This window comes from Mus musculus, chromosome 17 (genome assembly GCF_000001635.26).
Source record: "Mus musculus strain C57BL/6J chromosome 17, GRCm38.p6 C57BL/6J".
NCBI classification, from domain to species: Eukaryota; Metazoa; Chordata; class Mammalia; order Rodentia; family Muridae; genus Mus; species Mus musculus.
The window spans coordinates 49427992-49992912 of NC_000083.6; the positions used below are offsets into that span (position 1 = coordinate 49427992).

The window sequence follows — 564921 nt, forward strand, 5'->3', positions numbered from 1 at the left end:
CAGAAGGCGATCTGTACATTTGAAGCCATCCTGGTTTACAAAGCGAGTTCCAGGGCAGCCAGGGTTACACCTTTGAGACACTGTGTAAGGGTCTCTACTCCCCTGCATAACGAAAAGAAAAAAAAAAGTATAACGTGCCTAGAAGTTTTTATGTCACCCCTTTAAATTCTGCATCTAAAGACAGCTTAAATCCAAGACCAAGCAAAGCTGAAGGAAAAGAACATAGCTCTCCCAGACTTGGCATTTCTGCACAAGAACACGCTTCCGTCCTGGAAGGGGGCGGAACGCGTGGACTACAACTTCCAGAGGGCAATGCGGAGAGGCACCCTCGCTGATTGGCTACTTGGGCGCCGCCCTCTGCTCCGCCCCTCCGAAATGACTCTGTTCCAGGTCCCGGGCTAGAGTGCTCTGGAGGCCCACTTCAGGCCGGGTACTTCCTTTGCTGACTTCATGGCGGCGCGGCCTGCGTTCGGAATAGTGCGGCAGCTCCTGAGGTCCAATGCTCGGGGTTGCAGCTCGGGGGCTCCGGTGACGCAGCCTCGCCCCGGGGAGCCCTCGAGACCTACCAGGGAGGTGAGCCCACCCAGCCCGCCTGCACACACCTACCTGGAGGGCGATCCAAGCCACCCTAATCTTCAGAATGCACTCTGTCCTGAGGCTTCCTTTGGGGAGGACCCTGGGCACTCACTGCTGGGTTGCTTGAGTTCACTCCTGCCCAGCGGGAAGGACTCCTCAGTTTCCCCTGCACCCCCTTCCCTGGAGAACCACCTAATAACAGGTAGCTGTGCTGCAGCAGGAAAAGGGGGTGCTATTAAGGAGTGAGAGTTAGGTTCCAGTGAGCTGTTCCAGCTTTCGCTTCCACCCAGTCTATTAAACATTATTCCTCACCTCCGGGGAGGAGGGTGCCAGTGCAGTCAGGTGTCCCCCGGACAACTGCTTCTTTGACAAGGACTAAAAAATATTGCTAGCCAGGTGTCCGGCACAGCCGGTTGTCACTTTGTTGTGGCAGGGTTCCATGACCTATCTTCTTTCTCTTGGGATGGGGTGGCCTCATTTGATGAGAACGAGAGCAAGATCAGGTTCCGTGATAAGGAGTTCCTGCCTGTCTTCATAGTGAGGGGCAGGGTCCTGTATTGCACTTCTCCGAGTGTTTCCAGTGACGGTAGGTCTTAAGTTTGTTGTTTTATCTAAATGGTTAGGGAAACCTGCGAAACTGTTCCATCCGCTTCTGTCTTCCAGAACTGAGCGTGAAGTCCCAGGACTCTGAATTTCACAATATTTGCCTCTCCCATCTTGCTCAAGACATAGGCAGGCTTATGTCAGAGCGTTCACTTCCTCAGACTTGCCTCTCTGGGATCCTCAGATAAAGCAGGCTTGTTGTTACAGGGCTCTCCAAACCCTTGAACTTTGTACTTGAGTGAAAAGCGCTAGGATAGCCAAGGCCACCATGGGAGCTCTTAAAAACCGATACTAGCAAAAAATAATTTTTTTCTTCCTCATCATGGATTTTGTGCTTTTTGTGAGGGGGCCTGTGCAGTGTGACTAGCTGATGGCCCCTTGGCCTCACACTCTCTCTTGGGGCACAGTAAAGGTGGGACCTTAAACAGAAACACCTGTGCTAGCCTCTCCCCTGGGGTGCTGTACTAGGTCCTGTTGGACACATCCTACCAGGGCAAGCAGTCATTCTTTCAGTGGTACCTCAGACATTGCTTTCTGCATATCTCACTTGGGACCGTCTTCCACTAATTGACAGTTCCTAGATGCTAGGTCTCCCTTCGCCTTTCTAAGTATTTCCTCCGGTGTTTCCCTCAGTGCATGTAGCCAGCCAAGCCAGCAAATGTCTTTTGGCTGCTTGAAGCACATCTAATGAGTTAGGTGGAGCAGTAGACAGAGCAAGGCCTAAGGAGACCTGTGATCTTATCTTTCGTTGGCCTCTAAGTTTACCTGGCTTCTAGTCTGTGCACTCACTTTCCCTTGCTTTCTGTCTATAAATCCAGAGGCTTAAACCGGCTCACCTTGTACAGGAGCATAGGGCATGAGATCTGTAAGAGCATCTTAGAGGTGAGGTGAAATGAGGTACTCAGCTCCTTTATAGAACTGCCAGTGGGCAGGAGCAGAGGTGCAAACATCCGCCACCCTCGCCCTGCCTTCCTTTCCTCCAGGGACCCTCTGCCTGCCCTTCACAGTGCTCTGGTGGGCTGAGGTGGGGAGCCATGGTGGATGCTCACTGGGCTTCCTGCGTGTGACGGTGTGGGTGTGAAAGAGAACTGAATCTTAGGTGGGAGCTGGCTGTGCAGAGTGGAAAGGGGGTCTTGGGGCAGTCTAAGGACGGGTGGACAGCTTCCACAGGCGCCTAAGGGAAATGGAGAGGAGCTGCTGTCTTGGCCGAGGTACAACAGACAGCTTCCTGAACATTTAGTTCAGGCAAACCCTTTCCTTCTCTGGAACGCTACTCTGACTTTCTGGGGGGGCAGAAAAGAGTTCTGGACTGAGGCCTGAGCCCACTGCCTATGGTGGGGTTAAAGGACTCTAGGTGACTCAGGCAAAGACAAAGTCGCCTAGCTGTTCAGAGTTCTAGAAAAGAGCAAAAGCTGGCAGGTGGGTGTTGAAGACAGGAATTGGTGCAGGAGAAATCACGGGAGTGGTTCTGGAAGGAGTAGGGAGGACGGTGCTGGGGGGAGGCAGCAAGGAGGATGGTACTGGGAAAGTCTTTCCTTTTTGCTTTCAACTTACTCAGTTCCTTGAAATCCATGTCTCAGGGGAGAGGACTATGCTGGTCAGGAACAGAGATGCAAAGACCCCCCCCCCCACTCTTAGGTAACTGGGGAGAAAGCCATTTAACAAAGCTTGGGACAGTGTTTATTAAATAGTTTGAGGTGTGTGTCTGTGTGTGTGTGTGTGTGTCTGTGTGTGTGTGTGTCTGTGTGTGTGTGCGCGTGTGGTATGTATGTTCATGTGCATGTGCCCATGTCTTTGAAAGCCAGAAGACAATCTCAGGTGTCACTCCTCAGGTGACATACACTTTGCTTTTGAGACAAGATCTTTTTTTGATCTTAACCAGGGCTTGGCAGTTTGGCATCAGGGATCCACCCGTACCTCTCTCCCTAGCTTTATAAGCATGGGTTCTGGTTATTGAACTCAGATCCCTGCAAAGCAGGCATTTGAATTCCCACCTCGGTTAATCTAATCTAGATAATCTCTTGCATGCCTAGAGGGGCTTGTCTCCTAGGCAGGTCTAGATCCGGGCAACTTGATGATGTTAACCAGCCCACATGGCAGTCACTTACTGAAATTGTTTATAAGGGACCTCCAGTTGAATTAGATGGGCTTGTTTCGACTTTGCAGAAGAGCAAGCTAAGCAGGCGCATCATGTCAGAGCCCGTGCCCAGCTGGAGCAAGCCAGGCTTGGCCACCGTCCTCAAGAAGCCAAATGAGGCTGGGTAGTGGCAGCGCATGACTTTAATCCCAGCACTTGGGAGGCAGAGGCAGGTGGATTTCTGAGTTAAAGGCCAGCCTGGTCTACAGAGTGAGATCCAGGACAGCCAGGGCTACCCAGAGAAACCTTGTATCTTAAAAACCAAAAAGAAAAGAAAAGAAAAAAAAAAAAAAAGAAAAAAAGAAAGAAGCCAAATGAGTCAAATTAATAATGAAAAAAAACAGAAAAATGTAGTTTTATTCAATATGACCTTCTTTTCCTTCTCTTAGCTTGAGACTCCTGGGGAAAATTCCAGCTCCCTGGGGGAACCTCTTTTCAGAAGTCCAGATAGACAGGGAGAAACACATTGTCTCTCTAGAATGTCCTCATCCTTCAGGCACTACCTACAAGCCATCAGTATCCGAAGATAGCTTTGAATGGGGCCCAACACAAAGTCATAACTTATAAAATGATGGGTGGGTGAGTGGGTGGGTAGATGGGTGTTTTTTGTTTGTTTGGGTTTGTTGTTGTTTTGTTTGCAAAACAGTTGTGTGGTTCTTGGGCAGATTAACTTTGTAGATGTCAGCATCCTGTTGCAACAGCCAAAGCCAAGGGCATGCCTGGAACTTAAAAGGATCCAGGCCCTTGGTCCATAGCGAGTACCAGATTTCAAAGTCTGCACTCAACCAGGACTGCTCTCCTGGCTTAAAAGGTTCCTCAGCCCTGCCTGTGCAGTACAGAGTACAGGCACTCAGAGGAAGTCAACTTGTGCTGGCAGGACTCACCAGCTATCCTGGAAGCTCTGTGGTAAATCCTGATGCCAGCATTGAGAACCTGGTACAGGGTTAAGCCATTTGGCAGAGACTAGCCTGGAAATGATTCTGCGCAGACCTAGATGTTACACAGTGCTCTGACACTGGTCAGCATCCTCGGATGGGATGGGTGGGGGGTCCCACCACCTCCAGGAGACTGTAGGAAGTGGGGTGGGGTGGAAGTAGGTCATAAGATGAGGGAGGGGAACCGAGTCAGGGGTGGGGCTTCCTGTATCATGATAAATGTGCTTGGCCAGCTGGGAGGGAAGGGGGTGTGTGTTGGAGGGTTGGGCAAATGGCCAGCCCCTTAATTACTCCTTGGCCAGACTTGCTCTGGGGTTTCTGCTGAGTCATGTTTCTTGATCCTTTCACTCCCAATTCCTGGGTTTATTTTGGCTCCTCCCCGTCTTTGCACAACCACATGTTAAATTAGAGGGAGGAGCACCATGAAGAACTGGGACCTGGAGTGACTTACTCAATCATGGCTGGATTCCCTCTAGCTGTTGATGGATAGGAAGGTGCCATTCTGCCCCAAACCTGTCTCCTAGGTAGCTCAGCTCTTGAAGTCTACACCAGTCTTCCCCTAGGCCACACAATGGCTGGCTAATCACTTCCTTTTGGCACTAGGTAAGGAATGCAAAATATAGGAGCTGCATAAAGAAAAATCTAGAATTCCCGTGCACTTACACTGGGCTTGAACACGCCTGGCTTGTGCAAAATCCTGTAGCGAAGTTGTCTGCAGTCTTGGTGGGTAGAACTTTCCTTCAGTCAGAGAGAGGAACAGTACCTGTTACTGTGGCTAACTGGAAGGGCTGGAGGTGCTGGGATGTAAGGAAGATGTAAGGCAGCTAGCTCATGTGTGGGCTACCTCAGCTTGCCACACCGGAGCCATTTTGCCAGTCTCCCAGAGTCAGTAGCAAGGGCTCATGCTCCATGTCCCTGTCCTTGCAGGGGCTGTCCCTGAGGCTCCAGTTCCTCCAGGAGCATGCGGCTCCCTTCTCTGCCTTCCTCACGGACAGCTTTGGCCGACAACATAGTTACCTGCGGATCTCTCTCACAGAGAAGTGCAACCTCCGATGTGAGTCTCCCCCTGGGCATCCCCAGGCCAGTGTCCCTCTGCCAGAGTGACACCTGCAGTCACTCCCAGTCAGCCCTTTCCTCCTTCCCACTCACCTCTCACCTCACTGTCAGGCTGGTCAGCCTGGAGTGGCTACAGAAGGCTGAAGTTAGCTTTCAGATTATGGAAGCTTGGGTCTCCTTGAGATTCGATTTGGAAATAGTTTTGATCAGGTTTAGGGTAAAGAGTAGGTCTGGGGCCGTACTTCCTCTTCAGGGTTCTTTCCCAAGTCCAGGACATGGCCAAGGGTGTGGGTTGAAAGGGTATGGCATTGCAGGTTGGGGAAAGGGTATGGCATTGCAGAGGAGCTATAAATATAGTCATGGCCATGACCATGAGGTGCTCCTGTTCTGTGTTGGGCCAGCACCAGCCATACCGGCACACACGACTCACTGTGCGATCCCAGGGATGCTGGAGACTTGCCGTGTGGGTCCACTTCCTTCCCTGTTGTCCTCACCTGCTCCCTCCTTCTCTGCCCCCCTCCTGTCCCCCTCCACTATATTTCATATGTATTGAGTAAGTAAGCGCATGTGTCTTTGGTAAGTGTTTACCCAAACAGAATGTACCACACATGTGCTTTCTGGTTCTCACCATCTCTTCCGTCCTGAGAGTCCAGGTGTGCGTTCTGTGTTTGACACTAGGACTCAGATAGGCATTTCCAGTCTGCTGATATTGTTACAAGATGTTGATGTCTTCAGAATTCACACTGAGAACCTGGTAGCTGGGGTCCAAAGAAATAAACAAAGTCACACACACACACACACACACACACAATTGCAGGGGTTCAGGAAGTGGTTCGGTTGGTAGAGCCTACCATGCAAGTATGAGACTTTCAGAATCCATGTTAAAAATTTTTTTAAAAGGCAGGGCATGGGGTACTCTCTCATAATCGCGGTGCTGGGAAGGCAGGTAGATGGACCCCTTCATTAGCTGATGATCCTAGCTGAGTCTGCACATGCCTGATAAAAGTAAGACCTTGTCTCCAAAAAATAAGATGGGGGAGTGACTGAGGAAGAGACCCAAGGTTGAACTTTGGCCTATACATCTGCACACGAGCACACACAGAATTGCAAAATGCCTCACCATGTTTTCTTTGTGATTTTGTGTTGGGCTGTGCTGATAGCTGCCTGGGGCCTCAGATGACCCATCGACAGGGGTGGACATGCCCGTGAGTCTAGCAGATCCAGCCTGACTCTTGGTAAAGGCGGAGAGTGATGGGAGGAAATGGTGTCCTCTACCCCAACCCCATGCATCTCGTCTTTATTCCACTCTGCTCCTTCATCTAGACAAAGCGCCCCTAGGTTTTTCAAGCTGATGCAAATCTGTGCATAGGATAGACTCGGGGACACTGTGGTAACAGGACAGTGGCTTTCAGCAAGCCAGATCATTTTCTTTGTCTCATGGCTTTCGCAGAAAGGCCTACATTGCCACAGCTAGACTGGCTGAGAATGGACTGTGCTGTCAGACACGGGACAAGGCCCTGGCCTTTCTAGGTTGTTCTGCCTGAGTGCCCTCGGATTAAAGCAACCAGTGTCACAGGCATTCCCCTGCTCTGAGAGGCTCTGCTTTGGCCTAATTTATCTTCTTTAACCCAAGCCCTCAGCTCTGTGATGGAGGGACGTAAGGCCAGATTACAGGGAGATGAGAAATGCCTTTGTACCATTCAGATAGGGTTCAGGACAACTGTCAGTCTGTAGAGGAGCAGGACACCTGCCTGCCGCACCTGCCTCCTACCTCTCCATCCCCTTTCTTTTCTCAGGCCAGTATTGCATGCCCGAGGAGGGTGTGCCCCTGACCCCCAAAGCTGACCTACTGACCACAGAGGAGATCCTGACCCTTGCCCGCCTCTTTGTGAAGGAAGGTGTGGACAAGATCCGTCTCACTGGTGGGGAGCCTCTCATCCGACCGGATGTGGTGGACATCGTGGGTGAGTTGGTCACATGCCATTTCCTGTTCTTGTCTCCTGTCTCATCTAGCAGGACTCCACCGCTAACTCCTGCTTATCTGACAGCTGCCACTCCACTCATGCAGACATTGAGCCCCGGAACACCTTCTAAGAGAGCTACTACTCATTCGTTGTTCTGGTGAGGGATGGTGGCTAGGAGAGTGTCACCTCTTCCAGCGTCTCAGCTACTGGAGGCCAAGTCACAGTGGCTTGCTATGACATTGAGTTCAGAGTCCTCACACGAGGCCCTGTGGCCAGGTTCCTGCTAGCCACTTCTCTGCCCCTTCCTTCCTCTCTGGCCATAGCATTCCCTTGGACAGGACCTTGTAACTTGCCCTCTGCAGCATCCCTGCCCAAATTTTGTCAACTCAGTAAGGCCTTGGCCACCCTGTCTCTTTGTGTTCCTCCCAGAGCCTCTTCCCTCAGACCTGTCAAGGTGCCGACTGTGAACTAAATATGGGCTGTCACTGTTTTTTTTAATTTTGTTTTAAATTGGTTTTTATTCTGTATCTAGGCGGGGGGGGGGGGGGGGGGGTGCACACAAGTGCTGTGTCCAAGGAGACCAGAAGAGGGCATCAGATCCCCAGAGCTGGAGTTACAGGTGGTCATGAGCCACCTTCTGTGGGTGCTGGGAACTGGACTCTAGTCCTCCGGAAGAGCGGTGTGTGCCCTTAGCCACTGAGCTGTCTATCCAAACCTGACACACAGCATTTGACTCTGAGGATCATCCCTGCAGTGTTAAGAAGTGCAGTGTTAAGAAGGACATTGCCACATCTGTCTCTTGGTGGCTTTGTTGTCCTGCTGATGGCGAGGAGTTTGGTCCCACTTTGTTCAGTCCTTGCTTCTTTGAGGTAACCCATCTTTTTCTCTGAACGTTCCTAATGTTCCCTTTGTATGCGGTTTCCTTGAGTTTTAAGAAAGTACTACATAGACCTTGAACAGACTCTTCCTTGTGTGTCCTGCTGGCATTCAGTATAATTTCCCGTTCATAAAAAAATCACTTCTCAGAAGCTCGGGTAAACTTCTGAGAAAAGCCCATTATTTGTTTAATACTTTGTTCTTTCCATTACTGTTTTTCTCTTTATGATCTCTATCATCGGGTATTACCCCATCTCTTTGCCAATTTAATATATATATGTATGTTAAAAAAAAGTCATACAATTGCCTCATTATGGCCGGTATTGTCACTTTAAGATACACACATATATACACACATGCATATATGTATATCATAATGTACATATCTGTGTGTATATATGTATGTATGCTTTTATACATATGTGTGTGTGGTGTATAATTTTCTTGTTTTAGACAAACTCTCCTTAGCCCCTGTTGGCCTCAAACTCCCATGTAACCTAGGATGGCCTTGAACTTCTGATCCTCTAGTGCAGGCACCATCAGCCAGCTTAAACTGCCCTTTGGTTTCAGATTCCTTCCTCTTTTTCTCTTGGGAGAGCCACTTGATTTTCTTCTGACTTCTCCTTCTGTGTCTACCCACATCCCTCTCGACTGTCTTTACGGTTAATCGCTTTCAGGATTTCTCTAGGCAGATTAAAGATGCAGCCTTTGCAGTTAGGCTCAGCTAGTTTACACGAGCTTGGGAAAACCTGAGTTAGTCGATTGCTGTGTAATGTCTTATGAAGAATGGATGTGTTTACTTCTGAAGTGCAATGTGCTGTACTCTGATAATCACTGCTTTCTTTTCACTGACTTTGAAACTTGAGCCGGTTTTGCCCTTGAACCCCACCCAGGTGTCATAATGCAGGCTTGAGAGGCGAAGCCTCTTTCTCCTAGAATTTTATTTCATACCGTTAGTGTTTTTATTATTTTTATCTATTATAAGTATCATTGTGCTGATAAGGTTTTGTTTGTATGATTTTGTTTTGTGGTCTTGTTTGGGGTTTTCTGTTTCTTTGTTTCTGTCACCTTGACACAAGCTATGTCTTCTGGGAAGAGGTAACACCAGTCAAGGAATTGCCTCTATGAGACTGACCGATAGACAAGTCTTAGGGCATTATGTTTATTAGTGATTGAGGTAGGAGGGCCCAGCCCATGGTGGGTGTGGCCATCCCAGGGCTGGTGGTCCTGGGTTCTATAAGAAAGCAGGCTGAGGAAGCCATGAAGAGCATGCAGTAAGCAACATCCTTCTATGGCCTCTGCATCAGCTCCTGCATCCAGGTTCCTACCCTATACTGGCTGATTTGGGGTGTCAACTTGACACAGCTGGAGTTATCACAGAGAAAGGAGCTTCAGTTGAGGAAATGCCTCCATGAGATCCAGCTGTAAGGCATTTTCTCAATCAAGGTGGAAAGGCCCCTTGTGGGTGGGACCATCTCTGGGCTGGTAGTCTTGGGTTCTATAAGAGAGCAGGCTGAGCAAGCCAGGGGAAGCAAGCCAGTAAAGAACATCCCTCCATGGCCTCTGCATCAGCTCCTGCTTCCTGACCTGCTTGAGTTCCAGTCCTGACTTCCTTGGTGATGAACAGCAGCATGGAATTGTAAGCTGAATAAACCCTTTCCTCCCCAAGTTGCTTCTTGGTCATGATGTTTGTGCAGGAATAGAAACCCTGACTAAGACACTACCCTGACTGAGTTCCTGCTCTTGTTGCTTTTGATGATGAACTGTCATATAGAACTGTGAGTGAAATAAACCCCTCCTTCTACAAGTTGCTTTTGGTCATAATGTTTTGTCACAGCAACAGTAGCTCTAACTAGGACACCTACCTTGTCAAAGAAAACTTGTTAATTATAGAAAAAAATAGTTCTAGTTAATTTTTTTAAAATCCAACTGCAATCTAGTCGTTGATTGAAAGTAGCCACCCTGAACATTTGACACTCTATTACTCACTTTGTGTTACTATAATGAAACACCTTTAGCAATGGGTTTTATAGAGAGAACGGTCTCTTTGGATACTCAGGGTCAGGTGGGCTTCATGGATTCTGACTATGGTGAAGGCTGCAGTGTGTATCTCAGTCTGTCTTGAGCCAGGATTCAGAGAGAGGATTCTCAGAGCCCTAGTCCTTTCTTAACCACTCCCACCCCTGGCCATGGCCTAAGGACCTCTTATTAGATTCCACCTCTTATCCAGCTCCACTACCTCCCCATAGCACCACTCCTGGACCAATCCTTTACCAACAGGCCTTTCCGAGATGCTGAACATCAGACCATAGCTCACGGTGCATCTTTCCCAGACAGTATTGGATCTGAGTGACCAGAAAGGGTATTTCCAGCCTCACAGTTTCCTCTCCTCTGTTCTTTTGCGTTCCCTAAGATTCCCTTTGCTCCGAGAGCTGGGAAGATGGTTGAGTCAGTAAAATGCCTACTGTGTGAGCATGAGGACCTGAGTTCATACATACCCCATCACCCATGGAAAAAACCAAGTATGGTGGAATATGCTCAGGTTATAGCGGTGCTGAGTAGGGGCAGGGACAGGAGGATCTGTGGGGCTTGCTGGCCAGCCAGTCCAACCAAGCCAGTGACCTCCAGGTTCAGAGAGAGGTCCTCATTCAAAGAACCGAGTGGAGAGTGATTGAAGAAGACCCCTATCATCAAGCTCTGGCCTTCTGTCTTCAGCCCCTCAACTCTGCTTATTAACTTTGAAATTTAAGAACTCCCTTAATCTCTTGAGGCTTCTTTCCTTCCTTGTCTACTAAATGAGGAGCAGTCCCTGTTCTTGGCTTTACTGAGCTAACCTCCTTACCAGAGCACCCAACCCAGGGCAAGCACCCAGCCCAGGGCAAGCACCCAGCGCTTCAGCTGATGGTTATCTTTATACTGGTTTTTATTTAAATGAGTGTCTGCATATGTGTTTGTGTGTGTGTGTGTGTGTGTGTGTGTGTGCGCGTGCCACATGTGTGCCTGGTTCCTGGTGAGGCCAAAAGAATACTTCACCTCCCACTCCCCATCCCCAGATCTAGAGTTGCCCTGTGTGTGCTGGGAACTGAACCTGGCTTTTCTGCAAGAGAAACAAGTGGCCTCAGAGCTGAGCCGTCTTCCCAGGCTCTCTCTTATCCTGGTTTTTATTTCCACTCTCCTTACGAAGCCCAGCCTGGTTTGCAGGAGGTCCGTGTGGAGTAGGAGCTTTGCCCTCCTGTTCTTCTCCCAGGGCAAACAGCCTAATGCAATCCTCTTATCTCTCCAGCCAGACTTCATGGGCTGGAAGGGCTGAGAACCATCGGCCTCACCACCAACGGCATCAACCTAGCCCGGCTGCTGCCCCGACTTCAGCAAGCAGGGCTCAATGCTGTTAACATCAGCCTGGACACTCTGGTTCCCGCCAAGTTTGAGTTCATCGTCCGCAGAAAAGGTGATCGCAGGCAGGCTGAGGTGTGGTTCTCTCCAAGGATCTGACAGGGCTCTGTGTGTTTCTGTGGGGGAGTGGGAGGGGGGTGCTCTGTGGGGGGGGGGTGTCACTTCCTCCTGGTGTCTGGATTATGGATGTGTGCTCAGTAAGGAATAAATACCAAGGCCAAGTTGTTTGCCTGGAGACAGGTGAAGCAGCTGATGTGGAAATGATCACCCTGAGCTGTCAGGCCCGGAGCACACTGGGTTCCTGTGCCATCTAGACCTAAGCCTCAATTCCTCTCAGTCTGCTTCAAATATTCTCACACGTGTCTCCCATGTGGTGGCTTCAGGGACCCTGTGATAGCAGATAGAACCAGCCTGGTGCTCTAGTCTCCTTAGGTCAGAGTCTGGCTTCTCTTACCCACGGGCACTCTATTCTTTGAATTTGGGGGTGTCAGCTGTCCATCACTGAGGGCTCAGGAAGGTGGGAGCAGGGCTAGGAAAGGCGGCTGTCCATCATCTTCTTTTGACCAGTGTCAGTACCAGCCGTACCTCATCGCTTGTTCCTCAATACAATTTTTATGAATTTATATATTTATATATTTTATTTTTGGCGGGGGGACAGGTTTATATTTATGCATTTGCCAGTGCCTGTGCAGGTGGAGGCCAAAGGACAACCTCGGCTGTCGTTCCTCATGAGTTGTCCATGGGGAATCTTCTGAGATAGAATCTCTTGCTGGGATCTGGGATATACTGAGATAGACTACGTTGGTTGGCCAGGGAGCCCTGACTTTGCCTCTCCACCTCCCGGGGTTGGGATTACAAACACGCCATCACATCCAGCTCTTGACACATCCTGGGGATCAACCTCAGGTTCTCATGCCATGGCTGCTGGAACGAAACGTAAAACCATGTTGAACAGCCTCTGCCAATGTCTCGATGTCTCGGTATCCCCTGGAGTGCCGTTGGGAGGGAGACAGCTCAGAGGGAGGGAGGTTCCTACCACATGCAACACAGAGCGTGTGAGGACAGGATTTTGCTGGCCTAGGGCACAGAGAGCTTGGCTCTAGGGCACTCCCTCTGAGAGGGCTATGAACAGAGAGCAAGAGTTCTGGGAAGTGGGAAGTGGAAGGGACGCTTCAGACTGCCCCATCTCTGCATCATTCCCTCCTCTCCTGAGTCCCTCCTTAGTACAAGCCCCACCCAACAGCCGACGTCAGGGTCTCAGACATCCAGTTTGTGCTCTGACCTTTCTCTGCCTCTGAGAGAGCAGCTGTTGAGAACATGCCAGTGAGAGAGGTGCCTACATCCTACAAAGTGGTGTGTAATGACCGCAGCAGGGCCTCAGTTTCCCCATGTAGGCTGGGCAGACAGCCAGATCATGGGTCAGCTAACTGTGGCCCATAGGCCACATCCAGGCCTTGGAGCCAGGAGTGTGTTTTACAGATAACATTTGTAATCATTAATTATTGAGAGCATGACCCGTGAACCCCAATTAAGGAACTGTATCCCCAAGAAAACAGTCATTTCTCTGTCCCATGTAATAAAACCCTGCATTGGACTGGTGAGTTAGTGAATAAAGAAATTCTATAATTCCAAGAACCCAGTGCCCTCTTCTGGCCTTCATGGGTGCCACAGACAATCTGGGTCCCTGGTCTGTGAAGAACGGGATTTCTTAGGCAGATGGACAAAGATTCCGGATGAAAATGACAGACAGATACACGAAAGATGTGTTGAATCTGAATGTATTGTTCTGGTTGAGCTTCAGACTTATATAACAACGAATTATCAGAGGATACAAATCACAAAAAGACAAGATACACTGAAATTCACCAGTTACAGCAGAAAGGAATTTACAGGGACTAGTTAAATGTTTACATTAGGGATAACAAGCCCTGCCTAGGATCAGCCTAATGCCAGGCAAGAATTTCACACTTTAATGTTAAAAGCATCAGGGGGTTGTTAACTCTTGACAGGCCTTAAGAGTAATGCGCTATCACAGAGCTCTAAATTCTTAGGTCTAATAAAACTTATCTTGTCTGGAGAGTTTCCCCTTATCAGGGTAGTATATCAACTTATACTTGACATGGAAGTAGCCTGTAGTAAAAGATTTCTATCTCAGTGAGGCTTTTAGTCTCTATCTGTAAACAGCTGAGTAAAATGGCAAGTGCTTAATTGTTAACTGAATAGGTTAAGCTCCTTGCTGCTATCTGGAATCTAAGAACACTGGAAAAAGGCTTTAGCTATGTTAGAATACAATCTTAAAAGGCATTTACTATAAGGTAATACTATATAGAGTGCACGTGGATCTATACACTAGACTAATGTGGGAATGGAAAAATTAATTTTATGGTTTATATAGATTAGGGAGAAAATGCCAAGCCCCCGGGAAGGGAGTTTCCTTGAAACTCTTTGCTTCATGAATCAGCTTCCCAGCTTTCGCTTTGTCAAGCTGACTCCACCAGAGTCCCTGGCATTCCACCCTTTTTTTTTTAATAATTGATAATTTATCTTTATTTCTCAGCCGAAGTTCCAGGATGTCCCGCTTCGTCGTAGCTACAGATCTCAGGAGCACTCTAAAGATGAGTGGAAACACAATGATTACTAATAAAGTAATGCCAAAAATAATAACAAGTAGGATAATATATTGAACCCAATCCAGAGGGTTTAATGCACTTAAGTTGTTCTTTAAATCTCTAGCCAATTCATCAATGTTCCAAGTGTCCAGATGGCTTTTACTAATATCTGAAATTTTTACCTTTAACTGTTCTAAGTCATGAGAAATATCAGTATCTTTCCATATACCCTGTAAATGAGTTTTTGTCTTTTCCCAGTTAGTTGTGGCGTTGTAAGGTAATGGAGTAACACAAATGTATTGGAAAGAAGCATGACATTTAGTAGCTAACCTGGTCTTGATATTAGCAATATCTTGCCCTATTGCCAGCACGACTTCTTCTAGGGCGTTAACCTTTGCTTCTAATTTTTTATCTATAAAATACAGCTCTGACAAAGCTACAGAGATATTCTTATGCATGTCATTAACAAAGTGAGCAGTATGTTGTTGCTGTACTAAGGCTGTGGTGGATAACGTAAAGGAAGTTAAAATAGCAATTAAAGCAGTAATTCCCAGGATCAAAGCTGCTACAAATCTCTTAGGTCTAATAAGTTCTTTTAGTCTTTTTAAAGCTTGCAATCCCGAATTCTCAAACCAAGGATCGTTTCCTAACTCTACAGGCAGTAAAATATATCCAGGTCTCTTAAGCAAAATCATAATAGCAGATTCCTTGTCTAAATTAGGTTCTACACAATTAGTTAATTGACAGGAATTACAATGTATATAAAAAGACTTGTTAAGATTGGTGATCTTAACTCTTAAAATCATTTAACAATAAGCATACAGGTAAGGTACACAAGCTTTTATAGCTATAGGGGAGTTGGCCTGAATGGCCAAAAACAGTCTCTGATGAAATCTTGTCCAATACTTTGTAGCAGTCCTTCCACCTCACGAGTCAGCTGTTTTAGTTGTCTCCAAGTTGACACTAGGTCTGCTCTCCTTGTTGTAGTCCATGGCGGAGATAGGAAGAGTTTCTTTATTTTGCTTATGAGTGACTGATTTCTTTTTCCTCTGTGCACTCAATACAGCTTTCTGGTCACCACTGTCGGGGCACTCAGGAACTCACAGGTCAGCCTGTCACATGAATCATTTTGGGAGCTAGCACGCTCTTGTAGCATTCTGTGGAAAAAACAGAAATATTGCCCCCTCTCCCCCATATTAAGTATCTGAACAGGATCATACCATGTGCCAATAAGTGGATCCCTTTATCTCATGAGTATGTCTGATTGTAGGGTGCCATAGACACTTAGAGAGATTTTTGACATCTAAATTTTTAAAAGATATAGATTTAAGGTTCCACAGTACTGTTTCCTTGGGAATAATAAAAATCTCAGTAACATGGATAACATTAAATTGTTGATAAAACATCTCAAATGCTTGGCTATAATAGCCAGTTTTAATTGATTTGGAACACCAAGTAAAAAAATCAACATAGGCAACGATACTTTTAGTTGCTATTTTTATTAGAGCAGTTGTAATTAGAAAGATTAAAAAGGTATCAATAGTCACATGTGCATGATTTATTTTTGTAAAATTAAAAAGTATCTATTTGTAATAATTGATTAAGTATACGTCCTCAAGAATTAATACCAATGTGTATAACAGGTAGAAACTGAGGACACTGAGATCAAATCTTTACAATATGACATGCACATTAATTAATTAATTTATTTATTTATTTTAAATACCAAATTATTATCTCAAGCATTACTATTTTGATGATGTAAAGAATGAGATTATATGGCATTTATTTTTTTTATAAGATCTATAATTTACCTGGGATAGAAATCTAGCGTGGCATTGCCTTAAGAGGTTTTTACCAGGCAATCTTTAACATTTTAAAACACTATCTACAGCACATAATTTAATTATCTGTGCTGAAGTAGGCAGAAACTCAAAAGAATAAACATGTGATCCAATTTACATATATTTTTCTTTCCATAGAAAGGTTGTTTTTAAATACAGTAAATGGGATGCATGTATGTATGAATTTACAAAAGTATGTATAATAAGCAATTAGCTTATTTTTAAGATGAATATTAATTTTATTTAAAATGATGGTATGCAATAGGTCAAATATCAATATTTTGTAATAACTAATAGCTGTTTGGAAAAAAGAATTTTTAATTTTTAATTAGTACCACAGCAGCCTTATATATAATAGGATGTTAAAACTTTGAGGTGAAGAAAGATGATTTTTACATTAATGTTTTTTCTTGCCAAAGAATAGCTGTGGACACATTTAATAACAATAACTAGAATATGTAGCTAATATTTGATTGCCATCAATTACAATCGATATCAATATATTATAGAAGTTTTCTCTACTTTCTGTTAAAGCCTTTTTAGTTCTCACCAGTTAACTTGAATCTCACTTGATAGTACCTAATAAAGGCTTAGGTTCTCTTGTGGTGAATTTAAGGTGAGGTCTTAGCCAATTAACATCTCCTGGAAGCTTTTTGAAAATAAAATTTTGAAGTAAATTTGTACCAATTTTTTAATATAACTAAAACCCTAGATATTAAAAAAGACATTGCCTCTGAATCTTATGAAGCAACAACTATTTTTCAGAACTTTAAACTTCTCTCTAGAGACATTAGTTAATAAAATACTCTCCACTTAGGAAACAATATATACTGAAAGATTTAAACTATTTTGCTTCTTGTATTGAAGCCTGGACAATGAAAATTTCTTACATAATATAAGACTATATTAGCCGTACCTAGGGGCAAAAACCTTTAATGGTCACCAGTTTACTAGAAATAAACTTTTTACAAATGGAAAAAATAGACATTCAAATCTATAATAATATGAAGTAGGCAAGTTATCTTGTAATGCCTTTATAAGTTTTATAGCCTGATTGACTTTTTATAAATCTTGAGTTTAGACTTAATCATGAACAACACTTGGGTAGATCTGAAAAGAAAAAATGTTGTTTAGCTAAAAGAAATTCCCCCTGAAGGCAGGGAGGGTGAAGTTTCAAGAACTTTTCTAGGCGCAGTCTGTAAAACGCAAGAAACTTTGCACAAGCTTCTCTGAGGCTGCTTTAAGCTTTGTATTAACCCAAATGTATATATTTTTTAATTTGAGCATCTTGCCCTCCTGCAATGAGGACAGATTCTAAAGGAGCAATTTAACTGTTTGTCCATGCCTCTGATTTTGGACAATCTTTCTTAAGATGACTTATACCTTAAACATTTTCTTTTATGACCTTTTATGGTCCTACAAGGCCGCAGCCATAGTCAAACTGATTGTGTGAGGGTCTAATTTCTGTACAAAGATGAATATATCTAGTTAATTCTGTTTTGCTTTGTATGGCTGAATGGCCCAAGTGAGCAGCATTAGCTCTCTTATAAGTTGATTATTCTAGTAATAATCTTAATTATGGGTGAGTTAAAAGTCTTAAGCTTTTGATTAAACTGCAAACTGCAGTCAATGGGACACTGGCAATTTTAATCAGAATTTTTAAGTTTTTGTTGCAATATTAGAACATATCTATAACTTTTGGTAAGTAAGACCCAATTTTAAACAATTTATTCTCCTTAAAATCAATACTAAAAACATCACTATCACGTTACAAAATTTGGCTGTTAATTCATTAATGTATGACAGTTTAAATTTTAATGTTTCATTAAAGAGACATTGTTTTAAAATCTTATCTTTATAAGTCTATCTTTTAGGATAAGAATTACATAAAATGTTATCTCAATTTAGAAGTATCTTTAGAGGACTAGTTCTCTGGGCTGATTTATGTCAGGTGCTTTTATTTGAAAATGACTCTATCTTTGAGTTACTACTTTTAAGTTAACTTTGTAACCAGTGTTACATCTTTTTAATTATACCCAAATAACTTATAAACCAATTCTCTATGACCAAGACATGTTAGATCATATTTATACCTTTAAGACCAATCAAAAACCAAATGAAGTGGCTACATGAATCTTATAAATTTAGATCAATTAAAGAGTTTTACCTTTTATAGCTATACTTGTAAGATAAAAAAGCAATTTGTTATTTGCTAAACACAATGATCACAAACTTGCAGAGAAAGTTTTAGGAAAAAACAACTATCAGCTTATTTGCCTTAGAACTAAGAGGTTGCAGATTCCTTTTCTTTAAAAACAGTTTCTAGCAGGGCCTCTCTTGCAGTGCTTGATTTATGGCTATAGTGAAGGCTCTTTCTCAGCCTCCTTTGTGCAAACTGAGAGTGAATCAGCAGGTAAAGTTTTAACCATTATTTTTGTTTTATTTTTTTAACATGAAACATAAAACAGTCATTCAGACAACGACACAATCATTCAGACAATGAAACAAACGACATACATGAATTGACATGATTGGTGCACCGAATATTAGACAACAAAGAATTTCTCCTGTAGGGGCCAGAGAGAATGAAACAGGGCGTCCCCCGATTTCTCTCTGTCCCTGGGAGAATTCTAAAATCCATTTTCTTTTATCCCTTCCTTTCTTTTCCTGCTTGTAAGAGGTTTTTGAACCAAGATTAAAACCCAAAATTTTCTAACAGCTCTGGCAAGCATCCAAACTTTTAATTTATTTAATCTGAGGGCAAATTTTTGAGAAAACACACAATCTCTATACGCTAAATGTCTCAAATAGCCAAAAAGTTTACCATGCTGAATCTTTTTGAAGCCATCATCAGTCCACACTTAGTCATATATTTTATAGTCACCTGCAAAAAATGCTATTTTCTGCAACCAACAAAAATACCATTTATGGAATGAATTATATATGTTTTAGGAGATTACTTAACTTTCAATAGAGCCTTTTCTACAAATTTTTAGCACAATGTAAGATTGGGAAATTGTAAATAAGGTAACAGTAAGAAGTGACCTATATTTTGACTTTTATGAAGTCTCTTTTTATACTTTGACCATAATTTAACCATAACTTTTAATTTAGCCTAAAGTATCAGAATTCACAACTTGAAGTTTTTCTTCTAACTGGAGCTGTGTCTTATAATGAGCTCCACAGTTTCTGAACAGGGCTAAGAGACTGCCCCTTTAGTTTTTCGCCTTACCTGCTTCTTAGTGAGCAGAGTCCCATCCTTATGGGACTTTGATCTGCAATCATTCCCCCAACGTTTCCACCGCAGCCTGGACAGAGACCTGGAGAAAGGCCCTTCTTTCCCCGAGGGATTTTTACAATCTTTACTCAGGTGCCCCAGTTTTTCACAACCGAAACATGCAGTTCTATAGTTCTTTGTCTTTCCAGCTTCTCTAGTGAGCTGAGTCCCATCCTTATGGGACTTTGATTTACATTCACTTCTCCAGTGCTTGTCACAACACTGGGAGGGACCCAAAGGAATGCTCTTCTTGTCTCCTGAGAGATTTTTACAATCTTTTCTCAGGTGCCCCGGTTTTTCACAACCGAAACATGTAATTCCACACGTAGCGCCGAATTTCTTCCCTTTCCTTGCTGTGGCGTAAGCTAATTCCTGCATTACAGCCAGTGAGGCATCTATACACGCTTTAATATTCCCTTTTGATTTTGACTGCCCCATGATAAAAACTTACTCGTTTCTTAACTGATATACGTATCAGCCCGTCTGCAGCGCGGTTGACGAGGTCCTATCTTTGCCTGAGAAAATAAAGAATAGAAAGAAAAAAAGGAAAGAAAAGAAAAGACTAATCTGCCCAGTTGTCCCTGTTCGAAGGCGCCAACTGCCACAGACAATCTGGGTCCCTGGTCTGTGAAGAACGGGATTTCTTAGGCAGATGGACAAAGATTCCGGATGAAAATGACAGACAGATACACGAAAGATGTGTTGAATCTGAATGTATTGTTCTGGTTGAGCTTCAGACTTATATAACAACGAATTATCAGAGGATACAAATCACAAAAAGACAAGATACACTGAAATTCACCAGTTACAGCAGAAAGGAATTTACAGGGACTAGTTAAATGTTTACATTAGGGATAACAAGCCCTGCCTAGGATCAGCCTAATGCCAGGCAAGAATTTCACACTTTAATGTTAAAAGCATCAGGGGGTTGTTAACTCTTGACAGGCCTTAAGAGTAATGCGCTATCACAGAGCTCTAAATTCTTAGGTCTAATAAAACTTATCTTGTCTGGAGAGTTTCCCCTTATCAGGGTAGTATATCAACTTATACTTGACATGGAAGTAGCCTGTAGTAAAAGATTTCTATCTCAGTGAGGCTTTTAGTCTCTATCTGTAAACAGCTGAGTAAAATGGCAAGTGCTTAATTGTTAACTGAATAGGTTAAGCTCCTTGCTGCTATCTGGAATCTAAGAACACTGGAAAAAGGCTTTAGCTATGTTAGAATACAATCTTAAAAGGCATTTACTATAAGGTAATACTATATAGAGTGCACGTGGATCTATACACTAGACTAATGTGGGAATGGAAAAATTAATTTTATGGTTTATATAGATTAGGGAGAAAATGCCAAGCCCCCGGGAAGGGAGTTTCCTTGAAACTCTTTGCTTCATGAATCAGCTTCCCAGCTTTCGCTTTGTCAAGCTGACTCCACCAGAGTCCCTGGCACATGGGCACCAAGGACAGGTGGTGCAGACAAACATGCAGGCCAAACAGCCACATATGTAATATGAAATAAAGAAAGAACAAATCGAGGGAGACAGTTGCAGAGAGACACCCTCCACTTGTGCACACATACACCACACAAATACATGAACGTGCACATGCCTACATACCCGCAAAAAAAAAAGTTAATAGAAACAAAAATCGTATTGCTATACTCTGAATTTAGTACAAACAAGACTCATGTCATATACCATGTCTGGGAGCTGCCTCTTGGCTTGCATAGCCTGAGATGCTTGTTGTCTGACTCATGGGAGGAAACTTGTTCCATGTGACTCTGGCCATTCCCTGGAGAAGGGGGGGAGGGGTCCCTGAATCTCTGCTCCTCCCTCTCCGCAGGCTTCCACAAGGTTATGGAGGGTATCCACAAAGCCATCGAGCTGGGTTACAAGCCTGTGAAGGTGAGAGCCTATCACTCTTGCTGACTCCTGCCTTCCTTCCTGACCCTGGTTCCGTGACACCTGGCCATGTATCTCCCACTACTTCCTGCCAAATTACCCCTAACCCTCACTTCCCCCTGGTTAGGGGCAGAAAAAAAGCAGTGGCCTTTCCCCTCTGGAACACTGGGTGTCAAGAGCCAAGGGCTGGGTCCTGACCAGGTGCCCCGCCCCCTGAGCTCACCCTCATGAGAGCATGCTGCAGACAGCTCTCACTACGCATTTCTCCTTGGCCAGGTGAACTGTGTGGTGATGCGAGGCCTGAATGAAGACGAGCTGCTGGACTTCGTGGCCCTGACAGAGGGCCTTCCCTTGGACGTGCGCTTCATTGAGTACATGCCATTTGACGGTGAGTGACAAGGGGTTTGGTAGGGAGGGAAGGGGTGGCTGGGCCTTAGGGCTGTCCCTGGTTCTGCTGAAACCTCAGGTGGGTGCTGGGAGGGATGGTGTGGAACATTCTGGAGTCAAGTCTAGATGTGATTTGATCCTTGGGCAGGGTCTCTTTCATCTCTGGTTCAAAAGCTTCCCCTGCCAACTGCAACTAAATACAGGCAACAAGTGGAACTTCAAGAAGATGGTTAGCTACAAGGAGATGCTGGACACCATCCGACAGCGGTGGCCAGGGCTGGAGAAGCTGCCGGAGGAGGACTCGAGCACTGCCAAGGTTGGGGAGCAGGAGGGTAGACCTGGGGGATGGTCCTGCCATCATCAGAGTTGGTGGGGTGCTGCTGTGAGCTCAGAGTGTAGCAGGGTGTTCAGCAATGCCCTGGTTGCTTAAAAGAGCAGCCTAGATGGGGATGGGTAAGACTAAGCAACATCAGAGGCCAGGTTTCTGCAGGTAAATCCTGTCTCTCTCCTCCACACAGGCTTCTTTAGGCCTCCCATCCACATATACTTGTATCCAATAGCAACTTTTCTCCAGAGCAAGCCAAGCAGAGGCAGGGGCTCATGAGTCAATCACCACACTAAAGAGAGCTGCAGAGCAGGGTCCTGACATCAGCCAATGGGATCTTGGGAGTGAGGGATAGCCTACCCTCACCCTCCCACTGCCCTTCTCCCCCTAGGCCTTTAAGATCCCTGGCTTCCAGGGTCAGATCAGCTTCATCACATCCATGTCAGAGCATTTCTGTGGGACCTGCAACCGGTTGCGCATCACAGCTGATGGGAACCTCAAGGTGAGCAGCTCTACCCCTCCCACCCCAAGGACTCCTCGCTACCCAGTTCTCCCACTTTCCACCATCATGTCATCATGGTTAGCCTCTTCCTCCCAGCCAGGGGCTCACTCCTGAAGCCAGCACCCAATACTCACTCGGCTCATTGCCATGCTCTGTGTCCTGGCCTGTGCCTATGGAAAGGTCCGTTTCCTTAAGGCCATAAGAACTCATTGCCAAATTCAAAGAGGTCCCATGTGTGTCAGTGCTGGCCAGTGAGGATGATGGGCCTCGAAGAAAGGTTGGGATCTGGACTCACACTGCTTGATGTCAGATCTGAGGGTCCACACTGTTGAGAGCTGTGATTCAGAGCAGTTTCTGACTGTAGGGAGCAAAGTGAAGTCTCTGAATAAGAGGGAGACGTGACCTCATCTTCATTGGATTTAAACTTAAGCTCAGTAAAAGGCCATTGAGCAATGATGAAGGCACAGAGGTGTGTGAGGGTGACGATGTGAGGTTGTGCTGAGGAGACAGCTCTGTGCAATCACGGGGGACCCAAGCTTGGACCTCCAGCTCCCATGCAGAAAGCCAAGCATGGCTGCATGCTTGCAATCCCATCGAGGTCACTATGGGAAATGTAAGGTAGGTGTCTAAAGAGAAACGGAACGCTTATTTAGAGAGAGTTATGGTTAAGGGACATTGAGGGATTCTGAGGCGCAACAGCTGGCCCCACGTCAGTGGGAGATGTAGGAAGCAGTGTCACGGGGTCCAGTGAGGCTGCAGCCTTGAGGGAAGGGGGCTGGGGCTTCAGCTGTAGAAGGAAGCAGCTGCTGCCAGAGATGAGGGAACAGGGGAAAGCCAGAGCCTTCTCTTCCTCCCTCCTGAACTCCCAGGCAGAAGGCAGCACAGGAAGCACACAGGAGAAGTCTATGGAGGACTCAACCTAGTATTGTCAGTGAAGGGCAGAGAGGAACGGGGCCCTGTGATGAAGGAAGGGGGGATGCTCAGGATACTGGAGAAGCCAGGCCTTCTATCTGAGAGCCCTGACTTCTTCCGAGTTCTGCCCTCCCCATCTTTTCAAACGTTCTTCTGTGTCTCAGCGCACAGCTGACATACAGAAGGCTCTGTGGCAGCATCGCTGTAGGTTTTCCAAGCTATCATATCCCCATCCCTATTTCCATCCCCGTCACCGTGACTGAGGCAAGGCTGAGGGGCCACAGGACGGCATCTCCGGCCAGGTGTGATGACTCACGCCTGTGATCCCAGCACTCGGGAGTCAGATGGAAGAGGGTCACTGTCAGTCCCAGGCCATCTTGGACTATGTAGCCTGAGCTCAAGACTGAGTCTCTGCCTCAGAAACAAACCAAAACCCCCGAACCTGTTGTCTCCAATATCACTCAGCTGCATAGCTACCAAGCGGGGACCATCAACCAAGTCAGGGGCAGCGCAGGCATGTGTGTCCATACTGAACGGGACCAGGAAGGGCTGATGGGAACCAAGATGTGTGTACCACCTCTAGGGTGCTCAGCTCCTCTTGGTTGGGGGTCCCCTCTCATGCTGCTGCCATCCCCATCAGGTATCTCAGGATAGCAGCAGCCCTGCTTCTTAGTTCTCCCTTTGTATCTTTTAAATTCTCCACAAACACCGTACAGTCTTAAAGGAATATGATTTTGCCTCTTGCTTGTCCAGCCTCTCTGGCCCCTCCATGCAGGCTCTTCTGTCTCTCACGGCCGTGGGTCCTGTCTCAAGTGTGATCCTGCTATGGGAGGCAGGAGCACAGCCGGTTAGCTGGGTGGGGCTAGCAGCTTAGAAGCTGGAGGTAGAGGCTCTGGGATGAAGTGGCGTGTTCTCATCCACAACAGGTCTGCCTCTTTGGGAACTCTGAGGTGTCACTGCGGGACCACCTGCGGGCGGGGGCCTCTGAGGAGGAGCTGCTGAGAATCATTGGGGCCGCAGTGGGTAGGAAGAAGCGGCAGCACGCAGGTAAGGGCTGGACAGGAGTGGGCGGGGTCAGTGGGAGGAAGCTTGAGGGAGGGGGAGTAGAAGGATAAACAATGCTGGGCCAAGGCTGCCCACTCTAAGTGTAGGTCTGGCCTCTGTCCCTTTCCGTTGGAACTTTGAACTTAGGGTGTGATGGTTGTTATCCTTTGAGGAAGTTGGCATAGCATTGGCAGCACAGGGAACCCCCAGATTCTCCAGGAGTGTTTTATCATGCTGAGAGATACCACTGGCTCCCTGGGTTCCCATGCATTGTCTTTGGGAGAGGAGGGAATACCAGGTCCCTGGGCATTTCCAGACTGGGTAGCCTTGCAGCAATGTACATGAGGGGTTTGACAGGACGCTTGTGGCTGTGCACAGGTGTTTAGGGCACATTCATCCACCCATGCCATTCACTCCTGTCTCTCCTCCCTTGCTTTCCTCCCTGCCCATCCCTCCCTAATGCCAGGCATGTTCAATATTGCCCAGATGAAGAACCGGCCCATGATCCTCATCGGTGGGTGACCTATCAGTACGTAACTGTTCACCCTTGTCATTTGGGGGGGTCCTGTGGGGTGGGGGACGGACTCCCTCTGTGAGGCAATCCCTGTTCTGACGTTAATTGTCTACATTTTTTTTAAACCCCTACCTTTATCTTTTCCAAAACTTTCCATGTCTGCTGTTCCCTGCCCATAGCAACCCCCTCGCCTTTAGACTATAGAATGGCAGAACCCCTCTCTGGAAGTCAAGGCAGGGGCTTCTACATCCCTGCTGCTCACTGAGTTAGCTCTTCTCGGAGAGTGGAGCTCCTAGTTCATATATGTATGTGTGTGTATATATATGTGTGTGTGTGTGTATGTGTGTGTGTGTGTGTGTGTGTGTGTGTGTGTGTGTGTGTATAGAGAGAGAGAGACAGAGACAGAGACAGAGACAGAGAGACAGAGAGAGAGAGAGAGAGTACACTTAGAGATCCTATTGGTTCTGTGTTGGTAGGGCCATGGTGGTTGTATCCACTCCCATGTGCTGCTGATCATGGTGAGGACATCAGCCTTCTGTCTGTTCTTTGCGAAATAGCAGTCTGCAGGATCCCCAAGGTTCCTTGGATCTGGGAACCAGTCTGACTTGATGTCCTTGTAGGGATTGGCACCGTTTAAGTAGATGAACTGTAATGCTTGATGTCCTACCTGTCAATGACATGATCGCTGTTTCTTCTCCATCAAAAGAATCAAAGTGAAAATATCCATGGTGGGTGATCCAGGGTGAGACCTAGCTAGTTTTAGGGAAATGAATGGATATCAAAGCTATTTGATCCTTCAGGCCTTAGGAATGCCACAGGAAAGCTTTGGGACAGAGTTCAGAAGCACAGGGAGCCAGAAGTGATCTGAGGGAGCCGGACGTGATCTCGCTCCACAAGTGCTGGGGAGCACAAACCAAATTGCGTTACAGTTCATCTACTTAAACGGTGCCAATCCCTACAAGGACATCAAGTCAGACTGGTTCCCAGATCCAAGGAACCTTGGGGATCCTGCAGACTGCTATTTCGCAAAGGCTTCTGTTCAGTTCCTTCTCTGTCTGCCTTTGTTCTTCTCTTTTCCCCAGTATGAATAAGAAATCATGGTGGGGCAGGAGCGGGGCAGGAGAAGAGGTGGAGAAAGGACTGCTTTGGGGGCTTAGTCTCTTTTCTCTTCCCTTCTTGCTTTTCAGGGGTACTTTTGATGCTTCAGGATTCCCCACCAGCTCGTTGGAGCAATTTCTCCTGGGATCCCCTCCGTGTTCGGAATCCAAGTGCCAGACAGTGTCTCTCTGACCAGATGGCATCTTTGTGGAAGAGACACTGCATCCCCAAGGCCCTTCCTCTGTCTCAACAGTGCCTAGGGTCTGGCTCCCCTCAGAGACACTACAGCTCCTATCCAGACCCTGACACTCACTCAAAGTGCCTTAGCACAGGGTCCCAGGCACCTGATGCCCCCTCAGGTCCAGGGCCGACCTCAAATCAGCTAACTCATGTGGATTCAGCAGGGCGGGCATCTATGGTAGATGTGGGTGGGAAGCCGGAGACAGAGCGGGTGGCTGTGGCCTCTGCCATGGTTCTTCTTGGACCCGTGGCCTTCAAGCTTGTCCAGCAGAACCAACTGAAGAAGGGCGATGCTCTCGTGGTGGCCCAGCTGGCTGGAGTCCAGGCAGCCAAGCTAACCAGTCAGTTGATCCCCCTCTGCCACCATGTGGCCCTGAGCCACGTGCAGGTACACCTGGAGTTAGACAGCACACGCCACGCTGTGTTGATCCAGGCATCCTGCCGGGCCCGGGGTCCCACCGGGGTAGAGATGGAGGCGCTGACCTCGGCTGCCATGGCTGCCCTGACGGTGTATGACATGTGCAAGGCAGTCAGCAGGGACATTGTGGTGACAGAGGTGAAGCTCATTAGTAAGACTGGAGGGCAGCGGGGAGACTTCCATCGGGCTTAGAGTGCCACACTCTCCAGTCATGTCTCCCAAGGGGATGCAATTCAGGCTGAGGAAAAGATGCCATATCCCTCTAAATCTAGTGATTAGACCTAGGATCACCCTGTCTCTTTACCACTAACCTGTGAGGTGTCGTCACCAGAGGACACCTGAGGCCTTGACACCTTCCAGGACTCTGGCAATGGGAGTTTTGATACTGGATACCCAAGACACACACACACACACACACACACACACACACACACACACACACACACACACATCATATTGCTCAGGTTGTTTCAGACAGACAGCTTTATGCAGCCCTTCTCATTTAGGGTCCTCTCTTCTCTTCCCCGGGGAGAGAATAAGGGCTCACTAAGCAGAGGAACCCACTTAGAGGAAGGAAAAGCACAAACTCCCTAAGGAATGTATCACAGACCGTCACCCCCCACCCCCCACCCCCATCTCCGGCCTTCTCTTCCGACAGGATGCACACTTGTGGACCACAACCCTAAGGTCTTGTGCCAGCATCTACCCACACCTGGTTCTGTTCACTGTGGTCTGCCCACACCTGTCTACTCTGGCATGTGTCAGGAAAAGGAGCGTCAAAGGTGACCTTTACCCTCACAGCGTACCAATAAACCACGGTGCCAGCTTTGGAGATGAGGATTGGGGACTCTTGTCTGTCAAGAAGGCACCCAAGCGCTCACTGTTACCACATGACCACCTCATGAGCACCCATTAGCCACATTCTAAGACACTCCCTAAAGGATGGGCAGGGGGTGGAGAAGGACCCTAGAAAGGCCAAAGGACATAGTCTCTGCACCCAGAGGCAAATCCAGAATGTACCATCCTAAGGCAATTGAATAGATAGGAGTCCCAGACTCAGCTGTAGCTATCACAAGTGCTCTGAGCTAAGGCCTGGGAAGCAGAGACTCCTAGTTGACGCACCCCAAACAGTGGCCTGGCATGGCAGCTTCTCTCAGATGGAGGAGATGCCCTTTGCTCTGTACAGAGGTATGTATGGTGATGGATGCTTAGCCATCGGCTCTTTAAAAGATGAACAGGTTCCCGTGACAGAGTTTCCGACTCAAGCTAGCCACATAACCTCAAATGGCTTGCAAGTTTCCAGAAAATGTACGCTGGCACTTATGGAACTGGGAGGAGCTTGCTCCAGCCTACCACTGGCTCTGCCCATTCCAGCACAGCCCACAACCTGAGTCCACACGGGAAGAAAAGTTTCTAGGCAGGCTAGGGGTGGGGATGGATTTAATATTTTTTTTAAGTATTACAATATATTCTTATAAAAGGGTGCTGGTAAAAAGAACGCTGTAGAGTTTTGTACATATAGACCTTGCTTGTCTTCTGCAGCAGCTGGTGAGAGCAGCCTTGGCATGAAGGTTGGCAGATATCCTGGGGAGGGGAGGTTGTTGCAGCTCCCCAGTTGGTGGCAATAGGAGTGGATAGGGAGAGCCCATGCCTGTATCCACCCACCTGGAGAGTTGTCCTTCCAACCCCTGAACAAACTTCCATCCTGGGAGGGAAATTGCTGCTGCTGAGACAGGGTGTGTTGGCTGGACTATGAGTTTTACATTGTGCACAAGACTAGCTGGAGGGGTTGGCCCATAGGCGGCAGGAAGGTTGGGTGGATATTTGGGAGTAGACTTCATCATTTAACGTTGAGGACCAGCCTATCCACCTCCACTGAGCACCATTCACTTCCTGCTGAGTCACCCACAACAGTCCATGGTCCAAAGCACTGTTGGAATCTGGTTACAAAGGCACACAGTACCAGAACCACTGGGAAGCTATAGAAAATAATAAATAGAGAAGGCAGAATTCTTTGGGGGCGAGAAGGCTGGGCTCTGGAGAGATGCCAGGCAGCTTTTCTGAAGAGCCAACATGTCCCTTCAACAACTTCCATCTTCCTTATTTCTCCTGGTGCGTGTGGGAAGACTAGGCCCAGCCATGCCTGTCCGGTGGCAGTATATAGTCCATCCCTGTCCCCTGGCCCTCGCATGGTAGCCTGACATCCCAGCCAGTTTCAGAGAGGATTTGAAGATGTCCAGCACCAGCCTTTACATTCTCATAGCTTGCTTCCTGAAGGGTGGGGTGGGGTGGGGGCAAGGATGGAGAGGTTCTTTGAGTGTGCAGATGAGCGTTAAAGCCCTCCTCCATAGCCATTCTTAGAAGTCTTTTGTGCTCTTAGGCTTGCTTCTTCACACCATACTGGCCAGGCCTCCACTTGCTGAGATCCCTTTCAAACCAATGCACGCACCCAGCTTAGCCCCGTGTCTCTCCTCCCCACAACTACTATGGCCCCATCCCCCTGGGAAGCTCCTGTAGGAAGACAAGCAGTTACAGAACCAAGACCGAGCAGCCCACAGTCACTAGCAACAACCTTGATCAAGTCAGTGGGTTAGAGAGAAGAGCCAGGAGCTGGTGGATGGTAATCAGGCAAGATGGGTCTCAAGATGAGAGGGAATAGGGGTGCATTTAACAATAAACCTACATGGAGTTGATCCTACCGTGCTCCATTTAGAAATGTGACTAGATGTAGCAGTGCCACCCAACCAATACCATCAACACAGCTGAAGATGGGTGGACAGGACAGAAGATGAGTGTGAAAAGGGGGCCAGAATGACCCCATGCGGCGAGACTGAGGAAGGGAACAGCACAAATGTAGGGGCAGACCCTGGAGTGAGCTCTTCTCAGGCCCCCTGTCTAACTGTCTCCCTCGGAGTGACAGTTAAATATGGGGGGTAGTTCTAGCCCTCACGAACAATTTCCCAAGGCCAGCTGCAGCCTAGTGTTGGGAGCTCCCTGTGACCTGCAGGTGGAGACTGGGGCCACTGTAGCACACCAAGGGTCAGCTGAGAGCGATGGTAGATGGGGTACTCTCAGGCGAGTGAAGCATTCTAGTGCTACCTTCTGGTGGGGACCTGAGGTCTCTCTCCAAGACAGTGGTCAGGTTACCTTGGGGTTTGCCTTGGGGCCTATGCCTGAGTCTGGTGAGGTGACGACAGTCTTTCTTGGACACTCCTTACCAGAGCCACACTATAAGCTGATGGTGAGCCAGAGTTCTGGGAATCGGAGAGGAATGTGGAGACCAGAAATCAGTAAATGGGATGGAGGTAGCCGGGGAAGAAGTGAGGCCCTAGGACTTGGTGTAGGAAAAAGGCACAGACAGATAACTAATTCACTTGCTGGCCCTGGTCCTGTTTTTCTGGAACAGACTAGAGCTTATCTAGCTAGAACACATAACCCCCTGGTTCCCATCCCAGATCCATGTTCCGTTGAGCTGTCTTTTCAGATAGGAGCCTACTGCTTGCTGGCTCTCAGGTTCCACTCCATCACCATATACTTAATGTACAAAATGTTGGGACAAGAATGTCTCCTGGGTCTTAAACAGCTCTGTGCCAACATGAGGTGTGGAGAACAGTGTCACCCAGCCTGGGAGGGCCTATCAGGGATGCCCAAGCTAGTCTTAGAGAAGGATGGCCAGGAGGGGGAGGGGCACAGACAGAGACGTACAGAACAAGGATGAAAGTGGGTAATATACAGGAGACAAGCAAAGACCCCTCTTTCAGTGCGGGAGACACCCGGTCTAGCCGCATACGACACCCAGGACCCAGCCCAGGGCTCCGACACCCAGTTTTCCAAAATCACTTAAGTCATTGCTTTTACTATTCAACTCCTTTCTTCTAATCCCTGTCTCCAGGCTTGCTGGTCTGTGGTTAGTCCCCAGTCTCCAAGTCAATAATTTAGCCTGTTTATGGCCCGCTCGCGGGTGACCTCCGGAACCTGGCTCCCGGGCCGCTTCCGGTTGCGCTTGAACTTGCTTAAGTCCTTATCGAAAACTTCTCCAGAGCGCAGGGCTGACACTAGGTCATCAAACTCGCCGCTCTCCTCCAGGGCGCCGCCAGCCAAGACCTTCCTCTGCCTCTGCCATCTCTCTTTCTCACGCTGTTCCTTCAACTGGGAGTGGAAAGGAGAGGCGTCTCAAGGACACAGGCAAGCTTCCGGCAGCCCTCTTGGATGCTATCCCAGCTCGTGGCAACCCCTACCCTGGGCATACTTCCTGACAGGGACCACTCTTTCTTTTCCCAAGATGTCCCATTCTCCCCACCTTACATGGTCTCTCCCAAGTTAGGAGTTGTCTCTTCCAGGGCTAATGGCATCCTGGAAAGTGCCCGTCTCCTGTTTTACCTCCCAGACTCTAAGCAGCATTCCCCCAACACCCACTTCTGCTGCATCCTGTCCCCTGCCAGGCCCCGGCTCACCATGAATTCCATACGTGCTCTCCGCTCATCTTCCTCCTTCCTCCTCCGCATGGCCTCCAGGTCCTGCCGGGCCTCCAAGAAGGCCTGCAGGAAGGTGTCGAAGATGCCAAAGAATTCATCCGGTTGCATCTTACTCTCCTGCTCTCCGAAATGTGTCAGTGCCTTGGCAAACTGTGAAAGACATGGGTGGAGGCATAATGAGCCCAAGCCTGCTGCCTGTTTGCTTCCAGCTGAGCCCAGTCCAAACTGGGGGCTTGTAGCCTCCGAGACAGGTGGTTTGAACCCTAGGGTTCACCAATGGAAACTTTACAATCATTGGCTATTCATTCCTTGTCTACCCTGTTACTACCCCCACCCCAAAAAACCATGAGGACTGACTTCTGGATAAATAGGTTGAGACTACTTGACAGTCTACCTTTGTGCCACTTCTGGGTCTTTTTATATTGTAGATATGGGATCAGGAGATGTTGACCAGGGCAAGACATTTCTAACGTCAGGACCTCCCTGTCTGGAATGGGAAAGGCTCTCACAGGACACCTAGTCACTGGGGGACTCAGGGGATGGGTTACCTGCTTATCCCCTCTGAGACTCAACTTTTTCATCTGTCAAATGGAGATCAGCTTCCTGATGCTATTGTGAGAGTGAAGTGGAGTGACAGAAAGAAGCAGCTGACTCTACTTGGAGCAGACACTGCCCTCTGACTCTGTCTTAGCATAGCTCACAATATCATCTAGGAAACATATCACTACACGTATAGTCCTCCTGGACCAGAGGCTTGTGCATCTTCTGGAAGTTTGCTGGAAATGCTAGCTGTCTAGCCCCACCCTGGGTCTCCTGAATAAGAACCTCACCCATGGGTCCATACGCATCCACACAGAGGCAAGCTCAAGGTTGAGTTGGGCTCCCATGATGTTCACCCAAGTGACCAAAACCCTCTGATTCTCAGTGTTCACATCTGTTGAATGGGACTATAAACTTTCAGCAAACCCATAAGGTAGGTAGGCTAGGGATTGTGAAACACTGGTGGTGGGCTGGGGTGGGGCTTCTCCAGTAAAGTGCTTGCCATGCAAACACTGTGACCCGAGTGTGATCTCAAGCACTTCAAGTCTGGGTGTGTTGGTGTGATCTCAACTCTGGGGAGATAGAGGAAGATCTCTGAGACTTGTTGGCCAGCCAGTCTCCTCTAATCATTGAGCCCCAGGTCCTAGTGAGAGAATCTGTTGCAAAAAATAAGGCAGTCAGATCCCGAGGAATGAGAGCAGAGGTTGACTTCTGGCCTCCATATAAATGTATACAGGATCACACACACACATGTGTAAAAATAAAATTTAATAATGATGCTTATGGTGTCTGACTGCCTAAGAAGTGGATTGGGATATCTGCAGTGTGAGGCTGTCATTGACTGCCTTGGGGGGAGGGAGGAGGTGGGAATTCTCTAGGGTCTGAGGCTCTGGGTTTGTCTGTGTCCACAGTAGGACCAGGTGAAGATGCCAGCTCTAGAAAGGGATGTATTGAGGAGCAGTGCGGTCAGAGTGGGCACTGGGCCATCTTTACCTTGTCCCTGGCCTCATTCAGCTGGTCCTCCAGCTCTGAGAAGCTGAAGCTAGACACTGTGATGAAGTCACTCATGACAGGGACGAACTTGTCATTGGGGTCTCGTGCCTGGTGTCTCTGATATTCCAACTCCTGCGAAGGGAGAACAAAGCACGTTTTAGACAGATGGGGCTCAGGGGCTACAGCGTGCCTCTTGGCACTCACAGGATGTCACACAAGCCTTCGGGGAAAGCTGACACCACGCCTGGGGTTTTAATTATAAAGGTAACCAGGACTTGGAGAATTGTCGGTCTATACAGCCATTTGCACCTTTCCCTTGCCTATCACCACCACTGTGTTGTGGGCAGCAATCTACATTCCAAATAGCACTTTCCAGGACTGTCAAAATGGAAGCAACCACCCATGGCAGACACAGAAGGCCCATGGGAATTCTCCAGTTCTCCAGTGTGAGGGACAGGGACATGTTGGGGATGTCCTAGAGAGCATATCAGCTATGAAGACAGGAAAACAGCAATGGCTGCCACAGGGCCAGAGCCTGCTGCCAGGATCCAGCCTTTGTGCCCTCTCACTAGTCCTCAACTGAGATCCTAAGGTGAAACAAGGATGTGGGATCTTGCAGGTGGATGCACACTTGTGACATTATGAGATAATGTTGTCATCTACAAAGTGCACACTTGGAAGTGCACAACCAAGTGTAGGAAAATATCATCGTAAAAAATTCTCATGTCTTAAGTAAGTTTGTGGTTTTGTGTCAGCCCTATGCATAGCTCTCCTGGGTTACATATGGCCTACAGGTAATGGGTTGGACACTCCTGTCAAGTGACTAGGTTATAAGGCTTTTGTGAATGGGTTTAGTGGCCCTATACAAGAGTCCCAGAGAAGTCTGTCCTTTGTAGAAGGTGAGGACACAGTGGCAAGGTGCTACCTATGAGAACCAGGCCCTCACTGGACATTGGTCCTGCCAGGACTTCGATCTCGAATGACCCACCCTGCAATATTATAAGAGGTAAATATCTTTTGTTCATACGAGCTATTCCGTTGATTTGTTTGAGCCACCTCAAAGGACTAAGATACCAAAGTCCCCATCAATGGACAAGCCCTCAGAGCCTCTACCAGCTCAGGCATGAAGGGAAGGAATGTAAGGAAGAATATCTCAGGGGGGTGAAGTTCCCCATTGCCACACTGATAGACACCCTCTGAAGCCTCCTCATTCACTATGATCAAACATGAGCACATGACAGCTTTAGGGTTAAGTCCAATATGTGAACATATCCCACTCATTGCTCAGACAGCCCCTCTTTGAGGGTCTGAAGGTAAACCCCAAGTAGGTGAAGAACTTTTCCTGAAGGCTTTCTCCACTACTGTTGTCTCCCCCTCCCATTCAGGAGCCCTGGGTCATCAAAATGTACCACACAGGGCTTCCTCCATCGGAGATGTGTGTGTCTTGGGTTGGGGGTGGGCACTGGACCCAGTGATAGACTAACATTGCCTTTTTCCTCGGACAGTTTTCTCACCAAGCCTGGCATGCACTCACCACTTCCACTGCTCGGAGGCCTCTCCTGAGAATGCTCACCTCCTTCTCCAGCTCTGCCAGGCTGTGGGAGACAGGGAGGGGCAGAACCTATCAGCTCTGGAAGTGAGGGGCCATGGGATGGTTCAGAGAAAGAGCACCATGAAGCACCATGGCCTTGAGTCCTAGCCCCCGCTTAGGCCCCTGACATGTGGCTTGTGGCTGTGGCACGGCACTGCCCTGCCCTGTGTGCCTGTTGGCAATTCTGTAAAGTGTCAGTAGAAAGCTTCACTCCATAGGTCCTTCCAGATGTTGTGTCTCACAAAGCTCGTGTGTGTGTGTGTGTGTGTGTGTGTGTGTGTGTGTGTGTGTGCATGTGTGTGTGCGCAAAAGCATGTGGAAGTCAGCAGACACTGGGGTCAATTCTTAGGAGCCGTCTAGTATTTTATTGTTGTTTTGTGTTTTTAATTTTATTTTGGTTTTGGCTTGGGTTCTAGGTATGGCACTCAGACCCTCCTGTTACCTGTGGAACTATCTCCCAAGCCCTGTCAAAAGCTTCCTCCCCCTGGTGTCTGGCTTGGGTTTCTTTCTTTCCATTACAATTAGGCAGTGTCTGCTATCATTTAACAGCATGTGGATGGTATTTGGAGGTAGAGTTTTGGAGGGATAATTTTGATATGATGAGGTCAGTTATGATGGTGGAGCCTCCAAGATGGCACCGTGACATTTCATTGTCTGTCATAGCCTGGGATGCCGCTGCCATGCTATAGTAGCAGCTCTTAGGCTTCCAGTTCCACAGAGCCATGTGTCAAATACACTTCAAATTTCTATAAGTTGCTAAGTCTCTGGTGTTTTGTTATAGCACAGAGTATCTCACATAAGGTTTGATGGCTGTTACCCTTAGTGCTTCTGTTTTTCACAGACCACAGATTAAGACTCATGACCTTAGCAGATGCTATAGATGTCCTGTCCACTATGGTTCAGGAGCCCCATTCTTCCATCTGACTGGGCTTTTTAAAAAATGTGCTTATTTTAAAGTTTTCTCTCTCTCTCTCTCTCTCTCTCTCTCTCTCTCTCTCTCTCTCTCTCTCTCTCTCTCTCCCTCTCTCTCTCCCTTCCTTCCCTCCCTCCCTCCTTCCTTCTCTCTCTCTTCCTCCCTCCCTCCCTCCCCCCTCTGTGTGTGTGTGTGTGTGTGTGTGTGTGTGTGTGTGTGTGTGCTGCCTACATATAGGTCTGTGCTCCACATGTGTGCCGGTGTCTGAGGAGGCCAGAAGAGGCCAGAGGGCATTAGATCCCCTGGAACTGAAATTGTTGATGGTTGTGAGCTGTCATGTGGATGGTGGGGATTGAACTGGGGTCCTCTGGAAAAGCATCCAGTGCTCTTAACCTCTGAGCCATCTCTCCAGTACCCATATGAGCATTTTTTACCTCTGCCTTTTAGAGTTATAGCCACCACCTCCCTCCAGGCTACTTAGCCAGTGTGCTGCATGGCTAGCCCACTCCCTAATGCCCACCATGGAATAACCAGAGAGGGTGTTCTATGCTGCCTCCCTGTTAGGCTTAAGTTCCATTTGCCCAGAATGCAATTGTCTCAATTATTGCTTCTGTTAGTGTCATTCTTTCTGTGCATGGTTCACTTCTCCATTCTTTTGGTATTTCCAGAATCACCATTGAAACACCGTCTCTGACTGCTTCTCCTAAAAGCATACCCCGAGACCCTGCTCATTCCAAGCATCCCCTCAAATGGTGGTGGTGGTGGGGAGCCAGCTGGTGTGGCCACGAGGAAGGAAGGGTTGAGGGACTGCTTACTTGACTTTGGCAGCTTCTGATAGGTGCTTTAGCTCTGAGGGCATGTTCAGGATATCTGGGAAGTGCTTCTCCAGGATCATGATCAGGTAATGAAGCAGAGAGATGTTCCTGTGGGTGACAGTTGTGTCATGGGACTGGAGAGTGGAGGGGGGGGGCAGAGGAAACCAGAGGGAGTGTGGAGGAAAGGCAAAAGCAATGACTGGGCCAGAGAGAGAGTGGCTCAGTGGCTGAGAGGGCTTTATGCTCTTCCAGAGGACCTGAGTTTAGGTCTGAGCACTCACAAATGCCACTAACTCCAGTGCCAGGGCATCCAATACCCTCTGCTGGCCCCGACCAACAACTCTACCCATGCACACTGCACATGTGTGTGTGAGAGCATATGTGCAAATGTGTGTTTACACACACACATTCACACACTATAATAATTCTTTAAAATATCTAAGAATGAGCCAGAATGGAGAGGTAGAAAGGAGTCAGAGGAGAGAGGGAGAGTCTCAGATGGGGTGAGACAGGACGAGGAAGTTCATTGGTCCCCACCTGTCAATGCTGGACTTGGTGTCAGCGATCTTGTTGAGACTGGCTACCCGGAAGCCATAGGCACCGCCACGCTGCCCCTTGTTCATGAAGTTGCCGATGGCTAGGACCACCTCCAGCATTTGCTTCAGGCGCTGGCTGAGAGTCAGCTCCCGGGAGGCCAGCAGGATGGCTGAGAGAAGAGAACAGCGCGGGTTGCTGCAGACAGAGCCAGGGCAGCAGGCTCTGCCTCTCCTCTGGCTCTCCAGGAGATTGATGCAAGGGGCTACCTTTCCAGGCAGAGACTATGCACTCCGGTCCTGATTCCTCCATGTCTCCCCCTCCACACCTTCAGGACAAAGCTAGTGTGGCTCCAGAGTAGACAACCGCATAGAAGGGTTTAGAATATCTTGTCATGCACATAAAGGTTATTATATTTTTCGTGAAAACATACTTGAATATGGCAATTTCCCTAGACCTAATAAAGTTTGTGCTTTCTGAATATTTTTATTAAGGGATGTTTGACACATTTTGAAATTCTATATTGTATGTTCATGTGGATACATACGTGTATGGATGTGCATGGATGCGCACATTGTATGTGGAGGTCAGAGGACAATCTAAGGGTACCATTCTCAGGGGACAGCAGCATCTGTGCTCAGAGATAACAGTAAGAGGACTAAACCACCCAGTTGTCTCTGCCTCTGCTGGTCTGACGATTCCTGAAGATGCTCATTATGAAGATAAAACAATAGCCTTTGGGGCTTGAAAGATGATGCCCCCAGTGGGTGGGAGCACTTGTTATGAAAGCCAGAGGACCTGAGTTCAAATCCTCAGCACCAATGGAAAAGGCCATGAGAGAGAGGGGAGCAGCCAGGCAAGAGGATCCTGGGAGCTTACTAACCAGACAGTGCAGCTCAGAGGATTAGCTTTAGGTACAGTGATGGACTGTGTCTCCAAAAGCAAGGTTGAGAAAGAGAGGAGGGCACCTCATGTCTGAGGTTCCTCTGGCCTCTGCATGCACGCTCATGAGGGTGCATTGTACATACATATGTGCCCATGCCACATATACACATACAGACACATACACACAGACACACACACACAGCAAACACAAATACATTATCACATAAAAAGGAAAACCTCAGAAAAAAGTTTGCAGGAAATTTCAAAGACAAGTTAAAAAACTAAGTAGTCATGAAGAAGATATTATAAAAATAAGAAATAAGTGTGAGTTGTCCAGAAAGTCTTTAGATCACACATATCCCACATAGGCACATTCTATGGACTAAAACCAACCCTGTTGTGAATGCACACTTAGATTGTTCCCAGCGTGCATGCACACACACACACACACACGTGTGTGTGTGTGTGTGTGTGTGTGTGTACATGTGTGAGCGTTCATATAGAGGCTGGAGACTGACATGAGGTGTGTCTTCCTCAATCACCCTCCACCTTGTTTTTGAGACACCTTTCCTCTTGAACATGAACCTTGCCCCTTCAGCTAGGCTAGCTGGCCTGGGAGCCTCGGGGATCTGTCAATCAGCATCCACTGCACTGGGTTACAGGTGTGCCACCAAGCCCAGCTCTCAGGATTTGGAAATGTGAGTTCTGGAGTCAGGTCCTCATGCTTATACTGCAAGCCTTTTACCAATTTGCCGTCTCCCCAGCTCTCCCAGCCCAGTGTTTTCAAAACTACAAACCAGAACGCGTAAATTGCCTTGTAGTGGAATAAAATGCAGCGCTGAAAACTGAATATCCACCCTCCACATGTAGCTCTAGGGAGAATCCAAACCCAGAATGCTAAGCTGTTGTACAGCACTAACCTCCAAGTCCCCCAAGACCACTGTCTTCAGTTTAGTGATAGTTGCTTGTGAATGATAGTCCCCACTGGATTTATTGACTGTTGGTGCTCCCACACAGGAGGAGGGAGCAGCCAGGGTCCTGGAACTCCCATTCATGTATCTATCCATGCCCCCAGATGCCTGTGTGTAATTTTGACCTAATTGTTGCATGACCTTGAGGTCTGGGGGCAGGGTATGGGGACCTAGAGTATATAAACTGGAGAAGATTTGGGAAGGGGCTCCGTTTATACAGCCATGGGGATGCCAGCATCCATACTGGGCTCAGACCTTCCAGTGGGACTGCTTTGCAGTCCCCTCACACTCCCAAGGGGGAGCTATTTGTCACTGGGGTCCTAGCAAATGCTAAGGCACACATTGCCTAGCTCAACAGCCACCACCACCTTGGGGGGGGGGGGTGGATTCTTAAGGCATAAACCGAAAAAAAAAAGCAATGGAAAAATCACTCATAAAACACCATTCCATTTATAGAAAATTCAAAATAGAAAGGCTCATCCAGACATCAAGCTATCTCTGAAGTGGAGTGAGAAAAGCTTCCCTTGGAGGGTGACATTATTTGAATGTTTGGAAGGAGGACATAAAGAAGAGCTGGAGCCAGGTGGCGGCGGCTCATGCCTTTAATCCGCCCACGCACTTGGGAGGCCGAGGCAGGAGAGTCTCTGTGAGTTTGATACCAGCTTGGCCTACATAGTAGGTTTGAGGACAGTCAGGCTATGTAGAGAGATCCCGGATCAGGGGTCAGGGGGAGGGGGCTTGGCTGATGAACGGCTCAGCCGTTACGGTGGAATCTCACAAGCAAAGGATGGGAAGGGAAACACAGACAGAGCCTGAGCACATTCAGCTTCTTGACCTGAGTTGATTACACGGACAGGAAGGGGAGAGACTTACGAATCACCTAGAATGAACAGTTATAGTCGGTGTGTGCCATATTTCAATAAAAAAGTTCATTTTCCAAAAAAAAAAAAAAAAAGTAAATAAAACCTACTTGCAAAAATTCCTCTGCAATTTTACACGGCTGGGGATAGTTTTTCTAAGGTTGATGAGCTGTTTGAAAAATCTACAAAGGGATAGCCTTTAAAAAATGCTAAAAATGTTGGCAAAACAGAAAATGATAAGAGTTGAGAGGAAATCAGGAGATGAGAAAACTCCCATCTGCAGAGCTGACATTTCAGACATTCGCAAGAATAATGCGTGCATGAATGCATTCATAAAGATATTACACTTGCCGGCACATTCACCCAGGCTATATTTAGTGCATCTACTTGTAATGAGAATTGGTGATTTTGGTGTGCTCAGCATTGAATGTATTCATAGGGAGAATATATTCAAAGGGGAATTGGGAAATTTGTCAAACCCGGAAAACCACATTGAAGCAACTTCCCCCGGAGCCCCATCTGGGGGACGAGAGGTGGGTGTCAGTAGCTCAGCACCCAGCTGAGGTGGGCTCTGTCTTAGCTACTTCAGGAATACTTCTGAGAGACCTAGAAGCTCAACTCCTCACATGGCTTATGTGTGTATGCCTTCAGGCACCGCTCCCCAGCCCTTCAAGGATAGCAGCCATCCCTAGTGGACAGATGTCTTTTGGATCTCAGCTATAGAAGTTTGATATCCCCCAAATATTTTGTTCTCTCCAGCATGTCTTTCTCCGTGCAGCTTGATATTAAAGACACTTTATGGCCCATCCTGGCTGAGTCTTAGAGTTTAGGTACTTGCTCCTTCGAGTAACGAACAGTCTAAGACGAAACCTTTCCAGTGCCTAAGCTACTCTGGTTCCATAGTTCCAAATGGCCACCACACACATTTGCTTGACTTGAGATGCATAATTAGTGAACCACCCACACCCTAGCCTTAATGCTTGCAGCAAAAAGAGGGTATAGATGATAATAAGGCCTTGCCCACCACCGGGGCAAGAAGATGCCACAGAGATGATTGATCTATTCTTTATTACAATCTGCAGGTCCCTTGTTGCATGCATCTGTGTGTACATGCCAAACACTGCTTTCTTTATCTCTACAAACTCCTACTGCAGAAATCCCAAGGCAGCCTTTGAGAAAGCCCCAGCCTGCTCTCTGAACTAGGCATCTCCGAGAATGTCCAACAGGGGGCGCCTATGTCCTGCTATGCCCCAGCAGGGGGCGCCTATGTTCTGCTATACACCTAGCCTGATACCCTGAGCCTCCCAGACAGTCTCTTGTTTTGTTTGTTTGTTGTGTTTTGTTCTGCCCTGTAAGTCTTGTCCTTACTCCAAGTGAGCCCCCGATCAGTTTCTCCTGCTTCTGCCTTGCTAGGTGCACATATCTGTCTACCATCCTGCCCTCCAGTGTTCCCACCACTTCCTGAGCCCTGCTCCTCTGTTGTCCTCACAGGCAGCCCCAAGGATATACTCTCTGACACAGTGAGTGACTAGGGGACAGGAGGAAGGGTATCAATTGGAAAGACAGCAAACATCTACACTGCTACAGCATTCCTCAAGGATCTCAGAAATGGCAATGGTGATAGAGGAGGTCTGTATCCCCCAGACACCTCTAGGGACCTCCCGATGAGCTCACATTTAAGCAGACATGCCAGTTGAGTTTGTGAACCTAGTGCTTCTTAAGTAGGACAGAATGGATGACTCTGGGCATGCCAGGCCCCAAGAAGGATGCTGGCTATATTCCTATTTACACACACACACACACACACACACACACACACACACACACACCTCTTGGGAGCCAATCCCAGGGCAAAGGAAAGCATCATGTGATTGGCATGTAAGCCAACCTAGACAAGAACATTTCTCTATAATAATTATAGTTCCAAGCTGGTGGTGTGCACCCTCCTATAGTCCCATCACTTGGAAAGCAGAGGCAGGAAGATTAGGAGTTCAAGGCCAGCCTCAGCTACCTAGTAAGCTGGAAGCCTAGACCACATGAAACCCTGATGAAAAATCTAAATGTCATAGTTTTACATGTTACACTTGATTTGGGCACCTCTCTGGGGTTAGGGGAAGGCAGATATTTCCCTCTGCCCCATCGATCAATCCCCAGATACGTCCACTCTCCAGGTGTGCACTGCAGGCTCCAGCCCTACCTTCTACTTTGGGCTTGGCCTCAGCCAGGCGTTCCTGGAACTTCTTCTTGAAGAACAGGGCCTGTAGCCGTTGCTGGTAATGGTCGATCCTGTGGACAGGGTGGACAAAGTCACAGGTGAGCCCATGGCTCCAAGGTAGCCCCAGATTTTTCTTGGGCTATTCTTCCCTCCCTTTCCTTGGCCAGAGCTGCTGCCTGAATCCCATTTCTCCTGCTATACCTGGTGCCCTACTGTCAGAGCTGGGCCCTGAACCTCCTCTTTCCTGCCGTGCCCCGTTCCCAACTGACCTGCTCATTTCATAGAGGAAGCGATCTGCACGCGCCATCCTCTCAATCTCATGTTTGTGCTCTTCTAGGAGATCAATGTCGCTCTTCTCGGGGATGAACTTGAGAAGCTGCAAAGAGCGGGCGCGAGTCATACGGGAAGCAGATGGATGCACAGTCCATTCAACATAGAGACGTTCATGCACTGCCTCTGCTCAGTATGAGGAGGGGCCTGCTGAGGCAGGAGGATTCAGGGCCAGCCTGGGCTACATACCAAACTTTGAGGGTAGCTTAGGTTACATAACAAGTTGAAGGCCAACCTCATCTATATACCAACTTCCAGGTAAGCCTGAGTTACCTAGCAAATTGAGGCCAACCTGTTCTACCCATCAGTTTGGAGGTCAGCCTGGCTACGTAGTGAGCTTGGGTATTTTACCCGAGTATGTAAATGCATGTTTGTGCAGTGCCTGTGGGGAACAGAGGAGGGGATCAGGTCCCCTGGAACCAGAGTTACAGAGGTTTGTGAGCCTCCAAGTGGGTGCTGGAAGCTAAACCCTGGTCATCTATATGAGCAGCCTGTGCCTTAACCCCTGAGTCATTGTTGGAAAGTATCCCTCTAGGGTTCACACACACGGGAACCTCCCAATTCACATGTTAATGGCATCTAGCAGGAATGCCTTTGGGGGATAGTTCAGATTAGATGAGGGTACAAGAGTGAGACCCCAGCAATGACATTAGTGGCCTGATAAGAGCAAGAGTTGCATCTGCTCTGTCTCCTGCTGTGATGCCCTCTACCATGCTTTGGTACAGTCTAAGACCTCACAAGGCCCAAGCAGACCCAGCACCGTGCTTTTGGCCTTCCCAGCCTCTAGAGCCATGAGCCAAGTTAACTCTTATTTATAGATTTACTGGTCTCAGGGATTTTGTCATAGCCACAGAACATCACTATGCCCAATTCCCATCTTTTCACTCAACATAACCTTTAAGATTCACGCATGCTGTATACACTGGTTTGTCTTTATCTCCTGCTTAGTAGTATTCCACAGAAGGGATGTACCACAGTCAGTTTATCTACTTCCCTAGTAATGATCAGTTGCGTTGCTCGCCCTCTGGGAGGTTTAATAAATCAAGTTACTATAATTGTGTCTGTGTATGTCTTTTAATATTTATAGTGGCCTCTCTTCAGGATGTACCTAAGTGTGAGATTCCTGGGTAATAGGGCAGACACATGCTTAGCCTTAATATGCATGCCCAATGGCTCTGTAAAGTATGATGAATGGTAATTCCAGTTCTGCTACTCCTTCACCAGTGTGTGGCTGTCAGTCTTTAATTTTAGCTAACAGATGGGAGTATGACGCTCCTCTGCTGTGGTTGGCTGTTTCTCTGGCAACTCCTGACCCTGGGACCTTCCAGGTGCTCACAGGCTGCCAGACACTGTCTTCCATAAAGCGATGGTTCAAGACTTCAGCAACTGCTTCTTTCACGAGTTTCTCACTGATCTGTAGCATTCCTTACCAGGAACACACACCATTTGTTATATGTACTCTTGGAAAATGCTATCTACACTTTGCCTGGCTATCCCCGGAGGGGGGGGGGGACACATTCTCTGATTGACACTGGCTCTTTTTCTTCATTTTTTATATTTTTAAATTTATTTTCATTTATGTGTATGGGTGTTTTGTCGGCATGTATGCCAGTACCATGTGTGTGCCTGGTGCCTACAGAAATAGAAAGAGGGAGTCTGATCTCCTGAAGCTGGCATTATAAGTGACTGTGAGCCAGCATATGGGTACCAGGAAATGAACCTGGGTCCTGTGCAGGCATCGAGTGCTCCTAGCTGCTGAGTCATCCTCCCTTCAGTGGCCCAGCTCATCTCTTGAGATGGAGTCTCATGAAGCCTAGGCTGGCCTCAAGCCCCAGTGTGGGATTATAGATGTGCACCACCACACTCAGTTTCTGTGGACCTCCAGGACTTCGTGCATGCTTGACAACTGTGCTCTTCGTTTTAATCAAGTTCAGTTGGCAGCGTGCATGTTTGCCACTTGCCGGGTCTTTCTTAAAGGACACCATCAATGGATTAACGTGAAGAATAGATGAGGAAATGACCACTGCCACCCCGACTCTTCCTTGAGACCTTGCTGGGACCACGAAGTTCTCTGGTGGTCTGTTCTGTAGGAAAGGCTAATCCAGGAGAGTTTCTCGAAACCTCCTCAGTGCCTTCAGATCTAAGTCTTTTCGACCCCAGGGCTTCAGCCTTTCTGGGATGGGGTAGAAAGCAGCATGGCTGCCCCCAGGTTGGCAGCCTCCCCTCCCCTCAGGGTCCTCACCTGCTCCAGCATGTCCTTAGCGAGGTCTTCTTGTTCATCCATCCGCAAGATGGCCTGCCGTATTTCATCATTAGAAAGCTTCAGCCTATAACGAATCCACCTTGAGCAGTCTGGCCTGGCCCTCGGGACGGCCCCTGGGATTTCTTTCTATACAGTATGGCCTCATCTTCTCCTCTCCAGCCCTCACTTTGAACCTGCTCTCCCGCCTCCTCTACAAAGCCGTCCCAGGCCAACTTCATAATAGAGTCTAATTTTAATAAAGAGGAAATATGATTCACTCCATATATCCAATAATGAGTGTTACAGTTCTCATCGAAGCCTGAGTCCCTGTTGCGTTGCTTGGGCTTCCTCGGAACTGATGAGACACAGGAGATTAAGACAGACAGGCAGAGGCATTCTGACAGTCTCCTTTTCCTCCTCCACCCCTCCCTCCTGCCTCAGATGTGTTCAGCATCTCCACGGGAGGACAGAACAGGGGGCAGCAGAACTCTCCATCTCTGGGAGTACCCAGTTCCCATCCAGCTCCCACTAGCCTTCCAGGATCCCCCCATCTCCCCCCCCCCCCGACCACTCATCCACCTACATAGCTGTTCTCCACCCCTCCAGGTATACAACCACTGAGGACTCTAGGGAACCAGTCACACCCCCCCACTCCCACCCCCATCCCCACCCCCACTCAACTCAATGGAAGAAACTCAGGCCAAGGGACTTGTGGGAGGGCAAAGGGGGCAGATGTCCCAGAGGAGGCCGTAGGCGGCACTAAGAATAGAGCTTGGGGCGGTGCCCTTGACCCTGCCTGGGGGAGGCCCCCACACAGAAGCTGTGCTGTTAACACAGATACTGCTTGTTTGTTCCTAAGCCCAGGGAAATGCTTGCAGGCTGAGATCATGCGGCTCCCAGGCCTAAGCACAGTGGGTCCTCCGTGGGCTTAGGGCAGCTCCGCTGGCTGGCAGATGCTTACTGGAGCTTCATGGCCAGGGCTGTTTCCTGTCTGCAGAGCCTAATGCCGCTGCTTAACATGGGCTTGCGGGGCAGAGGTCTAGATCAGCACCCACCCCTCTCTCCTCCAGGGGATGTCAGAGAACCAGCATCACCACCACCCCCCCCCCCACATTCCTCTACCACCTTTCCCCAGGCCTGCAGCTCGGTGTCTACTACTCAGTTTGTTGTTCGGCAGTGCTCAGAATTAGCCCAGGGCCTGGTGCACGCTGGGCAGGCAGTCACACAAGCACTCTGCCACTGAATTATCCACATCCTAGCCCCTCCACTACCCATTTTGGGCTTTGGGGAGGGTCCCTTTCCCTGCTACAGGTGAGCACCTACTTGGAGAGAAGAATGATACAGTTCTGGGCCCTCCGGCCATCGATGACTGACAGCTCTTTAACCTTGCGGGAGGTTATGTAGATGTCCTCCGTGGAGCCCAGTTCTTTCTGCAAATGATGAGTTACAAAGGGAACCACTGAGGTTGATGTCCCACTCTTCATGCCCACCACCCAGACCCACCCTTCTTTCAATGTGGGGATGCCCCTAACCCAGTGGACGTAAAGAAAGAGAAAGAGAAGATGTGAGAGGCAAGGTGTTTAACCACCAACTCTTAAGAGAGGATGTAGGACCACCCTGGGCTAGAAAAGATGGAGGGTCGTGAAGGGTCCTCCTTCTTAGAGCTCAGCCTCTCTTGGAAAGCCAGGAAAGGAGCGGTCCAAATGGAAGCCATAATTAATCTCTGTGGCTTCAGGCAATATGGTTTGCTTTAGCAGACATCTATACCCACCCAGAGCCTCCCCAAGGGATTCAAACCCTCATAAGGCCATGGTTTCTAACTCCTGGAGACCTCCCGCCTATCTCAGTGTGGCAGGACTAAAGGGTTTTACAAGGCCATATGGAAAAATCAGAGGCAGAATCCATAGTGAATTCACTTCTGGGATACCAGTAGGTAGAAATCAAAGATTCCCAAACCTCCTTCTGTTGGAACCCCCCGGGCTAGAGATGCGGGAGCCTTTCTAGCACACAGCTAGGGACTTCCCCAGAGCACATGTTCCAAGGCACACAACTCCAGGGCCAGCCAGGCACGCCATTGTCTTTGTGGATTTTTTCCCTCTGGAGTTGTGCAGTGCCCAACATGTGTAGTCATGCTGGCAAGCCTTGCCTTGGCACCTGTAGCTGATACCATAGACCTAGAAGCCTTCTCAGTTCTGTGGGCACTCGCCTCCACAGCTGGCAGAGGTCTGCTCGCCGCCCCTCCGTCTCTCACATTTCCTCTCTCTCTCTGGGGCCCCTCCTGCATGCAAGCCTACATGGATGAGTGATAAAGGCTGAAGACTGTGCAGGCAAGCCTTCTCTCATGGACCCAGTTCTGGGCTACAGCCCAAGACAGTGGGTAAGAGACAGAATGTTCAGAGCCCCAAGAGTGACTCACCTGCTGAGAATCATATTAGTTATCAGCTCCTAGGCAGGCAGCAGCCACAGCCATCAGAGAATTAAACATGCACAATGTTAGTCAATAGGCAGGGGACTCGAGAACATCAAGACAAGTGTGGGCTTCCTTGGTAACTGTTCTGTCCTCTGTGTCCCCAGGAACAGGAGACAGGAACCCGGAAAGAGCTGTGGACAGCAGCTCAGGGCAGACATGCACCCACAGAACCCAAAGAAACAAACACCAGGCATACTGTCACTTGGGAACCAGTGAGGCACCCAGTTGGGCCAAGTAGTCCCCAAACATGAGAACTGGGACCCTGATCTTTGGCCAGTAGTTCTTCCTTTGCCTCTGCTGAGAACCTGCTGAGTGGACAGAGGGTGTTCCTCTACCCAGGTGAACTCTGTATCAGTCCATGAACTTGAATCAGAAGCCTGTGATGGTCCCCATCTTTGGGTCAGGAAAAGCAGATGACCTTGAATTTGCCCTTCTCCTTGCCTATCTGATGTCTAAGAGGACTGGGAAGCATGGTTTGTCCTGAGTCTTTCTTCCTGACACTGATGGAGTTGAAGCCATGGGCTCAGACCCTACCTAGAACATAGAGGACTCAGGACCCTTCTCTGCTCCATGGCTCAAGGCCTGGGGCCCTAAGACACAGAGAGGTAGCCAGCAGGTAAATTTCGCTTTTGGCATTACTCCAGTTTGACTTTAGTTCTAGATGCTGATGTGAGCAAGGTCCAGGCGAGCTATGAGGGGTGAGACCAGCAGCAGGAAGCAGGAGAATCAGAGGATTTTAAGACAGACTCACTTCTCAGTAAGTTGGGAGGCCTTAAGCCTCATATGGATTCTTTCCTACATGTCTCCCATCCCAGCTCAGGGTCTTGGAGTCTGGAAAGGCCAGTCCAAAAGCCCAGATAATGACTCACAAGGGAAGGGAGACATGGGCTTGCCCAACCCCGTCCTGCTCAGGACACAGGTGTTCATATAATTCTTCCCAGCTTCTACAGCCTTGACTGCTGCCCATGACCAGGCCAGCTTAACCACAGCATGAGCTAAAATGCTGCTTGGAATTAAGAGCAGAGGATCAGATGTCACAGGCACCCACATTTTTAAATCAAATAAATAATCAGTTATTTTCTCTGGAACCTCAAGACAGGGCTAGAGTGTCAACTCCACACTGCTCCTTTGGCTGGGCCCTACATGACCTTGGCCCTGATGGCCTCATGAAGAGTCATCTCCAGGTCTGGACTTGGTAAAAAGCAGAGTAGGAGACCCTCTGCAGACCTCTTGAAGGCAGGCCTCAGCAACTAGTCACCAACCAGAGCACAGGACCCCTGAGTATACCAGAAATCCTCAAAGCCGGAGTCCTGGGACAAGCAGAGATGAAGAAACAAGCATGCAAACCTTAGAAGACATGCAGAGACAGCAAGGGGCACAGAGCCCCTGATGCTCATCACCAAGTGGATCTGTGGAAGGCCCCCAGGCATGAGAGCTGTATTCAGGTTCCAGGGCCCCACACATCTTCAAAGCCACTCAGTATTGGAAGGTGAGGGGCTGACAATCAGTACCCCTGGTGGTCCCTACAAGTGCTTGTCACTTTAGACCTGTATGTGGCTGCAAAACAACCCCGTACCCTTCCATTCTCTGTGGCTGGAGAAACTGGCCATCACATGCTAGAGACTCAACAGAGCAGAGCAGGGCCTTCCAGGCCCCAGCCCCAGTCTTGATCCCATGAAGTAGCACAGAGCAGCGTCCATCTTCTTCCCTATAGCCTTAACATCTGTGTAGGAAGGTGTGTGTGTGTGTGTGTGTGTGTGTGTGTGTGTGTGTGTCTGTGTCTGTGTCTCTGTGTGTGTGTGTCTGTGTCTGTGTGTCTGTGTGTGTCTGTGTGTGTCTGTGTGTCTGTGTGTCTGTGTGTGTGTGTGTGTATGTCTGTGTGTCTGTGTGTGTACCTGTGTCTCTGTGTATGTGTGTGAGCGTGTACATGCAAATGTGTGTGCGCCTGTGCACACATGTGTGCAAGTCAAGATATGAAAGTCAATATCTAAGAGACCAGAGGGTCCAAATCTTACCTGGTGCCTCTGATATGCCGAGAACATTTTTTCAAAGTCTTCCAGGTCCAGAATCCGAAATACCTGCGAGTCATCAATTTCATTCCACACGGTGCCAGAAACACGCTCCTGAGGTTCAGAGTAAGGAGAAGGATCGTGGTTGGCCTGGCTCTTCTGTGACAGAGCCACCAAGATTTCCCTAACATCACTAATCCCCAAAGGCACATGTTTCAGTGGCCAATGTCTCAGACTTCCAGAAAGGAGTCCAATAACACCACCCCTCTCCAACATCCCTCTTCTACAATACTCTTGGTAGAGACAGAAGACATTTTGTCATCTCTCCCTTTCATGTGAGGCCACATCGAAGTATCTGAGAAATCACTGCAAGGGCTGGAGAGTTGGGGCACCTATTTGACCAAAGGCAATACTCTGAGAGCACCCTGCAGGCCTGTTCTCTTATAGAGTCCCTGAAAGCATTGCAGCTCACATGTATGTGGGATAGTCTGGGCCTGTGCATAGACTACATTTCCTGGATCTGAGATGGTCCTTTTCTTTCCCAATACCTTGTTCCCACTTTTCTCAGTTCCCAGAAAGAGGACATGTGCCAAACTCTGGGACATGCTGGCCCCATGTAGTAACTCTGCTCAGATCAGCAAAACCTATCTCAAGTTCCCGCCGGTCAGAGCCAGGGAAGGTATTTCCATCTTTAATGTTTGCAATGGACCTATAAGTTTACAGTTTCCAGCTCTCAGTTTTGAGGTACCATCCCATTTGCTTGTTTGTTTGTTTGTTTGTTTTTGGAGGACCCTTGTGCTAGGGTCAATAGAAGCCCAAACTGTACTAGTAATCATGTAACAATGTGTTGATGATCCAGAGGATGGGAGTGCAGAGGGCAAACAGAGAATAGAAGAGCACTCCTCATTATGCAGCCCCACCTCCAAGAATCCTCTTCTCATCTAGAACATTAGTCTTTGGGACTAAAATCACCCGGTCACCTACTTGCATCTGTCTAGAGGCCAGCAGGCAACCTCCCTCACACGCCTTCCTACCTCTCCTCCTCAGAGTTGAGAGTGTACCTTTCACTCACTTCTGTTTTCTTAAACTCTGAAAATGGGAGGCTAGGCCAGAGTCAAGAGGGAGGAGACATTCCTGTGGCCTTCCGAGGGCCAGGGACCCTCATGTGGAATGCTGGGCTAGGAAGCTCACAGCAGCAAGGGATACAGGCAACTGGCCAAAGCCAACACAGACAGATTCTTTTCATGGTGGAAACAACCACTGTGTGTGTGTGTGTGTGTGTGTGTGTGTGTGTGTGTGTGTGTGTCCTCATGTGCGAGTGCATTCAGGAGCACACATGTAGGATAGAGGAAGAGACTAGAAAAAGAAAAAGAAACTGGGCTCATGGAAAGGAAGGTCTGAGGCAGAGATAGAGGAAGGGATAGGAACTGAGTCAGGAAGGCAGGGGGAAGAGCTAACTGAAGCAATGGGGCAATCCAGGGACCTAGTGTCTCCTATACAGGGTTTGGGGTAGGGAGGCCCATGAGATTAAAGCTCCTAGTCCTTTGTATTCTTGTGGAGGTCAGAGCAAAGATAGAGTGGCTCAAACACTTGGGTATCCAAAATGGCAGATGAGTCACCCCAATCTTCACTGCTTCCCAAATACAGCTTGTCTCCCACATCTGTCGAGCCTTTCATTCCTTCGTGGAAGCATCCCAGGGCCCAGACCTTTCTCATAATCACCACATCATAACTTTCATCATATTTCCCTAGTATATCCACCTAAATGCTCCAATTTAATTTTTCCAACACTCTTGTCATCTCTAGCCTAGGTTCCTGGGACATGACAATATCATAGAAGCTATTGATGATCTTGTCTGTATTTTCTTGTTGTTGTGTGTATGTGATGTGCATGATGTGTGTTCACAGGGCATTTGTGCACTACAGCATGTGCTTGTGACGGTCAGAGGACAACTCTGTAGAGTCGGTTCTCTCCCTCTCCCTTCACATTAGTTTCTGGGACTGAACCCAGGTCTCTGGGCTTGCACAACAAGCTCTTCACTGGCTGAAACATCCCACCACTCTATTTTCTCAATCCCTGCCACATCCTAAAATTTTAATATATTTATGGGGGTATGTATACATGTACATGGGTGTGGATGCACATATACGGAGGCATGTCTGCACGTGTATGTGTGTATGGCGAGTGTGTAGATTAGGTCACCTGCAGGTGGTGTTCCTCAGGAACTGCTCGCCTTTATAAGGACAGTGTCTCTCACTGTCCTGGAACTCAGGTAGGCTAGGCTGGCTGGACAGAGAGCCTCGGGCATTCTCCTGCCTCTGCCTCTTCAGAGCTGGGATCAAGCCCAATCTATCATGTCCAGTACTACTACTTATACTTCCTCCTCCTCCTTCTCCTCCTCCTCCTCCCCCTCCCCCCTCCTCCTCCTCTTCTCCTCCTTCGTCTTTGCCTTCTCTTTCTTCTTTCTCTTTCCGTTGTTCTTCCTCCTCCCCCTCTTCTTTTTCATGAGTGCTAGGGATTGAGCTCAGGTCCCCAGGCTTGCATGACAAGTACTTTTCCCAACTTGAGTTATCTACTTAGTCCTTCACATTCCATTAAAATTATTTTTATATTTTTTGTGGGGGAGGCACACATGCCACTACACATATGTGTCAAGGTCAGAAGTCAACTTGCAGGAGTCTGTCCTCTCCGTCTACCTCTGGGCTCCAGGGGTTCAAGTCAGGTTGCCAGGCTTAGCAGCAAGCACCTTTATGCACTGAGCCATCTCACCTGGCCCTAACTTACTACATTAAAACACACACACACACACACACACACATTACAAGTTGCAAGTACAAATTAACATCTTTTGCTTTCCACACAGCTTCTGGCTCGGGGTCTTGGGATGTTGGTTGCCTGCTCATGTGTTTCTGTCCTGTGGCTTCCTCACTGCCCATCACAAAGCAGCATGCGTAGGTCAAGCTGATGCCTAGAGAAGTTCAGCGTCTCATGCTCACTGTTGCCCACGGAGCCATCTCCCTAATGTCTGCTTCTCAACTCACCCTCAGCACACATGGGTTCATTGGCAAGTGGCTTTGACAAGCATCTCTCCCAGTGTTGGTGTCCTCAGTGGTGACAGTGATCCACCTAACTCCAGCAAAGCCCTCTCAGCACCCATCACACCCACCCTAACGCCTGACCCGAAAGTGAATCAAGATGCTTTATGCAAAGAACTTTGACTTACCTCATTCAGCTTGACCCAGTTGAAGGACTTCAGTGGGTGTGAAGGCTGGGGAATGCGCTTTTTCCTGAGTGGGGCTTCATTGCTGGAGAAGGGGTCATGAGATGGGGGTGGGCCTGAGCTGAAGCAGGGTGGGGCACCTGGGGGGATGGGAGGCCCTCCGGGAGGGAGGGGTGGTGCGGGTGGGGGTGGGCAGCTATCAAAGGGGAGAGGTGGTGGGGGTGGAGGCAGATCATTGGTTGTCCTGGAGGAAGACAAGGTGAGTGGACCTCCAGGGGGAGGTGGGGAGGACACCGGGCCGGTCTGTGGGAAGACAAAGAAAGGCAGGATAGTACATCTGAGCTAACAGAGTCTCCACATTACCCTCTTTTCTCTCTCTGCAACCAACACACAAGCTCACGCATGCACTCAAACCATCAATGTGAAGCACCAGGAGGAGGAATTCTGCAGGGCAGGATCCTCACTGCACAAAGACATCCAGCCAAAAGGAAGGGACAGAAATTCTATCTGCATTCTCTCGTGCAAGACACACTTCTGGGAACAGTATCATCCAGAGGAAGTTTTTCTTTTTTTTCTAATTTGTTAGCATAATGGGCTCACCCATGTGGACTAAAGAGTCACTATGGTTGTGGCCCAAGATTGTCCTTTTTCTTCTCCCCCATCTGGGCATTCTTGTCTTTTCCCCCACACCTCCTCTTCCCACTCAGACCTGACACTCAATGGGCTGGCTGAACTATCTAAATGGGGTGGGGGTGATGCCCGCGTACTGAGCTCTCATTATGTCGGGCTACCAGCTCTGCCACTTGTCCCCTAGCTTGGCGCAGCTCCTGGGACTCGCGGGCCAGTTTGTCCTTCATCTTGTTGAGCGTCCGCATCATCTCCTCCTTCTCCAGTGTCTTTGTCTCACATTCCCGCTCTTTTCTCTCCAGCCGGCTCATGAGTTCCATGTGTTCTGGAGGGAAACGGGCCCGAAGAGAAAGTGAGAGGGGAGAACTGGGGTCCCAGGCGGGATGGTGGGCACGGGGAGTGGGAGCATAGCTGCTTTAGGCAGACACTCTCACCTTTCCGAAACTTCTCTGCCTGGTCCCTCCACTGCTTCACCTCATTCTCATTGATGAGCCTGTTGAGGAGAGGAGGGACCACAAGACTTTGACAGCCACCTCACCTCTTCCTCGAAGGCAAGCATTTCTATTCCCCTGAGGAAGACCCTGATTTCTGATCTATCCAGGCATTGGCTTCTCAGATGCCTCCCCAGGTCTCCATACCCAACCCTTCTCACTCTGTGTCCTTGGGGACCATGAAAACAGGAAGGACCCCGAGTCATCTTCCAATCCAACAGCCTGTGTGATGGTTGATGGGAATGAGAGGCATGTGACAGATAGAAGACTGAAATCTAGGCTGTCTGCAATTCCATAAACACACATGCATGCGTGCATGGATGCACACATACATGCACACTCAGATGCATGCACACTCAGATGCATGCACACACACGTGCAGCACACATGCATGTACACACATGTGCACACACATGCACATACACAATGCACACACATCACATGAACATGCACACACACAGACACCTTTGTAAGTAGATCAGTGTGCGTCTACGAGTCAGAAATGTCAGCCCAATGTGTAAGGGTAGGGACAGTGCAGAGGGGTGGCAGAATGTGATCATGGCACATCTAAGATACAGGACAGCCTCATTCATAACACACTCTTCTAACATGTTAAAAACAGCTTTGCCTCAGACCCTAAAGCTATGAGGGATTGGATCCCAGCATGAGAGCCCAGTAGTTATTACATTTTTACATTTGTTTATGTATGTCCTGCATGCCACTGCATGTGGAAATCAGAGAGGACAACTCTGAGAGTTCAGTTTCTCCTTCCACCATGTGGATTCCGGGGATTGAACTCAGTTCGTCTGGCTTGGCAACTAGCATCTACACTTGCTGAGCAATCTTGCTGACCCGTGGTAAGATTGCTTTAGAGGTCAATGTCTGCTGTCACTGAGGTGCTACATCCAAGTGGTTCCTTGAGGGGTAGACAGAGTTTTGATTATGTTCCCTGATTGGGGAGGGATGCAGGGTAGACTGGGTGCTACCAGGCAAATGCAGCGTGGCTGTGCTAAGACCCTAGGCACCCCCAGGGTTTGCTGGCACAGGAGCCTGTGTGAGAGAAGCAGGTACCAGTTGGAGCCCTAGTGGGTGAGCTGGGCTGATGTCATTTTTTCTATGAAATCCAGGGGTCCAATTAGGAGATAACTGGGAACATCAAACTGTAGGTTGCTGTGTTCTGCACTGCCAGGGAAGCAAAAGCTAGTAGGAGGACCAAAAGTCGATACACAGCCAGATGGGAGTGGGGAACCTCTTGCATGGTACATGAATTGTGTTCTGTGGAGAAAGGCTCTTAGCAGAGAACTCTAGAAGATTCCCACGCACTCATGTGCAGAAAGAGAGCAGGAAGCCTTTTATTACATAGCCTGAGTTAAGACCTTTCCTTCGCCTCCTTCCTGCCTCCTGTCCCCAGCTGCATCTTGAAGGGTGTCAGGAACTTGTGTTAGCTTATAAATCTGGGACACAGAAAGGGTCAGAAGAGTGTGAAACAGAAACAAGAAGAGAAAAGCCAGTTATACCACACACATGCACAGGCGTGCACACATGCATATATACACACATGCATATGCTCATACACATATATTTCCCCCACCCCACCCCACCCCCCACCCCATTTCTATTCTGACCTCTGGAGCCTCAGAGGAGAGATGTTAAGGCTAAACTCTGAGACATTTAAGACTGTGTTACACTTGGATCAGCCTTCTCATTTACAGTAGCTTAAAATGATCTTAAAGACTTCTGCAACCCAAGAAGATAACGTGCACACGATATATGCACATCCACTCCAAAACAAAAACGAAAGAAAGAAAGAAAAGAAAACAAAATAATTCTCAACTCACACTGGAGGACTGGGATGGCACATGAACTGTAGTCTACCGGCCAGCGCTCTGTGTAAACACCCTTGGCACTCCTCCACCCCCCCAGCGCCCCCCCCCCATTACTTTGGTCTGGTATTTTGCCACAGAAACAAGCAAAGTTGCTAACTCAGCCGCCACACTGGAGCAGGCTTTTGTATACTATGAACAGAGTTTCTGAACACTGACACGGAGTTGAAGAGGGAACTGAAGTTTCTGGATTCTGGGAGAATCCAGAGTGGGTGAGAAGTAAAGATGGCAGAGGCCAGGGTGGAGGCCAGGTGCAAACTCACATGTTAACGATGTTCTTGACATTAAAGTTTTCCAGTGGGGCCAGGTCAGGGTCCACCCCTCGCTCATCCTGGAGGACAATCTGTTGAAGGATTCGGTCCAGGAGCTGCCACTGCTGGAAGTAGCCACCATTCCGCTTGTCTGAGAGACAGAAGACATGCATCTACCATGAATCCTGGAACCCTTGGGGTCTACTTTCTGGTATGGCTGCCTAAGCTCAGGTCAGTTCCCTTTATGCCTCTCAGGGAGCTAGCTCCTGGTCTGGTGGAAAATACAGTGCTGCTTCCGATCATGGAGACTCACAATCTAGTCAACTCCTCATTATCTGCGGCTGGCTTTCCATGGCCTGGTAAAACCCTCGTAACATTTTCCTACAGCATGAAATGCTCCTGTTTCCTACTGAGGCTCGGCATGCTGTGTCTATGGCATGTGAATGGCTTTTTCTACTGTCTGTATAAAACACCTGATTGAAAACACTAACTGATGAATCATGGAGTCTCCAGGAAAAACTTGATTATCTTCATTTTCACTTTACAGGAAAAAAAAAAAAAGAATGACAGCTGGTTTCCAGGTGTGTACTGAGGCCAACAAGATGAGTTCAGAAGGGCTGAGTGGAACCCAGGGAGGCTTCCTGGTAGAGATGGCCTTCAACTATGAAGGTCTCATTGATCACAGTCTACCCGGGTGTGCACTTCCTTTTTACGAGATAGCTGCTACCTCTCCTTCCCTGGTTGCTTCATCTTTAATGGCCACTAGGAAAAATTACTTTAATCTTAACATCAAATTCTGCCTATAAGCTAGACAGTTGTGTCTTCAAAGCCCCATTTAGAGACAGAAGATTTGTGGCGGGGGGGGGGGGGTTCATTCACATTGCTTATAGACCACCAAACAGGGAGAGCCACTTGGGAGCAGAAGAAATCAGAGTCTAGCACCGTCTGTGAAGATCTGGGCTGAGTTTTGGATTTAAAAAGAAAAGTAAGTGTGTGTGTGCGTGTGTGTGTGTGTGTGTGTGTGTGTGTGTGTGTGTGTGTGTGTGTGTCCAGAGGCCAGAAGAAGTTTGTCAGATCTTCTGGAGCTGGAGTTACAAGTATCTGTGAGACACCCAACATGTATTCTGGAAACCTGAACTCAGAAGAGGAGCGAATGCCTTTAATCGCTGAGCCATTGTCCAGCTTCCAGGCCAAGTTTAGAGACCATGGCTTCCTGGTGCAACTCGGCATGTTGGGCTCCCTCTCACACTACTCTACCAACACTGTGCTGCCAACTTGTCACTTCCTGCTCCACAGGAGTGCAGTAAAGGCCTGCTCACGCAGCTCCATGTTTCATCTAAAGCCTGACCCCAAACCATGAAAAAACAACGTCTCTGTGTGAAGAACTCACTCTGAAGCAACAGCATACAGGTTGTCCCAAGGTTTGGCAACAATGTGCTAAGAACCTCCCATCAGACAGTGCCCCGAGGTAGAACGAGATAAGTTGTGGTTGTCACCAACACCATTGTCACCGAGACTTTGGTGGTCCTGATTAGGCTGGTCATTACAGAGGACCAAACAAATTTTCAAGATGTTCTATTTTTGGAAAGCTAAAGTAGCAAACGCTGAGTGCAGCTGAGGCTCATTTCCAATTATATTATGGGCAACGATGAGTAATTTTGAGTAATTTATTCTGTTCCCCAAAACACATGGATTTGAGAACTCAGCCACCTGCTCACAAGATGCCATTTGCTGTCCATAAAGAAGTCGGGAGTCAGCAAGAATGATAAGATGTATAAAACAAAGCCAAACCATGAGGCTGGGGAGATGACTCAGACTAGTAAAGTGCTGGCCACACAATCACTAGGACCAAGCTCTGTTCCTAGTATCTAGTGTGAAGGGGCTGGGGGCACAGAGGCAGGAGGATCCCTGAGGCCCACTGGCTAGAGACCACAGCCTAACAGAATCTGTGGTCTCCAGGTTCAGAGAGTCCCTATCTCAAAAACTAAAGAACATACCTGATATTGACTTCTGGCACGCATGCGCGCGCGCGCGCGCGCGCACACACACACACACACACACACACACACACACACACACACACACCAATACACATGTATACACAACCACACCATAGTTAAAACAAACAAAGCAACGTAAGCATCACATATCTGTTCTCTTCCTCTAAGCATGAAACTTCCTTTTGCAAATGGACCTGCCATCAACAGATCACAGAGGATGCATTTCGGTCATGGTTGAACCTCTGCTTGTCGAACTACGCGGCTGGAGCTGCCTCTAACCATTTTCTTAATTCCACCCTCAGGGAGGCAGGAGGCAACCCAATGATGGAGGAGCTCAAGTCCCTGGGCCTGCCCTCACAAAGGCAAACACAGAGGGAACTGTGTCAGACTCACAGGCTCGCATGGACCTGGTGGCCCAAGACCGAGGCTTGGAGAGAGTGATGGCAAGAACTGGGTACTCACAGGGCATCTGCAGGCAGTGGTGCAGGACAGAGAGCAGGCAGGGATAGGCTTCCGTGTGCTTCAGCTTCTTGTGGATCAGCTCAAACATCTGGGAGGCACTTTTTGTGTCAATGTGGACCTAGGGGAGTTTATACCACAGTGAGAGGGGGAGCCAGACAGCAGAGTTGGAAAAAAAAATCAAAGGCCAGAAGATGCCATTTTGATCTTCCCAGCCCCATCCATCTTTCCTGACTATCACCCAGGAGCAAAAGAAGAAAGACAGATGAGATCAGAGGGAAGAGTTAGTAATTATACAAATAAATTTCTCCAGCTCAGCACCACTGGCATCTTGTGGCAGATAGTTCTTTGGTGGGGGTAGGGTGGGGTGGAGCATTCCATGTCTTGAAGAATGTTTAGTGATATCCATAGCCCTACACCCTAGATGCCAAAGGTATCCTCCCACTTTCCTCCCCAAGTTGTGACATGCAAAACATGTCCACTCTTAACTAATGCCCCATGGATAATACACCACCACCCCCACCCCCCCGCCACCCTGGCTAGGAATAGCTGATCCACACTTAGAGAAGGAAGCAGGCATAGATGCTTCAAAATAGCTGGTGGCCTGTAGTAGCTCAGGCTTTGAGAGCATGTAGTGGGCGATGCTTATTGCCTGTAAGTCCTGCCCCCAAAGAGGCTATTGTTTAGATGAGATCGTTTGGTATAACATGTAAGCAATGGAGATGTGTGTATTCAGAACTGCTCAGATGGAATTGATAGAAAGGGGCAACCTGGGAAATTTTAGGGAGGCAGGGAAAAGCCAGCCCGGGAAAGAATCTGAGACTCAGCATGTCCACCTGCTGGTTGTCTTACTTTGTGACTTTTGCTTTCCTGGGAGCAGGTGACCAGGTATTGCTTATGAGATGAGGCTCTAAGAGCCAGCACACCACCAGAGTTCCTTCAGAAATAGGACCTAGCCACTGGGTACCACTAGGGATCCAGCAGCCCTGGACTGACCTTAAGCATAGACTCTAGAGCAATGGTTGTGCCCTGGACCCCATACAACTGTCCCAAACCCACAGGCACCTCACCATGTCAAACCTCCTGGCTAGCTCCAGGTCATCCTCATTCCGGACCATCTCAAAGAAGTCTAAATGCCTAGAAAAATAGGGAGGGCAGATAGGGGTGCTGAGAAAGTGATATGAAAGCTAGAGCAGCCCTGGTAGACGGTTCCAACCCCTTCACTGTCCCCTTAGGATCTGAAAGCTTTGTTTAGGTGAGGCGAAGGCAAGACCAGAAGAGGCTATGCAGTGTATGCCAACCCCCTTCTCCTTGATAAGATTTCATGGGCTGCCTTTAGGGTGGTCACACCAAGGTCCAGCCACCACAGATCCTATTTCTCCACTTGGACATCTTTGACCTGTTAAGCACAGTTGTCCCTTGGTGGTGGGAAGATGCTTTGTTTATTGTTCCAGGTTATTAGTAATGTCCTTAATTACTTATCATCATCCCTTAGCCCAACCACGATGGATCAGGTATGCAATCCCAGCACTCAGAAGGCTAAGGGAGAAAAGTATCATGAAGTTGAGACCAGCCTGAGCTATCTATGGAGTTCCAAATTTGTCTGGACGGTAGTATAAAAATCTGTCTCAAAAATGCAGAAGCTTCAACCCTTAACTGTGTCAAGCCAAAAAACATTTTAGGCACTGCTAGGTGCCTCCTGGAGGATAAAACTATCCATTTCCAAGGACCACTGTCTTCCCAATATTACCATATTATCTGCAACTTAGTTCTCTAAGCAAATCCCTCCTTTATTTTCCTTGGGAACACTGCCCCCTTTCTACATTAAAATAATTGTTTTCTTTTTCTCCTTCTCCCTCATCTGTGTGTGTGTGTGTGTGTGTGTGTGTGTGTATGCATATGTGTTTATGTGTGTGTGTGTGAATATGTATGTATATGAGTGTGTATATGTGTTGTGTGTATGTATGTATATATGTATGTATGTATGTATATGTGTGTGTGTACGCGCACGCGTGCTCGTGTGTGGTATATATCTGTGCTTTATGCACATTTGGAGACCAAGGGAGAATATTGTCTGGGTGTTCCTTCTATCTCTCTACCTTTTCCCTTTGAACCAGGTCTCTCACTAAGCTTGGAGCAAAACTGATGGTAGCCAGAAAACCCTAGCAATCTTTGTGTCTCCCTCTCCCACAGTGTTGGTGTTTCAGCCTGGCAGCCATAGTTGGCTTTTTCCATGGGTCCTGGGGATCTGAATTCAGTTCCTCATGCTTGCACAGCAGGTAAGAACTCTGACCTGCTGAGTTATCTCCCCAGCCTTGCATGCTCTCTTCTGAAAACTCATTGTAATAAAGGGCTTGCACCAGTGAGATGGAGCCAACGTGGCTCACACATAGGAACGTGATCATGGATTTTGATCAGTAGGGAATTTACAGCATCCACTTGGGGTGGGGAAATTCTCTGTAGAGCTAGATATTTAGCATTTCTGCTCCCTCAAAACTAAGAGTGTCAGCTGTGTTCTCCCAGACCAGGTTGAAAACCAAAGGACACCTCCTGCTCCCACACCACACACCTATTCCTAGATGTCCCAGAGGCAAGACTATCTTGATTGAGAACCACTGGGTTCACGTGTCGGTAATGTCAGGGCTGAGATAAGCAGGCTCATATGGGTTCACCTGCCCTGTACAGTGCTGACTGTAAGATTTGGATGGGTATGGTCCCCAGGGGAAGAAGAGCCTTTTCTAAGGTCCTAGCCGCCCCACCAAGAGGAGCTGCCATCCCAGGTTTGTGGTAGGTCTGTGTAGCTGAGGTCTTACTTGTCCAGGATGGCATTCTCGTGTTGCCGGAGTTTATCAATCACTGGCTGGATCCCCAGCATCAGGAACTCATACCGGAGATGCAGGCGGAATTCCAGGTTATCCTGAGGGTCACCAAGGGAGGACCAGACTCAGTGGCTCATCTCATGTCCAAGATAAACACCCATAAAACCTGTCAGCATCCAACTCAGCCATGGTCCCATATCACACTCTGTAGCAAACTCATTGAGAAGCTCTCCCAGAGACTGCCTCTGACCTCCCTATTTCTCTGAAGCAAACCCGTCAACAAACCCCTGGTCAGTCTCCCACTTCACTCCAGTCCAGTGAAAGGAAAAGGAGAAACCATTAATTGTTTTCTTGGCCTCTTCTGTCCTCATTGGGGATTTGTACCCAACTCACAATGCACCATGCTACTGCTGAAGGAAACTGCCCAGAGCCTTCTCAGACTCAGAACCAAAAAGAATAGTGTGGGGAGCAAAGTCCGCAATCAGTCCGAAATACCACATTGAACAGCTGCTGCTAGATGGACTTGGGTCCAAGGAAGGCTGGATCCCTGGTGGAGTCAGGTAGAACTCCTACAAGCCATCTTTCCATGGCCACAAGAGAAGGACATAAGGAATTCTAAAGGTATCTGAAGATGATATGTCAGCAGCGGTCATGCCAACCAGATGCTTCTGTCCTTCTCTCTGTCACTTGCCTAGAAAGCTCTCAAACTCACATACTACCCGACGTCCAAGAGTGAAAGGAAGGGGCCTCACCTCTCCAGCGCCAGCATTGAGGACAGCATTGATGAAGGACATGATGGCTGTCTTCAGGTTTACCTCATCCCGGTAGCGGCCTAAGCTTCGATCCAGTTCATTCAGCAAAGTCTAATAGGAAGACAGGAATGGTTGGGGAAGGGTCTCTGGATACTCACAGAGAAGGCTCTTCCCCTCTTCTACTGTCCTTCCTTCCAGCCACCTAGGAAGCCTCTCTCTGCCTGATCGTGCCTCTCCAGCTTATGGGCTCCACCCCATATCTCACCTCTGACTCTCCTCAGCTCAGTCCCAGGGCTTGGCTTCCACTGCCGCTCTCTGACTCTGCAGCAGCTGTTGACAGTCCGTGGCCATTCCTGCCCAGTTCCCCAACCTCATGGATGCTATTTTTAGTCTCTGCATCTTTTGCAAAGAGCCAGGGGCCACTTTCTGCACAGGCTCACTGCTCATTTGCAGATGTGTGATGCCAGACCAACAGCTTGACTCATAAAACGCAGAGTTTGCAATGTCAGGTCAACTACTGAAGCTTGATACCAGGCATCGAGCTAAGACACTTTAAACATGCGCCAGTAGGCACATGTGCATTCTTCAGTGTGGTCAGACAAAAGAACGGGGCTTAGCATGGCCTGCACTCCCAGGGCTGGTCCCAGTGTCCACAAATTTGGCATTCACCCAGGCCTAAAGTATTGACTCCCCCAGTTGTACTCAGTTCAACAATTCTTGTCTGGGTCCCTATCGCGATTTCAGAGAGTCGGAGCCACAAAAACATGAAGCAAAAACAGTATCTTAGCCTCAGGGACCCACAGTCTAGTGAAGAGGACAAATCTGTTTTGAAAGCCAGACCACAGCTCTGAACATACAATTTCTTAGGTCTCTTGTGGGAAGACTTCTGGGTCCTAGCTCTTTCTTCCTTCTGTGAGTGGACAGGGCAGTTTGCCAGGTGTCCCTTTCTTCCAGTTTCCTTTACATGGTTCCCAGTCTTTCTTGTCTTTACCCTGTGCCATCCCATCCCTCCCTTAGTTGATATCCTAACCTGTCAACCCATTGCCCACCTGGAAACGAGTGCGCTCGGCTGCATACGCCTGATAGTGTAGCATGGCCTGTAGAACCTTCTTGTGGCCTCCGGGTACAAGGCACACTGCACCCAGGATCTCCAGCACTGCAACTTTGGTCTTGCTGTTCTCTGTGCGCAGGCTCTGAGCGATGATGCTGATGGCCTCAGGTTGTGCCAGGACGTGTGCCCGGCCCTGAGAGTTGTTCATCAGAGCCTTGATGCAGCCAATGAGAGATGTGTGGATGCGGCTTTCACAGGTGGTGTGGTCCATGCCCCGGAGGAAATTCAGCAGACAGGTCAGGCCTTCCAGATCGATGAAGCGGGTCACAAACCTAAGCCAGAGCCCAAAAGGAGTTTTCTGGTTTTGAATTCCATACACATTTTACAAATAACAACAACCCAGTATATGCACCATTTACCATGTTCCAGTCACAGCAGCCTCTTGGCTCATTTATGTAGTTTATTTATGTAGCCCAACTCTTAACCTTGTAGAGGACTTACATTTTTAAAATTCTTTTTAAAAACTTATTTATGTCTCTGCCTCTCTCTGTCTCTCTGACTGTCTCTGTCTCTGTCTCTGTCTCTCTCTCTCTCTCTCTCTCTCTCTCTCTCTCTCTCTCTCTCTCTCTGTGTGTGTGTGTGTACATACCTGTATGTGCAGGACCCGAGAGGCTACAAGAAGCATTAAATCCCTGGAGTTGGAATTAAAGGCAGTTGGGAGTCACCCAGTTTGGGTGCTGGGAACAGAACTCAGGTCCTCTGGAAGAGCAGGAAATGCTCTTAACTGCTGACTAATCTCTCTAGTCCCAGACGTTTGAGAGCACTGCACAAAGGTCCCTGTGCTCACAGATCTCCAGGAACACCAGGAATATTAAGCACACAGGATAGTCCTCTCAAAGGAATGGGCATAAAACCTGTTCTTGCTTCCAGGATGTTGGGAATTGGGGGTGATTAAACAGCCTGGTGATTGGCACTGTTGGGTCAGGCCATATCAAGATCCTATAATCAGGACTGGAGGTGGAGAGTAATCTAAATGAACCTTACAGTAAGGGGTTCCCAAAGCTCTCACAGTCAGGAACAGATCTACTAAATAGTCTACATGACCAGAGGTGGCTAATAGGCCAAATGACTTCTACATTATCTTTATGACCAAGACCATCGAGGATCCTTACCTAGGCCCTTAAGCTCGTACAGGTAGCCTTGCTCTAAAACTCACCTTCTTAGAAGAAATGGCATGTGCCCTGAGTTTAATCTCTATGTAATTATACTTCTATGGGCACTGGTTATTGTATTACAACAAAAATCTCCACCCCCACCCCACCCCCAAAATATAGTGTGTTTAAATTTGTTGGGAATAAAGTGTCTGGTATCAGACTTTCTTGAAGTTTTGATTAAGGTTGACAAAGTCAATTTGAACGGAATTATTACTTTTGTCTCTTTAAGGTTCATTTCCCTGCCTGCCTGCCTACATTTATATTTTATTTGTATTTTATTTTGGTGTGTGTGTGTGTGTGTGTGCGTGTGTGTGTGTGTGTGTGTGTGTGTGCTTGTCCAGTCAGAACTTTACCCGCTGGGCCATTTCCTTGGGCCCTGCTATTTGCATTTGAAATACTATGGTAGAATCTCCCCCAAAAGACTTGTTTATTTCAAGTTTGATCCCAATTGCTAAAGCTGGTTTTGGAGGTTCTATAAACTTTAGGAGATGAGGGTTGGCTGGAAGAAATATGTCACTGGGACTGTGCCTCAGAAGGGTATATAATGTCCCTGCTTCCTCCCGTACTCTTTCTCCCTGTCCACTGAGAGCAGGATGGCCTCTGCCACACACTCCCACCATGGAGTTTTCCTCACCAAGGACCAAAACCGAAGCCCACTAACCATAGACTTGAACCCTCTGAAAGTCCTTTCCCCTTCAGTATGTCTCAGTGGCATAAAGATAATTTACATACTAAATGTACATATCTGCATATCACTGATTGTCATTTGCATAGCTAAGAAGGGAGGGGAATAGGTGAAAAGAACTAACTTATAATCAATATGGTGGGTCAACCTGAAGACTCATCTCTAATCAGACCAGGCACTGAGAGAATTATTGACAGGAGACAAGAAAACAGTTCAGCATGGAAGAGCCATTAAAACTCAGAGTCCAGGGACCAAAGCTGGAAAGCTCCCTTTCAGGAGACCCTGTGGAAAACAGCAGTTATCTCGATACTTAGCATTACAACCATTTAGCCCAGGTACTCTTATCCTGGAATCTATGCTCCCATAAAGATCCACTGAGAAGCACTCAGGGTCCAAAGACATCTATGGCAAAAGGGAATTAACGCTTTCATCTTGGATAACCTCTAACTGAAAATTAGCATTCTGTCAATGACAAATGTGGGCAACCAACCACAGAACCGGTAGCTGGATCAGAGAATGTGCCACCTAAATAAATCACCACTATTTTCATATCAAATTATAGCTGTTGTAGATATCTCAAAAATATCATTTTCACACATCGGTACTTCAGGATTATAGTGCTTATCATCCCTGCTGCCAGCTCTCACCGTTCAAGCATTAAAAAGCACATTTATTGCTATCTGCTGCATTTTTTAATATTTGTGAGCCTATTTTAATTGAATTGGCTTATTCTTCAACTCTGTTTGTTTGTCTCTTTTATGGTGTTATTTAAAATCATTACTTCCAGGAAGCATGATTTTCGCTTTTATCTGGGTCTGTGTGAGCGACATCTTTGGCAATACATTAAAGAAAAAAAATCGTAGAGACCTTAATTTAGTAGCATAATTAATGATCTGAGAAAATGACCGTGAATTGAGTTCAGAACCAGTATTTACAATTAATATGTAAATGTATCCCAGTGAATTTGATGTTGTATAAATATCAACAGAATATGCTTTCAATTTAATTTAACAATAAGTATGTTTATTTGCCCTCTATTTTCTGCTTTCCTGTATTCCACAAAATTTCTACATTGATGTCATGATTCTTGAAATCAAAATTCTGCTGAGGAGAATTAAAATAAGCTTTTGTTATCTACTATTATATATTATCTTTACCATGTGCCATGGGCACAAACTCAAGCCCATACTTAATAGAAAGAACATTATGTAAGAGCAAAATGTAGAAAATAATTGGGTAATTAGTGGTGTATACCAAATATTGTTTTGAATATCATTTATTTAATCACAAGTCTATAATATTTAAAATGCAATCAAAGATAGGTCTAATAACTCATTTGCAAGATTGCTGTGGATTTCACAGTAGGCTTTATGCAATCTTAGAAGCCACTTCAGGCACGGCACTGGGAAGAGACAAAAGCAAGGGACTCTTGTGGCTCTTGGCTGCCATTGCACTCTCCACTGTGGTCTAGGAAGGAGGAGAAGCATTCCTGTGGCCTTTGGGACACCCATTCATCCTCTTTCCTTCCTGCCTGGCTCCTACTCCAGATGGCTAGAGCACACCTGTAGACTCCATATCGCCTCCTAGTGTGTGGAGGACTTCTCAACCCATGCTCTCCTTCCTTGCTGAGCTGTCACTCCGCCCACCCTGTCTCAGAAAGTCCTTTATTATACACCACCTGCCCACAAGTCCTCTTTCCACTGCCTCAGGACCCAAGGCTTGTCCATCTCCCTTCCCGTTCACAGTCTTCCAGCAACCATCAAGAGAAATGGGAACCACCAAGCAAAGAAGAGAAGTGTAGACTCTTAGGGAATTCTACAAGATTGGCCAATCGAGCCAGCATGGATCAGGGCATTGTGCAATAATACTTCAGGATGACAGAGCCCCTGGGCAGGGGCAAGGTAGGAAGGGAGCAGCCCAGGTCACCTCATGGGTTGTGTCCGGAGGGCTGTCTTCAGGTCTTCTACAACTTGGTTCCTCTTGTCTGTCTCCTCATCTTCAGTTTCATACAGATTCTGCATCTGAGGCCCACAGGTAAAGGGGATAGAAGTCACATGGAGATGCTTGCCTTCCAGGCCTCTGGAAGCTTTTGGATCACAGGGTGTCCAAGAGAGGGCACGCTTCCCTTGGGAAGGGTAGGGGACTCAGAGGATGTTCTACTATGATAGTCAGACTCTGGGAGACCCCAGGTTCTGGTCTGTGACTTAACTTTCTGTATTTAGGAAATAGAAAGAATTACTGGCCCAGCCTAGTTCCCAAAATATGTGATGTCCAATTGGATTAATATGTGTTTATCTAGTTAAGAGAACTCTGAGGTCCAAGGTGGTGAATTGTCTAAGATGTCAAAATTACTGAAAAGTTGCTGAGCCTCAGCGAGTATGGCACTAAAGAGCGGGAACAGTGGTCTGGTGTTGGGGCATCTGTGGGCTTCCAAGACCTGTGTATGTGTATGTGGAGGCAGGAGAAGAGTAGACACTTACGGCGGCCATGGCATTGATACGATCAATGTAGTACTCAGGCCAACTGGTTGCCAGCTTGTTGGGATCCTCCTGCTCCTGCAACAAGAATGATGGTCTTAGGTGTGTCCAACCTGTGGCCCATGGGATATCAGGATAGCTACAATTGTGGCACAACACCTTAGTAGATGACAGTGCTGTACCACAATATCAAAGGGTTGGACACTCCCTAATGGATAGATCCATAGGTTAAGATGGAAGCATCATTTGAAGTCTGTAGAAGGATCAGTTTCCAACCCTGGCCACAAGGGCAATCAGTGGAAATTGCAAATCCCGCCCCCCCCCCCCCCCGTGATTCTGTCTCTTTATCAGTGAAATATTGACAATGAATACGGATTTGTATGACCACTAAGAGAGGACAGAACCTGTGCAGGGGTCATTTTCAACGAACCACATGCGCAAACTCTGAAATATTGTTCCTGCTATTGCTATTCTGCCTATACTTAATAGAATATCATTTTGTGATTGTTGAGCATCATACAAATTTGTATTTTTATGTGTACACACGTAAGTGAAGGCCTCAGCACAACCCTGGGTACTGTTCCTCGGGCACTGTCCACAAAGTCTCTTACTGGCCCAGAGTTTGTCAGCAGGTTTAGGGTAGCTACCCAGCAATCCCTAGAGTATCCCACATATCTCTGCCAACTCTGGGGTTATAAATGTGCTGGCCACTACACATGGCTTTAAAAAAAAAACTACATTCTGTGGATCAAACTCAGATCTCCATACTTCTGTGACTTACCAGTGGGCTATCTATATCTCCGTTCCATTTTCTTTAAAATTAAAAAAAAATCATTATCTGGCACAGATGTTTGAATAGAAAATGCCCCCCTTCCCCCGGGTAGATTTATGCATCTGAACACTTAGTTCCCAGTCAGGGAGGTTATGGACCTTCGAGGACATGGAGCCAGAGAAGAAATGGAGGTGTGTCAGAAAGCAGGCATAAGAAGGGAAGTGACGCTTCTCATCTTAGCATCTCACTGACCCTGACCCAGCCTGAGAATCTGGCAGGTGCCTGCTCATGGGTTTGTGGAATAGAGAATCCTAATACTCAGAGGGTAAGCCCGAGGGAATGGGGAGGCTTTTCTTATCTTTGGGTTTTTAAAATGAGTTTTACTCTGTGTGTGTGTGTGTGTGTGTGTGTGTGTGTGTGCGCGCGCGCGCGTGCGCGCAGGTATATTGTGTGAAATGCTAACATGTGAATGTATGTAGGTGTGCATGCACAATTGGAAGCCCGAGGACAACCTCACATCCCTTTCCTCAGGAGCCATTCGCCATATTTGCTTGAGATAAGGTCTCTCATCAGAATCTAGGGCTCACGAATTCAGCCAAGCTCACTATCTCAAGAAGCCCTACAGAGTTGCCCATCACCATCTCCCCAAGACTGGAATTACAAGCTTGAAGCAACACTCCTTTTTTTTAAAAGGTGGATGCTTGGATTTGAACTCAGGTCCTCAAGCTTGCATAGCAACCACTTTACTGACTAAGCCCTCTTCCCAGACCACACTCATTTTTCTTTACCATTTACTTCAGAGTCTTAGTGCACTTAATACTATTTCTTGAATGAATTTAAAAAAAGAGTGAATAAATGAAGAATTAAGCATGCACACGCACGCGCGCGCGTGCGTGTGTGTGTGTGTGTGTGTGTGTGTGTGTGTGTGTGTGTCCCTATAGGGACTGAGGTGGAGCAGGAGGGGTTAAGAGTGAGGACCACCTTCCTCTTGCTGCAGTAGATCTGCCATTTCTTCTCGGGTGGTAGTGCAAACACAGCCTCTCGGTTTTTATCTGTGAGGTCCAATTCATCCTACAAAGACAAGAAGAATCATGCCTGAATATGAAGCTCTACCAGAGATTAGAGCACCCCAAACTATCCCTTAGCCTATGATATTTCTCCCAGAGAGTATCACACACACACATACCCCATAAGGTATTTCTTGTTCTACTAGAAGCAAAGCTCCAAGCCCTTGCCCTCAACCAAGTCCAGCTTCCTCTTCCCAACGTTTTGTTGCTTCCAGTTCATACACTGTCTTTGCAAAGCCCCTTCCTGCTCCAGGCCACCCTGTTCCAGACCCTCTGCTGTGTCTGCTAACACCTTAGGTTGAGGCCTGATAATGAAAGCCCTGACCAGGCCTTTAGATCTACCTTGCCTTTCTGTCAGATCTCCCTTCCTTCTGCCTGCCTATTAATCTCTCCTCTGAATTTTCCTGGATCCTTCAAGCTGGGTTGGGGGAAGCTGGGGAGGCCAGAGGCTTAACAGTGGAAAGGGTACACCATCCTAACAGAGGCAAGGGCATTGACCTGAAGCTCTTCCACCATCAGGACACCAGAGGAGGCTGTGCAAGTCTCGGGGCTCCATCAGAGGAGCAAGCCTCAGACATTGTCCATTTTGGGGTCACTCTCTTGGTAACTTCGGTGACTCTATATGCTTGGTCATGCTAAGTGGCTTCTAAAGAGCTGTGTGTGTGTGTGTGTGTGTGTGTGTGTGTGTGTGTGTGTGCATGTGTGTGTGTGTGTGTGTGTGTTTTCACTTGTGACCAGAGCACAACTTTGGTGGTGTTCTTCAGGGGCTGTCTGTCTACCTTGGTTTGTTCCTGAGGCAAGGTCTTACCTGGGTTCACCAAATTTGCTATGTTAGAAATCTGTCTGCCTCTGCCTCCTTTGTTGGCAAGTCATCTGCCAACATTTTTCTTTTAGATGTATGCTCTGGGCTTAATCTCTTGTCCTTATTCTTCTGTGGCAAGCACTTTGGCAAAGGAACTGTCCCCACAGCCCTTGTTTAATTTCATTTTGAGACAGGTTAACTCTGCAGGCCAAGGTAGCCTGGAACTTACTATGTAGAGCAGACTTGTCTTAAACTCTAACCTTGGCCCACTCCCCAAAGCTCTCCTTTTGGAAGTTTCTTTACCATGAAGCTTGTGAGATATTTAAAGAATCATCAAAGAAATGGTTAAAAAGCCATGTGGGAAACATAATATGCTTTTCAACTCGATTGTGAGCTAATCTGGCTTATGTACATAACACTGGGGTTTGAGCATGCTAAGTAAGTGCTCTACCACTGAGCTGTAGCCCCAACGCCCACTATGAGATTTTTTAAGAAGCAAAAGCAGAACACTTATTAAGACCACAAAGTATAATATTAATCTTCATATTTTCAAGTATGATAAACAGTAAAAGTTATACATACATACATACATTCAGGAGATATAAAACTAATATCTATAATATTTCTCCATATTTTAATCAAGATAGAACTTTTAAAAGAGAGAGAGAGAGAGAGAGAGAAAGAGAGAGAGTGTGTGTGTGTGTGATGAGGATAGGTACCCATGGCCACTAGAAGAGGGGATCAGATCCCTTGGATCTGATATAACAGGCAGCTGTAAACCACTCAGCATGATGCTGGGAATCGACCTTTAGTCCACAGTCAGAGCAGCCAACCCTCTTAACCACTCTTAGCATCTCTCCAGCATTAAGGCCTGAGAGATAATATTTAAGACTTCTTCCCTAGGTCAGGACTGGTAAGTAGAAATGTAATGGGAATGATATATTTTAAAATGCTCTAGTCACTCTAAAAAAATTAAAGAGAAAAAGTAGGCAAAGTTAATTTTAACGTCACATTTTATTTGAACTAATATACCTAAAATATGACCATTTCAACATGTAATAAATATAAAACAGATTAGTAATATATTTTACATTTTCTTCCTTTTCTTTTTCTATTTAAAAAAAAAATTTTTTTTTTGAGATAGGCTCTCGTATAACTCAGACCGGTCTGGAATTCACTATGTAAATGAGGATGACCTTGAACTCCAGACCTCCTGCCTCCACTTCCCAAATGCACCACACCTCTGGCTCATCATTTCTTTCAGACTAAGTCTTCAAAAGCCCCACTCTCTCTGTTCTGATTGGGCAGCCAGCAGCTCAGCTCACCCCAGGAGGCCAGCTGCTGCCATCAGACAGTTCACACCACAGTGCTTTAAAACAATGCTCATTGGCTTGTCTAAGAGAGGAATGCTATCGAGAGTTCTCAACATCTCTTTTCATCATCTGACACTTCCTAATGGCAGCCAGGTTGGTCCAGAACCAAAGGAAACTGGAGACAGATCCTTTGTTCTGGGATCCGTTTCATGTCTGTTTCCTCTACAAGAAAGGTGCTTTGGAAAGCCCACCTCACCCCTAAAGAGAGCCTTGTGGAGTGGAGAACATAGCACGCAGGCTCCTACCCTCTGCCCGTCTCTGCTTGACTGTCCACCCATTTTTCCCACCATCGACGCCCTCCCAACCCTTTGCCCACTGACCACCAGCTCTGCAAAGCGGACATTGAGCTCCTCAGGATTCGGGATGGGACCGGAGAACTCCAGATACTGCAGTGGGTGGCTGTCCCGGAGGTCGATCTCGGGAAGGTCACTGCCTCCAAAGCAGCAAAGGAAGCCCAGGCCATGAGGACTCCTCTTGCGGAGGGCCATGGTCACTGCAGGCTGGGATGGTTGGCGGGCAGGCACCTTAGGTCCTCATTGGCACAATCTAGGTAGTGGGACAGAGAAAATGGGTGATTGTGAGAAAGAGCCAGACAGGTAAGGACAGTGGCCACTCTGGCTTCAGAACTCTTATCACAGAGGGTGTTGAGGGCCATTAGCTCAACATGAAAGGCCTGTCCTGCGTCTCACACACACCCTCTGCCTCTTCAGGCTCCTTTCACCTTGAGTTATTCAACTGTCTTCATCAGACTTGCCGGTGCTTCCTGACACACACGGACATCTCCCCATTGCCTTTCTTTGTCCCTGGAGAAGTGAAGAACATAGAGTCCAAATATGTGACCTTTAGGTGGTCAAGTCTGAAGGTTCTTATCTAATGATCTCCATTCCTGTGGTAGAAATATCTTAGGAGCTCTCTGACCCCTGGAGGATCGATATCCACCAAAGTTCATTGATCTGAATCCCTTCGGGGTCTGGGACTGATGCTTTTAAAGGCAATGGTATGCGTGTGTTGCAGGGAGAAGTCAGTGTTAAAAGAAACTCTGAGTTAATTATAGGGCACAGCTCCTGATGCATGGGCCTTCAGAGAAGCAGAAGATGGAAAAAGCCTTCCCAGCTCTCTCCTACTCTCTTATGCTAAGATGTGTTGCAAGCAGCACGATATAACAAGACAATGGCTCAACCATCCATCTGAAAGAAGGCCAGTACCCTCACCCTCAGCAAGAGGATTGCTGGAAGGTTAAACCTCAGCTCAAATGAGGCTTCCCTTTGGGATGATGTTGAACATAGGCTAGGAAAATCTGGTCAGATGTACTTTTCATACCCACCGAGAAAAGAGGCCAGCACTCTGGCCAGGAACTAGAACTGATTGGTTGGAAGAGAAAGCGTTAACTCATTGGCTTGCCACTGGGGAAGCCTCACCCAGGAATGCCAGCTGGAGGAGGAGCACTGGCCACCACCATAGTTGCCATGGCTACCCCTGGACTGCTTAAACCATCAGCACACAGACCTCTTTAGGGTAGATCCATCCTCCCTCTGGTTCCTAACACACTTCAGGTATCCTGAGTGGGTTTAACAAGGAACTAACAAGATTTACACACTCAGTTTTGTCTAGATCATCTCACCACTCCTTATATAGAGAACTTCATTTTTCTAAATAGAAATGTAGGACTTTTTGTTTGCTCCTCTGTGTGTGTGTGTGTGTGTGTGTGTGTGTGTGTGTGTGTGTGTGTGTTTATGTATGTATGTACATACATGCACATACCACAATGCACATGTAGAAGTCAGAGGACCTCCTGTCAGTTCTCCTTCAGAGGCTAGAACCCACATTGTCAGCCCTCGTGGCAATCTCCTTCACCTACTGAGCCATCTGTCTAATCTTTCTACTTAACTTGGTGGGGGTTGTTAAGATGCTCTTGAGTCTTGGTACTTAGTTGTTTCTCCTGGATTATTAACATATGAAGATGTACCCACAGCTATCACTACATCACTGTTGGAAATGCTGACAGGGACAAGCACTGAAGTCCCAATGGCATGACAGCCACCGCTGCAGATGCCAGTGGACTCTTTATCTGTCCTTGGGCTCTTGGCACTCAGCCAGCTCTATCCTCACTCCAGGGAGTATTGCATCTCCAATCCTCCTTTCTGACACAGCAATGGGAGAGGCTTTCACTCAGGCCCCGTGGAACTTAAGATACACCAACTCTGAAGCATTCCTTTGAACCAAGCTTTAGAAGATAAACAAGATAAACATGGCCCTTGTGAACCCTAGAACCTTCTAGAGAATAGCACTTTGCTCCCAGACTCCTAACGATTTAACTTTGTCAACTCTCATTTAAGTTACAACCCACTTTGACTGCTAGTCTAGAACCTTTTTTATACTGATCCCATTTTTATCTTTCTCTATAAATCTTATGATATGCCTTTTAATGGGTTCAGACAAGCCTTAAATTAAATAGTCTACAAGAGCCAAGTAACACCCTGGTTCTTTTCTTGATTAAACACTGGCTCTCACACATATTTGAGACACCTTGAAGACAGAGGCTGTATCTCCTGCCAATCTGGAACCTTCACTTCTATAGGTAATAAAATGCTTGTACTAAGTGGGTGCTCAATCCATAGGTTTAAGTCAACTTAGAAATGACCCGTGTTTGCAGAAAATGAAGACAGGGAGCCCTTTATTAAGCATCCAGGAAATACCCACTAACATTGCTCAGTACTAGCAGTTAACAAGCAATAGGGAACTTTGACAGTGAACAAGAGGAGAGTTGTAGGGGCTGGAATGGGGGAAAGGCTATCCAGGGCAATGGTGGGAAAGGCTTCAGATGAGGGAAGAGGGATGCCTGGTGATTTCCCACAGGATTTGGCAGCTGAGGACGTTTGTTACTCTCTCATTGCTGAGACAAAAATACTCAACAAAGGCAGCGTAAGGGAATTTGCAGGTCTATTCTCTTATGGTAGAAAGGACATAGAGGCAGGAGTGGGAGGTAGTTGGTCACATCACATCTGTAGTCATCATGGAGGAGGGAGAGATGAATGCTAGCACACAACTGGTTTTTTTCCCCTTCATTTTTATGCAGCCTGAGAATACAGCCTGTGGAACAGAGATAGTTCTTTCACCTCAGTTAGCCCAATGTAGATAATCCCTCACAGACAAGCCCAGAGATTTGCCTCTTTGCTAATTCTAGACAATGCCAACTTGACAGTCAATATTAACCATCAGAGTTGGTGAGACTTCTGGTGTCCTGTGGCAGGCTTTGTCAGGCTCCAAATCTGAAGGTAGATGGGGTTAAGGGTCAGCGTGGAGACTATGAAGCTGATCTCCTTTGCTTCATCAGCCTTGTGAATGCAAGGGGAGTTGGGGAGCAAGGCATCTCTGGGTTGAGTGCTAAGCCTAGAAAGCAACTTCCAGAAGCTGAAGAAAGGAGGCTAAGCTGTAGCATGACAGAACTCTAGGAGGGTCAGACTGACATCTAGGAGGACTTGTGGTCCCTTAGTCTTGCCTTCCACCCCTCACCTTCCTGCACCCTGAGTCTTCCTCAGTCTTCTCTCCTCCTCTGTTCCTACCAGACCATATCAAATTAGGGCTATGGGCCAGGTGACCCACACTGGTACAGGTTTACACGAGCTGTTTACAGCCACTACTGCTCTGGTTGGCTAGTATCTTTGCCATAGCCTTTATCATATGTGACATTTCCTCCCAGTGTGGGGAACTAGGCCTAGTGCCATTCATCTTACCTGCCAGAGCCAGGAGCAGAGGTCTGAAAGAAAGGCAAACTGGGCGTTGACTCCTGGCTGGTGGTAACCTTAAAGGTATCTCCTAGCTCAGAGCCCAGATGCCTCATCTGAGATGCTGACATACTAGTGTCTTCCCCAGGGCATCCTTTGAGGAGTAAACAAGGCCACAGATGTAAAAATGCCAGGGGTACCTGTGTGCTCAGTAGGTGAGGCCAACATGGCTGCTAGGTTTCAGTCTCAGGGTCACTCCAGATGAGACTGGCCCTTCCCAGAGGCACATTCCTTCAATGGGTCTCTGAGCATGTTTAGGCCCAGACTTACAACAAATGCCTGCCAGAATTCAGCCATCACTCAGTTTGATCTCCAGAAACCAAAACATGGGGACGGAGGAAGTGGTCTTTTCCTGTACTCTGAACTCACTAGTTAGAGAAGGAAATAAGGAGATGGGGGTGGGGTGGGGTGACAGATAGCTACTTGCCTTGATTTGATCATTATATAAAATGGACATGTACTGACACTTGGCCTGTGCTCCGCAGGTACACATAATGACCACACATTGATTAAAACCAGGGCTGGAGGCTGGGGAGATGCCTAGAATGGTGAAGGTCTTGCCATACAAGCATTAGGGGCACACTCCCTAGAATCTGTGTGAGAACTTGCCAGACAGAACTGTGTGTGTGTGATTCCAGACCTGGGACCCTGGAAAACAAGAGAATCCCTGGGATTTGCTGGTTTGCTGGCCAGCCGGTGTATCCTATTTAGTAAATTCCAGGCCAGAGAGAGACTCTATGTCCAAAGAGTTAGGAAGGTAGATGAGCAATAGCTGAGTTATCCTCTGCCTTCTCCACACATGCTTATGAGTGTGCACATGCACACTCGCGCACACACACACACACACACACACACACACACACACACACACACACACACACACAGAGGCATCCATACATCACACATGCTATACATAACTAACACAAATAGCAAATAGCACTGGGAACACAGCTCAGTGAGAGAATGCTTATCTAGTATGCAAGAGACTAGGTTCAATTCCTAACGTTGCAGGACAAATTAATCATCAATCAATCAATCAATCAATCAATCAACCAATCAAAAGTAAAAAGTAAAAGAAAGCAAAGCAGAACCCAGTGACTGGTTGTGGGCAGGGAGGAGGGAGGAGAGGTGATCAGAGCTGCATGTCATTGCAAAGCTCCTTTAAGAAGAGGAGCAGAATCGAGAAGCCACAGGGGATAGCAGGAAGCAAGAACAGAAGGAAACCCAGCAGATTTGAGGTCAGTCCAGAGGGACTGAACCCGCCTCCCTCGTGACCCACTTTTCTCTCCACAGAAGCCTCACCAGTGCTGCAGCCCCTTCCTGTGGGGACACAGCCACAAGATTAACACCTTTTGTGAGCTGTAAGCACCCTGAAAGAGACTCACCCTCACAGTGCCTCCATACTCTGAGACTGGGGCTCGGCCCAACTCTGTATCTACACTTCCAGGTCAACAGTCATGGTATTTCATAGCGTTCCTTTCTGAGACTTAGTTCCCTCCAATGTAACCGCTGCCCTTGCCTGAGCATCTCCAAGGACTCCACTACTCCAACATTCTGGCTCAATCCCTTCTGAAAGCTTTCCCAAGGGGCTCCCCTCAGCCCATTCTGAGCATCCCAACTCCCCACATTCCACCCCAAGCCAAGCAGGAAGGACTTCCTATCTCTTGATTCTGTTCCCATTTGGTCTCCTCTAACCCTCACCCCTAAGTCATGACCCTTCACCACACCACACTGCACAGCTTGCATCCCAGGACTGTAAAGCCGCCATCAGCAGTATATATTTCTTGATCTTAATTAAAGACAGAATAATGCTAATACTTCCAATTTGACCGTATGAAAGACACTGGGATAGGTCGCCATTTTATACCCATGTAGACCTTAGATCAATGGTGTCATTTTAAAGAAGTAATTAAGAGGCTAGGAAGACGAGTTAGTTGGAAAAAATGCTTGCTGTGCATGCAGAGGGACCTGAGTTCAGCTTCCCAGAACCCACATGGGAAGCCATTCGTGGCTGCCTGTATTTATAATCTCAACACTGGGGAGAGGGAGACAGGTAGCTAGATCCCTGGCACTTGCTGAGCGACAGCCCAGTCAAATTGGTAAAAACAAGCTGGGGAGCTCTCATGGAACATCACTCCAGGTTGACCTCCAGCTCCTATAAGCAGATATATACATGTGCATAGACATCTGCACACATAACTGTACCCCACGCCCCCCAAACACACACAAAAGAAACGATTAAGGAACAAACAACCATAAAACCGTGTCTCCACGAGTCAGGTCATCGCGTTATCATACAGCTAGTTGACAGCACAGGGTTAGGAAATGTTATAACCCCCTAAGCCTCAGCGTTCCTGTCTAGTACCCTAAGTCAGGATCAGCTCAAGATTTCTCAAGCATTCTATAGATTCAGAATCTCTAACTCAGCCTTGTGTGTTTCCTGTGAGTTGTTCTGGTGATGCTGAGATCCTGGGCACAGTGATCTTGGAATGAGTCAAATGGGGTCAGGGATGGGTGGGTAGGGTAGGGCAGGAAACATGGGAGGGATGACTAACACTGAGGACCCCTTTGGAAGAATGGTATGGAAACTGGCTATTATAGAAGCTATATGTGTATATACATACATATGTACATAATACATACACAGACAGAGAGACAAGAGACAGACCGAGATATTAAGTACAGTTACCCTATAAAAAGTTCATGATTCCAGTAGTAGTCCCCACATGTTAACAAGTAAAAGCCCAGAGCCTGAAGTGGTGACCTCCTCTGGAGTTGTTGGCTGGTGAGGTCCCATAGACACCATGCCCCCATCACCACCACCAAACATTACAGGATGTTGCCAATGCTCTTGGTTACCCTCTAGAACTTGACAGTAAGACCTTATTGTTGACGACACTGTACACTTGAGCCATAGAACATGGAGAAGTCCAACTGGTACTGGCCTGGAGATTCTGACCCTGAAGGTGTTCTCCAGGCTACTAGAGGAGAAGAAAGCCCTGTGAGCCATGATAACTGGCCAGGGAAGATGTTCACACTGGTCAAATACCGACACAAATACCAATTAGGCTAACAATTAGTAAAGCTTCAAGAGCTGTTAAGTTGCTTGGTCAACAATGCATAGCTGCCCAGAGACCCAGCTAGGACTCACAAGTGTGTGTTCTGAACTCCATTCACATCCAGTGGTCTTGTTGTGAAGCCAAAACTGAGCCACCTTTAGTTCGTGAGACCAGTGCTTCAGCTCTACCCCCACATGCCTGTATGGCACAACAGAATGAACACATGCTACCGGCTCACTGTCCTTGGCTTCATGTGTTCTGTTCTCAGGATTTACTGGGTCACATGGCATAGGGAACCCGGGCTTGGACTCAGAGGCCTCAGGCCAGCTCTACGCCCCCTGACTTTGTGACTAGCAGCATGAGCCTAGGCAGAGCTAGGGAGAGAACACTTTGGGAACAAATCAAGCTCTGTTTCAGAGCAAGCCTGGCCTAGTATGCACACATCGCCCCTCTCTGGACCTTTCACGGGTCTTCCCTATCACTCAATGCCCTCTTATATGCCAGCCTCAGCATCTTGGCTTCTAGAGAAGGCCATATGTGTAGCCCGGGGCCTGACTGGACACAAATCCTCTATCACAGGTAGAGTCTATCTTCTTGGAGGTGAAGTAGGGTAGAGAGGGCAGGGACCAAAAGACAGGGATGGCAGGTGATCTACTAGACGATAAATGGTGCATACAAAGTGATCCTTCACTCCCCCCTCAGCCTGTTCACACCATTTCATCTGTCAGCCAATTCATTCATTCTTTCTAACAAAGAATGTGCATGTAAAGTGTAGGTAGATGTTATATGGGTGTGGTATGTGTGGGTGGTAAATGTTCATTTAAGGTATAGATGAATGGTGTGTGTGTATGTGTAAAAGTGCATGTAGATAATATAGGTAGATATTGCATGTGGGTGGTACCTTAGATCTGTATGTGTATATGTCCTGTGAGTAAATGGGACATGTGCATATGTGTGGTTTGCATAGGTAGATAGTATATGTACATGTGTGCTACACATTTGTGGTGTATGTGTGTGCATGTATATGTATGACATATGTATGTATGCATTTGGTATGTGTCCATGTGTGATCTATTATGGTATATATGCATGTGTACTGTGTGTAGATTGTATATGTGTAGTGTATATAAGAAGTATATATGCATATGTGGAGATGGTAGATATGCATGTATGTCTAGAGAGAATATGTGTGATATGTGTAGATAGTACATGCACATGTAAGATGTGCATATGTATAGAAGGCATAAATGTATATGGTATATTCTTGAAGATTGCATATGTGTGTCATTATATAGGTTCAGATGGTTCATGTATATGTATATGTATGGTGTATAGAGGGTATATATGCATACATGAAGTAGGTCTGTAAATGTATGTGCATATTTGTTTCATTGTATATATGTACAGGTGATATGTTAAAGATAATTTATATAGACTATGGTACATGCGTGTAGATATAGATGTGAAAAGTATGCATGTAGGTGGAATATGAACATATGTGGTATATATGTTGAGGCGACATGTGGGACAATATTGTCCCTGGTTACTGAGGAAGGGTCAAGGGGGCTATAACCCCAAATACCTCAAACACAAGGACAGCAGGAGTTGGCTCCCTCCCACTTGCCAGTCTTGTGCCATAAGCAAGCTCCCCCACCATCAACCCTGGTAAGAATATCCTACCCTGACAGTTATCAGGGTTCACTCCTTGTTTGATCTTATAAGGTTTCCCCTACCCCCACCCTCAGCCCCTGAGTATGTAGATGAAACACCTTCCGACACCCCTTTCCTGGCAAATGGTGCACGGCCACACATACCTTGTCCTAGAGACCCTGGCCACCTCTCCAGGGGCATAAATACCCCTTCTCCCACCCCCAGTAAATGAACCAGTTCTCTGAAACTGTTCCCAGGTGTGTTCATTGCAGAACAAGACCCTGCACTGTGCCCAGGCGTGCCTGGATAAGCTTCCCTCCCTACAATCCAGCTAGGTGCCCAACTAGCCTGTCTACCCCAATGGGGAAGTGAACATGGGCAGCAGTGATATGTTTGTATGTGCTTGGTGTGTAAATGACATACATGTATATGCTGTCTATGTAAAGATGACATATGTGTGTTTGCAGAGTGTTGATGTTATATGTTCATGGGTGGAGCATGTGTGTAGAAGATAAATGTGCATGTGTGATGTACATGTTTAGGTGGTACATGTATATGGTATGTGTATATAGATGGTATATGTGCATGTGAGGTGTGTGTAGGTATCATCTGTATAAGTAGGATTTGTACGTTTGTGTAAGGAGTGTATATGTATGATGTAAGTCTGTATATAAGCTGTATATATACTGAGCTTCATATATATGTTTGTGTGAGTGTTTAAGGGTATATGTAACTTGTACATATGGTGCATTAGCAGAAGTGATACTTGTCAATGCTTGAAGTGCCATATCTGAGCTATGGTATATATGCATGGGTACTGTTTGTGTGGTATATTTGGGGTAGGTTGTATGCATAAATTGCTATATGTGTTACTCTTCAAGAAGCACACCATGGATGCTTGGAAAGACAAATCAGCTCGCAATAACATGAACAGAGAAGTTGTTCACATCCCCAAAAAGCCGCGCCATGCCAGCTTCTCACCAACCCACCCTCAGCCCGGAAAGGGATATCCAGGCACCGTATTGAGGAACTGTGATTTGGAGAGTCTTTACTTCAGTTTCCCACGAGCCACACGATGTCCTATGAGCAGAGACCACTGAGTGGGTGCAGGTATGGCAGTGGGCTGGAACCTGAGTTCAGTCACCTGCTGCCTCGCCCAGCAACTGAGGGACATCAGGATGCCTGACTGATTGTAACTAGCAGCAATGGCCGGAGGAGGAGGGCTCATTCCTATCACACGATATCTGATCCTATGTGTGTGTGTGTGTGTGTGTGTGTGTGTGCGTGTGCATGTGCGTGTGCGTGTGCGTGTGCGTGTGCGTGTGTGTGTGTGTGTGTGTGTGTGTGTGTGTGTTGAATCTGTGTGAGTGGGGTGTGTGTATGTGGGGTGTGTATCTGTGTGAGTGGAGTGTGTGAGTGGTGTAGCTTATGTGTGTGGTGTATGTGTGTGAGTAGTCTGTGTATATGCTGTATATAGATATGTTGTATCTGTGTGAGTGGGGTATGTGTGGGGTGTATCTTTGTGAGTGGGGTGTGTATGGTGTGTGTGAGTGAGTGGTATTTGTGAGTGCGTGTATGTGCATGTCGTGTGCCTAACAACGGTAACTGGACTTTCTGCCTGTGTGTTACACCGGGGTGGCCCTGCCTTTGCCATGGAAAATCATCTGGTAAGTTCTAGCTGCTCCCGAGAATCTGAGATGGAAGACATAAGTCGGTGTCAATCAAGCACCCAAACAACTCCAGTGTTTCACACCTCAAACGAAAAGAAACAAACCCAAACCCAACACATCTCCAGGAAGGACACTCAGTACACTAAGAGCTGGGGGACTCATGTGCCTTATCTTTTCTCCCTGTCCCTGTCCCTCTCCTTCTCCCTCCCCTACCCTCACCCCCCCTCACTTCTTTTTTTTTTTTCTGAGATTTGATCATTGAACCTAGAGTCTTGAGCACACTAAGTACCCACCTCACCCCACCCCACCCCCACTCCTCGTCATCCCAACTTCTTTTTGTCTTATTTTCAACTTTTATTTTGAGTCAAGCTTCCATCGCTCAGGCTGGCCTTGCACTCGCTCTGTATGTAGCTCAGGCAAGCCTTGAACTCCTGACTCGGCCCCTCAAGTAGCTGGCAGTAGAAGCCTGTGCCACCAAGCCTGGAAATTCACTTCCTACTTAGGGCTGGTGCATTTAATTATCCCGACATCCTGCTCGCAAGGTGTTATGATTTGATGCCCGTTTTTTATTTTTTAGATATTATGGACTAAACCCAGGGCTTTGAGAATGCTAAGCACTTTTCTACCCCTGAGCTACATCTACAGTACTAAGAAATCTTTCAAGTTTGAAAACAGGGCCTCAATAAGTTACTCAGAATACCCTTAAACTGACTGTGCAGCTCAGATAGAACCCAAATGTGTGATCCTTCCACCTCAGCCTCTGTAGCAGTTGGATTACAGGCCTGTGCCACCAGGCTGGGCCACGCTTCTTTTTATATACAAGGAAATTAAGGCTCAACAAGCCCAGTAGCTTGCCCAAGTAAAGTGGATAAAGGCATGAAAACCTCCATTTCACTAATTCCAAAACTCAGAAACAGCCTATCCACCGCGCAGAGATCGCAGGATATGAAGGACCGCAAGGGTGTAAACAGAAGGCGTCCACACAGCTGTGGCACTATCTAAGGTACGCATGGCAGTCCGGAATCTTCACTCATCTCGCCATCCCAGTTCTCAGAATAGAACCCATCCTCTGCAGAGAGCAGCCTGGCTCAGAGCCCCAGCTGTAGGCAGCCATCCGGCCGCATCATCTCACCACACACCACCCGAGAGCGGTCCTAGTGATCTGGTCCTCGTGGGACGCCGTTGGGATGCCAGCTGGATACTCTGCCACTGTCCTGAAACTTTTAATATGTTTTAAATAAGAAACCCTGCATTTTCTTCTTACCCCGAGTCCTGAAAACCATGAAGCTGGTCCTTCCCGTCTCTACAGTGGCCAACTCTGACAGGATTTCGAAGGAAGTGCAGCCTGGGCTAGCCACTCCCTGTGTGTTTCCAAATCTGTTACCCACAGTCCCTGGATGGGCAGGACTGGAGACAGATATATTGCTTTAATCTGGGTGGCTTCCTGCCCCGATGGCCTTGATCCACACTGCTCAAGAACTGGCCCCCATCCCTCCGATCTTTCTCCTCCCTCTCCGGCCTCCCTCCTCCACGCCAAGCTGCCATGCTTCCTATCATGGCGACCCACTTACTCCTAGAAGACGTGGAGGGCTGCGGTGAATCTCCCCTCTCCCCAGAGGCAAGAACTTGATAAGAGCTAATGAATTGCTGTATTCAATAGAGTCCTGACTCTGTCCGTGATAAGATGTGGTATTAAAGTAGCGATACATTAAGCCTGCACAAAGACTCTATGTCCTTCATCATTCCAGAATTGGATAAGTAATAAAAGCATGAGATTAGCTGAGCTTTGAAATAAAGTCAAGAACTACGCTGCTCCATCTCCTGCGGATCTCGGCGTTCACCCATCCCTCGTCCCCCAGTATCCGCCTCCACCTCTTCTCTCCATCTAGCTTTTCTCTGTCTATCCCCACTTTTGCAAAGCAGTGGCCTTTCTGGCCACTCTAATACATGCTCACTCTTCCCCCCAAACCTCATGAAACCCCAGTTCATAGGGAACCATAGTATTTGAGTTATTTTGCATATGCTTATATTTTTATAACAATGAACTTGGCTGCATCCAGATTCTGGTCCCTCTGGGACCCTGCCACGTCCTGGGAGCCTCTCTACATGGATTAATTTGAACGGCCAGGTATACAAAGAAATGAGGGGAATTCACTGCTAAGAAATTAATCCTAGTGCATACCTAAGGAACCCAGGTCCTTTCCTCTCCAGCATCCACTAAAAGGTGTGCAGATCTTGGCCAAATGCTCTCAAGAGGGGTCACAGTGGAATTCCCAGGTAAACTCAGGGCATTTTGATTTCTGAATCTCTCATTTCTGGTTTTTCGTTTTCATTTTATTTTATTTTATTTATTTACTTCAAAGCTTTCTTTATTTTTATTTTATATGGATGAATGTTTTGCCATCATGTATATATGTACAGCATATGCATGCAGTGCCCATAGAGTCCAGAAGAGGGCATCAGATACCCCGGAGCTGGAGGTACAGAAGGTTGCATCAGTGCTGAGAATTGAGACCCCTGGTTCCTCTGCAAGAGCAGCCAGTGCTCTTAACCACCGAACCGTCTGTCTAACCCATTTGGTTTTGGTTTTTGAGACAAGGATTCACTATGTCATCCAGACTGTTCTAGAGCACACAATGTATGTAGCTCTCCCCAGGCTGGCCCTAAACTGGTGGTGACCTTCCTGCTTCAGCATGATGTACAAGGATGAGAGGTACCGCCTACTGCTCTTGTTCACGCCCCTTCCGAACGCTGCACGCTGCACACAGATACTGTAAGAGATAGTTTTCTCCAAGTGTTCCAAGGAGCAGGCTATAGAAGCTGAGGTTTCTTCTAGAACCCAGCCCCCACCCAAGTTCTCCTCGCCCTGCCTGAGCACCTCACTTCTAGCCCGTTTTCTTTTCATACCTGACATTCATTCCTGCATTCTCTGCTCCTTTCTCTTCACAGAAAGGTCTCCCTTTCTCAGTGCTGGGTGATTTGGGATGCTGACTCCCCCATCCTGTAAACCTCCAAACAGTGTGCCACCTTCTTGCATACTGTCACTCCCCATGTTACTCCAACCCTTTTTTTATGGTCTGTTCCATCTTCTCAGTGACCCACTTGCCTGAAATTCTCCCTAGTCTCTGGAGTTGCTTCTGTTCCCAAGACCCAGTGCCTCTCCTGCGGCCAACCCTGCTCAAAGACTGCCCACCCAGAGTCCGTTCCCACAGCCAGAGTTCAGAGCTTGCACGGCTGCTTTTCTCCTCTCTAAAACACCCCTTCCAGCTTTTTATCATAGACAATTCTAGTGATCCCTGGAGAACCCTCCTTTCCCTGACCCCCCACCTCCATAGATTTCCACTCAGATACAATCCAGGAACATGTGTGGACCTCTTTATAAACTGACTCTGCCTCCCGATTCTCTCTGGGGATGGCCTAGCAGAAGTGCTGCAAGCTGCCAGTCGCACAGTGCATCAGGCCCATCCTAGGTGTTATTTCTTCCTCATACAAAGAAACTGGTTTTTCTCAGACAGGGATCTCATAGGCCAAGCAGTCCTCAAAATTTCTGTGTAGCCAAGGATGAGCTTAAAACTTCTGATCCTATTGCCTCTGCCTCCAGGCTCTGAGATTACTGGCATGTGTTCTTCTATCCAGTTTTAGGGCATGCTGTGAACTGAACCCAGGGTCTCATGTAGGCTGGGCAATCACTCTAGCAACTGACTTGCCCTCAGAGTTCTTCTTTACAGGGAGCTCAAGAAACTCTTCCACTTCGGTCTTAGCACCCAAGTCTTAAGTCTGAGGGGGAGTGAAATCAAACCACTGGGTCAAGGTTCACAGAACATAATTCCCTAAACTGGGTCTACAAACAGATTTTGACCAGGTGGCCACAGCTCCTATACATCTCCCCAACACACACATACACACACACACACACACACACACACACACACACACACACACACCCCATATATATATATATATACATCCATGCACACACAGACATACACACGCATGCACATACAATATACAGGCATGTATGCATACATACATACATGTACACAAATAAATGTTCTGTTTATAAATTACCTGGTGTTGACAGCCAGTTAGTTCTCCCTACAAGTATTCTTTGTCAATTCTGCATTGACACCCACATGGATCCTCCCATTCCATCCAGGCACTGGTCACATGACTCTATTGTAGCAGTATCTAGGGGACTGGTGTGCAAAGCCTCGAATGGCTGGCTGTGGCTCAGCTCACCTCGGCTTGCATGAGCCCTAAGCATGGAGCAGTTTATGCGGGGCACTGTCCTCACTGGTCTGGCTAACTGCCAGCCCAGGCTGAGTCAACCCCTTTCTTTTTCTGCTTCACTAGTCCCCTCTCACACCTCTTCTTGGCTTCAGGTCAAAACCACTCGTCAAACTACCAGCTTGGATGAGAGCCTAGGTTCCCAAGCTCTCATCTCTCCTGCTACCTTTTTCTACTGGATCACAAATGGCATTGCATCCCGAGGCACCTAGTGACCCAGTCACCTAGATGCCCTCAGAGTTCCAGGTGGGCAAGGATGGGGTCAAGAGCCAGGGACTTGCAGTTCTGCAAGTTCCCTCTGAGTGATCTGGACACAAGACTAGTTTTGGCTTGTCTGTGCCATCATCTGTACCACCTATACCACCACCCTTTCCCACAATTCACCTCTTCTCTTTGTGGCTATGATTGTGAGTGAAGCCCTTAGCATCTCATCCTTAGCTACATCATCAACAGCAACACCTGGATCCTACTCCAAGCCAACTGAGCAAGAAGCTACAGATGGGCCTGGGGCATGGGTAGAGGCCAGTAGGGCAAGTGGCTTATCTTGGTGTGGTCTGAACTGTTCAAAATTTAAAACTGCACAGTCTCATGAAGAACTTTATCAACTCAAACAAGTTGAAAAAGCTGGCACATACAAAAAGTTATCCAGACCAGTCTAATCTACAGGTACCTTGGCCAGCACTAGAAAGAGCCTAGCCAATCAGCAGCTTCCTCTGATCTTCCTTTCAAGTCACAGCTCACCTGCCTTAGGTCTGATTATCTCAAATGGGGGGGGGGGGGCTGTCCCCAGGCCAGCAGGAGTACAGACCTAGTTACCTCAATTAATAATAATTGACATTTTTAATTTATCCATGTTCCTCCTATAAGTCACCTTGGATGCTCCCAGGTATCACAGTTCAAATCATAAGAAATAGACAAGGTCATTGTCACTGTGATCTCTCAGTGACACCTGAGGAAGCTGGATGCAGAAAGAGAACCAAGCGGGCTCCACTGCTCATTGGTAGTAGCATCACATTGGCAGCCATGTTTACTCCACAGGAATCTACCTGCCTCTCACCTTCAGACCTCTCATGAATTGCTTCCAGGAGGGCCTCAAGTTTAGTGATGAACTCAGGTAGTAATGAAGGTGTTAACTGTCAAGTCTGAGCTGCTGGGCAAGGCTGGAGGCTAGGAGTTCAGTTCTCCTGGGAGGGTGTAGTAAAACCAGAAAGGGCTGGGTTATAAATCCCACGCAGCAATGTTGATTGACCTCTGACTAAGGGCGCAGCTTGAATGAGCCATCTGACTAAACTCAACAATAGCTCCATAAAGTGGTGCTGGGTTTTGGTTTTGGTTTTGGTTTGGTTTTTTTCCATAGAAGAACATCTCGTCCTCTTGCTCCAGCTCAGGACCAATAGGGAAATGGATGCAAGAAGCAGACAGATGGAGGTTGGAATCGCTACCATCATTCTGAGAAAGCAGTTGTGAAACCATGGCTTTAGATTTCTGAATTTCCTAATAAGCAAGGTCAAGTCATAAGCCCTCTCACCAATGGTAGACCTTTCCACAGGGATAGGCCTCTGACTTCTTCACCAAGACCTGCCCAGATGCACCCACCCTGCCGGTGGCTGATCCAAGAGAAGGGGGCAAGGAGAAGGCCAATTCACAGCTCCTCCCGGAGGCATGGGTCAGATGCCTCACTTCTTCCCTGACGATGGGATGGGATGAGAGGTGAGAAAGAATAAGTGGCCAGGCTTTCTTTCTTAACTCCACTTGAGCCTGGTCCCATCCCCAAAAATGCCAACTTGGCTCAAAGAGAACTCAGGCTGAATGGTCTGACTGTGCAAAACTTCCACGGTGTGCCTGAGGCACCACCAGTCCTGCCTCTTTTGGAAGCAAGAAGCTAGGAAGGTTCCTCTGTTCCCAAGGGTTAGTGACATTCACGTGTTCGATAAGGGGGACAGTTGCTCACGAAACCTGGGCTTCTTGCCCTTTACCTAGAGCTCACAAACAGGAGAATGGGAAGGAGTCGACAACTGAGCATCCTTCAGATCCAAGGTGGGTGGGGGAAGGTTTTCAGTCAGCCTAGAGCCAGATCCATTGCACACCGGAAGCTTGCTATGGGCTCAAGTGCAGCCACCTGTCCCCGACCCTATTTTCCCAGCTCTAAGCAGAGAGGGAAAGGCTTTGACACCACCAAACAACTTAAGACATTTCTTGCCTTTTTGGATGGCTTCCTCATTCTGTCTGGGGCTGTGCTCCATCACATATCAGCTAGAGATCCTCACGACAATGATATAATGTATCCTTGCGACTTAAAAAAAAGGTACCTGGGCACGGAGGCAGCTGCCTGGCCCATGGTAGGACAACGGATACACTGTGGGTGTTTGCATCATTGCTGTTTGAAGATGGCCTCTTTGGGAAAGCTGGAGGAATGCTAGGGAGATGGCTGGGGTGCTGAAGTGTTCACCCTACAGGCAGGAGAATCTGAGTTTGATTCTCAGAACCCATGCAAAAAAGCCAGGCATGGTGACTCACACTTGGGAATCCCAGTGTTGGGAAGGAGGTGGAGACAGCTAAATCCCTGACAGTGGCAGGGCCAGCTACCCTAGCCTACTTGGTGACTTCAAAGCCTGTGAGAGACCTTACCCCCCAAATAGTAGTGTATAGTATCCAAGGGACACTAGCCAAGGCTGCCCTCTGGCCTCCACATTCGGGTACTCACACGCGTGAACCTGCACATACACACGAATACATATGGACACAACTACACGGATTTTATTTCTAAAGACTAGGGAAGATTTGAATGCAAGAAAATGACACAGAACAGCCCAGTTAAGAAAGCATCAAGTCCCGAGGATATGAGCTCATGTGAGCCAGAACAGGAGCTGAAAGTAGGGACACAGAGAAAGGACAGGCCTCTGTGAAATGGGTCACAGGGGTCTATGCTATCTGTCCGGCAGAGGGGATGAAATTCTGCTACTCAACATAGAGCCTCCTTTCCTCCAACGGCACAATTTACGTCCCCCTCTTCCTGGCTCCCTGGGACACTCTCCACATGCCTGTGTCCAGACACATTTGTTTAAACTGCCCCCCTCCCCCAAACTCATAGCCCTGCCCTGGGGACTTGAGGAATCTGAGAAATGCCTTCAGTTCTAAGTACTGGAGGGAAAGAAATGAAATGAAAGAAAGACGCTCTCCCTCTAGACCTCTGTCTGCATAGGATTTCCCACCACAGCTCCCAGGATCCCTCCTCTCTCACCAGCCAACCATCCAGACTCAATGTTACCATGGCCACCTGGTGGGAACTTCCCAAATCAGAACAGGTACCAGCAGCCTTCCTCCCATCACCCGATCGCAAATAACTCCTTTGCCATCTTTGCCAACCTCTACCTTTCCCTTTGTCATTATTTAGCTCAATGATAATCCCTTCCCATTTAAACCTTCATCCATCCCCAGTTGCCCAGACCAGAGATGCACAGTAAGGATTCTGATATAATGGCAGAGAGCCCTTGCCCTCTGGGAGCAAACACCAGGTATGGGGACTCACACGCTACTAATGGAAAGGGGCAGGGGCTCCTTTTCACGTTCTGCAAGTCTTCTGTGTGTGCATGCACATACATTTATCTGCATATTGTTTCTCTGTGAAGATAGATATGTTTGCATGTGTGCCTGTGCATGTGTGTAGGCCTGAAGTCAACTTTGGCTATCATTCATTTTCTAATTACCTCAATGATCCTCTATTTTATTTATTTGTTTGTTTGTTTGTTTGTTTATTTATTTTGGTTAGGTAGAGTCTCTCATGGCCCAGAACTTGCTGAATAAGCTAGGTTGGCTGGCCAGAAACCCCAGGGTCCACTTATCTTCGCTTCCCTAGAGTTGGGAGTACAAATTCATGGTTGCCATGACAAGCATTTCTTCTGTGTTCATATGGGTTCAGGGATTGAACTGAACCATGGTGAGATGTAGCCAAGTCTTCCTGCCCTCAGTCTGATATGCACAAAACACATGAAGGACATCACAATACCAGACACACGCAATGAGCGTCATGCCCCGGCACTGATTCCCTGCTGCAGACTTCAGGGATTGCTTCCATGCCAAGGTATGCCACTTTCTGTCATTGCCTGGACTCTGTGTCTGACATGTACCTTCAGGCATATTCAGCAGCCTGCTTGTATGTGTCAGACACACGATGGTCTCCTAAGGACCCCGTGAAAGAACATACATGCACAAGCCTAGTGATGACACAAGAGAGGAGGCTCACAGTGACAGGAGAAAGACAGCCATGAGATGGGAGCAGGGAGGGGCAGCCAATGCTATGTCCACCTGGTTAGAACTTCCCAGACGGAGGCTGATTGTGAAGAGGACAACAGAAAGGGCTTTCTAAAAGAGGCAATTCCAAATCTGCATCTTAACGAAGAGAAGCAGGACGTCTGAAAAAGCCTGTGACATTGGCTTGCCTCCTGCCACTTCTGGTCATCTTAGTCACCTCTCACCAACTTGGCTTCCTTCCCTTCCATCAGCCTCTATCTCAGAATGTTCCTTCCACTGAGACATTTGTTGAGAGAGAGAGAGAAAGAGAGAGAGAGAGAGAAGAAGAAAAAAGGGAGGGAGGGAGGGAGGGAGGGAGGGAGGGAGAGAGGGAGAGAGAGAGAGAGAGAGAGAGAGAGAGAGAGAGAGAGAGAGAGAGAGAGAGAGAGAGAGAATGAACTCAGATCCACCCAGATGCACATGGCATGCCTGTTTGGAGCTGGAGTTTCCTCCTTCATTTTATTGAGAATTAATGTTTTAACATCAATAACACGATGTTAATGGTGTAGTAAAAGCTAAAAATATGAAGCAGGATGTTATCGCTTTGTCTAGTACAGTTACCCAACCAGGTAGAGAAAATCACTATCCAACTGGAAGGACAAAGAAAGATGCTGTGCTGCATCCCTGGGATGGAAGGGAATTCAGAGCCCACCAGCAACACACACGGTGGGTCTTTATTCCTGGTTGAGCCAATGGCTAACAGCCCTCCTGAGGGCTTCTAATATATAGTGGAATTTAAGCTTCTCTCTCTCTCTCTCTCTCTCTCTCTCTCTCTCTCTCTCTCTCTCTCTCTCACACACACACACACACACACACACACACACACACACAACTGGGAGACATTCTCTGTCAATACCAAGGCAGTAATAGTAAAGAAGCTATTTGCTGGGGCTGCCATCTCACACCCTCGCCTCTCAGAGGAGACACTGGAAACTGAGCCCTCCACAGGTGTTCAGAGCCCCCATCTTCTTCAGCATCAGCTCTCAGGTCCACCTTCAGAAGCCCAGAGATCTGATCTTTTTCAACCCATTGGTGAATGTCAGTGAATGTCCAGTCATGCGTCAGTGAATATCTGTATCAGTTCTGCTACCACACAGTCATCCCAAAGCATTAATGTTGCCTGTCCAGGTGAGGTCTCAGAAGCCTCCTACCTATTTACTCTCCCAGCAGCTTAGGAAGGAGCACACAGTCAAAAGCTAAAACACCAGGGCCAGCAGACCTGCAATCTGGCCCCTGTGCCACTTCTTATCTGTGACATGTTTGGCAAGCCAGTTTAGCTCCCTATGCCTCCGTGTGTCTGGAAGTGAGTCCACGGGTATACCTTTTGAACACTTGATTACAAACCCATGGTGAGCTTTGATAAGCCGTAGAGCCTTCGCCAGGTGGGTCATGCTGGTGAGATGCTAGGGAAAGATTTTTGAAGAATGTGCCCACTTGCTTCTAGTGACATCCTTTCTCTGCATCCTGTCCCGTGCGAAGAAACAGCCCTGTGGCATTCTAGTTGTCAGTGACCTTCCTTGTGATGGTGGACTGAAAGTCCTATTGAAACTTGGAACCAAGATAAACCTTTCCTTCCCTGAGTTTCTTATGCTGACTCATTTGTCACACTCATGAGAAAAGTGACAAATACCCGGAATTTCCCCAATCTGAAGACTAGAACAATAGTATAATCTGCCTCAACAGGTAACTTTGAGGATGAGGGAGTGACATGTAGCCGCTGGAGAAGTCTCTGGCACCTCCTGAACACCAAGTTGGTGCATGCATGCGTGTGTGTACATGCATGTGTGTGCGTGCACATGCATGTGTGCATGAGAGATATTCATTCCTTATCAAATGTCCAAGAGAGTCAGCTGAAGGAAGGATTCGTTTTGGCTCATAGTCTCGGAGGGTTTGAGCATAATGTGGGGGAAAACATGGCGGAACAGAACAGCTCTCAGCATGTCAGTTAGGAAACAGAGAGGATGCCTGGGCCTTTGGCTGGCTCCTTTTTACCTTTTCTCTTATCTGGGATCCCACCCTTTGATATGTCACTGCCTCCACTCAGGGTCATTCTAGTCACCTTAGTTAAGTCACTCAGAAAGACCCTTATGGGCACACTCAGAGCTAGGCCACGCCTACCAGTCTTCCAGGTGCCTCTCAATACCGTCACATTGACAGCCACGATTACCCATCACAGTGTCGTCAACAGCGCACACCATCTATAAGGTCATCTCAGAGAGGCTCCTCAGGGTTCCCCTTCCCCAGCTCTGTCAACCTCTCATCTCTCCATTTTCCCACACACTTGAAAAACCATATAGCGTATGCATTTATCGTCTCTTTTCATCAGCAAGTCCACCCTCAAAAACCCAGTGAATCCAACCTGATACAGCCCATTCATGGATGCCGAGGAAAGCCCAGGCATGTGTTGCTGTACATTTTCCTCAGCTTTCATTGCTGTCCAAAGTGAGCAGAATCTCTGCCCAGCCCATGACAGGCCCTTGAAATACAGACAAATATAGGAAACTTAACTTAGCAACTGTCTGAGCTTAGACAAGTGATACCCATGCCCCAGTTAACTCATTTGATGTCTCTAGCCCTACGTAAATGAGGCAACTATGTAATGTGATATGTGTAGAGGTGCTGGCTCAAATCCTGGGTATGTAGTAAGCAGATGACTGCTAATTAGAGAAGGCCAGTGTTATGCTGCCTTAGGCAGGGCCTAAAAGGGTTCATCGCTAACTCTTCCCACCCCAAATCAGAGCAAAGTGATGCTGGGCCCCTGGCAGCTGTCCAGGTGGAAGAAAAATATCAGAGGTGTGTGACTGCAGAGCTGTCCTGGTCCTGATGTGGTTTGGACCCAGGCAGCTAATGTCTCTCCCCCACCCTCCTGCAGAGAGATGCTGCCTGGGTCTGGAGTATTTAAGAGCTCTCCAGCCGAGCGGTGGGAACTTCTGCCTGCTTGGGTCCCACGCCACATCCTGGCCTTGGAGGATGTAGACCTAAGGTCTTTACATGCTTCTCAGCTATTCCCAGGCGGCCTGCTCTCCCTCCAGCTCAGCCGGCTGCCTGAGCCAGGCAGCTACAGAGGCAGGTCTGTTTCCCTCAGACATCATCATGTCCCCACTCAGAGAAAGGAAGATTGTAGGTCTCACGCATGGAGACACTCGTTCAGAGACCACCTCCCATCAGCCATGGAGCCCCCCTGCCCCTGCTAGCTTGGGAGGGCTGAGAGTCCAAGGGCAAAAGAGCCTCTACTGACCAAGTCACAAAGGGTACCTCTCCCACCAGGGGCTTTTCATGTCTCTAGTTTCTCAGAAAGTTCTAGTCTGTCAGCAACTCCCCGAAGCGTTCATCCCTCTCCCTGGATGAACTAGGAAGAGATGTGACACCAGGCATAACGACAGAAAGAAATGAAGAAAACCCAGCACTGGTCCCCAGGCACCCAGCTCAGATGCCCCTGTCTCTGGGCCGCGTGTTGCACATAGTCAGGATACAGCAGTGGGAACCTACTGCACGCACTCTCCTGGAAAGCAGGCAGGAGGGACAGCAATGTTTCTGAATGCTCCGTGGAATGCAATGTAAGCGAGCCTCGGTGGCTGACATGTAACTCAGCCTGGGAAGGAGCAAGTTTCAGATACTGGAGAAGGGCAACACCAGGGTGCTTCTGGAAAGCAGAGGCAGCCTGGGGGGACAGTACAGTAAGGGACCCTGCATAATGGCATGCCTCTCAACAATAGCCTGTCTCAGAACGAAGCTGGGTTGCTTGCCAACCCCCAGCCTTTTTTGTCAAGAACTAGAACAGGGTAGACTCATGCGCACCAGAGCCTCAGAAAGCGCACCTCAGTGTGCCAAGGAATAAACAAATTCTCTGCAGGACAAGTCTCTACTGACCCAAACAGTTCTGGATCTTCTCGTATCCCATTGGCAGTCCCCAAAGTTCCTATTGCCCAATCTCCTCCTAGTCAAGTATTAAAGGCTTCAAAGGTGATAACTCCTCATCGAGTCGCAGACAAGGTATCTCTCAGCCTCCAGAACAGGCATCCTTTGTGGCACAAACTGAGGCCCTGCCCTACTGGCTCCCCTTCCCCTGACACACACACAGTTACACTTCATCCACCACGCTGTGCACGGCTGTGGGATCGCACACTACCATAGACAATGGCCAGGATCAGAAAGGCAGCGCCAAGATGTGGTTGCATCTACACAAAAAACTGCATGGTACACGCTACCCAGAGCAGTCTGGAGCACAAGAGAGATGTCCCAGTCACCAGCCTCTGAACGCCTGCATGGACCACAGTATGAGAAGGGGAGATGATGGTTCGAGTGGCTTGTTCATATACCTTCCCATGAAGGTGGCCTATGAGTAACTGACCCCAACACCAGCTGCTTGCAGCCTCGCAGTGAAAAATTATCAGGCCTCCATACTGCTGTGCCTCGCTACGGAGGCTGCAGTCTTCCATGTCCAGACAGCGTTCCTGAGCTCAGTGCAAAATGGAAGACCTCCTTTTCTTAGATGGGCTTCTTCTCTGCCTCATCTGGGGAGCCCAACCCCCAATCTTCTACCTGAAGAATGCTACTTAATCCTTGGCAGAAATGGCAAGCTCAGCTTCCTGGAATGCCTTTCCATGCAAATGAGCTATCCCTAGAACCTTAAACCTCAGCCAATGAAACTTTACCCTAACAAGAATCTCTTTCCACTCTCCAAGGTTCATATATATATATATATATATATATATATATATATATATATATATATATATATACATGGCCCTCGATTCACCCTGAAAAAAGTGTATGCACACAAGCTGTTTTGCTGAGTATTGTCTGAGAGAGTTGTTTTCTGAAAGCACTGAAACCTTCAGAGGAGACACCCCACTCTACCCCCACCCCCACCCCCACCCCACCCCACCCCAAGATTCGGCTGACCCACCCATTCCAGGCTTCACTATATCCTTCCTCCACCGGCATGCACCTTCCAGGCATGCATCAGGCCTGGACACCTCAAGGGAGGAAGCAGAAACCGGAACCATACCATGTCATTTGGGCAGCTCACTCTCATTCCTTCAATCAGCATTTACTGAGACTTTATCACATGCCACGTGCTGCTGCGGTGGTGGTGGCTGGTGGTGGCCTGAGGTGGCGCTTACAGGGGCTGAAGAGTCAGCATGGCAGGGGGTGGGGGTGGGGGATCCCCTCTTCTGTGACTCTGAAACCAGCTGCTCTGGGATCTCATCTACATTAAAAGATTTTATGTTGGTGGCTCACAACCATCTGTAATGAGATCTGACGCCCTCTTCTGGTGTGTCTGAAGACAACAATAGTGTACTCATATAAAATAAATAAATAACTTTAAAAAAATTTTATGTTCAGGTAAAAAATGTGAGCGGTGGGGGGAGGAGGGGGGAGAGGGGAGAGGGGACATTTCAGCTTCACAAGGAGACACCCACTACAGAAGCCCTGCGTGGGAACCCTAAGGGCCCTGCCACTGGCTCAGAGCCCAAAGCACTTCCACAGCCTCTGGGGTACTTTGAATGAGAATGGCCCTCCTGTGTTTGAGTACTTGGCCCCCAGCTGGTAGAACTGTTTAGAAGGATTGGGAGGTGTGAGACCTTGTTGGAAGAGATGGATCACTGGGGGTGGGCTACCCCTCCCTCTCCCCCCCTCCCCCTCTCCTCCTCACCTCTCTGACCTGCATTTGAGGAGAAGCCCCCAGGCATTTCTCCAGCTCCATGCTTGCTTGCCCGTTGCCACGCCCCTCAACGTGATGGACCTGGACCCCCCAACTTAAATGCTCTCATTGGTATGCTTTTATAAGTTGTTTTGGTCGTGGTGTTTGTCACAGCGATCGAAAAAAGTAAGACAGAGTCCACACAGAGAAAGCAGAGGTGTGGGTGCTATTTTGTGTGTGTGTGTGCACAGTGGCAAGCAGTGTAGCTCAAAAAACCCAGTCCCAAACTGTTGACTCTGGAAACAGGGTATCCCTTTACCCCCGGTAGCCACGCCTCCCCTCTTGGAATCCTGTTCTTTTAGGTGAGGATCCAGCTCTCCCTTTCTCTGAAATGGCCCTCTCACCATTACCGCTTAGTCCCAGGATGCTAAGAAAAATGATGCCTGTGATCATTAAGTCCATAGTACAAGCAAGGAGACTGGAGCTCCAGAGGCAAGTCCCTTGTCCTACCCAGGATCCTCTGCAAACGCTTGACAGGGCTGTGTGTACAAGTAAGCTCTCCCCCTTGTAGTGTAGTGTTGAACTCTTCCTAGCGACAGCAATAATGGTCAAGCGCTAGATGGCTCTTGGTTTCCTTTCAGCTTCTACTAGAGGCTGTCCATGCAATGGAAACAATCACAAAAACGTAATTCAAACAGAACAGTGAAAGCCAGGAGTGGCGGCTCATGCCTGCCATGCAGCACTTGGGAGTTGAATTTGGAGAGTGACCACGAATTCAAGGCCAGCCTGGGCTACGTAGTGAGTTCCAGGCCAGCCTGGCTACAGAGTATGGACTGGGGAGGTAGCTTAATGGGTTAAGGGCCTGCTGCATACACTTCACTCGGAGGTGGAGGTCTCTGTCTGTAGGCCCAGCACTTGGGAAGCAGAGGCAGATGGGCAAAGAGGCCTGGTTGTATAGACGTCCACTTTACTCCCCGGGCTAGTCTGGGCTGCAGAATGAGACTGTCTCTAAAACAAAATTTACAATTTCCCCAACTCTTAGCCAAGATATACTAGAAAAGGTTTTCCTCATGTATCACGAGCCCAGCTGGGCCCAACTACGTTACCCATCTCTTCAGAAGACAGCCTCTGGCATCATAGGAACCAATCATAACTTCAGATCCTCGTCTCAAATGTCCTGTTGAAGCTAGGAGTCCACATACCTTCCCCAGCACCATTGAGTGAGCGCAGTAGGGGAGGTGTGCCGTGAGCGCCCAGCTCGGCTAAGAAAGGGCCCCCAAGAGGAGCTTTACTCCTAGCACCATAGTCATGAACTCTTCTAAAACCTGAGCTACAGCTGATTGGGCGGGCGGGGGGAGCTGCATTGAGAAGCAGGACCCCCTTTCCACAAGGACAGGTCAGTTGTCTGGGACTCCAAAGTCACCCCCAGTCCCCTTCCACCGCTGTCCTCCAGCAGCAGGAAAGGGTTTGATGAGCAGGTTTGGTGACAAGCACATGCTCTTAAGACAGCTTTTGTCTCACCGTTGCCTTCCAAGTGGCCTCTTGCCACCTGCATCAAGTCCAGATGTATCCAGATGCGGCAGGAAGGGCAGAAGCTGAGCTCTCGTCTCTGTTTGGCGCTGAGTCCCTGGAACCTTCTCCCTCTGAGAGGGCATCTGAGGTGCCCTCGGCCTCACGCAGGCCTTCCTTCAGCTTGCTCACCCTCCTGTAGCTGTTGGCCATCCTCTCCTGCACTGGACATGACCACTGGCTCCTCCTTTTCTATCTACCTCACTGTCTCAGTCAGGGATCAGGGTTTGTTTTCTTAATTAACTGAAAACACTAACACAGGGGGCCAGGAGCTGGCAGGGGCCTGGCCTTCAGTAGCTGCTAAGAAAAAAAAAATGTTACTTTGAAATCTAGAACATCCAACACTGCGGGGGGGGGGGGGGGCCTGCACCCCAAGGGATGTCAAAACAAGCAGGGGCATTTGATCTCAGGGAGTAGGAGCTGGCGCCATCTCAGCTTACTACCCACACTGTGAAACAGGTGGTCCTGGGCACAGCTGGGCTGGGCCCCACAAAGCCCCTTCTGCAGCACTGGCACTCTCTCTCAGGAGGAGGGAGAGGTCACTAGGATTTCCTCTAACACTTTTCTGGTGGGCATGGAGCTAGGAGTAGAGGAGGCAGCAGATAAAACAAGTCCCATTGATTCCTGCCCTTGAAAAATAAAGTCAGGAATAACTCATTAAGATGCAGCTAATTGGGCCACTGGTAAGTCAGCACAAAATTAGCAGTCTCAGGAAAGGGGAAGATGTCTTCTGTTGGTGTGGATAAAGAAGGTCACAGCAGGATGTAAAGAGGAAACATTTGACTTGAAGATGGAGTCAAACTCAAAAGCGGGTAGCAGGTAGCACGGGGTGAAGGATGGGTGTTCCCGGTGAAGGAGAGTCCATAAGCAAAGCTAGAAGGCAAGAAAGAGAAGAGAAACTTCAAGATGGGTGGGGTGGGATGTAGTTTAGTGGATAGACTGCTTGCCTAGCTGGAGAGAAATAGGGCTTGCTGGCAGCAACCTGTTATCCCACTACTTGGGAATAGAGAGGCAAGAAGATCTGTTCAGGGTCATCCTTGGCTACATAGCAGGTTGGGGGACAGCCTGGAGTACATAAGATCCTGGATAGAGGAGAAAATAGAAGAGCAGGAAAGAGGGAAGAGGGGGGGAAGGGAGGGGAAGAAAGAGGGAGGGCAGAGAAAAGGAAGGGGAGGGGAGGGAGAGGGGGCAAGGGAAGTCCCTGTGACTGGGGATCCCAGCTCATACAGACACAAGATGTACCATGGGAACTAGCTATGGGCCTTCTTGGGGCTGATTCCAACAGGGGTTAGCCTATGGACGTCCCATAAGCCAACTCTGGCTCTGGGGGCTTTTGCAACCCCACTTCCAGTAGAATTTAGCCACGCAGGCTTATTTACAGACTACGGCTACTTTAAGGCCAAGGACAGAACTGAGGTGTGAGGCACGAAACTTGTGGCCCTCAGAGCCAAAGCTTTTATTCTCAGGATCTTTGCAGTAGATCTCGGCAGATCCCCAGTGGTGGACGGACAAGAGACCGCAGATCAGTTGAGTGTGGAGACCAGATACAATGGAATACATAGAGAAGGGGCTGACCACAAGCCACATTACTCCAAGGCTAAGAAACGGATAAGGAAGAGAAGCAGCAACCTCCTGGACTGACCAAGTTCCCCATCCCAGTTAAAGGTCCAGGAACCAGGTCAGCTCTAGACTCACTCTAGGATTACTCATTCTGGATTAGATGAGGTTCGTCATAGCCATGGCTCCCTCCAGAGAGGTTGGCACTATGACCATGCCACCAAATGGACAGGTCCTGAAAGAAGCTAGGATTTGGGAAGCTGGGTAGGCGGGAGGAGGTGGAGACACTGCTCTCCGAGATGCCAGTCTTCTGGGTGGCCTGAGGCCCCTCCCTCTCTAACCTCAGCACACAGTGTCCCTCTGCAGAGGCCCACCCAGGAAGGTGTAAAGATTTGTGCATGTCAGAGGGGCAGTATTCAAAGCATGACAACAAGCCCCAGATTCAAGGTCATCTCTCATGACCTGCTTGTCTTTCTCTGAGTCTCTGGCCTCTTCAGACCTTGTTCTGCTGCCCTCTAGTCCAGCCTGCCCAGCTGGGGAGGGATGCTGTACCATATCCCTTATGGTAGCCCAACAGCCTTTCTGAGTCATCTCTGGTCCTTTGGGCTCCCATTCAGACTCCAGTATAAAACACAGAGCTTCCAGATGTTAAACACTGTCATTTTAAGAGACCACACAGTATACCAACTTGATCAGAAACACGCTGGAACAACAACAACAAAAGTCCTGATGCCAGTAGCAGGCTCTGTGGTGGCCTCAGAGACAGAACTTTTAGATAATCACTAAAACACAATGTAGCATTTGTCCAGGAAGAAAACATTCTCCCACACCTTCTCAGACCTTGAGAAGAACATTCTCACACACACCCCCAAGGCTCTCTGAGCGGAGTGCAAAAGACATTGGATGCAGGCCGACAAGTAGTTGTGCCGTTATGCTCCCCTGAGCCCTTCACAGCTTCTGTCCCCGCTGTACCTTTGTGACTACCCCATGGCTCATACATAAAAGTTCAACTTAGTTAAATAAATGGATAAAAAGGATGGATGAGGGGGGTGAGGGGATAGAGGGGTAGGGGGATATGGGATGAACAAGGTGACCAGGGAATGGATGGATCAGGAAATGGGGATGAAGGGATGAGAGGATGAGGGGTGAGGGGATGAGGGAATGGAGGGGTGGGTGATGGGGGATGGACAAGGTGATTAGGGAGTGGATGGATCAGGAAATGGGGATGAGGGGATAGGCAAGGTGATTAGGGAATGGATAGATTGGGGAATGGGGGATGGGGGATGAGAGGATGAAGGGATGAGGGGATGAGGGGATGGGGATGGAGAGATGAAGGAGTGGATAGATGAGGTGATTAGGGAGTGGCTGGATGACAGAATAGGTGGGCGAAGATATCCAAGTCTCATTTGTAAATTTCCATCTCTGAGGAGGCATGATCCTCAACCTCTGAGCTTCAGTTTCTGTAAAATTCATAAAACTATCCATGACTCAAATAACTTCTTTGGATGGAGGGGGGAAAATCACTTGATTCGTAAGACAGTCCTTTGTCATCAATCCCAGGAACCCACACTCAGGTGACAAGTACAGTAGAAGGTCCCTCTAACCCCAGTGCTATGGACACACAATTGGTGAGTACAGTAGAAGGTCCCTCTAACCCCAGTGCTATGGAAGTGGAGACAGGAGGGTCTCTGAGACATGACCAGTCAGTCTTGTATAATCAGCAAATTGCAGGCCACAGAGACACTAGATCTCAATAAATAAGGTAGATGGTACCTGACCTCTGGCCTCCATAGGCATGCATACATTGTGCAACTGAACACACACACACACACACACACACACACACACACACACGAATCCCTACAGCATTTAAACAGTAGATAAGCCCTTGGCATAGTCACCAATGCCTTCAAGGTACACAATAAATGGTACTGACCATTGTGACTCTGTGGAGATGGCCTTATCCTCCCCACCCCCAATAGAAACCCAGATCTTCATAGCATCTAGATGGCTTCCTGGCATATTCTGTTTCAGCAAATCCCCTGTTCAGACTCTGGCCCAAAGAAGAGCTAAGATTTCAGCAAAGGCCTTCCCTGAAGTAGAAGCCCTGATCTTGGAAGCACAGAAGTTGCTACTGAGTTCTGCCTTGTCCACTGGAGGCCCAAGGTCTTAGGCTTCCTCAGGCATGCGTGCATAGGTATACCTAGGCATTTGAGGTCAGCTTCACCTGTGTGCATGCCCCAGGAAGTGGGGTTAGAGGACCATCTGCTCTGCACTATGTGGTACTGGCTCAGTCCCGTTGTCCCAGCATGGACCTGGACCTTTTGCCCATGTGTTCCCATGCCAGCTCTGGTGACCGGGGCCTCTGCCTGAGGCCATGTTCCCAGGCTTCCGCAGTAACAGGCTCCCCATTCTTCCTTGCCCTTGGCACATCTGCCACCTCCCACTATGGCACTGTGTGCTATGGTCCAGGGACAGCTTTCTTCAGTCCAAGAGGACAACATGGACTTAGGGAGCAAGCCTGGTCTGTCCCCTTGCTCAGGAGGAAGAGGACTTGGCTCAAATCCCCTGCTGAGATAGACAACTTTCACTGGATATCGGATCCACAAGGTTCTGCTCTTTGCCCAGGGTCTAGAGACGATACCCTTCCAGGGCATTTTCACAAAGAACCCAGGAGCCCACTCTGGCTACACTTTATTTTGAAGGAGTAAGGGTTGCCATCTGCCCCTCCTGATCACCAGTCTTCAGACCGGCTTTAGCTTGATCCAGATGGCAAACTTCAACTTCATGCCTCAAGAATGACAGCTGGGAGGGGAGCTGAGGTTATCCCCACATGCAAGGGAATCCCAGCCCCACCCCCTCCCTGTCACCTCTGCCCATCCCATCCCACCATCAAGAATCACAACAAACCCCAGATCTGCATCCTGAAATCCACAGTCGAGGGGCAGGAGGCAGCAAGTTTCTTTCACACTCACCGGAACACATCCAATGTCCTTTTCTGAGGTCCAGACCTCAACCATCAACAAAGAGCCTTCCATGGCCCAAAGCCAAGGCCCAGCTACCAAAAGGCTTCAGGCAGGGAGTCCTGGGGGCACGGACTCCCGGGGGCGTGCAGATCATTGGAAGTGACTCTTTCCTCTAGACATTTTGAACCCAGATTGAGCTCAGGAGGATCCCAGTTGCAACCCAACAGAGCTCAGCAGGAGAAGCAGGACTGACTATCAGAATCTCAGAGTGCATAGATCATAGCTGCCTCTCTTAAAGAGACAGTCTTCCTGAAACATTCTGGATGAGCAAGACACAAGGAATAAAGGAAGGAAGGGAAAGGAAGAGGGGTAGGGGAAATTAGGAAAGAGAGGGAGGAAAGGAGGCAGGCAGGGAGGGAGGGAGGGAGGGAAAGGAAGGAAATAAGAAAGAAAGGAAGGACTGGGAAAGAAATGAGAATGAGGGAAAGTAAAGAAAGGGAAGGGAAGGGGGCAAGGGAAAGAAGAAAGGTTGGAAGGAGAGAAAGAGTGAGGGAAGATGAGACAGCGACCTTCAGGGGAAAGTGCTGGGGCAGCACTGGGCCTTACACACACACACACACACACACACACACACACACACACACACACACACAGAGGAGAGGAGCCTGGTCCCTAAGGTGAGAAGCTTATCTGCCCTCCAGACTACAGGATGTGGAGGTGGAAGATCCCTTTGTGAAGGCCAGCTTTAGTGCAGGACTGGACCCACCTAGAGAGCAATGTGATAGCCCAGAGCAAACCCAAGTGGCTCACTATAGGCAGGAAGTAAGGTAGGAACTGACCAGTCCCTCCAGGCACTGTTGCTGTGGTTCCCAGCAGAGTAGATTGCTGTCTCTTGGACAATGAGTGTGTCAAGGTCCAGATTAGACTGGATGGGGGTCAGCCTTTCATTGTCTTAGACGAGTCCAAGGAAGCCTTCCCATGTCCATCCTCAAACATTAGGATTAGCTTAAGCTTCAGAACAGGTGACCGTCAACACAGGGGGCCTGCTTGCCAATGCCCACTGGAAGGAAATGCCCCACCCTCCAGTAGTCAAACCCACCCTGTATGGAAGATGGAACTGGCTTTATTTTGTTTTAGTTTGTCCCCCTTCTTTGTAATAGTCTGCATGACCTACATTTGATAAGGGGGAGTTATTCTCTATAAAGAGAAAAAAAAACCCTAAAAGTTTCACCTCATATCTCCTGTCCGAGTATCTCAAACAACGCAGAGATCAGGCAGAGAAGATGGAGGCAGACAGTATGTGAATTCTAAGTGAAAGAAAAGCCCCTGCTCCATCATAATGTCTAGCTGCCTTCAGTCTCCTCTCCTAAGGGTCTTAAGACAAGTTTTCAGACTTTTTAAAAAAGTGTATCTCTCCCCCCCCCCCCCCCCCGTTTGCATGTGTGTGTGCATGTGCCTGTCTGTTCTTGAGTGCAGTTCCCACAAAGGCCAGAAGAGGGCATCTGATCCCTTGGAATCGGACTTATAGGTGACTGAACCACCCAACAATGCTGCTGTAAACCAAACTTAGGTCCTGTGCAAGAGCAGCACGCATAGCACTGAAGCAGCTCTCTACCACCCCTAGAGGCAGGTTTTAAATAAAATTAAAACAAGCACATTTGCTTTCAGACAAAATAGACATGAAAAGCTTTTATAAAAAGTATCAACTCACTAATTTGAATTTTTAGTTTTCTACATTCTTTAAGCTGTTTGAGACCCTTCATCAACATCTTATCTACACTCCACTCCACCCCACCCCACCCTGCTCCCAGCTTTCCTTTACATCCCACTCAGCAATAAGAGGATCAGAGATTTCAAGCCTGCCAGGGTTACTCAGTCTTCTTCCTTCAAGAACATGGGCAATTTCAAAACCAGGCTGGATAAGCCCTGCCACGATAGAGCCTTCTGCCCACTACAAGGAACCAACTGTTCCCTTCTCCAGTGCCCCAGGCTTTGCCGTGCACTGTGGTCTGAATGTCTGTGGCTTCCTCAAATTCATCTTAGTTCCCAATATGATTTCACTCAGAGACAAGGCCTTGGGAGGTGAGTGGATCTCAAAGGCTGAGCCATCACAGATGGAATTAATGTCCCTCTGAGAGAGATCTCAGAGAGCTACTGTACCATGTAAGGACACAGTATGAAGACAGCTACCAATGAACTGGGAAACCAACCCTCGCCAGATATCAGATTGGCAGCCCCCTGCCAATTGGGCTCCCATGCATGCTTGTTAAGGTCACCGCCTTGGCAATTTATTATAGCAACTTGAACTGATGAAGGCAACATCCAGAGTTTGCTGTTACAACTGACATCACTCTAGATTTTAATTAATTTCATGTCCATACACTCTTCTATGCCAGACATCTATCCAGCACCAGGAATTTGTGGCGTAAGGCAAATATGATGGTAATAATAACAATAAAAATAATTTATAATAATAATAGTAGCAGTCATCGTTATTGTTGTTTGAACATATATATTTTCAGCAGTTACTCTTAAAGTTACTCTTTTGAACTTCCTAACAGGCTGCCTTAGAAAGGTATCAGAATCAACAGATACAAATGTTATAGGGGTGGATACAGTGTCTGGGTCCTTGCGACTTTGGCCTTTGGTTTAGCTAAAGCACTTCAAAGAGCTGACTAGGCTCTCTGCCCTTGTTTGTAGCTAGACCAGGCTGTTCTGATCCCTGGCCCCTGCCCTCTGCATGCCTCCCTAGCTTGGCTGTGAGCTTCCCTTTTAGCCAGGCAGAAGTACATCAGGCTGAGATGAAGCTTCCCAGCTGATATGTAGCACAGAATCTCTTTGCTAGTGCCTGATGCAGAGCCCAGAAGGATCCTTCAAGCCTCCTGGAGGAAAATTTTGTCACCAAACTCCAGCTGGACCCAAGCAGGCAGTTGTGCGCAGCGTTGCCACTGGGAGAGGGTGTGGAGCAACTGTACACGATGCCAGCACCAGAAGGGACTTCCGAGAATGTTGTGCATCAGCTCCACTTGAGAGAGCCAGGAAAACCAGAGCCCAGCCTGGGAAGGGACTTGTCAAAAACTCAGAATGAGATGGTGGCAAAAGGACAGCTGGCCCTGCATCCAAAAAGGACACAACAGACTGGGACGATATTAAAAGGGAGTCACAGAACTCCATCAATTAGCAGGAGGTTCTTTCGTGGCAGAAGTGGTATAGATGATTCCAAATGCAGCACCAGATAGAGAAAACATGGGATAATGCAAAGAACAGTGACAGACCTGGGGATCCAGATGAGTAAGTAACATACTTGCCCCACAAGCATGAGGACCTGAGTTCAAATCCCCCAGACACACATATGAGCTATGTAAGTCAACTGTGTCTGTAATTCTGGTTGCTAAGGAGGCAGAGACAGGAGGATGCTTAGAGCTCTCTGGTTAGTTAGTCTAGCAGAATGGATAAGCTCAAGTTCACTGAAACACTGTCTCAAAAAAAAAGTTGGAAGAAGTTTAAGGAAGGTACCTTAACCTTTGGCCTCCACTGGCATGTGAAATGTATGCGTGCACATATGCACATACCCATACATACACATTTAAAAACTAACAAATAGAAAGCAGAGGAAGGTTTCAATGGCAGTATTTGTGTTTGGTCCTCCAGGAGGCCAGGCCACAGACTCACAGATCCCTTCCTGCAGCTCTCCCTAAGACATGGGCCCGTGCATCTAAGTCTATGCTGAGTTCCACATTGGCTTAGCAGAAAGTGCTGAAGGTAATACCACCGAAGACTGCGGATGGCTATGTCCCCTCATCCCCACCTAACAAAATGTGTTCAGTTGTCTATGCTGGTTATTGGTGCTTAGTCATAAAGTCTTGGTTCAGGCACCAAGCTGACAGAACGTCCTGACTAATTTGTAGCTGAGTCCAGCCATATGACTAATTCTGCTCCATAAACTAAGAGTAGAAGTTGGAAATTGTGATGGTTCATTTTGTGTGTCAATTTGGCTATGCATAGGCCCAGACGTGGGTCAAACACGGGTCCAGATGTTGCTACAAGGGGACTTTTACACTGGATCAGCATTCTAATTGGAAGACTTGGAATAAGGCAGGTTACCAAAGCTTCAACGTAGCCATCTATGGGTCTCCAGTCAGCCACCACTGTGTAGGCTGATTTTATTAAGTAAATCTATACAGATTTTGTGATGGTTTGTATATGATCAGCCCAGGGTGTGGCCCTGTTGGAGTAGGTGTTTCACTTTGGGCATGGGCATTAAGACCCTCATCCTAGCTGCCTGAAAGCCAGTCTTCTGCTTGCAGCCTTCAGATGAAGAGGTAGAACTCTCAGCAACTCATGCACCGTGCTTGCCTGGATGCTGCCATGTACCCACTTTGATGATAATGGACTGAACCTCTGAACCTGTAAGCCAGCCCCGATTAAATGTTGTCCTCATAAGAGTTGCCTTGGTCATGGTGTCTGTTCACAGCAGTAAAACCCTAACTAAGGCAGATGGGTAAACAGCAGCTTCTATTGTCTCGGCTCCTTTAGAGAAGCTTGACAAACTCAAGAATCCTCAGAGACATAGAGCTTTCCATTGGCAAATTAGAAGTTTCTGTTCACCTTCTCTCCTGGGCACTGAGCACCAGATCTAATTGGAGATTAGGGCAATGCATGACCCTTGTCTTTATCCTATCAGGGCACCTATGATCTTACAGTATGAGGTCACACATGGTCTCATTTAATCTTTATGACAGGTGCCCTGACGGGATCAGAAGTGTCAGAAGTGAGACCGGAACAGGAAATGTGGTGTTTGAGGACCTTGTAACTCTTCCCTTTCTAGGTGGGATTTGCCCACGTGTTCTTGAAGGGCTAGCCAGGCTATCCCAGCCTCCATTTCTAGATAGGTCAGGCCATCAGTCTCTTGGGTATAACCGTCATCCACTTTAAAGTAACATCTGTTTAAGAAGTCTCTGTTCCTGAGTGAATATCATGAGCAGACCCCTGCCATCATTCACAAGGAGATTGATAGCATGAGTAAGAATTAGATGTCTTGTTGTGTCACAAGTCCCTGGAATGTGGGGCTTGTTCGTTAACCAAACGTAACCAACCTCATCCTAACCGACAGGCTGGTTGTCTTATTGGAAATATGATCATGTAGAGACATCCAAGAATGTCACTCACCACAGGTATATGTCTGTCTGTGCCTTGTGTGAACTGGAATCCCTGGGGCACAAAAGAGGGTGTCAGATTCACCGGAGCTGGAGTTACGGGCCGTTGTGAGCTACCCAGTGTGGGTACTGAAAAATGAACTCAGGCCCTCAGGAAAACCAGCAAGTGCTCTTAACCACCGATCCATCTCTCCAGTCCCCCATCAAAGGATTTTGATCTCAGAGTCCACAGCCCTTCCTCCAACTGCACGGCCTCTTTCTCTGTTTGTCTTGTGGGCCTAGGAGTCTTGGGCCAGAATCCAACCACAGTCGTATCAAGGCCACCACTGTACAATCTCAATGGCGGAACTTGCCTAGGACATTCTCCGAGTTCTGCTGGGGACTCTGACCTGGATCTGGAATGAGAAGCTTTCCAAAGAACAAAATTTTCCACTCGGACAAGAATGTTAAACACGGTTTAAAAAAAAAAAAAAAAGAAAAAGAAAAAAAAAAACCACTTGGTACTAGAAACGAGTTGTTGAATATTTATAAACCCAAACCAAAGGCCATTCCCCGTGGGATTTCTTGCTGCATGAGGAGGGTCAAGAGGACCAGAAAGGGATCTAGACACAGAGCAGGCTGTCTTCAGAGGGCTTAAGTGGAGCCCTGTGGGGATTGCATCCGCCCAACACACAGGCTGCTTCTTGGAAGTCAAGAGCGACCCAGAGATAGCAGGCACCCTATATCTTTCTTATCAGTGGATACATCCTGTCCCCTAATCTTAAATACACTGCAGAGATAAACTCTGGGGCAGCATAAGATGCCTCAGGCCCCATTTATTATAGGAAGAATTTAGCTTGCCATGGCTCCCAGCAGGGAGTGCTTCTCCGTCACATTCCCCTCCCCATCCCTACACACACTCCCAGTGGACACTGGTAAATGTCTGGAGATGTTTTAAACTGTCACAACTACAGAATGTTCTATAATCTCTGGTATACAAGATAGAGATGTTACTACTAGTTATTTCACAATGTGCAGGTCAGCTTCCTACCCACCATGCACTACAAAAATTATCTGGCTCAAGACTAAACATTCTGATTGAAAGTAAATCCCATTATACACACACACACACACACACACACACACACACACATACACATACACATACACATACATATATATCTGCCTGTGTTTGTCTTCCCAGAACTGGTATTGCAAACATGCACTACCACATACAGGGTTTTCTGGGAGTGCTGACGACCACATCCAGTTCCTGGTGCTTGCATAGCAAGCACTTCAGCAATTGAGAATGCTCTCCATCCAGTCCTAGACCCTTGTTTTTGAGTGTATAAAGGTTAGAATATTTAGAAAATGATATCCTTCCATGGATATCACACACACACACACACACACACACACACACACACACACACACACCACAACTGACCACACTGGAGAGCATTCTACCAACCTGTATGGTTCATAGCAATAGGAGACAGATGTCATGGCTGCTGTCTTTTCTTCTCTAGGGATGACCAGAATGGGGGCTTCGTTGCTTAGAAGCTGTCTTTAGGTTTTGAAAGTGAAAAGAAGCATGGTTTAGGAGGTGAACTTGGGAACAAAGAGCCCCTCACTATCAGTGCGATAAACAGAAGTACTTGTTTGTTGAATTGCTGGCGAGCACTGAAGGAAGGGAGGAGGAAGAGGGCTGAATGCCATGCCTTTTGGCCCAAATCCTGTCTTAGAGTAAAGATGTCTAGTATCTGCTTTCAAATTGTTTGCACTGCTATAACATAAACACTGTCAGTCTCACTCCCAAACCACTGTGAAGTTAGTTACGTTCCTAAAGCTCTTAGGCTGGGCGAATTGTGTGTGTGTGTGTGTGTGTGTGTGTGTGTGTGTGTGTGTGTGTGTGTGTGTGCATGTGTCTGTAAGTCAGGGAATGGAGCTTAAATTCCACTATATTGCAGAGAGAGAGAGACTTTGCTTGAAACAAGACCATTTATTGTGAGCTGACTATGTGTCGGGTGCCATTAAAGTAATCAGCGTGCACAGCTCTTTGAACACTCTTTATTAGGAGCAAGAGGCCCGGGAGAAGGACGTCTGCACATCAAAGAGGGACAGTCACACGGAGACAGAATGAAAATCCCAGAGTTCTTCCTCCTGAGCAATGCTCTGAGCCGTCTCTCCAGCCCTACCTAATACTCTTAACTTGACAGAGTGGGAACCCAGAGGAGGGTATCAACTACCCCCTTCCACTGTGGGCTCGAGAGCCCAGTGATTCTCAGGCCTCCATGGATACCCGGACTCTCCAAGAGCCTGTTGGTGCTCGAGCTGCTGGGCTGCCTCCTCCCATTTTAGTTCTCTAATGACAGAGGCCCTAAAATACCCACATTTGGAGAACTCTGTCCTCTGCTTACAGTCCTCTGTCCTCTGCTTACAGGGGGACAGGATTCAACTGACTAATTCCAAAGCAGGTCTCGTCGAGTGGCCTGGGATCATACTAGGAGTTATTGGCAAGCTTCAGTTAGTACAAGCTAAAATGAGAAGGATGGAGGGGGAGGAGAGTGATCAGCACACAGGATCCAACTTGGAAGACTTCCTGGAAGGAAAGCCTTGTGGTTAGAAGTGATAGTGCCATCACTACTACATCCTCTAACCTACCCCATACACACTCTGGGTGGCAGGGTTCGGCTTGCAGCTCCCTCACTTAGAGGACCACAACGTCCCAGAGTGATCTGGCTTTCCAGTGCCGGGATGCTAAACTCATTATATACACTGACCCCTTTGGCCTGAGAAATTTTATTTCTTGGGTTTATGAGTATATGAAACAGGCAGACAAACCAAACATTTACTGATATGTTTAGTTTAAAGCTATTCTTTGGGGGGGGGTTGCTGAGAGATAGCTCAGTGGGTAAGGGGATCTTGCCATCTGGTTATATAAGCCAGACAACTCGAGATGAGTCCTCAGACTTCATGTAAATGAAGAGAGACTAAATCTACATAATGGTCCTCTGACCTCCACAAGTGTGCCCACCCCACCCCACATACACACATATACACACACATATACATAATAAATCAGATAGGTAGATAGACAGATAAATCAATTGATCGATCTTGTGGTGTGCATATCATTTCATTACTCATTAAAGACAATGCATATCTCCACACTAACAATATGGAACGTGTCTCTGCTAATTTTGTCAACTTGGCACAAACTAGAGTCATCTGGGAAGAGGGAACCTCAGCCGAGGAGTTGCCTCCATCAGATTGGCCTGTGGAGTGTTGTCTTGGTTGCCTGTTGATTTGAGAGAGCAAAGACTGGAAGGGGTTACTTGTCTTATGTTAGGCTGCACGGTCAAGAGGGGGGATATAAAAGTGTATAGAGACTAAAAACCCAGACTCCTTCTAATCTCAGGGATATAGGCTTGCAAGGTATTTTTTCTAGTGGTGTTCTATTTTTTTCCCAACCACAGCTTCCTCTTTCTCTTTTCCTCCCAGTGCCCCCCAACCTTCCCTCTGCCCCCCCCCCCATCCACTCATCCTCAATTTCTCCTCAGAAAAATGCCAGGATATCAATCAAACATTGCATATCAAATTGCAGTAAGATTAGGCACCTCCCCTTCTATTAAGGTGGGATAAGGCAACCCGATAGAAGAAGAGGGGTCCCAAAGAGTCAGAGACAGCCCCTGCTCCCACTGTCAGGAGTCCCACAAGAAGACTAAAGTACACAGAAGTAGAAGACCTAGGTCTGTCCCATGCAGGCTCCATGATTGTTGGCTCAGTCTCTGTGAGCCCCTATGAACCCAGGTTAGTTGATTCGGTCTGTTCTCTTGTGGTGTCCTTGCCCCTCTGGCTCCTGTGATCCTTCCTCCTTTCTTCTGCAGGATTCCCTGAGCTCTGCCTCACGTTTGGCTGTGGGTCTCTGCATCTGTTTCCATCAGTTGATAGATGACCATTGGATTAGACACCAATCTATGAGTATAGCAGAGTATCATTAGGCATCATTTCACTGACATTTTTTTTGCCAGTCATGTTTGGTTCTATCCTAAGTCTCTGGGCATCCGATGTCTGTGACCTGACCTGCCAGGCGGTGTCAGGAGTGGGTTCCCTCTCATAAAGAGTCTCAAGCTGGACCAGCCATTGATTGGCCACTCCCACAATTTCTGCATCACCTCTTTACCCTAGCAGGACAGATTGTAGGTCAAAGGCTTTATAGCCAGGTTGGTATCCTGATCTCTCTGCCAGTCTGTTCAGGCTCTGGGTCTCTCATTGCTAGGAGTCTTAGCTAGGGTCACCCTTGTAGACTTCTGGGAGTTTCCATTGCACTAGGTTTCCAACTTGTCCCTGAGATATGACCCCCAATTCCAGTTGTCTCTTTTAGTAGTTTCTCCCTCCCCTCCCCCACCTGATACATTTCTATATCCATTCTTCTGTTGAGGGGTATTTAGGTTGTTTTCATCTGCTTCTAAGCATTTTCACAACAGTACAGGAGTTGACTCGAGAGGACACAATTACAGGAGTCAGTCCTGTCCTCCCACTGCATGGGAGATCGAATCCTTCAGGGAATCCCTGAAGACTCATCAGACTTACAGTAAGCACCTTTCCCCATGGAAGCCATCTTGTGGGCCTGAGTTTTGCTTCTTATAATCAAGAGGGAATGGTCCCTTTATAGAAATCCCCCTCACTCTCCTAGAGCTTTTTGTCCCTGTTGCTTTTCTCTACCCCCACATCCTCCCTGCTTCCTCTTGGCACCCATCCTCTTTCTCTGACTCCTGTATGTAGATGGAAGGCTGCACTGAACCTGCTCTCTGGAGCCTCTGGTCTCAATCTACCTCACACCATCATGCTGAGCTGCTGGGGTGTGCGAAAAGAGGTTCCTCTCCACAGAGGGGCAGCCTGCAGGTCACAACTTACTTTTACTCTTGGGATTTCACAGCTACCTGAGATGACTCACAGAGACTTCCTCATGCAATGGGCATGAAGTTACCATGGGTAACTACACAGAGAGTGACCAGGATGTAAACACAACTGTGTGCACACACACACACACAGCACACACACACACACACACACACACACACACACACACACACACATGCATACTCCCAGGCACTCAACAGTTCTATGAGATGCTGCTCCGTTTCAGAAGAAAATGCCACCGGGTTGGTTAGTGCCCTCAGACGACCCGGGAAGGCTAACTCTCATCTGTGGTTAGAGGGGGGGGGTTGGGCAGCTGGAGAAGGGGCTTCAGGAGGAGCCAATCCACTTCCTTCTGGCTCTGAAGTCCGCACTTATTTTCCTGGCCTGGATCACGGCTGCTTCCCAGAGTTGAGCCTTTCGCTGTCGTGGTAACACACGCGCTCCCCAAGAATGCCTAGCCATTCAATGAGGAATTCTTGTGTAGCTGAGATTCTTGGAAGTGAGACAAAGATTAATGAATGACTGGCTCCGCTCTTGTTCTGGAAACCCTTGAGGCTCCCAGCAGTGGGAGGAGGACGGGGGAGGCAGGGAAAGGAGACAGAGCTAAGGGTGGCAGGATGGATGTAGCATAGACAGTGCAAGTTACCAGCTAGTCCATGGCTGACCCCTCTCAGAAGTTGCCTGACTGAACAGCCATCAAGGCCAGGGCCTTCTAGTTCTAAGTCACAGCAGAAGCCAGGCAGCTGAAGTTCAAGTTCATCACAAATGGGGATGGTTGGGACCTACGGAGGTCATGGGGTCAGGCTCATTTTGCTTAGAGTTCCCCCTGGGCTGTTAGTTACAGGACTCTGGGTCAGTCACTTATACTCGAAGGACCCCAGTTTCCTTTTCTGTAAAATGGGCTCACAACCACTGCAGATGTACAGCAAGCGGGTGGTGTCCCAAAAATGAGCAAGTGTCCAGCTCAGCATTGGCACAGAGTAGGTTCTGAAGAACAATGGGAACTGTCTCGGAAGTTCTGGAGTAGAAGTCTTTAGGGCCCTTGACCTGAGTCTGTTGGATAGCCACGTGGCACAAGCAAGGAGGTATAGCTCCCAAGTAGGAGTCCAAGCTGATGTTCGTTCCTTCTGAACCTGCCTCGGCCCTTCTCCTGTGCTCTGTCACTCTGCCCCATGTGCTGCCCCCTTGCGCCATCACATGCTTGGATGCATGGTGTGGGAGTGCTGGTGAAGCCGCCCCATGCAATTTGTAAAGGCTCCCACAGGTTCCTGGAGCCTTCATCTTGAAGATGCTCAGAAGTGCCTGGCTTCCTAGTAACCAGACAGCATTTAATGGGAATGGGGGGCTCTGGGAGTTCTGAAACCTCGCTAGAGAAAGTGAAACCTAAGGGACCGTCCCCTGACCCCCCCACCGCAGCCACCCAAGTGACCTAGGGAAACAGACCATAGCCTTTGAGTGAAGGGGGGGGTAGTCTTTAGTCTAAGAGAAAAGGCAAAATATGAATGGAACAGAACTGAGAGCGTAGCAAAAAGAAAACAGACGGGGCTGGGCTGTGATTCAGTGCCAGCCTAGCATGTTCAGGACCTTGGCTTCGATGCCCAATGCTTCAGAAACCGGGCATGGTGGCACACCATGCCTGTAACCACTGCACTTAGGGGGCGGGGCTTAGAAGGTCACCCTAGGCCATACAGTGAGTTTGAGCTGGAGGAAAAGTCACTTCGTTTCTAAAGCCTCACACATGCTGGGGGGACAGGAGGTGATCCCGGGACCCAATGTCCATAAGATTCATCCAGGGAGACTCTGCAGGGAGGACAGGGCTGTGTAGAGCTGCCCTCCGACCCTCCAGTGTGAACCGCAAGTTCTCCCCAACAGCCCCCCACCACACCCCCACTCCCCACGCTTTGCCTGTGGCCTGACTGCGGAGAACAGGCACCTTTCCACTGGATGGGAATTTGCATAACCTCTGCATGGCAGCCATGCTGGGGTTCTGGTTACAGCAGAGGCTTTGAGGGAGATGAATGGCTGGATGGCCGAGAGGAAAAACAAACCCCACATGAGGTTCTCATTTTCTGTAGGCACGGGAAAACGGCCCTGTGGATCCAACTATAAATACCCCAGCTGCCACTACCACAGGATGAAAACACACGCGTGCACTTGCACGCGCGCGCGCACACACACAGAGGCACAGACAGACACAGAGAGATACACACAGACACGCACAGACACACACAGACAAGCACAGATACAGAAACACACACAGACACACACAGAGACACAGACAAGCACATAGACAAGCACACGGATACAACAGACACAGACAGACACACACACAGAGACACAGACAAGCGCACTGATACATACAAACACAGACACACACAGAGACACACACACACACAGACACACACGCAGAGACATATACACAGATACAGACACACACAGACAAACACACACAGATAAACACACACACACCATGCGCATGCATGCCTCCTCTCAGAGTTCCTGGACTAGAGAGAAAGATCAATGTTTTAAAGAACTGGGCTCTATGTTGAGGGCCTTGGCTTGAGGCCTGGTGGGGCCTCCTGCAAGGCTGGAGAAACAGCTCAGTGGGTAAAATGTTTGATGTGAAAGAGTGAAGACCTGTGTTCAGATCCCTAGAACCCACATAAAGAGGGACATGGTGGCTCACATCTGAAATCCCAGAACTCCAGTGGAGAGATGGGAGGAACGAGTGGGAGCTGCCGGAGAATCTTCTGGGTTAGAGAGACCTTGAGTCAGATAAAGTGGAAAGTGAAGACCCGCACCCAGGTTGTCCTCTGCCCTCCCCACGCAGGCTGTGACAAGCACACATGTGCATAGCCATAGAGCTTGGGGGGGGGGGACTCCCACATGGGTGACAGGAGTAAAACAACGGCCCTGCCCCAAATCCTGGGAACACATCTGTGGGCATGAGTGGAGTGGACAGAAAGGACTTACGGGATCTCCAACTGTAGCCTGTAGGTTACACGTGGCCACTATAAAGGTGGCCCAAGGAAAATCTCATAAACATCAAACATTATGCGATATTGAAATTTTAGAAACTCAACTTCATCGTGAACACACCTGGAGAGAGAAATAAAGAGTAACCTGCCTAAGTCACTCCATGACACCTCAGGTTGGGTCCCTAGAGGGAGAGCCCAAGGAAAGGGTTTGTACATGAGTGATTTATTGAGGAGATGCCCCTAGAAAACTCTAGAAGGACTGCAAGAGGAGACTAGAGGAATGGTGTCATCAACTGATGAGGGATGTCTGTGGCCAGGTTCTTGAGCAGTAACGGAGGACACAACCCTGGTCCCCAGAAGCAGCCTGCAGAGCGTAAGCTCTACCCCCAGCCCTTCCTGTGTGGTAACCAGCCTGAGGGTGCAGTCCAGGTGCAGGGCGGGAGAGTGATGGTGTCATACAGGCTCTTCTGTCTGGATGCCATCAGCCATGGCATATCCCCAACCCCTGAGGATGGGGGTCCAACATCTACAGCATCTTGTACACAGGATCCAGGAGCCCAAGCAGTTTGTGTATCCTACGGATGGCAATGCTTTGGGCTTCACAGGGCTTACTTTGCCTGGAATGCTTCCAGACTCAAGCTTCAGTGAGGGGTACATAGTGCTAATTGTCACCTATGCCTCTTCTCTCCTAGATGAGTGCACTTACAGTCCTGAGGACATGACATGCCAGTCTGAAAATGCCCACTTTCCCACCCCTGACTCCACCAGAATCTGGACCCTACTAGACTTTCCCAGTTTTAGCTCATTTTTGGATAGGACTTTTATAGAAGAGAGTAGGAGAGAAGTTAGCGGGATGGACTTTTCTGATACATTGTATTCTTTCTTCCTGCCTGGATGCAAATGAGAAGACGAGATGATGCAGCAATTTTGCAACCCTAAAGCAATAAGCAAAGACAAAAGAGCCATTCTAGTGATGGCTGGAGAAAGAGAGAGAGAGAGAGAGAGAGAGAGAGAGAGAGAGAGAGAGAGAGAGAGATTGATTGATTAATTAGCAGCTAGGAGGAGATGATGGTGCACACCTTTGATCCTAGTACTCAGGAGGCAGAGGCAAGCAGATCTCTGTGAGTTTGGGGCCAGCTTCATGGTTCTAGCCCAGCCAGAGCTACACAATGAGACCTTATCCACTTTTGAAAACCATTTGCTGCTGTTGCAGATGACCTGAGTTTGATTCCTAGCACCCATATTGAATGGCTCTCAATCATATATAATCCAACTACAGGGGTGGTCTGACATTTTCTTCTGGTTCCTTCAATAACACACACACACACACACACACACACACACACACACACACACCCCCCTTAATAAATCCCTTTTAAAGAGGGGTCCTAGGTCACTAATGACACTGAAATACTGGATAAGCCAAAGAAATCTAAAACCTAGTTGATAAAGTAAGCCTGATCGCGTTCGTAATCTTTGTGGCTAAACACAAACTCTGATATAAATCTCAAGAATTTGCCCTGTGGCTTGCATCTTAGGGAAAAGTCTCTGTGGATAAATACATGGGTAATAATAGTTTAGATACCCCCCACCCCCAAACAGTGCATTCCTCCTGACTTTCTTGGAACACTGGTGCTCTGTAGGGTAAGAGGAGACTGCATAGGATAATACTGCTTGAGCTGTCTAACCATTCTGCAAACCCACAGTAAGGAGCAACAGAGTAAATGACCCCATGAGATTTCTTTGTTGACCATTTATGAGCCTCCCCAGAGTGGGGCAGACTCCCACGCATGCTTTGCTATTGGTCCTTGGTCCATCACTGGGTGTTGCAGAAGGCAATGACCGAGAAGGAGATGAGGGCGTACTTCCTGGGATTCTGCAACTCTTACTCCTCTTCCAACCAAATGACTAGCTCTGACCTCCAGATAAAACACTGCTAAGGACCAAAAGTGTTTTCCATATTTGTGACAGTGTGCTAGACACTGTGCTTAGTGAGGGTGACCCCATAAAGCCTCCCATCACCCAGCGAGGAAGGCACCCTTATTCTGTCATGTTTACATGGGAAGACCATGAGGGCCATTGGGCGAGGTGAAGTGAATTAGTCCAAGTCACACAGCTATCAGGCCACATGATGGACAAGGGCTCGCTGTCTCCAAATCCACCTCTCACTCCTTTGGTGGCTTGATCCTGTAACAAGGGCCTGCATTCAGCTTGTATAATCTCAACTATCCCTTGCTTTTGCTAATCAAATGTCATTCTCTTTGGTCTGCACAGCAAACCTTGCTTAATGGATTTCAAGAGTCTCAAGGGTGGGCTCAGTATCCCAGGGGACTTCTGTCTTCTTTCTCTGTCCTTGCTATGGGTTGTAGAGAACATGTCTTCCCTCTGCAGGAACTCTGAACCCAGGCCACTTCTCCAAAATTTATCTGTCTTTTTGTTGTTTTGATTTGTTTGAGAAAGCATCTCATGTAGGCCAACTGTAGCTATCCTTCAACTGGCAATTGTAGCCTAGGCTACCTTTGAACTTGTGATAACTTCTTCTACACCCTACCCCCAACTGTTAAGATTACAAGCATGCGCCAAAAAGCCTGGATCATCGAAGTCTTCTTGGGAGGCAGGCAAAACTGGGATGATGGGGATAGGAGACATGGAGGGAGGGGAGATAAGAATGAGGTAGAGGAAGAAAGTCTGGGAAGCTGAGTGGTGCCACAAGAATTCCAAGCCACACATTTTCTCTTTAGACCAATGAAGTTCAGCATAGTTAAGTGTCTCTCAGAGCAGATTCAGAGCAGGACTCAAGCCCATACTGCCCCAGGAGCCTACCAGGCTTGGCTTCCAAACAGCATAGACCAAGGCATATGGCCGTAACCACATGATGGACTCTTTCCCTCCTGCCCCGACACCTGACTTTCTCATCTGAGGTTCTGGAAACCAGACAGTCAAAGCCCTTAGTGCAAGATGCCCCAAAGATATTCAGAAGGACTCAGAAGGGATGGTTTTAGGCTAGGAGGAAGGCTCAGTGAGGAAAATACTTGACTTATAGGCAAGTGTACCCAAGTTCTATCCCCCCAGACTGAATATATATGTGTATATTTCAGTGGTATATGCATGTAATCCCAGTGCTGTGAATGGGAAGATAGGCAGGTTCACAGCCAGCCAACCTAGCCTGATCAGTGAGCTCCAGGCAAGTCAGAGAGCCTGCCTCATAAGTTAAGGTGGAAGGCCCTTGAGGAACAAGATCTGAGATTTTCTTCTCATCTCCAAAGCACATACCCCCTCACACATTCTCATGAACACATGTACACACACACACACACACACACACACACACACACACACACACCAAACACAAGACTTCACACTATGGCTGGTCTTTTGTGCTGCAGTGCATTTAGAAATAGACATTTGTGTGTGCCTCTCCATCCACCCCCTACCTCTTGCTGAGACACTCTAGGCAGCAAAGCTCTATGGAGAGTACATTCCAGGTGTCTGGCCCTGAACAGAGGGACTTGACCTGCAGGAAGCCTGCAAGCTGGCTGTAGAGGCAAGAGAAAGACCCCAGGGGAGTAATTTCCCATTTGTATTCCACCAATCATTGAGCTTGGGCCATGTCCTGTGGTCTTTAGCACCATTGAAAGGCTACCACTCATGGCTCCAACTGGTACAGGGCTCTGGAAAATGCTTTCTCAAAGCTCGAATCGCGTAGAGCAGGAGGACCGTAGGAGCTTGCAGTGGCTCCTCCTTCCTTTCCTCCCTGTCTCCTCCCTGTCTCTTTGCAGACAGTCTGTTCATTATATTCTTATCAGTGATGTCCTTTGGGGAGTGTCTACTATGTTCTGCCTGATACAGTCTGCAGAGACAACATCCATTCTTAGAACAACCTTACTTGCAAGATCAGCTCAAACAAGTTCCAATTTCACACACCTTCCATCGTTTTTTTTGTTTTTGTTTTTTTGTTTTTTTTTAAATTAAGGTGAAGTATATGTTGTAGAAATAAGCAGAATGCAGACAGGAAAGCCACCCACATCTCTAGTCCGCAGAGCAGGTACCAGCCCACTGACTGGGGCTCACTGCTGTAGAGCTGACAGCTGAAGGTTCAAGGCAGAAGCTGCATAGTAAAGTCCAGGGTCACTCCAGGCTACTACAGGGAGTGGAACTTGGATTGGGCTCAGTCTATATCCTGAGGGAGAAGCAATGTCAGCAGTAGTAAGGTGCATACAGGGCTTTGGACCTGTTGTGTTGTTGCCAGAGGAGAAGCCTGCCTGACTCCGAGGCCAAGGAAAAGAAAGCAAACAGTTCCCGGGGGAAGGCACTGTGCCACTTCAGGCACAGGGCCCTGGCTGTACACAAAGGAAAGTCCTCAGACTGGGAGCAAGCTTCCTGAGACCAGGCAAAGAGAAAAGGAGAAGGCTTCGCCACCTTAGAGGAACAGCGAGCAGCTGTCTGCTGATGTCCAATGTGAGTCTGGAAGAGACTGCCATGCAGGGCTGGGGCGGTAGCTCAGTCTGTAAGAGCCGGACATGCAAGCAGGAAGACCTGTGTTGGCATCTCCAACACCCTTGTAAAAGTGGGGTGCGGTTATGTGTCTTTATGACCGCAGAGCTGGGGATGGAGTAGGGCAGAGACAAGAGGATCCATAGACTGGTTTGTGACCCACGCCAAACTGATGAACTGTGAGTTCACTAAGAGACCCTGCCTCAAAAAAAAAAGTAAGGTGGAGGGTGATAGATCAAGGAAAACACTTGAAGTTATCCACCTGCTTCCTCACAGACACACATACAGATGCACACAGCCCTACACACACACACACACACACACACACACACACACTGACAGACAGACAGACAGACAGACACAGGCACACACATCAAATAAACATTCATGGTCTACCATTCTGTATAGGAAATACAATGTTACTGGTATAAACAGCCTCTCCCTGGATCTTCTCACCTTGTTTTCCAGAGGAGGGGGGTCCCTGTCACTTCTCAGACATTTGTGATTATTCACCACTATCATTTAAATGTGTCTTGTCATGGTCTCATGTGTCACAGCTGGTGGCACTGTTTGGGGGAGGTGACCTACAGGGCAGATGTGGGTCAGTGAAGTGGCAGAGAGGGCTTATGGGCTGCATCTGTTTCAGTTGTGAGCCAAGCTCTCTGATTCCTGATTTTCTAGGATGTGAAAAAACATGGCCTCATTTCCAGGACACTCTGATCAAGGCCACTTCAGTGGTCATCTGTCCTCACCAGGACACACTGTGTCTCCAGAAACTGTGAGCGGAGATGACCCTCGTCTCCCTACTTCAGTCTCTCCTGATATCTATTTGATCACAGCTCCATGAAAGCCAATAATACACTTTCCAATACAATTTTACACCTCAATTACCCACATAAACATTAGAGAATCAGCAGAGATTATTTTGCCTAATGTTAAAGGGACCGCCAATGGCTTGCTCCTGCATCCTGTTTGTTTGTTGCATTGATCAGAGCTCAGTAGCATGTCTGAGGTCCTCATTTGAAAAGCCTGTAGTTTATCATATTCCATTACGTATTAGTATCAAATTATTTAGCCAGTTTTCAAGGGGATGGCAGACACTTGGGCTGCTTTTGTGCTCTTAAAACTATGCTGTAAAGAGTGTTCCTGAACATATCTCCTTTCCCACATACATTAAAATTTCTCTAAACTTAAATTGCTGGGCTAGAGGCTAAGTACATTATCAATTTCAATAAAGAGTACCAAATTGCCTTTCAAATAAAATGTTCATATCGGTTTAATAGCATCCTCCATGGAAAGAGGTAATCATTTGCTCTATATCCAACATACAGCTATATAAATTTTCTATCAAATTAATATATGGAACAGGTCTCCTTGTGCCTTGTGATTTAAAAAAATTTTTTTTTAATGTATTTATTTTACTTTAGGTATATGAGTGTTTTCCTTGTATGTGTATAAGTGCATTGTGTTGGTGCCCAGTGCCTGCTAAGGATGGAAGAGGGCATCATATCTCCAGGAATTGGAAATACAAGCGGCCCTATGGGTGCTCGGAACTGAACATCGGGTGATGGTCTGCAAGAATAAGCGTTCTTAAGGCAAGTTTCCAGACCTGTGTTTTGTGATTTGAATCCATGTGCTTCCCTGATTCCAAGTCAGCTTGGGCATCTTCTCGTGCAATTACTCGTGCATAGCATCAAGTTAGTGTTACTTCCATTATTTGTAAAGCCTCTCTCTCTCTCCCTCCCTCTCTCTCTCTCTCTCTCTCTCTCTCTCTCTCTCTCTCTCTCTCTCTGTGTTTGAACTTGCTTCTTCATTGGAAAATTTAGAGAGCCTTATGGATAGAGGTGAAGAAACAGTGCCTTTACATACTGTCTGGAGACAGAGAGCTTGTCGCTGAGCTGTTACCCCAGCCATGAATCCCTGAGAACAGAAATCTCAGCTGTTCCCAGACAATGTGTGGCATGTCTTTTCTGTAGACCTCATTGGCCTTGTCTATAAAGAGCTCAGGGTGCTCTCCTGGAGCCCTCACTGGTGAGACACACTCTATGGAATCAGGAACAATGGAGCCACAAGAGCTACTTGTCCATCTCACTGCTGATGGAAGCACCCGTGTCTACCACTGCATGGGGGTAAAGTTGCTCCTCCCACAGCAGCTGCCTGGAAGTGACAGTACTGTCATCTACAAATGATCAAAGAGAGAGTCAAGATGCCTTCAATTTAAGGTGTCCCCCACTCTGACTCCTGGATCCTTCTCCTGTGGCATTTTCGAATACTTTAAAGACTCATTCGTGTATGAGATCCTGGTACAAGGATGGTGGTGAATGTACGTGTAGTAGGGATGTGCACCAGAGCAGACCCTCATGTCACTCCCCTTCATAGCTCCAGCAGACACGCTGTCTGTGTGGCCTGGGAGGAGGTGCTTCTAAGTTTAATGGTTAAGCAATAAAGGAAATAAAAAGCGTCACTAGTTCAGCATGTAGATGGCACCTAAAATATACCTTGGGGTGCCTTGTTCCCATTAAGTCCTGCCTAATTTCTCTTGGAACCTAGAATCCTGAGCGAATGAAAACCTAAATTAATAATAATAATAATAATAATAATAATAATAATAATAATAATAATGTAGGAGGTATATTCTTCACCCTGAAGCCATTCTGAATACATTTCTTCTTCTTCTTCTTCTTCTTCTTCTTCTTCTTCTTCTTCTTCTTCTTCTTCTTCTTCTTCTTCTTCTTCTTCTTCTTCTTCTTCTTCTTCTTCTTCCTCTTCTTCTTCTTCTTCTTCTTCTTCTTCTTCTTCTTCTTCTTCTTCTTCCTTTTCCTTCTTCCTTCTTCCTTCCTTCTTTCTTCTTTCTTCTTTCTCCTCCTTCTCCTCCTTCTCCTCCTTCTCCTCCTTCTCCTCCTCCTCCTCCTCCTCCCCCTCCTCCTCTTCTTTATCTTTATCTTTTTCGGAGAGCAAGATGTCTCAGCTCAGCAAGGAAAAGCTCTTGCCTGGTAACCTGAGTCCAATCCCTGTGTCCCACGCGATAAAAGGAGAAAAAAGGAGGAAACGAACTCCAATAAGTTGTGCTTTGATCTCCATGCACGTGCACCCCTTCACACACACCACAAAATGAATAAAATTTAATTTTAGAATTTATACCTTCTTGCTTGTGTGATATGGCATATGTGTTCAAGTGTGCTCACACATAAATGATAGCATACACATGCCACAGCACACATGTGGAGGTCAAAAGACAACCTTGGGTGTCAGTCCTTACCTTCTGCCTTGTTCCAAACAGTGTGTCTTCGTTGTTCACTGCCCTGTAGGCCAGGATACCTGGCCTAGGAGCTCCTGGGGTCACTTCTGTCTTCACTTCCCAAGATGCTGGCGGAGAGCTGGGTTTACAGATGTGTGCTACAGCATACTGGGCTCTGAACTGAGGTCCTCACGGTAGCACAGCAAGTGTTCCCATGCCAAGCTGTTTCTTCAGCCCATCCTGAGTCCTTGAACACGTTGATTCACTCTTCCTTTGACGGTTCATAGCAGGACGACCACCAGTTTGCAGGCAAGGGAACAGACTCTGGTCCTGAGGCTGCCCTCCTAGTGAGTGGCTCACTTGAATTCCATTCGTTAGACTCCTGGAATCTGCAGTGGAGGCCCTCAGCTCTACAGAAGCTCCTGCTAAACACAGCCAAGCCCTCCCATGCCTATCGCTGTTCCAGAATCTGGTGGAACACAGCTGTGGAGTTAATAAGAAAGTAATTCCCCCTTTCATCTTTATCTCTGACACACGTCAAAGCCCGAAGGCCTTGAGAAATCTGCTGATTCCTTTTTTTATTTATCAGAAAGAGCTTCCAGTCCCCAGGCTTAGCACATACACTGTCCCATTCAATCAGCACATGGTAACTGGCATCTGGCTCCTCCTCACGTGACCAATCACAACCCTTAACAGCTGAGAATCAACCAAGCTTCACCGGTGTACCTCTCGCTGCTCCCTGACCTGACATAGTTTCGTTCTGTCCTCTGGGGTGACCATTGCTCCCATTCCACGTGTGACTAAGACTGAGGCTGAGGAAGGCTCAGTGGCTCCTAGAACACTGGTGAGTTCTCAGAAGGCAGAAGTCCATTTACCTCGTGGTCCTGAGTGCCAACATCCACATCCCACTACAAATGTATTAACCCTGTATCCTTTGCCCTTTATGCATGCACGTGCGTGCACACACACACACACAAACACACACACACATACATAGACACAAGTGGTTGATTTTTACTAGACTAGTGGAATATTAGTAAGCTCAGAAAAAGGAAGTGATTGTGCCTATGCCCTCATTCCCTGCACATAGATGGATGAAGGAGAAAGTAAAAAGAGGAACATGCATGGATAAAAGTGTCATGCAGCCCCCAAGTGTCCCCAGGAGCTGGCTGGGTGTCTGCCCACATGCTAGTGGTTATCAAGGCCATGGTGGCTAACACCAATCCTAACCTTCCAGATTCTTCATTGGAAGATGGACCACCAGCACAGGGGCCTCTGACAGGGAGAACAGCTCGTCACAGTTTCATCTGGCAGGAAAAGGTATGAAAAGAGGAAGAAAGCCAGACTCAGTCTGAATAGGAACAGAAAGCATTGCCATCACCCCAGACCGATGATAGGGGTTAAAATTAAGCTATAGAGGACAAGGGATGTGGCTCAGTTGCTTGAGTGCTTGTTTAGCATGTATGAAGCCCTGGGTTCTATCCCTGGCCCTTCAGAAACTCGGCATGGTGCTCCACATATGTAACCCCAACTCGTGGGAGGAGACAGGAGGATCACGAGGACCAAGATCACTGTGTAAACAGGGATGCCCTCCATACTGCCAGGGCATGAACATGCATTCCAATGCACTGAGGACTATCTCTGTTTCTGTCTGTTTGCCCACTGTCCTGTCTAGCTAGCACCCCTTCTACTCTTAAGAGTTCCAGTGTAGGCAGCAAATTACATGCTTGCCTTTGCCTTCCAGGAAATTCATGACTTTCTCCAACAGCAATTTAGCTTCCCAAGGCCATGGACTTGCCTTATTTTGGCTCCTCTTTCCACACTATCTCCTCTTACAGTCTACACAGATCCCAAGGAGACAAACCTCATGGAGCTCCTAAGATAAAAGAAGCCCCCCCCCCCCCAGGGCTCTTAAAGTCTCCATGGTTTCAGATTCCTACCCTGACTGCCTATATGATTTAGGCAAAGCCAGTGAAGGGCCTGGCAAAATCATTCAGGAGGTCAACGTAAGTGCCACTTAAGCCTGGCAACTGGAGTGTGAGTCCCTGACGCACACAGTGGGAGGAGGGAACTGACTCCTAAATGTTGTTCTCTGACATCCACATGTGTATTGTGGCATACACAAACACACACATATGCATACACACACACACACACACACACACACAAATATAGGGAGAGAGAATGGGAGAGAGAGTGGGGTGGAAGACAGAGACAAGAAGGGGGAGAGAGAGAGAAAGAGAGAGAGAGAGAGAGAGAGAGAGAGAGAGAGAGAGAGAGAGAGAGAGAGAGGAGAGGAGAGGAGAGGAGAGGAAAGGAAAGGAGAGGAAAGGAGAGGAGATGGGGGAGGTGGGGGAATACTCAAGTCTCCTCATCTCAGCTTCAGGCCCCTCATCCATAAGACAGTATGAGTATATTCATCTCATACGTTTGCTGCAAGGATCTAGTTAAGTAGAGAAATGAACACCAAGCACCACGCCTGCTGGAGAGGGCCGCCTCGTGCAGGCTTCTCGGAACATGAAGGCTCTCATCCAGGAGGAGTGTCAAGTACCCGCACTGCCAGCTTGTGCCTGTTTCTTAGTCTTGAAGGCAATGGAGGGACTCGAGGGATGGTTCAGAGGCTAGGAGCACTTGCTACTCTGGCAGAGGACCAGGTTCAGTACCCAGAAGTCACACTGGCAGCTTACAACTGACTGCAAACCCAGCTGGAGAGGATCTGACACCCTCTTCTGGATGCTGTAAGCACCTGTGTTCACGGATTTGTACCCATAGACAAATATACTAATTAAATAAAAGAGTAAAATATGGAAAATGCAGAACAAGTCCCTATCTCCCAGTGCAGACTACTCAGTCCCAATGAGCCAGCCAAGTCCACTCCCAGGGACACACCAACAAAATTGCTTCTGCATGTTCACAGGACAGCAGTGTGAACATTCAGCAAAGCGAGTCACGGCAACCTCAAACTTGGAAGCCATGCACGTGCCCGACAAGAGAAAAGTGAATAAACTGAGGGATTTCTCCACCCTGAGTGAGATACCCCACACCACTGAGAACACACCATCTACGCTTTGGCAAGCAGAAGAAGCCAGAGTTGTGAGTACCTGCCATGTGTGTCTGTTTCTAAGAAGCTTGTGACCAAGAAACACTATTTCACAGTGCAAGAAGTCAGAATGGTAGAAGGGACAGCGCCCAGAAATGACATACTCAATGTCTTCTTGGGAAGGGCACTCCAGAACGTCTTGCTGCTCGGTCTGAGCACTGACTACACAGGTTGTCAAACTCCTGAAATTCTACTCAACTCTACACTTGTAGACTCTATTTTCTAAATCACACAAAACTTTGGTAATGAGTCAATGTAACGTTTTATTGGTGTGTGTGTGTGTGTGTGTGTGTGTGTGTGTGTGTGTGTGTGTGTGCTGGTGTGTCTCGGCAAAACATTAAGGCCTAGATGGAATGTTAAGGCCTAGGTAGCTGTTACCTGGCTAGCCAGCTACTATAAGAAACTTTCTCATACTCTTTCTGCTGTTACTAAGAAACTTTCTCATGGCCTAATTGATTATATATTCTGTTATGTTCTGTGCCCTTGAAAACCAATCATGACAGAAGTCAATAGAACTGCATAGTATAGCTACCCACAATAAGTTTGAACCCAAACCACCCACCCAGCAGCACTTCCTGCACCTGTATATGGGCTTGTATGGTAGAAGCTGCCCCTGGGGTGAACCCCATAACAAGAGAGACACCTGCACCAATATCAGAAACTATTTGGAATAAGACTTTCACTTTAAGTAGTAGTTGAGTAAAGTTTAAGTTCCTAAACCCTCCCTGGGAACTGACATCCTACTTGACAGAAAGAGACACCTGATTGGCAAGTTAAGACATTAATGTTAGGCAAGTCCCACCCTGGGAGACAGGTTGGAACATGAATATTAGATAAGGCAAGTTTCCTGCTACAGTTGGATACCCCAGTTGGATCCCCTATCCCTAAATCCTGATTGGTAGAATAACTTGGCACAGATGTTTGTAGATGTTAGGCTTAAAAAGCCCAAATTGTGTCCTTGATTAATCAGTCTTGGGGTGTGGTGTTTGGTAGACCATCTCTATTTGACTGAGCTCTGTGTCTGAGTGGTTTGTACAGTGATTCCAGATGCCAGTAGTGTGTTCACCCATACCTGCTCATATAGAGGTCATAGGGCACCACCAGGAGTCTTTGTTTATTGTTCTCCACCCTAAATTTTGATTCCGTGTCTCCCTGAATCTGGAGCTCCCCTATTCCTCTCGGCTATCTAGTCAGCAAGTCCCTGGGATTCCCCTGGACTCTGACTACACCACACCAGTGCTTAGAGTTATACGTGTTTACCACCACACCCAGCTTTTAGGCGGGTGCTGGGGATCCAAACTCAGGTCCCCACAGTTTCTCACTGAGCCATCTCCCTAGCCCAAACTCTGAGAGTTGGGCTGACTAAGTAGGAAGGAGACGCTTAGTAAAAGTTAATGGGATACTTTATTTAATAAATATTTGCTGTTCTCTGTGCTAGACAACAATATAGACTGCTGAGCACACAGCTAATGAGACTGGTCTCGTTCATCGTCTTTACCTTCACCACCATCTTCTTCATCATGACCTACATCAGCACCAATACCAAGGCTTCCTACTGCTCCTCACTACATACAAGGTGTGGTTTTTCTTTCTTTTTTTTTTAAGGGCAAAAATGCATAGGCTTTATTTACATAGGACTCCACTTCACAGGGGAGGAGCTGGAGACCGAGCTGAAGTAACTTGTGCACGGCCACACAACTCATCAAGTGAGCATTACTGTTTTATGCTCTGAAAACCAGCCTTGCGTCCTTTCTCATAGTGAAGGAGTCTTGTCAGCTCCACCAGCCCCTGCTGCCAGTGAGTGGCTATGGAAGCCAGCATCTTTACCTTCATCCAGTAAGCAATGTAGAAGCATCAGTTTTGTCTCCGAATGGCAGAGCAATTCCCAGTTCTATCCCTATCCAGTCGCAATGTCTCACAGAGGTTGATAAATATCCTGGAAAGGGGAGCTACAGATGCCAGGGATGTGTGGCTCAGTTAGTAGAGCACTTGCCGAGCATCCAGGAAGTCCAGGGTTCAATCCCCAGCACTGGTGAAAGCCAGTTTCGTGATGCACACCTGTAATCCCAGCACTTGGGAGGGAGAGTCAAGAGGACCAAGAATTCAAAGGCCAGCCTGAGATACAAGAGACTCTGTCTCAAAATGAAAAATAAAAAATTTAAAAAAAAATGAGAGCTAAAAAGGTTAGTTCGTCTACTGCCAAAGCCCACGGAAACTGAATTAATTTCCAATTAACTTGGAAGCTATTTCTGGCTGGGGGAGTATTGACATACCTCCCCTCAGATCCCCCCTCACCTGGTGGCACTCTCTTCTCATCCTTCCTGGTCAAGAGGGGACATCAAGCTGGGGGCTGTGGTACCTCAGTGGAAACAAGGGAGTGTCCCCTGGGGAAAGTAGTCTGAGGGTGGGCGGTGAGTCCACGTCCACATCCCTGAGCTTGGCACATCAAGCTTACTTCCCTCAAATAAGCTTTGCTTTGGCACACAGGCTGGAGGAGTAGTGTACATAACCCGGCGGGTGGAATGCTCAAAGTGCAGACCAGCAGCCTGGATACTGGGCACAGAAAAGGCAAGAAAATAAGCACCCACAAGGAGTTGAGTCTGGCACAGAGATCCGCACAGGTGTGACATGAAAATTTACACAGCCAGGGGGGAGTTTGTACAACCCCATCCCCAAATCACCTCTTCCTCTTGCAAAAGCCCTAAAAAGGTAGAGACAGGTTCCCAAAGGCCGATTGATCTAGCCCCATCCCATATGCAGGCAGGACAGTAACCCAGCCATCTATCTGGTCATGGTCCTAACTACATAGACCCATTCCCCTCAGATGAGCTTGGAGGTGAGAGGTAAAGAAATTTGGCATTACCTGTCAAAGCCTTAGCTCAGCCTGCCTTTTTATTACACAACCCTGCAGAGAAACATCAGCTGGCTGTCACCAAGAAGGAGCTCAGAACAGAAAACATACTTTTTTTTTCATAGTGTCTAGCCACCAGTGGGATTGAGGGAAACACAAGTCCTTTCAAGACAAGTTCCTATCTGTTGTTAAAGTTTGTGGAGCTTTCTAGGCTCTGTGCTAAGTCATGGCATACATCACCTCCTCATCAACTATCCTGACAACCCTGTGAGAAGATGCTGCTATCGCCAACTCACAGATGACGTCTGTAGCTGGACCACAGACATCACCAGGTGAGAATTATTATTTAGCGAATGTGTGTGTGTGTGTGTGTGTGTGTGTGTGTGTGTGTGTGTGTGTGTGTGTGTGTGTTGAAACCAGAGGTTGATGTTGGGTGTCCTAAATCACTTCCACTCCACACCCCCTGAATCTGTAGTTCACCATTTCAGATAGACTGATCGGCCAGCCAGCGTCAGGGGCTGCCTGTCTCTGCATCCCCAATGCTGGCTTCCTGCTTCCTGCCTCTGCACCTAGATTTTTATGTGAGTGTTAAGGGGGGTGAACTTGGGTCCCCATGTTTGCACAGCGAGCACTTTACCGACTGAGCCATCTCCCCTGTTCCACTGATTTTTCAGTTCCTCACATAACAGCATGTGTACAGCTGGGCCAGCATGAACAGCATTGCTGTTCCTGGCCTTTTAAAAGGTGGTTCCACAAGATCCACTCTGGGGTTATCAAAAAGAAGTACTTAATAGAGGAATGTTTCTACAGGCATTCCAAAGGAACTTCATTTGAACATTAGTATACAGTCTTACCTGCCACCAAATAGATCTGCTACTGAGCTCTATAAAGCAGGGCTGGCGAGATGGCTCAGAAGTTAAGAGCACTGGCTGCTCCTGTAAAGAACCCTGGTTTGATTCCCAGCACTAGTTGGTAGCTCACAATCCTCTGTGACACTAGGTCCAAGGGATCCCACATGTTCTTCTGGCCTTTATGGGCACCAGGCACACACATGGTGCACATACTCGCAGACTCACCAAGCACCCATCCACATAAATTAAAAAATAAAATTTTGTCAAAACTTTTAAAAATTAAAAGAAAATTTACACAGCAGTGTTCCCCCTTCTGTAGGGGTTGGGGGAGCACCTCTGTTGTTTGATCCCCTCTGTTGCTACATCAGTCAACACTACTTGAAGCCGACCATGCCAAACCAATGGTCAGTGGTCTTGGCACACAGCCATAAGAAGCCAAATAAGCCAAAATCCTTCTTTTTACATCTTCTGATGACCACTTCAAGAGTTGCTCTTCCATTTATCCATCATTCAATCTCCCTAGCTGCCCACTAAGAGAAGCATTTCAGATGGTAGGGACCACTAATGGGTGCAAGTATCTTCATTTCAGACATTCTGGGTACATGTTGCCAGTGTGCTGGGTAGTTACTGTCCACATACTGGGTAGTTGCTACCCACATGCTGGGTAGTTGTCCCATATGGTGGAGGCTGCTCGCTCTGCCACTTGCATCAGCACACAGATGAGGCTCAGTCATTGTCCAAGGGTTATTAACTCAGCTATGACTGCCCTGTTGGGGTAAGAGGGGTGAATTCTGCAATGCATCTTGGCTCTTAAGAGCCCTGAATTTATAGAGGGTCTGAAGGTGACTGAAGTGAGATATTAAATGCTATTACTGAGTAGTGTACTGAACTCAAGGGAGGGACACAGGCTAGTCATCTGGAGCCTTTCACAGGAATTTTAAGAGACAGCATGATGTTGGAAAAAATCTTTCCAGGATGAGCAGGTCAGGAAGACAAAAGTTGGAAAAGGTCTCTTGGGTTCTCGGGTACGCAGAACTGCAAACAAGGGCATAGAGGCAGAGAAAGCCTCTGCCTACATTCAGGGCTATAAAACCTACATTGACACTTAAGGACTGATAGGCTTTCCGACTGGACATGCCTATTGGTCTTATAGACCTGCCGTACTTACACCATCTAGGCCTGACCTCCATCTGCTCTCTTGCCAGGCTACCCATATCTCGGGAACCTCGGGCAGCCTCCACTGTGCCAGACAGCTTCCTGGGACTTCTTTTCTGGCACCTCCTTTGTTCTATCTGATGAAGATGGCATCAGACTTTGACTCTAACCTCCTTAACATTCTCTCTACTTGGCTGATTGCTAGTGACGACAGCAATCAAAGCTCCAAGCTAAGTGCTGACAACATTTATTAACCTTCGAGGGAGGTACTGATGTACACAAACATCCATTTCTCTTATGGGAGACAAACAATCCAATAGGCAGGCAAGGTAATCTTACAAGATGCAAGTGGGGGAGTTGGAAATTATGCCTGAGTTTTATAGACTCTTAAAACCCCTATCCCTTTTCTCTTCTTGGTGTGTTATACACATGCATTTGTGTGTGTTTTCATGCATGCATGTGTATATGCATGTGTATATAGGTATGCAAGCACATGTGTTTGCAGGTGGAAGCTAGCTATCAACCTGGGGTACCATTCCTCAGGGACTGTCCACCTTGTTTTTGAGACAGGGTCTCTCGTTGGCCTAGTACACATGGCTTAGGCTAGAGTGCATGGCAAGCTAGTTCCCAGCCCAGGTTTGTGGGTGAGGTAGCTGCCAACCTTGTATTTATTCCAGTACAGAGTTACATAGAAGGGATCACCTTCTAGCTGTTGTGGGCAGCATAGATCTGTGACGCAATTCCTCGCCTTCGAGGATTGTTGATAAGCTTTGAATAAATGGTTTATTCACTTTGATTCATGGACCAATGACCAACACAAGGACTTTCGGAAATTACAACTGGAGACAAGAGAGACAGAGCATTTTGTTGGGCACCAAATGCTTTTCAAGAGCCTGTGGAGCTTTCCCTTCGTCTCCAGCAAAACCCTGAGATGCAAGCATGTTTATTTTTCTCATTAACAGTGTAAGAAGATGACGAAAGGCTGAACAGCTTGAGGTCTGGTGGTGACAGAACTCAAATTTCAAAACACTTGATTTCAAAGCTTACTCCACAGATCCTAAATAGTATTCAGATGCACCAGACCCCACTCACCTCCCTCCCTCCCTTCCTTCCTCTCTTCCTTCTTTCTTTCTTCCTTCCTTCCTTCCTTTCCCCCTCTTTCTTTCTTTCTTTCTTTCTTTCTTTCTTTCTTTCTTTCTTTCTTTCTTTCTTTCTTTCTTTCTCTCTCTCTCTCTCTCTCTCTCTCTCTCTCTCTCTCTCTTTCTTTCTTTCTTTCTTTCTTTCTTTCTTATGATTACCTATAGGTATCTTTATGCTGTATGAGGCTAAAAAAATTTATAACTACCTGATTTGTGTGTGTATGTGAACAAATGTGTAAGTGTATGTGTGTGTGTGTGTTTTCATGTGCTCATGCCTATATATATTCATGTGGAAGCCAGAGGTCAAGTTCTTGCATCCTGCCTCAGGTGCTTGCCTACCTTGTTGTAGCTATGTGCTTTTTTTTTAATTTATGTTTTTGAGACAGAGTCTCTCATTGACCTGGAGATCACTAACACTGCAGGGCTTGCTGGACAGCAAGTTTCAGGGATCCACCTGTCTCCACCTCCCAAGTTATCGAACTACAACAAAGATAGTTTGCATAGTTTGCAAAACCTGCACCATGTCTCAGGTTTTGTTTTTGTGTGTGTTTGGTTTCTTAATGCTGCAAATTATTTCTTGTCTTCCATACTCAGTCTTCCTGTCTCAACAATGGGCATGATGGTGAAAACTACCCCTCCCCTGACAGAACAACCTCTGGTCCAAAGCTATGACTATGATGGCAAAGACACTACTAAGACAATTCACTTCAAAATATCCATCCAATATCATCAGACAGAACAGAAGATGTGATGGGAAGAATCATAAGCAGATGGGCATAGGGGTGCTCTAATAGAACGTTGCTTGTAAAATAGGGTGCAGAAGTAGGATCTAGCTGTTTCAGTTGCCTGTTTCACTCGCTCATTCATTCGCTCATTCATCCATTTGGCCAGTGTTTACTGTCTTTTCAGAAAACCTAGGGAGTAACTCACAACACTTCTAAGTGACCAGTGTCTAAGAAGCCTGGGGAAGCGTGAGCAAAATGATACCCACGTTCAAAGCAAGGTGCCTCCTCCCTCTGTGGCATCTCAGCTGTGCAGTCTGAGGGCCTCATCAAGAAATGAAAACAAACAAACCCAAAAAATGTGAGGAGAGCTTTGGAAGCAACCGACGCAGCCAAAACGAAGGAATTCACTGACCCCCCAATCTGGCCCATCTCAAGAGAAGTTGGCCACTGACTGAGCCTCTTAAAAAGCTTAAAGATCATCCCAGGCCATGGTTAAAGAGAAAGCTCCAGCAAAACAAAAACAAATGTGATCTTCAAAGCCTTAAATGTCAACTTGAAGGATGACTTAGAAGCTCTGGGATGAACCAAGAGGCCCTGCAGCTGCCCCTTCAGCCTTCAGAGTTGTCACCCCATGGATGATGTGGCACCCCCTCCCGTACCCTCTAGAGCTTAAGCTCCCATCCTGTAGCTCTGCACACGGAGGGGGTGGGGGCTGCCTAACTAACCTTGGCCCCAAAGTTTGTCAAACAAGATTGGCTGACCTGCTCTACCTTGTTATCCTCCCCTTCCTTTCACACACACACACACACACACACACACACACACACACACACACACACACAGAGAGATGCATACACAGCACCCAGAAGACCCCAACAGAGTACACACACACACACAAAGATGCATACACAGCACTCAGAAGACCCCAACACAGTACACACACACAAAGATGCATACACAGCACTCAGAAGACCCCAACACAGTATACACACACAAAGATGCATACACAGCACTCAGAAGACCCCAACACAGTACACACCACACACACACATACATATAAACCACAACACACACACACAAGAACACCACAAACACAGAAGCATGCACGTATATACCTCATACTACATATACATACATACACACACATACACACACACACAGAGCACAGTACATGCAGCACAATGCAGCACACACATACATACATGGACACCATATACACAAAACCACATACAAAACCACACCACACACACACACACACACACCATAAACCAGACCACACACACATCATACACACACAAACCACACACACATACACACATACCACAGATACATACACATGCACCTCATCACATATACACACACAAACCACGAACCATCCCCCACACATACACACCATATACACACACACAAACCACACATACCACATACACAGCCCACCCATCTCATTTCTTCCTCTCTAAACAGCTCACTCAAAGAGAGATCTCCACATTGCCTCCGCCATCGGGATATCAGTCTTGGGCACACTCATGGGCCACTCTCCCTAGCTAGCTTTCCTACAGGAAGCAGAAATAACCTGAGGACCAGGCTCTCCAGCCTTTGGTCTGACACCATGGGAAATATAAGATCACCTTCCAGTGAGATGCCTCTTCCCAAATAATTCAAGCTCCTGAAGAGTGAAACACTGAATATTGAAAAAATACAATATCCCCTTTATTAAGAGCCCACAGTATCCCTGGTTCAGTTCTTAGTCTTGTATCATAAATGCTAATTCTGTCCTAATCATGGTACCTATATCTGTTCTCCAGATGAGGAAGTGAAAGTCTGGAAGACTGGATGCCCCAGGATACTCATTCGCACACAAGTCTCTGTCCATGCTGAAAGCAGGCTGCTTGAGAATTAGCACTCTTTCCACTGTGAAGGCTGCCTCTGGGACCAATAGCTGAGTGCTGGAACCCTCAACACTCCCTGGCTGTCTCCATCTAAATAGTCATGGATACCAAACCAATGGCACCCCATGTTCTTTCTGCCAGGTGTGTTTGCCCCTGGAGGTCTTCAGGGATGCCTCAGATGTGTCTCTGCTAAGCAATGAATGGAGTGGATTGCAGAGAGGGCAGAAGCCAGAGATGGCAGCCTAGTGTCGGTGGTATGGAAATTCATCTCGTATGGAAATTCATCTCCAGTCTGAGGTCGGTGAAGTGTCTGTCATCTAGAGGGCAAGATGGAGATTCCACAAATGGGTCTGGAAAAACCTTAGGGACTGAAGAACGCTAAGAGCTCCCCCTTACTGTGAGCTCTCTGAGGAGTCACACACTGGGGCATCACACACATTGGGATGAGAATTCTCTTGTGGATTCCCTCTGCTCTTGAATATTAATAGCACATTAATATTACCTTTTACTTTAAGTGTTTGGGTTGAAGGAGCTCAATACTTCTCTTGGCCACAGGAAGATCAAAAGCGAAGACCCCCCAACTTTGCTCCTTTCTGTTCCCTCCTACTTAATAATCAGATTTCTCTGAATCCAAGACTGACCAATGATGGGGACCGTTCCCTGTACTGAATCAAAAGAACCTGGAGGTCAGGGTATGGGAAACAGGACCATGGAGAGAAAGTGAGTCCCCAGTGAAGCCCTCTGCCTCCCACAGCTCTCCAGACACAAAGCACCCTGACTCTGCTTGCTGTGCTGTGAGCCCTGCTCTCCCAGCCTCCACCTTCCCCAGCTTAAGCCAGAGGGTTGTCTCTTCTTCTTCTGTCCTGATGGGGGCACAAGTATTCCCTGAGTCTTTCAGCATCTGGAGAAGTTTTGAAAACCGGACTAAGTCAGGTTAGAGCGGGCACAACTCCTCAGAGGAGACTGAGACAATAATAGCGCCCTTGTGTGGGTTTTTGTGTTGTTTTGTTGTTGTTGCTTTAAAAGAAAAAAAAAAAAGAAGGAGGTAGGATGAAGTTCACAATGTGGATGGAGAAATCGGAGAAATGCTTCCATGCCCAAGGCAAGAATTGACACCACAGTCATGTCTGCGTAAGCACGAGCCCCGTGCGCATCCACAGAGACCCAGCCACCACTGACACACTCTTCTTCCCTGTCTCACATCACCACCACGCACACACTTCATGGCATGGCTGCCTGCTCAGTCGTTTCCGGTACTTCCCAGGGGGTCAATTTGTATAATTTTTAAAATCCTCCCCAAATCTCAACTTCCTGTGGTTCTGTTTTTATTTCCAGATTTCCTTCCTTCCCGTGGTCTGTTCATTCTCTCTCTCTCTCTCTCTCTCTCTCTCTCTCTCTCTCTCTCTCTCTCTCTCTCTCTCCCCACACCCCCCACCATAGGGTGAGTCCAGGCTTCCTCCCTCCCATCTAAACACTGTTAGTTGGCTCTACTGCAAGATGTAAAACCAGAGACTTCAGAGACAGCATGGCTGCCAATCCAGGCTCTCTCTCCGTCACTTGTTTGTCATCCCTGCTACAGACACATGCACAGGACTGTACACTGTGTATTCTCTGGTTGGTGGACCCCTGTGGCCACCCCCCCAAAACAACCCTGCACAACTTCATTCTCTCCTGAGAAACAGATGCCACACAGAGAAGGACAACACAAAACTGGAAAAGCTCTTGAGAGTCAGAAAAGTGACTTCCGTGCCCCTGGGGACTTCCAGACAACCCCCCTGGGGTGGGGGGAGGACGCTGCCCTCCCCCCATCCCAGGAACTGGCCACACACTCCCCAGGGCTGCAGAGAAGCAGCCAAGGCAGAGAGAGAGAAGGGTTAAACCAAGCCCAGACTCCAGCAATCTGTGTTCAATTTTGATAAAAATCTCTCTTGCTCTCCCCTACCGCCCCCTCCCTCTGCCCACAGCTCAAACAAGTCTCTTTATGTTACCAGTATACATTTTGTTTTGGGTGTTGCAGCCCGTGTCCCTCCCAGAGAACCTGAAGTTAGCCCACTATGGGCACATGGGGCAGAAACATCCAACCCTGCTCCTGACACAGAGCTGGACACAGGACTATAGCAGCCAGCAGCACTATCATCTCCTCCTCCTCTCCTCCCTTCTCCTCCATCATATTCCTCCTGCCCTCCCTTCTCCTCCTCCTCCTTCTCTCCCACCCTGTTACCTGTGGCCACACTAAATCCTTTCTGCGTTGTTAGAATCCCAGTGCATCGAAGGTTAGACCCCAACATAGCAAGAGTTTGGACTGTCCCACAGGTGCCAAGGGCCACAGCCTGGGGATTCTCTCTCCCTGATCTCCCTGATGCTTCTCGGCATGCCCAAGGTCCCGCTATCTGAAGAACAAGAGCCACTCCACTAGGCTGCCCATCCTCCTTGTTAAGGCCCTGCCTACAAGTGGGAGCTGTCGGCTTGGAAAGACTTCAGTCCACCTAACAGAACGCACACACCGAAATGGGCAAAGTAGCCACCGAAGAAGTTGTCAGCATCTGGGAGCGGGGTGCTATCTATGTCGTTTCGCTCAAGCCATCAGGAGTCTAATTGCAAAGCCGCTAAAAAGTTTTCCAAAGTTTTCCGAAGCCGTGTACAGTGAGTGGCCCGATGCACACACTCCTCACTCCACCCCCTCTGCACGCACACACAGCCCACTCCAGGATCGGAGTCTCTGCAAACATTTTCCAGAACAAAACAGGCAGCTGCTGGAGGGGCTGCCTTTCCGACGCCAACGCAACAGGGAAAAGTAAAGCGGCAGAAAAGTGTCCTGATGTCTCCCCGCGCCTAAGTCTCCAGTGCTGCACCTACCCTGAGGCCCGCATGGCACGGTGAGGCTGCTGCTGTCCCGGCTTCCCGCAGGCACCGCGCTCCGCTTGCTCAGCTCAGTCCTTGGCTGCTCAGGACTCCGGAGAAAGCAGGCTGTTCCCTCCCGGCCGGCCTCGCGCCGCCGCCCGCCCCGCTCTGACGTCAGGCGTCTTGGAGCTAGGGATATTTATGGCTAGGAGAGACTCTGGCTTTTTCCCCTAGGTGCTGATCCGATGGCAGCAACTTGGGAGTTGATTTGCAGTTTTCACGCTGGGAACTGACTGGGACAGAGACAGCCACCGGTACACAGCAGGACCAGCAGGACTGGGGCCCGCTCTTTCTCACTTTGGCATCCAGCCCTTCTTGGGGGCTGCCTCTTTTTGGAAGCATATCAGGGTCAAAGAGGCTAAAAGTGGCCATCTAAGCAGAAGCCTCCCCTCCTCTGGCCAACTAGCAGAGGACCATGTGGGGAGCCAACTATCAGGCTGGAAAGCAGGGTGCCTTCGCTGGTCAGTGTATGCCTGGAAGGTGTTGGCAAGAGAGATAAGCCAGCAGCACAGAGCAACCACTAATTAGAAGGCTTGCACCACACCCTAACAACTTTTCCACTTCTTCTTTGGGAATTCATAGGGTTTTTTATAAAATTTATTTTTATTAAATTATGTTCCACACTCCTTGCCTCTTTGTATGCTTTTTCCAACTCAGAGCTGGCCAGTTCATCCGACCCTATTGCTTATACACGTAGTTCACGCCATATACAATAGCTTATTCATCCTCCAAAAGCTTGCATTTAGTGTTTTAAAATGTGGGGTTGTGGGTCTCGTTGGCCAAACCGGAAATGGTGTCAGTTAAGAGCAGCTGTCTCTATAACCCACAGTACCTTGCATGCCTATTTATTGTGTACCCTGCCCACACCCAGATGTCCCCCTTTCCAACTATTTATTGTCAATATTGGCAGCCACGTAGCAAGTCCTACATAAAAGCAATCTATTATTGTTATTATTGTTAAGAGAGGGGGAGTGGAAAATTATTTAGGTGTAGGAGACATATGGTTGACTTATTTACTGACCATCTGCAGTGAACCATCTCCTTTCTGAATTATCCCACAAGCAAACTTTATTGTGCCATCATAAAGAAACATGGGATGGGTTGAGCAAAACAGGAAAGGAAACCGAAGGAAAGGGAATGGTCTCATTAGCACCGGCCCCCTGAAGCAGTTGGGAGTGTGTGTCTGCAAGACACAAACCACTGAGAGACATCTCTCCAGACAAAATGAGGAGCGGGATACATTGAAAGATGGGCAGATCTGAGAGCTGACTGGCAAGGTTCTTCAACTGGTCAAGGTACTGGTGGACAAGCCTGAAGACCTCAGCTGATTCCCAGAGCCTGCCTACATGGTGGAAAGAGAGAGACATAACTGCTGCTCGATGTCTTCTGACCTCCACAGGCATGTGGTGGCACATTCTACAAGTTCATAAACACACACACACACACATACACACACACACAACCAAACAACCAATCTAGCATATAGGAAAAAAAATAAATTTCTCACACACAAAAAATAAACAGACAAAATAAAAAAAAACCCTTAAACTTATTTAAATAAAATTTAAAGACAATTTTTGAAAACTTTTAAAAAAATCAAAAGGGAAAGAAGAGGTGAGGCAGAGCTGGGATGGGAAAAAAAATAAGAAAAGCTCAAATCAGAAGAAATTGGTGCTGAGATTTTTGTTTTTTTTTTTTTTTTTTTTTTTTAGGCCAGTGAGTCCCAAAGGGTTTTGTGAAATGGGATGGCACCCCATACCAATCCTAGCGCACCAAGTCCCAATAGGAGTCCGCCATCTTGAAGAGCTCCCATCTCCTAGGACTGTCTCCTGAGCATCACTGAGTCACTGAGCCTCTAAAGTGCACTCACTGGGAGGCTTTCTCTTCCCAGAGCAGGCAGCTCAGAGCACCACAAACTTCCAAAGAGCGTGGATCAGGGTGGGGAACAGGCTTCTCAAACCCTTCTCCTCACTCCCTCAAGGGGCCGGGCAGACTTCCCAGCAGCACTCGGGAGAAGAACATGTGATATAAGTGTGGAAGACGATGATGGAGAGAACTCAGACTGTGGAGGCCACGCTGGAGGGCCCAGCCCACTTCTCACTGCTTCAGTTAACTGTGGCAAGGGATGATCTCAGGCCATGTTCCTGAAGATCAATGTCACCTGCCAAATAGCCGGACTGCAGCACTCAGCTATCTGCTCAAGTATTATTCTGGATCTTTCCAGGGAAATGGTTTGGGATGAGATTAATATTTAAATGGGTAGATTCTGAGGAATTCGGACGAGACCTCCTCATCTAATTGATGAAGGCTGTGAAGACCCCAAGAAAAAGCTGAGGGAGCTCTCCTCCTTCCACAGCCCTGCAGAGGCTGTGAGAATCCTCCTGCCAGACAGACTTGAACCTTGACTTCCAACCAGTTCAGCGACTTACCACCAGTTCAGCTTGCTAGCTAACCCAGCAGACGGGTTACTCCCCAAATCTCCACACATAGTTGTGTGAATCAATCTCTCCCTGTCCCTACCTCGGTCATGCTCCCTCCCCCTCCTCTCCTCCTTTCTCCACCTCTCTGAGTTTCTTTCCCCCCCCATACCTCTCTCTTCTCCCTGCTCTCCCTACCCTGTCCTCCTATCTCTCTCTCCTGCCCCTCTTTCCTACCTTCCCTTCTCTTTCCCCCCTTGTCTCTCCTCACCCTCTGATCCAGTCTGTTTCAGTGGAAGTAATGCAACTGGTGGTAAGGGGAGCCATGAGAAGAGTGTTCCTCACCCAAGGTAAAGCCCGTTCCTGCGTCCATTTCAAAGCCTTGCTATGAAGGTCAAACCATTCAGAACTGATAGAAAATCTCCACCTCAGCTGAGTTTGAAAACACACACCTGTGATTCCAACTCCTCTAGAGGCTCAGGCAGGAGGATTATGGCTCTAGCCTGGGCTAGTGACTTTCTATCCATGGTGGGGAAGCAAAGAGAATAACAGGGAGAGGTAAGAGAGAATGGGGAGGGAAAAAGGAAGGGAGGGAGGGGAAGGAGTCTTTTACCTCACAAAGTTCTTCTGAGACTGAGGTGGTGAACCACAGACTTCAGATCCTGGTTACTGCAGACAGAACACGTCTGCTGGCCCACATTCTCTTCTGGAGGAGGCAGGGAACTCTGATAGCAGTAATGTTTCGAACTCTGATATAAATAATGATTCTAATGACCAGAAGGTTTAGCTGAGTCTGTAGAGTGCTTATTGGCATATATAGAGCCATGGGCTCAGTCCCCAATACCTATAAGAAACTCGACACAGTGGCACATGCGTGTAATACCAATGCTGTGGAGGTGCAGTCAGGAGCACCAGCAGACCAAGTCCACCATTGGCCATAGCTACACAGTGAGTCTGAAGGCAGCCTGGGATGCATGAGACTCTTAAAGGGAAAGGTGAGGGGGACACAGTACGCAAAGGCACTTGTCACCAAGCCTGATGACCTGACCAACCCACACAACCCACATGGTGGAGAGAAAGAATCCACTTCTGCAAGTTGTCTTCTGACTTGCACACACACACACACACACACACACACACACACACACACACACTTGCACATCTAATTTAGTAATCAAAGGTAAGAAACATCTGTGTAAAGAACATTTTAATCTCCAGGGGCAGCAGCGGCGGTTTTGAACTGGCCCAGTTTAGCAAGTACCCAGCAGTCTCCAGGTGCATTGATTCTGAGCCCACCTTTCTCTAAGCGACACTCAGGACTCTAATCTCCGTTGGACTGGGCATAACCACACCCCCATTAATTGGATCCTCTTCACTTTCAATGATACAAATAGAAAAATCCCACAGCTTGCCCAGTTTCTCCCTGTTAAACACTTTTCAGTGAGAGATAAACAGGAGAGATGTCACAACATCTTAAAAATACATTAGTCCTTCACTGGCTGGTTGTATAGCAAGAAGGTCTTAGAATTTAGCATTAGAATAACCTAGGTTTTAACTTCATCTCTGGTTCTTTTCCTTTAAAAAAATGACGACATTTTTTTTTATCTCTGTGTATAGCAAATATGTGCCACGACACACCCATAGAGATCAAGGACAATGTGTTAGTTCCATTCCCCACACCAAGTGGGACCTGGGGATTGAACTCAGAGGGTCAGGCTGGGCTGCAAATGTCTTTACCTGCTAAGCAATCTCACCAGTCCCTATCCCTAGTTGCTGCAGCTAAGAATATTCATTGAACCCCTAGCCATAATATAGACTACTGGGGGTCAGGTCTCCTGGTGCTAAGAGGGGACTAGATTGCAAAATATGTACACATTACAGATGGCCACGATTCTTTTGTGCCTTTTTCTCTCTTTGCCTTCTTCCTCATCTTCCTCTCAGCCCAAGCAACTTCATCTGTTGGTTACTCAGTGCAAAGAGAATGCACTCAATACCAATGCTTAATTCTCAAAGATTCCAACCTTCTATTCTTTGCAAGCCTCTTTGCCCAGGGTTAAGAAATCTCCCCTGGTCAGACATGACCACACAAAATAGGCAGAGATTAGAAAATTGCTCCAAGAAAGGCAGGCTCCCTCCGAGCAAAGAACTGAATTTCTGAGGCTCCTTCTCAGGTTGTTTGCAGCAGCTTGGAGGGTCAGCTCTACTGCCTTGCCTACGTCAAAGCCCTAAGTGTTTAACCACAAGACACACAATCCTGGGACATTGTGGCGGCAGTCCTCCATCTCCTCCCCCACATCCAGGCAGGCCACTTGCGTGTCGAATCTGGTATGTATTCTCCCTCTAATGCCAGCAAGACAAACTCTGGCCCAGCACATCACACCTGGCCAGATGTAGGATCGAATCCGACACAGTCAACAGAACACAGGAATAGGCAAGAATGTGCTGGAATTCGTTCTTGACATCCCCTAGAAAGTCCATGAGCAGAATCCAAGGTCTCCAGGCTGGGGAGGGCCAAACCCACTTGTAGCTGGAGGTGTCTATGTTATTCCTGGAACAGGAGTCTCCACACACATGATCATGTGCAAATTTTCAAGCGATCCCCATTTTCAGTAGCCCAAAACCTTTTGAAAAATAAGTTCAGTCTGTCTCAGGGTGAAACTGGATCCCTATACTATTTAAAAGAAAGAGCTGGGAAGGTGGCTCAGTGGGTAAAGTGTTTGCCCATCAAGTTTGAAAACCTGAGTTTGAGCCTTAGATCTCATATATTTTTTTAAAAAGTCAGGCATGTGCTTGCAATCCCATCACTGGAGAGTGCATCCCAGAGCATTCCTGGGTCTCACTAGCCAGCTAGGCTAGAAAAGTGAGCTGGTAAGTTTTGGGTTCATTGAGACACCCTGTCTCAAAACACAAAGTGGAGAGGGGACTGAGGAATCACAGACAAGTTGGCTCTGGCTTGCACATGCTTGCATACACATTCAAGCACACACACACATGGACACAGGCACATACACAAACATACACACAAGAAATAATCATTCTTGGCTGGCCTACATTGGAAGAGAAAATAGATAATAGTGCACATGTACATATGAATGCGCATGAATGTGCGTGCGTTCATGCACACACACACACACACACACACACACACACACACACTTTTTTTCATTGAAAAATCACTTGAGGTGATGACAATGTTCAAGTACTGTGTGTATGACTGAGCTGAGATTTCTGGATAATAACTAAGGGACTTCAGGAGATGTGTGACATACGTCATCTTTCCTTGGCTGTATCTGGAGAGGAGGCTCTATGGTTAAAGGCATGTGTTGCTTTTGCAGAGGACACATGTTCAAAGGATGACATTACCATGCTAAGATCCTATTCTCTGTCACCCCAAGAAGGTAGCCACAGGTTCCTCCTGATTGTTTTCTTTGGGAGGTTCTCTCTCGCAACCTGTCTCTCTGGCTGGGTTTACTCAGTCCCACAGATACAGAGGAAGAGAAAGTATTCCCTGGCAGCCCTCGGAAAGAGTGCAAGGTAGAGACATCTGTCTACCTCATCCTTCTCTGTGTAAATTATCCATAAAGGCAGACTTTGTTTTGGACGGTGAGGGGGTGAGATTCACAAGCATCCAAATGAGTTCATTTCACTGACATATTGAAGGAAAGCAAGAGAAGATCGAAGAAGCTGTCTCTTCTCTGATGCTTTCTTTGGTTTATCCAGTTTGGACAGACAGGGTCAGCCACGGGAGTAAATCCTGGAGATGAATGTGAATGAGATGGGATCCCTGTTCTTAAGGAATGCACAGATTCATGGACCATGCAACCATGCTCTACCATGTTCAGGCAAAAAAAAAAAAAAAGGTACCAATAATTATACGTGGTGGCATACTCCTGCATTGCAACACTAAGGAGGTAGAAGCAGGAGAATCAGGAGTTCAAGGCCAGTACATACCAAATTCCAAGCCTGCTTGGGATACATATCTCAGAAACACACACACACACACACACACACACACACACACACTCACACACAGAGCAACTGGAGAAATGGTTGAGCTAAACTCTACCAGTAGACCCTGGTTCAATTTCCAGCACCTACAAGGCAATACACAACCATCTCTAACTCCAGTTCCAGAGGTATCTGATATCCTTTTTCTGGCCTCTGTGGACACTACATTCACACATTGCACATGTATAAGCACAGGTGTTAGCACAGGCAAAACACCCATACATATAAAATAAAAGAAAACACAAATGAAACTTTCAGAATTACTTACTGTGCTTGGGAAGTAAAGGGGAATGCATTGCCACAATGGTGATTGTGGTGGTTTGTATACACTTGGCCCAGTGAGTGGCACTAGTAGGAAGTGTGACCTTGTTGGAGTAGGTATGGCCTTGTTGGAGGAAATGTGTCATTGTTGGGGTGGGGTTTGAAACCCTCCCCCTAGCCACACAGGAGCCAGTCTTCTTCTGGCTGCTTTTGGACCAAGATTCAGAACTCTCAGCTCCTCCAGCCACATATCTGCCAGGATGCTGCCATGCCCCTGATAATGGACTGAACTTCTGAACCTGTAAACCAGTCCCAGTTAAATGTTGTCCTTATAAGACTTGCCTTGGTTATTGTGTCTCTTCACAGCACTGAAAACCCCAAGATAGAAGTTGGTAGCATGGACTGGGGTATTGGTGTAGTACACTTGACCATGTTTTTGTTTGAAGGAATGTGGATTTTAGGACTTTGGATTTGGGAAATAGTGGGATGCTTAAAGTGGTACCTGATGGACCATCCTGGCAGGAATAAGGAAGACATTGCAGCTGAGGGTGGTTTGAACTGTTGTGGGACTAATGGCCCAAGAGTTTTCAGTTGCAAAGAACTTTAGTATGTGAACTAGAGACTGTTTATGTGATATTTTGGTGAAGAATGTGACTGCCTTTTGTCCTTGTATGAAGAGTCTACCTGAAGCCAAGGTAAAGAGATTTCAATTAATTGTATCGACAAAGGAAATCTCAGAAAAGCACAGTATAGACTTTGTCCTATGTTTTATTGTCATGACGAACGTTTTGATAAAGCTTAGCAAACATAGAAAGGAAAAACACAAAATGTAGGGTTTGAAGTTGGAAAACAGAAAACTGGTGATAATATAATAGAGCAAGGGGGCATTGTTCCAGCTCCAAGAAGCAGCAGAACTCAGCAGCTTCTGCTATGTGGTTCTGGCTTTAGAGTCAAGAAAAGAATGGACTACTGCGAGAATTGATTCTGGTTAGCGGGAGGTAAGAAATTAGTGTAATCACCACTTCTTACTCATTGAAGACACCAGCATCATTGAGGTGAAATCTTCTGGGAAGTGTTTTCTGAGAGCACAAAAAAGCTGTGCTTCAGAGACAGCCAAGGTTGTACCCCATACTTCAGCTGGACTTGGTAAGAATCATCCAGGTGGCACTGGTTTTGAAGGTATGGATGATTCATGGAGAACAGCTGAGGCTTGGCACTGTGAGAGGCCAGGGAAGGCCATTGTTGGAAGTGTAGCCTCAGTTGCAGTTGACAGCCCAGTACTGAAGGGATCACGCAAAGAAGTTGAAATTTGGCACCATGAAAGGAACTTATGAGAGGTGAAGCCTAGTTGCAGTGAGAAACCCATTGTGTTAGAGATGTCAGTGCCATGGAATGAGCACCAAGAACAGTAGTAGTTGAGTGGAGTCAACCAGAGCCTAGAGTGCTACAGAAGGCAGAGCTGGAGAAGTGACCCAAGCCCCTTTGAGAAGCCCAGAAGATCAAGTATAGATCCCAGACACTGGAACAAGAAGCTGTAAAGATGAAGTTGCTTTGGAGACCCCAAGATGTTCCTGATGCCTGAGCTGCAGGATACCTGCCAAAGAAAGCTGCTAACAGGGAAAGGAACCAGCCCAGGAGAAAGAAGTTTGTTGCAGTCAACAAACCTGAAAGAATCTGGAGATCTGAAGAGTGCTTAAACCTCAGACATGGAGGTGCAAAGGTTGGTTTTTCCCAGTTGGTTTTCTGTCTTGCTTTGGCAAGACAATATTTCCTTACTACAATGTTTTTGGAATGGTACTGTATATCCTGTGATGCTTTTTGATTTTGAGTGAATCTCCAAAAAGACTTTGAACTTTAGACTTTTAACATAGTTGAGACTGTGATAGACTATGGGGACTTTTGAAGGTGGAGTAAATGTATTTTGCATTATTCTGTGTTTAGATAAGCCCTCATAGACTTCTATGTTTGAACAAGCCTATAGGGGCCAGGAAGTGGAATTTGGTGGTTTATAGCTGCTTGACCGGTGAAACGGCACTATTATGAAGTATGGCCTTGTTGGAGGAAGTGAGCTATTGTGGGTGGGGCTTTGAGACCTTCCTCCTAGCCATGTGGGAGCCTGTCTTCTCATGTTTGCCTTTGGATCAAGATGTAGAACTATCAGCTCTTCTAGCCCCATGTCGACGTGGATGCTGCCATGCTCCCACCTTGATGATAATGGAATGAACCTCTGAAACTGTAAGTCAGCCCCAACTAAGGGTTGTCCTTTATAAGAGTTGCCTTAGTCATTGTGTCTCTTTACAGCAATTGAAACACGAACAATGATGATGATGATGATGATGATGATGATGATGATAATGATGATGATGATACTTTCCCATTCTTCTGGTACCAATAGGGCCAATATATCTAAAACATCACTATAGAATGTAAATCCATTAATATGGTTTACTGAAAGGGATGGGGAGAGGTACATCATGTCCAAATAAGTTGAATAAACCTTCAAACATCCCCACTCTGCCACTGAATCTCACAGTGCATATTAATACTTGGAAGGTTCCAGTATTTAATACTACAGAGGGATCTGGCTGGCTGTGCTTAGCACAGTATCTCCCCAGGTCACTCTCTCACGACACCCAGCTTCCACATAACATTCACCAACAACCATAACGTTTCAAAACACTGTTTAGTCTAATGGGGAACCAGAAAAAGTCTCCAAAGATAAACACACATGTAACAGGATATGCAACTGGAATCTCTAATGTAGCAGCAGATCCACCAGATAAGAAGTTCCAGAGTTAACAATGCAGAGTGAGAAAGGGATTCTCACAAGAGCCTAGCCAGCAGCCTGTGTCATGCCCTGTAAAGTCCTGTCTTATGGAAAGTGTGGGGAAGCCTTTAAAATGTGGAGAAAGAATGAGAGACCAAACTTACCCCCACCCCAATAGGAAAGAGAGCAGCAGGTGACACATTCCCTCACTCAGTGATTCTAAAGCTAGAAGGTCTGCTCCGCGTTGAATCCTAGAAGCCAAGAGGTACAGATATGAGTTGGGTTTTAGTGGGTTAAAGGAGGGCAGTTGCTTGTCTATGAACTTGCTAGGACAAGGATCCACACTTTCCCTGAAGATCATCTACATAGTGCCTCACCGGGAAGAAAAATAGGCACCATTTCAGATCTTATCCCAGAGGACTTTGTGGAAGAATTATTTGGCTACTATATCAAGAGAGGTTGGGCTTTGGACCATTGGAAGTACAAACTGAGTGGAGAACAAGTGAAAGCAAGAGAAGTCTTGAATGAAGATCAAAGGTGCTGGAGAGATGGCTCAGCCAGTGAAGTGAGGACTCAAGTTTAGTCTCCATCAAGCACACAATGATTCTGGGTGTGCTGGTGCTAGCTGGGATACTGAAAATGAGGAGGCAGGAGGATCTCTGGGGCTTGCTGGCTGCCAGCCTAGCTAGCATACCTGTGAACTCCAGGTTCAGAGAGACACTGACTCAGAAAAATGAGGTGAAGAATAACTGAGAAACATCTAGCATTGACCTGTGGCCTTTACATGGGAACATGGCCATGCTTACCTGCACACACACACACACACACACACACACACACACACACACGAGATACATAAATGGTAGACTGTTTCCCACACATGAGGGAAAAAATGCAACTAATAGAAATTATTTTGAGATTTCTCAAATGCTGAATTTAGCAGACTACATTAAAATTAGTTATTCTAAAAGGTTTAAAAATCAAAAGAAAATTGTGTTCAAAGAAATAAAGGAAGAGATGGCAACAATGACTCAATGGATGGGAATTGTCTATAAAGATGCAAAAGTTATAAGAAATACACCCACGTGAAACCTCTCTAGTTCAAAAGGAAAACTAAAAGGAAAAATAATTTAAGAGGCTCATCAGAACCATCAAGATGGCAGAAGAATTGAAATAAGAGTTAAGTATGGGTCAATAAGAATTGCCAATACAAGGAGCAGAGAGAAAGATGAACCCTCAGATAGTTACACCATAGCAAAAACTAAATAAACATTCATTTTGTAGGAATCCCAGAGAGACCAGGTAGAAAGAGGAGACAGAAAAAGAATCCGAAGATGTATTAGTATAAAATTTCCCAGACTGAAAATTTATAATAACCCAATCTAATCCACTGATCCAAAAAGCTTAGTAGGCTATAAGTGGGATAAACATAAAGAAATTTGACTTAAGGCTGGCCAGAGTGGTACTCACCTTTAATCCCAGCACTGCAGAAGCAGAGACAGGTAGATCACTGTGGGTTTGAGGCAGAGGTGGTCTACAGTGTGAGTTCCAGGAGCTAGAGCTACAGTGAGACCTTGTGTCAGAGAGGAAGAAGAAGAAGAGGAAAAAAATTCAAACCCAAATAAAAGGAAAGAAAAAATAACTCATCCCAAAGAAAAAGCTTCAATTAAATTAGCAGTCAACCACTTGCCCAAGATAATGGTGAACAAGGTACAGCGAAATAATGGGATCAATGAGCTCAAAACCCAATAGTGCACTAGTAATTCAAGTTCAACCGAACACTCTTCAAGTATGTAGGCAAAAGCTACTAAGCATAGATCACAAAAGAATTAAAAAAAAATACAAGCTGGTTCCCATAAAACTTCTTTAACCACAAAGAAAACATCTAATGAGAAACAAAAAGAAAAAACAAAAACAAAAAACAGCAAAATGGTAATCACAAACACAGGGAAACAAATAGTGTATTATATGTAAATGGTCTAAGAAACAGAACAAAAAGACAGAGATTATCAGGCCTAAAAAAAAGAACAAGAATGAATTATATAATGCATGTCCAAGAAACACTTCCTAGATTCATTGAGTGAGCTGAGAACCGAAGGATGGAGAAAGATTCACTAGACAGTCTATATTCACAAAGGAACTTGGTGGCTACATTTGTATGCAGCAAAGTAGACGTTAGAACTAGAAATAGTATGAGAAGCTAGTATACTCTATAAAGACAAATTGATCAATTCATCAGGAAACTATAACAATAATAGAACCCCAAACTTATAAAGTAAAACATGACCGATAGAAGGGAGATTAAAAATTCAACATTGAGATTCCAGTGTCCCATTCTCAATAATTAATCAAATTACTAGATAGTAAAGCATCAAGGATACAGAAGACTTGAATGTCCTTACCAGCTGTCTTCTCATTGTGTGTGTGTGTGTGTGTGTGTGTGTGTGTGTGTGTGTGTGTGTGCGCGCGCGCGCGCATGCGTGCTTATCATCCAAGCAAGCCTCAAACTTGCAAGCATTCTACCTCAGTCTCTCAAGTAGCTGGAAAGACGAATCCATACCACCAGGCTCGTCTTTCCTACTGAGTTTTCTCACAGGGTATTGCAGTAACAAAAAGCACCTCAAAGAACTCCCTGTGTCCCAGATATTCTAGTACATTCCTCCCCAACTCATTGAACAGGAAGTAGAAAATGACTTTCCACAACACCATCAATCACCTTGGCTAGCAGAGTGACATGATCCTTCTTTGCCTATTGGTTCTTGAGATTACGAACATGAAAATCACAGAGTCACTGCAGTTTGACTTCAACAGGATCAGCAGGGTGGTAGATGCTGTTATGATTAAATTATTTTAATTGGGTCTAAAATCGATGAGAAGAGCTGGGACTGTCTTTGTGTAGGTTTCTAAATTGGGTTCACTGATGTGGAAATACTTGTTCTCAGTGTAGGCAACACCACCCCATACTGCAGAGCTCTAGACTAAGTACAAAGAGAAAGTGAGCTGGGTACCAGCATTCATCTCCCTTTGCTTCCCATCTGGGGGAGTCACGTGACCAGCTGCTCCAGGCTCTTATTCCACCAAGAAAGACCACACACTCAAACGATCAACTAGAATCAAACCCCTGAGTTGATTTTCAAGTATTTTCTCACAACATTGAGAGAAGTTATGATCCTTGAATCCCGACTGGGAAAGACAGAGAGCACACATGTTAACGGAGGGAGGGGGGTCTCCAGAGAAAGAGAGATCCCGGAAAAATACAGACATGGAAGAGATTGGCAATGGGATTTGGCCCCCACACTTGGGAAAGACGAGAAGTCCCCAGTCTGCTTTCTGCAACTTGGAACTCCGGGCAAGTGGGTGCTCAGACTCAATCTGAGGCTAATGGATGGCCAGCCAGAGGGCAGCAGCAATGAGTGTTAAGAGTCTGAAGATGCAGGAATCAGGCTCTTCAGAGTCAGTGCAGAAGGGAGGGATAAAATGGGTGTCCCGGTTCAAGGGAGTAAAGAGTCTTCTTTCTACTCTTTAAAATTCTATTCCTGTCCTAAGTGAGTTGAGTGATGTTCTGACTACACTGATGAGGGCGGATCCACTTTACTCAATCTCTTGACCCAAATGATAATGTCTTCCAGAAACATCCTCACAGACACATACAGAGCAAAATGAACAGGAAGAATGTCTTGTTAAAACTGTTACTAGGAATTTTCTTCCAGCAAAAGCAAGCTCTAAATAAAATGCAAGGTCTTTGGAACACAGGCATGTGAGACCGCCCATGCCACGCACCCATGATGCTAGCCTTGGTGATGGTAGAGGTATGGTATTCACTTGTGCCTTAGAAATTTCTGGAACACAACTGCATGTGTATCACTTCAACTTGAAGTGGGGTGAGGCATATGTGCTTAGCTTTGTGGTTTGAGATCCCTAGTACACCACTTATTTTTTCATAGTAACCTGAGGATCGTGGTCAAATGTCCAGATTCCATTAGGGCCCAGGGGCAAGCCCCAGCCACTTCTCAAAGTAGACGCTGCAAAAAAAAAAAAAATAATCCCACCTCAAAGGGAATAAAAGTTTATTTTTGAGCTGAATGTGAGAGACCATGGTCCAGGAATACAAATTTAAGTTGCTCTGAATAGAATGTTCTAGAAGGTTTTTGGAGTTTTAGAGTTACCATGTAAAAGATGGTCATAGGGCCCTTCTCAAATCCACTGGTGGGAGTATTAGGTAAGTAAGTGCATTAATTACTTTTCTGATGCTGTGATAAAATATCATGACCGAAGCAACTTAAGGAAGAAAGGGTATGTTCTGGCTTGTGGTGCCAGAAGGATGTAAACTATCATGGCAGGCACACATGGCAGCAAGGAGCTAGCATGGCGGCAGGAGCAGGAAGCTGAGAGCTCACATTGTTACCTATACACACGAAACAGACTGCAAGTAAGAAGCAGCTATGAGGTCTCTAAGCCTGCTCCTAGTGATGCACTTCCTCCAGCCAGGCTACATTTTCTAACCCTCCCCAAATAGCACCACAACTGGGGACCAAGCATTCAAATGAGTAAGCCTGTGGTATACTGTAAATTGGGAAAAACGCTCCCATAAGCTTAGGCTGCACACAGGGCTTTTTCTTAATAACTGATTAATGTGAAAGGGCCCAGGCCTTTGCAGATGTGAGCACTGCTGGGCTGGTGGTCCTGAGTGCAATAAGAAAGCAGGTTGAGCAATCCATGGGGAACAAGCAAGGAAGCAGCACTCCTCCACTGCATCAGATCCCTCTTCCAGGTCCCTGCCCTGACTTCCCTTCAGAAGGACCGTGATCAAGACATACAAACTGAGATAAACCTTTTCCTCCTCAGGTTACTTTTGATCATGGTACTTTATCACAGCAATAGCAACGATAACATAGGGGCATTTGTCACTGAGATCACCACAAAAAGTTAGTGACAAGCAGGGGGATCTCCGATACAGATTTCCCATGCTATCTGACAACGTTTTTACCACTTGTGTTGGTGGAAGCTAGGATGTGATAATATATTCCAAAATGTTTCATTGATAGTCACAGGAACATTCTGTCATAGAGGTGGGCAATGAATGACTAGTAAGAGGTGTAAAAAAAACCTCCTGGGATTCTGGATTTGATTCTGGATTTCCAACATCCAATTCTCTACAATCGATTAGTCAGCCTTGAAAAATAATATAGATGTGGCTTTTTCCTGAGAGCTTCAGCCCATAGACAGTTATCCATACAGATGGCATACCTTTGCTTAATGCCCTAACGGTCTACGATGTGACTCAATTATTGAGGCTCAACAAGGGCCCCGTGCAGAATCCAAAATGCCACAAATGCTCTATTACCACCGGCTGTCCTGGCATACAATTTCTGAGAAAGCAAATTTACACAGACCTCCATATCTCTTGTTCTAAGTCCTAGTCAAAGCTACCTATGCAGGGATTGAGAAATTATACCTTTTAACACAGGCCAGCTATGTGTGCCCATAAACCAGAATAGACAGAAACTATGAGTAGATTCGTGAACCTGCATTTGTCTAACAATAAGCATCAACCTAGGTCCTTGGTTTGTAGACATTTGGTGAGAACTCCTGGGGTTCCTTGACTGCAAAGGCTAAGAAGGTAAGCCTTTATGTGCAAAGTTGCAATTGTAACCCAATGGTCATAACTTCGTAAGGTTGGCGCAGAGCTCAGATGAGCCATGTGTGAGAAAAGCATGGAGCTGTCAGAGCACAAAGTGAGGCATCTACTAAGGAGGAGCAGTGCTCACAGTTGAATGGAACATGAAAGTCACCCCTCTGCTGTAAGAAAGGATCAGGAATGACAACATCAATCAATTACCTATGGAATTTGGCTCTCCAGATATGAGAATAAAGTATCGAGTGGGCTCCAGGTACTCCTAGCTGAGAGGGCTTGTGTAAGTCATATACCTCCCTGGGGCCTCTGATGTCTCTAACAGAGTCCAGTTGAGTCCATGACTCCCAAGGACACTAGTGACAGCAGCTTAAGTCATGGTGGTAAGTCCTATATCTTCCATGAGATAGTGTTCTGCCCCTTTGCAGCCAGGGGAACCTACTCATGACCTGCTAGAGCGAGTGTTAGCTCCAGGAAGAGGGTCCAGCAAAGACTATTACACAAAGATGTTCCTGTGCTTAGTAGATAGCCCATCGAGTAAAGTGTTTGCTGGGCAAGGATGGGGACATGAGTTCAATGGCCCAAACCCATGTTTTGGGAAGAAAAACAAACAAGTTTGGTGAGACATGATTAGAATCCCATATCTGGAGAGGCAGAGCTACTCAGATCTCTGGGGCTTGATGGCTGGCTAGCTTAGCTTACTCTGTAAGCTCTTGGCCAATCAGAGAATTTATCTCAAGAAATAAGGTGGATGGCTCCTGAAGAAAGATGCCTAAAGGTTTTCACGAACATATACACACAGGATGCACACACACACACACACACACACACACACACACACATACCACACACACACACACACACACACACACACAAACATGAAAGGGGTTTTCCAGTATTTTCTAAAAACATCAGCAGAGGCTCAGAGGCTCTCACATAGACAACTGAACTATTTTAAGCCCTGGCTTTTTTTTTTTTTAAAGAGTGGGTGGATTTTAAGACAAACAGACTAATGAGGTATATGTTAGCATAGCCACAAAAGCAAAACAACTGAATTTAACAGCAAGTCTGGCCATGAAGGCGAAGAGATGCACAGGGGTCCTTCCATTTCTCACACCCTGGGGTCGTGGATCCCCACCCCACAGGACCCTCTCACTGAGCTTAGAAGAAGGAGCCTTGGGAGAGTGTCTGCCCCGGAGCCAGGGGTAGGGACAATGGGATCCCTCTCTTTCCATTCTCCAGGCCCTAAGCTGAGAGCAAAGACACCACAGACACTTAAGCAAATTAGGGAATGATTTAAAACAAATGTGTGCTGAGGTCCACATGGAACAAGACTTGGCTCCATGCACAGCATTTGAAGATTATTCTTAACACTGTATCTTTTACTGGAAAGAGACACTCTCCTGTTTGAACACACCAGGGGTCAGTGGGGATCCCAGAGGTCCCCCTCCACACACATACCCAGATCCTCATTGATTCTTATCTGCTCTTCCAAATAAGACTTAGCATGTTGACACTGCTCTTGACCATTGAGTCCGTGCTTTTGCAGAATATCCTAAACAATAAGCAGTAGCATCAAGCTTTCTTGTTTCTGCCGTGCTGGGAACTGAACTAGGACCTCCTGCAAGCGAGACAGGTTCTCTATGGCTGAGCTACAGGCAGCCTGCAAAGGTTGTATATCAAGAAGTCCATAGTTAAAGAGTCTGAGGCTATGATTATTAATAATATAGGGTTATAGCTAGAAGACACCAAACATAAAGCTCCCAGGAAGATAACAGTGACCTCAAGCTTTTATCAGGTGAGAAAAGAGGAAAGAATATACCTCAGTATAGTATGCAAGGATTCCTTTTCATTTATTGGCCTATATAAAATGTTTAGAGTGGTTACCATGGGCCAGGCACTATGCTAGGTATTAAGGGTAGGGTAACAAAGTCACTATGATCACATGCTTGGAAATCTTTCAGTCTCATATGATGACAGATAAGTAGACAAATAAGGAGCTAGGGAGATGTTTTAGTTGCCAAAGTGCTTGTCACATAGCTGGTGAATTTTAGCTGTCTATTTGGCTTAGCTTAGAATCACCTGGGAAGGTGATCTTAGTGAGGGATTATCTAGATCATGTTGTTCTAGATGAATGTCTGTGGGGGATTGTCTCGAGTCTTAATTGAGGTAGGAGGACCCAACCCACTATAAGTGGTACCATTCCCTAGGCTAGGCGCTGATCTGTATACGCGTAAACGCAAGCGAGCAAGGACATGTTATTTACTCTCTGACCTTGACAGGATGTGATGTTATGAGCTACATGAGTTCTTGCCTAAACTTCTCTAAAATAATGGACTATAATTTGGAATTGTAAGTCAAGTGAATCCTTTCCTCTTCCATGCTCCTTTTGTTTAGGGTGCTGTATCACAACACCTGTCCCAGCACCCACATAAAAGCCAGATGCAGCAGCCATGTACTTTATAATCCCAGTGATGGGGAGAAACAGAAGGATCCCCAGTCTAGCCACTGTAGCTGAATTAGTGAGCTTTGGGTCAGTGAGAGACTCTGTCTCAAGAAATAAGGTGGGGAATAATTCAGGAAGACACTCAAAGTTGATCTTTGGTCTCTGTATGCACATGCATATGCACACACACAAAAGCATGCACATACACCCATATGAATATGAATACTCAATCATGCACACTCACGTGAACACACATACACAAAGAAATTAACAACTGAAACAATAAACTGTAACTACGTGGTATATAGGAAAGAGCCAAGGTACTCTTGCATGGCAGGGAGACCCAATCCCACCCCACACATGTAAGGTTCTGCTGAAATTCCATGGAAACAGTAATGGAGAAGGTGTTGGACTCACCAGCATCCTCCCAAAATGATGAACATGGTTACTGTCAACCAAATGGAGACCTGGATGGATTTCAGGAAATGTATCCTGTACCCATGCCAGGCCCCAAACACTTCTTTTATAAACCCATGTGAAAGTGAGCATGAGAGCAGTGTAAGACAACTGAGAGTTGAAGTGGGTGACCCTGCAGGGAAGAAATGAATATGAGATTTGAACTCAGGTCCCCGATGATCAAGACCATGTCATTTGTGCACACAACCACTGAATAGATGATAAGAAAGCCAACTCCTTTTGATGCATTGCAAGAGACTAGCCTGAAATCTCTGTGCTGGTGCCCAACAGAGAAGCAACAGCCCTACAGGGACCAACGCGGCCAAAGGATCACATTACATACCCCAGACCTAATTGCTCCACAGACTAAACAGCACAATTTACAGTCAGCTCTGGGATAATGACGTCTTCCCTTCCAGTTCCGATCTGTTCTGAGGGATTCCAGCATTTTTCCTCGAAGACATTAGGCAGGCCTGCACGGTGTGGATCTCTGGGCTCAAAGGCAAGCATTGTAAGCAGCGCTGAGGAGGAGCTAAGTGCTATTGCAGACGTGAGCTCTGTGGAGGGGTTACCCAGATAAATCTCCCCAGAACCATCTGGACAGGACACGCCGACATTGGGGTCAGCGAAAAAGCTGACAAATTAACTGCCTTTGCTCATTCAAGTTTTCAAATAATGAAATAACTCAACCCAAGGCAGACAGCCCTAATCCATAGGAATGGTTTGCTCTATAAACCACCCTTAGAAAACTATTCCAGTCTATGTGTCCCATGCCTCTCCTTGTTCAGTAGAAAGCTGTCATTCCTAAAAGATTAACCATGCCTAATAAGTCAAAGTATCTCTCTCTGCTCAGCACTTTTTAAAAAATTGTTTATCACTTTCCAGGGACTTCTTTATTTTTCAATTATTTGAGATTATGATTACACAGTTCTCCTCTCTCTTTCCTTCCTCCAAACAATTCCATATACTCTTCTGTCTTTCAAATTCATTGCCTCTTTTTAAGTGAACCATTGTTATATATATATACACACACACACGTAATATACATAATAAACATATATATGTATATATGCACATATACTATGTTGCATATATATTTCTAAATATACAAATACAACCTGCTTAGTCTGTCTAATGTTCCTTGTGTTTATATGTTTTTAGGACTAACTACTTAGATCTTAGATAGCCCACTGGTGTATTTTCCCCTGCGGAAGAGGAAGAATATTTCTTTCTCTTCCTGCATTCCTTAGCTACCTGTAGTTCTTTCTGTAGGGTTGCCACCTTGTGGGCTCCCCCACCACCACCATCCACTTTGGTATCCTCTTTGCTCAGCTCATGTTTAGGCAATCATGTTGGTGAGACTTTATGGATATTGATTGTATCATCCCTAGGAGATACAACCTCACAGCAAACTCCCTGGTCCTCTGGATCTTTCCATTTTTCTGCTCCCTCTTCCACAAAGATTTCTGAGCCTTAGGTGCAGGAGTTGTGTTGTAGACTTTATAATCCTCTGTTCCTAATATTTTCCAGATTCCCCTTCAAGGTCAGAAAAAACTAATACATATTGCAAAACATTGGGGCAAAAAAAAAAAAAAAGCAAGAACACAGACTGAAGTCATGTTGGTACTGCGTTTATTCCTTTGTGGAGTTTGAATCAGTTGCTCAGTGAGGTATACCTTCCCTAAAGCCAGTAAATACCATCAACCCCATCGAGAGATCACATCAGAGCTGCACAGAGAACCAGAGTCCTGAACACCTTGTTGGTGCCCCAAGTGACTCTCGGTCCCCTCCTCCTCTATCTCAAACAAGAGAAGCCTGGCAGGGATGAGGCTGTGAATTTGGCTGCATCAACTTCCTCACAAACATGAGTGGAGAGGAGCCATGTTTAAACAACTCTAAAGGCTAGATAAGCAAGACTTAAAGGTCCTACTGTGTAATGCTTGCTGTGTAGACCCACCCAACACCCCTCTCCGGTCTCTACAGTTAGAGCCACATCAGTGCAGACCTAAAGGGCAAGATGCTTCAAAGACAAGCTGAGCTCTTTATCTTCTTCTGTGGTGGGAAGGGAAGCTCTTTCAAGGACGGATCCTAAATCCCTGACTACATGACCAAGGACAGAGTCTTGGGTTAGAGTCTGAGGGGCCAGTGCTAAATCAGAGGCTAAAGTATTGGCAGAATCCATGCAACGGAGCTGGTTCATGGAAGACAGTGTCTGAGCTCGGGTGGCCCCAGCAATCTCTTCTGCCACGCCTCTTATATTTTGCTGTGATTTCACCTTCCTGCCTTCCATTGCTTCAGGCCCTCAACTGTAGATGTTTGCTTATGACCCTCTTCTCACACCTATAAATGCATCTTAGCCCTTTACGGTAATGGGAGAAGCATAAAAAGCCCAGATCTTTGTCCCTAACTGTGGCCATTCCCATGCAACAATTCTCCTGAGAAACAGGCAGAACTCTTTCCCTGCTAGGTTCTTACTTCAGATGGCTTCTCTTCTCTGCCTCCCTGTCTGGCATTCCATTTTCTTCTGTATTTATTCCCTGGGATTATTTTTATTAAAAATGACTTCTCTATAAGTCACTGTCTCGTGTCTGCTCCTGGGAAACTCCATCTAAGATGTGGCTCAAAGTCAGAACCTTGCTTTGACCAGATATAAAACCTACATTTTTTTTTCTGGTCTTTCCTTCAGGATTTGTTTCCTTTATTTACAAACAAAGACATTTCATGAGCTTGGCAGCTTCTGATCTTTGTTTGGGGTTCTTCACTAATCTTAAACATTCACCATGATCCTGGGCTGAGAGACCTGTCTCCTAAGAAGCCAAAACGTCCTGACTCTAGACCAGTTGGTGGCCTCTGTATGGTGAGACAGGGAGTCCCAATCTCATGACAAGTGTTCCCTCAGCATTCTCTTTGGTGGCTTAGCTGTCACTTTGCACCTGTGGCATACTGATCAACCACAGATGAAAGCCATCTGGGCAAAAGGGCTCCTGGTTGTCCCTCATTCTACACTCTTCATCAATCCCTGTATCCAGGACCCCTGGCCACTAGGACTTTTTGGTTGTCTCTGCTCTTGCAGACATTAGAAGAAGATAAACAAAGACACTTGGAACTTCTCACCCATGGGATCCCTCATCCAGAAAGGGAAAGTGAGACCTAAGGTTGGGAGAGGGACAGATTCAGGGGCTCCTGCTTAAGGGTGAGGTTGGATTGGCATTCTTGGGACCTAAATGAGAGGACTATACCTGGAGAGGATACAGACTCAGAGACAAGAGGACAACTTCATGGTGGCCAAGTTGGTCAGACCATCACCTGAAAGGCCCCAGAAATTCCCAAGTTGCTAGAAATGGCCAATCAACACTTCAAGCAGGGTTTCCTAGCACCATGACATACTGAGTCAATCATTCTAAGTAATGAAATAATAACTCTAGCCATGAGAAAAGAGCTGTGTTCTTTGATTCTTTGAACATGTACAGTCTCATTACAAAAGAGGCAGGCTTTTTTTTTAAAAGCTCTTTTGAAATACTGAAAACAATTCATTGCTTTGGATAGATCCCTGGAGCCTGGAGCTTTCTGTAGAGGCAGGGTTTCCAGGGATATTACTATGTGGTGGCCTCAACACAGGGCTTAGGCGGGGGTACAGAAAGGTAAACGTAGATGTGCTGATTATCCCGGACTTTCCACTGTCAAAATATGGGGTCTGGTGAGGGTGGTGGTATAGTCTGATAGGGACCCTGGTGATCTGGGCCAGATACTTCCTCCAACAAGCATAAAGCCTGTGTGTGTTTCTAGTGTGTTAGAGACACAGATGGTATCAGAAATGAATACTTCCTCAGTGATTCTGTCCTCACCATCAGGATGCGGGTCCCAGTTCATTTCTGTGGCTTCAACAGATTGACACTGGGTTGTCTTCTTCAATCACTCTCTCTTTTATCTGTTGAAGCAGGCTCTCTCACTGAACCAGAGCTTTCTGAATCTGCCAGCCTAGCTGGTCAGCTTGCACTGGGGATCTGCTTTTTGTCCAGAGCACCAGTATTACACGCGGGTCACTATAGGCCATATGGTTTGTCTATGTGTTGGGATTCAACACTAGTCTTCACACTCAAACTAGCAAGCACTTTATCCACTAGGCCATCTCACTAGCTCCATGACTTGGTGTTTTCCTGTGAAAAAAAGAAAACAACCAACCACATCAGACTTACCTTGGTGTCATGCTGCAGCTAGGAGCTAGGGGCCCTGTATGAACTCTGTATGTAAACGCCAAAGTTAAAGAGTCAGTAAGCACACTGACTCATGGGGCAAATCATTATCTTCATGCCCTTGAGGCGCATATACATACATACATACATACATACATACATACATACATATATGGCCTTATTTCTCTGGAAAAACAGGTCTTCCTTAAATTTGTCCACCCTTCTGCCTCAGATAGTGCTCATCTGCATTAACTAGTCCTAGGTTTTGTTGCTGTGATAAACCAAAAGCTATGGCTCTCTCAGTTATTTCCCAGGGTTCCAAGGTAAAGAAGGATGCACGGTAGTGGAAAAGAGAACCAGGTTAGCCAGATAGAGAGGGCCCCTTCTGGAGTCAGGCAATATGCTGCAAGACAGGCGCCAAGCATCTGGTTAATCATACGAGCACTGGAGTTCTTCTGCAGCAAGGGTTCAAGTGCAGGCTCTGCTATGGAGAACATAGGAAGTCCTGAGTGAATGTGTATTACTGACATGGGCAGAGCCATGTCAAGGACACCAACACCTCAGACCCATGGGAACTGCCTCTCCCTCTGTCCCTCTGTCTCTCTCTCTCTCCTCCCCACCTCTCTGTGTATGCGTGTGTTCACATGAGTGCATATGTACATGCGTAATAGGTCAGAGGGACAACCTAGATTATTTCTCCTCAGGCACAATGCATCTTATCCTTTTGAGAACACACCTTTCACTGGCTTAGGCTAGGCTGGCTGCTCATTGATCCCCAGGAATCTACCTGTCGCTGAACCACCTTCCCACCACATTGAGACTATGATGCACAGTCAGGCCACAGTGCCCTGCCCTTTTACCCAGCTGTTAAGGATCACCCTGAGGCCCTCATGTTTATACAGGAAGCACTTTACCAGATGGACTGACTATTCACCTAGCCCCTGAGCCTGTTCTTAATGTCTTTGAACCTTTATTTTTCTCCTCTGTAAGTTAGAACTGGTGATCACAGCTAGTTCAGAAGGCCTGAGGGAGGAGTCAATGCAGGTACCCACAGGCCAGTGCCTGAGGGGCACATTTATATAGCCATACGTGTATGACTTCAAGGATGGTGGAAAGCCAACAGGGTGTGTGACGGAGACTCGGGTGCTGCTTGGAACAGTTGTTCAAGGACCAAAGATTCAAAGCTCAGCTCGCAGAGCCCAGAGCTATAGGGGAAGGAGGAGGGTTGAAAGATAGAGAGAGCAGGTGAGTCCAGGAAACCCAAATCTTATTTTCATTCTACCTAGGAAACTTGGGGAGATTTAGAGTTGAGGTGTGGACAGTACAGGGTGACCCTCAGGATGGGGACAGGATAAACTCCGTGGTGGTGGGAAATCCAAGGTGGGTTATTATAAATAAAACTGTAGACTGGAGCGCCATGATGTGACCCAGGGCAAAATAACAGTATGCGTGACTTAGAAGGCTCCACATTCTCCAGCTTGCGAGAACTGGTAACAGCCGTGTTAGTGATGGGATGATGCCGGGCAAAGCAGAAGGAGCTCTAAGGGAGGAGCAGAAAGCAGAAAGCTGGAGAGAAAGCAGAAAGCCCAAATTGGAAGACTAACGTAGACACTCAGCCATGGCCAGAGCTGTCCGGGAAGGATGCAGAGATCACAGCAAGCACGTCTTTACTGGGTAAGGTTGAAACCCTAGGGTGTGCTGGCCCAGGAAGATGTCCCAGCAGGAGGATACATCCCACACGTGTTGCAAGTGTTTCTGTGCCCCTCCCACTGTGTGCAAAGAACTAGCCACCAATACCAGGAAGTTCATTGCTCCCGCACCTTCCCTACGCCCTGGTACCCTCTGCAGCTGCCTCCAAACGAAGCCTGGAGCATGTCATGAGTGCCCTGGCTTCCTTACAGGACTTCCATGGTCTTTGCATTCTGTGACCAGCCACCAACCACCCTGGACAAGCTCTCCCTCTGATCTCTGCTCACAGTGGACAGCTTGCGCGTGTTCTGCTCTTGTTCCCAGATGAGCTGGACCAGATGGGGAGAGACTCTGCATTGAACTTCTACAGAGGTGGATCCAAGTGCTCACAGGCCCAGCCAGGTGTGTACAATAGCATATGAGGTGCTGTGCGCAGGCTCAGGGGTGGGAGTGGTGGGTTAGGGGTGGGGGTGGGGGTGGGCTCTTCTGCTCTCCAGGTCTGAAATGCAATTTTTATTTAGCAAAGAAATTTGATGAAGTGGTTGTTTTTGTTGTTGTTGTTTTGCTTTTTGGGTTTTTTTGTTGTTGTTTGTGAGGATTTTCTTTTTTGAGGCATCTTAAAGCTCAGGCTAGAGCTTACTATGTAGTCCAGGCTAGAGCTTGCTATGTAGCTCAGGCTGCCCTCAAACTCCTGGAAAGCCTCTTCCTGAGTCTCCCAGTGCTGATTAATGACACGTCAATACCCACACCTTGATGTTTTTAGTCACCTATCAAATCTCAGTCCCATCTTTTTCAAGGTCTGTTTCTTTACTTATTTTAATTCAAATATTGTGAGGACTTAAGCAAGAATGGGGTAGGAGTGTAGGGAGGAACTTTTGAATACTGTAGATTGTTCAAATTTGAATTTATTTGAGAAAATCCAGAAATAGTTAAAACTTGAAAACCAAGGCAGGAGGATTTTAAGTTGAAGGTTATTCTAGGCAGTATAGCAAGATCAAGGCTAATCTACACTACAAGAGTCCCTGTGTGGAAAAAAAAAAAAAACAGAAAGGCACAAACATAAACTTATATTAACATCCTAACTATACTAACATCCAGGCAAAATGAACTACACTAACATCAAGTTAGGTAAGGCTGATTTTTTTTTCCCCTCAGCTTCTCAGTTGTCAGGGCCGATGAGGTCTCTAGTTTCCTGGGAGGGGTGATGAGGCATAAAATGTACAATCTGTGTGGTTATGGTGTGTTTTTATGCAAAACTACCCACAGAGTTCCTAGCATAGCAAGAGATATTGGAGTCAGACACAAGAAGGGACTCAGCAAGGAGAAACGCTGATAGCCACAGAAAATAATTAATCTCGGTCAGTTCAGAGGGAATGACCCCTGGAAGGTAGAAGAATGGGCGGAGCAAGGGCTTCCTCCCATCTTTCTAAGGACGACGCAAGAAGAAAATTAGCCTGAGTGGCTGCACGGTGAAGTAATTGGTGTTTCTTAGTCGCTGGAGCCAGAAGAATCCCGTGGCCATCCCAACATCAACCTTCCTTCACCAGGCAGTTCTGCTCCTGTGTCTTTGGTGTTCTGGTCTTTCAACCAACGTGTTAAGGTTCAAATACAAAGTTCCCCAAACCTGCTCATGTGTTGTCCCCAGATGCTGCGGAACGTTTAAGAATTACCCTCTAGCCACAGGAACTGGAGACTGAGAGTGAGCTTCAGGGCCTGGTCTGCTCACAGGTAATCTAATGTTTGAGTCGCCACAGCCTTGATCTGCGCCCTCACCATGCTGTTTCTGTCATAATGGAGACACACGGATAATACATACTGACTGTAGCCTGGATCTGCATTTCAACATGCAGGCTTCCCTCCTTAACTGGGTTCTAACCGGGTATTTGGTGGCTGTGATGAGGAAAGTTAAGAGGAACATGGAGAACTAGGAGTGGTCTGCCACCTAGGGAAAATGTGTGACAGACATCCACACATAGTAGGTGCTCCGTTCTTTAGAGCCCCGATGGCTGATTCATTTTGTTCTGCTCCTCTGAGTACATCCCAAAGCCCCGAGGCTCTTAGCAGTGGTTGCTATCACAGCTGAAAATGCTTTCAGCACTCACAGAGAACGAAGCTCCAATTCTCAGGGCGGAAAACAAACTCCATTGTCTGCTTGTTTATAATCAGTGACATATAAGCCATTATGTCTAGGACTGGCTGTGACTGCCCAAGGGAACAAAGCTGCTCCTCTTTTCCAGAGGCCCCAGAAGGGGGTTCTTGTGTACTCTGGCTGAAGCGACGGAGTCTTTAGGACATTGATGTCTGTGACTCCGTGGAATGAAAACAGGGTCCAGATCCCAGAGAAATGCCCAGCACCAAATGAACCCTAATGAATGTAGGGGTTGGGGGGACACTTCAAAGTACAGTCAAAGCCAGTCCTCCATCTTTCCATCTGGCTTCTTTATGCACAACCTCAATCCTTTCTCTCGGACCAGAAACATATTTGGAAGATGTGTTATACTGGGAGCCTCCCAGAAGTCGAGACAATGACATCACTGTTGCGTTTTGTTGTTTTCATGTATTTTATTAATTTTAGAATTTCGTATGTTGTATTTTGAGCATATCCATTCCACTCCCAACCGCCTTCCAGATCTACTCACAAACCATATCCACCATATTCTGCATCCTCACTTAAAAAAAAAGAACAAGTAAAATCCCTCAAATGCAATTACTGCTGCCCCTGCGCCCGTAGGTGAGTAGCCACCCACTGCAGTGTGTCAGACCTTTCAGGAACTGCACCCCTAAAGGAAGGTAATTCTCCCTTGCTAGCATCTGTCAGTTACTAACAACTCCTCAGAGAGGGATGGGATGTCTTGCTCTCATGGATAGGGCCATTCATGCTGGGATTCTTGACTGGCTTGATTTGAATATATCTGGGCATGTTTTTCCAAGGGCTGAGAGTTCGTATGTGCCCAGTTGTGTCAGGAGAACATTTTCATTGTGGCCATCTTCTACCCCTGCTTAGTCTTTCGATCCAATCTTCTGAATATGATTCTTGAGAGGTGGAGAGGGGTGATATAGATGAACCCCCATTCAGGGCCGAACACTCCATGGTCCTTTGTTCTCTGTATCTTGACCAGTTGTTGTTTTCTGTATTAATTACTGTCCAAGGCATAAAGAACCTTCTCTCATGAAGGTCAAGAAATTCTCTAATCGATGGGTAAAAAATAAATAAATACTTAGAAGGCAGTTTAGTACCTTGTCCATTTAGCAGAATAATACAAGGTCTCCCCTAGGCTTTCTGACCTGACCTGTCTACCCACAGGTTCTTAGCCAGGATAACGGTGCCAATATGTGCTTTATCTTGTCAAGCGGGTCTTGGCAAACCAAAGAGAGCAAGGGCCACAGGGCAATATATTGTTTTGTGGCGCTATATTTGGAAAATACCAAGGGCCTTTGGGGATAGGGACATAGCTCAGTCAGCAAAGTCCTTGTCACGGGAGCAGGGGAACTTAACTGGATCCCCAGCACATACCTAACTGGTGAGCCCCATACCCCAGTGTGAGGCCTTGGCTCCAAAAACCAAAGCGATCAGCTCCAGAGGAATGACAGCTGAACCTGACATCTGCCTCCACGAGTATATGTAAATATGCACACATGCAACCATGTGTGTGTATGCAGATGCACACAAACACAGACACAGACACACACACACACACACACACACACACACAATTATATCACCTTCAATAGCTTTCTGTAAGAGTATGGGTCCTCTTACCCCATCTCCTCTGGATCATTCTATGCATTAGGTGGCTGGTAGGGGTGGGCATTCTTTATGGTGACTAGCAAAGAAGAACAAAACATTGGTAGAAGACCCTTCGGTCATCCAGTCATGCTGCCCCCTGCACAGCTAGCTCATCTCTGAGAGGATGAAATTCTGGAATATCAATTAGTTCTGAGTCCTCTTGCCCAGTTCTAACAAGAACAGGAACATCCATGCAGTTAGCATTAACACTTCCCCTGCCGGTTAAGAACAGAAGGAAGGCAAATGAGCAGATCTGGAGGGAAGTAGAACGCATGCACAGCAGTCAGTGGCCAGAAATACAATCTAGAACCTCTGTAAGACACGTAGGAGCCAATGGACCTTATAGTGAATGAAATTCCTGAGTATGGACTGTAATGCAGCCCTCTCCACTGGGCCTGAGTTCTTTCAAATTAGCGAGCAGAGAGAATTTTAAATATTCTCAGCATAAAGGAATCATATATGTCTCAGGTGATAGGGAAACATGCAATAAATATATATATACGGCTTTGACTTGATTACTATGCAGTGTATGCATGTATTGAAGTGATACATTGTACTCAAGCACATAATTAATATGTGTTAATTAAAATATATTTGAAGCAAATTTTCTTTTGAAAAAATTCTAAACTAAATTCATTATTTATTTAGTGTGTGTGTGTGTGTGTGTGTGTGTGTGTGTGTCTGTGTGTGTGCATGTGTGTGTGTGTGTGTGTGTCTGTGTCTGTGTGTGTCTGTGTCTGTGTGTGGTATCTGAGCAGGTACATGCACATGCTGGAGGTCAGAGGACAAGCTGAGGGACTCATTTCTCTCTTTCTACCTTGTGGGTACTAAAAATGGAGCCCAGGACATCAGGTTCAGCAGCAAGTGTCTTAGCCCACTGAGCCCTCTTGCCAGTCATTCAAATAAAAACCTGTAATATATATATATATATATATATATATATATATATATATATATATACACAGCACAGGGGTCTCAGCTAACTTAGGATAGCTAACATTATTACCATGGGATTTTTCTGGGACTTGGAGGAGCCTCTGAGCATGGTGTAACTGAGTATCTGGTTTCTAAAGTTTAAGCCAAGGAAACAGAGCCCTGCGTTTGGAGTTACACCAATGCACCCAGTGAAGGGCTGAGGGGTTCTTCAGCTGCATTAATTTTGCTACCAAACAATCAGACCTGATGTTCCGCATACAGAGGGAGATCCCAAGGACCCAAATCAGTGTAGTGTAATTTTTTTTTCAAAGCCACTAAATGGTTCCCTGGTGACCTGAGTTAATCAGATTTCACTAACAGCTTAACCACACTGTGGAAAAAGAGTTTGCATATGGGAGTCACTGGCTTGTTCCGTCTCCATTTGATCTCTTTCTCCTTTGATGCAAAATGTTTCCCACAGGGAACTTTAAAAAAAAAAAACTCTGACCATTTAATTTTGGTGAACAAAAAGAAATTTTTTTATATATAAAAGAAAAGCCTAACTTTGTGTGTTTTCCTCCAGACGCCTTGGCTTTCCGAGGGTATGAATTTTGCTGTTGGGAGCTTTTCCTCCCTTCGGCTGTACAATAAAGTCTTTGTTGTTGAACATTCTATTAACCACAAGCCTCTCATATCCATCACATCTGTAGCCCTCAAGTACAATCCTTGTTGTTCATAATCATGACCCCGGGGCTCTGTGTGGTCCCAGAAGCCTTCTGAACTATCAAAGAGAACATGCTAGAATGGGTTTGGGTTCCCCGAGCACACATTAGCCAGCCACGGAGGGCAGGAGTCCAGATAGATGACAGGTAGAAGAGGAACTGAAGTGGTATCTCCGATCTGCCACAGGTAATTCCCTGCGGGTAATGCATACCCACCCTGCTTCAGTGGCAACCCCTCTCCCCTCTCTTGGTAACTCTATTTCCAGACACTCAGACTCAATGCTGTCCACAGCGTTTGACAACACACTGAAGTAAAAACAACCATCAGCTCACCCTGCTCTATTGCTTCTGTTTATACAACATTTTATATTATCTGTGGAAATAGTTCAGAAGCTTCTAAAAATCTGAACTTCAGGGCTTGGGACGATGGCTCCGTTGGTAAAGTGCTTACCACACAAGTATGAGGACCCAGGGACTGGAGTCATCTTCATGACCCATGGAAAAAGCCAAGCATGGTTCTGGGCACTCACACCTCCAGCACTGAGTGCAGAGATGGGATTCTCAGGACACACTGGCCATTCTGCTTAGCAGGCTGAGTGAATTCCAGGTACCAGAAGGGAAGGGAAGGGTGGAAGGGAACTCTGTGAAGGGGGAATGAGAGGAGGGGGCAGCTATTGGGATGTAAAGTGAATGAATGGATAAACAAACAAACAAACAAACAAACAAATGGAAAAACTATATCCTGTATCAAAAAATATTGTGGATGGCACCTGAAAAGTGACACTTGAGGCAGACCTCTGGCTTGCATCTGCACACACACACACACACATACACACACACACGAGCCTGAGCACACAACTGCTCATACACACATACAACATAAGTCAAGCATTTATGAGTGATTGAGTCACATTCTTTGCATTTGGTGACTTCTGTGCAATGGTTCCCATCGGCTGCACACACGGTACACACTGTAGACATTGCGAGGCCTGAGGATGGGCAAAGACAACCTTCACATCACATAGGATGTTTTACCTCAAGAAGCCAAGGATGACAACTGGAGAAATGGGAAGAGACCAAAGCCAGAAAAGGTCAACCAGGCAGTAGTCTCAAACTCAAGCTCAGTTCTTAGCTGTAACACTAGCTGAGAAAGATTCTAGTGTGCTGGCTCATTCTGCTGGGGAGAAGGTTAAAGTTAAAGTGCATTCAACTATTCCCCAGGGCTGGGCTTGACAAACGATGCACACCTGGCTGATTTGCCTATAAGGGGAAAATATTTCAATAGGGAAGAATAAAATACAACTCCATGCATGATGACCAGGGAGAGCTCTTGAGAATCAAACTGAACACATTTGACTGAAGAAATGAAAACAAAGATAGGATGTGAGGATTTCCACAGACACAGATAAGCCAATCCCCCTGGGAAGAAGTTTCCAGAAGTATAGGGATTCAGTTTCCCTCCCATTGGCTACACTCTTATCTCCTTTTCAACTTATTTCTTTTCATAATTATATTTCTTGATTTACCATTTAAGATTTCAGAAGGACTATCATGTTAATTGAAAAAAAGAGCCTATTTCCAAAGACACTGTGTGTATCTGAAACAGGTGTTTTCTGTATACAGCATAAATACTACAGCTTAGCCTTAATGTGTCTCTGATCCTACCAGAAGGCAGCAGCCTATGGTGGAATATTAGACTCCTTACTTACATCTTTCAACTTTATACCCCTAGTACTTCATATCAACACATCATCTTACTGTTTTTCTACTGGAATGGCATTGACATCTGCTAGAGCAACTCTCTCTAAGCATCTTACGGTACTTGAACAGGCAACATCCCTGACCTCTCTCTATTGAATGCCAGCACTTCAAACACATCAGAAGTTCTTAGAGTGGTCACATTTGCAAGAGTGTTTTAGGAAGGCACTGCCGTATCCCTAGATATAACCAGGAGCTCCAGCAGCAAAGCCCTTTACAACCAGGATAGGTAGGTAGGTAGATAGATAGATAGATAGATTGATAGATAGATAGATAGATAATAGGTAGGTAGATAGATAGATGTTGGTAGATAGATAGATGATAGATGATAGATAGATAGATAGATAGATAATAGGTAGATAGATAGATAGATAATAAGTAGATAGATAGATGTTGGTAGATAGATAGATGATAGATAGATAGATAGATAGATACATAGACAGATTCCTGTGCCCATGCTATATTTGTGTCTGTGCTTTAAATCTCTCCATTTGTCCCAGACTGCCTAGCTGTCAGCTCACACAGGGAAGGAGAAACATTTCCATCGTTACCCATGTGACTGCTGTCAGCTATGTCAGCCACTGTCATCTCAAAATCTCTGTTTAGTAGATGTCTACTTGTTAAAGTTTGTCTGAGGGAAGTTAGTTCTCACCATTGCTTCAGAAATAACCTCTCCTCTGTGGACAAGGGATAAAAGAATCATGTATAACAAGCTTCCTGAGATCTGGCAGCCTCTTGTTGCTGTTCCTGTACCTGGTTTCCTCTATCAAATGCAATCTTTCTTCGACGGATGTCTTGGCAACCATCTTCAGAGTTTCATCTTCTCCTGCAGGCATCATTTTCCCCCGAAGTAGAGAGTCATATTTAAATAAATCAATCCTGCAATTTCTCTGATTTATTTCACCTTTGAACATGGGTTGCTTATCTAGCAAATTTTTAGAATATCCCAGTGTTATCATTCTTATTGCCAAAAAACTTTTTGTTATGTCTCTATCTCTGTGTTTTATTACTTGGAGGAGTTCACATTCACACTTGAAAAATATCAAAAAGGTTATGAGCTGCCTGTTGCTATCTTTGCATCATCCTGCCCTTGGCCTCCATGAGATGGTCAGGGACTTCCCTGTCCACTTTTAGAGACAGCTCTTTTCTGAAGCTTCAAGATTCATGAGGAAGTTTATTTTGATTTGCAATCTCTGTCATACAAGTTCAGCCCCACCAAACTCCTTGTAAACCAGGACAGGGAGAACAAGGCTAAATTAGGTGCAATTTTGGCAACTATTTTAAAACATGCTTTATTTTTTTAAAAAAAGAATAAAATTAATAGCAATTAGTTTATACATTCTTTTGAAAAGCTAGACATATCCAAGTCCAAAAGTATTAGGTTGATGATAGCTGCTTTGGTGGTATGACTTACTGCCTCGTGGCAAAGTTCATTTTGCAAACACTTTGAAGTTGTGTTCCTGGGGGCCATGTGGGCACAGCATCAAAGTGAAGATGTGGATTTGATGTCATCTCAATGACACTGGAACCAATGTCCAGGAAAAAAAGTTGGGTTTGTTGAACTGAGACCTATATCTAAAATAAAATAAAATAAAATAAAATAAAATAAAAATAAAAAACCATTTTATTTTTAATCTTAGTGCATGTGTGTGGATGTTTTACCTAAGCATATGAATGTGAATGTATATCATGTGTATGCATTGCCAGGGGAGGCCAAAAGAGTGGATTATATCCCCTGGAGCTGGAGTTACATACAGGCATGAGATACCATGTGGGTGCTAGGAATTGAATCATGGTCTTATGGAGGATCAGCCAGTGCTCGTAACAGCTAAGCCATCTCTCCTGCCCCTGCAATCTATGTGCATCTGTTTCCTAGCGTGATCACAGGATTATTATATCATCTCTAAACTATGGAAGGAAATGAGGTAATAAAAGATCAAGACACAGAAAGCCCTTGGACATTACAAATTAGTAGTTCCCCCAGAGACTTCCAAGGTCAAGATGGAATATCTGAGTTATGGTGCAAGCTGTCTGGTGGAACCTTTCAGGTCTCTGCCCTTGGGGAGACAGTGGGGCTTATTCAGGATCGATGAGTGAGGAGGTGAATGTAGTGGTTTGAATGAGAAATGTTCCCCATAGGCTTATGTGTTTGAACACTTGGTCCTCAAATAGTAATGCTGTGTTGGGGGAAGTTATGGAGTCTTTAGGAGGTGAAGCCTTGCTGGAGGGAGAACGTTACTGTAGGAGGGCCATGAGAATCTATATAGCCTGGCTCCACTTTCCATTCTTGCTTTCTCTCTACTTTCTGTGTGTAGACAGAGTGCAATGAGTCAACTTTGTGCCTCCACCATATTGTCATACCCTTCCCTGCCTCTATCCCTCTGGAACCATACGCACAAATAAATCCCTTCTCCCTTAGATTTCTTTCAGTTGTGGCATTTATCACATCAACAGAAAAGCAACGCGTGCCAAACAACAGCAATCAGATGACATGCCCATGCTCATTCTTGTATTCCACCATGTGCTGCGAATTCTTCAACTAACCCTGAACACAACCCATCGCAGCCAGAAACATTCTGGAATTCAGGAAACCAAAGTTCAGAGAGCTCAAATAACTGGTCCAAGGTCTATGACTCCTTTGGTATTGGTGAGACAACCTAGGGCGTGGATTCTCATCTGCTATTGGAGAGACCACACACACACACACACACACACACACACACACACACACACACACAGAGCCTCTTTGAAACTAAAGTCAAGACTGTATGCTCTGCACCAGTCCCACTCTTAGAGCAGGCAGACAGAAGCAACCTCACTCATTCCCCAAGCAGTGGGAATTGGATAGAAAAAGGTGAACCAGAAGGAGGAAACTCACTGTACAATGAGCAGATGATGAATATATTGTACCCTTAGCTACCTTGGGCACATACATACCATCCTGCACCCACATATAATACCTGACAAAGTCTTCCTTGAAATTATTACCAATGAAAATGGTAATAATGATAGCAGCAATAAAATTTTACATGCAATGAGAGATTAACTACAAGACATGCATCATAAAACAATATACCCCTTATAAACTATTTGCATATCCAAGGCAACCCGTGGGATAGGTGCTACTCATAGTGTACATAAGAAGCCAGCAAAGCCAGGCAGTGTGTTACAGTAAGTTTTCCACAGCCAGCAAATGTCATAATCTAAAAATCAAAGCAGGACCTATGAAATGACTGAGTAGGTACAGGCACTTGGTTGCCAAGTCAGAGTTTGATCTCCAGGACACACAAGGTAGAAAGAGAACAGACTCCTTCAGGTTGTCCTCAAATATCTGCACAAGTGCTGTGGTACACACACACACACACACACACACACACACACACACACAGAGAGAGAGAGAGAGAGAGAGAGAGAGAGAGAGAGAGAGAGAGAGAGAGAGAGATTAACTGATGCAATAAAAATATTTACAGCTAGTTAGTGGGTATATGACTAAATTTAATTGCTAAGAGACTGGGTATTATAGTTAAAGTGGGCAAATTTATAAAATACAACTTATACCAGAAGCCCTGTGAAAAAATTAAAAGGTCCTAGAAAGACAAATTGGGGAGGGAGGGTAGGGCTAGAGTATGGCAACATTTGACTCTGGAGTGTAAGGCTGAAGAAAATGTCAGGAGCAACAGCAAAGTCCCTGGGAAGACCACTAGGGAAGAGAATACTGCTGTAAAATAATATTTGGAAGAGAAGACTTGGAGTTTAGCCTTGGTTGTGTTAATTTTGAGCTGGCCGTTGAATGCTTAAGTGGATATTTCCAGTAGAGTTGAACTGCAAAGAGGTCATGGAAGGGACAGGAGTGGGAAGGAGGTCTGAGGATTTTCCATGTGTCAGAGCAAGCTTAAGGGCAAGAGGGTCTGATATTCACATTGTAAGATGCCCAATGGAGGGAGCTCCCTGCAGTTGAAAGACATTTTCAGCTAACCGGGAATGGTTTGCTGATGGTTGGCTTCCTTGGAGTGTCTCTGTAGTGTGTATCTACAATGTCCCCCTCAGCTCTGGGGAGATGGCTCCATGGGCAATAGAGCTTGCTGTGCAAGCATGAGGATCTGAGTTCAAATCTCCAGCAGTCTTTTAAAAGTTAGACATGGCTGCATGTGCAGCTGTAGTCCTAGCAATGTGTGGGGCAGAGGCAGGAGGAAGGATGAGGTCTGTGGGCTGCCAGACGAGCCCCAGGTTCAGTGAGAGGCCTTGTTTCATAGGAATAAGGAGGATCACCTCCTCTGGCATTTGGGCATGCCATGCATGGGTATGTGCGTGCACACACACACACACACACACACACACACACACACACCTTATGATGCCCCATATGATAACCCCACAAATTTCCCTCACTGCTCATATTTTGAATGCTTGGTCCTCAGATGGAGTTTCTGTCTCAAGAGGCTGTGGAAGCGTTAGTAGGTGGGGCCTGGCTGATTGAGGTGATCACTAAGAGCAGGACTTTGAACAATGCCACCCTTGGTGCAGGGTTGAGGAACCATGTCCACTCCACCACTGGAAATTCAGGGAGTTTGTGCTTATCCCACACTGCCTCCAGTCACCAGGGTGGGTGTTGGGCTGTAAGGATGCGCTGAGGCACTGCTCCAGGGGTGAGAAAGCACAGTCGTAGGCGTGGGAAAGCTGGAGCTGGTTTGGGGGTCCCCAGGCCTACAATGAGGCTGAAGCCAAGGGGTTCTCAGACTCGGGCATTCAGGCGGTGTTGTGAGTTGCAGAAGGGCAGAGAATGGAGTCTGGGGACCTGCAGGCATGGAACAGCATCTAGTCGGGGTGCAGGAAGGGGCGCTGTGGCTTGTCTCACAGGGGATAATTGTTCTTAGCTCGGAGGCAGATGCAGGCTTAGTGGTGGTTGTGTCTGGGAGTGCAGAGAGGCCTTCCAAGGGAGAGGCTAGGCTGCAGTTCTGTAGGGGAAGGCCTTGTCCATGACTCCCCATGGAGGCTCTCAATGAAAAACGACAGTCTGTCGTTCCAAACAGTTTATTGTCATGGCAGAAAACGGATGTGTAAAACTATACCCCGCTTCTCAGGGTGTGCCCAAGGTTAAATACGTTTTGCAGGGACAGATGTTTGGGAAGGGAAGCTTATTGGCAACACCCTCTGGACCTCTAGGTACCTCATTAGCACAAAGAACTCTGTTTAGAACCTACTTGACTGTAGTCACTTCTCTTTTCCTATTATCTTGGTCTTCGGTGTTAGGGATGCCTCATCTACCTGTTGAAGGGCTTGGGCATTGCCCTTATGTGATGGCCACAAATCTCCCCCGGGGGAGCGGGGAGGCTCAGGCTATGTAACAGGCTTGGTGCTGGGAACAGGCAAAGCTCCTTCTGTCCCTTCAGGGTCTCCGGGGCGTCTAGCCTTTAGCTTGACCTTACCGGGCTTCCTCTCACTGTACACTGCCCCACACCCTGGCTGGTGATGATGTGAGGAGTCTCCCACACTGATCCTACTACTAAGCATTTCTGTATTTGTGTGGTAATCACAGATTACATCACTGGCGTTCATTTTTTTCTTTCTTGTAGCTCAGTATCTTAGAAATTAACTCCAGAATCTCAGACTTAATCGGTAGAGGTCCTTTAATCTAGCCCGAAGCCCTTCTCTTCTGGTGCGTAGCTGGAAGCTGAGCTACAGCCAAGTGGATAGCTGTAGATCTGGACGATATGCTAAACATTTTTAGGACTTCAAAGGAATATAAGGTTCTGAGGCTGACTTCAGGAACTCTGAACTCTTACAAGAACTTTACAGGTTGTCCCGCGGTCTTCTACATTTCTTCAGCATACAGATTTTGAGGTAGAGACGAGCTAAAAAATTTATTGACCTGGAGCCAGAGAGATGGCCCAATAGTTAGAAATAGCTTGCTGTTTTTGTAGAAGACCCAAGTTCGGTGTCCAAACCTGAAGTCAGGAGGTTTTAAAACTGCCAGTAATTCTAGCTCCAAGAAAGTCTGCTGCCCTCTTCTGACTTCTGTGAGCATGTACACTCATGTGCACACACTCTCTCTCTCTCTCACACACACACACACACACACATTAAATGAAAAATAAAATAAGCATATTGTTTTTTTTTAATCCAGAAAATTCAGAAAAGCCTAGAAGGAGATGTTAGTTTGCATTTCTATAAATAGTTTCTTGGCTGGAAGGAAATTTGGGGAAATTGTTCACGACCAAAAGGGCTCCTTTGTTCTTTCAAGAGGCATTATTGATTCTTATGGGGTTTTTTTAAGGTTTACATTGGTCATTTCATTTCAAGTGGTTTTCATCCTCATTTCCCAAGAGGTGTGGCAAGTATTTTCAGATGCCATTAATAATTTATGCAATGCCTTACAAAAAGCAATGTGTTCCAGCTAATACAGAAGTAGACAGGTCCATGGGCCCATTTGTTACCCTTCCTGTCAGATGGGAACACAGACACAGGAGCTGGAGCTGGGTCGGTGATGGGAGCAGAGAATCAGGAAGAAAGAAGATGGCCATGTCATTCTATGGTCAGAGGCAAGAATCTCTCACTGGCTGATGGGGACCAGAGGCTCATAAGGCTTTGGGGAAGCCAATGAGGAGGCTAGAGAGTAGCCATAGAGATGAGAACAAAATGAGATGATATTCTTGTGTATGTGTTTACTAGTGTGTACAGGTGAATGTGCACATGTGTGTGTGCGAATGTGTATATGGGTGTGTGAATGTGTACAGGGGTATGTGAATGTGCACACGGGTCTTTAGATCTATTCTTGTATTTGTACATGTGATATGAGTACATATATGTGCATTTAGGGGCCAGAGCTCAGTGGCTGGGGTTGTCTTCACTCAATCAGGGTCTCTTGCTGCACATGGAGTCCGATGCTTTAACTAGATTGTCTGGCCAGCTAGCCCTAGCCATCTCCCTGTGTCTTTCCTCTCAGAATTATCCTGCCCTGCTGTGCCTGCTTTTGTGTGGATGTTGGGCTCTGCATTCCAGTCTTCATATGTGCACAGTAATCCCTTTACAGGCCGATCTGTCTTCCCAGTTCCAAGACAGCATGATCAAATGATATATGAACAACATCCCATGCTCACACATTACAGGATACTACTATGAGGCAAGGAAGCTCTGTTCCAAGTGACCCAGAGTAGCCAGGTGAGAGAGGGCTGGAGGGGTTCTGTAGCCAGACAAGAGAAAGCCTAGGATGTGTTTTATGTATCTGACCTGTGTATATCCTAGCTAACCTTTAAATAAAATACCACCTCAGAGATTTTCCCCCAAAGAGATGCAAACTCCTAATGTCCTTGGGTTGAACATTGGCCAAAGCCCTAGGTCACCTGGAGGAAAGAGCCTCCTACTGCAGGAGAGCCCATGGTCACACTACAGGACACCCATAGCAAAACACATGAAGCTAAGCAGGTCTCAGGAGATACACTTTGAGGATTGTCTTTGACAAACAATTGTCACTAGAAAGCTACATTTATAACTCTAGAAATTTCTTTTCTCTTTAGGTCTTAAAAAGGGGTCTGTTTCACCAAAAATCTAAGGGTCCTTCCTTCCTTCCCTCCTTCCTTCTTTCCTTTCTTCCTCCCTCCCTCCCTCTTTTCTTCTTTCTTTCTTTCTTTCTTTCTTTCTTTCTTTCTTTCTTTCTTTCTTTCTTTCTTTCTTTCTTTCTTTCTTTCTCTCTTTCTCTCTTTCTCTCTTTCTCTCTCTCTTTCTTTCCTTTTTTCTTTCTTTATTTTGGCTCAAGATGGTAAATTATTTTTAAGTAACTTAGTTCAGTAGGAAGAGTTATATATAGTCACCCTCTATGATTTTTTTTTTAAAGGGCACATGTAAAGGTGGATTTTACTCCTGATTTCTGCAAACTAAGTTCAGTTGGGTTCACAGTATTTCTTCATTTTTTTATAGATCTTAAATGGATCCCTTCTGCCATGAAAAAAAACAAAGAAACTCAGTGACTGACAACACTAGGCAGGTAGTATCTCTAGCCTTTCCCATTGTTAGAGCAATAAGAGGCACAAAAAATGTGCTCACCAGTCCCCATGTCTTCCTTGAGAATTGCCTCTGCCATCATTGTTGTTAACAGTGTTACTGCCAGAATCCACGGAACAAAGAAACCGTAGGAGGTGTGAGTTCCTCCTACAGCCACAAGGGCACAGGGGCTGCTGACTTTACATAATGTCAGCACCCCTGACTCTGCCTGCTTCTGTCTCATAAAGCAGTTGGCTCACACACACCTATTCAGGACAGCATTGTGAATCCATGTGCCTAGGTGCGGATTTGATGCCTCTGGATTCTGTAATTGTGATAGATAATAAATATCTTTGTACATGTTAAGTAATTGGAGCTTATTTCAGAGACGTATTTTTATATTTTAAAAATTATGTATATACATGTGTATCCATATGTGGGCATCTGTTCACATAGGTACTATTACCTGCAGAGACCAGAAGAGGGTGTAGTATTTCCTTAAGCTGGTGTTACAGGTGGCTGTGAGCCACCTGAGTGCTGGAAACCAATCTCAGGTCCTCTACACGATCCGGGGAAGTTCTTAACTGCTGAACCATCTCTCCAGCCCTGGTTTTACTTAAATACAATTAATTTTTTTTTCTTGCATAGGATTTTAAAGAGACCATTTGGTTTGAAATTTGTCCTGTCTTATCTGATGCAGAACGAGCTGGGGATTGTCTAAAGTGGAGTTCTCATTTACTGGAAAATTTACGAGTTTGCAGCCAGCTTCCAACTGGCCACACATCTATGGACACCCACGTAATCTCAGGAAATACAGTGACTCTATTTGAACAGCTAAGGGTTCCTATATCAAAAGGTCAGTGCGTCCTATAATGTGTCATGCTCTGTTGGTCACTTATAGACATTTTCCCCTTATAAACATATTGTAGGATCTTGTCTCACTGAGAGATTCGATTTCAAGTCTGCATTTGTTTCCCATAAACTCTGTTCTTGGGAGAAGCTGACAGATGGCTGAGCAGCTCAAGGTGTTTGTCGTTGTCATAGGCCTTATAATCTGAGTTCCATCTGCACAGTGGAAGGAGGAAAACAGATGCCCACAAATGGTCCCCTCACTCCCATGCACAAACTACAGATGCACACAGACAGACATAGACAGAAACAGACAGACACAGAAACACAGCACACAGACAGACAGACAGACAGAGCATAATCCTTGGGGTTGTGGAGATGGGATCGTTAGTAACATGCTCCCCTGTACAAGCATCAAGCTGTGTTTAACCCCCAGCTCCCACATAGGACAGAGCGGACATACACCTGCAATCCCATTGCTGGAGAGGCAGAGAAAGGGCAGATCCTTGGTGTTCACTGGCCAGCCAATTTATCATCAGTAAACTTCTGGGTCATGAGAGACCTTATCCCAGAAACTAAAGTGGTGAGGAATGGAGCATGTACCCAGTCTTAGCTGCTATGTGGGTTCTTCTCTTTTCCACCCTGTACCCAGCCCCAGTTTCACCCCCATCACTAGATAGGAGAGGAAAGATGATAAAGGGGAGAACGATCCTTGAATCTAATTTCTTCTTGTCTCTTTTTTGAACATGACAACTAATACGAATCTAATTTCTCTCTTCTTGTCTCTTTTTTGAACATGATAACTAACAAACCACCCCCACTGCAAATAGCCAACAACCACCCACTGTGCCTTTTGGGGCCCTAGCATTTATATACCCTTTGAAAAGTTTCCAGAATTCCAAAAGTCACACAATCACAGAAACTACCTGCAGCTGGCAAAAACATACCTCTACTAGAGCATGAGGCAAATCACAGTCAGCTGCTGTGAAGCAGCCCCTTATCCCAATACCTGGGATTAAAATGAAAACATATTCTTATAATGTGTGTGTGTGTGTGTGTGTTTTAAAGAACCCAAAATTCCAGAATTCTCAGTACAGAAGAAAGACACATGTCATTGACCTCTGGCCTCTACACACACACACACACACACACACACACACACACACACACAAACACACACACACACACAGGGTGGGGGACATATACTCCCCCATAAATCCATATATATTTTATGTATGTGAGTACACACAGTGGCTGTCTTCAGACACACCAGAAGAGGGGATCAGATCCCATTACAGACGGTTGTGAGCCACCATGTGGTTGCTGGGAATTGAACTCAGGACCTCTGGAAGAGCAATCAGTGTTCTTAACCACTGAGCTATCTTTCCAGCCCATCTGAAACTCGAGATCTGAGAGATTCAAAGTGATCTACTGCCCTCTATGGGCATCCACACTCACCACACACATACACAGAACCAAACACTAAAAGTAAGCCCGAGGACTCCAGAAAGATGTCTAGGTGTGTTAGAGAAAGAGCAAAAGTTTCCCAACCTCTGTCATGAAAATTTCAGATCTCGTCTTCTCTCAAGGTCATTTTATATGCTGAGCTAGGTGACAACTTGTGACCAACTCCAAACCCACTAATTAAATCTCCAGCCTCTGGAAAAGAGATAACAGGGTGTGTGTGTATGCGCTCCAGAGTGTATATACCTAAGAAATCCAGCAGGGGCGTCAGATCCCCTGATACCTCATGATACAAATAATGGCTTAAACTCAGGTGAGAGGCAACCACTCAAAAATTGGCAGTATATACATACATGTATGTGTATGCGTGAGTAGAAACATGTATAGATGAGTACATCTATGTTGAATTGCTTGCCAATCAATACTTGTCAAAGCGAACACTAACTAGACAGTTCAGTATGTTTTCTGTGTGTTGGGGGTGGTGTGGTTGTACATGTATGTGGGGTGTGTACACAGGTATGTGGAGATCAGAGACTGGTCTCCAGTACCCCCTCAATCACTCACTGTATTATTTGTAGGCAGGATCTCTAGTGACAATCCCCTTTGATTTCAACTGAATAGAGCCTAATTTTAATCAGATGGATTTCAATGAATATCCGTAAGGTATAAATAGGTAAGGGGCCAGGGAAATATCTCAAACGGTAAAGTGCTTAACGCGTGTCTTAGGGACTCACTGCTGTGAAAAGACACCGTGACCAAGGCAACCCTTATAAAGGACAGCATTTCACTGGGGATTGTTTACAGTTTCAGAGGTTCAGTCCACTATCATCACAGTGGGAAGCATGGCAGCAGTCAGCTAGACATGGTGCTGGAGAAGCCGCAACAAGAGGAGTTCTACATATTGATCCAAAGGCCACTAGGAGAGAACCCGTCTTCCCACAGGCACCCAGGAGAAACTCCCTTCTGCACTGGGCAGAGCTTGAGCATAGAGCCTCAAAGCCCTCAGTCAACAGTGACACACTTCCAAAAACGCCACACCTCCTAATAGTGCCACTGCCCATGGGCCAAGCATATTCAAAGCACCAAAGGGCACAAGCACAAAGACTTGAGTTCAACTCCCAGCTCTGAGTTCAGCTGCCCACAGTTTTGATACCAGCAACGAGGAAGGCAGAACTAGGGCTCTCAGACTTGCTGTGCCACACTGTATGCACACACCCCATACACACGAAGAAACATAAACTAGTTAAATTGCAGGAGTAAGCTATTATTAAACAAAGCAGGGAACAGATGGATGATAATACTACTTTCTAGTGAGATTTAGAAGAAAACTGGGACTGGTCCCGACTGCAGGAGTCAGTGCTCTGCTCACATTTCTTCAGCCCACTTCAAAGAGCACTGTGACTTTGGTGAACAAACCCTCCCAGACCAGGAGCAGCCTACTTCAGATGTCTGCTTATTCTTTACCCAGATGCTTTTTTTCTGGGTGTCTGGGCACTGGCATAGACTCTCCCCCTGGGAAGGGTGGGAGTACAGGAATCAGGGACATTCACAACCCAGAAGTGTCCCCCAACAGTGAGAAATAAAAGTACTTCCTCCCCCTGCCCCCAGGAGAACTGAAAGCATGCTATGCCCAGTCTTCATGAGGGTGCTTGGTGGGACAGTCCTAGCTCCCAGCGTGTTAACTCATCCAAGATCCTCCCAACATTGTTTCTCTCCCTGTCCCTGTCTCTTTGGAATCCCCATCCCAGTGTGGGTTTGGGGTACAGTGTAAGATGGTGATCTTAGCCTCAGAAATCACCACACAACGTAAAAACACACAATTTCCACTGTGTATTTATTGAGCACTTTCAGTATACATTAGATGGGAATGTGATGAGAAGGAACATCAAACTGAACTTCTTTCTTCAAGAGACCCAGGCTGTGTAGAGACCCAGCCTTCCTTTTAGCTCTAAGGGGAGGGGATGATAGCCATGGGGAGTAGGGTAGGGGAGCCAGGCTGCTTGAAATTGGCTCAATTGCCGAAGATTGACTTTCAGCCCTTTGAAAAGTCATTCTAACCCCGGAACAAAAGAAGGTGAATGGCTATTTAATTGATAATTTATAAAGGTCCATTCTTCCAAAATTAAGAAGTTGGCTCCTAGATTCGTGCACTGCTTCCCAGACAGCCCGAGAAAGGACTCGCCCATCCAACAGTGCACTACTGTCTTCAGAGCTGAGCCCATCAGATCCCCCTGCTGTTGTTTTCCATTCAAATGCTAATTTACTTTCTTTATTACCCTGGGAAACTTGTAACTATCTTGTTTTTTTTTCACCTGAAGAAAAGGGGTTCAGAAATAGAAACAGGGACACTGCCTTTGCTTCTCACTCTTCTCATTCTCCGGCTGCTTATCTCTTTCTTGGGTGAGAGCCCTGGAGGGAGGAGAGGACAGTAACTTTCACCATAGAAACATGAGCCTCCAATACAAAGTTTTGAATATGTAGCGGTTTTCGTGATTCTTTCCAATTAGTTGGACACTCATTCATTCTGACACCTAGAAATCTCTGATAACTAGATAAGACCTTACTGGTTACTAGGAATTCGTAAACAGGACACAGTGACGACTCTTAAACGATGCCAGGCTGACAAAAGAACATACACCTGCAGGCAGCATCGGTAGAGGAGGGAGGGAAAGAAGGATGGGGGAAGAAGAGGGTGAGGGAGGAAAAGGAGAGATAGAGAGGGAAGGGAAAGGAGAGAGAGGGAGAGAGATGGAGGGAGGGAAAGACAGAGAAGAAGGAAGGGATGGAGGAAAGAAGAGAGGGAGAGAGAATATGAGAGAGAATATGAAAGAGAGACAGACACACCCACAGAGAGAGAGAGAGAGAGAGAGAGAGAGAGAGAGAGAGAGAGAGAGATGCAGGATCATCCGAGCTTGGGAGCAGTTTGGATATAGTCACATAAATAGAAAGGAAAGAGCAGCAAGAGGTGCTGGAGGACAAGCCTTGGCAAATACGTCTGTCATGAAGATATTCTAAGAAGAGGGAAAGACCTGTCCCGATATTTTTCATTTAGGAGTAGAGGCCTATGTGTGTGTACCAATAGGTGTTTGCACACCCCACTGACCAGAAGAGTGTGTCAGATCCCCTGGAGCTAGAGTTACAGGTGGTAGTGAATGCTGGGAACTGAACACTGGTCCAATGAGTGCTCTTAGCCCTGGAGGCATCTCTTCAGTGCTGCAGATGTGGGCAGTTTAAACAGACTCTGTGAACCACCAGGAACAGCAGAGACTAAGGCCATTGAGAAGTGCAAAAGAACAGAGGAAGCAAAAGGATATTAAGTTGTGTAGACCGATTCAAATGGAATCACAGGTGGCCAGGAGATGTGATGCAAGAAGCCCAGAGCCAAGGGGTTCATCTATGAAGCAGGGTATTTTTCTATCGGTGACAATTTATGGTCATGTATTTTATATGGTCAAATGTTCTGCTAATGTTCTATGTCACTTTTATGGTGTGCATTAAGGTTAAAATTAATACAGGGACAGTGGTTGTCAGTTTATGAAATTAAGAGAGTGAGTTTTAAATTTCTGAAACATGATTTTCCTAAATGATATGATTCTTATGACTCTTGAGGTTCATCTATTTGATGTAGGAAGATGGGTAGAGGGGCTGAGGAGGGGGCTCCGTGGGTAGCATCTGAGCAAGCATGGGAACCTGTCCAGCTTGGTTTGTACAAGCCTGCAACCAAGCCTGGGGAGACGGACACAGGAGGGTCCCTGGGAACATCGGGCAGCCAGTCTAGACAAGATGCCACTCTCCAGATTCGGCAAGAAACCCTGTCTCACAAAATAAGGTGGACGGACTAGAGGGATGGCTCAGTGGTTAAGAGACTCTCTCAGAAGACTCCAATTCAGTCATCAGCGACTATCTGAGACAGTTCACAACACCTGTAACTCCAGTTCCAGGTGATCCAGCACCCTCTTCTGGTCTCCTTGGACACCAGAACACACATGGCCTACACACAGATTCATCCATGAGGATAGATAGATAGATAGATAGATAGATAGATAGATAGATAGACACACACGTTAAATGAATGAATAAATAAACCTTTAAACAATTTAAGATGGAAAACAATAAAAGATAGTCAAAGCTGACCTCTATCCTCCACATTCAAGCACAGATAGGTGCAGCCACATACATATGGAAGTACACCACACACATACACACACACACACACACACACACACACACACACACACACACCACCTCCTCCACCACCACCACCACCATGACCCATACATACTCACAAAAGAAATGTACACACACTGCTAGAGTAGCCTTATGAAGTGACTCCGCACTGGTACTGGAATACTGACCACTAGTCCTTGGGTTTGTTTGTGTGGTAGCCAGAGAGTGAAACCTACCATTTTAAAACATGACTTCCCCCACCAGAAGACAGGTAATATGAAACTGTCTGTGTCTTCTCAAGAAGTCAGTATTTCATAAACTCCAATGACGACAGATTGGCTTGCTAAAACTGGCTGGATTGAGTGCCCATAATGAGATGGTAGATGATCCTCACAGATACCATTTTCTTTTATGTTTCCATTTTCCACCCTAACTGAACTCTGCAGAGGAGCAGACACATAAAAGCCAGGAGGTAGGCCAGGGTGGGTCTTTTTCTTAGAAGAAAGGAGTTCTGGAGTTATTTTGAACTCAGCCCATCCCTTGCTGTGATGGGATGTTGGTGGAGCATCCGGGATGTTTATGAGAAGCCTGGGTATAAACACAGAGACAGTCACATTTTCCATCCAGAACGGGAGGCTTCCCTCTGGGCCATGGCACTGTCCTTTGGTTCCTGAGCTACACTCTGTAATCCGGTTGACAGCCTGGGCTGTAATTCCATATGGCTGGCCACCAGCTTCCAGCTCTATGCAGACTTTGATGTTGCCGCTCAGGGGAGCCCCAAGAGGCCTGCAGGAAGAGGATCAGAGAGAGGGCCTCTGTCTCCCAGCCAGAGTGGCGATGGACCAGAAGGACGGAGAACCCCCGTGTGGTGCTGAAGATCTCAGTGCACCACCGATAGGAAAGGGAAGTCAGTACATATGCATTTACACCAAGGTAACCACAGCATCCTATAAACCGAGAGTGTGGGTAAAGTTCTATGAATTGTGCTCAGCTGTGTTTGGAAATAGGGTTATGTTAATGAAATCATGCTTTAAATTAGCCAAACATATTCTCAAAAGAAATTTCTTTGCTGAAATTATATATTACAGATTTTGTGGTACCGCTGCTCAGCAGTATAAAAGCATGTTTATTATTCAGCATTTAATGAGTACCAGAAATTGCTGTGTGCATTCTTCATTGGCTCAGAAACAATGGAGCAAATGCTGCTGAGACTGGGGATGCTAAGGGGCTCCCTCTGGTCTGGATCACCCATAAGATAGATGGGTGGGGTTGATCTTTAAGGAGATGTCTAAAGAAAGCATCCTCCACTGATCTGCTGTGAATTCTGTGTCTTTCCATCAGATGCTTAATCTCTACGCCAATGATGTATATAGTGCCCATGATCCTATAGACATTCCCAGCCACCAATGCAGTCCGTATCAAAGGACAGCTATCTTATGCATACTGTTATCTCCTAATAAGCAGGGGAATTCTCATTATTGGCCTTGCTTTGTGGAGACCTGGAGTAAGGTTAGTAAAACTGTGGGTCTTCATATACATGTCCCACCTGGTAAGGAGCATACAGGGTAGGGTGGTCATGAAGAGGTTCCTGGACAAGGGAAGGATCACAACCTCTGCAAGTTCATGTGTGCAAAGACGCTACAATGACCCTGTCATCCCAGAAAATACCATTTGTTTTGTGTCTCTCCACCACAAGATCAAGCCAGCCGCATTCCAACATGGAGTGGGGAGGGGCTTAAGAAGGGCTTAAGAAGTCCCGCAGTGGCTGCTGGGGGTAGGACAGTCAGTTTCTTTGGGGATCTGGCTTCTGATAGATTGCCCCATGTTCCAGTGGATGGTCGTACACCACGTACATACTGGATGCACTAAGAACATCAGTGGGATTAAAACCAAAAGGGGGGTTATGTATGTATGTATGTATGTATGTATGTATGTATGAATGAATGAATGAATGAAATCCTCAAGGCATAAATTAAAACATAAGAGAGGGGGGCTGGAGAGATGGCTCAGTGGTTAAGAGCACTGACTGCTGCTCTTCTGGAGGTCCTGAGTTCAAATCCCAGCAACCACATGGTGGCTCACAACCATCTGTAATGAGATCCGATGCCCTCTTCTGGTGTGTCTGAAGACAGCTAAAGTATACTTATATATACTAACTAAATAAATCTTAAAAAGAAAAACATAAGAGAGGAGGAAGTTGACTGTAGTTAGGTAACTATGTGTACATTTTCTATATCAAAATGACTAGCCTACATTCTTTTTACTTGTTCCTCCTGAGATGTGTAAATAAAATGATTATTTACACACTGTTTATGGTCAGAATAGAAGCAGCTCCAAGAGGTATTGAAGCTAGAGCTACAGCTGCAACTTTTCCGAAAGAAAACAACAACAACAACAACAAAACCAAAAACAAAATGAGACCAACAGGCAGATGGAGCCCAACCAACTTGCTTACAGACTAATTTGCTGCAGGCTTGGCCTAATTCTTATACAGATTTGAGCAGAGAAGCGCTAGCTTATTACCTTGGTGTAGTCATCTGTGATTTGGGCAACCGCAGAGCTCCAGGGTCCTTTGGCCATTAAAAAAGAATCTTGAGTACATCAAGACACAACAGGAGCATCGAGTAGAAATCCAGCTGACAGGGGCAACGTCAGCAAAGCTAGGGGATGTAATCGCAGAGCCCCCTGTCTTCCCATTACAACCATCTGCTGGGGAATTAAGGAACACTGTCTGAGGCATGGCCTGGGAGCCACTTATACCACAAGCAGGAACAGGGTCAAACTGCTAGTCCTACGCTGGGTGTCTTCAGGCAATGCCATGCCTTTTCCATTTGGAGTGTGAATGCTTGTGGATTTTGTGGGGTGTTTCAGCACAATGCCTATTGTCTTTATCTGCCCATTTAAAGTTTGTGCATCACAGGTATGGCACCAGGAGCTATAGAATTTCACTTCTCATTATGTCTTCTAAGCACTTGAATGGTAGCTTCTGCTCTTTAGAAGGCTGTATTTACAGGGCTGGGGACATCCTTTAGCTGGGAATGTGGTTGTGAGGTTCTGGTTCTGGCCCCAGAATATATTTTTTTAAAAAGTTTGGCATAATGGCATATGCTTATAATCCCAGAGTAAGGGAGATGATGGTATATAGAAGCCTGGGGCTCATTGGCCAGCTAGTCTAGGCCACTCCTTAAATTCTAGGCAGTGAGAGCTTGTCTCAAAAAACAAGGTGGATGGCTCTTGAGGAATGATAGCCAAGGTTGTCATATGTTTTTCATATGTATGAACACATATCCCACACACACATGCACAATATGAGTGTGCATGCACCCACATGCACACACACACAGAAGGTGTTAGCCATTAGTTTTATTGTTGCTGTGGCCAAGCACTTGGCAAGAAGCAGCTTGAGGAACATTTTATTTTGGAGCGTGGTTTAAGGTTATGGCCCTTCTTGGTGGCGAAGGCACAGCAATGAGAACAGCTCCTGGCTGTGGTGGCCGAAAAGTAAGGGTGATTGCTCACATCTGGAAAGATCAGGAAGAAGACAAAGATGGATGCTGGTATCCATCTCACTTTCTTCTTTCCACTTCCGTTCAGTTCAGGATTGGATGTTTCCTGCACTCAGAGAGGTCTTCAGCTAACCCTCTCAGAAGCCCCTCACAGACACACTCACTCCAGGCACTCCCATGCTCCTTTGCAGTCCACTCCACTTCCTACTCCAGCCTTGGCAAGCATTCATCTGTTTTGATCCTTAGGGGTTTCCTTTATCTAGGACATCGTATATATGGCATTAGACGGCATGTAACTGTGGATGCTGGCATCATCCTTCTCTGGACATAAAACATTTGAGCCGTAGCTATAGGTACCGGGAGTCCACTCTTACTGAACAGACTGCACCAGCTGTTTGTCTGTAAGGACAGAAGATTTTGCGTCTAGTTTTGGGTGATTGTTAGTGAGGCTGCCATGAAAATTCCTCTCGAGGTGTCTGTGCTTTTGTTTTGGACCATGTGATGTGGGTATGCTTAACTTTATAAGAAACTCTAAGGCTGTTTTTTTTTTTAAGTGTTGGGTGCATCTTGTCTTACTTACAACTGGAGTTCTAGATATTCTGCATCTGTGCCAACACTTGGTACTGTGAAATCCCTCCCTTGTTTTGACTCTGCATATATATGTGCAGAGAATGTTACATAAAGAGACTCATTCAATATTTAACTTCTGATTTTGTTTTAATTCTGGGGGTTCATTCAGGCTATTGCATATTATCAATGGTTCATTCATTTTAAAACGGTTTTCTAAGGACTTCTGCTTTGCCTGTAGGTTGGGACTATCGCCAATTAAGAAAACGCACACAGGTTTTCTTGTGAACACAAGTTTTCATTTCTCTGGGTTAAATGTCCCCAAAGTGCAGCTGGTGGGTCTCAAAGTAGCTGTACCTTCCGTTCTCTGGGAAAACAAAAACCAAAAGCAAAACCCAGACAAATTGAAGAAGGAAATGAAGGTGCCCTCAGAACTTGGGATTCTGATGGAAAAGGATGGTGAGGTGGGGATCATTATAGACTACACTGTGCGATCCTGTTTAAGACCAACAACAACAAAAAAAAAAATAGCCAAACTTCCTTTTTTCAATGCGGTTGTAGTATTTTATACTACCCACTTCACCAGTGAACCAAGGGTGATTCATCTCCCTCCCCCGCCTCCATCTTCATTGGCACCTGGTATTGTCCCCCCCTACACACACATGTGTACATATATGTGTGTATATGTATGTATATGATATATGTCACACACATATATGTCCCATGTATACATGTATATGTATATATGTGCATGTATATGCATATGTACGTATATCACAAAGTTTTCAGCCACTATCAGTCTGTGTCACATTGCAGTTTGGTTTTAATTTGCATTTTCCTGGTGAGTAGAGGCTGGGCACGCTTTCGGAGGCTGTCTCCCAGGAACTCATCATTTCCAGACGTTTCACATGGGAACCAGTCTCTTCACAGGGAGCTCAGCACTGCCCTTGCCCTCGGGCTGGGATTTTTCTGTTGAGAACCTGCTTTATCACACAATGGTTTCCCAGTGAACTCAGAGCAGCTTGGGAATCTCAACCAAAAAAGGTCATTTCTGCAATGCGTGATAAACGGCAGACTGACTTCAGAGAGACGTACAGGAGTTAAGGAATGCGGAAGGACTTGTTAAGGAAATAGACACACTCGGGCTTGCAAACTCTTTAACCCACATCCCAAGAGCATCTCCCACGGACATGCGCGGCGATCCCTGCTCGGTCCCGCCCCTCAGCCCCTCCTTTTAGTCCACGACCAATTAGGGATAGGAGGCGGGAACCCGGGGCCGCGGTGCTGCTTGGGTAGCATCTTTGGTTACTGTTGCTAGGGCAGCGGTGTCTGCGGGAGGTGGGAATAGGAAGTTTTAGGTGGTCCGGACTCGGAAAGGTCAAGGGTCAGTGCGGAGTCTCCGCTGGTGATGGTGAAGCAGACGATCCAGATTTTCGCTAGGGTGAAGCCCACCGTGCGGAAGCAGCAGCAAGGGGTACGGACCATCGGGCCGGGTGTGGGTCGTGTGGGGCAGTCGGCGCGGGGCGGTCACGCACACTGCAGCCCCGAGGGAGGACGGAGCCCGCCCACAACCTCAGCCCCGCGCCCCGTACACGTGAGCACACTCTAGCACACTCGTGCACGTGGACATGTTTGCACACTCACCTGCTCTGTATTTCTTGCACTCTTCTGGATCACTGCCTCCCAGCCCTGCACACGGAGCTCCCAACAGGGGCTGACCTGTCCCCAGTAGGGCGACCAGTGGGCAAGTATTGTGATGCACCCTCCTAGCAGGATTACACAATTTCAGAAACGTGCACACACTTGACTTCGTGGCCTGCTGGTTTTCTTACCTAACTGCTTTGCTGTTAGGGGTTTTCCTTTGTTTCGCTTTGTTGTTGTTTCGACGTGCATTCATTGTTAAGTGTGCCATGTGTCCCCACACAAGAAACATGTTCCACTCCCCGAAAAGCACTGATCAGCCTTCTTGAGGTGTGTACGAAATCCAGAAGTTTGCCAAGGTGGTGAAGATAGGCGTTCCCTCTCTGCCTCCAGAGTGAGCATGGTCACAGCTGCTGTTTGGAGAAACCACCACTCCCCAGTTGACTTTTCTGGCTTATTTCTGGTCCTCTGCTGGGGACTCTTGTCAATGTCCTCATTTTACACATGAGGACACTGTGTGACAGGTTAAGTAAAATGGCCAGGGTGCCCAGCTTGTGAATAGCAGGAACTGACTTTTAATTTTAATTTGTTTGTTCGTCTTGAGACAGGGTCTCACTATGCCAGGTTGAACTTGAATTCAGAGAGATCTGTCTTCCTCTGCCCCTGAAACGCTGGGATTAAAGGTGTTCACCACTACTCCTGCATTTAGTTTGAAATGTTAATTTTGCATCTGTATCAAGAACTTTAATTGCTTTTGAACTCTCTCCATGTCCCCACTCATCTTTCTCCCTCTCCCATCCAAACCTGCCTCTTATTTGTGGGGTGCAAGGCACTGAGTTTAGTTTTCATTAAGGCTTTTGAAGATAACATTTTCTCTTCAGAAAACAAACAACCCCCCCAACACACACACCACACCACACACACACACACACACACACACACACACACACACACACACGCTTTTTCTGACTCCCAAAGTGAATATTCAGGCAATTTGGTTCGTATTTATAAATGTGTAGAATAAGTGTACAGTTAACAATGTTTTGTCTCTATTCTGTTTCAGTGTTGTGTGTATGTAAACATGTAACATTATGTCATCTTATAATTTAGAATCTGTCTCTGGTAATTTACGTTCTGTTTGTTTGTTTGTTTGTTTGTTTGTTTGTTTGTTGAGACAGGGTTTCTCTGTATAGCCCTGGCTGTCCTGGAATTCAAACTGTAGACCAGGCTGGCCTCGAACTCAGAAATCCACCTGCCTCTGCCTCCCGAGTGCTGGGATTAAAGGTGTGCGCCACCACTGCCCGGTGGTAATTTACATTCTTAAAACAAAGAGATTATAATATCTCTGCCATCAGCAGCAGCAGTGGCCCTTTATCTCATGACAAACATTCAGGAGAAGTTATGGGAAAAGACTCCAAAGAAAAAAATTAGTCATTAAAAACTTGCTTTTTATTTTATATGTAGGAGAGTTTTGACTGCATGTCCATATGTGTACCACACGCATGCAGTGCCTGCAGAGGCCAGTAAAGACCATTGGATTTCCTGGAACTGGAGTTACAAATGGTCTGAGTTGTCACCTGGGTGCTGGGAATTGAACCCAGGTCCTTCTTGTAAGAACAGTAAGTGCACTTAACCACTGAGCCGTCTCTACAGGCCCAATATTAGCCATGTTTAAAGAAACAAGCAGGGCGGTGGTGGCGCACGCCTTTAATCCCAGCACTCGGGAGGCAGAGGCAGGCGGATTTCTGAGTTCGAGGCCAGCCTGGTCTACAAAGTGAGTTCCAGGACAGCCAGGGCTACACAGAGAAACCCTGTCTCGAAAAAGAAAGGAAGGAAGGAAGGAAGGAAGGAAGGAAGGAAGGAAGGAAGGAAGGGAGGGGAGGGAGGGAGGGAGGGAGGGAGGGAGGGAGGAAGGAAGGAAGGAAGGGGAGGGAGGGAGGGAGGGAGGAAGAAAGGAAGGAAGAAAGCGAAATGAAACAATAGGGAGGAACCCCTGGGTTTGCTTGCCTCTGACTCTCCTCAGTCACCATCACAGAAACCTTTGAAAGCACATGTAATACTGACCTTCTGGTCGGTCCTTAGCCTTTGTGCTACTTAGTGGTCAGAAAGCAGGTGGCCATGGGGAAGGAGGCAGGCAGCGGTAGACTGGGGAGCTCGTGAGGAGTTTTGATCTAGCGAACTCTTTGAGCCATTACATACTGAACTATACACATTTATAGATTAGGCCAGGCCTGGTGGCGCATACCTGCAAATCCCAGCACTCAGTGGTGGGGGTAGCTGGGTGAGAGGAGACTGAACCAGGAGGATTGCTGTGAGTTTGAGGTCAGCCTGGGCCACATAGTGAGCACCATGCTAGTGTTGGTTACTACCTTATGAGACCCTGGTTTTGGAATTTTTTTAAAATATTTGGGTGAGGTGACACACACCTCCAATCTCAGTAGCAGGGAGGCAGAGACAGGTGAGTCTCTGTGAATTCAAGTCTAACCAGGTCTTCATATTGAGTTCCAGGACAGCCAACCCTTCACTGAGACCCTATCTCAAAAGTAACACACACACACACACACACACACACACACACACACACACACACACACACGGGGTGGGGGGAGGGTGTGGAGAGAGAGAGAGAGAGAACAATGAGCAAACAAAATGAATTTTTTTTGGCTTCTTTATCTAAAAAGTAAGTGTCCTGCCTCAGATGATAAATCTTAATAAAAGAAAGGCTGAAAGCCACCCTATAAGACTAAAGTGTCTGGTTCTAAGAACTTTCTTTTTCTTCTCTTTTGATGGTGGTAATGCTGGGATTTGAACCAGGTCCACTAGGGTGGTAGGGAACACCTTGCCACTGTACTGCCTCCTAGCTCTCTAAGGACTTCACAGTGCCTTGGAGAGTTTCTTAGTCACAGCGCTGGAAATTCGTTTCCTATCCCAGTCCCTTCTTTTCTGACTACTGAGTGTAGAGAGATTCCAGTTGTTTGTGAAGCTTTCATCTTTCCATTTTTGACGATGTGAGTGTCTTTGGGTGGGTGTGTGCAGGTGACCATGGACACCTGAGCATCCAGAAGGGAGCAGCAGATCCCCTAGAGCTGGTGGCTCTGGGTGCTGGGGACCAAACTTGTGCCATCCTGAAGAGTAGCAAGCACTCGTAACCACCGAGATCTCGAGCTTCCAGGCCAAGATGCAGATTGTTTTCTAAACGTGTGTGTCACCCCAGTTTTGTGTCACCCCAGTTTTGTGTATTTGTGCAAACCTGTTCCTTTCCTTCGCTGTCTATCTATTCAACTGGCAATGCCGTACAGGATAGAGCTTTTGAAAGTCTCTTGGGAGAAAGAAATCTAGTCGGAAAGCTTTGAACCCTCAAACGCAGCCCCTCCTCTCTCTGATTTCATTGATTTTATTTCAGAAAATAACTTTCTGACCTGAACTTTTCAAGTTTTAAGTAAGGTGTTTCAAAAAGAATCTGCTTAAGCCATGGCATGGTGGCACATGGCCATTTCTCCCAGCTCTTGGAGTTAGGGGCAACAAGAGGTGGCTCTCTGCCAGCTGGGTCAACAGAGCGAGATCCAAGTCAACCAGGATTGCATAGTGAGACCCTGTCTCAAATTTTTTAAAAAAAAATCTGCATTGGGAATTATTCGTAGTTTCTGTGAACGTAGGTAGGCTTTCCCTGGGTAGTAATGTGAGTCTTACCCTCTAATCATGCATCTAAATGAGTCTAACTTAAACAGGGAGTCTTGCCTGTAAGAAAGCACTTCATTTCCTGGTGAAAGACAAGAAGACTCTTTTTGAATTTTCTTTTTATGGTATATTACAAATACTTCCATTTGCATTACGTCATTTGAGCCCTACCCCCAAACACTCCTGCAAGGGACGCTGGATAGTCTGTTTCCCCAACTTTATGTAGAAGGGTCCTTTGATTCTGAGAGCGGTGGCTGGTTTCACACCTGGTAGTTGAGTTCAGCGTGTAGACATTAAATCTCAGCATTTCTTTATAGGCTTGAGTGTTGCTTTTCCTGGCCAAGAAATAAAAGAGTAGGTAACAGAGACAAGAATCAGAAAATGGCACTATTGTTAGGGTTTTAGGGCCCTCTATTTGCATGTTAGCTTGGAAAGTGGAGGTGATTTCTCCAAGGTCACTTAGCAAGTAGAGGCTGAGCTTAGACAACAGGCAAAAGACATCAAAAGAAAATGAAAGCACACCTGTCACCTCAACCCACATGATTTATCAGGTTCCAGAATCTTGGGATTCTGGGGGATGTAACATGAACGTGGACACTCCTGTTAGCTCTCTGAGACAGTTCAGACCTCAGAGTTGTGTCCCTATGTCTGTGGCTCACACATGCTCAGAAGTGCTGATGGGTGGGTCGTAGCGCCCATAATGTGAATTTCTCTTGAATAGGGAAGTGGTTCTTACCGTAAAGCTTTGAAGGATCTTCTCAAGACAGCAAGGATGTATTCACACAACCAAATTTGCATATGCAATTGTCTGAAGATGAGCACAGCCTTGATACAGCACTGTGGTGGTTTGGAAGTAACTGCCCCCCCCCCCCATAAGCTCAGACATTTGAGGACTTGGTCCAGCTGTCGGCGCTCTTTCAGGAAGCTATGGATCCTTTAGAGGCTGCAGCCTTGCTGGGGGAAGTACATCACCCGGCTGGGCTTTGTGGGTTTATAGCCTTGTCCCACTTCCAGGTCGCTGTCTTTGTTTGAAGATGTGATCCCTTAGTTTCGTGCCCTGGCTGCCTGATGCTATGCCCCATCCCCCTACACCATTACAGACTCTCTCACAGGACCCATAAGCCAAAATAAACTCTTTCTTGCATATGTAGCTTCTGGTAGCTAATACAAGCATCAATTTAGATTTTTTAACTCTTGTTTTGTTCTATGCATTTGTTTGAGCCCAGTGACAGTTCATATTATATGTAAAATTATATGTATAATTATATATGCTTTATGTATGATCTGTAAAGGTATACGCATTCTACTATATTATGGATATTATGCTATGATGTTTTGTCACAAAAGCAATTTTTATACCATTACAGTGCTAATCATATCCAGGTCAGAGGTCATGCTGGAATTTTGTCATTTAGGTCCCCTGTTTGTTGTTCTTGTATTTGCAGATTTACTCCATAGATGAAGATGAAAAATTAACGCATAGCTTGGAAATTGTCTTACCCCGAGACCTGGCAGATGGATTCGTAAACAACAAACGAGAAAGCTACAAGTTTAAGTAAGCATCATATCCCTCCTCCTTGTTTCTGCTTTGTCACTGAGCAAATGCTTGTCCCATGCCAGTCCTGAGGTCATCAGCCCCATTTCTATGGCAAGCGTAGCATGGCCACATCTGGTCCATAGAACTCAAGTTTATGAGTTTTGAAAGGTAGGTTTCTGTGTTTGAGATTATATTCCAGGGCTGGAGAGATAGCTCTGGCCATAAAATACTTGCCTTCCAAGCCTGAGAATTTGAGTCCTAATTTGAAAGCTGAACACAGAATACACTCCCGAAACCCCAGGAAGGGCAAGATGGGAGGCAGAGACAGGTGGGGCCCTGTGAGCCCACAAGCCAGCCAACCTGACTGAGTTCCAGGCCAGTGAGAGGTCCCTTTCTCAGAGGGCAGAAGGGAACCCTGAGAATGGACATGTGAAGTTGTCCTCTGACCTGTTCACATATATTGTGAACATGTGCACCTGTCCGCACACAGATTGCACAGACATGAATACATATATACACATATGGATAATAAAGAAATAACACAGTTACAGGCTCAGATTCCACTTTGTTTTGCTCCCTGTGAGTTTCTAGTGTTATTGTTTACCTGTTCTGCCCATTATGAGTTAGTCCCTGCACAAAGTCCGTGAATGTGTAAATGTGATTAAAGGTGAGATGTTAAGGTCCAGTCTCTGTGTTATTTAAGTAGTCTTTCTTTGCAATATAAGTGATACATGGGTCTAAAGCACACATGTACATATTGGATGTCCCACGGAACATCTACTTGAATTGTGTCTATCCTGAAATGAAGTACTCTGTATAGTATTTATTTATTCCAAAGACTCCATATGAACAATATAGAGAGAATATAAAATATCTCAGGAACTTTTTTATATTGACAAAAATCTGGACATTTGGGGTTAAATGTTGTTACTCTAATTAGCAACAACTACTTTGTATGTTATGAAGTTTGATCTTGAAGTCTTCATTCTTAAGTAGGTAGATAATAGAGAAATTTGGATTGTTCTTGTTCTACTATTCTTTTAAAAAAAACCACAGGATGTAATTTTAAAATGATTTAATGATTACAAAGTTTTAAAAAAATAATTTTTAAAAAACTAAATTTAGTATAAAAATATATTTGTGTGTACACACATAAGTTCAGGTACCCATGGAGGCCAGAAGAGGGTGTTGGATCCTCTGGGTTTGGCCTTAGAGGTAGATGCAAGCTGCCCTGCAGAGTGCTGGAAACTGAACTTGGGTCCTCTCAAAAAACAGCAAGTTCTCTTAACCTTAAAGGCTGAGCCATCTCTCTGACCACACAGTCCAAGGAATTCAATACATTTTGTGAGTATTACTCTAAAATTATATCTCAATCTAATCAAAACTTTGATAGAAGGCCTAACATGTGGGAGGCCCTTGATATGTGATTTGTGATGGGCCGACCAAAATGAACTTTGTACAGGGAACCTTTCAGAATATATCCTGTGGTGACTCCGTGTCATCTTGAAGGCTCCTGGTACAGCTTGGTTAGATGGATTTCCTAGTCCTCAGGGAAGTGTGGTGGGGAACGCTTTATTGACTCAAGGTCCCCAGACACCAGATGGAAGAAGCCAGAGAGCCCTGTTCAGCAGCAGCCTCCCAGAGACTCTGCAGGAGGGCTAATACAATACCAGAGATCAGAGTCCCCTGAGCTCTTTAGAACCCACACTTGCATGGTGGTCATGTGTTCTGTGGACCTCTGTGCCATGCTGGTATAGAGTGTGAAGCAGAGATTCAGACACACTAACAGCAAATGCTACCACATCATATATGCATTTGCCTCCTGTGTCCTCAGACCAGTGGCTCTCAACCTGTGAGTCGGGACCCTTGTCAGGGTCAAATAACCTTTTCACAGGGATCGCCTAAGACCATGGGAAAACAGATATTCACACAATTCATAACAGTGGCAAAACTACAGTTATGAAGCAGCAGTGGGATTATTTTTGTGGTTGGGGCGTCACCACAACACGAGGAACTCTATTAAAGAGTCATGAGATTAGCAAGGCTGAGAGCCACTGCTCTGGGCAGTTCACCATTTGCTCAGCTCGGATGAAGGTTGACAAACCCTCGGGATCCTTTGAAGTTAATATTGGTCTCTGGCGATACATTCCTTTCTGCTTTATATTTCTAATCTTAACTCTGGACATCCATCAGCACATGGTAACAACTGTATTATGTGTCCCCCACAGTCTTGCTGCCTTAGTTGAATATGTGCAGTTGACTCTTGTAGGTAGGCATGTTGACCAGAGGTCTGTAACCACCCTGAAAGTTCCTTAAGATGCCCTCAAAAGTATTGCTTGGAGGTTTTAAAGACCGTGTCCTCTCAACTTTTATTTCGTTTTAGAAGATTAAGATGCTGGGAAAAGATCTTGGTTGATAAAGTGCTTACTTTGAAAGCTCGAGAACCTGAGTTTGACCCCTAGAACCCAAACCCACATTGCTTCAACAACAACAACAACTACTACTACTACTATTTTAATTATTATTTTTTCACTTTACATCCCAATCCTAGCCCTCCATCTATCTTCTTCTTCCAGTCCCATCCTTATAAAGTGCTTCTCCCTTAACGCTCCTCAGAGAAGAAGGCCCCTTGGGTACTACCCCATCCTGGAGCACCACCGGGGGTTATGGAGACTGAAGCGGCCACCTCCTATAGCCAGGTGGCACTGCCAGTGGAGGGAGGGGACATCAACCCACCCACAAAACCTTCAACCCAACATTTGTCGTGCCTACAAGATGTACAGGGATAAAAATGGAGCAGAGATTGTGAGACTTGCCAACCAGTGACTAGATCCACATTTTAAAAGCCAGATGGGTTGACATGCTATGATCCTAGAACCAGGGAGGTAGAGACAGGTAAGTCATTAGGACTTATTGGCCAGCCAGCCTAGCCTACTTGGAGAATTCCAGGGCAACAAGAGACTGCCTTTAAAGCCCAAAGTGAGTGAAACCTGAGGAATACACCCAACGTTGTTTTCTGATCTACACACATACACACAGAGACATATAGAAACAGCCTCTGTCTCTGTCTATCTCTAGTATTCATGCAGCTGTACTTACAAACACACACACACACACACACACACACACACACACACACACACACACACACATCCCAGATCTCCTTTCCCTGCCATTCTAATAAAGACCCGACTCTGCAGAGCACATGAGTGTTCCCTGACTTTTGAATCATTGGCAAGAAAATGAGACAGCAGCACCCTAAAGCCAGTCGTAGGAGGGGGTGCCTAATACGTGGGCAGTGAACTGCAGTCTCTGCTTTCTGTCCAGGGATCACACACTTCACATGTGCATGCTTTCCTCACAGGGCAGGCAAACATCAGGGGTCCGGAAGCCTTTTTACATCCCCTCCGTGGGTTTCCAACCCATGTGGTTCTTGAGGCTTGACTCTGATGCCAGCCACAGACACTGCCCCTCTTGAGGGCTAAAAATACACAGTTTATCATTTGGTTCAAAGCTGGTGTGATTTTTTTTTTCCAGAGGGGGAGAGTTGTACAGATCTTGTCAAAGCCATATTGTTTACCCACCATTTGTGAACAAGATTACAATAACACAGTGTGGGAGATGACAGAGCCAACATTGTGTTAGGTTAGGTAGGCCTGGTGATGTCACTGCGGGTCGTTTACCAACCTGTTTCTGAAAACAAGATCCACTAATCCAGTAGCATTGGAAGGTTCGGCCTTGAGATAATTACCATTTTCATATTGCAGGTTTCAAAGGATTTTTGACCAAGAGGCTAAGCAAGAGATCATTTTCGAGATCATTGCCAAACCAGTCGCCGAGAGGTAGGATTGCCCAGGCTCTGTTCTGGGCCCCAGGCTTTTCATCTTGTGTTCAATCCTCGAGTGATTGTGGTAATTTGTTTCGATGTATCAATCTTACGCTCAGGCCTCAGGGCATGAAACGGTGATAGCATTAATTATTTCTATTAATAGCTGTTTGTTTTGGACTCAGACTGAGAATCCTGAAGCGAGGCAGAGATGAGGACAGACTAGCTATTCTTTTAGTCTCTTTTTGAAAGGTCCAGTGTGGGGCTGGAGGGATGACTCAGGGGTTAGGAGCGCTTTATGCACTTGCAGAGGCCAGAGTTCAGTTTCCAGAATCCGCTGAGTAGCCCACAACCTGCTGTAACGCCAGTTCCAAGGATCTGACACCCTCTCTGGCCTTCAAGGGCGCCTTTGCACACATGCACACATACTAATATGCACACACACACACAAGGAGATCCTTTCAAAGGTTTCTTAACCACAACTTATACATGCTGACACTATTCAAAGTGGTGTGACTACTGGTGTGGGAAATCTAGAAATTTCTGCCTGCTATTTCAGTTCTTTCCTTGGTTCAAATTTTCTTTTATTGTTACTATTATGATTTTAATTTCCATGCGTGTCTGTGTGGTGTATATATGTATGTATACATGCATGCATGTCTGTGTGGGTGTGTATGTATGCGTGCATGTATGCATGTGCACGTGTGCATACATATGTTTGTGTGCATGTGTGAGGGTGTGTGCAAGTATATGTGCTTGCATGTGCATGCCTTTATGTGCACATGTGCATGCACGTGTATGTGTATGTGCTTGTGTGTGAGTATGCATGAACTCAACTGTTCTTGGAGTGTGGAAACTACAGATCACTGAAGATCGCCATTGAGATGTTTTCCTCAATGGCTTCACTACCTCATTTTTTTGAGACAGTCTTTCATTGAACCTGAAGTCACCATTCCAGGAAGATTGATAGGCCTGTGAGATCCTAGGTTCTGCCTGTTTCATTCCCAGTGATGGGGCCAAGGGCATTGGCTGCTATGCCAGGCTTCCAACAGGAGTGCTGGAATCTGAACTCACATTCCCATTCTCATGTGGCAAACAAGCACTTTACCCATTGAGCCATTCCCACCAGTATTTCAAATAATCAGGTGAACAAAGAATATGGTTAAAAGATGACAATCCGGAGGCATAACAATGGTTTTTTCTATTCCTCTTCAGCTTGGTCCTTACTTCCTAGGGCCATCCCTTTTAGTATTCCTAGACAGTTCCAGGCTGGTGAGTGGAGTAATGAAATTTGCACAACAGTCCTAGACAATCAGATGTAAACATATCAATGTATCTTGGCAAATTCTCTGGATCTGGGTCTCAATCTCATTGGCAAACCTGTCTCCAAAACTATTTATATTACTATTCATAGCAGTAGCAAAATTACACTCACAAAGTGGCACTGACAATAGTTTTTATGGTTGTGGGGGTGGGGAGTCACAGCATTAGGAAGGTTGAGAGCCACTGGTATAGTTATGCCCTTGGAAAACAGAAAGTCCTTTGTGTGGAATCTCACCAAGAGCAACTGCTAATCAGGCTGCTTTCTGACACTTAAGCCATCAGAATGGTTCACTAACTATTCATTCATCTTTACAGATAAGATAACACTTATGTCTGCTAAATGAAGCCAAATTTCTAGTCCAGTAGCTCATGTCACTCTCCTGGGAACGCTGGGGGTAAGCCTACTGTAACACCTTGTCCCTCACACTTCTGTGTTATGGATCTTGCTCAAAGCAAGCTCTTTCTGTCTCATACAGTCATCCTTCTCTGATAAAATACAATCAAACAGACTTTAAATAGTTTCATCTATAACCACAGTCAGGCAGTATTTCTTTGGATGTAATTCTGGTGGCCCCAGTCAGACGTCAAACATGGCTGAAATTACATTCCTTTCAGCAATCATTTGGGTTAGGTTATTTTTTTTTCAGAGAGAGAGCCTTGCATTTAATTTTAAAAATTTGTATTTGTGTGTATGCATATGAAATTACACATGTGTGTAGGTACCTACAGTGGGTACTTCATCCGCTTGAACTGGAGATATGGGTGGCCATCAGTAAACATGTGGGTCCTGGGATCCAAACTCAAGTTCTCTGCAAGAGAACTTGAAAGTGCCCCTGACCATTGAACTATCCCTCCCTCCTGTAGCCTTTGTATTTTATTTGGCAACCTTTACTCATTCGTGGAGGGAACCTCATTTCTGTTTCCTGAGGAGCTGGGGTCTTCTTCCTTTACTGACTCCCCACGTCCAGTCCCCCCCCCCCTTCCTCAGCTTTTCTTTATCTCAGATCTTTATCTGAAGATGATGAAAAGTTCACAGATGACTCCAGGATATTTTTAGCCAATCCTATTCGCCTTACTGCCCTTCCAAGGATTGATAGACGGTGAAGGTCAAGGGAAGGGAAGGCCTTCTGGGAAACTCTCCCTGCACAGATGGGTAGTGTGGACAGCTGGCAAGACTTTTTACTCCACTGTTTGGGTTTGTAAGTGACTATCCATAGCATAGCCATACTTAAGACATACACTAAATAGCCTGGGTGTGACTGGCTACACCAGTGAGCTTGCTCAGTTCTTTGTCACTTGTAGATTAAACAGGGGCATGCGCTCGCCTGGCATAAATTCTACCCTCCTCTGCGAATTTTGAGCTTCTATTTTATACCCACTCTGTGTTCTGTGTCGGAATCTACAGCATATCACTTGCCATTGTCAGATAATGCTAAGAATACTTTTATGTGTGAAATAGAGTGTGCCTTGACAGCTTCAGAGCACTTTCCGGGGGAGAATCTCACTCAGTTCCTCTACGAATCTTGTGGAGTCTCAGATATGACAACTCTTGCTTTCAGTGAGAAGGCAGGACACTGGGCCTCTGACGGACATTCGCTCGACCATGCAGTAGAGAAGCTGTAGCCGTGAGGTGGGAGCAGATCTTCCCCTCCCTCTGAGTGGACCTCGTGCTGCTGAGAGGGTCATGGGATGCTTTCATCACAGTTTAGCGTCAGTCACCCCTGCCAAACTCCTGGGTGCCACTTGTCACTGAGAGGTTATTTCTTCCCAACCTCATCCCGTCTCCCTCTCAGCATAGCTCAACCACATGACTCAGATCCCTCCCCCTGGACTTTGAGACAGGGCAAGCTGAGATGTGGGTCTGACTGGGGCTGCATGTGTGCTCAGGGGGAGGGGCTAATGAAAGCAAAACTTCCCTTTCACTTCCCAGTTCCTGGATTTTTTTCTCCCTGTGAGGCATGTCCACAGTCTCTGATGGTCCCATAGCTCACTCACTTTCAGTCATAGTTCCATGAGCTCAAATGACAGGTATTTCTTTCATTTGCCCCTAAAATATCTTCATTCTGTATAAATACTCTCAGAAGAAAAGAACTAGAACATATTATTCAAACTATTCATCATTCATTCAGTGGAATAATCAAGTCAATTCACTCATTCATTCATTCATTCATTCATTCATTCATTCATTTCGAGACAGAGTCTCACTACATAGCCCTGGTAGGCCTGGAAATCACCATGTAGACCTGGCTGGTCTCAAACTCACAGAGATCTGCCAGCCTCTGAGATAAATGGGCAATGTTCAGTGACTATTATCCTAGTGATGGGTCAGGCCCAGACTATAATCCTAGCTCTTAAAAGGCTGAGGCAGGAATTCCCTAATTGAAGGCCAACCTGGTCTATAGGATTGACACACACACAAACATACAGATTTAAAAAGAAAACAGTAAAATCACACACACACACACACACACACACACACACACACACCTTCTAACCAAGTCTCTGTTCATATGTCACCTTCCTAAGAAGGCACACCCTGGCCACCCTTGTTGAAATTATGTGCGCTCCCTCACCACCACAGCATTCCTGATGTCTCCTCCTCCACTACCTGGTGTATATTTCTGATGCCATTTCCTCGTGCACTCTCTGTTGTCCACTGCCTGCTGTCTTTGCTGTCAGGTCAGAGATTATCTGTGTGGATCACCAGACACCTGTGGCAGTCACCGCAGTAGGTATCCAGCAGGTACCTGTGGAATTAGTGTTGTCTGAAAGCGCCCAGATAAACACACAGTTTCATTTGGGCCTGAATTATACACAGAACAGCGAGGGAATCGTTCTTGTCACACAAAAGGCAAATCACATCCTCGAGTCTTTAAATTGTTCACAGCTAACGCTGTGTTTTACTGATTTTAATCAATGGAAACTCCCATAGTGGAGCCGCGAGCTCACTGTGTGCTCCTGGGGGGAGGGGGTTGTCATTGTTACATGTTTTGAGCTACAAAAGGCTTTCAGAACACTGAAAACTTGGTTAAAAAACAAAGACAGAGTAAAAACAAAAAACAAAAAACAACAAAACCTCTCCGTGGGTTTAATTAATGGTTACTTGCTAAGAATATTTGTTTCCAGGTGGAAGAGAAGGCTCGGCAGTTAAGAGCACTTGCTGTTCGTGTGGAGGACCACATTCACGTCCGAGCACCTTCGCGACAGCTTACAATTGCTCATGATTCCTTCTAGCTCTGGTGATCCCACACCCTCTTCTGGCCTCTTTGGGCATTGCACCCATTTGCACATATATACATACATGCACATACACATAATTGAAAATAAATATTTATTTTAAAACGATATTTATCTCTTCTGAGGCCCCATTTTCCCCTCCATCTTAGTGTTAACTATAGTAAGAATCTAACAATCCAAATAAGCCCACATAAAAGACACACAATCCAGATATTTTATTTAAAAACTATATGCCTAGATTGGCAGATCTAAGACTGTACTAACTTATTGCCCAGTTATAATGTCCCTTGTTACTTGCTGTTTCTCCTGGCCACACAGTTCTGGTTCATGGTGACTTCCTTCTCTCCCCCCACCGCCACCTGTAACCCTCTTTCTCAAACCTCCATTCCCATCTTTCTCTCCCAGTCACAGGCTATTTACCAGTTAAATATGACATCCCCCGAGTACGTGAGGATCTGCTCGTTGGGAACAGCCACCTCTTGAGGACCTAGTATTTAATACTGGAATACAAGCAGCGTCAGACCAACCCACTACATTAAAGCGTACAGTGTGTGTTTGCTGAAGAGTGTTGTTTCTCCAGCTTTAGGTCCTGGCTGGTTTTGTTAGGATTGTTTGTATTCATGACTAAATATCCTTCATTCATGGTTCTTCGGGAGTTCACATGCCTCCTAGTTATTAACCTGTGTTCATGCCCAAGAAATAGAATTCAGACAATCAGTATTTCCCTTTGTCTCTGTTTTAATCTGGTGTCATTTTATAATGAGAACACCAAGTTTTCTTCAATTACTTTTAATTAGGAAAATTATTTTATAAAATAACTGAATTGTGGGTTAGACATAAAGTTCAGTGGAAAAACATTTGGCTAGCATGTATGAGGCCCTAAACCCAGTACACACACACATGTGCACACACACACACCTATGCCTGTCATGTACTATAAAGATAGTCTTGTGTGTGTGTGTGTGTGTATGTGTGTGATGAGTGCTTATATGGTATATCATGTAATTGCTTTTGTATGTATTGCTGTGTGTGCACTTGTATGTGGGGCTACACATGCATGTTGGGGTCAAAGTGACATCTGCTATCTTCCTCTTCCTTTCCACATTATTTTCTGAAGCAGAGTCTGCCACTGAAGCTGTACTGACCTGCCAAGCTAGGTCCCCAGGTCCTCTCCTACCTCAACTCCATGCAGCACTGGGGTTTCAGGTGCACATCTCTACACCCGGCTTTTCACGTGGGAGTTTCAGATCTGAGTTTAGGTGACCATGCTTGCGTGCTGCTTTGCCGACGGAGGTCTTTGCAGCCCGCCAGCCTTTGCTTCTTTAATGGAAGAGATTGCACTGAAAGACTTTTGTGTTGTTCCCATTTCTGAAAAAAAAAAAGGAAATATTAATATCAGAACAACCAAATCTGGATTTCCAAGAAAGTCACCAAATAATGAGTTGCTTAAGGTACTCAGCCAAAGTTAATTGTAGATTTCATGCTAAAATTTGGCTAGCAACTTCAAAAATAACTAAAAGAGCTGAAGCTTGGAATTCCAGTATTCCAGACTGAGGCAGGAGGATGGACTCAAGTTCAACACCAACCTGGCTTACAGAATTCTAAGTCATCCTGGTCCAAAACCAAGTCAATGGCAATGACAATACTAATAACAGTAGAGGGTTGATGACCAAAGAGGGAGGGACAGCCACACAGCTACACCCATGCCTCAGGGCATAGGTAAAGTCAGAGACCCGTCTCCACAGCGCATCTGATTTTGTCAAGGTGACTGTTAGCATTAGCCAACTAAGGTTGGAAGGAACTTCTGGACCTTTAAACTCCCGTCCTTGAGTGGGATCTGCCACCAGCCAGGAGGTTCCACATACTCAGTAGCTCTGAGACTCAGAGGCATCCCACGTCGATGGTGTCTGATGCAGACTTCATTTAGAAGCCACACAATCAGAAAGCCCCTCTCCCTCTGCCATCAAGCTTGCATCTGTCCTTCCTCAGCCTGTGTTCATCTTCTGTCTAAATGTCTCTCTTACCTTTATGGTGGGGGCTTTGCCCTTTGGTTCCAGTTGTCTCTTTCAACATTGCCTGTTCTGGTTCAAGGCCAATTGAGCTTGTAAGAATTCATAAATGATAACCCAGGAGGTCTAGTTAAATAGAAATCACATGCAAACTCACTGCAAGGGCCATGCTATACTAAAAACCATTCAATGTGTGTCTGAAAGGCAAACTTTAGTGGCCATCATGCACTCTTTTCTGACATCTCTGCTTTGTATGCTTGCCCTGTGGTCTTGTTTCTATACATTTTGTGGTTGTTGAAATTCTACTCTGCACCAGTGGGCAGAGCTGTGCAGATAATGACCCTGCTCCCAGGCCACATTTCCCTTCGCCTGCACCTGCTTCCATCTGCCCCCCTCTTGTTGGCTTCCCATCTCCCTCCACACCCCGTTCCTGTCCCAGGCAGTGTCTATGCCTGCCACTTTGAAGTTAACCTGAGTCCTTACCCTCATCCTCACGGTTCTGCCCAGAAGGCCTTAAGTTTGGGTGAAGACCTCATGCAAGACCACGTTACGGACTCTAAGAGTTGGGGAAACTGGCAACAGAAAAAGACTTCTGGAGTCAGCACAGACGACAAGTAATTAGCTAAGTCAAGATCAAATGCTTGGGGATTCCCACAGGTTTCTGGCAGCATTCGCCTGTGTTACAACCCAGGACTTCACTGAAGCTACATGCAGTGCATCATGTGACTTCCATGCAGCCCTTGGTCTGAACACACAGCTCAAGGGCTCTACCCCACACCTGCCTTCAGGCCATCCATTGCCTACATTGGAGACTATTGTAGTGGAGTGTATATACTGTAATTGTTTTTGTTTTTGTTTTTGTTTTTGTTTTCTGACAAAGTTTCTATGAGTAGATCAGGCTGGTCTTGAGCCCAGAGATTTGCCTGCCTCTGTCTCCCAAGCGCTGGGGCTTAAGGGCGTGTGCCACTGCTGTCCGGCTGCACTGTCATGTTTTAACTGAGCAAACAAGGTTGCTGCTCTTATAGGAACACAGTATTTTCATTATTGAAGATAAAGACTAAGCATTTCCTACTGTCCCTCTTCAGTCTGGAGATGAGCATCTCTTTGTGTACTACAAAATTAGATCTGAGTTTCATAAAAGCAAGCCATTAAATTAACTTCATCTAGGTTAGGACAGACTTTCCAGAATGCCTCTAAACATGCTTCTACTGCTTTATAGTGCATATTTACGAAGAATGGCACTCTCAGAATTGATAACTATCAAGTCGATGCATCGATAACTCGGAAAGTCACTGAAGACCTCTATTCCCAAGTACCAAACATCCAGCCAAGACTTCGTCATTATACAGGCACATCTCTTTCATTTGTATGCAAATACGATTTTACCTTTAATAAATACCAAAATGTGTGTGTGTGTGTGTGTGTGCCAAAGAATTGTTCTTAAATAAACTTCTGGGGGCTGTTGAGGTAGCTTTGTAGGTAATGGTGCATGTATGGAATGAGGGAAATGACTCCACAGAGTTATCCTCTGATGTTCACACTCAGACTCTCTCTCTCTCTCTCTCTCTCTCTCTCTCTCTCTCTCTCTCTCTCTCTCATGCACACACTCACACACATAATAGAATAAAATCAATTTTCAACAAATTCATTTTTATATTTATTTTATTACTTTAAAATAATAGTTTGTTAAGTCTTTGATTTTTTTTCTTTTATTGAAAATAAGACATCATCATACAGTATATTCTTTCTGATTATGGTTTCCACTCCTCTGGCATCTTGTTAATTCTTTTGAAAAATGCATGCAGTGTATTTTGATCCAATTTGCCCCTTCTCTCCCAGGTCTTTCCAGACCCATCCTCTCCACGCTCAATTCTCAACCTATCCAACTTAAGTATTCACTTTGTAAACAACCCACTGATTCCGGTTTGTGTTACCTACATAGCCTGAGGCTGCACAAATTTCTTGGGTCAAAAGGAGCCATCAGTGGAAAGGTTGAGGAAGTCTGGATCTATCCAGTCCGTCCTGTGTCTGGGCGACTCTTTCTGTGTTTTCTCTGGGTTTGCTGTCTTTTCTGACCCTCTCTCCCCTCTTCAGTCCTGCTGCCCTCCTGGACCAGGCTTTCCTCCCTCGCCCGCTGTGCACTGTGCCTGTGTTCCTCGGCAGCTTGCAGCTTCACGTCTGAGTTGACCTCCTTTTCAGAACACACCTCCTTCAGTATGACGTCATACTGCAACTCCTTTGGCTAGGCTCTGAATCCTGTCCTCAGGGTTCTCACCATTTCATTCGTGTTTGCTGCAATTGCTCCCTTTTCAATTCTAGATTCAGGTATTTGGGTCTCCTCATTCTCTTGGTTAATTTGGCTTAGAATTTGTCAGTCTTATTTATATTTTCATTGGTGTTTTGTATTATTGTCCGGTGTGGGGTTTTGTTGATTTTCTTGGTTTTGGCTCACTAAGTTTGACACAGATCTTGGATATCTCTCCCCGTCTGTTGTTTGTTTTGACAAGTGAGGTGAGATATATGTCATTGTGTGCATATATGAGATCCTCAAAAAATAGAGAAGTTTGAACAGATATTTTAGGTCATCTGGCTCACAAGCTACATGGCAGCTCCTCCGTTCCTATCACTATGCTTGTAGATGCTACATAATGAAGTATATGTACCCTGGTGCAAAATTTAAAATATCCTAACTGTGCAAACCTCCCACAGGGGATGCAATTCAGGATTAGCTGGACCTATTCACAATGACTGGGAAGTCTCCCATGCCTTCTTGTGCTTCTTAGTTTGTGACAGAAACCTGCAGCTTTGGGGCATGCATCTCTGTGTAACTGGTGACACTTCCTTCAGGGGTTTGGCTTGGAGGCAAGTGGCTCCAGCAGCTTCTTAGGAAATGTTAAGAGGAGCCTCTGCTGGCTCCTGTAATACACCTCTCCTTCCTTTCTCTCAGACTATAATAAACGGAATGAGTTCTCCATTTTAGCCTTGACCTAGCAACATGAAGATGAGGCTGTGCTGACTGTGAGCATCTGTACAGCTCGGTGCATCTTCACAATCATTAGTGTCCATGTGACACAGTGAAAAACGATGCATGCTCGATTGGGTCAAAGTGATTTAAGCTGCTTCGTGACTTCAGTGCAGTAAGAGCTGAAGCTGCGTCTGTGCATTTGGGTCGCTCGATCTTCCACCTCCCATTCACCCGTGTCCTCCCGTAGCAGGCCACCTCATGTAGCAGGCTTCTCAGTGGACCTGCCATCTGAATTCCCAGATGCCATTTGAAGTCCTCACAGGATGGCCGGGGCAATGTTTCAGTGACAAAGAGCCTGCACTCACAACTGCCTGTATCTCCAACTCTAGGATATCTGACCTCTTTTTCTGCCCCCACAGGTCCTGGACTCGTATGCATCCCCTCAATACATGCTATAGGTGAAATGACACGTATGTTGACTCGGGACTCCCGAGACCAGGTTCTCAGCACAAAGGAGATTCATTTGCCCCAAAGGGACAGAGGGCAGGGAATAAGAGCCAAAGACAGGAGATAGAGGAGAAGGGAGAAGGGGAAGGGAGCAGGGGAGAGGGGCCATGGATGCCTCTGGATAGAGGGGAGACAGACATGGCCCACAGGAAAATGGCAGTTTATAAACATAAGAGGGGACACCCAGTGTTAGAATGAGGTAATTAATTTTACTTGGGCATGTTAATTAGGTGAGCCAAAGGGGGCTTTTAATTGCTGGACTTCAATACTTGGAAAGCTGGACCCTGCTAGTCAGCTTCAGAAGGAGGAAGTGGCCAAATAAGGGAATAAACCTTTCAGAATGTAATCTAATGGTTTTTAGCACGGCAGAGGGAATGGAGAAAAGCAAGGCCCGCCAGAGCCATGTTTGCCATGCTCGGGTGGCTCGAGTCCCTTCAATAAGAGGTGGGATGAAAGCAGGCAGTGGTCTTCTCCCTTTTGTGGTCTCTCCAGGTCTGCTTGCTTTAGATTCAACTCAACCAGTGCTCTATAACTCTCTCCTGGACCCTGGTCACCTTCCCTTCTAAGTCTAGATGGATAGGCGATGACAGAACAGAACTGCCAGCCACAGGTTTTAACACGATTCTCGTGGCTGCTCTGTATGTCACGTCTTTGTATAAAAGCTTTCTATGAGTAGAGTGCACTGTCTACTCCCTAGTGGGATCCTTGCTAGCAATGCCCTTCAACCGGAAATGGTCTTCTCATTCCATGGAAGAGCAAAGTACAATGGAGCAATGCTAAGGGACCTACAAAGGTCACGTAGCTGAAAGCAAGGCCGGCTACAGGCTACGTGTTCCAACCACCAGACTGTACCAGCATGTGATGAATGGGAAAGTGACTACACCATTGTCCAGGATAATGTTCACTGGGAAGGATAGATCAGAATGGTCCCTGCTGGTGACAGGTAAGGACTGACCAGCTGAATCTCCCTCCCCACCTACCACTTTCATGGACATATTTCAAAGAGACATTCATTATTCCCCATTGCCCCTTCGTTCTTACGGAATAAGAAGTTCAAATCCTACATCCTACTCGACTGTCCTAGGGAACGGCTCTTTGCTGAGAGTATTCTCCATACTCCCCGAGGTTTCAGTGAGTCCGTCCTGGTCTGAAGAGGACAACGTTAGGAGTTAGGATTTACCTTTCCCAGCAGCTTGGTTCATGTGTGCTTTGGGTCCTGTCTGCTGATTCCTGCATTTCCTCGGCTCCTCCTTTCCTTCTGGGCTCTGTGCTGGGGTTCATGCCTTTCTGCCCTGCTAAAGCTGCCATGGTCCCCGCTCCCCCCATGTTCATGTGGAGCACAGCCTGTCACACTTCCTGCCCTTTCAATCTTTAACTATGGTGCCGCTATTGGATACATCTGCAGCGCTTCGTTCTTTGATCCTGGATTCCAAGCACCCAGGGCTGCCACCCTATGCTGTATAGGCTGCTCCAAATGTCTTATGTGGCAGTTGAGACCTTGTCCAAAGCAGCATTTCCAGAAGCCTAGCTTCATGGATTCTAGATTTTTAGCTGCCAGAAAGACACAACCCCATCCTGATCTCTTTGGACCTCTGGATCATTAGAATGCCATTGACTAAGATCTGGAGACTATGCAGGCCTCAGATATACACCAGCTTTAACATGCATAGAGTTCCAGGACCCCAAAGAAGGCTCACAACTCAGTGCCCCAGTTAAACACAACATACATGACTGAGGCTCTTCATAGATTTGGTGGCTACTCTGGAACAAGGTTCTGTTCTTTTAATGAATTGAATTCCGCATCATTTTGTCCAAGTTTTTCTGCAATCCACAGGTCTTGTCTGGAATCTTGATATTGCTCCAGGCTAAAACAGCCAAACCAGAGAGAGCACTTGATCAGAAATTCAAACCTGAGAGTTCCAAAAAATGTATATCTTTTTCCTTAAACCAGTTGTGTGGTTGTTGGGCTAGAGTCCTTCTGAGACACATTGTCTGAGGATACAGGTAAGAGCTTATTCAAAGCTCACGGCTTTATCATGTGGTTTGCACAATTTAACATCTTGACAATCAAATGTTTTTGCTTGAAGAGAAAATATTGTTAATATTGTTGAGCTCATGTTTAAATGGCTGCTCAAACAAAAGGGCAAATTCTGATTGTGTCTACTTCAGAGGATAATCTTCCTGGAAAAAAAAAGTGGAAAGATGCAGTGCTTGATCCTTTGTTTAAGAAACGCTACCTTTTTGTGTAATTTGAGATTCAGACAGATCTATCAAGCTAAGTCCCTTACAAGCATGATTCATCCCATTGTCCTGGCAGTGATTTAAGAATAAGATGTCATGTTGAGCCATTTTGTTTACCATCGTGAAAAGGCTCTTTTATCTTCCATCCAAATAAGAAAGAATGTTTAAGTTCAGAGGTGTTTTATATTCCAGCCCTCATTATAAAAGAACACAACCGAAAAAAGTTGGCTAGCCCTTAGAAATGAGTTAAGACAAAAAGGGATTTATGTGGTAGGTGGTTGCACCTTGTTTTATCAAAAACTTGAACGTCTTTGAGTTGAAGTCAGCACGGTGATTGGTCCAATTGAGGAGGAAAGTATAGATTCCTCTAGATGCCTGGGAGGCTGGAGGATCCATGGCCATTCTACCGCCAAGGCTACCACCAGCTCCATCTGCAGCAGCTGCCACACCCCATGTGGGGTTTGGTCCATGGGCAGGGAGCAGCAGCAGTCCCTGCACTTCTGCCCATGCCTCGCACCCAATAAACCCCTTCCATGGTTAAAGCCAGTCACCAGTCCTCTGTCTCAGCATCTGGCCTGCTGAGCATGGCTAGAAAAAAATGGGTGTGCCAGTGAGCTGCAGGTTTCTTGCATCATTACAGCTTACTCGCTTCTTACTCTTTTTTTTTTTTAAGATTTATTTATTATTATATCTAAGTAACTGTAGCTGTCTTCAGACACCTAGAAGAGGGCATCAGATCTCATTACAGATGGTTGCGAACCACAATGAGGTTGCTGGGATTTGAACTCAGGACCTTTAGAAAAGCAGTCAGTGCTCTTAACTGCTGAGCCATCTCTCCAGCCCCTTGACTCTCAGGTTGATTTTCCTTTCTCTCGGTTTCCTTGAGTAAAGGTAGCCAGTCCGTTCAGTACTGCCTCCTGCCACAGCAGCATCTGCCAACTCCATTCCTTTACTTCCTTCCCCCAACTTGCTATGATTTAAAAGTGATGCGTTTGGGTACCAAATTAATCTTCATTGTTAATTTGACTAGATCAAAACTCACCTAGAACACACGGCTGCCTATATACCTCCTTAAAAGAGATTTGGTTCTATTGTGTAGTGTGTGTGTGCACAAGCATGCATGTGTGCAGGAACACACAGTGCAGGTGCCTACAGAGCTTAGAGGTGTCAGATCTTTTGGAGCTGGAATTACACACAGTTGTGATCAGTGGCATTCTTAACCACTGTGCCATCACTCGAACCCTCAAGTGTGTTTCCTAAGAGGTTCCACTGAGAAGGGAAAGACCCACCCAGAATGTACCAGAGCCATCCCATTGCCTGGGAAATCTAATTATCTGAATTAACTAAGTAAGCTGAGCCCCAGCATTCCCTGTGGTCTGCTTCCTGGCTGTAGAGGGTAGCATGATGAGCCTCCCACTTTTCTTGCCACGATGCTGTGATGAATTGTATCCCCTCAGATGGCAAGCCAAAACAAGCCCCTCCTCCTTAAATTGCTTATCATCAAGAATTTGGCCACAGCAATAAGAAAAGTCGCTCATACAGCGCCCACAGGAGAAAAATGCTGCCATGTGGTATCCGCACTGACTGTCCAACCAAGCTCATGTTCACAAACGCAGCCATCCTTGTGTCTCAGCATGTCCCATCCTTGTATCACTTGGTGCCACATGCCAAAGCCTACAGAATACGAAAAAAAAAAAAAAAGCCAAGGTCTCTAAGAGCCCATTGGATGGTTGCCTCTGCTGTGAATTTGCTCTTTCTCCACCATTGCCATCACAAGGTGCACCACCCCGGTGGTAGAATAAGCATCCTTTATGCCTTTATCCCTTTGAAGTGGGAGCAGTGAGCAGAATTCTCCAGCAAGGCTCCGTAAGGTATCTGATGTTTGGGGATATAAACTTAGGCACCAGAACAGACAACATGGCTTTCCACACAGTAGGTGCTGTGTATACCATATTATAGGATGCCTCCTTTGTGTTTGTTTTTGCATATAGCTGTTTAGTTGGATAGACACGCTAATGTTTGGACCAACTCTGTCTTCACAAAGTTGTTAGCTGTACATTTAGTCCATTATGTGACTTCAGCACACATTTGCTTGTTTATTTTTTCCAACCAGGAGGCTACATCATTTGATTGCAGAGCATCAACACACATACAAATTATCTTTTTTGTCTCCCCTCCCCCATGATGAATGTCTGGCAGGAGGGACTGAGGGCTTGTACGATTTATTTTTTCAGTAATTTTATTCTGTGGTAGGCACCACAGTATTCTATTGTAAAGGCTCCAGAGTAGTTACAAGCCAACTCTCTTCAAAGCTGTCCTTCTGCTAACCCATCAAGCCCTACCAATGCACAGGCACAGCTGAAGGTTGGAAGAGTTGGCATCTGAGGGTAGAGGACTGTTAGCATCTGAGGGTTGGGGATAGATGGCCTCTGAGTGTTGGGGACAGTTGGTTCATGTTTTTGTGTGGGGGTCTAAGATGGACCTTTGTTGCTGGGCGAAATTCAGTGGTTTTTGGCTCATGAGAGTTTGCACAAAATTGTTGGTTCGTTTTCTTGGACACCCCTCCGGCTGCACCCACAAATTTCTCTTTGGGGTTAGCTTGGTGATCCCCACCCCACACTAAGCTTGAAGTGGAACTCAGGGGGAGAGTTGAGGTTTATACCTCATGCACTGATCATAGAGCTTTACCCAGTTTTGAAAAAAAAATCACAACCCAGCCTAGATTTTAAAACTTCATGTGATGTATTTATTGAAACCAGACTAAACAATCTTCGCCTCAATTGAGAGCTCCAAGGTCATTTGACCACACCACCCCTAACGTACTATCCCTAGGACCAGTTTGAAATTATTTAAGGCTTTTAATAGCTGAGTGGCTTCTAGCAGGCTTTCATATGTGTCCTTAGACTTGAGATTGTTGGCACCATGGTCCAAGTCTGCTATGCCTGTCGATACAAATGACTCTGTGACCCCTAAGGGACCAATGGTGAGAGGCACACATCCCTCCCACTGTGCCCTTGACCTCCTGGAAATCCTCCAGCTTGTGCCTTATGGATTCGCAGACTCTGTTATTAGTTCAGGATGATCTCACCTTCCTGGGATTCCTTTCCCCCTTTAGCCTACACAGTCATCGATTTACTGCTAGCAATCTTTTGTTTCTTAAGTTCTATGTAAAACAAATACAAATGCTCCATCTCTTTGGTAAAGCCCGTATCTAAAGTATGGAATACAGAATATCCTAGAACAGCATTAGCGAAACAAGGCCAGCATTAAATAGCCAAGTGCACTGGCCTACCCACGGTGGGAAATACAAATTTTTGTTTTCATCTTTTTTAAATTTTATTTTATGTCATTTGCGATCCAGCCTCCCATAGTCGTAGGCTTAGCTGTGCCTCTTTGTAAGTGACATGTGGCTTGTTTTCAATTCTGAATCCAAGCTTAAGTCTATTTAGTGGTGGCCAGCATTTGCAATCCTGTCATCTTTCCAGCCGTCCTCCTGTTTGCTGTTCCTGTTCTTTTTGACGTCTCTTTTGCTGACTCCATTCTCCTATTTGTTATTTGGAAAATGTCATATTCTTGTTTGCTTTTATTTTAGTGACTTTTTGGGGTTTTTTTTTTTACATGTAAGCTGTCATGGGGGTACATGCCTGCAATCCCAACACTCAGATGTCTGGAGCATGTGAATTTCCAGGGTAAGGCAAGCCTGGGCTACATAGAGAGTTCCAAGTAAATTGGAGAGTCACAGTGAGACCCTGTCACTAAATAAATAAATAAGTAGGTAAATCAAATAATAAGATGATAATAAAGTTCATATGTATGTTTGATTTTGTAGAGTCTAAAAGTAATTAATCTCTAAATTTCTGATGAGTGAATAGCTTTAATCTTCATTTTATCATATTATTAAAATTTTTTAACTCCCTCTTTTTTGTATTTTTCAAATTAGTAGTTGTTATTATTTCAAAATGTCACTTCAGAGGTGTGGTGATATTCATCTGCATTGTAGCACTTGGGGTTTCAAGACAAGGGGACCCGGTGTTCCTGGTCAGCCTGGGCTACATAGCAAGATCATGTCTCAAAATTAAAAGTAATAATTAAAAAAAAAAAGTTTGTTTGGATTTTCCTGACTTTCTGTTTTGTTTGTTTTGGATTTTCCCGATTTTACACCAGTGCCTCTTCTCGCCCCTCCATTTGATTTCCTTGAAGCCATCCTTCTCTTTCTGGCTTGTCTGTGGAGAAGTCTCCATGTTGATCTCCTGGCTGTCTGTATTAGCGAGGCATGGAAGCTTTGCTTGGCTCTGATTCTCAGCCTCTGAAAAACTCCACCATATCATCTTTTACAATGAGCTTTTTAGGAAGTCTGCTTTGATCTTACCGGTCCTTTGTAGGCAGGGGGCCTTCTGGCATTGCTTTGAAGTACCTGTGCCGAGTACTCAAAATGGCCTTAGTGTGGACTGATTTTTTTTGTTTTTAATTCCCCCACTTTGCCTTTCATTTACCTCTTTGTTTTACGCTGTTTCCTTACATGCCTGAAAATTTAATTATGCGAGTAAAGAAAGCTCAGTTAGGGAGAATCCGAAAGTGGATTTGAAGAGGAGCGCTTCTGGGCATGCTCACAGGCTTTCTGCCGGGCATGGTGGAAGAGCCTGGGTCTGCCATTTCCTATTCTGTGCTAATGTGATGCGCTGTAGGACTTTGTATTGTTTCATCTTGTTGCTGGATGTGGTTCCTTCTTGTAGCTTTAAAAACATTCCGAGTCGGTTACCTCGCATATCAGTGTTACTTTGTGGCATGGAGTTGTCTGCCTATGGGGTGCGCATATTCTCTGGATTCGCCCACAATTGCTTGGTAAAAGTACTGAGCAGGAGCCACTGGTCTTTGAAAGCATCGTACAGCGTCAGCGTGTCCATCACTGCTGTTGAGATGCCCCGATGGCATCTCAGCACTCTGTCCCTGGGGCTTTCCCCCAGCGAACTTGCAAGCTCAATCCGATTCAGTTTAGGCATCTCGTCTTCTGAAGAAAGTATGTGTCCCGAGTTCCATGTGAACCACACCAGGGGAGTGAATGCGGAGGAGCCAGCGCTCTCTCTCTCTCTTTGCGCTTCTAGCATCTCAGTCGAAGAAATGTTCAGGTGAGCCACAAGCCAGCCACTTGGCACTCTCTTTCCTGTGTTTGCTAGGGCTGGCTTCTCCTTGACCAGAGAACGTTCAGGACCTCCTCTCTGGTTGTTTTCCTGCTGAACGCAAAACTTGACTTTCTACAGTTCAGAAGTGCATAGAGTCCATACATGGCTTGATTTCTCTATCACCTTTCTGTGTCATTAATCATTAATAAGTTCCTGGTAGTTTGCATTCCTAAAATTTCAGAGTTTCTTTGTGACCGAGTGCTGGAGAGACTGGGCGTGGTTACTTCAGGTTTCCTTGCTCTAACAGTTTTACCTGTAATTACAATGTTCCTCGGAATTCTCTCTTTCAAAGGGAAGCAGTGCAGGATCTAGTGTCAGTGGGAGCCTTTCTGGCCTGATCCTTTTTCTGCTGACCATCTTGGTCAGGGTCCCTGACCTGCTCCAAGATCCTGTCTCACTTTTCTCTAACTGGGTCTTTGAACCTGTATTATACAAAGTAATGATGTGACCGGCTTCACAGAGGCGCTTGGTCTGGGTGAGCTTTGCATTCAGGCTGCTGATTTTTTCCCCCTTTGGAATGCCAGCTACCAGCTTTATCAGGAAGGCTTGTTGCTTTCTGTGTGACACATTTCCCGGCTCCCCCGCCCCCGCTGGTGCCACGTTCACTGCGTGTTCCATGTCCAGTGCTTGCCTTCACCTTTTCCCATGTAGGAATAGGATGAACCCCTATTTACTATATACTACCCGTTCCCCTAATATTAACATTAGTTCTGCTCTTTCCAAATGATGGTTTAAGACTTGGGTAAGCTTTTAAATCAATTATCCTCTCATGCTCCTGACTTGTAAATGTGTGTGTGTGTGTGTGTGTGTGTGTGTGTGTGTGTGTGTGTGTGTGTTGGCCTATGTATGGCATAGAGCTCCTGCACAGGTCAGGAGTCACTCCCTTCCTCCTGCCTTGCTTTGAGGCAGGGTCTCTCTGATTGTTTTGGATGCTATGCTGTGTAAGTCAGGGTTTGCTTTCACTTGTGTGTGGGACCATTGCCCATGGTGTCTGCTGTGAGTCTTTAGCATGTGAGCCCTCTGTTGTGAGTATTCAGCATGTAAGCCCTCAGTATAGCCCACTCAGAGCACACCCAGGGACCTTACAATGGATCTTACAATCTTCCCTTCCTCCACGCTTTCTCGGTGTTTAATCTGTGCCCCGTGCTTTTGTCTTTATGCATTGATGTCCTACAGCAATTAGCACGAAGCTCAGTATGTGACAGAAACACATCGCACATGGAATGGAAAAATCAAATTAGCGACTTCGTAGATTAAAACACGCCCGTGATTGCAGTTGGCACTTCCCCAAACTGCCTGACTAGATGTGAATTTCAGGTTTGAACTAGGCGGCAACCACAGCACCCTCATGTGGTTGGTTTGGGGAGGGCCAGAGGCAGACAGTAAGAGCTGAGTGGGGTCTGTGAGCCAGCCATACCCAGGTACTTGACTTAAGTGGTGCAATCCCAATTGACGTTCTGGTAAGGGGTAACCATACCATCAAATGATTACTCTAGAGATGTAGAGAATGTCTGCTAGGATATTCCTCAAACACTCTCTGGGTCCAGGGCTTCTGTTTTCTCTTTCTCAGAAGACTCGTAAAATCGTGACACATGGTCATGTTGTGAGGCAGAGCCCTATGATCTCCTCAGAGGTCTCCAATGAGTGACAACTTGTTTGTCTATTTCACTAGAGGTTGTGGGTAGGTTTCCCCACTAAAGAACCCTCTCCAGGAGAGCCCCAGAAGAGCAAGTAATCCCTACTCCTGCCTAGCCTGCTCAGAGAGGCAAACAACATGTGTGCGCCACCCTTGGTTTATATCTACAAGTCTAAGCATGCTGAAGGTCCAGGTACCAAGATCCAAACTGGACCACGCCTGCTGACCTTGGACATGACTGGGCTGCACCAACACCTTCAAGCGCCAAGCTGTGCCATCCAAGGTGCCATCATGCCTCTGACACCTCACAAAGATTAGACACACACGCTATTCCCAGCAGCAGTGCCTTCTGGCATCTTGTTTGAGAGAGGCGGGGAAAGTAGTCTGTGGTCAGAGGTTAGCTAAGCTGTAGAAGGATTTCCAGAGCCTGTTGTTGAAGCTAGAATTTTTTTTAAAGTAGCTGGGCATAAGGGGGAGAAGGAACAACTTCAGAGGTAAATATGAGAGGTAAAAATTATGTCAGAGTAAAGGAAGTGGTTGACAAACTCAACGATGTATGACACAGAAACATAAGGGTGGGTGAGCTGCTGTATTCCCAGGAGAGCCTGTCCACCCTGGCTGGGCACATCCACATGTGTGTGCTCCATTTAACATGCAGGGGTGATGCTTAACATCTGCATTCAAAGAGTAAGGGAACGACTTCTGCCCTCTTCTCAGAGCCAGGGAGGAGGCAGGGAACCACAGGAGTAGATTTGTGTCTGCAGAAGTAAATGCTTTGTGAAGTCATTAAGAAGTGACCTTGGCGTCATTTAGCGAGGGCTGTTCTGTTAAGTTTTTTCATCTGTTTGTTTGTCCTGGAGCGGGCTTTTCCACCTTATAATATCAAAGCGTTCCTGGTAAGAAATATTAAGATAATACATTTTAGCCTCTATCTCGAAGATCAAATGTCTGCATAAGTGTTAAGTGAAAATGAAAAGGTGAATAATTTGTTTTTAAAGTGAATTGATTCAAGTTAACTTTTTAGCCATTAAGGAAAATTAAAAAAAAAAAAAAAAGAAATTGCTCAGAGTTTAGCCTCTGAGTAAAGGTCTCAATGATGTTTCCGATGTGGGCTTCTCTCCAGGCCACTTTCAAACTAGTAGATTTCATTTTCCATTACTGAGCAGAGACTTGAACACTATACAGCCACAGAGACACTACTCTACTACTTTGAATCTAAGCTTGAATATTGCTTACAATTATAATGGAAGAGGGTTCCCCAGTTACCTTTGTGTGTTTTTTTTTTTTTTTTTTTTTTTTTTTTTTATTGGAGAGAGTCAGAGGAAAATTATTTTGGAGGAGAGACTGTAGAGACGCAGTCAGGGAACATAGCCAGGAAATGTGTGTCTCTGAGCACAGGGAACCAATGACCATTTAAGCTGGACAGAAGCACTGTGGCTGCTTGATGAGGGGATACCTTCTCATCTGAGAAGGGCTCAAGCAAAGGCTGACCAGCCTTCCACTGGGGGATGCTGGTGAGTGGCAGGTCTCTGTTGCTCATAAGATGTTCAGGATGGAAGAATCTGCAGCAAAGGCTGGGGGTGGTCTAGATCAATATATATATATATGTATGTATATATATATATATATATATATATATATATATACATACATATATATATATATTACTGCATCTAGTCAGTGCCCAACCTCACCTTATGTGCATTCTGCTCATGAAGAGAGAACCATTAAAAGAAATGTCTCATTGCCCTATGTAAGAACAGTCCTGCATTTTAACCTCTGTTACCATCTTTCTACCCAGAACTGTTGTTTATGCATGCTACATATGTATATGTCTGTGCACATTCATGTGTGTTCAGGTGGATATAGAGGCCAGAAGACAGCCTGGGATTTCATCCTCTGCCTCCTTTGAAGCAGGATCTCTTATTGGCTTGGAATGACTGGCCACTGAGTGCCAGGTTCCATCTGTCTCCAGCCCTCCAGCTCTGGAACTACAATCACATACTATTACATCAGCCTTTTTAGGTGTGTTGTGGGGCTTGAACTCGGATCCTTAAGCCTGACAGACATGCACTTCACCAACTGAGCCATCTTCCCAGCCCATCACTGTCTTTTAGAGCAGTTATCGCCTGAGATGATCTCTGCCCCTGTTCCTAATGGTCATCCAGGTCTAGCAAGTGGCTGTCCAGACCTATAACCTTGTCCCGTCCCCTCCAGGGAGCTCTGCAGATGGCTTTGCTGTGTCCACACGGTCTGAACTCCTCTCAGCAAATGTGCGTTATCCCAAAGCTCTCAGAGCCAAAGCTAAGCGGCCCATAAGTCATTGCCTCCTGCTCTTTCTCACTTGCTCTCCTACATGGGAGGGGCTGCACTGCTGGCTCTGCTTTTAGTGATCAAGAAAATTTCCTCAGAGACATCTCCAGAGCTTCTTAGTCTTATTTGCTCAACCCCTGACATCTCCAACAGCCTGTCTTATAACCACTGTCCAGGGACTTACTGTTCTTGGGGTCCTGTCTGCCCCTTGTGCCATGTTTTTCACATCTACGAATGTTCTAGAACAGAGCGTGGTTCTTCCACTGATGCTGGCGAATGCACATTCAAATGTCCTAGAACAGGACACCACAGTTCTTCCATTGGTGCTGGCGAATGCTCACTCTAAGGGTCTAGAACAGAACAGAGTTCTTCCATTGGTGTTAGTGAATGCTCGCTCTAATGTCTCGAGGAAAAGGCAAAGCTAAAATGGAAGCTGCAAGCAGATGCTGTTTTGTTGTTTTGTTTTGTTTTGTTTTGTTTTATCTATTGAGATCATCCAGGCAGGGAAGTCTCTTCTTGTTGGCTTTCTGTTGCTGTGATAAAATGCTGACAAAGCAACTTTGGGAGGCTAGGGCTTACTACGCTTCCTCTTCCATCATGGAGGCAAGTCAGGGGAGGAACTCAAGCAGGGACTGGGAGGCAGACTCAGAAGAAGGCCGGTCAGTACTTCTCCAGCCTGTCCACTGCCTCATGCTCAAGCCTACTTTCACATACAGCCTAGGGGAGGTGCCGCCCACAGTGGGCTGGGTTCTCCCACATCAATCTCCAATTAAGATAATCTCTCACAGGCAGGGCCCCAGGCCACGATCAAGGCAATCCTTAAATTGAGGCTTCCTCTTCCGAGGGGACCTCAGCTTGTCAAGTTGACAATAAAGGCTAGTGACAAACCCATACTTTCCTGGGGCATGCTTTTAAGATTTTATTGTCAAAGGGAATTTTATAATATCCTTCTATTTAATTAGGTTTAAAACTACTATGGAATTTATTAAGCTGTTCATTCACAAACCTACCCCAGCCTAAATGGCTTATGCTTCTATTTAAGAACAAGTTATTATTATGTAAGGACTGCCTCTTTCATATATTATCTTCTTGGTGTTTGGTTAATTCAAGTCTAACAGTTGAAATTTCCCTGAACAATTAGTTCTCATCTCAATTAAGGTAATTCAATTCCCAGCAGCATTTTAAACCGTGTTTACCCGTTTAATATGGCTGAGTTCTGCAAGCTTCTCTCACGCCTGACAGAGCCAACTTTCCAACCTAACAAACGATCATTCTAAGCAAGTAAGCAACTTAGAAATACTAGTAGTGGAACATATGCATGCAGTAAATTGGCTCTTTTAACATCTCAACATTATTTCCAATAGTAAATCAAATATACTGAAGCCCTTCAACGTAATATCCGAAGTCTGAAATCAATTACACATTTTAAATTGAAATCATAATCTCTATAAGTATTTCAAACTGTTCAAACAAACTAGACCAGACCAGCGATGCAAAGATCTCTCATTGCATAGCTCAGAAAAAGTATGAGTTTGACTTTATTTATCTATATCCTTATTCTTTAAACTTGCCTGAGCAACACAATTAGAGCAAACTGATGTGTTGTCTTAGGATGGCTGAAGTTCCTAGGATGAAAGATTAGAATATCACCATCTTCCTCCTGGGTTTGCTTGTGCTTTTCAAAGATGGCTTCTGGCTCGTGGGTGAAGAAAATTGAGGACATTGGAGAATGTCAGGTTGGTGTTAACTTCTTGGCTCTGAGCAACCAAACCCTCATTAACTTCTGGGATCCTTCACTGTAGCCCTCTCGGGTTATGCCTTATTAGCTCCCAAGACTCCACCGTCTCTCCTGTCTGTTCCTTTACTGTGAGCCCCTTCACCAGCATTTCCTTCAGATCCCGGTCCCTCTGAGTCACACGTTCAAAGGTGCATCAGACTTCTCCGGCATCTGGACCACTCAGACAATGATCTCACACAGCCATAGAATGAATGATCTAATCCAATGACCCTGAAGAAGATGTCCAAGCTAGGGCGATTCCCATCTGTGGGTTTTATGTCCACTTGACACATGCTGGAGTCATCCAAGAGAAGGGAGCCTCAACTGAGGAAATGCCTCCATAAGATCTGGACATAGGCAAGCCTGTAGGGCACTTTCTTAGTGATGGGTGTGAGAAGGCTCAGCCATGTGAGTGGTGCCATGCCTGGGCTGGTGGTCCTGGGTTCTATAAGAAAACAGGCTGAGCAAGCCATGAGAAGCAAGCCAGTGAAGCAGCACCCCTCCATAGCCTCTGCCATCAGCTCCTGCCTCCAGGTTCCTACCCTTTTGAGTTCTTGCCCTGACTTCCCTCAGTGATGGACCATTATCCTTTTTCCTTCCCCAAGCATGGCATGGGGTTTCATCACAGCAACAGAAACCTCATCTAGGACGCCACGCAGGTTGTAGACAAAGTTGTGCCTTGCAGAGGTGCTGCCATAGCTCATGAGTTCTTCTGCTCTGTGTTATCCTGTACTTAAGAAAAAAGAACCCTATAAATGTCTCCATAATAACTTCATGAAGTAATGGATGAACGAAGGAACACATACAAGGCCTTCAATTCATTTTTTAGTAGAGATTTTAATGAAATACTTAATATTGCATAGGTGAACACATAGAAAAATATGAGATAAGCCAGTTCTAAGCATTGTCAAAGGTCAGCCATTTATTTTAGTCAAAGTAAACTCTAGAAAACACAATTTTACCAATTCGAATCATTATGTATCATTATGTGCCTAAGCTAATCAACCAGGACCCACAGACCACAACTCATGACCCAGCTATCCATCAATATGATGAAAAGGTCAGGTACTTTTCTCTTGCTGCAATTCAGTATGCCGACCAAAGGCAATTTAAGAGAGAAAAGGTCTACTGGCTCACCTTTCCAGAAGGGACATGCTCTGTCATGGCAGGGATTAATGGTACTGGCCACATGAGAGCAGCTGGGCAGTCACAGAGCTGGGAGATCACCAGGGAGCAGAGGAGAGCAGGAAATGGGTCTAGACTGTGAAACCCTAAACCTGCCCCCATGGGCATACTTCTTCCAACAAGGCTTTGCCTTCTGAAGTCCCATAACCTCCCTAAACAGCGCCACCAGCTGGAGATCAAGTGCTCAAACACATAAGCCTATGGGGGTGTTTCTCATTCAGACCAACACAGTAACAAAGCCAGTTTAAACGCCCAGTGACAAACTCAGTAGCATGTGCAGAGTTGGTCTTTTTCTGTAATGTACTGTAATGTTGACTTTAGAGTTGTGTTTAAAGAGGGGAAAAAGATTAATGATATGCTATCCCCACATATTTATATATTATATATAATATATAAACTAGGATAAATATTCTCTACTTCCCACACTTTCTTGGCCCAATTACACTTTTAAAAACTGTTGGGAAATTCCTATAAAACACATACAGAATTGGTCCTATGGTCGATGCCTTTATAGAGAATATAACCTCCAAGTTGGGAGGTTATTCAAGTCGTCTTCAAGTCACATTGGGGCCAGTTTTCCGGTTTATATTTCAGCACAACGGATTTACTGGAGATATTAGGAGATTTCTTGACAGGGCTGCTTAATACCAGGAGTTATTAGGAGCAATTGTGAATTCTGTTGGCAGAGTCTAAGCACAGTTCAATATCTCCTCTGTTCAGGCTACTTTGGGTGGGCTGACCTAAAGAACAGGCTGTTTCTCAAGACCCACAGTTTATGTGATTCATTATAACTCAGAAGAGAGCCACAGTTCTTAAGTGATGTAGCAGCAGGGGTGGGTGTCCATGTGTGTCCGTGTCCGTGTGTCCGTGTCCGTGTGTGTGTGTGTGTGTGTGTGTGTGTGTGTGTGTGTGTGTGTGTATTTAAATATGAGCCACACACAATGTTGGACTTTTACACAGCAGCCTGGCTACCTGCCCCCACATGAAGACCTTCATTATTAAATTTTGTTTTCATTCCCTCTGAACTTTTTCCCCCTGGGTAGGAAACACATGAGCTTGGCCTCAGCTCACTGGAAAATTGTTTAATGTACCACTCCAAACTTAATATGTTGAGCTAAGTAGTGCTGGAATCAAATAAGCATTTTCCATAATTTTGCAGCAAATTATGCTTTTCAAGAGAGCAAGGTACTGAGTTCCAGGCTGAAATAATTTCTTATAGAATTTATGAATCTGAAGAGTTTTAGTGAGAAAGCACAATAGTTACTAGAATTAGAAGGTGTTAAAAGTCCACCTGATATATATATATATATATATATATATATATATATACACACACACACACACATATATGTATATATAGTCTATTTTATCACAATATTTTCCACATTTTTACTTAATTTGGAAACAAAGGTTAATTTTGCTTACATTTTTATGAACTTAAAATAGCCTCTAAGTACACAGCATTGTGTGCATGCTTGTTCTTTGAGGCAGGGTCTCTTGAACCCTGGACCCTTCTGCTTCCTCCTGGGAGCTGTGAGAGCAGGCACATAAACACACCTGACCTGTATAGTAGTTTTCAATGTAGAGAAGTTTTTATTCAATATAAATATTTCACTTTAATTATTTTCATTTTCAGTTATTTATGTGTTTGTACACTTGGGTGCAGTGCCTGCAGAGGCCAGAAGAGGGCAGTGGATCGTCTGAAGTTGGAGTCACAGGTGGTTGTGAACTGTCCTGGGTGGGCTGGGAACCAAATTTAGGTCTCTACCAAAACTGCACGTTTGCTTTAACTGCTGAACCATCTTCTTTTCAATTCCTGAACATCCCACTGCAAACCACGTAGAACTGATCTCACCTTCTCTTCTGTATTTAATCGGTATAGGAATATCAGGAAACAATGCTACATAATTCTTTTAAAATAACAACTGACATTCCGAGGCAGGGTGGAATTTGGCCTATTTTAAATGCTTTCTTTCTCTCTGTGCTCTATCTCAGTACTTACCGCTTTGGTATAGACATTGAGCACACACACCAAATATAAACTGCGTAGGCTAGAGTTCTCGAGAGGAGTGACTTCTCAGTGTCCCCTGTGTTTAAAGTTGAAGGTCCCTGTGAGCTAGCAGAGTCCATGCTTTGTGTGCACATGGGTAAGTCTGTGAGATGGATCCCAGAACTGCCGGGATGGACACTCAGAGTCTCCATTTGCTTGTGTGTGACTTTGGGGCTTGGGTGTCCGTGTAAGGTGTGGCTTTCATTTCAGGGCCAAGCTGATTGGTATAACTGACTGGGCTTTGGTGAGTGAATAGAGCTGAAGACATGTTATCTGAACTTTACCAACTGCCAAAGAACTGCATGCAAAGCAAATATTTGCAAAGATTATCACTTTTCCCATCAATTTCCCTTATTACTTTGGAAACGACAACAAAAACTATATTGGCTTTGAGGCAAAATAACATGCAAAATATTAACTTTGAGTTTAGGGGGAATGTGATTTGCCTCACCCACCCCCCCAAGTTTGTCAGAGAAACAATCCTATAATTGTGTTTGTTCTTACTGTTGGCTAAAATGGGGATGGAGTTGACTCCATTCTCTTCCTGGGGATTTAGTGTTTGGGTCCTGCTGGCTTTGCTGTGATTTTGAATAATGACTGTAGTGTTTGATTCGGAGGCCCCTGGAGTGGAGGTGGCAGCTGAACCCTTTCTTTGCCTTCATTTGCCACACCCTCCTGCTTCTCTTCCCTGCAGGGTTGAACTGATTGCCTGCTGACTTCTAGTTTCCCCTACCTAGGCTTAGGATGCAGTGAATTGATTAAGATAAGACACATCTAAGGAAAATAGAATCACTGGACCACAAAGTAAATGAAGTTGCCCTTGGATTTTAGTGGAAGACATCAGAAGAGGAAGAGACACACACAAAGGTCTCTGTCTCCTCTTGAGATGGTGGAAGGTGAGGCCGGCAGGTGAACCATTCGTAGAGATCATAGAGAAGGCAGCAGTGGGGTTTACCCAAGACTTGGCCATGCAGGTACTATTCAAGTTAATGAAAGGGGGGGAGGGAGGGGAGGGGAGGGGAGGGAGAGGAGAGAAGAGAGGAGAGGAGAGAGGAGAAGAGAGAGGAGAGGGGAAAGGAGAGGGGAGAGGAGAGAAGAGAAGAGAGAGGAGAGGGGAGAGGAGAGGGGAGAGGAGAGGGGAGGGGAGAGGAGGGGAGAGGAGAGGAGAGGGAGAGAGGAGGAGAGAGGAGAGAGGAGAGAGGAGAGAGGAGAGAGGAGAGGAAAGGGAAAGGGGTCCTGGACAGTGGAGTTTACAGTGGTGGGGTAAATTGGGTACTGCAAAAGAGCCAAATGGCTAGAGATGGGATAACCTGGAAATAACTGGAGGTGACCTGTGAAAGGTGTTCTAGATTGTGACAGTACCCATACTGCCCACAAAGCAAGTTGGCTCCCATCCCAAAGACAGTCTGAAGTCTACAAATCCTTGAAACCAGAGCAGAACATCCAGTCCTGTCTGCAGAGAGAGAGATTGTTCTGGTGGCAGTGGAGACAGAAGTCGGTTGGAGAGATTCCAGGCTGTTTCGAATGGTGTTACAGTGACCCCAGGTCCCCCAGACAAAAGCTGTATAGGGTCTAAGTAGGCCACACAAATGATGGAGAGGAGCCATGTTCAGACGCAGGAGAGCTGAGACAGAGGGCCTGTGTGAATATAAAGAACAGTTGCCTCTTGTCATCAGCCACACAGGAGGGCCAAACCATCCTACCACACAAGCACACTTACCCTGTTCTGCATTCATTGCAGTCTCTTGGCTCTCACAGAGGTGTCAGATGTTTGTAAAAACATGAATAGAACAACAAGCTAGCAACCAAACAAAATAAGTCCTTGGGCCAGATACAACCTAAGCCGTGTGTCTCTGGGGTATGTTCTTTTGAACATTAATCTCTCTAAAAGGGAAAGGGAGTTTTGTGGTTAGAAGCAACTGGAACATGTGACAAAGGGGATTTAAAATCTCCTGGGGAGGGGAGGGGAGGATATACGTGATTATGCAAGATGATCACTCTCTAGAACAAAGATGGGTGGGTTTCCCACCATAAGGCCCAATGACAGCCCAGACCAGTTATCATTAAAACAGTGTGATATGATTGCCCAGGAACAGAGGGGTGGAAATTCGCGAGGCTAAATGGGTAACCCCGCAACCACTGGCACACATAGAAATTTGGTTTGTGATTTAGGGAACAATAGACCACATAAATGGTACTGGGAAAATTAGGCTCTCAGCTGAGCAGAAGAAAAGTCAAATTCATATTCGTGAACTGTACATTAAAATATGTTTTCCATATAATGAATGGCTGAAAGAGAGAGAGGGCGAGGGAGACAGCAGGCTTGTGGTGACGGAGAACAGGAAAAGCTCACAAGAAAGTTAATGGCACCTAAATACAAGTCAGGGGAAACAGCCACCCTAGACACCATTAAAATATAAGCCACTGGCTTGTTTGAGTTAATTTTATATCCAGCCGTTTTACTGAAGTTGTTTATCAGCTGTAGGAGTTCTCTGGTGGAATTTTGGGGTTGCTTATGTCGACAAAGAGTGATACTACTTCCTTTCCAATTCATATCCCCTTGATCTCCTTTTGTTATCTAATTGATCTATAGAGCTAGAAATTCAAGAGCTGTTTTGCATAGATAGGGAGAGAGTAGGCAGTCCTGTCTTATCCCTGGTGTTAGTGGGATTGCTTCAAGTTTCTCTCCATTTAGTTTGATGCTGGCTGTTGGTTTGCTGTACATTGCTTTTATTAGGTTTATGTATGTGCCATGAATTCCTGATGTCTCCAAGACTTTTAGCATGAAGGGGTGTTGTATTTTGTCGAAGGCGTTTTCAGCATCTAATGAGATGATCGTGTGCCTTTTGTCTTTGAGTTTGTTTATACAGTGGATTATGCTGATGGATTTTCATCTATATTGAACCATCCCTGCATCCCTGGGATGAAGCCTACTTAATCATGGTGAATGATGGTTTTGATGTGTTCTTGCATTCGATTTGTGAGAATTTTATTGAGTATTTCTGCATCGATATTCATAAGTGAAATTGGACTGAAGTTCTCTTTCTTTGTTGTGTGTTTGTGTGGTTTAGGTATCAGAGTAACTGTGGCTTTATGGAATGAATTAAGTAGTTTTCCTTCTGCTTCTACTTTGTGATGCTTCAATCCCACTCAGAAAGGGGAACAAAGTAATCATGGGAGGCAGAGGGAGGGAGGGACCTGGGTAGGAGAGAAGAAGGGAAGGGGGTAGGACCAGGTATGGGGGGAGATAGGAGAGAAGCCTTGAAGGCCAGGAAATATGCAGTAATAGGGGTGAAGGCTTGGGAGAACTTCTAGAAAGTCCCAGAAACTTGGCCTGTGGGAGGCTTCCGGAACTCAGTGGGGGTGACCTTAGCCAAAATTGCCCAACAGTGGGGAGATGGAAGCTGAAGAGACCACCTCCAGTAGACAGACAGGGCCCCCAGTGGAGGGATGTGGTCACCAATTGACCTTCAAAATTTTTGATCCAGAATTGTTCCTGTCTAAAAGAAATGCAAGGACAAAAAATGGAGCAGACTGAAGGAAAGGCCATCCAGTGACCACTCCAAGTTTGGATCCTTCCCATGGGCAGGCAGGCATTAATCCCTGACCGTATTACTGATCCTATGTTGTGCTTGCAGACAGGAGCCTAGCATGGCTGTCCTCTGAGAGGGTCTACCAGCAGCTGACTGAGACAGATGCAGATACTTAAGAGCCATGCATTAGACTGAGGTCAGGGGCTCCTGTGGCAGAGTTAGGGGAAGGACTGAAGGAGCTGAAGGAGATGGCAACCCAATAGAAAGAACAAGTGTTAACTAACTCAGATCCCTAGGAGCTCCCAGAAGCTGAGACACCAAAGAGTATACACAAGCTGGTCTGAGGTCCCTGGCACGTGTGTAGCAGAGGACTGCCTTGTCTGGCCCCAGGGGGAGAGGATGCACCTAGTCCTGTAAAGACTTGATGCCCCAGGGAAGAGGGATGGCCAGGGGGGCGATCACCCTTTCAGAGGCAAAGGGGAGGACAAGGTGAAGAGCTCTGGGAGAGGGGCAACATTTGGAATGTGTATAAATAAAACAATTAATTAAAAATTAGAGAAAAAGTTAAGTGGTGACTGGTGGAATGGAGTCTATAAAGTCACTTTCTGCCATGCTCAGTGCCCCAAGTTTGATCCCTGCTGGAACCCACGTTGTTGAAGAGAGCTAACTCCTGGCAGTTATTCTCTGACTTCCACACAGGCACTGCAGGTCCATACCCAAAATAAATAAATGTAATGAAACTTTTAAAACAAAGCTAGTTACTACTTGGAGAGAATGTGAACTGTTTTAACACATGGAGTAAAGATAATCTCAGAATTAATGAAAGAAAGACCCCATTCTCACTTTAAAATCAGCCAAAGCTTAAAGTGTGTCTGTGTAAGCATCCGTGCAGAGGCCATCAGAGGGTAGTTGATCCCTAGGAGCGGTAGTTAAAAACACTTATGAGTTGCTAGGTGTAGGTGTTGGGATTTGAACTCTGATCCTTTGGAAGGGCAGTGCTCAACCTGAACAACTGAGTCATCACTCCAACCTCAAGATAAATGGAACTTGAAAGTACGAGATGACCCATCTCCATGTACCCGAGTAAGTAAGGGTTTGATGCTATCAGGAGTACAGGAAGCAGACAGAGACTGGACCCTTTCCGTGGGCATCGATAGAACCCAGGTGCAGAGGACGTGGGCATGCCAGCAAAGCCAAGAACAGAGAGGTGGCAGGGCTCATTGTCCTTCCCTGGCACGGCCATGGTAAGACCTTTATTCCATGAAATACTATACCAATGCAGGATGTAAAAGAATAGTGCACACCTGCTGCTGTGAAAACCACTGTCACATCAACCAACAACAGGTAGAGGATTGGAAGGAGCAATTATTGAGTAGGAAAAAGACATGACATGATGCAATATGTAAAGTCAGTAAATAAGTAAATAAAGTCCTGCAAGTGACATTCTAAGGTAGTAAAGTTTTGAGGTTATGTTTGTGAGGGTGTTCAAGGGGAACTTGACCTCACATGTAACTTACCGTTTTATAAACACACATTCATACTTTTATGAATCAATTGCTGTGAGGATTAATATTGACTGTCAACAGGATCTGGCTTCCTTTAAAAGACTTGTCTCATCAAGATTATCTTGACTGAGTTCATTGATGCGGGAAGATGGAGAGCCCAGCCTTGAACCAGAGTTACACTGTTCCATAGGTTGGGGTCCTAAGCTCCATGAAAGGCGAAGGGTGAGCCAGAAGCCAGCATTCGTGTCTCTCTGCTTCCTAACTGTAGAGGCCACATGGCCAGCCGCTGCTTCCTGCCCCTGCTGTCACGATGGGCTGGCTCTACCAATCAACAGTGGGAGCTAAAGTAAACTCCTTCCTTAAGCTGCCTTTGTCAAGGAGTTTGGTCACAGCAATTGGAAAACTAATTAATAATATACTTATATGACCCCAAAATAAGTATGTTCAATAACATAAGAAATAAGCATGCCTGTTTTCTATAGTAGAAGCAGGCCATAGAAGTAGTACAAACACCAGAAAGTAGTTGGTTAATGGAGGGGCGGAGAGCAGTGTAGAAGTCTGTGGGAAGAGATTAGCTTTGGATATAGGAGGGTTGATCTCTGTGGCCAGAGGCAGGAGGGATAAATGAGACTCCTGGAGAGTGACTTCCATGTGTGAGGTTAGGGGCAGGGTGGTGGAGAGGAACATAAGAATTTCCCATGCAATGGCTTATATTTTTCTTTTCTCCGTTTCCTCTTTGTTCCCCATCACCGCCATGTCTCTCCTTACCAAAGGTGTCAGCAAATCACCAGTTGGCTTCTCTGGCCATTCACCTCCAACACATGGAATGTGGTTCATATCTTGGGATGCAGGCCCATCCCTCCCATGATCTTTGTGGAGAACAGCTTCAAGTGGCCTTTGCATTTTAAGAGGATCCTTGTGAGAATGGGTGGTTCCAATAGGCTCATTCCTGTTGTTTCAAAGGACCAGGGAAACAGCTCCAAATGGCCAGCATTACTTCTGGTATCTTCCTATCTGTGCTCAAGAGTTGTCCTGTCCCTGGTGCATTCAAAGGACCCATTACCAGTCATCTGCACAGAAAAGTCTCTGAAGCCACCCTCATCAGCATTCTGCGGAATTTCTTATTTTGCAGCTAACCAAAGCCCTCTGCTGTTCCCCTTCAACAGCCGGCTGTGAAGTGATGGCAAAGTGTTGCAAGGAGCTCTTCCCCTCCCCCTCCTCCCTAGCGCACACACCTTCCAGAGGCCAGCCTCACCTTTCATGTAGAATATATTTAGCCACTCATTATAGGCTTCGATCCCTTTGTGGTCCTTCAGTTCCAGACATGGAATTGGAAAGGGTTTTTAGATGCTGTGCATCAAAGGAGAATATCTGCATCCTTTCGCCCTCTTCTCTAAAGCTTCTCACTTTGCTAGGGGCCATCCCCCAAGTCCCCAGCTGTCTCCCAAATCCCTGGTAATGCTACTTTTGATATCCTCATTTACTGGGAAAGGCCTCAGGAAGAGTCACCTGTGTCTGTTTTTTGTTCTGGTTGACTGTGTCAATGGAGAGGAAGCGTCCTTACCTTCTGCCTGAATGGGTGACACAGCTTTGTTGTTGTCCTCAGTGTGGTTAAGTTTCTGTCCTAATGTTTGCTATTCTAGTTAGTAGTGTTATAAAATAGTCCTTTGCAGGATTTTATTGTGGAATTGATGAAAATCAGGTGCTCCAGAAGGCAGGATGGTAGATCTGCGGCCATTCCCATCTGTAAGACACAAAGGACCCTTACCATGTGTGGCATCAGCAGCAAAGGCTTGCTTCTGAGCTAAGAAACATGGAAAAGTGTGACTGACATACATCATGATGGACCTATGCATGGTTTAACCTGGGATACCCATTCACATCTCCCTATGCTAATTACGCCTGCACATCCTTCAAATGAAGCTGTCAGCTTCATCTTCAAGACATTTGCATTGATTTGCCCTGTGAGTATCTCAGGGAGAGAAACTTTGGGATGACTATTTGAGAAAGGAAGAGTATATATAAGAGAAAGAGTAACAAATTCAGTTTTGGTGTAATGGATGTGAAATGTTACAAAAAGATCATATGTATGATATATATATATATATAATATATACACACACATACATACATACACATGGAGATCTTTATCAATTTTTATTGATAGCTTCTTAAGACTATATACAGCTTACTTTTCTGATATCATCTTGCTTTATAAAAAATTATTACTTTATGGGCATTTGCTTGAGTGTATCTGCACATCATATATATGCTTAATACCCGTGGAAGCCAGAAGAGGGCGTCAGGTCCTCTAGAACTTCAGTTAAAGATGATTAGAAGTCATCACTTGGGTGCTGGGAACAAAACCTGCGTCTTCTGCAAGAGCAGCCAGTACTGTTAGCTGCTGAACTATCTCTCCAGCCCCTTTATACCATATTATTAAAGACACTTAGTGAGATTATATTTACCTGTGGTATGCACACATTAATAGTAGAAAACACCTATGCCAGAATCTTGCAGCCATTGTTCCCCTGCTCTTTCTGTCCTTCCTTTTAGAGTGTCTTTCTACCTCTGCAGACACCTGTCCACAGGGCCCCATCCCTGTAGATGGTTTTGATGTTATTCAGCAATAAAGCCAGCTAAGAAAAAGATCTGGCCCATGTCTTCTTCCTTCTCTTACTCCCTTTTCCTCCCTCTTTTGTGTGTTTTCCCAATCGGGCATTTCCAACCCAACACTCAGCTCTCAAATACAGCTGTCTCAGAGTATACCCATGACGTAACTGAAAGCCACAGTGGATAGCCTGGGCAACCTCTTCAGATGTCTTCTTATGTACTTCTCTATTCCAAAAGGGCCGTGTCCCCTGTGATTGCTACCCACTGTAATGCATTGCAGCTCTCAAGACATTAAGTGGGAGGAGGCTGCACACTCTCATGCTCGGAACACTTCTATTCATCCTTTCTTCCCTTGGTATCCAGCCTCCATTTCTCACTCTCTACATTCTCCCAAAGTTAGCAACAGTCCCCATAATGTGGACACCAGTGTCCCTTCACTTCTGGGCCCGTCTTCCCTACTTGCTAGCCTAGATTCATGGACCTGTGCTTCTGTGTACACCAATGGCTACAAAACACAGTTGTGTCCACATTTGTAATGACATGTGTGGGGTGGGCTTCTCACTTTGCCTTCTCAGGAGAAATCTTTCTCTGTACCCCTAGACTCTTTTGTAAACAAGCCATTTGGGCCTTTTTTGTTATAGACTGTGTAAATTAAATGATTGTGAAAGTGAGTAGACACGTGAGTTCGTGCATTCAAAGACCCTCATGTTGCTAATTGTTTTGTTTGATCTTATGTTGCAAGTTTCTTACATACTTCACCACCCAAACCCCTGTTAGTTCACCATGTACACACATCAGTCTCCTCATAATGGGCTTGATGCTTAAGACACATGACTGAGGGCTGACGCAACAGATGAAGGCCCTTGTAGCCAAGCCTAACCATCCAAGTTCGAGCTCCAGGACACTCAAGCTGGCAGGAGAGAGCTGACTCCCACACGCTGTCCTCTGATCAGTTCCTTTTCTGTCTTTGATAAAAGACCGAGACCAAGGCAACTTGTATAAGGAGTTTCCAGGGACATATGAGTCCCTCACGTTGGGGAGGCAGCAGGCTGGCAGGCATGGCAGCAAGGGGCACAAAGCTGAGAGCTCACATCATCAAACACAACCGGGAAGCAGAGAGGGGAAAGGGAAGTAGTGCCAGGCTTTTCATAGCCAAGCCTGCCCCCAGTGATAGTGTCTTCCAGCAAGGCTGACCTACCTAAAATTCCTCTAGACAGCACTAACACCAGATGTTCAAATCTGTAAGTCTATGGGGGACACTCTCATTCCAACCCCTAAACCTCCCTCCAGATAAATAAATCTAAAGACAGGATTGATTTTAATGATGTAACTGAGAGGTTGGGGAGGCCTACTTGTCTTGAGATGACCTGAGATTGGATCCCCAACACCCATGTGAAAGCCAACGACGATGTGCATACTTGTAATCCCAGTGTCAGGGAACGGAGGCAGGAGGACTCCCAGAGCTCACTGATCAACCAGGGTAGTCAAATCAGTGAGTTCTAGGTTCAGTGAGAGACCCTCTTTCAAAGAACAAGGTAGAAAGTTATTGAGGATGATAGTTAACACACTCCTCTGACCTCGACCCACAGGAATATACGTGAACACGTGTACACTCCCACACACAGGAGCAAGAGACAGTTGGTTGATTTACCAACACAAACTTAACTGTTACAATTCTAGAACATTGTTCTAAATTGTTCTTTCATGTAGAAAGCTGGGGATTGGAGATGTTTAACAGCTTGGTGATCTGAGTTATCTGTTGGGTCAGACCATCGAAAGCTTTTACAACCAGGATCAGAGGTGGCTAGTAGTCCAAATGACCTCTACACTATCTGTATTTCAGGGGCTAGGCCAGATCCATCCCTAGCCCTGAAGCTAACACAGACAGCCTGTCTCTGGAACCCATCTTCTTGGAAGAAATGGCATGTACCCTGAGATGAGCTTCAATGTAGTTACACTTCCTTGTGCACTGGGGACTGTATGACACTGGGAAACTTTCCCAGATTGTCCTGTGTGTGCTGGGAATAAACTGCCTGGCTTCAGACTCCCCAGAGTCTTGATCCCGGTTAATGATATCTATTTGAACCCAGTTCTCATTCTCCCCTCGCCACAGTTGCTTCCCTACCTGCCATGACCACGCCCTGAGAGATGAGATGAGAAGTGGTGGCTCCTAGCTGATCTTTTAAGCCCCTTTGTGTGGGGCGTAGGCTCTCTGGTTTACCATGGTTTCACAACTCTCTGATGTCCTGAGACTCAGGTGTCTTTGCTCTTTTTGTTTGTGTCCCTGTAAAAGAAGCCACACGTAACCAGTTGGGAGTTTTAAGGGATGTTTCTCCAGAGCATGGAATTCCCCACACTACTGCATACAACTTGGTTGTTTGACTTAACCACCATGGGTGTCTGCAAAGGATTCCATATTTAATGATGCCAAGTGTTTGCTCCCCAGGGTCACTGAACCACTGTTTGTCAGAAGTGCTGCAGTCCGTGCGTTTTCATCCCATAAATAAGATAAAATATAGCTGCCCCTTCTTAATTCTGCACGCTGCCTCCCAGCCACAGCAGGTCCGCAGGCTGGATCCTGTTCAAGGGCTCACTTCCTCCCCGTGAAGCCAAGCACGTCTTCGTCAGGTTTCCAGGGTTCGGATGCTTGTTAATCCTGGAGCAATGCGCTTTCTGCAGGGACTTGGGGGAAACAAACCGCTCACGTCTAAAGACCACTGTGCCCTGTATCTGATCCACCAACTTACGGCTTGAGATCTCCAGGACTCTTTAGGAAGAGACTGGATTGGGTCCTGGGATAATGTTTGAGTCATTACTAAGTCCAGTTTGAAGTACTTGTGACAAGACTGTCGACAAAGCCTGGGAAAATCTGAGCTCGAAAGACTCCCTTCACCTTCCTTCTCTCAGGCCTCAAACATCAGGCAGAGAATTGACAGGCCATTCCAGATAGAAACTGCTCTCTCTGTTTTCATGATGGAGCTAAGAGTGGAGATCCTGCCTGTGCTGAGGAGAAACAGCACACCCAACAGTCTTGCTTAAAGTTTATAAACGATGAGCAATGGGAAGAAAGTTTCCCTCCCCATTCCTGATCAGATGACAGGATAAGGGTGTCACTTGTTACATTTCAAAACCTGGAAGATGCTGGAATTTGGCTTTGTTTATTTTGAACTATTTTTGAAAAAGACTGCTACTCTTGTGGCATTTATCTGAGTCACTCAGGCATTAAAAACTCAGCATATGACTGGAGGCAGGCAGCTAACATTAAATCCACAAACGATGGGAGTCTGGGCATCGGTGGAGCTGTGTTTCAGCCGGAGAACGCAGGTCCTTGCTTTAGGAATACTCAGACCGAGTTAAACAAAAACTGTACTGTCCAAGCTAAAGGCTACACTGCCTAAACTTAGCCAATAATATATATGTACACAGGAAGTTATGAAAGGTTTTGAGTAGCGATCACAGAAGCATAAAGTACCACCCAAGATATGATTTTTATTTTCTCACAAAATATATTTTAACATGTTCATTAATCATTTCCTTTTAAAATATTTCATGTATAAGTGTTTTGCCTGTATTTGTCTATCTACCGTATTCATGCAGTACCTGGAGATGCAAAAGAAAAAAAAGGCATAGGATCCCCTAGACCCAGAGTTATAGACAGTTGTGAGCTGCTGTGTGGGTTCTAGGAATTGAACTAGGAACCTCTAGAAGAGCAGTCAGTGCTGGTAATGGCAGAGCCATCATACAGCCCTCTATGAATCATTTCTAATCTGCATAGTCTTTTCTCAGCTGTTCCTTTCCAAAAAGTAGATCATTACCTGGGCCAGTTCAAGTTAGCTCTAACTTCACTGTACAGAAGTGAAACTCTGGGTAAGGCAAGAGTGATCTTGCCAGGGCATGCTTCTAGAAAGGGCTTTCTTTGACCCTGGGAAAACCAAATGTCCAGCAGGACCCTCAGTGGTCTGTGTGAATAACTGTTACCGTGCTGACCGTGACTGTCTCTGTCATGGTGTGTGGACATGGCCCACCATCAAGTCTTGTCAGGTAACATACTTGGGAAACACCTGAGTCCCAGGACGTTAGTGCGTGGTAGAGACCATGGCAAGTGAGAGAGCGCGAGTCCCACACAAAGGGATTGCAAAAGACCAGCTTGGAGCCACCATGTCACGTGGGGTCATGAAGGAGACCCTGCAGGTGGTCATGGCGGGCAGGGAAGCAAACTGTGGTGAGGCTCAGATTGACATCATCAACCTGGATCAAGACTCTGGGGAGTCTGAAGCCAGGCAGTTTATTCCCAGCATACACAGTACAATCTGGGAAAGTTTCCCAGTGTCACACAGTCCCCAGTGCACAAGAAAGTGTAACTACATTGAAGCTCATCTCAGGGTACATGCCATTTCTTCCAAGAAGATGGGTTCCAGAGACAGGCTGCCTGTGTCAGCTTCGGGGCTAGGGATGGATCTGGCCTGGTCTCAGACATACAGATAGTGTAGAGGTCATTTGGACTATTAGCTTCTGGGCCTGGTTGTAGAAGCCACCTCTGGACCTGGTTATATGGTCTGGCCCAACAGATAATGAAGGTCACCAGGCTATTCATCATCTCCAATTCCCAGCTTTCTGCATGGAAGAACGGTTTATAAATCTTTTCCATTGGAACAGTGGTCTCTGGTTTCTCTGGAGACCTGTGAGCATAAGGACTTTCATGTTATGGTCCCAACAGAGTCACTGAAGGAACTGTTCTGCATGCCACTCTGGGCCGTGCAATAATAAGCCCAGCTCAGTAATAGAGGGTTTCTTGGCTCCTATACCTGGGTTAGTATAAACCACTGAAGAAAACCCTGTGAAAGGGTACACCTTTGTTGCTGGAATTGGCCCCTGCTATTTCCTATCCACACCTCTGACCACTGCTTCCTTATTCAAATGGCAGGGCATATGGCATATGACAACTGTGACCCACTGACCCCATTACAAGAAGTGTCTCTTCCTTCTCCTGCTCATCTCCTTCCTTCTTCCCTTCTCTTCCTGGAAATCCACTTGAGAGTGATTCTGGTTTGCCTGATTTGCATGCTCAGACCTCTTGGAGACCACTTACAGATGGTGGAGTTGGGGTTGGGGAGAATAACTTGAATTTTTTTCCAAACCTTATTTTTAATGATGGTTCTTCAATGTTTTAACCTGTCACCAGAGGTAGTGGAAAAGAAAGGATTCGGGGACAGGGCGGGGGGGGGGGGGGCTAGACTTGTTTAGAAAGGTTCTTTGAAGCAACTCCCATCTGTGCTATCTGGAAATCGTCAGTTCAGTTCACAGTTTAGCAGCTGCAGCTCAATCCACTGGCAAACACTTCATGGATACACCAGCAGTCCAGTTTGGTAGAGTGGGGGTAACAACAGTTGTGACACAACTTAGCAAAGACAGCTAGGCCTCAGCCTCTGCTGGAGTCAACAGAAGGGACCTAGAGGGACACCAAGAGGAGTAGTTTGGCTGTGCCTCTCTCAGGAAGATGAAGATGAGCAAAGACTGGAGACCCACAAGTATTGCACAGCTAGCTGTACCAGCCAAGCTCTGTTGTTAGAACCTTCAAAGCTGGATATAATGGAGCACACTTCTAATCCCAGCACTTGGGTAATGAAAGCAGGAGGGTCAGGAGTTCAAGATCAACCTTGGCTACATAGCCTGGGCTACATGTGTTATTATCTCAAGAAACAACAGATAGCTAACCGTTTTTAGGGTAACACTTCAGCCACCCCTTCCCTCAAAGTAGAAGCTGGTCCTGATTGTATGAGGTCAGCATGAACTTGAATCAAACAGCTCAATAAATAGTTTTGAGTATTTCTCCGACATAATTTTGGAGGGGGTGGTTCTGTTGGCTGGAAAGTAACCAGCAGGCTTCTAATGATATCAGTTACTGTTTCTTTTTCTTAAATTATATGTGTCATGAGTACATGTGCATACCTGAGTGCATGCATTTGCTGTATCACGTATGTTCAAGAACCCTGAGAGGTCGGAAGAAGCCTCAGGGTTTCTAGACCTGGAGTTAGGTTTATGAGCCCCCATGAGGTGCTGGGAACTGAACGTGGGCCATCCCCAAGAACAGCCTGTGCTCTTACCCACTGAGCCATTTCTGCAACTCCCCTCCCTCCCTCCCTCCCTCCCTCCCTCCCTCCCTCCCGCCCTCCCGCCCTCCCGCCCTCCCGCCCTCCCGCCCTCCCGCCCTCCCTCCCCCTCCCTCCCTCCCTCCCTCCCTCCCTCCCTCCCTCCCTTCCTTCTTCCCTTTCCTCCCTCTCCTTCTTCTTTCCCTCTTCTCCCTCCCTACCTCCCTCCTCCTCCTTCTCCTTCTCTCTTTCTCCTCTCTCTTTCCTTTGTTTTCCTATGATTAAAGTGTGAAGATCAGAATTATTTAATTCTATTATTATTATTCTCTTTTATTTAAGGAGTTAAATTGTCATTACATTTTTTAAAAAAAAGACAGTTTGAGTATGTAGACAAAACTGGTTGTAAATCATACAACTCAGACTGCAGCCGCCTCCCCAGTGCTGGAGTTCAAAGCTTCTGTCTCCGTGTCCAGCACAAGAGTCATTTTTTTTTGGTTACTTTTATGTAGCCATTGTGTAGGAGGAAACTAAGACTTTTTATGAAGCATAAACCACACCAAGTTTCATTTTCTTCACACCTACATGATCTTTTATATGAATTTTCATTAAACCAATCAAAAATAATACAAATGAAGAAGCTAAACAGAAACAAATTATATTTTTTTTAGCATGGAAACAGGATATCGTCCATTCATACTTCAGTCTAGAATCTCCCAGAGGGTACAGGCTTTATTTTGAAGTTATTCATGAAAATCTTAAAAGTTAAGTGCTGACAAAATATCTTGTCTTAAGAACTCAGGCTCCTAGGGGGAGGATGCGCTCTGCAAAGGAAGGAAGATGCTTTCTCCAACAGACATTTCACCTGATCATCACATGCCATTCTAGAAATGGTGGATTGATTTCCATGTCCCTGGCTGCGAGGATCAGCAGGGTCTGCAGTGTTGATTTTAGTCTGTTGAGAGGTAGCTATCATCACAAATGCCCATCCTGCTTCCTTAGTTACTAGAATTTGCCTCTCTTGTTTCTCAGTGCTCCATCTAGGACAAACACCTAGGGAAGACAGCAAAAATGTCTTGTTACTAAGACTTCCTATAGATTCTTCTTCTTCATTATATTGAATCAGCAGCTTCCTTGTGATATAACTCACATGCCCTGTATCATTTTAAAAACATCATTTAGGGATCTAGCGAGGTATGCTCACTGGGTAAAGGCTTTTGCTTCTGAGCCCATGGGCCTAAGTTTGATCCCCAGAACCTACACAGTAGAGAGAACCCACTCTGGACCTTCACCCATGTACCCTAGTGCACATAAAAGTGCAGACACACAAAATAAATGCATGTAGTAGAATTTGCTGATGAATACAATTTAGTCGTTTTTAGAATAACTATGCAGCCGTCCATGACCGTTGATTAACTTTAGGACATTTTTGTTAGTCCCAAAGAAATCCTTGACTGTATGCAACATTTGCTCCCTATTTTCTGTTTCCATTCGGCTGGTGTCAGCCCCTCATCCACTTTCCCTACTGATTGGAATCTGCTTGTCTAAACATTTTGCATAGACAAGGTCTTACAATATATGACATTTTATGGCTGGTTTCTTCCATCTCGCTTGGGCCTTAGAGGTGAATGCATTCTTTTAAATATATGGATGTGCGTATGGAGGTGATTTATTTGCTTACTCATCAGAATTAGGAATGTAAACCTATTTAAATTCATATTTAAATTCAATGCCTACTTTCCTTTTTTTTTCATTTGTGTGTATGTATGTGTGTGACTGTGTTTGTGTGTGAGTGTGTGTGTGTTTCGGAGTATGTGTGTTTGTGACTCTGTGTGTGTGTGTGTTTGTGTGTATGCTTGTGGGTGTGAGTGTGTGTGTTTTTGAGTATGTGTGTTTGTGACTGTGCATGTGTGTGTGTGTCTCTGTGTGTGTGTGTGTGTGTGTGTGTGTGTGTGTGTGTGTGTAGGTCATAGAAGTCAGCTCCGTCTCATGTGGATCCCAGGGATTGAACTCAGTTTCTGGGATATAACACGGAGCACCATTACCCTTTAAGTCATCCTGCCAACCCCGTTCCCTACTTTCCAGCTTTCGATACTGTGATGTAATTTCTAGTGTGCTGTGGCTTGTAGGTTCGACATCAATTTCCTTACAAGGTAGACAATCTGGAAAAATGGGGTACTGGGGAGGTGTCTCAGCAGCTAAGACTATACTGCTCTTGGAGAAGACCCAAGTTCAGTTCCCCATCTGGCAGCTCCATTGGATGTGATGTTCCCTTCAGATTTCTGTGTGCAGCTGCTCTGTGTGCTCACACCCACGGCCTCCACTCATGCTCACTCACTGTTCGTGTGCATATATACAAGTTTAGTATTTTTGCTCCATTTTGTTCCTTTTCCTGATTGTTCTTTATCCTCTCCTCCATTAAATAATCTCATCACTGATGTTGGAAAGGCACCAACTATAAATTGAGGGACAGCACTGATGCACGGCTAGCCAACCCCGTATACACCTATATGCAGAGTCTGATTCTGGACTCTGCATTTGGTTCCACTTCATATCGTTCTCTGTATTTCAGTATTCTGCCACCCTTGTTACTTTAGCCTTCCAGTTAACTGAGAGTGGAAAGCGGGAGTTTTCACATTTGTCCTTATTGTCTTGACTATTACATGTCCCTTAATTTCGGTAGAAATTTTATAAAAGCTACATCCATTCTGGCAGAAGCAGAAGGGAAGGGGACAATACAAATCTTCAATATTTTTCCTCTTCTTTAGTCATGAAGCCTATGCCTAAGGAGGGTGTCTAGTGGTCCTTTCTATCATTCCCTGCCTTACTCCCTCAAGGGAAAGGCTCTCTGGCTGAACCCTGAGCTAGGCCGGTGGCCAGCAAGCTCCCGACACACTCTAGCCTCCTTCCACTTGCTGGGGTTGCAGGTGCACACATAGCCACACTGGCTTTTTATGTGAGTGCTGGAAATTCAAACTCAGGTCCCCATATCTACAACAGAAGGTGTTCTTACCGACAGTACCCCTCACAAAGCTTCCTTAAATTGTCTTTCAGCTCTGTTCAGTGTGGTGATTTAAATATCATACGCCCCCGTGGGTTCCAGTGTTTGAACACTTTGTCTGTATATAGATGGTGCTGCTCTGTGGGAAGGTTTAGGGGTGGCCCTGTTGAAGGGAACAAGTCACTGAGGGTAGGACTTCAGGGTTGCAAGCATCACCCTACTTCCCTGAGGTTCTCTGCTTCATGCATTCAGTCGAGGATGTGAGCTCTTCAGCTCTGGCCATGGTGTCTGCTGCCATGACTCTTGGCCTTGATGGACTCTTCCTTCTGAAACTGTTATCTCCCTGCCCCCCCCCAAAAAAAACCTCTTCCTTCTGTGTAGTTATCTTGGTCAGTGTGGAATTTTTCCTTAATCATAGAAACAGAAAAGTGACTAATGCATGTAGCCCCTGTCCAATTAGAGAAGTCAGCTTTCTGTTGTGTGAAGTTTTCTTAAATGGCTTAAACATATCTCTCCTGGTTGCCACAGGAGCACCTATGTGTAGAGACACACCTTCAATATTTGGGATTTTACATCTCTCCCTTAACTGCCATTCACTTCTTGTACAGAGACTCAAGACCAATCCTACGGGAGATAATGGGTCCTTCTCAAGTCCTTTCCTAAGTATGGCCTTCTAGTACCTTGGAGGTGTCAAGGGTTTTTTCCAAAATATCTTGCTGTCATCGTCAAAAGCCTTTACGAGCACGTGGCCACATTTAAGCTCATCTCTTTGCTATTACCATGTTGGATGACTTAGATGTCAAATATTTGCCTGCAGCCAGAATGCTCACCATGAGGGCTTTGAGTCAGAAGACACGTACTCTGCTGTCTCATCAGAGCTTTGTTGGCAGCCGAGGAAAGATCAGGCTGGGGAGGCTTGTGAGGGGTTCCAGATCCACACTGCTTCTTCAGCAGTGGCTGGGAAGTAAGGTTTATGGCTCCCACACCTCCAGGCATATTGGTTTTAAAGTCTTCCTTGGAGCTGGGGGAAAGGGCTAGGACTTCTGAAGTTGGAACGCCATTGAAGCCTGCTGTTTCTACTGAGATTTTTTTAAAGCGCTACTTGAGCTGTTGGCCATGTTGAGATAGCTCTCAGAGTAATGACAAAGTGGACCTTGGCACTTTGGGTATAATGTCTTTGCTCTTGTGGACAAATGGACAGATGGACAGATGGAGCTTAAAGGAAGATAATATCACCATCACTCTCTTTATTTTCAACTTGTATCTTTTCTTGGGACAGAAGAGACTAGAATCGCATGTCAAAATGCCTGGGATGTGCACAGTAAAGAGGTTGATTTAGGAAGAGGAGCTTCTAGATAAAGGAAATGGACAACATTTGCCATTGTTCCTTTGTTAAGCTTTCACTGGTGCAGTGCGATGTGCAGGCCTCTGTAGCTGATGGGAGTAGGTGGACTATAGCAGACCATGGTAAGGAAACACATATTAGAGCAGACAGACAGGTGACAGTCTGTGTGAGATGAGATTTTTGGTACACAAAGATCAGATGACTGTTCAGTGAGGACCCATGGCTCACCCTCAGTCATTGCTCTGCATAGGTTGTGTCTGTGTTAAAATGGAAATGCTAATTTATGCTCAGATCCTTTGCTTTTTGCAACTGATAAAGCCTCATAAATTTCAGCACTTCTTTCTGTCAACAGTCGGTGCAACGTTTGAAGTCTGCTGCTTAAAATTGTTGACCCCAATTACTCAGCACATCTGTGGCAAGAAACAATCGACATCCAAATGATACTCCAATGAGGCATCTCTGTCTCCTTGGTGACTGAGTCCATTGGTGGAAAAGACTCAGTAACAAACCAACTCTATGCATCATGGTACTCACACTCTCTTACAGGCTGAGAATGTCAACATCAGACAGTTCCAGTGTAAAGACACAGGTGGCAACATGAGTCACCTTCTTGAAAGCAGAATGTTGACCCTCAAAGTTGTGAGGCTTTCCCCACTCCCTGTACTAAGTCTGACTGTTTTGTAAGCCACACTCACACTCTGCACAGTGCAAAGCACCTTGAGGAAACACACAGTTGTGAGGTTTCTAGCTGTATAAGATGCTAAGGGCTTAACTGACTTCTTCAGAATAAACTCTAGGCAACACCTGTTTTCTCTTGGGATCACTTTGAGGACAGGCGAACTCATCATAGTCAAAAGCAGAGTAAGCTCTGGACTGAACTATTGGCAGCATATCAGCAGCCAGGGTAGAGCAGGATTCCCTATGCAAATGATGAACAGCAATCTCAGAGGAGCCATCCACTTAAAACCCACTAGGAACACGGGTCCCATTAGCTGACATCATGGCAGCTGGTTTGATGGAAACATCTTGGAGATCAAGGAGCAACTTGCAGCAAAGAGACAGCAAAACTGCAAGAGTTTACTGTTCTGTGTGGCATAGATAAAAGGCCTACTCTCTTCAAAGCCCACATCATGCAGAACACACTGTTAAAAGGCCATGTTACAGGTGGTGGTTTGAAGACTTCTTAAGACCACTGTCAAATCATAGGATTCTATGCTGGGCAGAAATAACATGCATGGGCCAGCATCTTCCATCAAAAAAGAAAGTCATTTCAAGGAGGATGGGAAAGGGGGTTCCCGAGGACTTTCTGTTGTCCAAATTTCATAGAGAAATAAATGACAAGGAATAGAGCTGTAAAATCACTTTACTAGTAATGTATGGGTGGCTACCGGTACAAATATTCTTCAGGGGAGTTGCACAGAGGGTAACTAAAACAGACCCTCTTGCCATATCAGAACTATTTCCCTGAGATCATACATTTAGTATAGTAAAACTTTAAGATACTAGACTCCATTTGAGTGGCATGTCCTTCTTTAGAGAAAGTCATTGATAGCCTGAGGTTCCTGGATTAAAAACTGGTCCGCAGGTCAGGGAAATGACTCAGCAGGTAAAGAGCTTGCTACTGGGACCTGAGGACGAGAGTGTGATCTCCAGCATCTGTGTAAACGCTGAGCCCAGAAGCACGAGCAAGAGATGTGGAGACAGGAGGGTCCCTGGAGCTCATTGTCTGGCCAGTTCAGTTCATTAGTGAGCTCCAAGTTCAGTGAGCGAGGCTGTCTCAAAAAAGAATGGTGGACATTTAGGAGGATGCACGTGTTGACCTTTGCTCTCCATATGTACACAAGCACAGGCATGTGAAAGCACACAAAATTCTAGCTGAATGGTCACATAAATATTCTGTAAATATCTTTTGAGTATATTTCAGTAGTGTTTATAAGGTTACTCTTCGATTTTGAGTATCTAGTACCAATGTGGGTGTCCACTAATCCATTAAAACTCTGCCATTTTTTCTTGCAGTACCTTGGCAGGTTACAATGGCACCATCTTCGCATATGGGCAGACGGGCAGTGGCAAGACATTCACCATCACAGGCGGGGCAGAGCGCTACAGTGACAGAGGCATCATCCCAAGGACCCTGTCGTACATTTTTGAGCAGTTGCAAAAGGTAAAGACAGAGGCGAGGAGAGGCGGTAAGGCACTCTGCACTGTGCCTGCATGGGAATGTGGGCTGTAGAATACCGCTGGCCTTCACACTTAAAGAACGGCTAGGACTTTGGTAGAAATTACGAAGGTGCTTCTGTTATCAGGGTAGGATGTTGGCAAGGCTGAGGCTTCATTTGAGATGCCTACAGAGCTTAAAGACCAAATGACAACTTTGGCGACAGAGCAGTGGTCAGAACGATGGAATCTTCTGTGTCTGGTATGAGGGTGCATGTGTGTCGAGTGGTACAGAAGTTGATGTTGGGATTCCTCTATTTCTCTCCACGGATTTGTTTGTGAGACAAATTCTCTCACTGAAGCAGAGCTCATTGATTTGACCGGCTGCTCAGTGGGCTCTGGGGATGCCCTTCTCTTCCTCCTAACCCAGCCTGAGAGCTCTTCACCTTACACCAGGTCCCATCGCTACATCACCACACTCAGCTTCTCACACTGGTTCTGGGGATCTGAATTCTGATCTCCATGCTTACACAGCCAGCACTTTACCCACGAGAGCCATCCCTCTCCAGCCCACTCATGTAGATTTTTTTAAATACAACAAATATTGTAACTAGCAAACACGGCATCTTTAGTCCCATTTCACAGTTGGAGAAACTGAGCCTCTATTGATGTATTTTTCTTTGGGTCTGCAGCTCTTTAAGCAACCACTTCCTTGCCTTGCCTCCATGTCTTCTGTAGCTCAGATTGGCTTTGTTTTGTTGGCTGTGTTTAAGTCCATTTCCTGTGATGAGTCACTTCACTTCTGTGGGTTTCTGCTGGCCATTTTCTGAAAGTAAGGACTGAACTGCTCTGGAGGCTCCCCTGTCTCCTGTCCAGCTCCAGCGAGTCCTTGGATTCTATGTAAAAGTCTAGCTGTGCTGTTGTAACAGTCACTCCAGAATTCCCCACTGAACGCTATTTGCATTTTGAGTCGAGAAGACTAGAAGAAATTGCTGAGATCTGCATAATTCTAATTGCCATCCATAAAGCAGCAATTATCCATTAGTTCAGCTCTTCTCTCAGTGGCTCGAGCGCGCCAAGTGTGTGTGTGCCAGAAACTGTGGAGGAGGGAGGCTGAGAGGAGGGTGTGCCTCATCCTGAGTCTTTCTCCTCACCTCTGCATTTATTCCTGACACCACCTGTCTTGCCACGCACATACATGTCACAAGCAGGGGCTATAATTTCCAATAGTTTTTGTTGCTGTGGACCAAAGTGGAAGGTTGTCATCTTAGACGGATGGGCAGGGCTGTGTAGGCTGTCAGGGTTCTGAGACCATGCATCACTGAAGGCATGTGACTTCTTGTCTCAATGTCATGGAACCGCTGTGAGGGGGCAAAGATGTAGTATTTTAAGAACACAATCAGGAGAGATGGCTCAGTAGCTAAGAGTGTGCCCTGCTCTTGTGTAAGACTAGAATTTTGTTCTAAGCACTGATACCAGGCTGCTCACAACTGTATAACTCCAGCTCCAGGGACCCAGTGCCCTTGTTCAGCCTCTGCAGACACCGCATTCTCATGTGCATACACACACCGAAAAACATATAATTAAGAATAATAAAAACAAATCTTTGAAGTTCTTGGCACACAAAGTATGCTTAGTTCACGATCATTATTACCATACCACTAATATTCACAGTGCAAATATTCAACAATTGTTGCCATACCCATTAATATTCATCCATGTACATGTGTCCAAATGATACTTGACCAGTTTCAGAAAGCCTTTTTTTAAGCCTTTTCTTTTTAAAGATTTATTTATTATTATACATAAGTACACTGTAGCTGTCTTCAGATGCACCAGAAGAGGGTGTCAGATCTCATTATAGGTGCTTGTGAGCCACCATGTGGTTGCTGGGATTTGAACGCAGGACCTTCGGAAGAGCCATCAGTGCTCTTACCCTCTGAGCCATCTCGCCAGCCCCCAGAAAACCTTTTGAAGCTCTCAGTACCAATGAACCCAACTTCCCTGAGTAGCTTAACTAGAAAAAGTAAATTCTCCCCTAACAGGAAGTATGCTTTGTGATTTCTAAAATATTCTCTGTGGTTACCAAAGAACACCTCTGGAAGTCCACCAAGGATCCAGAAAACTGGCTACCTGTCAGAATTGTGGAGAGATTCTTTTGACATTGATGTCACTCTAAGCCCTTAGTTACTTCATTCCAAGTAATTTCCTGGAGTTGGAGAAAGCCCACCAGACCAACATGGACCAGTTTCTTCCATGGACCGCAGCATATTCATTACGATCACAGTGCATTGTGCTAAAACCAGCCTGGCAACTTAAAGTACCCGTGAAGTGTGTCCAGAAAAACAAACTGGGCCCAGAGGCCCCTGCTGATCGTCTCAGACTGGAGAGCTCACTGCAAGACCAAGGCCAAGCATTGCTTCAAGACAACCCCAAACCTCAGTGTATGCTGTGTCGTGAAAGGCCCGTGAGTGGCAACGAGTTTCCACTGGACTTAAAGGTTCTGTTTGCTTCAGAAAGCCTTCTCCTTATGTTGGGGCATTGCGAAGCTCAGACTGTTTGGGGCAAAAAAGAGGGCTGTGTGCAGAAACACGTGTGTTACATTATAGTCTGGCAACCCAGATGCTGAAAAGGACCAAGAAAGGTTGCTGGCCACACCACTCAGTAAGATGTGAGTGTGGTGTGTATGGCAGTAAAACTGCAGGAGAAACGGAAACTGGAGGAGCCAGAGCACTGTCCTTACCCAGGGGCAGGGGGCCTGCCATTTTCCTGACTTATCCTACTTGTAAAGAAGAGAGTGTCTCCATTACAGATGATAGCTCAAGTGCACTGTTCTTTTTCTGTGTCCTTTTTGCTTTACACTCTTGTATCATTTTAGCTGCTTTGATCGTGGCTGTGATAAAAGAGCCAACAAAAATTGCTTAAGTTTGATTTTGCCTCAGTGTTTGAGGCAATAAGTACTCCACCGTATGGGGAGGACATGACATGGTGGTGGGAGCATGATGTGACTGTCAGTCACATCGTGTCCATAGTCAGGAAACAGAATCCCGAATGCTAGTGCTCAGCCCCTTCCTGTCTTCCCCTCCTTATTCATTTCAGGACTCCAGCCCATGGGAAGGTCCTGTCCATATTCAGGGTGGATTTTCCTTCTCCAGTTCTACATCTCAGGAGACCACCTCACAGACACGCCCAGAGGTGTGTCTCCTAGGTGACTGTAAATCTCAAGTTGACCACACAGATTACCCATCACCCTTCATTGTCCATTTGGAGGCTTCTAGACATGATATTTGAAAAACAGTTATCAACATCAGTAACAGTAGCAACTGCCACAGTGGTTCCTTGGTGTCCAGGTATTTTGGGTAGGGCTTGAAGTATAGACACTCCCCTTTCATGGTGGTTTTGCAAGATCACGGTTACTTCATACATTGTTATTAGTGTGAGACCCTGTTAGGAGCAGGAGGAGCTCTCACAGAGGATGGTGTTGGGTTTCTAGCACCCCCCCCCCGCGCCCCCCCCCCCACAGCTCACAACTGCCAGCTCCAGCTCCAGGGATCTGGTGCCCTCTTCTGGCCACTATGGGTACCTGCACTCATGTGCACACACACAAAGTAAACTATTAAATACTTTTAAAAGAATATAAAATTCTGAGTAGTGGGAAAATAAAGGAAATGAATTATGATCAAGGATGGACATTTCTTTGCTACTGAACTTTTTGCTCTCATGGACAGACTGTTCACAGAATGTAAGTTTGTTTGTTTGTTCTTAGTAGCCTTTTGTGGAGGGTGCAATCTGGAAAGTTAAAAAATAATGTATTGTTCAGTTCTACAACCAACTCGGCTCACTGTATTTTATGTATAATGTGGAACCAATAAAGCTAACAGACTGAAGTTACTTGTAATCATGGGTATTGGCTATTACGAGGAAAAAAAAAACCTTCATGCAGATGGCCACAGCAACTCGAAAGTGTCACGAACTGAAAATGTAAACCATATAACGGCACAGGAGGGATGCGGTGAGCAAAGCCCAGAGACAAATGGTGCATCTCGCTCCAGCCAAACAGTTGTTTTTAGTCATTAAACAATGCCTTTTCCTTCCCCAACCAGGACAGCAGCAAGATCTACACGACACACATTTCTTACTTGGAAATCTACAACGAATGTGGCTATGACCTGCTGGATCCCAGACACGAAGCCTCCAAACTGGAAGATCTGCCGTGAGTAGCAGGCTGACAAAGACCAGCAGGAAATGGTTTTCAGATGTTTGTTTCCATTGTTGCCTTTGAAATGTGCAGCGTTTCTGGTCTCGATCATAATTAGCAAATACGGGATAGCAGCATCTTTCCGTAATGGGCAGGCGTGATGGGATCTAAGATGGCTCGGAAACTCATTTCTTGGGGGAAAACTGTTTGGGAGTCGGGATGAGAGTGCAGCGGGGTGGACTCAGTGGGCATCTGCAGATTTGGGGGCAGCACTTTCTCCCTGCCTCGGGAAACCACATACTCCTTTAATCACCCCCTTTTTACTGTGCAGCAATAAGATAATCTGAGAGAAAAATAAAATTGGAAGTTTTCCCTCAAAAGCTTTTGGGCTGTCATTAGCACTGACATTCATAGCCCTTTGATCAAATCAGCACAGTGAAATGCAGTCTTCAGATCTGTGGACAGCGGATGCTCCCCTGCCAGGGGTCACACAGCGTTGCTGTTTGTTTGAAACCCTGCCTGAGTTAGATGGGGTAATTGGTAATCATTCGTTCATGTCCTTCTATCCAGGTGTTTTTATGTATCAGAAGTTGCCAATAGCCAAGAAAGAAATGTTTTCAATGTTTTAAAGATTCATTTTATGTTTAACTCTCTCTCTCTCTCTCTCTCTCTCTCTCTCTCTCTCTCTCTCTCTCTCTCTCTGTGTGTGTGTGTGTGTGTGTGTGTGTGTGTATACATAAGTACAGATACCAGTGGGAGCCAGAAGAGGTTATCTAGTCACCTGGGGCTGAAAATACAATGGTTTTGAACTGCCTGGCATGGGTCCTCTGGAAGAGTGGTGTGTGCTTTTAATCACTCACCCATTTCTCCATTGCCCATATATCTTATAAAATATTCTAAAGTCATTTAGAAACACATAGGAATTTTCAGTAGAAAAGATTACATGCAAGTTTTATGTTCAATAGCCAAGTTATAAAATTAGTAAAAAAAATTGAAAAGAAATAATAAAATAATTTATGATCCATATATCCTTATATTAATATTGTCTGAGGTGTTTCATGTATCACCTTTTTATTTTTATAAAATTTCTGAGATGGAGTCAAGAAAGAGAGCAATTATTTGTATTATAAAAATTAGTTTAACAGTGCGGGGAGAGTTCCATAGAGTTCAACTCTATGGAAGAAAATAGCTTTTCAAACTTAAGAGAATAAAATTTACTTTTAAAAAGTTAAAGCTTTTTACTGGGAATAATATATATAATATATATAATATATAATTATATATAATTATATACATATATACATACACACACACACACATGCAATTGAGTTATTGTCCTTATAAATGGGTATTCGTTTGGCCAGTCTGTAATGTTGAGGACTCCAAAAGAAGTTGGTAGCTCATAGTTCTGAAGAGGGCTTGGGCTAAAGCCTTGATTTGGACTTTGAGCCTCTATGACTGTGAGAAGTATTTTTATAACTTATGGTCGGCCCAGGATATTTACTGTCCCAGCAGACCAGATGCACTAAAACAAGGTATCAAGATACCCTCTGAAAGAAGTTCCTGATGCCCCTGGAACCATTTTGGGGAATGCTAGGTTTAAGGTTCATTTTAGTTCGGATCAACTTACTGTTTTATAGTTTCCAGGTTGATCTATATATCTCAAGTTTAAGTATTGTTTAAATGTGTTTTCAATATATTTAGAAGGCTGTTTGATACCATATCCATTTAGCAAAATAATTGTAATAGGTTCACATGTAGGAGCTATGAGTTCCATAGCCCTGGATTCTTGGCCAAGTTTGCAGTGGGCCTCAAATACAATGTGAAAGCCATTGGTTACACTCATAACATTAATGCCACTCTTACACCCGTGGGCTTATCTTGATCATTTATTTTTGTAGCTACCAGGGTTCACAGCTGGATAAGACTACTGATAGCTTTTCTCCCCCAGTAGCCTGCATGACACCCTCCAAACTATGAAAGCTGACCATCTGTGAAAAGGTTTCCAGGTGAATTTCAGCTTGACTTCTTGAAGCCCCATGACCAGCGCATGTGCTGTCTTTAGCAAAAGTCTTACTGTCAATTTCTGTTGAAAAACTAAGAGTGATGGCAATAACCTGCACTGACTCAGGGACATTAAAGATTGTTTTCAGTTAGGCTCATCCGTACCCAATAGTCTGCAGATGCTGAGAAATCACAGGAGTGAAGGGATTGTATCTGATAAACAGGGAGGAGAGAAAAAAATTGAGATATTTAAAAAGAAAGAAAGAAGAAATGAAAGAGGTAGAGGAAGGCTACAAGACAAGGTGATCCCGGTGGATTATCCTTTGACCCTCAGATCTGACTGAGTTAGGACTGAATGGTGACCTACCAAAGGATGTTTTTGTCATTGTTGCCCTGGGACCTAAGATTCAGAGAGGTTTGACTTACCCAGCATTTCAGAACAATTAATTGGCAGCTTAGCAAGGGGCCTCCCCGCACATATGTAGCAGATGTGCAGCTTGGTCTTCATGTGGGTGACAAACAACTGGAATGGGGGGCCATCCCAAAAGCTGTTGCCTGTACGTGGAATATGTTCCTCTTATCTGGGCTGCCTTGTCTGGACCCAGTGGGAGAGGAAGCTCCTAGCCCCATAGAGACTTGAATTGCCAGAGTAGAGGGATACCCAGACGGGCCACCATCCTCTCAGAGGAGAAGAGGAGAGGGGAACGACTTTGAGGGTGGGTGCAGAGGGATGTAAAATGAATAAATAGAAAATAAAATAAAATCCAGATATTCACACTTTCATGCTAGAGTGGCAAGAGGGGCTTTTAAGTTTTTATACACTGGGGCTATTAGAATTAAGGAGTCCATTAAAAGGATTTCCGTCAAAAACTTGAGAAGGTGACAATGAAGACTTCACAGATGTGACTTTGGGTCTGTAATACCACACTGTCTGTGTATAATTATAATAAAGTCTTCGGAGGTGGTGTGTATGTGGCAAAGAGTATGTCTCTTTTGGCTTAGTAGCCTCCCTAGTGCCAGTGTCTTAGTATTCTTTAATTATCTATGTGCCTGGGGAAGTCATTCCATTGTTAAAGTGCTTGTCATGCAAGTGTTAGGACCAGAGTTCAGATCCCCAGAACCCCCATAAATGCAGGGTAGTTGTGTTGGCCTGCCTGTAACCCCAGCCTCAGCAGGCAGAGACAGGACCTCCAGAGCAAGCTGCCTAGGGAGACCAGCCATATCGGCAAGCTCCGAATTTGATGAAGAGAACTTCCTCAGTGAATAAAGATCTCTTCAGCAGAAGAGCAGTGAAGGATGATGCTCAACTTCAACCTTGCACACAACCACGTGCATGTGTGCACATCGGCATGCGTACCCACACATGGCCAATATGCTTGTACGCACATGCACATATGAAATTGGAAAAAGAGAAAATTATCAAATTGAAATATGAGGGTGAAGAGGAGGAGCAGAGCCCACATCATGTTCATGGGAACCATTGTACAGCGTGAGGTTCAGCCAGGATGAGAAAAGGCATCACTCAGTAAGTAATAGGATGCATGTACAGAGTACTTCAATAGAAACCAGAATCCTACACAAATTCTTTCATTTTCTATTTCTTTATAGAGTATAGGCATTGGATCAAGTACCATTTATCAGTCTTCTAGTGTCTAACATCTAGAGTTCAAGGACTGATGACGTTCACTGTGAAATTTTCTTCGTGATTTTTCTCCATTTCACACAAGAACAGTAATATGAATGTTTTCTAATGTTCCACACCTGGAAAAGAATAAGGACAGTGATTGCATTCTCAGTGAGTTCTCTGCATCCGTTACCATGCATTCTTCCTGTGTCCTCTGCATCCATGATCATGCATTCTCCATGTCTCCTCTGCATCCATGATCATGCATTCTTTCTGTGTCCCGTGCATCCATGATCATGCATTCTTCCTGTGTCCTCTGTGTCCATGATCATGCATTCTTCCTGTGTCCTCTGCATCTGTGGTGATCATGCATTCTTCCTGTGTCCTGTGCATCCATGATCATGCATTCTTCCTGTGTCCTCTGCATCCATGACCATGCATTCTTCCTGTGTCCCCTGCATCCATGATTATGCATGCTCCATGTCTCCTGTGCATCCGTGACCATGCATTCTTCCTATGTCCTGTGCATCCATGATCATGCATTCTTCCTGTTACCTCTACCATCCATGACACTAAGGAAGCTATCCGAAGTCATAGAAGAAGTGTAAATGCATACTGCCAGCACAAGAGTTGCTCAGAAAACCTGCAGGTCCATCTAGCTGGCATTCTGGGAAAGGCACAGTTGTAGACAATAATATGATCATGTTTGCTAGTGTTTGAGAAGGGAGGGTAGAGCGGCCAACAGAGGAATCAGTCAGTGGAGCAAGTCTGTATGGTTATGTGGTGGGATCACAGTGGATATCAGTAGACCCCAGCATCTACCATTGAAATCTTGGCTAAAAGATACTGCACATCTCTATGATAGACATTTGTCCAAACAACAACAACAACAACAACAACAAATTCCTGAAGGGAGTAGCAGTCTTTGGACAATGCTGTTGTGCAGTGTACAATCTTCATGACTCAATGCAAGTTGACATTAAAAAATGATACAGATGTCAAATCCCAGAGAATTCAAAGCACAGAGGGTGATCCCCCTTAATATGCATAGCTTAGGAAAAATTCCATCAACAACACAGAGAAACAAACACAGCTAGCGACTGCGATGAGTCTCTGAGAAACCTCTATGTTGCCTGATTCCATGTCTGCAATGTTGTTTGGGTACCAGAATGATAGAAACAGAGAAGAGAGCAGCAGAAGAGGAGTGGTCAGGGAGATGGTGGGGGAGGTTTTACAGGATCCGCCTCAGTTGATGAAGTCTGCTTTGCTGTGAATACAATGAGATTCTCAGGCGGTATAAAGCTCTTAATATTCATATTCACACACGCACACCGTATGATGGGGGCGCTCAACTCCACTGTCCTGCCTGTGGTATATGAATAGTTCTACAAAGCTTTCTCATTGGTGGACTGGAAAGGATAGTTCAGTGATTAAGAAATACTGATTGCTCTTGCAGAAAGGGCAGCTCGCAAGCACCTGTAACTCCACTTCTAGTGAATCCAGCTCTCTTCTGGCCTCTGCAGGTGCCTGCACACACACACACACACACACACACACACACACACACACACACAGAGTGAAATCATTTTTTTAAAAAGTTGCTCTCATAGGGGAAAATGGGCTCGAGATTTGTGGGATTTTTTCTGCATTATTTCCTACAGTTGATGTGAATCTACATTTTTTTTAAATGTTTGAATTTTTTAATGTAACTAACCATATGCTTATATCTAGATATGTACACAAATAAACACATTATGTCTTCAGTCTATTCTATATTTAAGTAATTTTTATAAAAATAGAAGTTGCTTTTGAAAGCACCTCAGGTCACATTGCTATAATGGGACTGTAGTTAGAGTTTAAGTGTGTCTCCTGAGGCAAAACAGGAGATCTGTTGGTCTTAGCTGCACAGAAAATAGACACCTTCCTTTGGTTAATTTTAGTATTCCTAAATGGAAAACATACCATTTAAGACTGTGATGATGCTCAGGACTGTTACTGTCAAAGAATCACTGGCTGGAGAGATGCCTCAGTGGTTAACGGTGCTTAGTGCTCTATCAGGACCAGAATTCAGATCCAGGCACCCATGTCGGGTAGCTCACAAATGTCTGTAACTCCAGCTCCAAGGGGGATCTGATGGCCTCTTTGTGGCCCTTGGGACCTCTTTGGGATCACACACACACACACACACACACACACACACACACCACATAGAAGTTAATCACAATACAACAACAAAACCACAAAAAAGAATCAGTAGACCCCAGCATCCATCATTTGAAATCTTGGCTAAAAGATACTGCACAACTCTCTGATAGACACTTGCCCTAACAACAACAATAACAACACCCACACATTCCTGAAGGGAGTGGCAGTCTTTGGACGATGCTCTTGTGCAGTGCAGCACCTGCATGATTGAATGGACCCTTTGCAAGTTGGCATTAATAAAAGAAGAACTAATCACATGGTAGCGCTTGTCTATAACATGAATGAGGGCCTATATTCATGGCTCTAACTTCTGCGAAGGTCCTGTCAAAGAAGTCGACAGTGCTGGAATGCTGTGGAGGCCGTGGGGAGCGGGGACAGCTCCTTCATTGATGGCTTCCATTATTGAAAGCAAGAACTTGGCTATTGTCCTTCATATGCCTTCCAGTAAGTTACAATGAGCCTACAAATTCCTACCGAGTAGCCAAATGGAAATGATTCTGTTTATAGAGAAAATACAAAGCTTGTTGCTTCCCCATCATTAAGCAGGCTGGGTACACTTAGCAGAACTTTTCCACTTAGGTGTCCAACTCAGGACGATCGCTGACTTTTGCTTGAAATCTAAACATTTTAGAGACATTTTGTGGGGAAACTATTCATGGGCCCACTCCAAGGAATCAAATAAATAGTCTGGTGGGTTTCCATCCTGGAAGTAGAATGTTTATTTAAGAAACACTAATACAGTCCTCGTGCAAGCCTGTAAAAAAAATTGTAGTCAGAGGCAAGGGCTGGGCAGAAGGCTGGGGAAATAATGACCACAGTGTGAGAAGGAGCATGAAGGAGAGGGGCCGGGGAAGGAAGCAGCTTGGGGGAAATGGTTACCAATGATCTATGTTTCCCCAACCTTAAAATGCTGCCAGCAGTAGTAGAGTTGAGACCCTTCTCCTTTCCCAGTTAGTATCCAAGGCGAGAGAGAGAGAGAGAGAGAGAGAGAGAGAGAGAGAGAGAGAAGCCAGGCAGGGTTTCCAGAGCCTAAGAGAGGACAGTGCTGACAAGCTGGCAGGAAGAACTCCAGAGAGACTGTGAGCAGGAGCAGGCCAGGCAGTGAACAGCAGTCCAAAGCTGCATGTCCAATGGGGTGGGGGGTGGCACAGAAACCAGGAGAAATTCAGAGAGACAGAGACAGAGACAGAGAGACAGAGAGGTGCAGGCTCAAAGATTGCACAGGAAGTTGGGCAGGGTGGGGCACACCTTTAATCTCAGAATTCTGGAGGCATGCACAGATCAATCTCTGTAAGTTCGAGGCCAGCCTGGTCAACACAGCAAGTTTCAGGTAAGCACGGGCTGCATAGTGAGAAAGTCTCAGTAAAAACCAACAGACAAATAAATGTGACAGCACCAGGGTGCAATGGAGCCTCTTCTGGGATGCCCACGAATGAGTGCCTAGCAGACTACGAGAGAACCATGGGCTTCAACATGAGCCAGCATCTGTGTCTGCCTTTCAAAACTTCCATAGGGAAGCAGTCAGAAGATAGGAGAAACGCACCATCAAAACAAAAAACTCCGAGAAATAAAGACAGCAAAGTTACAACACACAGCCGAAACCACCGTGAAGGAAAACCCAGGGACATGCAAATTAGTTTTTGACCAAAGCAGCAAAGCCAGGCAAGCAAGAAGTAATGTTGGCATTTGATTGGTCCAGAGTAGCCATATCAGAGATGAAAGCCTGTGAAGAGTCTAGTCATCACTCCCATGGTGCCACTCCCCAACCCCCACCCCCGCCCCACTCCTCGAGCTGTCGCTGCTCTACCCAGACACAACCCTAAATCAGTGACCACCATAACTTGCCTGGACAGTGAGCCTGCTCAACATCCCCAGAGTGTACGCTGTATTTTCTATTTAACCGGCACAATAGCAGAAAACACATGCACGTTGTGACTGCCTCTCAAAACTTTCTTTCTTTTGAATTTAGTGATGAAATAAGCCCTGTGGGTGCTTTGCTGGATGCCTAGTCCCCCACTAAGTCATAGTTATTGCTGTGATCAACATTACGTGGCTTGGTTTACCCAAGGGGTACATGGCCTGTAGAACCTCCCTATGGGAGACTGCACTACTGGTGGCCAGGGTCTGGGTCTGGCATTTCAGGTTCTTGACCCTTTACCCAAAGAACTGAAAATTAGGACTCACTCAGATTTGCATTGGATGCGAGGGGACTTTGTTCTTAGCAAAACAATACTCATAGAAGGACACTGTCAAGATTGACAGCGGGCCACATGAATGAAGAGACACGAGGACACTAATGAATGCTTGGGGCGTCCCTTGCTGAGGTTCAAGAGAAGGAAGAGCTGGCTACTAGGAGTGTAGACAAGAAGACAGGTCTCTATTTTGATTGACGTATTAGGTTACATAATCATTTTTCTCTATTGCATAATCCTTTCCCATAATGCATTGGATTTTAATCCTATGCACAGCCTATTATGCCTACATACATATGTAAATTGAAGATTCTCCCCAAAAGGTGACTGGAGGACACAGTTTTGCCTTGTCTTCATCCACACCCAAAAACTAGTCAGGCAAGATCGGTCTATCTATTCTTCATACCCAAATACACTTGAATAGACAATTTCTAAATGTGGTAATTCCCAGGGGAATGGGGGAGAGAAACGGAGGAATGTATACACTGTTCAGAGATGGGAGTACACATGGCCGGGTTGCAGTTGGGAAGTCAGGGGATTCTGAGGTTGCTAAGTGCATCATTTGGGGAGAGGTTTATATGCAGCGTGTGCGCAGTTGAAGGAAGTAGCCTCACAGTGCATTATTTCAAGAAGGTGGTGTGCATAACCTAAAATTAAATGGGGGTGCCAAGGCAAAGTATCTTATGCTTGCCTGCCTCAGATGGTTGGACGTTTAGCAGTTCAATTGCCTTGCCCGTGCAGAGATGGGTGTGGCTTCTCCCTGTCCTCAGCCACAGTCACTTTCCCACTGGGGCATGAGATGGGACTGGCTGGGAAGTAAAGGCAAGGAGCCAGAATTAGCTGCTGTATGCACCCACCCTAGAGGGATTGGGATCATTGATTCTCAACCCTGGTCACAGGAGTCATGGAGAGCTTTGACAAAAGCTGACATATGGATGGCAACAGGACCATCTGGAAACTTGAAGCCCAGTGGGTGTGGCCTCTGCTCCTCGTGGTTCTGCAAAGGAGCTTAAAGCTAGGGTTAGAGTTAAGACAGGTTTAGGGCTGGACTTCGGATTCAGCTGGGGCTCTGGGTTAGGGTTAAGGTCAGGGGCTCTGGTGAGTACTAGGGTTAGGGCTAAGGTCAGGGTTACAGTTTGGGGCTAGGAATAGTGTTAGTTCCCCGGTTATACAGGACTATTGTGAGGGTGGCTGTACAAGTGAAAGCAAAGACTACAGCTAAGGCTGGAGTGAAGGTGAGTTTTTACCGCCCTTCCCTTCCTCTGTGTTGCCCCTGCTGGGGTCTCGCAGGGAAGGAGTGGTATTCAGGTGTCCTTGTTCATCCTCCATCCATTTTAGTCTAATGCTGTAGAGATGGAGAATTCTTTTCCTCCATACTAAGTGCCCGACTTCTTTCCCCTTCACTTCTAATATTTTGCCATCTCAGAGCTTATTTTCTGACTTCACCTTCGAATATTACTTCATGCCTCGCACATCTGTTGGTGAACCTGGAGGTCAGGAGAGTCTTCCATGTCCCTGGACAATGAATTTACTCAAAGCACCTTTAGCTAGTCGGAGGCAAAATCGAAGGCATAAAGGGATCTACTCAAACGAGAACCCAGCTCATCCCTGTCCGTTCAGAGCGCCTTCCGACTGCCTGCATTTCCAATATGCTCACTTCTGAGTCTTATTAAAAATAAAAGAAGTATGCCTGTTTTCACTAGGGGAAAGGAGTTTTTCTGCCTTTGTGGGCATTGTTGAAGGGTCTGCAGAAGCGTCATCTACAGGAAGGAAGCACACCTCCAGGGACACATTGCCTGCAGATGTCCCGAGCAAGTTACATTTCCTTACTGCGGTTAGTATTTTTAAGTGTCCACAAATTACATATGAAAAGGCCAGAAACTTGCTTGAAGAATGGGGAAAAATTAATTATGGTATTTGAAAACTCTTCATTTAAAAGGTAACCATATCCTAAATAAGCTTTTTCCTTATTCACATATTTTATTTTTAAAAATAACTCTTCTTTATTCTTGAGAACTTCATACATCTATAGAATGTAAAGGACATCCCAGATTTCCTTCCTCCAACTCATCCATCTTTTCCTCAGTGTGTCATCCTCCAAACTTCATGTCTTCTTTTTTAATAACTCACTAAGTCTAATTAGTGCTGTGTGTGTGCTCTTGGTTTTGAAGACCCTATTGCTGACGATGTCATATGCTTTGCTTGCAGGACGTAGAGAAGCCAGTCTCAAACTGACCAAAAAAAAGGTCCCTCCTGTTGACTAGCTTCCATGATGTCTAAAAATACTAAGCAGGCTGTTGTGGTAGGAAAGTCTTCAGTGGACTTTCTCAGGGCTGGACCCCACGTGACGCAATGCCAACCCTCTAGACAAGTTGTGCCCACCAGCACAGTAGTGGCATGGCAGTTATAGGGATAACCAACCAATTTCTGATTGGACTTGAGGTCATTGCTCAGGAGGGAAATTCCTGTCTGGAACTGTATTTCTGAGGTCCTGATCTCTAGTGGAACCTGCTATTGTTAATTTGCAAGATGGTCATTCTATGAAACTGCCTATTAAATATTTATGTTGATACCCACAGACAAGAGCTGCTCTCAGCTTTGGTCACAGATGCTTTTATTTTTTTACAGTGGGCAGCAGTCGATACAAAGATGTGTCACTTCATTTCCTGATACAGAGGTAGAGAGTTAACAGCTTGTTTTTGTTTGTTTGTTTGTTTGTTTTTTTAACTCAGAACCTAAGAAGGATTCATGACCTGAAGATTGCACTGATGCACAGCTCCTCAACTGGGTGGTGGAGATATTTTTTCCCAGCTTCAGTGCTGTTTGGCAGCACTGCCCATGAGCTGTCAGTGTTGGGTGCTATTCCTGGAGTGTCCAGTGTCTCCTCCATTTTGTTCAGCACATCCTACTAGATGGTTTCTCAACATGCTTGTTGTTACACTTCTAATTTTTCTCAGCAGTACCTTCTTCTCTTACTCCCCCTGTCACCCTCAGGAAAGTGACAATATTGGAGGACCCTGATCAGAACATTCACCTGAAAAACCTGTCTCTGCATCAGGCAACAACTGAGGAGGAAGCTCTGAACCTGCTCTTCTTGGGGGACACCAACAGGATGATCGCTGAGGTAACAGGCATCTCTCTCAAGCAACTTGTCCAGGATCATGAGACATGATAGAATTTGGAGGCCACAAAGACCATCATGATGATATTGTCTGAATTTCATGTTGCAGTGTAGGAAACCTAGATCCAGAGAAATGGGGAGATCTTCCCTGGATTACCTACTGTGGTTAGCTTTCATTTTTAACTTGATACCACTTAGAATGATTTGGGAAGAGACTCCCAGTGAGGTCTTGCCTGTATATAGAAACCATCTAGTAAGATGTGCTGAGCAAAACGAAGGAGACACCTATTCCCCTATTGCCCTGCCAGTTGTGGAAAGCCCAGCCCACTGTGGGTGGCACCATTCTCTAGGCTGATCACAAGCAAGCAGGAACATATGTGCATTTGTTTTCTCTTGTTCTTTCTTGACTATGGGTGTGATGTGACCAGCTGTCTCAAAGCTCCTGCCATGGAGAATTCCCCAAGGTGATGGACTGGAAACTGTTATTGTAAGCTACCACAAACCATTCTTGCCACCTTGTTGCTTTTTGTAAAGATTCCACCCCCATCCCATCCCCATGTTTGAAGTGTCAATTCTTTATTTTAGTATAAAGAGAAGAAACTGGAACAAATATATTACGTTGAAAGATTTCTTGTTCCCTTTCACGGTGTGACCCTCCTCTACCCAACAAAAGCAATCTGTTCAAGTTCCGTAAACAAGGACCCCTAGACTTTGTTGTTCCCAGCCCACTCTGTCTGTTTTGCCACACTGTCTGACTTTTCACTTTCTGCTTTTTGATCCAACACAGATTGTTTTGCATCTAATCAGTGGCAGCCTATAAAACTTCTTAATTATAAGATGCTTCCTTTTTGAAATTGGAAAGATTAAGGCACAGTTCATTCTTCCCACCCTCAGATTGCCCAGCCTAGTGGCATGTGTTTATGTTGCTGTGTATTTTCATTTAGTTGGTGAGTTAATACTTGTAAACCACTCAGAAAATACCATGGAACACAGGAAGTTCTATGTCCTATATTCCAGGGCCACATTTAGGACATGCTAATACTTTAAAAAAATCCTTTGATATTTTGATATTCAGATGTGACTGGTTTCTTTCATTTTGTCTTGAGACTTCTTAGGTACCAGTTAGGATTGATTCACACCTTAATCAGTTACTGAGCAGGGTTGGAGGGTCGTGAGGCTCCATCCAGTCACTGAACTGAAGGAAACGGATGTAGTGTTAATAGTGACAACGGTGGTGGTGGAGATGATGGTAGAGGTGGAACTAGAGGGTGAAAACAGGTCTTTTATGTGCAGTTTCAATTATCATTGTGACTTTCTTTTTAATTTTTATAAAAAATCATTTTATGTGTACGGCTCTTTTGCCTGCACGTATGGCTATGCACCTTATGCATACCTGATACTCGGGAAAGCCAAGTCCCCTGGAACTGGTGGGTGTGAGCTGCCCTGTGGTGTGGGTGCTAGAAATCAAACCTGCCCCACTGGAAAAGCAGCCTGTGCTTTTAAGCACAGAGCCACCTCTCCAGCCCTGAGACTTTAAGTCATGATCTCAGACTGCCCTATTTCGTATTGTTGCTGATAACAGGTAGGAAGATAGGTGGTCAAAGAGAAGTCTCCATTGAGTGACCTGTTTTCTGCTGGGTGTCCATCTGGAATGCACTCTGCTTAGACATGAACATGATAAACATAGGCCCAGATCCTGAGAGCATGCTGCTCATATCTTATTGTATGGGCTCTTAGTTTTGCTTTGTTTTTCTTACTAATTTTTGTATGTATGTATGTAGGTGTGGTACACATGCATGTATGTATATGTGTTTACATATGTGTTGGTCTGAGTGTGTGCATATGCAGTTGGAGGCCAGAGGCTGATATTAGATGTCTTCATCAATCACTCTCCACCTTACACATTGAGGCAGGATCTCTCACCCAAACCCCGAGCTCCCTGATTTAGTCAGTTTGGATAGCTGGCTTGGTTCAGCAATCCCTAGCTCTACCTTTTTAATGTTCAGACTATAGGCAGGCTGCCCATACCCTTTAGTTCTTAACCTCTTATTGTTTTCAAGAATCGAAGGTTAAGGACTAAAGGCAGATTGAGGCTACTGGGGATCCGCACCCCACTCCACACACTTCTTTACCCATTGTCTTAGTGTTGCAATGGCAAGGCACCAAGACAACGTATAAAAGAAAGCATTTCATTTGGGGCTTTTGGTTTCAGAGGTTGGAGTCCATGATCATCACCGTGGGGAGCATGGCAGCAGGCAGGCAGGCAGGCAGGCAGCAGGCAGGCAGGTATGCAGGCACAGTGCTAAAGCAGTTAGATGAGTGCTCACATTTTGAGACAACAATCATGAGGCAGAGTCAAAAGATTCAAATAGGAATGATGTGGGCTTTTGGAGGAGCCTGCCTGCTGTAATACACCTCCAAGGCCATACCTCTGAATCCTCCCCAAACAGTACCACCAACTGGTGACTAAGCATTCAAATCTATGTACCATTTTTTTTTCAAAGCACTACACCTGCTGAGTCATTGCTGTAGCCATTTATTCACTGACTGAATAGTTTTAGGTACACTGCCCACCTTACATAGTCTGTGTTTATGTGATATATACCATATAAGGACTTTTGACTTGATTCTTTCACTGGATGAAAGCCTGCATAGGCTTTCTGTTTCCTGTTTGTATTTATAGCTTCAATGTTTTGCCCATGAGGTCATCTGGGACACACTAACTGTTTTCAAGAGTTGAAGGTTAAAGACTGAAGGCAGATTAAGAATAGGTGCAGGTAAAAGAAGAAAGACTACCTCTGTACACAGGTTTAACAACAGCAAGCCAGGAGATGCAGCATGAAGATGAGCCTATGAGAAAGCAGAGGAGGTCAGAGCAGCCTCAGTGCCGACCTCCCTCGAGGGTGATTTGTGCCTAGAAAAGGAGATGCCCTGTCTTGGCTCTTGGCATTTTCTTTCTTCAGTGAGTTTTGGAAAGGTTCTCATTCTCTCTTACTATAGTCTCCAAGAGGATAGAAGCTTGGCTTTTTTTTTTTACTTCTGAGTTATATGTTAGGTTTAGCTGTCTATGGGGCTGGGGAAGTGAGAGAGTAGATAAAGCACTTTCCATGCAAGTGAAGGCTGGGATTCCTTCCCAAGTGCTGACGTAGAAGCCTGGCAGGTATGAAGGCCACCCGTGATCCCAGCTCTCAGGAGGTGGAGAAGGGATGCCCAGAGCAAGCTGTCTACCTTCCATAGCTGGAACTGGGAAACTGATGAGCAGGGCTTAGTAAGAAATACTGCTGCAGTAAACGAAGTGGAGAGCAGTGGAGGAAAGCACTTGACATTGGCTTTGGTTCTCCACACATTCCCTCATGAACACTGACGTGAAATCTCTCCATAAAATACTTGCAAACCGAAAATGTCGTCAGCCATGATCAAGTAGGCTTCATCGCAAAGATGCAGGGGTGGTTCAATGTATGGAAATACATCAACAAAGTCCACCATATAAATAAACTGAAAGAAACACACACACACACACACACACACACCTGTACAAAACCAGAACTAACGGAGATACCCCCATCCCTGATCTCAAGCTATCCGAGAGAGCTATAGTAGTAAAACCCACATGGTATTAGCATAAGAACAGGTTGATCAGTAGTAGAGAATGGAAGACCCAGAAGTAAACCCACTCACCAGTGGACAATTTTATTAGTTGATTCCATACAGAATTTTAGGCCATTTTGAAAAGTTCTAAGGAAAGCCTTTGTGAAATGTACCTGCCATTTTCCACCTCACAAACACCCAAGTCTTTCCTATTGCCCACTGGGGGATTTATCTACTAATGACCCCCTAAAGGCCTTAAACCCAAAGCAGCCCAATCCTAGTGTGTCCCTGAATCAATATTGCCTAGTGTGTTCATTTCTCCCATGTTTGCTTCTTTTTTTTTTCTTTGATAAAACTAGTGGTCATAGCCTTGCCATTCAATGCACTTTATATACATCTTTAAGAATAACATTTATTATTTATTTATTTATTCATTCATTTATGCTTCATTCATTTATGCTTATGCATTTGTACATATGTGTGCACATGCCAAAACACACATGTGAAAGCCAGAAGACAGCATGTGCGTTCTGGGAATCAAACTCATGTCACAAGTGTTAGCAGCAAGCTCCCTTAGCCACCCACACATTGTTATCACCTACCCATGCAGAATTTCCAGCACTGACTTTATTGGGGGAGACAGGTTGAACGGGCTCTGTGTCCTGCGGAAGCCCACACAGCTTAGTGAGTGGATGCCAGGCTCTGCCCTGTCCTTCTGATTCAGCAGCTCATGTCCCTTCGTACCACAGTCATCACATTGACATCTGTCAGCTATTTCAAGCATGGATGTACTTCTGAATTATCTCAGAAGTATTCCAAGTATTTAGCACTTTCGTTTATCTCTTGAATTCAATGAAAGCAACCACTCATACATAAAACTATAAATGCAGATTGCCAGCTCCTGAAAATTCCTTATTATTCAGCCTGCTGACACGCCTGTCTTGGATCACGAGCTAACTGTCAAGATGTAATTTGTCAGCACAGAACGAGCTTTCCATGATAAAAAGAACACACTAATCATTTCTTTAAAAGAGAGAGGCGGAGGGAAGGGAAGAGAGAGAGAGACAGAGAGAGAGAGAGAGAGGGAGAGAGAGAGAGAGAGAGAGAGAGAGAGAGAGAGAGAGAGAGAGAGAGAGAGAGAGAGAAGGAGAGTTTTCCTTTGCACAGACAACTCTAGAGGTTGTCATGGAAACCAGAAAACATTTGCAAAACAAAGTCCAGATATGTAGGACACAAGGTGGAGTACGCTTTTCTTTGGTATTCAGCCTTTTACAGAAAAGTTGTTAAAGCCATTTCTTTATTCAGAAGTATTAAGTTCTGCAATCCTACCACTATTTTGAATAATACTTGATTATGTCCCGTAGGTAATTTTTTTCCCAAGTGAGTGTGAATGTTGCACGTACTGAACCACGAGTTACCACACCCCGAGGACCCACTCATAGCTGGTGTGACTTGATACCTCCTGACTCTCCTTGTTGAGCTGTTCCCGTCAACTAGTCCAGTGTATTTGGAGAAGGCATGCTGTATGTTCTCGTCAGACCACCTCCGCCCCTGCTAAGTCTATTGGTGTTTTCCTGGACGGGCCCCACCCCTGTTCTCCAGCACCCTCTGCTCACACAAGGCAGAGGGTCACTCTGGACCACAGCATCCCGCAGCACTTACAAGCTGCAGTCTGAGGCTTAGTGGACTTGAAATAGCTTCACTGAGGTGGGCAGGAGTTTGCACCTGGTGGCTAAAAAGAGTCAGAAGAGTTATGTGAGCAGGCCTATGCTGGCTCTGCCCGTCATACCCCAGCATTCCCAAGGTCTGCCAGCTGGAGGGAAAACAAGAAAAGCCTGTTGCAATTTGTGTTTTCCATGTTTTATAATTTTTTAAATTCTTTTTTTTTTATTTGCACAGAACATTTTTATTTACTTTGGGTGTATGTGTGTAGGTGTGGTATGTTGTCTGTGGAAGTCAGAGGACAACTAACAAAGATTATTTCTCTCCTTCCATTGTGTGGGTCCCGGAGACTCAACTCTCCTCCTTGAGCTTGGTGGCAAGCTCCTTTTCTCTTTGAGCTATCATATCTACCCAATCCTTGCTGTCACTAAGCTCTGAACATCCTTCAACCTTGGTACTTTCTTCCGTTTTTCTCTTGGAGTATTCTGGTATGTCTGGCTGACATGCTGACACCATATCTTGTTTACAGAGCCCATATCCATGGAAACTAGAAACACAGCCTGCTCTATAGTAGTCAGTCAGTTTTAAACAATTGAACTAGTAAGATGGCTCAGTGGTTAAGAGCACTGCCCGCTCTTCCAGAGGTCCTGAGTTCAATTTCCAGCACCCAAATGGTGACCCACGGCCATGTTATACAGAGAGACTTTGTCTCTGGAAAACAAACACAGAAACAAAAATCAAACAAAAAATTATTAAAGGAATCAGTACTGATGAAATAACAGTCATATATTAAGCAAAAACATTCTTATTTTATATATGTCTTTTAGTTCTTTTTTTGTTCTTGTATTTGCAAATCAATCTTTATTTCATGTGTTTTGTATGTTGTACCTTATTCTGAGATGAGTATTGCTATAACTAGGCAATGTTTTATTGTTTTGTATTGTTGGTCTTTGGGGCTGGAAGGACAGTTCAATGATTAAGAGAACTTGCTGAACTTTAAGAGGAGCCCAGTTCAGATTTCAGTGTTCATGTCAGGCGTCTCAGAACTGTCTCTAACTCCAACTGCAGTAAACCCAGTACCTTCTTATGGGCTCCAAAGATATCTACATTAATTTGCATAGACAAGCCTATACACATACATACACACACACACACACACACAGAGAGAGAAAGAGAGAGAGAGAGAGAGAGAGAGAGAGAGAGAGAGAGAGAGAGAGAGAGAGAGAGAGACAGAAACAGACAGGCGGGCAGAAGTTTTAAGAATAAATGTTTTAAAATAAATAAATTTGATCTCCAGTTAACAGGTTGTCTCCATTTAAGCCTAGGATACAAGCAGGACTGGCCATCAGGAACTTAGAACAGTTCTTTGTATTTATTATAAACTTATAGATTATAATTACACTTACTTGCAGAGTGCCTCGTGGGTACAGTAATTATTTTATATATCTAATAATTAGAGCGATGAACTCAACCCAAGTACTGAATCTGTCACTTGTAGCTCTTTGTGTGGGATGTGTGCCCAGCTTGCTTTCGGGCACAGTAGCTGATGCTCTGACATGGGGGAGTGGGGGTGGAAAGTGCCACCCTCAGGTCACAGCACCAGCCACCCTCAGTGATGTCACCATTGTTTTCTGAATATGGGTCTCTGATGAGCTATGAGAGTTGGTCACTCGTGAATGCACTCACTATCAACCTCCACAGCAGCCACCTCCCTATGCCTTATGCCCTCCTTCTTCACAGCATGCAGGTCCCCAGAGCTTGTCCTCGGAGGGGGCCTTTTTGGGACTTACAGCCCATCCGCATGCTTCTTGACCTCACAAGTAAGCACTTTCTCTCTTGGAGAGAAGCTTAATGCTCTGGGGGTTGGCATTATTGTGTTGAGTGTAAACAAGCTGTACTCAGAAACAGCTATGCCTGCTGGTGAACACACACATTCACACAGAATTCAACCCTATTTTAAATCTGTGAGCTCCAGACATTTTGGAAGAGAAGGCTACTTTCCAAATATCTAGCCTACCAGTGAAGTTGATGAGGGTGTATAAATTATTTTCCCAAGAGCTACTGAAAGTCTTTATACCTAATTCTTTGCTTAAAATCAAATCCCAGACTTAGGTGAGTGTGTTTGTGTGTACCACTGTGTGCTTAGAGGCTCCTGGACCTCTAGAGTGAGCTGTGTGACCCAGGGAAGTACAGGGACAGTTGGGAGACTGGACTGGCGTTGGTTGAGGGTGTTTATGCCAAAGTTATGGGAGAGAGTGCCCCTGGCCCTGCCACCCAGCAGTGTCAGGGGGATGCAGGAAGAGAAGATTGGATCTACTGTGCGGCTGTGCTCATTAAGACTTGGCTGAAGCCCTGATCTCTGGTGTGGCAAGTGAGTCAAACAGGAGTATTTCAATTACAGCGGGGCATTTAGCAGGTCAGTAACACAGCCTCACAAGACTCTGTGTGAAAGGAGCCCTTGCTGTAAGGAACTAGTAAACGTCCTTCAAGATTTGAGAACCCAGTCAGAGCAAAATATACAACAGGAAAGATGTATTCAAACCTGATCAGGTTACAGCCAGATATAGCCAGAATAGCATCCTCTGACTCTTGGTTCTCAATCTGCAGCAAAAAGTGTGATAGCAATTCTACTCTTCCGTAATCTGTCACACACACACACACACACACACACACACACACACACACACACACACACACATACACACATACATACACACTTAGTAGAAGCCAAAAACAACTTTGTTTTGAGTGCTTGCTATATGTCAGACATATCCTTCTTAGATTTTATATATGACCACTATTAGAAATATACAGTGCAATTAGATAGTGTTTTTAAAAAATATTTATCGTATTTTTAAAATTATGTGTATGTTTGTATAAGTCTATGTATACTTATGTACATGTAAGTCCAGGTACCCATGGAGACCTGCAGGAGGTGTCAGATCCCCTGAAGCTGGAGTTACAGGCATTTGTGAGCTGCCCCCATGTGGACCCTGTAAGACAAACGCTGGTTCTCTGCAAGTGCTGCAAGGGCTTGTAATTGCTGCACCATCCTCTCCAGACCCTGAATACTGATAACTTGCTTTGACTGGTAGTGTAATTTGAGTTCTACTCTCATCAAGCCTAGCCTAGTAGTATCACATGAACTTCACACTGAGATCTACAGGGCCCATTAAATAAGCCAAGTCGTATGGTAGAGGCATCTTCAGAATGCTAATATGAACACACTCATCATGACAGGGACACAATCTTCTAGATATAAGAACTGAGTCCGAGAGTTTGCGCTGATCTTTAAAATTCTCATTTCTAATTAAAGCAGAAGGCAGTCATCTTGACCCTCTTCCCTGTTATTGAAATTTGTTCACAACAGTAACAGAAAAAGAAAAAGAGAAAGGGGGAAAGCCATTTTCTGTAAAGCAAGGAAACAGCTATAACCTCAAGCTGTGAGAGATCCTGCCAAAGCCCATGAAGCTCGAATTATGGTAAGCGAGGGTGCTAAGCGCCAACACGTGTATCTTTCAACCTCAGACAGGATAGAGTTTCTCCTAAAGAAAGGGCCACAATTCTCAAACACAGATCCGATGATCCTCTGGTTAGGGTGACGAGGTCTGAGCAGAGGAGAGGCTAGGCATGTAATATAGATATTCACACTGAATCACGGACGGTAGGGGCCAAAGAGAAGCCTTAAATGCAGGCCATCTGAAGGTCAGTGGTCTAAGTCATGCCAAATGCTAGCCTCTGGTGAGCAGGGTTCAGAGAGAGAGTGATTTAAGGGGCTTCATAGGAGCCTTTCCAGACCCATTACTGCAGACCATTGGCAGAGTTTATGCTCGTAAGGTCAAGGATGTAGCAGTCCAGTGTGGATTAATGTAGTCAACACAAAATCCTAGTGTGAGTATTTCCCGATTAACCCATAAATAATCAGACCGGAAACAGCCCGAAGCCTGTGCACGTGTTGTGGAACAGATCCACGTATGTGCTGGGAATCAGGGATTGTCGACTTTGTTGAAAAGCTAATCCCGAGAAGGAGCTCAGGGTGTGTTTATCATCTCAAACACATCCCCTACATTCACTATTTCTTATTCTTCTTTTTCTTAAAGCATAAATCAATAGAGGAGTTGAAAAAAATAATTGCAACACCTAGCCAAGAAAACTTGAACTGGGAATAAGGGAAAGAAGGTAAAACATGAACCAGGTAAATGCACACTTAAAAAGAAGAAAAATAAAAGAGGAGGGGGGCGAAGGAAAGAGAGGGGGGCCTGAACACCACAAGTAGGAGGGAGAGGAGAGTTTGAACACCAACCATCAAGCTTCGTACCTAAGAGCCAGGGACGCAGCTCACTGAGCCAGAGAGCCTGGTCTGTCAGATTGAGGAGGAAGCCTTTCCAACCCGAAGGTCTGAAATCATGGTGCTACTTATTAACTCCCTGTGACAACACAACTTGGTGTGTATGTGTGTTGTGACTACAAAGAGCATGCTTCATCCTCATAAAATAATAACTCATTATCTCCTCGTAAAATGCCGATGTAGCCTGGCCTTTTGGTGTGACAACCCTGCTTATTAGTGTTGTAAATGTCATCGGCGCTCCTGAGAGGATCCGAAAACGATTTACAGTCTTAAAGGACAAAGTCATCTGGACGATAATCACAGAGGAAGAAAAAAAAATGCTTTTCAGAAAGTAAACTGAACGCAAAAGAGTAGAGATGATGTGTTACATAATTGAGGTGGGTAATGATTGCCATTGAAGGTAAATACAGCTCTGTATCTTCAGGCAGCTGAAAACAAGGGCAGATTTGGACATCTGGGGTTATATACATTCATGCTCACCAGGGAGCAGTGAATATCGTAGGTAGACTGTGTGGATCTCATGTGCAAAGGGTCATGTCTTGCCTGTAACTTTGAGAAACTAACACAAAACCTGATTTCTACCCGGCTGTCCTATTATGCTATCTGAGAGCTAATTAGACTTCGCTAAATATGACTGTCAGGACCCAACCATGCCATGGATCAAAACAGGCCATTCATGTTTGCAAAGAGGAGAGGAATTCTGGGGAGCCTAGTGGTGCGACCCAGCAATGGCTGGCTACTGGAAACCATTGTACTAGGTGGACAGCGCTGGATGGAGACATGAAGATTCGTGGTCTCCGTCTGTCTTCAGTACTGGGCACCAGCTCGGAGGTGCTTATAAAACGCTACACCCTCAGTGAGGCAGGAGAAAGAAGACATGAGTGAGACAAAGAGCGCTGGCGCTTGCCTCCTTATCTCTGTTTCTTCAAGGAACTGACTGGTAGTCCTGATGCATTGCTTATGGCTCATCAAGAATTCAGGAAAACCGGTCGAAGGTCAAGGTCAGCTCTTGGCACACAGGAAATATTTATTCATTGTCAGTTGTTATTAGACCTACTAGGGTTTGTTCCTTGCAGTGTGTCCGAGCTGAGAGTCCTTTTAAGGGATTTTACATGAACCAAAATAAGCCTCAGTGACTGATTTGATTTTGTTTCTGATTGGACCATTGAAGCTTTGCCAAATTCTAACAGGAAGAGATCTTCATGGCCAGAAAGATATGTAGAATGTTCACAATGGGAGACTATTATTAGGTGACAATTATTAGGAGAGATGGGAGTAAACAACCTTCACCTCTGGAGCTTCCCCACTGAGTGACACCGTCCTCCGATTCATGTCTTTTTCTGGTCTCAAGGTCCAGACTCAAAGACTGCACAGAGTTGGCTGTCACATTCAAGTTTTGTAAGAATAAAATTGCGTGAGCGTACAGCAGAATTCTGCTTGGTGCATTAGTCCCACTTGTGTCCTAGATGTCTGCACAGTGGAACATAATGGACGTTTTCATCTTACCTGTCATCATCAGGCAGATAGACCAGATGAAACTGTTTACACTAAAGGTTTGAAGGAAGCAAGCATCCCAAATTCTTGAGAAATGTATTAATTAACCCTCTTCGCTTGATATTGTTATTAGGTATTATTTCAGAAATGTCTATAGTCAGATTTGGAAATTTTAAAGCCAGACTGGATTTTAAAGGGAAGAAGATACAAATAATTGAATTTAAGCAATGAAAAAAAAAATGGCAGTAGCAGAAAAACCAAGATGAGTTTCTTGCTGTCTTTACAAGCTGCATCCAGCTGTGATTCTTCTGCAGCCACCTTTTTATAAAGACAAAAAAAAGAGGGGACTTTTGCGGTTATATGTCTGTCCTTACACAGAGAGCAAACCTGTCTTCTAGTAGACAGGATGGTGATCACTCAGGCTGAGAAGAAGGGCTGATGACTGGCCAGGACTCCTTTTAAAACTACTTTGCTGGGGCTGGGGAGACAGCTGAGTTGCTAAAGTGCTTGCTATGCGAGCATGAGGATCTGAGTTCAAATCCTCAACATTCTCGTAACTCTGCCCTCACTGTGCCTACCATCTCCGCCCTGGCAGGACTGAAGCAGAAGCAACCAGGGGCCTGGCTGGCTAGTAAGGCTAGCCATTTTAGTGAGATCGATTTAGCGAGAGACCCTGTCTCAAAAAATACTGTGGGGTTAACCAAGGGAGGATTATTGACTTGTAGCTTCCATAGGCAGGTGCACATTTGTGCACTTGAATACACATGTGTACAGTACACACACACACACACACACACACACACACACACACACACAAGCACACTCACATGCATACACACATATCTATGATTTGTTTTTATGATTTGTTTTTTGGTTAAAGGTACTGTGTGGATACCCCCCCTCCCTGTTTGCCATCCCTTCCTCTATTTCCCTAACTTTGATTTTGACATAACTACCTTTGACTTTGGCTTCTCTGAGAAACTGCCCAGAGGGAGGCAGTCTTCTGACCTCTGACCTCCCACAGGGGAAATTTCCACGGAACCATCACCAATTTGGACATTAAGTTTTCTTAAAAGCATTAAAGCCACCCAAAGATTGTTGAGGATGTGAAAATCGTATCTCTGTCAAACCGATTCCAGACATGCTAGGAGAGTCTGTAATGGAGGCACCAGGCTATTCTTATCAGAGGGGTGAATCGTAATTGCTAAAAACCTTCTCATGTGTTGTAGATTGCGCCGAAGCATTTTATTCTACTTTTAAACAAAATTGCTGCACCTAGCCTATTTTTGTCTTTCACAAAGCTACTTGGAGAATATGCCAGATAAGAAAAAGACCCGAGATTCTACAACTGGAGAAATAATTCTCATTACTTCTTCTGAAAGCCAGGTATATTATAAAGAGAAAAGTCAGAACAGAAAATAAAAAGTTTACACTATTTAATTCCAGTAGAGAGATTCCCAGTTGGAAATATTTTTCTTCAAGGTGCTGACAGTTTAAATGAAATTGCCCCCCCACCACCACCTATAGACTCATGGCATTAGAACACTTGGTCCCAGTTGGTGGTGGCATTTGGGGAAGTTTAGGAGGCAGGGCCTTGCTCCTTGCTGGAGAAGTAAGTCACTAGGGACAGGGTTTGAGAGTATAAAGACATGACCATTTTCCAGTTTGTTCTCTCTCTCTCTCTCTCTTTCTCTCTCTCTCTCTCTCTCTCTCTCTCTCTCTCTTTGTGTGTGTGTGTGTGTGTGTGTGTGTGTGTGTTGTGCTTGTAGGTCAAAAACTGAACTCTCAGCTTCCTGCTGTCTGCTGCCAGGCCCCCCATTATGATGGCCTCTTACCCTTCTGTATCTATAAGCCAAAATGAGTTGCTTCTTCCATCAGGTCCTGATGCTGCTCCCGATGCCTGATGTTGGTCCTGGCATTTTATCAACACAAAAGTAACTGATACAGAAGTTTTCTGAAACACCACGACCAAGCAGCATGACAAGAGTTTATGGAATGAAGGGCTAAGCCACCCGGCCTAGTGTCTCAGGCACTTACGCTAGTATTTCAAGAGCATCGTGAGCCTCCTAATCCAGTCCTTTTCATATGGAAGAGTTGGATAAGAAACTGTTTAGCCAGTGGGGTTAAGGTGAGGCAAGGCGTAGTTAATGGTGGGGTTTAACCTGTAGGGTTTGGATAGCAAACACATAGAGAGCCCTCTTGGGTTGACAGTATTTCCAGGCTTCACTGGAGAGTGAGTGAACATAGAAAAGAGTGTGTAGACCCTGTTCTAGAAGGCACTGCCAAGCAACATTTGGAGAGGCTGGATCTCTCCGTGTGCTGGTTCTTAGTTACCTTGCCTTGGGCAGCCATGGGCAAAAACACTATAATGGCACGTTCAGTCTAAAAGAGACAGCTACTCTTAGATTAGTAGAATTTCTTGCAATTTTGCTGCATAATTGTAATTTAGGATTAAAACAAACAATAAAAGGCTTAGGTACACAACAATGGTGCACACACACACACACACACACACACAAGTTATTTGAGGCATTGATGGCTGTGTTAACTATCCATGATTATTTCGGAAGTGAACTGAAAATAGATTAATATTACAAAAGTTGTAATAGTGCCATGTGTGAACACAACACATTTCACTGAGCTGGTTGTTGCTCCTACTGACAGCAGATCCTGGGTTGGGGTTGTATAGAAATCAAGATTGCAGAGAGCAGGATGCTGGAGACTTTCATCTAGACTGCAGAGGGAAGTCAGGGATGCCAGGCAAGAGAAAGACCAGGCCGGCTACAAACAAGGAGAGCACAGGGCTGCTCATAGTCTGCCACCAGGTATCTGGGTGAGCCTGGATTGGAACTGCGGATTTAACATGTCCTGCCTGAGTATTGGTCTTGCTCTGCTCTGATCCTTCCTGAGTCATCTTGAATTTCTCTCACTTGGGATAGGAGTGTTTGCTTTGCTCCACTGTAAGTTTACATGATGTTTAAAACTATTGTTTATGAGTTTGTATATAAGGATTGTTTTGCGTCTCAGGGAAGGACTGTGTGAGCAGGCTTGAAAATGTAGAGCAGTGGTTCTCAACCTATGAATGGTGACTCCCACAGGGGTCACAGATCCGACATCCTGCATATCAGGTATTATCATTACAGTTCATAACAGTAGCAACATTATAGCTCTGAAGTAGCAATGAAAATAACTTTATGGTTGGGGGTACCCACAACATGAGGAACTGTGTTAAAGGGTCCCAGCATCTGGAAGGCTGAGGGTAAAGGCAGCTACATCTTTGAAATGGCTCCAAGAATATGCATTGAAGCACTGCTGTAGAGACTTGGGAAAGGGCGTTTCTGTCTATACTCAAGACAGTTATTTCTCTGTGATCGTCAGTCTTGATTGACAACCTAATCATATTTAGAACCACCTAGACTAGAAAAACATACTCGGGGCATATCCACAAAGAAAGCCACCCTGCATGTGGACATCAACATCCAACAGCCTGGGGAACGGGGTGGAGCTAAAGTGGGTGGAAACAATCCCATGAGGATGGATGCAAGACCCCCTCCCATCTTTTGTTTCTTGGTGGGCATGAGATGAGCCATCTCTGCTCTGCACCCCTCCCACCATCATATTCCTCTTGTCTCAGACCCCAAGTGATGGCTCCAGCTGACCCTGGACTAAAACTTCTGAAGCCATCAGCTCAAATCACAGTTCTTCCTTTTAGATTTTTTTCTCAAGTGTCTAACACAGCAACAAAAGGTCTGATTTGCAAAAGGATGTAAAGAGGAATGGAAGGTGTGTGGCAGCGTTTGATCAGAAGCCAGGTAGAAAATGTTCACACCTGCTAGCCAGAGAGAGCAGAGGTCTTTATCCAATATGGTGGCTCTCCTGATCCTAAAGTTCCTGCTAATTGTTTGGATGAGGACATGTATTTTCATTTGTAGAAAGAACAAAACTGAAAGAAAAAAATGAACTTATAGATTATGTTAGATCAAAAAGAGTTAATGTGTGTATGTTTGTGTATATATGGGGAGGATATATGTTTGCGTATATGCATGTATATATGTGTGTAGTTTTGTCTGGTGTATATTTGTAAGTGCATGTGTGTATGTGTGTTTTCAAAGCATAGATAAGGGATTATCCCATGTAGCATAATATTACTTCATAGGTACTGGTTGTCAATTCTAGATCTAGACAGGTCTGATTTCAGGAGGCAATACCTAGTGTCCTCTGCTAAGGCTCGACTGTACTCCCTCCCTGGCTGTCACAGATGCTGCCCTTACTAAGTCTGCCGTGCCTCTGCCACAGTTAAAGGATTTAGAGCACTGCATTGGAAAAGGTTGTGATAAAATTGTTACATAAAGCACCCTTGAAGGAAAAGGAGATATTTAGTCTTAGGAAGCATGTTGCAGGAATTCAGAAATATGAATAGGGTAGATGCAATCAGACATGTGATTTTGCAAATGCTACCCTATGGAGAATAGTTGGTGAGACAAGAGGAGATGTAAGAAGATTAGGAGAGAAGGTCGAGTAATAACTGGTTAGTTGAAAAGGGGAGTTTCAGGCCTCAAGGAGCAGAGTGCATTGGCTGTCCACGTATGAGATACACAGAGAGAAAAAAACAGATGTGACTGTTTGCAGGGGAACATTATATTCAATATACAGGCAAGCATAAGCATAGGCTGAGATGGCTCAGCACTAACGAGCTTGCTACACAGGTACAATGATCTGAGTCGATCCTTCACAATATGTGTAAAAAGAGCATGTGTGGAGGCATGTGACTGCAATCCAGTGCTGGGAGGCAAACAGTAGGGTCCCTGAGCCTCACAGGTCTTGCCCAACCAGGGAACTCCGGGTTCAGTGAGAGACCCTGTCTCGAAAACTAGTACAGTTCCCTGTCTCACACTGCGATAAAACACCACAACCAAGACAGCTTATAAAAGAAAGCATTTAAATGGGCTCACAGTTTCAGAGGGCTGGAGGCCATGATGGCAGAGGAAAGGCAAGGTGGCAGTCACAGCTAAGAGTTCACATTGTGATCTGTAAGTGGGAGGCAGAGAGAGACCTAGTGACACAGGCAGCTTCACCAATTGGACAGGAAGTATTCAAGGATATGATCCTACGGGTACTGTTTGCATTCAAACAGAGAACAATTAAAGAGCAACATTCAAGGTTGACCCCCACAAACAAAGATCAACGTCACTGTTGAGCCATGTGTCTCCCCGCCCCCTTGTTTCCCTTTAAATTTGAGACCTGGCCTCCAATTAACCTAGAGCTTGCTGGGTAGCTTAGGCTGACTGGACAGTAAGCTTCAAGGATTTTCCTACCTTCACCTCCTGAGCACTGGAATGACTAACGTACACTATCATGCCCGGCTTTTTATGTGGGCCCTGGGGATTAAATTCAGGTCTTCTTGCTTGAATGCTTAACAAGTCCATTTTAATGTCAACTTGCTAGGACCTAGAATCACCTGGGATGGGAGTCTCAGTGAGGAATTACCTAAATCAGATTGCCCAGTGGACAGATCTTTGCAGGTATGTGTGTGTGTGTGTGTGTGTGTGTGTGTCTGGGTTGGTAATTGATGTAGAAAGACCCTATTCACTGTGAGTAACAAGCATTCTCTCAGGGCCTGAAGGGGAGAGGAGAAGGCTAAGAGCAAGCAAGCAAGCAAGCAAGCAAACATGCAGTCGAGCCTGCATGCCTTAGTCCCTCTCTGTTCTTGACTGGGTATGCTGCTTCAGGTTCCTAGCAAAGTGACAAAGTTCTTTAACACATGGAATGGTAAACTGGAAAAAAAAAAAACTTTCTCCCCTGTTGCTTTCTTTCCAGGGTGTTTGTCATAGCAAGAGAAACTAAACCAGAACATGTGACCGATACGTACCACCCTAGTGGGCATGCATCTTCCTCACCTCATAGCTTTCCTTACACACACCTGGACTCTCATGTCTGATGAGATTTCAAGTTCCTTGAGATCCAAGGCCAGGTCTTATTTTCCTTCGTTCTCTGTACCACCTAGCACAGCTATCTACGAAGACTGACACAGAAACACAAAAGCTCTCTTCGTGCAGATGATTAATCATCCCGAGGACGTTTCCAAAAGCACCGGCAATTGCCAGGAACACATTTGCTTAAAACATGTGCTCAGTTTTGAATTGAATCTGCCTAAATGGTGCCATCTGTTCCCGGGCAATTTCAGAACCATTCAAATACAGGGTTTTTTTTTTTTTCCCCGTTTGTTTGGTTGGGTTTTTTTGTTTGTTTGTTTTTGTTTTTATTTTTGTGTTTTGTTTTGTTTTATTTTGTTTTACCTTTAAAAGGACACGGGAACTGGCATGCCCATGTGGCATGGAGACTTCCCTGAGTAAACACAGAGCAGACGTGGACCCATCCAGTGACACAGAACCACATGAAGAGCATTGTCTGAGGTCTAAGGAAAATTTTATCTAAGAAGACACCAACAGCTACGTCACACAGAAAGCATTTATGAGGCAGCTAGAGGCATGGATTACTACAGTATATTACAGCCCTTAATTGCAGACTCCAGAATGCACTGATTTTCGTGAATGTTGTATTCCTTTGATATGGGCAGACAATTTCCAATGCTCATTAAAGGACTGGGCTTGGTGCTGGTTCAGCATCAGCAGCTTAGAAGGCAGGGGCAGCTGTCCAGAGGCTCCACTGTGCGATCCGATCCCATCCTCACCTGCTGATTGACTTTCAGTTCCATCCATAGAATTCATGGTCTCATGAAAGCACCAGTGATGTGCTGAAACCTGTGTTTAAGTTCCGCAAATAACTCGCAGCCACATCCAGAACACCTCAAGTCAGGTTCTATATTTGAGTTTGTGGTTTTACATGCAGCTATTTGTTGACCCACTTCAGCATGTGAGAGAGAGGGGAGAGGAAGAGGGAGGGGAAGGAGAGGGAGAGGGGGAGGGGGGAAGAGGGGGAAAGAGACAGAAAGAGACAACTGACATGCTGCCTAGATTTCGGTCTAGTTCTTGTGGCAACAAATGATGGGCCACATTTTCAGCCTATTTAACTTGTTTACTGCATTGTAATCTCCAAACTGTTGCCAGCATTTTGACATCTGTATGTTTCACTAGCTGGTGTGAATCAACCATGGTTTGTATCACGAATTTATATCGACAGAAAGAATTTCTGATTTAAAACACATCAGCGTGTGCTTCTCCATCTGTGTGCACGTGGATCCACACTGAAATCCTTTGGTTCAGAGTCGAATGACTGTGAATTCATTCGCATGAGTGTTTGTCGGGAAAGGTCTGGTTTTATTGACAGCACAATGCTGATGACCCATTGCTTGCGTTGTTTAGATCATGTTTATTCCTTAGAGAAAATGTAAGTGTCCCCCCACCCCAGCTTTATAGAGAATAAATGACCGGTTCCTGATGTTTTCAGTCTTCAGAATTTGCTTCTGATGGTTTTAAATGATAATAATAATAATAATAATAATAATAATAATAATAATAAACTGCATTAATCCAGTCCCTGACAGAACCCTTGTTTCCTCTAAAACCTCGAGAGCCTGGCCTCCACTCTCTGTGCCTCTCTCTTATGATTCTGGTACTCTAAACTCCCATGCACTGTAATGACCCTTCATACTCTTCCGACAGCATTCAAGACCATTTCTAGCCCAAAGGTTACAACTCTTCCACATCCTTGCCACAAAACACTCTCAAAGGCCTAAGACCCACAGTCAGGCTTATGTTCCAATGTTCCTACTTCTCAGGACCAGCTTTCTTAGTTTCTTTTCCTCTTGCTGTGGTAAAATATTCAGCAAAAGCAACTGAGAGAGAATGAGGTTATTGCAGATCGCAGTTCTAGGCTCAGCCCATGATGGCAGAGGAATCATGGGAGTGGGAGCTTGAGACAGCCACTCACACTGCATCCTCCATCAGGAAACTCAGGAACGGAGGTGAATGCACACTTGTTGATGCTTGTCTCCCAGAGTCCAAGGTCCCCTGCCTACAGCTGAGATGGCTTTTTCCACAGAATTCTCCACAGCCGTGTCCAGATGGTCTTAGATTCTTTCAAGGTGACAGTGGACACTATCGCAAGTCTATTGCCAGTAAAGCGGGAGTCCCTTTGTTGGCCTTTCTCTTCCATCCCTCCAGAAGGCCACCACTATTATTAATGGCCCATAGTTTCCTACGTTGATGATGTAAGTTCAAAGGTCACAGCTGCATATGTGGTTGAGAGTGCCAGTGTGGTGAACAGTAAACTCCACTGCAACATTCACACACCATTCTTAACGTTATTCTAACTCAGCCTTCTGTTTTACAAATGCATCATTGTTTATGACAATCTTTCCTGAAGGCTACAACATTTTACCTTTTCCCAGGCTATTATCTCCCTTGTCCCAGATGTCCTTCTAGGCTGTACACCTGGCACCACATTGCTGTTATCTTAAAGACGTTGAGACGACTGTCCTGATTTATGTATCTCCGGGTACACCTTCTCGTGGCTGCTCTCTAGGAAGTAGACATGGTGTTTTACTGCTATGTCATGGGGATTTTGCATTTGCATTATTGCAGCATATTGCTAAATTTCTTTTTAAAATATTCTTAATTTGTATTCCCATCAGCAGTATGTGAAGGTTTTCATACCCTTATGTCTCCACCAGAATTTATTTCCTTAGTTTTAGTTTTTGTAATTGTTCAGCCTGATGGGCATGGAATAATTCATCTTTATAGTTCTAAGGTCTACAGGCATTGTTTATAAAATTGGGCAGTTTTTCAAATGCTTCTTAAGGATCTTTCTGATTTTTTGAGTTATCTAGTCATATCCTCTTCTCATTTTTCCAAGTATTTTTTTTTGCTTGTTGATATTTTAAAATATCAATTACTACCTTACAGGGATTACAGCATGCTCATGGATTTACTTTTCTTGATGTTAAAGTTGTGTTGTTACATGTGAGTACTTAGTCCATTCTGGCATTTATTTGCATGCACAGTATGAAAAGGTATCCTCAATTTACTTTGGTGTGCGCTTGTGTGTGGGGTGTGCGTGTACACGCACATAAGCACCTGCATGTGTTGTGAACGCATGTGTATGTATGCACACATATGTGCATGTGTGCTCACCTATGTGTGCATGTGTAGAAATCTGAGATTACCATCAGGTGTCTTTATCATTCATTTTATATAACTTCTTTATAATTCCATTTCCGTTGTTTTCATTCTGAATAATTATGTTTCTTCATACATTCTTGATGGGCGATTAGAACTAATTGATTTCACATTTTTATCTTGCAAACCCAGTAAACTTTATCCTTTTCCTCCTATGTGTGTGTATGTGTGTGTATGTGTGTATTTGTGTATGTGTGTGTATGTATATATGTGTATAGTATTTGTATGTGTGTGTGTAGTATAGTGTCTTTGTGTGTATGTGTGTGCGCACAGTACTGTGTACATTTGGAGGCTAGAGGTTGATACTGGGTGTCTTCCTCAGTCCTCCTTACATCCCACTGATGGGTTAAACTCTTTGGCTAGTTAGCTCCTGGAAGTGGACCTGTCTCCTCCACTCCAACACTGTGCTAAGCTCATGGACATACACAGCCATGCTAGGCTTTTTCACAAAGGCTCTGGGAATCCAAGCTCAGGTCTTGTGCTTGCATTGCAGGGACTTAACCATGTTAGCCACCTCCCTAGCTTCAAAAGACTCCATATTTCTTCCAGTAGGATGCTTTTGTCACCTTCTGAATCAACCCATCTGTATTTACAGCCAGTCATCCAGCAGGCAAGAACACACTGAAAGGAACAGCCTTTGACGATCTTACCCGTAACTGTTGGCTTCATGGGAATGCTGTACTACTAGAAATGCAGTTTGCAATCCACTATATCCTCTAATGGTTCTCACGGTCACCTTATACATTTTGTAACTTTTCTTTAGACTCCTATGAATCAAGCTTCAACCCGGTCACACTGTATTTTCACTGTGCACTTGAGCAGCAAGGAGCCAGGTTCTGCCACCGTCCGACATGCTAAGCTCCATCTGGTTGACCTGGCAGGGTCAGAGCGTGTCTCGAAGACTGGAGTCGGGGGCCTGCTTCTGACAGAGGCCAAATACATCAACTTGTCCCTACACTACCTGGAGCAGGTGAGTTGGGTGGAGCGAAGTCAGTTGTGTCTAAGTGTGCTGGTTGTACTACATGGCAGATGGTCTAGTCTCTGTTGTCTGTCTCATAATTATGGTGAAGTATGCATAACAACATTTATCTTTTTCATAGTTTTTTTTTAATGTGTGTGTGTGTGTGTGTGTGTGTGTGTGTGCAGAGTCCAGAAGAGGGCATTGGATCCCCCAAAGTCTGAATAATAGGTAGTTGTGAACTGCCCAGTATGGATGTTTGGACCTGAACTATGTAAGAGCGGTACATGCTCTGAACAGGTGAGCCATCTCTCCAGTCCCGACTTTTGATCATTGTTTTAAGTGAAGCGTTCAGTGCCATGAAGTCCATTCTCAAAGAATGAGCAACCACATTCAATACCCTTTCCTAGAAATTTTCATAATTCCAACCAGAAATTCTGGATCTATGGAATAAGAGCACCCATATCTTTCATCTTTGGCCTCTGGTAACCTGTACCTTTGGTCTCTCTGGCTTTGCCTATTCCAGATGTTGCAGGTGGAGTCCTTCCATCCCTGTCCTTTGCTAGAGAATCATAATGATTCCACAGTTCATTCACAGTTCATTTCCAGGCTCGATTACATGCATGGCCCCTCATTCTGTTTCCCCATTGATGGATTCAGAGTCAGTGGGGTGCATCTGTGCAGTGGCCACTGTAAGCAGCACTCCCATGAACATCCATCTATATGGTAGTTATTCGTAGACAGCATTTCATTTAAATCCCACAACACCCTATGCTGGAAGTGTTAACTTCTCCATTTAACAGACTGCAAACACTTCTCTTCCCAAGGTGAAGATTTGATCTGAGGTTTCATCGGGCCCAGCACTGTTGACTTATTGTCTGTCTTGTGAAGTTAGTACTGGACACGAATACAGGTTACAAGTGGCTCCTGGTTTTTTTGTTATTGTTTTTCCAGCTCAGGAGATTACCTCTGAGAACATAGCTCAGAGGTGACCAGTATTTTTGCAGCGTCTGGTAACTTCATCCAGTCCTGTTTCTGCCATGGTGGTTCTCTTAGCCTTGGCTTGTCTTGAGACACCCATGCTCCATCCTGACTCCCATCCAACCAAGACAGCAGCACGAACTGCTCTGTTTGTAACTTTTGAATCTGACTCTGAGAGCAAAGGAAATGCCCCCAAATTTAGCTAGATATATCTTCTGCCCCAAATCTTCGTCTGTGAAATGAATGGGCTGCATGTGGGGGTTCCTGTGTTATCTTCTTGCCCTTGAACATTTAGCCTAAAAGATTTGAGATAAACAACAATAGAAAGTCCCTTTTCTTTAATGCCTAAGGAAACCTAGGACCAGTTTCTTGATGCTTCTGAACATTCACAGGCTGAAATGGCCAAACCAGAGGCACCCACCCGAATGGGGTGATATGGTTAGGCTTATCCGCGAGAGCCCCGGGAACGCAGCACCTTAGGTAGGGGCCTGCAGGCATGGGCCATTTTAGTGCTTTTGGGAAGAATCATCAGTCCTAAGCTCTTTCTTGCCTCAAAATTCCACACCACTTATACTGATGGAGCTTTTTTGCTTACTAGGACATTTACCAGAACAATGATATATGCTCATAATGGGCTGTATTCAAATTGCCTTATTTCAAAGCAATGTGTCTCTGTGCTCAGATGGCAGCATAGTTTTAATTCCCATTGTGTCCATCTGTTCACACAAAATTACATTCTTCAGCGGAATCAAACTTTCTATGAATTGTAATCACTCAGAAACATTCTGCTCCACACCCAATTCTGTCCTTCCTTCCACACAGTCTCCTCAAACTCCTGACTATTACTAAAATTGGTCCACAGCTCTTCGATTTACAATCCCTGTGAACATTCTTAATGCTGATGTGGCCCTTGTTTTGTCATTAATTACTTACCTAACAAATATTGATAAGGATCGATGAGGTAGACTTTAATTGTGAGCTTGACAGAGCCTGGAATCACCTGGGAAGAAAGGCTCAATGAAGGATTGTCTATATTGGGTTGTGTTATTGATTGCCTTAATCAGTTTCATTGATCTGGGAAGACCTTGCCCATTGTGAGTGGCACCATTCCCTAGGCAAGTGGTGTTGAACTATATGAGAGAGGAGAAATTAATCTGAGTACAAGCAAGCAAGCATGCATGCATTCATTTCTATTCTTAACTGGGTGTTAAGTGACTAGCTATTTGAGCTTTCTGCCTTGACTTTTCCCCAGTAACAGATCATAACCTGGAATTACAAATTAAAATAAATAAGCCCTTTTTGACCCTGAGTTGCTTTGTCTCAGGATATTTTTGTTACAGCAACTGAAATGAGAATAGAGCAGATTGATGGTGTGCTGAGGGTCCTAGAGCTGCTCTACCCCAAAGGTCTCCTTTCTGAAGGAGGGACTTGCACTAGTCCATCACAAGTGCATAGATGCACCTCAAGTGGGAGATATGATAAGCAACTAAAAGGGATGAGGAGAGATTGACAGAGACCAAGGAGGTAAGAGTTAATGAATGGAATGAAGAATGAGTGGGAGGGAGCAAGGCAAGGGTGGGGTAGAGCAGGTCAGGTCCTGGGAGCAATGAGCCCATCCTCCCAGAGGATCATTCACTCCACTAAATGTCATTCATGCATCATCGGCCCTCAGCTCTTTCATTTCCTTTCCACCCACTGCCTTGGGACAGCTGTTAACCATTTTCTCTGAGATCCAAGTGCCTTCGCAGGCAAGGAAAGTGGAGTGTGGGAAGCTGCAGACATGCCCGTGGATCAGTAGGGGCTAGTAAGGCCAGGAAGAGCTGCTGGTGAGTGGGTGAGTGGACAGAAGAGAATTCTGAAATAGTAAGAGAACCAAAGCGTCACAACAAGGAGAGAATGAGAAGAGCAGAAAGATACTTAATGAGATCGCATGGCTCATGAACATTTATGGTCATGTTAACCACTGTGTGTATTTTACTATGTGGCTAAAGAAACAGGAGTATAAGACAACTCAGTGTAGCTTGCTCACTCATCCACTCCACTGGAAGCTGTGGGTTATACTGGGCAGTGGGGTAGATGCCTGCCCGAGAACAAGCTGTGCGTCATGGAAGCAGCAAAGCAACAAAACCTAAGAACCTGTTCTATTGCATTCTGTGTCTTTGACAAGCACCATGGTCAAAGGCAAGTTATGGAAGAAAAATTTTGTTTCAACTCCCAGGTTACAATTCATCGCTGCAGGAACACAAGGTAGGAGCTCAACAGGAACTTGAAGCAGAACCCATGAAAGAACTCTGTTTTTTTTAGCTCACTTGATGACCCATGCTTAGCTGACTTTCTTATACAGCTCAAGAACACTTGCCTAGGGTATGGTACTGCCCATGGTGGGCTGGGTCCTCCTACATCAATTAGCAATCAATACAGTTCCCGTTCTCCGAGATATGTGGTAAAGCCCTGAAATGGGACTCTCTTCTCATGTGATTGTAGGCTCTGTCAGCTTGACACCCAAAGTTAACTAGGACAGAACACCTATAGACACTGTAATAGGTTCCTGGTAATGGTGATATAATTATCACCATGTTGCTCTCTCCATTTCAATATGAAAGACAGGAAGAAGAGCTAGTCTGATCAGCTGGCTTGCATTAATTAGTGGGCATTAGTTTGGAAATTTCTTGCAGAATTCTAATTGTCCTGCAGGCTATATTTGAGAGAACTCACACCTGCTAGATCTCAGCCAGCATGGGTTTACCGACTCTACACATTTAAGTGATTAATATTCAGTTTGCCAGAATATTGTTGGTTTTGGAGTTCTCTTTATGTATGCAGCACTTTTTCCAAAGAGTTTCCTCAAAAAACACTTTAAGCCACAATAACAGGGTACTGCTTGGCCCCAAAGCCTGAGTTCGTGTAAGGAGAAGAAAAGAGAGCATGTGTCCTTGTGCTAACTATAAACCTCAACTGGTGGCCTGGGAGTGACCTGACGCCTCCATCAGCCCAAACAGCAAGTGAGAAACCACTGGGAACCAGTGTTAGCTCCTATCCCCTTCAGAAATCAAACGGGCTTGCTGTCAGTCAGTTCCGTAGCACACTTGGGCTCCGGCTGGGTGTTGGTCCTGTTGCGTTCAGGAGTGAAGGTGCTGGGCCAGTGCCAGTCATAACTGCTCCCATTGTTTGTCAGTTTCTAGACGATAGCTTTCTGTGCTCCTCTATGCTCTTTAAAAGAAACCCTTCTTGGAGGCCATAGAGATGGCTCAGTGGTTAACAGCACTTGGTGCTCTTGCAAAAGACCAGTGCTCAGTTTCTAGCACCCATATCTGGTAGCTCACAACTGCCTGTGAATACAGCTCCAGTGGGTATGATGCCCTCTTCCGGCTTCCATGGGTAGCTACTCAAATTCACAGAAGTGCGAGGAACACACACATAGGCACACACACACACACACACACACACACACACACACACACACACAGAGGCATACACACAAGCTCTATGACCCCTCTGCCCGCAGGTGCCTTTCATTATCGAGCCCATTGCAAACACAGGAGGAGCAAGTCCCCTTCTGCTTGCCCACATCATATTCCTTTTCTGGGTCACTCTTCATATCTGCCTCTGCTCCATGTGGTCTGGACTCACCGTGGTGCTCCAAGAGACCTGCTCAGGGTCCTCTCTCAAGAAAATGGGCCAGACCTCCACCAAGAGCGGACCTTTCTGAAGACTCTACCACATACTGAGTGTCTTGTGTTCAATAACTAGCCCAGAAATTCTCCTCTGATCTCTCTCTCTCTCTCTCTCTCTCTCTCTCTCTCTCTCTCTCTCTCTCTCTCTCTGTGTGTGTGTGTGTGTGTGTGTGTGTGTGTGTGTGTGTGTGTGTGAGACACATGCATATGAGTGTGTGCACATGTGGAACCAGAGGCAGATATTGGGTATCTGTTGGGTATCTACCATTCTCCATCCTGCTGCCTTGAAACAGGGTATCTCACTGAAACAGAAGCTTACCATTTTGCTGGGCTCAGCTTCTGGGGACCCCCATCTCTGTGTCCATCAGTTTTAGGGTCATAGACATGTACAGCTACATACAAGCTTTTACATGGGTGCTGGAGATTTGAACTCGTGCCCTCATGCTTGTACCACAAGCACTCCTTCATACAGTCCTCTCTTCAGCCCCTCCCTCTTGACGTCAACAACATCACTCCAAGATAATCAGGCATCCTAGTCCCGTATTTACGAGGAAACAGAAGCTAAGACACTTTTGTGATTTTCCTATGGCCGTACAAGGGGGAAAGCTGAATTCTGTCTCCACATCCTGCCTTCTTTCTTCTATCACATGAAGCCTCATTTCCTCTAATTTTAAGAGCACAATCCCATTTTGGTGCTTAATTATTTCCTCTAGCAATTTTAGATCTCGTCATGGAGAGGATTTTGGGATGTCCTTGGCGGTGGGGAGCACCCAGAGCCCATCCCAGCTCTAATAGGGATGAGATCCTTATTGGCCAAAGCAAACTAGAGCCTTCCTTTCAGCTACGGTGACCAAGCCATGGATGTCCTAGGGACCAAGATGCTTTCCAGAGAAGCTCAGGATAAAAGGAAAGAAATCTGTTCTTATCTAACTTATGAATGAAGATGTATATAACACCAGGGGGCGGGGGATTGGCAGCCATCCTGTGGCTCCGAGGAGGCTAATCTCTGCCACATGGAAGACAGTAGAGATAGGAGCATAAACACTAACCTTCTGGGTCATTTATAACCTACATCTTTCCTTTTCCATCCCCTCTACTGAGACCAGCATCACTTACATTTTCCACAACTCGCAGCCAAAAGTGAGTTCATTAATATTTAGTTTAATATCACCGAGAAGGTTTATAAGCATAATCTTTGTTACCCACACCAGTGTTCCCTAAAACAATAGTGAATATTAGCCTTCATCTTATGGAAGAGGTTCAAAGTGGGGAGGATAGTAAGACACTGAAGTGATGTCCCTAAGCAACCATGCTGCTTACTCTTCATGCAGCTGCCTTAGGAGGCTGAGAGAGTGTGTCTTGGAGCAGGAGTCACAGACAGGAGCGAGCCACTCAGTGTGGGTGCTGGGACTCAAACTCAGATCCTCTGGAAGAGCAGTCAGCGCTCTTCACCACTGAGCCATTTCTCCAGCCCAATTTCTGTCATTTTTTTCATTGAAAGCTCTTGTTAAAGATGACTGTTCTGTGCCCAAGTGCTGGATGTCTTTCGTATTCTCACTATTGAAAGTCCACTGTCAGGTGTGCCTTCCCACCCGGTTAACACCATCATCTGTGCACCCCACCCCCTTTCCACAGGTCATCATTGCCCTTTCGGAAAAACACCGTACACACATCCCTTACAGGAACTCCATGATGACCAGCGTGCTCAGAGACAGTCTGGGAGGGAACTGCATGACCACCATGATTGCAACCCTGTCTTTGGAGAAGAGGAACATTGATGTATGCAGCCCTTCTCCCCGGGACTCTTAGTCTGGGTTTCTGTCCCTGGGTGGTGAGGTGGAGTTGGGGGCCTGGGTGAGTCTGTGTCTCTTGAACAGGGCTGACATATACCCTCAGAGGTAAATCCACCACCGTGGGGCTCACAGCTTTGGCTTCTTAGCTGGTGTCATAGTTAACCCATGTGAGAACCAGCCTCGGGTGAGTGGCTTAAAGAAGCCATGTGTGCCAATCTCGGAATGCCTGATGGTAGAAACAAGAGAAGAAAGCCTTTAACTGGTCTTCCTCAACCTTGCCTGACTGATGATGGGTAGCTCAGAGCTATCCTGAGATCTGGTCCTAGACTCTATTGGATGTTGGCATCCAGGATACTATGCCTGGGGATGCTGCCAAAGGACTTCCCTGGGTGGCTGTGGAGTCAGATAGGGTCTTGTAAGAGTCAGCTTAACATTTTGGGTATAGACACTCCCCCAAGTAGGAAAACTAGGCAGAAGGGAACATCCTATGACAGCACCGAGCATTCATGGACAATGCAGTGAAACCCTCTCTTTGGCTCATTACAAACGTCTACCTTATGGTCTTTCATGCTTGTGGATCAAGATCCCTGCTATGGTTAGGACTTTCATGTGAGGTCCAGCTTTAACAGAGTCAAACACATACCAGTTGCCTCTTGGGATCCCAGGATTGCCTATAATTTGGACATTTGTCATTTCCCTAAGTCAACCCCATTTTATAAAAAGATAGAAAATAGTATCCTAGGGCCAACCCTCCCCCATTTTGAGGTACACTCACACTGTGCGATGTTCCAGACATCTTACTCTTTAGGTAACTTTTCCTGATAGTGTAAGTTAAGTTTTATCTGGAGAGAAAGGCCTTTCTGTGCCATCACATTTCTAAAAGCTTTTTGTGGTTTGTTTGTTTTCTTTAGGAGTCTATCTCCACCTGCAGATTTGCTCAGCGAGTGGCCCTAATTAAAAACGAAGCCATTCTCAACGAAGAGATTGATCCCAGGCTGGTAAGCAAATGCTTGGTTTGGGGGGGCAGTGTGACTTATGTCACTCCAGCTGGCCTTAAACTTCATTTGCAAGTGTGGATGACCTCAAACTTCTGATCCTCCTGCCATCTGATTGCTGGAACTGCAGGCATGCCCTACCTACCAAAGCTGGTCGGTGTGGTGCTAAGATAGAACCGAGGGCTTTGAGCATGCGGGGCAAGTGTTTTTACACACTAGGCTGCATCCCCAGCTCCAATAAGAACCTTAAATTCTTAATCAGGCTTAAATAAACATATATACTTAACATAGATATATATGACTGGCAGAAGCTGGTTGTGGGGCATGGCTCTGTACTAATCCGTGTCCTTGGTATTGGTGTGCATCCGCTGAAGTAATTCTTGGCGACCTTATGATGAGATGTTCTGGCTGTCTCCATGGTGCACAAAATTGAGTCACAGGGTGTGAAATAAGTTGCTCATAGTCCTAGTGAGAGCAGGGAGCAGAGCCCAGATAGCCGGGCTCAAGAACATCTGCTCCTACACTAGCAAGATTTTGCTGAAAGGACCCAGATATAGCTCTCTCTTGTGAGACTATGCCGGGGCCTAGCAAACACAGAAGTGGATGATCACAGTCAGCTATTGGATGGGTCACACGGCCCCTTATGGAGGAGCTAGAGAAATTACCCAAGGAGCTAAAGGGAACTGCAACCCTATAGGTGGAACAACAATATGAACTAACCAGTACCCTGGAGCTCTTGTCTTTAGCTGCATATGTATCAAAAGATGGCCTAGTCGGTCATCACTGCAAAGAGAGGCCCATTGGACTTGCAAACTTTATATGCCCCAGTACAGGGGAACACCAGGGCCAAAAAGGGGCAGTGGGTGGGTAGGGGATTGGGGGGGTGGGTATGGGGGACCTTTGGGATAGTATTGAAAAGGTAAACGAGGAAAATACCTAATTTAAAAAAAAAAAAGAACATCTGCTCCGTGACACAGTGTGGCTAGCTCTTAAAGACACACCCAATAGGTTGGTAAGCAATAGCTAAGTATTACATTGGGAAAATACACCTATATTTACATTTAGATCTTAGCCGTTCACAAAACGTCCGTTTTCCTTTTTGACGGCGTATCAAGTCGTCTTTCACACACGAGAGAGAGAGAGAGAGAGAGAGAGAGAGAGAGACTAAGTAGATATATTTGGTATCACCATCTTGTCCCTTACTCTACAGTTTCCTAAAGGTTAGCTATAGTTTGATTCCTGGAAAAATTGTCCGTTTTCTTGGCTTTATAAAAATAGTTCCTGCTTTATCAAAGTGACTTTTTATGCAAGGAAATCACAGATACATAATTCAGTTTCTCACCCTGAATATAATTTTCTTCCTCTGTGTTTTGTAAGTTCTCCACAAGGGGAAGGCAGCCCTTGGTCAGCTCAGGCTGGCATCCAAACTCTGATTAAATGTCTGATTTGTCAACTTCCATGATTAAGTTTGCATATGTTTGTGTCACTCAGCTCTTCTCATTCCTCTAGAAAATAAGCTCACACGGCCTTGCAATATGTAGAGTCTAAAACTGTGAAGTCTCACCAACTTCATTTTCAAATTTCTCAGAAACGAAATATGATCACTGATCACTGCTGTGTTCTGAATTCCTTCTTCTCAATTATCTGCCCCGTCCCTTGTCATTGCTCCACTGAAGGACAGAGGCAAAGGAAGGAAAAGGAGTAATTGGGCTTTCTGGGTTGCTCTGCCAGCCTTGTCTGCCCTGATGGAGAACTCGTTGGTGAGGCAGAAGCTTCCTTGCACCCACCTAGGTCAGACCTCAGCATCACACAGAGTCCTGGGCAAGGGAATAGAACACAAAATCAGAGTCAAGAGGAATTGCACCCTCAGGAGATGCCTTCTGTCCCTGCCCCTCCTACATCCCAAGGTCATCACTGGGGCTGCCCCAGACCCCCCTGCATCCCTAGGGAATCACTGTGGCTCTACCTGTCCCCTCTGCATCCTTAGAGAATCACCGTGGCTATACCTGTCCTCTGTGTATCCCAAGAGCATTGCTGTGCAGAATGGAAAGGATCCTTTTACCTGGAAGACAAAAGTTAGTTCCCAATTTATGGAAAACAAACATATAAGACATTGGAGGCATCCTTTACTTTCTTTAAATTGTGCTGGAGAGACTCTTCTTTGAAGGATCTGAAGGAAGAGGGCACCAGTGTGTGTTTGATGTTAGTCTGTGAGAGATTGAAAGCAGAGAGATCAGGAGCAAAAAGCTAATAGCTGATAATTGAAGCAATTGCTGCGTTTCTTCCTACTGCTGACTGACATCTTAACTGCCAAGTGTGGCTTGCTTGTCTCTGTAATAATGGCACCTAAAGCCACACACTGGTGTTTGTCATTTTAAAGTGTGAAGCTTGCATGAAACACAAGGGACAATCAAAAAATTTGTCCTAGGCAACAGGAGAAATGGCTTAGCAGTTAAGAGCATTCGTTGATATTGCGAAAGATCCAAGTTCATTTCCTAGCACTCATGTCAGGTAACTCACAACTGCGGATAACTGTAGTGACAGATACGGATGCCCCAGGTATCCTCCAGCATGGCCATCTGCACTCACCTGCACCTGCTCTCACCTACACCTGCTCTCACCTACACCTGCTTGCACCTGCACCTGCACCTGCTCTCACCTGCACCTGCTCTCACCTACACCTGCTCTCACCTGCACCTGCTCTCACCTGCACCTGCTCTCACCTGGACCTGCTCTCACCTACACCTGCTCTCACCTACACCTGCTTGTACCTGCACCTGCTCTCACCTGCACCTGCTCTCACTTACACCTGCTCTCACCTGCACCTGCACTCACCTGCACCTGCACTCACCTACACCTGCTCTCACCTGCACCTGCTCTCACCTGGACCTGCTCTCACCTACACCTGCTCTCACCTACACCTGCTTGTACCTGCACCTGCTCTCACCTGCACATGCACACAGACACAATTTCTAAAATAATAAAATTAATCTTTTAAAAATAAGTGTTCTAAAAACCACCCAAGATACAACCTGGTTGGGATTTCGTGTGTCTTACTCTCAGATGTTAATGGCAAATATGGTACCAAGACTGCATGATCAGAATCACCAAACACTGGCACTTCAGGGTGACCTGGTTATGAAAGGAACACAAGGTGGGTAGATTCTAAGATGACTGAACATGGGCCAGGATCTCCGCAGATGCCTCCTAAGTCTACAGGCAACCTGTGGGAGGCATGGATTCAGTAATCTCAATCCGTGAAAACCAGATTTCTATTCAACAAAATGCAAAAAGAATCCAATAGTCATTTTGGCTTGAAATGCCTTAGAAAATACAGAAGCAGGAGATAGCTGGTTTGGTAACGTGATTACTCTGCAAGCCCGAGGACCCGAGTTTGATCCCCATAACCCACATAAAGAAAGCTTCGGTGATGGCAGACATTGTGATGCCTGTGGTGGGGGCAGAAATAGGGTGATCCCTAGGGCATGTGCACCACACAGAGATCCACAGGCACAGGGACGTAAAAGCTATAGCATCAGTATCAATTTAGGAAACGAAGTAAAATGAACCAGTTAGGTCTTATCCAAGGAGTTCGAGTCTCTTTGGCTTGGGGGTTTCTGACATTGTTTTGTGACAGTAAGCCAGCAAGTAAAACCTATGACACTGTGCATGTAAATAAAACTCCTGGAGCACATGTCCAAAATACTACTGCAATTAGGAGGGACTGTTGGTCCTATTGATGCAGACAAGACAGCCTGAAGCTCACCTGTGTAGAGTGCTGTAAGCATCTGCAGAACGTGTTACCACAGGGTGAGAGGAGCTGAGGCTGCCGCTGTCCTTTAACCTGGGCAAATGGTGTTGACAAGGGATGGAGGCCAAGATCTCAGGGGCATTGCACCAGAGATGTCTGCTTCCCTCCTTAACATAAAACCAGTGAAGAGGGAAGAATAAATCTATTCCTTGACATGGAGACAGCAGGGCAGCTGTCTGCAATATCCCAGACTGCGGTAGGACAGATGGTACTGTCTTTGAAATATTTATTTTATTTTTAAGTGTGTGTGTGTGTGTATGTGTGTGTGTGTGTAGAAGAGCACAGGTGTTCTCAAGAAGCCATAACAAGGCGTCAGATATCTTGGAACTGGGATTATAGGCAATTGGGGACCACCTACGTGGATTCTGGGAATTGAACTCAGGTCGTCTGAAAGTCTGATACACACACTTAATTTCTGAGCCAGCTCTCCAGCCCCACAACTAGTATTTTCTTGAGAATTTGAAAGCCTTACCCCCTCCTTCACATAGGTTTGAACTTCACATGTACAAAACCCCCTTGATCTAAGCAAGATCTGTTTGTCTGTTTGTTGTTAAGTTCTATTTGAGACAAAGTCTCACTCTACAGCCCTGGCTGCCCTGGAACTCACTCTCTAGATAAGGTTGGCCTTCATGTCAAAGACACTCTACTCCACCACTTCCATCCTCCACCTCCTGAGGAGCAATCTTCAAGTAAAGACGTGAGAGAATAACTTATTAGAAAGGGGCAGGGGAGGGACAGAGGGAGAAGATCTAATATTTGCTTGCTTAGCTCATTTTGTGGACTCAATTTTCAAAGACAGGTACAAATAGACTTTTTCTACCTGTCGACTAATACCTGAGGTGCTGTGCTGGAGAGTTTTATGTCAACTTGACATGCACTAAAGTCATCTGAGTGGTGGGAACCTCCGTGAGATCAGGTGGGCTGTAGTGAGGTCTAGAAGGCATTTTATTAATTAGTGATTAACTGGAAGAGAGATGAAGTCCACTTAAGTTCCGGTGGTCCTGGTTTCTATAAGAAAGCAGGCTGAGCAAGCCATAAGGAACAAGCCATTAAGCATCACCCCTCCATGGCCTCTGCCTCCAGGTTCCTGCCCTGTTTGAGTTACTGTCCTTTTTGCTTTTGATAATGTCATATGGAACTGTGAGTGAAATAAACTCTTCCCTTCACAAGTTCATGGTGTTTTATCACAGCAATACTAACTCTAACTAGGACATGTGTATTTAGAACACATAGTGAAAGGGGCAGAGGACTTGTGAATACTCTAAGTAGAAGGGGAAAATTATATTTCATAATTGTTGGCTTCTATTATATTGGAAAGAAACTTTATAAATGGATTATGGACAGATTTTTTACCACTTTTTGACAAATACATCTATGTAGACAATAACATGATCTACAAGTATAGACAGGTGCTTTTCTTCTTTTCGGTGGCTCATTGGTCTAGCCAAGATGACCAAGTAGAGTTTTGAAGACATTCTTGTCTTACTTTTTCTACTGCTCATGCAAAAATAAAGGTTTGCTACAGCCTTTTGATTGACACTCTTCTGGCTTATAGGTGTTCACCTACCTAAAGCTTGAGTGAGTTGTTTCAACATATAGACGAAGTCTTGATATTATAAAGTACTATATTTAGAAAAAGATTTGGTGTGTGTGTGTATATATATATATATACAGTATCCAGGGAGTCTGGAAGAGGGTTTACATGTGTGTGTATATATGTATGTGTGTGTGTATAATACACGTAAAACTAATGTATATGTATGCATATATTCATATACATCACTAATATGTATGCATATATATTCATATTATATTAGTGATATCATTATCCTTAGTTTCCTGAGATAAGTCCATCTGTATCACAATACTTAATACCCTATGAGCTTGGTAAAAGAAACATGGGTAGTTGTATCCACCTTTACTAGTCCTTGAAAATTGAAGTCACCAAAACTAACCAACCAATTAGCCAACTAAGTAAATATCAACTCTCCTCCATTCCTGTCATGCCTTCCCCTTTACAGTGCCACCATCTACTAATTTGTGTACATGTGTGCACACGTGTGTGTTCATATGTGTACAGGTGTGTACATGTGTGTGTATACACCCACGCATGCCTTCCCAGAGGCCCAACAAGGACATGTGCTGTCCTATCATTTTCTGCTTTATGCCATGAGATAGAGTTCTCCATTACCCTGCCATAGACTGGGGGCCAGCAAGCCTCAGCAACTGCTCAGTTCTGGTGTAGCAGGTATCCGTGGCCATGACATCAGTTCTGAGTGTGTCATGAGAGACATGGAAGTCAGGTCCTCATGTTGGTGCAGAAAGCACTCCAGCACACACACACACACATACACACCTTTTTTTGTGGAGACATAGTCTCTCCCTGGCCTGGAGTTCATTAAGCAGCTGTCTGGCCACCAAACTCCAGGATCCACTCCTGAGAAGTAAGGTTACAGACACACACCACCACATCTAACTTTTCTTCCTCCCAGACACACCACCACCACATCTAACTTTTTTCCTCCTGGGTTCTGGGGATCACTTATGCACGCCCCTGTGCAAAGGCAGATACTTTAATGACTGAGCCCTCTGCTCAGCCCTAGCTCACTTTGATATATCCTGCTGGAATATTATATGCCTTTGAAAAGTCATGATGAAGAACAGCATACACCAATATAAGTGAGCTCAAATCATATGAGAGAGAAAAGAAGGTGCAATTACATGCAGTAATAGGACATTCATATAGGTTAGGGCATGCAAAGGGAGAGTAGACATTATTTAAGGGAGCATGCATATGGAGCGAATGTATCACTGTGTACGGCAAGTATTTTGATAACTTCTAACTGCATTCTTGATACTCCAGAAAGGAAAAAAAGGGGAAAAGAGAGCAAGGTCACAAGTTGCATTTATAATCACGTGGTTGGTTTGTTTGTTTGTTAAAAAACTAGTTCTAGAGTTCCTTGGACACAGTGTTAAACTTGGGGTCAACAATGCCTTTTAGATTGTTCTCTATCCATTTTTGTATCCTGACATAGTTAATGGTTTTAGTTAATTAATTGCCCACGTGTTGCACACTTAGTACACACGTAGCATTCAGAGGACAAGTTGTGGGAGTCACTTCTCCCACTATATGGGTCCCAGGGTTTGAACTCACATTGGCCCCTAACCATTGAGCCATCTTGCACACCCAATAGCTCACAACTCCCAAAGCTGCAATCATGCTGCCACTGAGATCACAGTGTCCAGAAGTGTACATGCGCTCACACGCTTTTCCCTTCACAGATGATTGTTCGCTTGCAAAAGGAGATTGAAGACTTGAAGGCAGAGTTGGCCATGGCCACAGGAGAGCAGAGGACAGAGGCCCTCACGGAAGCAGAGCTCCTTCAGTAAGCGCAAGCAGTCTTCTCTCTTTTCCATTCTTGCCTAACTTAACTGTGCTGAGTCCTTGTCCACCTCAGGGCACAGATGGTGTCCTGGGAAGGTCAGACACTGCACCTAGGTGCCAGTGTAGAGAGATGGTTCTCCACAGGAAGAGGGGCAAGGCTGGCAGCAACTCCACTGCCTGGGCCTTGAGGAAGTAAAGCCAGAACCCTGTGCAGCTGGGAATGCCCACCTCAGGCCAGCTGCTGAGACTGGGCAGCAGGCTGGCCACATCATCTCTCATCCCATCACATGTTCTCCTCTGTGATTCTAGATGGTTTGGGAAACATCCCTTGTCTTAAGCTGTACCATGCATGCTTCAGGCACCAGCAGCTGCCGTCTCTTCTTTTATACATGGCCCATTTATTACAGTTCAAAAACTCACATTGGCACACAAGCCAGCTATTGGGGCCTAGTGTTTCCACGCCAATGAGATATGCAGCCATGTGGTACACCTTTGTTTACTCTCTGTGATCATGAGCTGGACAGATGGGCTCTGCTTCTGTGCAGTTTATTAAGGGTTTCCGTGATGCAGGTGAACAAGGCTTAGGAGGCAGTGTTGGACTCCATTTTCCAATAAATAATAGAGCTGAGCGGGGCATGTGCCTAAGTCAGACAAGAGCTTGTCTAGCGTGCATGGAGGCCTAGGTTCCTTCCCCTCTGGACAAACTGAGTATGGAGGTGCACAGCTGGAATGTCTACACTGGGATGTGGAGGCAGGAGGCTCAGGAGACAAGACCATCCTGGACCATAGTGAATTCACAGCCAGCCTGGAGATGCGCGAGGCTGTGTATTTTATTTTATTTTTTATTAAAAATCAATTTTATACACTATATTCTGATCACAGTTTCATCTCATCTCTTCAAGACCCTCTCAACATCCACACCCACCCAAATCTGGCTCCTTTTCCCCCCTTCTCATTAAGAAACAGGCTCCTGTTCTGGTTTGTTTTATTTCATTACTATGTTCTCAGAGATGATGTCTATAAACAAACAAACAAACAAACAAACAAACAAAAAAGGAGTTCATGAGATATTTGTAAAGAAATAGTGCCATATCACCCAACTCTATCTCAACAGAGAACCGGTGAATAAAGAGGAAAGTGTCTCTTTAACGTACTACGTACTGAGGCTGGTGTGACAGCTCAGCAGTTACAGATGCTTGCTGCCAAGTCTTATGACCTGAGTTTAATTCTGAACTCACAACGTGGAAGAGAGAATGACAGAGAATGACTCTTGCAAGTTGTTCTTTGACTTCCACTTTATTACTGTGACACACACATGTACACACACAGGCAGGCACAAAGCACATAAACATACACAGGTGTGCGCATGCGCACACACACACACACACACACACACACACACATACACACACACATACACACACACACACACATACAGACACACACACACACACACACACACACACACACACACAATGTTAAAAAATAAACTATTGGCTACCTGCCTGTGTGGTCTGGCAAATGCTTAAAAAGCCTCCATCAAGATCTCTGCTGTAATCAAAGCTCCCCCTCCTCTGGTAACATGCTCCCTAAGACTAGAGCAGAAACTTTAACACAATAGACTCCACAGCCTCCTTTACTACACTACTGGATAGCATGTGTGACATTAAATTTAAACACAGTTTAATAGCCATTAGGTTATTAATAGTTTATTTATTACAGTTGTTAAAATTTTCATGTCAGGAATGGAGAATTGGATCAGCAGTTGAGAGGTTCCTAGATTGGTTCCCAGACTCCCCGTGTCAGCTCACAACCATCTGTGACTCCAGCTCCAGGGGATCTGATGCCCTCTTCTGGCCTTTAAGAGCACTGTATATCTGGGGTGCACATACAGGCACAGAGAGAGACAAACACACAGATACATAAGGCAAAAAAGAAACAAATAAAAATGATAATGTTGGGCTGGAGAGATGGCTCAATGGTTAAGAGCACTGACTGCTCTTCCAGAGGTCCTGAATTCAATTCTCAGCAACCACATGGTGGCTCACAACCATCTGTAATGGGATCTGATGCCCTCTTCTGGTGTGTCTGAAGACAGTGACAGTGCACTCATATACATAAAATAAATAGAAGTTAAAGCAAAAACAAAAAAAAACATTAAAAAAATGATAGTGTTACTCTTTGAAATGACTCAATTTGTTCTTGACCCTGAGGAGGCCCAGCTGAGGGTCATGTCACTATGGTGTTCCTTCTCCTCAAAGAACAGATCATATTCTCTTACACAGTGTCACCAGCATTTCAGCCAGCCAAGAAGACAAAACCCCAGTAGGCCTTGCAACAGAAGGCATCTAACATGGGGAAGAGAGTGTGCAAAGGAAAGTACCACTGAGATGCTTAGCTGTTAGTGTGGCATCCCAGAGGTCAATAATGGTTGAAGCTGCGGGGACAGTGTGACAATGTGATTCAGTGGAACGTTCTTTATTGCAATAATGCCTGAAAGTCGACATTGGGGTGGGTGGGTGGAGTTTTATTTTTAGATCATACCTTCAAAATGTTCATGTTTCTGAGCCTGGGGTGAGATGGAGCATCATAGTGGAAGACCACATCAGAACTTAGCTGCTTAGCTCATGATCATGGCCAGCAAGCAGGGGCGTGGGGTCAGGGGCCAGGACAAGGCATAGTTCCCAAGGACCTTCTCCCTGTGGCCTACATTCTTCTAGTTATGCCTTACTTCCTAAAGTCTTGAGCATTTCCTAAGATAGCACCGTGAGCTAGAGACCAAGGAGCCTGTGACGGTAATATTTTCACAACACAGCAGTGAGATCGCCACGAACCAAGAGCTAGAGCTGCTCCATGGTGGCTAGAACCTGAAGAGCCGACCCATCTGCAACGTTCCCTGTGCTAAAAACCACAGATGCTGTTAGAGACCCCACCCAGCAGACAGCCCTGCTTCCCTCTCATCCAGGTTCCTGTCTCCCATCAATGCCCAAATGGGCTGAACTTAGCCAGAAGCCAGTTGTTAGGCAAGTCGGGGAGTACGGTTGCCTCTGATTCAGAGTCAGGTAGGAGAAAAGTAGAAATCAGGTCTTAGGGCAACTTGTGAAATAAACAGTAGTGCTCTCTTGAATTCCTGTGCCACGGATGCTGCTTAGGAGGCTCAGTTGAAGGATGGGATGTTCCCTGTGATGGTTTTGGTATGTCAGACTCAGTACACCTCTAATGCTCCAAACCTGGAGAATTACAGAATATGTAAAAAAGCATATACATCTCTAGCCATACCTAAAATGAGGCTGAGATGCTAAGGGGCTAGCGGCTTAAAGAATCCCCGAGACAGTGCAAAGTTGGAGCTAGCGTGGGCAAGCGCATACACACACTCAAACATATACGCACACTTACATGTGGACATTCATCCAAACACACACACACGCACACACACACACACATGCACCAGTAATAATCATTAATAGTAAGCATTTTAAAGGAACAGGTTTCCACAGGCTGACACACAGTCATAGTGTAGAAAACATTTAGAAAACTTAAAAATATAGAAATGATCTCGAAGTTACCAGGGGAAACAAAAGCCAAGGGTCTGATTTGGAACAAATTTTCATCAGCAACTCTGGAAATAAGAACTAGTAGGGATTTTTAAGAAAGAAAAAGGCACTTCCAATGTATTTTTAGATCTAGCAAAGTTAATAGTAAGAGTAGAGATGAAATAAGGGCATTTCATAGAAGTGCAACCTGGCTCCTTCCTTCCAGAGCGACCATGGCCTGTTACACCAGTGAATGGAACACTGAAGTAAAGGGTTAGAAGCAATAAGGATGTGCAAGTGTGTTTACAGCTTATCTGCGGCAGCCAGTGTCGTATATTTATATCACATCACTCAGTAACTCTCCATTTCTCCCATATATGAATCTGCCAGTTTGAAAACCATCAAAGGGCTGGAGAAATGGCTCAGTTAAGAGTTCTTCCATTCTACTTACAAGACTTGAGTTCAGATCCCAGCACCCACACTAGGGCAGCTCACAAATGGCCATGGCTCCAGCTCCAAGGTATCTGATGCCCCCTGCTGGCCACTGTGGGGCTTGTACTGAAACATGTGCATAAACACACACACACAGACACACACACACACACCACATAAAAGATTTTTAAAGCCCGAAAACCATAATTAAATATCCATTGCCAGAAGTTTGGTAGATTGAAGAGAAATGAAACTTTGACAATAAATTAAAATACCAAAGGGCCTTCAGATCTTAGGTTGGTTTCTGCCAAACCAACAATGTCAGATATGCAAATGTCAATCTGCAGGGACCCAGCAGAGAGGGTCTGTCTACAGGGCTGGCAGTCTTTTCTGTCTGTAACCAGTTCTTTCATTTACCTAACATTTGTTATTTATCTCGGGGATCACAAAAGTGCCACCGTGGGCTCCAAAAGCAAGGCAAAGACAAACAAAGCCCCAGGCTTGCTCTCAAGGAGCCCACAACTCAGGGGTGATGACAGACATGGACCCAAGGAACCATGGCACGGTGTTTAAGTCCCATGAGAAAACATAAACAGGACACAGCGAAAACATGGAGATAGAAACGGCTCCTCATGAGCTCAGGAGTCTCACAGAACTAGGTCAAGTGCTATTGAGTGTAAACTTGGGTAGTTCCCAGGGGAATGGCCACTGTCCTTGGTGATCTCTGAGCAGAGGCTGAGAACACCGTGGCCACAGCCCCTATCTTCCAGCCCTATCTACTTTTTAAGCAAAGCCCCAGGATCATCCAGTATATCAGGTACTTATCCATACCAACAATAAAAATGACTCTGATAGGGACTTTGTCCTTGTTGTTCTGTGGCATTGCGTTTCCCATAGTTAGCCAGAGTGAACATTGCACAGCTTAAATTTTAACCAATTAAGAGTCCTTCCTTGCCTTAAACGTTGATACATGGATTATAATTTGCCTGGAGTACAACCCTGGTATTCGGCACCATCAGCCTGGCTCTGTTGTCTTTCAGGCCCCTGGATATTTACTCAGAAATGGAAATATGCTTTGGTTTCCAGCCAGCACCCACTCACTCTAAATGGAGGTGGTATCATGGTGCAGGAGACAAGGAGAGTCCCATAGCTTATGGGGAAGCCCCCAGCTCTTGTCCAATCTGCCTCTTTGTCCTTCGGCTCCTCAGGCACATAGTGACTGGCATGGCTTCCTCTCAGAAATCTCTGAACGATGTCAGCAGATACTACCCAGATCTGGTCATCTCTGTAGTGTCACTGGGCACATAGGAGAGCTCTGCTCACATCCAGCCCCGGGACGTTTTTGAGCCACTGCCCAGCATTTCCTTAGTTAATGTAAATATTTGTTGCATTAACTCCAATGCTTTGATTGAAGAGGATTTTAAGCATTGGCCTCCAGTTATCGTGATATTTTTAGTTTACATCATTTTTTTGGTCCTTGCTAAATTTGAAAGGAGACAGCTGGATGAAGGCTGTATTGCCAAGTCACTGTTTAGACAGAGCTTCTTGGGTGAAGATTTGATTGTGATGTAGCTGTTGAACACATATCTTTGGTAGGAGACTGAGCTGGAGATCTTTGGCTCTCCTGGAAGTGTCATATCCTGACCCAAATCTGAGTGATTTTGAGCAGTATTTTACTCTTGGAATGAAATCAAATTGGATCTGACTGGCTCAAGATTGCCCAAAATGTTTGGGTACTTCCCAATGTCTGGATCTTTCCCTAGCCAATTTAAAAAAAAAAAAGATTTATGTAGATCACAGATCAGTTAACATTTCTGCCTAAATTTATGGAGAACATTTTAGATATTAATCATTTTAATGGGTAAATCAAGGGGCCAGTAGTACAAGATGCAATGGATATTTGGGGGAATGCAAGTTCACTGGGGAAATGTTACACTCAGATGCACACATATGTATGCATACATACACATGGGCATAGTATGTTTGCAACAGAAAACAAGCTACTCATGGAATGAATCAATGATTACTAAGACTTTTAAAATCAGTTTTGTGTGTATTTATTGGGGATGGTACATTCTGCGTGAATATTGTGGCCAGAGGGCAATTTGTGGGAGTCATTCTCTTTTTCCACCTAGTCCTAGTGACTTAGAACCTACCATTACTGGTGCACTGGTATTTGACACCATCTGCCTGGTTTTTGTCTTTCAGCCCTCTTTAAATTTACTCAGAAATGGGAGTTCACTTGAGTTCTCCCATAGTGCCCACACTCTCCAATTGGAGGGGGTGCGGATCATGTTGCAGGAGACAAAAGGAGTCTGTAGCCTAGCTGGAATACGGAAGCTCTTATCCAGCCTGCTTTTCTGTCCTTCACCACTTAGCCAAAGATCCACCTGGAACTTATGATCCTCCTCCCTCTGCTCTCCACATCCTGGGATTATCAACAGGCACCACCAGCCTCAAATAAATTCTTTTCCCATTCCTCTTTCGTTTGGCACTTTTAGGTGGGTGCTGGGAATCGAACTCGGGAAAGAGACAAATACATCAAATACCCGATGTGTAGAGGCTGCAAATAACAAAAGGGATAGAAAATATGAATATAAGAGTTGCCATTTCAGCAGGGTTCCTGAAAAGAATTCACATGGTGGGCTTATATTCTTTTAGGACCTCTCTTCTATAGGAAAGGGCAGTTTCAGCTGACATTAGACAAATACATCAAATACCCGATGTGTAGAGGCTGCAAATAACAAAAGGGATAGAAAATATGAATATAAGAGTTGCCATTTCAGCAGGGTTCCTGAAAAGAATTCACATGGTGGGCTTATATTCTTTTAGGACCTCTCTTCTATAGGAAAGGGCAGTTTCAGCTGACATTAGAAACAGAACGTTGATGAGATTTGGAGAGAGAAGGGGGAGAAAGAGAGAGAGAGAGAGACAGAGACAGAGACAGAGACAGAGACAGAGACAGTAGTGATGGCAGTGAGTGGAGAGAGGACCAATCAAAAAGACCTTGAGAAGGAGGAGTCAGGAGAAGCAGGTGCAGAAAGTAACAAATCACAAGGATGCCCAAGGACAGATGGGAAAAGAAGTTATCTGTGCATGGTGGTGCCTACTGATAAACCCAGCACCCACACAGGACAATGGAAGGTCCAGGAGATCCGGCACTTTCTTCTGGCCTCTACAGGCACCTATATACATGTAAAAAAAAAAAATATATATATATGTATATGTATATATATGTATATATATATATGTATATATATATATATATATATATATATATAATATGCTCAGGCACATACAAACATAAAATAAAAATAGATATACATATTTTTAAAGATAACAATAAAGTATCCACAAGTGGACTGGCTAGTTTTATGTCAACTTAATACAAGCTAAGATTCATCAGGGAAGAGGGAGCCTCAGTTGAGGAAATGAGATCCAGCTGTAGGTCATTTTTTAAATTAGTGATGAATTGAGAAGGGCCCAGCCCATTGTGGATGGTGCCATCCCAGGGCTAGTGGTCATGCGTTCTATGAGAATTCAGGCTGAGCAAGCCATGAGGCTGAGCCAGTAAGCAGCACCCCTCCATGGCCTCTGCACAAGCTCTTGCCTCCAGGTTTCTGCCCCACTTGAATTCCTGTCCTGACTTCCTTCAATGATGAACAGTGCTGTGGCAGTGTAAGTCAAATAAACCCCTTCCTCCACAAGTTGCTTTTTGGTCATAGTGTGTCATCACAGCAATTTAAACCCTAACTAATTTAACAAGCCATGTGATATATTTGCTTGGATAAAACTGACAAAGACACAGATTTCCAAAGTTCACTAGACAGGAATAGATTCCCTCTGTAGTTCCCAAGTCCGTAGAAGAAGGTGAAACCATAGTAAAATCCTCTCCAGTGACAAAACTTCAGGCACAAAAGGCATCCTGAGAACACTCTAAAACACTGGAGAAGTAAGCAATGGTGGTCACACACAAGCTTCTCACGCAGCAGTGCAGTAAGACTCCCCCAGGCGTGGGCTGCTCTGAATCGAGAGTAGACACACATACAAGGAAAGGAAACTGCAGACTGGCATCCTCCATGAGTGAAAACCCTTAACACCCACACCTTACCCAGCAAGGCAGTTTGGAAGGCGAGTGTATGGACCTCATGGCAGACACACAAAATGCACATGTCAGTGTGTGTGAAATCTACCATGATGGGAAACTAGTTAAGACAAAACATTTGATCATCCCAAAGAATGGAGACAAAGACTTTGATAAAATTCTCGATTATTTATGGTCAAAACTTAGCAAAACAGGGCCAGAAGGAAGCCTCCAAAATTTTGTAAAAACTGTCTGCCATCTATGCGCCTGTCTTAGTTAGGGTTTACTGCTGTGAACAGGCACCATGACCAAGGCAACTCTTATGAGGACAACATTTAATTGTGCCTGGCTTATAGGTTCAGAGGTTCAGGCCATTATCATCAATGTGGCAACATGGCAGCATCCAGGCAGGCATGGCACAGGAGCTGAGAGGTCTGAATCTTCATCTGAAGTCTGCTAGCAGAGTACTGATTTCCAGGCAGATAGGATGAGGGTCTTAAAGCCCACACCCACAGTGACACACTCTATCAAGACCACATCCTCCATTAGTGCCACCCCTTGGGCTAAGCATATACACACCATCACAGAGTCCATGTGTCTGTCTGTCATATATTCATTATCTATCATCTATTCATCTATGTGTTTATCTTCTATATGTCTTTCACCTTTGTGCCCATATGTCTGTCATATACCTATCTGCCTATCATCTATCCCTGAATCTGTCTCTAACTTTTGCATGTTTGTTTGTTTGTATGTATGTATGTATGTATGTATGTATGTATCTGTTATCTACCTGTAGTCCAAACCTCTATCTGTGTATTTATACATGTAGCTGTCTATAATCTATGTACCTACCTATATAGCTATCTATCATCTGCCTATCTGCCTATCGTCCATCCCTCTATCCATAAGGGAATAAGAATAAGGGAAAGAAAGCATTCTTTCTCCTTAAAGCTAGAAACAAAAGTAAAAATGATTCTCCTCACTACTTACATTCAACAAACACTACACTGAAATCTCTACTCAGCATATTATGCTAATGAAAATAAATAAAGCACACAAATATTTGGAAAGGAAGTAATAAAACTGTCATTATACACAGATAACATTATTTCTACGTAGAAAAGATCAGACAATCTGTAAAAAGTTACTAGAAATATTAAAGGGAGTTTATCAAGGATTCAGAACACAAGGTTTTGGAAAATTAAAAGACCTTTGACAGAAACATTAAAACTGACAATGATAAATTTAACCACATATGCCTAACATCTGTATGATTAAAGCTATAAAACACTAGAGGGGTGCTTTCTAAGAGACAGAGAGCTATACCATCTTCATAGATGGGCTGGGCCCATGCTTAGATGTCAGCTCTGCCTAAATTGACCTATAAATGTAGTTTGAACCCCATAAGATCTCAATGAGGGAAAAGCTAACAATCAGAATGTGAAATTCACACCGTTGCTAACATCCACACAGTACTGGCATGCCCGGAAACAGCTTTGCAGAAGGACCTGGGTCACAGGGCAGATGTCTGAGTGGGTGAAGGCTCTTGCCACCAAGCCTGATAACCTGAGTTTAATCTCCAGGACCCACCAGGGAGAAGAAGAGAATTGACCACCACTGGCATATGAACACACACACACACACACACACACACACACACACACACACACACACACACATGCATGTGCACATGTGCAAACACATACAAAAACACACAAATAAAACAAAAATGTTCTTTACAAAGAATGTCTCAGACTGTTCCTCACATCCAAGTGTTTCCTTTAACTAGATCGTAGGCATAGATGTACAAATTCAAATATAAAACTCCTGAAAAGGAAAGATAAGAAAAGTCTTTGTGATCATCCATTAGGCCAACATTTCTTAGAACATTCAAAAACAAAACAAAAAAAAGTATCAAAGGGGAAAGAAACAATAAACTAGCTTTCATCAAAATTTAAAACATCTGTTCTTTGAAAGATGCTAAGAAAATGTTTTAAATGATATACTTTATTATCCAAACATATTTTCTGTAAAGGATTTTTTTCCCAAAATACTTGGAAAATCAGCACAGCTAACTAAGAATAAAACAGTCAATGAATATGTGGACGAAATCCACTATGGAAAGACAGTTTGCCATTTTCTCAAAGCATTAAACAGCCTGGGCCTCCAAGATGGCTGGGTAAAAGCATACATCACCAGGCCTGACATTTTCTTGCACATCACACCCATATACACACTAAGTAAGTTAGCCTAGCACTATAAATCTGATTATAGCCACTTTGTAAGGTCACCTTCCATAAGATGAGCAAGCATAGGTCACACAAAGGCCTTTACATGAGAAATCTCACTAACATCTTTAGGCGCTACTCTCCGGAACTGGAAATGTCTCTCGTCTGCTGAGTTGCTAAACAGATGCTAGGATAGACACATAATAGAATTCTACTCAGCAGTTGACATAGATGGAGCTACTGAAACTGGCAGCAGCTTGAGGGAATGTCAAAAGCATGGTGTTAGCCAAGAGCAGCCAGACACAAGCTACACACTGGGATTCCATTCACATGAGAGTCTGAAAAAGGAACTGGTGTAGGAATAGAAACGGGATCATCGCCTGCCGAAAATACTGGTGAGCAGTAGAGCTGACCCAGTGGGCAAGCGGGACCTAACTACCTGCTTAAAGAGATGAAGAATGCCGGCAAACTCTAGGGTTGACCCTGAGGCTTCAAACCATGTACAGACAAAAGCAGGGGTTCCCCTTTCACCCCCAGACTTTGCTTTCAGCCTTTCTGGAAAATCACTACCTTTTAGGAATTTTTTAAGTGTGTGGATGTAGATGCATGTGCCCATGTATGTGTGTGTGTGTGTGTGTGTGTGTGTGTGTGTGTGTGTGTGTGTGTGTGTGTGCAACCATCAGATCAACCACAGGTGTCTTTTTCTCAGGTCCGTCTTGTTTCCTGATGGGTCATTCATTAGCCTGGGGCTCACCCACGAGGCTCAGCTGCCTAGTGGATCCTGGGAATCAGCCTGTGGCTGCTGGGTTATAAGCACACCTGCTCCATCTTCTCTCTCTCTCTCTCTCTCTCTCTCTCTCTCTCTCTCTCTCTCTCTCTCTCTCTCTCTCTCTCTCTCCTGATCCTGGAGACTGAACTGTTCTTCCTACTAGTGTGGTATGCATTTTACCAGCTCAACTATCTTTCTCCCTAGCTCCTAAAAGTGTTTCTTCACAATACTAAAGAAGAATAAGATTGGTTGAAGGGCACAGTATGTTATAAGAACACACAGAGAGTGTTTGTTTCAGAAGGACTCATTTGTCCTAATAAAACTTCATTGATGCCCAAGTTTCTACTTCGGTCCAAATAAATGTACCTAAGGTAGACTCTGAGATCTTATTTTTTTTATTTTGAATTTTATTATAAAATATGTTACAAATGACAAAAGCAAACGCTAAAACTAACCAGACTCAAAGACGGCGCAGTTCAATGAGCTCCACAGCCCAAGAAGCCACTAAAACCTGTGTAGCTTCACGTTGGATTTTACACTTTCACTGTTGAATATATTTTTATGCATTTAAATCTACCACTGAAAATGAACACGGGTTATGAGAAATATAAAGCTAATTGATTCTCTAGTTTTGACTCTCTCGTGCACTTTATTCTATCAAGTAAGTCTCTCAAGTAAAGAAAATAAACGTAGGTCTGGAGAGATGGCTCAGTAGTGTCACTGATCTGAGCTGGCCTCAGTGGGCGTGTTGTCAGAATGGACTGTCGGGCCTGGTCAGGCCCTCAGGGCCATCACTGCTTTTCTCTGAATCTTTGCTCAGAGATTTCCCTAGAAGTCCCTATCAGACGTGGCCTCTGCAGGCAGAAGGCCCATCCTGGCATTTCGACTGCTGAGTCTGAGGAATTCCATCCCAGAACACCCTGTCCATCCAGCAGTTCTCTTCTGAACTTTTGCCTCAAGTCACCGAGTTCAGGCAGAGTCAATAAATTGAAATGGCTAACCTTTAAGAGATTAGTTCTAATTTTGGCTCTCCTTCCAACCTAGGGAGACTAGTCTTACTGTCCCTCCTCTGTTGGTTTCTATCTTCTAACCAGACTGTGGGGGCTATGTTGTCACTGGACTGCATGCTGTGTGGGGGCAGCAATAGTTCCCACATCACAGTACTGACAGGAGGGTCATGGGCTCTGTTACACACTAAACAGAGTGTCTGGTCCAGGGGAATACCATGAGTCTTTGCTGATATCAATTCCCTATAATTCTGGTATAGATTTTTTTTTTCCTCTGAAGAAAGGACTTTGTTTACTGATGTTTGTCAAGCCTCAACCAAAGCATATGCCTTTCACTCCGTCTTAGTTACGTTTCTTTTGCTGTGATAGATAATCATGACCCAAAGCAACTTGGGTTTATTTTGCCTAGCAATTCCACAGCACAGCCTATCATTGAAAGAAGTCAGGACAGGAATCTGAGGCAGGAACCTGGAGGAAGGAACTGAAGCAGAGACCATGGAGGAGTGTTGCCAACTGGCTTGCTCCTCTAGGCTTGCTCACTCGGCTTTCTTATACGACCTTGGACCATGAGCCAAGGAGTGGCTTCTCCCACAGGGAGCTGGGGCCTCCAACATCATTTATTAATCAAGAAAGTGCACCATAAGCCAATCTGCTGGCCATCTTCTTAACTGAGGCTCCCTCTTCCCAGATGGCACTAGCAGACAGGCCTTCATTATCCCCATCTCTATTATATTATAGTTTTTCACATATTTGGGGATGTGTACACATGCATACACACTTGTTGAGGGCATGGGGGAGTTTGTAGGAGTTGGTTCTTTCCTTCCACATCTTGGGTCCTGGAGACTGAACTCAGGTCATCAGGTTTGGTGGCAAGGGCTCTTACATACTGGTCTTGCCACCAACATACCCCCATTATTATATATTACTATGATTCTCTTTAGCTATACCCATGACCAAGCATGTATCCAAAAAATAAAATACTGGATTTAAAAAAAGTACTGGGGATATGGTAGTGTTCCCCTTATTTCTTTTACCTGACAATATTTCCTAAAGTTTCTACCGAAAATGAAAGATTATCTTTAAACAAATTAATGTGACTTGTTGACTTCACACCTCCAAGTATCACAATAAAATCACTTTGCTCAATTAATGAGCAGAAGGAAAAATGCCTTTTTTCCCATTAAATGTAGTCTAGATTTTCATAGCAGCATTAAAACCAAATATTGTCTCTTGGCATATAGAAAAATATTCCAAAACACACAGTTATCTCTGAGAGTGAAATTGCATCTGGTTCTGCAATTTTAACATTAAACCATGCTCATAGTCAATATTTGTGTTTTTGTATCAGGCTGTAATAGCACAGGCTCCATGATTTCAGGCTGCTGCCTTTCCTTCAAAATTGACACAAGGCAGCATATCCAGGGGCTGGGAGATGTCTCACTGAGCATGGGCGGTTCCTGGGCAAGCACGGGGGCTGAGTGCAAATTTCTAGCACTCACATAAAAAGCCACGTGTGGCTATGTGTGCCTGTAACTCCAGCACTAAATGGGGCATAAAGACAGGGGGATGGCTGGCCACCAGCCTAGCTCCAGTGGTACTGAGAGCCCCTGCTCTGAAGCCAGGAAAGCAAAGGATAACCGAGCAGGACACCTGTTGTTCTCTGATCTTAGTATGCACTCATGGGTGTGTATACCTGCACATATATGCACATACAACACACACACACATGCATATTGTATATTTGAAAGACTAAACAAACCAAAATCTATAAATAGCCAGAATGAGATATTAGTAAAATGCTCCTAAATCCACACTGACTGCACTGTGTCTCACTGTCCACGTTAACCATAACAGGGTCCTATGTATTCCCAGAGGAAGAAAATTCTGCTAAAACCTGGAAGGTACTTGGGAAATCAAAACTGAGGTAGTGGCATGTCATGAAGGCAACAGATGCATAAAATTTACATCATTGTATAAACTGAAATGAAAATTTGTTTAAAGTTTTGCAACTATGTATGTGTAAATGCCATAATGTGTAGATTAATGTGTCAATTTTTTAATAAAAAAGATTAATTTGTGTGTGTGTGTGTGTGTGTGTGTGTGTGTGTGTTTGTGTGTGTGTGTGAGAATGCAGTTGCCTGTGGTGGCCAGAAGAGGGCGCCAGATTCCCCTCTCTTGACCTGGAATTACAAGCAGGTTAAGAGTCACCAGAAGTGGATGCTGGGAACCAAACTTGAGTCTTCTGTAAAAGGAGCACAATCTAACGGATGAGCCATCTCTCCAGCCATAGTATGCGCTGCTTTGTGGAAAACTTAAAAACTGATAAGAAAGCCTTCTTGTGTCTGTGCCTGCATGCAAGCCAGTGCGAAGCAAGCAGGAATTTGGAAAGGAGATGTTTCTTACTGGAAGGAAGATGGTGACTTTGCAAGTGGCTCAAGTGTACCATCCAACATGGAGAGGTGGAACGCACATGTCTGTCACCTCAGCCCTCTCCTGTGGGATCCCTGCCCCCTCGGAACCAGGATGTGAACACTCTATTTTACCAGCACAGTGCACTTTCCAGGTGCCTCCCCGAGCTGCTCTTACTTCGAATTCTCTGTTCTTTCCTTTCAAACGCTGGACACGTCAACAAAAATCTTCTGCTTGTCATTTTCTGAATTTCACATTTCAACATCTGCATAATAGCTGCACTAAAAATCCTCAGACATGTTATAAAATTGTTAGGGGACATCGTGAAATCTTATAAAAGGGCGAGATGCATTGAGTTGAGGTTTGTTGTTGATACAGCAAAGGATCCTAGTTGTTCACTCAGGGTTTGCTAGGTGGGGGATGCTAACTCTGCGTGCATCACGAATCGAACCTTTCAGTCTATCTTCTAATTTATCTCATTTTGCTTACAAATCCACAGGCTAACCAGAGTTCAGAGGGAACAGTTTGTTTTATCCCCACTCCCTGAGGCTTTTGAGAGGAGGTGTTGAACTGTGTTCTGTCTGAGGCTATAGACTTGGTACCCATGAATGCTCCCCCTGCACCATGTCACCAGCTCCATCAGGATAAATCCTTTTTAATTTTACAACTAATAAGCAAATGTATTTGGGTGGGCTATTCGTCTTAAGCACATCGTAACAGAGAATTGTCTCCAAATGACATGTAAGCATGTAAGGGAAGGCAAGTTGGCTCAGTAACCCATGTTTGCTGCCAGGACTGATGAGCTGAGTTTGAGTTTGATCTACAGGGTGGAAGGGAAGAACTATTGTCTCTGGGCTAGTTGTCCTCTCACCTCCAGAAGCAGCATGTTATAGCACGCACATGCACACACAAGGTATACACACTCATGCACACACATACACACACACAATGAATAAATAGATGTAAAAATTAATTAATTAGTGCATCAAGATTATGTGTAAGTCTGAGTTCATAGAATATATCTAACCCAAGGAATATATACCGAAATATGTCCAGTGCCCCAAGGAAGCGCCTCTAATTTGTCCTGCCCACCAACTCAAGTCTAAGCTGCTATAGCACTTTTCTTGGGCTTGCGTACACTCTTGGTCACAGCTACAATTATTTCCCCTCCCACTTCTACATTTTCTAAGAAAAAAGAAGAGAAGCCAAAACCCAAGTCCTCAGCCTGCCCTGTCTGGCCAAGTAGACGTCCTGTCCTGGTTATCTCAATGTAGCTAAGGTGCTGACCTCAGCCGCCATGACCGGAGCCTGGGTATGTCCTCCTCTGTTCCCGGGGACTCTTCATACTCTTCCTCTCCTTCACTTCAGATTTCCCAGCTGTCCCCTCTGTGTTTGTCACTAACCCAACATTCTTTTGCCACCTCCTTAAAAACCTGTCCTCATTCAAGTCCCTGCTGCCCCATGTCAAATTCCTACACATTTCTGCAGAAATCAGTTCCCCTTCTCCTACACTGACTCCTCCTCTGACTGTCATGAGTGTAAACTGCTCTTCCCATTGATGTCCTTTTGTAGATTAGTTGTTTGGCACGAGCTCGGCAGCAGGCAGCAGGCAGCACTGTGTGCCTTTCCAGCTAGTTAGAAACTCCTTGCTGACATTCACAGCCGTGCGCCTCCTCCTCTCTCTGGATAACCTCGTCGCTTGGCTTCTGGTCTAAGAGACGTGACTCTGTCCTTTTAGAGAAAGTTGGGCCTTCGGATTGGCTCATCAGATAAAGGTGCTTGCTGCCAAGCCGCTGTTGGCCTGAGCCTTATCCCTGGAACCCAAGCAGTAAAGGGAGAGAGCCAACTCCTCCAGTTGTCATTTGACCTCCAAACACACTCCCTGGCATGTGTGCGCCTACACCATAAACACCCACCCCTACACGCCTGATAGAAATGTTTGCAAAGCAAAGGAGCAGGAAGTCACTGCATACCAGGGAGCCTCCATCCTCCAAGTTCTGGGATCATGACCCACCTTGCCTCCTGCACAATCAACTTCTAAGGAACGTAAGTGATTGAATGCTAGAATGTTCTAGAGTTGCCAAGATGTTCCTGTGTTGATCAATATCAGACACTGAGGTTTCTCTAGATTTTTTTTCCCTTTCATGAACTGGCTCCCTACTAGGTCATTTACAAGCTATTTCTTTCTGAGATGCCAGCTGAAGGCCAGGAAAGGACTCAGGTTGTTTCCCAAGCAGGGAAGGGCAATACCTTCTGTATATGAAGGTCTGACTTCTGACACTGTAGTTGGGAACTGCTGACTCTTCAAGCAGTGAAGGCTTCTGAAGCAAGAGAGAGAACTGGGCGACAAAGTAAATGTCCACACACTGCCTCTGGCCCAGCATTGGGTCCTTAGAATTATATTAATCAATGATCAGGCATATAATTAATATCAGGCAGTGTGAGGCCATGGGTGTGGGGGAAAGAGGGGAGAGAACCCGCGTCCTGCCAGAATTCTGATGCTCTGGGCGGGCAGATGCGGGAGGACTGCCCCATGCTTTCCACGCGGCCCCTGGTGGGTGTCTGGCTATGGAAAGCCATGGATCCCCAGCTTGGCAGGGGGTGGACAAGCGGCAGCCCTAGGTACCAGGTTCTCAGCCTCCAGCATCCCACGCTGGATACCACGGAAGAGCTGAGAACAAATGAGGGCCCCGGGCAGCTCAGTCAGCTCTGGGGCCCAAGGGAGGAGAGGGCAGGAGGAGAGAGCGCTTGATGGTTCCCACGCAGGCAAGAGTCCTTGGTCCAGTCCGTGGCTGGAGCATAAGAAGACCTTCTAGCGGGAGGTTAGACGAGGCTCATTAGGAGAAAGCCTATCGCATCGAGCAGAGACAGTCTATGGTTTTGGAACTTTATTGTAGAAAGGCAAGGGGGAAAAGAGAGAAGGTAGAAAGAGAGAGAGACCGTCATGGCCATGTGGAGAAAGGGGAAAAGGGAGAGAGAGAGAAGGATGGCTAGTAAAGAGTGTAAGAAAGGTGAAAGCTTAAAGAGATCGAAGAGGGACCAAGCAGCCCTTCTTATAGTGGGCTGGGCTATCTTACAGTTGCCAGGTAACTATGGGGAGGAGCATACCTGACTACAGTCAGGTAACTGTGGGGGTGGAGTCTAGCCTGAATGCCAGAAGCTTGGGACGTTGTCTGCGTGACTGGTAGTCACAGAATTATGGAGTTGGAGGCTCTATGGTTTCAGGCACCTGATTCTGGGAACGTGGCTCACTTTTCTGTCCCTTGTAGAGTTCTCTAATGGGTCGCTGGAGCAAGCCGCATTCAACCAAAATAGGCTGCCTATCGCAGTCCCACAAGGCAGTTTGTCCCAAAGTAGCCACAGCTGATAAAACCCAAGGTTCATGCCAGCAATGAAATTCTTCCCAGTTCAAGTAACCATGGAGCCAATAACCTATGAGGTATTTGCCAAGCAAAAATATAGATGGATAGTGTTTATTATTATTTTAAATTGGCCACCCTTGGATCAAATGGCTGACTTCTATATTTGTCCATTGCCTTGTTATTGTAAAGCGGGAGAGGCACGAGGACTTCGGGTTGCTTCAGGGCCACACTTTGTAATCATGTTCTCATGTGGCTTCTGTCATACATGCCCCACAGCCACATGTGCAGACAGCTGGTGAGAAACCCTGGGTTGACCACAGACTACCCACTCTAATGCAGGCATAAGTTGTTTTGGGGCAGTCCCCTAGACTGCTCTTTATAGCCCCTGGCCTCTTCAGGTTGTTCTCTAGGTGAGAAGTAGAAATCTCTTCCTCAGCTAGTGACCCTCCAGCATATCATGTTTCTCTCCTGAATCAGGACAGAGGAGATGATGTGAAATTGGTTTCTACAGGTTTTCCGTTTGACATACTTAGCGTCCTCAGTGCCCACCCCTTAAGTAACACAGCATGACTACAAGCCTTTACATAACTGCTCCTAGTACAACATGTCTTGATTTGCAATACAAATGTAAAGTACTAGGGAGGGGCTATTTATGAGTGTGGGTGAGACAGTTTCTCTTTTCTTTCTCTTTTCAATACATCGTGGGTATATGAGTGTGTGTATATGTGAGTGGAGGCTCCCGAGAGTCCAGAGGAGGAGGCCGAATCCCTCGAGCTGTGGTTACTGAGCCAGCCAACATGGGTGCTGGGAACTGAATGTGGCTCCTCTGCCAGAGCAGCAGGCATGCTCACCTGCTGAGCCATCTAACCAATCCCAATGACGGATTTTTCTGCCTGTCCGCTGACTCAGGTGGATACCATGTTCCCATGGGTTGTGATCATGTGGTCTAGTTTGAATTCCAGTCCTTGCTTTGACTGTAAAGGAAAATTCTCTGCTCAGCCCTCTACAGTACAGAGACTTGCTACAGTAGATTTGCCCAGGGCATAACCATGGCACTGCCATAGCTTTGCCTCCTTCTGTCCCTGAGTGCTGCTCTCAGATCCAGACAAGGCAGAGTCTGACCCGAATGGAAGAAAATGCTCAGCCCGTCCCTTTGCAAACATGATGCTAAAAAAGCTGCTTCCGCAGGCCACCACATGGCCATCAAAGAGTACAAAAGGGAATTGCTGTTGGCTTCTGGCCACAGAAGGAGTCACTCTTAAAGGGAAAATGATCTGTAATATAGAGTCAAAGTTGTACCTAACTTTAGGGGGTAGGAAGATGTCGCAGGTAAAGTTCTTGGTACACAAGCACATAGACCTGGGTTAGGGTTAGAACCTGTGGATTTGTGGGGTAGGGGCTGATAAACAATATAATTGTAAGCCCAGCCCTGCAGAAATGGACACAGAAGGGTCCTTGGGGCTCCCTGGCAAGACACTGTAGTCAAACCACTGAGTTACAGATTCAAGAGAGACCATGTCTCAAAATATAAAGAGGAAAACCACTAAGGAGGTTACCAGACATCAGTCTTAATCTACACACACACACACACACACACACACACACACACACACACACACTGACAAATATACACCCACACTAAAGATTTTTTTTAATTATATAAACACATAAGTAAGATATGATTCTCCCTAAATTCAAGTAAGTGCTGGAGGAATTGGAAGGACAGAAATTGCTTTCGAATAGGGAAAAAGATGGGCAACTTTTAACAGACAGGGTAAATCAAGAAAGATTTAGAACACTGGAATCGGCCCAGAGAGCCCTGTAGACAGAAGGATCAAGCAAGCAACTGTGCACGTCTGGTTTCCTTATTTTAAAGATACATAAACAGCCTCAGAGAAATGATGGGACTTGCATAGATTCCGACCAAGTTGGTTGCTTGCCCAAGAAAGTCAATCTCCACAAATCCCAGCCCCCTCAGGGCTCTGAACAGCTTTATAGCTCTCTGAATTATTAGCTTCAGAGTCAATCAAAAACATAGTGTATTCTTCATGTGGAAACCTTCCAATGCCATAGGCGAAGCTTCCAGCAACGGTAGCACTGGGCCTCCATTCAAGTGTCTTACTAGGGAATTGGTCACTAATGAGCAACAGTTGTCAGGTCCTCCTGAGTGTGTGGCTGGGGGCGGGGGTGGGGGGGTCCAAACCCAGTCCTGAGAGCCTGCAGTGGGATCCACAGGTCAACTCAGAGCTGGGAGGCCTGCAGGCTCTCTGATGAGGGTGGCCAGAGTGGGCATATTAAAGTATGGGATGCCCAGTTAAGTTTGAATTTTGTATAAACCACAAATAATTTTTCAGTATAAGTGAGTCCAGCACAATCCTACAAGACTATGTCAGCTTTATTTTATATGACCAGAGTGGTTATATTTTTATTTGCACCGCTTCCATAAACATTTTTTTTTGCCTTAAAGCCATTAAGATTTGTAGTTGTATGGAGTTTTTGTATTTCTTTTAAATTCATTTTGTTTTACAATTGTTCTTACAATGTTTGTATATGGGTAGTTAGCCTACATACATGTCTGTGTACCACAGTATGTATGCCTTGGGTCTGATGAGGCCAGAAGAGGTTGTCAGAGCCTCTGGAGCTGGAGTTATAGACAAGTTTTGAGATGTCACGTAGGTGTTGGGAATTGAACCGGGTGCTCTGGAAGAGCAACTAATGCTTTTATTGGAGGAGCCATCTCTTTAGCCTCTCTGATCTTGTTAAGGAACCATTGTGATGGTCAACCTAGGTTGTCACGGACAGAATTCTCTTGAGTTGTCAGGCAAATAGACCTCTGAGCATATCCAAATGAACCAGGTATAGGTTAACTGAGATGGTAAGGCCCACCTGAAAGTAGGTGACACCATCCTGTCACTGAGGTCCTGGACTGCATAAAAATGAGAAAGGCAGCTGGGCACTAGCGTTCTTCCATCTCTACACCTTGGCTGTGGGTGCTTGCTTCAAGCTCCTGCAAACATGACTTTCGCACCACGATAGACTGCAGCCCTTCAAACCCTGAGCCAGGGTAAACCCGCCTCCACCATGTTGCTAGTATTTGTCAGAGCAGTGAGGAAAGAAACTGGTGCAAACCTGGAAAACCACCATGCAGGTCTCAAAGATCAAGCTCCAGGGTAGTGGAGTGAACAGACGTGGCTATGAGTCTTAGGAAGCCAGGGAAACACACAGCGTGGTTTTAATTTTTATCCCCTGCCTGAGACTCTGCGTCAATGCAATGATCAACGTAATTTATTTTTCTGAGGTCAGTTCCTGTCTGAGATGTCTCTATGATAGAGAATTGAGAAGTATCTTGCTTAGCGACTGTCAGTATTTTATCTTACAGCTAATTCACATCACTTGAATGAAAAAAAAAGTCCATGTTAATCAGGCATTCATTCAAGGGGGAGGAGTAATGGATTATCTGCTGACATAGTCCGGAATTCATGTCTCTCGCATGCTTCTTCCTGGCTTCTGATAAAATGGCTAGCTATATGCAATAACCTGACCTTTGTGGTTTATACTTCCCAGAGGTCATTAGTGGCTAATGCGCATCGCTCTCACTTTATAAGAAACCAGACCCCTGAAATCGTTCAGGAGACATAATTCACCACAGATGAAGTCTCCACACTCCAGCTCCAAGTGATTTGGGTCCTGACACTGCATTTTGAAGATATTAAAACCTAGACGAAAAATGTGGTCCACAGCTTGTATTAATTATCGCTGGGGAGCCGTGGAAGCATTTGAGTGCTAAAGAAATCGCTATCTAATATGATTAAATAGGCCCGTCTCCATGAAGAGGCTGTCTCTCCACTTGGATGATTCCTTTATCCTCCTAAATTCAACTGTTTGGGATTCTAATCGGCTGAAGGAATGAGCACAGAAGGCAGGAAGGCAAAGGGCTGAGGCATGAAGGGTGATCTCATTTACGGATTACAGTTGACACAGTGGGGTCTTTGGGTCCAGACAGCTCTTTCATCGGAAGCCCAAGGCCTGCCTTCTGAGTTGGGAAGCTGGGCGTGAGTGCAGGAGCACACACACACACACACACACACACACACACACACACCCTTCCAGCATACTTGCCCTCCTTAGTACCTGTACACACATACACACACACCCTTCTAGCATCCTTGTACCAGCATCCTCAGTACCTGCTCTCTGCTCCAAGAGCTTTGTGAGCTCTAAGGCTGTTTTAGTGTGTATCTTGTTAAGGTTCTGGGTTTATTCTTTAATGCATTTCTAACCTAATTTGCTTTCTGTCCTGTGGTAAAACCCTGACCAAGAACAACTCAGGGAGAAAAAGTCTAACTTGGTTTGCTGGTTAGAGTTTATTATTGGGGGAAGTAGAGACAGGAACCAAAGCAGAGAGGGGTGCTGCTCACTCGATTGCTCCCATCAACTTCTAAGCCTGCCTTCTTATAGACCCAGCTCTGCTCCCAGCCCAAGCATGCCACCACCTACAGTGATCTGGGCCCTCTGATCATTCATCAAGAAAACATCCCCACAGACTTGCCTACAGGCCAGGCTGGTGAAGGCAATTGCTCAACCAATGATTTCTCTTCTCAGGTGACACTCGCATGAAAGTCACCTTAAGTTGATGAAAACTGAGCAGCATAATGTCTGTACGTGTGCAGGCACTCATGGTGGGGTATAGGGACGTGTGTGTGTGTGTGTGTGTGTGTGTGTGTGTGTGTGTGTAGTACATGTGTATGTATGTGTGTGGAGGCATGTGCATGGGTGTGTGTAGGTGTGTGCATGTGTGTTGGTCTGTCCATGTGTGGGCATGTGCACTTGAGTACAGGTCTCTGGAGAGGTCACAAGGTGCCCCTGGCTCCATGGTACTGGAACCTGTCTCCCGTGGGTGTTGGAGCCAAAGGCTGGTCCTCTGCGAGAGCAGTATGTGCTTTTAAGGAGTCATCTCTCAAGCCCTCAGAAATTCCTTTTTTTACATTTATAGTATTATATTATATTTACAAGAGTTTTACTTGCATGTATGTCTACACACGACACACCCACCAAGTCCAGAAGAGGGTGCTGGATCCCTTGAGAGCAGTGTTACTGGGCAGCCAGGTGGGTGTTGAAAATCAAATCTGTGTCCTGTGGAAGAGCAGCCAGCATCCTTAACAACTGTGCCTGCCCAGAGAGTCTTTCCTTAGATGTATATATGTAAGCGTCTGAGTGTATACGCTTGTACCTACCCAAGTGCTAAGGATTACCTAGAGGGCCTCCCTCAGGTACCTCAGGACCCCTGTTTAAAATACTTAGTTATTTTATTTCAAGTACATTACAAAAATTAGTATTAGTATAAAATAGACATATAAAATCGATGGTATAGTTTTGGGTATTATAGGTCTTATAGCATACACGCATGATAAGTGCAATATTGGAGCATAAGGCAAAAGTCCACCTTTCAAATGACAGATGCCTATTAGGCCGCTTTGTATTCATAAGTGAAAATCTTCCCACTCTCGTTGTTAGGAACATTTGGACTGTGGGCACAGCTAACGAGATCATGTAAGTTTCCATATGGGAGTTTCCATTATGAGAGGATTTAGTTAGATAGTTAAGGTGATGAATGGGCACTGTGTTTGTATATGTAAACAGAGTGCAGTGTTTCTCCTTGGGAGGGAGCTTCCCAGTTAGGCTGGCATCAGAGAGCATCAGAGTTTCAGGCCCCTGCTTTCCCAGTCCTGGGATTGCAAATGCACTTGATCCCCCCGACTCGAACCCAGCCCATCTGAGAAATTCTTCAAAGGAAAAACTAAGGGACCCTCCGTGATACCCAAGAATTTCTTTCTTACATTTCCTAATAAACCATTTTTCAGGGAGAGTTTGCATGTTCATGAATCTAACTTTGTTTTAATATTTTATTTAATTTATTTTTAATCGTGTGTGTGTGGGGGGGGGGTTGTACACTTGAGTACCCTGCCAGTGGAGATCAAGAGAGAACATCAGATGTCCTGGAGCTTAAAGGAGGCCTGTGGTGTGCAACGGCAGTTGTAAAATAGCAAATCTCTTCTCCACCTGACACCTGGTTTCAGATAGTCTGCTCAAAGGGTAATTAAGCAAAGCCAAGATGAGCCATTAGGAACAGAAGCAGAGCCATGAAGTAAACAATTGGACCACAGGAACAGAGTTTTGTTGGCTCGTTTAACCTCTAATTATTATGTTGTTCTAATCCTTATGTTATCACATTGCATCTAAGGATGTCTTTCTTTTGTAATCTAGATTTAATTCACTAACAAGAACTTAATGATAATAGGTGATTTGGCTTATATAAATTCACTTCCGATTTAGTACTGTGTTAACATGTTTCTAAATAGTTATGGTGGGTTATGATCCCAGAGGTTGAGTCCACGACCGTCGTGGTGAAAAAATATAAAAGCAAAATTCTAGGCCTTTAGGCCCAGGCTTGGGAATGTGACCTCTGTGACTCAATGCTCCAAGGTATGCTAGTCATAAAACAGATAGCGACATTCCTCCACCCACCCACTTCCTGGGTTCAAAGAGTGTTCATTCAAAGAAAGTCACCCTGACCCACCCTGACCATTGCTGGAACCTGCTATGCAAATGTGCTATTGTTAGGGGCTCTTAGAAACTGTCTTGAGAGATAACCTGAACAATTACCAGTCATTCCTTGTGATTCTTGTGACTTTGCACTTCCTTGTGACTCTTAGCTGGTATCTTTGGTATTTTCCAACAATGCCCTTCCCACTTCCTTGAGTTGTGGTTTCTTCCTTTAAATACCCCCTTACCCAGCTACTCTGGGTGCCACGGTCCTTTATGAACGTGGGCCCGAGAGTGCTCATGAATTAAAAGTCCTCTTGCAGTTTGCAGCAAGACCGTTTCTCGTGAGTGATTTGGGGTGTTGCTTCTCCTGAGTCAGTACATGGGGGAGTCCTCACGTTGTGGGTCTTTCAGTGGCAGGGTGCATGGCAGCAGGCAGGTAGGCATGGTGCTCCCGCTGTTGCTAAAAGCAACCACAGGGCAGAGAAGGAGAGAGCTAACTGGGATTGGTGTGGGCTTTTGATACCTTAAAGAGCATTCCAGTGACACACCTCCAACAAGAAGGCCACACCTCTTAATCCTTCCCAAACCGATCCAATAACTGGGAACTAAGTATTCAAACTCATGAGACTACGTGGTTGCTCCCATTCAAATGGCTACCAACTCACTTCATATTTTTAACATCACACAAATCCTTTTAATCTGTCTCTCGAAATTTTTTACAAGCCTTTCTGTCTAATTAAATATGGGTGCATCGTAGACTGCACTTTAAAAAATATAAACCAAGACTGAGTTAAAGATTTTGCTAAAGAGCTGAGAATTGCATATTCAAAACTTTAATGTTGTCAATCAATTCAATCTTATTTAAGACAGGATTATGGGAAAAGTTTGAGATGTGGAGCACAGATTAGGTATAACTTCCACTACCTTCAACTAACGAGTAGCTGGGTACCACAGGACTGAGGGGACTTTAGTTGTGGAGACAATGGCTTGAGAGATCCAGACCTGTCCAATTGGCTTTTTATTCTTTTGACTTTCCCAGCAACCTTCTTCCTATCTGTGAGCTCAGGCTCCATCCACCTGAGGTCTTTCGCTCTCCTGCATCTTCTATCTGCTACCTCTACTCCTTTCCCATGGTCTTGTTGGCCTTGTCTTAGGCCTCCCACCCTCTCTCCCCAGCCCCAGTCTCCGCACTGGCCCCAGAGCTCTGGCCTAGTTTGGAGCTTGCCCACATCCCAGTCTTTTGCTTTGCCTCAGTGGCTGTCCCTGTTAGGTTCCTCTGTAAACTGACTGTTCTCTGTTTCCGCCTTTGCTGCACCATCCAGACCCACCCCACCTCGCTTCCGTTGTCACTATCCCTGCCCCTGTGACTTGTCTTCTACATTCTCCTGCCTACAGTCCCATTGCCATCTAGCTTCTTTGCTCCCTAGCCCACAGTGCACCCTGTTCCCTCCTCTGAGTTAATTCCCCAGCTGTCATAGATTACATGAATAAGAACCGGTGCATACATAGTGTTTGCCTATAGCAAGCAAGGAGTTTGGTCATGGCGTGTAGAGTTTAATGAAGGAATTATCAATACAGATGGCTAATTAATTTATATTATTTTTATCTCTTATTTTGGCCATAGGCATTCTAGTCACTTAGACACTGTACAAATTTTATAACTTACGATTATTTCCCTTTGGCTCTAAAGTATAAAAATAATCTTCATATAGAAATCTGTCCATTACTTCAAATCTTTGTAAATGTCTGGAAGTAGCAGCGGGACTGCAGTGGGGCTGAATAAATAAGTTGAAATGAGGGAGCAGTGGGCTGACCCACTCCAGTTCCCTTAAAGGATCTCTGATCCTTCATGTGACACCCATCGGTATCTCCCCTAGAAGGATCAGGGACATGGGTCAGTAGAGGGGAGTGCACATGAGTGACCAGGGGGACCTGAAGCACTGCAGGGAGGGTGGTGAGCAGTGAGGAGCCTGACATAATGCCAGCCAGCACCCAACTCTAGTCTGCCCTTCTCCCTGAATCGGCATGGAACCTGGCAGGGCTGGACACACAGCAGGGCTGGACAGAGTGTCCTAGGGGGATAAGATCAGGTCACTCTCCTTTGTCACCAGCTGTCAGACAGGTTTGGGCTTAAGGATGAGACAGGAAAGTTTCCAGGAGAGAATGTGGAGGAAGAGGAACACTCCTCCATTGCTGGTGGGATTGCAAGCTGGTACAACCGATCTGGAAGTCAGCTTGGCGGTTGCTCAGAAAATTGAACATATTATTGACTGAAGACCCAGCAATACCACTCCTGGGCATATACCCAGAAGATGCTCCAACATGTAATAAGGACACATACTCCACTATATTCATAGCAGCCTTATTTATAATAGCCAGAAGCTGGAAAGAACCCAGATGTCCTTCAACAGAGGAATGGATACAGAAAATGTGGTACATTTACACAATGGAGTACTATGCAGCTATTAAACAATGAATTTATGAAATTCTTAGGCAAATGGATGAATCTGGAAGATATCATCCTGAATGAGGTAACACAATCACAAAAAAATCCACATATGATATGCACTCACTGATAAGTGGATATTAGCCCAGAGGCTTGGAATACCCAAGATACAATTGACAAATCACGTGAAACTCAAGAAGAAGTGCCAAAGTGTGGATACTTTGGTCCTTCTTAGAAGGGGAAACAAAATACCAATGGAAGGAGTTACAGAGACAAAGTGTGAAGCAGAAACATAAGGAATGACCATCCAGAGACTGCCCCAGTTGGGGATCCATCCCATAAACAACCACCAAAACCAGACATTGTTGTGGATGCCAACAAGAGTTTGCTGACAGGAGCCTGATAAAACTGTCTCCTGAGAGGCTCTGTCAGTGCCTGACAAATACAGAAGTGGATGCTCACAGCCATCTAGTAGACGGAGCACAGGGTCTCCAATGAAGGAGCTAGAAATAGGACCCAAGGAGCTGAAGGGGTTTGCAGCCCCATAGGAGAAACAACAATATGAACTAACCAGTATCTCCAGAGCTCCCTGGGATTAAACCACCAACCAAGAAAACACATGGTGGGACTCATGGCTCTAGCTGTATATGTAGCTGAGGATGGCCTAGTTGGTCATCAATGGGAGGAGAGGCTGTTGGTCCTGTGAAGGTTGTATGCCCCAGTATAGGGAAATGCCTGGGCCAGGAATGGGAGTGGGTGGGTTGGCGAGCAAGAGGAGGGGGGAGGGGATAGGGGGTTTTCAGAGGGGAAACTAGGAAAGGGGATAACATTTGAGATGTAAATAAAGAAAATATTTAATTTTAAAAAAGATAAAAAGAAGGGAGGGAGGGAGGGAGGGATGGAGGGAGGGAGGGAACAAAGGAGGGAGGGAGGGAGGGAAGGAAGGAAGGAGGGAGGGAGGGAGGGAGGGAGGGAGGGAGGGAGGAAGGAAGGAAGGAAGGAAGGAAGGAAGGAAGGAAGGAAGGAAGGAGAAAAAAACTTCAAAAAAATTTTTTAAAGTTGCCAGGAAAGGAGGGGCCGGATGAGAGCAGGTGAGGGTAAAGGTTGAGGGACAGAAACAGCAGATAATGGCAGCTACCTGTAATAGCCCTGCTTCATCAACAGCATCTCACTGAAACTGCTTACACTCTACAGGTAAGCTAGCAGTTCCTCATCCACAGAGAACTTTGAGATGGACACCTGTAGGCTAGGATCCCAACAGGACCTGGATGGCCAAGAGGTCATCCCGAGCCAAGCATCTGCAGAAGGCATGAGCCAAATAACCTACTACTCACAACATAGACTATGCAGCTCTAGAGAGCCCAGAGACAGTGATGTCCCCGGCTGTGTCTCCACCAGCATGAGATCTGCATGCAGCAGCTTCCAGGCCTCCGAGTCAGCTATTTTGATCTCTTCCCCCTGTGTCCTAAATGCTAAGCTAAGCATCTCTAGGTCTGCTGAAGGGATATTGTTTGAACACAGCAAGGTGGACACACCTTTAAAGAAACTGGCACCATGAGAACCCAAAATCACAATCAGCAAGGTTGAGTTACAGACCTCTCAAGAGCCTTCATCAGTTGTGTTTTAACTTTGCTGGAGGAGGTGCTTCACTGGGTTTTGAGGGTCTCTAAGTGGACTTCACCTCCTATACTCTCCCTCTCCCTCTCCCTCTCCCTCTCCCTCTCCCTCCCCCTCCCCCTTCCGCTCCCCCTCTCCCTCTCCTTCTCCCCTCTTCTCCTTCCAGTATGTATGTACAGTGTGTTCTGAAGCTACCTGGCTACCAGCCAGCCGCAGGCCTTAGATTCTTGTTTCCATTCTTTTCCCCTCATGATGTGCTGGACCCTCCTTAAACCATGAGTCAAAACAAACATTTCCTCCCCGACTTGCATTTCCTCTGGGTATCTTATCATAGCAACAACTCATAGTAACGACCATGAGTCATCAATACAATTCTCTGTGGACTTGGCAGTTTGTAGGCGTGTTCAACAACAACAAAAGTCAATTCATAAATGGGGTGATGGTTAGGGCTGTCAAATTGACAGACTAAAGCTCCCAGGGAGAGAGGCCTCTGAGTGTGCCTGAGTGGGGAGGGGCGGGAACCACCTTGACTATGTTAATTGATGTGGGAAGGACCATCTAAATTGTAGGTAGGACCATTTCCTGTGCAGGATTCTTTGATAATCTAAAATGGAGGTGTGGTGCTGAGCAGCAGTAGACTCAGCTCTTTCCATTTCCATAAGATGGATGCAGTGTGGATTCACGCTCCCACTGTCCTGACTCTGACCCTCCCTCCATGATGAGCTGCGCCTTGAACTGTAAACTAAAGCCCTTTCTCCCTTAAGTTGTTTTTGTCAGAGTATTTTGTCACAGCAACAAAAATTATAAACTAAGATAAAATGTGAAAGTCGCACCTGAAGGCAGCCTTAAAGGTCACTACTTAGTTAATGGCAAGTGAGATGCCTCATGCCTGTCCTCTCAGAAGGCTGAGACAGGAGGATTGGCTTGAGTTTGAGGTCAGTTTGAGCTACCTAGTGCGTATGAAGACACCCTGGGTTATGGTAGAAGAGTCTGTTTCAGGAAAACAAAATAAAATCAGAAAATAGAATAACGCTACAAATCATCTCACATTTGAAAGTGTCGGGCATCTGTGTCAAAGGCTTTCAGGAAGACATGGAAACAAAACCCAAGTTTGATCTGAAACACAAATTATCATATGCTGCGTGGGGCTGACGATAACAACAGTGGGAGGTAAGTGTGGGCCATGGGAAAGAAATTGAAAGTATGCAGACATTTTCATCTTGTTAGGAAGATATGGAAGGGCTGCTCTGGGGCCTGGCAGCTTAGAAACTGACCAAGATCCTTCTGCCTTCTGCTTTCCTCGGTTAGGGTCAACAAGAGGGAGTGGAATCCATGAAATGAATCCATCTACTATCCTATATATTTGCACTGAGCGTCTAATGTTGGTGGTGGGACAAAAAGCACCAAGAATTATCTCATCATTCCTTATCGTGTATGTGTGTGTGTGTGTGTGTGTGTGTGTGTGTGTATGTGTGTGTGTGTTCATATGCATGCACATGTGTGGGACTGTGTGTACACACATGCCCAAGTATGTATTTAGAGGCCAGAAGTCCATGTTATTTTTTCTTCCTCTATCACATCCCACCTTATATTTTGATACGGGGGTCTCTCAGTGAACCTGGAGCTTGCCAGTTGAGCTGGACTAACTGGTACAGGTATCCTTCTTTTTCACTTACCCTGAGCTGGGGTTGACAGGCAGGCACCCTCATTGCTGACTTTTTACACGGTTGCTGGAGTTCTGAATGCAGGCTTCTTGATTTCACCATGAACACCCTAGTGACTGAGACATCTTTCCAGACCTGTTGTCATTCTTACGAAGTACGGTGAGTTGGAGAGCAGGATAGTCAGGTACATTCACAGATTCTAGAATGCTATGGGGACAGGAAACACTGCAAATGACATTGACAGCATGGGATACAGTGGTTGGCTGTTCCTCCCCAAAGGGAGGTCCTTTTAAAGTGTGTGTGTGTGTGTGTGTGTGTGTGTGTGTGTGTCTGTGTCTGTGTGTCTGTGTGTCTGTGTGTATGTAAGAATAGGAAGAACCTGAAAAGTATTGAAAGTAGAGAGAAGAAAGTCTGTCCAGAATAGTGATGAGGATGTCAAGGCACACAAGGAAGAGAGGATAGCCTTGAGAAGAAGGGAGTGTGTTATCAAATTACGGCTGAAAGTGTGGAGAGAGCCTGGTTGCTCAGGCAGGGCCATCGCCAGGATGGACAGAGTGCACAGGTCCATGGCAGCAGCTTGGGTTTTGTTTCCATGTCTTCCTGCGAGCCTTTTACACAGGTGCCTGACACCGTCAGAGGGCACCTCACTGGTCCACAGGGGAAGTTCAGTGGCAGACCTGGGGGATCATGGGAAGATTGAGACGAGCCAGAGCCCACCGTGGAGATCAAAAGGCAATGAGGAACACTGGCAGAGGCCAGCTGCGGCTGAGTACCATGCACTTTTGATGATGCTAATGAAGGAGTTATTTACTCTATTACTTCCCCTAATGATGTGGAAGCTTAGCACAGAGGCAAAGAGGTTCAGTGTGGCTGGGGTGGGAAGCCTACAGAAATCTAAGGACTTAACTTAAAAAAAAATTAATTGCATGTATCTGCATGTGCACATACACAAGCATGAATGTGGCCATGCATGTAGTGCTCTTGGAGGCCAGAAGAGAGATTTGGATGCCCTGAAGCTGAGCTACAGGTTGTTGTGAGCCACTAAACATCGGTGCTGGGAACCCAACTCAGATCCTCTGGAAGAACAGAGGATGCTCTTAACCACTGAGCCATCTCTCCAGCCCCTCAGATGGCTTTTATATGGAGACTCGCATGTGAGCATTCACCGGAAATTAGCCAAGTAATTAGACGATTACAGATTTCCCTTTATCTATATGCTTCACCCCCTTCCCTTTCACAGTCAGATCAAGTAATGAATTCTAAGAAAATATGGGCCCCATCGTCTGTACTCCAAATATTCTGCACGCAAGTCAGGTCATCAGGTTTCCTAAGGTTCCTAGCTCATTCTTGCTTCTCATGCATTATGTATTTTTTTTAGGTTGGAAAAACTAATAGCATCCTATTTGGAAGACCAAGATCCAGAGAGTCGACTGGAAGTTGGCGCTGATATGCGTAAAATCCATCACTGTTTTCATCATTTTAAGGTAAATTTCAATGTTTCCTCCGGTCTCAGCCATATCCTGCCATGCTCCAACTGCAATAAAAACTCTTCCTGTTGACCAACTCTTGAAGCGCCAAGACCCAGCTTCACACATGCAGAAAACAGCCCAAGCATCCAACCACGCTGTGACAATCACTGAGCAGCTGCAGGAATTAGATCTAACTTTTCCACAAATAAACTCTGGCCATGGACTTCTAAGTCCTTTGCCAGGAATCTCTGCCTTGTGCCCAGAATATGTCTGTGCTGAAACACAGGAACACACACAAACACGAACACGCAAATGTGTGCATATACATTTTCAGACAGTATCAAGATGATCATGTCTAGTCCCCCCCCCCAGCACTTTATCTGAGTAATGTATTAATATTCCTCAGTCTCTGAAGCTTAGCTTCTGTGGAGTATAAGGGAGGTGGGAATAAAATTAGTGTTCACTTGTGGTTTTGCACACTTTGTGAAGACACTGTGCAATGATGAAGCCTTTTACCCTTCTCTATGGAGATGTGAACAAATCTCTGTTTAACTCAGATAAGACAGAAATGAACCAAAGAAACAATTCCAACCAAGTCTATTTGAGTGAATCAAAGAATTTGTTGGGGTTCCAGAGCATTGGTGACTCCAAGGCACTTGCATTTTAAAAGGTCCCACCCAAGCATGAGTGAAATGGTGACACAGAAAACCTACCTAGACAAAGCTCCCTGCACACTGTATAGGTCACACTGCAAGAGTCTCCTCCCTTTCACTGATTGTTTCCTGCTTGGTAATCTTGGAGGAAGAATCTTGTGAACCTTGTAAGTTTCAGGAACTTCCTGAGCCTTGGAAGTTTTATTTGCTACTGGCTTTGGCTTCCTGAGTCATAGCGACCCCTCCTTTACTCTGGGGGAGGGGATACTTCAATTTTGAGTAAATACCTTTACAACAAGATGGGGGAGAAGTCTCTAGGAGATACTATTTAAAGAGGAATTTACCAGTTTTGAGGAGAGAGAAGCTAAGGGAGAGGGGAATGGGATAGGTGGGAAGGAGGAGGAAAGTATAACCAGCAAACCCAGTGACTGCCCGAAAGACAAGGGTAAGGGCCGAGCACATGCCCAGTGTGTACTAGGAACAGCAGAAAAATTAGAATATGGCGTGATTGTTAAGTTCTTACCCTAACTTGCAGAAGCTGTTGAATGACAAGAAGACCCTAGAGAATACTGTCTCCTCTGAAAGCACACGGCAAGCATGCCAAGAACCATTGAGAGATGAAGAATATACAAAGCTCCTAGGTCTTCTCAAGCAGAGGGACAACGAGATCAGTATCCTTTCTCGGGGGAGATAGTGACCCTCACTCTCCTGGTTTGGAAGGGGAGGCAACCTGTAGATTCCCTCTCTCCTCCACGCTACCACATATCCTGGTATCCCAGCCTCTCCCAGCCTGCTTCCCATTCACAGTGAAAAGTGTCACCCCAGCAAAGTAGCAGCTTGGTTTTTTTTATAAGTTTGTGTGTGTGTGTGTGTGTGTGTGTGTGTGTGTGTGTGTGTGTGTTCACAGATATGGAGGTCAGTTTTCTCCTTCCACTACAGGGAACCTGGGAATCCAACTGAGGTCATCAAGAGCTCGGTTGCAAGAATCTTTTCCAGATGAGCCATCTCTCAAGCCCTGACACAGTTATCCTCACAAAGGACATTTCAGATCTTGGGATAGTATCATCCCTGAACACTAAATCTTTTTAAAACATCTTTGGGTTGCTCTGTGATGGGCTTTGGGTTTTGAGACCAGAACCAGTAAGCTAGCTGGTTATCTTTAGCCGGCTGACCAGATACCGTGCTTGACCACAGTCTCGTCGTGGCCCAGATTTTGTGGCTGCTGTGTGGGTGAAACTCAGAAGATGACTGAGAAAAGATGGCGTACAGTATTTAGTTTATGAAAAGCAGAGAGGTTGGCTTAGATGTAGCTTTTTATTTAAAAGCCAGATCTCCTGCCCCGAGTCCCAAATACAGATGTTCCCAAATTAGGCAGTGAGCGGAGTTTGGGTGTTAGAGATAGAATTCTTCTTGGCTCCCAGAGGAAGCATCTTCTCAGGGTGCTGAAGGCCATGGCTGCTGGTGGATGTAGACGCTGCGTCCCGCTGCAGACAGAAGGGATTGCTTCTGAAGAGTCCCAGTGGGACTGCTTGGACCTCAGGCCTTGGGGGCATTTCCTCAGCATTGCTCCTCGTTTTTACCTTTCAATCTTCTTGTAAGAGACTGGACACTTTCATGACACTTATAGCCTTTAAACCCTCACAGGGAATGAGTCTGCCAAAGTTTTATAAATGTATATTAGTCATTTAAAAAAAACTTTACAAAGACACTTTCAGTGAAGCTGATGTGCAGATTACACAGGAGTTGGGGAAGTGGCTCAGCAGTTAAAAGTGCATACTGATCTTGCAGGAGCTGGAGACACGGACCTGGGTTCCGTCTCCAACATGGGGCTGGGGACACATGAGCAAATATATCATGCTATATGTTCATGTTTGTACATCTGCTAAGAATGTGTACAGAGGCTAGAAAAGGGTCCCTGCTCTTCCAGGGAGCTATGTTTATCTCTCAGCAGTCATGCCCCAGCACCCACATCGGGTGATGGACAATCTCCTGTCTCCAACTCTAGGGGATCGGATTCCTTCTCCTGACTTTTGCAGAACCAGCACAGACACAGGCACACACAGACACACAGACACTCACACAAAAACAGAGAGAGAGAGACAGAGACAGAGACAGAGACAGAGACAGAGACAGAGACAGAGAGAGGTGGGTGGGAGAAGCTTACAAGGTTAAAAACCAACCCAAGCAGAGTTGATGAACTACCTCATTAGCTTCAGCCTCTAATTTTAGTTGAGTCTTAGCAGACCCCATGTCAAAATCAAGTCAGTTTTAGCCACTTTATTATCCAGCCAGTAACGGTAAGTCCAACTGCAAATTACACCCCCACGCACGCCCTTGTCTCCAAGTGCCGCCCACAGTGTTGTCACCCCTGCGTTCCTTCCCTTTTTCCTACCCCATCCATCTCCAGGGATGGCCTCAACCCTGGCCCTCGCCCCAGTCTGTGTTCTGCTTCTTTTCTTGGCTTTGATCCTAGACTGGGATCTTCCCGCTAAACACTCCTACCAACCTCTCAATACTTGCCACGGCTTATGAGCGTCTATGCATTGAGGGGAAATGAAATGAGATGTGACAGAGAGGAACCAGTCCAGGCTGGCTTGCGTGTGCTTATCGAAAAGTGAGTCATGGTGTGTGTGTGTGTGCGTGCGTGTGCGCGCGCGCGCACTGTCTTCACTGTTCTGAATCGTATACGACTGTTCACATGGGTGACATTAGATGCTTCACACTGTGAATAAGTCACTCAAGGTTCCTTCACGCTGAGGTTTGAATTCAGAATGGTGATGTGAATTGGGGCAGAGAGGCGAGCGAGAGAGAGCTCGGTGTGTAAACCACTTGCTGCCAAGCCTGGCAACACGAGTTTAACACCTAGAACTCACATACTGGGAAGAGAGGACAAACAGAGATATTCTGAGATACTGTGACTAGCTCTTGACAATGTACTTTAATGAGGCAAGAAGGAATGGGGGCCACCCTGGGTATGTTAAGGGAAAAACGGATTGGCTACCCAGAAATCAACAAGTTGAAGTTAAACTGAGGAGAACTATGGAGGTTGGATTGTTTCTGTGTTACTTGCTCAAAAACATGTGTAACCTAAACCCCTCCCTCTGTTCTGAGTAGTAGCCATCTCTCTCATACTGCCCCTGTGTTTTCTAACTCTCCTGAGTACATGAGTGTCCATGTGCACACATGCTCTTCTGATATTGAGTATCTTCCTCAATCGCTCTCTGTCTTATACTTTAAGAGAGTCTCTCACTAGAGTCTGGAGATTGCGGATTTGATCAATCACACTGGCCAGAAGGCTCCGGGTGTTGTCCTTGTGCCACCTCCCAGAACTGTTGGCAAGCAGCTTCACCCTCTCTGCCCAGCCTTTTGCATGGATGCTGAAAAGAAGACAGCATCTTACATAGACCCGTCATTAAGTTGACAAGGATGGTCTTGAATTTCTGGTCCTCCTCCTACCTAGAGAGTGTTGGGATTATAGGCATGAACTACACTGTCCGGCTCCGAGTGGTCCTGGGATGAACTCCGGGCATCGTGTGTGCTGGGTGAGCACTCTGCCAACACAGATGCATGGCCAGGCTCACATTTTTCCTTTTCCATACCAATGTTAGTCAGCATTTTAAAGGTCTCTCAGTTTGATAGCTTCCATAGCACTGTGTCACAGTGAATGGCTGATTCCCTCCTAAGCTGCAGACACCTGCACATGCAAATTCACGGAGTCACTGTGTTCCTGTGGCCAGGCTGCACCAAAGGGCACTAATCACAATTATTTGGTTGGAGGACAGTATTGGCTTTAGGAATTTTTGTCTAATCATGATCATCTCTCAGGAGCCACTAAATCCTTAAATCAGATATTTAGATATCCTGGTCAATATGTTAAAAAAGGAAAAGAAGAAAACTCAGGATGCCCTCCAGAATTCAAGCCTAGAGAAAAGCGATACCAGGCCACCTCAGAACTCGCCCTTCATCGCTGGGAGCCCAGCGGTCCCAAGGACCCCATTCTCCTCAGCCCCGAGCCACACCCAGGACCTCAGCATCTGCAGGCACAGATCCAGCTTGCTCCACAAAAAAACAGGTGGGACGACAACATTTCCAGTACTGCTCATTATCCGTGATGGGTTTCCACATCACACCTGTCGTCTGAACTGTGCAGAGATGAAGGTTCTGATGATGTGTTGGTTAGAATGGTTTTTTCAAGTGAAGTATTTGTTTTCCGACTTCAGAAGTGAGTTAGGAAGAATGGAGTCTATCGTGGCAGGTACTGGATGTGGCGTGAGATGGGTCTGGGCACAAGTAGAGACGTTAGCTTCAGAGGAGGGGAAGGAACCCCTTTCCGTGACAGGAAAGCAAGAGCGAGGTCCATGTTGTGGCACCAATGTGGAGATGTTGTCAACTGTCCGCAGCCAAATAACTTTAACACATCAATATAGCTTTTATCAAAGGCTGGTTTTCTTTTAAAAAAAAAAAAAAAGCAAATTTATGAGGTTATAGGATTTCCCAGGGTTGGACTCATCTCTGCATTTTCCTTTCTAACTGTCAATAGAGATGTTGGTAAGGCTTCTAAGGAGCTCATTAGAAGCCCAGTCTCCTTTGCGTGCATTAACCGTTTGTAGACCAGCATGTTGTCGAGTCACATGACTGACCCTGGCCTGGACCCTGAGGACTATGAAGGATGGTACAGAGGAATGGAGAGCGCCCCCTGTTGGCCATGTAAGATAGCATTTCCTGTGCACAAATTTGCTTAGAAACTTTCTAAGGCATTTAGCCTGGGAGAAGTTTACAAGTCTGGTGTCAGGCCTGTTCATTTTATTTGTCAACTTGTCACAACCCAGAATGACCTGGGAAGAAGTCTTCCATTGAAGAACTGTCTAGACTGGGTTAGCCTGTACTCTAGGCTTATATTCCTACAGGCTCTATAGGAATGTCTGTAAGGGCTTGTCTTGATTTCTTTGACATGGTTTCTAGAACATGCTCCCTCAGGAATACAGAGATGTGTTGTGAGAATGAACATGGCCTTGAGCATGTAGAGCATCACTCGTGGTCAGCACCCTGGGCTGTGTAAGAGTGAAGGACCCTAGCAGAGTAAGCAAGCGAGGGTACCAGCATGTCTTCTCTTTCCTCCTGACTGTGGGTGTGGTGCTTAAAGTTCACGCCTTAACTTCCCCCGCAGCAGCAGTCTAGAATTGTGAACCAAGTAAACACTGCCCTCCCCCTGGTGCTTTTGGTCAGGATATTCTGTCACAACGGAAATGAAAGCAGCATAGGCCTTCTCTAAGCAGCAGACTCCGGCTATGAAAGACATCATGAAGTAACACGGAGACAGATTATGTGAAATCTCACCCCTGCATCTTTAAATTCCACATCATCTCGTCTCAGTTCTTCCACAGCCCAGCAGCATGGGTTCCGTGTTCTAGGGAAACGGCAGTGAGTTTGTGCAAGTGAGGACGACTGATCCCTCTCTGGCACTGATTGCACACAGCCTTGCTACATTCTGTGACATTCTCTCTACTGGTTGGAATCAAACGGGCAGGATGTGGACTGCTGAGTCCTTCGGTTGACCCATCCATTCTGAATGTATTTGGGGTGCATATACTCTAAGAAGTCACTACATTCAATATCTTTATTATGTGTATATGTGTTTGTAGGTGTGGACATATGTCATAGCCTGCATGTGGGGGTCAGAGAACAACTTTTGAGAGTCCGGAGTCTCCCTTGGCACCATGCAGCTGCTGGGATTAAACTAGGCTGTCTTGAGGGCACTTTCAAGTTCTAGACTAAATTCTTGCCTTGAATGAACTCATTTAATCCTTATCCTGTGGGGTAAGTTTTCATTTTGCCCCAAGTTAAAGATGAGGACATGCATAAACAAACACAGTCTTTGTCCTAGACCCCATCTCTCCAAATGTCACTCGCCGTAGGGAATTCTCTGGCTTACCTTGCCTGGCCGGATCATGAAACCTTCCCTGAAAAAGAGATTCTGTCCTCTACCCAGTGGGAAGAGAGGCCACAGAAAGGCAGAGATGAGCATTGTTGTGCGCTGCCCAACCATCTTACCCAGCCCATTGTATCAGATCGTTTCTTTGGGCCAGTCATATTTCTATAAAGCTATCCTCAGACCTATACATTAAAGGATTTTCTCTAGGTCTTTGGGCCTAGGCCTTCCTCCTGAAGACTCCTTGACCAGGCACAAGTTGACTTTAAAAAAAATCGGTTGCACTTCTCCTATTCCAGTCTATGTTTTGTTATAGGAGAGACATTGGTGGCCCATATGACAGATGAGGAAAGGTGTCTTCCCCTCCTACCCTACACCAGCCAAACTAAAGGTGATTTTCAGGACCTGTGGGGGAACACCAGGGCTCATAACGAATGCAAGCTCTAATTTCTGAACTGTTGCGTATATGAAAAAATGCACTCAGGATCACCAACCCAACCATAGCTCTGGGCTAGACTTTTCGAATGTCTACTTCTTCTTTCTGCACCATCTCCCTCTTCAGAATGATCTCCCCCCCCCCTCCCACACACACACACAGAGCATCTCGTGCTCCTCCCTCCTTCTATAATTACAGGAAACTTTTCCAAGGTCTCGCCCCTCCCTTGATCTTGCCACTGAGATGGACCGCAGTCTTGTTTGGAAAACAAATTAAGTTTACTTGAATTGAAAATGTCTGAAAAAAAAAAGAAAGAAAGAAAGAAAGAGAACAAGAGCAATTGTCTTCAAACTCCGAGAACAAATGAGGCCAAAGCCATGGAGAGGGGCCGCCCGTCTGAAAGTGCTTTGGAGTCCTCCTAACTGCCATTGGCTGGAGTTCCAGGAGAATTGTAAATGGGAGTCAGCCGACAAATGGCCTGATAATGATCTAACCATTTGGGGAAGGGTTTGAAGGGGAATGGACTTTATTGTCTGGCAAAGACTACAAATAGGAATGAAAATTGGGGAGGAATTAGAGTCGCGGAGCAAGCGCCATGCGCCATGGAATGGGATCCTTGATTATGTTTAAGATCCTGGGAGCCGATTAGATGTTCAGGGCTGCAGAGGCTTATGTGTGGAAAGCTTACGTGAGCATATTCGAATACATTAGTAAGTTTGCTGTTTTGGAAGTTTTTCTGCCTTAGGAAGGTGTTTTTGTTTCTTTTAACCGTGCCAGGGCTCGTTCTAATGCAGATTAGCTCACACTGCCCGGGCTCCGAAAGTGTGGTCAAAGCGTGCCCCTTTCCTCCACTCTCTTCCGCTCACCTCTAATGGATGCCGAGCCTGAGCACCTTTGGATTAGAAAGTGGGGCTGGATTTACGGTTCACCGGAGAATCCTGAAGTCATTGTCCAAGCAGCTGGCCAGGTGGAAGAGAGTCAAGGTTTTGGGGCTTTGAGTGGCTGATGTGGAGACTGAATGTCTATTGTGGTTTCCTCAGAGAGACCAGAGGGATTGTTCAGACTCGGTTGGAGAGTCATTCTGTTCTTTCACGGGGCTAGGGATGTGGCTCTGTTGGTAGAGTGCTTTGCCTAGCAAACACAAGCCTGATTTCCATCCGCAGCACCTCATTAAACCAGCTGTTTAGTGTGGGGTGGGGTGGGATGGGGTGGGGTGGGGGCTAGGGTAAAATGATGTCTCCGTACTTAAGAACTTATATTGCTCCTCCAGAGGACCCAGGTTCGATTCCTCACACCCACGTGGCAGTTCACAGCTCTGTAACTCTAACAGAAAGCCAGACACAGCAGCATGTGCCTCTTATCCCAGCACTGGTTGGGCAGAAGCAGGTAGATCCCAGGAGCTCACTGGCCAGCCACCCTAGCTGAATGAGTGATCTCTAGGTTCAGCAAAAAATAAAATAAAATAAAATTCCTGTCTCTGATAATAATATTGATGATAACAGATGATGATGGTGATGGTGATGATGACGACGACCATGTTGTGGAGGGGCTGGTGATATGACCCATAATTAAGAGCATGTGAGCATGCCATATTCTTCCAGAGATCCTGGCATTTTTTCACAGCACTCATGTTCAGCAGCTCATAACCCCGGCTTCATCTCTTCTGGCCTGTGGGAGAACCAACGCATGTCCGCATAAACTAAGTTGTTCTCTTGAGAACAAAACCTACTGTTTATTAGTCTAGCTATACCCGGTCCTCCACTAAGTTACAACAAAAAGCTCCAGGAGACACCAATGGGGACAAAAATCCACCTTTATGCTTCCCAGAGAAAAGGTATCCTTGCAGAGCCCAGGACTTCCAGTCACAGATGACCCTGTCAGTTCCTGGGGGAAATGCATCTTTCAAACCCTTATTTGAAAGGCACATAGATGAGGCAAGGAAACAAGAAGCCAGGAGGGAGAAAAGGCCACACACAGATGCGCAAGCGCACAGATGGCAGATATCTGCTCTCAAGTCCAAGCACTCCCAGACTTTCGTCTTGTAGTCTTTGTGAGCACAGTGAGGTCTTAGGAGGTCTTACCTCAGACTTCTGAAATGAGCAATGGTTTCTGTTTGGTTTGGTTTGGAAGCACAGTGACCTTTGTTGAGAAGGAATTTCTGATGTTTAGCTAACTGCGGTGGACAGCATGAGCTCTTAGATGTTCTGTCCCAGCCTGCTTCTGTCACCTTGTCACAAGCTAGGGTCATCTGGAAAGAAGAGCCTCAGCTGAGAAAACGCCACCAATCCAAGTGGCCTGTAGGCAAGTCTGTGGCGCATTTTCTTGATCTATGATGAATGTTGGAGGGCCCAGCCCCACCATTGTGGGTTCTATAAGAAAGTCAGCCAAGCAAGCCACAGGGAACAAGCCAATAAACAGCATTCCTCCATGGCCTCTGCTTCAGTTCCTGCCTCCAGGTTCCTGTTCTGTCTGAGTTCCTGTTGTGACATCTCTCAGTGATGGACTGTGCTTAGCACATAGAAGTCAAGTAAAATATTTTCTCCTCAAGTTGTTTTTGGTCACAGTCTTTATCACAGCAATATAAAAACAAACTAAGGCAAGCACTATCTGTTTGTCTCTATCTATGTCTATCGCTTTATATCTGTGTCTACCTACTTCTGTTCTACATTTATCTACCTGGCATCTATCTATCTATCTCTGTACCAATTGATCTCTTTTGGAATCACCATCTGTGAGTACCTGTGGTGATTTGAGTCTAGTTGGAGCAATACATCAGTGGATAGAGCTGTCATTCCACGGAGTGAAATTTCAAGGGAAGCGGCTGGCATGGTTCCTCCAAAAAGTAGTCCAGTGCTAGGGAGATGGATTTTTTGATAAAGTGCTTGTCTTGTGAGCACAAGGATGTAAAGAGAACATCTTATGTATTGCATGGATATATCACCTGTCAATTAAAAAGCTTATGTCCTATGGCTTTGGCAGGAAATAGAAGGTGGGACATCTGGGGTGGGGGGAAGAATTCTGGTTTAGAGCCAAGCACAGGAAGATCTACCCAGGAAGATGTGAGGAGCAGGGACACAGGACGCATGGTACCTAAGCATAGACAGGTCACCAGCCACATGACAAAATGACAAAATGTAGGTTAAAATAAATAGGTTATCTTAAGTTACGATTCTAGTCAGAGAAGAGCCTACTCATATGGCCAACGTGTGTATAAATATATTTTGAGTCTGAGTCTTTTTTCTGAGAGCATGAGGCTGGGAGGAAGAACCAGGCCTAACTACTACACTATGTTGGATGTCAATTTGTTGTAGTAATTTTTCATCTTAGTCAGGGCTTTCTACCTTGTCTTGGATCATTCAGTTCATAGATAAAAGACACAAAAGTTTTATATTTATATAAATATAGTTTTATTTTATATTAATGTACTAGAGCTGGGCAGATATCTTCCCTCTAAGCTATTAGAATCTACTTCCCCCTCAATAACCCTGAGCTATAACTTGCCATGTTCCATCAGGAAAGCTCTTAACTCCAACTGGCCAGCCCTCATGGCCACATTTTCACAACTCACCTACCCCCATGGCCTCTTCTCCTCTCCACCCTTTACTCTCTGCAAGGTCCTGCCTCGGACCCCAAGCCTGGGAACGGAAACCCCACCTTACCTCTCTTCTGCCCAGCTATAGGCTGCCAGCATCTTTAGTCAACCAGTAGTTTCAAATTTCTTTCAAATGATCTCCTCCCTGGGGGCAACCAGGCAGGGATGGGGGGGGGCAGTATTTAGCATTATCATACATAGCCAAAGACCAAACCTCAGCACAAGGACCTGAATTCATTCCCCAGAACCCACATTAAAAAAAAAAAAGTTAAGTGTTATAGTGCCCACAGGAGGATTCATCAGCTACCTGAGATCCTAACTTAGTTCATGTCTGCATTAAGCCAGTCATGTTGGTGCATGCCTTTAATACCAGCACTTGGGAATTCAGAGGCAGGTGGATCTCTGTGAGTTGTGGGCCAGCCTGGTCTACACATCGAGTTCCAGGCCAGACAAGCTATATAATAAGACTATCAAAACATAACAAAACTCCACAAGCAAAACAACAAAAACCATCTCTCAGTTGCTCTGACATCACAAGCCAGACTCTGTCACCCTGTTCCTGTGATAGCCATGTCTAGATGGCTTCCCTTGTAGCTGTGCTGCAGTTTACCACACAGATGCATGTGTGTGAGACGGGAATTGTGAGTGGAAACATCTGTCTGCAGTCTGCCCGGAGTGTGCAGGAAGGCCTCTGATTCTGTCACACTGCCTCTGTGCTTGCTGGGTCCCCAGAGTCAATGACTGGAGCCTGATGCAGGTGTCGCTGACGCGCTGAATGGAGATGTCTCACACATTTGTAAGATCCATCACATGAAAATAGAAACCATGCAGTTAAATCCGAACTCCTGGTGAAGACGTGTTTTAAATTGCATGGGTCCCATGCAATATTGCAAGTATCGAGATACACTTCTGCTGAAACAAACAAACAAACAAACAAAAAAAAAAAAAACATTGACTGTCCAAAATTCTAAATTAATCAGGAGTCTTAACTATCCCCCCAGCCTATCCCCCCAGAAAATCCTAATCCTGGCTCTGACCTTTGTAATATTGCTTTATTGCAGGAATTCACAAGCCATCTGTAAAGGGCCACTGTGTGGGGCTCAGTGACAGTGTTTGTCTAGCATGCACAATGCTTTGAGTTCAATCCCTAGAACCAAATAAAAGGACCCGTTCTAAAGGAAAAATAGGGAAGTCTATGTAGTTGGATTAGTGTGCAAATCATTGAGGGTTTCTTTCTTGTGGATGACTGGAGTCAGCCCTCACATCATGTTAGCACTGAATGCTGCAACTTCTGATCTTCCTTCTTCCCTCCACTTCTTTCTGCCTCATCCCAATTCTAATTTCCTGAAACAGGAAAAAACAGGCGGATTCCAGCACCGAACACTTTCAAAGTTTCTCCTTAAGTATTTTGGTGACTTCCCACAGACCATAGGCTACATTTGCTCTGTAGCATACTGGGAAAGTATGCAATGAACTGTTTGCTGTGGGGATGGATCACTGTTAAATACTTTCCTGTGTTCACCGATTTATGCAGATTCATAATTAGAGGACCAGCACCCAGTCTCTGCCAGGCCCAAAGGAACCGGTACCCAAACTGTCTACTACTAGTCTGACCATAGTACTGGCTAAATCTAAGTGTTGATGGGCACCTTATCTTGTGAGTGTCTTCCTAGAACTAAGTCCTTTTATTATGCTTAATTTTGGAATTAAATCTAATAACTAAAGCTATTACTGATATTAGGATTGATAATGGAGTCCATTCTACTGGGAGTATTTCAGGTATCTGGAAACACTCCAAAGTGTCCAAAGCTGACGAGAGGAATCAAGCATTATTATCTGCATAGTAGATTCCATGGAAATACCTGCTGTGCTAATGACCAAGCATGAAGCTGGGATAGACAAGGGCTACTTAGGAACTTCCTGAGGCAGAAAGACGGAGGAGTTCTCAGAGCCAAGTTTCTAGGGAGGATGTCAAACACCTTAGGGAAGTTAGCAGATTCAATAAAAGTATTGTCATTATACACACAGAGATACACACACACACACACACACACACACACACACACACACACACAGTGTTTTGCCCATTTTCACTCCTAATAAAAGCCAATTCAAAGCTCTCTTGAGCCATCGGGGCATGAGGTTACTTTCTGTATTTGTGCTATTGAGACATATATATCTCTTCTTTAAGGGGTTTTCTATCTTTTTTAAAGGAATTTTTAAAAAAAATTCCTGTGGGTTTGTGCATGCCTGTGTATGGATATGCACATGATACAAATGTCTGCAGAGGCCTCTGAATCTCCTGCGGCTGGAGCTACAGGCAGCTGTGAGTTACCCAATGTGGGTGCCGAAAATCAAGCTCACTCCTGTCCAAGAGCGGTGCGTGTAGAGCCATGTCTTCACTTCTGGGTGTTTCATTTCCACAAAAACTAAACACCTTTTGAACAAGGCTTACACGATGCTTTGTGAGACTGGAGTGGCCTCGCCGACAAATTCAACCAACCAAGTGATAGATGGTGGCCGTTTGAAGAAACGCCCTTAACAATTTCCATCCCCCTTCATGGCCAGTTACCATGCAGTAACATAACAGTTGTGCAGTTTAAATATGTGTTACCCTTTTGTTCATGTGAGTTTGTATCAGTGATCACAAGGTAACCCCTAAGCAGTTCCCTCCATGAAGCTGTGCAAATATCAAGTCCTGTGTCTCTCACAGTAAAACTCCCGGTGAATTCTACAATTTTGATATAACCCGAGGAAGAGTAGGTCTAACCATTAGCCCGCCGTGCTCAAGATAACAATGCGACTAAATCATTTCAATCACGACTGTGCAAGAATACCACAGGTGCATACTCCACACAGCCCCTCCCATGCTGGCAGAGCACACGGGTGCATACCAGCTCTCCCAGTTCGCCTCATCTTTCTCCTGTAACCTGTCTTATTCCGTGCTTCCCAGAGTACAAAAGCATCCTGCTGCACGTGCGATGCAGCATCATCAGAGAGATAGATTCCCTAGTGCATAGGTTACATTCCAGTCCATTCAACTCCTTTAAGTTCAGCAGCCTTTGGCTGGAAGCACCAACATTTCTCCTGTGGTTCCACGTTGCCTCTGACCCACCAGTTCCATAACTTATGCGGAACCAGCATAGCTGTCAGACAGAGGAGATGACGGCAAAGTTAACACTTTATCTAATTTGATTCTTTGTGATTTCTTCACCCAGGCTGAGGGTGGCTTTCTGATAACATCGTACAGTGCAGGAAATGTAATTTAGCACTCCACTGCTCTCTGAACTCACCGAGTTCTGTTAAACTTACTGTGTCAGCTCGGATAGACAGCAGACAGGCTCCTTTTCAATCTTTCTAAGCAGAAGTAAAATCCTAATTGATGACCGTATCCATTTCCTAACTTCATTGTTCATTACCTCTCCCCGCTTTAATTACACATTCAGCATGAGGTAATCAATTCTTGCCATTAGCAAATGGAACCCGCAGGAGCTCATTATCCCCGCGCTCATGGCTTCAATGCTCAATTTGCCATTTCTGTGGGATAGCTTTGTTTTACAAAAGATCGACACCAGGTCTGAGACCCTATTTTTCACCAAGCAGAAACAGGTGATCTTGCTGTTAATGCTGTGTGATGTGTTCAAGGAAAGAAATTCCCCTCAGCCTGCACAGTCCACAGGCAGCAGAAGTTTAAAATGTAAGACAGGTATGGTTGTTTAAATGAGAAGAGATCCCCCCCACCCCATAGGCTCAGATATTCGAGCATGTGGTTGCCAATTGGTGAATTTGGAGATTTGGGGCATGCAGGCATGCTTGAGCCTCCTCTGTCATGAGGTCTGGGTTCTGAGATTTCTTAACCCTCCCCTGCTTCCAGTTTGCCCTCTGTGCTTTATGCTTGTGGTTGAAGATGCAGGTTCTTAGCTCCCTGTTCTGGCCACCGTGCCTGCCTGCCATAGTTCCTCACTAGAATGGAGCCATTCCTCTGAAACCATCAGTCCAAATAAAATAATAACTAAATACAAAAAGAATAAAAATAACACTATTAATAATGGTGTATTACATATGATAGAATATATTATCAATAATATGATACTATATAATTATTAATAATACTGATAATGTTAACTATTAATATTATATTGTGTTAATATATTGTTAATAATATTATATTGCATTAATTATATTGTATTAATGATAATAATAATTTTCCATCTATATAAGTTGTCTTGAACATGGTGTTTTTATCACAGCAACAGAAAACTAACCAATACCACAGTCACTGAATTCCTGTTGCAGCCACATCAGATTTTTCAGTGACACTCGCTGTTGCCCCCTCCTTCCCACATTTCCCCATCACTGCCCCAGCAAAAGCCTGCTGTAAAGCCAAGGTGCTCTGACCCTAATTGCCCTCTTCTTCCCTGAGTCTGGAATTGACTCCATGTTGTGCCTCACTTCTGTAATCACAGCACCTGGGAACCTGAGGCAGCGGTGTTACCACAGGTTGGAGGTCAGACTGGGCTACAAAGTGAGTTTCAGACCAGCCTGGGCTACATTCCGAGAACCTGTCTCCAAGTTCACAAAAGGAAACAAAAAAGAACTGAAGCGTAGGCAAACCATTATGCAGCTCAGGTGTTTCCTCTGGTCCGGATATGAGGGTGGTGTGGGATCCACAGGACAGTGTGTCCCATAGCCACCTGACAGGAGGGAGTGCCATTTGGTGTGAAGACAGGGGCAATGTTGGGGGCAAAGAAGGGGGAAGAAGTAGGAAGAGGAGGAGGAGGCATCTTACCCAGGAGTGCTGCTACCCTCACCTTCCTGAGGAGACTCCCAAGGTGCTCCACTATGCGCTGTCCACATCCAGCATTTACTGATGGGGTTCAAGGAGCCAGGAAAGAGCAGGAAGCAAGCACAGTTAGCTGTCCTCCAGGAAATGAGTCTGAAAGGAGTAAACGCGTGAGAAAGCTGGACCCTAGGCTTGCTGTCTGCAGCCCGTTCAGGATTACAGGAATTTGCTGTCTATGTGGTGACTGCCTATAATTAGCAAAAAGAATGTCACCGGAAGGGCCATCTTTAATTTTGCAAGTGATACTTGCAACATTTGCCTTTTAAAAATCAAAAACATTACAAATAGCAGTTTCCTGAAATTTTCCCTTAATCTTCCAGTTTATTACCTTATTTTTAACTACTATTCTTAAAATCATATTTTTATGAATTGGTACATAAATGTATAAATACATGTTATTACACATAAATAATCAGTATAAATCTAGTTATTAATTTTGCATTAGTATATTTATAACTATGTGGTTTTATTCATGTGACTATCCCTAAAAATTTAAATAATATAAATATCAAGTAATATTAATATTTATAATTATAATGTATTTTGTAAGTAATCAACAATTAAGCCTACTAGTTGTATATTACTTGAAAATATGTAAATTTGGTATATAAATGTATCATTTATATATATGTGTGTGTGTGTATTATATATATTCATATATAATTTTGTACATATATTTATCATTTGTATATATAAAAACCTATGCTGTAGGCTGGAAAGATGGCTTAATGGTTAAAAACACTGACTGCTCTTGCAGATGTTCTGAGTTCAATTCCCAGCAACCACAGAGTGACTCATAACCATTTGTATTGTGATTTGATGGTCTCATCTGGTGCGTCTGAAGACAGTTACAGTGTACTCATTGAAAAAAAAAAAGACCAAACAAACAAGCAAAAAACTTCTCTATGCTATAAGGCTGATGAGACCACAGCTCATGGCCCTGGCTCTCTGCTATGCCTTGCGTGCAGTTCTAACCACCCAGCCAGTACCATAGTCCATGGCCTTGGATCTCAGTCCTCTCTGTTCCTACTGCCCAGCCTTGAACTCTGCTCATTGTTGGTACTGAGCATGTGCGGTAGACTTGACTAAAAGCATGTGATTGGCTCTTCCCACAGTCCCCCTAGGTCCTGTTCTCTGTAGAGATGGGTGATGATTCGGTTTTCTGAGGGCTTAGCGGCTCTTGTTTTCAATTCGTATTTCCTTTTCCCATTTTTCTCTTTGTCTTTCCTTCTGTGGGCCCCTGAGACCACCATAGGGCTTGAATGTACAACTATTTTTTATATCTAAAAGGGGAAGTCCCACTTTCAGAAAGGGTGCCAGACAATATCCCTTCAGTAACTTGATTTTAAAACAATTTTTCTTTTATATTCAGTCAGCACCCAACACCCTAGCATCTCCTCTCCCTCCATAATTTTGCTTGAATACATTTACTAGAGTGACCTGGTGCTGCCCCCTTTATAGAGAGAGAGTTTTACTGAATGCATTCATTTGCATATTGTCTATAGCTATTTTTGCAACTCTAGAAATAGGTAGGTTAGATGCAACAGACATTATTTGGCACACAAGAGAAAACCCTATGTTCTTCTAGGTTCTTTACAACAATTTTTTAAAACTGGGTTCTAGAAGAAACTTTAAAGCAGGTGAGACTTGTCTGGGCCATCTGGCCTCCTCTTTACTGTTACAGCCTCAGTTGTTGGAGAATGTCTTGTCTTATCTACTCTTTTCCCTATAAATGAGAAGAGTTCTCCATCTCTCCCTCTACCGCTAAGGACGAAGATTCTCTGACCGGGTGGATGCTCTGGAGGGAGGAACCAGAGGCTAGCCTTAGTAAGCAGTAGGCAAGGCTTATCTGTGAGAGCCTTTGCAGAGGAGTCTGCAAATGGAGGCTGACAAGATCTTCAAATGGAGGAAGAGAAGGGTCTTGAGCCTGTAATGACTAGCAGGTCTCAAAGGCAGGTCTCAGCTCTGCCAGGCACTGGTAAACATGGGCTAAACTACTGAACAGTTAACAGACTGGATTCTTGTTAGCACCTCACAAGGCTCTTGCTTGTCCTTGATAATATAGGCTTCTTCCCCCGCCTTCCACCTTCTTGGTTTATGGGGTAGAAACTGTCTTTAAAGACTAGAGCTAGGGATATGCTTGTTGGCAAACACGGTTGACTTTCTGGCGATAGATGGCTTACCAACTGTTTCTTAGATGGTCACTTACAGAAATGTGAAGAGGCGTGGGTTGGGGAGTGAGCTGTATAGTGGGGGGGTGGGGGGGAGCTGGACCTGGGATCTATACAAAGAACATTATGGGAAAGTTAGTGAGCTTGCCTACCTGATAGCAGGGAGAGGACCATGAGAGCCCAGGACCGATCCAAAGTGACTGTCACTAAGGGTGACATATCTCACTTTCAAAGGTCTGAAATGAGCTAGGGTTCCTAGCAGCTTGGGATTAGTGATTAAGAGTCCTGAACACTGAGCCAGTATTGACTGATGGTAAATGTACTCAAGCACCAGTCCCCACCCCCCTCTCCTCTCTGCACACAGACCATCTACCCGGGATGCTGGGAAGTTAAAAATGAGATCTTCAAGTTCAGGCCAGCAGCTGTCAGAAGCCTGCCATTCCTGGGGTAGTCCTCAGCCTCAGCGAATGACAACAGACTTTTACAGCATTGACAGCTAGACCAAACGTGTGGCCGACAGACCTGCTTTTCTTGGAAGTAAAGAGCCTTTGAGTGGGAGGGTGGTTAGGTAGCAGGGTAACTCTAATTCAGCGTGCTCGCCGGGCAGCCCCAGGTGTTTATGTTGGACCAAGGCCTGTGGCTGGCACTTTGGCAGACTGGTGCCTGTCACTGAGAAACGTACAGAAATTGCAACAGAGAGGTGATACAGAATGGAAAATTTTCCATTTTTAGTGCAGCCCTTCCGGGGGAGCCAGAAGCACCACTGCATAAGGAGCCAAGTCACCTACAGTTATAAAAACACTCTGTTAGAATCTTGATTTTGTGACTACAGCAATTCATCTATCACAGTGTCCGTCTTGTAAGGCTGGTATAAGTGTCAGAGACTTTTTAAGTAGTTTTAATCAAAGTTCTTAATTAACACTAGAAGTCAAAACAGAATCCATACGCTTGCTAATTTTCTGAGGCGTCTCAAAACTTTACAGATAAATTTTTGAAGCAAAACCAAACCAAATCTGTACTGACTCAGGCCTTGGCTCATTTGAGGTGAGGTGTGTAACCAACTTAGTACATGTATAGTTATCATTCTGATTTTGAAATGAAAGGGTTAATAGTTAAGTGACTCCTTGTTGACATTAGACACTAAACACAGTGGGGCAACTTCTCCATAAAGATTACCTCCCAAAAATGGATTAATATCTTCCATCACTATTTTCTAACTTGAAATTTTCTCTTAACTTTACTTCTCAGGGGTCTAGACCCTGTCATGCCCAGGAAGAATGGGAAGTGATTTAGCTCCTCCCGGGGCTTCTGCAAGTCTCAAGTGTGTGTTAATAGAAAGTGGTGAGCCTGTAAGAAAAAGAAATGATGAGATTTTTGGAAACATGAGTGGATCTGGGAAGTATTATATTAAGTGAGGTGACCCAGGCTCCAGAAGTGAAATGCGTTCTCGTGCTGGAAGTACAGGTGTTAACTTTTAATGGTTGTGTGTGTAATGAAGGTGTGAGAGTGGGCATTGACTATGAAGCCAGACAGGAGAGCATGAAGGGAGAACAAGAAGTGGTGAAAAAGGGGAGCGGACAAAAGGACACGTGACAGGAAGTGGAAAGGCCGCTGGGGCTGGGGAAGTAAAATGGCGGAAGAGAAATGCCACAAAGAGATTGAATTCTTTATATACTAGTAAAAAAAAAAAAACCAATTAAAAATAGTGACTCAACAGAGAATGTAGCCAAGAAATAGCACTAATTCTCTCGGAATCCCTTTTCGGAGAGGGTCAGCTCAGCTCCCTGAAATCCAAGGTCTAGCTGTGGCAGGCTCTCTCTCCCCTGCCGGCTTCCATCCATCCTGCGGTCAGTCGGCAAATGAAGTGTGGCTTCACAGCGAAGCCCCTGGGTCCTTAGGTAGATCTCTCTCAGTCAATGGTAGGCACCAAGGCCAAAATGTAACTGGATACAGATTATATGGGATTTGCAGAAACAGAGTAGTCTGCTTAGGGGTTTCGTAAGAAGGAAAAGAAGAAAAATGGGCTGACAGTTTGAAAGGCAGACAGAAGAGAAGTCATCAGGACAGGGGTACAGTTTGCAGATGCTCAGGTTCCACCAGACCACAGCAGCCAGGGACGATAGGACCCCTCTGCCTGCATCTCCCAGCCTCCTCTTATTCAGGAGTCCCTGGACTCCTATGGGTGTCTCCCACATTAATTTTTAGCATGCTTTAAGAGCAATCTGTGTATGCACTTGACCGGCCCCATGCCCTCCATGGTCATAGCAGACCGGCTTCTTTGCTCTTCACAAAATATTGGGCTACAGAAAGACCCTGAGATAGGATTTGAACAAGGGCAAATAATTGCCCTTCTCCCTACAATTAATTGACTAAAGATCCCGAATCCACACACAGGCTCTACTTGTTTTATTCTCTGAGTCTTAGATTATCTGATTGCCAGCACAGCTCACCTCTTTGCTAGTTAAGCCTTTAAACTGCCAAAGAATCCCTCATGCCTCCCAATGCACTCTAAAGGAGGCTAGAGGAAGACAGAAAGATGAACACTGAGGAAAAGGGTGCACAGTGTAAATGCAGCTGCCAACCCACTTGTTCTCTGGGGGGCGCCACGATCTTGGACTGGGGCTAAGAGAACAGTATACAGGGCAGGGGTGTCCAGGTCATAGCCACTACTGCTTCCTGGTAGTACCAAGAGTTTTCTTCTAGCACACACAGCAATCCTTGCTACAGTGCATCACCAACCATGTGTGTCGGTCTTATCCCAGACAGAGCTCACACTGGAGGCTGCTCTTTTTTGTTCCTTCATCACCATCTTGAACGAACAAGGAAACCACTTTTCAGTTACGGTCATCTGTCTGTCTTTTGGCTCCTTGGGGACTATAACTATGAACTTGTTGGTGATTGGTTAATTCTGGAGTGACTACCAACACAAGGTGGGGAGTTTCAGATTCAGGGCTGCCCCCCCCATCTTTATTTCCTTTCCCTAAGTTAATGTGGCCGTTCTGCAGTTTCTGGTATCCCCATCTCCACCCACCTCACCCCCCAGAAACTCCCTTGATGTGAAAAGCATGTTTGGACTCAGTCTCAAGAGGAGACTGGTGAGAGAGGCGCCTGTTTAAAAACTTCCAGAGGGTTCTCCATGTGCCTTCATCCCTGTCTTATCTTCTTTATCTCTAAGGTCAAAAGAAGAACTTATGCACTGTTTTGCTCTGAGAATATTTAACACGAATTCATCTTGCTTCTCTGTTTCTTATAAAGAGGATCAAAGATGGAGAACACGAAACCAGCCTGATGGTTTTTTCTTGATTGTAGAAGGAAGAAGACATTTTCTTCTTCTATGCCTGGGCGTTGCGTTTTCTCTTTAAAGCTCAGGACTCTTCACACATTAGTTTGTTTGTTATAAAATTTAACATGAGCTTTTGTTCAAAGGATGTTTCTTCATTCTCCTATTTAAAACCTGCAGTTCAAAGTGACTGCCTCCCTTCCAATCCACTGAGTACTTAACGTTTTGCTGGAGTTTCAAAGTTTAAGTGTCTCCCAAGGGATTGGTCCCCAGGGTGACACTATCAGGAGGTTGTGGTGCCTTAGGGCCTGTTTGTCACACCCCTTTGCTTTCTGATTACAAGGGAACAGTTTACTGTGCCCTATATTTGCCAGTACTACCATCCAGCACCTTCACGAGATCCTTACGACTACCACCATCCCCCTGTCGGGCAGAATAACCCCTTTCTCTTTATAAGTTATTTCAGCTATTTTGTTACAGTATCAGAAAGCTGACTGACACATTTACAAAACACAGTACTTTCTTTCTGAGCATAAACTCTTATAGACTCATCACTTATTTGACCAGGAAATCTTTTCTTGCTGTAGGAGGAGGCTGCATCTTCTTACTATATAAACAGTCCTATGACTGGTCTTGCTAGGACTTAGGTGACGGAGGGACTGTGTAATCTTATGCTCAGAAGACATACCCTATGTATGTATGTGTGAATATACCACAGTGTACTTATCAAGGTCAGATGCCAAATGGCAGCAGCCAGCTCTCTCCTTACACCATGTGGACCCAGGGCATCAAATGTATGTTGGCAGGCCGGTGGCAAGCACCTTTATGCCCTGAGCCTCTTGCTGGCACTTGGCACTGCCTCACCTCTTAATACTTCACAGTGGGGGTTAAATTGCACTTTGAGTTTTGGTGGGGACATTCCCATGACTACACATACACACAGTAGGAATGAACTAGGCTCACTAGCCACATAAATTACCTTAAGGTGTGTGTCAAGTCCATAAATTTGAGACAAAAATAGAAAGAGAGAGAGAGAGAGAGAGAGAGAGAGAGAGAGAGAGAGAGAGAGAGGGAGAGAGAGAGAGAGAGAGAGAGAGAGAGAGAGAGAGAGAGAGAAGAAGAAGAAGAAGAAGAAGAAGAAGAAGAAGAAGAAAATGGGAAAATCCAAAAGTATAGTTCCTAAAGGCTTAAAAAAGTAGGTTCTGTATGAAAACTATTTTTCTCCAAAAGCATCAAGAAAGTTCTTTCTGCCCTTGGAAACAGGAAGCTCCTTGAGTGGAGATCTGTACGTTGGTAGGTATCACACCAGGTATGGAGGAATGCCAGCACCTCACCAAGCTCTGCACAGAGAGACCAGAGATGGCCCCACAAGCTGGCTGAGCACTGGGGCAGAGCTTGAAAAGTCCAGAATCAGGCCAGAGCAGCTAACAGGAAGTTTCAGATGCACATAATGTGCAAGATTTGATAGTGCCCATGTGTAGTCATGAGAATGTCTTCTCCAAAACCCATATTGCAATCTAACCCCCACTGTGAAGTATTAAGAGGTGAGATCAAGGGCAGGCAGTGCCAAGTGCCAGCAAGAGGGCTCAATACAAAAAGGTGCTTGCCACCAGCCTGACAACATACGTTTGATGCTCTGGGTCCCCACGGTGTGAGGAGAGAGCTGGCTGCTGCCATTTGGCCTTTGACCTTGATAAGTGCACTGTGGTATATTCACACATACATACACAAGATAAGTGTAATTAAGATTTTTAGTTCTTTCTTTAAACAATGTTTTTGCTAACGGGTAAAGCCAAGACAAGTTGGACTCCTGAGGGGCTCAGCCCTCATAACTAAATCAATCAATTCTCTCACTAAGATAGATTCATATTCAGATTGATCTTTTCCATACAAAACCAACTTAGTTCTATCTCTGACATGTAGTCCTTTAAATACATGCTGCCATGTATTGGCTTGCAAGGAAGCTACCATCAGATATGGCCCCTGACCTTGACCCATCCCACCTCTATAACCATAGCATAATAAAACTTCATTCTTTATAAATTACCCACTGAGAGGTATTCAGTTTTAACAACAGAAAATAGACTAAGAAACCATGAAAGCAAGGAAATTAGTATATTTTGAACAGAGCTAGTTTACTTAGTTCTTGATTGTCGGTGATAAGGTGGTATACAAGTTCTCTGGCCTAAAGTCTACAAACATAGAGACAATACTTTGCCAAAGGCAATAGCTTTAGCATCCCCACCCATTAAAGCATGTTAACAGCCTAATAGGAATGCTTACGTCCTGATTCCGTTGACTGTTATATAGTGAACATCCAGGGGGAAGAGAGCAGGAAAGAGTCTAACACATGCCATGCAAACAGCAGGCTCGTAGGGAAGCTTACTGAACGAAACTGGGATGTCAGGCGGATTGTCTGCTCTTGGCTCTGCCGTTAATTATACAAGCTTGGGCAGGTCACATAACCACTTTATCATCATCCCTCTGACCAATAAAACCTCAGTGTCCTCATCTGAAAAATGAGAAGGTTGAACTCTTGGACCTCTAAGGTCCCGTCCAACTCCAGCATTCCAGAATCTACATGATTTATTTTGAGTAAATAGTCTTTGAGTCATTCCAGATAGACAGCGTTAGAATTCTGTAGCAAGGAGAAGTAATATTCTCTGGGTTTTTTGCGTGAGGAGGAGGAGGAGGAGAATAGGCCCTGAGCTTTCAACACCACTTTAACTCCGTCAAGCATGTCGTGTCTGCCCGGGAAATGGAAGACCTGGGCTCCATGCTGGGCAAATGGACTCTTCCTTCCTGCTCTGAACAAGCTCGTTTTTCAGTCATGAAACAGTCAGTTTCATAGAGGAAGTGAGACCTGCGTTAATGGGTTAGATGTCACAGTGAAAAGAAAATCACATTAAATACAACAGGTTCCCTGCTTTGGGCTATAATTTTTTCCCCCTCTGTAAAAATCCTGTGTCTGTAGAAACCATCAGGCTCAAGGCCCAGATTTAAATCAGGTCCAGACGGGCTTCTTTGGATGCTTCACCTTGAATCCCATACTTCACAGGAGAGCAGTGAGGGCAGGTTTCCACCCCCACCCCTCATCCGTCGATAGTCTGAACCTTACCTTAGCAGCTGCAATAGACACTCGCGTGCAAGAGGGGTTACATGACAGATATTCAACACACATTTGGGTCAGAACATCTAGAACAATCTACCCAGGCCCATGTCTTCAGGTCGTCCAGTAGAACTCCATTCTGGCATCTTAAAAGTGTTTTCTATGGCTCCTGGCTCTGCCCTCTCTCCATCCTTAGCTCCAATGTAGGGGACATCCTTCTTGTTCCATAAGAGGTGGCTCTTCTTTGCATCCGAGCATCCTTCTTGGCTCATAAGCATCTGTAAAGGGCTAGGATCCCAAAGCCTGTTTACATGTCTCCCTACCTCATTTTCTTCAACTCACACTAATACAGTATCATTTTTTTAAAAGTGTTGGGCATGGTTATACTCACGTTTAATTTCAGCCTACAAGAGACAGAAGAAGGCTTATCTTTTGAATTCAAAGCCAGCCTGGACTGAAGAGTTCCACGGCAGCCATGGCTACACAATGAGAGCCTAAATGTGTTTGGGTGAGCTTAAAAGATCTCTTATTCAATAGAGTGTCTGCCATGAAAATATGAGCACCCAACTTGAGATTCCCTAGCACCCGTGTCAAAACCCAGGCACAGCTTGGAGTATATATAATCCCAGTTCCACAGCAGTGGAGATAGGAGCTCACCATCCACCCAATTGAATTAGTGAGCTCCAGATTTGGTGAAAGACCCTGTCAAAAAAGAAAAACTTGCTGAAAAGGCATACAACACACACACACACACACACACATACAATATGAGATTCTTGCTCATCCATTTGTAGTCTTCATTAGATGTAATCCATACCCATTAATCTTCCTTTCTGACCTTCTTGGCAGCTGTCTTGGGGTATACCCATAATACCTTCAGAAATCCTATTGTCTATGTATCTCCAGGAATGACCCTCTGACCCTGTAGAGAGCTTTTGTCTCTCTGAAATGGTCAAAGAAATACTAAAGCTCTTCATGAGGTCTTAGGATGGCATCTTAAAGTCCTATCCTGGAGGCTTTCTTAAGATATGGCTAAGCCACATTTTAAGACTCAAGGACCTTATCCTGGAGCAATAAATTATTCTGGAGCCTCTCTTGGATTCTCCCAGCCTCTCCTCAGAGGCTCATCCATGTATTTCTTAAGTCATCTTTCTCCTGTCTGATTTTAGTACAGGCATGGAAAAGAGGCCTGGATAAGCCTGTCTAGCTGTGGAAATTTCCAGAAAGAATGCTGGGGGTTGCCCCAAGCTCATTAGCCTGATCTCTGTTCTCTTCAGAATTGCTGAAGCCAATGGCTGGGCAGGGAGACAGAGGCAGGACTTTCGACTTCCTAGGCAAGGGAATCATGGGAAGAAGAGTTTTTAGAATCTCCATACTGGGGAGACAAGGATCGGGCCCAAGAGCGAGAGAACAGAGAAAAAACATACAGCCCATGTAAGAGCCTGGGGAACACGGCCCCAGGGACCCCTCCCCTGATTGGCCCTGGGCTAGCAAAGATGAAATATAGATTTTAGTAAATAATAATTTAGGAGTATCAGATAGAAGGATTTAACAATGTGGTAGTTTGGGAGTTGCCCAGCCATTGAGTTGCTTAAGACATATTTTAAAATAAGACTGTGTGTGTGTGTGTGTGTGTGTGTGTGTGTGTGTGTGTGTGTGTGTGTGTTTCATTTGAGAATCCAGAGTATTGAGGCAGTAGCAAAGAGCTATTGCCACCAGGGAGTAGAGTGGATTCTTCTATTACCACAACAGGCCTTTTCCCTACTAAATAACAAGTTTCATTTCCTCAGCTCAGATAACATCCCCCCCTCTTTCTTAAGCCTTTCCCCAAGAATGCCTGGTCTGGCTCTGCCAAGAGTCTCCTCAGAACCCCAAGCTTTCACTAACAGACTCTGCCAGTCCTTCTGGCGTCCCGCCACTGCCTGCTCCTAAAGCCAGTGGCGTGCCTCCTGCCACTGCCTGCTCCTAAAGCCAGTGGTGTGATGTTAGAGAAGTTTTTTTTTACACAAGTTGCCCTGAGTGCAGGCATCCAGAGCTCCAAACATCTAAATTGTCAATAAGTAACTGATCACCCTCAGGTTTAACAGGTGCTAAAATAACACTCACCTTTTCAACCCTCAGGCTGGGGAGTTTAGGAGTACTTAGCTAAGTGCTCTGGCTTTTGTGTCGAGACAGGGATTTTGATCTCCTTATATTGTTTCCTTCCATGTGGAGACATGGTTGCAATGTGGTTTCCTCACAGAATGGCTGCCCCCAGCACCAGGGCAGACAGGTTGCTTCCGGAACAGCTAGCAGGTCTCCCTGGCAATTCAGCGGTAACTGTTGCTGCCTTTAGAGTACGGTCTAAGGAATCATTTCTGTCACATTCTGATAATGGCAGACAATGCACAGATCCACCTAGTCTCAAAGGAAAGGAAATAACACTCCATCCCACAATAGTAATGGGACAGTGTTGGAGAGTGGTCCATGGGATGGGCGATATTGTAGAGACCATCTTTGGAAAGTGGACCTAAGGTAGAAGAGGGAATGAGAGTGTGTGTGTGTGTGTGTGTGTGTGTGTGTGTGTGAGAGAGAGAGAGCGAGAGAGAGAGAGAGAGAGAGAGAGAGAGAGAGAGAGAGAGAGAGTCCCTGCCCCCACCCTGACACATGTAGTGACTGCTAAGCCAGCCACTGCTGGCATTAAGCTCAGCACTTGTGATCCCTGTCATCCTGTGGGGTTTTTTTGTGTTGATTTGAGTTTGGGTTTTGGGTTTTTTGTTTGTCTTTCTGAGCATGTCAGAGTCTTCTCAGATGAAATATTGTTGAAATATGAAAATTTCTTTCCCTTATGGGTTATCATCTCTAATTGCAGAATATAATTTCATAATATTCTGTCTCATATCCCAGCACCCATAAAACTACATGCTACTGATTCCTTAAACCAACCACTGTACTTTGCAAATGACACACCCAAGGCTTGGTGGAGCAAGGTCATGTGGCACCTGCACAAAGTCACATACTGGATTGGCAAAAACACTAAGCCAAAACCCCTTTGTTTCTGACACGCCTGTTTCTTCGGTAGCTCCTCACTCCTCTCCTGAATAGAGAAGTGAGAACTGGCTCAGCTCTCATCTGCAATAAAAAATCTCTCGTTCCCCTTGAGGGGGTCATGGTACGTTGAAGGAGAATGTTCCCCCAAATATTCAAGTATTTGATCACGTGGCCCCAGTGAGTGGCACTATTTGGAAAGGCTGAGGAAGGGACAGCTTTCCCAGAGGAAGCCACTTGGTAAGGGTGGGCTTTGATCGAACTTAGGCTCCTCCTACTTCCAGTCCACTTTCTCTATTTCCGGTTTGAAGACTCGGTCTCTTAGCCTTCCGTCATATCGGCTGCTGGCTGCCGTGTGCCCCGACTTCTCCACTCTAATGGACTTCCCATCTTACTGATCCTGTGGAACCACACATTCAAAAGAACTCCTCCTTCCACAAGTTGCTTTTGGCCGTGGTATTTTGTCACAGCAACAAATAAGGAACTAGTACATAAGTCTCCCAATCCACTCTGCCTTCCTTTGTCTTGGAGCCTTCTGCCACCTAGCGTGTGATGCCACGTGGGAAATGTGGTGTAATTGAAAGACCCACAATGTGAGGGCTCCCCCACGTTCTGACTCAGGAGAGGCGACACCCCAAAATCACCCACAAGAAACGGGTCTTGCTGCAAATTGCAAGAGGATTTTTATTCAAGAGCGCTCTCGGGCCCATGGTCATACACCACGCAGGGGTAGAGGACCGTGGCACCCCGAGTAGCTGGGTAAGGGGGTATTTAAAGGAAGAAACCGAAACTCAAGGAAGTGGGGAGGGCGTTGTTGGAAGATACCAAAGATACCAGTTAAGAGTCACAAGGAAGTGTAAAGTTACAAGAGTCACAAGGAATACCTGGTAATTGTTAACTCTCAAGACAGCTTCTAAGCGCCTCTAACAATAGCACATTTGCATTGCAGGTTCTGGTAATGGCCAGGGTGACTTTTTTTGAATGAGCACTCTTTGAACCCAGGAAGCGGGTGGGTAGAGGAATGTCGCTATCTCTTTTATGATTAGCATACCTTTACAAAGGCCGCATTCCCAAGCCTGGGCCTAAAGGCCTAGAATTCTGTTTTTACGTTGTTATACTTTCATAATGATATAGACACATTCCAGTGTCAGTAAAAACATCCTGGTGTTAGGAAGCCCCAAAATGGAGTTCTTCAAAAGAGAGCATCATATGATGTTTGGTGATATCATTCCCCGGCACCCTCCCCTCCCCCAACCCCACTCCACCCCCAGCCCCTGCCCACTGCTCAACTCTCTTTGCATTTCTCATCTAAGTAAGGGCACTGCTCCCTAACAGTCATCTTTCTTTCTTTCTTTCTTTCTTTCTTTCTTTCTTTCTTTATTGGCATTCTTGGGAAGGCACAAAGATTTCTTTGGGAAAGGATGGATGCACGCACAGATCTGTCCTCTGGGCACACACACTTAATTCGTATTCAGCTTAGCAAGAGCTTTCCAAGGGTAAAACACGACCATAAGAAAAGAAACAAAATGTCAAATCCACCGCCAGCTGCTCCTGTCTGAATGCATTTTCTGCAGTCTTCTTCCTCTCATCCCCTGACTCTGTGCCGCTCTGAGGAAGACCTTCCCTTTTCTGTTGGAAATAACCGGTAGTAACATAAAGTCTCGGTGCCTGGAGGTTCGAGGTAAATAGCTTTGTAAGATTGGGTTTCCTCCTTTGTCAACCTTTATCTTCCCGTCCTTTCTCCTATGGCTCTCTCCCTGGAAGCTTTTTTCTTGGTTGGATTGAGCAGCCACCGAGATCTGTGCTAAAGTCAGCTACAGTGTAAAGACACTAAGATACTTCTGGTGTGCAACTTCTAGATCTGTGCTGAAGTCAGCTACAATGTAAAGACACTAAGATACTTCTGGTGTGCAACTTCGGCCATCCTGTTCTGCTCTTTCTGTGTCGGGCTTTTGCTCAGGTGCCAGGATTCTTTGTTTTCTGTCCTGTTAGGCTTCTAGAGCATTGCTCTTCTCGTAGGGAGGGAACAGCCAAGGTTATTTACAAGTGCATTAGTTACACAGGCCCAGGTATTCTCAAGTCCCAACGTGGATGGCTCTCAAGTCCATAGCCATGACCCCGTCTCTGAATTTAACTAGTAGATCTGCTCATAACACTCATGTGTCTGAAATTTTAAAATATAGAAAAATTATTAGTAGCCAAAAAAAAAAAAAAAGACTGAGCCCTAAACAAGAAAATAGTAAATCTCACAATGGAAATTCCCGTGATTGAAGGCAATTTATAAAAATGGAGTTTTTAGATCAAATATTGCAAAAATATAAACTACTTAAAAACCTATTTCTATGGCTATTGTTACTTTAATTCAGATGCAGGTATAGAGGTAGCTATACTCTAAAGAGCCTTACAATTCGAGTTCTGTTCCTATCTTTAGCAAGATAAGAACATCAGATTCAGGCATAGGGTGACTGCTGTGAAGGCGTTAAAAGGTAGGTAACATTAGCTTGCTGAAAGTCCTGCTTCTGCTATTCTCAAAAGTAAACATATAGCTGGACGTGGTGGCACGCCCTTTAATTCCAACGTTCAAGAGGCAGAGGGCAGGCAGAGATCCTTGAATTCAAGGCCAGCATGGTCTATGTGGTGAGTTCCAGACCTGCCAAGGCTGCATAGTGAGACCTGAGAGAGAGAGAGAGAGAGAGAGAGAGAGAGAGAGAGAGAGAGAAAGAGAGAGAGAGAGAGAGAGAGAGAGAGAGAGAGAGAGAGAGAGAGAGAGAGATATTTGTGATTCTACCTTGCCCCAGTTGATGAAAGTAATGGGGTCTGGCCCATGCAAACTAAACCCAAAGGGAAATAAATTATAAGATATCAATTAACAATAGTAGATAAAACTGTGGGTTTGATAAACAATCCAGCATTCTAATATTGGTTGGGGAATGGCTGGCCATGAACGTCTCTCTCATATAGGAATATGTGCATGGCTAAACAATTAGTACCAAGTCATATGCCAGGTCCTAGGGATTCAGAGATAAGGAAGGTGCAGCCCATAAGCTACTGGGATATGGACAAAGAAATAAAACTCATTTTGAAAACATGGAGGGAGACCTAGTCCCTCATACAATGTCAAAGAAGTCTTGTGGAAGAAAGAGGTATCTCTGCATCCCAAAGTGCCAGTCACAGCTGTCAAGTGGCAGTGGAGGAGCAGGGCACCAAGGAAAATTGATATTTAAGTGGGAACGAGAACAAGCCAGTTGGGTGGGACACCTTCATACTGGCATCAGGAAGTTTGACTCCTGCCTGCCAAGTAAACTGAGTTTCAGGGCTGGCTGGCCTTGAGCCTCAGTGCTGCAGATGCTTTTCCCCAGAGGAATCCTGTTTTGTTTTGTTTTGTTTTGTTTTGTTTTGTTTTGTTTTGTTTTGTGTTTTGTTTTACATAAAAGGCTATTTTTTATTAGATATTTTCATCATTTACAATTCAAATGCTATCCCAAAAGTCCCTTATACCCTCGCCCCACCCTGCTCTCTAACTCACCCACTCCCCCTTCCTGGCCCTGGTATTCCCCTGTACTGGGGCATATAATCTTTGCAAAACCAAGGGCCTCTCCTCCCAATGATGGCCAACTAGGCCATCCTCTGCTATATATGCAGCTAGAGACATGAGCTCTGGGGGTACTGATGAGTTCATATTGCTAGTCCTCCTATAGGGTTGCAGACCCCTTCAGCTCCTTGGGTACTTTCTCTAGCTTCTCCATTGGGGGCCCTGTGTTCCATCCTATAGATGACTGTGAGCATTCACTCTTGTATTTGCCAGGCACTGGCATAGCCTCACAAGGGTCAGCTATATCAGGGTCCTGTCGGCAAAATCTTGCTGGCATATGCAATTGTGTCTGTGTTTGGTGGTTGATTATGGTATGGATCCCTGGGTGGGGCAGTCCCTGCATGGTTGTTCCTTCTGTCTCATCTCCAAACTTTGTCTCCCCAGAGGAATCTTTTCTCAGCTGTACTGACCCACTGGTGAATCAGGAAAAAAAAGTCATCATGGGTAATTTAAAACAGAATGGAATAGAAGTTATTAGCATAGAAGAATACAATGAGAACTACAATTTTGTATGGGTCTTTCGTGGGGAAAGGTTGGATGCATGCATGTACAGATGATAGATGCATAAATATCTGGATGAATAGATGAATGCTTATATGGATAGATAGATTGGTATATAGATAGATGGTTGATATCTGAATGGAGAGATAGGCTGGTGATAGGTAGATGATAGATAAATAGATGAAAAATAGATAAGATAGAAAGATGCATATATATATATATATATATATATATATATATATATATATACATATACATACATACATACATACATACAGATGATAGATGGATAGGTAAATAGATAGTTGATGGATAGATAGATGGTATAGATAGATAGATAGATAGATAGATAGATAGATAGACAGACAGACTGATAGATAGACAGACAGATAGGCAAATATCTTTCTAGGATTTTCTAAATGCATATTAGCCAAATGGCCTGTTAAGGGTGAATAATCATCCAAGTTGAAGCTGAGGTCTCATAAGCCCATAATGTTATAAATTCCTGGGATAGATGATAAATCTGAAACCTTATAAAAAGTTAATATTATGATTTTGTTCTTAAAAGTTAGCACTTCTGTTGTTTAGAACATTGACATTATAAGTCAGAGAAGTCTTATGCCAGACTGTCAGCTGGGAGTCTGCTCATGTGCTCAGGCATTAAACTGTGTGCTGCAAATCTACATATACGCCCACCCTCAGTGGTGCCTTGACATGCTTTCTGGATTTCCCCTTTCTCTACCTCTTGTTCTATATGATTTGTAGCCCTCCTCATCAAAGGTGATTTCTGCACATCAACACCGTGTTGTAAAGGAGGTTGGGGTGGATTCTCATGGGGTACTTAGAAGCTTAGGGTGGGGGTGGGGCTCTAGGACCATCCTGTGGTCCGTTGGCCAGTCTTTGGGTGTTGGCTGCCTTTAGGAAAGCCGTCTGCTACTCAGTCTTCTCAAAATGTTGGTGTCTAGAAGGCAATGACCTCTATGATCGGTGTCCAGGCGCACTGTTAGAGGTTAAGGACTTACCCATCCAAAACCCTGGAGCAGGACGCAGGTGATGTCAGGACATAAGTGACAGAGCAGTGCTTGTTACAGTAGCCTAGTGTGGAACCAAACTTCAGAACCTCTTCCTCAAGAAGTTTTGAAGTAGCAAACTTGATGCTCAGCTTTGACTTCATGGTGGTAAGATGTGATGAACATTAGTTACTGTCAGCTTCAGTTGAATTAAGTTGCTATGGAGATAGTCAGCCCTTAAAGAGAATTACGGTGTTATCACATTTCTATCATAATTTTCTGGTATTTTAAAACTTGTAAGAATCATTGGCTCAGAAAAGCTATAATGCTCTTTCTACAGTAACCCAGCACATCACTGCAGCTTGCGGTAAATTATTTAACTCTTTCATGGCTTCATATTTTATCTTCACAGTTGCTTCATTGTAGACGTGCAGTAATAAATGGGCACTTAGAGTCCATCTTCTTGGTAGTAAATACAGACACAAATCATGTCAGGTGCTTTTTCTCCCAGGCTTCCTCTCATACGTTTTGCCTATATCTCAAAGCAAATATTCAGACATTAAGAAGAGATCCAAATGAAAGTATTTGCCTTCTTATTAATGTTGCTGGGTTATTATAAAAAAAAAAACAAATAAAAAAATACACGGTAAAATGAACCAGGCTCAGTCCGTCAGTCTCAAGGAACTGCTATACCATGGGAACAGGCACAGAAAAAGCAGCTGTGTAGCTTCACCTTGGAGTTTTGCACTTTCACTTGGTACTCCTTCAGAGGACCCATTCCAGTTCCTAATGCCCCACACCAGGAGGCTGACAACCAGTTGTAACTCCAGCTCTCAGAAATCCAATGCTTTCTTCTGTCCTCTAAGAGCAATGCACTCACACATACATGCACAAACCCTCACACATGTTCACATAATGTATTTATACTTTTAAAATAAGTGAGAAGATGAATGTGACCTCTGATACTGATTTCTGGCCTCCTAGTGCACAGGCATATATGAACACTCACAAATACACACATACTGTCTCTCACACACACATACACACTCACATACATGTACACCCAACACACTTACACATACTATGCTACTGTTCACACACACACACATACACACACACACACACACACACACACATATATACTAAAAATACAAAAATTGGAAGAAAAGAAAAGCCAAGATCATAAAATATATAAATAAATTGTGACTTGAAGAAAAACAAGATATAAACCATGTAATAATAATTTTTGAGACAGGGTCTTACTATATGGACCTGGTTGTCCTAGAACTCTATGTATGTACACAAATCTAGCCCCAAACACTCAAAGATCTACCTTCCTCTGCCACTGGAATGCTAGAATTAAAAGCATTCACCCACCAAGGCAGACCGGGTCCTGATTCTTAAATGTCAGTAGCACATTTCAACATCAGTGCCCTGGGAACCAAGTCTTCACACAGGGGCCTTGAGCAGGCGAGGGGGTGGGGGATGGGAGTTAGCTTCAAAGCTCACATCTTAGCAGTTCAGTCTTGACGAGTTGCTGAATCTCTGCATGCCTCGGTTTCCTTGTCTCCAAGACAGGGATCAAATATTCACCCACCCTCGTAGGATCATTGTGAAAGCGCGAAGGTTTGAACAATATGCAGCCCTTGGACCGTGCAGGACGTAGAGGAAGTGCTGTGTGGGCATCCACTCCTTCACCCTCTTTCCAAGGTGCGCTGATAACTCCCCATCCGGCTGGATCTGTGTGGTGGCTGAGGGACTACCAATCCGCTTTGATGACTGTCCCTCTGTATATACCAGTTGTTGGTGAAGGAAATGGGGAGGGGCGGCGTTTAAAGTGGAGCAAAGTAGAGAATACACTTGTGTGTGCACACATAGGAAGGCCAGAAGACAACCTTGGATCTTGTTTCTCAGATGCCATCTGCCTCTTTATTTGTGAGGGTCTGTCACTGGCCAGTGAGCTCTAAGTATCTACCCACCTGCTCCCACCTCCTAGTGCCGGGATTAAAAGCATGAACCACCACGCCCAGCTTTTGAATTTTTTTTTCTTTTATGGGATCCACGGATGGAAGTCTGGCTTTCTTGCTTGCTCCTTTCTGAACTTTAGGAGCAGAGCTGTCTTCCCTGCCCCCAGAAGCTGTTTAAATCAGTCCATTACTTTTATCTGGCCCTAAGTGCTGGTGCTCACACATCAAGACATGGGTCCCAACCTTCCAGGAGCTGATATCCGAATGAGGGTATTAATGAGGACTGAAATGGAGCTAAAGCATGGGGGAGGAGCTGGAGAGATTTCTCAGCAGTTAAGAGTGTGTGCTGCTCTCGCAGAGGACCTGGGTTCTGGTCCTACAGTTCACAACCACCATATAGCTCCACCTCCAGAGACCCAACACCTGCTTCTGTCCTCTGCAGAGTCTGCACACATATGGTGCACAGACTAGCACAGAGACACATACCCGCATAACAAAAATAAAGAAATCCCTTTTAAAGGCATAGATAGCAAGGAGATACAGAGCAGTAAACATGGACAGGCGGCAGCTTTGTGTAGAGAGTAGAGGTGATATTACAAGATCTCCTGTGAGAGAGGTACCAAGAAGAGGCCTGGATGTCTCACTGGGAAGATTTGTCAAGGGTGACTTCCCAGAATGAGGAGACCCCCCAGCGTGAGGAGAGGCAGAGAGGATGAAAGTCATTGTTCAGGCTGTCTGTCTATGTGGCTCCTGTATTTGAAGGGCAGGGGAACATGGCTGTGCATGCAGCCCCACCCCTTTGTGGCTAAGGAGTGCAGCTGAGTGGAGAGGCAAGCAGCACTAAGCTGCAGTCCAGACTGCTCAGCGTGGAATCCCCACACACCCAGGAGCCGTCAATCATCTCTATCAATCAATAGATCATCTAGTCTTCCTTATCTAGACAATGTGGCACTTGTCCTGTCTACATTTTCTGGCTTCTCTGTCAGCCCACATCCCCCTGCTCCTTACAAATGGTCCTGCTCCATACTGCTATTTTATCTGTTCCCCGACCCCCGCCACCCCGCAACCTTCTGTGTTGGTCCAAATAGAATACAAGACCCCACCCCTTCATCTTTACAGCACCACTGATTGTGTTGCTTCTTCTATGGTCCTTTATCGATTTATGCTTCATCTTTGCCTCGCTTGAAGTCACCATGAACATGGAGATGGATTTATTCACAGGCAAACCTCCTCTCCTCTTGGTCTGACACAAAATATCACCTGCTCAACAATATTTGTGGCTCTTATATCTGTGGGGCATCTGCTGTCACACAGGCCTTATTAAAGGAGACAAGTTGAAAATGTGGTCCCTGCAACACAGGCAGATCCAGGCGCACTGTGGGAAGCAGTTAAGCCCCTCTGCATCACTCTGGGTGATCGCCCTCCATCTGCGGCAGCTTTTGCCTCATCATAGTGAAATCGCCTATTCACAGGAGCGTTTCCCCGCCAGCCTACCCACTTCCTCCATGAACTGAAGAAGACATATCATGGCTGGCTCCATTTCTTTTTTAATCCTTGGCTCTGGAACTCAGGATTTAGGCAGTGTTTTTGGTGGGTAATGAACATTGTAACTGTCACCGAGAGATGTCACATTCAGATACCTTGTCTTATGCCAGGGCCTGTCTCACTTCATTTACTGATCCGGCAACATCTGTAGGCTTTTTCCTACTTCCCCACTCTTAGGGTTGATGCCCAGGGCTTTACAGTGATGAGCCTTCCGTTTCACCTCTGAATCATGGGTAGAGATCCGGAAGAGCAGTAGGACCATTAAGAGCCTGCTCCCTCGGGCTTAAGCTCAAGCCTCAGATGCCTTGCAAATGTTAGCAATGCCGGTCTCAGATCCTGCTCCCACCAGTGCATTGCCCATAACTAGCAAGAGGGCAGGGGAGGCCTCTCTCAGCATCCATTCACAGAAAGAACTTGGCATGTCAGGAAAAGGTGTAGGCTGGCAGGCACACTGATCTCTTGTGTGGCAGCTGGGAAATCTGTAAAATGACTGTTTCCTCATAAAGCTGGATGCAGAAAGCAGAGGTGGAGCTGTGTGGAGGTTGGGCACCTTCTCTGCCCAGAGAGTGAAGAAATGGTGGTGGAACTGAGAGAACAGCGTCAGGGAAGGGTCTGTACATACAAAAGGATTTACAGGGAACCACGAGTCAGGATCATTGCCTCAATTTATGTATCAGCCAAATGTTTTCCTGGTCATTTTTCCTTGGAGCTGCCCCTTACGTCCTCCTTAGTCCCTCCTCATGAAGGCTTTTTCTTTCTAGCATCCAGAAAGAACTAGAAAAAAGAGGGGATGCCTCCAATCTGTTCACCACTTTATAAAAATCCCATTTTCTTAGCAAAAAAAAAAAAAAAAAAAAAAAAAAAAAGAACAGAATTGGTTGGAAGGCAAAAACTCTTGGCAGGAGTCAAAGCTGTCATCTTTGACACCAACTTACCTTGTGGCTGTGATAGAATACTTGACAAGTGTAACTTAAGGAAGGAAAGGTTTGCTTTGCCTTATAGTTGAAGGCCGTGGTCCATCGTGGCAGGGAAGGCTGGCAGCAGAATCTCAAAGGCAGCCGTCATCTTGTGTCTACAGTCAGGAAGCAGAGAGAGATGGATGCTGGAGTTCAGCTGGATGCCTCTCTTTTGTTCATTCTGGAACCCCAACCCTTAGCATGGTGCAGCTCACATTTAGAGAGTGTCTTCCCCACCATGGGTATCCTAGCCCCTCAGAGATAAACTCAAGAGATTTGTTTCCATGCTAATTCTAAGTCCTATCCAGTTAATAACCAGGATTAACCATCATAGCTTGTAATTGCTTGCTTTCTTTTTTCTTTTTTCTTTTTTCTCTTTTCTCTTTTCTCTTTTCTCTTTTCTCTTTTCTCTTTTCTCTTTTCTTTTTTCTTTTTTCTTTTTCTTTTTTCTTTTTTTTTTTTTTTTTTTTTTTGAGACAGGGTTTCTCTGTGTAGCCCTGGCTGTCCTGGAACTCACTCTGTAGACCAGGCTGGCCTCGAACTCAGAAATTTGCCTGTCTCTGTCTTCCAAGTGCTGGGATTAAAGACGTGCGCCACCACTGCCTGGCTGCTTGCTATTTTTATTATTCTTATTTCAATGTTCATCTATAAAACAGTGACAAGGGAATGGAAGACCTGGATGGAGAAAGAAGGGGCCTGGGTTCTGGTTCCTGGTTGGTAAGGAGACAATAAGCCACTTCACACCCTGGCCTAGGGTTTGAGCTCCATGTCTATCATAGAGTGTGAAGAGAGCAAAGCTCTGGGAAGTGGTTCTCCTGCTTTAAGCCCACAGGGGCATCTTTGATAAACTATAGCACGCTCCAGTGCTATATGAGCTGGACTAGACCCCATAATCTTTCTCATTTGGGCTCGAGGTAGCCACCACCAGCAAATGGGAGGGAATCAGACCCAGGATGGAACGATGCTATTGTTCACACTTCCCTTTGCAGTTAAGTCTCTGCAGCCATTGATGCTGTGCTATCCGTGACACCCAGAGTCCCCAGAGACACCTGTACCTGTCACTAGGCTGAGTTCCCCAAAGCTTCACACCAAGAATCCATGGTCCCCTGGGTCTCAATATTATCCACCTTCCTCCCCAGCATCTCATGGAGCCCTCAAGCTACAACCCTCAAAAACTCTTTTCGGTCACCCTGGTCATCCATTCGTAGCGATACCTTGTTCCACACTGGCTGAGCAGGTGCATCACTCACAAACCCTGGGTTACATGTTGTGGTTCTTGGAGTTCATCGTGGCAGTGGGCCCTTTGACAGCAGCCTTCAGAGTCTTTCCTCACAGGGTTCAGACAGGGATTAGAAGGCCAGGACAGTCAGTGATAGTGAATCTTGAGCTGGAAGCACATAGTAGAGCTCTGGGTGTGCCTGCAAAAGTTTATCCTGAGATGTTCACGTGATGCGAGAAGATTCTCGCTGAATGTGGGTCACATTATCGGAATGTGGGTCATAGTATTATGTGGGCAAGGGTCCTCACCTGAATAAAGAGGCAACAGCTAGACAAGCAGCAGCATTCTTCTCCCTCCGTGGCCCTTCTGTGGATACAACATGGCCAGCCACCTTATACTCACACCCTGCTCTCCAGCCACAATAGGCTGAATCTCCTTCAAGCCATGAGCCCGAATAAGCCAGTCATCTCTTTAATTGCTCTTACCAGGTATTTTTCCAAAGCAACCAAAGGAAAAGTAACCCTTACAAGAACAGCCACGATGCACTTAGCCAGATGGAAGCCATGGAGGCTTATTGCAGACCTCCGATGGCAGACATTCAATTGCATCAGGTGGGTGAGACACATCTGCAGAGAGCCCTAAAAGCCAAACAGAGCTGAATTTGATGCAGAGACCTAAGGAATCATTTCTGGCAATCTGTCCAGAGTGTCCGAGGGAAGAGAAATCTGGCAAGGGTTTATAGGAGAAACCAGAGAAGGACAAAACAGTTCATCTCTCCCTCGAGGAGTTTTCAATTTAACTAGAAAAACGAGGGCGCACTGCTCTGTGCAGGCCGTGGGCCATGCGTATTTCCCCCCTACATTTAAAACAACGTTGTTATATTTTGAAGAGGTGATACATCCACATGGTTCTTAAATCATCATAGCAGGAAGTATTTAAGAGTGGGTCTGTTCCATGTGTTCCCAGGTCAGGACTATGCCTTGGGCATGCTTCCTCCGTTTACCAACACAAACTGTATTATTAGTCGGGGTTCTGGAGGGGCAGGAACAATGGGATGAACATATAAGTGGATACATTAAGGAGTTCGTCAAGTCAGCTTTAAAATAGTAACATGAGCAGGATTACACCTGAGCTCTGAGAACCTGGTAGCTACTGGGTCCCACCGTGTGTCACTCACTGGAGAGGCTAGCTGTAAGTAGTTTCTCAGTTCACAAGGTGGGTGTCTTCTGGAGTGCCTCAGCTGTCTCAGTCTGGTACCAGAAGCCCAGAATGTTCCCAGAGAGCTGCTGGTGCCTAATCCACAGTGGGTTTGGAAACTCTTGCTTCTGACGTCAGTGAAGGAGTCAGGCACAGAGCAAATTAATCAGGGCAAGAGGGCCACCAAGTGCACAGAAGGCAAGAAGACCTTTCTCCTTCTTTTAGCTCCCTCTTTTATCTGGGCTGCTACCATGAGTGTACCTGCAACCCAGTGGGTCTCCTTGAATCTCTCCAGGCAGTCAGGGTACTTCTGTGGGGGACTCCCAACTCAGGGGCTTCTAATTTGTAGCAAGTTAACAGTTGTCTTAGTTAGGGATTTCCTGCTGTGAACAGACACCATGACCAAGGCAACTCTTAAGAACAACATTTATTTGGAACTGGTTTGCAGGATCAGAGATTCAGTCTACTATCATCAAGGCGGAAACATGGCAGCTTCCAGGCAGGCATGGCACAGGAGGAGATGAGGGTTCTACATCTTCATCTGAAGGCCATTAGGAGAAGACTGGCTCCCACCTGGTTAGGAGGAGGGTCTCATTGCCCAACCCCGTGGTGACACACTTCCTCCAACAAGGCCACACCTTCTAATAGTGCCACTCCCTGGGCCAAGCATATTCAAACCACCACAACAGTAAATCATAAATACATAAAAAATCATAATACAAACTTAAACAAATATTAATGTGTATGATTCAAAGCTCTCAGGGCTTTGGTTGTCCAAAAAAAAAGCAGAGTTCTTGGAGGGGCCGGAGAGAAGAGATGAAGCTCAGGAGGTCAGAGCACAGGCTGTGAAATCATGAACGTACACTCTCATCTCATCATCCGTGTAAAATGCCAGGCATGCCTGTAACCCCAGTGCAATGGGAGACAGCAGAGACAGGCTGGCCACCAGCCTAGCTCCAGTTTCAATGAAAGATCCTATTTCAAATAAGGATAAGAGATCTAGAACCGAGCACCCAACACCATCTTCTAGACTCTTCACACACGTATGAATGAACAAGCATTTCCACACATCTGTGTTCATATGCCACACACGTACACTCTCATAAAATAGGCCTTATATGTTTTTTATCTTTTTTTTAAGGTTTATTTAGTAGATACTTTTTGTATGCCAGAATGTATTTTAAGTACACCACATGTTTGCAGTACTGCTGGAGGCCAGAAGAGGGCATCAGATTCCCCTGAAGCTGGAGTTAGAGGCAGTGGTACATCAACCCACATGGGTGCTGGGAACTGAATCCAAACTGTATGGAAGAGCCGCAAGCACTCTTAACCAATGAACCATCTCTCCAGCCCAGGTTTATACACATTCATTTGTCAAATGCAAACTATTCTGTTATGTGGAGAGCCAGCTCCTAAACAAACAAACAAACAAACAAAAATCTCATCTTTATATTATTCTGTATATATTTAATAGCACTTTGTATTTTGATATATATTCATAGAATGAAACACGTGCATTTCACAGTCTAGATGCATTTATAATTTTATGGAGATTTTGGAATTGCACTCTTTGGGGCTCTTTTGTTGTTTATTTGCATTCCCAGCGTCAGAAGCTGAGGTTGCTTGTTTCCCCATAGCCCCCCGACACACTGGCTTATCAGTTTGATGGGCTTTCCTGTGTGTTAGGTAGGATCTTTATAAGCTAGAATGTGCTTTTCTCTTATTATAAGTGAAGTTGTACATTTTTTTTACATGTTTATGAACCCGGTGAATTCCAGTTCCCCTGGCCCGGGGAGCTGACTTCATCATCTCTCCATCTCACGCAGAACCTTCCCAAATGCCTCGCCACAAAGCAGATCTGCGGTCCAGATTTGTAAATCCAATAACTGTTTGTGTGAGTAAGTAGATAAATGACTGAGTAAAAACCCATGTGATTGGAATTGTAAATCTTAGCATGATCTTTCCCTCAAGGAGTATGAAAGCGGTAAGCTCACAGCCCTTGTAAGACGGGAGTGTATACACGTTCAAAGGGCAGGTACATGGAGCACGCCAAGCATGAATCAATATTTTCCTTAGGCTGAAAACACAGAAAGTCTTATTGAAGTATGTTGGTTGCACCCAGGTTTAAAACAAAAACAAAAACTAAACTAAACAAGGCATGGGGAAATCAGAACCCGTGGCTCTTTTCCGTAGGATTTGTCAACATTTGAGGGAGCGTGGGAGCTGCTATACTTGTGTAGTTCTCTTTAGAATAAGCAGAGCAGAAGGAGCTAGATAACACCTGTAAAACCGAGTCCTGACTCCTCTGTGTTGTGCCTTGCCAGTTTCAGTGAAAGACCCTATTTCAAATAAGGCTAAGAGATCGAGAACCGAACACCAGACACCATCTTCCTGACTGAATCTGTCTGCAGGAGTTGTGGGTAACTAGTGGGCTGGTTGATTCCCAGCTGATCCTGTGCCAGCCCATGGACCACTCCACCATGGCAGGTCAGTGCCTTAAGCCACCATATACAGATCACAACACTTGATTCTCCCTGAGCTGCCACATGCTCTCTGAAATTAGTAAAAACAACTTAAGTCCAGAGCCCCTCCCAAGAAAAACTGACAGACGTGTCAGCCTGTCTGCTTTTATGATCAGCTACCAGCAACAAACTATCCAAGAATCAGTTCTGACATGAAACACAGACTTTTCTAAGATGCTTTGAAAGTAAAGAAGACCTGCTAGGCATGGGATTGATGTCAAGGCCAGCCTGGACCACATAGTGAGACCCTGTGTCAAAGAAAACAGCAGGAGAGGTGCTACTTAGAGCGTTTTCCTGGCCCGTTGGGCCGTGGGTTTCGTCAGCAGGGTGGGTACAGAAACTTGGGTTCTGTGATGGCTATTCCCAGTTGTCAGCTTGGAATGAACTACAATCCTAAAGTTGAGGGCACACCTGTGATCTAGCCACACTTTTGATCCAGATTTTGTGGCATAGTGAAAAGCTTTAGGCCTTGGCAAGGTGGTACATGCCTTTAATCCTAGGAGACAGAGGCATGAAGATCTCTGAGTTCAAGGCCAGCCTGGTACGAAGCAAGTTCCAAGTAAAGAGCAGCTTAAGGCCAGGTGTAGTGGTACAAACCTTTAGTACTGGAGGCCTACATAAGGACAGTGGAAGAAGGAAGGCTTCCTTCTTCTCTACCTCCTTGCACTTGCTTACCAGCACATCTATTGGGACCTACTTCCTCAGGATTCCAGCTTATACAGAAGACCAACTGAAACACCCAGCTTCACGGGACTAAGCAACTCCTAGATTTTTGGATTTCTTAGTCAGAGCTGCCCATTGTTGGGGTAGTTGGCCGCAGACTGTAAGTCATTCCAATAAATTCCCTTAATATATAGAGAGACATTCCATAACTTGTGTGACTCTAGAGAACTCTGACTAATACAGGTTCCATCAGTGGGGGTGGGGGAGGGGGGAAGTTAGGAGAAAGGAGGGAAGGGGAAAAATGAAGGAAGTGATAGATGGCGAGAAGAGGGGAAGAAGGGAGGGAGGGAGGGAGAGGAGGGGCAGAGAGAGAGAAAGATTTGAGTCCTAATTGTTCCACTTCCCTGGTTACCGGATGCCTCACAGACACCACTAAGAAGGAAAATGGCTTTAAGAATAAACACAATAACCCCAGACACACCATTACTTGTTATGTCTTCATTGTGTGTGTATGCACACATCGTTATTTGTAACCAAAGATCTTGAAATATTTCATAGCCTTCAAGATAACTCTCTCTTTAAACATCCCCTTGTCAAAAACCCACTCCTGGTCGGTCGGTCTTCACCTCCTCTCCTCTCAGATAATAGCTTTTCTATAGAGTCACATAGAAATAATCAGAAGCCCCTGAAGGACTCCACATTTATTTTTTATTTCTAAAGATTGGATTTTTCCAGAGACCAAATAAGGAGCAGAAGTGGGAGGCATTGTCATGGCCACAATCACGGCCTCAGATCAAAACTCAAAGGAATTTTCCACAAGGAAAATTATTCATTGAAAAATATGTGACCCAAGTTTCTGCTGTACTCAGCGGACCAAATTAATCAGTGAAGCCCTGCACCAGAGGGAAATAAAGGTAGACGTTAGGTTAGGAATGAATGCACGCAACAGTGGCCTCTGTTTCATGCTAACCCATGCATCAAGTAGAGTCGTTCACCCTGGACTTGTGGGAAATGAAGTCTCACAAGATAAAGGAAATTTTCAGGGAAAGTAAAAGGCTGTCGTTTATCCCTTTCTTTTATATTTTAACCAGTTTTGATGAACATCACTCTAAAAAAAATCTATTGCACACCACTCTATCACGGTAAGAACATAATGTTATACAGTATTTAGTCTCTTCCTGATGAGCCACAAGGAGCAGGTGACTGAGTGAACTCAGACTGAACAAGCATGGACTTGTGGAGTCTGGAGAAATGGCCTAGTAAAATGTCCTCCTGTACACACCCGAAGACCTGAGGCCCCAGCACTCCCATAAAAAGCCAGGTATGGCTGTTCATTCTGTAACCCCAACATGGGAAAGTGGGGACAGGTGGGTCCTGACAGCTAGCTGGCCTTTCAAGCAGGCAAGCGTAAGCCCAGTGAAGGACTTGTGTCAGGCAATAAGGCAGAGAGTAATGAAAGAAGAGAGCTGATGTCTGCTCTGTCCTCCACATGCCTGTGTCACAAGCACAAGCATATGCTAATTAATTAAATCCACAGTGGCTTCGTGAATGGTCCATTAAATAATAATAATAATAATAATAATAATAATAATAATAATAAATGTGTGTGGAAAAATATGGACCTCTGTGTTTCTTCTGCCTGCTTTGCAAAGCTTTCAGACCCCTGTGTCTCTCCTTAAGTTGATTTTGTACTGTACCTTCACCCCGTACTCTTCTGTGTGTGAATCCCTAGGATATAGAATGACTCTATGCTTAGTAAGTAGTTAGGAAAGTCCAACCAGAAAGGTCATTGGTGGTGTACTTGTAGGAGAAACTTAACAAGTGTGGTAGTATCCAGGAGATCCCGTGACTCTCTGAAGGGGCAACTTAAGTGTCCTTCAGAATGGATGGTGTTTTGGTGGGGCAAACATGTGAAGGAATATTTCGTTAAAGTGGACACGGGTGTGAAAGGCTAAGCAGACCCGTGATGGATGGTTTTGCTGAAGCAGACACAGGAGAGAGGACGTTCTGCTAAAGCAGGCACATGAAAGGACATGTGACGAAGGATTCTTTGCTAACAACATGCACGTATTGGTCTGCCTTACATTGCATAGTTAGTTGTCAAAATTCCGTAGAGAGAAACATACCAAAAACTTCTGGTGATGTTTTGCCGCTTCTCTGGACTACATGTGCTGAGGCAAGTCACGTGGAGAACGAGTGATGTTTGGAGGGTATAAATAGGACTCCACTGAGTGATGGAGACAGAGCTTGGCTTGCTAGTACAGCTGTGCAATGCTTGTGGGTCTTGAGTCTTCACTGATCTTCACTTCCCTAATTGAGGCACAGCCAAGAATTTCTCTTGGTGTTCCTGTTTGGTCCCTCCTGCTGACTAGAGCTGAGGCTGAGGCCCGGCTGTGTTTGCTAGGTTGTGTCACAACTGTTGCTAAACCAACTCTACCGAACTGGACTGCGGTTGTATCTATGAAGTATTTTCCAGTGGACCGAGCTGCCTCTAACCTGTGAACTGAACTGCCAATTTCAGACAATGCAGATGGGAGTTGCTCCAAAGAACCTTTCTAAACAGGTCCACTCCGTGCCCTGCCCACCCACCCCCACCCCCGGCCCTGATTCCTTTCTTTCTCACTACCCCTGGTGGGTGATGGATTACAAGGGAGGTTAAAGCATTGAAGAACCATCATGAAAAATAAGGTTTGTAATAATTAAAGTTACAACTCTCGCTGGCCTACATGGGCTGGACTCATCCTTGGGAGCAGAAAATCCTAATATTGATTTCTCAGCGAAGGCGAGAAGGCCCAGGCTGATTCTTATTTTGAAAAAGTTAGAGTGAGACAGTAAATGTGTGTGTGTGTGTGTGTGTGTGTGTGTGTTTGATATAGTTTCATATTTGTATATGAGTGTATATGTGTGTGCTTGTACCTGTGCATATGTGTGCTTGTGTACTTGTGTATGTATGTGTATGAATGTATGCTTGCAGAGTACATTGTGATTAATAGCTGCTTTGGGTGTGCCCTTCATTATACAGAAGCTTCACATATCTGCTTGATTCCCTTCAGTAGTCAGCATGAATCGTGAGTTTTATCTATTAATTGTGACTTGCTTTAGTTCTCCAACAATACATAAGACAAGAGCACTCCCCTCCCCCAAAAAAATCTTTGAGGTCCTTGGTCATTCTCTTGGCAAAGAGCACAATTTGTAACTCGTGTTTCTCCCCAGGGACATGAGTGTTCTGGCTAGAGAAGGAAGAGCAATGCCAGCAGTTAAGGCGAGGAAGGGCCTGCTGTGGGACTGGTCAGAACAGACAGGGGGAATGGAGATTGGTTGGTTTCTAGTGTCAGGAAGCTGAGCTTCTGGGTCATAGGGAAGTTTCACTGGGAAGCCGAAGAGAGACTAAGCTTTAGTTGGTGAGGAGCGGTGAGGAGCAAGGGCTGCTAAGGAAGCAATGCCTGCCGAGGGACAGTTTGTTTGTGACAAGGAAGAAGAAAAGGCTCAGAGAGGACTGTAGACCTGGACTCGGGGGGCACGTGGAGGGAGGCCCGTGAACAGTTCAGGTGTCAGGGTCCCCCACTTCCAGGCCACAATCAGAAAGAATCCTTTGTTTGGTTTGCCGATGGAGGAACCCACAACTTGCGTTTTACTTTCCTTGGTGTCTAGTCATTCTCTGGAAGGACCATTTGTGCCTCTACTCGATTCAGACCTTCAGGGAGCAACTCCATACCTTTCTCTAGCACCAAAGTGGTCCCGTGTGAAATACCAGAGGTTTCGTCACTCAGACCGTCCCTCCCTGTGCTGTCTGAGATGCACTAGGGGAGACCATTAGGTACTGTCTGACCCTCCACACCGAGGGCCTTTGAGTATCCTGCAACTGTCATAGACACACATTTGCTGAACACTTGTGGCTTCATGAAGTGGGGCCTAGGAGATGACCACAGGTCAGTAAAACCCCAGATGTGGAGTGTCCGGTCCCAGACATGTGACCAGTGTTCTTGTCCTCAAAACGGAATTTATCAGATCCATGTGGAGAGTGTTCAGGGAGCATAGAGTCATGGTCAGAGCAGAAGGCTGGGTGTGGCTCACAGAGGTGAAGGGAAGAAAGGTCTGGAACAGAGCTGAGCAAGCGCAGGTGGGTGGCAAATGTAGCTGAGGCAAGGAGGGAGCATGGATGCTGTAAAGACACCAGGGGGGAAGCAGAGCAGGGAACGAGGAAATGAAAGCAGAATGCAGGGTGTCACATTGCACTTGGCCTTGAAAACACTTCCAGATTGCACCCTGACCATTCATGCCTGACCCAGGGATAATAGACTTCTGGCAAACTGGAGGCCTTTGCCTCCTCAGCCTAGCATTGTAACATGGAATCACAGCTCCAGGTTAAATTCAGCTCCATGTTAAATTTTACTAGTCAACTTGCATGGAAAGGTCACAGGGAATAGAAAGGGCTCTGTGGCATTCTGTTAAAGAAAATTGGGTCATCTTGAAGCAATATGGTCTTAAGGGAGCCTGTATTAAGAAGAGCAGTAGATAAAGGAAACACAGGCTGTGGGCCACTGTTACTCCCAAGAACACACATTTATATGATGAGAAAGGTGCTTTCTTTTCTTTCTCTGTCTCTCTGTTTCTGTCTCTCTTTCTCATGAATGCACACATAGGCACACATATGCACACACATATACACGGACACACCCTCTCTTCAGGGGTTACAGATGTTCATACCTAGTGTAGAGTGTTTCCATTCACCCTTGCAAGGGACAAAATAGCATTAATGTTTTACTCCGGAGGACTGGCTTGTAGGGAACAGCAGCAGGAAGACCCAGCAAATGGCACTTTCCCCTTATGTGAAAAATGATGCCTCTGCCCCTGCCCTCATCCCTAAAACATTGTTTCCTAGACCTGTCCAGCGAGTGTTCAACATCTTCCCCAGCACATGGAGCCCATTCAGTGGCTCCCTTCTGATCACGTACCTAGGCCCCACAGATAATGTGAAGGATAGTCACCTAGCAGATTCCACTTGGAATAACCAGACTGGTTCATGGGGATAAACAGTGGATGCTATATCACTGGATACTTCTTTAATTGGTGTGACCAAACACCAGACATGAAGCACCCTAAGGAGGAAACATTTCTTTTGGGCTCATGCTTTGAGGACATGCAGTCCCTGGTGATGGCAAAGACATGACAATGAGGTATGAAGTAGCTGGTCACACTGTATCCACAGCCAAGAAAGCAGATAGTACTCAAATGGCTTTTTTCAGTTTAGTCTATGGGATGGTGCCACCCACACTGGGGAGGGGACCATCTTTCATTCACTAAACACATCATCTAAGAAAAAACAAAAGGTATGCCTCACAAACGCCCCAGGTATTTCTTAATCCAATGTTGCTGGCCACAAAGACCCACCATCACAAAGGATGTGCTCTGGCCAATCTACCACACTCCTGAAAAGGAGTTTAGTGTTTCCTGAGTCCCTAAACGTTAGGGATTAGTCAAGCATTTGGATGAGACAAGCCAGATCCTCAGTAGAGTCATCTACACAACCAGAAGCCACTGCCAAGTGCACTGATGTTACAGGTGCATTGTTTGGGTCTCTGCCCTGTGGGTTTCCAGCCCTAATAGCCCCCTCTCTGCTCCCTACTGGCTCCTCATTGGTCCTTCCTACACTTCATCCATCCCTGTGGTCTGCGCCATGGCCCGCTATGACCTTGCCTGCTTCCATCTGAGATCAGACACCATAGCATGTATGACTTTAATCCTCTACATGTGCTAATCCCATTTTATGCTGTAACATCCGATCTATCCTGGGGCATGTTTCCTGTGAGCTTGAGGAAAATGTGTCTCCTGCTCTTGTTGCTAGGTGGATAGCACATTTTCTAGGTGTCTGGTAATATAGAAGATTCATAGCACCAACTCTGTTTCCCTCTGAGATCCCAAGGGTTTCCTCCATCCTTCTTGCCACTCAGTTTGTCTGCAATCACTATGTACTCCAGCAGATTAACCGTTATCAATGTCACATATCCTTTCTATCTCTAGTGACATGTTTAATATTTATTTTATTACTTTATTTATAGGTGCATACATGTGTGTGAATATTTGTGCTTATATGTGTTCAGCTACACATGTATGAACACACATGTGTGAGGCTTTGTAGAGATATAAGGTGGAGTTAACAGCATGATATCTGGGCATGATATTGTAAACACCTTGGAACTTTAGAAAGTGTTTAAGCACTCAAGAGAAACTCAGATTAATTTTAGGATATCTCTGACAAGCACAGGGTAAGGATTAATCTAAAGTCAAGGAGAGAAACCAGAAGGTATTGCATTGGTTTAGGCTGAAGGTTTAAATAAAGGTGTTGGTGAAAAGAAACTGTATAGGAAAGATCCAGGAAAACTCCAGTACAGGGAGGAAAACTACATCCTAGAAAAAGCAAAAAAGTAATCTTCTATCAACAAACCCAAAAGAAGATAGCCACACAAATATAATTCCACATCTAACAACAAAAATAAAAAGAAGCAACAATCACTTTTCCTTAATATCTCTTAACATCAGTGAACTCAATTCCCTAATAAAAAGACATAGACTAAGAGACAGGATACATAAACAGGACCCAGCATTTTACCGCATTCAAGAAATACACCTCAGTGACAAAGACAGACATTACCTCAGAGTAAAAAGCTGGAAAAATATTTCCAAGCACATGGTCCCAAGAAACAAGCTGAAGAAGCCATTCTAATATCGAATAAAATGGATGTTCCACCAAAAGTTATCAAAAAATGAGGAAGGACAATTCATACTCATCAAAGGAAAAAATCTACCACAATGAACTCTCAATTCTGAACATCTATGCTCCAAATGTAAGGGCAACACATTCATAAAAGAAGCTTTACTAAAGCTCAAAGCACATGTTGCACCTCATACAATAATAGTGGGAGACTTCAACACCCCACTCTCATCAATGGACAGATCATGGAAACAGAAACTAAACAGAAACACCATGAAATGAACAGAAGTTGTGAACCAAATGAATTTAACAGATATCTATAGAACACTTTATCCTAAAACATAAGAATATACCTTCTTCTCAGCACCTAATGGTACCTTTTCCAAAATTGACCTTACAATTGGTCATAAAACAGGCCTCAACAGATGCAAGGAAATTGAAATAATACCATACATCCTATGAGATCATCATGGACTAAGGCTGGCTTTCAATAACAACAAAAAACAACAGAAAGCTCACATACACATGGAAGCTGAACAACACTCTACTCAATGATAACTTGAACAAAGAAAAAAATAAAAGAAGAAATTAAAGACTTTTTAGAATTCAATGAAAATGAAGGCACAACATACCCAAATTTATGGGACACAATGAAAGCAGTGCTAAGAGAAAAACTCATAGCTCTGAGTGCCTCCAAAAAGAAACTGGAAGGGGCATACACAAGCAAGCTTGAAAGCACACCTGAAAGCTCTAGAACAAAAAGAAGCAAATACACCCAAGAGGAGTACCCAATAGGAAATAAACCCAGGGCTGAAATCAACCAAGTAGAAACAAAAAGAACTATACAAAGAATCAACAAAACCTTGAGCAGGTTCTTTGTGAAAATCAACAACGTAGATAAACCTTTAGCCAGACTAACCAAAGGGCACAGAGACAGTATCCAAATTAACAAAGTCAGAAATGAAAAGGGAAACATAACAGCAGAAACTGAGGAAATTCAAAAACTCATCAGATCCTACTCAAAAGCCTATACTCAACAAAACTGGAAAATCTGGCCAGGCAGTGGTGGCAAATGCCTTTAATCCCAGCACTTGGGAAGCAGAGGCAGGTGGATTTCTGAGTTCAAGGCCAGCCTGGTCTACAGAGTGAGTTCCAGGACAACCAGGGATACACAGAGAAACCCTATCTTGAAAAAACTCAAAAAAAAACCCCTGAAAAATCTGGATGAAATAGACAATTTTCTAGACAGATACCAGGTACCAAAGTTAAATCAGGATCAGATAAACCATCTAAACAGAAACAGTCATTAAAAGTCTTCCAACCAAAAAAAGCCCAGGACCAGATGGGGTTAGTGCAGAATTCTATCAGACCTTCAAAGAAGCCCTAATACCAATACTCTTCAAACTAATCCACAAAATAGAAACAGAAGGAAGACTACCTAATTCGTTCTCTGAAGCCACAGTTACTCTGATACCTAAACCACACAAAGACCCAACATAGAAAGAGAACTTCAGACCAATCTCCCTTATGAATATTGATGTAAAAATACTCAATAATATTCTCACAGACCAAATCCAAGAACACATCAAAATAATCATTCACCATGATCAAGTAGGCTTTGTCCCAGGGATGCAGGGATGGTTCGATATACAGAAATTCATCAATGTAATACACTACATAAAAAACTCAAACATAAAAAAATGATCATTTCATTAGACGCTAAAAAAGCATTTGACAAAATCCAGCATCCCTCCATGATAAAAGTCTTGGAAAGATCAGACATTCAGGGCACATACCTAAACATAGTAAAAGCAATATACAGCAAACCAGTAGCCAACGTCAAACTAAATGGAGAAACTTGAAGCAGTCCCACTAAAATCAGGCACTAGACAAGGATGCCACACTCTCTCCCTACCTATTCAATATAGTACTAGAAGTTCTAGCTAGAGCAAATCCATTAGACAACAAAAGGAAGTCTATGGGATACAAATTGGAAAGGATGAAGTGAAAATATCACTGTTTGCAGATGATGTGATAGTATACTTAAGTGATCCCAAAAATTCTACAAGAGAATTCCTACAGCTGATACACAACTTCAGCAAAGTGGCTGGATATAAAATTAACTCAAACAAATCAGTAGCCTTCCTGTATTCAATGAATAAATTGGCTGAAAAAGAAATCCAGGAAATCACACCCTTCACAATAGTCACAAACAATATAAAATACTTTAGTGTGACTCTAACCAAACAAGTGAAAGATCTGTATGACAAGAATTTCAAGTCTCTGAAGCAAAAAATTGAAGAAGACTTCAGAAGATGGAAAGATCTCCCATGCTCATGGGTTGGCAGGATTAATATAGTTAAAATATGCATCTTGCTGAAAGCAATCTACAGATTCATTGCAATCCCCATCAAAATTCCAACTCAATTCTTCATAGAGTTAGAAAGAGCAATTCTCAAATTCATTTGGAATAACAAAAAACCTAGGATAGTGGAAACTATTCTCAACAATAAAAGAACATCTAGGGGAATCACCATCCCTGATATCAAGCTGTACTACAGAGCAATAGTGATAAAAACTGCATAGTATTGTTACAGTGACAGGCAGGTAGATCAATGGAATAGAATTGAAGACTCAGAAATGAACCCACACACCTATGGTCATTTGATCTTTGACAAAGAATCTAAAACCATCCAGTGGAAAAAGGCAGCATTTCCAACAAATGGTGCTGGTTCAACTGGAGGTCAGCTTGTAGAAGAATGCATATTGATCCATTCTTATCTCAATGTACAAAGCTCAAGTTCAAGTGAATCAAGGACCTCCATGTAAAACCAGATACACTGAATATAATAGAAGAGAAAATGGGGAAGAGCCTCAAACACATGGGCACAGGGGAAATTTACCTAAACAGAACACCAATGACTTATGCTCTAAGATCAACAATCAACAAATGGAACCTAATAAGCTTGAAAAGCTTTGGTAAGGCAAAGGACACTGTCAATAGGACAAAACAGCATGTTGGAAAAAGATTTCTACAAATCCTACATCTGATAGAGAGCTAATATCTAATATATACAAATAACTCAAGAAGTTAGACTCCAGAGAACCAAATATTCATATCAAAAATGGGTAACAGATAAACAGAGAATTCTCAACTAAGGAAAGTCAAATGGCTGAGAAGCACTTAAGAAATGTTCAACATCCTTAGTCATCAGGGAAAACCAAAATGACTCTGAGATTCCACCTCACACCAATCAGAATGGCTAAGGTCAAGAACTCAGGTGACAGCAGATGCTGGTGAGGATGTGGAGAAAGAGGAACACTCCTCCATTGCTGGTGGGATTGCAAACTGGTACAATCTCTCTGGAAATCATTCTGGCTTTTCCTTAGAAAATTAGACATAGTACTACCTGAGGATCCAGCTATAACACTCCTTGACATATACCCAGAAGATGCTCCAACATGTAATAAGGACACATGTTCCACTATGTTCATAGCAGCCATATTTATAATAGCCAGAAGCTGGAAACAACCCAGATGTCCCTCAACAGAGGAATGGATACAGAAAATGTGGTTCATTTACACAGTGGAGTACTACTTAGCTATTAAAAACAATGAGTTCATGAAATTCACAGGCAAATGGATGGATCTAGAAATTATCATTCATCCTGAGTGAGGTAACTCAGTCACAAAAGACTGTACTCACTGATAAATGGATATTAGGCAAAGAGCACGAAATACCCACGATACAACTCATGGACCACATGAAGCTCAAGAAGGAAGTCCAAAGAGTTGATGCTTCAGTCCTACTTAGAAGGGGTAACAATATAATCAAGGGAAGTAGAGGGTAGAAGAAACTTGGGAGGAAGAAAGGAGGGGGAGGGGACAAAGAGGAGCAGAATCAGGTATTGGAGGAGATGGAGGAGATGTACAGAGGGTCAGGAAATTGAACAGAGGTGTGTAGCAATGGGGAATCCCAGGACCCCATGGAGATGGCATTAGCTGAAATACCCCACAAAGGGAAGGGAGAATATGTTGAGACCATATCCAGAAGTTAGGCATGGCCCCTCAGTTGAGATATGGGTCCACTCACCTGTCTCCAGACTTTTAACCCAGAATTGCTACTGTCTAAAGAAAATACAGGGAAAAAGAGTGGAACGGAGACTGAAGAAAAGGCCATCCAGAAACTGCCCCACCTGGGGATTCATTCCACATGCAGACACCAAACCCAGACACTACTTCGGATGCCAAGAAGTGCTTGCTGACAGGAGCCTGATACAGCTGTCTCCTGAGAGGCTCTGCCATATCTTGACCAATACAAATGTGGGTGCTTGCAGTCAACCATTGGACTGAGCACAGGGACCCTAATAGAGGAGTTACAGGAAGGACTGGAGGAGCTGAAGGGGCATTATCTGGCATCAATGTGAGGGGAGGCCCTTGGTCCTGCAAAGGCTTGCAGCCCCAGTGTAGAGGAATGATAGGGCAGTAAGGCAGGAGTGGGGGCAGGGAGCACCCTCATAGAAGCAGAGTACAGGAGGGAGGTGGGTGGGATAGGAGGTTTGCAGAGGGGAAACCAGAAAACAGGATAACATTTTAAATATAAACAAATAAAATGTCCAATTAAAAGAAAAGAAAAGTTTGAAAGTCAAGCAAAGTCTAAATTTATTCAAAGAGGGCAATTTAGCTGTAATTTAAAAGAAAAAAAAATCCAGGGCAGGCCATCTGTAATCTCAGTAGCTGCCTGGAGAAAGTGAATAGAAGAGAAGGGGGAAAGGCACATAGCTTTTGTCAAGCCAGCATGGAGATCAATGACGTGGTGATCTCCTGTGGTGATGGACAGTCACGTATCAGAGAGTAGACTTTAGAGAAAGAGTAAAGCCCAGACTGTGGGATAGGATGGCTATTCTCTGTAAGATACTGTGACAGGGAGTGGTGATTCTGGATAGGAATAGAACAGTATCTCACTAAAGGGATTCTTATTCCACCCGTCGCTTTAGCATGCCTGAAGGTGAGCCTGCCATCCTAGGAGTGGTCCCTTGGCCAACAACTGCCCTACCCCAACTGGATCAACTCATTTATGTTTTGTGTACTTGGAAACCTACCCCCCACCCCCTTGTTAGATTGGGATTGACAGAAAGAGGAGACTGACCGCAGCAGAAGCAGACTGCCCTTTCACTGGAACAGTGAAGGCCGCAGTCTCTCTATAGGAGGTAAGGTCTGATAGTGTGTTCACAAAAAGGACGTCCGACTGGAGGTTCATGCCATGGTTCGAATCGTCTTCTATACCGGCGTCGTTTTGGCAAGAGTCAGTTATCCAGCAGGTCTGGAAGATCAACAGCCAGCGGTTGATCTCCTGTAGCTGCAGTTCTCGAAACAGTGTGACCTAAGGTTGTGATCGCAGCTGGGGCGGGGATGGGGAGGTGAGATACTCTTCCATCCGTCCACCCACCCGGGTTAAAGAGTCCTTCCCCTTGACTGGAAGGAACTGGTTTTCCTGTAATAAGCTTTCACTGCTTCTGTGTGAAGGAATGAAGGAGAACCCTGGGGCAATGTGAAAGTCTTTGATCCGCCAACTGCTTCTCTGGTACCTGCAACGCTCCTGAGGGTAGCAGCATTGCTTTGAGTTTTTTAAAGAGAAAGGTGTAAGGGTCTTCATTTTCTATGTCACACTATATGGTAACATGGTTTCTATGTCACACTATGTGATAACCTTTGTCCTTCTTCCTTGGCCTCCTCTGACCACTTCATGGCCAGTGACACTAGCCGCCAGAAAATGGAGGTTTCTTGTTTAAGGCTATGCATATCTATACTATGACACTCAAGCCCACCAGCAAAGTGCACTCACACCTGGCACTGAAAGATGGACAGCCATGTGGCGAGGCTATCAATCCTTACAAAAGCTAGAAAAGCCTGACTTGTATGTGAGTCTCCTCTGCCATAGCTTACAGTAACCCCAGTTATCTATTCACAGAGCTAAAACCAACAGCCCACACAGCAGCCGAGGACACAGCTCAGAGTCAGAGTGCTGGCCCAGCATGCACAGGTCTGTGTGTTCAATCAAACACTGTGCAGACGGGGTTCTTTTTAATTAACTGAAAATGGAAAGAAAGCTGTTCTTAAAAGACGTCTAATCCATCACAGGTGTGCAGCTGCACCAAACCCAGCAAGTTGCAGTGATCTGGTGACTGGTGGTTCCTGGTGATCTGTTAAGATGAACCCTGTTCAACCAAACTGTGCTTGTCAGCATCCCCACCCAGCATACAGGCTGTGTTGAGGTAAACTGGCAAGTACCAGTCCACATAGGCTGAGAAGAGGAGACACGGGGCTGCTGTGGACTCTTTAATCAGGGGCTCATGATTTTCCCAGGCCATGTGAGATAACGGAACATTTGATCTGAGATTGGGTATTTCACTGGGACCCTTGAGTGAGGGCACAGGCTAAGCAAAAGCAGCCATTGGATTTAATTGAGTTTTTTTTTTTTCCAAAAGGCTTTCTAAGCCTATCACATGCACAAGACTCCTTGTCCTTCTGATCCTCAGCAGCTGAAAAAAATCTGTTTTCATTTAGGATGGAAATGTTGATGGCCTCCAAATGCCCATAGTCTCTCTCTTTAACCCAAACGCTCTGTTAAGCAGAAGAGCCCTGAGCCAAGCATCTCTTAAAGTGATGGGGTCAGAGGCTGGCTCTGTCCCTCAGGCTCTGGGTGCACTACTAATGGCCACTCACATGCTCTAACATAAGATCTGTCAGCTAGAAGCATACAGCTGGCTGCGAGCGGCTGCCAAAGCCATAAATACGAATACAAAATAGACAGGACAGCTGAGACCCAAGGAAAGCTCTTGTGGAAGGTTTCCGAAGTCAGCTGAGGTAGATTTTAAGGACATCAATGATTTAACAGAGACGTGGGGATGGAGGAAAAGAGAGATAAATGGTGACTTAGAAGAAGGTCATATGCTGGAAAGAGTGAGCCAATTTATTTGGCTATAACAGGAAACACCAGCAGAGGCTCAGGGCAGGTGCCGGCTGGAATGCCTGTCAGGGCCCAAGGTTGGGAATTTATATTTATCACCATAGACAACTGGGAGCCATGGGGAGGAATGGGACAGAACCACAATAGAAATGTGTAGGGGAAATGGCCAAGGGATGGGTACCGTAGTTGACAAGGAACTTTTCAGGAGGTGACACACAGAAGGATGTCTATGAGATTGGCCTATGGTTTCAGTTGTCTTTCATGGGATCCAAATGCTGTGGAGAAACTGCAGAAACATGAAGACACACGTGTCTCTGTAGATTGCTGGGGTGGGGTGGGGGTGCTCTCTCCTTTCTTTTCCAAATTTTAAATAATTGTTTATTTACCGGACATAGTCGTACACACCTTTAATCCCAGCACTTAGGAAGCAGAGGCGGGCAAATCTCTGTGAGTTCGAGACCAGGAAAACCAGTTCCAGGACAGCCAGGGCTGCAGAGAAACCTCATCTCAAAAAGAGCAAAACAAAACAATCAATCAATATTGTGGGACTGTGAATGGTAGCCTTGTTCCCGGTTGATCTAAGGCTCAAAACCCTGGTGATTCTGAAGGGATGCTAGGCATTTCGCCTGATTCTTGGGCACTAGGCTCCTGTGACTAGCCACAGAGCCCCCATAGATTTGTGGCCTTCAGTCATGTAAGGGCAACACCCCAAGCCCTCCACAGGTAGAGGACATGCCTGTGGTCATGTAGCCTCAAGACAGATCTGCATTTTAAATGAGGCACCTAAAGGCCTGGAGGACTTAGCCAATTAAACTCTCCTTCCCAGACACTCCTCCCTACAAAAGGTATTTAACCTCAGGCCCGCCCTGAGACTTTTACTCATCCACTTTCTGACATGACAATAAACACCTTAAAACCATGGACTGCCTCTTTTCATCGGGATCCACTGTGGGGACCCATGGAGAAGACCTTCACCTATAGAGCCACCATCTAATCTCCCATAGAAGGCCTCTCTGCGCTCCCAGCCATGGCTGCCACCAAGCCAATTGTCACCAAGCCAAGAACTCTCCTTTCAGGACCAGCCAGGAGCTCCCCTCTTCTCCTCCCTCCCTCCCACCCCAGCCCCTGGCTAGATCCAGCCCATGGGCCCTCACTCCATTCTCAGATCTTCTATGGCTCCCAGTGGTGCCTGGGTGTTCGAGATCCTGAGAACCAGATGTCCCTGCTTCCTTGCAGGCCCAGGGTCCCCCCACCCCCAGCCAGCTCCAGCTGTCCCTCTCAGACTGCACTTTCCCACCCCCGGAGCGGTGTCCCATGGCATCCCTACAGCCCAACTCCCACCCGGCAGTGACGCAATGGCATGGGGTAAGCCTGGCCTACTTCCCACATCCCACTTCCGAGGGACCCATAGCCCTACGCAGTCTCTCTCTCTACAAGGTCTACAAGGTTGTCCTCTGACTTCTACTTCACACCGTGACATGTCACAGAATTCCATCTTCAAAGTCAATCCTTTATCACACATGTAATTTGTAAATTTCCTTCCTTCCTCCCCTCTTCCTTCCTTTCTTTCCTTCCTTCTTCTCTTCCTTCCTCCCTCCATTCCCTCCTCCTCTCTCCTCTCTCTCTCTCTCTCTCTCTCTCTCTCCCTCTCTCTCTCTCTCTCTCTCTGATTGTTTGTCTGTGATAGTGTATGTGTGCAGATGAGAGGAGTATGTCCAATGGTCAATTTTCTAATTGCACCATGTGACTCCCCATCACAGACCTCAGGACACCAAGCTTGATGGCAGCTGCTTTTACCTGCTCTGCCTTCTTGGCAGCCCTTCTTTTCCTTTTTCAAAGTTGAAACAGATTCTACAGAAAATACATGACTTGTACCACTAAGATAAATATGTCTGACCGAGAACATGGTTATCAGTGATAAGACACAGGGATAAGCAAGTGGAGGGCAGCAAGGTGTTCAAGCTGGGAGTTCAAGACCTGGCCTCATGCTGCAAGCGACAAGGAGGAGTAACTGGGGGCCATGATTCAGGGAAACAAGAATGCCCCCTAAGGTTACATGAAAGGGAGCCAAATGTCACCGAGAGGTTAAAGGTGCTCCCTGCAGTTACATTGAAAGAAGAGGCCAAATGGGGAGTTTAATTCACTGTATCTCCTTTCTCCCTTAGATATTCACAGGTACAGTTAGACCCGGGAACCCCTGACTGACACATTAAAGGAGATTTTCATGTGTCAGTCAGGAGTTGCTGGGAGATTTTCTCCTGTAGGATCTAGTTGGCTGAATTTTTCTTTCATGTTAACTATCACATCCACAGTAAATACTTAGTCTTCTCACCTCCAGCTCTGCAGTGATCAGGGAATAAATTGTCCCTGACTCCATTCTCCAGGTGTGGCTTCCCCCCTTGCTGTTACTCTTCCATATGCACCAGGATGCCCAGCAAGCCCCCATCCCACCCCACCGTGCCATTTGCGGATGAGGAGGGCCTTCAGGTGCAGACAGCATCTGTGCGCTGCTGACTTTGGTGGGAAGGACAGGCGTTGTTTTCTTATCTGAATCTAGTCCAGTGGCTCAACAGTTGTCATGGGAACTCAAGGCCACTGCTCACCGTTCTTGGCATGTTGACTTTCATCCTCTCGATGAGTCGCCTCCTGGTGACAATATGTCTGCTATGGCTTCAGCTATCACCCAACGTTCAGAGTCAAAGCAGGAGGAATGGTGCTAGGGAGTCTTCCTCCAAAGTCTGTCCTTTTGTCAAAGAATCAGGGCTGGCAAGTGATCTCAGTGCCTAAGGGCATGTGCCACAGTGTCAAGCCCACAGTTTGATCCTCTGGATGCTACAGTGGGGGGAAAGCACCAACTCCCAAAAGTTTTCTTCTACCTTTAGTGAACACCTACACACCTACACACACATAAACACATACACACACACACATTACATATACACCACACATACACACACACACACACACACATACCCACAGAGACAGACACACATGCACACACATTACACACACACACACTCATGAGATGATGATGGTGGTGATGATGACAGTAATATAATTTTTAAAGATAGCAAAGACTTTCTAAAACACACTGTCCCCCACACCTAAACTTTCTTGCACAGTTTCTTTGGCCAGAAATGTGCAAAGCGCTCTAAGGGTCTGAGAAGGATAAAGTCATGTCTATGAGGGATCTCTAGCCTTTACAGCCACCCGTCTAACAAGGCGGCCATTCCCCCATTACTCTGTTAAGTACGTAGAGTGGCCGTGCAGCTGAGGTTCTGTGCTGGTTAGTTTTGTCAACTTGACACAAGAGCTAATGAAAGGAGGGATCCACAACTGAGAAAACGCCTCCAAAAGAACCAGCTGTGGAGCATTTTCTTAGTTAGTGATCAATGGGGGATGACCCAGCCCATTGTGGGTGGGGCTATCCTTTAGCTGGTGGTCCTGGATTCTATTTAAAAAAAAACAAACAAACAAACAAGCTGAATAAGCCATGACGAGCAAGCCAGTAAGTAGCATCCCCCTTGACCTCTGCATCTGCTCCTGTCTCCAGGTTCCTGCCTTACTTGAGTTCTTAGCCTTGCTTCTTTCCGTGATGGACTAGAATGTCAAAGTGTAAGCCAAATAAAAACTTTCTTTACCAAGTTGCTTTTGTTTCATTACAGTGATAATTACCCTAACTAAAATTAGGCTTCAAGTTCCTAATGTTACTTAATTTTAATTGAACTATTTGAAGCATAAAAGTGGGCCCACTAGATATCTTATTTTATATAAGATGACATATCATTTTAAATGTGTTGGGGGGCATGTTACTGTTAGAATTCAGCCTATGCCTAACAGGGGAATTTTTCATTTCACATCTGACACATGAATATAAGATTGGCCAGTTTTGTCCATGTGAATACAAATATTACAGGACAGTTTTGCATTACTTAATTTGATCCTTATAAAACATGAACATTCATTTACTTTCCACAACTGTAGATTTTATGAAACACAAGTAGATATTAAATGTTGCTAATATTAGTTTGTATCCAAACTGAGATGTGCTGAAAGTTTCAACAATGTAAAGGCGTTCAAAAATCTAATATCTAAAAAAAAATCAATATAATATTTAAGAAATGTATCAATATCGATTACATGTTAGCCTGCTACTATCTAATAAGTTGGATATGTTGTTGAAACTAATCTTACTTATTGGTTCTTAAGAATGGAATGAGTCTTCATTTTTTATTATGTAAGTTGGAGTGTGTGCATTGAGTACTCTGTGGAGGCCAGAAGAGGGCGCTATATCTCCTGGGGCTGGAGGTACAGGCATTTGTGAGCTCTGGGTGTTGGTTGCTGGGTACTGGGTACTGGGTGCTAGGAACCATACTCATGTCCTCCACAAGAGCAGTATGTGTTCTTAACTGCTGAGCCATCTCACCAGCCTCCACCTATTTGTTTTAATACATGTACTAGGAAAACCTGGAATTATATTCATAGGTTAAGTTCTATTTTCATTGCACCAACTGCTGGTGTGGAGTGAGCAGAAGGCAGAGGTGAAGAGAATTGGCAGTGCATTTCAGGCTAGCCAGGCAACTGCTCCTACCTCTCCCTTTGCTTTGCCATCTGCTGGCAAAGAGCACGCCCTCTCTCCTCACCTATTAACTGGTGCCAAACAGTGCTCGCTCATTTATACCCCGCCCTGACTTTCTGTTGAGGAGTTATTAAATTGGACATCAACCATGGTCTAGCCAGGCTTTAAGCAAATCATAACTTAAGGTTGATCTCTTCCAAAACTCTGCTGAGAACCCATTTAGCATGGCCATGCATATGTGCCTGCTTGTTTTCTGGGAGCGAGCAAGCATCCGGTCCATGTTGAAATAAATGTGAGAGAATGCAAGAGTTAAGTTCATGATTCTAAATAAGAGTCCTGGGACACTTCCCAGAAGAGACGGTATGTGACATGAAGTTGTAAGAACGCAGTGGAGCCTGCCACTTGAGAGGGGCTGTTCAGAGCCAAGAAGGCATTGCTCGTGAGGCATGGAAAGTCAAGGTGCATTTATCTTCCAAGTCTTTCTATCCAAAATATCTGATCAGATAGTTTTGTACCTTTCAATTATCTAGTTTAACAAATGCATTCTTTAAAACAAAAAGAAAGTCAGATTCGAGTTAAATTTTTATTTTTGTAACAAGAGAGTTTGAATATCTGCTCCCCTAAGTAGCTGAACATCATGCTGTTAATACTGTCTGTTCTACACCATGCAACCCTTCCCCCAGTTCCCACTCTCTTCCTCGTTTGTGAGTTGGATCCCTTAGATGGGCAGGAGGGGTAGAGTCAGTATGTAGGAGACTCACACTTATAGAAACATACACAAAAATGCATGCTTGAATATGCCAGAATGCCAGAGAAACGTGTGTTCCTACTCAAGCACAATACAGTACAATAGAGTCAAGGATCCAGACAATACAGACAGACAGGCCAAGACCCACAAAACTGTATAAGGCCACCGAGCCTGCCTGTTAGGGACAATCAGTGACTGTTGTATGCTGGCCTTATTTTGATTGCTCATAGTTATCGTTTATCAGCTACAGGGAGGGATCCATATGAGGCAGAGGAGACTGATGAGTATTTTATGTAGGGGATTTAGGAGGTGTGCAAAATAGCTTTCCGATCCTAGCACGGTACTGCACTTCTATACTCCTGGTGCTGAGAAGGAGAGTGTGCGTGAGCTTGCTGGTGAGGAATCTATCCACGCAAAATTGGAGAACACTTGAGGAGGACACCTGATGTCTATCCAACTCTGACCTCAACATACACATGTGCATTTGCACATACATGCACAGACACATTCACATACTCACGCACAGGCACACATGCACAGGCACGTGCACACGCATGCACTCTCTCTCTCTCTCTCTCTCTCTCTCTCTCTCTCTCACACACACACACACACACACACACACACACACTCACACTTTCCGGTAACCATTCTTTCTGTGGAACTGTCAAGAAAACCTGGTTTTAAGAAACAAGACAAACAGCTCTCAGTGGGAAGCAATTTGAAAGGATATCAGATTTGAAAAAACCAGACCGAATCAGGCAGACCCAAGTTTCTTCACAGCTCGGGGATTGTCTTCAGTGCTGCAGATGGACAGGCAGGCATTTAAAAGGGTTAATTAGAAACCTCATGTTATTCTTTCATAAAACATCTCCTGTGTAGCCTGGTATCCGCTCTGGGTCTGTTTCTCTTTAGTGTGGCCCTGGACAGTGTTAATTACACAGGAGGCAGCAAAAGACTGAGAATCCTCTTATTCAGATAGTTCACAACTGACAGGGAGTAATGGCTCCAGCCATTGTTTCCTTAGGCAAAGACTATTGATGTAGCATGTGCCCCCAGGAGCAGGCTGGGTGACAGCAGGCTTTATCATTCTCCTTCCTGCACAGACCCCTGTCACCAGATCACACTAATTCACATGATTGCCGGGTCTGTCACTCCATCTGTCTGAGTAATTAGCCCCGGGCAAACTCAGTGGCATCTCCTATCTCTGACTCTTCAACAAAGTTGTGAGTCACACCAACCCAATGAAAGCTATGTCTTGTTGCTTCAGTTCCAATGGATCCAAGCGCATGGGATGAGGGAGGGGGAGGGGAGAGCATCCGAGACTCTCATCTCCTGCCTTGGCTGTGGAAAGCAAGCCTCCATCCATTCTGAGATGGACCTTGTTGCTGTGCTGCCACAGGGCTGAGCTTTGACTTTGCTCCACACGTCTGGAAAGCACAGCGCAGGCTGAGCTCTTTCTAATCATCCTGCTCTTTTTTAATAAAAATGTTCCTTTTTTTTTCAACCTTCTCCCCCCCCCCCCATTAACTTGGAATAGTAGATTTGGTAACAGGACAGACACTAGCAATTGAGTTAAAATGAGTCACTTTTGCAACCAGGCTAGGAGACCCATGTCTCTGTAATTATGAGTTCAAAGACTGGTTGTCTGTTAACAGGAGGAAGTCTAGCCAGAGGGGCTTTCAGTCTGCTCCCTCAGAGTCCCTCATACCCTGAGAGCAATTATTGCCCAGAGCTCCCCCAGAGCTCATTAGAGAGCCCAGTGAAGTGAGAGGCAGCTTCCGGGCCAGGCACAGGGGGCAGTCCTCCTAATGGGCCACACCAGCTCCCAGCTGTGCCCTCCCAGAACAGTGAGCATTTTCTACTGCAGAAGACGCCGATCTGGCTCAACTCAGGATGCTTCTTCATTAGGTCACTCAACTCCGCTCGAATCTTTCCTTCCTCTTCCTCTTCCTCTTCCTCTTCCTCTTCCTCTTCCTCTTCCTCTTCCTCTTCCTGCCGCATGGCACAGAGGGTAAATGAAGGCCCCGTGCACTTGGCAATGTCTTCCACAGCCCAGTTCTGCTTCTGGCTTAAAGAAAAGAGGATTTTTTCCCCTCTCTTCCCCTCCCTCCCCCTTCCTCCCTCCCTTCCTTAGTCTTTTTCCTTCCTCCTCTTCTTTTTCGTCAGGACCACATGTTTTACGTTCACTGTATCTATCCATTTCGCATGGGTTGTGTTCTGTAAAGTTTTTAGCATGCAAGTCTCCTTTACCCACTCACAACAGGCCTCCAACCCTCTCCCTTCCCCCCGCCTCTCCTGCCCAGTCACCTCTGTTCTCCTTTCATGACATACACCAACCTGATTTTCTAGACCTACGTAAAACCTAGGAACCCTACATGAGCATGGCTGAATTCACTTCTGTGATCATCTCTCCTTTCCTGCCTTCATCTTCTCCCAAATGACACACCTCTGTCTTTCCCTTATGTGTCTATAAACCACACTTCCTTTTTTCAAGATTTATTTATTTATTCATTTCAGGCACATGAGTACACTGTCGCTGTCTTCAGACACACCAGAAGAAGGCATTGGATCCCATTACAGATTGTTGTCAGCCACCATGTGGTTGCTGGGAATTGAACTCAGGGCCTCTGGAAGAGTAGTCAGTCGTTTTCACCACTGAGCCATCTCTCCAGCCTCAAACTGCACTTTCTTTATTCATTCTTCTGCTGATGGATACTTAGGATGCTCCCTTAATGCAGGTATTCATACACAGAAACACACAGTGAGTGACAAAATTAAATAAGCTCTTCCAGATCCTGGATTGTGGGGCCTTTCCCCTTAGCCTCTGATTCACAAACCCTGAGCCCCTCTGTGAACAGTCACCCCAGGCCCTTCCTCCTGCCACCTTCCATGCCCTCCCATCATGCACAGGTGCATATGTCAATGACCACCTGTAAGCGTCAGACACAGGAAGATTCACACCACACCATCCAGTACCCTTTAGCTCTGATCCATGCCCACTGCATCTAATCTTTCAGAGACTCATGCTCGCGCCTGGGCTCCAGCTCTCCACTCTCACAGACACCTCTCTCTCTCTCTCTCTCTCTTTCTCTCTCTCTCTCTCTCTCTCTCCTCCAGCTCCATCATACCAGTGCACTCAGGCACACACATGCACTCAGATACACACCCACACACATTTCCACAATCACACAGACGCAGTTGCAGGTCTATACCGACTTCCCGTATAAAAGTCAGGGACTAGAGGAGCCAAGTTCAAGATCCTGATTTCTAGGACACAGGTTTCTAGTGGCTCTTCCCGCACGGCTTCAGAGTCACATGGCTTCCTAGAAAGCAAGATGAAATTCAATGCCGAACTCCCTCTGGTAAGCTGGCTTACTAAAACACCCCAAATGTCTCTGCAGAGAAGCCACCATGGAGGATGAACCCTCTGACTCCCCTCAGTAGCACAGCCTCCCCCCCCCAACCCCCCATGTTTCTGTCTTTCGTAGACAAGCTCTCCTGCTGTCTGGTGTCTCTCCTTGCTACAGGAGTGTGCCAGGGGCTGATGGGATGGGCATCAGGAAGATAGTGCCACGGTAGACTGGGGCAGGAAGTGCTTCAGGCAGGTGGGAGGTGGTCGGTTGGGTCGACTGATGCGCATTGATCTGGAAAGCTCAGAGTCGCAGATCAGCTCTCATTCACCACCTTTCTCCTAACTCCACAGTGAGTACTGCACAGTAGCACTGTCAGGGCTTGTGGAAACAATTGATTAGCTATGGAAGAGTGGTCGTGTAGCAAGAGAATCCTTGCAGTGATACTTACAAACCGTGAAGTAATACAAATACAATAAAATACAACTGTCTGGTGGAAGGGAATAGACTCCAAGAAAGATGCATTCCATAGCCATAAAAAGTAATATTCTTAAAGATCTTGATGCACCATAGAAAGGGGTGATTAGATAATGTTAAATGAAATCAGCAGGCCAAGGGGTTGTATGTGTTATCATCCTAACTATGTAATAAGACAGAGCACAGCATGAAGTGGAAAGAAAAATGCAGCCACTAAGTAGCGCTGGGGTTTGTTCAGGTTTTTTCCCAGCTTCTTTATACCATTCAGTATCTTCCAACTTTTCTACAATGGACCATTTATAGATTAATAATTAAAACCAAATTAATCAATGCCTTAGGTATGGTTTCACCTCGTCAGGAAGCCAAATCCTCTGGGGTCTGACATCTTAGCTCCTGCATGTGGCATGGACTGCACCCATTTCTGAACTCTGTAGGGCAGTAGAGTGAGAGAAAATCTTCACACACCTTCCAGTGAACTCGTCAGAAATTCGGGGGAACGGTAACTTCCTGCTCTCTATTGAGGAGGTGGAAATGGGATCTACAGATTCCCAGTGGGCACCTACATGTGCCAGTTTACCTACCCTTCAAAGGAGAGGGTAGGACTGAAGATCTAAATTTTGGAACCATTTGTATGTAAGCAAATGGAATTGTCTCTTGAAAGATAAATGTCTAGGGAGGAGTCTTACCATCTCTGGCATTCAAGGAGATGCCAGGAAGGTATCAGGGGTTGTTGGGATGGGCATCACAAAGGTAGTTCCAAAGTGGACTGGGGTAGGAAGTGTTCAGGCAGGTGGAAGGTGCTCAGCTGAGTCAACTGATGCACATTATTCCAGATAAACTAAGTTATCCTCTCACCGTAAACCAAGACCATTTCTCAGTGACTCATAGCAAGATGCATCTTCATTCACATTGTGTAACAATATGGGTCTGGGCAGGTAGGAGAATTGCCGTGATTCTAGGCACACAGGTTGTTGGAGGCTGAACAGGAACCACTACTACCATGTCACTCCGCTAGAGGAAGAGGGCACGAGAATCATACGGGAGCTAGATGGGATGTTTATGCTTATACTGTTGTTGTTGTGATAAAATATCCTGACCAAAAGTGGCTTAGGGAGAGGGAAAAGTTATGAATGATCAGTCCATACATACAGGAACATTACTGTGACAGAAGTTTATGCCAGCTGGTCATGTTATATTCATAGTCAAGAAGCAAAGAGACACTGCCGTTACTCGTGCTGCCTGATTGGTGAGTCTTAGCTAGCTTTCTTTACTCTTACACTATTTGGGGCCTAGGAAATGATGCTACCCACAGTGGGCTGGGTTCATTAATAATCAAATCAATCCCCTATAGGGCAACCTGATCTAGACAATTCCTCAGCTGAAGGTGTCTTCTGTGGAGATTCTAGGCTGTGGCAAGTTGGTAGTTAAAAGCTAGCCGTCACAGCGCCTACGTCAGGAAGTAACACCTGTTCCCACCATTCCAGGGCTAACTGAAGAGAGCATCCCACACTCTTCCTGCCTGCACTCCTCCAGTGTTCAGTGAGAGCTCTGCTAAAATAAGAAGGGAAAGCTAACCACTGGCTTTGGAATGTTAAGGTCCTTAAGGATCTGGAAAGATGAGTTTCGGGGTGAGAGATGGACAGTTTGCAACTGGATTGAAAGGAAGAAATGGAGGGATATTGAGATGGAAAATGCAGAGCAGAGCTGGTTTAAGCATTTGTTTTTTTGTGATGTGTAAAAAAGGGCAGAGAAGTAGACAGAGAACTGAACCACAAATTGGGTAAAGAGAACATTGTGAGAGTCTGAAACCCTGAAGAGAGCAACACCCCACTTTCCCAGCCCTCTGTATCCAGTGAATAGTCTGATCATCCCACTGAAAGCAGTGATCTTTCCAGTTTACGAACAAAGATGCCCTAACCTTACATTTCTGTACCTGCCAGTTTATCTATATCAACATCTATCCCTAACTCAGTCATCAGGAACTTTTAAAATATGCTGCTGGGAACAATCCAAAGGAAGCAGGGGGTTGCTTATGCCAGAGAGGAGGAGTTCTGGGAGGAGGAAAGCCCAGGGAGGCAGCTGAGTGCCAAAACCTAGACAAAGGAAAGGTGGACCTTTGATAAAGTGATGAATCCTGCTGGTTCCATTGCTACCAGAAAGAAAGCCCAAGTGATGGATAGCCATAAGGGCCCAATGGCAAGCGCTGTAGTGGGGAGATGAGGAAGCCCCTGCCTCTGCAGGAAGTGTCTGACTGGAAGAGGTGCGTGCTGTGGACTGAGTAGGGGAAGCTGAGAACACAGAAGCTATGGAGCCAGCCCAGATGCTAAAACTACTCTGTTGGCTTTACTTTTTTTAAAAACCTATTTTTAAGAAGGATTTTTAAAAGTTTTAACTTCTCTTTTAGCCCATCACCCACCAGGGGTAGTGAAAAAGAAAGGTTATTGGGATATGGGGGAAGTGGACCTGTTTAGAAATAGTTCTTCAGAGCAAATCTAACCTGTGTTGTCAGGATATATAACAGCAGTCCAGTTAAGTAGTATCAGTATAGTGAACACGACCCAGCAGAAACAGCCAGGCCTCTACTGAATCTGCACAAGTCAGCAGGAGAGACCAGGGTCAGCAAGGATGCCAGGAGAAGTTTTCTGTCATGCCTCTCTCAACAAAGTGACGATCCTTGAAGACAAAAGACATGAGAGCAATGAAGCATTGTAAAGCTAGTTATGTAAGCCTCTGTCACAGTCTGTTGAGTCCTGTTCATATTCCTTCCAAACTCAATGTATTCTTTTACAGTCTTGTCTTAGCAAAACACCACGAGTCTGTATCAATTCTCATCACTCTTTCAATTGGCCTGAGTCCACAGAAGCTGCAAGAAGACTCCAGAACACCACCAGGAGATTTTTTTGGTGTGTTTCTTTCTATGACGTCATGACAGACAATGACCATTACGGAATGGCAAGGTGTACCAATACCATCTAGCATCATCTAGTGTCTGTTGGATCCTTCTTAATATTATGTGTCTTTTTTATATGTTTGCTTTAGCCAAACATCTTTTTACCTATGTCTGCTTCAGTGAAACATTTCTTTATGTGGCTGCTTCAGCAAAACATCCTTTGACCTGTGTCTGTTTCAGGAAAATACTCCTTCACGTGTCTTCCCCACCATCCAACACAACTGACTTTCCAAAGAAAACCCTATGTTTCCACTTCACCACTCACCTCTCTCTGTACAACCCATAATCCCCATTCTCTGCAGTATCCGAATGAGTTAAATGGTTCTCACACTCTGAACAGCTCTCAGTGGTGGCCTTTCAGGTGATTCACGGGCACCTACATGAGAATTGTAACTCTTCCTTACGTTTTCACTTTTTCTTTTAATATTTTTATTAGGTATTTTCCTCATTTACATTTCCAATGCTATCCCAAAAGTCCCCCATACCCTCCTACCCACTCCCCTACCCACCCACTCCCACTTTTTGGCCCTGGCGTTCTCCTGTACTGGGGCATATAAAGTTTGCATGTCCAATGGGCCTCTCTTTCCAGTGATGGCCGACTAGGCCATCTTTTGATACATATGCAGCTAGAGTCAAGAGCTCCGGGGTACTGGTTAGTTCATATTGTTGTTCCACCTATAGGGTTGCAGTTCCCTTTAGCTCCTTGGGTACATTCTCTAGCTCCTCCATTGGGGGCCCTGTGATCCATCCAATAGCTGACTGTGAGCATCCACTTCTGTGTTTGCTGGGCCCCGGCATAGTCTCACAAGAGACAGCTATATCAGGGTCATTTCAGCAAAATCTTGCTAGTGTATGCAATGGTGTCAGCATTTGGAGGTTGATTATGGGATGGATCCCTGGATATGGCAGTCTCTAGATGGTCCATCCTTTTGTCTCAGTTCCAAACTTTGTCTCTGTAACTCCTTCCATGGGTGTTTTGTTCCCTATTCTAAGGTTACACAATGGAGTTCTACTCAGCTATTAAAAAGAATGAATTTATGAAATTCCTAGGCAAATGGTTGGACCTGGAGGGCATCATCCTGAGTGAGGTAACCCAATCACAAAAGAACTCAAATGATATGTTCTCACTGATAAGTGGATATTAGCCCAGACACTTAGAATACCCAAGATATAAGTTACAATTTGCAGAACATGAAAATCAAGAACGAAGACTAAAGTGTGGACATGCTTTCACTTTTGAAGCGATTCCCCATCCATCCCTCCATCTTTCAGACTTTTAAACAGCATTCCAAGAAGTAAGCTTGGAGCTGTATGTTTTGAGGACACATGAACAGGAGATGAGGAGGCTGAGAGGTGAGAGGGCTGTAGAAATGCATCACCCAGAAGGCACCCAGTCATTTCCAGATGGAATTTGCACCGGAGAGAACAAGAAGGTGTTGGGCACAGAGCACAAACTTTTCAGCCAAGATGATGAGGAAATCCAGGGTCTCTAAAGTACAGGACGAGGTCTGCCTATTGTTAAAAACACTAACAAGTTAATATCCCTGTGTCGCATACGTGAAACTTACAGAGGGGACAGCTCAAGATGGATCTATGTATTAGAACTGCAGTTAACTCTAATTATCCTCATGATCATATGGCATAGCCATACATCAGCTCATCAACGTGTGCACCTCAAGTACACGTACTCTGGTTCCTGATGCTTCAGTAAAGGTCCCTTTCTGTAGAGAAATTGAGAAAGAGGCTTGCTTGTTGAGTCAAACCCGAGAGCACAGTATATATTTACCACTCACTTGCAGTTGATTTAGAGACTTTCAGTCTCTTTCAACTTTTATCACCTAACCTCAGAAATGAGCCCAATAGCACACAGCTAATAGGGCCGCTGGGAGAACTAACTTACAAAGCTGAGGCAGTGCCTCTAACATGTTCTCAAAAGCCTAGTTCCTACCAGCATATAAAGGTTGCATCAATTCCATGTCACAGAAAATGCACACACACACACACACACACACACACACACACACACACTTACACGTAATCCCCCTACCCCTGCCCACAAATGATGAACATAGACATGGAAATTTTTTAACTGGTTCACTAGGTCTTCTGAGCTGGGAGGCAGCAATTTTGCATTGAATGCATACACATTTAAGGGACTATGCATTTGGGGGAGGGGACAGCTGATTTTGATTTTTTGAGTTTTGTTTAGTTTTTGTTTTTGTTTTTGTTTTTGTTTTCTACCTAGCTACAAGACCTTTCTTTTTTTTTTTCTTTCAAAATGTATATGCAGATAAAGACAGAGGTGTGCTGCATTGCTAACATAGCCAAGGGGGGTGGGGAACTTGCCTCACTTATCAAATGACAGGTCATATCTGTGACACGTCAGCCACTGCCTCCAGAGCACCGGGTGTTGGTGATGAAAGGACTCTTTCCCCAACCCACGAGACACTAGGCTCCCACTAACTGTTCTTTGGTACTAACCCAGGACAGCTCAGACTCCTGTCAGGTCAGTGATGTAGAAACTGAAGAGGAAGGCTGGCTTCCTGTCTGTCAGTGACCTGACCCTTCACTTACAGAGTCAGGGCACACAGATCCTGTCACAGCACTGGACACTGAGGCCCTTTCAGGCCCTCCTCATCAGAGAGCTAAAGATGATCAGACGCATTTGAGAACGCCTGGCAGTGGGAGCACCAACTCCAGGCCCAGCCTGGCAGTGGGAGCACCAACAGCCTCCCCCAGATGGCTGAATTCACTCCAAGTCCCAGCAATGCCAACAGGACCCAGGCTGCTTTCCAGGCTCAGTGCCCATGTCTGTCCTCTGTCTTCTCCAGAAGCACACATGGGTACTTCTCTTGGATGAGAATCGTTACAACATAAAAACCAGAAAGGGCTCAGCTGAGTTTTCTGTGGTTGGCCTTCAGGACCACCATATGAGGGTCTTCACAATGCCTTCTGGAAACTTCCCTTCCTGATAATGCTCAGTGTCCATTTGCTTCGCCTGCTGAGCCTTGCTGTGCTCTCCATGGAGAAAGTAGGAGGAGAATGAGCCCCAGGAGCAGGGAGGATGAATCACACAGGGTTACTAAGGAAAAAAAAGACAACTGGCCTTGAGCACACCGACCCCTTAACCTCACCCAGCCCACCAGCTCTGCATCACTGGGCCATGTGGGATAGCCCTGCATGTGGGACTTGCTGCCTCTAAGAGTCAGGAACCCATTTGATTTATTTAAATGTGGTGCCACCATTGGGTGGGTCTCCTAAAGTTTATGTGGCTTTCCACTTCACATTTTCCTTTTGCTCTCCTCCCAAGAGCCCTTGCCAAGCCTGCTGTGCCTCAGCCTGGTCCAAGACAGCACCGAGGATCTTCTAATTGCAGGCCGCCCGCCCTCTGTTATCTTTCATGTGGTGGCCCTGGGAAACTGCAAGGCGGGTCCTCATCCGAGAACCTTAGCCAGGTGAAAGCCATGGTTGGGATGCAGACCTTTGACCCTCAAAGCCTTGGGCCACTGGCTTATTCCAGAAGTCATCAGTCAAAAGCAGGAAGTTATTTAAATAAGCAACGTTCTTGACCTGGCCAAAGATCCACTCTGTGTTCATGACATCTGCAGCCACTTTGGCCGTGGCTAAGTGGTTTTTTGTTGTATTTTTTTCTTCCCCTCTTCCTCAGATTGCATAGCCCAATGGACGCACCCAGCAACCCCTTAAATTGTAGCTGAGCTAATCATGGCCCTTTCAAGCAAACAGAATCATGGCAAATGATACTGCTTTCTACGGTGACCTCTATCACCCTGGTAGCAGAAAATGTAGAGAAAGGACATCTCATTTTGCACTGACAATCTTCTCAAGGACTGGAGCTCCCAAAGGCAAGGATACCACTGTGAGGAGGCAGGGGTGTGGCGGGGGTGGTCCGTGTGCCAGCTCCGAAAGTGGCAAAACAAAAGCCACGGAGATGATGAAGGGGGAGAGAGGAGACTTACTAAGTGCCACTTGTCACCGGATTGGCTTATAATCTGGAAACGACCCCTTGAAGGACAAGCTTTTGAGGCAGAGTTGAGTGCCACAAAGCCTGCCCAAAGCACTTGCCACAAGTGCCAGCACTGTAATTAGTTTCCCTGGCAGAGAATGCAGAGCAGTTAGCAATGTCTTCCATGGGTGTGAGGGAGGAAGGAAAGCAGCAGGCTGGGGCCAAGGATTGGCTCTCCCTCCCTCTCAAGTGCCTTCAGAGCTGTCCTCCTTGCTAAATCCTCTCTACAAGCAGGGAAGAAAGGGAAGCTGGTGTCTCTGATGCCCCGCTGATCTTCCTCAAAGATGGTTCTCTGGCTTGCGTGTGCGTGCGTGTGTGTGTGTGTGTGTGTGTGTGTGTGTGTGTACATTCACATAGGTGTAGGCATCTGTGTGTGCATCTATGTACAAGTATATAAAGGCCAGAGGTCAAAGTGGAGTGTCTTCCTCAGTCACTTTTCACCCTAGTATTTGAGGCAGGGTCTCTCATTGAGCCTGGAGCTCACAAATTCAGCTAGTCTAGCTAGCCAGTGAAGTCCACGGGCCCACCTCTCTGTACCTCTCAAGCTCTGGGGTAACAATCAGCTCATACTCCTGGTTTTTATGTAGGGGCTAGGCATCCAAACCTGTGTTCACACAGGCGGGTCACCAGCAAGCCATCTCCTCAGGTCCAGTCCCGTCTCTTTAGCTCTCAGCCCTCAGCGAGCCAGAGCCTTTATTCAGTGCATAGTCTTCAGTTCCTTCACTCTCCATACTGGATCAAGCTGTTGACTAGCCCTTCCCCCAGCCGTGGCATGGTTCCTGAGACTATTGGATAACTAACCATCGGTGGGATCTTCATAAGCCTCCTGAATTTCTTGTTCCATTTCTCATCTTGACACATTGTCTCCACCCCTCCCCCACCTCTGCTTCAACACTTAAATGAGTCTCCTCCCCTTCTCCCCTCCTTCCCTCTTCCCCTCCTCCCCCCTTTCTCTCATTCCGCCCCTACCTCCTCCTTCCCATTCCCCTGTCTATTCCTTCTAACTTAAGCACACAGGCAGGAATGGAATTGAATTTTCTAATTGTTTTTAGGAAGATATTCATATTATATTTCATGCAGTTCACAATTACTGAGAATTTTTTCTTGCCTATAAAAACCTTGTATCAAGGGCTGCGGGGACGGGCCATCTGTTAGGAGAACTGCCTGCTCTTTTAGAGGACATGGGCTTCATTCCCAGCACCTCCATGGCAACTCAAAAGAGCCTCTAACTGTAGTTCCAGAGCATCCAGTGCCCTCTTCCGGCCACTGTGGGTACTGGTCAAGCACATGCATCGACATAAAATACAAATAAATATTAAAAACCTTGCATTGTCTGCCATACAAAAGTATACCTGATTCCTGCCTGTGGCCTGCTATCCCTATACATACAGTCATACAGTTTGCCAGAGCCATTCTGTCACCTACCACTGCAAAAGTTTCCTCCAAACTCGCTCTCCCTCTGGAAGCTTCTTCCCTTTATCCTACACTGCTCAGCACTACTATTGGTCTTCTTTTATTCCCCTCTTCTTCAGTCAGAGAAAACCTGAGCCCTGCATGAAGATCTGTCTCTCAAAGAAAATATATCTTTGGCTCTTGGTGCACAAAATCACTTTGCAGCATGCAGAACTCAAGCCTTCATCCTTTCACTTTGGTCAATTTTGCAGCAATAGCTTAAGCAGGAGTAGGTTGTGTGAGCACAGCCAGGAAAATAAGCTGAGGTCCACATGCCCCAGACTAAAGGAAATCAGACAGCAGGCCCAAGACCGAAGAAGTTCTCCACCGCCCCCGTGGGCTCTTTCCATCCAGTTTCCATGGGACCCTGTGTTAGGGTTGGGAGAACTTCCAAACACTCTGAATTATATTCTGTAGCAAAACACAGGATTCACTTTTAGGATGATTAAAAAAATAAAAGAACAATAAAAAAGAGGAAAGGAGGCAGGAGAGATGGCTCAGCAGTTATGAGCACTGTCTGCTCTTCCAGAGGGCTTGCCCATTCTTGTCACCCACACAGCAGCTCACAACCCTCTGTAGCTCCAGTTCCAGGGTATCTGGTGCCTTCTTCTTGGCCTCTGTGGGCACCAGGCATACATGTGGTGCACAGACATACACGCAAGCAAATTCTCATATCCGTGAAAATAAATAAATGTTTAAATAAAAAGGGGGCAGGGGACCAGTGTATAAGAATTGAATGCCTTCAACGTCTGATGCTTTTGAAACCCCAAAACCAGTTTCAAAGGAACATCCCTTGTGGGCTGCATTTCTATCTAAGCGCTCTCAATCGCTGTCAAAAATAGACCTGTACTCAGCCTTCTGGACATGTTATCTTCCAGCTAACCACCTAAAAATGTGGGGATTGTTTAGGGGACACTTCTTTAGGGGTTAAAGGTTATCCTGTGACTCACCAAGCCAGGAGGCTTCTTGTAGCCATCCACATTTTCTGTGATCTGGCTCTGGGACCTAAGACCTACAATTCCTTATAGGCAAACAAATCACGACAGATCAGAACTCTGAAGTCCTAAGGCCTACGGACTCTGCAAGGAACTAATTCTGAAACGCTGGGATGGAGACCTGGTCAGTTCTATGCTCTGCAGACCCTGTTAGGTGTCAGCAAACTGCAGACATTCTCTTTGCTCCTCCTGAGACAGTGGTACTTCCAAGCTGTATATGTGTAAAAGTTTCTTGGAGCTGGGGTTCAAAGCCAGCAGTGGGTATCTGTTGTTGGGAGAAGTGTGGCAGCACATGGTGATCGTAGGAGGGAGAGGAGTGTTGAATTTCAGCTTCATGTGGTACAGGGTGTGAGCCTGCCCAGCGGGATGATGGTAGGGGAATACTGGGGACACAAGCACCGCATCCCCTGCAGTGTCATGGTGTGCTCTACCAAAGCCATGGGCTGGGCATGCTGGAGAACAGCTGTACTCTCAGCCCTCGGAGGGCCAAGGCAGGACCATGAATTCAAGGTCTTCCATATATATTGATCACCAGCACAGCATATAGCCCAGGATGGTCTTGAGCTTCTTATATAAGTGAAGATAACCTCGAATTCTTGATCTTCTGACCTCCACCGCCCAGGTATTAGGATTACGGTACGGATGTGGGACACCACACATGGCTTATCCAGGGCTGGGGACCAAGCACGGGGTTTCCCAACCCCTGTGAAGAGTGGAATAATGAACAGACACTGTGTCTACCCTTCCACCCAGGATGCGGTAGACACATGCGGTAGATGTGGAACCTCTCTCTCCCCATACAGATACCTCACCATCCTGAAGGATGCTTTCACCTCCCAACAGTCCACTCTCAGAGCAGTTACCATGTCCTGCTTCTCTCTCAGTAGTACAGCAAGCTGCAGTACAATCATTCGTTCATCTTTCTTTCTCCGTGGCTGGACTCTGAGCACTTGAAACACAGCCATCAAAGCTTCAATCTACCCGTCCAATCTCACATCTATGTTGTGTGCCTAGCCCTGTGCCAACGATAAATAAACACCTCTGGAGGGAGGGAATACATAAATGTCTGTACATGGTGAGCTCTCAAGTGCAGAGGCTGCTCTCCGTGCCCTTTCTTATGTGTACAATGCCTGTTTAAAGGCAAGGGCTGCTCACAGGAGGAAGAGCTCATTTCCTAAACTCAAAGAGAGAGAGCAAAGCAGAAATGAACTGAGTAACGTTGTTCTTTACTTTGAAGGATGACTACAAATTGAGTGTATCTGTATAATCTGAAAAGAGATAGATGTAGTCTGTGCACAAGGGCAGGGGCAGCCAGGAGGAAGGCTTAGATGGAAACGAGGCTCACGGGCATCAGCTGCTCAACAGCATCCACCCCTCAGGCATCTGCATGGGCCTCTGGTTGCACACTCCATGCAGCAGCCTTCCGAAGTCTCTGCAGAATCCAGAGCCTGCTTCCCCTTCAGATAAGCCACTGAGGTCAGCGACCCTGTTCTCTTTACGACTTGGAAAGCTACTTGCCAGGTTTTGACTGTTTGCACCAATGTCCACCTAGCCTTGGTCACCACAGTCAAACCACCCAAATTCCAGAGTGCATTCTCCTCCAGCACATAGTAGGAGCAGCATCACCATCATCCTGGTGGTGAGAACGGGCGTGTTCTTATCTTCTCAATTATCTGGTCTTTGAAAATCAGCGGCTCATAGTCACCATGTTACACTGATGGCTCCAAGTTTCATATCAGAACCTTCTAAATTCTCTAAGGACATGCTCTCCATGTCCTTCCTGTTCCCACAATCTCTCCCATCAACAATGGGAGCCTGTCTAGCTGATTCCAAGTCCTCTCCCAGACTTACTTCCCTAAGAGTGTGCACTGTTCTCATAACAAATAAGGCAGGAGCTGCAGAAGAAGTGGACAGGCCATAGAGTTTCTCCTTCTGTCCCAGTCCTGATAGAATCTGAGGAGTGAAAGCCTCCTCTGAGGGTGGCAGCCTTAAGGTCCCACCGAAAGACCCAGTGTGTTCTCTGTGGAGCTAACTGTACAGCACAAAGCATATTGTGTTACAATTGGGCATAGCCTGGGGACAGAGGAGACCTAGGACATGCCTACCTTGGCTCTCTTTCTTTGGCTTCTCTAGGAAGATGCACACCCTGTGACATGGCCTCAGTGAGCCTCAAGTACATTCAGGAGTGTGGGGGACAGACAGAGGCAGAAATGAGCCCTGACCAAAGAGGGTGGGGTGCCATGTACATCACCTCAGTGCCATTCAGACATTCCTTGTGGTGCTATTTTTACCACAGTAGTCATGAAATTGGTGTCAGATGAGCTGGGCCAGTTCCTCGATCTGAGAATGGGAGATAGCAGGGTTCTTTCCAGGGAAATGAGCTGGGGGTGCATGAAGGCCGTTAAGAACATGTTCCCCAAAGCCTTGGGCTGTGTTCCTCCAACAGTCAGAATGGGCTCATCGCCCGCATGAACTTAAACTAACAGACAAAGGTTGAGTATCTTCTGAATGCAAACCTTGAGCAAAACACTTGCGAGTCCGATAAAATGACAATCTGTGGCCCTGGAGGAATCTGCGTTTCCCTGGAAAGGAGTGTCATGCCCAGAGACAGTGTCTGCTGGACTGACTGTCCCAGACACAAGCCCGGGGAGGGACGATGTGTTCTATGTGGCTAGGACTGACTTTTTCAAAGATCAGCAGAGGTATTGGATAGTAGAAGAGAAGAAGTCTCTGGCAGGATGTGGTAAGGAGGAAAATGGCAGACTTTTTTTTTTTAAACACAGGAGTTCTGGTCTAGCACATACCAAGTCCTGAGTTCCTTTCTCAGCACAGCCTAAAGCAACTGTGGTGGAACACAAAGCCCAGTGCTTGGGAGGATAAAGGCAGGAGGGTCTGGAGTTCATGGTCATCCTAGAAGGATGGAAGTCAGCCTGAGCTACAAGAGATCCTCTCTCAAAAGACAAAAGTCTGTACATTTATCCAAAACTTAGCTGCGACCTAGGTTCTCCAGAGGACCCGCGTACACACCTGAAATGAGCATTCCCTCTGGAGGCTCCTTAGTCGAGAAGCTGGGGCAAGAAGCTACCCTTTTCCTCTAAAGGACCTACTTTCTGAGGCTGGGCTCCAGAATTTGTCCTGAGAGCAGAGCCAAGCCATGAGGGTTGGCCTACAAGTGGCAGTGGCAAATTAGGGTGTGAAAATTGGACATAAACTGGGGACCTCCCACAATGGGCTTTGGAATGGAGTGTATAACTAACTCCTGGTTAAGGACCAAGACCTTCCTCACCGGCCACAGGACGTAAGTCTGAATTACATAAGGTTAAATAGAAGCTAGACGCTAAAGCAGAACTTTGTGGATTCTGTAGCTTCCAATCTGGGTTCTAATTTATGCTACTAAATGTCTGGAAATTCAGAGAGAAGTTTAACAACCTAAAATGGGGCATAAAGGGGGAAACAGGAAGAACTGTGCCACCAGGAAGTAGATTCACAGATGTGCTCAGCATCAGGGGGAGGGGTGGTGCTTGGAGGCCTGTTTCTCATTTCCTCTAACCAGGCATTCCAAGCCCTATCCCTGTCCCCCTGTCCCCGTGGATTCACAGGCACAGCCTCTGGTCAGGCACCACCTGTCTGTCATCACCTCTCTGCTACAGGCTTGAGGGAGCCCCGGAGTCAGCTCTGTGGTCTGAATAAAGTGGCAATAAGCTTAATGGCGTCCCAAAATGATGTGACTGAAGCCATCCCCCCTGTGTCTCTAAATAGGGATGAGAGAGGAGATGTCACTGGGACGCCAGGAGGCTTTTGAGATTTTCAAGAGGGACCACGCTGACAGTGTCACCATCGAGGACAACAAACAGGTTCTGAAGCAGAGGTAAGATGGAGTCAGAGAGTTGCTGGTCCCCTCAGGTCAGGTAAGCCAGTCCAGAGACTCTGACCTTCTGAGTCGTCAGCCTACTGTCTGCAGGAAAGATCTAAAGTCTCCATGGTCTCACATTTCCCTGTGTGCACCCTGAGCTTTCCCATCCCAGTACTACTGTGACCCACTTGTAGATCAGGGGTCTACTACTGACGGCAGTAGCTCTATGGACAGTGCTCCCCTTGTATCTAATTCTCAGCAACCTAGGACTTTTTTTCCCCTCGAAGCAGGGTTTCTCTGTGTAGCCCTGGCTGTCCTGGAACTCACTCGGTAGACCAGGCTGGCCTCGAACTCAGAAATCTGCCTGCCTCTGCCTCCCAAGTGCTGGGATTAAAGTCATGCGCCACCACTGCCCAGCGCAACCTGGGACTCTTACAAGTGCCTTCATAATCTCCAGGGGAAAATAAGTCAAGCTGGGGGGGGGGGTGGCTGGGGGCCTGCGGCTAAGTGGGTCACGTGCTTGCTGTGCATGTGTGAGGACCTGAGTTCTAGTTACCAGCACTATGCCCTATAGTCCCAACAATGGAAAAGGAAGAGAGAGAGAGAGAGAGAGAGAGAGAGAGAGAGAAGAGCAGTTCTCTGGGGCTTGATGTCCAGCCTGAGCTGCAGGTTCAAGCCTCAAAAAAAAAAAAAAAAAAAAAGAAGCAATAGAAGACAATGGAATTGGCCTCTTCTTAGGTCCTCCATACGATTGGTTAAAATGGAGACTGGCATGGATAAAAGACTTGATGAGAGATGAAGGCTTAATACAGCCACTACAAAGGAAGGATGAGAAAGCTGACTGGAAGCTGTTTCCCAGGAACAGGAGCATATCTCAGAGTTCATCAGGAGCCCAGTAACACAACACAAGTCCAGCACTCTGGAGAGTGGACTAGACCCTCTTAATCCCAAGAAGTGTGTGCACCTTGTGACCCTATCAATTGTACCTGGAGGGTAAATATCCCACCTGGGCACCTAGCAGGGCAGATAGGAGAACTTTCATGGCTGCACTGCTTATAGCTGGGGATAGTTAAACGTGCTCTCAGTCCCCATGTTAAGCAGTCGACAGGCAATATAACAGAAAATCCATGGGTTAGGATGTAGTGTTGGTGTGATGGATTAGATGCTTGCACATCAACAAGCATAGATCTTAAAGGCAAAACTAGGAAGGAACACAGGTCCAAAAATTTACAAGTGTATTTACCCCAAACCAGAAACCTCCATACAAAAAGATCCACCAGAGTCTACCCTAGGAATGGGGGTAGACAGATGACTCACAGGTAACAGTGATTCCTACTTAAGCATGAAGGCCTGATTTCATATCCCAGCACCCATGTAAAACTCTGCACTTGACCACTCAAGGGCCTCTGACTTCAGTGCCGTGGGGATGGAGCCAGAGAGACCTTACACACACACACACACACACACACACACACACACACACACACAGTCACCCACCAACTATTAATGTTTTGTGTACCTAAGTCTTAAAACCACCAACATGAGCAGCATACTTCATTTTTGGTTCTCTGAAATCATGATGGTTCCTGGCTGCTTTAGGCTTGTATCTGAGACTGGATCTATGTCTGATGGGGAAGCAGATCATAGCTGTCAGGGTGGCTCTATCAAAGTCTTCTCCATACAAAGCTGCCCTGACCTCCAGTCCAGTAGAGTTCTGATAACCTAAGCAGCTATTGGATTTTACTGGAAAGCATACTTGCTTGCCCAGAGTGGGCAGAGCTGCCACTACTCCCACTTTCCTCTTGCTTCCTCTTGGCCATTGTGCAAAGGAATGGACAAGACTCATATATATATATGGAGAGAGAGAGAGAGAGAGAGAGAGAGAGAGAGAGAGAGAGAGAGTATATAGATAGAAAATATATATTTTTCCAGGCAATAAGTCAGTCTTTAAAGCCAATGAAAGAGAGGGAGTCAGTGCATGCGCTTCTGGTGTGCCTGAATGGTCTTGGGGAGGCTCAGCTTTCTGTATACAAACAAGAGAGATAAGATGTCACATAAACAGGACAGCTGCCCTTCATTGGCCTACAGCCCATTCTAAAAAGAAAATTCGACATCTGTTTGATGTTAATATAATGGTTTCATTAAGGAACTGCTCCATGCCAAGAGGCAGTGGAGTTAGTTCCACTGGGAGCCTTGCCCTCTCTGGACTTCTGTTCTTTTTCTCATCCGCAGACATTACTCACTTGTTAGAGACTACCGGCTATGTCGGGCAGGTTCTCTGGAGGCACACAACCAATGGGATAAATACTTACCACAAATGGGAATTATTAGATTGGCTAATGGGGTACAGTCTGGGGAGTCCAACGGGGGCATCTGCACACCAAAGAGACTGAGAACCCAGTAGCTGCCAGTCAACAAATAGAGAAGACTCAGTAGTCCCAGTCCAACCCCGTCAGCATGGAAATCTAACAGAGTCATCGATATTGTGTCCATGTTGGAAGGCAGAAGAAGACAGAGTCTAGAGTCAGTGAACAATTGGCAGTGACAGCCACATATCCTGCTTTTTATTGGGGCATCTTCAAAGCCAGGCCACCTGCTGGAAGGTGGTGCCAGCTTAGAGAGTGAGTCTTCCCTTCTCACTTAATTCTCCTTGGGAATATCCTCACAGACATGCCCAGAGGGGAGTCTCCTGGGTGATTCTAGACCTGTGCATGTGCACACACATACACACTCATACATACACACACACACACACACACACTCAACTAAGAAGACTAATCATCACATATACACACTCACTTGCCACAAATTCATGCACACACACACACATAGCTGCCTGCAGAGGACTAGGAGAAAATTTTATATGTATACATATACATATACATATACATATACATATACATATACATATACATATACATATACATATACATATACATATACATATACATATACACAAAAGGCAAACAACACAAAACTATATTCCAGCTGCAAACATAAAAATAAACCTCCAGAAGCACAGGCCTCCCTGTGGCTCTGACATAGAAAACATAAACTTCAAGAAATCCTGGTGCCTTCCAAATATTTTCTCTACTGCTCCCTAGTGGAAGGGAGGACCAACACAAACATCTGTAAATGGTGGTCAGTACGATTCAGACAGACCAGAGGTTCTGGGCTTGGGCTGGCCTTCAGTCTCCCACTCTAATGTAGCTTTCACCTTTCTATTATCCCTCAGCACCCAGGACCCACTGGCCTGGCCCTCCCATCTTATTCCCCTTGTCTCACATCTAGAAACTCTGTGGTCTGATGGTTTGGGTATGTCATCCTGTTGAGACTGGATCTACCTGACCAAATACAGATCTCTAGCCCACAACAAGAGGCTAATCCCTAATGGAAGGATTGTTGGCATCCCCAGAATCTCCCATGGTTCTCTCCACTTGGGGTTTCAGGAGGGCACCTGGGTGACCTGTATACCCCATGCACTACAGCAGGAGGCAGTCTAGTCTTTGTTCACCAGTGCACTTCAGTGCATACGCTTCTGGTGTGCCTGAATGCTGGCCCCTGGTTTTGGGGAGGCTTAGCTGTCTGTATGTGACAAGAGAAATAAGATGTCACATTCACAGGACATTTGGCCTTCATTGGCCTACAGTGTTTGAACCAATTCTTCAGTGGAGTGTTTTTCCCCCCACTGGAAAGTAATTGTTATTCATAATCATTCTCTCTTGTAGACATGATTCATCGTCCTAATATATAATAATAAGAGGGGCTGGCCACCCTGTGTTCTGTAAATATCAGTGCCCAAGCAACGCACAGGGAGACTTTATTTTGTGTCAAAACCCTCTTACACACTGAAACTATCAGACACAAAGTACCCATTAAGTAACAAAAGGGGAAATGAACAGAGAAAAGAACAATGATTGGAAATCAAGGCATTAATAATGTGAGCTAAACCAAGAAAATCACCCCTCATTCAGTTGGATCCTTGTAGCATAGAAGTGAACAGCAGTCCCCAGGCAATAGAGAAGTGGGTTGGGAAGTCACTGGCACCATCTGGAAATGCTACCCAGGACAAACAGGAGCTCTCCGGCTCCAGTTAGACTTTAATTTTAACCTTTATTATTTTTCCACTTGATTTTTATATTGATATTTATACTTTGTCTGCTGAACTAGAATTATAAACTCTGAGAGCAGAGACTAGATTAGAATCTTCTCAGCATGCCCCTGGTTCTTAAAAGAATTGGACACACAGGAGCATGTGCGCAGGAGCACACACACACACACACACACTTGCGCGCGCTACTTAGAAAACCATTTTGTCTGAGAACACCTATTTGAAATTGACTTTGAGGGCTCAGCAACCAAGGAAACTGCTTAAGGTTTGTTTGTAAAGGATGGTGCCAGACCTCCTGAGAATCAGGGAAGGAATTCTCAGCCAGCCAGAGAGAACAGCGGAAGAGACACATAGGGAAGGAACTTTAATATGCAAAAGAAATGCAAGGGAAAGCCAGGCTGGAGCTTCATCACAATAGACCTGGAGAGAAAGTAGTTGCTGCACCAGCCTGGGGAACTGAGCTCAGGTCTTCAGAGCTTCCATCAGAAGCCTGGCATGGCACCTTGCTTCTGTAAGCCTGGCACGGAGGAGGGCAGGGACAGGGAGACCCCTGGAGCTCCCCAGGCAGCCAGCCTAGCCATACCTGTGAGCCTCAGGTCCCGTAAGAGACAACCGTCTCAAAAGACAAGGTGGAGAGTGACTGAAGAAGACAGGTGACGTAGACTTCTGTCCTCTACTCGCATGCTCTGAGTTCCTGCAAAGGAGCTGTCTACACAGGCTAACTCACTGATTAAAACGCCAGTGATATGGAGAGGTTGGAGTGTTGCAGGAAGAGTAACCTTCAGCCTAACACGAGCCATCCCTCACACAACTCTGAGCCAGAGCTGTCATCCTAATAAGAAAGATAAAAACCCATGGAACGTATTAACTAAGAACAAAAAGAATTCTCCACCAAAGGAAGGGCTAAGACTGTCATGAGAGAACATCTACCTAACTATAACCCACCTCTCTGATGTTTCCACCAAGGGTTTTTTTGTTTTGTTTTGTTTTGTTTTGTTTTGTTTTATGCCTTGATTTACAGATTTTTTTGGTGTGGTTGAGTTACCATTAAAAAAAAAGTCCATAAAACTGCTTCAGTGTTGGAACATAAAACTGGAGGTAACTTCAATCAGTGTTCCCAAGGCAGGCTCACTCAAATTTGGCTCCAGGTCTCTGGAGCCTACGTCCGAGCTGCCCCTGCCTGAGTTCTCCAGTGAATTGTGTGTGGGGTAGCCAGCTGTGTGTTTCCTCACTGCTTCCTGCTGAGTGCATCTTATCCTCGGCTCTCACACACCAAGGGCAAAAATAGCATTCTCCAAGTCACGTCGGACTGCATTTCAGTTCCCTGTGACAATGAGAAAGTGGGTAGTCAGTGCCCCTAGTGTGCATCTGCAGGGACCACTTCATTAGAAGCTTGGTTAGCTGTGAGGATGTGGTTCCTGCTTCCAGAATACAACCCCACCTCCTAGCTCCCCCACAAGAGTCTCTGTTGCCTGGCAGCGATCAGTCACCAGCACATGGAGTCCAGCGCTTCGGTCCACACTTCCCGTGAATGTCTGCTGAGCTGAACGAGCCTGCATTTTGCTAGATGCTTCTGCACTGGGTCCCTGAATGGTGATTCAAGGCCTTCACTGAGAAGACATGAACAGCCTCCATTTGGAAACCAGGGGTGGAGTCCTTAGCCACCCAGCCTTGTAGGAAAGTTCAGTACTCTTCCCTTGGCCAACACACTGACTCAGAAAGCAGCAAGGTCAGAACTGTCACCACTTTCCCAGCTATCATGGAGCACTGGTGGTCCCCTGGCCCTCGCTTCATCTACTAAATCTCCATACAGATGAAGGAGTCATGGACCAAATGCTAAGATAGCTAGGCTTCTCTGGAAGCCTTTGAGATTTGAGGAGGATGGAAGAAGAGGAGGGAGAAGAGAGATTGTTGACCTAAGATGGCCAATAGAAAAATGGGGCAGTAGGATAGAAGGATTTAGTCTAACTTGCTCTCTGTTTTATATGTGTTTTGGAAACTTCTAGAAGAAAACGTTTCTAAAATTCTGTGATCCCTCAAAATCCCAATCACTCCCAACTTACACAAGAAGGTCTTGTCTATACCCCACACATAGATAGGCCCCTTCCTAGATCAACTCAAGCACTGTGGCTATTGTTACCCAACATAGAAAGTGTCCTGATTTGTCTCCTGACTGGTCATCAGTGGCTGATATCTGCTACAGTTCTATAGGTCAACAAGTCAATGATATTTAAGAATATTTTCTTTGACTATAACGTAGGCATCATGGTAGAAAAACCTTATTACCACATTTCATTCTGGTATCCTTGCACCATAAAACAGCAGAAATAGAATTAATTCATTAATGAATATAATAACAAATGTATTTTATTTCGTGTGTGTGTGTGTGTGTGTGTGTGTGTGTGTGTGTGTGTGTGTGTGTGTGTGTTTAGGTGTTTTGCCTGCATGTCTATGTGTGCACTACATGCATGCAATGTCCCTAAAAACCAGAGGAGGGTGTTGGATCACCTAAGACTGGAATTATAGATGGCAGCGAACCACCATTCCAGTGCTGGGGATTGAAGCCAGGTTCCCTGAAAGTGCAGGCAGTAGTCTTACCCACTAAGCCATTGCTCTATTTCCTGGTAGATGTAAATCAAACAAATTTCAGTCTTTCTTTGTAATCATACCACATTAAGCTTATTTCGATTTTCTTTTATAATCATCCCATCCTAGGAACCTCTCAGACAGCTCTTATTTTTTCAAACATAATATAAGATAGCAATAAGTTAAAATTGCCTTTATTGTTTTATTTTTTTTCCTCCAGATTTTCTGAAGCAAAAGCTCTGGGAGAAAGTATAAATGAAGCAAGAAGTAAAATTGGTAAGCAGACGATTTTCTGGAAGCTTCTTTCACAGAGCATTTCCCAGTGGACATTGGATGGTGGTCTACCTTCCTCATAGAGCCACAAAGTCTAGCTTGCATCCCTGCCCAGGAAGCCGCGACACACACCCTCTTTATGAAAGGCACCTTTGTGTGTGTCAGGCCTGAGCTTGTACAGGGTACTCACAGGGTTGGCCTCCCCCAGTGAGAAAGATTTACTCCCCCTGTGTGTTTCAGCAGTAGCTCAATCTGTCATAGCCATGTCATCATGGCAACATTGTCTCATATTTCCAAGGGCTGTGAAATGCTGTTGCACTGCCCAAAGCTGAGCTGGTGCATTTTTTTTTTTTTTGCACACATGTGCAATTTCAGCACCATCCCTAAAGCCAGTGGGAAGATGGGAAGCCAAAATGAGCTAGTGCACACGCCCAGCCACCAAGCTCCCTCATTTAGGTGAACTTGCCTGGATAAGAGAGATTAAGGCAACAGAAAAAAAACTTGAAAACATAGGCACTTCAAATCTGTTCAAAGCAAGAGGAGAACATCTCTTACTCTAAACTATAAAACACAACCAAGATCCGTCTCCCAGATAGAACTGCTTCACAGAGCGGATCCTTCTGTCTCAGTGTTCCAGGAAGCAACTGCTGCCTGTTTGCAACTGGTCCTTTGGCTCTTTCTTGACCCCCACCCACCCCTCAGAAGCCACTTTCTAGGCTTATTCTACACAGCATAGAAAATCAGGATAGGCTCAGTCTGTCTAAGTCAAGGAAACAGTTCGCTTCTGTGATTGGACATGAAAGAACTAAGGCACCTAGACCCTAAGCCACCCCTACACTGAGAATCCCTGTGTCTCATCTTGGGGCCCAGGAGCTAGGATGGTGTGGTGATTGCTTTTAATCATAAGGGTGACACAATCTAGTAACACCTAGGAAAGGAGTCACAGTGAGGGATTGTCTGGATCAAGTAGGTCTGTGGATGTGTCTGAGGGAGGGTGGGTGTTGTCTTGATCATGTTAATGGATATGGAAAGACCCAGTCCACTGTGGGTGGCACCATTCCCTAGTTTTAGTCTTGTACTAAATAAGAATGGAGAGAGTGGGCTAAGCAGTAAGCATGCTCCTCTCTCTCTCTCTCTCTCTCTCTCTCTCTCTCTCTCTCTCTCTCTCTCTCTTTCTCTCTCTCTCTCTCCTTGCCTGGATGTGATGTGACTTGGTATTTTAAGTTCACCATGATCCTCTTCTGTGATTGTTAGCCTTTTCCCTCTCCATTGCTTTTTGTCAGGGCAGTTTTATCATGGCAACAGAAATGAAATGTGATAGAGGAAGACACTAACTCAGCTGAAATGTGGTACTACCTTCAGTGGTGCAGGCAAACAGTGGTGTGGAGTGAAGAGCACCTGCAAGGTGAACTAGAGCTCACCAGGTGGCAACCTTTGTCAAGTATCTTTGATGTTTCTTGAGCATGAGAGTAGTGATTAGATCCACCATTAGATCTTGTTAGTGAATGTCTGTATGTAACAGTACATCGATATTTCTATGTCAAAAGGTTTCAGACCTTTGGTAGCTCTTCCACTGTAATCATCAAGCATATGTACATGCTAGGCCACCAATAACATGTACATCCCAGATTCCTTTCTACAATATGGTGTGCAGCAAATATGCCTTCCTAATGTAGAATGTAACAATGGTCCTACCCATCCCTCTTGTTGCTTGTCAGATCCAGTTTACTCCCATTCTAAGGGGTTAAGGGGTCTAAGCTATACTTAACCTGCCCACACTAGAGTTCTGTTTGTGACTGATACACAGAGGATCCAGGCATGCTATTAAAAGCCCAGGGCAAGTAAACATTAGGGTTCTATTTCCCCAGAAAACAGCAAGCAGAATGGACATCAATACTGAGATTCAAGCCTCCAGTAATAGCAAGAAAGCAGCTATTTAGTGGTACAAGCTCAGCCAATGACCCTTTTGCCACCACCACTACTTTTCACACTGTCTTCTTGATCTAAGAGGACCAAGATGAGTGGACTGTGGAGAGCCAGCCTGAGAGCTGAACAACACTCTCACTGTGCCTAGCCACAGGGAAGAGCCCACATCACAGCATCATTCAGATGACAGGTTAAAATTAAAGGAGCAGAAGGGAAAAAAATCTGAGCATTTCTAAGAGGCAGGTGCAGAGCACAGAGAGCCTGGGCCATGGCTGGGGCCCTGACTCAGATTTGCTCTCCGGCACTGCCATATCCCAGCTCTGGGCATGCTCAGATGCCATGGAGTGTACTTATAATTGGCCCGCAGAGAGGAAACTGCAGATCAACAAACCCGTATGTCGAAAGTTCAAGTAGCCACTGTCTCCTCTGTCAATTTGTTTTTCTCTGCATTGTGACCTACAGCAGTGTCTTGAGTTTCATCCTTCGAGATTCCTGAACACTTTCTATTTCACCAGCAGCCAAATAACATCTATTCTTATATAGTAAAACTCCCCTATTAATGCCTTTTGTCAAGAAAGCAACTAACAAGGTGGATAACTATTGCTGGTACTAGTGAGATAGCTTAGTGGTCAAGAGCACTTGCTACACACACAAGAAGACCAAAGTTCAAATTCACAGCACCCATATAAAAGGCAAGCCTGGCCATGGGACAGGAGGATGCTAGTAGCCTGCTGGCCAGCCAGCCTACCGAAGATAGGTGAACTTCAAAAATGGGTCTCCTTCAAGTTTAGCAAAAGACTCTGTCTCAAACAATAATGTGGAAAGCTTTGAAGCCAGACACCTGATATGCAACATACTTTCCCATGTGTGTGCGCACACACTAACACACATGCATGCATAACACACACACACACACACACACACACACACACACACACACACTTTCTACACACTTCCTTCTCAATAGTTTACTTACATCAATCTTGATCTTGTAGCAAGTTGGATTTAAAATTGGAAGAAATAACCCGTTTAGAATCTCTCTGAAAATTAATAGGTCTCTGTTTCTGTGGGGGAGCAGCTGTCCTTCTGTGTACCTGTCCCACACATTGAAGCATTCAGCAGCTTTTAAGTCACATGGATTGTGTTCTAAACACTTTTATGTCCACTCTATTGCCATCCAGCCTGTCTCTAAAGTTGCCATTGAGTCTGAAATCTGGGGACAGCAGACTGCCTTAGCAGCATCTATCTGTCACTTTTCACCTCTTAGGGTCCTGGCATCTGTCATTCTACATCAGTGTGCCACCATTGGCTATATCCTCTTTGGCAATGAAGGACAGTAAATGGCTATACCCTGGCAAGGTCCATCCTATGCCACGCCAGGAACCAGCTGCCTTAGTAGGTAGGCAAATCAGTTGGATTGTAAATCCTGACACCCACTCCCCCACCCAGGATCCCTTAAGCAGAGAAACTCAATGGAAGCTGATATCACAGGAGTTGATCAGCACAAGGCTGTGATGAACTCAAACATTGTAGGAAGGCCTTGAGCTCAGTAGCTCAGAGCTTTCCTGGTATGTAATAGGCCCTGGGTTCTCTCCCAAGTACTGAAAATAAAATTTAACAGAGAACGTAGCACAAGGAGCAATGAGAAAGAGTAAAACAAAAAAATGTAAATAGCCAAGAAGCCAGCAAAATGTTCTGGATGCCTGGTCTCCTTTACTTCAGAATCCTTTGAAAATCTTTGCTTCATGCATTTGGGATCTTGAGAAATCATTGCTCAGCGTTACATCTCCCATGGTAACCAAGAGGGATGTCATCTCCTGCCCTCCAGCTCTGGTGTATTCTATGTGTGAGCAGCTTCTGGAGCTTCAGTCTTGGTCCTACTCCTTGTGGTTTTCCCCACCATCATGGTTCATCAGCCAATATGGTCCACAAGGGCAAAGAGAGCAGAGACTCCAAATGGAGATGGGAGGAGGGCATGTAGAAACACTTATGGTGAATGACCACACCAGCACCAGCTATCAAGAGGCAGATCAACTTGACTTAGGGTGGTTCAGGGCTCATATGGTTATGGAGGACTGAGGGTAGTAACATCCAGAACGGGCAGAGGTCATTGGCTGAGGGCTTAGGGTACCACCAAAATGCCTCATTAGATCTCAGGTGCTAGCTGAACAGGTTCTTATCAGGAGAAAGGAAATTGATCCTGTAATCCAACTAAGGCTATGTGGTAGTCCTCAGAAAGAGGCATGTGTGGTGGCTTAGAATTCCCCAGACAAGATCAGAGAAAAAAAATCCCTGCCAATGAAGGGGGATTCCATATTGCACCAAGCTCGGAGGTTATCTAGCCATGGTGGACTTTGACCTTGCCTTAATTAGCGGAGTTTTGCACCTACTAAGTGCTGGTTTCTGCTGTTGTATCACAAACGAACGAAATAAGAACATCCAGCTCATTTTATCGGATTATAATGACATGAACAGAGTATGCCTTTTAAAACCTTTTCTACATATCTATTTTATGTGGGAGTATGCTGTGGCCCACATGTGGCGAGAATAACCTGTGAGATCCAGTTCTCTCCCATGGGATCCGATTCTCTCTACCACCATGTGGGTCCTGGGAGAGAATCGTCTGCCTTGCTATCTTTAAACATAAGCCACCTCACTGGGCCAACATCAGCCTCTTGGTCTCTTGGTTCTCGAAGAAGAGAAGAACCTCACTCAGCACACTGCCCCTTGGCTCTGGCAGCAGTATTAATCAGTCTCTATGGGGAGCATTGTAGGTTGTCATTTTACACAGCCACATCTGCTGATTATTTTCTTTTATGATTTCTCCCATGTTTTTGCACCTAGGAAGGCCATTTGGGCAAATGACAAGGCAACTTCACTGCTAAGTATCTATTTAATACTTCCCTAAATATCCTTATAGATTTTCTTTATTGTTAACATTTTCAAATTGAGTTCACTTGGGATTTATTGTGGAAGACGGCATAAGCTGAGGCTCAAAGCAGGATATCTTTCAAGTCACCAGTTTTCCCGACACCACTTGCGATAATGAAATGCCTTAAAATAAAATGTCTCTTCCTCTCCCAGGAAAACACTTTCAGGTCGTTCGGGAGAAGGCAGATGCATTTTAATCTCGTCGTAACAGCCTTGACCTGATAATTTCCATTCTTGTATCTCAAAAATAACTTTGCCAGCAGACACCATCATCTAGATATCAGGAAAAAAAAGCCCGCAGTACAGTGTCAACTCCATGTCAAGCAGGCAGCTCACGGATGCCATGGGGACAGTGGCTTGCCCGAGTGGGTGGTCCCCCTGGGCTCAGCACTCTTCTAAGGGATATGAACTATTTTTAAATGCCATCTCCAGCCTGGCTCAGCTCTCTGATTGTCCCAGGAAGAGTTAGTGGAATGTCATCTCTGTGGATGGCAGGGGTATTCCACTGTCTTCTGTTGACTGGAAGGGGGATGACAGGCAGAAATGGAAAGGGCCATAATGATGCTCATTTGCTGCGTGCAGCAGAGGACTTGCTGGGTCCCTTCTTGACCACCCTGAAAACTAATGAGTGGTCTGCTGAAGGTCACCCAATAGCATTCAGAAGAGAAAACACACAAGGCTGAGATACCTACTGCTCTCCTCACAAGGCAGCCAATCCACTCACGGTGGAAACAGCCTCGGTTCGAGACCTCCCTCCCTTAGTCACATGACCCTCTAGGCCAGATCCGTTCTCTAATCCGGTGTCTACGTCACAGCTTACCGAAGCCTGCAAAGAATATCACAAGTCACTAGGCACTCCCCTCCCAAGTAGATGTCTGCTGTTGAACTTCATCTAAAAAGCAGAGATGCTGTCACACAGACCGACCTACAAGCAACCAGCATCACTAATCAGGCATCCAGGGACAAAGCCCAGCCCGGTCCATTTGTGTAGGAAAAATAGTAAAAGCCCCAGGCAGCTCCCAGAGTGAGGCTTGCAGGGTGGCCAGAGGCAAAAGAGCTCAGGAGTACCATGGTGAAGACGTCCTGAAGTCTGGGACTGTCTGGAACTCTGTGGAGTAAAATAAGACTGCCACCACCACATGCCTTGGGACAGACTTTGGGCTAGAGTCAGAATGACCACGTCGCAGCTACAGTCCTGCTGGCTGACTTCAAGAGAGCTCCCATGCGTCTCTGCGTACAGGCAGTGCTGCCGAGACAGAGAAGGGGCTTGGCCCGCCCCGTAGTCTGCAGCCACAGAGGAGTGGAGCCAGCACCTTGCACCCCTTTTCTCCTGGGCTCCAAGATTAGTGTTCAGTCGGAAAGCAGGAAACCTCACAACCCAACTGGGAAGCAAGCACAGAAACACTACTGTCGTGCTGCCGTGTGCGGTATCTTCTCCAAGTTCAAGTCGGTAAGGAAAGGAAAGGAGCCCCTGAGAATGAAGAGCCTTCCCCAACTTTCCTAGCTGGAGGATAATAAAGGAAGATAGCAAGGCAGAGCCACCACAGGGAAGGTCTGCTGTGCTAGATGCTCTCCCCTCTGCCCTGGGGTTCAGAAGGCTAGAGATGCCTTCCAGAGTTCAGCATGTCTTCTTTTAATTGCAAAAGTGATTCACAAATATGTTGTTCGTACATCACTTCAGTGGTTCTCTATCAGTAGGGATTTGCCACAGGATCCCTGGGCCTATGCATAGTATTAGACCGTGTGTCTGTCTGTCTGTCTGTCTGTCTGTGTTTACCAAGCTTTTTCCTATGTGTAGAAGATCCTTTGCCAATTTATGTATAATTAAGTACATCAAGATTAATCATAAGTAGTAATAGAATAAAATCATTTTAACAATATACTTCAAAAAATTCTGTGGATGAGTTTTCGCCATTCATTCACAAATATTTTCTCATCTTGTAGCAATCAGATCCTTCCTTTTTTTTTTTTTTTGCTTTTACTAGTTTCATATTTCTGTCAGTTTCTTTCAGGCATACAGTGTATCGTGAGCTGAGTATACCCCCACTACCTTCTCTCATCCCCCTCTCATTCCTGGTGGCCTCTCCTACTGTCATGGTCTGTGTGGTCCACAGCTGCCATGTGCTCATGACTTCATCAATCCTGTCACATCTGGATGACAGCATTTTTTTAGTGCTCCTCCCCGTCCTCCAGGTCTTACAGTTCCGAGTACTGCCAGCCCTTTTCTGTGACATCCCCTGGGCCTCAGGGTGGATGGAAAGGATGTCCCACTGAGAGCTGAGCACTAGGCAGCCCCTTGGTCTCAGCATTCCATCAGGTTCTGAGTCTCTGCTCTGACCATCATCCAGTGCCAGGCTCCCCTGACTAAGGCAGAGGACTGCACTGTTCCGTGTCATTGTTCCTCTTACAGGGAGACAGACATTAAAGAGGTGCCCATGGCTTCCCATGAATTGCCAGCCGCCCTTGCATCTAAGGATAATCATGAAGTAAAATAAGATGTGAGTGCTTAAAGACACGCACACACACATACACACACAGACATGCATGCACACATGTACCCATACATACACACACATACAAATACACACACACAGACATGCATGCACACATGTACCCATACACTCACACACACACACACACACACACACACACACACACACACACACCACACGCATTCGCACTCTCACACTGCAATACTATGATAGTGTATCTGATGTGAAGATTGTTATTCACAACTGATGGATACACTGTACCAAGGATGATTTACATTCTGGACTGGCCAGGATGGCACTATACTATCAAGTTCCATCAGGCCAGAGAGAGCAGCCTCAGTTTAAAACTTAGATGCTGCTTACTTCTAGGGTTTCTGTGTTAACATTTTCACATTATAGTTAACCAAAGACAACGGAAACCTCAAAAAAGAAAATTAATGACGAGAGCAAGAGAAAGGTTACCATACGTGTATAGAAGTGTAAAATCCCGCCTTACTTCCTGCCCTGCAGTGCCAGCCTGTTACCTCTGCAGACAGATGCACTGCCTGCAACACTGCCAAGTCTCTTCTTACTTTCTCTATGCATTCGTAGCCAGGGGACAGATCGGTCGGTGATAGATCAATAATGTGACAGATAAGTAATATAGGTACATAGATGATAGGGTGAAGTTTGACTGGTTAGTAATAAAGACAGGTCAACAGACAGACAGACAGACAGACAGACAAACAATTTATTAACATGGCCATCCACGTGTTATTCCTTACCCCGCTTTCTCACTGAACCCTCTATATTTTGGTGTGTTATTTGGTTTTGGTGGTGAATAAAATGTTCTATCAGACCGGTTATAACAAATGTTTCACACACACCATTTTTTTTCTATAAAAACAATACATGCACTTGCACATAGAGATGTGAGAGTTTAGGGGCAAGATATTGAGATGTGGCATGAAAGGGAGGAACAGTGTCAGCCACGTTTAGTTTTCTCAGCTCCTTGGTCACCAACCCAAGGGGCTTCGTTGGCATATACTCCCTCTGTCCACAGCAGCGCCCACGTTCCCACACATGTCCTTGCATGTGACATCAGCTCTTGCCAGTTGCAGAGAAAACTGTGGTGCATCCTTGTTTCATTTGCGTTTTCCCAAACAGCTGGCAAAACTAACAGGCCCTTTCTCATGGGCCTCGTCCTCTTTGCTGCCTAGATGGTTGGAGTTTGTGCTTTGATGCACAGCAGCTCTGTGTGCTCTGGAAATGGGGCCTTTGTCTACTGAATAGGTAGCAGATGTTTTCCTCCAGCCTGTAACTCATTTTAATTTTTGCTCTTAAGATTTTCAAAAGAAACTTAGATGGTTGCTTTTCTCTGTTTACAAAAGAAAGAAAGAAAGAAAGAAAGAAAGAAAGAAAGAAAGAAAGGAAGGAAGGAAGGAAGGAAGGAAGGAAGGAAGGAAGGAAGGAAGAAAGAAAGAAAGAAAGAAAGAAAGAAAGAAAGAAAGAAAGAAAGAAAGAAAGAAAGAAAGAAAGAGAAAAAAAGGGTGCAGGGGTGGGGGTGACACTAGTTTGCCTGGTTTGTGTGGTGTGTGTGTGTGTGTGTGTGTGTGTGTGTGTGTGTGTGTGTGTGTGTTTGTTTCTAAGTTATTGAGAATCAGGAAGTTAATTTACTCTTCCTCACTGCGACACTGCCCCTATACCCAAAAATGACACTGCAAAGATTTTTGGTGAAACATCACATCAAAGGGCACAGTGGATTTCCATCACTTGCATTAAAGCCAAGAGCCACTGCAAGAAGAAATAACAGCATGATACAGATGGTTAAGGTGTTTGCCAGGCCAGAGTTGGATGACTTCACTACTGAACTGGAAATTTTATCACCAAGTATATTGATTTGGTTGATTTAATCTATATCAAAAACATTAATCATGATACTTGAATGATTTATAATTTTTTCATTGTTTTAATTTATTTATCTATCTGATCTATCAGTATGTCTATCTGTCTGTCTACTTATCTATCTGCTTATCTATCTATCTATCTATCTATCTATCTATCTATCTGTTGTGTGCTAATGAGTGTCTGCCACAGCTCACACACATGTGAATGCCAGAGGACAATTTGGTAAGATTCAGTTCTCTCCTTTTACCTTGTGCCTCCCATAATCAAACTTGAGAGGCCAAGCTCAGTAGCAGGTACCCTTACCCATGGAGCCATCTCACCCACCCCCTTGAGTAACTCTTGTGTTGTGTTTTGTTAAATGGCTTATAAAGACAGGACAAGATGAGGCCAGGCTCTGGGAAACAGTTTTCCAGGTCACTGGAACACAGTGGTAACCACTCAGCAAGCATTGTTGTGCCTGAACACTCACTTCCTGAGACCCGGATGACAAATGCAAATAACGAAGGAGCAGGTACAGAAGTGGATATGGTGCATAGCCACAGACAAGGGACCCCAAGTCATAAAGTATCTCAATTACCTGTACCAGCCACCTAGCGTAAGCTGAGGTCCGTGCTTGAAGGCTGCAAAATAATCAACACCTTCAAGAGAAGAGTGTGACGGGTCCAGCTTCACTTCAGTCCAGTGAGAGATCTAGAACAACAGCAGGAACAGAGGAGAGCTGGCGAGGTGGCTCAGTGGTTAAGAGCATCCACCTATGAGTCAAGTCCCCTTTGTGGGATCAGATGACTTTTTTTTTCCACAGGAGTCACATGTCAGCTATTTACATTATGTAACATTAGTAAAATTTCAGTTATGAAGTAGCAACACAAGCAGTTTTATGGTTGGGGGTCACCACAAGATGTGGCACCGTACCAAAGGGCCACAGCATTAGGAAGATTGAGAACCACTGAGGAGCCTGAGGTTCGTTGAGACATACAGACCCTTGGCGAGACTGCCTTGGCCTGTCACTTCTCAGGAGGTTTTCTAGACTTAGAACTCAGCATCATCTCAGCCTGTGTTTATGAATTCAGGAGTTGTGATGGTTTGTATATTCTTGCACCTGGGAGTGGCACCATTTGGAGGTGTAGCCTTGTTGGAATAGGTGTGACCTGGTTGGAGTAGGTGTGTCACTGTGGGTATGGGCTTAATACTCTCACCCTAGGTGCCTGGAAGTCAGTCTTCCAATAGCAGCCTTTGGATGAAGATGTAGAACTCTCAGCTCTGCTTGTGCCATACCTGCCTGCCTGGATACTGCCATACTCCCATCTTGATGATAATGGACTGAACCTCTGAACCTGTAAGCCAGCCTCAATTAAATGTTGTTTTTGTAAGACTTGCCTTGGTCATGGTGTCTGTTCACAGCAGTAAAACCCTAACTAAGACAAAAGTCCACTGCAGTTACGGTATTTGTGCAAGATGAGGCCAGCAGGATCATTCAACGTTCCAGAAGACAGCCCTAGTTGGACTCAGTGGGCTGGGGAGCGAGGAGAATGAAGGGGTAAGGGGCACATATTGTAAGTGAGTTGGGGGGTGGATATCTTTATTAGGTCTTCCATTGCTGTGAACAGACACCATGACCAAGGCATCTCTTATAAAGGACAACGTTTAATTGGGGCTGGCTTATAGGTCCAGAGGTTCAGTCCATTATCATTGTGGCAGGAAGCATGGCAGCATGCAGGCAGACATGATGCTGACGAAGGAGCTGAGAGTTCTGCATCTTGAATCTGAAGGCAGCCAGGAGAAGACTGACTCTTCCACACTGGGCAGAGCTTCCACAATAGGAACTCTCAAAACCCGCCTACACGGTGACACACTTCCTCCAGCAAAGCCATACCTTCTAATATAGTAGCACTTCCCATGGGCCAAGCATATTCAAACCACCACAGTGGATGTGATCAAGGTACATTATTTGTGTATATGAAATTGTCAAAGAATAAATGAAAGATATTCAATTAAAAAAAAAGATTTTGGTCAGTCAGTACAGAATTTGGGGCTGCCAACTGCCAAGCTAAAAGCAAACCAGACTCCTAACACGCCAGCCAGGCCCCTAAGAAATTAGGCAAGACTGTCTAAAATATTTGGTTTCCTCTGCTTCTCTCTTCACTAACTTCAGGCCGAGAGTTCGCTCTTTTGTAGGAGACTATATGAACTGTGGTGAAGCTTGAAACAAAGCCATCCATGCCCCTTTAGTGGAATAGGTATACTCACTGGCATGGTGTCATCTGCCAGTGACTGCCATGCTCTCAGAGCATATGCTGGCCTTCCCAAGAGAAGTACATAGAGCAGGCTGGTGCTGGTTCCTCAACCAAGGATGCCCAGAAGTGGGTGTGTATGCATTCCTGTTCTCCTCTTCTGGGTGACAGCTGTAAAGTTTGTCACCGGTGGAATGAAACTCTAGTTGTCCATGAGGATGGTGGCTTGCTGCTGCCCTCTTCATTGGCTGCCTATCTACCCTGCTTCAGTAGCCCATACTCTTTATCCATGTTTTCTGGAGCTGTGTTCCAAATGAATCACCCACATCTGTTTCTGGAAGAAAGCAAACTAACATTAACTGAATAGCTGTTCTCCACACCCCATCACTACTTAGATATGCAAAAGTGAAAGAAGAACCATATAGAGGTGTCAGCCTGAACCTGAACTAAAGTAAGCCGAGAAGTCACAAACAGGTCCCTGTGAGAGTGTCCTCAGTAGCTTGACACTGTTAGGAATGAGGGTCCTGCTTGCTACCCAGATACTCCATTCTGTCATCTGAGCTGCTGTAGCTCACACATCACCTGCCCCTTATATCAGCGTAGTTGGTGGTTTCCGGAGAGCCAGCTGGCAAATAACAATTCCACAAGACACCCTTCCTCCACATTGTTAGAATAACACCCCACAAAGGACCATTAGCGTTTATCTGATGGCCCATCAAAAGCAGATTCCAGTCATTCCTGTGGTACAGAGAGCCATTACATCAAGCATATTCTATCCAACAAGCATCATCCTAGGGCCCAACACAACATTCTCACTAGAAATAGGTCATCATGTTCCTCATTGATGCCCACAGGTATGAAGAGAAGGGTTCTGAATATTCATGAAGAAAGCAGACAGTCTGTCTCCAGGGACACTCTAAACCCTAGAGAAGAGGCTGGGATGACCGTGAGCTTTTCCCTTCTCTCATCTCTCTCTGTCTCTCTGTGTCTCTGTCTCTTTCTGTGTCTCTGACTCTCTGTGTCTCTCCGTCTCTCTTCTCTCTGTCTCTCCCTGCCCCATCTCTCTCCCCTCAGCACAACCCACTACCCATCCCTCACTACACACAACTCCTAATCAAGAACAATTTCAGGTTGAAGCCCTGGATGCCCCCTGGGATAAGGAACAATCCTGAGATTCCTCTGTTAATTCTTTGGCCACTTCCCTGGCCTCCTAACGCTGTGGACCAAATCTGGATCAGGTGTGTTGGTTTTGGACCCCACGAGGCCTGGCCAGCGTGGCCAGTAGAGAGCTGTCTGCAAAACATTAGCTCTTGATATTTTTTAAGGAGGGTGAAAAAGAACACATTTAACAGGATTTCATTTCTTCAGCATTTTGTGAGTTAGGCTTGGCCCGAGTTGGGAATATAATCATCTCAACTGTGTTTGAGAGAATGCCGTGCCCTTCCCAGTTTGCAGGGTCTTCTTGCCCCAGGAAGCCACCCTGTTCTTGTTCCTGGAGAGGTGACAGCTCTGAAGGAAATTTCTCCCAATGACTCCCACATGTCTCAGACCTTGCCAGTCCACAGCAGCCAGAACTGGCCTTCCTTTTATTCCCAAAAGACCATGGCCAAAGTCCTACTGGCTTTGCCCCTGGAAATTAGTTCACTCATCTCAAAATAAGTCCCCAGCTGGTCCCCGAAAGGACTGTCCTCTAAAATAGCCTGGGGTTTGTGCCTGGAATCTTTCCCTCGCTGACTTCCTGTATCTACTTCCATGCAGCAAGGGCTGCCACCTGCTGGGTACAGTGGCTTCTGGGGATGGCATTGCTGGTAGCCACTACAAAGATTAAGAACCTAAATGTCCCTGGCCACCACATCTCATGAGGCCTAGCAGATTTCTCAAAAACTGTGAGAAGGCTCCCAGAGAGTGGCGTGGGGCTCACGGAGAGCTGCCATCATTGCCCTGCCCTTGGGGCACTAACTGACCCCAGATGGATTCGTGTCACACAGGAGTGAGGGCCCAGGCATCTATTGACATATCCACTCTCTCCTTGATACTGGACCGCTAACCCTGGCAAGAAGGTGCATAAGTCATTTTCCAAAACTATGGACTCGGCCAGGCAGGGTGGTATAGGACTTAAATCCTAGCCCTCAGAGGTAGAAACAGATGGATCCCTGTGCCTTAAAGCTAGCCTGGTCGTTGTAGAAAGTTCCAGAGTAGCCAAGGCCTGCCTTTAAAGAAAAAAAAAAAGCAAAACCATCTATGGCCTATTCAGAAAGTTTGTTAACAGAGTGCAGTTGCCAGCAGAAGTCACTGTTTCTCGTGGCATCTCATTAAGTTCGCCTATTGTTGTGACTGCCTTCACTCCAATGCAAAGTGAGACCAAGATCGGGCTGTAAGTCCCACCCAGCATCCCAGCATCCTTTCCCCAGATGCTGAAGCAACTGCACTGACAGGAGCAGGCCTCTGCATTAAAATGCTCTCTGGATTCTGTAGGGTTTCTTGTGGCTCCTTGAGCCCTGTGGCCCCCACAATCCTCCCTCCCCTCTTCCACAGGATTCCCTGAGCTCCGCCTAATGTTTGCCTGTGGGTCTCTGCATCTGTTTCCATCGGATGATAGATGACCATCGGATTAGACACCAATCTATGAGTATAGCAGAGTATCATTAGGCATCATTTCACTGACATTTTTTTTGCCAGTCATGTTTGGTTCTATCCTAAGTCTCTGAGCATCCAGCCTCTGTGACCTGACACTCCAGGCGGTGTCAGGAGTGGGCTCCCTCTCATGGAAGAGTCTCATAAAGGTTCACAGAGAGACTGAAACGACAACCAGGGAGCCTGCCTAAACTAACACAGGCCCTCTGTGTGTATGTTACTGTTGTGTAGCTTGCTCTCCTTGGACTCCTAACAAAGGGAATGGGGACTGTCTCTGACTCTTTCGAAAGATTTTGGGACCCTTTTTCCTCCTACTGGGTTGCCTTGTCCAGCCTTAATACAAAGGGATATGCCTAGTCTTACAGCAACTTGATATACCATGTTTGGTTGATATCCATGAGAAGCCTGACCTAGGATGGGGGCCTGGAGGAGAGGAGGGAGGGAAACTGGAGTCAGGATGTAAAAATAATAACAATAATAAAATGTTCTCCAGAGAAACAAGAGGCAAGAGGATGTCTGGACACAAGGAGAGGGTTAAAAGAGGAGGTTGCAAAATCGTAGGGGCTGCAAAATTCACTTCTGCAGGGCAGGCCTGCAGGCTGGAGGGCCAGAAAGGTGTCAGAGTTCGGTTCATGTCCAGAGGCGGCCTAGAGTCAGAATTTTTTCTCCTTTGGGGCATTTTGGTCTATTTTCTCATTCTTTTTTTAAAGTCGTTAACTGACAACTGATCAGGTGAGGACCACTGCCAGTTAAAGAAAGTAATCAGCTTTATTCCAAGTCTGATGTGTGTGGTGTGTGTGTATGTGTGTGTGTGTGGTGTGTGTGTGTGTGTGTGTGTGTGTGTGTGTGTGTGTGTGTGTGTGTGTGTGTGGTGTATGTATATGTGTGGTGTGTGTGTGTGTGTGTGTATGTGTGGTGTATGTATATGTGTGGTGTGTGTGTGTGTGTGTGTGTGTGTGTGTGTGTGTGTGATGTGTACATGACTGGCTATCTGTGTGCATCTGCTTACTTGTCTCTGTGTTATGATATGTGCACATATTTGTGTGTGCATATGTGTGTGTGTGTGCACATGAATGAATGTTCATGTGGAGACCAGAGGTCTATGTTGGGTGTCTTTCTCGATTTTTTTGGACATGGCTTACACTGTACCGAGAATTCATGGATTTAGCCAGGTTGGCTAACCAGTAAGCTCTGGGGACTCTTCTGCCTCCACACACCCCTTTAATGCCGGACTTACAAACACATGCTGCCACATATAGCTTTTACACACATTCTGGAGCTCCAAATTCAAGTCCTCATGTTTGCACAGCAGGTGTTATCCCTGCCAAGCCATCTCTCCAGTCCCAAAGTCTGTTGATTTCAATAGAATACAGACAAGTTGGATGAAGCATTTAGGTACCGACCTCCAGCCAAGTTGACACATCAAATTCACCGTCAACCTTGAGTGCACACATAGCTACTTAGGGTTAAGGTTAGGGGTGAGGAGAACCTCTTACTTGCCTGGCTATAGTCTGTGTTTCAGAACTCGGAATTCAGAGCCAAACGTATAAGTCTTGCCACAAAGCACCTATGCTTGAGATAGTTCCTTCTTAGACTCTTCCCCAGAAACCATGGTGGGTATTTACTGTATATGTGCAAGCTTCAAAAGGTTTACTAAAATTGTTATCTCAAGTAAGGCTGTGTTTGCCTCAGAGAAAATATCCAGATTCCCCTGAAGAAAGCTGAGCCTGGAGATTACAGTCCTCCCAAGATCAGTGATCCTGGTCTCCCGGAGAGCCTGTTAGACCACTGGAACAGGCCTCTTCCCAGAATGCCTGCCTCCCGGCAGCTGGGGATAAATGGAGTCCACAAGTAAAGCCCGTGTCTGCTACTGTGAGAACTGCAAACAGGTTCTGGGCCCTGGGAATGACACCCAGGTCTCCTAGTTCCCTCATTCATTCATTCATCCATCCATTCAGAGACGGAGTCTCACCGCATGGCCATTAGTGTGAAGTCTGAAATGGAGAATTTCACAGCCCTTGCTCAGCTTCCCCAAGTACTGGGCTTGCAGGCAGGTGTCACAACGCCTGGCTCCACATCCTAAGTGCAGAAGTCCACCTGTCCGTAGCCGAGAAGGAGCAGTACCTCCCTGTGTTATAAAAACTCATTACTGAGGAACGATTGTGTATATGAAAGACAAGATTGGGTCTGCGAAGAAGTCTAAGAAAATGCCCACTATGTTTGCAGATTCACAGGGAGAAAGCAGTAAGCCCGTAAAGTAAATAACTATATGAATGAGGCCGAAAATGAGGCTCCATGGTAACTGCCTAGCATGCATGAGGCCCTAGGTTCCATCCCCAGCATAGACAAGTGCACACACACACACACACACACACACACACACACACACACACACAGAGAGTTGAACAGTATTTTAAGTACCACCAATTCGCCTGGCCTGCGTCTGTCATGTGACCCATGCTTTCATCATTTCTAGGGTGTGGTGAGGTTTTCAGGTTCCATCTCCCCTGAAGTCTCAACAGGAGCTCATAAATGAGCACTGTCCTCCTGTGCCATGGCTGTCTCTTCACTGCTCCTGCTTTTCTTCCTAGTTCAGCAGGCGCTGTCCTCCTATTGTCAGCCCTTGCAGATGCAGGACTCAAGCCTGTGTGGTGTCCCTCCCTCCCTCTTACACATTCCTGCACGGTGGATGGGCTGGGCGAGGATGCAGAATCTCTGGGCTGTGTGCTTCCAACCTCCCCCTCTTCTCACAGCCGCACTATAGACACCACATCCCAACCCCCTCCTCTGCCACCCCTCCCTGGTTCTGTGTCTGCATTGCCCCTTAGTTCCAACTTCCTGTTTCTTTACTGTCTTGCAAGTGAGCAGGTAGGACTCAGCTGACTCAAGAGAAAAGAGACTCAAGAGAAAGATTGGGCTAGAATTGCATGCTGGCAGAATTGGTGTTGAGAGACAGAGAACACCACTTCCTGGAAGCCTGGCTCCTGCAGTAAGGCAGCAAGGTCCATCTCAGCCTCCCCTCCCTTCCTCTCCCCTTTGAAAACCTTTAGACAAAAAGCAGCTAAGTCTGTTTTCTGAAAGAAAGTAATGGGATGAGGGTCAGAATCATCACAGGCTCCGGAAATGGGACCATTAACCACCAGCATTTCAAGCAAGCTTATTAAAAAGCCATTTGCTTCCAATTATGGAAATCAATCATATCTGACTATAAAGGACTGTGAAAAGACCCCATTACTAATGAAAGTGATGGAGAGCTGTAGGATAAGTCATCGGAAGGCAGAGAGGATGGGGAATGGGAGTTGAATGGGTACCTCTGATTTGGACCACTGTGAGGCTATAATGAGTGTGTCCTCCCCAGGGGATGGAGGCATTTCAGGGAAGCCTGTGGGGCCCAAGACATCCTGTTCCTGAAGGCCTGAGAGCTGTCTCCATCAACAAGAACAGGGGGAGACTCAAAGGTCACATCTATTGTAACAGAATCGCACCCTCAGACAACTGAACCTCTCCCCCTTTCTGTTGCTGCCATTACCATGACTGCCTCTTACCACACACATAAAAAACATTCGAGACAGGATGGAATACGCTGTTTGCTTTTTTTTCGATTCTGCAACAACCTTGACAAATCAGTGTTGGGGAGCAGGGGACTTGCACATGCTTGCACTCAATGAACCTATATGTTCAGGTGCATGTGTGCGGAGGGTGGGCAGTCTCAGTGGTCATATATCAGGTGCCACACACCTGTTTTTTTAAAGATAGCATATCTCATTGGCATAACTCTCACCACGTCAGCTAGGCTGGCTGGCTAGGGATGCTCAGGGATGCTGCTGTCCGGATACATCTTCCTCGAACTGGGAGTATCAGCATACGCCGTGATTCATTTGTTTGTTTGCGTGGGCTCTGGAGGTCCACATGCTTGAAGGAGATATGCTTCACATTCACTAAAATTGATATTAGAGCCAGAATACTAAAGAATGATTAGTAACAGGGCTGAGGGTGTGGCTCAGCGGTAGAGTGCTGGCCTCGCATGTGTGTAGCCCAGGTTCCATCCCCAGCATATATATATATACTCACACAAAAGCACCCTAACAATGTTTCACGCATTGTCTCCTCAGCCTCTTAGCACCTTGTCTTAATGAAGAAACTCAAAGGTATTAAAGTGACCCAAGGATGTCAAGTAACCCAAGTTACCTAAAAGTCTGTGGCCAGCTCTAATTAGACTGTCCCCAAAGCCCGTGTTCCTTCCATCATCCATTCTAGGCCCAGCACTGCCTCTAGTTCTCTGGGTCTTCACTGCCCGGCTGTCTCTGAAGACCTTCTCTGCTTTATATCTCCGCCATGATTCCCCAGCTTCCCACTAGCTCCTCCTACCCTTGTGCTCACCCCGCTTTGGCTTGCATGAATTACTGGCCCAGGTTGCACTCACACATCTGAACCTCATGATAAGCAACTGCAGACGCAGAGCCAAGGGCTGCTAAGTGTATAGACTCTGGCTTCAGAAAGGAGCAACTGATCCATGCACCAAGAAGCAGGCGACTCATTTACATCTCCTGCTACTGGGGATTGAACTCAGAAGGAATTTATAAACATTGCTCAAGCACTCTACTGTCTTTTACAAACAAACAAACATCCATCCATCCATCTACCTATCTTTCTATCTATCTATCTATCTATCTATCTATCTACCTACCTACCTACCTACCTACCTACCTACCTACCTACCTATCTATCTATCTTAGTGTTTTGCCTGCATGTGTATGTGTGCATTGAATGCATGCCATGCCCACAGGCCAGAAGAGAGCATCAGATGCCCTGGAACTGAAATCGCAGACAATTGTGAGCCCTCATGTGCCTGCTGAGAACTGAACACAGATCCTCAGCAAGAACAAGTACTCTTAACTGCTGAGCCAACTCTCTAGCTCTCCAAGAGATTTTCAGACCTGGAAATTGATCCCATTTCTATTTTGTTTTGTGCTTCCAAGTGTGTCATGCTGTCCAGCTTCTGCATAGGGAGAAAAATTCCTACAGGCACTTGCTTCTGATGAGCTAATTGGTTCACAGAGCCTTGCTGACCTGAACCAGGGTGAGTTTCTTCCTTCTGGCTTTTTGTAAGCACTAGTTGATATAAAATAAATAAAATCAAGTCTTCATTTACAGTAGAAGAGTGATATATATATATATATATATATATATATATATATATATATATATACACACATATATACATATATATACACACATATACATATACACACATACATATATATATACATATACATATATAAACAATTTTAAACTGACAGTTTCCATATCCTAATCTATGTTTTAAAAACTATATACATTTGCAAAACCCACATGTGAGTGCTTAGGGCTGATTTTAGACCCATCTGCTCAAATGAACGCTGCCTCCTGCCTCTAGTTAGTGAGGAACTTTCAGTGTGAACAGAGGGACACTAGCAACAAGTAGCTACCCCACTTACGCTCGAGTTGATGAACTGTAGATGTTCCCAGGTCCCAGTGAGTGTGCCCTGTTCTACCCTCAAGGTTATATGACAAGATATCAGAAGCTACCACCCAGGCCTTGTCCTTGGCCCAGACAGCACCCTGACATCCAGAGGAAGACTATGGTAAACTCTATTTGTGCCCCTACTAGGGTAGACCCAGGAAGCTGGCTGTTCCTCTCCTTAGTTGAAGTGAGGTTGTCCCAGCATCTACTGTGACATCTTTTAGTGGGTGAGGGACACAAATACAATCCAAGTGCTGGGCCTCTCAGTCTGATGGTATTGACCAGTTCATTTTGAATAGAGAGCCCATGCTTCTCTTGCCCACTCTATGCCTGCTCAAGCTTTAAACAAACGCACCTATTTACTCAATCCTCTGACTGTGTGTATGGAATATTCACTCAGAATGGACTGGTGACATCAGAAAGCAGCTTAGCCTAATCGAGCATATACCAAAGCCAAAAGCACACGCACGTGCCAGTCCTGTGTGATTCTGGTGACTACGTGGCTAGCCACAATGAACACCCCATAGAAAGAAACTGAGTCTCCCAGCCATAGTATTTACTGGGTCTCTTTTACAAAATAACTGAGAACACTCCCCAAAATGTGTTCACTGTGCATCGTTCAGATGATAAGAAAGGAGATGTCTCAGGAGCCTGGATGTTGTCTGGTGACGTCAGAATGGGCTGTGAATGCATGACTTTATCACTGATGATATTTAGTTTACTAAGTGACAGGACAGAGCGGCCGAGCTCTGGAGAATGGGAATGTCATTTTGGAATGAGTAGGTTCAAGATGTTTGCCTTGAGGCTGGAGAGAAGACCAGTGATGCTCTCACAGAAGCCAGAGTTCAGTTCCCAGCACTCACCTGAGGTGGCTCACGACACCTCTAACTCCAGCTCCAAGAGATCTGAAACGTCTGACCTCTCTAGATCTAGATGCCAGCACGCTCGTGAACACACACACACACACACACACACACACACAGAGAGAGAGAGAGAGAGAGAGAGAGAGAGAGAGAGAGAGACAGACAGACAGACAGACAGACAGACAGACAGAGACAGAGAAAAGAGAGACAGAGAGAGACAGAGACAGAGACAGACAGAGAGAGACAGAGACAGACAGAGAGACAGAGAGAGACAGAGACAGACAGAGACAGACAGAGACAGACAGAGAGACAGAGAGAGACAGACAGAGACAGAGACAGAGACAGAGAAAAGAGAGACACAGAGAGAGAGATTTTGCTATAATTTAACAAAGCAGAAGACTCTGTATACATATTCACTTCTTTAAAAATGAAAGTTTAGTTTATGTGTGTGGGGTAAAAGGTTCTGAGTTGTAAACTCACCGAAATCCACCAATCCCTGGATGTTCTATTAAATCCCACCAATCCCTACCCTGGAAAACTCCACCCACTAGAAACCTTATATAAAGCTTGCCTCTGCTGAGTTTCTGAGCAGAGGCAGCCACCCTCTCATATCTCTCCCAACAAATCTCTGGTACGAGGTTTGTTGTGCAGTGTGACTTTGTGGTATTCCTTGCTCCCGGTTACCAGGAGACCTTTCTCCTCTGAGCTGCAACATGTACAATGTGCATGAGTATGTTCTCGTATGTGCACCGTCACATACATGCATGACCAGTGTCCTGCCAGGCTAGCAGTGAGCATCAGTCAGATCCCCTGGAACTGGAGTTCCAGATGCTTGTGACACACACACACACACACACACACACACACACACACACACACACGCACACAAACACAATCTTTCATGATCAGACGCAAAATCCCCAGTCTTGCCTGCCAGCACTGTCTCTTCCGCCCACATCTTTCCTCCTTGCCAACCATCTCAGCTTGGATGCTCACATGGTTCTTAGCATGCCAGGCCCCAGTCTCCCCAGTTTTAAGCGTCTTACACACAGGCCCCCATTCAGTCTTCCATACTGTTGTCCCCATTCTTCTGTTGAGAAAGCAAAGGTGCATTGACCCCGCCCCAGGTTGCAGCTAGCAATCTGCCTGGTGTCTAAGCCAATGATGCTGTCCCCAGGGTCACTTAACGGCTAGGATGGCCTCCGCACATCATTCCTTTCAACAAGAAAGGAGCATGCTAACATATGGCCTTCTGAGGACAGTCTGTGCTGGGCTTTCACCACAGGTAACGGTGATGATTGCTCTTGTCCTCTGGCTTCATGCATAGCCCGTTCCAACTCTATGAACACTAGTCAGTAGGGAGAGGCAGCTCGGCACCAGCTTGGTCTCTCTATGTTCTATGATTCAGGTATGCAGTGGCCTCAGCAATAAGGTCTTGCAGTCAAGTGCAGCACAACCAATACCATGGTCAACAATCTGTAATGTTTGGGAGTTTATAGGGCCTCTCTGGCCAACAACTCAAAATGATGTAACCTGTTCCTGACACTGGGGGTTTTATTTGGTGATATATGGTGTCTGCTTGGGGGTATTGTTTCCACATTACATGATGACTTCATTGAAACTCCTTTTCTATGTGTGTATATTATAAGAAGCTTCTGCAGGAGTGGTTTCTACGTGGCTTTTCCAGAGGCTTGTGGTATTAGTTGCTCCTCCCTATATCCCCTCTTCTATCACACCCTCTTCTGCTCCTGATAAATCCTCTCACTCTGCCTTCTTCTTTATTTTTTATTTTCCCTTCCTTGGGAGATTTCCCTGGGTACCTGACAAGCTGCCTAACCACTGTGAATATCCTAAACAAAACACAGACATCTAATGCACAAATGCTAACAGCTACACATAAAATAAAACATGCAAATGTTTTCCTTTCAGAGCCGGGGATACAGCGCTCAGGATAACTATTTCTAGTTCTGTCTATTGACCTGCAAAGTTCTTACTTCCATATTTCTTAACAGCTGAATAGTATTGCATTGTGTAAGCATACCACATTTTACCATTCATTCTTCAGTCATTGGCCCCCAAGCCTTTTCCAGTTTCTGGCTTTTATGACCTTCAGTGAGATTGCATGCCCTCGTCAATGTCCTTGAGGAGCCTCAACACAGCCTAAAGCCTCTGTCTTGGGAGTGTCGACAGTCTGGCAGGACCCACACTAGACCCAGAAGGCCAAGGCTGAGCAGAAACTCCCGGCACGCATTCTACTTCCTGCCAGAGGTCTGATCATGTTGATGGGGTGGGAACTAGGGACAACCCAGTTGTTTAGATGTAAGGACACAATGTATAGTGCTGAGCAATGCACCAGGGCTGCTTAGAGCAGCTAGAAACTGAGAACTAGGTGCACACAGAGGTGTATGGGCAAATATAAGAAGCCTAACTCTGTGTGTGTGTGTGTGTGTGTGTGTGTGTGTGTGCACGCGCGCGTGCACGCGTGCGCGCGCACACACCCATCTGGCCATCTTCTGTCCATCCATCTGTCCATCTATCTGCCTATGTTATGGGGGAGAAGGAATGCTAGGGACATAACCCAGCCATCTTTGTTTTCAATGTAACGTTTTATTTTGAGACATGGGCTCACTAACTTGCCCAAGCTGGCCTTGATCTTGCCAGCCTCCTGCCTCAGTCTACCAAGTAGCTGGGCTTAACAGACATTACTTCCATAGTTTGAAAATTACACAGAAAACTTTGAAACAAATTGTAAGGGTGCAGATAATAAATGGGTTTACATCAAGCCTGTTAGAATGGTCACCTGCTGAGAGAAGAAAAGAGTAAGAAAAGAAAGAGGCATGAGGCGTGGGGGTAAAAATACACAGGAACAAAACTAACTGGGATGGCGCATACCTTTAATCTCAGCACTCAGGAGACAGAAACAGGTAAATTCTGTAGGTTCAGGGGCAGCCTAATCAACAAAGCAAGTTTCAGGCCAGCTAGAGCTAAGTGGGATTCCCTAAATATATATATAGATATAGATAGATATAGAGATAGATATAGAGATAGAGATAGAGATAGAGATAGAGATAGAGATAGAGATAGAGATAGAGATAGAGAGAGATGATATAGATATATGATATATGATATATGAAAAAGATATATGATATAGATATATAGATATATAGATACACACACACATACGTACATACGCGCACACATTGCCTTAAACATTGTCCTATTGCTGTGAAGAGACACCATGAACAGCATAACTATTATAAGAGAAAGCATTTAATTGGGGGGTCTGTTTTCATCTTCAGGGGTTTAGTCTATTTCCATCATGGCAGGGAGCATGGTGGTATGCAGGCTGACACTGGAGCAGTAGCTGAGAGCTACATCCTGATGTGTAAGCAGAGGGGGGGGAGGGGAGGGAGAGAAGGGAGCGGAGTGGGAGAGACACTCAGGTTTTGGCATGGGCTTATTCAAACATTATTTGAGAATGAATTGTCTGATTTTAAGCCTTCAAAGGAGACAGCCCAGCTCTCTGGATTTCCATCTCCATAAAATCCTACCTGCCTGTCAAATAAACATCTCTCTTTTGTAACCCACTTATGATTCAACTATTGACTTAGCTCTCCTTTCTAACATTATGCATGTAGATTATATCAGCCTTTCTGTGCCCTCCTCTTTTTCCTGAAACACACCTAACTCACTGCCCTGGCTCATTCTCTTTATGACCCCTCCTCCCTGCTGATGGGGCCTCTAGCCCCTTCCCCAACCAAAGCCAGCTCTGACAGAGACAAACAGAAGGACTTCCTCACAGTGCTACCTGGACATGGCCGCTCCTGCTGCAGAGATGCTGAGCAGCTGGGTCTAGCAACATGAGGGAGGCTGAACTGGTACACTACACTTCCTGCCTTCCTCCCTTCCTCCCCACTCCCCACGAAACAAAGCTTCAGGCATGTTGTGTTCCCCCCACCCCCAGACCCCTCACTCCAGGCTGGTTGTCAGGAGCCTCACCTCAGCCCACAGTCTCACCCGTGAGCCTGGCTCTCACCACTATTTTGCACAGTACACTTCCAGTTACCTTCCTCCTTCTGGAGCCAAGAAGCCTGGCAGGCTCCAGGCTCCGGCTCAGTTCACCATTGTAGATTTCTGCTCAGCTTCCAGACTTCAGAAGCCTGCCTCAGAGGCTTAGCCAGCAAAGCCTTCTTGCTGTTCTTTTTGTGTTTCCTGGACCATGGCTGTACTGAGCAGAGATGGTGTCCGTGCCTCCACAGACTCTAGAATTATACTAACAAGCCCGATGAGCTATACATTAGCTACGTTAGCAAGAGGATGAATTGTCTGATTGTAAGCCTTCGAAGGATTTGCATATTTCTGTTTGTTGGAAATCCATCTAAGGATTACACATTTAATTTCTTCCAGGCCCATTATGTTTACAAACAGCTCTGAGGGATCTAATGTACTGGTTATCTCAGAATCTTCCGTGTTATTACAGAGAAACTGACCTCCTCAGCATTAAGGATTCAGAACCTCAGCCATGACCTCCTGTGGCAGAGCAAGCCCCTCCCTCCAGGCAGGGAACATGGTAGATATATTCTTCCCATGCCCCAGTTCTTGTGAGGCTTGTGAGGCTCAGCTATGGTATACTCAGACAGAAGACTGCATTTTTACCTGGCTCCTGAGCCCCTGGGTTATCTGGGACCCCACACTCTTGCAGAAATGCATTGCATCCCTCTCTTCCCTTTCGCTTTCCTCCCACCACTCCCACCACCATCTGGATGGCTGGATTTAATGCCTGCCTGCAGGATCAGCAGGATCCCCCAGCCCCTCCTCCTCTGCCCTGTATGCACCGTACCTATCTTTGTAGCACATATGCGCAAGCCCTCCTGGAAACTCCCACTCTTTTCTGTATCTACGTACGTTATACCCTTTCTTAAATCGTCCCTCCCACTCCAGAACTTCTACCATTGACTTAGCATTCGCAGCTAATGGGCATCCATCGTGGAAACTGTGTGGTCTCTGTTTATCCAGATTCACTAGGCTTCCTGTTACTTTCAGGAACTCCCTGATGCTAAATATTAAAGAACCTTGAGATCTAAAATTAGGCGACGCATTACATATACCTATTTGTACACTCCCAACGTACCCACACACCAGGCATTTTCAGATATGGTCAAACACATGTCACTTCATTAATAGCCACTCCGTTTCTCAAATGATAAAATCAAAACCCACCTACAAATGCAAAGCACCTACTGAGAAGTTGAGATTTGAACTCTTGTCTGGCAAACCGTTTCCTGAAGGGACTCAATACACACATAACACACACACACAAGCACACCTGCATACACATACAACCACACACACACACACACTCACACATCTACTCACTGCAGATATGAAGCCCACAACAGATCAAAGCACAGATCCCACCAAACTTCAATATAATGAAACAATGGATTTTAAGGGATTACTTATAGGAGCAGAAATGACTCAAAGACTCCTATCAGAGTCTTTACTTGTAGATTTGCTTGTCTGTGAGTCTTCTTGGCAGCTCAGCTTCCTTTACTTGAGCAGGGAGGGGCCTAGTGAATCTGGTCAGTTTTAGGAACTTCCTGAAGCTATTTTGAGTTATCTTCCTGTTTGAGGCGCTTCCTGCGTGAAGGAATGTTTAAACTGTGGAGGGAGCTGTTACACTACATAACTCATCTCCGCTACCTACAAAGTGATGCAGAGCTTTGTTTAATCCAACCACGCCATGTGCTAAAATAGGAAAACAGCTACTGCAGTGGGATATAAGGTTCCTGTGGAATCCTCCTTTGGGGTAAATATGTTTGTGTATGAGTGCATATACTCGCCTATGTGTGAAGGCCTGAAATGGGAGTTAGCTCTTTTTCCTTGATCACTATGCTATTTGCCTGTTTTGTTTTCTTGACATGAAGTCTCTCACCTGGGCCGGCTCACCAATAAACTTCAGAGACCTCTAAGGCTGGGGTTTACAGGCATATCCTACCATGTCTAACTTTTTAAGTGGACTCTAGAGATCCAGACCTTAGTCACCTGCTGAGCTATGTCTGCAGCCAGAGGAGCTAGAGTTTGGGGCTCTGTTATCAAGAAGGGACAGTAGCAGCCCAGCCTCTTTCTGGCTTCCTGTTTGGCAGCATGACTTTCTCCAGTCTCTTCCACCACTGCCATCTGCCATGAGGTGACGTCACAAAGGAGGGGCCCTCATCAGATCCTGCATGTCCCTATTTGGATCCTCAGCTATAAAACAATGAACTAAAAACTTCTTTGACTTATAAAGTTAAGTTGCCCCTGGTACCTCATTGTAGTGATGAAAGAGGTTAAGAGCCGGGCGTGGTGGCGCACACCTTTAATCCCAGCACTCGGGAGGCAGAGGCAGGCAGATTTCTGAGTTCGAGGCCAGCCTGGTCTACAAAGTGAGCTCCAGGACAGCCAGGGCTATATAGAGAAACCCTGTCTCGAAAAAAACAAAACAAAAACAAAAACAAAAACAAAAAAAAAAAAGAAAGAAAGAGGTTAAGAGAACAGCCACCATGCATGAACAAAGTCAGGCATGTTTGGCATCTTAGAAAGGCCATGTTGACCAGCAATTCCCTGACTCCTGTAGTGTGCTGGTGTCCTAGTGTGCCCTACTACCCTGTCACCTGGCGCTTTAGACATAGCACTAAATGATAAGTGATGACTACGTATGGATTGATATCAATGCAAGCATCTTCAGTGTGGCATAGCATCACAGAGTCCCTGGAGGAACAGGGCTCAGTGGCTCACACCTTAGTCCTAGTTAGTACTCATGAGGCAGAGTGAGGCAGATCTCAGTGATTTCAAGGCCAACCTGGTCTACGACATAGAGAGTTCCAGAACAGCCAGCCAAGGCTACATAGTGAGAAACTATTTCTAAAGAACAGGGAAGAAAAAGTAGAAAGGAAGAGTGGAGGGAGAGAGGGAAGGAGGGAGGGAGGAGGGGAGGGAGGGAGGGGGAGGGGGGGAGGGAGGGAGGGGGGGAGGGAGGGAGGGGGGGAGGGAGGGAGCAGGAGGGAAGGGAGCCCATCCCAGGAGCAGCCTGCAAAGCCTTGCTGCTAGAATCTTAAGTGAGCTGCTGTCCTCAGGACCAGCTTCCCCTGAGTGAGTGATCACAAGCTTGCTTACATTCAAAACCAAGCATGAGGCATATGGAAAACTCTTGCCTCCTAAGTGACAGGATGCAGAATCAGTTTTCTTTCTCCACAACGACGCTAACACTTGTCCCAGGGACTGCTCGGCCGAGAGAATCCATCTGTACAGCCTACAACTCACCCTCCATGCGCTCTGATCAGATTGTGAGTGCTCCAATGCCCCGCACCTCTAGAGTGTTTCTGTGAGGGGGTACAGGCTTAGAGTACCCCATCTGCCGCCACTGCCACCCACCCCTTCAATGACTGGCTCGGAAAGGGAGAAGGCATTCCTTGCACATATCATTGTAAGTCAGTAGAGAAAAAGCTGCCAATTGCCAAAGTGGTCCCTAGAAGAAGGCTCTCCTCTCTTTCCTCCAGACCCTGCTCCTCTAGTCTTGCCCCAATCTGGGATCAATGCTTCCCTCTCAGGCTGCCTCCTGCCTAGGCCGGGACTCTTCTGTTTCTGTCTCATCTCTTTCCTACCTCTATACAGGGAAAATATCCAGGAATCCTGGCCAAAACCCACAAATTTATCACTGTAGTAACGACAGCAAGCCTCATGCTGAGCGGATTCTGCAATCCCCCTCAGCTCCTCCTTTGCCAGAACCCATGGAGCCGCAAGATCCCGCCGATTAGAGAGACTGTTATCTTTGCCTGAAGAATGCCTCTGCTGGCAAGTGTAATTAGGTGTCAGCCATAAGGCTATTTTTGGGAAGCTTGTTTGGGGCTATGGCTCTCCCACCCTGAATGCCATATGGTGGGGGACGTCAGTCAACTCAGCAAAACTGAGCATCGGGAATTACATTTTACAACGGCCTTTATCATATCATTATGTGATGCTATAAAGGCCCACTTCCCCCCCCCTTAGGGGGTGCCTTATTCTACGAGCACATTTGCATGTGTGTGGATTTTAGAGAATTCACAGTCCTGGTACAATCTTCGCTTTTTATTTACATGAGCTAGCCAGGGCCTGTATGAAATCCTTACTCTTTTTACCCTGCTAAAACCTGCTTCCCTCAGACCTCGGGAGCCCATTATTGCAGTGAGAAGCAGGGGAGCTGGAGATAGATAGACTGGGTCTGTGGGACACTTGCTGCTGTGGTGGAGAAGGACAGGTTGAGAGGCAGCATGGGGGAGGGGTGCATTGTCGAGCACACTGACATTGGAAGAGAGTTTTCCTGGGGGGATGTGGGTCTTCAAAGCGTGGTTCCCCCCCCCCTTTTTATTTCCATCTTAATTTTTTATTCTTTAAATTTTAATATAATTACATCATTTCTCCCTTCCCATTCATCCCTCAAAATTATCCCGTATGTCTCCCATCTTTCAAATTTGTGCCCCTTTTACTTAAGTGTAATATACATAAATACTAACTACCCAGTCCATATAATGTTATTTGTATGTGTATTTTCAGGGCTGACTATTTAGTATTTAGCTTCCCATAAGTATATAGTACAGAACAGTAGAAGTATGTTCAGGGCCATTCCAGAAGTTGCTGGAAGGTCTGTCCTAATACCAAGCTAAATTTTATTTAATGGTCTTTTAATGAAACTTTAGTCAGCAGGCCCATCGTCTGCTTTTAAAACTTAACGACCTAATACAATACAATTTAAAGAAATGCTGCTTTGATAGTTACATCTTAGGAATAACATGAGAAACCATTTTTTTTTAAATCTTCATTTTCTGTAATTAAGCCAGTATGCTTTTGTAAGAGAAGAAAAATTGTATGCACGTGAAAATGCAGTCATTCGAAGCCAGGTTTCCTCCCAGCCCGCAACACACACACCCAGTGTTTCACCCGTCCCTGCTCAGAACCGGGAAGCAGCTATTGCTCAGACCTGCCCTTGGCTCCCTCTCACCATATAACCTTCTCCAGTGTAGGGCAATATGCAGCCATACAGGTACCTGAGCCATAGAGGTATCTAGGTCATCGGTTCTCAGCCTGTGAGTGTCCACCCCTCTGGGGCTTAAACAACTCTTTCAAAGGGTCAGATGTCCCTCATATCAGATTTCATTTTACAATTATGAATTACGGATACAATTTACATTACAGTATCATAACAGTAGCAAAATTGCAGTTATGCAGTAGCAACAAAAACAATTTTATGGCTAAGGACCACCAACCACAGCCTGAAGAACTGCATTAAGGGGCCGAAGCACCAGGAGGGCTGAGGACCACTGCCCTAGGTGATCACACACCTGGAAGCAGTGCTCCGCCCCACCTCAGGGATCACTGAAGAACTGTTGATGCTTAACCTGGAGGGGCGGTCAAGCTGGGGATAGTGTGGCACCCTCTGGGGTGAGGGTTGCTCCCTGCCTACCGGAAGTAATCCTCAGTGATGCTGAGCCCAGTGCTGAGAGGGGAGGTAGAGCAGATGTGGACGCCACGGGAATGATTTATTCTCTACGGCTTTCTCTGTGAAACTGGTTGGGGGAAAGGGTCTAGCTCATCCTTTTGGTTGAAGTTAAGCCGAATGAGCTGTGCCATCCTCCTCCATCTTAGCCTCACTAGTTCTCTCCTAAAGGAACAGGTCTCCCGGTGGACACACTGGCTACTCACCATCACCTTGGGGCTGTAGACAAAGGATCAGCGAGGCCACACCGGCTCCCCCCAGTGTCCAGAGCGCAGTTCCCACGTGGGACACGCTCTAAACCGCGCACTGAGATAGAATGAGTGTGCTAAATCTCACACTAACTCCAGAACTGCCCAAACTTTAGGATTTTCAAGACAGAGGAAGCCCAGAGTCACCCATTCCCAAATCCTTTAAGGATGGGAATTTTCATCCTACAAACCCACAAAATGCTCTTGCCTGGTGCTTTTGAGAGGTTCTTGTTGCTGTGCTGGGACAGTAGGGCTGTCTGAGAACACCCAATCCAGGTGCAGGCTGTGCACGCCTTGTGAACTGAGGAGGAAAGTTGCCCTTCCTACGGCTTGACTTCCATATGCACCCACTCCCAAGGTAAACAGAATAAAGCATCCACACACCACTGCTTTACTAGGAAGTCATCATCCCAGCTCCTTGTCTTTCCTCTCCATTGAAGTATCTCAGGCAACCTCTCAAAAGTCCTCAAAGAGCATGACCTCTGACCTGTCACATCCCAGTCACCGTCTTCTGGATGTTTCTCTCTCTCTCTCTCTCTCTCTCTCTCTCTCTCTCTCTCTCTCTCTCTCTCTCTCTCTCAGCGTGTGTGTGTGTGTGTGTGTGCGTGTGCGTGTGCGTGTGCGTGTGCGTGTGTGTGTGTGTGTAGGTCAGAGGTTGGTGTTGGGTGTCTCTCTCCATCACTCACCGCCGCATATTTTTGAGACAAGCTCTTTAACTGAACCTGGAGCTTGCTGACTCAGTAGACTGCCTGGCCAGAAAGCTCCAGGGACCTCCGATCTCTGACTCCCCAGTGCTGGCATCATAGACATGGGTGGGGTACAATGCCCAGCTTCCCATGTGGGTTCTGCGTACGCCGTTTGTCCACTGAGCACTTTACCAACCGAGCCATCTCCTGGCCTCTCTGCTGAACATTTTCCAATTGCAAGCGTCTCCTGTGAGATAAACACCCAGAGAAAGTGTCACACTGTGATCCCAGTTCCACAGAACGCTGTTGCTGACCTCCATCTATATACATTGTAACTTCACTAACGTGACCCAGAATTATGTGTGCTTCATACCTGGCAATCAACTTTTCATACAGCTTTTTTAAAACTGACTGGATTGAAGAGAGGTTCTTATAAGTTATTAAAGGACCATATCCTCCCTCCTCCTTTATTAATAATGGATTATTTAAGAGATCAGGGCCCCAGCAAAGATTGTGAATGACAGGCTTACATGATTAAACCATAAGATGATTGACCCCCAAGGTGAGTCTCATGCTGATATGCTAACGCTCATCTTCACATTCTCCTTTCCAATACAATCCAGGATGCAGAAGGGCTTTCACTGGAAAGCAATGCTGCCAGGGTCTCCCCAGCTCTGGATTTTGTTTTCTGTCTTAGTTTGCCAGGTTCTTCTAAAGTGAAGTCTTCTTTCAGCCTGTTTAAAACGCTCTGGTGGTTTTGCTTTGTGTCTCTGACAGGTCAGCTGAAAGATGCCATCAACCAGCGGCACCTACAGCAAGTAGCTCTTGGTGAGTACACTGCAGAGACCGCAGGATGAGAGGGGTATGCACTGCAGAGACCGCAGGATGAGGGGGATGTGCACTGCGGAGACTGCAGGATGAGGGGGTATGCACTGCAGAGACCACAGGATGAGAGGGGTGTGTACTGCAGAGACCGCAGGATGAGGGCACTGCAGAGACCCCCAAGATGAGGGGGGGTGCACAGCAAAGACCCCAGGATTAAGGGGGTCTGCACTGCAGAGCCCTCAATATGAGGGGGGTGTACACTGCACAGTTCTCAGTATGAGGGAGGTTGCACTGCAGAGTCCTCAGGATGAAGGGGGTGTGCACTGCAGAGACCCCAGAGTGAAGGGAGTGTGCACTGCAGAGACCCCAGGATGAGGGGGATGTGCACAGCAGAAACTCCAGAATGAAGGGGGTGTGCACTGCAGAGCCCTCAGTATGAGGGGGGTGTGCACTGCAGAGTTCTCAGGATGAAGGGGTGTGCACTGCAGAGACCACAGTATGAAGGGGGTCTGCACTGCAGAATCCTCAGTATGAGGAAGGTGTGCTGTGCACTGCAGAGCTCTCAGAATGAAGGTGGTGTGCACTGCAGAGCCCTCAGAATGAGGTAGGTGTGCACTGCAGAGTTCTCAGGATGAAGGGTATGTGCACTGCAGAGACTACAGGATGAAGAGCATATGCACTGTAGAGCTCTCAGTATGAGGGGAGTGTGCACTGCAGAGACCCCAGGATGAAGAGGGTGTGCACTGCAGAGACCCCAGTATGAAGGGGGTGTGCACTGCAGAACCCTCAGAATGAAGGGGGTGTGTACTGCAGAGCCCTCAGTTTGAGGGGGGGTATGTACTGTAGAGATCCCAGGATGAAGGGGGTGTGCACTACAGAGCCTTCAGTATGAGGGGGTGTGCACTGCAGAGACCCCAGGATGAAGGTAGGTGTTGCCCAAACTAATCCAGCTAAACATCAAATCCTGAACACCTTGAAAGTTGAAGGAAGCCAAAGGTTGGGCTCTGTGTACCTTCTCTGAGCAAACCAATGCTCTAGCCTGTGTGCTTGCACCTGGATGTTGGCAACCACCCTTTCCACTGCTTCCTTATCTCCCCAAGTTCTCTTGTCCCATCACCACCTTAACTCTGCTCCTCAAAAGAGATATTCTGAGCTTCCTAGGGGCAGTGCTGATCTCTCCTACACAGCAACCTATGGTAAAAACAGTGACCAATTCACCAGTGTCTCGGGTCTTTTCTTCATCACCACATTCGAAGGAGGTCAGAGCATCATCCAGATGGGGCAGATTCAGTGGCCTGCCTGTCATGCGGCTTGCTAGAACTAGACGAGGACCCCAGGTCTCTCCGAACACTGCTGTGATTCCCAGCCTACAACAATGGTTGACTCACTTGAATGCATTGGTAATGTCAACACTAAACCCACACAGTCATTTCCCAAGGGACCTCCTGCACCTCCAGTGGCAGACAGATGCCAGAAGTGTCTCATTTGATGTGGGACTCAATGAAATTGCCTGGAGAATAGTGACATTCTCCAGAAGGCTGGTGAAACAGATCTCTGGAAAAGCCACCTCTCTTTCCAGCTGGTTAGGACTCGACCACTTTTATGACAAACGAGCAGCTCCCCCTTGTGATAGCCTGGGTCCTGTAGTGCCTCACAATTGAAGAAACCCAGTACCCTGTGCTCACTTTGGGCATGTCACTGGACTGGAGCCATCCCACCTGTCCCTCACACAGGGGACTTCTCTAGCCTTCATAGTGTTGACTCATTAAAGGTGACACCAACGTAGAGATGCCATTCATTCAAGAGGTGGTTTTTAACCTTGAACCCAGAAAAGCGTGCCCAGACTTTTCGGTCATGGGCTGGCAGGTAAGGGCTGCTCTGTCCTCTGTGCTCCCCAGGCCAGAGCCTCCCTGGTCTGATCCTCCCTCCTAGGACGAGCACCCGCTGGGCCTTCCTGTGTGTTCTCAGAAATCCTGTGCCTTAATTTCTCTGCCTGCCTCCCTAGGGCCTTCTACACTTCACAGGTGTCAGAGCCCCGCCTGCAGCCATCAGCAAACTTCAAACGCAAGGCACTCAGGCTAGAAGTCTAATTAAGAACTTCAGAAAGACCTGTTTCCTTTACAACCATAGTATCCCAATTAGAGACAAGGTGTTAGGAGTTACAGCTTTAGGGACTGACTCCTGGTTGCTGTCCATTGTGCTTTAGGAGGTTGTCTAAATCTGTGGCCCCGAGTGACCCCAGTCCAGGAGGCGTTCTTGTCTATGAAGGGGGATTTCTCCTCCACCCTCACCCTACGGCTGGCACTTGTGTCAAAAGCTAAGGCAGAGGTTCTTCCGGAAGATAAGTAGCACTCCTACTATGTCGGCATGGTCTGCTGTCTGCTGTCACGTCCTGTCATTTGGGCTTCTAGTGCAAGAGTTAGGCAGTGACCAGATGGCCGATGTCTGCTTCTCTGTCTTTCATTTACACTCCCTCCACCTCTTCACTCTGCCTCACCCTTCACTTTGAGGCATGTGGCATCAGTATTTCTGTATGTTGCTAGGTTTCTATGGAGGGTGGTTGGGCGACTGGTTGGGAGTATCCTGGGAACTAAGCAGGGAAGCTTGGCCCAGGCATCCTTCATAAGAACCCAATCTCGATATGGAGAAGCAGATGAGTGTCCAAGGAAATGCATACAGGAGCAACCCCATGTCCCAAAGGTGAGAGATTTAGCAGTAATAGAAGAGGCATTGTTTGAAAGAGGTCATTGCCTTGCTGAAGGAAGCCATACCCAGGGGTATACTGGAGCTGGCTCATTCCACGTCACAAGAACTGACTGGGGATGTGTCAACAATATGGAGGGCTGTTACTCAACTGCTCAACACAGCTGACGTTGAGAATCAAATAATGTGCATTTAGAGTTACATTATATTTTAAAGCAAAAGCAACAAACGCTTAAATTTCATTCTTTGCTAAGTTATTAGCTGTGCTTGAGAAGTTATCTTCAGCTATGGTGCCTCTCCGGGGGTGGATGGGGGTCTGCACAGTGCTTATTGCTCTATTTCCTCAGGTTCAAGTTTATTGACACCACACAACAGCTCAGAGTCAGCTATGGTGGGAGAATCACATCAAAGGGATAGGCAAATCTTCTAAACATGGGCTCTGGGGCCTTTTGCTAACAGCGCCAACCTATTGACAGTACCAACAAGCACCCCATGAGGTTGGCTGCATGTGTGTGCGTTCACACATGCGTGCTCAAGGTTTTCTCCTCCCTCGGCTGGCTACAAATACAGATCATGGCTTTCTTTTTATATGTCCTGCCCAAAGTATATGCAGGAACTCAAACTTCCTCACAGCCTTGGTTCTTTAGAAAAATCAGAGGACAAGGAAACTCAGGAAGACTTTGGCATGAGGCACAAACAGCACCCAGCCCAGTGAACCGCCTGGGTGTGACAGCCTGAGAGATCCAAGGTGGCTTTGAAGAGACATGTCAATGGCCACTTGAAGGAACATCTACAACAGACATGACTGATGGGCTTAGAGGAGTACTAAGAGGTCCCACACTCTGACGTGCAACTCAACACCATGGTGTTACGTTAACACAGGCATTACTTGGAGAGTTGAGAGTGTGGGTGCAACTGTATTGTCCTTGCTACCTGGAATGATACAGTGCTTGATGGATCAGTTGAGGCAACCATCCAGTGTTTTTGAGGAGTTTCACACCATGTCTCTGTGTATTTTCTTATTTATTGCTTCCAAATCCCCAAGAGGTACCTATTTCTTCTCTAGCCTTCATATCACCAGCTCATCACAAGCAATGAGGTGGGAAAACTAGCCAACCCGGAGTCAGTTTTTACCTCGGGCTTGGGAAACAATGGTTGTGTTCAAGCAAGGCTGCTCTAACCTCTTTGTTCCCCAGCCCCGAGCCTCACGGGGCTGGTCTGCCCTGCTGGTCCTCCCATAACAGCTAAGGCCCAAAGTGGTAATAGATGCAAAACCAGATAGCCTGGTTGATTCAGGCTGGGCCAGCTGCCATACTGACTACTCAGCAATTTGCCTGGCATTCTGGTGTCTGTTTAGGGGCACAGAGCTAAGGTCTGAGAGTCTGTAGTCTAACTAGGAAAAAAAGGACAAATACTAAGGAGAGGTCAGCTTTGAGTTTTCAGAACCAGTGTCCTTTTCCCTTCCGTACACAAAGCTAGCTCAGCCTCAACCCCCTTCAGGAAGATCCCCCGGGCCTCTTCTCCCAGGTCTTATTTTTCCTCAGTCTTGTGTGTGTGTAAGCTCACCAGCCTCCTTTTATAATGACTAATAATTTCCAAGCTATTTTCCCCATTCAAACGGGAGCTCCTTGAAAGCTGGGTACACAGGAATTCAGGCGCATGTCCCCAGCAGCCGACATAAGCAGAAAACAGGCCAAATCAGTGGGCCAGCAAAATGCTTCCCCAGACGGCTTCCAGACCCACACATCTCACAAAAGTACAATGAGACGTTTGAAACATAAAATAAAACAAGTCCATTTAAAAGAAGTGGCCGGGGTAAGTGCTTGTGGACCCCATAGCTGAGCAGATTACACACACACAGGCGATAAATTTGGTTCTCTCTTGTCTAGCTGCAGAACAGAAAGAAGCACCCAGAATTCCTGAGTTTCCATTTTCTGACAGCAGGGAGCATACTAACTAATTTATCTGCAGAGATAGAATTTCTCCCTGAAACTAAACACAAGGCAGAATTTATCGTGTGGATCCTCATGTAAAGGACACCAAGTGACACTGAGTGATGTCTTCAGCTGCAGTTTTACAAAAGACATCCCAGTGTTGTTCAACCAGATGATTCTTGTATCGACCCTCCATAAAAGCGAGAGGTCTGGCATTAAAGCATAACTCACAGAAAGTGTTTATGTGAGCAGCCAGGATAATAGGATCCAGGTACCCTGCTTCCTGACAGCCACAGGGTGGGGCTGATGAAAGTGAGAGAGTCTTCTGAGGGTAATGTGCCCACCGAGACCCCACCTCTCCTCTGGAGCACGTATCCTATCAAGGTCTAGATCACATCCTGATCACAATCGATCGAAATTCTAACGAGAGCTGTGATTAGAACTTTAGAAATGCCAGAGCCCAGGGAGGCTTTTAGGGAGGGAGGGGCGGAGGGAGGCAGCCAATCAGAGGCACATGTCCAGGCATGTTCCCTTGACCCAACCCTCTGAAGACATCTGTCTGCCGATGCTGTGGAGTTGCTTTGTCTACTGTTTCTTTTGTATTTATGGTAATGAGAGACCCAACGTCACCACTGGCCTGTTCTAAAGACACCTAGGAGCCCCTAAATCCTACTATTCCAGGTCCTTTTCCCTCTGCCCCACCCCTATCTTGCTAGCCTTGGCAACATAAGGAGCCCTTGGATCATCACCAGCCTGGTGTGCTTTTGAAGATGACTCCCCGGCACCCTCAGAGGGCCTTGGGAAGTCGAAAGGCCTCCTTGGGCCGGGTCCTACCTTATTGACTTCCCTCAGCTCTTCCTCCAAGAGCTCTGCTCCCTTAAGAAACTCCTGCACTGACCTCTTGTGGCTCCTGTTTGTCTTCAGACAGCAGATGCTTTTGCTTGCCCCGTTTGATTAAGATCCTCAGGGTCTGCCACAGATCTGAAAAGAAGATCAGAGACAAACCAAGCCCAGATACTCCCTGGGTCTCACCGGGCGCTCAGCGTGATTGACGGTGTGAGACCAGTAGCTCACAGTCATGGATCAGGCCCACTGCTTGAGACAGAGATGAAGGGGTTCCCAGCAGTGGATTCAGTGGACTCTGAGAGACCAAGGTAGTAAAGGTACCCCCAGGACCACTAGTGACAGTGGGCAGGACCAGCAGGCAAGTATCAGGGTTCCAAGATGCCCCCCACGACCAGTTCAGACAGAACAACGGGCCTATTTGTTGTTAAGTTTGTATCCGTGGGAAGTTCTACAGATTTTACACAACTCCTGCCTGTGGCTTTCTTGAAAGCTCTCAAGTTAGACAGTCCACACTGCCCTTTCAAGAGTTGTCTCTACTCTGCACATACCTCTAGGATGTGACACTTTTCATCCCCATACCATTACACAGAGCATCTCTAGCTAGTTTTGCTGATCCTGTAATATCCAGTGCATCTTGGGAAGGGGAGGGTTTATCTCACGTTATAGATCACAGTCCACAGCCAAGGGAATCCAGAAAAGCAGCTCAAGCTAGGAATCTAGTGCTGTGTTTTATAAAAATAAAGAGAGAAGGAATATGCTTGGTGGAGGTGGAGTCGGGTGTGGGGGAAGGGCATGCCTCAGCGGGCCCATGCTGAGACATCCCTTCCTCCTGAGGGGCCTTCCACAGGACACTATAGTATAGAATACAGTTTATTCAGGGCATGGGAAGGGGATTGTAGGGAGCAGAGACAGAGAAAGGTAGAGAGAGGGGTGGGGTAGAGGCTGGCCATGAGCATGTGGAGAGAGAGGGGGAGAGGCATAGGGAGAGAGAGGGTAAGTGATAAGAGGACAAAGCAGGAGCAAGAAGGCAAGAGACAGAGGAAGGGGTGAACAGCCCTGTTATAGTTTGTCAGGTAACTGTGGGGCAGAGCCTAGAGGCAGAAACTGAAGCAGATACCATGAAGGAACTTTGCCTCCTGGCTTGCTCCCCATGATATGTTCAACCTGCTTCTTAACCAACCCAAGATCACCTCCCACCTGCGCTGACTGTTCCTACCTCAATTAACAGTCAAGACAACATCCCACAGATTGGCCCACAGGAAAATCTAAGAGGCCCTTCTTCTCCGATGGTTCAAGCCTGTGTCAAGATGACACAGAATATTTCTTCAACATTGAGGCAAGTGACTGGCACACAGCACTGGGTCCCCATAGCATCTGTTGATCCACCAGTGAGATCTATAGCATTACAATTTTGCCTTCCGAATGTGCCAGGCAGCTAAGGGGCTCTGGGCCTGGATTCCAATATCTGTAAATGAGGTGTTTGTACAAATTAATAGCCTAGTACCCAACACAGCCCCTGAGACTTAACTGCATTCATTGATGGCTCATGGCATGAACTAATGGCTCTCGCTCTTTCCGGCTCCTCAGCAACAGAGCGTGACCTCCACGACTGCAGTTGTCTTTGGGATGCATGCCACTGGATGTGGACACGCGTGAGGGCTTGGATCAATTATAGAACATCTGTTCTCTCAGAAACGCGTGGGAGAGATGTCAATTCCTTGGAATTTCAGAGAATCTAAAGGAAATTACATGACAACAGATGACATGGCATCTCAGAGGTTCCAAGTTAGGGAATTCTCTGAGACCAGCTACAAAGGCTCACCACTTGCGTGGATTCAAGCCCACCGCTGTGTGTGAGAATACAGGATGAGGTACAGTGAGTAACTGGGGTGCCACAGTTGAATTTCCAGGCTCAAGAGGAAGGCTAGGAGTGAGAAGGCCCCAGCTCACTTTCCTACCCACCGTTGAAGACTGTGGCTTCAGTCTCCTGCATTCATCTGGATGTCCTTCCCAGGGCTGTGGAGAATGAAGACTGTCCCACCCAACATCAGTCTTGAGCTGCAGTGTCTCTCAAGGGGAAGGGCACTCACCCTGTGTACCGGTCAGGGCTCTCAGGAGAGCGGAGCAAGAGAGTAGAGGCGGATGCATAGGAACAGGTTAATTATGCCGGACTGATTGCAAAGGCAGAAGGGTCATGCGATCTTCAGTCCTGCAATCGGGGGGCTCAGGAAAACAGGTGGGTATGGTGCCAGTCCAAATCAGAATGCTGAGAACCAGGGGCAGCAGTGGTGTGAGTTCTGACCTAAGTTTTAATATCTGAGAACTAGAAGCTCTCGTGACTATGGGAAGATGACAGATTCACAGAGCCCAAATCCGCCTGACCTGTATGTCTCTACAGCCCATCCTCAATGGATTCCATGGTGACAGCCCACTTTGATGAGGATGGCTCTTCCTTTCTTAGTCCACTTGCGAACACTTTCACAGATTCACAAGCAAATGATATTTTACAAGCTATCTGGACATTCCTCACCTCTTAGCCCAGTCAAGTTGGCACAGGAAGTTAACCATCTCACCTCAGGAGCAGGACCAGAAGTTTGGCAGACACCTCTGTGATCCACTAGGCCTGTAACCCCGATCTGTCAGTCCTCTCAAGCGTCCCTTTGCTTGTCCCCAGGAGACAGAAAAGGAGATGCTCCATAAGCTGGCCTCCCTTCCAAGTGATGTGTGTCTGTGATAGGAGTGGACACAGCAGGTGCTCAGCAAATCAGTGGCAGCAGGAGACAAAAGGAACTGAATGTCCAGGCAGTAGGCACAGCCCGCTCACCACTGGAGCTCTGAGCCGTCAGCAGCACTGGCAAGGCTGGTGGAGTCCCCTCATCTGATCACCGACAGTTATGCTTCCTTGTAGAAACACTACGGAGCCTCAGGATGGAGTGGCTAGTTACCAATGCCATCTTTCCTGCTAATTCAGACCTCATATGTGCTCCTTTGGATCAATAAGACATCAAGCACCCAGGAGACAAAACACAAACCTCTTTACTTCATCTTCTAGCCTAGAACATCTTCTAATGCGCCTAGTCCAGGAAGGCACTCAACCCAGCACTGCTCTCACAGTGACAGACAAACAAGCCAACCAACTAAACAGAAAGCTCAGCGGTCCCCAGCAGGCCAGCAAAGAGATGAGCTCAGACTGGTGCGTTTATCCAGTGAAAACCAGAATCCACAATACATGTTCTAGATCCAGTTTAGTGATGGAGAACTTAGACCTGCACTAGTGATTGGAAGAAAAGGGGGGGCACTGAGGTGTATAGAGTGTGGAGCAGAGGTGAGCTCCAGCAATGGTGTCCCTTTGTGTAATTCCCAGTGTCTCAGTGAGGCTTAGGGTGTGTTTACATTTCATTGTGTGCTTGAGACATGTGTCCAGGTATATGGTCCCTGAAACATTTATAAAGGGGACACCTGTGCAGCCTCTTTCCAGATCGATAAGTTACTTTGTGATTAAAAAAAAAAAAGTCTCTGTATATGTGTGTTTATGTGTGTGCATGTGTGTGTGAATAAGCACATGTATGTTACCGTACACTCCGCAGTGCATGTGCAGAGGACAGAAGACAACGTCAGGTGGTGGTCCTCACATACACCTTGTTTGAGAGGAGGTCTCTTGTTTGCTTCTGCACTCACCGGGCTAGCTCAGCCCCAAGCTGTGGGGGATTCTCATCTCTGCTTCCTATCTCACGACAGGAACGTTGCTTTTGAAGATGTGTGCTACCACATCTGGTTGTTTTTGTTTTTGTTTTTGCTTTTGCTTTTTTGTGGTTCTGGGGACTTGAACTCAGGTCTTCACACTTGCAAGCAGGCCATAACACATGCTTTACCCACTTAAGCAATCCCCTCAGCCCTGCTCAGACTTGCTTTGTTTTGGGTTTTGGTTGGTTGGTTGGTTGGTTGTTGTTGTTTAATAAGACCTTTGAAAATTCCTCATGAGGTGTGACTGTAGCACCCTCGTCTTCAACTCCTCCGAGATCGGCCCTGCCTCCCTACCCACCCAGCTCTGCATTCTCTTCTGTTTCCCACCCAATCTGAGCTGCCCGCAATGATGCAGTGCTGCCTGGGATGCATAGGGGCATGAAACATGCACAGTGGGAAACTGAACCGTGGAGAGAAGCTGATGGCAAGCGTGAGAATCACAACATCTGCAGAGAGATGTGGAGGAGAGTGGATGGTGGATGCCGCAGAGCCTCCCACCAACTCCGTAATGGCTTACTAAGAAACAAGAATGGAAACAACTATATTAAATGATTTGGAGCTTTTGTTTTGTTTTGTTTTCAAAATAAAGAGGTGGCACAGAGGGTTATTTATACCATATAAATATAAATTGAGCTTTGTTGAAATTGTTTCTGATAATCCCCCAAGCTCAATGAAAGATTAGACTCCATGGGCTTAGAATTCAAACGAAAATTACTGTTTTTTTCCTAATCATCATGATGGCTGCCTTGATAATAAAGTGAGAATCCCATGCCTACTCAAATTCATCCTAAGTAGCCTCACTGTGACTGTGTCAGGATCACTGACTTAAAGGGAAAAACATAAATGTGCCAGTTCTCATTCCTGCCTCCAAGCATGTGGGCAGTTATGTGGGCTCAACAGTGTGGAGAGCACACCCAGCATGTTGAACAGTGCGGAGGGCCATGTACGTGAATATCACTATCTTGGTGCGTGATCTCTCTCTGTCTCTCTCTCTCACTCTGTGTGTGTGTGTGTGTGTGTGTGTGTGTGTGTGTGTGTCTTTCTCTCTCTCTCTGAAATGCTTACAGGATGTTTGGCTTCTCCATGTCAAACAGAAACTGAGTGACCACACAATTCAACTGGTCATTCATTGTTCATCACAAAAACAACCAACTAAATGGTTCGTTGTGCATGCCTTTAATTCCAGCACATGGTAGGAGAGATAGGCGGACCTCTGTAAGTTTAAAGCCAGCCTTATCTACAGAGTGAGTTCCAGGACAGTCAGAGTTACACAGAGATACCCTATCTTAAAAAAAAAAAGTCATGTTTTACTGCAGTTCTTAGTTCTTACTTCTCTGTCTTAACCCCAGCTAAGGTCATGTGTCTGTGGTCAGCTGCTCTCACTCTAATTCCTTCCTTGCTCCACCCATTAAGGCTCCATTGCCACAAGAAGAGGCTGTCAGTAAGGACACAGTTGTCCCCTATCTGATACTGTTGTGACATGTATGTGACTGGACTCTTCCTCATTTGGGGTCTCTGGAGGTCTTCCACCTTAAGTCCTTCACTGGAGAGTATGCTTTTTATTTGGACAGCTATGCACCTCATGTGACCAGGGGTCTTGACAAGAAGGATATATGGTAGTAGTCATATTAGGTATTGTGAAGTAAATTGAAGAAAGGCTTTATTATTCATAAAGGTGTAGGCAAGTGTAGAAAAGCCAAAAGGGCCAACCTAGCACCCCAGGGGTACAATCAAAGCAGAAAGTATTGTCACTCGTAGAGCCGTAGGACCATGGCATATGTGAGCAGTAACTGGCATATGGAGACTGGGAGGGATGCATCGAAACCTTGGCCATGGGACACAACTGAAGCTTGAATGTGACAGTCAAGTCGAGTCCCTGCAGAGACAGCTCCTCAGCTGTCTTGCTTTCTGTCTTCTCCCTCCCCTCGGGTGCCCGCTAATGATCTCCACTGACTGATTTCAGGCAGGATACCAGGCTAAAGAAGCCCACGGAAGCCAGAACCCCAGGGTGAAGGGGGTGGGGGTGGGGGTGGGGGGACAAACAGACGTGAGCATGAGAAGCAATGCCGTGAGGAGCAACAGGCCTGTCGCAAACCCAGGAAGCTGTGCCTTACCCATGGTTCACTTTTCCTGGGGTCCTGTTCCATCCAGGGGGCCTTATTAAAAATGTTCTTGGTCTCCTGGAGTGTGCTAGAGGATCTAGGGGTGTGCTGAAACCAGCTCACACCGGCTCATTAGAGCCCACTCTGTATATCTTTTCTTGATTCAGAAACAGTACACTCATGGCTCGAAATCACCCAGGAGGCCAGTGTTCACTCCTCACTCGGCACACATGGACTGTGGGGTGCCCACCAAGCTTCCTGTTGGCCTCTTCCAAGCCCTACTTGCTGGCTATGATGGAAGGGAACACATCTCCAGACATACATCCCTCCCCCCAGCCCCCATTTAAGAGAAAGATGTGGACTGGGGAAAATGGATAGTTTCTTTCTTTCTTTCTTTCTTTCTTTCTTTCTTTCTTTCTTTCTTTCTTTCTTTCTTTCTTTCTTTCTTTCTTTCTTTCCTTCCTTCCTTCCTTCTTCCTTCCTTCCTTCTTCATTCCTTCCTTCCTTCTTTCTTTCTTTTTTCTTTCTTTCTTTTTTCTTTCTCTCTCTCTCTCTTCCTTCCTTCCTTCCTTTCTTTTTAAAATTATTTTTAGAGTGTCTCCCAGGGCATCTGCTCCACTCCTTGTCTGAGGTTACATGAGAGTCAAGAGGGCTCAGCCAGCCCTCACCCTCAATGCTGTGCCACCTTGGAGCCCATTTGTGGCTCCTGTGTGTGATAAATGATCCCCAAAGAAATCAAAGTAAGCTCTCTGACAGCCTGTCAGGGGATTGGCCCACACTACTTACCAGTGTCATTCAGATCTCCATAGAGAGAAAGTCTAAGTCCCTCTCTCTGGCATAGGGAAACCTCGCTTCCCAAAGACCTGCATGTGGGTCTCATACTTATTCCCTTCTGGGAAGCCATTATGACAGCCATGTGGCCACAATGGAGCCTTGAAGCTGAGAGGGCAGGAGAGAAGATTTTAGGATTTATTTTTATTGTTTTGAATTATATGCATGTATGTGTGTGAGAGAGGCTATGTGTACATGAGTGTAATGTCCAAGGAGGCCAGCAGAGGGCGTCTGGCATTGCAGTCCATTGTGAGCCCAGGACTGAACTCAGGTCCTCAGGGAGAGCAATATGCTCCAAGCCACAGAGCCATCTCTCTTGTGCCTAAACGGAGGGTTACAAGAGACACGTTGCTTCTAAAGCAGGATCTTGAAGATGAGAAGGAGTGTGGTGAGAGGATCATGGGTAGATTAGAGAACATGGAAAGATATGAGTCAGAATGGTCTGTGAGCAGATGTGAGTGGGAGAGAGAGCTCCCAGAGAGAGAAGCCGTGACCACAGAGCTAAGCTCAAGGAAGTATGAGGCCCGCCTTTCTCGAGTGTGGAGTATTCCAAGGATCTTTGCCATGTTGCTGATTGACCTTGTGCACACTGTTCGTCTCTGTGACCCAGCTCCTCCTCTGGGAACATGAAACCGCCTGGGAAGAATGCCACCCAAAGCATGTGATTTGGGGCAACAGCAGCCTAGGGTAGAAGGGGGGCTGTCTTGCCTGTGCTTTTCCATGACTTAGACATTTGTGGTTGTATTAAAGTGTCACCTTTCTCCTCTCGAGGATCATCTGTTCTCCCTGAGGGGATGACAGACAGTGTGTGCAGGGAATGTGGGGCAGGGATGAGTGTGTCCCAGGTGCTCTCATGGCAGCGGAAGTCCAGGCATGCCATGTGCTGCTAAGGTACTCCACAGAGCCGAAACCGAGATAGATGATGGCGCTGAGGACCCGTCAGTGTGATGATTTCAATTGACAATAAATGTGAGCCATCACACAGGATCTGGTCTAATTGGGAAGCCAGAGACTTTCTGACCATTGGACACCATTAGTCTCCATAAGAGGAGACGCTTTGACTCCTCAAACAAGACGAAGCTGAGTGATCTACGTCTCTAGGAGGCAGTTTAGCTCACAGAAACCCAGAGTGGGGGGTTGAAAGAATTCACTGGTTAGCTAAGGAAATGCCTGACTGCTCTGATACCCTGTCTGGTATGGGAGAACAACTGAGCCTACTGCTTCCTGCCATGCTGGGCCCAGGCCAAGTGACGGCTATGTTAGGCCCCACAGTCTATACTCTACAGAAGCCCAGAGACCCCTCTCAGTTTCACAGTGTTGTTGGAATTGTTGTCGTTGCTTGCCTGCATACCTCTAGTGTGGTCAAGATGGTGGGACAGATTGCTCCCGGGAGTCCCATGAGATGACCTGGATTTCGGTAGACTCCTGCTCATAGCCAGTGGTTAAGTTGCGCGTGGCCAGCGGGAGCTCGGCACAGGTTGTTGCGCTTGGGTTAGTGAATGGCAGTCCTTACAAGCCAGCGCCTGGGTGCTGAGGCTTTGTTTTGGCCCTGCTGCAGATCTGAAAGTCATTTCAGGGAAACAGCATCTCCTTGCCTCACTTAGGGTAAGTTAATACGGACTTCAGTGAGCAGCCTGTGTATCCTTTAGTCACGGAATCACCTGCAGAGGGAGAGACCCCGGCTTTGATAAGGCCAAGTCCCCTGTGTGTGTGAACAGGAGGTGTGAATATTTCGTGAGATGACACCTGGGAGGTCTGGTGACAGTCACGTGGTGTATATTATTACATACATTGGGCCAAGCACCTAAAGAGGGCCAACTGCAGGCAGCTCCGGCTTCACAGAGCGTGGTCCTTTCTGCAAACCCCTGAGCTCCTTCTTCATCACAGTGGCCCTCAAACATCTGCAGGGCAAGCCGGAGCTGTGAGGACACACTCTGTCCCACAAGCCATCTCCTGTGCAGGTCCTGTCGTCTCCGGAACTCTCTTGCACAGACATTTACAGCGAAGGGTCCAGAGCCTTAGCTGGTTCCTTAACAAGGGGTGGCATCGGGATCTCCAGAGGACATGCTAACAAATCTGAACTCAGCAGGTCTGGACCGGGGCCCAGCTGCCGCTGTGCTTTGACAAGCTCCATAAGTGATTTCGAAGAGCTCCTCAGTCAAGAGCCACTGAAGCAGAGAAATGAGATTTCGTACAGTTCAGGCACCAGATAACTGTGTAGAGCGCGGAGTGGAGGATCTCGGAAGAGGAGAAGCAGGGGCTAGAGACCTCCCCAGTAGAACAAACTCAGGCAGAAGGGCCCCCTGGCTGGCCTTGGCAGCAATGAGGGGACTGAGTGCCCTACCCTCTGGCTTCCTGATTTGAAGTATGCTATCCAGCTGCTTGAGGCGTCCTCCTGGTGTGACATCCAGATAGACATCCGCCAGGGTAAAACTAAACCCTTTCTACTTGCTTTTCTGTGTTGCTTTGAAGCTGACTGTTCATCATAGTGACCTCCAAAAGGTCACTCAGGGATATCCTCTCCTGTACTATCCTTTGAGAAAGAATCCTCCCATTGAAAGGATGCCCTCCCCTGTGCCTCCTGTGAGGTGACAGTCAGTTCTGCCCATGGCCAGGGTCCCAGTGGGAACAAAGGCCTGCAAGCCCAAGCTCCCTTTCTCTCCCTGCTCTGTCCTCCCTCAGTCTGTTTTCACTTGCCTCCTTTTGACTGCCCAGCCCAGACTTCTCTTCACAGGGGCTGGCTCCTGGCTCCTGGTGCGTCCCAATGCAGTCTACAAAACAAACATCACCTTTGGCCTCGGGACCATCTGGGACATTGAGGGTAGCTTGTGACTCAGGGACACTGTGCCTTCATCCCAGCTGCTGGAGGTCCCTTGCCCCAGTCCTCTTTCCCAGAACCTTTCAACAAGCTTAGAGAATCCTGGCGCGCGCACGCGCACACACACACACACACACACACACACACCATCAAAGGGGCTCTTCATTGCAGTCTCAGATCAGCTACAAAAGACTAGATCAAGGGACTTCCCTACCCCCATCCCACCACTGTTACCCCTCAGCTTCTCACAATCTCAATGCCAGAGTCCTTACCATGGCCTAAAGGGGCCAAATCCACTCTGCCTCGGTTTCCTCGTGGCCTCCGCACCTACTGTCCTTTGCCAGCTCCTGCAGGTGCTCAGGCCTTCTCATTGTTCCCAACAGGCAACAAGCAGGCTCATGCCTGAGACCTCCACATGTTTCTATGTCTCCTAATCTCTGCAAGTCTCTGTCCTATTGTTCCCTCCTCCAAAAGGGCACCCATCAGCCTTCTCTCCAGCTTTGCATTTCGATCTATTGTATTATATTATAGATTTAACTTTGTTGTTGTTGTTGTTGATTGAAGTTCATCTTTGTCGCTAGAATTAATCCTTCTGGAATAGGACAGGCCAACAGTCACAACTAAATACACATCTCTTTAGGGGATAGGGAGGGCACCAAAGGTAACAGCACTTTCTGGGCAAGTCTGACAACCCAAGAGAGCAGATTCTACATAGTTGTCCTCTGATCTCTACACACAAGCGTGCATACAGGCGCTCACATGTGTACACACACACGGTATTGCACACTTCTAGCCCTGTTGATCCTTAGCTCACACAGCAAACGGCAGAGCCTACTGTGATGGTGGGGATGAATCAGGTACACACATTGACCTGGACCACAACTACACACGCCATGGCCTTCTATTCTCATGTCAGACACATTGAGAATGATCCCTCTGCCTGTGGCTCCTGGGCATCCCCAACTCCTGCAGCATGCCCACAGAAACCAGCACACTCCATGGGATCAGGCAGGAGCCTCCCCTCTGCCGAAAGGCCATGAATGCATGTTGGGACTCAGTCCCCTTCAGCTTCCCCTTCTCACCCTCACTGTCCTTGATGCCGCCTCCCAAAGGGAACCAGAGCTCTTCCTCCACCCAACTCCTGCAGCCTCTCTGCTGGTCTGTACCCCAGTTGTCACCCAGGCTGTCACTGTCACTTGTGTGCCCTTGGTGCAGGGTCAACAGTGTTGAAACAGGGAAGATGAGGCAGAGTTTCGTGTCTGAAGATTGCGAGGCAGATGGGGTGGGGGTGGGGTTCTCTGGAGCTCTAGGGAACACAGTGTCCTGAGCATTTGAAGGCCGGCTATCATTTGATGTTAAATGCCTCTTTCTGTGGTTCACATCTGCCGTTTTTCAGAGAGAGGGTCATCAAGTAAACATGGAATCCAGTGTGTCCTGTACTCAGCCTCTAAACAAAGCTCTGGGGAAAGAAGCAGAAAACAAGGGCTGCATGTCCCACCTCTGAGGCTCCCTATGCCTGTGACTTGGGGGGGGGGAGTCATGGAGGATTGTGGGTAATGAAGACTGGAACTTAAAATGTTCCCACAGGACGCCAGCTTCCTCTTCAGCTGAGATGACAGACCTGCTCACCCAGCGGAAGGAGGAGAGAGAGATTGGTTCCACAGAGATAAAAGGCAGGCTAGTGACCACTTAGCAGATGTGTCCGTGCGTCAGTGAAGCAGTAAGGAGGGAGAGAAGAGAGGAATAGCTTGGCAGATGGAGGAGTCTCTATAGGCCAGACTCCCAATATGCCAGACCTTCTGCAGCTGGGATCAAGGGCCAGCCTGCTGAAACAGGATACACCATGGGACAGCCACTTGTAAAAAGCATGAAAGGCTTTCAACCAACCACAGACTTAACAGAGGGCCGTACGCGCCAGGACGGTGAGCTGGTATAAACATTTGCCTCTTTGGAACCAGAAAAAAAAATTAACACCTCAGCTTTGCCCAGCCTTGTGACCTGTGTTACTTCTGGACAGTAAGTCTATGATGAGTTAGGTGGTAGTACAGTCCCTGCATGGTTATTCTGAGGTCTTCTTGGTGCATAGAGAACCTCATATGTGCCTAATGAATTGGGCAAAAAACATTTGAGAGAGGGCATTCAATAAACGATCAGCATTAGTAACTCGCTTGCTACAGTATACAGACTGGGGATTATCTGGGGTTTCTGAAGAGTACTTTTGTTTGAACCAGGGTCTCCTTCTATATCCCTGGCTGGACTGAATCTCAATCCATAGCCCAAGATGTCCTCAGACTTTTACCCCTTCTGCCTCAGCCTCCAAGGGATGGGATTACAAGGTCGTGCCACTCTGCCCAACGGAACACACATCCTTACACACTGTGTGATTTTTGTGGGTGTGAATGTGGGCAGGTGCATGTCATGAGGTGGACACACATGGGTGGTGGACATTGGAAGACAATCTTGGATGTCCTTGCCTTCCATCACGTTTGAGACAAGGACCCTCTTTTTGTTCGCCACTCTGGATGCCAAGCTAGCCGGACAGTGCGTCTCCAGGTGCTCTCCCGACCTTCGCTCCCGCCTGGGCACTGGGGCTACAGATGCACATGGCTGCACCCAGCGTTCCTTGGGTCCAGGGGATTCAAACACAGGTCCTCAGATTTTCATGACAAGTATGTTACCCACGGAGCTATTTCCCTGGCCTGGAATTCCATATTTAAAAGCTGGAAAGAACCCTTTTGTATCCCACACATCTCACCCCAGATGTGAAATGATACCAGGTCTCTACCTTTTAAATGAGATAATTAGACAATAACAAGTTCGCTGAACCACACACACAAGGAACCAGGCAAGTCAGCCTTCAAACGAGACTCCAGACTCACTCAGTATGGTGGTGGTGAATATTTGATGGGCCCTCAGAATAGAAAAGACATTCTGTGCTGCTCCAAAGAATCCATGTGACAATGAAAGGGGACATTAATGGGGACAGTCTCTGCTCAAAGTTGGTGGAAATAGCTGTGACCCATGAAGCATGTTCTTCTCTACGGCATTGAGCTGTGGCCACAGCAAACCTGTGAACAGAAAACCAATGTTCATCTCTCAGAAACTCTGGGGTTGGTGGGGCAAAGCATTTGACCCCTGGAACCCAGGAGAAAGTGGAAGGAGCGACTAGATCCCGGAAAGTTTTCCCCACCACCACCACCTCTAATGCATGCCGTGACACATAGGCACTTCCCCCACACATGATAAGGAATGAAAACCAAAAAATGTTCTACTAGGAGTTTTGAATTCAGGACCCTGGCTATCAAACAAGTGGGGATTTGCACTCAGGATCTGGAAGTTAGCCACAGGGCTTGGCAAATTAACCTCCTTAAGCCTCATCAGGAATGCAGGAGTGATGCCTTCCTCAAACAGTTGTCATCAGAGTGAAGTCTGTTTTTGTTCAGAAAGCACATGGGCTGGGGGCAGGGGTAGGGCGGGTGGCAGGGATGGGGAAGGTGGCTGGGAGGCCTTCATTCTGGAGGGAGGGTGCACGAGCAATGGTATGTACTGGGGGCTGGGGTGGTGGGGGAGGGGTGAGGAGCAGGAGGGGATATGGGGCATTGGCTCATGGGGGCATGAACTGGAGGCAGAGGTGAGAGTGGAGAGCAGCAGCTCAGGTAGGGGGGAGGCCTTCACTCTGCTGGGTCTGTAAGATCCTCTGCTGTGACTAAGAAGCATTGAACAATTGCAGACGCCCTGGAAGGGTGGAGAATTAGCAGACGAGCTAGAAGGGAGCTCCCCCTGCCCCCCACCCCCACCCAGCCTACAGCCAGGCACCCTCACAGAGGGCACAGCATCCAGGCCAGGTCACAGGCGCCAGTCAGTCGCACTGAAGTGCCATTAGGTCTGCCTCCAGTGACAGACACCAGGGCTGGAGGGAGGGCGGCTCTGAAGCCAAGCCAAGGCTGCCACCCAGAGGTCCCCAAAAGAACTCCCCGGACCCCTTTTGTCTTTGGATGCCCTTGACCTCTGCTATTGGCCCCTCCCCATTTTTTCCTTCTACCTTTCTTTGTTGCCGTAACCTCCTGGCATCTTACCCCTCCAGGAATCTCAGAGAACACTGTCCCAGCCTCCACGCCTGACCCCCAGGAGGAGAAACTGCGAGCACAGCTGGAGGAGGAGAAGGGCAGGTGAGCCAGCAGCTGCTTGCTTGCTTGGTTGTTACCGCCTGCGTCTGACCACAGCCTCCTTGGGCCTCCAGGACTGCAGCTTCTCCTTAGGAAAGGTGTCCAGCCTGGAGCCTTAAACCGCAGGAGAGGGCAGGAGTAGCCTTAAGCAAGGCCTACTCCTGGAAGGGGGGTACTGAATGAGGAAGAGTCCTGTCCTGCCAGCGAGTGCCCTCTACAGCAGTGCCTCTCAACCTGGCAGTGCGACGCCCACAAGGGCCACCTGTCAGATATCCTGCATATCCGATATCCTGCATATCAGATATTTACCTTTTATAGTGGATATTTATGATTCATAAGAGTAGCAATGAAACATGTTCTCCCGCGCAGCATCTAGCTGCCAGCCACAGCAAGTCTCTGAACAGAAAGCAAATTTTTATCCACCAGAAAGGTTGGAGCTGGTGGGGTGGCTCAGTGGGTGAAGGGTTTGATACACTGGCCTCGGTTATGAAGTAGCTAATTGTATGCTTGGGGGTCACCACAACCTGAGGAACTGTACTACAGGGTCCCAGCCTTAGAAAGATTAAGAACCAGTGCTCTGAAGGAACCAGGAAGCCCATGGTGGGCTTCACTCCACGGCTTTATCAAAGCTTAACCTGGCTCTCGCAAACCTCAGATCTTCACCCAGCTATCAAGAGGTCCGAAGTGATTTTACTTACAGGGTGAGGAGACACAGGCTTGGGTCAGGCAGCAGAGCTCATTCATTCATTTATCCTCTATGTCAAGGCTGGAGGTCCTAAACAAGTCAGTTTCCTGCCTCACGTTACTGGTGACATCACTGCAAACCCCCCCCCCAACACACACACAGGCACACAGGCACACAGGCACACATGCACACACACACGCACACACACGCACACATGCACACGCACATGCACACGCACTCACCACACAGCGCCCCACTCCCTCACGGCTTCACGGCAAAGGCATGAGTGTTGCCCACACCCCTGTGCCATCTGCCAGCGCCATTGTTGTTTTCCCCCGGCTGTCCATCTGCCCCTCGCAGCATCAGCTCCTTCCCTCGTGGCTGTGAAAAGCAACTGCAAATACAGCTTGAGAAAAACGTTTCTTTCTTCCCGTGGTCTAAGGGTACCCTCCATCAGGGCGTAGAAGGCCTGGGCAGGAACACGAGGTCACACACTCTGCAGTCAGAGAGCAAAAGATGGATGCTCGGCCTGTCTAATCTTTTACTCTGCCCAGAGTTCGAGTCCCTGGGCTGGTGCTGCCCACTTCAGGGTACATCAGCCATGCTCCATTAAAGGTCTCTGGAAACAGCCTCCCAAGCCCTTACAGAGGTACGTCTCCTAGGTGACTCGGGATCTAGCCGTGCTGACACTGAAGACCAAGCGTCACGCTTCTCCTTAGTCCACGTTCAGTGAAAAGGACTTCTTATTCTTGGAGAAGGTCCCCTGTGCCTAGTGAGCCAAAAAGTGGTCCACTCTGATCTCTCACCAGGGCATCTCTGCCAGGCCTCTGGGGCACAGACCCTCCCCCCTTGCAGCCTCCCCCACCCACGCTGTACAGGCATCATCTCACTGCAGCTCCTCTAATGCATGCCACTGCAGGTACAAAACGGCCTTTATGCACCTGAAGGCCCTGAAGGTGGAGATAGAGCACCTGCAGCTGCTCATGGACAAAGCCAAGGTCAAGCTGCAGAAAGAGTTCGAGGCCTGGTGGGCAGAGGAGGCCACCAGCCTGCAGGTATGCTGCGGGGCACATCGGGACAGTGTCCCGTACAAGCTCGGGTCCCTTGCGAGACAGTGGGGTGGGATGAGGCTTTCAAACCTCAAGTCTGTGGGCACTGGTCATGGCTCACAGAGCAAGTGCTCCCCTGAGTGATAGGAACACAAGAAGATCAGTGTCTCTGCTCCAGGGCCTCAGATAGCCTGAGCAATGAGAGATGACTCAAAAAGTAAATGATTGTGTCTCTGTTGCTTCATCTAAGATAATTTGGAGACTTCATTTGACATTCCCCCCTCTCTCCCCCTCCCTTCTCCTTCCCTCCCTCCTGCTTCCCTTCCTACCTTCATTTCTTATTTTCTTTCCTTCTTTCTTTGAGGCAGGGTCTCTCCATGTAGACCGGGCTGGCCTTGAACTCAGAGATGCGCCTGCCTCTGCCTTTTGAGTCCTTGGATTAATGGCAGGTGCCACCAGACCTGGTTGTTCTTTCTTTCATTGCACACACACAAACACACACACACACACACACACACACACACACACACACACACACACACACACACACTAGTTCTAGAAATGCTAGAAAACATGAAGAAGAAAGTAGAAATTACGTTTATCCTGCCACTTTAAGAGAACCAAGTCTCCGTATGATATCTCTGCGTGCTTTTTCTGCATATGTACCACTATGGGGTTTTTATCATTTTGATGAAGTGTGTATGTGTGTTGTGAAGGAAGAGGTGTTGGTTGGTTTGTGGCTTGTAGTACCAGGACTCAAGCCCAGAATCTCAAGCATACTGGGCAAGCATCCTACCGTAGAGCAACATCTTGTTGGTCTTAAGTACTGTGGTTGGCCTTGTGTTTTTTTTTTTTTTAACTTTTTAGAATAACTGCTTTTTTTCATATCACAATTCTGTAACGCCATTTCCAACTGTCACTGTTGCATCCTGTAAATATACTCAAGACAATTCAGTCGATCTGCTCTTGAATATTTAGATAGTTTCTGGTTCTTCACAGTAGACATATCTGTAGACGGTTTTTGCATATTTCCCAGACAAATCTCTAGAAAGTCTCTCTGATGTTGTGAAGGCTAAAATAACCTGCTAAGAAACAGCAGTAAAAAGCCCAGCTTTCTGTTTGCCCCCCTTGGGTATGGTAGGATGGAATTGAGGAGGTCACGGGTCACCCTTGGAGAGACCTCCCCCAGTCTCTCTCTTCACTTTAAAGACAATGAAACTTCGAGCCCGAAAGGGCTCACGCCCAAGGACACCCAGCCAAGCACTGACAGTGCGTTATTCTGGCCATGGTGTCACACATCTAAAGACATAACACTTACGAGGCAGGGGCAAGATGATTATGACTTCAAGGCCAGCCTGGGCCACACAAAAACAAGACTTCATCTCAAAAAGAATTTTTATTCATTATGGAAATCAGTATTATGGTTCCTAAACAGAAACTAGAATAACAATATTACCCATCTATGCCAGCCCTGGCTAGGTATCTGGAGGAATCTAAGCACAGCACAGAAATGTGTGCACATCTGTTCTCATTCTGTATTATCACAGTAGCCAGTGTAGCTATCCATCATCAGATGAGAAGGTAAGCGTGGCGTGGATATACACAGCGGAGTTCTAGTCAGCCACGAAGAAGAATGAAGCCATTACCTTTGTAGGAAGATGGAGACAGTGGAGATAATTACATTAAGCTCAATAAGCTAGACTTGGGAAGATAAATACCACACGTGTCTCTCCTGTGTGCAGCCTAGATTTAGATATATCTGAGGTGCTCGTATATGACATGCAAGTAGAAGGGGGTGATGTGGAGAAAGATGTTTGATGCCTATAACCTACGTATTTCGAAGAGAAAACCAACTCCCATAAGGTGTACTCTAACACATATACATTCTATTGACATATGAATTAAAAACCAAATAAATAGTAATTTCATACATTACCAGTGACACCTCAATTAAAAAATCAGTTCATTAAATGCATGGGAAAATGTAGAAAATTAAATAGAAATACAGCTATCAAAATAATTTTAAAATAAAGCTATGTAAGAAAATATGTATATCCTTTTGTAGGAATATTAATGAATAAGATTCAGGTGTGTGGTTATCAATGAAGTATTAGTGGCATTTACCATGATTTCAGAGTCACAGTGAAGACAGCATTTCAATGTTTCTGCACCAGCCATGATGATAGGATAATATGTGCTGTGATTGGTAGCAAATTCACAGGGACTGTTGATGTCACTGGGTAGTTGATGTCATTTCTTTCTTTCTTTTTCTTTTTCTTTTTCTTTTCTTCTTTTTTTTCCAAGACAGTCTTTCTCTATGTAGCCCTGGCTGTCCTGGAACTCACTCTGTAGACCAGGCTGGCCTCGAACTCAGAAATCTGCCTGCCTCTGCCTCCCAAGCGCTGGGATTAAAGGCATGAGTCACCACTGCCCGGCTGATGTCATTTATTAATTTCAGGTAGAAGCTAGGGATAATGAAGATGTAATGTATGTCCACGGTGACCCTGGCTGCTGTTGGGACTCTGGATCTAAGACCATTCCTAGTGGGTTCATCTGGAAGGGAAGCTGTCAGCCGGTGCCCAAGGAGCCTCAGCACTGGACAGTAGATGAGCCTCATGTGACATCCGGAGAAGCATTCAAATGGCTTGTTAGTTATATGGAAATGAAAGCCAAAGCAGCCAAGACGGTCAGAGCCATGTGCCTCCTGTCACCCAAAGTTGACCTAAGAGTCCGGATGGTGACAACAGAGATGACTGATACCCTGCCACAGGGGAAGCTGATGCCACACAGCTGTGGGTAGTTTCTTAGTCCGTCCTATAAAAGTCTCCTTGGTGGACTAAGGCAGAAGGGAGGTGACAGGTGTTCTGTGATGGCTTGCCCAAGAGGCAGGAAGCCAACGGGAGCACCTGGCAGCAGCTCCTCGCAGGCTCACAGTGTTCATGGGTTCCCAGAGGCCCAGAGGGTGTTCAGCGAATCTGACAGGACATTCAGGGGGACTTGCAGGGTATTCTGGGAGGGTTGCAGGGTATTATGGGAGACTCAGGGTTATTGCTACAGCAGCCTTGGTCTTCTGGAGCATTGCAGATGTGCAAACATTCTGGAGCCATCACGGCAAAGGTGAGCGCTCTGGGACCTGCACCATTACACCATAAGAGGATCATAGGACAAGAGACGCACACACTAGGAAGGATCTCCTGGGAGTGACCAGAGGATACTGTACTCACATCTTTTTTACCTGAAAAAAAGTAAATAATATTTGCTCCATTAGGAAAACTAGAGGGCACAGAGAATAATCCAGACTTTATTAACAATGTCCCCATTCACAGTCTGTATTTTGATAAAACAAAACTTTGCTCATAGTTATGTCTAGATTTTTTTGGTCATATGCATTGTATATACTTACTTCCATAATGGGCCTTTCCCTCTTAAGAATGACATCAAAGGACTGGAGAGATGGCTTGGTGGTTAAGAGCACTTCCTGCTCTTCCAAAGGACCAGAGTTAGGTTCCCAGCACCCAAACTGGGTGACTCCCGGTTGCATGTGATTCCAGCTCCAGGGTGATCCACCATCCACTTCTGGCCCCCAAATACACATAAACAAGAATTTTAAAAAGAAAATGTGGGGTTTTTTTGTTTTGTGTTGTGTTTTTTCGAGACAGGGCTTCTCTGTGTAGCCCTGGCTGTCCTGGAACTCACTTTGTAGACCAGGCTGGCCTCGAACTCAGAAATCCACCTGCCGCTGCCTCCCGAGTGCTGGGATTAAAGGCTTGCGCCACCACGCCCTGCGAAAATGTGTTTTAAAGAGTGACATTAAGGGATGAGGATTCAGCTCAGTGGTAGAGCACTTGCCTAGCCAGCCGGAAGCCTCCAGTTTCAGACCCAATGCCGGAGGGCGGGGAGGCTGAGGACAAGGATTACAACGAGAACATCATACCGTGGCGTTGGACTTAAACTGACAAAATCCCTTCTTGGGCCAACAGGTAAACTCCCCGGCCACGAACCTCCAGGATGCTGTGAAGCCGTTTCCCCAGCAGGACCAGGCACAGCTTCTCTCCAAGAAAAGGTCAGGACACAGTCATTGGCCTGTGTCAGGTCGCCCAGGAAAGGCTCCCTGCCGCCTCCTTGAGACTGTATTGCCCTTGCTGTTTGACTGGTTATAGCGCCTCCAGCTGGTGGTCTTTAAGCTCTTTTGAATATTATCCCTTCAGATCCTCTCACAATCAAGTCAGTACACCTACCATCCCTGTAACAGGAGAAAAGTTGTGCAATAGTGTGAGTTCTGGTCCTAGCCACCTGAGTAGGAAGGGGTTGGCTAAGCAGGACCAGGTACAGCTCGGGAGGGGCGTGGTCTTGGAGGGGCGTGGTCTTGGAGGGGCGTGGCGGGGGAGGGGCGTGGCGTGGGAGGGATGTTTGGGAAGAGGTAGCAGAGAGAGTACTCAGTCCATCAGGACTCAGGCAGTTGTGACAAGGGTATTAATATCCCTTGTCCTAAGGAAAATTAGGAGATAAATGGGCAAGTTGCGGACAGCCTCCCACAGGGTTGCCTACGTTGCAAATGCCTATAGCACCAGCTCCCATGGATCTGATGCCTTCTGGTTCTCTAAATGGTAGAGAGATCAAGTGGGGACTTGGTGTCTCTGCACACCATGGTCTGGTCTCTTACTAATCATCCAATACAGATGGCAGAATCTCTCATATCTACACCCACCCCATCCCCACCCCCAGCCATCCAACCCGGACTCAGCCCTTCCAGGTCAGAGGTTGGGACAATGTGAGTGGGGCACCCATCTCTGCCATCAAGGGGCCAGCTTGAGGAACACCAAGCGCCCCTGTTCGAAGTCTGAAGTGAAGCTTTTTAAAAAGACACAAGAGAGCAGGAGACATGTCCTAGAGATTAAGAGTAGCTGCTGCACTAGGAGAGGACCCGGGTTCAATTCCCAGCAAGCACATGGCAGCTCACAACCATCTAATACTCCAGCCCAGGGAATCTGATGCCCTCTTCTGATCTCCAAGGGCAGCACTCATGTGTACATGCACTTATACACATTTGGACAAAGCACACATACACAAAATGAAAGCAAATAACTAGATAGTTGTAAAAATTAAAAGAATAAATAAGATGCCAGGGGCAGGCAGCATGGCTCAGGGGGTAAAGGCACTGCCACGAATCTTTGTGACAACCTCAATTTAATCCCAATGCCCCACATGGTGGAAGGAGACAGTCACCTCCCGCAGGTTGTCCTCTGCCCTTCACACAAATGCTGTGGCACACATGCACACGCACACACACACTTTTTTAAAAGGTGTCAGACAGTGCCTGTAGAAGCCTGAGGGAAATGTCACACAAATCTCAGCAAGGGACATTCTACAAAATACCTGTCCGGTACAGCTCAAAAGTGGCAGGAAGTCTGAGCATCCTGAAGCCAAGCTGAGGCAAAGACGACTTGACAGCTCCAGATAATGTGGAGCCCTGGGTACTATGCTGCAGCCAAAAGAAGGAAAACTTCAGAGCTGCCACATTCAGGTGTGCGGCCTTGAGTTCAGGGCTGGCTGGGTGAGGGCAGCAGCTGCAGAAATGGGCAGGGCATCCTGGGGACTGTCTGTGCTGCGTTTGCAAGTCTCCGGAAACTGTCTTTACAAATCCAGACTCTTGGGGCTGGAGAGATGGCTCAGCCGCTAAGAGCACTCGCTGCCTTTGCAGAGGTCCTGAGTCTGGTTCCAAGCAGCCAGCCCAGGTCTTTCACAACCCCACTGGTAGCTCCAGCTCCAGAGGAAAAGGCAAACCCCACAGGTCTGGCTTCTGTGGGCACACACACACACATACATAATGAAAAATTAATATTTTAATTTAAAAAAAAATCTTACCTAAAAAAAATTGTTCTGGTTGACATTCGCCCAGGCCTCCCAGATCATGCCAGGCTGTAGTGCCCACGCTTCCGTGGCACTGTGCTGCAGGAAACAGTGCCCACCTCTCACCACAGAGAAACAACTGCGTTTTGTTGGGATGCCTGGATGTTTTAAAAATAAATTCAGTAAATTCAGAAACGAAAAAGACAGTAAATGGAACTTTATTAAATTCTTAAGAGATGCCACTAGGCTGGAGAGATGGCTAGACAGTTAAAAGCCACCCTGCTCTGTGCTGCAGGCACAGATCCCAGCACCCACTTTGGGTTGTTCACAAACACCAGCAACTCTAGTTTCACAGGATCCAATGCCATCTTCTGACTTCCACAGGCATCCTTAAACAAACGTGTGCATACACTCAGACAAACACGCACTCACAAATAAATAAAGAACCAACGAAATAAAAATAAAAGGACTCCGGCGTGGTGGTGCACGCCTTTAATCCCAGCACTCGGGAGGCAGAGGCAGGCAGATTTCTGAGTTCGAGGCCAGCCTGGTCTACAAAGTGAGTTCCAGGACAGCCAGGGCTATACAGAGAAACCCTGTCTCGAAAAACCAAAAAAGAAAAAAAAAAGAAAGAAAGAAAAGAAAAAGAAAAAGAAGGATGTACAAAACAGAGGATATTTGCAAAGTGCACACGTTACAAGAAACTTGTCCCAAAATATACCCAGGACACTTAAATGTGCAATGTTTACTAATGGTAACTAATAGTTAATTAGTAGGGCTGGGCTTGGTGGCGCACACCTTTAACCCCAGCACTTGGGAAACAGAGGCAGGAAGATCTGAACTGTGGTATCCCAGAGTGGGGGGCAGCTCGGGAACTGGGAGTGCTTTCCCTCCACACTTCACAGGGTGCCATCCTCCTGCCTGAGTCGCCTGAGAGGATAGACCAGGCAGCTGAGCTCTACAGGAGCCCCTGGTTGCCGCTCTCTTCCTGGTGGTCACATCCCTCCGCCCTGTTGTCTGGCTCACCTCTCACACTCCACTATTCGGTCCTGGACCTAAGCAATGTGGCACCCTGAACATTCCCTGGCAGCTAAAGAAAGCTAAACTGGGAGTCCATCACGTGAGAGGGCCGTTTGACAGCCAGTGGCTTATTCCCACAGGTCCACTACTGCTTCTAAACTGCCCTTAACCTGCTGTGAAGGTAGCACCTGTGGGAAGAAACCCCTCTTTCCATATTCCAGGCTTTCCCCAGCTTCCTCCTGGTTCCTCTAGAAACCCCAAAACTATGGCAGCCATTCACTCAAGAAGCGTGTGCAGAGTCTGCCACCTTGTGGTCATCTCTGGTCCTGCAGTACCCCACATCAGCCCCAGCAAAGAGGAGCTCCAGTCTCCCGTTCCCCCTCTAGGGTGCCACAGAGACACTTTAGACAGCTAGGGGATGAGCACGGAGGTGTGAGGGGCGGGGGGGCTGGGAGCCACACACTCTGGCTTTCCTTCCTGTCTATCCGATTCACAGTCCTGAGCCTGTGGAGACAGCCCCAGGGTAAAGAGGCCTCATCATCATGTCAGGTGGGAGAGCAGACGGTTGGCATTAGGCAACTAGCCAAACTCATATGTGGGAAAGCAAGCTGTGGGCCTGATCGAGGGCTTGGAGAGATGACAGTGGACTTACTAAGCTATCTCTCACGTGTCTGTCACCCTGGCCCACCTCCCTACCTGAGTGTCGCCCAGCTATAAAATGAAGGTTCTGACATGTCAAGCCCCTTTCACCTCTGACAACACTCTTCAGTGGAGCATCCCAACGTAAGATCAGAGGCTCTCCAAGTCCATATGGCAGAGCATATTGCAGGATAGCCTAGAGAGACCGGGAGCAAACGGCAACCTTCCTGTGCTCCTCCACAAGAGGGATGTGGAGATCCTGCAGCCAGGAGTCGTGGGCAAGGAGCACACTGCAGGCAGCAAGGTACTGGATGTGGATCGTGCATCCACAAGCATGCAGTGGTCATCAGAGACCATGCAGGGGACCCGTACAGTCAAGGGATAAGGTGCCTTCGGTACCAGCAGCCAGGAGCCAGTCAGTGGGTCAGGACGGCTGGGAGCACAATGGAGGCCTCCCAGGTGTGATAGCATAGGGCTCCGCTTTGTAATCCCTCTCCACCTCGGCTCACATCTCTTAAGATGAGGATGATAGCGCCCTCCTCTGACCACAGAAAGGCCTCATGTCTCAGTTTTCCCTTGCTGTGACAAAACAGCTTGACCGAAGAAAGGTTTATCCTGTCCCATGTTTTCAGAGGTTTCACAGACTGAGGTCAGCTGGAGCCAATTGCTCTGAACTGAGGAGAGACAATGTGGGCTTGCCTCAAGGAAGGATTGGGAAGCAGAGACAGACAGACAGACAGACAGACACTAGAAGCCAAAGCCATGCCCTTCCCGCCTCTGCTGGTAACCTACTTCCTCCATCTTGGACCCACTTCCTGATCTCTACCGTCTGTCTATTAATAATGCCATCAAATGGGGAATCCATCAGAGAATGAGGGCAGATCCCTCAGGATCCAGTCTCTTCCCCAAAGCTGACAGCCATGAACATCTCTGAGGGGGATGGACACTTCCTGTCCAGGTCGCAGCAGGGACTAAATTGAAACAAGATTGAAACCTGGAAAAAAGTTAGGGACACAACAGAGGAAAGAAGTCCTCACCCCAGAATCCGTTGGATGTGGCTTACCAGCAGAACGGCAAGGACTCCAGAACAGTTAGCCACCACTTACAGCCTCTCTCCTCCCAGATAAGTCTCCCGATGCCTAGGACTCTCACAGAAACAGGGAAAGGACATGTCCTAAACCCCTTGTGCAGCCCTAGTGGCTCTGCTATCACCTTATCCGACTATCACTTCACCCATCCCATAATCCCCATTTCTCAGAGGAGAAAGGAAGGGAAAGGCTCCGGTGATTTCCAAGCAATCTTTTGAGATATAACTGCAGAGCCGCAGAAAGGTTTAAATGGCTAATGCTAAGCCAGTCGGCTGTGCTCCTCTCTTGAGGACAGGGTACCCACATGTGACACCGCTCACGTTCTGAGGCTCCTCCCTGCGCAGCCCACACCTCTGTTCCTGGGTACACACTTATTCTCCAGTCACGTGCCTTTTTTTAATGCATCTATGAACCCACATCTCTGCCTCATAAACTGACTAGTCCTGAAATTCTTTCCTGAGCCGATACCCGGGAAGGTCTAACGGAGTGCCTTAGACTTCTGAGGGCGAGTCTGGGTCTCTGCCCCTGCACTGCCGGGCCAAGGGGCGTGGCCTCTGCAGAGCCGCGCCAGCGGGCGGAGAGCCCGGTTGTTGACATCTTCACAATCACCACCTGCTTGTCCACCTTCTTCAAGACGGCAACGCTTTGCTCTGACAATGAAAATCACCCAGGTCTTCTCGAGTTGCTGTCAGCGTCTGGGTGGCTCACTGGCCAGTAGGTGGTTGGTTTTTCAGGTACCGGGGAACACACCAGGATCTTGTGTGTACCTGATAAGCTTTCCATCACTGTGCTACGTCCCACACTCATTTGCTTTTCCACATTTGTTTGGTCACAGTTCTCGAGACTTGGAAGTTGAAAATGGAGCTGGCAGGCTGGAGGTCTGGTAAGGGCCCTGCCCTCTCCCACAGTGGCAGGGTCAGAAAGCACTCCTGTTTCGTTTGTAAAACTATCAACCCCGGTCTTGAGGGTCTACAGCCTCGTGGCCCCATCTCATCCCAAAGACTCTGTCTCCATCACTTTAGGGGCAGAGTTCGGGGTACATGGATGTAGCTCTTCCTGTGGGCTCCCTTCTGGGTGTATAGACACGTCCTTCTTGCTGTGTCCTGACCCGCTGACCTAGTCTGCCTTCCCAGGAGGACACTAGCCCATCATGAGAGCTCCACCCACAGGCTCTCATCTATCTAGTCATTATCTGGTCATCTGTCTACCAGGGCGTACCTCTACATGTCATCACCCTCGGAATTAGGGCTTTCCCATAGGGATTTGGAGAGAACACAGTCAATTCACCAAAGCCGCTATTAGCCCTGTGTTTCTCTTCGAACTTCCTGTGACTTTTTTTTTCAGCGATAGGAATGCCAGAAGAATCCTTCCCTCCCCCTGCCCCAACCAGCAAAGCCAAGAGCCCAGTGGCTCCAGGGTCCTGGTGCAAGATAGGTATGTATGTACCCTCTCCTCTAATACTGTGACAGCTCTGTAGTGGGCAGACTGGGCCCTAAGGTCTACTTCTCCAACCAGAGGGGCCCTTGTCCACCCATTGCTATAGGCAGAACCTGGCGCTGACCTCTGCCCTGGTAGCTGGGAAGCTTCTCCCCCCCCCAAACACACCCACATTCTTCTCTTGCATCCAAACTCTCAAAACAGGAGGATTTCTCCCCAAAACCTACGAGGCCTGGTCAGAGTAGCTCCCATCAGGAGATGTATAAGATGAGCAGGTGTGGTGCTACACACCTTTAATCGTAGCACTTGGGAGACAGAGGCAGGCAGAATTCTCTAAGTTCAAAACCAGGCAAGTGGAACTCTGTAAGTTCAAAACCAGGCAGGTCTATATAGTAGAAATTTGTCCCATTCCCCATCCCCTCTGAAAGCCAGTTAGAGAAGCTCTGAAGAGCCCTCTGCCCACTACTACAGAGAGCTGGGCAGCTTCCCTAGGAAGCTGGAGCCCTGATTAGGCTAACAGAGTTTAAACGGCCTCTTGCCAGCAAGGGCTGTTGGAACCATGAGACTAGAACCCTAGTCACCTATCTGAGCTCTTCTCTCAGAGCTACCTCAGGCTGAGTGCACCCTCTACTGGTGGACCTCACCATCTCCCATTGCTGTTCCTGAACACCCACCCTCTACCCTCCAACCCCCCCCCCCCACCGCCATGCAGCCCCTGAGCAGAATTCTACAGATAGGGTGCCCACCAAAAATCACAGTGACCAAGAACAAACTCGTCACCCGATTGTCCAAGAGCGCACTCACTTTGTGGCGTCCTTCCTAGGCATGAGACTGGCAAAGCCAGGGGGCTCTCTAAGCCAGATGAAGAAAGAGCAAAAGAGGAGTCAGTACCCTCACCTTTTCAGAAGAATATTTGCATCTCACACAACTCTTCTGCTTACAAAGGATTCTGGGAAATGTAGTTTTTAACAGTCGCACTTTAGCTAAATATGGTTGTGATCTGAAAGAGATAGAGAATAGCAGCCTCTGCCTTGGGGGCAACTAGCTACACCTTGTCAGCCCTGCGTGGGTACAGGGGAGACATCATCAAGATGTCAAACTGTGCTGGGTGCCAAAGGAAAAGTAGGTAGAGTGTGATTGGTTTGAGTACGTCTGGGATGAGAGAATACAAAGGCTGGAGATGACGGGACGGAGCAAGCATCAGTCAGCTGTGTAACAGCATCCGGGGCAGCCTCTGGGAGTGGGAGCAGCTGGAGCAAAGGCCCCAAGACTGGACCCATCAGTTTATCGAAGTAGAAAAATAAAGTCCAGGAGTGAACCAGGGTCAGGGCTCTTAGGACCCAGGAAGTCATGGGGCAGGGTTTAAAATCTATTCCAGGAGTGATAAGAAGGGGGTACACCATGAGGTTTTCACAGAGGAACTGGAAAGCTGGAGGGTCAGATGAAAACCAGGTGCCCCAAAAGAGAAGAGCCGGCTCAGTGGGTAAAAGCCTACACAAGCCAGTCTGATGGCCTGAGTTTCATCCTGAAAACTCTCTGTAGGAGAGAACCATCTGCCACAAGTTATTCTCTGACCCCGCCCCCCCCCACACACACACGCACACATGCACACACGTGCACACACACACATGCACACTCACTCACTACACCCGGGTATAAGGTGTTGTTGGGGTGCAGTGACTTATAACATTGTGATGCGTGTTTGTCCTCAATCTTGGAAAGGCCCCTATCATCCATCCCTCTCACTGGAGACAGCCAGACAGACTCCGACATCCTAGCATTCATCAAGGCCAGACAGAGCATTCTACAGAAGAAATGTAAGTACACAGCCCCTGGGGACCCCTCTCTTCTGTCCCAGGCTTGGGACTAAAGCAAGCAGGAAGCTGCAAAGGGAATCTCATTAGCTCGTGCAGCCACGGGCCTGGCCTGTCACCCCTCGTCCCAGGGGTCAGGTGTGTGGGTGAGTGGCTTGGGTGCCCCTGCTGCACCTGGCCAGACTCCCTCTCCCTGCTCCTGACCTTGGCTTTGTTCTCTGTCCCCTGAAGGCATCTCTGTCTCCTGCCAGCCTTCTCCAAACAGGAAGGAGCTGAGGGAGGTTTGGTAATTCCTTGAAACCCTGGCTCTTGGAGCTATGGATGTAACTATCACTTGAAGGCCTGGGGTTGGGGACACTGTATCTGAATTGGAGGAAATACCTGTCCCACAGCAGGAAGAGAAGTCCCCTCCTGGCCTTCCTCACTGGTCTGTTCTCTTGTCGGATAACCATCTTTTCTCTACTGTGGACAAAGCCTCTTCCATTCCCAGACATCCACAGGAACAAAGCCAGGCCCTCCTAGCCTGTGTTTGCCTTTAATATTGGCTTTACCCCAATATTCCAATGGCCTAACCTTGTCTTGGCTTGTCAAAAGCTGCCCTCCTTAATGTCTGTCCATTTTCCATTGCTATACTAAAATGTCTAAGGCTGGGCAACTCAGTAAAGAAAAGTGGTCCCTCTAATCCAGTTCTAGGAGTTTAAGGGCACACACAACAGTTGCAGGAGCCCCGCTCTGCTTAGATCCTTCCAGCAGCTGGAGTAAGAGGGAGGGTCACACGGCGAGACAGGAACCAAGAGTCATTCAGGGCTCAGGCTTCAGCCTTGACCCAAGGACCTCCCAATAGACCCTACCCCCTCAAGGTTCCACCTCCCAGCCTCACCACACAGACAACCAAGCCTTGTGCACAGACTCAGAGCACAGGCAGCTTGGGTCATGTGGCTGACACCTTGCCCAGGTGGACATCATGCCCAGATTCTCTGCTATCCACTTGTGGCTTAGACAGAATCAGTTTGACATTGACAGGACACGGGAGCTGAAGGAGGACTGTTATCATCACAGCACACAACTAGATTGTCACTGGGATGGCCACCATTTGAGCACCAGGAACAGCAGCATGGGCCCCACCACACGGCAGTGGTGGCCTGTGCCATTTTATGTAGGGTCAGGTGTGTGTAAGGAGGGCAGCTATGCAGAGGAGGGGAGGCCAGGGATGGAGCTGAAGAAAATCAGGAGGCCAGGCGGTGGCTGTTGTTAAGTGGGGGCTGCTAAGATGACTTTGTGTAGGACAGGAATGTTGCAGCAGGAAGAGGAAGCTCATGGTATGATGTGTGTCTGTCACCTCTCCATTGATGACAACTCTAAGGGAGTGTAGTTCCATCTGGGCTCATGGTGTCAGAACATCAGCCCATGGGGGCAGGAAGGACAGAGAAGAACAGTGCACAGGACGGAGCCAGGAAGCAGACGGAAGGATGGAAAGGCTCTCTCCTTCCCCCTTTTATCCTGTCTGGACCCCTAGCCTACTGGATGGAGCCCGCACATTCAGGGTGGCTCCTCCCTGCTTTGTTAATCCTCTCTGCAGATGTCACCCACCCAGAAATGTGATTTACTGACATCTCAGGCACTTTTCAGTCTTTGTTGACCATCAAGATTAGCCATCACCTGGGGACCAGAAACCTCCCCAAGGAAGTAAGAAGAGATAGTGTGGGGACGTAAGAGAGGGGAGGAAGGGCCCTACTGGCCTCCCCATAAGGAACTGCAGAAGACATCCATCATTCCTCCCCCTAGAGCCTATAAGGAATCAGTGTTGAGGCATTTGCTGCCCAACGCTCTCAGAAGAGATACAAGCCCAAAGTTGGTATAAGAATGGTATGGTCCTGTTGACACTATCCCTGTCCTTGACAGAAGGGAGCCATAGAGCAAAGCCTGGGCACTTTTTTGTTTTGGTTTGTTTTTTGAGACAGGTTTTTTTTGTTTTGTTTTGTTTTGTTTCTGTATAACCTTGGCTAGAACTTGCTTTGTAGGCCAGGCTAGCCTTGAACTCAAGAGATTTGCCTAGTTCTCCCTCCCTAGTGTTGGGGTTAAAGGCCTATGCCATCCGTCAGTGCCCAGTGCGAGTACTTTACTTAGCATGTGTATCAGGGCTGGGGAAAGGGCCCTGTCAGTAATGTTGGCTACACAGATGCAAGAACCCAAGTTTCATCCCCAGAACCAATGTAAAAAGCTGGTCAGGGACACACACTGACAGTCCTAGTACTAGGACGACGGAGACAGGTGACTCCTGGGCTCTCTGGCCAACCAGTCTAGGCTAATGGGTGAGTGTCCAGTCCCAGTGAAAAACCCTGTCGCAGAAAGGTGGAGCCAGCTATGTGACTTAGAAGGTAAAAGTGCTTATTGCCATGTCTGATGGCTTTGGTCCCCAATACTCCTTGATGGAAGGAAACAACCAAGCCCTCAAGTTGCCCTCTTGAGCCCACAGGTGTAAGCTCCATAGCACACACTCTTAAGTTCATTACTCCTTGATGGAAGGAAACAACCAAGCCCTCAAGTTGCCCTCTTGAGCCCACAGGTGTAAGCTCCATAGCACACACTCTTAAGTTCATTAAATAATGTAAAAATAGATGCGTGCCTTCTAAATAAGAATACCCGAGACTGAACTCTGCTCTGACCTCCACATGCACATATGTGTGCACAGACATACAAATCACTTACACATGCATGCATGTTCTCTCTCTCTCTCTCTCTCTCTCTCTCTCTCTCTCTCTCTCTCTCCCCCCCCCCCCGCTAGTCAACAGGATTTTCATTTGTATTACTGAATTTTATGCTCCTGGTACACTATAAGACAGAGACAAGATCCTGACCCCTGTTCTGACAAATGAGAAATCTGAGGCTTACTACGGTTGGAGAAGTTGCCCAAGGTGGTCCATTTAATGAGAAGCAGATCCAAGAAAGCCCACATGTATGTTCCGCTGCTCTCTCCACCAAGCCACACTGTCTCAAAAAGCCATAAGGAGAAAGAGTGGCCCTCTCTGCTGTGCCTCATGGCCTCTGGGGAAAAGGACCAGGATGAACTGGAAGCCAGAACGGCAGCCTCCTGTGTCCTGCAGCCAGGAGTGTTATTCTCCAAACAGCAACCTGGAAGCAATTCATCAAAACACACAGAAGTGCCACAATCCGGTTCTTATTCTCAAAGGAACCGCCCGGCAATCTGGTTTCTTACTGACCATGCAGACTCTGGAGAAGCCATGGAGAAGGGGGTTAAAAGGGGCCATGTCCCACACAGCCAGCAGGCTTAACCTGTCCAGACACAGCAGATGGCCCCGGGGCCCACTCTGTAGCACTTTGCATGAAGCCCACTTATCAGGCCCGGCTGTCTGGCAAACAGCAGCCAGGCCTGCACCACCCCAGCCAAAGCAAACACCCTGCCCTACCTGGGACTCTGCTCTTAATTCAGTATCCGTCTTGTTGTGGCTTCTTGGAGCACTCATTAATGGGGATCCCTGAGAGGGCAGTTTGACATAAGGCTCCCTATTCCGAGGAAGCACCGAGGGCCAGGATGAGTCGGCTTGATTTAGGACCCAGGGAAATGCCAGCAAACTGTTTAAATCCCTGCTAAGGGCACTTGCAGATAGGTATATGTCCCCCACAGGGGCGTTCATCACCCATGGAGTCAGATCCGCCCTTCCACTGCCATGCATGGGTCTAACATCTGAGGAAATAAGGCTGGCCCGTTTCTGCCGACCCCTTTTACAATCTCACTTAATTCATGAATTTTGGATTTTTTTTTTTCCACCTAGAAAAGTCCCTTGGAGTGACTTCATAACCACTAGTTCTCCCTCTCCAGGAGGTGCCAGGAAAAAGCCATACCAACATACCTCAAACTCTGGCTTGAGCTCTGGAGCCCTTCTAAGGGGTGGGGAGAAAAAGAGATGTGGGATTAGGAAGCAGGAGATCTCAAGTCAAGCCATCTCCGCCTTTTGTAGCCTTGGGCAGGTCATGCTGTGTTCTCTGTGTGTCAGAGATAGCATCCGCCCTCACCCTGCAGTGAGCCTCTTCAGAGAGAGTCTCTCATAATGTACTGCACACCATAGTTGGAAGCAGGGAAGGTGGCTTGGTAGTGAGACATGGCCTCATTTTACGGTAGGCTGTTGGTGATGCCCTCCACTTCAGGTTTGCCCTCACACCTGTGCTGCTGCAGCTCTGCTGACGAACAGAAACACAGTGTGTGCAACAAAACGGCACCCAAAAAACAATTTCCACAAATTGTCCTTGTCCTCTAAACACAGGCTGTGCCATGTGCTCGAGCACACACACACACACACACACACACACACACACACACACACACTACATATATAAATGAATATTTTGAAAGAATATTAAAAAAAAAAAAAAGGCCATCTCTTCTGAATTCCACAGTGGGGCCTCGAGCACAGCGCCAGCCCTGCAGGTCTGCAGGCAAGAGCCACATTCAGTGGGATGTTGTAATCACCCATTCTGCCTCCGTAGCACTGTAGCGATGGAGCCCACCGTCCTCACTCACTGCTGGGCTCCACATCTACTTGCAGCTGACTACACTGACTTTACCAGCTGATTTCACTGCTCTCAGCCCCTCACCCCTCAGCCTCCTGCCCACTGAAACTGTTCAAAATGTGGTCATCACTTCACCCAAAAGATCTGAGCAGCACCCTCGTGCACTTAGCACGCAATCAAAACTTTAGGCAGCTGAACTAGGAACCTTGCCTGCACATTCGTGGTCATGGGTGCTCAAACACAGACTTAAAGCTGTGTGTCTAGGGTGGAACTCAAGACTCGTTCTTCTTAAAGACTAATTTTAAAGTGTGGTGTGTGTGTGTGTGTGTCTGTGTGTGTGTGTGTGTGTGTGTGTGTGTGTGTGTGTGTGTGTGTGATGTAGAGGCACCCATGGGTCCATGGGTTTGGAATGAGTGTGGGTCTGCTCAGGAATGTTACCTTAACAAAGAAAGCATTTGCTGCACAGCTTGGGAGGCAGGGTTCAGAGATAAAGAGTGAGGCCAGCCCAGCCCGCTGAGTGTACATCAGCCCCGAGCAAAGCCTCATCCCCAAGCTAACCAGCACCCTGTCTCCTTTCAGGCCTGGGAAGCAACTGACTTTCTGATGGGAGTCCAACCCTGCCCTGCAGACAGAATGGCTACTGAGAAGATGAAGAACCTGCCCCTCCCTCACTCGTGACCTCACATTCGATGGAAAGACTCCCCAGGAAGCAGCTGGCAAATCTGAGGCCAGAGGAGGAGCCCTTTACCCAGAAGATCTGAGCAGCACCCTCGTGCCCCTGGCATGCGATCCAAACTTTAGGCAGCTGAACTATGGGTGCTCAAACACAGACTTAAATCTGTGTGTCTAGGATGGAACTCAAGACTGATTCTTCTTAAAGACTAATTTCAAAGTGTGTGACTACTTCTTAGAGGATGGTGTCTAGGAGGGCATGCAGGGCTGACAGGAAGTCCTGACAGAGTTGCTGACAGGGTGGGCACTACCAAGAAGCTGGAGGCCAGCCAGGACTCACTGACAGGTTTTGGAGAACCCTGGAGATGGTGCAGTGCACCATCATGATACACAGGTGGGGACATTCCAGGCAGTGCAATGCAGGAGGATGATAGCCCATTATTTATTGATAACTACTTGCCAACCATTACCCAAGGCTACCCCTGGCTTACAAGCCCAGGAATGGCCGTGGCAAGCCAGGCAGGCCTCCAAAGTCCTAGATAAGAATGTAGGGCACCTTAAGTGCCACCGTACCAGCCCAAACCATCACCCACTTGCCCCGTCTTCAGGGAGCTATGTACTCTGCAGTCTGAGGACCTCACAGTACCAGAAAGCAGTGGGAAGCTACTCAGAGCTCTACAGCTCGCAGTTCCCTGAGCCATCACCCCACCAAGTTGCATGGGGCTCTACAAAACTAAGGCCTAAACTCCCTGTCCCACGGGGGAACATAGTTGCCCAATGATCTTGCCTCAGTGACCCTCCCGGCATCTGGCAACCTGGCCCAGTGTCTTGGGCTAAGTGGACACAAAAGAGAGGGGAGCACAGTCAGTAGATACCTGTGTTGGGGTCCCAACCCAACTACAGTTGGGGGGGCAGTGGAGGTGCAGAAATAGGTGCCCAGAAATAATTACAGCTGAATAAAAATACCTTCCAAATGCTCTTGGTGTGTCTGATCAATAATACATGAACTTGTGACCCTGGAAAGTGGACAAGGAGATGGCACAAACATGGACTTGTTGGGTGGTGTTGTTGTTCTTCATCCATTTGGGGCATCTGAAGCTAGGCAGGCCTGTAGCATTCCTCCGAGCCACAGCCTGGCTTATATCATTAGGAACCAGAAGGATGGAGCAGGCCAGCCCTTCCCTCCACAGCCGGTTTCCTGGTCTGCCCAAAGACTTTAAGATGGAAAGTGCTAAGACAGCCAGAGCCTGTTATCTAGCTCCTCCCTGCGACCTGAGCACAGAGCCAGTTCTTAATCAACAGTCCCTCCGTTTATGAGTGGCAGATCAGGAATCCAAACCTGCTTCTCAGACTGCACTCTTTCTGCATGCCTGATGCTCAGTGATTTAGTCCTATAGGGTGGGGGCCACTCCTGCCCACCTTAGCCCAACCCCTGGTAAAGTATGTAGTACCAGGTAAGGCCACACAACAGGCTCTTCACCAGTCCACAGCAAATGAATACAGTCCCACAAATACACACATAACACGGGCCTGGCCAGAGCCCCTCGTGATTGGGATCAGTTATCCTGGAGTGCCTTGATATGGGGGAGGGGGTCCATATTCTCCATCTTCCTAAGGCCACTGACTTCCACTCTCCCACAGAGATGTTATCTCAGGGATCCAAAGGCTTTGTTGACTGAGATGTGTGACACGGCCCCACACGGGGTATGTAAGGGTCACCCAGTCTGGAAAGGAAGTAAGGAAGTGGAGAACACACCGTCCAGGGAAGCCAGGACTGTGGTCCACTGGCATCAACATTCAGGGAGCTTCCTCAGTGAGCACTCTCTCGGCAGATGCTAGGGCTCTGGTGTAGACCCACACTGGACCACAGGGTACCTTCCCCCAAAGTGTCTCTTCAAACAGGAGGAAAGGATGGATGAATGCTTTGAAAGGATTCTCCTGCTCTCCATATGGACTCAGTAGAACAGGAGCAACAAGGAGTGTCTGGGTTCAAATGGGAAGATCAAATGGTTTCTGAAGAGCAACTTGGCCAGTGACTCTGGTCCAATCCTACACTGAATTCTGGAGGAGGGTGGGGTTGGAAGGTACTTTCTCATATCTTGCAAAAGGGGATTTCAGATTGCCCAGCAAGTTAAAGGCATTTGTCACCAACTCCGATGGCCTGCTTTTGATCCACAGGGCCTGAATGGAAGGAATTGAGTAGACTCCTAAAGTTGTCCTTTGACCTCCACAAGCACCCTGTGACATGCATATCTTCCCCCCCCCATATACATGTAATGTGAATACACACACTACACACATACATACCCCATGTGCATGCACACATACACTGTAACAACAATTGTATAGAAAATTTTAAAGGAGAATCCTAGAAATCAGATGGAGACACTGGGACACTGAATAACTGGTGTCAATTCTCCACCTTTAGTAGAATTTACATCCAGTTTTGCCATAGACGCAGGGAACAAGGCGTTCTCCTGCACTTTAAATGTGGGTGTAGCTCTGTGCTCTGCCTGGAGACACAAAAAGAGGCTGGGCGCAGCTAGGCTTGCTTCCTTCACTCCTGCGACATCTTGAGATGTACTTGACAGCTGCTGTCCTTTTAACCCACGTCCTGGATCATACAAAGAGCACAATCAAGGCGGTCTGGAGACTAGCACAGTGCTTCCCAGGCAAGCCCAGTCACGGCTGACTCCACGACCTGTTGTCATGGACTAAACCTTCTTGCGCGCGCCCAACTGGCCAGGAAGAATGACGCTACAACAGGATCCTTCTGCACACGTTTATTCAGTCCTGTTTCTTCTTGTTTATAGCTCCCCTGTTTATAGCTCCCCTGTTTATATCTCCCCTGTTTATATCTCCCCTGTTTATATCTCCCCTGTTTATATCTCCCCTGTTTATATCTCCCCCGAACCCTGGGCCTCTCACTCTTTTATACTCTCAGTTCCCATCCACGCACAGCAGGCCACGTCACCTCACCAGGTACACAGCTTCAGCTAATCAGGGCAGCAGGGGCATATCTCCATCAAAATGGATTCACTGGTATCCTGGTACACGTGCGCAGCTCTCAAGATGTTTGTGGCTTATATGAGGAAGTCAGGTGCAAATCATACGACTTAGCTGCAGTCCCTGGGGCCTTTGGGACTGCTGCCACACCCGCTCCTCACATCTCCCCCTTTTTTCTTTTTTGGCAGAGAGAATGTCTGTAGATAGCCCCCCGCAGCCATGCCCCTTACCCGTCCTTGGGAGACAAATAGCATTGGTTTGATCCTTGTCTTAGGTTGGTGACATGCCCAGGGAGTCTTATCACTGACTACCTATCATGCCAAGCCACACCTGGGGAGATTGTGTTTTGCTTGCGGCAGGTGCATCAAAAGGCCAGGATGTTGATTAATCTATGGCCAGATCTTAATTGCTGCAAGCAAGCCTCATAGGTGAAGGTAGAGGTCTGATCCCCAGTGTGCAAGCATAGGGGCCCTACACAAAACCATCCCTTGGGCTTATCACCCAGAGAGGTCTTGGCCAGCTCCCATGTCGTTTTTCCTGGGGGAAGGGAACTAGGACACTGAACCTTCATGCAATCAGACATGCCTTCCACAGGATGCCAACAGCAAGCTATCCTCTGTGCAGTGCTTAGCCTTGCAACCCACAGCATAACGCAGCATCATTTCTTTAGAGCGGCAAACCGAATCTGAGGAGATTGTCCCGTCTCCACTGCAGCAAAAGCCTACGCTACCATGGTGAAAGTGCGGGCCTGCACACACTGCACCTAACACATGTGCCAAACACACAACACACACACACTATAACAAGCATAAATCCCAGGGCTCTCATCCCCGCTCATCTTCCCTGAAGCAAGGGATAGATAGCCAGAGCGGCTCTCTCTTTAAGGGGAATTCAGGGATCAAAAAGGCATGAAAAAATTTGAACGTCATGTCGAGCTGGTATCGACTTCTGGAACACCGAAAGGATCTCCCATCTCAGCTCCATCGTTTGTGCTTGTGGGACCATCCACCACATCCACAGGGGCAACTGGATCAGGAGCCTCATTCTTGCAGCGTCTCACCAACCTCTCCGGCACCCAAAGAGGTTCCGTCTGGTCCTGTGGAAACACACAAACAGACCCTCTCGCCCACGTCAACACCGGATCTGGTCGATCCCCAGTGGAGATGGACACAATACCTGGTGGTAATGAGACCATAACCTCAATCACCTGTGTGTCCATCTGGGGAGTCAATATGAGAGTCAAGTTTTCACTAGCTTCCCCTCTGTTGGGCAATGATTTCCTCACCCTTATAGCAATCTGACTCACCTGCTCAAACACCTGCAGTGGATATCCTGTTTGTTGTTGTGCAAATCGACCTTGACCAAGCAGCATATCCCTATCCCATGCTGGATTTCCTGCAGCAGAGTTAGCAGCTGCCTGTTCATTTGTAAATTCAATAAGGAAGGCTTTCCAATCTAAATACTGCCCAGGTGAAAGGCATGCCTTCACTAAGCCTGCCCAATCTGACAGCATCATGCAGTGTCTATTCAAGGCCTGTACTTGAGCCACAGTATAGGAGGCAGTTAATCTGTACGTCTGCACGGACTCAGCAAAATTCCTGATTACTTTGAAATCTAGAGGCTCATGATATCTCTGCCCTGCTTGGTCAGTGAAAATAGGACATCCCAGCAAGGAGAATCTAACCTCTCTCCAAATCTCCGGACAGAAGGTCCGCCTATAGGTGGCTGCTGAGGAGGCATAGGGAGGAGGCGCAGAAGCTAATATGCCTTCCTCCTCCACCTCGGCTCTTTTGTTTCGTCCTTTCTGTCCACCTGATAACACTGTGTCTCCTTTCTTTTTCCTTTTTAAGCACTTCTCCTCTTCCGACATACTTTCTTGTTGCTCTATAAGGATTTTCTGACCTGTCTTGACTGCCTCTACACACAGTTTCAAACAGTAACAGAGTCCATATATCAGAACAAACAAGACCAAAACTATCAGACCTACCCACAAAGGGTCAATGGAAGAAAAAAGCATAACTACACAGCGAGGATCTATTGATCACTACACTGAGGTTATCATAATTCCTTAACTTGTCCCAAAACCGGGAACCTTAACTTGTCCCAAAATCGTGAACCTTAACTCGTCCCAAAGCCAACCTTTACTTGTCCCAAAGCCAGGAACCTTTACTTGTCCCCATGTTTTCAGTTTTACTTTGTGCCTGCTTCCAGCAACTTTATATTCGCCTCTATTTTATCCAAGGTCCTTCCCAAACTCCTGGGGTCTTAAGTTTCACTTACCTTGAACTTACCCTGCCGGCAACCATTGACTGCTGAAAGTTCTGAACTTGGTGGGGGAGTCGGGTCCCCGTACGGGCCACCAATTGTCGCGTCCGCTCTCGACCAGCAAGAACGACAGGACCACTAGTCCTTCTAACAGCAGTTTATTCAGCAAACTTCAGTCTTCATCTCTCTTCTTTCTCTTAAAAATATCCCCCTTTAACCCGGGGATCAATTTGGGAGACTTACCAGTACTGTTCCCCAGCTGAAGAGTTCTGAATCCACGCCGGATCCTTCTCAACAGTCTGTTTTACAGGAACCTTTATTAACCGCTCCTTCCCCGTGATGCAGTTCTGAATCCTCCCTGTAGCAGGGGGTCTTCGCTCGTGCCTGAAGATGTTTCTTGTCCCGGGTTTCAGCACCACTTCTTGCACGCGCCCAACTGGCCAGGAAGAACGACGCTACAACAGGATCCTTCTGCACACGTTTATTTAGTCCTGTTTCTTCTTTCTCTATATCTCCCTTGTTTATATCTCCCCTGTTTATATCTCCCTTGTTTATATCTCCCCCGAACCCTGGGCCTCTCACTCTTTTATACTCTCAGTCCCCATCCACGCACAGCAGGCCACGTCACCTCACCAGGTACACAGCTTCAGCTAATCAGGGCAGCAGGGGCATATCTCTATCAAAATGGATTCACTGGTATCCTGGTACACGTGCGCAGCTCTCAAGATGTTTGTGGCTTATATGAGGAAGTCAGGTGCAAATCATACGACTTAGCTGCAGTCCCTGGCGCCTTTGGGACTGCCACCATACCCGCTCCTCACAAAACCTTTCTTGTCATGAACCACAAAGAGGAGGGAATTCATTCCATAGCATTACTCATGTCAATAGCTAGACCATACATTAAACTTGGGGCATGGTGTATAACAGCTCCAGAACTTTCCAGTGCCCTTCACATTTACTGTTGAAAAACATTTCAGCATCCATTATGTGTGCTGCTTACAGCCATGAAGCACAACAAGACCTAATTTACTCCACGTTACACGGCTAATACTAGGTGATGTACACAAGCCAGTGGCTTTTAGATCCCAGATAACAGACACTAATTGGCCAAAGGCGTCCCATGGAAACTCCCAAACATCTCAGGCTATTTTCAAGGCTGTATACATATATTACTCTGCAGCCTGATGGTAAGGTGCTGTTACTGATGACAGCACTTGAACTTGGAGATGTCAGGCTGGTGGCTAACTTGAAGCTTCATGCCTACAGAGTATGTGTGTGGTGCTGGAGAGTAGTCTGTGTGCTACCAGAGGAGACGGGTAACCACCAGTATCATCCAGCCACAAGCACTGCGAGTATACAGGACAGGCCTGCTACATTAATGCAATAGTGGCACAAAATTTTTTTGATTGAATTTAAGGCCTGTGGGACCATGAAAGGCAGCCTATTTTCTGGCCGAGCTAGGTTCAAACCTTGGAAACCCAACAGATTGATCTGCAAGGGATGGAAGGCCTGTTTGCCATGTTCCCAGACTTAGGCTCCTGACACGAGGACCCAGCTCCATAATTCTGTGGCCATCAGTTACATAGGCTGTCTGGACTTCGCCCCCACAGTTACCCTGCAACAGCAAGGTAGCCCAGCCCACTATAAAAGGGGTTACTTTGCCCCTCCTGTCTCTTGCTTCTCTTGCTTTCTCTCTAGCCCTCTTGCTCCCCCCTCCCCCTCCCTTCTCCCCTCTCTCCATGTGGCCATGGCCAGCCTCTAGTTCTCTACCTTTTCTCTCTCTGTTTTCTACAATAAAGCTCTAAAACCATAGACTGCCTCCTTTTTTCTAGACTCCATGCTGGAGTGATGGACTAGGCCTTCCTCTAAAGAGCCATGTCCAATCCCCTGCAAGAAGGCCTTTCCAGCCGCCAGGCAGGACCAAAGACTGCCTGTACAGGAACCACCTTTTCCCCCTGCCCCTTTTTCCTTCGGCCCCAGGGCAGACTGGGCTGCCCCCAGGGCCCCAACCTGTTCTCAGCTCATCTGCAGTGTCCAGTGACGTCCTGTGATGCCCAAGAGCTAGAACCTGTCATCCCTGGCTTCTGTGAGACCCAGGGGACCCTGGAATGCTCCCTCTCCACCCCCAAGGACTGGGGTTCTGTGGCTTCCCACAGTCAGATGCCCACCCGGGCAGCATGGTAAGCACTTGGCAGTCCACAGAGTCAGCCCACCCAGAGCCCAAGAGATCTGGTGGGGCCTGGGTCATGTCTCTCACCCTGTTTATTTCCCCATGTCCAGTGTCCAACAAAAGCCTACCCCATGAGATGGAACCCGTACTTGACACTCCTGAAGTGGCCAAGAGCCTGAGACTAGATAGGTCTTAGTAGAAGAAAATATACTTCTGCTAAAAGAACACAGCAATAAAATGACTCCCAAAGACATCATGCTGGATCCTAAGCTTGCTCAGCCCTCCTCAGAAAAGTTTCTTCTTCCAGTAGATGAGAATTAGAATTAGACAGCTCACATTGGGCAGTGTGCAGTGAGTCGGGGATTTTGGAGCACTTGGGTCTAAATGTGATGTTTTCATCAAATCCCTCCCCTCGAGGCTCAAGGATCTGTGTGGGAAAGGAGACAGACTGTAATACCCAGAAGTGTTGGGTGATTCTAAGGGAACAGTGTCTTCCTCACATAACAGGACAGATACACATAGGAGCTCACAAATACCATGGTCATGCCTCCGCCATGTCAAGCCAGGCAAGTCCCAGCACAGAGGAAGGAATGGGAACATGGCTCCCACCCCTAAGCAAGAAGCTGTCTGCAGTTAGTAACCCCTGAAAGAGAGAACATTAGTTGTCTCCAGTGGAGTCTCACCAGTGTTCAACCATGCTCGAGGGCTGGCCCCATGCCAGTTGTATGAGCCAACACAAACGAGCTCAGCAGGGTCTTTGTTTAATTTTCCTGCATTTTTTTTGTCTTATTGGATTTTTGCTTGCTTGTTTCTATTTACATTATTTTTGTTGTTTCTTGGTTTTATTTTTTTTAATTGTTTTGAGAGAGAGTGGGTTGGAGAAAGGGAATGGGAGAAGAGACACAGACACAGACACAGACACAGACACAGACACAGACAGACACAGACACAGACAGACAGACACAGACACAGACACAGACACAGACACAGACACAGACTGTGGGAAGCCGCCCCCACATTCGCCGTTACAAGATGGCGCTGACAGCTGTGTTCTAAGTGGTAAACAAATAATCTGCGCATGTGCCAAAGGTAATTCTCCACCCCATGTACTCTGCCTTCCCCGTGACTACAACTCGGCCATGGGCTGCAGCCAATCAGGGAGTGATACGTCCTAGGCGAAGGATAACTCTCCTTAAGAGGGAAGGGGTTTCGCTTTCGTTTTGGGGCTTGGGGCTTGGGGCTTGCTCTCTTGCTCCTAAAGATGTAAACAATAGAGCTCTTGCTCTGCGCTCTGGCGCTCTGGCGCTCTGGCGCTCTGGCTCCTAAAGATGTAAGCAAGGGGTTTGGGTTTTACACTCTTGCTCCTGAAGATGTAAGCAATAAAGTTTTGCCGCAGAAGATTCTGGTTTGTTGTGTTCTTCCTGGCCGGTCGCGTGAATGCGTGTAAGAGTTGGTGCCGAAAACCCGGGAAGAAAGAACCCGGGACAAGAAAACTCGGGACGGGAGTTAACCATCACCGGCGCAAGGAAGATTCTTCATTCTGGAACCAGAACTGCGGGTCACGGTCATAAAGGTTCCCGTAAAACAGACTGTTGAGAAGGATCCAGCGTGGATTCAGAACTCTTCAGCTGGGGAATGGTGGTAATGAAGTGTTCCCGTAAAACAGACTGTTGAGAAGGATTCAACTGCGTGAATTCAGAACTCTTCAGCTGGGGAACAGGGGTACCAGTGAGTACAGCTTTACAAGGTAAGTCTGGTCTTGAACTTTCTAACGAAATTCAAGACAGTCTATCAGAAGTAAAGTGGGAAATAGCTTTACAAGGTAAGTCTGGTCTTGAACTTTCTAACGAAATTCAAGACAGTCTATCAGAAGTAAAGTGGGAAATAGCTTTACAAGGTATGTTTGGCCTTGAACTTTCTCTAGTGTTAGAAGCCCTTTTGTTCCTTTTCACATGTTATCAAGTGGTTAAGGCAGGGCGGATTCTGGACGAAATTCGAGACAATCTATCAGAAGTAAAGCGGGGAGAGAGAGTAGGAGCAAAGAGGAAATATGGTACACAAAATAAGTATACAGGCCTTTCCACGGGTCTTGAACCCGAGGAAAAGTTTAGGTCAGGTAAGAATACCTGGGGAGAGATTAGAAGGAAGGAAAAGAAAAAAGAAAAGAAAAAAGATCAATTAGCGGAGGTCTCTAGGAGATACTCATCACTAGGTGAGCTCAAGGAGCCAGTTCTTAGTAGTTCTGAATCAGATGAAAAGGCTATTAGGGCCTGGAAGGTGCTCTCCCGAGCAGGTGAAGCCACTGGACAACTAACAAAGATCGTCCAGGGACCTCAGGAGTCCTTCTCAGATTTTGTGGCCAGAGAGACAGAGGCAGGCTCTTGCAGCCTACAAGGTCTTATTGTCCACCCTGGAGTTGTAGATCAGGATTATAAAGGGGAACTTCAGGTTCTCTGTTCTTGTCCTCAAGTTGTCTTTTCTATATCACAAGGGGACAGAATAGCTCAACTAATAATTTTGCCAAGCCTACATGGCTGTTTTTTCTTCCTCTGGTATTCCTAGAGCTGCCAGAGGGATCGGTTCTACTGAAAGTGATTCTGATTACTTAATAATGCCTTTAGATTGTTGTCAAATTTTATCTACTCATGCCAGGCCATTACAGGTCTGGCAAATGGATGTCACGCATATTTCCTCCTTTGGGAGAAATCAATATTTACATGTTTCTATTGACACCTGCTCTGGTGTAATGTTTGCCACACCTTTAACGGGTGAAAAAGCCTCACATGTGATTCAACATTGTCTTGAGACATGGAGTGCTTGGGGGAAACCCAAACTCCTTAAGACTGATAATGGACCAGCTTATACATCTCAAAAATTCCAGCAGTTCTGCCGTCAGATGGACGTGACCCACCTGACTGGACTTCCATACAACCCTCAAGGACAGGGTATTGTTGAGCGTGCGCATCGCACCCTCAAAGCCTATCTAATAAAGCAGAAGAGGGGAGTCGAGACTCTACCCCGAGTACCAAGAGTGTCTGTGTCTATGGCACTCTTTACACTCAATTTTTAAAATATTGATGCTCATGGCCATACTGCGGCTGAATGTCATTGTTCAGAGCCAGATAGGCCCAATGAGATGGTTAAATGGAAAAATGTCCTTGATAATAAATGGTATGGCCCGGATCCTATTTTGATAAGATCCAGGGGAGCTATTTGTGTTTTCCCACAGAATGAAGACAACCCATTTTGGATACCAGAAAGACTCACCCGAAAAATCCAGACTGACCAAGGGAATACTGATGTCCCTCGTCTTGGTGATGTCCAGGGCGTCAATAATAAAGAGAGAGCAGCGTTGGGGGATAATGTCGACATTTCCACTCCCAATGCCGGTGATGTATAATGCTCAAGTATTCCCCTGCCTTTTTACCACTAACTAGGAACTGGGTTTGGCCTTGATTCAGACAGCCTTGGCTCTGTCTGGACAGGTCCAGACGACTGACACCATTAACACTTTGTCAGCCTCAGTGACTACAGTCATAGGTAAACAGGCCTCAGCTAATGTCAAGATACAGGGTGGTCTCATGCTGGTTAATCAACTCATAGATCTTGTCCAGAAACAACTAGATGTATTATGGCAAATAGCTCAGCTGGGATGTGAACAAAAGTTTCCGGGATTGTGTGTTACTTCCATTCAGTATGAGAAATTTACTAGGGCAGCTAATTTGTCAAAAAGTCTTTCTCAGTATATGTTACAGAATTGGACGGCTGAATTTGAACAGATCCTTCGGGAATTGAGACTTCAGGTCAACTCCACGCGCTTGGACCTGTCCCTGACCAAAGGATTACCCAATTGGATCTCCTCAGCATTTTCCTTCTTTAAAGAATGGGTGGGATTGATATTATTTGGAGATACACTTTGCTGTGGATTAGTGTTGCTTCTTTGGTTGGTCTGTAAGCTTAAGGCCCAAACTAGGAGAGACAAGGTGGTTATTGCCCAGGCGCTTGCAGGACTAGAACATGGTGCTTCCCCTGATTTATGGTTATCTATGCTTAAGCAATAGGTCGCTGGCCACTCAGCTCTTGCACACCACGAGGCTATTCTCATTGCACGGGATAGAGTGAGTGTGCTTCAGCAGCCCGAGAGAGTTGCACGGCTAAGCACTGCAGTAGAAGGGCTCTGCGGCATATATGAGCCTATTCTAGGGAGACATGTCATTTTTCAAGAAGGTTGAGTGTTCAAGTGTCCTTCCTCCAGGAAAAACAACACGGGACCAGACCAGGACCCCTCTAGGTGATGAGCCTGGAAGGAGGTTATGTGTACGGCTCCTTTACCTGCACACTGGGGATTTGACCTCTATCTCCACTCTCATTAATATGGGTGGCCTATTGCTTTTTTTAATAGAAAAGGGGGAACTGTGGGAAGCCGCCCCCACATTCGCCGTTACAAGATGGCGCTGACAGCTGTGTTCTAAGTGGTAAACAAATAATCTGCGCATGTGCCAAAGGTAGTTCTCCACCCCATGTACTCTGCCTTCCCCGTGACTACAACTCGGCCATGGGCTGCAGCCAATCAGGGAGTGATACGTCCTAGGCGAAGGATAACTCTCCTTAAGAGGGAAGGGGTTTCGCTTTCGTTTTGGGGCTTGGGGCTTGGGGCTTGCTCTCTTGCTCCTAAAGATGTAAACAATAGAGCTCTTGCTCTGCGCTCTGGCGCTCTGGCGCTCTGGCTCCTAAAGATGTAAGCAAGGGGTTTGGGTTTTACACTCTTGCTCCTGAAGATGTAAGCAATAAAGTTTTGCCGCAGAAGATTCTGGTTTGTTGCGTCTTTCCTGGCCGGTCGTGAACGAGTGTAAGAACAGACACACAGACACAGACACAGACACAGACACAGACACAGACACAGACACAGACACAGACACAGACACAGACACAGACACAGACAGACAAAGACACAGACACAGACACAGACACAGACACAGATAGACAGACAGACAGACAGACAGACAGAGAGGCAGGGGAGACCATGTACACTAAGTGAGGGTCTTTGGAGCACTAAGTTCCAAATGGAATCTTTTCATCAAACCCCTCCCCTCAAGATTCAGGGATCTGTGTGGAAGAAGAGGCAGAAAGATTGTAAAAGGCAAACGTTATGGAGGGTTCCAAAGAAACGGTTGGGTAGGGAGGAAGGTGGGGAGGATCTGAGAGGAACTGAAGGAAGGCAAAATATATTGTATGAATTTTTTCAATAAAAAAAGAATGAGAAGATTAGCCATCAAACCAACTAATAAAAAGTAGACATGTCAGCACTCTCACATGTTTGAGTGATCTGTACCACCCTTCATCCACAGGATGACCCATGACATTCCAGGCCTCAGACTATGATGACCCATGACATTCCAAGCCTCAGACTACAATGACCTATGACATTCCAGGTCTCAGGATACTTTGGCTCTAGTGCTTCTCAGAGTTCTGGACTCTACCCATGGTCTGAAGAAGTGACATGGTACCCGAGGCATCCAGGGATCCTGTAACCACCACACTACCAAGAGGAATAGCTATCAGGAGAGAAAGCATGGTCCTCCTTATCTTACCAAACTCCCAAGGCATTGCCTGGTGGAGCAAGACAAACTACCTACTAACTGATCCATCAAGGCCATCAGAGAAGCGATATCCCTACAGATGTTACAGCCATAATGGCCAGAAAGGAGATGAGAATCAACAGTCTGTAGCCTACTCCATCAGAACTCTGCTCACATCCCCCCAGCTCTCAAAAGGCTGGTTCAGCTTTAGTGGACAGTGGACATCCTTCCATCCTGACCACATGTTCTATCTGAAGGTTCTTTTCCTCATAAAGGTCTCCACACTCTCATGCAGCATAGGGTTGGTGCCATAGCTAATTGTCACTGTCCTCTTGACACACTCGAGAAGAATGAACTTCAACTGAGGAACTGCCTTCCTCAGGTTGGTCAAAGGGCGTGTCTATAAGGGGCATTTTCTTGATTTCTAATTGATGTTGGAAGGCCTAGCCCACTGTGGGTAGCACCAATTCCAAGAAGATAGTCCTGGGATGTATAAGAAAGGTGGCTAAAGGTGAGCTGAGTCTGTGAGCAAGCCTGTAAGAAGTATTCTTCCAGGGTCTCTGCTTCAGTTTCTGTCTTCAGGTTCCTTCCTGAGTTTTGCCTCAGTTTTCCTTCATGATGGACTCTTACCTGTGTTAATCCTTTCCTCTCCTAAGTGTTTTGTTGTTGTTGTTGTTTTGTTGTTTTGTTGTGTTGTTGTTGTTGAGGTGTTTGCACAGCAACAGAAAGCAAGCTAAAACAGTTGGCTTCTCTGGTGCAATCCTCATCTGGAGAGGCACCCAGGTAGCAGTTGAACATCTGGTTTTATTTTACTTTCTGTGGACAGTCTAAGGTGTTCTAGGCAAGTCTCCCAGGCGTTCCAGCAGAGTCAAGCCCCAAGGTCAGCAGCAGATCCCTGCTTACAGACACATTCTTCCCTGCCTCCCTGCCACTAAATCCTCTGCCATGGCTTCTGGGATCGTACTTTCCCAGTGAACCATCCCACACAATCTCAGATCTGCTGAGGAAAACCAAGGTTGGCCAGGGCGTCTGTTTCAGAACTGTGGTTATGGGGGTGTTCAAATTAACTTCTTGGTCTGGGGAAAAGGAGAGTCCTTCCTGGTTCCATCAGACCTCTAACCCTTGACGTTGTTTCCAGATAAGGTTCACACTCTATGCTAAAAAGAAAAAAAAAAGGAACACTTCACTCATTCCAAAAGAAACAGCAGCAATGATTGGGCAAGATCACTATCAGGGCTGGCAAGATGGCTCAACAGTGAAGAGCACCAGGGACTTAATTCACAGCACCAACATGGTGGTTCACAACATCTGTAACTCCAGGTCTAGGATATCTAACCCCCTCTTCAGGCTCCATGAATGTGATGCACACACACATTCAGGCAAAACACTCAAACACATAATACAATAAGTAAATTTTTAAAAAGATCAATATCAGGTGTGGCTGATTATTTGATTGGAGGCCATGAAAATCACCCCTCAGCTTCCCACATCCTCGCTGCTGATCACAGCAGCCTGGGCTTCCTCTGAGATCAACAAATCAGATACATGAAGATCCGTACAGACCTGCACCACCTGCTTTGTACAGTGCCCACTGTATGGAGACCTCCAGGAGCCTCTGGTATCCCTGACTACAACTCGGCCCTCCCTCACTTGGTCCTATTAGGGGAGCACTTGATGGCTCCTCCCCATCTCCCCCTTTCTCCTACAGGGCACATACCTAGGGCAGGTGGGTCTCATTGTCTCCCCTTGGCTCCTGTTTGGAAAGTGGTCATTCACCTCTGTGTAGACTTTCCTGTCCAGAGTGCATAAGTAAATACCTATGTTGGATGGTCAGGTGACTTGCTCTTTATTTCAGAGTCAGTCAGATGGAAGGAGGCCCGAGCCTGGCTCCCGTTTACTCTGGGTTCTCTGCCCATTGTACATGAGATTGATCCTTTTCCCTCCTCTCTTCCTATTAGTTCAGCTTCAGAAAATTCCCCATCATCTCCAGATGTTAGGCCATGCACTCTGCCATCAGGCCTGCCTGGCCATTTTACATTCATCATTAATTGATTTCGCCTGCCCCACTGGGGAAGCACAAATTGGCTCTGCCTGTTACCGACTATAATTCCCTGCAAGAGATTATAAATCATATCTCTTCCTCAGAGGAGCAGTGTCCACGTAGGGAGATGCTGGGCTAGAACGTCAGATGTATGAGGATTCTATAGTTCAATAAGATCTCTTCCAAGCACAGCCAAAGGCTGATAGGTCCCAAGACATTCCAGTTACCTAGTTTGTATGTGTAAAAGGAATGGCTAGAAGTGGGGGGCAGGGAGGGAGAAGGGCAAAGTGTATCACTTTTCCTGGGGCCATGTGAACAAATGATCTGTCATTCCAGAAAGGGTGTGGACTGTGAACCTCAAAAAATGACCCCAACGAGGTCCAGCCAGTGCACCAAGGAGCTGACCGGGGTTACCTAAAGGAGTGTGGGTGACTCAGAGGCAGCTACCTCACTGAGAAACTCATCCCAGCACAGGCGACAACCTTCAAACGATGCACCACTGTGGCTGTCTGCACAACTTGAAAGCAGTTCCACAGAAGAGCCTGCTCCCTCTAGCCAGCATGTAATGCCCAGAGGGCCTGTGACTATTGCAGCTTTCTGAATTTCCTGAGTTTTGTGAAGTCTCTCCCTTCAGGAAGAGAATGGCCAGCACTCTTTGGCCCTACATCCCCAAAAACATGAGAAAAAAATCAAGGGTACACATGGTGGCTTCAGATTTCCCTGAATGCCTCTGGGAACCAGGAGCGGAATGAAGGGTTTCAGGGAAGATGGCTCCAGGGAAGATGGCACCTTGGCTCTTTTCACAGTGCCTAAGAACAGTATCTGTTATTGCTCTTTAAGCAGGCATGCCCCAGCCTCACCTCCCTCCAGTGATGCCTCACATTCTCTGTTGGGCCCTGAAGCAGAGGACTAGAGCTTGCACCAGCTGCTCTCTCGTTTACTTGTTCATGTACTTAAAATTGTAAACATTGGGATCCAGGCTTTGGATTTCTATGAGGCTCCTCACCAAAAGCCAACCAATATGTACCAACAGATCATACCCTCCCTATTACAGAAATAATGGGGGTTTATCCAAGTTGGTTGCAAGTGACAAGAAGGATTCTGATGCCACTGCCCATGAAGTGATAAGTATGATGCTATGTCTGTGATTCCCGTGTCTGTGATGCTGTCTGTGATGCCCAAAATTGTAATGGCCATGCCTGTGAGGCCTATGTCTCTGATACACATGTCTGGGATGTCAATGTCTGTGATGCCAATGTCTGTGATGTCCATCTGTGCTACCTGTGTCTATGATGCCCATGTCTGTGATAGCTAGGTCTGTGATGCCCAAGTCTGTGATGCCCGTGTCTGTGATGCCCGTGTCTGTGATGTCCATGTCTATGATGCCCATGTCTGTAAAACCCATGTCTGTGATGCCTATGACTGTGATGTCCACGTCTGTGATGCCCAAGTTTGTGATGCTGTCTGTGATGTTTATGTCTCTGAAGCACATGTCTGTGATGCCCATGTCAGTGATGTCCATGTCTTTGATGCCTATGATTGTGATGCAAACAACAGTGATGCCCATGTCTGTAATGCCAATGTCTGTGATGCCCAGGGCTGTGACACCCATGTCTGTGATGCCCTTGTCTATTAGGCAAATGTCTATAATGCCCATGTGTGTGGTGCTGATGTCTGTGATGTCCAGGTTTATGATGCCAATGTCTGTTAGCCCCATGTCTATGATGCCCATGTCTGTGATTCCCATGTCTGTCATGTCTGTGTCTGTGCAGTCCAAGTCTGTGATGCCCATATCTGTGATGCCCATATCTGTGATGTCCATGTCAATGATGACTGTGTCTATGATGCCCATGTCTGTGATGCCCATGACTGTGATGCCCGTGACAGTGATGCTTATGTCTGTGATTCCCATTGCTGTGATTCCCATTGCTGTGATGTCCTTGTCTGTGATGGCCATGTCTGTGATGCCCATGTCTGTGATGCCCGAGTCTGTGATGCCTGTGTCTGTAATGTTCATGCCTTTTATGCCCATGATTGTGACGGCCACGTATCATGTCCATTTCTGTGATTGTCAAGTCTGTGTTGCCCAAGACTGTGATTCCCATGTCTGTGATGACTGATTCTGTAATGATCAGGTCTGTGATTGCCATTACTGTGATGCCCATGTTTGTGATGAACAAGACTGTGATGCCCATGTCAGTGATGCCCATGTCTGTGATGTCTCTGTCTGTGATGCCCGTGTCTGTTATGTCCGTGTCTGTGATGCCATTGAATTGGATGTCCACGTCTGTGGTACCCATGTCTGTGATGCTCATGTCTGTGATGTCCATGTCTTTTATGCCCATGATTGTGATGCTCACGTCTGTCATGCCCATTTCTGTGATGGCCAAGTCTGTGATGTCTCTGTCTGTGATTCCCGTGTATGTGATGCCCATGTCTGTGATGCCAATGTCTGTGATGCCCAAGTCTATGATGCCCATGTCTGTTATGTCCATTTCTGTGATCACCTGGCCTCTGATGTCTTCTGTGGTGCCCATGCCTGTGATGCCTGTGTCTGTAATGTCCATATCTGTGATGCCCATGTCTGTGATGTCTCTGTCTGTGATGCCCGAGTCTGCAATGACCATGTATGTGATGCACACATCAGTGATAGCCATATCTATGATGCTTATGTCTGTGATGCCCGAGTCTATGATGACCGTGCCTGTGATGCCCGTGTCTGTGATACCCAGGTCTGTGTTGCCCATGTCTGTGATGCCCATGTCTGTGATCCCCATGGCTGTGAGGCCAATGTATGTGATAACCATGTCTGTGATGACCATGTCGCTAATGCCCATGGCTGTGATGCCTGTGTCTGTGATGCCCATGTCTGTGATGCCCATATCTTTGATGTCCATGTCTGTGATGCCCATGACTGTGATGCCCGTGACAGTGATGCTTATGTCTGTGATTCCCATTGCTGTGATGTCTGTTTCTGTGATGACCTTGTCTGTGATGCCCATGTCTCTGATACACGTGTCTGTGATGCCCGAGTCTGTGATGCCTGTGTCTGTGATGTTCATGTCTTTTATGCCCATGATTGTGATGGCCATGTATCGTGCCCATTTCTGTGATTGTCAAGTCTGTGATGCCCATGTCTCTGATGTCCACATCTGTGATAACCATGTCTGTGATGTCTGTGTCTGTGATGGCCATATCTGTGATGCTCATGTCTTTTATGCCCATGTCTGTTATGACAATGTCTATGATGCTCGTGTCTGTGATGCCCGTGACAGTGATGCCCGTGGCTGTGATGTTCATGTCTTTTATTCCCATGATTGTGATGCCCATGTCTGTCATGCCCATTTCTGTGGTGGTCAAGTCTGTGATGCTGATGTCTGTGCTGCCCATGTCTGTTATATACGTGTCTGTGATGCCCGTGTCTGTGATGTCCATGTTGTGATGCCCATGACTGTGATGTCCGTGTCAGTGATGCTCATGTCTGTGATGCCCATGTCTGTGATGCCTATTTTTGTGATGATCATGACTGTGATGTCCGTGTCAGTGATACTCATGTCTGTGATGCCCATGACAATGATGCCCATGTCTGTGATGCTCATGACTGTGATGCCCGTGTCACTGATGCCCATGTGTGTGATGCCCATGACTGTGATGGCCATGTGCTCTGCTGCTTTTGGTGTGGCTGGGTACTGCCCCTGTTTATGACCTATCTGCTACCTGCTGCTTGGAGCCATAATTTTCCAGCTGCTGGAGAAACAAGCAGAAACTCAATCCAGGGACCAGTTCCAGATGGAAGAGCTGTTCTTCCTAGAGAACTACACCTGCCTGAACCAGCAGGCCCTGGAGATGCTCATTCTGGTGAGGGAGTAAGGAAAGATGGGACCAGAAGGGAGGTGGGTGGAGGAGCCCGTGGCAGATTCAGAACCACCACCAAGTTGTTGGTTCATGTTTGAAGACAGAATGTGGTGGGAACTGGAATCTGAAAGAAACCTAGTCCAGAGCCTGTCTCTAGTCTACAACTAGACCTATGTGGCCTTAACTGAGTCGCTTAACTTAAATGTCCTAAACAATACAGTGAAATGAAAGAGTAAATGTGGGGCTGAGGAGGCAACTCAGTCAGCTATGATCTTGTCCTACAAATATGAGGGTCTGACTTTAATGCCCAGAACCCACATTAAACATCCAGGTGTGGAGCAAGCAAGATGGCTTGGCAGACAGATGAAAGTCCCATCAAGAACTGAGTTCAAACCCTGGAGACCACAAAGTGAAAAGAGAAAACCAATTCCCAAGAAATGTCCTTTGGTTTCCACACACACATACCATGGCACATCATGCCTGCACGTAGAAACACACATGCGCACGCACACACACACACACACACACACATTCACACATGCATGTGCGCACATGCATGCTTCACCACCAGCATCACCACCACCAACAGCAGCAGCAGCACCTGAGAGCTTTAGGGACTCAAGTCTCAGACCTGCCGACACAGGAACTGAGTGAGGCCACCAAGAGATGCTAAAGCCCCAAGACAACTCTTGGGACCAAGAGCAACTTGTCTACAAGAAAAGACTTCAGCAGAGAGTCCCTGTTCAGCTCTTCTAGGACACACTCCATGCATTCAGAGTTACTCAGGGGTAATATTCACCTTCAGATCTCCCAACATCCCAGGAGTGAACCAGAGACAGGGACACCTCAAACCTTCTCCTGCCTCAGCCCTGGCATGCAGGTGGAACCAGTTGAGCAGTGGACAGACAGATGGACAGGCTCAAATGAGTTCTGCAATCAAGGACAAAGGTGTAGGTCTGATTGCAGCCCAAAAGGACCAGTAGGTAGCACTAGGGACTCACTAGGAAAGATGAGGGCATACATGTCCCTCAAAGTCCTCAGTCTCAGGACAGGGCAGGTAGAGGCAGAGAAATGTTAGTGTAATATTTAAGGGAATCCCAGTCCCTAGGGAACTCACACACTGAGCCATAAATGATGCTGAGTGTTGTGTTCAAACATGTCTCCATGTGGAAGCTTCTATGCCTGCCTCCCTCCTCCTCCACCATTGGATTGTCAGAGATAAAGATGTAGCAGCCACCTGAGGCCACTCACCCACACTCAGAGCTTTAGGGAGGCCAAAGACTCTTCTCTATAGGGTAGGGGGCCAAGAGGTGCAGAAGGATAGCCAAGGACTTGGGCAAATGCTGTCCCCAAGAGTGGGGGGTCTCCAGGGAGGGGACATGCTCTTAAATGTCTGGTTGAGCTCTCTGCATGTGTGGGAAAGAGGAAGCCAAAGTCCGCATCCTAAGAAGCTAATTCCTGTCCAGGGGAGAGCCAGGAGGCCTCTACCTAGCAGGTGAAAGTCAGTTCCTACAGGAAAGGGATGTAGGAAAAGCAGCCATACTTCTCAAACGCTCCCTACCTGTGAAGCATTGAAGGTTAACAAACTGATCTGATATTTCCCTGGGACATGTTCCTAGCTAAAGCAGAAGAGGGCTAGAGTTGGGGAGAAGGAGCCGAAGGATGGGGCTTGAACCTACCAAGGTTCCTGCCCTGCAAACACAAAACACAGACACACACAGAGTACATACCCATGCAACACACAGCACCGACAGACAACACACCACAGAGTACACACAACCTCTCCCGGGTCCCTGATGGAATTTCTTCTGCAGGCATGGGCTCTGCTCTCTGAAGCGTGCCAGCAAGCAAAGCAGCCAGCCCTCTAGATGTTCAGGAATGCTCCATGGCTTCCCACCACGTGGCCCATGGGAAGGAACCTCCAGGATCCACCGTCCCAGCAGATCTCTTCCAGAAGTATCCAACACTAACCTTACCTTGTCCTAACTAGTGTATGTATGTGTGTCATCTTCCTAGTCACCAAAAAACATCTCCACGTCATCTCCTTAGCCCCTGCCCATTAAAGCACACACCTCAGCCAACTCTAGGCCACTTAGCAAGTGTCTTAGCCAATCAGAATTTTCATGTTCCCTTCTGTGAGGTGGAGACAATGTTATCTGAGAGACTTAGTAAACGTAAGCACACAAAAGCATCCTCCTGAGAGTTTGGTGAAAGCGGGCTGACTGGCCGCCTGACCGTGCCACTCCCGCAGGTCATCCTGGAAGCCTGAGTGAATGGTATAAACCCCAAAGGCAACTCCACCAACCCCAGCAACTGGGACTTTGGGAGCAGTTTCTTCTTTGCAGGCACAGTGGTCACCACCATAGGAAAAGGGGCTGGGAAGGAGGGGCCTCACTACCCCCCTCCCCCTCAGCTGAGATCATTCCCACCCCTGGGTCAAGGATGCTGTTTATCTACATGGTGACACAGGAAGCACCAATGGGGACATGGTGGGACAGTAACAGATAAAAGCAGTGAAGCCTGCTTACATCGCTGCAGTGAGGGGCTGGATTTACCTCCCTGGGGCCCTCTGAAGGGCTGGGAAGGACCCTCCCTCAGTACAGCTGTATGAAAGCAAGCATGGGTCTCTCTATTGACTACACTCCTGTCTGGCCATGAGCTGACCCTGGTGTGTTAATGCTCTGACACTGTGAGCCTGGCCACAGACCAGAAAGTCCTCTCCAGGAGAAATATAGCAGAGATATTTGAAGAGGGAGGTCATTTCTATAAAGGGACTGTCCCTCAAAGCTGCAGGTGGCATCCCAGCAAACCTGAGGAGATGTGATAATAGTGGGATGCTTCCCCCATCCACCCCAGTGTCACACAGGCCTCCCTTCCATTCAGTTAAGCCCCCATTCGGTTCCAAACACCTTCCTCTTCCTCGGCAGTCCAAACAGAGACTTAGAATATGGGTCAGAGTATGAATTTAAATCTGACCCAGGCTTGGCCTCCCAAACCAGAAAAGAGGAATTAAATCACTATGATTATAAGGCAAATAGGGAAATAGAAAGGATGGGGAACATCTTGGGGAAGCATGCCTGGCAGGGAGGCAGAGGGAGGCAGAGGGTGGCAGTCAGGAGAGCGTCATGGAGGTAGCATCATTGGAGAGGAGCCTTCTATAAGATTGTTCTAGTAGATGATAGGATGAGGGTCTAGGGGAACAGAGAACTTCTCCTCCCCCAGAGGACAAGGAGAGGGGAGCTGGCAGGAGGCATTTCTGGACTCTCCTTCTCCTCCACCTGATATACAGGCTATGGCAACCTGGCTCCCAGCACAGAGGCAGGGCAACTCTTCTGTGTCTTCTATGCCCTGGTTGGCATCCCACTCAACGTGGTCTTCCTCAACCACCTGGGCCTGGTTGTTCCTGACCCTGGGGACTGTGGTCATTCTCATCTTCCCACCCATGTTATTCAGTCACGTGGAGGGCTGGAGCTTTGGCGAGGGTTTCTATTTTGCCTTCATCACCCTCAGCACCATTAGCTTCTGGGACTATGTTGTCGGTGAGGATGAGAAAATCAGGTATTCACTAGAACCTGGGGTGCATTGCATGGGGATAGCAGCTGAGATTGGTTATTTCTGGGGCCACTGTGGACTCCTGGTGGCATCCTCAGATATTCACTTTTCCCACAACTGGTAGGAGAGAGCACCCTATGGAATCTGAGGGTGGCTGTGCCCCCAGACACAAGCCGTCACCTTCCCTGGCAGGTACAGACCCCAGCAAGCATCACATCACCATGTACCGGAGCTTGGCAGCTTTATGGATCATCCTAAGTCCGGTGTGGCTGGCGGTAGTCCTCAGCCTGGGGTCCCTGCTTCTGCATAGGTGTGTTCCAGTCTCTGGATGTTCATCGGGGGCCTGGACCCCAAGGATGAAGCAGCCCCTGACCCTGACTCCAGCCCTCAGAGAATCTCCATCTCTGCGTGATACCCAAGTGTTTCAGCCACCCCCCAAACCCATGCTACCTTCTTTCCCAACCCATATACTCCCCAGACAGGTGGTCAGTAATTCTCCAGAGAAAGGAGCTAGGTGTGCCTACAGAATAATTCAAGGGAAGTGCAGAGAAAAAAAATCAAAGACTTAGTGGGTAGAGGTTTGCATGCTGGCCTCAGAGCCCTTTTTCCTGTTCCATCACAGGGGACCAGGAAAAACCCAACATGAATCATGATGGCCAAACTGCCAATGCCACCTTCATATTCAGGAAGCCTTGAGCTGCAACCAAAGGCTGAGTTGGTTTTTGTGTTCATTGCTACACACTAGGCACACCACAGACCCCCACTGTGTGCCAGGACTACTCTTGCTGTATCTTCACTCTCTAAGGACTGAGTTGGCCCCCATTGCAACAACCCTAGAGCCTTGACAGGGACAAACCTGGAGAGAATGAGTGTTCGGGACAGTGGCTGGAGGAAGGGACCTGGACACACACCCAGGGATACTTTAGGTGCACACAGAAAACTGTCCTTAGTAGGCTCACAGCTGTGGAACTCTAAACACAAAGGCCACCTGCCAGCACTCTCCAGCTTTCCTTGGCCACGAGTGAAGGTGGATTCCTGAAGAAGCCTCGGGGCATCATCTGGGTGTCCCACCACCTTCTGAAAATGACCTCCCTTGATCCCCAGGGCACCCCTGTTCCTCATTACTCCCCCTGAGAAGCAGGAGGGGACAACAGATCTCAGAAGCCTTACAGAAAGAGTTCCCTGGGGCCTAGGCCTCCATGGGAACATCCGCACCTGGTCCTTCTGCCCGATTTCAGCACTGTGGGCCTGAAGGGAGGACAGGCCAGTCTTAAGAAGACAAATTCTTCCTCAGATTTCCTTTCTCCCCAGTTGCAAGAAGGTTTCTAAGCATCTCCGTCTTTGCAGCATTTGGGGAGAGAATCCAGGAGGTTGAGGGGAGTCCCTAGGGAGGACCCACGTCCACGGAGGATTTTCTACCCCCAGGACATCAGTAAAGGACTGAAATCTGAATTCCCTCCATCAGCTCTATACATGCTGGTCCCCGCCTCGGCTCTCGGTGAATGGGGTCACAGAGACGTCTTCCAGAGCAGCTAGGATAAATCTGGGTTCACAAGTTTCTGCCTCCCTCATACACAGACTTACCTTAGCCAGCTGGGCTCTTTTCTTTGAGTACTTTAAGGGAACCTAGTGTGACACTGAGTACAACAAGCACTTGGGGGAAGTCCCTCGTGTGACAAGTTAGACAGGAGCTCTGTGACAATAAACCTGGCTGTTTCTCTTGTGCACTGTGGATTTCAACAGTCTTCTCACTGAGGGGAAGTGTTTGGGGCTCGGAGCTGGGGAGTGGGGAGGGAGTCTGGGTCCTTCCCTCCCCTGGCCTGTGGCTACCTGGCAACCCTCTCATTTCCCCTGGCTTCAACTTTCCAGTAAGCTATCAGTTTGTCCCTGGATTTGGATATTTGAGGGTAGATAGGGCTATTGCACCCTGCTGCAACTCTTCAGCAGGGGAAACAGGCCACCAGCAGGCACTTGCTTAGAGAAGGGCCCCTCCTGGCCTCTCTTGCCCATTCCTGATTCCTGTCCACCATAGCACACCTGGGCTCCATGATCTCCGGAGACACCCTGCTGGGCCTGCGACTGGCAGGTGCCAGGTTCAAGGCTCCCATTGCTTTCCTACTTGGCTTACCAGGCACCGGTGTGTTCTAGACACTGAAAGATCATGCCTTCAGAAACTTCAGTCTCAACTTCCAGTGTGACAAATGTGCGCTTCTACAGAATGCCAAGAGTCTAGATGGCTTGATGCTGGACCTACCGATCCAGGTAAGGGAACTAGCAAAACCAGCCAAAGAAAGAAGCAATGGGTGGGATAAAAGGCTTGAAGCTCATTGCAGGGATGAGGAGGGCTCTGGCCCCAGATACTGAAGTGCTGAGAGAGGCAGAGTCAATAGTCTTGGAAAGAATGGCTTATGTGGTTGGGAGGGGCGAGGTAACCACCGGGAGGGGCTGGATCCAGTGGAGAGGACCTCACTCTATCAAGGAGAGGGGCTGCATCTTTAAGGAAGTGAAAGGGCACTACCATCACTGTGGGAAGAGCCATCCAGAACACAGCCATAGAGAATGGGTCACAAGCTACAAGGCTGTCAAGAGGAGACAGGGTTGTGTTCGGTCTGATCACCCCGCTGTGGTGGGGCTTGCTGAGACAAGGTGCAACGGATAAAAGGCCACACCCAACCTCTTTCAAAGGTCAGGGGAGGGGCAAATACCTTGGAGGCATGGCCAGACTCTAAGGAGGAAAGTATGTTTGTCTAGGCTAGACCCAGAGTAAAGCAGTTTGCCCAAACCACTGGGGAAGCTACTTGGGCTGCATCTGGAGCTAGGCAGAGCAGGGACTGTCTGGCCACCATCAGTAAATGCTTCCCTTACAGCCCTTCCCTTGCCCAGCGCATTCCTCACTAGCCTCCGCATCCCCCTAAGAGATGAACCGAGGCTCAGGGAGGTTTAGCCTAAACGCACAGCCAAGAGCTGAGGCTGTTTTATCACCTGGAGGCTGCGCTTGCATAGACCTGTGTACCTGTATGGATATTTCTTAGAATCCTATGATTTTATGTCCAAGGTACAGTATGACCTCCCCTGGCTCTGCTGCTGTTGTTCTGTCCTCCTAAATGTCTTCTCAGTGGGAAAACCCTCCAAGAAAACCCAGCGTCGCTCTGTCCACAAAGTCTCCTGCCTCTGCCCCGTCATCTCTGCATTTCCACAGTGTGGTATCCCTAACAAGACAGCAACATTCCCCACTGTTAGTATTTTGTTTTGCAGATAAGAAAAACTAGACATGTAAAAGCTGAAACCCTCCCAACACAGCCTCCTTTGGACCAGAAACAGTCTTGGTGGTCCCAGAGCAGAGGTAATTCAGTTCTCCCGTGTTCCACTGAAGGCTGAGGTCATAGCTCTGTCATCCTCCGGCAACAGCAGCCTATTGCGTCCTGTGAGATTAGGGCTGAGCTAGACAGTTAAGCCACTCTGACCTGACTCCGGGATAAGCTGGAGAAGGACTTATCCCCATGATATCTTCCTCTGGGAAGCCCTTGATTAGTAGAAAAAGTAGAGACTCCCTGCCCCAAATAGACTTGGAATAAAGGATGAGATATTGTGTTAAGTTTTCCTGGGGACACATGAAAAATTCTCTTCAAGTCAGATAGGGCACCAGGGATTAATTGACCAAAGAAACAATCCCACTCACTTCTAGCTGGAGGAACCAAGGGGGTTTATTGGAGTTACTAATAGGAATGTGGATGGTTCAAAGGCAGCGGCATCACTGAAAAGTCCATCCCATTATGGGTGACACCTCACATCCCTAGAGCTCTATTGATGGCTCTCCCCAGCAGTTGTTACTGTGAGATTTAACTTTGGGGACTGGGTTTGTGAATCCTGTGCCCTCCTGAGTTTCCTGAGCCTGGAAGTCTCGGAGCTTTTCTCCTTCCGCCAGGAGGAAGTTTATCTCTTTGGAGAAACTGTCTATACAACAAGAGTGTGGTTGTAGGTATAGCACAGACATGGGAGAGGGGGCAGGGGCCCATCCTCCTCTCTCAAGATCCTGTGGGTCACTGCATCACCTCCCCCAGGACATCACCCAAGCATATAAAGATGGGACCTACCTCCTGAGAAATACACAGGCTGGGAGTTTGTAGGCTCTTCCTTCTTTTCCGTGCCCACCATCATTGCCGTTGGTGAGGGCAGCATGGGACAAGCTGCTGGAACTTTGGAGGTGGCCTTACCCTGAGGGACAATAGTTCCAGTGATTGCATCCCAGAGTGTATGACAGGGTGTGACACCTGTAGCACACCCCAAGCCTCTTACAAGCAGCCTCAGGACACATGGACCTGGCTCTGCACTTCCCCAGACACCAGGGGAGCTGTGTGCATATTCAAGTTTGGGGGCTGATGCACTGGTGGACTTTGGTCATCCCACCTGTCCCTGAAAACTCTCACAGTGCATCAGCATCCCTTGGCCCCTAACACTGTCCTCTGGACCCATTTCCCCTCCAGAGCCAGGGTGATGTGGAGCCTGTCTTAAAAGCATTTAAGACTGTTGTGTGGAAATAGTGTGGACAGAAACCCAGGATCCCTGCAGCCCTGGATTTCAGGAACCAACCCAAAAGCCCTTGCCCTCAGTCTTGCCTGCATGACCCAGGACTTACCACCAGGTGGCAGGCTCACACTGCTGATGACTTAGGCTCCACCACGACTGCCTCTTTCCCCTTCAGGAACCAGCATCGTTATATCCTTGCCTTGTCTTTCCAGCACTCCAATACAAGGCTCACTCTCGAACACCTCCCTAGCATCCCACTTATTCAGACCATCACTTTGTGATCTCAGCGCTTGAGAGGTGGAGACAGGGGGTTAAAAAAACAGGTTACATTAAAAAAAGTTTGAGGCCAGCCTAGATAAAAGCCTGGTTTAAGACAAATAAAACAAAGCAAGAATGGAAAGGGAAATGAGAGGGGGGGAGGGAGGGAGGGAGAGAGATCATATGGCAACCTTCCGTCTTGATTCATTGGTCCATTCATTCCATTCATTCAGCCTGGTACCCACTGGATGCTCAGGGATTGGCATTCCCACCGACAGTGTGGCCCCCACTGTGGCCTCTCATCACCCCCTCCCCCATGACAGGTCTGGAGCCCATTTTAAAGTTAAGCAAACTGGCTCAGAAAGATTAAGCCTTGCCCAAGTTCCCAAAGCCTTGCAGGAGTCAGAGTCCAAGAAGTGGAGCCAGAATGGATAAGAACTCCAGAGCCCAACAGCAACCTGATGTGCCAGCCTTGCTCTGTCTAGTCATCAGGCCTGGCTAGGCAGCAGCTGCCACCTCCAGCATGGAAGTGAAATGACCAGGGTGGCCATGCCCAGAGATGAAGGAGGTGTCCCCTCAAATACCCCTCTCTCCTGCATCAGAGGATGCAACCGGAGCCTGGCTGCCTGCTAGCACTCCATCAGCTGGGCCACCTTATGTAGTGTGGGGTGCACCAATGTGCCCACCAGCTGGGGAGCAGCTAACAGCTGAGGCAGTGGCCACAAACCTGGATGAATCGCTTCCAGCTGGGAAACTGTGGTGGAAATGGAGTTTGGGAGCAGAAGGGAGAGGAATGGGAGGCTGGTGGTGAGGTTGGGGGAGCAAAGCCCAGGACGGGGTCTGTGATCATGTCCATGGTGAGGGTGAGGATGGGAGGAGTCAAAGCCACCCCAAGCTTTTGGCAGGAAACATGAGGGGACACAAGCTGGAGAGGTTGGGCACAAGGGCATCTGTTTCTCACTGTGCTCGACAGAGCCTCAGGCCGATGCTGTGTGTTCCAGGACCCTGCAGGCAAGGAGGCTGGCAGGCCCTGCTGCGCTGCTCTCTGACCTCCAGTCCTTCATGCTGCTGCCTCCACTTCTCTTCTCCCACATGGAAGGCTGGAGCTACGAGGAGAGCTTCTACTTCACCTTTGTCATGCTCAGCACTGTGGGCTTCAGCCATCACATGAGTGGCTAGGGTAGGGGAGCTGGTCGGGTGGGAACTCACCTGCCTGAGAACTCACCACAGGTGACTGACTGGTCTTTCATGGGGGGTGGCTTGGTGGGCCTGGGACACAGCTTGTAGCCTAAGTAGGCTCTGGCCTTTCCCAGCCGGGTGGGTTATGATCTCTCGGGTCTTTCCCGTCAGTGTGGAGCTGTCCTCCATAGCTATGGGGTCAACTGGTCCCCTAGAGGGACACAAAGCCTTTGAGCCTCCCTCATGCATCCTATTCCTCTGCTCTAGGCGAGGACCGAGGTGGAACAGTCAGGGGGCTTAAAACACCTTGTCTCCCTTGGACCTCAGGGGGAAAACAACAGCCAAACTCTAAGCCTTCCAAGAAGGCCCCAAATAGGGTCCATCAGTGCTATGACTTAGAGCCATGGCAGGCACCCTGAGGCAACTGGACACGAGACAGCATAAGTATTCAGAAGGTGGGACTGGAGGGACAGTAGCCCTGGATGCCTCAGCATCCCTCTCTGAGTCTCTGTCTCTGTGTCTCTGTCTGTCTCTCTCTGTCTCTCTCTGTGTCTATGTCTGTGTCTCTGTGTCTTTCTGTCTCTCTGTCTCTCTGTCTCTCTGTGTCTGTCTCTGTGTGTCTCTGTGTCTGTGTCTCTGTGTCTTTCTGTCTCTCTGTGTCTCTGTGTCTCTCACTCTCCTGCTATCCCCGAAAAGAGCTAAGACTGAAGGCCACATGTTCCTTCTCTACAGAGGAGGGAGGGCAGCCTTGGGGACACCACACCCTCCATTAGACCATGACCCTGGACTGGGGAGGAGAAGGAGAAGGCCTGTCGTGAGAATTTTCTCTTGGGGTGGGATATGGGGAACTAGACAGCTCTCCCTACTCTTTCTAAGACCTCCAATGACAAACCAAAATGTTTGCTTCCAATACATCCACGAATATACTGAGTTTACTTACAGAGCCTCGGTGAAGGGTCGCAGACAGGAGCTTGGGTAAAGTATCTGCAATAGAAGGTTTTCACCCGGCATGGGTAGTGACTTCCCCATAGTTTCATAGATGGAGCCCCCTCCCCTAGTCCTTCCCAGCCTATATACCCTCACCTTCCTCAAGACCCCAGACCACGTGCACTTAGGGCAGAGCTGGGAGGAATTGCTGGATATTCAGACTCTCCCTACCTCCTCCTTCTGAGCGGGAGGGTCAACAGAGCATTCCACAAGCCCAGTTGTGACCAACTTTGCACATGAGTCCAGCTGATCTGATAAAGATGGAGACAATTTGGCTCAGTGGAGTGCTGGGTATGGGGAAATAAAGGGATGGGGGAGACCTGAGTCCCACCAGAGCTCAAGGAGACTGCCATGGGACCCCACGGAAACATCCCAGAACGGGTGTGGAGCCTCACAGGCCGCAGGACCCCGCTGGGGTCGGGGGAAGAAGGCATATTCTCAGCTCTGACTCTCGGGCACCATAGACTGCTCGGTACCATGGAAGAGACGGTTTGGGGGTTTTGGGGTTCCTGGACCACATGGAGCCAGGGACGACAGGTTCTTGCTCTCAGACATCCCAGGCCATGGTATGTTGCAGAAGAGCTGAGAACAGGCCCTCAGGCAAACTCTGGTGTGGGGGCCGAGGGGGAAAGGGTAGGAAGAGAGCTCTAGCAGGTTATCTTGGGGACAAGAGAGTCTGGCTAGCTCAGGCGGTGAGCGGTGAGCTCGTTGGCCTGCTTGGGTTGACTGGCAGCAGTGGCTGGAGGGCAGGAAGGCCTTCAGGCAGGAGGTTAGGGAAGCCTGCTCCATTACTCCAGCATAACAGATCTCGATGAGCAGACACAGTCCATGGTTTTAGAGCTTTATTGTAGAAAAGCAGAGAGAGAGAGAGAAGAGTAAAGAGGCAGAGGGCGGCCATGGTCACATGGAGAGAGGGGAGAGTGGAGTAGGAGAGAGGGAGCAAGAGGGCTAGAGAGAAAGCAAGAGAAGCAAGAGAGGAGGGCTAAGCAGTTCTTTTTATAGTGGGATGGGCTACCCTGTTGTTGCAGGGTAACTGTGGGGCGGAGCACAGTTGTTGTTGCCAGGAAACTGTGGGGGTGGAGTCTGGACAGCCTACGTGACTGATGGCCACAGAATGATGGAGTTGAGGACTCATGGTGTCAGGCGTCTGTGTCTGGGGGTGTAGCTCACTGTTCCGTCCCTTGTAGGATTTCCTACCGGGTCTCCGGAGTAAACCTCACTTGACCAGAACACAGACTGCCTTTTTTGGTCCCACACAATACAACAGAGCCCTCCCCAAATTCCTTCAGTGGACTTGAGACAAGGCTCTGACAATATGACAAGCCACTCACAAGATACCCAGAGAAGGGTAGCCCCATTTTATCAAAAAAAAAAAAAAAAGAAGCTGAAATTCAGAGAGGCCAAGCCATTTGCCTGAGACATCTCAGTGAACTTCTAATCTGTTTGTTCTCACAATTTGCACTAGTTCTAGAACCTTCTCTTGGCCTCTGTGTCTCTAATTGTAAAGGGTCCAGCTGGGGGCTTGCTGGGAGCCATATCACTGCCTTCTAGCTTCTGGGTTTACAGTCCTCTGCCTTAGTCTTCTTCTCCCCTGAGAGGGGGGTTTCATACTGGGGACCCCGCTATCACAACCTGGTTTTTCACAACTCAGGAAGAAGGGACTTGGAAGAATTCTTCCAACTGGGTCAATGCTTATCTCTGCCCTCTCAGTGGGAACCTGTGTGAGCTGCAGCCAGCATTTTGGAGAATCAGGCTTGCCCCACCCACTTCAGGAGACAGTCCTGAAGACTTCTTTCTCTGCTCTTTTCCCACTCTTTCTCCTGCCAGACTAGGACTGTTGCCCAAGACTGCACAGGTTGACAAGTGCACAGCCCTGAAGGGTTCCTATCCATACAATGTAAAGAGGCCTAGCATTCAGGGAGTCCCACACCCTCCATATTCTTGGTCCCTCTGGTGCTTAAGATCATATACCATGGCTATTTTCTTTGAAAACTTTCAGGGTTTTCCCACAGTCTGAGGGTGGACCTGAGATTCTACAGCTGAACATGGATATGTGGTTTAGCCCTGTCATCGCAGTGTTTTAACAAGGCAGGGGCAGGAGGTCTGTGAATTCAAGGACAGGTCTACATCAGAAGATGTCTCAAAAACAAGAAAGTTACCCAATGCAGCATTCTCTAAATATGGACACTCTGAAAGTAGGAGCAAAGGATCCAGCCCGCCTCCACGGAGGGCACACATGGCATAGCCAATGACCATGAGAGTGAGGAGCCACCAGGGTCTCTGCCCAGGAGGCTGCTCTGTGAAATGGCAGGGCAGCCTGCTCAGCCTCTTGCTCCAAAACTCCCTACCCTGAGCCCAGGCCAAAGTCCTGGATGCTAGAAGGGCAGCTGGGAGAGCAGAACTACACACTGTGTTCCCCGAGGCTGCAAAGGACCACACAGAGAGCCTTCATCTGCAAAACCTCTGGCTTATGTACGTGGGGGAAACTGAGGCCAAGAGAAGAGCAGGGAGGCGCCTAAGGCCAACCACAGAAGTTCTGCACACTTCCATGCCTCTTCTTCCAACCGCATCGCAGCTCTCCTGGCCCTTTAGGGACGAACTAAGTCCTTTCTTGGGTAGGAATGTTGATCCCTTAAACACACACACACACACACACACACACACATACACACACACACATACACACACACACATACACACATACACACACACACATACACACACACATACACACACACATACACACACACACACACACACACACACACACACACACACACACACACACACACACACACACACACACACACACACACACACACACACACACACACACACACACACACACACACACACACACACACACACACACACACACACACACACACACACACACACACACACACACACACACACACACACACACACACACACACACACACACACACACACACACACACACACACACACACACACACACACACACACACACACACACACACACACACACACACACACACACACACACACACACACACACACACACACACACACACACACACACACACACACACACACACACACACACACACACACACACACACACACACACACACACACACACACACACACACACTCACACACACACACACACACACACACACACACACACACATACACACACACACCCCTTGTGGATTCTCTTTAGTATGGCCTCGATGGCCCTGATCATCAAAATGATTCTATCCTTGCTTGAGAGTTCATGGGACGAGTGTGTCTGCTCCTTAATCTGTTCTAAGGGGGACATCAAGACCTGAAGCTGAAGGCATGGTCAAGAAAAGGAACACAGGCTATAATCCCCAGTCATCACATCTAGAAACTTCCACTCTGGTTATACAATATGACAGTGACAACTATCTTTGTCCCAGGATCCCGGGATCTTCCTTCTCAGACCTCTGATTTTAAGCGTGATTTCCTGTCCTTTCCAGCTGAGTACAGCTAGATGACTCAAGTTCATCCAATAGGCTATACAGATAACTTCCCATGCAATATATGGGATGTGACTCTGGTGATGGAGTGTCCCCTCTCCCTCTGCTTCTTTCGTCTATTGACTATAATGCTGGCATGGTGGTGAGAGCTCCAACAGCCATACTGCCCCACAAAGTAGAGAGCATGGTTGGGACTCATAGCACAGTAGAAGAGGCAGCCTGGAGTCCTGGTCATCCCAGAGTCATCGGAACAAACCACGATTGGACACTGACTTGATTCACACAAGACCAATACCTGACGTAGTTGAAGCTATTGCTTCGGTGTTTCCAGAACATTGAAAGCTAAATTCTAGTGAATTTAAATATGCATCCATACACACAGCAACTGAGGCTGGAACCCACAGACAGAAACAATGCCAGCCCTGAGTGAGCGTGCCAGGGACATGGAGGAGGGATGGACAGAGGGGAGGAAGGCTCATGGCCCTTCCACCCTCTGACCTCCCTGAGGAATCCACAGCGTTTGAGGGTGAGTCTCAGGACTGATCCTGACAGCAGTGTAACAGCAACCAAGCCAGCTACTGGACGTTTCCTTGCTTTCTCAAACTGAGATAAGCAACAGCATTCATGCCTCTCTGCTTCCTGACTGCATGCACAATGTGACCAGCCACCTCCTGTCACCACGTCTTCTCATCCACAGTGGACTGTGTCCCTGTAGGACTGTGTACCAAGTAAATGCTTCCTCCCTTCACCATGTCTTCTTATCTATGATGGATTGCTTCCTCCTAGAACTGTGCACCAAGTAAATGCTTCCTCCTGTCATCAGGACTTGTCATCCATGGGAGACTGCATTTCCCTAGAACTGTGCATCAAGTACATGCTTCCTCCCTTAAGTCGCTTCTGTCAGGTATCTGTCACCTCGATGAACAAGTAACTAATACTAACGAAATGCTGCAAAATTGAGTGGCACAAAATACCATTGATTTTAAACAAGGTTTGAACTTCAACCAGGCTTCGGTTAGGACACTTGCCTTATCTCAGTGCCACCAACTGCGGTCTGGACATGCCTGTCCTGACACATGCCATGGTTCAGTGCTGCCATCTGCAGGCCTGGGGATGCCTGTGCACAACTTGCCGTGTGCCAGTGCTGCTTGTATCACAGGTGTGCATTTTCACACATCTGTCGTGCCCCAGTGCTGCTATTTAGTGCCCTAGGTATTCCTTTTCACACATGCTTTGTCCCAAGGCAGCCACTTTCTTCCTGAGCATGCCTGCTTACACACTTGCTGTGTTTCAGAACTTCCACTTGGTGGCCTGGGAATGCTTGCGTGCACGTTTGCAGTGTCTCTGGCCCACCAACTGGTGGCTAGCGCATGCCTCTTCACTCATTTCAGAAATAACATGGGGTCAGCATGCCCATAAAACCTTCATATTATGCTACTCAGAAATGACACGGGTGTCCATATGCCCATACCCATCTCCACCTGACAGGGTTCAAAAATGGCATGTGAGCCAGTATGCACAAAACACCATCATATGACCAGGATGGGAAATAACATGGGATCCAATATGTAAACACCTTACCCATAAGACTCGGCTCTGGAATGGCATGGGAACCAGCATTCCCATATTCCCCTTCACATAACTGGGCTTAGGGACGGCATGCGGCTAACATGCTCATACTTCTCCTCATATAAGTGGGCTGGTAAATAGCATGGGGGCTATCTTAGTCAGGGTTTCTATTCCTGGACAAAACATCATGACCAAGAAGCAAGTTGGGGAGGAAAGGGTTTATTCAGCTTACACCTCCAAACCATTGTTCATCACTAAAGGAAGTCAGGACTGGAACTCAGGCAGGTCAGGAAGCAGGAGCTGATGCAGAGGCCATGGAGGGATGTTTCTTACTGGCTTGATTCCTCTGTCTTGCTCAGCCTGCTCTCTTATAGAACCCAAGACTACCAGCCCAGAGATGGTCCCACCCACAAGGGGCTCTCCCACCTTGATCGCTAATTGAGAAAATGCCTTGCAGCTGGATCTCATGGAGGCATTTCCCCAACTGAAGCTCCTTTCTCTGTGATAACTCCAGCTGTGTCAAGGTGACACACAAAACCAGCCAATACAGGAGCCAACATGACCATATGCCCTACATAGGTGACCAAACTTGGAAATTACATGAGGGCTAACATGCCCAGACACTCCTCCATGTGTCCAGTCTTGGAAATGTCATGGGACCAACAAGCTTGTATAGCCCCACATAGAACCAGGTTTAGAAATGGCATGGAGGCCAACATATAACCCCAGTATGGTTGGGACAAAAAGTGACATAGGGCCAAAATGCCCATAGATCTCCCCTTATGACAGGCAAATGGCATATGCTCACATAACCCCACTCTAAAATGCCTTGGTTGTCAAGGTGCCCATACACTTTTCCACATGACTAGGCTCAGATATGGCATAGAGGCCAGCATGCCCAGAAACCTCATTAGATGATGGGTTCATAGATAGCATGGGCCCCACCATGCCCACATACCCCAGCATTTTACTATTCTTGAGAATGGCATGAGGCATACATTCTCTGGTTGTTTAGCTTGGGGTATTTGTGAGACTCCTAACACTGGGGAAGGGAGGGTCTCTGACTCTTTTTCCTGCTCTTGGGAACCTTACCTTTACTGGGTTGCCTTGCCCAGCCTTGACATGAAGATTGGTGCCTAGTCTGATTGCATCTTGTTATGGCAGTTGATATCACTGGGAGGTCTGCACTTTTTAAAAAGCAAATGGAGGATCAGTGGATCTTAGGAAGAGGGGAAATGGGGAACAGGCAGTAGGAGGAATCGGGGAAGATGAGGCTCCATGAGAGAAGAATAAGTAAAAAGATAAAAGGAAAATGGCAAGAGGCTAATATGCTCATACACACCCACATATAACTGGTCTCAGAAAAGGCATAGAGTCCAGATGCCAACTATACTACTTAGGTGACCAGGCTCAGAAATGCAGTTGAGTACATCATGCTCACACACCCTCCCATGTGACTGGGCTTGGAAATGGCATAGGACCAAGAGGTCTGTATATCCACTCACATGAGTGGGTTCATAAATAGCATGGCAGTCAACATGCACCTTACCACCCCCCTAGAACTGGGTTTGGAAATGGCATTGGGTCATCAAGCCCCCATGCTCAGAGATGGCATTAGCCCAACATGCCCATCCATCCCCTCATGACCAGGTATGGTCATGACATGGGGCCAACATGCCCATGTAAATCTCTATATGAACGGGCTCAGAAGTGTCCTGAGGACATCATGAGTCCCATATACTGCTGACTTTAATGAGGCTTAGAAATGTTATAAGGGTCAGAATTTCTATTCATCCTTCCACTTAACCAAGTTCATAAAATGCCCTCATGGTGCAATACTGACATGGCCACCAAGGCCAGTATTGAGGCAGGCTAGGCTGACTCCATGCCAGGCTTCAAATTGGCAGTTCAGGAGACTAGGTCTAAATCTCTGTCACCAAAAATGGGCAAGTACAAGCAAGTCCAGTCCTCAGAAGCTGCCCCATCACCTGGCCTGAGACAAGGATAATGGGTCTGCAGCAGTTTCCAGACTTCCTCAGCAACAGTTTTCAGACTTCTCCAGCAACAGTTTCTAGGCCCCAACAACCAAGCAATGGTTCTGGAATGTCCCTAGAGATAGAGCCAACAGATTAAGATAGAGGTCACCTACCCTTCCCTGGAATTCCCCTAGTGTGCTTTAAATCAGGCTTCGAGCTCACTGGGGCACCTCCATCTTAGAAGATAGTATGCCCTAGCAGGCTGGACTTCTGCAGAATAAAACACTTCCTGCTTTTGCATACTATTTGAGTCTAGGGTATTGCTCTTTGGTAAATCATGGACCCTTACTGTACAGGGTTAAATCAGTGGTCTACCACAACTGCCTCTCAGAGTCCAACTCCATAGATGCCAAACGGGCCTGGGATTGCAGCCAATGTAGGAGCAGAGACCACATCTTTGGAGTGTTGTTGAGGCTTGGTTTGTATGGTAATGTTAACCTGCTGGCTCTGGTTGCTCTCAGGATGAGGAGATTCTCACCTAGACCCAAGTGATGCTCTGCAACCTTGCCCCGCCAGTTATCCCTGATTGGTGGATAAAGATGCCTACAGCCTGTAACTGGGCAGAAGAGAGATAGGTAGGGTTTCCTTTTTGGGCTTAGAGTCTGAGGAGAGACCAGGAGGAGGAAGAGGAGAAAGAGAAAGAGGAAGAGGAAGAGGAAGAGGAAGAGGAGGAAGAGGAGGAAGGGGAGGAAGAGGAGGAAGAGGAGGAAGAGGAGGAAGAGGAGGAGGAGAAGGTAGAGAGAAGATACCATGGGAGAGGTGAGCCATGAAAACGTGGCCATGGGGCTAGCCAATTAGAGTTAAGAGCTGCCCAGGTGGAATACGGCAAGCTATAACTTGGGGTTATCGATGAGGAAGTAGATTTTAATAACTAAGAGGGTAGATATCTATCTACACAGCTCTAGTGCATTAAAAGCTTATATAAATATAAAAGTTGTCTGTTTTTATCATGGAACTGAAGGACAAAGGTGGGGTAGAAACCACCGATTGATATTATTTATTTTCCACTATTGAATATAGGCAATAATGTAGCCCCAGGAGTACAGAGAAGGCCAAACAGGTGACAAAGCCAGGTAGCCAGTATCTAGGAGATACTGAGCCAGGGCTGGGTGGCTGGAAAGATTGTGAGTCCAGCTCAGTGAGCACTGTCATGCATCATTCTGTCCCTGCACAGCTGGGACAGTCACACATGGGACTTAATCATGTGTTATGCTGGGAGGGTTGGGGCAGGGAATTTAGACCTGGCCTATAAATAAGGAGCCAGGGCCAGTAAGGTTCTTGCCTCACATTGCTAAGTGTAGAATCCTCTAAAAGCCAATAGGAGGCTCTGACCCTCATCGGAGGGACGAACCTAGTCACCAGGGCTCTGGCAACCACAGGAGCCTCTCAGCACCCTTGGAATTGAGCTTCATGAAGAAATAAGAGCCTTGGTGGGGGGTGGGGGCTGACTTCTGTCAGTTTCTATCTGGAGCCACACCTATGCCTCTGTCTAACCCCAGGGACCTGCAAGTGGCTTGGGATGTAATGTGCAGAAGATTAAGATGTCAAGGCAGGGGCTGATTCCTAGTGCTTTTTACAATCATCACTCCATACAATTATGCAGTCTCAGAAATAATATCACTTTTTATTTTGGTGTTTGCTCAGGTAACCTATGCTGGAAGTCTAATTCTGCTGTTAATCCTGTGGGCTCAAAACTACATTTTATTCACTATTAAAAGTACAGAGTGTGTGGCGCTCTCATCCAGGATCACATCCCTAGAGGGCCTGTGACCAAAGCCCAAGAACAAACAAACTCTAGTTCTTTGGAAAAAGAATGCAGTCATTGGCAATATTATCAGCAGGAGGCTGCTACCCTGAAGCTGGAAGTCAAATGCAAAGGAAACAGGCTTTGTCTCAAGGCAGAGCTAGTCCTGTCTGGTTGCAACCTAATGGAGTGTCTGTATTGAATTGCTAGCGAGAGGGGTCCAGTAAAATACTGGGGTAGAACAGAAGGTCTAGTTCCTGTCCTTCCTCTTCTCGGACCATTGGACTGGAGATGACTGTCCCTTTGAAAGTAAATGTCCTTTTGCCTGAAAAGTGTGAGTTACTCAGCCCAGCAATTGTATGTAGCAGGCACAGTTTGCATTTACATAGCCTATTGTACACATTGAGATGACAGCTGATCTTATTTTAAGTTTGATGTGTTTATAAAAAGATAAAGAGAAGGGGAATATGTTCTATGGGTGTATAGTCAGGTATGGGGGAAGAGGATGTCTCAGCAGGCCCATGCTGAGGCATCCCCTCCCCCTGAGGGACCAGCCATATGATGGTATAGTATAGAATAGAGGGGGAGGGAGAGGGAGGGGGGGAGGGAGAGGGAGAGGGAGAGAGAGAGAGAGAAGAGAGAAGAGAGACAGAGAGACAGAGAGACAGAGAGACAGAGACAGAGAGTAGAGAATTAAAAGCTTGCCATGAACACATGGAGAGAGGAGAAAGGGGATAGGGAAGGGAGGGGGAGGGAAAAGCCCCAAGAGAGCGGGAGAAAAACAAGAGAACAAGAGAGGGAGGAGGGGCAAGCAGTCTCTTTTATAGTGGGCCAGGCCTACCTGGCTATTGCCAGGTAACTGTGGGGAGGAGTTTATACAGAAAGCTAACAACTTTAATAGTGAAGTCTTTGGGGAGGAAAAGAGTAACTCTTTACAGAGTTGGTTCAGAAGGTCCACAAACATTATTTGTGCATAACTGGAGTTCAATACAGCAATCAGGAAGCAGTTTTATCCTTCGAGGGTTAATTCTGCCCCCCTGGAGCAAAGGAGAAATCTCATTAAAGCCCACAGAGCTCATATGCTCCTTGCACCTTTATAGACATATTCTCCCCAGGTAGCCTCTGGGACATGGAGAAATGAGGCTTTTCAGTGTCTACCTTTAGTTGCTCTGTGAGTTATTCTTGAATGTACAGAAATGTATGCAGTTACACTAGGGAGAATCAGTCAATAAAGCCTGGGGGAAGGCCAGGAGCCATGGAGCCATGACAGCATGGAGACAAGGGGGTCCTTGAAGCTCTGTGGCCAGCCAGTCTGGCCAGTCATTGAACTCTAGATTCAATGAGATTCAATGAGAGAGCTTGTCTGGGGAATTAAGATGAGCAGAAGTCCAGTGGACTTCCCCACTCAAGTGCAGGCCACACTAGTCAGAAGAACAGGGTGTTCTGGGATGGGACCCCAGCAGAATCATCATCAAAGAGAGCAGAGAGGCTTCATCCAGCAACTGATGGGAGCAGAGTCCCACAGCCAAACCTTAGGGGGAGCTCAGGAGTCCTGTGGAGGGGGGGGCACCAGAAGAACAGGGCCCACAGAATCAACTGACTGTGACTCATGGGGGCTCACAGATATCAGGGACCCTGTAGAGGTGTATATGTGTATATGTGACCTAGGTCTTATGCATATATGTAATGGCTCAGTAACTTGGTGTTCTTGTAAGACTCTTTTCCTCCTTCTGGATTACTTTGTCCAGCCTTGATGGAATGGCATGTGGCTGGTCTTACTATACACATGTGCACATACATATACCATACATGTGCACATACATATACCACATGTCTACACATACATATGCCAAACATGCACATATGTATACCACACATATGCACATATATACTACATACATATACCACGCATGTGCATACATATACCACACATGTACACATACATATACTAAGCACATACACAAATGGATTATTCATCTGTGTTTGGTAGTACGTGTAAATTGTTAATATTTTTATTTTTTAAAAAAACTTTATTTTTTTGATTATTGGTACCGGGAATTAGATCTCAGACCTCATATTGCTAGGCACATGGTCTACCAGCTCAGCTACACTCACAGTTGGGTAGGCCTTTTAGGAAACATTTTACTCAGACCCTTCAAGAACAGTTTTCTGGGGGCATCTTAAAATATTAAGTTAATAAGAAAGTTACAAGGGAGCCATGTGGCTTTTCTGTGTAATATTCCAATTTTTCTCTGAGCACATATTACCTAAAATAGAAAAGGAACAACTAACGAGCCATTTATTAATGACAGTTGACATACCTGCCCATTGGACAAATCCTTGATGTGTTTTGTGTGATTAGGGCAGTCAATGAGTGACTTCTTTAGCACTAGGAAGCTTGAGGTTTAGGAGCAGGCGAGGGCAAAGCTGCTAAGTCGCAGAAAGCCACGGTGCCCACGCAAGTCTGCCTGACTCTGGAATCCAGGCTCTCTGTCTTGTGTGATCTGGAGCTTCAGGCAGTGGGAGGAAGCGAGCACAAGCTTTCCCACGGCAGCAAGTCCCCCAGAGACTAGATTGTCGGCATTCTCGGAGGTTCCCATCACCTGGTGGCTCTCCCCTTGTCTGTGGTTCCTATGGCTCTGCCCAGTAGTGTGCTGAACCATGGAACCAGACTATCGGCTTTAAACTCCACTCAGAACCTTTAAAGGAGACGTTAAAGTGACTCTTAAACTTTAGATTTATTCCTTAAAAGGAATGGGAGCATTTTGGCTCCTGAGAGTGTAACAAATGAGATTTACTAGCAGTGAGAGACACTTAAAGTCCTCCTTCTGCCCCCCACCCCCATAAATTTTACCGCTTCATTTAAAAAGTAACAGCAACCAAAGATCTTAACATAAGAGCAGATTTAGAACTAGATCATAACTGTGCAATAAGAATAATATTTTTGATACACCCTCTTGTATGTCAGACCAGGGATGGTTTTTATTGGGGCTATTAAGCTTTCCAGGTGGTTTGAAAGGAGGAGAAAAACTTTACTCTTGTTAGCCAGGTTCTTCCATGAGCATTTCATTTATCCCTCTCAGCTGTTCAATGAGGCTTTGTGTGTGTATGTGTGTGTGTGTGTTTATGTATGTTGTATGTATATAGATGTGTGTTGTGTGTAGTTGTATGAATGTGTGTTGTGTGTGTTATATGTGTGTTGTATGTTTAAGTATTGTGTTTATGTGTGTTTTTATGTGTGTTTGTGTATGTGTTATATGTATGTGTGAAGGTCTGTGTGTTGTATGTGTGTTTATATGTGTGCTATGTGTGAGCGTTGTGGGTATGTGTGTGTTGTATGTATGTGGTGTATACATGGTGTGTGCCTAGGTGTGTGTGGTGTATATGTACATATGTTGCACGTATGTGTATGTATGCATATGTGTGTGTTGTACGTGTGCTGTGTGTGTATGTTGTGTGTGCATGTTGTGTGTATGTGTGTGTTGTATGCATATGTGTGTTGTGTGTATTGTGCATATGTGTATTGTGTGTACTGTGGATATGTGTGCATTGTGTGTGTTATATGTTGTTTGTATGTAGTCTGTATGTATGTTGTGTTTGTGTTGTATGTATGTGTATATTGTGTGTGGTATATGTATGTGTGTGGTAAGTATATGTTTGTGTGTATTGTGTGTTGTGTATCTGTGTATGTGTGATAATGTATGTGTGAGTTATGTGTGTGTTGTGTGTTACCCAAGATTAAACAACAGGATAATATATCATACCTGAGCCGTTTCACTGATTGCAAGACGAAAGCTGTGTGTGGTACTGTGCACCTCTGAGGTTTTCTTACCAGGCACAGTGGTCTGTTGCTTCCTTGATTTGTCTAAAATGGCAGGCGCCATGACTGCTCTGCAGCTCTGTGCTACCTCAGGACTTTCTTGCTCTTTGGGGCATGAATCTTTCCTTCTCTCCCCGGTGGCTCAGGCCCTATCTAACTACAGGCAGGCAGTAGGGCTCTGACTCCGGAGATATCCTGTGCTACCCGCTTCTGCCATCTGTCTCTGCAGCTACCGCTCTACCAGAATCCTAGACTTCAGTTTTCTAAACACACTCCCCAGTTCAACCTCGGCAGCCTTTTTAAAATGTAGATATGGTACTGGAGAGATGCTCAGTGGCTAAGAACACTTGCTGCTCTTGTATAAGACCTAAGTCCAGTGCCCATGTTGAGTGGCTCACAACAGCCCAGGACTCTAGCTCCAGGGGGTCCAAAGCCCCCTTCCAGCCCTCAAGTGTGAAAACCTCCACAAATACACATACACAATTAAAAATAAAAGAAAAATCTTTTTTAAAAAGTATACTATCTGAAGCCCTTGAACATACAAAAGCAGGTAGTGATTTTTTTATTTAAAATTGTTATTACATGTATGTATTTACTGGGAGAGAGGATAGCACATGATATATGTATGCAGTTAAGAGGCCATCTCGCCTGCCTATGTCGCTGTTTCCAATACTTTAGTTCAAGGACTGTCCCTGCGCTGCGGCTTGAAAGGCAGCACTGGTAGTTTTAGTTTTTAAATGACTTTTGCCAGGAGGTGGCGCTCTTGCTCACGATTACTGTTAACACAATTAGGTCTTAGAATTTGAAAAAGAGCAGCTTTTGAGAATTGACTTTTCTTTGTTTTCTAGTTGAGTTGAGAAACAGGCCATTTACACAGCACGGTCTCTAAAGACTTATTCTACTGTAAAAACGTTTACTCTAGCAGTAGGTGTCTAAAACGTTAAGCGGAACAATGTCCACCCGCTACTATTCACAGACTGAATTTAACAGGGTTCAGGTCCCAAGTCACATAATTGTATCATTCTAGCTTTTGGCTGCGCGGAACCATAAGGCGAATCACCGTGGTCAGACAGCAAGGGGCCGTGGGTGGCAGAATGCGAATGTGGAGGGTGTTTCGGGAGATGGCTAACAGCCAAGGAGGAACAGTCGGAAAGGAGCCGGCCACGTGTGGGGAAGGGTTCATGGGGAGGAATAACTGAAAGAGGATTTGCTTAGAGGACTGATTATAAGGAGACTCCCTTCAGTGTGGCGCTAGGGCTCAAACCCGGGGCTCTGTGTGTGTGCACGTGCTTGAAAACAAACATTCTTTCACGGAGCCGCAGCACGCTCTCAATTCCAAATGAGCTTTTTCTTGTGCAAGTGAGACTTGGTTGGCCTTTTCGGCTTCCTGTCATTGTCCTCACCCATTGTCTCTGCCTTTGCAGGAACTTGGTGAGAATTTCAGTACATGGAAAAACTCTCCCTAATCCAGCTGGTGTGTATCCAGAGGTCTTGTGTACTGCTGGGACCAAAATATTGTATTAGACAGCTGTATGCTGAAGAATGCCCAGAATAAATAAGTTCTTCCCCCCTCCTCCCTCTCCCTCTCTCTCTCTCTCTCTCTCTCTCTCTCTCTGATTAACATGCTATTTTCGGTGAAGCAAATCTGATAGAGAAAAATGCATAAGTTTTGCATGAGCTTGAAGGAGACCTTCCTGACTGGAGGGGAAATAGCCAGTAATGCGTTCATTCTCAAGGTTGCCACAACATATCAGTAAGAAACGAGTCTTTTATCTAAAGGCTACTTTGACCAGTTCTTACTTGTCTCACCACCTTAGTGATATGTTTATTGTTTGTCTTCTCCTGCCTATTAGGATCTAAGTTACCTGACGCTCTCTTCATACACGGCCACCAAAGCTGTCATGCTTGCTTCATGCCAAGCCGTTCCTACATGTTATCGCATGGCAAGCTAAATTAACAAAGCTTCATTAATTGGACGGACTAGTCTCCTAGCACTAAATATACTTCAATGAAATGCTTAAGAAGCGCACATTCTATTCTTAGAGTTCGCATAAAGGGAACAGACCAAGATAATATAACATATTAAATGTGGAAGTTTAGGGGTCTGCAAGATGACTCAGGAGCTAAGACTGCTGGTCACCAAGCCTGAAGACCTGTGTTTGAGCCCTGGAACACATATGGCAGAAGGACCTCTAACCTCTACTCACACACCAGGCTGCAAGCACAGAACACACATATGCACATTTAACACAGAGATGGAAAAATAACCCACATAATTTAAAAAAGAATTAGGTGTATGGGTGTTTTGGGGGCACATGTCTCTGTGCACCTCTTGTGTGTTTGACGCCTGCAGAGGCCAAGAGAGCATATTGGATTTCTGGAACTGGAGTTATTGATGGTTGTGAGCTGCCATGTGGGTGCTGGGAATTGGACTCCAGTTCTCTGGAAAAGCAGCCAGAGTGCTATTAACAACTGAGCCATCTCTCCAGTCCCAGAAAAAAAAAAAATTTTTCTTGAAAAGCTGTGGATTTTTTTTTTTTTTTTTAGCAAAGAAGTATTTAAAAACTGGCACAAGAAAATGATACAAGAACAAAAAATGTTTAGCTCTTAAAAAGTAAAGAGGCGTGTGGTTGCCCATGGTTGTAGTTCCCTCATTCAGAGCTGAGGCAGGAGAAGGCCACGTCTGGGGCCAGCCTTGGGATATACAGTGAGTTCAAGGCTGGTCTGGATACTTTGTGAGCTTATCGCACAAAACCAGCCAGGGAAAATGAAGTGCTAAGAACCTTTCTGTTTCTCCCCCCCCCCCCCCCCCAGAGGATAATTTACAAACAAAAGTACTCAGTACCTGTGAGGACGGCTCCAAGAGTTTACAAAGTAGACACACGGGTGCCATCAGCACCGGTGTAAAGAAAGCGTGACTGCTCACTTGCTTTCTAACATGACAGAGTAATTTTGCCGGTCTTTACACACCACATGGCTTCAATCAAAGGGCATGTGTTCTTTGGAATCTAGATGCTTCCATTCAGTATGCCTGCAGCATTCACTTCTAGTACTTTCCATAGACGTGCGCTGCCTCCGCTGTACTGTGCGCTGCATGGATTTAGTTGTTTAGTTGTATTTTAGGTAGCTGCTAGTTTGGTCTCTTAGGAAAAGTATTATTTTTCTGTTGCTTTTAAATATCTGTGACTGTTAAACTTTTATTAATTTGTATTACATTTATTTACTTGTGTGTGTGTGTGTCCATGTATGCACATGTGCGTGTATAGCGTGTACATGGAGGTCAGAGGACAACTTACAGAATCTGTCTCTCCTTCTACCATGAGGATCCCAGATACAGAACTTGGGTTTCAGGCTTGCTGACAAGTGTTGTTACTCTCTGAATCATCTGATAGCCCGAATATTAAACTTTTTTGCTTAGAAACTTCAGTAAATCAGTCTATGTCTTACACTTTGTTTAATTATGTGTATGTTTTAATATTATATATGTAAAACATGTATAATATTATAATATGTATGTATATGCATCACATACGCATATATATTATATATACGTTTTTTGAGAATTTCATATATTTTTCATGCCTGGCCTTTGTTCCCCCATCCATGTGTCCTTTAGTTTCAAACAGATCTTTATAGTTTGTGCTTTATAAGCCTCGGTTTGGTTTACAGCCGGCGCTTTAGCTTTATGTCGACTTACTTTAAGCAGGAGAGTTCTTAGGCTCCTGTGTCATTTGGTTTGATTCTCAGAGACTTGATCTGGTGACAGTTGTTGGTCTGTCAGACTCAGGAGAGGCTGTGTATTGGCCCCAGGACACGCACCACTAGACTGTTAAACGTTTTTAGATGCACAGAGCATCACTGGGAGGTTTGTAGTATTTTGTCCACATCTGCAAGCATGGCTGGTGATTGCGTTCTCTGTGCTTTCTGAGGGTTGTTTGTGATAAAGGGTGGTGTGTGTGTCAAATCAGCTTTACATTGAGTTTTTTCTTTTGGAGAAGTATGTAAAATTAGTTCAGCAGTGTATACCATTTCTAGATATGGGAAAATATACTTTCCCACTGATGAAGACCCTTAATTTTTCTTGAACTTATAGAAATGCTGATTGCGTAAATATGAGGCTTTTAGAATTTCTTTGCAAAAGTGAAATCTCACTAGTTGTAAAGAAAAAAATGGTTTATTTCACCAGCTTGTACTGTGCTTTTTGGGGTGTGAACAGGCAGGGAGACAAAATGGAGCCAATGTTGGCAAGTGTTTAAAGGCCCAGGTAGCAAAGATTTTAGTCTTTATGGGTCAGGGTGCCTCATTTTCAATACTAAACTGTGTCTTTGTGTCATGGACTACCATGACAACGTGTCAGCAAATCAAGGTTGTCATGCCTGATAAAATACCACTCAGTAAAGTGCCCAGTTTGGGCGCATAGGAAGTAGCCATCTGTCTGTCTCTGAGTTAGAGTTGTAATTGTCTTGGGTGTTACTGCTGAAGCACTGGGGACTTTGGAGAGGTTCTTTTGATCCACGTTTAGGATAAAGAAAGGAGAATAGTGTGAAGTCTAATAGTATGATTGGAAAGTTGAGCATTTTCATGCTTAGGAATCAGGAAAGTACAGAGGTCTAATGATAATTTTATAGGAAGAAATTACTAATTTTGGTTGCTCCAAACTGGGAGAAGATGGGAGGTGCTAGAGATTATTATAGACCCAGAGGAAACCCCAACTTCAGAGCAGGGAGTAGCTTTCCTTTAATGAAAAGACCTTTACTCTGGCTTTTAAGCTGGCTGTACTGGATGCGCCTCTTCAACTGCGGCATCATATTTTACCTTTATCTATCTATCTATCTATCTATCTATCTATCTATCTATCTATCTTCTAACTATCTATCAGCTATCTACTACCTATCTACTACCTATCTATCTTCTACCTTCTATCTATCTATCTATCTATCTATCTATCTATCTATCTATCTATCATTCATCCACTATCTATCTATCTATCATCTATCTTCTACCTATCTATCATCTATCTATCTACCAAGATGGGACACTCACTATATAGCTCTGGATGCCCTGGAACTCTCACTCTGTAGACCAGGCTGGCCTCAAACTTACAGATATACACCTGCCTCTGCCTCCTGAGGGCTGGGATTAAGGCCTGGCAGCCACCAGGTCTGGCTCTAATGGTCAGACCTTCTACTCTTGCCTTTAGTTTGTAGAACAAGAAGACTTTACTTTTACAGCTCCCCGTGTTGGGGTTGGGGAGACAGTGCCGTGGTAAAGATGGCTTGCTGTGAAAGCAATAGGACTAGAGTTTGAATCTCCAGCACCCACATAAAAGCTGGGCATGCAGCACGGGGCTTTGGGGGAGGGCAAGAGGCTGGTAGATTCCAGGAGCTTGATGGCTAAGCAGCGTAGCCAAAACAGCAAGCTCCAGGTTCAGTAGGCCTGTTTCAAACGCTACGGTGGAGGGCAGCAGAGGAAAAATACCAGATGAACTCCTCTGCTTCCACATATGTGCACACAGAGTATACACATGTGCTCATACATACACACATGCACACCGAATTAAAAACAAAGCTCTTACTATGTATCATTTGCTCTTTGGACCCTGAGTTTGGGTTTTAATAATAGGCTGCCATGTGCTTTAACTAAAAGGAAATGGTGCATAGGAGATACTCTGGACTTGGGTCATCTCCCCTAACCTCAGGGAACCTCCAGTTCAGAATTCCTACACCAGGGACACTTGTCACCTCCCAAGTGGACAGAGGGAACAGTAGCTCACACAGAGATGTCCGTCCAGTGTTGGCATTGTGTTTTCTCTGATAGATATAAGGTGGACATTATGGTGAAGATTCTTCTGGGGCTCTAAGTGTTGCCACCTGAGGCATGCTGGTGTAAGATATTCGACTCTGAATTGAACAGTCTTAGTTAAGGTTTTACTGCTGTGAAGAGACACCATGACCAAGGCAACTCTTATAAGGTCAACATTTAATTGGGGCTGGCTTATGGGTTCAGAGGTTCAGTCCATTATCATCAAGGTGGGAACATGGCAGCACCCAGGCAGGCATGGTGCAGGAGGAGCTGAGAGTTTTTACATCTTCATCTGAAGGCTACTAGCAGAATACCAGCTCCCAGGCAGCTAGGATGTGTCCTAAAGCCCACACCCTCAGTGACACACCTACTTCAACGAGGCCAAACTTAATAGTGCCACTCCCTGGGCCAAGCAGGTCACAGAATGAGCAAGGTGGGCAACTTCAGAAAGGTCAAGAGTAGGAGTTGTAAAGCAGTAACTATTATTGTTCAGGCAAGAGAAATATTGTTCCGGAAGGGTCACTCTGTCCTCAGCCCATGTGAAGACTCACCCAGTGAGCAAGTCCCACTGTTTGTCACTCGGGCGGGAACATTTTACAAGAACAGAAGTTTGGAAATTAATACTTTTGCAATCATTTATCGTTTGGCAGTATACCAGGTATTGGGCATTGGAAACACAGGCAAACATTTGTCTTTATGGTTTAGTGGTGCTCTGATCCAGAAAAGCTGTTTTTATATACTTCATTGTTTCTGGTAAAACGGTTTTTCATATATACCAGTATACTTTTAGAAGCTTATACCTTCTGCTACAATGTCTTGCATGCATTGTTGCAATTCTGTTTAGAAAGTATTAAAGTATGCAGTGGTTGGTTCTTGATTTCTCCAGCAACCCTGGGAGGGATGTGTAGGCTTCTTGTTGGTGTATTTGGTTGGCTTTTATTAGATTCTTAGATCTCTGCATCCCTTCCAACCCTTCCTCCACTAATCCCTTCCAACCTTCAACACTAGGTAGGAGAAAGATGGATAGAGGGGAAAGGGCATGTAGACCTCTTTAGACTACTACCTGCTGCTTAGAGACATTGTGGTCCTTGGGGCCAGTCCAACTTTCCTTTTCAGGATATCTCCAATTTCTCTTCTAACTGAACAACAGCAGCCAGGAGCAACAAGGGGAGCAGAAGCCTCCTCCTCCTCCTGCTCCTCTTCCTCTTCTTCCTCCTCCTCCTCCTCTTTCTCTTCCTTTTCTTCTTCAGGATGTCTCCACCCCTCTCATGACTCTGGCATTTATCCCCTATGCAGAGTGCCCAGAATTAACTATCTGCAGCTGGCAAAGATCACACCCCTGCTAGTGGATGAGACTTGACAGCTGTGGGCAAATTGAAGCAGCCCGATATCCCACACCTGGGATTGAAACAAAAACGTTCACGTAGCATAACTGGGTTTTTAACGAGACCAAACTTTTCACTACATCCACCCTGTTCCTCAAGTGAGAGAGTATACCCAGAGGTTTGTTGGAATGGTCCTGCTGCTAACTTGCTTAGGAAGGTATGATTCCTACTTCTTATTCCCAGAGTGGCTCTTAGTAGCATTCACTTTACTCTCAGAACTGCACCTGTGCACACACACATACAAACACACAGAACAATGAATTAGGCTGTTGGCCTTAGTTTAAAGGACTTGTTGAGGTACATGGAAGGCTCTGCCCCTGAACTCAGATTTTTGAGTATGTCCTAGTTCTAGTTCATCAGTGCTTTCTATGGTGCCTGGTGCTAGATTTGAACATAAGATGGTTATCTTAGGGTTTTTATTGCTGTGAAGAGACATCATGACAGCCATTCTTCGTTAAAAAAAAAACTAATTAATTAACTAATTTCATCCCAAATGCTGACCCCTCCTAATTCTCCACTCTCACAGAGTCCCTCTCCTATCCCTCCTCCCCTTATCATCTGAGAGGGTGGGCCCAGCCCCCGGCATCCCCCACCCTTATTCATCGAGTCTGTAAGATTAGGCACATCCTCTTCCACTAAGGCCAGACAAGGTAGACTTGGAGACTGAACTGCATGTCGGCTACATGTAGGCTGGGGGCCTCATTCCAGCCCAAGTATGTTCTTTGGTTGGTGGTTCAGACTCTGAGAGCTGCCAGGGGTCCAGGTTAGTTGATTCTGTTGATCTTCCTGTGAGGTTCCTGTCCCCTTCAGGGCCGTAAATCCTTCCCACAACTCTTCCATAAGCATCCTTGACCTTTGTTCAATGTTGAGCTGGACCATAGCAATTCATATAAAGGAAAGCATTTAATTGGGACTGACTTACAGTTTCAGAGGTTTAGTCCATTATTGCTATGGTGGGAAGCATGGTGGCACACAGGCAGACATGGTTCTAAAGAGGTAACTCAGAGTTCTATTTCTGGCAACAGGAATTGAGAGTTACATTGGATCTGGCTTGAGTTTTTGAAACCTCAAATCCCACTACTAGTGACACATTTCCTCCCACAAGGTTACACCTACTCCCTCAAGGTCACCCCTCTAATAGTGCCACTCCCTGTGAGTCTATGGGGGCAGTTTTCACTCAAACCACAATATGCTTTTTAGAGAAAAATCCCAGAAAATGCAGTGTGATGGCCTGACAGCTGTCCTATGGCTCCTGGAATGTTCAACTCACCATTCAGAGTCCCATGTGATAGTGAAAAAGGTTTCTGGAAGGGAGTCACAGTCTTGCAGCTTTGGAAACACAGTAACCAATACAATGTTAACATCCCATAGGCACTTGCTATTTGCACCACTGAGTAGATTACACAAGCGCTGACCCCAGCATTGTAGATGAGTGTATGCTCAACCTTGAGGGAAGCACTTTATGAAGTAGGTGGCATGTGAGTGGCCTAGTTTATCTGGTCTGTTTCAGGAACTTCCTGTAAGCCATTGAGTTGATTACTTCCTGAACTTAAGTAGCTTCCCAGCAGGAATTCCCCATTACCTTAGAACATCCTGTTGTTTTTCTTCCCTTTAGCATTCCGTGTCTTAAGTGTCTCTTCGAGTTGGAAGGTTTTAATCTAACACAACAAAGTGGAACTTTCTTGGGATGTAGGTAAACCAGGGATTGTCAAGGGTGATGTACCCAAGAAATATATGCTTTATAGAAATAACTATAACTGAGTGGTAGGAGGTAAGAGAGGATAGGTCTATTTTAAATCTGTGCTTAACACTTGGGCTAAGATATGAACGCATAAAGGACTCAGCTCTGTGCATGGCATTCCTGGCAGACAGACTGGCAGTAGGCAAGGTTGAGCTCCATGTGTTTAGCAGAATCAATGTGAGAGAATGGGAGGTAGACTGTGTCTGCTCTTCTGAGAATGTGTGGTCATCCCAGGACTGACCAGAATAGGCAGTGTGTGACCAGAATGCTTTGATGAAGCTGAATGAAGAGAATAATATTGTCTTAGAGTTTCTATTACTGTGATGAAACACCATGATCAAAAATGCAAGTTGAGGAGAAAATGGTTTATTTGACTTACACTTTCATTCCTGTTCATCTCTGAAGGAAGTCAGGACAGAAACTCAAACAGGGCAGGAACCTGAAGGTAAGAGCTTATGCAGAGGTCATGCTGATTACTGGATTGCTCCTTTTCGTTATTGATCTGCATAAGAGTGACTACTAATAACCACAAGGCACAGTCAACACTAGGGTGTCTTAAAGTCTCCTCTGCCAATACCATTAATCCAAAGACTCTTCAATTTAGTCTCAGGAAGATTTTTTTGGACAAAGGCAGAAAGCAGCCACATTCTTTTCCAAAATATTATGGTCTCTAGGCTACTATTCTTCCTCTCTGAAATCTTTTGAGCTACTCCATCATTGTCTACATTTCTCTCAGCACTGTTGTGTACCATGCTCCTACTAGGATGGCCCAGTAAGCCCCACTTAAGATATTCAACCACTTTCCCCAGAGTCTCCCCAAACCCTATAACAAACAGCATGGGCTGGGCTGTCAATCCAACACCCCACTCCTTGGCACCACTTCTGTCATAGCCAATCTTCTCTTGCTGTGAAGAGACACTATGGCCAAGGAAACTCTTATAAGGGAAAGCATTTAATTGGGAACTTCCTTACAGTTTCCAAGTTCCATTGTCATCATGGTGGGCAGTGTGGCTGCACACAGGCAGGCATGGTGCTAGAAAAGTAGCTGAGAGCTTCATCCTGATCCGGAGTCCAAGAGAGAAACTCTGAGCTTGGCATGGCATAAAAACCTCAAAGCCTACCCCCAGTGACGTACTTCCTTCAAAGGCCACACCTCTTAATCCTTCTTATCTTTTTCAAATAGTACAATCCCCTGGTAAGTAAGCATTTCAATACAGGAGCCATTCTTAATCAAACCACTGTAAATATGGAGGCAGAAATGTTTAAGTTTTGCAATGTGTTGGTGTGAATGGTAACAGGGAAATGGGACCACAGCCGAGAAAGGAAAGGTGTGTAATGTTCTATATTTAGAAGCAGCAAACTCACAAGTGGGGGATTTGGATCTTCTGAGACACCACTTAGAAGCCTCCAGATCTCAGCTTCCTCGTGCGTAAAGGTGGGAGTTATCAGCCTGTTGGGATCATTGTGGAGGCTGAATAGTGAATATTGATTTGCGTGAGAATGTGCTTGGTTTATGATACACACAGTGCATAGGTGGCTGCTGCTGCTACTGTTGCTGTTTCATGAGAGGTCCTGACGTTCATGGAGAGGATAGAGGATCCTTGCTAGAGGAAAACTTGACAAGGCCAACCCAGGTACACAGGCAGCCTGTGGTAGGAGGAAGGTGTTCTTCCCCCGTTTGGTCAAGATCTAGCAGTAACCAACATAAGCCACTTAATAATTAAAATTATATGGGTGACTGAAAATTTTATGGTCTGTTTTTTATCTATGTGGTCCTGATACTTTCTGTAGCCTGCACTCTCTTCTTTATAGTCTCATAAGTACAACAGCCTTGTAACCAGATCCTTGTGTAAGCTTGGTATTTCGTTACCACTTGGATAATGTCTCTGGGTTTCAGTATCCTTACGTGTAAAATAACCTACCTACAATCTTTAACTGAGGGATATATATATGTATATATATATATGTATATACATATATATATATATACATACATACACACACACACATATATATACATACATACACACACACACACACACACACACATATATATATATATATATATATATATATATGTACGTATATATATCTATATTTGGTTATCTCTCATCCTGGCTTTGCCTAAATTTTTAATCCAGAAAACCAGTAAGCAGGAGTGTTCTCTGGAGAGGCCCACCTCTCATTACCTATAGGAGACATTTATATCATCAGGATCACCGAAATATCCTGCATTGCCTCAGCTTTTAAATAGCTGTGGTGCAGTTTCCTTTGGGGTGCTCCCTCTGTAACCATATTAAAAATATGTACCAATATATTGCGTCCCGCTCGACCGGCAAGAAAGACGCAACAAACCAGAATCTTCCGCGGCAAAAGCTTTATTGCTTGCTTCTCAGGAAGATCCCGAACCGGGAAAATGGCGCTGCTTTTATAACCCGCAGCGTGACGTTTCAGCACCTGATATGGCGTGACAGCTCCTGATTCGTTGCTTGCCCATCACCCCACTATTACACCCCAAGAATAGGAGTGACTAGGAGTGAATTCACTCTCGCACCTGCGTACAAGGCTTGTTTACTAGTTAGGCACAGCGGAGGCCCGCGCCATCTTATAATGGCGATTGCTCGCGGCACACACGGCTCTCCTCAGAGATTGCTGGCGGCACGCACGCGATTGCTCGCAGCACGTACCGGCTCTCCACACCAATAAAAATTAGTCAATGTATTCTTTTATTGAACAGTGAAAGTGTATAAATGCTGTTTGATATTAAAACTTCACTTCCCATTATTCTAATTTAGAGTGTGCTAACTGAAGCTTGAGCTGTGAAATCGTCTGATCCCGTGGGTATGAGAACAAGTGCAAACATTCGAACACTGAGTTCCCTGTTACATCTTACGCTGCTAATAGAAGACTGGCACAAGGGACCAACTCAGCCAGTAAAGGCACTCACTGCCAAGGCTTGGGTAATCTCAGCCATAAACTCTGGTCCATCTTTGATCCAAGTGATGCAGGCATTCCATATCTTGGTAGGATTTTAGTCAGCCAAACCCTTGCTCCTTCCTTGGCTTCCTCAGTTCTGCCTCTGTAGCCTGGAGTGTGTACCTATGGTAAATCCATCTTTAGGTCTCAAATGAGCTTTGCCCTGTATTCTGTTTTCCTGGTAGTAGTGAGTGCCATTTTCAGCATTGTGATGAGCATCTCTGGGTTATATTTCTACAGTGAGGGGAGTCTGGCGACGTAGTAATACTGGTTTACTAATGCTTTCATTCCCATACGTGTGTTCTCATGCAGTTGATGAACCAGGGGACAGTCTAAGCGACCTGGGACAAAGGGGTGTCTCTCAGGAAAACGTCACTATCTATCTGAGCTCTTAGTACCTGGTCCCTTTTAATCCAGCTTTCTTCCTTGTGGGTATAACTTGGGCATAATTGAGTATGCAGGAAGAGAGCCTCACATAGTCTCACAGAAATCAGATGAGCTCTCTTCTGGCCTTTGGAGGACACATTGGTAGGTTTCTTATTCCACCATTGCCCCAGTCTTAGGAGACCCTGTAAATAATTCTTCAGTTAGCTCCACCACCATCAAAGTTGGAATCCAATTATGGATCATCTCCTGGGAGAGCGGCCCATGTCTCTGAGCTTACTTATTCTTCTAGGACACGATGCATCAACCATTTGGGGTCTCAGTCATTATCAGTCACTGCTCTTTTGTGTTGAAGACAGTTGGGAGAAGACAGCAGCAGGTGCCCCAACATGGGAAGATGAATCTGGATACCATTGCCTGAGGTGTTTCTGAGAATCGAGCAGCCTGGTGTTGGAAAAAAGGGCTGGTAATAAAAATTAGACCATCCTTCATGGACACTTGCATCTTGTGCTGCATTTGCAGGGGTGGGGTTCTTATGGAATGGCAGACTAGGCTGCTGTCTCTGGGAAACACAGAGGTACCTCCCTGTGAATTCAGGTTCCTCAGGTCTTATAGGAGTTGCCAATGGTTGTGCCCTTTCTGATAAGAGAGAGGCCTTTGCTTTGGGCAGAGTGGTATAGGGAGGCAGCAGCCACAATGGCTCACCTGGATCTCCCTGGAGGATCAGTGGAGTCTGAGCCAGGATGATTTTACAGTCTCTGTATCTGAAGGGGCTCAAGTAATGCAACTTGAAGCCTTGTATACAGAGGAACCATTTTGGGCTGGCCCAGTTCCACAGTTCCGTGGTTACCACCCAGTGACTTTATCTTAAGCACATCAAGAGTTCTTTCTGGAGACCATTTTATATCCAAAGTCAGCCGTTCTAAGTCATGGAACTTTCTGCTTTCCTGTAGACAGCCCCCTACATTGTAGCCTCCTGAGATTTCTTTCTTGCAATGTTTGACTACACAGTCAAGGGCAGTTAGTGTGTTTTGAAGTGGTTCTATGGTGTACTCCCAGCTGTGTTTGAGTTAGAAGATAGGCAAGGACCCTCTTAGCAATTTCAGAACACAATCACACAGCCTGCCTGGTTTCTCCCCTCCTCAGGGATTCAGGCTCCTCAGCCATAGGCAGTTTGTAGGGAAACCCCGAACAGCTTTGCTGTGAAGATGCTAGTTCCCTGAGCCCCAAGCTAACATGTGGCTCTATGCAGTCACTAGGAACCAATCAGACTCTGGACTATGGAGTCAAACACACACACACATACACACATATACTCCCTTTCCTACCAACCTCCAGACAGGAACTTTGCTGAGGTCCTGACTGGCCTAACTCAGGCAATTACAAACATTTCTAAAAGGTGGTCAGGTTCCTGCTACCACCAATCAGATGGCTCCATATAACCGGGTGTTCTTATCACTTCCTTAATTCCCCGAGGACTGGTCCATTCCTGACATCGGGTCTGATGGTACGGGCTGCAGCCTGCAGAATCTGGATCCAGGCAACTGGCCAGGTGGTACCTTCCACAAGTTCTCCGACCTGCCCAGCCACAGCCAAAGCTCATGTCTGTGGCGGCTCAGAAGGGCAGCCTTATCCAAAGGTACAGCGGATTTTGCTGGCCAGTGAACAATGCACAACACAATGTTACAGGAAAACAGAAACAGAAAACGCCCACTAAGTATAAGCACCAGAGATTGAGTGGAGAGCCAGAAAGGTTGATTCATGTAGGTGCAAAATCGGGGAGTATCCTCCAAAAATCTGATGCAGAGGAAGAAAGGCAACCACTTACAGATGAAGAGGAAGAAAGAACATTTTAGGTATTTGTGATTGTTGGGGCGACCACATTCATCATGAGGGTTTTCTGATGGTTTTCTGATTTTTCAGGTGGTTTCCCATTGAGAGCTGGCAGGAGGAAACCCTCAGAAGGGGCTAGCACCGGAATAGGAGGTTTCCAGAGCGCCCTCTGCTGGAGCCTCTCAGGAGCGCTTCACCCAGGGGGGGCTGCTCCTGTGCAAATGTGTCACAGGTAAGGCTGAATCTAGGCAGGTTGGAGGAAGTTTATTTTTCTTCTACTCTCACGCAATGCCACAAGCTTAGGGGAGAAAAAGAAACGCAGAGCAGAGTGGAAGAGGAACGCAGGAAGGAAATGCAGATATTTTTATATCTGAGGCGTACTAAGCCACTGGGCATCCTTCAGTGAATTGTAGATGCATCCTTTAGATGCTTCTCAAAACTCAATAAGAAAGGGCCAAGTCTTCATGTTTTACATTAGGTAAAATATAATAAGTCAGGAAAAGTTAAGGAGCACACAAGAAACAAACCAACCAACCATTTTCTATATTCACGTGAACATCATGAAACACTCTTTTCAGTGCTTCTTTGAATGTTAGCAAGCCATGGATTTCTTACATATACAGAGATGACAGTGGCCTTACTTGGCCCTACTACTATGAAAAGGTTAGAGGTCAGGAGAGGCTGCTGAGGGAGTCTGGCAGCCAGAGCTTTTCGGGGATGCGTAGCCCACCCCTTTAATGTAACAGATACCACTCAGATGTTGGTCACACCATCCCTTTGAGGAGAGCTTTTTGTGTGCAGAATAAAACAGTGCTGAACCAAGTCCAAAAGAGAAGCCAATGGACTCTCATCCCCTGGTAATGGGCAGAACCAAAGCACTGTATGCTTTGCCTTGTTTGGCAATTTTCCAAACCGCACCTTGGTAGAACTGAGAAGTCCTTAGGAAGAGTCCCCTAGTACATCTGTCCCTTCGGTGTGACTTCTGGGTTGGCCCCTACATCTGTTTTGAGTGCATACGCCCCTCTGCCACACCTTGAGTAATCCAGTTTCGAATAAAGCAGCCATGGCTCGGCTTGATGATGGAGTCTGCCGGCAGCTTACAGTCAGATCTGCTCCGGTTGTGCGTAGCTGGATACCCGCGCATCTCTAAATATCCATCTCCTTTATTCTAACAGAGCGGAGAGAGCAGCTGAAGGCAGTTCTGCCATCCGAGCCAACTGTGCTCCTTACCAAATTCCTCATTGCTCACACCTTGTCTGGGTTTAAATATAATGCTTCATTTATTAACAGGATTCTCAGTCACACACACACACACACACACACACACATACACACATACACACACACACACACACACACACACACACACACACACCTCCCACCCGCCATCACACACAAATCCTAAGTGTGTTCTATTTGACTTTGAGGACTAATCAGTATGCTGACAGGCTAGCAACCCAGCTGTCCCACTGTTTCTCGGAATGGCCTCGCTGAGCTATACTGTAAACAAAGCCACTTCTATTTCCCTAGAAAAGGTGTGTTTGGGTGTGTGTGTGGGTCCTCTGTTTAAGCATCATCTTCATTTCTATGAGTTTCTGGGATGTCAATCTTGGTGGTGTATCTTAGGAGTCACTGGACTAATTTTGTCGTCAGTCCATCTGGAGATGTGGTTTTGTTAGGAAGGACGTGTGATAATAGCAAGAGTGGCAGTCTTGTGTTAATAGTTTGCCTTTGAATTTAGAACTAGAAAACAAGATGCTGATTGCAATAATTTGCGTTTGTGAAAGCAATTTAGTACAATCCTTGCACATGTTCAGGGATCCATATTAAACGCATTTGGAGTTTCAGGGGTGGGCAACATCTTTACTCTTCAAAAGATGGTTGAGTAATGATTGCTTTGGAAAATAGAGACTTCTATTGTAGTGATGCCTTCCATATTTCTCTTCCGTGAGGATTTATCCTGTCATAGTTCTGTCTCTGTGCCTTACACTTGAGTTCATCCCAGAGGTGAACTATCAGTCTCCTGGATCTAAAAGGCCTGGGTGTTGGTTTTAATGCTGACACCACTGTGGTCCACAAGTGCTAATCTCTTGCAGGCTGCAGTGACCTGTGAGCACAATTAGAAATGAGAGGCGCAACAGTAAATGTCAAAATAAAAGCATTCAGAGCTGGAGTGATCTCCCCCAGCCCAGTGAGTGGTTTAAGGCTGCCTTACTATGCTCCTGACAGACGTGGGCGGCAGGCATCACAGCGTGCCCCTTTCTCGGGTGAGCAGTGTGAGTCTGCACTTACCCCTGACGCTGGGCTCTTCCCTCGAATGACTGCACCCTTACCACTGACTTACTCTAGGCTGTGGGCTGTGGGTTCATGCCAACATCTAGCCTTATGGGTTACAGAGTAGCCGTTTAGTTAGGTCGCCACATTCTTTTCCATTCTTTGTCAGGGTGGCTCTGTGTTCTAGGTCTCTCAGGTCTCCAGCTTGGCAATGGCACTTGAGGCATTAAAGAGGTTGACTATGATTGCTGGCAGAAAGTATTCAGGACTGGGGATGAAGAGCTGGTGCAAGGAAAGACAGGCATCACCGCTGTGCTCAGCCAAGGCCACACAACTGTGGAGTCTTGGCTGGTACACCCTCTCACACTCGCCAGACTCTGGGACCCAACTCTAAGTACATGTATGAATTACAATGGACACAGGTGGGCCTCTTACCACCAACCCCCCAAAAGAATCCTTCAGCATAGGTTAGAGATGTGCCCCGGGTGTGACATGCTTCTGTATAGGAGCCACCCAGAAGCAATCTTAGTCACTTCCCTACTACTTCTCCTGTGACCAAGGTTAAGTTCCCAGGCTATTCTCAGCCAGAGACCCACTGATTATCAACTAGCTTCTTGGTAAGGCCTGCTTTTGGCCTTTTCAGAATTCCTCCTTCTTCCTTGAGAGTGAGAAGGGCACGCTAGCGACATGTCTGTGTGGCTGCTATATTCTGGTGTGGCACTCCTGCCTGTCTCCCGTGGTGGTTCCATTGTTGTGGGCAAGGAGGCTTCATGGCTTTGGGCGTGGCTCCAGCTCCGGCTCTGGCTCCGGCTCCGGCTCAGATGCATATATGGGCTTACGAAGCTGTTGCTTGGAAGGGCAGCAGCCAGCGTTTGAGTGGTGAGTGAACATGTACAATGCTCCACTGTCTGAAGAGAAGCCTAAGAGCGATATGGAAAGAGAATAATCACCCCTGCCCTTGTCCACAGTGTCCGACATCCACAACCATGAACTGGGGCCCTTTCCCTTGATCACACCTAAGCAGCGCTGAGTTCCCTGGCTCTTCACTCAGACTTCCTCCCCCACCCCATGATCCATCCGTTCAAGCCCAGTTTTAAGCTCCACTTCTGGTAGGATTGGCTGTTTCCTTTGCCCATCTCCCTACTCCGAGGAGATTTTAACATAGACTTTAATTTCATTGATAACGTTCGCCCTGACTGGACGAGATTATTGAGGGCAGGAAGTAGGGTGTGTCTCCCACAAGCTCAACGGCACTGCCCACAGTAGGCAGGTGCTTCCTGTGGCCTTTGCACATTAGAGCAGGATGAGAGATCAGGACACAGAGTGTGGCATCACTGCTGGTCCACTATGTGCTGGGCACTGGTGCTGCATCGCTGGACTGGTCCCTGGTATGTTAATGACGGACAGGGATACGTTGTTGTACTACACACCTAGCCCCTCAGTCTGGAATGTACACAGTAGCCTCCAGAGTGCTAATCCTGCAAAGGATGCTATGAAGTTGTGTGTTTAAGATCAGTTCTTTCCTGGATAGGTATTTTTCAAGATGTGTGAGTTATGAATGTTTTCTTAAATTAACATGGTGCTTTTAATTCATGAATTTTTCTGTGCCTCGGTTTTTTTCTGAAGGTGGCTCTCCAGAAGCAGAAGATCTCTATCAGCATTAAGCAGCAGAGGGCACTGCAGCTAAGGAGATGAAGCAGCAGAAATAGCTACACATGGAAATAGTGGAGACTCTGTGAACCTCCTCACTGATAGCATACAACAACTATGTTAATGTAGTTGAACTACAGCCTATATATATATATATTTTTTTTTTACCTTATTTAATTTAAAATGAAAGACAAGCTAAAGATTTCATGGAAAAGAGTCAAGGAGCATTTTCTATCTCAGAGGATTTAAATTATTATTGCTTATTATTATTATATTAAATATACTATGTATAATATTATTATAATTATATATAACATTTTAACATAATTTGTTATAGTATATCATAATAATTATTATAAATATATTTTAATTACTATAATTAAAAGTTATAATTGCATATTTATATAAATTTTTGTTTATATAAATGCAAATGTAAATATAAGATATAGCTTATATTATATTAAATAATTAATATATAATTACATTAGTATATATTATTCATATTATATATATGCATATATATTCATTATAATGACCTTGAACTCCTGCTACCTGGGGATCTACCTTTCCAGTTGCTAGAAGCATAGGCTATGCCTCCACAGCTGGTTACATGCAGTGCAAGGGATGAAACCCAGGGTTTCATGTTTTCTGGGCAAGCACTCTATCAACTGAGCTATATCTCAGCAACAGCATAGTCCAACTCTATGACAGGTTCATCATCCCACAAAGAACCCCTGTAGGTTACCATCCATTTTCCATCCTCCTTTTTATACCTTTAAAGTTTTGTCCATTTTGAATATTTCATATAAATAAAGTCATGAAGTATATGCCATCGTTGTGGTTTCTTTAACTTAAGATGACTCCAGTGTTTTCAGGGTTGCAGCATGTATCATTTCTTTATTGCACTGTATGGATACACTATATTTTTGTTTGTCCATATAGATATTTAGTTTTACTTTTGAGCTGCTGTGATCATCAATTGATGCTCATGTTTTGGGGACTGTTTGTATGTGTTTGCCTATGTGCTGTACACGAGAGCACGTTTGTGGAGGCCAAATGTCAACATGGGTGATCCATTTTTACTTAACTTTTATACAGAATGTGAAGGAAGGGTCCACATGTATTGTTTTTTGTGTGGGTGCCTGCCGGATTTGGCATGACCGCCGAAGTGATGATGTGATACAGTTCCCACCCCTGGGGCAGAGACAGCATGATGTGGGTCTCCTTGAGTGCTGATAGGTAATCTAGTCATAAGGCTTGTTTGCATAATAAAGCACATGATTTACTTCATGTTCCTCTTTTTTGAGAATGTTCTCCCTACCAAGGTTAATGGCTCCATAATAATCACAAACAGTGTGATTCCAGGAAGCAAGAATGTTTCTGGGGATCCTCAGCAAAATGATGGTGCTGTGACCTTCAGGACAGCCCTTAAGGCTGTGGGAAATAACTCTGAAAACATGAGTTCAAGAATACATGAATCAGTGTGAGAACTGTTCTTTACAGGATTTAACAACTCTGCAAAATATAAGGATGCAATATGAATTGTATGAGGGTCTTCACAGACCTGAAAGAACAGGAGGCAGCTACACTAATGAGTCAGCTCTGTCAGAAAGATATTAAGAAAAGAGATGATTTGGGCAATAGAGGGGAAAACCTGAATCATAAAAGAGAAAAGGAAGAGTTAAAAAATAAGGCTCAGATAGATGGCTATATAATTAGTGGGAAAATGGTGATCTCATCCATGGAAGCCGTCAACAACTAAATTTGATCCATATACTCTACTCCCTAAAGGAGGTAGTTATATTTGTGATCCAAACAGAGGTTGGGAATGGACAAAGCTTTGGTATCCAGAAAAAAGGTGATGGTTTAATGATATTCCTACTTTCTGGGATCACTTAATACTTTTCCATAATAAGCCTTGGAGTTACTGAGATTAAAAAAGAAATGATCCAAAGATTAAAAGAATATATTGAAGTGGTTAAGAATAATAAAAATGAGCTTCAATGCTGCTTGCATCAGCACAAACAAGAGCTCATAAAATTGCAGTATATATAAATATATATTGCAATATATATACTACTATATGTATATATATATATATATATATATATGCCTTGAAAGTGCTCAGTATTTCAGTTTCTATTTCTAAGAGTTAAGGGTCACAAAATGCTGATTTGTGGAATAGTCAAAAGGGAACCTGAGGTAAATGATTAAACTGATAGGCAATGTCTAAGGAAGTAGCTTATGCAAATAAATGACTGGGCTTTAGTCTGCATGAGAAAGCTATCTCTCAAGCAGATCACAGAGCTGTCAGCTTGCATCCATCACTGACTGCAAGTAATTCTACTGCTGCTCCCAAACACCCCCTTCTTAGGACCCTCTCTCAAGCTGAGGCTGGAACTCAGCAAATGGCCAGTTTCTTTGGTATCATTTGCTCAACAGACTTTTTTTTTTTTTTGTATAGAATAGAATTTATTCAGGGCATGGGGAGTGGAGTTAAGAGGGTAGCAGAGGCAAAGAGGAGGAGAGAGTCTCTCTCTCTCTCTCTCTCTCTCTCTCTCTCTCTCTCTCTCTCCTGGATTTTTTTTTGTTGTTGTTGTTGCAAACATAAAAGTACAGGTCCTGCAGGCTTTTCTGGATTTATTAGTTCAAATACCACTTTCGTGAGTCGGTATACGAGATTGTGCACGTGGGACTTCCTCCTCTCCACATCTAGCGCCATTTGTTCATAACTTCACTAGGACTAGACACACCCAGACGTTCTCACTCACCCTAGCTCTGGGCTTATGCAGACACACTTGTCAGATAGACGACAGGCTTTATCCCTAGTTTCTTGATCATTTTCATTGTGAGTGGTTGTTATATTTTATCAAATCCCTTTTAAAATCTAGAGTCATTAGATTTTTGTCTTTAATTCTCAGTGATATGACATTGATCAATTTCTCAGTGTTACACTAATCTTGTGGGTTTTTTAATTTTTGTGTCTTTCTTTGAATGGATATGCAATGTCCACAATTTCTTGCAGTTTCTGTGTTTCTGCTATCAGAGTAATAGTGGATTCATTAGGATAAATCCAAATCATTTGTTCTCTTCTGTTTTGTGAAGTTTAAGAAAGGCTGGAATTCCTTTTACTTTATGTATCAGGTAGAATCCACCAGTGATATCATCTGGGCTTGGGTTGGTTTTGGTTTTTTTGTTTTTTGTTTTTTTGCAGGAGTTTTAAAATTGCTCATTTAGTCTTTTCACTTCATGTAACTCTGCTTATGTTTCCTTTTGCTTCCTGTGCCATTTTCGTAGTTTATGTCTTTCTTAAAAGGATGTCTTTATTTGTATGTGTGTTTTACTATGTGAGTTTCTATGAATCACATGCAAGCAGGAACTCTCAGAGGCCAGAAGAGGGCATCAGATCCCCTAACACTGGAGCTGTAGGAAGTTGTGAACCACTATGTGGATGCTTGGAATCAAGTCCAGGTCCTCTGCAGCCCCTGCTTAGTTTATATGTTTTATATTATATATTAAATATAGTTACATAATGTACATAAATTATATTATATATAAATTTTTATAATATATGAATATATAGGTAGATATTTAGTTAATGTACAATTCATTTAAGTTAGTCAAACTTTGGCATGCGGTTCTTAATAAAAATCCTATATAATTCTTTTCATTTTGTAAGACTGATTCTGACAGTCCATTCTTCTTTCATTCATTTTAGTACTTTATCTTTTTCCCTAGTCTAATAAAAAATCTTGTTAGTTTTGTTGCTCTTGTTGCCTACTGCTGACAAGTTTTCAAGTTACTTCAATAGGGCTGGATTTGTCTTCCTCTTTAGAGTCAACTTCTTTATCCCAGGAGTCTCAGCAGTTGGTAGGCTTTCAGTATGTTCTAGAAGCAGACTGCATGAACAAGGGAGCGGTCAAACTGGCAGTGAATGTGCAAACCACACTCCTGCTGTCTGAATTCACAAGATGAGCAGCTATCTTTTAACATGGGGGGGGGGGGCTAAGCTAAGCATTTCTGCTTTCTGTGAACTGTGTACAGTCTGTGCTGGCTGTTTGACACTGGCATGCTAAGCTCCCACCATGGATACAGAAGCCAAATCTTGTTGGTGAGTGACGTATGATCTAAAAGGGCTTTGGAATATTTTCTCATTAACAAGCATTCTATGCAAATTTTTGAAAATTGGCCCTGTCATATAAACATTAAACCTATAAATCGTATGATTTTAGTATAACCATCTTAAATGAAAGAAATTATTCTGCCAGTATTTAAAGGAGAAGCCAGCGGAGTAGAGAGGAACTCAGAGGCAAGCATGGTGCTCTGCTGTGGCCACTGAGGGTTCTTCACCCCGGTTCCGTCCGAGCGGGAGAGCATCCAGGTCTAACAGTTGCATACTTGCACTGTATCCCAGGTTTACCCCAGATCCTGCATCAGCTGTGTACAGGACTTGTTAAAACTCCAGGAACAAAAGTGAACTAAGATCGGTTGCTCATCCTTAGCCTTTGTGTCACCCCCTTCCTTCATAGAGTGCACATTTTTAATTTACCTACAACCTCCATCCTATCTCAGGGTTTTCTTTTGCCCAAATGTGCCCGGACACTCAGCACTGACCTGTTCTTTTTCTGGCAGCCATTAAGAATCTACAAGAGGGCTGGAGAGATGGCTCAGATGGCACAGTGGTTAAGAGCACTGACTGCTCTTCCAGCGATCCTGAGTTCGATTCCCAGCAACCACATGGTGACTTACAACCATCTGTAATAGAATCCAATGGCCCTCTTCTGGTGTGATGAACACAGCTACAGTGTACTTACATATAAATAAATAAATAAATAAATAAATAAATAAATAAATAAAATCTTTTAAAAAAAGAACCTACAAGAACTGTAGCTGTGTCTTAACAGGGTATTTGTTAAAGGTGGCAGAGAATTCTTGTGCCTGTGCAGGAATCACACATAAGGAGAGGGGTGAGAAGCCAATAGTGGCAGATCGATGCAGAGCTCCTTGGGGTAGGTGAGCCATACAGCATTTGTCTACAGAAGCAGATCAGGAAAAATGGTTGAATTTAGTGTCTGCAGTTCAGTTAGGGACATGGGGACACAATCTCAGCCAGCCAAGTTTGTAGGAAGTAATATGTTCTCGAGGCTGAAAACCAGCCTGCACAGGACACTTTCCTCTTACCCCCTTCTCCACCCCCAAGTACAAGACTGTCTTTCATATGGTATATCTATATCTACGTCTACATTATATATGTGTATATCACAATTTCTCACAATCTTATGAGAAGAATCAAAGACATACAGTGCTCCTGGGCTGGACGATTCAATAAAACAAGCAAGGTGGCTCTCAAATGGATTTGTAAATGTATCATTAACACTCAACATAATCTACACACTTTTAAAAACTCACATAGACAAGTGATTTTGAGATCTATAGGGGAAGAAAAGAAACCGGAAGAAATAGAACAGTTCTGAAAGATAACAACATGGGAGGGGGATCACCGATACCTCCTGCAGTCCTGGCAGGTTTGTGGGTTTGAAGCTCGACAGCCTGCTTAATGGGGTCTTGCCCTAAAATACCAACAATGGCAACAAAAAGAAGAAGAATTCATTACTTAAACTTTTAAAATTAAAGTAACAATATTGATCAAAACAGTATGGTACTGATGGAGGGGTAGACACAGACTGCAGAGCTCAGGAGTAGACAGATGTGTGGGGCTGTGGTAATTTCCTTGAGTAGAGAATGGATAACATTTCCAGCAAATTGTGCGGAAATAGTTGTATATTTATACAAACACAGGTAGGCCTTTTGATCTAGATCTCACACTTTATGATCAAAATTAAAACACATTGTACCATGAGATGTAAACAAGAAACCACAGAAGTTCTAGAAAAATATACAAGAAATATTTGGAATCCAAGCATAGAAAAATCCTCCTTACACAGGACACCAAAATGAAAAACTATGAAAGAAAAAAAAATATTGACGTTAACCAAAATTAAAACATTTCTGCAAAAGACCATTAACAGGATTAAAAGGTAACTATAAACTGGGAAAGAATATTGTAAATCAGGACACACTAAAGATATGGCTGGAATCTACAAAGAATTGTCAGAATGGGTAGGAGCCTCGAAAACCGGCTCAGGGGTTAAGTGCATTGGTTGCTTTTAGTAAGGACCAGGCTTTGGTTCCCAGAACCAACATGGTGGCTCACAAGCTTCTGTAACTCCAGCTCTAGGGGGTCCTATACCCGCTTATGACCTCTGTGGGTCCCAGACACACGTGGAACAAACATATTCATGCACGTGAATGTGCAGAAAACACTCAAACACTCACATGCATCAAATAAATCTTTCAGTTTTAAGGAGAGCGACAGTGTAATGATTTTAAGTGGACATAGTGCACAAGCTTTGCTAAGGGGAATTAGCTATCACAGACTGGATACAAAAGGGTCCTTGGAGGAAATGCAGACTCCAGCTGTACATGGTGGGATGCATACAGCAGCCTGTTGCACTGGAATGTTGCACTAACATGGAACACGTTGACACTACCAGCTGCTGGTGAGCACAGAGCAACTGGGGCACACACATTCTGCTTGTCTTGCTAGCAGGGTTGCAGAACAGAGAAGCTGATCTGGAAGGCATTTGACAGAGGTATGTCAGGACAGGAACGCACTTACACCGAGTCAGTGACACCCAGAGAAGTAGAAGGTACGTTTGTACAAAGACCCAGTGGGTGTGTTTACAGACGTTCTGTTCCTAGAAATCAAACACAGAAAACCCAGATGTCCCCTGGCAGGTGGACCCACTGTGATTCTTGCATACTCCGGACTCAGCAATGAAAATTGATAAGCTATTAATGCACACGGTAATGTAGGTGAGTCCCAAAGGCATCATGCTGAGAGGAAGAAGCCAGTTGTGAACATTTTCGCACTAAACAGCCCATTTACATCACAGTCCCTCTGCAAGGCAGAAATGATGGAGCACAGACAAGACTTCACAGGGTGGAGGAGAAAAAGCTTTGAGCATAAAAGGATAGCACAGGGAAACTTGGGGTTATGGAACTATTGCAGACTTTTATCTCGATGGTAATTACTTACATATACACATACATACACACACACACATAAACATACACACACACAAACATACACACATACACACACAAACATACACACACACAAACATACACACATATACACACACACAAACACATACACACACATACACACACACAAACATACACACACACACACAAATCACACACACACGTTAAAGATAACAGAACTTTGTACTAAAAGAACAATGAAGTTTTACTGTAGGTGCTTTAAGAATACATTTTTAAATCTCTAGAGGCATAAAATACATTCCTCTTGCACTGTGTTCTACGTGCAAACTTGTGTTTGTTCAGGATAACCTCAGCTGCTTCCAGATGTTGTTTTATTGTGAATGTTTCCTGTCACCTTTTTATCCAGCTGCCTTCTGAGTCTCCTGTGGTATGGCCCCACCTGTCTCATTTGCTTTTTAATTCTCTGTAGATTTTCAACCCATTGCGCTCTCTGTGCTGTTCTCCAAGTCTTTAAAATATGCCCCACACCCCTCATCTTATTTAATTGTTTTAAATTAAATTAATTTCTGTGTCTGTGTGAGCGCGCGTGTGGGCGTGCCCCTGTCTGCATGCTTAACACTAGTGTGCAAGTCCCTGCAGAGGCCAGAAGAGGTCATTGGATCCCCTAGAACCAGAGTTACAAGTAATTCTGAGTTACCTGACCTTGGTGCTGGAAACTGAATCCAGACCCTTTACAAACATAGCAAGTACTCACACCTACTGAGCTATGTCTCCAGCTCCAGGCCCCTGTCCCATCAAATTTAAACAGGGCATAACCATTCTACTTCCTAGCAGAATGAACACACACACACACACACACACACACACACACACACACACAACCTGATTCTAGTCTACAGCTCCCTCTTGGATTCATGCCTCGCTAACATTTCAATGAAGAAACTCATTCTTTGAGGCTATAGAAAATCTCCAAGTGGCATTGCCTGAATGCACACCCTAATTGTAGCGCCTGCTCTTCTCTTCATAGTGGGATTTGCAACCAACCTTTTATAAAGTCATATTTCTCCTGGAGCCATTTCCAGGTAGCTATTTTCCTCCTGAGGATTTGTCTTATTAAGCCATTAGGGTGGACAATGGAGGGACTTGAATGCCGGGTGGCAGCAGGCTGCTCTGTTGGGACACAGGATAAAATGCCATAAACATCTTCCTTTATTTTATTGAATTTGGCTCAGGCTGCTGGCAGGGCTATTGTGTGCTCAGCTCCAGTTGTTGTGGGAAGGATTTTTATTTTTACTTTTAATTTCACAAGTAGAAAAATCTATGCTCAAATTGGATACCGTGCTTTGCAATGAAGGTGGTGTCCTCTTATCTGCTTGGGTGTTAGAGCGTACAGTGATCTCACTCCTGTGTGCATGCTGCAATCACAGCTCTTATTGATCATCAAGAGACAAAGGTAGTTTTTGATTCTTCCCAGATGCTAGCAAATTAGAAGACAGTACAAAGATTATTTTGTCACCAAGGGGAACACATGGCTCTGGGGCAGTGTCTCTCTCCAGGGCACATTTTCTTGGCAAGTTTTAGTGTTGAACATGCCCAAATTTTCAAGAGCAAGTGAATGGCTTTCTTTGTTGTTATTACAAAACACATTAAACAGGTCATGGGAGGAAAACATTGCTTTTCGTTTCTCAATCTTTTTTTTTTTTTTTTCTCAAGGACTCTTATGCGTAAAGATACGCTGGAGAGGGGGGTGGTAAGATGGGCAGCGCTTCTTAGGTGCTGGATTCTATTTTCTACACTGAAAGGGAGCAACATTTGTAAACAGTAGAGTCAGGGAGCTCTTCAGAACCAGTCATTCCCTTGATGTTCTTTTTTTTTTTTCTTCTATCAAAATGAAACCCACTTACCACCATTCATTTAGCACTCTTCACTTAATGGTCTTCCTAGGCTTCTACAACAGTTAGGTTCCCTTAGAGGAAAGAGTACCAGTCATTTAGCACCTTTTATTTTTTTTTAACCAAAGGGACCTATGAGTCGCAAGTTCAATGAGCTTTTTCTTAGAGTTTTTTTTTTTCTTTAAGTTTAGTTATACTTAAATCATTGTATATCCAAGTAAATTCATTGCTCGCCTGTATGGAGGTGCCGTGGTCTGCATGCCAAGGGCTAGGCCCCCAGGAAGCCCGTGATGTGACGGTACTTCTCGGGAGCATACCCATTTAGCTGATTTATGCCAGGAACATGAAATGGAACAGAGCTGCCCTTGGAGAACAGATATCATTGTCCTTGGTTGTTTGTCAGGGGCAGAGAAGGAAACGCACTCAGTGCTGTTCCTATTCTGCGTGCCACAATAACCCAGGCACCTTTTCATGTAGAACTCAGCCCAGCTAGGGATCCTCTGACCCTTGTGGTGTGTGACTGTGGGCAGTGCAGGTTGGCAGACACACTTCCAGAGTGGCTGCAGAGGCTCAGAACAGCCAGAAGAACTTATGGTCATTAGCTCAATAGCTCAAGCCTCGGATCTGCCGTCACCATTCTAGAGCAGTCGCAAAATGAAATTCGTAGTGAGTACAACAAATACATAAAATTGAAGGGAAAAACCAAAACAGTCCCCAAAGCTCAGAGTCCTGTAGCTGTAATAAAGGAGTAAGCGAAGGAAATCGATCCGCAATCAAAGAATAGGCATTTCCTTACACACGGGCTTTGGCATATTGAAACTACAAGACAGAATGAAGCTGTCAGATGACTTACTAAGAGGAGAATTGTTGAAAATACGTGGTCTGCAGTGTAACCACGTAGTGTGTGGGCGACGGGTCATCTGTGACCCTTGTGGTGTGCTCTTCCAGAACCGTGAGGATGCTTGGTAACGTTCCGAAGCTAACCAAATGTGTTCTCTACCTTTGTTACTTTCTGGGAAATTTAGATCTGTGCAAAAATATCTCTGTTTATTTGTAAAAAGAGCCAGTGTTGAGGTTAATCAGGCTTACGTGTAGGAGTGTTCTGGGATGGCATTCCCAGAGCAGATGAGCACAGGGCAGAAGATGAATAATGAGGGTGGGTGGGCAGGGAAAAGGAGAAAACTCACCCTTTGAGCTTCTCTTTCTGGGCTTCACAACTGCCATGAACTAAACCGACCAGCCTGCTGTGCGCCTCCCCCACGGTACGTGCGTCCTTCACTACGGCCCAGAAACAATGGAGCCAGCTCACTGTGGACTACGGATCCGCTCAAGTTGGGAGCATAATCAATCTGCTCCTTGTAAGTTCTTCTCTTAGGGAGTTGTTGATAACGCCAATGAAACAGTTGTTGAACAGAGGTAAGCTGTGGTCTCAGATTGTAACAAACCAGCTCTCTCCAACAGAGTGCATGGGCCACTCAGACAGCGCCCTAATCATCTTGGTATTACAATAAGGCATGCTGGGAAGCCAGCACCTCAAATTAAAGTAAGCTTTCATTTGTATCATTTGCGAATTTTTGTGTTCTAAATATTCCAGCAGTGGCCGATTCCAAACTACCAGCAGAGAGTAGTTCAAGAAACAGGCAGGCTTTGCCATCAGCTCATAGGATGGCAGAGACAGGCACCACCAGTTAGTTATATAGGGTATCCAGCATCTCCAACCCTACACTCTGAATATCAGTTAGGTCCCCTGCTGCCAGCTTCCAAAACACCCTGCTTGTGGCAGTATTGACCCTCCAGGAACTTGTGCATTCACTGCTGGTGGCAGCTGTGGTGTTAAGTGACCTCACCAAACATTGGTACCTGGACAGGCCTATGTGACACTTGACCTGCATGCATAGCCTCAGGCTGCCTGTTCAGCTGCTCCAGCGAGAAGTGGACAGAATCTATTGGTGCAAGCCCTCAGTGCTAGTCTGGCTGGGACTGCCCAGGGCCTTACAATTCACAGCCTTGAGGATACTCCAGAGGCTGGCCTAGCCCACTCTGTCAGCTCATCTCCTCATCTGAGAGATTAACAAATGGCAAACAGCTCTGCAGCTGGGCGCATTTTGGCAGTACCACAGGGCTGTATCTTATGAGTCACAGGGTGGAACAGCAAGAGGCTTGCATGAGGGACAAGGAGGAACATGTCTCAAGGCCCTGGAAAGCTGAGAGCACACCGTACAACCTTGCCTGAGTAGTGATAAGCTGCAGAAGGTCAGCCCGGCAGCTTCACTTATAAGTAGAAAGCCATAAAGTACTGAAGGCTCTTTTCTTGCTTGCTCCAGTGCACACTGGACTCTGAAGAGGCTCTCACAGTGGGTGGAGAATTCTCTGATCCTCAGTTCACAGAAGCCTCTTGAAACCTCATGCTGATTGCTAGAAAGACTGGAATTAACACTTACCCTACTCCTTGCTTTCTGTCTTCCACCACTCACTCGGCATATCTCTACTGAGAACAGGAAGACAACAGAGCTGGGTATAAAAGAGGAACAGCAGACCTGCTATACAGTGCAATGAACACCAGTGAATTCCTATTTAAGGTATGGTGGGAGGGGTCTGTTAACAAACTAAGCAAGTCTGTGTAATGGCTATTGTTCATAAACAGCATGTGACATGACATGAAAGGTTGGAGGGGGACTTATGGTGCTAAAGGGTAAAAGCTGGAGCTCAGGGGACAAGAGAATAGAGAAGGGGTGTGTGTGTGTGTGAAAATGCCATAATAAAACCCATGATTTTGCATGCTAGTTTACATTTTTTAGAACCATATAGGATTTGAAAGTGGGACTAAAACTATTTAGCAGGATCAGTAGGAGAGGGGAAAGTGGGGTGAATGCCATCAGAATGCATGCTATACTTGAATGAAAATATTCTTGTAAAACTTTTTTCTATGTACAATGAATATATACCAATAAATACGTAAATAAGCAGGTAACATTCTTTTGTATGTTTTAAGTTCTCTGGAAGAGGAGAAGGCTTTGCAAGACTTAATCAATGCAGATAAAATTTAACAGACACACCTACCAAGGACAGTTAAAACCATCCAGTTAAGTTACAGGGTAGATGGGGCCTTGGTGGGGTGGGATTGGAGGTTAGTGGAATGAGGGAGTCATCAGGCTGAGGTGCTGGTATCTCACAGCCTAGCAGCTGAAATGCTAAGTCAGGAGGATCAGTGTTACATGGCCAACCTCAGCTATACAGCAAATTCAAGGCCAGCTTGAAGTACTCCAGAACCTGTCCAGACAAGCTAACATCAAAACAAATCTCTAGGACACCACAGATTGCAGAAGAGTCGTGAGACCTGCAGATGGATACAGGTGTCACAGAGAACAGCGATAGCTAGGCAGTCTGGACCACTGGGCACAGGAAGTGCCCATCAGTCACATCTCTGAATGTGAGAATTCGGGATAGAGAAGGTGTGAGCCTTGCAGCAGCAGGGAAGAACAAAGGAACAGAAGCAGTTACAAGATCCGGTTGGTGAAATCGCTGCTTAACTGCCAAAGCTTGAGAAAAAAAGAAAAAGCCATTAAGAAATCCTTTCTGCAAAGTGCCTTACCAGGGCAGTTTTCTGTTTGGGGCGAAGGTGTGGGTGACTTTTTTCATGTTGAATCTGCCTGCAGTGGTGGGGCTGGCTGTGGGAGCATGCTTAGGATTGCCCGGGGTAGAGAGCCCTTTCAGAGCGCTGCTTGCCTGCTTTGTATGACCTCCTTTTGAAGGCTTGTTCCTGACTCCAGCAGGCAGATGGCGCATGCTCACTGGATGATGGGAGAGAGCACCTGGCATTTTTGCCCCTCCCTAAGTGTGGAGCTGGGAGACAGTCCTCAGGTGGACAGAAAGTGACCCAAGCTCAGCTCAGAGCTGCTCTGGTCAAAGTTCTGTGTTTAGAGTTGGAAAAATCCACAAGTCCAGGGGCCAAGTTAGCTTAGCTTAGCTGGAGGAGCCAAGCAGTCTTGGACCCACAGTATCAGAGAACAAGCAAAGGAAGTGAACGAAGCCTGCACAAAGACAGTGCAGAGCTGGGACCCAGGAGGCTCTGTTGACAATTCTACCCTTGGGCTGGTAAGGAAGGGAGGTTGCTCATTTTTTTGCTGCTGTTACACATGTCCCAGGGTCTTGTGGACCTAAACACAAGCTTCTTCATCAAAACTTAAGGGGCCACCAAGTAGCCGCCATCTTGTTTTGAGTTTTGTCAGATTTTAAGCAGTCACCAATGGCTAGCATTCAGCTCTCTGCTTTGTGCTGCTATGTGACCAGCACTGTGCTGACACTAAAAAATATACATGGCAAACAGAGGTGGCTCTCATGTCACTAAGAGGTACAGTCTTAGATCGCTGAGTGTAGCCTGTCATTGACTAAGGCAATGCTATACAATGCATGGCTGTATTATATCCCGGATTCAGTAAGAGGGAGGGGGACGTGGATCTGAGGGGCTGCGGTTCACTGTTTATCCCGGGAAGACGCTGAGCTGTGACTTATCAATTGGCCCACAGAGCCTTAGCTGAGGGCTGGGCTGTAGAGTTGAGAAGAGACCCAGAAGCACAGCACATTGAGATGCAAGGCTGTGGGGTCAGCAATGGGGCTCTTCTGCCAACCGGAAAGGTAGCCCAGACCTCTGTGTGACAAGTTTGGCAGTGTCTGGGGACCTTTCCCAGAGAAGTATGGGATGGGAGCACAGCAAAGGCTGGCCACCCTGCCTTTGTCCCATCAGCACCATGCTGTGTGCCTGCTGTTGGCAGAGTCACCTGCCTGGAGATCCCAGCTAAGCCTTGACACCCTGCCCTCGCTTGCTGTCACCAACATGAGCTGCTGAGGTGGGCTAGGCCATGCCCTTTGTTTGTCTGCACTGTATCTCCTTTCAGTGCTAGGTGCTGAAAGGTATTTTGTGGTCTGTGGGGTAAGAATGCCCCTTTGCCCTTGCTGCCAGGCTGGGCCATATCTCTCTGGTATTCAAACTGAGGAAACTTCAGCTAGGGTAGCTGGCAACTTAGATTGCAACAGAAGCAGAGACTAGAGGAAACTTGGTGCTGAGCTCATACATTATCTCCTAGGCCCTTGACATTGATCAAGTCACTTGGCTGATTTTTGCTTCATATAAATTTTGCACTTGTATCTAAGCATGAGCAGGCGAGGATATCACTCTTGGGGGTTTGTAATGAGTAACACCGAATGAGTTGTCGTTCCTCATTTGCCTTGTCCTGCTCAGAAAGAATGTCAGGAGGCTGAGTGGGGCTCGCTGCTCCTTCCTGTGGGCAGGGACCTTACAGCATGAAAATTCACACATACTTGTACACACATGCACACACACATACACACAATGTGCACACACAAACTAGCAATGTGGGTGCACACACTCATACACACACGTTCATACACACTATTACTTGGGGGGAGAGAGAGAGAGAGAGAGTTAAGGGGCTTGGTAAAAATCCTTTAGGCGGCTGGAGAGATGGCTCAGCAGTTAAGAGCACTGACCGCTCTTGCAGAGGACTGGGGTTTCATTCCCAGCATCTGCTCGCTCATTCACAACCATGACTCCAGTGCCCTTTGCTGACCTGCGAGGGCACCAAGCAAACACACACATGAGACACAGGCAAACACGAAGGCAAAACATTCAAACATAACACAAAATCAAACAAACTGTATTAAGCTTACTTAAAAAGGAAGGGTGGAGGGGGAGAGGAAGTGGAGGAAGGAAATTTCAGGGAACATTCCAAATGCATGTCACCGCAGGAGGTAGCAAAGCAAGGCCCACATGTCCACCACACAGCTCCAGTCACAGTCATGTTCTTTCTGGTTTTGCCATGTCGCTTGTAAATTCTTCAGTGTTGTACAGAATATACCTGTAACAGATGAATTACTTCCTACAAGCTGTGTTGTCACACACCAAACAAGTAAGTCACAGTGAGTCTCAATGTCTTCTAACACCCGAACATCCTGTGTTTTCCTGTAGCCCATATCACACTGGATTGATATCGTGTGTGCCTGTGTGTGTGTGTGTGTGTGTGTGTGTGTGTGTGTGTAGGGAGAGGTCCACATCAGGTGCCTTCCTCAATGGTTCTCTACCTTATTGTTTTGAGGCAAGATCTCTCAGATGCCTGGGGCTCACCAACTCAGTGAGTGAGGCCCAGGGGTCCCTCTGCTCTGTTCCCCTCAGCACCAAGATTATCAATGTATAGAGATTTTCCAGATTTGACATGGGCACTGGGGATCTGAACTCAGATCCTCACACTGGCACAACAAGAAGTTAGTGCTTGGCTGGGGAACTCAGTGGTTAGGAGCACACACTGTTCCTATAGAGGACCCACGTTTGGTTCACACTGGGTTGGCTCACACGTGCCTGTGACTCCAGCTCTAGGGAGAGCCAGTGCCTCTGGACTCTACATGCACACAACCCTCACACAGATGTGAACAATGCACAATTAAAGACACCAACTTACATGAAGTAGTCGTCTTTTAAGTTTCTTTTAATAGGCGGTATCCTGCCCCACCTATTAACACAGTTATGTCCTTCCAAATTCCTTTGTTGAAGAGATTGTCTCTTTCCTTGTACAGGTCTGACATTTAACACCCAATTTACTGTCCCCACAAGGTGCTATTAACAAGGTCCTTTATCTTTTGTCTCAGTAAACAGGTCATTAAGCTATATCTGGAACTTAGGGTCAGAGTTCATCGTTTTTTGTTTTTTTTTTTTTTGCAAGACTACATCATTATAAAGTGCGCATGCTTCCTTTGTGGCACATAAGCCATGGCCCGTCTCACTGTTAATGTCAGGAAGGACCAGGGGTCTAACCCTTGTCCATCTGATCCATGTAGTATAAAGCTCTCCTAGCCTTTTACCTGATTGTCTTAGCAGCCATTAATCACTAAGGATTAATTACCCGTTTATTGTACTTCCTGAATGCATTACCTCTGATTATTCTATAAAGAATTTGCCCTCATCAACAAAATGAAATCTGCAAAGGAAAGGTGCAGGAACAGTGTTTTCTTTCCTTTATAAATTAACAAATTTATCAGTTAATATATTTTGAGTTCATACCGTAGAAACCACAAAAGATAAGCAGCGCATGCATGCGTATGTATTTGTGGTGTGTGTGTGTGCGCGTGTGCATGTGTGCATATGTATGTATGATGTGTGTGCACAGTGTGACAGAGGAAGTGGGTGTATATGTGTGTGAGAGTGTGCGTATATGTGTGTTTCATGCTGTCTCTACTAGCCCCTTCTCTGTCAGTGGCTCAGACTGAGTCAGGAGTTGTTCAGGTCTGTGACTCAGAAGGGACACAAACGGTGTTCTGACAGACAGGTAGGAGACAAAGGAACGGTCACATAAGGAACGCGTTTGAGGATGCACTGGTCAGCCCCGCTTCTGCTATGATGGGAGAGGTTAAGCTCTAACCAGCGAGCATTGACTTGGTAATGGGAAGGTCTTGGTGACCTTGATACATGGATATTGGGAGTGGATACATGGGAGTAGGCTTAGGAACATTTGAGAGATTACAATCAATGTGGAGGACAGTTCCAAGGAATTTTACTCCAAAGTGAAGTCCCTTATTTTAAGGGTATTGGAGAATATATCTCCCTCTAGGTCTAATTGTGTTTGTTTTATAAAATTCCACTGACAGATGAGGTTGCCCATAAGTAGGAGGGGGTGATTTTTCTTGCAGACTTTAGAAATCTTCACCTTGCAGGTTTGATGCTTATCTATAACATTAGTTATAGGGAATATCCTTCCTGACCATTTTCATTTGAGGGTTTCTATAAGCCTTGAATATATGAACATCTCTGTCCTCAAGAACATTTCTCTGACATTGAATCATTGAATGGGTTTTACACACACTTAGCTTTTAGACTATACTGTTCATATATGTCAGTAACGTATAAGTTTTTTTGTCTGAATATTTTAAATATAATATTTCTTTTCTTGTTGTCTTAAAGACTTAAATGTTTTATTTTTTAAGTGTGTGTGTGTGTGTGTGTGTGTGTGTGTGCACATAAGCTTATGTGCCCATGAAGGCCGGAAGAGGGCACAGGATGGATGCCCTGGGGCTGGAGTTATAGGAGGCTATGAAGTGCTCCACCCAGGTGCTGGGCACTGAACTGGGTCTTCTGCAAGAGCAGTACGATACATGCTCTTAACCACTGCACCGCCTTTCCAGCCCTCTTCTTGTTTTTGAAAAAGACTCAAGAAATCTTAACAGAAGTTTTAATGCTTACCCTGAGAGGTGAAAGAAGGCAGCAGAAAACTCTAGAACCATTCTGAACTCGATACCTGGTGGGCAACACATTTACATACAGGACAGGCTTTGCTGTATTAGTGGTGGAGTGAGCAACTGTGCTTTCTTCATAGCCAATGTGGGATTGGAACCTGTCTCTGGAGGCGCTCTCTTACTCCCTTCCTAATATACAGTCCATCGCTGACAGCTAGCCACAGGGCTCACCTCCAGTACCTGGCTGAGGATACGCCACTACCATTAGTAAGACTGGGGGCAGAACTCATGGGCTATGCTCTGCAGACCCAACGTAGGCAGTTCTCCTTTGTGTGACTGCTATCTTGTTCCTCATTGACAGCTCTCCTGAGACTCCAGTTTTAGAGACTGTTGACTCGTGTACATTGTTAGAGCCCTGGAAAGGGATCCACACAGAGGTTCTAGACAACTGCTAGGTAACAGCATTGGTGCTGTTTGTTACTATGAGGAAATACTATCTGGTTGCTAATGTTAATGTCTCCCTCGTTTCCCCGATCATAAAACAAAATTACTTTTTGCTGCCAAATAGTTCTTGTATCTGTGCCCCCATCTCTCCCATTGAAGCCAGCAGTACTCATCAGAAGGACTAAAACATCAGTCCTTTAGCTTGCCTTGGCCTTACATTGCAGCCACAGGGTTCATTTTTTTAAAAAAAAAATGTAAATCTATTGTCATTTTCCTACTTAAAACTGGCCAGTGTGTTTCTGTCCCCAGTCAAGATTGCTAGGAGGATAAACAGGACCAGAATCCTTACCAAGGTTCACAAAGCCCTTCTTATGGTCTCCTCGGCACCCACCACCAGAGTGCATGTTGATTGCTCACGGACATGTCAACACTAGGGTCTCATGAAGCCCTCCACCTCTGCTGGAGAGAGATGCAGTTTGCCTGGACAGTGCTGGGGCAGCAAGCACCTGCCAGGTTCCCGGAGTCAGCTCTTGAACACTGGGCCTGACTCTCTCAGTCTGGCGCAGAAACGGCAGCTATCTGCAGGAAGCTATGGTGAATGTTGCTTTACTTCCGTCTCTGGAAATAGGCCCCTCAAAACCCCAGCCAAAGGTCTAATGAGTCTTGTCCTGAGCTGTGACATCCTGCTTCAGACTCTACAAGCCAGGTACAGGAAGCCAAACTTCTCATGGGAGACAGTAATCAGCAGGTCACCAAGGGACAGAAAGCTGATCACAGGGTCCCGCCCTGCTCTCCTCACGCAGGGCTGCCATGACCTTCTTATGGGGCTCTGGAAACAGATCCTGCTATCATAATTGAGTCAGTAATAAGCCTGTTTGTCCACAGGCTTGGCATCCTTGCCTCTTCTTTCTCTTGTAGTCTGTTTTAACCCCTCACATCTTTACCTCTGATGCTGTGAGCCCCATGTGACAGAACCTGGATCAGGCTGCTGTCTCTCACATGCTGGACAGGGAGTACCCAGCACGCTGTAAGAGGGATGGGTCTGAGGTCAACATGGTCTTGCTGAGCATTTCCCAGTGTGGATCATCTGTGAATTTCTGTTTTCTTTTGATTAGAGGACAGACAGAACACAACATACTAGAGTTGGGTTGGAATGCAGGCACAAGAGGGTTGGAGATGCAAAGATTCCAATAAGGACCCAGCCCGTCTTTAACCCCATGTCACTTACTACCACTACCACAGCAATTTGAATTTCATAAATGCTGCTGTCACATTTCTGTTGGCTAAACTTGGTTGTACTAGGCTTCAGTAAGGACAAGCATCGCATCGCCATCACACTGTTTTATTGAAGCCAACGGTATTAATAACCCTGTCTGTCTTGAACGACTACACCAAGGAGGCTGGAGATGAAGAACCCAGGTCTCAGGCGTATTCAAAGGCCTGAAATGGTTTACATCCCATATGCTTGTGGTTCCAAACGATATGAGAGGTAGGAAATACTGAAGCCTACAGATGCCAGGTCAGATTAGTAGACCAGCAGGCTCCATCACTGCCTGCCAGAATCAATATGGCCCCCATTAGTCCTTTAGAAGCGTTCTCTGATGAGAATAACCTACATGAATTCCAGAATTAAAACACCAACACCAACAAACATCCTCAAATCAAGGAACTTAAGGAAGAGGAAAAGTAGCAGCTCAAGGAACTCGAAGATAATATTCAATAAATACAACAATAAGGCCGAATGGAATGACATAGACAGTCTAGGATTTGGGAAGCAAATTCAATGAAAAAAAATATTGAAGAAAACTCAAGCGGAAATGAATCGATCACCCACCTAGAAAAACACAAGGGAAAGAAGGCCTCACAGGAGAACAGAGTGACTGAAGGGTAGAATATTAACCTCGAGGATAAAGGAGAAGAATTAGACCGTACAAGTAAAGAATATGAACGTACTTTTTAAATGCAGGACAGGAACATCCATGAAACGTGGGACGCCATGAAAAGACCAAACCTGCGCAGTACAGGGATAGATGAGAGAGAAGAAACCTGCATCAACGGCACAGACAGGAGAGCAAACTTCCCCAAACTAAGAAAAGACACCAGAGGGATTCAAGGAGCACACAGAATGTCAAGTAGAAAAAAAAAAAAAATAGCTCCCCACAGCATATCAGCATTTAAACATTAAACATATAGAAAGAACAGAGAGTATTGACTGATGCAAAAGAAAAAAAGTTAAGTTACAGAAACAAACAAACAAGCCGGGTGTGGTGGTGCACGCCTTTTAATCCCAGGACTCTGGAGGCAGAGGCAGGCGGATTTCTGAGTTCAAGGCCAGCCTGGTCTACAAAGTGAGTTCCAGGACAGCCAAGGCTATACAGAGAAACCCTGTCTCAAAAAACCCCAAAACAAAACAAAACAAAACAAAACAAAAAACAAAGGTCAGAATAACAGTTGCTTTCTCAATGCAAACATTTAATTACTTATTTGTTTGAGACAGGGTCTAGCCTGGAATTAACTCTGCAGACAGACAGGCTTTGAACTCTCCAAGTTCTTACCTGCCTCTGCCTCCTGGGAACTGGGGCTGAAGACACACCGCACCACATTCAGCTCAATGGAAACTCTGAAAACAAGCAGAGCCTTGAGACCAGAAATGCCAACTGCAGACCCTGCAAAACTGTCTGCCATACTTATAAAAAGAAAAAAACTTACCATCATACAAACAGGCTAAAAGAATTCATGTCCTCCAGACCAACCATAAAGAGACCACTGAAAGCAGTACTTAGGAATAAAAAGAGGGATGAGCGTAGCCAAGGGATTCCAGAAGGAAAATAAATGAAGCTGTAATTACTGAAAGCCAAGGGGAAACTAAGAACACAAGCTGCAAACCAAACAGCAAAAGGACTGCAATACACACACACACACACACACACACACACACACACACACACACCTTTAAAGAATCACTTTACATATTAATTGCCTTACATGTCCAATTAAAGGGCACAGGCTGTCTGAATGGAAATGAGAAACAAAATGTATCTTTCTGTTGTCTCCAGGAAACTGCTTTACAGACAGGCCTCCCTTAAAGAGAAGGGATGGAAAACCACGCCCCTAATCAAATGGGACTAGAAAGCAAGCACTCATTGCCTGGCTAACCTCTGACAAAACAGACTTCAAACTGAGACTCATCGGAAGAGATCAAGGACACTGCGTTCTAATCAAGGGAACAATTAACGGAGAAGCACGGAGCTCAAACTCTGGCGTACCCAGCTCCATAAGACTTGGACTGCTGAAATGAAAGACACAGATTCGCATCGTGCTGTTAGAGTAAGGGGTGCCAATGCCCTGCTTTCTCTAACACGTCATCTGAACAAAAATATCAACAGAAAAACGGTAGAATTCATTGACCTCATGTCAAAGGGACCTAACAGATATCTATAGAATATTCCACCCAGACACCAAAATTCACATTTTAATCAGCAGCCCGTGGAAGCCTCTCCTGAATAGACCTCACCCTGGGGCACAAAACAAATCTCAAAAATTTCAGGGGGAAAAAAAAAGTAAAATAACTATTCTATCTGACCACAAAGTAATAAAACTTCAACAGCAAACAAGTATGTGCAGACTCCTGGAGATTAAGTAGTTCATTGCTGAATGACGAACAGGGCGAAGACGAAATCACAGAAGAAAGAAAAAAAATATCCTGGAACTAAACGAAAATAAAAACACAAGAAAATCTCAGGGATGTACTGAAAGCAGTCACACAAGGGAAATTCATAGCTCGAAGTGCCTTCTGAAGGAGCCAAGTGTGGTGGCACAGGCCTTTATCCTAGTGCTTGGAAGGCAGAGGCAAGCAAATCTCTGTGAGCCAGCCTGGTGTATATAGGAAGTTCCAGAACAGCCAGGGCTACACAGAGAGACCCTGCCTCAAAAAACAACCTAAATGGCCTTCAGCTGATAAACACGTGGTACATATACACAATGAAATTCTATAGACCTATGAAGAAAAAAAAATCATGAAATTTGCAGGGAAATGATAGAGCGAGAAAATATCACAGTGACCAAGCTAATCTGGGACCAAAAAAATAAGTGTTTTCTCTCATCTGTGGCTCCTAGCTCCAAATGTTCATATATGAGTATATGACTTGGAATATATGACCTGAACAGAAAACTAAAAGGGGACCTTGGTGTGTGTGTGTGTGTGTGTGTGTGTGTTGCTAGAGAGGGAAAGAGTGATATGATGGGGATTGGGGAAAAAGAGGGAAACTTTAATTAGGGGATGAGAAAATAAGATCTGTACAGAAGGAGAAGGAGGGAAGAGCAATTCCAAGGGATGTTTTGAAAAGCCAGAAGCAATTATGTTCTTGTTTATTTAATTAAAATTATGTATAATATATATAAGTCTACACGCATAATTATTTTTAATGAAGTTATGCCATGTGGGTTGATGATGCTCCCTGCAAGAGCCATAGACCATCTAACAAAACCTCAGGCATCAAACATGAAAAACACCCTTTCCAGCTGTTGGTCAGAGACTCCCACAACGATTTCAACCATTGCTGCTGCCTTTGGATGCCTCCCAGATGTCGGTGATAAATCCCTATTGCTGAAGACACCACGGACTTTGGACACAGGACTCAGAGGATTTTAATGAGATCAGACCTACAAGCCACTACCAGGAGGACTAGCTTCAATAGTAACAGCAGCCCTGTGGAAACTGCGAAGAGGGGAGTGGGGTGGGTACCCAATAATCCTGCCCAGCTGTGACACCTATGAACCACAACAAAGACCAGTCCTGCTAGGTACTCTGAAAGCTGCAATAGTGGCACTCACTCACCTTGGTGGTGACCAATAGTCTGGCTGTACATAAGGTCCACTCACTAGGACGGAAACCATGCCTCATGCTGGAAACCTAGCTAACCACCAGAGCTCATGAGGTCATGGGTTTTAGAGCAGAACCTACCATGCCCACATCACTGGACCAGCATAATTCTTACCTGCACTCTAAACACCTATCCTTATTCCCACAAGTAACTGCAGCCCTCATCAAAGATGCTTCTCTTTGAGGCAGATGGAGACCATGACGGAAAGCTACAACTGGCCAAAATCCAGAGAAGAGTAATGGTGGGTTGCTCAACCGCAGTAAATATCTCTACAAGACAACCCCTGCATCTAACCTTCAGGGAACAAAATGTTAGAAAAGAAGCAAGATAATAAGAGCCAGGACCAGGAAACCTGCTGAGACCGTGTCTTCCAGAAATGCTTGGGTGGGGGGCTGCATCCCCCCTGCAACAACATGGCTGCCAAAAGAAGACCTGAAGGAGGACAGCAGTGATAGAGATACTGACTTACAACCTCAGACAAACAACTCCAGGAAATCATACCCAGACATGTACTAGCAAGTAGACAAAGCAGGTTGTATTTGTGTGTGTGTGTGTGTGTGTGTGTGTGTGTGTGTGTGTGTGTAATCATGTAACAGTAATATTCCAAAAAGGAAGGCATGGATGTGAGAGGGAGCAATGGGGTACATAGGTGGGGCTGGAGAGAGGAAAGGGCAAATGGAAAATGATGTAATTATATTTTAATTTAAAATATTATGGAAAAAAAGAAAAATATATTATGGAACTACTCCTGATAAGTTTATTCTCACATGTGATTAAAAGATTTTTAAGCTTTCTATAATTCAGAATTAATAAACTTAGAAGTGTTCTGTGCAGAAAAAAAAAACCTGAAAAAAGAGAAAAGAACAGACAATTTTACTTACATTAAACATGGAGTCCATGGATGGAAAGGCATGATACTGTATATTGTTTTTGTGACAAAATCACATTTTAGTGATATTGGACTATGTAATAATATCCATAAACATATTTGTTTATGCATTTTGTTGTTGTTGCTGTTAACTGCCTCAGTTTTTCTAATGTACAGCTAGTTTGAGAACTTCTATGCTACAGTGACATCTTGTCAGAACCATCAGGGTGTGTGGGAGGGGAAAAGAGTAAGTGAAACCCCAGAAGACATCCCAGTATTGTTTGATAGCCTGATACTGGCACAGCACCCTGAAATCATTTTAAAAATTTCCCCCACAGCAAATAAAACATAAATGTTAGTTATTGAAACATGTAGCCAAAGCTGAGTGGCTGAAGCCATCTGGTCTGGGAGGCTGCCAACCATCAGTCACCCCAGCTCCAGGGATCTGACACCCTTCTCTGACATCAGCAGGCTTCAGGCATCAGACTGGTGCACAGACATATATGCAGGGAAACCACCCATACGC

The 564921-nt window shown here is 46.1% G+C and overlaps 3 protein-coding genes, 3 long non-coding RNA genes and 1 pseudogene across 27 annotated transcripts, besides 1 other annotated feature; 4 read left to right on the forward strand and 3 right to left on the reverse strand.

Moving 5' to 3' along the window:
* Positions 1 to 358: 358 nt before the first annotated feature.
* On the forward strand, positions 359 to 27444 carry Mocs1 (molybdenum cofactor synthesis 1). 5 transcript variants are annotated; one of them, NM_028464.1, is made up of 11 exons: positions 373 to 573; positions 5179 to 5305; positions 7104 to 7271; positions 11431 to 11595; positions 21109 to 21170; positions 21444 to 21555; positions 21758 to 21870; positions 22271 to 22381; positions 24220 to 24340; positions 24804 to 24866; positions 26039 to 27439. In NM_028464.1, exons 1-10 carry the CDS (start codon positions 451 to 453, stop codon positions 24857 to 24859), a joined length of 1158 nt encoding a protein of 385 aa, NP_082740.1. In that variant the 5' UTR covers positions 373 to 450; the 3' UTR covers positions 24860 to 24866; positions 26039 to 27439. The 5 variants fall into 5 exon arrangements, with proteins under 5 accessions (XP_006524743.1, NP_082740.1, NP_064426.2 ...); NM_020042.2 differs by having other exon boundaries at positions 24804 to 24851; XM_006524680.3 differs by lacking the exon at positions 5179 to 5305 and having other exon boundaries at positions 359 to 573; positions 24804 to 24851; positions 26039 to 27444.
* On the reverse strand, positions 14077 to 15488 carry Gm41595. Its single transcript, XR_876866.1, has 2 exons — positions 15075 to 15488; positions 14077 to 14149 (listed from the first exon to the last, which is right to left on the reverse strand). It is a non-coding gene; the product is annotated as a predicted gene, 41595 (long non-coding RNA).
* A 586-nt stretch (positions 27445 to 28030) lies between the features above and the next one.
* On the reverse strand, positions 28031 to 136468 carry Daam2 (dishevelled associated activator of morphogenesis 2). 14 transcript variants are annotated; one of them, XM_006525083.4, is made up of 27 exons: positions 136212 to 136442; positions 96304 to 97224; positions 70715 to 70940; positions 68134 to 68223; positions 66384 to 66458; positions 65830 to 65924; positions 62003 to 62336; positions 60954 to 61064; positions 60196 to 60299; positions 58453 to 58519; positions 57386 to 57503; positions 54936 to 55074; positions 52733 to 52791; positions 52439 to 52623; positions 51675 to 51974; positions 48457 to 48564; positions 46178 to 46261; positions 45295 to 45401; positions 43972 to 44056; positions 41669 to 41775; positions 41382 to 41470; positions 36472 to 36640; positions 35935 to 36042; positions 34150 to 34210; positions 32616 to 32747; positions 31062 to 31232; positions 28031 to 30756 (listed from the first exon to the last, which is right to left on the reverse strand). In XM_006525083.4, the coding sequence occupies exons 3-27, from the start codon at positions 70880 to 70882 to the stop codon at positions 30535 to 30537; spliced, it is 3288 nt and encodes a 1095-aa protein (XP_006525146.1). In that variant the 5' UTR covers positions 70883 to 70940; positions 96304 to 97224; positions 136212 to 136442; the 3' UTR covers positions 28031 to 30534. The 14 variants fall into 14 exon arrangements, 12 of the variants coding, with proteins under 12 accessions (XP_006525146.1, XP_011245008.1, XP_006525148.1 ...); XM_011246706.3 differs by lacking the exon at positions 96304 to 97224 and adding an exon at positions 122876 to 122952; XM_006525085.4 differs by lacking the exon at positions 136212 to 136442 and adding an exon at positions 100884 to 101127.
* Positions 124720 to 126481, forward strand: Gm52301. Its single transcript, XR_003952348.1, has 3 exons — positions 124720 to 124738; positions 126184 to 126321; positions 126396 to 126481. It is a non-coding gene; the product is annotated as a predicted gene, 52301 (long non-coding RNA).
* Positions 136469 to 187106: 50638 nt separating the features above from the next.
* Kif6 (kinesin family member 6) lies at positions 187107 to 481856 on the forward strand. 5 transcript variants are annotated; one of them, NM_177052.3, is made up of 23 exons: positions 187181 to 187311; positions 192602 to 192711; positions 196461 to 196535; positions 243042 to 243189; positions 247286 to 247395; positions 258400 to 258529; positions 279519 to 279725; positions 286004 to 286147; positions 287073 to 287159; positions 294250 to 294353; positions 325831 to 325936; positions 327110 to 327245; positions 330431 to 330646; positions 404150 to 404258; positions 411161 to 411216; positions 442903 to 442953; positions 462013 to 462097; positions 463699 to 463834; positions 467809 to 467891; positions 473261 to 473308; positions 473770 to 473859; positions 475585 to 475679; positions 480786 to 481856. In NM_177052.3, the coding sequence occupies exons 1-23, from the start codon at positions 187246 to 187248 to the stop codon at positions 480800 to 480802; spliced, it is 2409 nt and encodes an 802-aa protein (NP_796026.2). In that variant the 5' UTR covers positions 187181 to 187245; the 3' UTR covers positions 480803 to 481856. The 5 variants fall into 5 exon arrangements, with proteins under 5 accessions (XP_006524454.1, XP_006524456.1, NP_796026.2 ...); XM_006524391.4 differs by lacking the exon at positions 473261 to 473308 and having other exon boundaries at positions 187107 to 187311; XM_011246494.3 differs by lacking the exons at positions 187181 to 187311; positions 192602 to 192711; positions 196461 to 196535 and adding an exon at positions 258034 to 258082 and having other exon boundaries at positions 243044 to 243189.
* Positions 262790 to 263957: an enhancer, noted in NCBI's record as "VISTA enhancer mm276". NCBI's record gives its function as "enhancer in: heart[12/15] | other[4/15]" and the evidence as "EXISTENCE:transgenic organism evidence [ECO:0001131][PMID:17130149]".
* Positions 389627 to 393814, reverse strand: Gm16555 (predicted gene 16555). Its single transcript, NR_168028.1, has 3 exons — positions 393467 to 393814; positions 391320 to 391397; positions 389627 to 390465 (listed from the first exon to the last, which is right to left on the reverse strand). It is a non-coding gene; the product is annotated as a predicted gene 16555 (long non-coding RNA).
* Positions 499601 to 503758, forward strand: Gm19465 (predicted gene, 19465; annotated as a pseudogene).

Coding starts and splice junctions, on each gene's coding strand:
- Kif6 (NM_177052.3), top strand. CDS start 187,246: ATGGTGAAGCAGACGATCCAGATTTTCGCTAGGGTGAAGCCCACCGTG. Junction 192,712..196,460: donor CGAGAAAGCTACAAGTTTAA/GTAAGCATCATA, acceptor TTCATATTGCAG/GTTTCAAAGGATTTTTGACC. Junction 327,246..330,430: donor GCAGAGGGACAACGAGATCA/GTATCCTTTCTC, acceptor TCAGATATTTAG/ATATCCTGGTCAATATGTTA.
- Mocs1 (NM_020042.2), top strand. CDS start 451: ATGGCGGCGCGGCCTGCGTTCGGAATAGTGCGGCAGCTCCTGAGGTCC. Junction 24,341..24,803: donor GAAGAAGCGGCAGCACGCAG/GTAAGGGCTGGA, acceptor CCCTAATGCCAG/GCATGTTCAATATTGCCCAG. Junction 24,852..26,038: donor CCGGCCCATGATCCTCATCG/GTGGGTGACCTA, acceptor CTTGCTTTTCAG/GGGTACTTTTGATGCTTCAG.
- Daam2 (NM_001008231.2), bottom strand. CDS start 70,882: ATGGCCCTCCGCAAGAGGAGTCCTCATGGCCTGGGCTTCCTTTGCTGC. Junction 68,224..70,714: donor TCCGCTTTGCAGAGCTGGTG/GTCAGTGGGCAA, acceptor TTGTCTTTGTAG/GATGAATTGGACCTCACAGA. Junction 45,402..46,117: donor TATCAGCTACAGGTGCCAAG/GCAAGGCTTGCC, acceptor CATCATTTGCAG/AAAGAACTGGGCTCCACGGA.